Source organism: Amblyomma mixtum, chromosome 6 (assembly GCF_055824585.1).
Source record: "Amblyomma mixtum isolate Tamu chromosome 6, ASM5582458v1, whole genome shotgun sequence".
Taxonomy (NCBI): Eukaryota; Metazoa; Arthropoda; class Arachnida; order Ixodida; family Ixodidae; genus Amblyomma; species Amblyomma mixtum.
The window spans coordinates 151,012,142-151,583,262 of record NC_143017.1 but is presented as its reverse complement, the minus strand read 5'-3'; the positions used below and the strand labels follow the sequence as shown (position 1 = coordinate 151,583,262).

At 46.8% G+C, this 571,121-nt stretch overlaps 14 protein-coding genes, 2 long non-coding RNA genes and 1 other non-coding gene across 52 annotated transcripts; 10 read left to right on the top strand and 7 right to left on the bottom strand.

Moving 5' to 3' along the window:
* Positions 1 to 26,573: 26,573 nt before the first annotated feature.
* Positions 26,574 to 47,311, top strand: LOC149340783 (uncharacterized). 3 transcript variants are annotated; one of them, XM_089549666.1, is made up of 7 exons: positions 26,574 to 26,788; positions 29,877 to 29,965; positions 36,446 to 36,667; positions 39,359 to 40,149; positions 41,415 to 41,722; positions 42,712 to 42,861; positions 43,791 to 47,311. In XM_089549666.1, the coding sequence occupies exons 1-7, from the start codon at positions 26,744 to 26,746 to the stop codon at positions 44,013 to 44,015; spliced, it is 1,830 nt and encodes a 609-aa protein (XP_089405792.1). In that variant the 5' UTR covers positions 26,574 to 26,743; the 3' UTR covers positions 44,016 to 47,311. The 3 variants fall into 3 exon arrangements, with proteins under 3 accessions (XP_089405792.1, XP_089405790.1, XP_089405791.1); XM_089549664.1 differs by lacking the exon at positions 26,574 to 26,788 and adding an exon at positions 26,806 to 28,528; XM_089549665.1 differs by lacking the exons at positions 26,574 to 26,788; positions 36,446 to 36,667 and adding an exon at positions 26,808 to 28,528.
* A 12,044-nt stretch (positions 47,312 to 59,355) lies between these two features.
* On the bottom strand, positions 59,356 to 66,477 carry RpL23 (ribosomal protein L23). The gene is made up of 5 exons (XM_089549663.1): positions 66,424 to 66,477; positions 66,006 to 66,089; positions 65,546 to 65,674; positions 62,256 to 62,369; positions 59,356 to 59,482 (listed from the first exon to the last, which is right to left on the bottom strand). Exons 1-5 carry the CDS (start codon positions 66,434 to 66,436, stop codon positions 59,400 to 59,402), a joined length of 423 nt encoding a protein of 140 aa, XP_089405789.1. The 5' UTR covers positions 66,437 to 66,477; the 3' UTR covers positions 59,356 to 59,399.
* A 191-nt stretch (positions 66,478 to 66,668) lies between these two features.
* Lasp (LIM and SH3 domain protein Lasp) lies at positions 66,669 to 81,285 on the top strand. 3 transcript variants are annotated; one of them, XM_089549661.1, is made up of 9 exons: positions 66,669 to 66,912; positions 67,555 to 67,649; positions 70,764 to 70,848; positions 72,763 to 72,961; positions 74,129 to 74,167; positions 74,791 to 74,940; positions 77,322 to 77,438; positions 77,784 to 77,839; positions 78,929 to 81,285. In XM_089549661.1, exons 1-9 carry the CDS (start codon positions 66,841 to 66,843, stop codon positions 79,103 to 79,105), a joined length of 990 nt encoding a protein of 329 aa, XP_089405787.1. In that variant the 5' UTR covers positions 66,669 to 66,840; the 3' UTR covers positions 79,106 to 81,285. The 3 variants fall into 3 exon arrangements, with proteins under 3 accessions (XP_089405787.1, XP_089405786.1, XP_089405788.1); XM_089549660.1 differs by having other exon boundaries at positions 74,776 to 74,940; XM_089549662.1 differs by lacking the exon at positions 74,791 to 74,940.
* A 10,198-nt stretch (positions 81,286 to 91,483) lies between these two features.
* Invadolysin (leishmanolysin-like peptidase, invadolysin) lies at positions 91,484 to 120,535 on the top strand. The gene is made up of 18 exons (XM_089549639.1): positions 91,484 to 91,682; positions 91,985 to 92,085; positions 92,295 to 92,325; positions 92,445 to 92,527; positions 92,627 to 92,744; positions 92,962 to 93,137; positions 93,998 to 94,103; positions 94,179 to 94,273; positions 100,352 to 100,469; positions 101,457 to 101,564; positions 103,425 to 103,501; positions 103,806 to 103,916; positions 104,486 to 104,618; positions 104,932 to 105,021; positions 105,979 to 106,048; positions 106,776 to 106,909; positions 111,667 to 111,819; positions 113,357 to 120,535. The coding sequence occupies exons 1-18, from the start codon at positions 91,590 to 91,592 to the stop codon at positions 113,510 to 113,512; spliced, it is 1,953 nt and encodes a 650-aa protein (XP_089405765.1). The 5' UTR covers positions 91,484 to 91,589; the 3' UTR covers positions 113,513 to 120,535.
* Positions 120,536 to 122,489: 1,954 nt separating this feature from the next.
* LOC149340779 (bromodomain adjacent to zinc finger domain protein 2B-like) lies at positions 122,490 to 206,522 on the top strand. 10 transcript variants are annotated; one of them, XM_089549617.1, is made up of 40 exons: positions 122,490 to 122,721; positions 123,415 to 123,493; positions 125,473 to 125,533; positions 134,250 to 134,338; positions 138,598 to 138,747; positions 142,623 to 142,731; positions 143,612 to 143,849; positions 144,768 to 145,337; positions 145,992 to 146,078; positions 146,981 to 147,236; positions 147,745 to 147,906; positions 148,297 to 148,366; positions 152,432 to 152,543; positions 153,348 to 153,458; positions 154,597 to 154,885; positions 158,007 to 158,122; positions 158,733 to 158,798; positions 162,352 to 162,396; positions 162,670 to 162,711; positions 163,628 to 163,693; positions 164,790 to 164,867; positions 167,130 to 167,241; positions 167,787 to 167,929; positions 169,050 to 169,154; positions 170,172 to 170,281; positions 170,368 to 170,442; positions 170,813 to 171,206; positions 172,266 to 172,325; positions 173,439 to 174,546; positions 177,888 to 178,046; positions 182,573 to 182,751; positions 183,776 to 184,230; positions 185,075 to 185,336; positions 190,799 to 190,888; positions 191,494 to 191,550; positions 191,684 to 191,793; positions 192,931 to 192,970; positions 193,970 to 194,211; positions 200,059 to 200,202; positions 203,526 to 206,522. In XM_089549617.1, exons 4-40 carry the CDS (start codon positions 134,269 to 134,271, stop codon positions 203,671 to 203,673), a joined length of 6,630 nt encoding a protein of 2,209 aa, XP_089405743.1. In that variant the 5' UTR covers positions 122,490 to 122,721; positions 123,415 to 123,493; positions 125,473 to 125,533; positions 134,250 to 134,268; the 3' UTR covers positions 203,674 to 206,522. The 10 variants fall into 10 exon arrangements, with proteins under 10 accessions (XP_089405743.1, XP_089405753.1, XP_089405745.1 ...); XM_089549627.1 differs by lacking the exon at positions 122,490 to 122,721 and adding an exon at positions 135,213 to 135,425 and having other exon boundaries at positions 122,733 to 123,493; XM_089549618.1 differs by lacking the exons at positions 122,490 to 122,721; positions 123,415 to 123,493 and adding an exon at positions 123,595 to 123,637.
* Positions 206,523 to 209,047: 2,525 nt separating this feature from the next.
* On the top strand, positions 209,048 to 376,639 carry LOC149340777 (CLIP-associating protein 1-B-like). 7 transcript variants are annotated; one of them, XM_089549628.1, is made up of 42 exons: positions 209,048 to 209,241; positions 216,130 to 216,359; positions 218,330 to 218,408; positions 222,599 to 222,642; positions 223,292 to 223,348; positions 226,266 to 226,357; positions 232,426 to 232,501; positions 234,406 to 234,506; positions 240,806 to 240,882; positions 329,917 to 329,951; positions 330,453 to 330,479; positions 333,338 to 333,443; positions 336,175 to 336,231; positions 338,852 to 338,916; positions 339,404 to 339,496; positions 339,957 to 340,102; positions 342,678 to 342,813; positions 343,285 to 343,355; positions 344,031 to 344,168; positions 345,469 to 345,663; positions 346,389 to 346,462; positions 347,216 to 347,311; positions 349,361 to 349,459; positions 350,133 to 350,306; positions 350,444 to 350,524; positions 351,154 to 351,236; positions 351,790 to 351,906; positions 353,368 to 353,553; positions 356,910 to 357,073; positions 358,018 to 358,096; positions 359,087 to 359,233; positions 360,782 to 360,868; positions 361,288 to 361,403; positions 362,087 to 362,447; positions 363,356 to 363,419; positions 363,564 to 363,615; positions 363,812 to 363,938; positions 365,497 to 365,625; positions 367,183 to 367,323; positions 369,532 to 369,600; positions 371,069 to 371,188; positions 374,500 to 376,639. In XM_089549628.1, the coding sequence occupies exons 2-42, from the start codon at positions 216,174 to 216,176 to the stop codon at positions 374,599 to 374,601; spliced, it is 4,449 nt and encodes a 1,482-aa protein (XP_089405754.1). In that variant the 5' UTR covers positions 209,048 to 209,241; positions 216,130 to 216,173; the 3' UTR covers positions 374,602 to 376,639. The 7 variants fall into 7 exon arrangements, with proteins under 7 accessions (XP_089405754.1, XP_089405755.1, XP_089405756.1 ...); XM_089549629.1 differs by lacking the exon at positions 330,453 to 330,479; XM_089549630.1 differs by lacking the exon at positions 336,175 to 336,231.
* Positions 330,895 to 330,970, bottom strand: TRNAL-CAA (transfer RNA leucine (anticodon CAA)). The gene has a single exon. It is a non-coding gene; the product is annotated as a tRNA-Leu (tRNA).
* Positions 376,640 to 378,839: 2,200 nt separating the features above from the next.
* On the bottom strand, positions 378,840 to 386,817 carry LOC149340776 (uncharacterized). The gene is made up of 2 exons (XR_016283652.1): positions 380,608 to 386,817; positions 378,840 to 379,976 (listed from the first exon to the last, which is right to left on the bottom strand). It is a non-coding gene; the product is annotated as an uncharacterized LOC149340776 (long non-coding RNA).
* Positions 381,656 to 393,938, top strand: FeCH (ferrochelatase, mitochondrial). Of its 7 annotated transcripts, none has more exons than XM_089549646.1 (11): positions 381,659 to 382,198; positions 382,281 to 382,322; positions 383,535 to 383,601; positions 383,693 to 383,833; positions 384,302 to 384,374; positions 385,256 to 385,460; positions 388,181 to 388,279; positions 388,962 to 389,069; positions 391,000 to 391,164; positions 392,387 to 392,446; positions 393,686 to 393,938. In XM_089549646.1, the coding sequence occupies exons 3-11, from the start codon at positions 383,535 to 383,537 to the stop codon at positions 393,815 to 393,817; spliced, it is 1,050 nt and encodes a 349-aa protein (XP_089405772.1). In that variant the 5' UTR covers positions 381,659 to 382,198; positions 382,281 to 382,322; the 3' UTR covers positions 393,818 to 393,938. The 7 variants fall into 7 exon arrangements, with proteins under 7 accessions (XP_089405768.1, XP_089405772.1, XP_089405766.1 ...); XM_089549640.1 differs by having other exon boundaries at positions 383,479 to 383,601; positions 383,685 to 383,833; XM_089549641.1 differs by having other exon boundaries at positions 381,660 to 382,198; positions 383,479 to 383,601; positions 383,685 to 383,833; positions 385,292 to 385,460.
* Positions 390,316 to 397,511, bottom strand: LOC149340774 (uncharacterized). Its single transcript, XR_016283651.1, has 2 exons — positions 397,057 to 397,511; positions 390,316 to 393,712 (listed from the first exon to the last, which is right to left on the bottom strand). It is a non-coding gene; the product is annotated as an uncharacterized LOC149340774 (long non-coding RNA).
* drn (zinc finger AN1-type doctor no) lies at positions 396,432 to 422,434 on the top strand. 6 transcript variants are annotated; one of them, XM_089549655.1, is made up of 5 exons: positions 396,432 to 396,573; positions 399,721 to 399,939; positions 408,638 to 408,768; positions 419,969 to 420,137; positions 420,738 to 422,434. In XM_089549655.1, exons 2-5 carry the CDS (start codon positions 399,786 to 399,788, stop codon positions 420,884 to 420,886), a joined length of 603 nt encoding a protein of 200 aa, XP_089405781.1. In that variant the 5' UTR covers positions 396,432 to 396,573; positions 399,721 to 399,785; the 3' UTR covers positions 420,887 to 422,434. The 6 variants fall into 6 exon arrangements, 4 of the variants coding, with proteins under 4 accessions (XP_089405781.1, XP_089405783.1, XP_089405780.1 ...); XM_089549657.1 differs by lacking the exon at positions 396,432 to 396,573 and adding an exon at positions 396,684 to 396,891; XR_016283650.1 differs by lacking the exons at positions 396,432 to 396,573; positions 420,738 to 422,434 and adding exons at positions 397,560 to 397,958; positions 416,561 to 417,592 and having other exon boundaries at positions 419,987 to 420,125.
* Positions 410,342 to 410,917, bottom strand: LOC149340773 (uncharacterized). The gene has a single exon (XM_089549659.1). The coding sequence runs from the start codon at positions 410,879 to 410,881 to the stop codon at positions 410,342 to 410,344; it is 540 nt and encodes a 179-aa protein (XP_089405785.1). The 5' UTR covers positions 410,882 to 410,917.
* A 145-nt stretch (positions 422,435 to 422,579) lies between the features above and the next one.
* LOC149340771 (uncharacterized) lies at positions 422,580 to 450,099 on the top strand. Of its 3 annotated transcripts, none has more exons than XM_089549636.1 (7): positions 422,580 to 425,802; positions 436,612 to 436,782; positions 437,643 to 437,824; positions 438,008 to 438,070; positions 438,719 to 438,893; positions 445,593 to 445,771; positions 446,082 to 450,099. In XM_089549636.1, exons 2-7 carry the CDS (start codon positions 436,665 to 436,667, stop codon positions 447,840 to 447,842), a joined length of 2,478 nt encoding a protein of 825 aa, XP_089405762.1. In that variant the 5' UTR covers positions 422,580 to 425,802; positions 436,612 to 436,664; the 3' UTR covers positions 447,843 to 450,099. The 3 variants fall into 3 exon arrangements, with proteins under 3 accessions (XP_089405762.1, XP_089405761.1, XP_089405764.1); XM_089549635.1 differs by having other exon boundaries at positions 436,596 to 436,782; XM_089549638.1 differs by lacking the exon at positions 436,612 to 436,782.
* On the bottom strand, positions 449,424 to 452,239 carry LOC149340770 (thioredoxin domain-containing protein). Its single transcript, XM_089549649.1, has 8 exons — positions 451,941 to 452,239; positions 451,668 to 451,862; positions 451,420 to 451,558; positions 451,289 to 451,351; positions 451,130 to 451,225; positions 450,923 to 451,048; positions 450,821 to 450,857; positions 449,424 to 449,563 (listed from the first exon to the last, which is right to left on the bottom strand). The coding sequence occupies exons 1-8, from the start codon at positions 452,071 to 452,073 to the stop codon at positions 449,453 to 449,455; spliced, it is 900 nt and encodes a 299-aa protein (XP_089405775.1). The 5' UTR covers positions 452,074 to 452,239; the 3' UTR covers positions 449,424 to 449,452.
* A 117-nt stretch (positions 452,240 to 452,356) lies between these two features.
* On the top strand, positions 452,357 to 472,789 carry Hus1-like (Hus1-like checkpoint clamp component). 4 transcript variants are annotated; one of them, XM_089549651.1, is made up of 8 exons: positions 452,357 to 452,501; positions 452,642 to 452,769; positions 452,853 to 453,029; positions 453,175 to 453,282; positions 454,812 to 454,886; positions 455,393 to 455,492; positions 458,095 to 458,202; positions 472,665 to 472,789. In XM_089549651.1, the coding sequence occupies exons 1-8, from the start codon at positions 452,450 to 452,452 to the stop codon at positions 472,694 to 472,696; spliced, it is 780 nt and encodes a 259-aa protein (XP_089405777.1). In that variant the 5' UTR covers positions 452,357 to 452,449; the 3' UTR covers positions 472,697 to 472,789. The 4 variants fall into 4 exon arrangements, with proteins under 4 accessions (XP_089405777.1, XP_089405776.1, XP_089405778.1 ...); XM_089549650.1 differs by lacking the exon at positions 472,665 to 472,789 and adding an exon at positions 465,712 to 465,984; XM_089549652.1 differs by lacking the exons at positions 454,812 to 454,886; positions 472,665 to 472,789 and adding an exon at positions 465,712 to 465,984.
* Positions 466,429 to 477,223, bottom strand: Sgf11 (SAGA associated factor 11kDa). Its single transcript, XM_089549648.1, has 11 exons — positions 476,793 to 477,223; positions 476,379 to 476,494; positions 476,251 to 476,264; positions 475,993 to 476,161; positions 475,746 to 475,828; positions 475,320 to 475,379; positions 475,101 to 475,175; positions 474,965 to 474,990; positions 474,085 to 474,203; positions 470,065 to 470,228; positions 466,429 to 468,535 (listed from the first exon to the last, which is right to left on the bottom strand). The coding sequence occupies exons 1-11, from the start codon at positions 476,859 to 476,861 to the stop codon at positions 468,405 to 468,407; spliced, it is 1,026 nt and encodes a 341-aa protein (XP_089405774.1). The 5' UTR covers positions 476,862 to 477,223; the 3' UTR covers positions 466,429 to 468,404.
* Positions 477,224 to 494,750: 17,527 nt separating this feature from the next.
* LOC149340767 (DC-STAMP domain-containing protein 2-like) lies at positions 494,751 to 555,308 on the top strand. Its single transcript, XM_089551179.1, has 14 exons — positions 494,751 to 495,152; positions 496,092 to 496,327; positions 497,064 to 497,234; positions 498,414 to 498,515; positions 508,512 to 508,709; positions 515,758 to 515,835; positions 517,083 to 517,296; positions 538,738 to 538,837; positions 540,159 to 540,381; positions 543,113 to 543,289; positions 546,171 to 546,408; positions 547,717 to 547,844; positions 552,474 to 552,573; positions 555,146 to 555,308. The coding sequence occupies exons 1-14, from the start codon at positions 494,869 to 494,871 to the stop codon at positions 555,306 to 555,308; spliced, it is 2,412 nt and encodes an 803-aa protein (XP_089407305.1). The 5' UTR covers positions 494,751 to 494,868.
* The last annotated feature ends 15,813 nt before the right edge of the window (positions 555,309 to 571,121 follow it).

The following is a 571,121-nucleotide window of genomic DNA, read 5'->3' as shown; positions in this document are numbered from 1 at the left end:
GATGTAGGAGAAATGTGAGAAACTCCCGTGCGCTGCTGACCACAAACAGCCCACTTTGACCGAAAACGGGGCTTTCACGAACTAGGAAAGAACAAATACTAAAATACAGGTGTCGCCACCACCGGCCGATTTCTAAAGTAAAATAAGTGCGTCAACACCGATTTTCATGCGCGGGTTCCAGAAGCTACGCTACACTACCGTTCACTGCACTACCGTACCGTTCATACTAAATCTGTCGCCGCGGTGGCTCAGTGGTTACAGCGCTCGGCTGCTGACCAGAAAGACGCGGATTCGATCCCGGCCGCGGCGGTCGAATTTCGACGGAGGCGAAATTCTAGAGATCCGTGTACTGTGCGATGTCAGTGCACGTTAAAGAACCTCAGGTGGTCGAAATTTCCTGAGCCCTTCCCTACGGTGTCCCTCATATAGCCTGAGTAGCTTTGGGATGTTAAACCCCCACAGACAAACAAACCATACGATACCATACGATACCACACCATACCACACCACCCCGCACCACACCGTGCCATACCATACCATACCATACCATACCATACCATACCATACCATACCATACCATACTATACCATACCATACCATACCATACCATACCATACCATAACATTCCATGCTACACCATTATGGGACGCACAGTGTGCTACAACGAAAACGGAACTGCGCATGAGCGCTCGTCCCGTGGTATGTCGCATAACGAATAAGAACTATATAGCCCGTCTAACAACCGCACCGTCCAGTATCGTACCCAGCGCCAAGCTCTGGTCAGCCCTGAAACGCCCTTACGTGCGAGCGACAGCGCAAATTCGGTTCCCGAGTATGCCCGCGCTTCCAGTTTCCGCGACGCTGCACCCATCTTATTGCGATCGGCCCAGTGCATAGGTGGTGTTCGTGCGCTGCGCCGGCACCGCGCCGCCACGGTCGGTGCACCTCGATAGCGGATCTGTGCCGAAATCACGGTGCTCGGGGGCCGCCCGCCCAGGATAGAGCCGCCGACGGGGGGTGCAGGTTCAACGGCCCGCGCAATGCCACTCCGAGGGAGGGGGAGGGAGAGAGGGGGAGGGAGAGTTGCAACGCGCCGCCGCCGTTCTACAAAGCGCTCGTAATAGGCGCGAGAACTCGTTGCTGATCTAGTTGGCGCATGGTTACACGTAAAGACACCGGCGCAAACCAAACAAAACGCACCGTAGGGGGACATACCGCGAGACGTGGCGCTATTTATAGTTGGGTGTATTTACAGACCCTGCAGTGCCGCCGCGGCGGGGGCCAGTGCGCTATGAGGAGCGATCCTGCAGGTGGCTGAGTCGACACTGTACACACGTACTTTTCCCTCGAAGACTGGTTGGATGTTTTACGGGAAGTCAAGATGCGCAAGAAGTTAAGAAAAAGGAGGGCAAATAAAGGAACCACAATAAAAAGAGACGAGAACACGTTGACTGCCCAAGTTTCGTGCCCCTTCACCTCTGCTTCTTTATTATTACTTTTTTGTTCTTTCCCGAGTGCGCCGCACTTGTTTTCGGCTTCTCTGCTGACGAGTTTTGCATTCCTGCTGTCAAAAGGCCGGCCAGCTGACAGTCGGCGGGCTCTGAACATCGAGGGACGGAATGCGGCGTCGTAAACCAGCGGTTAGGTGTAACCACGTGTGAAGCGAAGTGCGCCGTTGTGAACTGTGACAGTTCGAACAAAAGCGACTTTTCTCAGAGAAAGCACCCTCAAACGTTTACGTCTCTCTCTGTGTGAAAGAATGTAGTTTGGTTTCCGCGCACGAAAGATGACATTTACATGAGCGAGATTGTTCAAAGGAAAGCTAAGCGTTCTTTCTATAACCGTTGCAAGCGTACACACTTACCCGATGAATTCCTGTCCTGACTTGTGTGTGCGTAATTAGCTCCAGAAAACTATGCAGTACCAACTCGCCCAAAATGCGACGCTTCTGAATTCTAACAGGCCGCAGGCCGTCATGGTCTGGCTAGTATAACGAAGCAGCAGGGTTTAAAGATGTTTTACTTTATTTATTACTTCACAGTTTCTTTAAGCTAAATTCTTCAGATTTTAAAACTTTCAATGCACTCGTCACACCCGATGTATGTAAACAGATTAGAAATATTTTCCTGTACTTATAACACTTTCTGGTCCTACTACTTTCCACAACCTATACGCGAATAGAAATAGATGCATGCGCTTATTACCGCACAGACAACGTTTGGTAAACTTGTCGAGCTTGCTGAGAAAGAAAATCTTTCTCTTAGTAATTGTTGATGACGTTTACAACAGCTGTATCTTACCGGTACTCACATATGGGGCAGAAACGTGGAGACTAACGAAGAATGTTCATCTTAAGGTAGCGACAACGCAGCGAGCTACGGAAAGAAAAATGATAGGCGCAACGTTAAGAGATCAGAAGCGGGCAGAATGGGAGAGGGAACAAACGCCGGTTAATGATATCCTAGTGGAAATCAATAGGAAGAAATGCATTTGGGCAGGGCATGTAATGCGAAGGCAGGATAACCGCTGGTCATTAATGGTAATGGAGTGGATTCCAAGAGAAGGCAAGAGTAGCAGCGGGGCGGCAGAAAGTTAGGAGGGCGGATGAGATTAAGAAGTTTGCGGGGATACGATGGCCGCAACTGTCCAAGGACAGCGTTAATTGGAGAGACATGGGAAAGGTCTTTGCCCAGCAGTGGTCGTAGTCATGCTGCTGCTGCTTATGATGATGATGACTATGTTTGATTCTCTGTATAAGTTCCATGCTAATCTGCATTCTTGTTTTGGTTCTTAATTAATAGTTTCCACGAATATAATTGTAAAGAAGTGTCCATTCCTATGCACCGACACACTATGCACCGACTCATTCCAATAAACCCTCTGGGGTTGACAGTGTGCTGATTTTTTTTTTTTTTAAGAGATAAAGACATATTTTCTTCCTTTTCGTATTGGCCCAATGCCCATAGTCTCTCGAGAAACAAAAAAAATGGCTGAGGCTTAACTTGGTTAAGCCTGGAGAATGCGAAGCACCATCGTGTCGCGTAATTTGGAGGCGCACAACCACAGCGACGGCGCGAGGTGGGCCCCCGTTTCTCTACTGTCGTGACGTCATCGTGTCACGTGGTGTGACGTCATGTATCACGTGATTTGGAGGCGCATAACCACGGTGAAGGGCTGAAGTGGTAGCTAAAGTAGTATGCTTCGCATAAAAAAAAAACACATCTACGTGTTATGCCCGGCGGTCTTTTGTGCCTGCCTCCGGTTGTTCGCTCACTCAAAGGCGCCTTACCAAGAAGGACTCCGGCCTTACGCTATACTGACATGCGGAAAAGCCATTCGGTCAATGGGGGTCTCTTTGTCGAGAGTGGCGCGCGTCGATGCGTAAAGACCCTGCGTGGTCCCAAGTGGGCCAGTAGAGTTAGTCCCCCCTTCTCTTTCTATGCAAGCTCGAGGTATTCCTGAATGTTGACAAGATTTTTTATCCAGACTGTGGCATTACGCGGTCTCGATGGTATACCGGCGGGTTGCTTTGTAGCACCGGAGAGAGAGCAGACAGGAAGCTCTCCACGATGTGAAGAACATTCGAAAGCGATCTGGAGTCAAAGGTCAGCAGGACGAAGCTCCGTAATCTATAATCGCGCTGGCGTGTGGGATCTACTGGAGAGTCGAGCGGTACACCACGCGTTTCAGGGAAGACTTGCAAAAATTTTCAAAAATTGCCTTTTTGGGGTAAAAATATGGCTTTTGAGGCAAAGTATTACCAGTTTCGGCGGACACCGGAAAACCGGTGAATTGTCTTAAGTATTATGCTGGTTAACTAATTTCTGATAACTAACTTTCTAACTATCACAGATAGGCAACTGGGTGCAATTAGAATTTGTAGCCGGTCGTTAGTAATACTCATATGAGGTTTTAGAATTTCGAAAACGCGATTACCCTCGCCGCTGTGGCTCGACAAAATTTTGCTGCGTCGTGCGAAAATACATGCTCTTTCGAAAGCATGCAGGCAAAGCAACCCCTCCAGTGCACGTAACGATAGTAAAAAAAGCCAAAATTTTCGTGCCCAAGCGCCAAGAGTAACCGCGTTTTCGAAATTCTAAAAACTGATATGGCTATTACTAACGACCGGCTACAAATCTCTGATTGCAACTAGGCGCCTAACTTTACTAGTTGAAAAGTTAATTAGTAAAAATTAGTTAATCAGCTTACTACTTAAGACGGTTCGCCTGTTTTCTGGTGTCTGCCAACACTGGTAATATTATGCCGCAAAAGGCATATTTTTACCCCAAAACGCCTATTTTTGAAAACTTTTGAAAGTTCGCTGAAACACTCGGTATTTGTGGACAAATATTACACTCGGAATCTCTCACGTAGAAGGAGGAACATGTGCCTCTTAAAATTCCATGAGGCCATGCACTTTTCACTCAGAGAGTGCACTTTTGCAGTGCAGCTCAGAACCCTGTTTCGTTTATTCCTGGCAAAACTTGCGCAGGTACAAGCGATAGGAGGGAGAACCCATTGCTACTAATATATTGTCAGAGATTGCTCGCCAAGAATAATTAGAGGCTTCTTTTTTTTTTTTTTCACGTATAAATTTCCTCTGGACACATGTTCTTGTACCCTTCCCTGTATAAGGGATGTGGACTACAAACTAGAGTGGAGAAAGTTTCGCAATAATCACAATCCATCCATCCACTCACCCACGTGTGTACTGATTGCAGCATTCTTTGGACCGTATGTATTTCATTACAGTGGTTTCAGTGTAAACCCATTCAAAGTTAGGCATTTGTATAGTTTCGACAACAATAGCACATTTTGATCAGCCGTTATGCCACAGGCAGTGTAGGTGAGAACATTTCTCAAAATGCAATCAGTATAGTTTTTCCCCCAGAAAACACTCCAAAATTAAAAACGTGCGCGTTTAGGAAACCCTCCGTAACAGATTAGGTATGCTTTTGAAATATTATCGCGATAGCAGGCAGTATCGAAATGGCGCGATATAGTGGTCGATGCTCCTTATAAGGTGCGCACCCCAGGACGACGCCATGCGCTGCTCCCGTATTCAGTCCGCCGTTCATTTGCGCGCGTGCGCCGATGCCCTGAACGTACAAGCGCATGTCCGCCGTGTCGGTGCGCAGCCACACGTCGGCTGGCGGGACGCTGAATCAGATGCGAGGAGAGGTAACGCCGTAAACGAGTGTTCGCCCAACGTTCACCCCGTGTGTTTCGCTTCTTTTTCCTCCTCGGCGCTTCCTGCCTCTCCAGGCCGGATGCGCCCGTGAGAGCCTGACCCGGCGTGTACACTGCCGATGACACGCAGTTTGGCTGCATTCAAATGCCTTCCGCTTCGCTTGCGACACTCTCTCCCTCTCTCTTTCTCCGGGGAGAACACGTCGCGGGTTCGGATCACAGCGCCGAGCGTGTGCCTCCTTCGGCACGAAGACCTCCACGCCCAAGCGAATCCGGGCACAGGTATGCGTGCGTGAGGAATCCTCCTCGACTGCCCGGAGCTGGGCACTCCGCGGTCAGAATGCGAGCAGCGTGAAGACGTTCGATCGTCGACTGCATGCGCAATCAGCCACTTAATCAATCTGTTAACAGAACAATAAAGGACTCTATTCTTTCTCTGCGCAAAATAAACTATGTCGATAGATATCTTGACAACTTATATTTGAATTCCTGGGAGGGAATTTTCATGTCGGCACAATGAGTTTCTTGAACTTTCTTCAGACAAAAAGGGGAGACCAGGGCGTTTTTGTGTGGGAAACTAACTTTTGTTGAGTGGGGTGGGAGGTGAGGGGGGGGGGGGGGGGGGGGGGGGGCTTATCCAGCGACATTGACCATAGTGAAGTGCTCCTGATCATAAATGCACTCAAAACAAAACCGAGAAAGAAAAGGGTTTGCAGGACGGATCCGGAGGACGACACATTACAAGACGTGCTGCATGACGGTGTAGGCGAACCAAATAGAGCGTTTCGTTACCCACCACATCAGGAGTGCAGCATGCAAGGACGTAAAATGGGCACAAAGACGACTGCACACCCGCGGCTCCTACAGGTGGTGGCACCCGAGGCAGCGCACCCGAGTGCGCTCATGTTCTTCGCCTCGCTAGCGACCACGCGCTGCTACGCAGGAGCCTTTTCCGCGCCACGATTATCTGCTTTCTTTAACACGCGCTTGTTGGTCATATGCCAAAGCAATTCAGGCTAGGGACGGTTTGGTTTGGTTTATGGGGTTTAACGTCCCAAAGCGACTAAGGCTATGAGAGACGCCGTAGTGGAAGGCTCCGGAAATTTCGGTTCTTTAACGTGCACTGACATCGCACAGTACACGGGCCTCTAGAATTTCTCCTCCAAAGAAATTCCAGCCGCCGCGGCCGGGATCGAACCCGCGTCTTTCGGGTCAGCAGCCGAGCACCATAACTACTGAGCCACCGCGGCGGCAGGCTAGGGACGTTTACATGGTGCCAGAGACTCAATGTCGCTCGGTTCAAAAGGCAGCATTTTCGCCTCACTGGATCACGACTCTGTCGTGTACCCCTTCCATGCATGTAAGTCTTATTTATGATCTTTATTTAAAAATGCAGAAATAGACAAACTTAAAGGCGCGGCAGCGGTGGTGTTCACCTTGGAAGCTTTTTTGTGCATGAGTGCATCTGAGCGCCCGGCTGCTTCGCAGTGCACGTTAAGTGAACGCGAGCAGCATCGACGCCAAGCGCATATGCTTGGGAAAACCTATTGCATGGTCGTTAAAGTCATTAAGCATATCGTGCAAGGTGTTTTAAGTTATTTAGTCGACGGGAGTATGAGACATCACTGATCTGCCGACTTGTCAGCTTGATCAAAGACTTGGCCACATTTCCTGGCCTTTTATCCTGGGAAAGCGAGTACTGGTAAAAACCCAAGTACAAAGTTTTGACAGTGTCATCGGTGGCGTGACAAACGTTACGAAGTGACAGGCAAGTGTCCCCATTGTGGTGCTGCGCCCGACCAGTGTGATGAAAAACACTTGCTGTGGACTTGCCCGGCTACAGCTTCTGTGAGGCGACGTTTACTAAGAAAGGTTGGCCTGCGATGGGACGTTGCAGACGACTATACCAAGTGGACTCTAGATAATCGCTATATCACGAACTTGTGCCGCTTTTTAAGCGAGGCTTGTTTGCACTCATTTTTATAACTTTCTTTCCTTTTTCATTATGCCTGATGGCAAACAGCTCGAATAAAAAAAAAAACTCTTAAAAACTTCCTTAGAATACTCTTAGATATCGTTCGCGTTGCAGTGAATGAATAAGAGCAGCAGTAATGTCATTGCGCATATCCCTCGTAACCAAAAATTAACGCCTTCAGGAAGGTGCCTTCTTTCTCATGAATGAATTGTCTGCGAGAAAAATCAAGACTGCTAAACTCGCCAATATTTTTGCATGCGCCCATCGCTTATAAGGGTTGACATGCTCTTCTTGCTGGCGCTCATTGAATGATACGAGACTTTTGACGGCACTACCATCCTGGCGCCTCAACTTCGTCATGTATGTGCTATGTACCGCGGCTCTCATCTTTCCCTTTGACGGTCTGCGTGCATCTGTTTTGAACGTATAGAGTTAAAGGTTCCGTTCAGCGGAAAATCCGGCGTCGCTGTTGTAGTAGTTGTGGGCATTGTGAGCGAGAAATCCAAATTGGTCGCAGAGGTGGCTACGTCACACGTGGAGCGGAGGATTTGAATAGTTAAAACGCTAGAGAACTGGTGATTAGAAGGACGTAACATAATTCTGACATTAAGACTTGTAAGTACATTGCCACGTTGCGGTGGTGACTGCAGTCCGGCGAACAGGAAAACAACGAGAATGGCTTCTAAACGAAACTCTTTATTTGGGCTGACTTGCGCCCGCAAAGAACTGAATCACTCGGCGGCGCCGGTGTAGCAACAAGCGTGCACGGCGGTCGTCGAACAGAAAGCAGGCCGCTCTCGGCCATGCTCTTTTTAAAGCTGATAGCGAACTTTCGAGATAAAGCTTGGAAAGTTAGAATCGGCTCCACCTGGATGCGATCAATCGAGATAAATCTAGTCGCGTCTTGCATCACAAACAAAGCGATAAAGTGGCGTGCCGGCGGCTTTGAAGAATAAACAAACAAACACTACAAACATTCGCGGCAATATAAAGTAAATGAATTGTGCTGGGGAGAAAATTGGGGTAATTAGTAGCGAAACGAACCCCTGACCTTTCGGAGACGCGCTGCCACCAGGCCACTCAGACAAGCTCGTACGCCTTGGTTAAAGTGGGGCTTCGTCGTGCGGTCTTTAACATAATGATTGTTATTGTGAAAGCGGAAACATTGTCCGTGTATGCGTGAGCAGGAGTGGCCACTGACGGCACCCATTAACGCTGTGGCGTCCTACATTAGTGTGCCCCCAATTTTCTAGCGGCGTTTGAAAAAAAACCAGCTCGCCCTGTTAGGATCCGTTGGGCAGCGGACGTGGTCCACACTATGGGAATAGTTATAAGCCTTGAAAGTGGGCCGGTAAATAAGTCGCTAGTACGCTCGAAAAGAATTTCACCATGGTTAACTGAAAAGAAGCTGATATAGACCTCGGACGCTACAGACATCGCACATTTGTCCACCTCCCCACAGTGCTTAATTCTAGCACGTCTCTTGAACCTGGCCACTCTCCGCGACATCTTCGAAAAGCCCCCTTTCGGGTCTTATCAACACCAGGACATTAAAAACACAAGAGACTCAAAACGATCATTCACATTAGCTGCTAATAATGTGAAATGTCGAGAGCCTGACACCGACGAATGTATGTTCCTCTGAGAAGCACACTAGTCAAGAAGTATCTAATTCTGGACGTGATACCCATTTTCTAGTTATGGTTTACGGTTTACCCGAAACAAAAACAGCACCAGTTCCTAGCTTTGGACTCTGCTACCGACATAGGTCATGGATGGAACAGAATCTCATCCACGTCGCCACTGAAGTTAAGCGACCCGTATACCTAGCAGGGCGGCACATTAAAACGTCAATTGATTCCCCTTCCGGCATTAAATAGCCTCGGAGAAGAAGATGAGCTGGCGGGTGCTCGTGACCTGCACGCTCGTGTCTCTCGTGCCAAGATGGCGATACAGCACTTCCAATGGTACAAAACTGCATAGGTTGCAATTTGGATAGCTTGCTCCGTATCCGGTGCCATAAACCACAAATTAACTCGCGTTTATAGAAGCGCCGTAAGCGTCCAAGAGACGTCACGCAGAGAAACAGCTGCAAACACCAAATGGTGAGCGCGCCCAAGGAGCGAGGGAGAATGTTTAGCGGGCAAAATTTTCTGCTTTCGTGACACGCGCGACACATCTGTCGGCGATAACAATTAATGCAAAGATGATCTGGGGATGCACTCGGTACGTGCACAGGAAGCCTTTAATGATACAGTGGTAATGGTAATGAAAATGGTAATGGTACAAAAGCGGTATAGTCACACAATACAAGATTACATCGAAGAGTAGAGGCTTGAATGACACAGTATACAAATCATACACATCGCAGCAGACGCAGCACAAAAGGAGTACAGTCGAGGACAAAAGTCTCCGGACCACGCGTTCCTCTGACCAAGCCGATAGCTCTGCTATTTGTCGGCGACTGGAGACCACACTTCTGGAGGTAAAAGTTAAATTTTCGTTCTTTCATCTCTATAAGTCCAGTCTCCAGCCGCTGTCTGAGAGTAGAGCTATAAGCTTCGTTTGAGGAACACGTGGTCCGGAGACTTTTGTCCCCGACTGTACATACAACGGAAACACGGGCTTAATTGGCACTAGTACGTCTGACGGGACGCAATAAAAAGATGCTGGAGTTCCTGGCTTAAAAAGAAAAATTGGCTGTGGCTTAGCTTGGTTAAGCCCGGTAATTGCGAAAGCAATATCCGTAGCTACGCCATGGTTCAGCTGGTATATTGTAGCTGGTGGTGGTGCTTGTGGTTAGACTTGTGGTGATGCATCGGTTATACAATCCAATCCAATCCAATCCAATATGCTAATATGGTAGCTACCGGCCTCGCTACGCGACGGGCTGAAAGTGCAACTAGTATTGCTTTCGCAATAAAAAACAGCTCCCGCTGTCAAAGCTAGTTGTCGTCATGACAACGACCTCTGAGGCAGGTTTCGATCTGCAAAACACCGGTATAAAATATAGGTGTGGACAGCGGCCATTTTTTTTTTTAATTAGCGTACATTTGCGAGTAAGAGCAGCATTTTTTTTTCGCAATTTTGGCGAGTTTCGGCCCTTACCCAAAAGCGTAATTTCGCAGTTCAGTTTTCAAGCTATAAGTATGTGGAAGCTGCGTTATGGTCCCATACAGTCCGACGCTATACCTGACGCCTACATTAGTGCTGCCCTTACCCGCGTATTTGCGGTAAATGGCGATTACATCCCTGGTTATCGGGATGATCAGCGCTAGATGAACAACCTTGTGTTTTTTGCGATTGTCGCATTTGCTTTGTATGCCGCTGCTACGCATCAGTGTGTGGTGATCGTGTTTCTGTTCTGGGAGGGTTACAACGAGTGCTTTACGGTGTGAGAAGTGTGCTCGCACGGACTTGCGCATCTTCTCGTGGAGCGCGTTTGCGGGCAACGTCCCTTTAGCGTTCGCCCTCTATTCGACCCATCGAACATTTGTGGCTCTGGATTTCCGCATGCGTGCAGCGTTCAGAGCACGAGGCTCCGCCTTGGCTGCATCCATGGCCATATACAAGCGTCTCCAATATGAAAGGGAACAACCAGGTTGCACAAAAAAAAAAAGAATTTTGTTGGTTACATCTTTACTTAAGTCTAGTATGACATCTCGGTATTGTACTCAGATAGGAACACTAATTAGAAAACACGAGAAAGCGTGCTTGCAGCACTTACTATTATGGGAGGGAGGGGGGGGGGGGGGTGATGTTACATTAGCGTAACATCATTTTTCCTTAATGCGAAAGAGATCAAATACATAACACGAAAGATTTGGTATATTTGAACTTTTTTTTTTTCGTGTTTTCTTTTTTGTTCACGTCAACGCCTGAAAACCTCGCCCGAGCGGTGTTTCATTTCCTCGGTCATCATATATTGTCACGTGGCAGTGACGCTAGCCAAGATCGTTCACGGCGACTCTTGAGCCTCTGAAAAAAAAAAGAAAAGAAATCCTGCATAAAATCAGTTGTTAGCTCTTAGTCTTGTCTCGTGCCGCTCGTGCGCTTTTACAGCCTTCTTGTGCTATCAATGCAGCGCGGTTTCCCAGTACAATATACTGAAACAACGAGCTCCGTGCGTGGAGGATTTGTTACTCCGTACAGCCCTGGAATTCTATCTAGCACGTGAGGGGGCGCGCCGCTCGCCCCAGAGACGCCCACTGCCTCCGCTATGTTATACACGCGGCGTATTTCATGGCCACGCGGCTAATTGCTCCGTCGGCGCGACAAATGAGCGCCGCGACAGCGCGATTAGAGGCAGCCCGGGGGCTCGCCTGAACATGCGCGGCAAGGCTGGGGACAGACCACCGGCTCATCTTTCTTCCACCACGCGCAGAGTGGCCTTCGGGATCCCCCGGATCGTCAGCTATGAAGGCAGCGAAGGCAGCTACGAAGGCGGTCAGCTGCGAGCGAAGCTGACCGCACTGTCAAACTACAAACTGAAGCGGAAGGAAAATGGGGTATTCTTTATGGTAGCGCAGCTCTACAAAAAATAAATTTTCTTCTATACGTCGAGATGAGCTAAGCTGAAGGCCCATCTTGATAAATGGAGACCTTCCATCGGCTACACCCCAAGCAAGGGTGGCTAAATACCATTATAGCCACCATCACCAGACAAGCTAGCTCTTCGGTCTGTCGCAAGCACCGCTTCCATCCTGTCTTCACCAGGTTCACAAAACAACCCCGCGAGCAATTTGGCGACGCCGAAGGAACAATATTTGGAAAGGTCTATAAACCGCCCTGAAGAAGGGAAAATTTCGGGACAGCTTTCGAAAAAGGCATTCGAAGGAGGGGTTCTATTTACACTGAACTATATTCGTCTGAAAATGGCAACCAAAGTTCTTTTCGTGGAAAATTTCTCGCTCAAGGTGCACCCCATCCCTTTTTGGGCCCGCACACGACCCTTAATCCATAAATTTTCGCGTAACTCAGCGTCAAAGACGGGATCCTTATCAGCTACGTGGGGCCGTCACTGCCGCAGTCGAGAGCATGGCCAGGATGTCCAGGAGCGTGAAGCCATGCACCCTCGGGACAGTGATCGCATGCGTTGTACCGTGCGAGACCTCACAGAGGTGGCAGACGGAGATACGTGCAGAAAAGAATCCCTGGTATAGGCGGTAACGCATGAACGCACAATCACTATCGTAATTGCCAGTGATTCTTAATGGTGTTGCACCGCCATTCCTTCTGTGTATGCCTCCACCCTGCAATGTAAAAGTGAAAAAGGTTGATCATTTAATTAACTGTTATTCTATGACTATTAGTGACGAGTACGCTTTTTCCTGTTTTCCAACTAGTTTTCCCCTTTGTGTGTGGTATCCAAAAGTCATGTTCAATGGATGGATGGATGGATGGATGGATGGATGGATGGATGGATGGATGGATGGATGGATGGATGGATGGATGGATGGATGGATGGATGGATGGATGGATGGATGGATGGACGGACGGACGGACGGACGGACGGACGGACGGACGGACGGACGGACGGACGGACGGACGGACGGACGGACGGACGGACGGACGGACGGATGGATTAACTTTACTGTCCAACAGATACAGCAAGGGGGAATAACTTTGATGTTACTATAAAGCCACCGCAAGTCCAGGAAATCTGGACAAACACTACAAATTTACACGGTGTGCCACCGCGAGCCGCGTGGCGTTGAACACTCTAAATTAGCGCGAGAATTTGAAATGTTGATACATCCCATTGATGTTCCATGGCCGTCGGAAATAGTGGCATGGGCAGAGAAAGCATTTTATAGGTCAGCTTTCGTAGCGAGAAGGAACAGTCAGCCATAATAATCACTATGTTCAAGCATAATCTCTCGAGACTCTCTAGATTTCTCAAAATTACAAGTTTAAAATATCCCCACTGAGTTACGCGGTGTTCGCTGCTGGCGGCCAACAGATGGCGCTAGCTGGTGGACGCCCAGGAAAACTGGACATGGCTTCTCTGGCAGCACCAGCTGTTACATGAACTGTTGTTATGGTATCTCAAGTTGACAGAGGCGCCACGTGGGAGTAGGCAATGAAAATGACAGGCTTTTTTATCGCGCAAATCTCGCAGTTGTTGTCAGACTGGGCCTCACTCGCGCTGCAGGTTATACGGCAGGATAGACAAACAAAAGAAGTTGGCCATTGTCTCCATTTCGCATTAACGCCGCCGGTGGCCACGTATATACGACGACACATTACGAGGCGGGCAGCGAAGCCACGCAGAAACAAGAAAAGCTTGGCGCCGACGAAACGAGCTGAAAGTGGATCAACGCGGTAGTCGTAGGTGGGTATGTGTGTGCACGCACGCACATACTCAGGCTCGCACGGGGGAGGTCCGCTGTACAGCTCCCGTCTCCGAGGAAGAGGTGGTGGGAAGGGTCGAGCGGAGGCGAGCCCGCCCCGCGCAGCGTCCGGTGTATTGTGGGCCGCGCTGTGAGGCCGCCGCCAATTGACGAGCCTGACCACGCGCCGCGCCGAGATGACCTCGAAGCGCGCCCGTCGCGGCGTCGCACGCGAGCTTACGTAACACTGTCCGTTATATTCGGCCTTGTATGGTTGTATAACAGGGTCTGTTATAGGTGGCGGACCAATTTCGCGGTACTCCGGCTAAGAGGGGACATCACGGCACTTAAAGAAAAGCGGTAGTTGTTTTTCCTACCATGAAATATATAGAAAGCTTCAACTAAGTTTAAATTTACCTCTAGCAGCCTCGCGCAGTTCTCACAGAGTTTCGGTCAGAATCGGCCAGTCGCCGATCTTCAGGCATTCTAGCAAGAAAAAAAAAGGGGGAGCACAGGCTGCAGGTTGAGCACCTGAGCCAGCGATTACAAGACCTGTGCTTTTGGCAATGAACCTTCAGTAGCACGCTCTCGTGTTACCTAATTCTGATAGGGATGTGCACGGCGCTTATCAAGGGTCTAAGGAAGTGTTCAGCAATGCTGTGAATCTTAACAGTTGATGCATACCACTTGTCACCATCATCATCAGCCTGACTACGCCCTCTGCAGGGCAGAGCCCCCTCCCATGTCTCTCCAATCAACCCTGTCATTTGCCAGCTGCAGCCACCGTATCCGCGCAAACTTCTTAATCTCATCTTCACGCCTAACTTTCTGCCGCCCACATATAGCCCACGAGAAAGCGACGTGCGGTTTCAGAGCCGTATATTATACGTTTCTGTGTCACTTTACAGCCAACACTTCGGTTATAGCCGCCATCGTAGTTACTTTGTATGAAATGATGTGAATATAATGACTCAGAGAAACTGCGTACTCTTTCGGCCAGAAATCGGCGCATGCCAAGGAGAAAAAATACACACACACCCACGCTCCAGGTAGTAAGAATGGCCCACGAATAACGCGTACCCAGACCCACTTTTTCTTTTCTTTTTTGCATTGTTGTTCTTTCAGCTTTTTATGTGCTTCCCTTTCGGAACGGATCCTCAGGCATTACTTTTTCATCAACGTCCTCGAAGATGAAAAAAGTGCTGTGGATGGCGTATGATGACTCAAAAGGTCGTGCAATGAAATAATGCCTGTTTTGATTTTTTTTTTCGGCTCGCTCTTATTCTTTCTTCCTTTTGGCGCTTGCACCCAAGTTGGCTGTTCATGACATTTCCATTTGTGCGTACCAAGTCAATGGCTCACTCGTGCTGGCCTATAGCATTCATTAATGCACATGACACAGATAAGCGCACTGCTATATTTTTGGCATGTGGGGAAAGCTGCACGTGAGCCGTGAGGAGCAGCCCAGTAGGGAACTCCGGATCAGTTTCGACTCCGTGGAGCCCATTCGACGCGCTGACTTCGTAGAGCACACAGCTATATTTAACGCACGGTTGACCAAACTGAAGAGTTAGGAAAGTGCGTGATGAAAAATAAAAGTTCGTTTTTAAGAGGTCTGATGTGAAGGGTAAAGGAATAAAAATAAACAAGTTTGTGGAACGTCCGCTACCGTTCGTCGCGCCTACCTGGCACGGTACAGTCCCGTCTGCGCTAAAAAAATAATAATATTAAAACCAACTCCGGGACGTTTCTCAAAATAAACACTTCGAACTGTGACAGGGGCGTCGCAGAAGACCGCGGCCGCCCGTCTTCGTCTCTCTTCGACAGAGACGTAAAACTGCCTGTGGAGTCCCACTGTAGCCATCAGCGGGCGGCAAGAGGCGTTACTCAAACCGAGCAAATATTTCCTTTTTCTTTGCGCATAGTATTTCGTATTTGCGGGCACACCGTTGCATAGACGCACATAGACGCAGTTTTGGTGACATCATCGTCATCACTATCCCAGATACGTCGAATGGTCGCCCATCGGTCAATTAGCCCTGTCCTGCGCCCGTTAACTTTTTTCCACTAGCTCTTCGTATTCAAATTTTCTGAGTGTACCTATTGTGCGCATGCGGTGAATGGTACTAGAGAGGTTGTGCCTCCCTGCCTGACACCCTTCCTCAAGCAAGGGTACTGCTGAAATGTCGCGTTGCTAGCGCATGCAGTGCCTTGCTGCAAAGCAATTTTAGTACAGCAAGCAATCGCTAATTAATTAATTCATTCATTCATTAATGAAACTTCAGTTTTGAAATGTAGGGCACGCCGGCGCATTGTTGATAGGAAAGAGAAAAATATGTAAAGTTACGCCCTGCTAACGACGCCAGCTTTACAGACTAAATCCAGGAGTAAGCAGAACTCCTGAGGGAAAAACCAGCTTTGCATTTCTTGAACTTTATAACTCTGGAAAAATGGACCCATGACTATGCGGTTTTCGTGTGGGCAGCTTTTCGCTCGAGGGCTCAAGTTCTACTCGCTTCTCTCTCTCTCTCTCTCTCCCCTCCCCCCTCGCCCTTATTCGCTCGCGTAACCGAAATCGTATTAAAGAATACGCATCGGTTCCTCACTCGAAGCATGCGGCGGAATAACCGTATACGGTTCTTTCGACTCTCCACAGATCAGCCTGAGCTCGTTCAGGGCCTGTTTCCAATACTCGGCGACGGCGTCGTGACTGAAAGCGAAGTCGATCGTCTATGCGGGCGCTTGTCGGGTATGTGCCCCCGTGCACTCGCCAGGCAACCCACTTTCAAACGGCCGCGACCCACGCACCTATATCGACGTCCGGCCTGCACCGCCTGCCGCCGGGGCGAGCCACGAACGAGCCATGTTGGGTGCAGTGCAGCGGACGTTGTAATCGCGCTGCGCCCATTCGGTGGAGTCTTAGCTATTCAAACGCTGCGTACCTCTCCGCCGTTTACCGCAGCCAGCATGCGCTTATGTCTCACTCGCCTCAATATTATTAACTGCGTTGGCGATGCTAAGCAGAAACTCTTATCACGAGCAATTTGCCAGTCGCGTTAAGGAAGAGAGCTACGCGTCTATTGCTCTGGCGTCTTAGGAAATGAGAATCCGGGGGCGTGTTATGTTGGCGTCCATGCAGCTGCCACTATAAACCTCTCAATCTAGAGTGTAACGCCTGATAAACAGCGCAAAGTCAGGGCACTTCGATGTAAATGCTGCGCTACATTTTCTTCCGGCGTCACTAGTATCAACAATAGGGACGCAAGTCGGATGTCTTATACGGACGATCGAATTCTTAACTGTATCGTTTCGCGTGGCTGCCGCATGACACTCCGTCGCATTCCGCCGTGCTGTACTGAACTGCAGTGGACGAAGCGTAACTCAGAGTGCAGTGGAGCGGCCGACAAAACGACGCCTGTAGAGCAGCGCCGCGGTTTCTCCGTTCGGTGGCTGCTCGGTGCTCGCCCATGCGATCCCAGCTGCTTTGCCTTATCGCGGACACCTATGTGGGTTCTCGCTCCGCAGCCGGCTGCGAGGTCTTCCGTTAGACGTGCCCGGTCTATACGTCTTAACTAGACGAAAAAGAAAAGAAAAGAAAACGAAGGAAGTGTCGTAGAAAGGCCCCGTCTAGGCTGACCTGTGCCCTTATTCTCATTCTACGCTGCGCACGTTGACGGGCCGCCAAAGGAAAGATGCTGATTTCACCAGGCGTCACGTCAGACATGTTTGTCGCGTCCTCTAAGAGAGCTACGATCCGTTCTTGATACCTCGGATGTTTCGACGTAGAGAAGCCTTCTTCCTCCAAGTGGTGCATTGTACGTGCATTTCGAAAGAAGGCGCACCAGCTGATTTTCTCTTCTCCTGTATGGTATACGTCCTCCTGCGTACGGGTGCCTGCATGTTCCAGTTGCTGCCTCCGAATCGGCGCGTGCAGGCGCGTTCAGAGGTGTACGGACTACGTGCGTCGAAAATAGTGCAGGCTAGCTTTTAGCCTCGGCCTCGTGCGCATGAATCCTACTTTCCCGCAAGGCTCTGGCGCGCAAACAAAAATTGAGACCGCTGTTCAAATACAGAATGCTTCACAAGACTGTTAGCAATTTTCAAAGACAGGCTTTTTGAGTTAGGTGAGTGCTTTCACCGGCATAGCACTGTCAGTGGCCGTATACACCAGAATATATACTAAAAGACAATTAACAAGCAGGCTTGTCAACTAACATTGCACGGTTAACTTTTTAGCTAATACCGCTAAGCTTCCAATAAACTGAAAGGTATGTAGCCCGCCGTACTTAATATCTCCATCAGTTTTTAGATTTTCGAAAATGCCATTCTCGTCGTTGTAGAGCGCGAAATTTTAGGGCTGCAGACTGGCAAAACCGAGCCCGCGCGGCCAGAAAGAGCGCTAGCCGTGCCTACGAGAGCGCGTCACATAGCGGAACGCTTTTCGCGTGTGTCTGCCCGCTCGCCGCTCCCAACCGGGCGTTGCAAAAACAAGCACGTGACACCAGCGCTGATATGTGACGTGCGCCCGTACTTCTGGCCAGCGCTCTGTTCGGACACTCGGGTTCGGTTTCGCCTTGTGCCGCACCCGGTCGACGAGAAAGGAATTTTTGAAAGTTTAAAAGCTTGCGAGCATATTAGTTACAGTGGGCTACACACCTCCCCATAAATTAGGAGCTTAACGGCAATAGTGAAAAAGTTCAATATTCAATATTTGTTGATCACGTGCTAGTTAACTCGTGTTAGCTGTATCTTGATGCACACCGCCGCTCACTATGATATGCCGAAAAGAGCTCCCTTCGATCTAAAAAAAAAAAGCTTGTTTTTAAAGATTCCTGTCTGAAAGTGGCCTTGAAACACCTTCCGAGGAGAGTACATAAACTCGCTCAATCACTGCATTGTGTTGTCATTAACACCTGAGCCAAATAGTACACTTCTACGTGGAGCAGAGCACCTTCTATCGCTCCAAGACTTGGCGAGACTCTTTCATCGACTTTTTCATATTCGCGCCCTCCTCCGTACCACGCCCCTGCGTATGTCGGTTAAGAGATGGAGACGTCACACAGCTACCACATGGCGGCGTAGTTCCGGAGGGCCCCCCTATTTTGGGGAATTCCCGCGCGCGTCAGCAGCCGGTGGAGGGGCCGGCGGAGAAGCGCCGACCTTTCAGCGTGCAAAACGGTGATGTGAGGAGAGGGAAAGGCGCGAAAACGCTGAAATTCAAATGTTGGAAACAGGTAACTTTCGATTTCTGACGGCAGCGGTAGCCTAGTCGTCTGAGCATCCACCTCGAGTTTGGGAGGTGCGGAGTTCGATTCCCACTGCCGCCTGGTGCCCACAGGTGATACAACGGGCACAAGCTTCCCCTGGCCTGGTGCTTGGCTTAACTGAAGCGAACTGCTCGGAATGTGGGTCTTTGAACTTGGAAATGCTTGGAATTGGGTTTATGGGTACTCTACTGCGCTGAAAAAATATGGAATTATCTTGAGTGTCCGTCTTTTTTATCAAAGTCAGAAAAGACTCTGCAGCGTTTTGATACAACGTCTTTTACCTGACGTTTCTTGAGGCGCTGCGGTCAAGGAAATTTAACACGGCCTCTTTGTAAATTTATGCACCGAAAATTCTTACCAAAGACACAATACGTGGAGTCAAAGTAATTTGTTGAATATTCAGAACATCAAAGAAATAGTTGTAAAAGTCATCCTGTCCTAACGACAGATTTTTATGTGGTACTGCGAAGTCAACACTGGACGGTTATCACGATGGAACTGGTTCTGTCGATACAGGGGACTGTGCAATGCTACAGAAAATTCTGTTCGTACTACAAGAATTTCTGTCTTTAATACAAGGTTACGAACCTATGTCCAAAATTACTACAACCAATCAGTCGTTAGGAGAGAAATTTTTCTTTTTTGTGTTTCGATAGCGTACGTATACGTACATCCTTTTCGCAGAGTAGAATTAGCAAGAATATGAAATAAAAATAAAATTTCCTAGCCCATGCATAAAGTAGTAGGGGCAGGTAAAAAGAAATAAAAATAATAGGCAGAACTGATGATCACGAAGTGAGTTGAATATTACCTGAAAGCAACCGCTACCCGGCGCTATGGCCTACTGGTTAATAATGCATCCACCATGCATTCGGAAGGTGCTGGGTTCGATACTCAGTGCCTCCGGGTACCCACCGGTTTGCTAATTGATACAAGATTTACCCTGCCTGATGCTCGACTTATCTGGGCTGAATTGCTTGGGAGGACATTTGGCCAACTTCATCCCCCTAGACAGATAACCGAACTCGAGGGACCGAAATCCGCCAAGCACGGTAAAGCCTATAGTGGCCCTTTTACGCAAGATGCAGTGAAAGAGTCATTTTTCTCGGCATTTCACCACAGGAAAGCCGAGCATTAAGTGAGGGGAAAGCTTGTGCCGATTAAAAACCGGTTGATACCAGGCGGCACTGGGGATCGAACCCCACTCCTCCCGCGTACCAGACAGATGCTCAAAGACGTTTTCCCTAATGTGTCAGTGATAAAATAAACGAAGGCGCACTTTTGCTGAAATTCAGTTACCGCCAGTGTGAACTGAGAAATCATGTGATTAATTGGTAAATTACATTGCCATTTGTCAAATGGCCAAAATTTCTTGAGCCACAGTGGCGAGAGTAATCACGTTTTTCAAATTCTAAAAGCTAGGCTATTACTAATTGCCAGCTACAAATTTCTAATTGCAGCTGAGCGTTTATCTGTAATAGCTAAAAGTTAACGATCAGAATATAGTTAATGACTTTACTACCCAGTCGAAAAGGTGACAGAGCGGGTTTCAAAATACAACAGAAATTTTTGTTGTCCTGTCAATTATTTCGTAGTAATGCGAAGTTGTCTGTTGCTGCTAAAGAACTGGATCTGTGGTTACGACGAGAGACTGCTAAATACTACAGAAAGTCTTGTTGTTACTACAATATTTCCTGTTGTGAGGTCCAAAAATACAACAGGAAAATCTGTTGTGACAACAGAACTTTTTCTGTTGGGTTTTTCAATAGTGTAGTTAACACGATTCGCCTCGTTTCTGGTGTCCGCCAACACTGATATTACTTTGCCTCTAAAAGCGTTTCTTTTTTTGTTGTTTATTTCTCCTTCGGGCAACATGCAGGTATTGCCCACGAGGCAAGACAAAAGCAGGTGCTAAACTTCCTGACTGGGTCTTGTCCTCGCCTGGGTACAGCAGCAGGAGCGGTATTGCATTATACAACAAAAAAAGGCTATCTTTGCCATCACTTACACAACAGACGCATCATAAACAGTTCTTGTAAATATATACAGATAATAAAATAATAATACGCACTAAATCATATACAAAAATGGTACAGAAATGCAATACATTAGGGTTGTTCGAACTGAACATTACATCAAACGGAACCAGGAGTAAGCATTTTGTCGTCTAGGACACAACGTTATACAAAACCTACGGTTAATTGATTGTAAAACATTTTATTCGCCGGAAAGAGCTTGGAAAGAGGTCGCGTTAAGTGGTCGAGAGTACGCAGCCCTCGACGACTTTGTCAGCCCACTCCACCGCCAAAACTTGCGTTCTGGGGTCAGAGCTAGCCAGCACGGTCTCCCACCGCTCGAGGGAAGGAGCGGCAACTAGATCACCTGGAGGTGGCTCTATTTTGCAGTCCCACAGGATGTGATCATAGGTGGCTCGTTGGCCACAGTGTTTACAATTGGGGTTGGAAAGATCTGGATAAATGTGCGCGAGGAGTGATGGGGTGCGCATTAATAAGAAAAACCTATTCTTTAAAATTCCCGCCGCGGTGGCTCAGTGGTTACGGCGCTCGGCTGCTGGCCCGAAAGACGCGGGTACGATGCCGGCTGCGGCGGCTGAATTTCGATGGAGGCGAAATTCTTGAGGTCCGTGTACTGTGCGATGTCAGTGCACGTTAAAGAACCCCAGGTGGTCGAAATTTCCAGAGCCCTTCACTACGGCGTCCCTCATAGCCTGAGTCGCTTCGGGACGTTAAACCCCAATAAACCAAACTATTTTTTTTTTAAATTAGTGGCGGGTTTCCCTGAAACACCTGATAAATGACAAAGGGCTAATATCTGCGCTGACATCTAATGCTACGATAAGAGTTTTCAGATTTATTTGCCATTTACTTGCGTTGCTCACAAAAAAAATGTGTTAATCATTTGGAGTCAAGATCTCTACTTGGCTCGCATCGCATCAATGGCTGACTTGTCCGTCAGCTTCAAAACGCCCCCCCCCCCCCCCCCCCCCCCCCACACACACACACACACCCCACCCCCCATCCCACCCGGAGCGTTACCTTAGCCTCCACTACATTGAAAAGACAATGCCTCTGATTAGTACGCCAGTGGCTCCTCGCTCCCTGATGTCGTTGCTCGGTGCCCTTCTGTCCGAGATAGGACACAATACGTCGAGGCAGATAGGTTTCCAAGGTACTCCGAACGTCGTTTCGCTTGCAGTTGCTGCTTGAGAAGCTGTGACGTGCACTGCTGGAGTCTGCTGGACGTTGACTCCCTTTTTCTTTATTTCCTGGTGAAGTCAGCCCCTCCTCAGGAATAAGGCCCCAGTGCAACGCCCTCTTCTGCTGCACGTGTAATTCACAGGCAACATATGATGCTTCGCTACGCAGAGGTTCCAAGGTGCAGATTGAAGCAGGTACGTAGACCAGACAAACGCTTACCTATTCGCAGTGAACCTGATCTTCAGCTTTTCAGGAAAATACCCCTATATTCATTCAGGAGCGAAACGGCAATGAACTACGTGGACGATAATAACAGCTATTGTCTATGAATTAAAAATTGGGCCATAGTGGAGCGAATGCGTTAATTCTGTTATCGTGGATCAAGCGGCACGAGATATAAAGAGATGTCATAGCGACACGAAAAAACAATGGCGTACAGCGTTGTGTGCTATAGGCTGTTGTCTCGTCTTGTTAGATTAAGAATCATGTGTGTTAACTGCCCCAGCTTTGCCCTTGGTGTGACTGAACTAAACTCACACTAACATAATATGGTAAGGAAAATAAGTCAGATAATGACTAAATGCCGTAAATAAAACAGGAAGTAAAAAAAAATGGACGAATTATTATTAATAAGTGATTAATAAGTACTAAGTAGAAATCGAGTGGAGTGAGTATCGCAGTGAATTCGCCGGAAAGGTGATCCGGTGGCTGGCACGGAGGGATGCGTACCTATAGGTCAGGGAGAGTGGTCATGGTCCTACGATGGATACTCAGCTCGGATAATAATCCTGAGAAATTAAGTGAAATGGAAGATCCAAACTGGTGGATTACAACGACTGTAAAAATACTACTAATTTTGCATCAGGGCTGTCAACAAAACTAAAACTAAACGAGGCAATAACAAATTTAAAGGTGCACTGAAGAGGAATCTGAACTTGTCTTTTTGCCGCGGGAACTCGATCTACACTCGATCTAGAAGCGTTGCACGACCAAACATAGAACTATGTACACAAAGTGCCGGACCGAAGTGATCTACAAGATTCCGCTGACCTGTGGAAAATTTTATATAGGTCAGACAGGGGACTGTGTGAACGAGAGTTTGCGCAAGCACTGAACAAAAGTCGGCGCTGGTGAAGATGGTAATCTTGCTCTGCATTGCAGTAGATGTCCCGGAAAATGTTCCCCACGTTTCGCAGATGTCACCATCCTGGGCTGCGGAAAAACACGGAAGGCTCGTGAAATCTTTGAGGCCTTCCAGATTGCCAAACATGGTGATGCTTGCGTCAGCTCACCATCGATAGCATTAACGGCAAAAGAATTTGATTATTTGAGTGATCATGTTTGAGTGTTGCCTTGGCGCATGCGTGGTGATTACTTGGCGGTCTGCACTCAATGAAAAATTCAGTTGTTAGTCCAGCCGTTGTCCTGTGTCGTTCTCTTCTTGTGTTTCCGTCTTTTTTGGCTGGTTTTCTCCCTTGACATGCCTTACCAACAGGCCCACCATTCTTTCCTGCTCGATCTACACGTTCCGAGCTTTCTTAGAAGCTTCGATTTATTGCCCTGTGTGACAGATTTCCGTAATTAAATTGAATTAACGTCCGGCTACCGCCTTTTTCTTTTAATTCTCCCGCGTACGGTGGGCTGAGTCCCACCAATGCGTGGAGCGCCTTTCACCCAGTCCCGTGGCGGCTTGCCGCTCTGCCATCGGCGGAGTAATACGTAGTAGTCCGTAGTAGCAAATAGTCCGCGCGTATTTTTATTTCTGCGCATGGGCGTCCGGAGGGGGGGGCAAGGGGGGGCGGCTGCACCCCCCTGGAAAATCACTCCCTCGAACCGTGAGTGATGGCCGCACGCCAGGGGCCGTGGTGGGCTCAGCCAAAAGGGTAAAAGCAGCCCCGCTTCCACACTTTGGGTCACATCTGCGAAATGCCGCGTCCGGGCACGCGTCTTTATGCCGTTTTCAAACCACGCCATCGTTAGCTCTGTTGAAGGCCGACCTGTTGCAGACATACAGCGGCACCGGCGAGCATGTGTTTCAAGCCGTCTTGAAATGGGTGCCTGTTTCTTTGATCTCTAGACAGATAGCGACACGGAGGCAGACAGTGCACAGTGCATCTTGTTTTCGCCTTCGTTATGCCGGCCACCGATGAATTCTTCAGGAGGGAAAGACAAATCAGCCGTGTCCACCCCCGCTTTGTCGGGCTGCTCATGGGCAAGCGGGCGATCAGTTGGCGCCGCCGCCGCTCGCTGTGCCTCCGATCCACGGGAGAGCGCAGTGCGGTAGAAGCGCCGCTGTCAGAATCTTCGGCAAAGGAGATTAGCATCTTTTGTTCACGGCGACGCAGTCTCCAGAGGCGCCCCCACACCAGCGTCCCTTGCGTCTTCTCCGAAAACCAGCGCCTTTGGTCAACGCAGCCCGATGGCGCCTGCCTGGCTCGCCTGTCACCTCTGGCTGGGCCTCAAATGACAACAGCGCCCGTGTACTGTGCGAGGTCAGTGCCCGGTAAAGAGACCCAGGTGGTCGACATTATCCGGAGCTCTGTACTACTCCGTTCCTCATAACCTGAGTCGTTTTGGGGCTCTGAACCCCATAAAAACACACAAAACAAATTTTCCTACCGGAGTGACGAGTGTCCATTCCCCTTGGAAGTCGCACGGAAGTAAGCCCTTGCACGTGTGCGCGCCTCTGTATTTGTGCTTCGGTGTTTTTAGTGGCCGTTTGTCAACGAAGCTGAGAACAACCAAGACAGTGGACGAGAAAACTAGGAGCGGCGAGCAGTGTGCGTGCGGTTGCTCGACTGTGCGGATGCGCGAGCAAGATGGAGCGAGGTGTATGAAGCTGCGAGCGTGCATTTATCTTGTAAATAAGTTTTCGTTGTATGTATAGACATCTTTTGTTTTCAACGTGCGCGTTCAACCGTTTTTCCAATCAATGTGTGTGACGAGTGTGCACCGAGAGCGTGTAATGAAGCACAGAAATGAATTTATCACCCGTGTAATCACGCAATTCGCCCAGAAAAATCCGTGGAGTCTACAGTTGCTGTTCAAGGAAGACTGACTGAGTGACTGTAGCTGCGTGTTTGTGACCATATTGTGCTGTGTGCTGGTCATCAATCCGGGTGAGTCGAGAACCCGTATGCAGCAATACTGAGCACTCTTCTCCACGAAGTGACAGTATATTTTTGGATTTTTTATTAATTTTAATTGTTTCTTCGTTGATAAACTGCAATGTATCTCTCCTAGCCACACTTTAATTTGCTGTTTGTAATTTTTATTCCATGTGTGTATTTCACTTATTTTTTATTTATATATAAATAAATAAATTCATACCGCAAATAGTGCCTTTTTGCTACGAACATGCCCCCCCCCCCCTCTCCGGCGCCAACAACCAATGGGGCCCCCCCCTGCAAAAAATTCTGCGGACGCCCTTGTTTCTGCGGGCTTATTTTGCGGCTATATTATTTGCGAATGAAACTATTTACTCATGAAAACCGAAAAAACAAAATAAAGCGAAAGCAAAGCCTCCACTGAGCTGGCTGAAAGGCACTTCACGCGTTGGTCGACTCCGCCCACCGTACGGGGAGAATTCAAAAAATAAAGGCGGGAGCCGGACGTTAATTCGATTTAATTAGGGAAATCGGCCGCACGGGGCAATAAGTCGAAGTTTCTAAGAATTTTCCGAACGTGTAGATCGAGTTCCCGCGGCAAAAAGACAAGTTCAGAATCCTCTTCAGTGCACCTGTAAGGCTGTTAGAAGTATTCTACAAAAAAATCGGTGTCAGACTTTTTCTCCATTCATAAGCGTGATCAGCACTTCTAATACCTTCTTTATTTCTTTTCTCGCATTCTCTGCCTGAGCACAGTAATTCTCTGCTACAGATTGCTCACGTTTCTTTCAATCTGAGCTAGGTAGAGGATTTCCAGGACCATCACCTTGCTTATCGCTGTAATAGCACATATGCAACACTAATACTGATGATTTGGAAGCATATCCAGCATAATAAAAACTAAGTGGTCTGACTTGAGCATATCCCTCAAAAGAGTTTAATTTTGCCAGCAATTGCTGTGTCATGTGTGGCATATCGAAACTAACATCTCATCAACTTGTTTCTGGTTGTTCTTGATCGGTGCAGCTTCGGATACCCTCCAGGTCTTCCAAGTCTTTTTTTTCTTACAACAATGAACTGTTATATCCCTGCCTTTTCAGTATCATTCCTTTCTGGTTGCTTGGACGTGTCACTACTCTGGAGCGCGTTAGCTAACAACTGTGTAGGCAGTGTAGGCCTCAGCGCGTAGCTAATCTGTCAGTATCTGCCAGCGGGAAGGGGCTCTCAGCTTCGCGCACTTTTAAATTCGCAGCCTCTCTCGTTTATGTCCGTCCCAGCAACACCTCCTCAGATTGCAGCCTGTCCGATAAAACGTGCCGCCCCGTCAACAGCACGAAAAAGAAGCAAAGTGGTCCTTATGCTGTCTGCTTCACTGCGCTCCGACGCGAGCGCCTGGCGCGCCGGAGAGCGGTGGCGCCGCCTGCGGGCGGCCGTGGGAAATGTCTGCTTCATCACTTCCGGTCAGTCACCCTCGCCGTGCCCTCCCGCACTCCGCGTGCCTCGCACTCGCAACCGGGCTGGGCGGCTGGGCTTATGGCCAACGCACCGTGTGCCGCCGTCGTTGGTGTTCCATCTCGTTGTGCGGTAACTAGCAGCTGAGCACTACGCACCTGCTACCACTGTGAGCCCCAAAATCCATCGGCATCGGGCATGCATGTGGAGTTCAGCGGAGAAAAAACGTTTCGATGGGCCTGCATCTGTGAGTATCCGAAATTCGGGCCGTCCCGCTGTCCATGTTTGCTGATGCGGCGCCGCGCCTGCATTTTTAATTGCAAAAGGGCCTGGCGTGCGGGCGGTTAGGAACTGCGGACTTCACGCCGTTATGTCTGGCGCTTATGTTGACTCAGACCTAAATACCACACTGGGCGTGTGTCTGGCTTCTTGTTTCGGTGCTGGCGTCTCTGCGTTGCTCTTAGCAGTGAACGCGATTCTTTAAATGGGTAAAACGTCATTTTAAGTCACCTAGTACTTGGCCAACGATGTTACTTATGTATGTACAGGAAACATAAATCTTGCGTCCTGATCCGGTTTGCGCTTAAGTTCCTCCTGTACTCGGTTTTCCTTAGCTAACTGGGCTCTAACTGCTTCGCCCGTGTGCTGCAAACTTCTTCCCCACACTTAGCGCGACCAAACCAAATTGGTTGCACGTATTTCTGGTCGCTGTTTCTCTAGCCGGCTCAGTTGCTCTAAATGTTTCTTCTTGAACTATTCTTTCGCACGTCTTTGCGCTACCGGACTACGCAAGACCGGTCCGAGCCGCGCACAATACAATCCGTCGACTTCACGGCGGCGATTCCCAGTTTCTGCCTTGCCTCGCGTAAACATGACTGTCGTGAGACTGCCGTATGCGCGGTTCACTCGGCGACGAGGGCGTCATGACAGTAACAAGAGAAAAAAGCAAAAACGTGGTGCAACAGCTTCTTAAGGGTGTGACTATCTCCAGCGTTCTTCGTTTTTTTTTTGACAATCACTTCGGACTTTCGACGGGCGACATCGGCTATATGAACGGTGCTTTGTCGGGACGCTGTTTTCCAAGCGCCGGACGATGAGCTGTCCTCAGCTGGCGGAAAGTGAAAGAAGGCCTCAAATTGCCGCTCCCAGTGGTCCCAAGCCCTACAACATTTTTGAAGATCTCGAGGTGTTTGCTCACTTCGAACACTATCGTAGCGAGAGCTACGCTCAGGCCATCCACCACATGTCTTCGCAAACAAGCTTGCGTTCCGACTCGAGACAGTCGTACGCGTCGTGCGCGACTACGCTCAAAGAACTGTCGCTCAGTGCGCCCTCTTCACCCAAAGGAATCCACAGTGTTGAAAAATCTTCTACATTACCATCGACTTCGTCGAACATTGTATCATTTCCCAGCCCAAAGAAGTCGAACAGCCTCAGCCTGTCAAGTTTTTTTAGGAAACTGTCTCCCCGCTTTCACAAAAGCCCAAAGTCAAAGTCAAAACCGTGGATAGTGGTTGAGTTTTCACAGAAGGACATAGAAGGCCATGGTGTGGACCAAGAGTACATGGCTGACAGTGATCAGTCGCTTGAGCTTGCACTGCAAGGCAAGGAACAGTACATTGCTGCTCAGACAGGAAGCATGGCTGGACGCCACAGTTTGTCAGCAAGTGGAAGCCAGTCATCCCTGAACGCTTGGGTCAAGGCCGGGAAACCTAATGTGTTTGGACCTTTGCATCATGATGCCCAGAGACTTTTTCTGAAAAATCACGGTGCGAGTGCCAAGGCACGTGGCTGTCAAAGTCAGGAGCGGCTGCAAGGCCCGAAGGTGTCCTTGAAACTGGGCAAGGCTCCAACTCGAGTCGGCCAGCGCCCCGCTGCATCTTGTGCTACTGCTCGCCACAGCATTGGATCGTTAATGCCTACGGTAGTGGTGAACCCTCCAGGGACAGTTCCAACAGTGCTGTTGGAAGCAGGCACCTCTGAGCAGGTACTGGCATGCCTGCAGCTGAGGCAGTGAACAGCCTTCCCCCGGCCATGCTTCTCATGACAAGTTTGTTCATACCCTGCACGGTTGTATTTTTTTCATATGCTCCTGCACTCTGGATGTCTGGCTCTCTTTTTAGAGGGGCTAATTGTCCCCACTAGCATGCTGTATGCCTTGAGTTGAGCAAGCATCTTCACTGGGCATGCCAATTCCCCCCAAGAAACAGTGGTGAACATTGGTGGTTGTTCCTTTGCAGATATGTCGAGTTGGTAGCTTGTGCTTTGGCCTGATGACATCTTGCCTGTGTTAGTTTGCAAGTGACCTGTTCATTACTTCAGTTATCCAAGCATAGTAGTAGCATTAACTGGCAAGGAATTGAAGAACTTTGTATCATTGTTTAGTAAAAACCCCATTGCTGACAAGTTTATTGCTGCAGTTATGTCAGCAAGAATGTGAGCATCTTGGAGCCTTGTTTGGTGAAATATTTCTGGCTGCCAAGAGAGTTTGCGGCCTACCGAAGCAGCACTGTGGTTATCAGATTTAACCTTTTGTTTTCACCTTGTGGCCTGGATACTGTGGCTTGTGTTTTGAAATAAAGCTTGTTATCCGTGACTGTTGCATTAGTTGATATTCATGGTATTTGTGCATACATTCAGCATGAATAAGGATGTAAATGCATGTATCCAAAGTTAGCGTGCATGCCCTTTCAGATTGTTACCATTGTTACTTTGCTAGAGAACACTGAGCATATCCAAATTAGTTTGACTGTACTTGTGTTGAAAGAAAATTCTGGAACCACTTCCTTTGTGAGTCAAAGGAAAAAAATTTGTTCAAAGTGTTTTTTCAAATATGGACTGAAGAGCTCTTAAGGAGATTGAACTGAAGACACTTTCTGGAATGCTAACAAACAACATAGCTATCAACTGCACCTAGATTGCTTTATGATAGATGCCAGCGAGCATATTAAGTGTGGTTGATAGCCAAGATTGTTACTGTATATCTAGTGTTTAGGCTTACTTTTCTTTTTGCTTGCATTGAGATGTTGTCAGCATTGGTATTCGTACCTGGGCTCTTATGTATGTGTGGGATAGTGAGCAGCAAGCACCTTGTTCAGCATTGCTGGCACATGAGCGACATTGCTCGTGGCATTTTCCAGCTAATCTTGAAACTGGTGCACTTTTTGGAGGTTCACGTGCAGCAAGTATGTTGAGAGGTGAGAATTGCTTTTGTGCTGCGAACCTCGTACAGAAAGATTGTTTGCGAGATTTCAATCTTTACATGAATTAAGAATTGTACAGATGTGCTTTAGTTACTAGCTGTGACATGGCCTGTTTCATTTGTTGTTTTGCAGGAGAATGCGACTGAGCGGTCATTTGCCATTCCACACAGCTTGAGTGCCGGTTCTGGCACTCTCCTACTTACCGGCATTCCGGAAAAAAGGTGCGATACCCTTACGGGTGCGTCTTATCTTGGCGCATGGCTGCCTTAACTGTTTCTCTACTGTACTGGCAATTATGCGTGAACGTAAAGGCCAGAAAACGTTAATGTATTGTATAGAATAGAGGTGATGAAGAGACCTGCTATCAACAGTTTGCGTCTGTTAAAAATAAAAAGGCCACTGTGAGGATATTTGGTGCACTTTGTAGTTTTCTCTTACCTTGTCCAGATGCACAAAGTAATTTATTTGGCACATAATGCATGCATTATATTAACCTTTGTTTATATGTTGTATGAGTTGAAGGAATGTTTTCTGAAGCTAAGTAAGTGTAGGAAACAGCTGCCTGTGGACAGCGTCCGTACACAAATATTTTTTCAAGCACATGCACCAGATCCCTTTTGACAAAAAGAGTGTCTTTTTAGTCACCGAAAGAAATTATATGACTAGCCACGTTTCATTGGTATCATCATTACTGTGTTCATAGCTCTTTGTTAGAACTAATAAAGGAGCTATACATTTACGTCCTAAAGTATTTCACAAGATGAACTGAAATGAAAGGGCTTTGGGTAATTTTAACCTCCTTGTGTTCTGTGTCCTCTGAAATTTGCATTGAAAAGTTTCCATTTTCACATTTGGGTGGGGAGTACTAAGATAACTGAAAAAAAAAAAGAAAAGAAAAGGAAATGCCCACAACAGTGGTAAACGTACTGACAGTGACTATAATGATGCATATATCGAATTAGCAGCTCTCACGTCCTTATGCAGAAAATATGCCAATCCATGCTTATCAGTTCAGTGGATCGTTCGAACTCATCAGCAACTGTGTTAACTGGTCACTTTTTCTTCTGTTATAGTTTTAGGGATGAGCTCATTCATGGGTTATTTTCTTGGCCAGATGTGCTACAAGATTTCTTTTTTTCTGCTGTATGGCTTCCAAAGCTGTTACTTGCAAAATAAATTTTTGCCAAGAGATTCTTTTTGGTGTCTTTTTACCGTCTGTCCGCTTCCAAGTGAAAGAAACATGCTTCCTCTATCAAGCAGTCTCTAACCCTGCATTGTTTGAAAAGCCTTTGTGTTGCTGTCCTGGCCTGCTAAAGTGAGCTTCTAGAGCAGAACTGTTTAATATGCAGTCTTGCCGGAAATCCATGGTTGTTAACTTTTCTTGCAACATCAAAAGAAAGGGAGGGAGGGAGAATTTTCATTTGCATTACATGCTTGTACTGGCGCTAGTCTGGAGCAAGTTTCTTGACCATAGTTTGATACTGCTGCATTTTGTGCTACCTCCCCCTCAATCTGTTTATTTTTTTCATTGTTGCACAGTAATTTTTGCCAGCCACTATCTGTAAACTGCTTCAGCTCTCATGACGTAAAACACTCTATGGCTTGATATTCACTGAACCTGCATCCTGCTCTCCTTTTTGTTTTTCGTGAGCCAGGTCAAAAATGTGACCGGAACATGTAGCTGTAAGGGTGGTTGGCTCATCTCTGATAACTTATCAGTCCATATTGTGCATGCCCTATTTTATTGGCTGATTGGGATTGTTCCTGTGCAACATTCACACCCTTACAGGAGTATGGATAGTATGGATACCAAATTTTGGTTGCGTGTTTTGTTTTTGTAACGATGCATAAGACATTACTATACATGGATCATCACGCATGGTATTCTCCAGTGACCACTAAATAATTTATATTTGTATTTCTTCTCACCTGTTTCCGTTTCGACAGCCGAGCAGTGGCTATGATGTCAAAGGTCAGTATAGGTGATGCGAAGCGTGAAAAAAACTGCAATGTAATTGCTGCTCCTTCACTAATAGTGATTCAGGGTCTTGAAGCAGACTAGCTTTAGCATTGTAGTGAATTAAAACAAAAGGTGAGAGAAGAAATTGAATCATAAATTATTAGCGGTCATAGGCGAATACCACGGGATGATCCATGTGTACATCATTACATAGAAGGAAATGCACAGCCAAAAGTTCGGTGTTGAACAGTCGTTTGGCGCTCTTTTGTTAACCTGTGTTGTAGTTGGGTTTTTTTTTGCACAGTTTGGTTGATTTGAGGCTATTGGTTTTGAGTTGGAGTTTTCAGCATCCGGAGCTTGCTCTTTTAGCCCTGCTGTTAAGCTGCTGACATGGCATACTTACGACAGGGACTGTGATAAAATGATACAGGAGACTGTTCTTGACTTTGGCTGGTTAGAATTTTGTACCTTGCTGTGGCATAAAATAGCCATTTTGTGACTGTTAAAAGATTAATGCTGTCTAATGTGGCTGAGAGTGACGTGCAACTATAACTCAATCAGAGCAAAGCTTTTGCTGCAGTTGTTAGTGTGAATTGCTTGGTACACGCCTTGCTCTTTGAGACAATGAGCTTTAGATGCCACATGCGAAATGTTTGTGCAGTGTGTGTTTAGGTGGCTGCGAAGGCTTTTGGAACATTGCCAGCATGTATACATAAAATCAAAATATAGGCCACGCTTCAGCGTTTAAACTTTCTTGCGTATTTCGTGGAGAAAATATCAAGTTTCTTGTGGTTATTAGTGAGCGGTGATAGGACGCGAGAGGAGTTGTGCCTTTACATCTGAAAATGGACAGGTGCTCGCAATGACTACCCCAGCATACATCGCACTGAGGCTGCAAGGAAATTTCCTTTCTTCAGGGCATCCAGTTCGAAAAGCTTTTGCGGCCACCTATACTTCAGCTTCTGGCTTCATGTACTCCTGTTTCCTTCCTAATCTGCTTGCATTACCTGTTTGCTGGTATACATTTTCTTCACTAACCTTTCATTGTTCTCTGTACCTGTCACACTTGCTGCATGCTGGACTATTTTCCAGAAATGTGAACTGATTTTATTCCGAAGGGCTCATTGGCGGTGAATCTGTTGCAAACTTCTGCTGTTATAGTGTTCCTAATGTCCAATGCATTTGTACAGACCAGTTTAAGCAATTTGGTATTATAGTCCATGCTGTGTCATTGTTCTGAATTTAGTTAGTTTCTTTTATATATTGCAGCTTTTGCTGACCTTGGAATAGATTTGCATGACTTTAATCTGCCTTATATAGCGTACAAGTATAGTTTCACTTTCACTTTTGCTTGCAAGTTATCTTCACAGCCTTGTAGCTTATTGTAATAGTGTTTGTTTTTTTAATGTCTTTCAAGCTTAGCTTAGTTATGAAATTGCACAATATTTCGTCATTGAACTCCAGCCTCACTGCCTTTAGTGTGGTGGACTTTTAAGCTGAGGCTTTTGCTTCACTGGGCTCTGCTTTTCAGAATAGGAGCACTTAGTCAAATAGCTTAGTCACATTTGCTGAGATAAATTCATAATTACCACACACGGTAGTAGTAGTAGTTTGGGTTTAGAGTTACAGCAGCAACTGGGGCTATGAAATCGGTTTTATGCAATAGCATCGAAGCCTCGTTGGAGCAAAAACCTGCTGGCGTAGTCACACCCTGTCGGGGTGTGAAATAAAGGAATAGAATTGGCCGTGAGTGGATTCGAGCCCATGGTGGCACGAACTGATCAGCTTTGCTGGCGTCTGCATTAGACTACTATACCATCGCTGTAACCTAACATCCAGCATCAGCTATCAATCTTTGGCACTGTGCTTTGGATGTTGTCATCTTCATCAACTTTCATCCACTTCTGAACAGTGTAAAAAGAGGTGCAACAAAGCGCAATTTGATGTGTATGGAGTAGAACGGCAGGAGATTTGAACTACCCTGGCACGATCGCATCAAACAATAAGGAGCACTCAGGCCACAAAGAGCATGCTGTCACATTCTGTCACATCAATTACAGGCGAGCCCACTTATAACAAACATAAGGTCACACAGATGGCGTCCGTGGTAAATGGACTTCCCATTTTACAGCCCAAAATACTATGCCTGTCAGCAGCGTTGTTTTTATTTCTTTTAAAAAGTGTTCTTTACAGCCCAAAATACAATGGCTGTCAGCAGTGTCGTTTATTTCTTTTAAAAAGCGTGCTATGTGCGTGTTCTCCAAATCAAACCCTGTCTCAGCACTTTCCAAGCTCTCTGGCACGATCTTGTTTTCCTCGTCGATACCCTTGCTGCCAGCAGTCTGCTTTAGGGGCGCGATATATCTAATCACGGTTGAAGCATTAGCAGTAACTTGTGGCAGGTTGGCCCCCTAATTCAGATTCCTGGTGGTCGGGGAGTGTACATTCTTGGCATAGAATGGCTTTAGGGCGGATCTCTGTGATGTCAGCATGCATACCAACGAAGTCATCCCAGGCAGCATCAGCTCCTGACAGGTGTGGATCAACTACACTTTGCCACAAATCCACATGCGCCTCATCATGTGCGTTTCCACAAGTGTCATCTGCCATTCCTTGGCCCATGCAGCAATGAAGGTCACGCAGCGCACCTGCACACAGAACGTATCAGCTGCACTGTCTTCCGTCAGCACACTACCCACACATTGTGGCAGCACAAAAAATGGAAAGCCAGCTGGGCAGGCAATGCGTACCACACGAACAGCGAGGGTCAGCAAGGCATTCAGACTTCCCAGGTCACTGCCATTGGTTGATCCCAGACCATGAACAGTATCTCCGCTTTCGACATTACCCCTCTCGGTCATACCGTGCTTCTACTTAAGATGTTTTCCCTGCCAGCACAAATGCATGCATTGATTGAACTCTTAGGTCATCAGCACGCTCTTGGCCAGGGGTCACCCACAGTTTCAATGCCACCTTTTTTATTGCTTTTTCTTGGGGGGGGGGGTCACCATGTTTGTTCTGGGATGGTCTCATAGGGGCTGAGACACGCTCTTTGGTCTCCACGCTTGCTGGAAGCGCTAGTTTCTCGAATGCGGGGGTGAGTTTACGGTGCGTCTTCATTCGCCATAACCATGTGGTGCAAGCAGAGCTGTTTGATTTACCTGACCCTGCCACAATACATATTTGGAAGGTAGCACAGCCTTTGTGTGGGCAATAAGTTAGTGTTCATTATATCTGCGGCTGTTATAAGTGGGCTCAGCTGTACATTGATTGTCCCCGTAATTTTCTCCCCTGACATTGTGTATATCTTTTTAAGAAGGCATTTTCACTTCACAAGAACAAGAGCAGTTGGTTTTGAGACCTGAAACAGCTTGAGTGGATGCCAGTTAGTAGTTATTCTGTTATTACAATGTATTTTTGGAGTGTTTGAAGGTGCATATTTTTAAGGTGAGAAACAGTAACCCATTGAGGGAATATCCTCATGCAGTTCTAGGCTTTATAAAACATAGGTAGATCATGCTGCCGATTACTCGTGCCAGCTTAAAGCTGATGGGTATGGCCATGTCCTTGTAACATCTGGCTTGTTCATATTCAGTTAGTTGTATAATAGTCTAGCCTTGTAAGTGGACTAAACAGACGCACATGGGTAGCACATGACAGTTGAAAAGAAACTTTTACTTTGGTCCAGATCCAGCTTTTCCATTGACACTGGAGGGAATGCAGAAATATTGTTAGGTAGCTGTCATATTGATCCAGGCACTTTTTGCATTCAAAAGAAAGTAGTGTCATGGGGGACCACTAAGTTTCATTAAGTTGTAGTGACCATTAAGTTATAGTGACCAGTCAAAGCACAGTTCCGGCTTCAGCCCCAGATTTCATTTACGAAGTTGTCAGAGTGGAGAACATGGAAGTTTTTAAACTTAATCTCTTTATGATAAAAAAAGATGTGCGAATTTCATAAATAGGGCTGTTAAGGATTTTTAAAGTGGACAAAATTAACCTCTCACATTGCACCACACGTGAAATGTTGCACCACTAGGAAGTTTTGCTAGTGCCCTGTCATAGAGAATAAAAGCACAGTTGAGGATCACATTTAAGGTGCTCGTCTCGTCCTCTTTTATATCCTAAAAAGATGCAGTTATTCATATTGAAAAGTAGCAACGTGATCAATATTGAGCTTGTGTGGTGCATGTTTCTATCATGTGTCAGATTGTTACCTCCTGGGTGCCATTTATGGCATCCATAGGAGTGTCTTTGCATTACAGAAGCAGTGTTACTGATAATTTATGAGCATTAGTAGAGTTGTTGTGGGCATGCTGGCACAGTTGTGTTAACTGTGAAGTGGGCAGTTCTGTGTGCCTTCACTTGCAAGCTTTTGCTTTGAGGGCCGCTTTCGTTTGGCGTGAGTATATACAAGGCTTGCTTGCGTGTTCCACAGTAGTCTTATTGAAGTGGTCTCTGCCTGCTCAGCTGAATCCATGAGAGTGGTAGTAAGTGCAAGAGTTAGGTACTGGGTTGCTCATAAGTGTTCCTGCAACCAGCGCTCATCTGGTAGCGTGATATCCAGGAGCAGTGTAATGTGTTTGTTGCTGTTTTCTTGGTCCATGTCTGTCTGAAGTGTTTGTGCCAAAAGGCATTGTTGCTGTGCTGCAGCTTGTGGCAGTCTCCGCAGTGCTGTGAGTAGTTATCGTGCTTATGCTGTGACCACAAGCTGTGTCATGAGCCCTGTCCTGGACGCCAGGCGGGCGCAGCCTCCGCAGTCGCTGCACCTGCAGGGGCTCGAGGGGGGAATGGAACGGCTGAGCGTGCGGGTGCCTTCGGCCGAATCCATTGGTGCCTGCTCGCTGGACGTGGATGCGAGCGAGTCGTCAGCCTCGGCCCGACCCATGGCCAAGGAGGCATCCGAGATCACTCTGCGCAGCATGGTCGTGTCCACCCGTGAGAGCTCCGTGCCAGTGCGAGGGTCAGTGGGCACCCTCCTTTGGGCCACAGCACGTATGACGGGGTTCGTTGGCTCGGGCCTGTGTGCTATGAGCAGCCTGCTCCTCACCTGCTCCCCACCTTTACTCACTCCACCGCACGATTGCACCTTGCACCACTTTCCTGCTGCCTCCTCCTCCTCCTGCCAGATGTCGGATGCAAACGATTGCACTGCACTCTCCTTGGGTTAGCATTGGGCCAGAACGAAGGGTGAACAGCTTGTGGGGATGAGAACGTACTCACTCTTGTCTGTGCGTTTTTAAACATGAGAAGCCGCCTTTAAATGTTTCGTGAGGTCTGTAACGCTTTAAATAGCTAGTTATACACTACTGCCACATCGTTCTTTGTTGCTGCAGTAACACATGCTCTATGTTCACATTTTAATTTCGCCCAAATTTCATTCCTGATCTGTGGCAAATTTTGAAAATAAGTAATCCGCAGAGGTATTTACAGGTATATCCTCTTTGTCTGTTTTTGGAAGGAGTGCTGGGTAACTTAGAAAACTGTCAGCTGTGGTTAGGATGCACACACCACTTACTGTTCGAAAGGACGCAGTGGGTTGATTCTTGTGAAGTAAATTTAGTTGGCTTCGTACAGTCAATCGCAGGCAAAAGTAGAGCGCATGTGTGTTGTATGTTGATATCGCATAGCTTGAGGTACTGGAGCGGCTCCTTTGTCGCGTGAGAAAATGGGAGTGAATGTGAAACAACTGTATGCGAGTGTTTTTCTCTGCATTATGAAGATGTTGACCTCTGCTACTGGGAACCGCTCTCTGATGCTTTTACAAGCATGTGCTGGCTTTGAGTGTTGAGCTAGTTTAATTTGTACAGTTATTATTAGTTGTCAGTGGGCTCTGACAATAAGCTGTTTTTTTTTTTTGTTGTTACCTGCACAACACAAGAACTAAAAAAAGAAAGTCTGGTGTAAAGATCCTCGCACGTACATAGTTGACATGATCCTATGCAAGAGGTATGCCTAGACTTCAGCTTGTTTGGAGAACGGTCTATGGAATCTGATTGGCAGAAAGTTAGCTTGCCATTTAATTTTGCACTTGAACATAGCGCCAACACCCAGTGGTTAGGGTGCTTGCTTGCTGAGCCCGAGGATGTGGGTTCAATCTCATCTGCGGCAGCTGCCTATGGATGGAGGCGAAATATAAGGCACACTTGTAACGTTAGGTGTCAGTGCACATTAAAGAACCCCAGGTGGTCACAATTAACTCTCAACCCTCTGCTGTGGCGTCCCTCATAGCCCATGTCATTTTGGGACTCTGTACCCTATATACCGTACAGATCTGTGTACATTATTAAAGAATTGAAAATTTTTTCTAAGTTTGATCCAGCTGGGATGCTGCAGTTGCACAACGCCGTGTTAGTTTACATTTGCACAGTGTCACTTATGCTTTCTTCCTCACTCTAAACTTTGGCATCTTGTCTGCACTGTTATGTCATTTTCTGTGAAAGTGGAACTTGCTTAGTCTCTGCATGCTTGTGCCTGCTCCTTCCTGGGGTCTGCTCTATGGTACAAGTGTGTTATACTGAGTAAGCTGTAGTGTATATGCTATGCCTTTGTCCTTGTGGTGTGCTGTGTATTGAATCCTGCATGTAGATTTGTCAGGTTGTGAGATTTTTAATGTGTTGGCTGAGGTATTGTGCTGGTGTTAGCTCTCGGGCCCTGAAATACACTTGTGTTCCAGTAATGTGACAGCCTATGAATGTCACATTTAGGGCATTGCCCCGTACCTGTCAGTCACCGTGCTTAAATCTTGTGGAGTTAATTTGCCTCTGTATTTTCAAGTTTTCGTGGTGTCATTCTTCCCTGTACAGCATTCTGGTGAAAGTTGTTTTTCGTCTCTATAACAGATGAAAGGCACTGAGATTATGAAGCGGTTGGTACAAAGCACATTCCTTTCTGAAATATGTAATTTTTCGATGCTGATAGGCAGTGCTATGGCTGGTGTTAGCAGTGGAAATATCTGATGCCTTCTGATAATATTGTATTGTTAGCATGGGCTCCCAAAATATTCAACGAACACCAGTTTTCCCGAGATCCTCTGCACCGCATGCTCACAATAGACCCTGTTTCCACCTCTTTCACAATTGTATGCTGTGTCACATGTAATGTAAACTTTTCACCTGCACTTCTTTTTTTTTTTTTTGTCCATTGCCTTGAACTTGGCTTTTGTGGCTTGCATGTCACCTTGCACTTTCTTGCAACATTTCAGTGCTTTGTGTATCTTTAGCTATTATTGACGTGTGTAGGCTGGTTTGCTGTGGTGCATAAAAACCATAAACTCCTCTAAGATGTTTTAGCAGAAACGTGGAGGGGTGTAACAGGTTTTATTTTCTTTGTGAATAGCCATTTTATTTTGTTGTTAAGCTTATCTATCAGCAAATGTAACGTATAAAGGCACAAATGATATTCAGCGGGATCACACATAAGGTAATAGCTCGACATTGACAACCTTGCTTATACATTATGGGCAAAACTGATGTGCCATATAGTGAAAGAATACAAATTGTTTCTCCTGTGGGTATTTGTTTTTTCCCTGTGTGCCTTTGAAAGCTTGCAAAAAGAAGTAAAATGGACAGTATGCCGAGGCGAGCTCATGTACAACGTGTGCTCCAAGGTCATAAATGTTTCCTAATGTAACTGTTCAAACTTGCGCCCACAGAACCCTCGACGGTAACATTGCCCAGTTGTCCAACGGTTGCTGGAACATCGGTGGAAATACACTAGAACCATTGTCCACAAAGGTGGCTGAGCATCGGCCATCCTACCTGGGGATCAGTTGCGCCGTCAACGGCTATACAAGCTACAGCCAGTTCTGTCGCAGCCGGGATAGCAGTCCTGCCCGCCTCAGCCCCCGTTCTTCAGCCCCACTTGCTGCAAGTCCTAGCAACCGACTCAAGGTGGAGCCCATCTTGGAGGCGAGGGCCGGCGGCCGTGAGCTGCCGAACGGCCGCCACCATGGTCCAATGGAGACGGCTGCGGGGCCCTGCACGTCACTGGTGCAGCAGCGTATTGCTGCACTGTACGGGTCGGAAGCAGCTGAGAGGGTGGCGCGGTCGCGCACTCGCACAGCCAAAAGTCCCCTCAAGCTGGAGAGTGCCATCTCAAAACGCAGTCCATCATGCCCCGCACAAGTTGTTCGTGGCCGCTCCAAGAGTCCACCTGTGTTTCGACACTTGACACGAGACTTCAAAGAACACCTTCGCTTGTCAGAAGTGTCAGCATCACCAGCCGAGAACTTGCCAGGCTTTGTTATAGGGGGGCGCTTGCTGGGCTCACCTGAGAAGCGGCCTGCTTTCTCAGGACCTTTACACATCCGTGAGGTGGATAGGGGTGACAGCAGTGCTCTCAAAGAAGAAATTTTGGAAGAATCTCGGAACTGCCCAGTGGTGAACGGTGGTGGTGCACTGAAGCTCAATGGGAACCATGGGCCGCCTGCTGCTGTCGATGAAGGTAGTTAACTCACAAGATGTCACATAGATTTCTGTTTTTCATTCCATATGTTGTGCCAGGTCTCTAGATTAGTAATATGAAGTAAGTCTGGATTGATATATGCTTAGCTTTGAAGGATATATGCATATGCATTTCTCCGCAAACCGAGCTTTTTAAACTGCAAATAGTGTGGATGTCAAGCTCCTGTGGCAACACACCACACGCTTTTCTGAACTGCGTGTACAAGTGATAACAACTGTATCACAGGAAGTCTCATTGGCTGCACCTCAAAGCTCATCTCCACGGCAGATGCGTTTCAATGAAAGCAAAACCCCAGGTGGCTTAAATTAATCCAGAGCCCTCCACAAAGGCATCCTCTATAGCCGACCCTCTGTAACCGGTGCTTGAAAACACTTCGACTTGTTTGATGTGCTTGGGAAGTGTGATGAACAAAAGCTAAAGAGAACTCATTTTGTTGAGCTGCATATTGTTCCTGGAATCCATGGTATTTTAATTATAAAGTTCCACCTGTGTGCGGTGTGTTAGTAAACATGATGAGCAGAGTGAAGTCACATGTGGAAAGAGTTCACTGTTCCACTTAAGGGGAGAAATGCTAGCATGTCTAGGTTGAGTTAGGATCAGTTTGCAGCGTGGCCAGATGTAGACATAAAAATTTCTGTTGCTAACGTTGGGAGGTGTTGTGACATTGAGTACTGTGCTTAGGCATTGCTGCAAACGGGAGTAGAAGGCAGCATTTCTAACTGGACAAAGGGCTGCATATGATTAATCACTGTTATAAACCTAGCTTAATCCTTTTAACTTTACCTAAATGCTGTGCACTTACGTGTGCAGATTAAAGGGGCTCGCTAAGCCTTAACCTGCTCAAAAAATGTACCTGGAGCTCGTACGCTGCCAGTGTCCATTTTGATCTCTTGCAGTCCATTGAGACTTTTGTTGAACCAAGGTGACCTCTTTTGCGTCACGCACATTAAACTGGAAGCATTGGAGTGTTGCCTTGTGCAGGATTAAAGAGCGCACATTGTCTGAAAACATGGAGCATTGCATTGCTTCAATCTTAGCAAACATGCCCTAACAGTTCCTAGAAGGAGATCCTCAAAGACGTAGAATGGAGGCCCCTGTCAGTACTCTTTTTAAATCCGGCATGTGCCACTCTGTGGCTCCCAAACTCTATTTCACAAAATAAAAGTTTTCACCGCCACCACCTAAGAAGGGCTTTGATATTACACACTGTGTGTTGCCCCCTTTTGTTGCTCTCTTTCCGTCAGTGGACAAAGCTGTGGATCTGCCGGATCGGACGGCCACTCTGGTGCAGCCGCAGTCACTTCTGTCCCCTGTCTCGGTCAAGGCTCTGTCGTCATCTGACCTGCCAGCGCGTGAGGGTCACGCATTCCTAGAAACCACACTGAGCACCCAGCAGGCCCTCGAGTCCCGCATCAGGGAAGCAGAACAGGATCTGACCGATGCAGCTGTCTCTGAGGACATGAAGGGTCGGATACGAGCAGCCATTGGCAAGGCCAACCTGCTTATCAACAAGAAATTCAAGCAGTTCAAGGAGCTGTGCCTTAAGAACATTGTGAGAATCCCTATGTGCATTCTCTGCCGTGTGACTTTTCAGTCTGTAGTTCAAGGAAATGCATGTATGTGCAAATGAGTAGCACATCAAGAAGCAGAGGCAGATAACCTACAGAGCACTAACTTTGATCTGCCCATTTCCAACTTGATGTTGCCGTATTCTTACCTGAAGAAGGAAAATGTGCTGTGAGTGATGGAGGAACAAATGTAGACCTTCAGCAAAAGGAATTTCACTAGTGGTCTGTGTTAAAAATATTAATATTTACTCGCATAATGTGCGTACCCCCACTAGAAAAAAAATGTTATGCAAGTAAATATGGTATATCCTAGCTGTCTGTCTCTGTTGTCTTGCTTTTGTTTTGTTGCTATGCTCAGGTCTTCGTTGTCGTATAGGCAAGTTGGAAATTGATGGCTTGTTTGTTGTCCCTTTGTACTTGTCTTTTAAGTAGGGGTGTTTGTGAATATTCAAAAAATTCGAATAACAAATTGAATATGCTTCTATTCGATTCACTAAGCAAATCAAGTAGTGCATGTTCAGATTTATTCGAAACAAATCAAATTCTTTTCCAAGTTTACGAATAGTTTTCGAATAATTGGCACTAATTTTAAATACAGCATGCAGTCGTTTCTTTGTTGGGCCTGCTGTTTGAGAAACAGGGCCCACTCCGGCACTGCACAACATGCTACCGTGGTCTGTGTGTGTGCTGTGATGAGAGCGCAGCACCACAACGCAGTTCATTCGTGAAGCATCATTCATAATGCTCATACATATGTTCTTTACAATTGGGTGACGCAACAGGGCACAGCCTGGTTTACGAACCCTGTCTTTCCCTGTCTTCCTGCTCAATATCAAAGGCTATAGAGTTGTAGAGTTAGTGTACAGACTTTCTGTTTTCCTGCTAACAGCCTGATATTTGATGTTTGCAGCAAACTCTCTGGTACGTTTGGCGTCATATGGCTGCCCTTTTTTTTTTTTTGTCCTTTCTTCAGGAACAAAATCTTGGTGATCCTTTTCCAACCACTGGATCGGATTTGGCTGGCTTCTGGGACATGGTAATGTTGCAAGTTGAGAATGTGAACGCCTTGTTTGAAGAGCTTAGCATGCTGAAGGCAAACAACTGGGTGGAACCGGAAAAGACGGTGAGTGTCAGAAAATGCATGTTGCTTGGTTTTGATCGCTGACCAAGTGAGGCAGCATGCATGTTAGTACAGGGGACTTTAAATAAAACTCGTTCATTTTAATTACAGTCTTGACTCCTTGATCCTATCATCCTGAAGTGTATTAAAAGGCTTTCATTAGTTGTAACCCCACAGAGTACAGATTTTCGGTCCCAGTCTAGTGCGACTTTTGATTGTAGATTAAGTGACTATAATTTGTAATTTAATCAGCTTTGCATTTTTTTTTTGTAAAGACATACACAAAGAAGTAACTTCAGGCTCAGGGGGCTAGTCTGTTTCTTGACTGCTTAGTAAGATTTAGTTTGGCTGGCTAACTTTGCTGAACCTTGCTGAATGGTGGAAAGACCTAGAAATGAAGTGTATATGCGGGTCAGCAAGAGTGCATGCATCTGTCTGCGAGATGAATTGTGATTTCACAGCCCATTAAGGCTGCTCTCTGGCATTGGCACGGTAATCTGTTGGCCTGATCAGTCACATGTGCCACGTATCTAATGGAAAAGAGAAAAGTGCCAGTACAGTTCTATTCTACTTGCCACCAATTTTATTAAATAAGTTCACATTAGCTTATGTTCAATACTGCAGACAGATAACAGAAAAAAACTGCTACTAATGCTGGAGAGAGTGCTGCGGTAGTGTGAAAATTCTAACATTGCGAAAACTGCCACCATGGGCAATATGCTCATTTATAGTTTAGTACTCCGCACTTAATATCAAAGCCCCATGCTGTATATTAGTTGTTGTGGGAGTACGCCTCCAAGCATTCCTCGTTATTTTATGTGGAGCAGTGGGACATATTCCGCCCGGCCGTATGCATTGCCCGAGTGTTGCTCTTGCCCTAACGTTCTTAAGTGCAGACTTCCTACTACAGCTGTTGCCTTGCTTAATTTCAGGAGAGCACAAAAGTGGCAATGCCGAGACCAGCCAAGAAAGCCACCTCTCGATCTGTGCCAGCAAGCCCCAAAAGATCTGAGAAGGCTGAAGAAGCGGCGAAGTCACGACTGGAGGCGCGCAAGCGTCTCATGGAAGCCAAGCGACAGGCACGGCAGCAGCAGTCGCAGGCGGTCGCTCGTGATGAAGACGTTGCCATTTTTGTCCCACAGGAAAAGAGCAACTGAAGACACAGTTGTGGCCGTCAGCCAACATAAGTGACCCCTGTCGCCAATGCTCTCTGAAACGCTGGAACAACTACGCACCATCTCACATTTGTTGTGGAACATAAGTGACTGAAAGGCAAAGTGTAAAGGCTTTCTTCCTTGCAGAAGTCTGTTTGCTTTTATTTTCTTTTTCTTTGTCTTGTGGGAAGTGATATACAGCTCCATTATGTGTTGATGCATCTATAGTACTCCACCATGTTGCATTTTCCATGTTTTTTTTTTATTATTTTCCATGACACATATGCACAGGGTTACTTAGAAGTATAGTGCTGTTTGTCTGAAGAGAGTTCTGCACGTAGGAGCGAAGATACTGTGCTCACCTTCTCGTTCTTTGAGGAATCAAATCTCTGCAATAGTGCAAGTACGTACTGTAACCGTATGTAAACTGTTTGGTTAGGAAATGTATTTAAAGATTTTTTGCTTGGGTTGCTAGTGTGGTTTCTCAGAGCAAACTAATTGTGCAGTAAAGCTTCTGAAAATGCACTCCTGCACATCTCGTAGTCTGGAACTTTTTCTGTTGGAAAACAAATGTGCTGTGTGCAGGTTTATATTATATTTCAGGCATAGAATAGGGATTCTCACACATAAAAATCCAGAAACTTAACACATCAATGTATTTCAAGAAGCAAACCTATGATGCTGCTACAGTCAGCATTTTATTGCCAGGGAACAAGGTCTTTACTGTGTTTTAATTGCAAAACATAGGAATTATATGTGAGAGACGGCCATTCATGTGAGTGTTATGTCAAATGCTGTAAAATTTTGTGCAATGCTACAGTACTATATTACGGTGCCTTTCATCCTAGCTTCACCATTTTACCATGCATTTTTAGTAGCACCCAGGGTGGTAGCAACCATGGATGTGAAAACTTTTCCTAAAGTCTTTGGATAATTCTTCCAGAAATTCTATATTACAAGTTGGCACATATGCACTCTGGACTTGTGGCTTTGAGTGTCCAGGCAAGCATTGAAATTCGTGTGCTTTTTCCTTCACCGAAAATTCTGGACCTGGGAGAGTTTCAAGCGTCTCTTGATGTACAGGCAATACTTATGTGCGAGCAAGCTAACTTCCTATACATATGAGCTTTAATAAGGTACCTTCTATGCCGAGACGTCTTGATTTTTATCACGTTCACTGTCGTACTCGGTGTGTTTTGTGTGAAGCCCGTGAGATAGATGAAGAGTTCGGATACTTGTGGAAGACTCAGTGATTGCATGGCTGCAAAGCAATACTTAGGTGAAATTTTATACTCTGTAACAACTTCCCTTAGCAGTGCTACCAAAGCTACAGAGGCGAAACATGCCCTTTCGTTTTGCACAGTCAAATAGAGTCCTTTACTGACTGCTGTTAAGTTGCCTGTTAAAACATAGTGCACTGGTAACAGTTGTTATCATAAGGCATATTTCTAATGTAACTGCACATTTCAACATTAGACAGTCGCAGAAAGAACACCTTTTTTGATTACAAGTTTGGGTATGTCTGGTTCTATGAAGCTTCCATAGAAAGGACCGGCTATACCATTGACTGAGCGAAGTAGCCACAGCGTACCAGGCAACCATCGTGCAACTGAACTATTGGTAGAGTGACACAGATGCTCAGCCCCTTTATCTTTTGCGTCATTGCCAGAAAATGTTGTCACTGAGTACAATTGCAGACAGGATAGTTGTGGCATGCATGGACCTGAGGACTATGTAACTTGCAATTGATTGTGAATGAAGTGTGTGGGAGGCGATGGAGTATCAACTGCAAGCAGCAGGATTCGTTTTCAACTTCTCAAATTTTGCACATCTGTAGTTGGTCATCAATTGCACTCTGTTGAAATTGGCAACAAATACTGGAAGGCCCTGCTTCTGCTTTTCTGCCCAAACCGCTGTGAACAAATTTAACAATGTGCCATCTGTTCTAGTTTTCTCAAATTATTCAAAGTAAACTGTAGGCTTGAGCCAGGTCTTCTGTGCACAGCTACAGGAGAGCCATGCAGCGTTGCAGTGCCGTACTTTTGTTTTGAGAATTTCTCATGGCGAAAACAAATGCCTATCTGCCTCCCTTAGTAGACAAGTCTGCATAAGGTACAGTTCATGATCAATGTGTGAGCAGCAAAAGCGAAGGAAGCCTGTTTTGTACTCCCCCTTGCACGCCATGCTTTGTATCGTACAGAACGAGCTAATGTAATGAAACTGCAATATGTCGACCACATCAATTTCTTTGGCTGTTAATTTTAAGAGCGAAACTGTATCCAGTCTGTTGCAGGCTGTCGTGTGTCTTGTCTGTTTAGCTCTTAGGCTGTGAGAAAAAGGCCAAGCTCAGCTTGTAAGTGCAAAAGAAAAAAAAACTGAAAAGGACAAGGTGCTCAAGAACACTTAAAATTTACCCTCCATGGATTGTTCCAAGTGCATTGTGAATTTCCTTTTAAGCTTGTAACCTGCGCCTCTTTACATTCCGCGGAGTTGGTGTTGCTATTGCACACTTTGACCTCAAATGCAGTCTTGTTACCCGAGATTTTTATATGCGTGACATTTTTTTTTTACATGTTTGTGGAAGTATTTATTCTGATACCCGTGGGACTGTTAGCGTTTTTTCCTTTTATTGTGGTGTGCTTCTGCGCTTGAAAGCTTTCAACTTTTAGCACTTTGTGTGCATGACCATAGGGGAGCGTTGTCATGGCGACATGAAATAGCTGGCTGCTTGCTTTCTTTCATGCAACTGTCAGGTTCCCTCCAAAAAAAAAAAAAGCTTTAGTACTGGTGGGTGTAGTTATGTAAAAAGTGCTTTTTTAATTTATTTTAGATAGTGGTGCTGTCTAATGCTTGTGTTGTTGTGAGTTTGCAAAACTGGGGAAGAGGGTTACACCGCTTTTGGTTGCAGCTCTCATTGCTGTCATACACCCCAAACCTTTCTTGCTTGGATTTTGCTATAGAATGAAGCCCTCTGGCTGCTTTGTTATTGCTGCAGAGCTGGCTACTGAATTCGTCGGGAGGATTAAAGTAGTTCTTGGCAGGTTTGTTGTTTCAACCCTGTTCACTTCCCTCCTGCCAAAATGGAATTAGTGCTCGTTTGAACATGGAGGTTGTCACAGTTTATTTTAATGTTAGGTGTGCTGCTGTAAATAATTGCCTAGACAGGATGATCTTCCAAGCATTGTCCTTCAGATTAAAAAGTGCAGCATGGCAAGGAAGCATTTTCTGTGCCATTGTAGCAACTTTTTCATAAAATGTGTTGGCAACTTGCTTTGCAAGGAATAAAGTGCATACATAGCCATGGTTGTCTTAATTCCAAAGCTTACTAGCTAGAATGAAAGTTCCAGCTTTTTTCATATAGTGTGTATATCTGTGGGTGATACGCAGATACGCCTGTTAACAGGCGTAACTGTGCACGTGTTACGCCTGTCTTAACACGTGCAAAATCTACTCAAAGTGCCGCGTTCAATTAGGCTTGTACACAATGCTCTCCTTATGAAATCAACTATAGACAAGCAGTTGAGTTGAAAAGTTTAGTTTTAAAAACTCTCAATTCCTTATCCCAGCTTTACTATGCACCTATGAACGCAACACGCTGTGTGCGATGCAGCATAAGCAGGTGTCTCTAGACTAGCAAGGGCAGGGTTATGGCAAATGGACAGATGATGAAACGTCACTACCAGAAGCACGAGTTGAGAAAGTCAAGAGGTAATTCTCATACTCTCTCTGCTTTGTTTAAAGAGAGGTGCTTTAGGGCACCCTTGTGTTACAAGGCCACTGAGAGAAACTTTTCTGCACCTAAGATTATATATCTTACCGAGCACATTTTTTCTAACTTAACACAATAGCATTAAGCGTAAATAGGGGTTGAATTTTTTTAGGAGTTATTGTCAAAAGTACAGTGAAAAGTGGCCACTGAAATGCTAAACTAAGAGACCCTTTTGCTTCTGTATAGCTGTGCATGTATATGTAATGGGATGAATACTAAAAATGTAATGTGATCGAACTGAACAATAGTAAAAAAATATACACTGACCTCACCTGTCTTGGCAGTGAGTTGCAATGTCAAACCTAGGAGACCATATACTGAGTCTTAATGGGGGGGGAGCGACTTTCAGCAAAATTTTTTGTTTTGTACTCTCAAAAAATTTCACTCCCTTCATAAATTTGTTTATATATTTCCTTCTGAATCTTGAGAAAAATCTGCAGCGTTATGAAAATGTGACAGAAGTTCAGTTAACATTCACTGCATTCCTGCTGACGTCCGACAGGTCAAAACATTTTTCACGCAAATTTTTCAAGAGAATTTTTTCCCAGTACTTCCCGGTCGATTTCAGCAATGAAACTTCAGGACAGCATAAAAAATGAAGTATACCAGCGGATACCACAATTTAAAAAAAAAAATCAATTTTAGAGCGAAAGCTCTACTCAAGTACAAAGCTGAAGGTCAAGTGGCTATGAAATTTGACCTTCAAACAAGAAGGAGCGGAGGTTTGGCTCTGATGTCATGCCACGTGAGTTGCCTCGCCACAGCTGCGCGCATTGAGCCGACGATGATCGCTTGCCTCGCAACTGCCGAATTACGTGACTCGCTGCGCCTCGCCACAGCTGCATATGCGGAGCAGACTGCACTCTCGCAACTGCCGGAAATCGCTCCTCGCGCCGTTCGCTATATGAAAGCGTGTGGCGTGCGCTTACCTTCACACAAAGCCATGGATGACCAACGTGCCAGAACTAAGGAACTAGTGCTCAGATGATGTATCATCGCCATCAAGTGGAATCTGATGATCTCTGCGATATGGAAAGGCGTCGGATTGGCTTTCGCTAGTCCTACTAGGTCTAGCCGGGTTGAACCACAGCTAATTTTGGGGGGCCATTTTTGGGAATATCAAAGGCCCGTCCCCCCTTGAAGGGACCTTGAAATGATTTTGATGGGCATATTCTAGTGTAACAGATTTGTAGAGGTGGTCTTTGTCGGTATTCGAGTTGAAATTGGAAGCTCTGCGTGAATGCTATAATTTAGAAATAATTTTTGGAAAATGCTCCGGCTCGCCACTGCCCCGACGTCATCGGAGTGGGGGATGCGGCGGTGGTGTCACCCCAATTTGTTGCGAGCTATTGCGAGCAGTGTTTTATTGCGAAAGCAATACTAGTTGCACTTTCAGCCCGTCGCATAGCGAGGCCGGTAGCTACCATATTAGCATATTGGATTGGATTGGATTGAATTGGATTGTATAACCGATGCATCACCACAAGTCTAACCACAAGCACCACCACCAGCTACACTACCAGCTGAACCATGGCGTAGCTACGGATATTGTTTTCGCAATTACCGGGCTTAACCAAGCTAAGCCACAGCCATTTTTTTTCAATTATTTCTAAATTATAGGGTCTACGCTGAGCTTTCAAATCTGACTCAAATACCCGCAACGACCATATCTATAGATCTGTTGCATTAGAATATGTCCATCAAAATTATTTCAGGGTCTTTTAAGCGGCATTCATACGGGCGATGGAATCTCCCTGTACTTCATCTCACAAGTTGTTTGCGGAGCTGTGAAAGGTAGAGCTCTCTCGTCCAATGAGGAATACAGCAAATAGTCCCTCATGTATTTAAGCAGTGCTGCGGCTACTTTTCAAGCAATTTTTACAGTAATTCAAAAGGTATTTCAAGATGGTGTTTTGATGTGCATCGATCGAGCGTTTCATTCACTGGTTAAATTAGCAGCGAAAGTCTGCACGAACAAAGCATTGGAGGCCTGCTGAGAAGTGGTGCACCGCCATTCGAATAGCTGACGCCCATTTGCCGCCTTCACTGCTGCCAAAGTGAGAGGCTTCCACAGTCGGCCATCACTCGATGTGTCTACGATCGTTAACATGCTGATCGTTAAGCTGATCAAGTCGCGCAGCAGCTGAAGCTTTTGCTCTTTTAGCTGCCCGCCTTTTCTTTCTCACTTGTTTTGTACATCAGTCTACAGACTGATGCAGAGCCATCTGTATGCATTGGTAGTTTTTGGCAATGAAAGCTGCCTCAGGATATTCAGGCCGCTGCTGTTCCGGTCAAAGTGAGCTACAGCATCATGCAAAGCAAACAGTATTACAGGCAAGCTTACCTATCATTGAGCCTGGTTATATTGAATTATTGCTTATATCGAACAGTCATAGCATCCCCTTGAAAATCCTGTGCACCGCGCCCCATGGTGTGTGTTAAGGTATGTTAGAAAAGTAATGAGACTGGCAACACTGTGCGGGAACCGACAGCGCTGCTGTCCAGCAGTTAGGCTGGATCGCGCCCTTGACTCAGCACCAGTTTGAACTTGCTGCAGTTGCTATACGATTGTTGAGAGCGTCTAAAGAGAAGCTGTGTCTGTCATGTGCGCTATGAATATGGACCGGCAAAAGTATGAGCAACGCTGCGGCATTAAATTTTGTGTGAAACTTGGCGAAACCGCTACTGTGACCCATGAAAAGTTGAAAAAGGCTTATGGAGAACATTCACTATCCAGGGCACAAGTGTTCAGATGGCACAAGTGCTTTTTAGCAGGCCGAGAAGAAGTGGATGACGAAGCTCGTGCGGGACGACCATCAACCTCAAGAACGGATGACAATGTGAAAAGAGTGAAGTCTCCTGTAAAGACAGATCGTCGGCTCACGGTGAGAATGATGAGTCAGGAGTTGAATTTGAACGTTTTTACCGTCTATCAAATCTTAACACAGGATTTGGGTATGCGGAAAGTGTGCAAGAAGATGGTTCCAAAGAACCTCACCACTGAGCAGAACAACAACAGAAAAGATGTGTGTCTTGATCTTCTGGAGTGCCTAGAGAGGGAGCCAGAATTCTTCAATCGCGTTATAACAGGTGACGAATCGTGGATTTTTGAATTTGATCCCAAGACAAAACACCAAAGTCAGGAGTGGCACACCACTGACTCTCCCCGTCCAAGGAAAGAGAGAATGAGCAAATCGAAAATTAAATCAATGCTCATTTGTTTTTTTTGACAGTCGGGGGATCGTCCACAAGAAATTTGTGCCTCCAGGACAAACTCTCAATCAAACTTTTTATCATGAAGTTCTTGAAAGACTCAAGAAACGGGTTGTACGTGTGCGACCAGGCGTTGCACGGACATGGATGCTTCACCACGACAATGCACCCTGTCACATGGCAATGTCCATTAATGATTTTTTGGCAAGAAACAGTATCCCTGTGGTTCCTGAGCCCCCCTATTCACCAGATCTCAGTCCCTGTGACTTTTTTATTTCCACGGCTCAAAACCCACTTGAAAGGGCGTCACTTTGGTAGTCTGGATAATATCCAGAAGAGCGTAACATACGAGCTGAAACGTATTCCAGCAGAAGCCTTCCAGAACTGCTACGAAGATTGGAAACGTCTCCATCGCAGTGTAAATGCAGAAGGGTGCTATTTTGAAGGGGATAACCTTGATGTGTAAAAAGAATAAAATTCATGGTTACAAAAAAATTAGTCTCATTACTTTTCTAACACACCTCAGTGCCGTTTCTTCCAACGGCGCTCTTCAAACCCTTTTCACTCGTGGAGACAGATTGACTGCGCAGCCTAGGGGAGCTGCTGGCAGTGCTGGCGCTGTGAAACGGTGCAACGAGATGAATGTATTTGAGGGTGACCTGCAGTCTCTTGTACTCATTTTCCACACCACATCTCTGTCATACGGCGAAGCCAACGTAACCAAGACCGTGCGGCAGCCCTTGCCTGGAACGCTTCGCTGATGAAATCCTTGTTGAAACCAACCGTACCTTACGTTTCATTTGGTTTTGTGGGGTTTTATTTTAAGTCACAAAGCAACAAAGGTTATGAGGGGCGCCGTTGTGAAGGGCTCCGGAAATTTCGACCGCATAGGGTTCTTTAATGTGCGCTGATCTTCGTGTGATCGGCCAAGTGCCATAACCACTGAGCCACCGCGGCGGCCAACACAACCAGTCATCATCATCAGCCTGACTACGCCCACTGCAGGGCAAAGGCGTCTCCCATGTCTCTCCAATTAACCCTGTCCTTTGTCAGTTGCCGCCACTGTATCCCCGCAAACTTAATCTCATCCGCCCACCTAACTTTCTGCCGTCCCCTGCAACGCTTGCCTTCTCTTGGAATCCACTCCGTTACCCTTAAGGACCAGCAGTTATCTTGCCTTCGCATTACATGTCCTGCCCAAGTCCACTTCTTCCTGTTGATTTCAACTAGGATATCATTAATGCGCGTCTGTTCTCTCACCCACTCCGCCCGCTTCCGATCTCTTAACGTTACACCTATCATTTTCCTTTCCATAGCTCGCTGCGTTGTCCTTAACTTAAGCTGAACCCTCTTTGTTAGCCTCCACGTTTCTGCCCCATAGGTGAGTACCGGTAAGATACACCTGTTGTATACTTTTCTCTTGAGGGATATTGGTAAACTGCCATTCATGATCTGAGATAACCTGCCATATGCGCTCCACCCCATTCTTATTTTTCTAGTTATTTCCCTCTCATGATCTGGATCAGCTGTCACTACCTGCCCTAAATAGACATATTCTCTTACTGCTTCCAGCACCTAGCTACCAATTGCGAACTGCAGTTCCCTTGCTAGGCTGTTGAATATTACTTTGGTTTTCTGCATTAATTTTTAGCCCCACCGTTCTGCTCTGCCTGTCTAATTTATTGATCATGCTTTGCAGTTCATGTCCTCAGTGACTTAGCAAGGCAATGTCATCAGCGAATCGCAAATTACTTAGATATTCTCCATTAACTCTTATCCCCAACTGTTCCCATTTCAGGCCCCAGAATACCTCCTGCAAACAAGCAGTGAATAGCATAGGCGAGATCGTGTCTCCTTGCCTGACACTTTTCCTTATTGGAATTTTATCACTGACTTTAGGGAGAACTATGGTAGCTGTGCAATCGTTATAAATATCTTCCAACATTTTCACATAGCACTCTTCTACACCTTGATTCCGCAATGCCTGCATGACTGCTGAGGTTTCTACTGAGTCGAATGCTTTCTCGTAATCAATGAACGCTATATATAGGGGCTGGTTATATTCTGCGCATTTCTCTATCACCTGATTGATTGCGTGAATATGGTCCATTGTTGAGTATCCTTTACGAAAGCCTGCCTGGTCCTTTGATTGATTGAAGTCTAAGGTTGTCCTGACCCTATTAGTGATTACTTTAGTAAATACCTTGTAGGCAACAGACAGTAAGCTGATCGGTCTGTAATTCTTCAAGTCCTGGGCGTCTCCTTTCTTATGAATTAAGATAATGTTAGCGTTTTTCCAAGCTCTAGGTACGCTCGAGGTCACAAAGCATTGTGTATACAGGGTGGCTAGTTTTTCTTGCACAATCTCTCCTCCGTCCTTCAACAAATCTGCTGTTACTTGATCCTCACCAGCTGCTTTCCCCCTCTGCATTGCTCCCAAGGCTTTCTTTACTTCCTCCTTCGTTACTGGCGGGATGTCCCATTGCTGTGTTTTGCTGCCTCTCTCAGTAACATTCTGATTGCAATCGCTACTGTATAGATTTGTGTAAAACTCTTCGGCTACTTTAACTATCTTATCAATATTGCTAATGACATTGCCCTCTTTGTCTCTTACTGCATGCATCTGGTTTTTACCTATGCCTAGTTTTTTCTTCGCTGCTTTTAGGCTACCTCCGCTCTTTAGAGCATGCTCGATTTTCTCCAAGTTAAACTTTCTGATGTCGGCTACCTTGCGCTCATTAACTTCGACAGCTCTACTAGCCCTACTCTATCGATGGAGTTAGACGTCCTCATGCTTTGCCGTTTCTTAATCAGATCCTTAGTCTCCTGAGATAGCTTCCCGGTATCCTGTCGAACCATCCTACGTCGCCTACTTCTACGGCACACTCTGTTATGATATCTGTGAGACAATTGTTCATTGTTTCAACATTACGGTCGTCATCTTCAATAGCAACCAGTACCTTCCTTTTAATAAGCACTGTACTCTTAGTTTACCAGAAACAGGATCAAACATCATATAATAGGCAGTAGCTAGTTCCAAACCATCTTCCGCTGCAGACTCGATGCGAGGAAGGTTAGACATAGAAATGCCTAGCGAATGATGTGCTGCCAGCACATGGGCATGCAGCATGTCACTGCAAGAACACGTCATACGTGGTTGTAGTGTATTCTTGCTTCTAGGCCTTATATTTTTTTCTTTTGATTGCCACTTTTATACATCAAAGTATCGATATATTAAACTATTTTGCGATCCCCTTCGAATTCGATATATTTGGTTTCGACTGTATACCTCCTTGGGGACCCTTCTGAACGAACCAGCGCAAAAAACACAACGGACAAGAAAAAGGCGGAACACGACGGACAGGAGCGCTGAACGTACAACTTTATTTGGGAAGTACAGATGCAACGTATATATACAGCCATGTCAGGGGGTCGTACCACACAAGGAAAGCAAGAACAAGTGGAATCTACAAGGTCATGATGAGACAAGCAGCACAAGCAAACCAAAGATCTGAACTAATATAACACGTGAAGGTGAGAAGTTTCAATGGAGGCAAGAAAAACAACAGGGAAAAAAACACCAGACCTCATGAAGATGAAAATTGATACTGATAACAAAAACCGATAAAACCAAAAAGGTAAAGAAACCAATAAAAGCGATAAAGTTAACAGGGCAATGGAAATGAAAAAGATAAGATGCCAACTAGTAACACGGCAAAAATACTAACAGCTAAAATTGAGAAAACATCGCGAAAAAACTAACAGCTAAAAAGTAAAACTCACAGAAACATAAGGTTAAGTTTTGTGTCTCGAATTTTGTGCCAGATAGGCGAGTTCTTTCTCAGATAGCGACACTGAAGGCTTGCTAATGCACTTTTCTTTTAACGCAGCTATTGTGATTGGCTCAACTATTTCACGGGGCCTCGTGCTTCTGATTGTGGCTATTACCTGAGTTTTTTCAAAGTGCGGCAAACAACCAGCTTCTACATCTTTGCAATCCCTACAATGGATACCGAAGTGACGGCACTTTTGGACATTTGCGTTGTAATTATGTTCTTTTAGTCTTTCATTTAAACAACGCCCTGTCTGTCCAATATACTGCTTCCCACAGGACAAAGGGATGGAATAGACAACTGAATCGGTACATTGCACAAAATCCTTCTGGTGTCTGATATTGCATATACTCTCTTTTTTACGAGTATCATTGACCTTTCTGCAAAGCTGGGAAAATCGCTTTGGGGCACTAAAGACGACTTCAACTCCAAAACGTTTCCCAGTTTTCTTCATGTTGTGCGAAATGCAATGCAAGTGGGGCATAACAGCGACTTTCTTTCTATTGGCGTTGTCAGTCGTGGCAGTCGAATCGGGTCGTTTTGATTTTTTAAGCATTGCTTCAGCGACTGAGGCTAAAAGCTTAGTGGGGTAGCCAGCATTTTCTAATCTAATTGTATGCGCTAAAAAACTGGTCTCAATTTGGTGCTCACACGATTTTACCAGTACATTTCTAAAGATTCCTAGAACTACATTCCTTTTAACCAACTTAGAGTGGGCTGAGTCAAAAGGAAGTACCGGCTTCTTGCCCCTTGGCTCATAAGACCAGCATATGTCTATAGGCAATAAAACCAGCATATGTATACAGGCAAGAACGTGAACAGTCGGTTGGAAAGTACAAAAGCGACAAAGATTTTTCGTTTTGTAGACGACTTTCTCGTTTTTCTCGATTGTAATCGGGAAACCTTCCAAGTTGAGGCCTCGAAAACATTGGCCATTCTCTTAGAATGCTTATCTCCTTTAACCCTTACACATGAACTTCCGAATAATGGGTCCTTGAGATTTTTAGAATTGGGCCTTCATTTCAAGTGTGATCACATATGCTGGTCTTATGAGCCAAGGGGCAAGAAGCCGGTACTTCCTTTTTGGCTCAGCCCACTCTAAGTTGGTTAAAAGGAATGTAGTTCAAGGAATCTTTAGAAATTCACTGGTAAAATCGTGTGAACACCAAACTGAGACCAGTTTTTTAGCGCAAACAATTAGATTAGAAAATGCTGGCTACCCCACTAAGCTTTTAGCCTCAGTCGCTGAAGCAATGCTTAAAAAATCAAAACGACCCGATTCGACTGCCACGACTGACAACGCCAATAGAAAGAAAGTCGCTGTTATGCCCCACTTGCATTGCATTTCGCACAACATGAAGAAAACTGGGAAACGTGTTGGAGTTGAAGTCGTCTTTAGTGCCCCAAAGCGACTTTCCCAGCTTTGCAGAAAGGTCAATGATACTCGTAAAAAAGAGAGTATATGCAATATCAGACACTAGAAGAATTTTGTGCAATGTACCGATTCAGTTGTCTATTCCATCCCTTTGTCCTGTGGGAAGCAGTATATTGGACAGACAGGGCGTTGTTTAAATGAAAGACTAAAAGAACATGATTACAACGCAAATGTCCAAAAGTGCCGTCACTTCGGTATCCATTGTAGGGATTGCAAAGATGTAGAAGCTGGTTGTTTGCCGCACTTTGAAAAAACTCAGGTAATAGCCACAATCAGAAGCACGAGGCCCCGTGAAATAGTTGAGCCAATCACAATAGCTGCGTTAAAAGAAAAGTGCATTAGCAAGCCTTCAGTGTCGCCATCTGAGAAAGAACTCGCCTATCTGGCACAAAATTCGAGACACAAAACTTAACCTTATGTTTCTGTGAGTTTTACTTTTTAGCTGTTAGTTTTTCGCGATGTTTTCTCAATTTTAGCTGTTAGTATTTTTGCCGTGTTACTAGTTGGCATCTTATCTTTTTCATTTCCATTGCCCTGTTAACTTTATTGCTTTTATCGCTTTTATTGGTTTCTTTACCTTTTTGGTTTTATCGGTTTTTGTTATCAGTATCAATTTTCATCTTCATGAGGTCTGGTGTTTTTTTCCCTGTTGTTTTTCTTGCCTCCATTGAAACTTCTCACCTTCACGTGTTATATTAGTTAAGATCTTTGGTTTGCTTGTGCTGCTTGTCTCATCATGACCTTGTAGATTCCACTTGTTCTTGCTTTCCTTGTGTGGTACGACCCCCTGACATGGCTGTATATATACGTTGCATCTGTACTTCCCAAATAAAGTTGTACGTTCAGCGCTCCTGTCCGTCGTGTTCCGCCTTTTTCTTGTCCGTTGTTTTTTGCGCTGGTTCATTCAGAAGCATGTCCTACCAACTAGCCCGACAACAAGTGTTGCTTGGGGACCCGCTGCCATATGGGCACATTCAAGGATCCATTTGCATTTTGCATTGTCATGTAGACACTTTGACAGCAGATTAATTGTATTTCATCTCACAAGCTGTTTGCAGCACTCTTTCGTCCAATCAGGGCCAAGGAAGGCAACAACTAGACCCTCAAATATCTGAGCAGTGTTGAGACTATTTATCGAACAATTATTGCAGTAATTGAAAAAGAAGTTTTGAAAGTATAGTGAGCGAGTCCCGGCATGAACACAAAGCTTGTTGCGGAGGTCTGCTACTAAGTGGAGCATCGCCATTCGTAAGCATGGCATCCGCCCAGTCTCCCGCGCGCAGCAGCTGGACACTGGTGCTCTTTCCTTCCCAGGGATGGAGCCACCAGTGACGGGGTGCGGAGGAGCACGTTTTGCAGTGCACACTGTTCTGATTGGCTCAGATTGCAGCAGCCTTCACAGCGTTGCAAATGACGTGGGGTGCGACTATTACCATTTGAATCACACTATGGCCATTCCGTAACTGAGAGGCTCTATCGTGCAGAATGAAGAAAGTTTGGCTAGAGCACGAATACTTTTGCGTGAAGAATGCAACAAAAGATGCACAACAGACAGGAGCAGAATCCAATTCACAACCGATTCATGAAGAAACGCTGAAGCCACACGACCCAATTTACAAACATAGTGGCCATCACCCAAGTACAGAGATTTCTTTCAGCTTGCAATATCGCTTGTAGAAATGGCCTGCGCCGCTTGCCTTAACTATCCATAATAAAACCATTTTACCAGCTGCTTCTACCATTTCTTGCTACAGAAGCGCACAAAACGAACCTGCACAAATGTCACCTGCTACGCACAATTATGTAAACATCAAGAACAGTTCTTGGTGCATATTTGTATAATAAAACATCTTATTGTTTAGGCATACCGTGGACTTGAAGCCATGCATTTTATTATCCTAGGGAGTTTCAATAATTCTGCTCCTTCAATATCACAGCACTTCTTACAGACCGATCCCAGTTTTGCCATCCCACTGCAGAGAATGCCAGAACTAGTACTCCTTAGCGGAAATGAATTAGCAACCAAGAACAGAAATGGACTTCAAACTGTGAACAATCACCAGTAGATTTGCAATCCAAAACTACTATTACTACTTGGTAAATTTTTCGTGTTAGGAAATTGGCAGGCATTGTGCACTTATTTCTTCCGTGTAAATGTGCTTGAACTACTAATGTCCAAACTACGAAGGAACTGAAGAAAAAGATCGCTACCTCCACACTGTTCGCTTTTTACCCACATTCAAGTTTTGTTAGTGCCATTGAAGTTGAGAAATACTAACCTATTAGTAACACTCAGCATTTTGTACAGCTAGACTTAGTTGTGTAGAAGACCAAATTGAAGGCCTAGAGCCTAATAATTTATCCAACTAATTCCTCCCTATTGCTCCTTAAGCAGCTGTCAGAAAAGGAGACATAAGCAACTATTGGGTGCTGGCTGGAAATCGCACATTCACTCCTTTTCTTCACATATTGCTCAGAGCGACTATAAACACTCCGACCAGAAACTGCTGCCAACTCGAAACATGTTGACATCAAACTTCGTATGCATGCAACCCCATGTGGTAATAAGTACACAGCATAAAAATAGTATACTGTCATGAATTCGAGACACTGAGCATTAGATCAATCACTTGACTCATACAGCAATGTTTTTAAACTCAACTAAATGTGTGCCTAGACAAACGTTACAAGACTACTTATAGAACACTATAGTGCAGCTTGTCTTCGCATCTGTCTCAATGTTGCCCCGTGCCTCAATGCATAGCAACAAGTGTACAAGAACTACAGCAGTCACGGCCGCCACATAAACAGCACACAAGCGCAGGAAACTTGGGGGTTTGGTCTTGCACTAATGGGCAATCTATCAACATGCGCATACAGCATTTTAAGGTATGAAAGCAAGCTCGCTGCTTCACTGTGTTCAATAGGTTTGACTACAATGCCTCTTGTAAAAAATTTTTACCTTGAAAACTGAATAGGCAGTACTGACCAGTGACTTATGTTTTGAAATGACACAATAGACAAACCTTCACAGTTTGTATACAAACTGCCAGCACAGTGAATCTGCAAAAAAGACTGAAGACAACAATGCAATTTGTGTGAGGGATTTTTTTTTTATTTTAGCTGACCATCGCATATTAGGCAATGCTGCTGGCATTGGAGGCAATCCTGGGCCACAAGTCTGCACATTCCTTTGCCACTGGTCCAGTAATAGCTGACCCTATGGAGAAAAAAAAAAGAATGAAGTCTTCCTTCCAACACCTATGCTACTAATTCGCCTTGAACACACAAATCTATCAGAAAAATAAAAACATATGGGAAACATAACTACACCTTGCACCTTCAAATGTTTTGCACATGCATTGCTGTTACAAAGCCAATGGCCTGCAAAGAAAGTCATACTACTAAACTGGCCATCTTCCCTATCATTCACAAATCCTACTTATGGAGAGTACTTATATACCCCGAGTTGTCAATCATCTTTTAGTTTATAGTTGGTTGGTTGGTTTATGGGGTTTAACGTCCCAAAGCGACCAAGGCTATGAGAGACGCCGTAGTGGAGGGCTCCGGAAATTTCGACCACCTGGGGTTCTTTAACGTGCACTGACATCGCACAGTACACGGACCTCGAATTTCTCCTCCAAAGAAATTCAGCCGCCGCGGCCGGGATCGAACCCGCGTCTTTCGGGCCAGCAGCCGAGCACCATAGCCACTGAGCCACCGCGGCGGCACTCTTTTAGTTTATAATCAATGACAAGACACTGAAACAAGCGTTCGGCATGGCAGCACACCACTTGTTGGTTTTCTCTGTTGCATTATACAGTTAAAGCTGGGTATAACGAAAATTGAAAAAGTGCGATTTTTCGTTACATGCAGTTTTCACGTGAGGACTTGAAAAGATGATGCATAATGGAAACCAGAATAAGAAATAAGTGTAAATCACCTTGAAATTGCTTACAGTAAACCTCCATTACTCGTAGTCATAAATGTGGAGAAATGTTTCGCGATCACGCTGACAAAAGCGACCGTGGCAGCAGACGCCGCCCCGTGCGCTGCAGCTCGCACGAGTGGTGTGGGGAGAGCAGCGGCAGAGGCAGGGAAGTCGGGGGCACCACGGCCAGGCTAAAGGAGAGCATGCAGTTGCGCCACCGATGCTAGACAGGCCGCAAAGGTACCACCTGCTTCCTCCCGCACGCTGCCACTCTTGGTCTGCTAGGTATACTCTAGGCCGTGTGTCATCGGCATTCACCACTGCTCCTGCCTCTGAACGAGAGCTAATGGCACCGGAATTCGCGCAAGCAACCGAGAGACGGCAATGAGAGCACACTGCTTCGTCCCATGTCTTTTTAGCTATTTCTCATATTGGTCACCCACTGTGACCGTAGATGTTCCTCTCAAGTCAGTTCATATTTTACCATTGTAAACCTTTCACATGGTTCAGCCAAATTTCAGGTAACTCACCACTAGCGCACCAGGTAGCTGGTGTAGAGTTCTTTATATTAAGGTCAACCGCTGCAACACCTTTGTTACAAGCACAGCAGTGAGGGGCGGCGTTGGGGAAATGAGATATTCGGCAAATAAAAAAAATTCACAACATGGAGGATGGTTACACAAAGGTTCACCTGTATTTGCGGTGGTACCAGAAAAGTGGACACTAAATTTAACTCAATTAAAGGGTCCCTGAAAAGGGTGAGGAATGCAAGCGTATTAACGCTTGCATTATGTAGAGCAACAACCACCGAGCGTTCATACCCCAAAAGTGAGCTGATCATTTAAAATATATTTGTAAAAAATTCGCACTTCTACGCCTTGGGGTGACCAGCGGTGCTAGTCTTTCGGCAGAATCCATGAGCAACATGTCATGCAGCGCTCATTACGTCAACAGCGGAGGGCTATCATTGGTTCAACGTGACAACTCTTTCTGATGTCACGCAGCTACCATTGCAATGGCCGGAAGCTCTTAAAATACCTGAACCTTGAAGCACAAGTAAATCATTCACCACCATTTAGACAAAGCAACAAAACTGTCACAAGTCAAGTTGCATGCGCATAAAACAGATTGTATTGGTACCTAGCACTGCCAGGAAGGATCAAAGCAACTAATGCTGTTTAGTGCAAGATGACAACAAATTCAATTAAGCAAACAAGCCACAAGCTAATTTGAAGCCAACCACTGAGATCAATGTACTTCCTATCACCCCTAAGATGGCTAAATTATCAAGGCACCAGTAGCCTCCAGTGTTCTTTGAATTCAACTCTATAAAAAAAAGCTCATCAATTCGACTCCAGCTAATTCAGAAATCTGGACAATTAGAAGGGATTGATGAAAATGTAAAAAATAGTCGTCACGCTGTTCACACCTCAAAAGCAGGTGACGACAGCCCAGACTTCCCCTAAATAAATTTTCTGCGAGGCAAGCGGTTCATGCCAGTTTTCTTGAGGTCCCTCTTCTTGCGGCCCCTTGAAATTCAAATTAATGAGCTTTTCCAGTAGGAATTCTACCTTGGTGACACTAACAGTTAAAACTAAAGCTCATAGTTTCCTGTACAACACACCCAGGTGTTTCTACTTGCACAGTCCACCCTTTCTTTATGCAAGTCAAGCTACAATACAGTAAGGGTTCATTTGTTCCCAGTGCAACACTGTTAATCTTTCGCAACCAGTTTACATGCATGCCACCATTTACATATTCCCTCAAAATGTTTGTGAATTTTTTTGTATGTGCTAGAGCAACGGTACATGTAACTGCAAAAGAAATGAACAGCAGAAAGTGTTATGTCAACGGGCTTGTAAACCCCTCTGTCAGCTGATGCATTCATCTCGACTGCATGCCTTCCTTGAAGTCAACTGCAGTTTATACTTTGCTAGCAGCCGGCACTGGCATGCAGACCTGATCAACTATGATTTATGCCAGCTGTCACTGCTGAAAACACGAAAGGGAGTAATTAGTCTGCACTAAATTTCCAGCGGGATGTTTCATACAGCACACTCACCCTTCATCTCTCCCTTGTTGTTAACAATGACGCCAGCATTGTCTTCAAAGTAGATGAACACACCATCCTTCCTCCGGTATGGCTTCCGTTGCCGAATGACAACAGCTGGCATGACTGAAATGTGAAAAAGGACAACAAGGCAGCAGTGTAAAACAACCGCAGCAGAGCACACTAAACCTTGCACTTTAAAAACCCCAGATGGACTAAATTCAGAGCCCTCCACTACAGCGTCTCTCATAGATTATTTGTCACTTCAAGACCTTAAACACCAAAACTTAACAAACCTTAACGAACTTAGCAAAACTATATGTGAGAGGATTACCAAAATATGGTGGTGGACACCTACATCAATGAGCAGATTAAAAAGGCAACAAGCATGCCTCAAGCAATTTCTACTGAGAGACCAAATGCAGGCACTGAGGTGCAGCAATAATGTATTTTTTTTTTGCTCCATCTGACAACAGGACTGTAAACAAGAGCTACCAACAGTGCACCTCTACGTAAGGTGGGAAAAAAAAATTGCGCCTCTCCCGTAACCGAGAGTAGAGTAAGCATGAAATGTTTACGGGCCTAACACTGGCTCCATTGCTCGGCTTAAGCAGCTGTGACGGTGGCGGCATTGAAATCCAGGACGATGCAGAAGTGTACGCGGACACGACGAGACGCAGGCCTGACAAGAATGTATATGCAGCGCGTTCGAATACTCCGCGAGCGTGTATAATCTGCCTGCCAGAAGGGGAAAGGGCTTGAAGGCCAAGCGGCCGGTCTTTTACGTGCGTGAGTGTGGGACCGCAGTGCCATCCTTGGGGAGGGAGTTTCCGCCGAAAGCCCTTCTCGCCCTCTTTCTCTAAGCGGCCTTCTCTCAAAGCCCCTAACAGATGACGTATGACAACGAAGTGTATTGTGGCATGTATGTGCTTTTTCCACGCGTTATTAGAAATCGGAAATTATAATTCTGTGCATTATCAAATGCACAGCTCGACTGATATCTTGATAAACATTGAGAAGACACTGGCAGCAGTTATTTTTTGTGACTTGTTTGAAGAGCAACCGGCGCTTGTATGACGGTCCCGTAGGAGGGCTTAGAGAGTCTAGTTGAATCTCGTTCCCGTAGGAGGGCTTAGAGAGTCTAGTTGAATCTCGTTAAGTCTCGTACGGTGCCCGGATGTTCTCGTTTCAGAGCCCGGATGAGTGGAATTCAGTGCCCGGATGAGTGAATTTCAGTGACCGGATGAGTGGATTTCAGTGCCCGGATGAGTGGATTTCAGTGCCCGGATGATGGCTCTCGGTCTTGGCGTGACGTCACCACAATGCCGACAACAGGAGCTAAAAGCATTTCATGCTTAAAAAAACTCGAACATTTAAAGTCACAGCACATCACTGCACTGCCTGCAATCAGTTACTGACTTTAGGCAGAGCAATAACATGTCACTATTGGAGTTGGAGTGTTCGCGATGGTTTTTGATGGGCTTTAAGCCATTTGACAACAAACCACAGCCACAGCACTTTTTCTCAAGCCTGATTAACAACTCTGTTTTTATAACTATGCTGTAATTTGGAATTCATTCCGTTATCACTGAAAATGCAGCAGTTGTAATGGTTACAAGCGCAGTGTGCCCACAAGCATGCACCGTCACTGACTGTTTTTTTAAGGTACCACAATTTCTGAAAATGCTTATCTTTTGGTCTTCCCCCGCGGCACTTTCCCCGCAGTACAAGCCTATGGTGGGCCCCTTGCACGTGCAGTGCTCAAATGCTCTACCAGCTGCTGGCATCACTATTCTATTTTTCACCATGTGAGCAGGAATGCACCATGTGTGTAGGAATGTGCTCCCGCCGACGCCTGTTACGTCCACTGTTCTGTTTGTGTGTCCTTTCTCGCTCTACACCCTCGTCCTCTCATTCCTAAAGTTTCTTGGCATCAGAGTGACAATAGGAAGTGTACAAGGTTTGTGCAGAAATCTACTTTCAGCCAAAGCTACATTGCAAGGCCCACTGCTTCCAAGTTCCGACTGAATTCTAACCAAATGGGGTTTTTCAGTGTGCACCAAAATCTCAAGGCACAGGCATTTTTGCATCTACTGCACTGTAAGTGCTTCAGCTGGAACACCCGAAGCCTCATGGTGGGCAGCAAACCACAGAGCCAATGCAGCAGATGGCCAACATGACACGCTGATTCAGCATACTCTGCACATACTAACAAGCATGCATTCTAGAACCCAAGGGCCAATAATAGAAGGCTTGTATGTGGTGTGACCAGTACCACTGTGGCGTACAGAGCGTAGCTTACACAGCAGGCCAAAGCAGGTGGCGATAAGACAATAAGACCTATGGGTGGCCTTTTGCTGTGCTCTACCAATATAATGGTCAATGCAGCTTGAGTGAAAGCCCGCTATTCGAGTCGTTGACATACAACTGAGCATGCTGCTTGAGCACTCGGGACAAATGTGTGGACACTGCACACACGTGTACATGCATGAGGAAGTTTTTCGACACACAGCAGCACCAGCTGCCCTTTCATGTAAAAAAATTTGTGTTCATGAGAAACCCCATGCTTTCCTTTCTTGGCTCGTTAAAGGAACTCAAATCAAAGTTAAGGCAGAGTTCCTGCTTGCAACTGAAAAGACCTGGGCCCTGTGGTGTCCAACCAGCAACTTATACCAGTGCCACATGGACAAACTGAATGTCATAAAGTGCTTACTGCCTGAAGGTTTAATGCCATTCGCAGCCTACTGAGTTCGCCACAACTCATTCGCCCAAGCAATGCATACTGTCATCCCCATTCCACACGCAAGAAAGCAGGCAACTTTAGTTAATAAGAACTTCCTATACAGTTGCAAATGGTTTATTCATAACTTTCGACCATAGGAGGCACCTCTACTGCATTTTCACTGACACTTCTGACATAAACTCAGTGCTTGAGTGCTCACACACAGGTTAATGACAACCTTTCAGACTTGTCAAGCAAGATCAGCGTCGTTTTCCACAAAATATACACTACTTTGAACATTCCCGAGATATAGTGCTCATTATGACTGTTTATTTTCAGGTCAGGTAACATTTTTCACTGCTTTGCAGTCGTTGTTGTGGCTATTGTATAATGAACGTGTAGCACTAACTCCGAAAATAATGGCATTAAAACAATTAAGCATTCACTGCCACTTCTCGTGCGTATGTGGCATGGGCTCTAGCCTGGTGGTTGCCTTCTTCAGATCATTCACAGTGCACAGCAAATAAAAAGAAAGTAATATGACGTAGTTGTGCTTTTTACTTTGGAAGGAAGCACCTACCTTTCTTCCTCAGCTCTGGCTTTCCCTTCTTGACAGTGGCCACGATCATGTCGCCAGCGCCAGCAGCTGGGAGTCTGTTCAGCCGACCCTTGATTCCATTGACGGCTATCACGTAAAGGTTCTTGGCTCCTGCATGGCCAAAAAAATTAGGATATGAATCAACCACGAATTCACAGGTAACGCGCTGTATTCAGTGTAACGGCGCAGTCTCCACGTAGTTAATCTTGAACGACGGACTGATGCTAGTAACGTCCAACTCTCAGCAAGATGAATAACATCACGCGCACAAAAGACGTTGCACATTTTACAAACACACCTGTCACAATCTCCACATATCACGAGGCGTTGCTACACTCGGCCGCAGTTGCAGAGTACGAGTTCAATGGTCTGTTTTTTTTTTAAAGTAACATGGATTACTGTGCATCGTACTCCATCACAGAAATGAGAAATCAACCAGTACCTGTGTTGTCGGCGCAGTTAATGACCGCCCCAACAGGAAGACCGAGCGAAATGCGGAATTTCGCTCCCGCGGCTCCACCACGTCCTGAAAACGATGCGAGACAGCGGAGTTAACACCCTACGATCACCAGTAGTCAGTCCAAAAAATAACTGTCTTACAGCTAGCAGTAAGACAGGATTTTATTAAAGCGAAAATTGCTGTTTCATTCAGATAAAGAAACCGCGCCAGCAGTGCAAAACCGGGCGATTCCACATGAGCGCCGATGAACAATCATATATGAAATTGGTGCTCAGTGCACAAATTAAGCTTGTAAGTGTCATTAAGAAGCACTAATAGATAACCTTGAAAGGTTTAATAACGACTAGTGCTATGAGAGCATCGATTAATTCAGATTATAAATCCCCAAGCATTCACATACCTCGCTTAGACATTTCGGCCTGCTGGAAAAGGCCGCACCGCGCATGCGCAAGTTTACAACAGCCAACTGAAAAGGCGATACAGCAGAGTCAGTTCAAATTGTTAACTTAAAATTTTGTTACATTTCAAATATTAAGCATAAAATTGCTGTTTGCTTAAAGCAAAATTTACTTTTAAATAGATTGTTTTGGTGCATTAAAACTATAACATCACTTTTTTTTTCCGTTTCTTGTGTTGACATTTTTTGAAGACCTGCATGTTTTAGAAGACATTTTTTCAGTCACTTTTTTTCGGTTGTGAGTGCTTGTGATTCCCCGACTCTCACTCTAGTGTTCTGGACGTTTTTGGAAAAGTTCCACGGAAAAAATCTGGATTACTTGGTTTTCCCGTGATTCAGTACGTGTCTCTGCGGCGGACGATGAGCTCCAAAAAGTGTGCGCGTTGTGAAAAGACGGTGTATCCGCTTGAAGAGCTGAAATGTTTGGACAAGGTAAGCCCCTTCTTTAGTGTTCTCGATATCATCTAGAAAACTGCTGATTTGGAACCGAGGCAAGGCTGTGCTTTTTTTTAATCCCCGCGTTCCGGTTGACACCGTGGCTGCATAAGCTGCCGCGCCTGATATCCTGTTGAGCTAATCCGGATCTTGCGGTCTGGTCTGACACTACTCCTCTTCCAAGACGGGCGAAGTTTTGTGCGAACGACCCGTAACCTCTCTAATCGTTCTCATCACTGACACAGGCTTCCTGTGGTGATATATCCACGACACAGTTTTTCACTGCCCGCTTGAAACACGTTTCTTTAACCGCTGAATGGTTCCGCGAAGTTGTCACTTCTAAATTAGGGCATTATGACTGCTTGCGGTTCACGTTACTAAAGCAAGGTCGGCGGGGCCGTCTCTGACGCGTTCGTGCGCTCTTCAGAGGCGCCCCCAATCTTCTTGGGTGAAAGGAGTTCGCTTCGCGAGGCGGGCTTCGGTCGCACGCCCTTCCTTAGCTGTGTGCGAATTCACTGCGCCAGCTGTGTTGCAGTCGCGCTTTCAAAATGCGGGTGTGGCCAGGCCGCGATGCGGGCGCAAAAGCAGCAGCATTTCTCAACATGCGACGTGTGTGTGTGTTTTGATGCTTTCTGACAGATATGGCACAAAGGTTGCTTCAAGTGTCAAGAATGCGGCATGACGCTAAACATGAAAACGTACAAGGGATTCAACAAGCTTCCTTATTGCAGCGCGTAAGTATGCGGCTTCCTTATGCACCGGCTTTGCGAGGCCGGTGCTTTCTCGTGAGTGCGTTGCCTTGTAACGCACGTGTATACCTGGTGGGGGGAAAGAAAACATCAGCTGCAGACTTCCGGAACGATGTGCGTGACGGCTGATAACGAAGACTCGTGTGTCTGACTCGTTCGCGACATCGATAAGCAGAAACTTTCAGCTGAAAGTAGACAGTGTCGCCGTGCGAGTTTTTTTCTTTCTCTCTGTTGCGCACTTTGCAAACTAGTGCGAATGTTACCGTTGTGTTTTCATGCACGACTTGTGCAAGCTGAAGGTTGTGTTAAAAGTATAAGTCTCCCTGATTCGATTCAGCAGTCTAATTGTCATCAAACGGAGTTGACTGGTTTGTTATTTGTAACTTCTTTTTTTTTTTCAGTTTTATTTTGCGTGTTGGAAGTTTTGTATGATTAAATATAGTGGTGTGCCGTTGTCGATCCAATATGGCTTGCTTCTAATGATGGCAATCGTAAATAAAGCTTTAGAATTCGGCTGTAATGCATGAGACTTAGTTGCCTGTGTTTAATACAAGCATGTCATAAAACAGTGGGTCTTTATATAGGGCACTGGGAAGTGCTGAGGTAGATGATTAAAATTACTGGTTTTAATATAACATTCATTGTATTTTTTAAATGGATGGATGCTAAGTTTGCTGTTTTTCGGTGGACTATAAAGTCACATTCCCTTAATTCTTTCCTCATCGTGCACATTTCTCTGAAATATTTCTTGATTTGTGAACTGAGAAATGGGGTGCGCATATTATCTTGTTTATGGGGTACTAACCAAGAATGCTAAGACAAGAAGAGCTTCATTTATATGCCACTGGTCCCTGTCTTGGTCATCTGTTGAATAAATTCTTTTCTTCATTCTCGGGCAATGACGTCAGGACGTTTAAAAGAAGACCCTTCTCTAAGATGGTCCTAATGTACAGTTCCGTTATAGCCTGCCATTGTCATTTTGGCACCAGTATTTGGTGGCCGCTCTAAGCCAGGGCAGGGGTACATTAAAATGTTAGCGTTCACATAATAAGCAGAAATGGAACTGCATCTGACTTTGATAGCTTGTGTTCTTGAAAGGCAGCTTCGGGATGACAAGCCTGCCCTGCAGAGCATCTTCACAACCAGTTATAAATTTGTTGAGCGGAAAGCCATGTTCGGGAGAGTTTGCACATGATAAATATAAGCTTGTCTTTTGGGGCTTTAAGATAGCACTTGGCGATAGCTGTTGTGGACCGACATCTTGAGCTGCGAACTCGAGCAAATGGCAGACCACTTCTGTTGTAACAGGGATATTATGGCTGAAAAGCTAACCCACACTTATTGGTTTTGCAGTGAACTATTCGTTCCATGCACTTTTGTGGTGGACATAGCCAGCGCAGTTTTTCACTTGCTGCTACGTTAACTGTTGTAGTTTTGGCATGTTGTCAGGTTTTTCGGGGTAGCCGTGGTTAGCCCGAGATTTGCTGTTCGTGCTTAGTGCGCTGCACAGTGGTGTCAGTAGTGTGAGCGGTACCTGGTGCAGTGGCCCAGCACTTCGCCCTTCCCTGCCCACACTGACACTTAGCCTCTTGGCCCGTTTTTACATGGACCATTCTCTGCATGATACAGGAGAGAATTGAGTAAAACATCGCACAAACCAAAACTGCTGAGTTAAAACATATATATATATTTATCCCCGCTAGAAGGCGGCGAAAAAGAATGCTTGGTATTTCTAGGAACAAAAGAGAAAGAAATGAGAGCTCTAATGGAGAATCTGAGAGAGAGCATATTGTCAAATGGATTAACATCGGACTGACTCTGTGATGAGCAACAGGCATGATTAGCAGGTAATAAATGAGAGCATTAAATTAGGGGTGTGCGAATATCAAATTTTTCGAATACGAATCGAATACGAATACTTGGTTCCGAATATCGAATCGAATATCGAATAATCAAGGACAGACGCATTTAACCACTACAAAACATTTATTTCAGCACCCAAGAACATCACAGTTCAACTATCAGTGATGAAATGAGCACAAAAGGTGTGTGTGGCTGCACAAAAAGTATCAAAGTCTCGAACATTGTTCTTAGAAGAGTGGAAATATCAGAGAAGATGGCTAGCACACAGCATTGATCAAGGCTAGCTTGCCATAAGCACAAAAGCGCGTTGCTGGGATGAACATAAAAGGTTGTCGTGAAGGAAAACCGGCTGCTGCACATGGTCAGCCAGAAGTAGTTCCCTTCTAGCTGAAATGACTTCTCCAGCCACAGAAAATGCCCTCTCAATTGGCACTGAACTGGCTCGTATTGCGAGGTATGTCGTGCACAGCTCTGACTATACCAGCTTCGCAGGTATAGCCACAAAGCTCACCAGTGCAGTCAGCCACTGCATGGCCCAACGTTACGAATTGCTCTGGGCGCCGTCATGTTGTTATGTCTCTGTCGATAGGACTTGCGGACCAAAATGAACGCCGGTGCTCGCAATAGATATTCGGCCAGATACGAATATTCGCGTCGTGTCGAATATTCGAAGCAACACGAATACTTGGATTTCGAATCGAATACGAATACAAAAAATATAATATTCGAATTATATTCGAAAATTTCGAATATTCGCACACCCCTACATTAAATGTAATGACTATTCTGTCAATATGCTTACCAATATTCTTCACAAGGAAATTTCATTTTTGTCTCCACCTGCAACAGTGCAACATATTAAAAATGAAGGCTCGATTGACAAGTGCACCGTCCCAACCCACTTATCAGCCCCCCCACCCCCCCCCCCCTCCACCCTTAATGAAACCACTTGCACTTCACACCACAGAAGTGCAAATGCATGACGTTTAGGGCAGTTGACTAGTGTACTTGGCTTTGCAATGCTACATGCCACCCAAATTGTGAAGTGGTAATGCACATCGCGAGGTTTGCATGACTGTTCATGTAACGTACCCCTGAGAGCTAGCCATGACATGGCAGCACTTGTCCATAACCCGAGACACATGGTGCTGCACATGGCACTGCATGGCAACTGGTGCACTAGGTCCCATTGGTTTTTCAGTTTTGTCTTGGTTTGTTATGTCTTGCGTCTTGCAGTCACTGTCCACAGGCCAAACACACCACAGTGGCAGACACGCCAGAGGCCAAGCGGCTTGCAGAAAACACCCGCATTCAGAGCCAGGTGAGTTCCCGAAGCCTGCCTGTGCATATTTTTAACTGAGAATTGTTCTCTGTCGGCAATGTGTTAACTTACTGTCTATCTGTTGCTTAGCTGCTCCGTGGTTTCTGAGTAAGTATTGTGCGGTGCATGCTGTTACTGTCCAAAAACGGGCATCTCATTTTTTGCACCTTTTGAGTTACTGTTACGTGGCGAGGTTAAGCATGGACTCGTCTTGCTCAGCTGTTTCGTTTGATTTATTTTTTCTTTCTGCCTCACTTTGTATTGTGCTTGAGAGCATATTGTATTTTGTGGCTTTGCTGTAATGGTTAAAAAATAAATATTCACTCAACCTACAGTTGAAATTTTCCACCGTGGCTGCTAATTTTACTAAGTATTTGAGCTGAACCCAGGGTGAAGTCATTTGAAGTCTGCAAGCTTCGTGAGAATCCTAGTGTTGTCTAAAGGGATTACAACCTCAACCTATTAGTGTTTCCTTTTTCAGTGCAGTTTAGTAATGGGGCCCCCATAATGTTTCCGCTTATCTTGGCACGGAAAGCAGATTTTTAGCTAAGAGGTCCACATTTGAATGCACAAATTCATATTTCATAGCAGAGCAATTGAACTTGTTGAGTTGGGCACGACTTTACGAAACCATGCTTCATTGTGTCGATAGCAGAGCAGTTGAACTTGTTGAGTTAGACATGACTTCACGAAATCATTTTCTTGGCCATTGTTGCAGGACAACACCTCTGTAGCCTTTCCTTTTGCCACTTTAGTGATTTTTTTGCTTTTAGCTGTAGTGCTCGTGCATCACTTTATATCACTTTATATAAAAAAAAAAGCTCGGACAGGACGCATCATGCTACAAAATTTATTTCTTAAAAGCAACTTCCGAGGCACGGGCAGTGAATTTGCCTGTTTCAAAATTAGCATCACTACAGGCAGTCGTAGTGGGAACTGTCACAGACTGTTGACATTTGCACTGTATTCGCTCTTAGAGAATGCCTTGTTAATACTGGTGATGACCAGCTGTGGGGAGTTCAGTTGCAATGTAGAAGTTGGTTGTCATCTAAAGCTGAGTTGAGAAAAGAGAAATACGTGGAAGCACAGTAGTTCTGTTCTGCCTAGTGTTGTGAAAAGGAGATGATTATGTCGAGAGTAAAGGTTCGGTAATGGTTGTTGGAGGCCCTCTGCCTCTCCTGGTGTTGTAATGCTGAGTGTTGCTTGTAGGAGGTAGGGTGTGAGGCGAAAAAATGTGCACGCAGTGTTCTCATCGAGCAGTGCAAAATGTGCCCTCACTGAGTGTTACGCTCACGAAGTGAGCACACTTTCATAAGCACTATGCCAGAGCACATTAGTCCTGGTATTGCTGGTACATTCATTCGCAAGGAACGCAAAGAATTATCAGGAGTTTTTTGAAATCTGCATATTTGACACTTTATCCATAAACTCACTTTATTTTGGGTTTTGGGAATTCTTTAAGAATGAACTGATAAGGTAGGTATTTATTCGTAAAGCTTTAGCTGGCAGGTTCTGCACCTGCAGTCATTGTTAGCAGCTTAGGCAACTTGAAAAAAGAAAGTTGTGAGCAGCCATCACACCCTTAAACCTGCCAGGATGAGTTGGTGCTAACATAAAATTCCAATAGCATGTCCGTTGCATGTCATGCGGCAGCTGTACACTGTAATTTCATCCCTGCCCATCTTCTGAACAGTATCTCCTGGTATCATTTTATTTCTTGGCGTGCTCTGTGCTGGCATGATGTTTTTGTGTAGTGCAGCCCACAGATAAAAGTCATACATGATTTTTTTTTTTCATCTTTTGCTGTTGCTTGCTTTTGCTAGTGCGGGCCTTTATTGTGCTATAAGCAGTAAAGGCCAACACCTTGGAGCGTTGTTGTAAAGCTGGCATATTTAATGGAATTATGATGCTCAGGTTAAGTACCATGAAGACTTTGAGAAGCTGAAGGGAAAGGTGACGCAAGTAGCGGACGACCCAGAGACGATGCGCATCCGCCAGACGTCCAAGATCATCAGCAACGTGGCCTATCATGGCGAGCTGGAGCGAAAGAACCTCATGGAGCAACGTCGGGGTCTGCTGCCACCCGAGCGCAACGGCCACAGTGACTATCAGGGTGTGCTGCCTCTTTGTGCATCCACAGCCGGCGTGTGCAGCGTGCATGTTCACTCTCTCGTTAATTACTTCAGCTCTCAAAAGGTCTCTTTGTGCAGCTGTGTGCTCTGTGAAGTTCATTAGAGGTGCCAGGACGAGTGGTTGAAGTAATAAATTTCCTGTAAGGCAGCGAAAAAGTAAATGAAGTAAGTGTTCCACCTAGTGAACTGGAAAACCGGATGTGTGCATCACCAGGATCATAGAAGTGGATGCTTACTCACACTGATGACAGTGATCGTGTACGCAGACAGTCTTGTGAGCATTATATGCTCGCAAATAAAATATTGAGCTGGGGGTGCCATATGGTTCGATAGTTTTTCTTGGCTGTTGGTGCCTTCTGAGACTCTAAAATGATCAAGTGTTTTGAGATAGTTTTTGGTTCAGGTGTGGTCAGCAGGAATCAACGAGTGAGTTGCCAAGAAAATCTGGAACCTTAGCACAGAAGAGCAGAAAGAGACAGTTAATTATGAAAACTTAGAAAAGCTGTTGAGGGGGTAATGTTTTAGCGTATCTTTGTTTATTAGCATTATTTAAAGCCTACAGCCGTGGCACTCGGGAAAATTGTCACTTTTAGCGAGTGATTTGTGAATTACATAAGAAAAAAACCTTTGTGGCTCTCGCTTCAGTGCAGTCTCAACTTGAAGTGACTTTTTGCAAACTTGCTTCTCTGGGCCCAAAATCTCTTTGTCCGCATGCATAGCGTTGTTATGTGTGTTCATCAGCTGTGAATGCAAATCAGAACTGTAACATGTTTTAACAACTTTTGGTGAAAGTGTTGCAGTAGTTGGGGATACATGCAACATATTTGACAACTGAATCAATTTTTCTGGCTTTAAATGTTCAGGGCCATTTTTAACATTTTCAATAAGTGAAAAAATATACCTGAACCTAAATATCTTCAGTATTTAAATTTGTCCTCACCCGAGGCTACCAAAGTCATCTTTTAAAACAGTTCTAAGTTGCAGCTGTAGAAGCTTTAAGCTGCTGTGGTGTTCCTCTAAACAGGAGCAGTCTGTGCAAAACTGCCCATGCCAAGCATTTATGCCTGTGCATGCTCACTGCAACTAGATGTCCTATGATTTCATGTAGTGCTCGGTAACATGTTATTTCCACTTTTATATTTTTGCAGCTCCAGAACCAGAGCCTGCTGCTGACAGTGCTCTGTTTCGTGAGTATTGCTGTTTACTGAAGTTTTCTTGATTGTTTTGCATGGCATTTCATGTCTCATAGTTGTGTGGTAGGGTACTGACCCCATTCTTTTGCTCCCTATGGGCTGCCATTGCACTTTTAGATTGACTTGGTCTGCATAAGGCAAGGCCTTTCTGTGCAAACATGGCTGCTTCAAAAGCTTAGTTTTGTTGGCTGTACAACTGCTGTCCAAGTTACGTGCGTGCATATGCGATGCTTAGGTGTGTCTGGTACATTTGCATGCTGCGATTTCCAACTTGATAACAACTTGCTAGGAGAATTGCAAGTGTAGGTGCTGTGGGCCGTCATCTCGAGTACGTCCTACTAACCCCTGGTGACAGCTTTGATTTGTTTCCCTCCCTTCGTTGTAGGTTTCTGTCTGTGTGTGTGTTTGTGCGTGTGCATATGTGCTTGCACACATCCGTGCATGGATGTGGCCTTGCTACATTGGGAGAACATCCCCTTGCCTCTCTCTGTGTTGTCCTTTCCGTTAAGCAGTCTGACGTCGCTCACTGGGTCCTTGTGTGTGTTTTCCCCTAGACCTCAATGTGCATGTGTGCGTGTGTGCACTCCTTCCCACCTTTCCAGCACTCTTCCTTCCAGTACGTCCTCCTCCTCCCTCTAACGAGGAGCGGCCCAGCAGAACACACTCGAGTCGGGCGGCCGCAGAGCACGATATCCCCGCCAATAACAACTCCCCCTACAGCTCCAAGCTGCAGTCCACTGTTATCTACACATCTGAGGAAGGACCAGGTACCCCCCCTTCCTCTTCCTACTGTACTCCCACTGCCCACCCCATGCCAACTGTCCTTTCCCTGTGTGCTCATCCAGAAGGACCTTTGCCAGGGTCAGGACATAGCTTGGTGCTAATTTTTGTACTGCTGACAGGACTGCGTACTTAAAGCTTGAGTCAGGCGTCTCAAACATGCAGGCCTCATGCGTCCCACTGTTCCGAAAGATTTAAGCATATTTGCTGGAAAGAATGTCATTCATTCCCATCTTTTTTGACTCTCTGAGGACCTGTAGCAGTAAATAACAATTCATTGATGTCCTGCCCAACCTTTTTGTGTCAGCAGTTAGCTTTTCGTGAGGGGGGCCTAGAAACATTGAGTACAATGGTGAAAAAAAAACGGGGTGGGGGGGGGGGGGGTGACGCAAAAAAAGAAAAATATTAAATTTAGTCTGTGAGTTCACTTCATTGTTACCCCGCCGCGGTGACTCAGTAGTTACGGCGCTCGGCTGCTGACCCGAAAGACGTGGGTTCGATCCTGCCGTGGAGGCCGAATTTTGATAAAGGCGAAATTCTAGAGGCCCATGTACTGTGCGATGTCAGTACACGTTAAAGAACCCCCAGGTGGTCGAAATTTCCGGAGCCCTTTCAATACGGCCTCCCTCATAGCCTGAGTTGCTTTGGGACGTTAAGAACCAATAAACCAAACCAAAACAACTTCATTGTTGGAGCTTTTTAGCTTATTTGCTTTGGTTTATTGCACTTCAGTTTGCCATTGCATATTTGCATTCACTTTTACTCTTTGGCCTTGCACCTTGCCTTCTTTCATCTCTCCCCATTTTGACGATTGGCCTGTGGGAGACATAAGTTTGTCAATGCGACCTGTTGGTGATCTGAGTTGAGACACCTGGCTCGAGTTGTAGAGGGAAGTAGTTGGCTAGTTTCTATGCAGTGAAATGCTTGAAGTATGTAGAGAGGGGTGCACCCAAATAGGCAGTACTCAAGACGGGTTCTTTATCTTTTTCTTGGGAAATGCATGGATACAAGCGATGGGCATCAGTGATATTAAAAATTGTTCACTTAGCGTGTTTGCATACTGAAACGAGAGCATGTGATCTGTTTTATGAAAAGGTGATGTCACGTTCCGCATTATGAAAATAATTTTGAAAGTGATAGTCGTAGCTTAGTCAGTCAGTCCTTGCCTTTTGGGGGGGGGAAGGGGGGAAGGGGGGGGGGGAGGGAAATGAAAAATTCTCCCATAATCATCCAGATTAGCCTGCCTGAATTCTTTACATTGAGTTACCGCAGTGTTTCTGCTTGCTACCTTGCACTGAACCAGGGAAACTGTGTGCTCATGCTGAATAGGCAGTCATGCTTAGATGCATATAAGTTCTGCTACTTGGGCAGAAATTTTCTGGCACTTAGTTGTGTGAGTTACACTAATTTACTTCGTTTGTTTACGTGCTGTTAGTATGCTTGTGATTTTTATCCAACTTACTGGTGGCTTACAGAGCATGCACAGGACAGCATTTTGCTTAATGTAACTCGTTCACCTCTGTCATCTGGTTTCAACATTGTGACAAATATGTGTGCCAAACAAAGGATTTGCTAAAAAAAAATGTGTGTTGCACATGTACGGGTACGGTACTTGCACTACACATGTACTCACCCTTCCAGTTTAAGGTGAAATGATGATTTGTGCTGTGTGCGCATGTGGCAGTAATAAAGGTTTTGACTAATTGATGTGAACTGTGAAGACTGCCACTAGCCCTCATGCAAGACTCATGGGATTGCAAATGCATGCGCTTCCAAGTTTGTCAAATGGATAAAGAAAAAGGCTAAATAACTGTCACTTAACTGGCATGTATTTGATGTTACATCTAAAGTGAAACTGTGATTTCAAGCAAGTATGCTTCCGCAAGTTACGGCTGTGCTATAAAAAGTTAAGCATAATCCTACCTCATAAGAATGCCCACCGAATTTATTGTTGCTGTTTTGTTGCACAGCTGTCACCAGGCAGGCGTCATAGTGGCAAATTTAAAATGAAAACTCCTAACTATAAAACTGAATTGCTGGCAAGCCATACACTTCACATACAGTAAGCAGATTTTGAAATCTGCTTTGGTGTCCATTTTGTTGCCAGAATTTGCAGCGAATTGCACATTGCCTCTTTTTACTCTTTGCTCATTATTTAATGAAAGTTCTTGCATAATTGTTCAATTAATGACGTTTTTTTCTGTTCACCTGTATGAGACATTTTGTAGGTTTTCAGCAGTTAAAAATATTGTGTGGCTTTTCATGCTTGTCAACAAATACTCATAAATATGGGAAATGGAATCTGTTCGGTGCAGCCAGTGTGAAGCAGTGTCAAGTTCACACGCATCTTTTTTCCCTTTCGTTTCAGTGCAAACTCAGCCAGTGCGGAAGGTAGGATCGATTGCAGATTACGATCCACTTAATGACAACTATGGATCTTCTGCCGTTGGCTATAACGCACCACAGACTCAGCACTATTACAGAGGTGAGTGTGGCATCCACACTCATCCACACTACAGCACCGTAATTGGCATTTTGTCAAACTAGTGTGGTGCGGCATTGTAGAGGATTTCCAAAGTGAGATTTTTATTGTTTGGTAAAGGAGGCTTGCTGCATTTTTGTTGTTCTATTGATTGATTTCAGTAATGGACTCGTAGATACAGTGAAGAGTTGTGCAGAAGGTTTGTACATGCAAATGAGGGCTGCACTTTAAATGGGTGATGAAACCGAGGAAAAATAGAATGGACGGACTTGATATGGGATGTGGTGGAGTGCTTCTTGTGATGTCCAGTTCTGCGCAGTTTACTATGCAAGGTTCCTTCAATTCCAGAACCCGCCCATGCCACGCAGCGTGTGATGCCCCCTCAGACTCAAGTGCCAAGCGGGGTAAGTCAAGCACTATTAGAAGCCAGCATGCAGCCCTGCATGTAGCTGAAATCGCAAAACTTTCAGGCTGCATGGCTACACTAGCTCAGTCGTGAGGTTCTTGTGTACCTTCTTTTTGTGCACAGCTGTTGGCTTGCTGATTAACGTCCTGAACTTAGTTGAGGTCTTTTTCCAATTTCCCACTGGCTTCAGGGGCTCCATTGTTGCCCCACTGACAAGCCGAGCCCTGTAGAGGCTTCAAGATCACACTATTGTCATCAGTCTTGTTTTTATTCTTCCTCTCTCCTGCAGCTTGGCTTTTTTCAGCTGCACAAGTGTACCATGCATGAACACACCTTCACTTCTGCCACAGGCAATACGCTAGTGGTGCTTAGGCCTGGCCATGTCAGAAACCTGTGCTGCATTACTTGCATCAGGCGGGCATGAAGGTGCATGGTGCACCTTCATGCCTGCATGTCTGGCAGATTTGGACACTTGTAGTCAAATATTGGATTGTGTTGAGACAGTTTGGTATATCCGTTCGCTAACACCGCAGTGCATGGGTGTCTAAGATGGCAGTAAACACAGGCACCATTACTGGTTGGTGCCATTGAAGTGAGCACAGTTACGTTTTTTCAAGTTGGAGGGGGGGGGGGGGGGGGGGAACCAGCAGAAAGAAAAAAAGAAACCTGAGATCAGAACTGCAGAGCAACGGTACCAAGCCAACACAATGGCCTGCACTTTTTGTTTTTGTTTTGCTTAACATATTCTGCTCTTGAAAGAAAGAATAGATAGGAAGACCTGGATTCCAAGTTTTCGAGGTTTGTTCAGGCCTTTTCATGTGTGTGTAAAGTCAACAGTAATAGAAGTAAATATTCAGGCTTGCTTGCTTGCTTGTGTATGTGTGTGCATGTGTAGTGAGAGTGAGAGGACAAAAAAAAGCTCTGTGTTTTGTTATGGTTGTTTTATTTGTTCAACTTTGTTGACAGCAAAGGATTACCCAGACTTTGTGTCCTCCTGTTTCAGTGACATTGGCTGACACTTTTTTCTCTCATCATTATTGGTTTTAATTTGTGTATTTTCGTTATTTTCCTTTACTTTTTTTTGCAGCGAACCTTTCGGGCAATGTACGACTATGTGGCCCAGGATGTGGATGAAGTGAGCTTTCTAGATGGTGATATGATTGTGAGCTGTGTGCCCATCGACGAAGGCTGGATGACCGGCACAGTACAGCGCACAGGGCTTACAGGGATGCTGCCCGCAAACTATGTTGAACCTGCCAACTGAGCCCACTGCCTCTTACACTTTTCCCTTTACGTCGTAAGCTTTGCAGGCTTTCTTGTGCCGTCCTAGATTCTATGCATTTTCTTCCCTTTCTTGCCCTTAGAAGCAGTGGAGTAGAGAGATGGCTTATGTATGGACCTCCAGGAGCAATGTTAAGGCAGTCATACTCTCACATTTTCTACTTTTCAGCTGTGCAGATATCTTAGCGCAGACAGTTTCGGTTGCCTGCATTGATGGGTGTAACATTTCATTCTAATTTGTTGTCAGCGTGCAAAATATTTATGACCTAATGTTTGCTGCACCTGATGTGCCCATTCAGACAGTTGGTCTCTGTTGAAGCTGTTGGCGGATGCAGTAAGCAGCAACTCCCATCTTCTGGTATTACTGTAGCCCTTGATTTCCCTATATTTTATTTATCTATAGTGCCCAATAACTTTTTACATGCTATACATATTGAGGAGAGCAGAACGTGTTTGGTACCATCTGAAAGGCTCAAAATGTACAGGCCATCAGTGGCACTTGTTTAAGGGCTCCTTTTTCTTCACTGATCCGTACACTTATGTTTTTGTGGACGCTGTTGTGAAAGGTGTGGTGCATTTCATGAGCCGCGGATATGCATTTAGCATATGAACCTGCAAAGAAGTTTTGAATTCCAATATATTCATCTGTCCACATTGGGTCTACATTTCATGCTTGTGGTCACTGTTTAGGTGTGTTTTTCTTATATGTGTAAAGTTAGCTTGTCACCTCTGAATTACTCAACATTCGGTGACGGCATAGTTCTCAATGAGCCTTAAAATTCTCACTTTATTTCCCCTTGCCTTTTTTTTTTTTCCTGGGCCTGGGTTTTAGCATGGACATCTGTCACCATGGCTTGCATAACTTGTGGAATAGCAACAGTGCCGAACTCTGTGTTTTTTGTCCAAATTGTTTTCACATGTGAACATTCTACTGACCTGGTGTTTTATTTGTCATGCTGAAATTCTTTGTATCGCACATACTTTTTTGTTAGTCACAGTATAAGCACCAGTCCTGTTTATGGCTCTGTATTGTGTGTTGTCCAAAATGTGCAATGTATTTGTGAGAAATGTATTCTTGGCTCACTCAAAGTATTAGCTTCCAAAAGCATCATAGCTGAGAAAGGCTGTGAAAGTTGCTTGACATTGTTACTGGAGCTAGTGCTAGTAGATACTCCAGCATTGAGCTACATTTGCACAGCTAACCTCTGCAGCTGCGTTTAGGCATCCTAATACTGTGCATTTGGGCTGCATGTTGGCTATTCTGCAGGGTTTATTTGAACACAACTTAGAGTACTAAGAAAAGGGATCGGAATAGTGTGGTATAACTGCATACAGCAAAGTGTGTGCTTTACATTTGAGTGTGACGGCATTGAAGCATATTTGTTGCTCAGGGTTGTTTAGAAGCTGTGTGCCTTCCATGCTTTTGTTCTGTTGTGGTGTTAGTGCCTTTCTCTTCAGACTCGGATCTTGTGCGACACGTTTGTCTGCCCCAGTGGCAATGTTAACTTGTGTGCCCAAAAAAAGTGTTCACGCTAACGTTGCAAGTGCGCGAGAGTGCACTGTAGGTTGCGCTATCTAAACACGCAGAGTTATGAACTAGGGTTCACACTAACACCTTTTCAGGCATATACTCGTAAGGGAGATTGCCTTGGCTTTCCCTGATGGCTATTTATTGCCCTATGCTGTTGCAGTTTCGTGTTTTATTAGCCTGGCTTACGTGTTCTAGACCTTGCGTGCATTTTACTGCACATAGTGCTCAAAGCATTGCTTTGTGCTGTTTGTATTGTACCTTTTGCGAAGCACAAATTATTTTATGTTCTGTCCTACTGGAGTGTGCTGTCCGCTAAATTTTAGAACAAAAGCTTTGAGCTTGTGGTTTCTTTTTCTGGTGTTGCCCATGATATTTACCTCCCATGCGTAGAGACTGAGGTATATGACTGTGTGTACAAAGTGTGATTCATATGCTATTAACAGATGCAACACTCAGCATTATGTGCCTTCCTGTGGTCTGACAGTGCCAGATGGGTATTCATGCTTCGATATATCCAGTTTTACATGCACTCTTTGTCTTCACACTAGAGCGTTTTGTATGTTACGTTTCTTTGGCTGGTGTAGAGCATAGCTTTTTTTTTTCTTGAAAATAAAGCTTTTTAATACAGATTACATTGTGTATCTTTGGCATCGCATGATTGCAATTTTTTTAGATAATTTTGTCTGCATCCTTCTCTCTCTCTCTCTTTTTTTTTCAGGCCTTGCACTGAAACTGTGTTGTTTTCTTTTGCAACTTTTGGCAGCATTGCTCAGTTAGTCTGCCTGGAAATCAAAATATACGGGTGCCCACAGAAGTTTTTGGAACACTGAAATCACAAAGTAGCTTCATTGCTTGGCAGTCCAAGGGTATGCTGTGCACGCCTCCATTCATAGTGTGCCCGTTGATGTTGAGTCATGCCTCCAAGCATTGAGCAAATTCAAATTTTGATGTGTGTTGTGAGTTTTGAAAACACCTGTTAGTGCTTTGGCCTTGTGGACAACTGCCATGGGTGGTCGTTGGTGTAGTTAGGTACAACTCAAGAACAAAGCAGCATATGCCCCTCAAAGTAGGCCCTCCAGCCAAATGTGTCTGTCGTTTTTCACGACACAACGGTTAATCTGATTAGGCCATGGTTGCTCCCCATTCACCTGCCACCCCCTGTGATTTCACGCGAGCAGGTCCAAGGGTATCTGTCAAGGGGGAGGATCGGTCGACATGATTGGCTGGAGGGCCTACTTTGAGGGGCATATGCTGCTTCGTTCTTTAGTTGTATCCGATTATAGTGGTGGTTGCCGAGTATGCACTGGAACGTAGAGTCTGGTTAAGGCATTTTCCTGTCCAGTGCAGAAGTGGGACAAGACAGAGGGTCTCGTTCTAATTGTATGCTTCTCACTTAAAGGGACTATGTAATAAATTGAGAATACGTAAAGCAGACGAGAGATGGGCATTTCATCACTCGTCACCCCAGCGCAAAAATTTTTGAGCTAGCATCAATAATAACAAAGATATAGACAATTAAAAATTACGCTTCTCCTCTCCCCCCTCAATTCGTGTACATGGGGCACTAGAAAGAAATGAAGGAAACAGCACTGGGGCTAGGTCCAGCCCATGAATACGTCATTCGCTGACATTCGGTTTACGACTTCCGGTTGTCACACCTAGCACCCCAGCAGCAGTGTTGGAAGTGTCTCTTCGGTCTCTCTTTGCCTTCCTGGATTATCACGAGTGGCTCCGGAACTTTCGGCAGAAAGAGGCGGCAGAGGTAAATTGAAACCATATGCGCGAAGGCAATGCCCTGTCTCGCGCTTGCCCGAGGGGGCTGCGCGGCGGCATGAGCAGACGATTTTCATGGCTACCGGAATTTGTGCCCGTGATGTCGTGGCTGCTGTGGCTTCAGCGACTGACAGCGTGTGGTGGCCTGCCGATGCCATGGGACTAGTGACGTCTATTTTCACGATTTTAGTTTCAAAGTCGGTCACTACGAGGACACCAATCTGCCCGTGAATTTTAAAAAACAATTTTAAAAATTCATAATAAATTGCTGGCTCAATTCCGAAGACTCATACCTGGTGTGAATGCTTCTTAGCATCATTTCTAAGCATTGAAAACGTTTAAAAGCAACTTTCAATTTGTTGCATAGCACCTTTGATGCCTCAAAATGTACAAGCTTGGGATGTATGGAATTGTGAGGTAAGTCGAGGGTAATTATTGTGACCACAAGCTTCTCTTAAGATTTTAAGGCTTCACCATTATCATTTAATTCACAACATGGGAGCGTTAATTGAATGTTACGGGGTTCTCATCACGTGACCTGGCTGGTTTAACCTTTTAGCTCCAAAGTCTACATTTAGTCAATGTTGCCGCAGAAGACAGCTGCCTTCCTGCTGTTCAGCCTACCGTCCATAGCCCTGTAGAAAGCTTTGCTCTGCATTTAATAACTGAACGTGAGATTTACACCACATTTATGAATCTAAAGAATAGCAAAGCCCTGGATATAGATAACTTAGAGATTATGCCCGTAAAACAAGTTTTGCAGCTTATTGTCCCTGTACTCGCATACAAATTCAACTTTTTCTTAGAAAAAGATTTCCTACTGCCATGAAGAGGCCTAGGGTATCCATCATATATAAAAGCGGGGATAAAAATGATGCGAGAAACTACAGACCAATATCTGTAATACCTGTTTTTTCAAAGGGTTTGGAAAAGATATCTTTGCGATTAACCAAGTTTTTGGACATTCGTAACTTGTTCTCAGATAACCAGTTTGGATTTCGAAAGGAACGATCAACCAAATCTGCACTTCCATCACTTAAAGAGTTTGTGTTGCAAAATATTGATCAAAAACTCCTTACACTTTGTCTCTTTGTTGACTACAGCAAGGCTTTCGATTCTCTTGATCATAACATTTTAATATTTAAGCTCTCACATTATGGCATTCGTGGTAAATCTCTTAAATTACTTCGGTCATACTTAAAAAATAGGACTCGGTGTGTTCACCTTGGCAAACATAAATCTTCACCTTTACCAATATTAACTGGTGTACCACAAGGTAGCATTTTGGGCCCATTACTTTTCATTATCTATATAAACGATATTGCCCATATTGATGGGTGGGGGGCTAAATTTATTGTGTACGAAGATGACAGTAGCATTTTGCTATCAGGCAGTGATGTTAATACTTTATATCAAAGGGTAATAGCATTCTTGATAAATTAATCTTTTGGTCTCGATCAAATAAGCTGAAAATCAACCCCTAAAAAACCAAAGCAGTTATTTTTCACACCAAAAATAAGTTAGTTACAATTGAACAAGATATCCGCTGCGAAGGCCAAATAATTGAGGTTGTTGAAAAAATCAAGATACTTGGCATAGCATTTAGTTCTCATCTTATGTGGGACTCTCGCATAGATAACCTCTGCAAAAAGCTTTCAACAGTTACAGGGGCATTATCACGTTGCCGTTCATTTCTACCAACAGAAATAAAACTTCAAGTCTACAATGCCTTGTTTGCCTCCTACACTAATTATTGCAATTTAGTTTGGTTGACTACATCAAGAAATGTCCAGAGGATATACGTATTGCAGAAAAAAAACATTCGTAACGTCGCCAATATAAATTTCCTGTCGTCAACAGCAGAATATTTTCAGTGCTGCAACGTAATTAGTATCAAACGTGCTTACGAGTTTCACGTCCCTACGATCATTTTATTTAGTAATGGATTCTTTCAGGCAGTTCCTTATGTCGTTAGCCTCTTTAGAACTCAATAAAAACACTCATACACGGAACACTGATATATGGTGCATACCTCGTTTCCGCTCAAATTATAAAGTGCAAACTCTTCAGCATAATCTTCCAGACATCCTAAATAAATACAAACACATAACCAATCCTACACTGAAACAGTTACTTGACCAATTCTTGTCCACATAGGTGCACCTTTCTTTACAAATGATATCAGAACGTGCACAAGTGTACTCATTTTAGCTATAATTATATAATGTAGGTTTCGAGATTGTGTGTATTTGTGTTGCCTTTTTTTTCCTCGAAATATTACCAGTTAACTGTTTGATGGAGAGTTTGTTCATGCTACTTGTTGCTTAGGCTTGAGGTCTTTTATTTTTGTATGGCACATAATTGTATTCTAAAACATTATGTGTAAATTTCCTTTGAAGTTATAATCGATACTTTGTCAATACTGTTTCTGGTGTGAACTTTTAAAATGTAATTCTTGTTGATGTATATTTTGTTACTTTGCTATTATCCATGTTTTTAGTCATTTATTGTGTGTAAAACATTTTATTTTTCTTTAATACATCATCAAGTCATCACCTACTGCCTCGTTGGTGGTTTTGTAGGCCTTTGTCCAGCTGTCAAGAACAGCTTTTTGCCTATAAACCCGCCAGAATCTTTCTGGAAAATGAATTGCAAAGACAGGCAAGTCACATACAAATACCATTTTATACACGATGTATTTTGCTAAGTCTACATTTACGAAAGCTAATTGGTATTAACTATTTATTTGGCATTATTGGCAAATAAATAGTGGCATTATTGGCAAATTAGCATTATTTATTTATTTATTCAAATTACTCACAGGCTCCTTTACATTGGAGCATTGTGTGAGTGGGGCAGTACATAGAAATTAGAGAACAGTGCAAAAAAAAAAAACGACTGAAGAGAAATGCTATACAATAGTTAGCAAGAGGCACAGAGTAGAATACAAATAAAGTAATACAATACACAATAATTAGATAAGTTTCAAAATGTGGCAACATGGAAATGGAACACGATTTGACAATGAGGCTAAAAAGTGCACAAGTTAGTTCACACTAAGCATCTATAAAAGAGATTTTTTGCAAGAACATAGAGAACTGAGACATTAGGCGAGGATTGCGGTTATTTTATCACAAAACATAGCAGGATTTCTGGTATTAGTAGCATTGTCAGGAAGGCTGTTCTAATGGTTTATGGCACGTGGGAGAGCAGACATGTTGAATGCTTTTGTATGACCAAAAATACGCGTAAAGCTGCTATGATTATGGAGGCGATGAGATGTGCAACATGGCCGTGACAAAGGTAATGTGTGACTGTTAAAACTGAAAACCATTTTATGGAATAAGCGAAGAAGTGCTACTGCACGACATGATTTTAAAGACTCAAGTGATAGCGATAACTTGATCTTAGTGACACTGGAATGCCGGTTATAATCGCGAGCGATGAAGCATGCAGCACGGTTCTGTATAGATTCGAAATTACGTGTTAGATACGCTTGCTGAGGTGACCAGATGGGTGATGCAAATTCTAGTTGTGGGCGGACAAACGTCTGGTAGGCTAGTTTTCGAGTGTCAGATGGTGCACCATGAAGATTACGCTTTAAGTATCCAAGGGTTCGTGAAGCCTTAGCTGTAATTTTATTAATGTGTGTCGACCAGGAAAGGTTTTGATTTAGGTGAATGCCGAGATATTTATATGAAGACGCTTTTGTCACATGATTACTGCTGAGCGAGTAGGTGAAAGAAGAGTTTGAAAGTTTAAGGCTGAAAGTCATTAATTTACACTTATCAGTGTTGACCACATTAGCCACATGGAACACCAGTTTGTTATATGGTCTAGATCTTTCTGTAAAGCGATATGATCGGTTGGATTAGAAATTTTGCGGTAAATAATACAGTCGTCAGCAAGCAAACGGATGTTAGAGATAATGTCGGTTGGCAGATAGTTAATATATATTAAAAATAGTAACGGGCCCAGGACACTGCCCTGGGGAACACCGGATGATACTTCAGAGAGAGAGGATCAGCAATTATTTATACTGGTAAATTGTTTGCAAAATGAGAGGAAATTTCTAATCCACAATAGCGTTAATGAGTCGATATTTAAAGCAGAGAATTTGGCAATTAAACGACAATGTGCTACCCGATCAAATGCCTTAGAAAAGTCGATGAAAATAGTTTGGTTTGGTTTATGGGGTTTAACGTCCCAAAGCGACTAAGGCTATGAGAGATGCCGTAGTGGAGGGCTCCGGAAATTTCGACCACCTGGGGTTCTTTAACGTGCACTGACATCGCACAGTACACGGTCCTCTAGAATTTCTCCTCCAAAGAAATTCTAGCCGCCGCGGCCGGGATCGAACCCGCGTCTTTCGGGCCAGCAGCCGAGCACCATGAACGCTGAGCCACCGCGGCGGCCCGATGAAAATACAATCAGTCTGTTGGTTATCATTCATGTTAGAACTTCGTGCGTAAATTCCATGAGTTGTGTATCGCATGACAGTCCTTTTCTAAAACAGTGCTGATGAGGGTAAAAAAAGCAGTTTTGTTCGAGATGCTGCGCAACATTTGAAGCAATGATATGTTCTAGAAGCTTACATGCAATACTGGTTGAAGATATATATGTGTCGGTAGTTACTGATGTTACTTCTGTCTCCAGATTTGATCACGGGGATGACTTTGCCTATTTTCCAATCAAACGGAAGTTCACCTGTAGATAAAGACTGCTGAAAAATGTGATACAAGATTAAGCTGCTCGAGTTTATAGTGAGTTTAAGAATTTTGGCGTTGATTCTGTCAACACCAGAGCTAGTGGACATTTTAAGGCTTTTGGTTAGTGACGTGATCCCTTCAACAGTTAATTCAATAGGGGTCATACATGTGTAGTCGACTTCGGCAATGGCAGGAATGTTAGAAAGATCTTCATGGGTGAACACTGAAGTAAAATAATTGTTAAAGATAGTCGCACTTTCTTCGTCAGTAATGAAATTTCCGGCATTGTCCTGTAGAGCGATTTGGGCATGAATTTTGGCTGGGGATATTGTACGGCAGAATTTTTTAGGGTTGTTGCGCATAAGGGATTGAAGATAATGATAATAAAATTTGTCTCGCTTTGCGAATGGCACGGCAGTATTGTTTTTTGCAGTCTTTCTGTTGCAGTTTCAGAGAGGGGGATCCAGATTTTTTCATTGCTTTAAATAAGCGCTTCTTTTTATTCTTAACTGTGCAAAGTGACCTATGATATCATGGCTTAGAAATGTTGACCCGAAATGAAATTTGTGGTACGTGAGCAACCATTAATGACAGCAACTTTTCTTTAAATAAGGTCCAGTTTTCATTGACGGTACGGGAAGAGAAAGTGGAAAGGTACGAGGAGCAAAATTCTTGCAGACCAATGTTAAGGGCATTGCAATCAGCTTTTTTTATGGTTGAAGATGAGCTTAGACGTGAGATGCCGCATATGTGATACTAACTGCAAAATTAAGAATCAGATGGTCACTGAATCCCTCACTAGTAGAGACGGTGCTTGAATTGTCGGGGCATGAAGTCAAAACAAGGTCAAGAATATTCGTTCCGCGTGTAGGTTGGTTTACTAACTGAGTTAGCGAAAAATCTAAAGTTAAGTCGATGAAGTCTTTAGAACAGCGAGAGTCAGAGGTGAGGTTAGACCAGTCAATGTCCGGGAAATTGAAGTCCCTCATCAGAAATATATTAGCTTTAGGAAACTTGGTCCTTATGGCACTGAGGTTATCGCGCAACTGGGATATGAAAGCAGCGGAGCTATCTGGTGGTCTGTAACATGCACCTATTATTGAATTAACGAAAGATGACGTAATGCAGATCCATATAATCTCAAGGGGACTGGGTAAATTAACAAGATGAGATGCTATACGCTTCCTGACGGCTATTAGGACACCTCCTCCCCTTTTCTTTTCTCTATCTTTGCGGAAGATTAGGTACTCGTTGGTATTGGGCAGTACCTCTGTGTCAGAAATATCAGGATTAAGCCACGCTTCAGTTAATGCTAAAACGTCACACTCACTGTTCTCCAGGTATGAACATAGTTCAACGCGTTTGGGTAGCAAACTACGCATATTAGTGCATGATAAATGTAATCGTGATGGCATGTGTTTATGACATGTAGAGTTTGAATGATCGCTTGTACCAGCTATCTTTTGCCGTGTGAGCTATCTTGTAGATCGAATGACACTCCCAGATGCAGCATCAAATATGAAGGTGGCGTCACCGATGTGCAGTTTGTCTACGCTAAGCTTATATGTGGCGTTCTGTGACTTCGCAAAGTCAAGTAGGTGTTTCCTTGATATTCGTGTTTTTAACGAAAAATCTTCTCGTACAGCATAATTTGTATTCTTGAATTTGGGCCTCTTTTCCAGAACGTGCTGTTTGTCTTTGAAAAGTGCAAATTTTACAATAACAGGTCTGCATTTGCCTTCCTGCACAGTAAAAAAAAACCATTGGAACCAATTGGATTTCCAATGGGTTCCAATTGGTTTCAATTGGACGAGTTCAGTTTCCAATTGGTTCTAATTGGTTTGGTTTATTGGTTTATTGGGGTTTAACGTCCCAAAGCAACTGAGGCTATGAGGGACGCCGTAGTGAAGGGCTCCGGAAATTTCGACCACCTGGGGTTCTTTAATGTGCACTGACATCGCACAGCACACGGGCCTCTAGAATTTCGCCTTCATCGAAATTCAGCCGCCGCGGCCGGGATCGAACCCGCGTCTTTCGGGCCAGCAGCCGAGTGCCGTAGCCACTGAGCCACCGCGGCGGGGCTAGGTTCTAATTAGAATGGTGTTCCAATTGGATGGTCCAAATGGACTATCCAATTGAACCATTTGGGTTTCCAATTGGTTCCAATTGGAATGGTGTTCCAATTGGATGGTCCAAATGGACTATCCAATTGGACCATTTGGGTTTCCAATTGGTGAGCCCAACTGCTCTTACCTATTGCATCCAATTGGTCCACCCAACTGCACCCAATTTATCCAATGAATGTTTGCATGTTTGACGAAAAAGGTAGAACTAATATGGTACTATACAATAAGAGCTATCAGCAGCTTAGCCTAATAAATTGTACTCATCACCTACACCACCACTGGAGCTGAAATTAAATTAAATATCTGCGCTCAGTGGGCAAGCGCCACCGGCCCCAGCATGAGAGCCTAATGAACTGGGAGCAGAAGTGTGCTCTCTGGATGTACATATTGAGCTAATGTATGCTACTAGTGCCTGAATGTGCAGTGTTGCTTGTGTGTGATGCATGTGTGTCTGTTGGCTTTGATTTCCATAAAAGCATGTTAATTTCAATTCCGTAGAAAAATGTTGATTGGCACTAGGCAGAGTGTCTCCCCACAGTCCTCATAAATCAGTTTTCCTTTTGCACATTACAATGTGTTAAGTTGTAGAAATATTCATCCATGATCTTAGAGCATATTATTCAAACCTTTCTCAATGAACGTAACATATTTTGTGAATATTTTGTGGGTCAATTAACTGCCTGGCCTAATGGGTCCAATTGGCTAGTCCAGTTGGATCCAATTGGTCGGGGGCTGAAAAAACAACTGGAACCAATTGGTTCCAATTGGGAAGTCCAATTGGAAGCAATGGGAGTGTCCATTTAGTTCCAACTGGAATGTCCAATTGGTTCCAATGGTTTTTTTTTGACTGGGTGGTACTTCCCGAGGCGATGTGCGTGTTCTATTTGAGACGGCTGGACTGTCAGGTAGGCCGAAGAAAAGGAGATTGGAACGGCGTAGACGTTTTTCGGCGTCATCGCAGCGCGATTCAATAGACTTTAACTTGTCCGAGATTTCGAGAGCAACCTTGGGCGCCTGAACTGGTGAAGCAGTACTGTTTTTTAGAGCAGCAGTGTCCACATCTAGCACCCGAATTCGAGCTGACAGCTGTCTCAGTTCGACATCAACGGATGCCTGCCAATTCTTTAAAGCGTGAAGGTCGTTGCGGATATCATCCTGGCCTATATAATTCAATTCTTTGCACAGTTTCCAAGACAGTTGCTAGAAATAAAAAGTAAATACATTGCATGAGTAACAGTGAAAATAGTGGGCCAGGGTGAATACTTTAGCTTGGTGTGTGTTGCTAGTAGATGTGCAGGTTCATTGCATAGCTGCAGTGTCCTCGCAGTGAAACTCAAACATGAAAGTAGGCCGATACTTCGGTGCGCATTGTGAGGAAAAGAAATAATTAGTAAGAAAAACTGGGCATTTGAACTAATTCAGTGATCTGGCACAACACCATTTCTAATAATTTGGTGTTGACATTGGAGTAAGCACATTATTTAGTTAATGTTCTTCATACGTAAAATACTTGTCATGCTTCAAGGGACCATGTCAGCGCATATATTGTTCGTGTCGTGCATGCAAGCCATGTAGCTCCGTACGTGTTCCCTCCAGGGCCTGTCACGCTCTGTACTTTCGGACCATTGATGAATGTTTGTGAAGGGAGGGCTTCTGTCCACCTGTGCGCCATGCATCTTTCATGCTTCCATTCAAGAGTCGCGGGCAGAAAGCGGCTTACATTCGTGATTGCAGTTTTATTTTTCCGCCGGTTGTATGCCCCCGCCCGGTGCGCCTCCGTTATGAGGCCAGTAAGGCAGCCTTGGGACGTATTCTGAAGCTTGATGCTTTTGAGAGTGTGCACGCGCCCTTGACTGCTGCCGGCAGCAGACCGCGAAGGCGCGGCGGAGTTAACACATTACGTGCACGCGGAAATACGTGCGAGACGCGCACCGAGATGAATGAGACCGCATCGAAATCTTGAAACAAGTTACATGCAAAGAGAGTACGGGGGGGGGGGGGGGGGGTGCAATGTTTTGGCATTACTGTTCTTTATATTGTGCCGACAGCATTCACTCTGATCGCAGCGTTACGCTAGGCTGCTTGCAAATCAACAGCCGAGCCCGATAGCACGGACGGCTCCATAGACCGCTTGCGTACAACGGTGGCGCGGACAACCATCCTGCGTCCGGCCAGTCTGGCTCCGTCGGTGGCGGCAGCACTGTCGTCATACAAGACGTGCATTGGAAGGTTGATGGTGCGAGCCGGTTGGGGTACCGTAGCTTAATTTGGGGGGGACGGACGGATCGCAGCGTATTCAATGGGGTAACATCGAAACAGTCGAGCTCGATGAAGTTCGTCGCGTACTGGGTACTCGTCACGTCGTACTTCACGTGCGTCCGGTGCTTCCGCTGCAGCTACGTCCCGCCAAAGATCGAAGACGTAAGTTGCCTTGTTGCTCACTTTATGCGATCGCACCCCTTCCGTAATTTTCCTCCACTCCTTAACGTGCTAATGCTCACCCGCCGCTGGAGGCTTGATTGGTTGAGTTCTGCTTTCTGATGAAACAACAAACGTCTGTGCCCCTAATCGCTACTTTTGAAAGCGCAGCACGTAGACGTCGTAGCGTCCCGTTAGATTCAGATTCCTGTGTTTGTCCCGTTACCGTGTTGATGTTTACCGTTCGATGGTCACAGCTCTTTACTGCTAACGAGGTCCAGTCAAGTCTTTGGTCCTGTTTGCAGGTACTTAACCCGGTGCATTTAGAGCCGTCATCACACGTAAGAAAGCGAAGCATTAGCCAGCCTCTAAGGATCAAGGTGTTCTACGATAAGAGCATTTCCAGGTGAGCGTGGTTTTTTCGCCGAGGCTTGCGTCATTGGTTTTAATTTCTTCCTTCAGACGCACGGACTCTTTTTCTTTTCTTTCTCTTTGCGTGAAAATAAACTTTCGCGCCTATCCCGGGCAAACTCTGGCACTGAGCTGCATTGCAGCTTATGAGTCTCCGCGCGGCTTTGCGATCTGATCACAGTATTCCGTCGACTTGATTTTCAGGTTGCCACCGGAGAAATTTGAGATAATAAATGTGAGTTCGTTCGCTCCCTTATCTCCTCTTGTACTTGCCTGGATCCGTATTGCCGCAACAGTTCGGATCCTCCGTGATCGAAATGCATAATCTTCTTCGGCGCGGCTTCTCTTTTGTAGGACACAATATTACCGGAGGCGCTCGACTACTGGCAGAGGACCCTTATGGTTAGGCCAACTCTAGTGCCTATAAGGTTGAACAGGTAACGTGCAGCTATTAAAAACATGTATAGACATAGTACGTCGTACACGCTGTTGCGTGACAGTCACGTTAATGCGTACGCAATCGTGGCTACTAACAGGAAATGTCCAAACAACCAAGCCTTCTCTCCTGATCAAGACCCATACCTGTACTGCAATGAATATTGCGAGAGTGAGACGACCTGCGGTGAAGTCGTCGTCCCCAAAGAGCATTTGGAGGTTTGTGCATGATGTTTTCATGGTGTTTGTTTGTTTTCTTGTTTAGTTTTGATGGCAGCAACTGAAAAATTATTTCGCCTGTCATACAACATGGTGTATGTGGAGCTCAATACAAGTCACGTCGTTGCTAGTGGCTGTCTGCTTTGCCTCTTCCATAAAATATAGAGATGTGCGAACTGATCATGGCTGTTTTGTCTCTCTTTTTTCAAACCACCAGCCTTGCAGAGTTTGTGATGACAATGGCCGCTACTGCCGAACCCAAGGGAGCGCTGGGCGTGGAATACCCGACGCCGACTTTGTGTTTTATGTGTCAGCCATGCAGACAGACCGCTGCTTCATAGGACAGACAGTGGCTTACGCTGCCCATTGTCAACAGGAAGCATCAACAGATAGGTGCGCATGTCTCTCATTACTAATGTTGTCAGGTGTCCACTTCCTCAAGTGCCTTTGTCTTCTGACATGAATATGGCTGGGCAGGATTGTCTTTTGTTTTGGCATCTACATCGTGCTTCAATATAATGGCGTGGTGCCTATGCCTAGCAAGGTGTACCGCTTAAAGAATGCGTCACTTGGCAAGCTACTCCTATGTTTTCTGACATGAATGTGGTGGAGATGCTGTCATGATTCCTCAAGTTAACTGGCCTGTGACGCTGCCTTTTATGCATCACTGTATGATGTCTTTTGGATATGTATGTTTATTAATGCTTTCCTTTTCACTCTGTTCCTTTTCATCTGTCTCTCTCTTTTACCTGCCTCCATGTGTTGTGTAGCAGACTGGATACTGCTTTCTGTGATATGTCACTGTCGTTTGCCTTTTCTTTGCCTACTCTTTAAAAGAAAGCAGGCCACATTTTGTAACAATGCTGTAATTGTAATGACTGAGAACCAAACCAAAAACTACTAGCTGTTTTGATCACTTTTGTTTCAAAACTGAATTCTTGCTTTCGTGCTCAATGCAATTTCTTGTGTATTATGATTTTCATTGGAGTGTGTAGGGAATCAATCAGTGTCCTGATCAAACAGCAGCTTCTAATTTTGACAGCAGCATTTCATCCGTATGCTCTGCTTTATTATATGGAAGTGTGGTAAAAGCAATTTTCTGCATATTAGAAAAAGTGGTACAAAGCATGGTTTGTCATTTACATCTTGTCTTTTTTCATTTCTTCGGAGGATTTATAGCGTCCAGTGTTGTTTATGGCAATGGTTTTCGGGATTTCTCTCCTTTTCATCTGTGGCTCGCACTTTTTTGCCAGACCTATCGCTGGCCATGCCAACCTCTGCCCCGACTCCATTTCGACAAAGCCACAAGACATGGACACGTTGCTGTCCACCGTGAAACACGAAATTCTTCATGCCTTGGTAAGGTTCTGCTTTGCGTGCGCATCATGTATGTGATTCCTTAACGACTTGAATGTTGCTTGCCTCATTTTGCAGGGCTTTTCAGTGAGCTTATATGCATACTTTCGTGACAAAAACGGATACCCGTTGACGCCTCGAGAAAGAAATGGCAAGCCAGCAGTGAACAAAGAGTGAGTTCAGATACAGCAGAGGACTATTATTATTATTATTATCATTGCTAACTGGCTGCCTTCTCCCTGCAACCATTCTATGCCCTTTCTTTTCCTAACTTGAATCATAGTAGCCCCAGCGCAGCAACAAAATGAAGGATTAAACTTTTCAATCATTCACTTTTGGCAATATCAGAGCCCTTCAATCTGGCAATGCTTTCACTTTCTCAGGATTGGTTTTCTGGTGCGGAGCTTTGCTGCATTGTATGTCAGCTTGTTCCTGCCAGTGCATTTGACCAAAAAGAGACAAAAACAAATCTGGTGCTCACCATTGCTCATGCTAAGCCTATGTTTTGCCTCTGAAAAGAAGTTCACACACTTTTTCGGGGTGCATTTTTAGTGTGTGGCAGGCTGCGGCTACCGTGAACATGTTGTTTTCACAGATGGGTTCAGCAGTTTGATGGTTTTAAGCAGCTGCTGTAACCATGAGTGCAATGTTCATCCAGTGGGTCCTGTTTAAAGAGCTGAGCTTTGAAAAACTTGTGGCTGGTGGCCTGTCTACTGTCTTGTGTTCGTAGATTTGATGGCAGTGTGACCATTACGATTTTGGCGGCAAGTATGCCTGCCCATGAGTTACTTTCGGTAAATTTAGTTAAGCTGCTCCAGCCATTAGGTGCAGGACAAAAGGAATGTACCTAAAAACAATAATGCACAGCACTGGCTCTGTTTTGCTGGGCTGATATGCTGCACTGACATATTTGCCGTGCAGTCTTTTCTGTTGCTACATTTCAAATCTTGCTCATGTAAGATCCTAAGTGAGCTTAAATGAAGCTAATTGTCAGTTACTTATTGTTGTCTGTGAAACATGCTTCTGCATCTTGAACCTTTAGTTTTTCATGCATATGTTTTCAGCACAAGCTTGTGAAAGTGTGACAAATGCACTGTATTTTGTGAAATGTCATGGAAAGTTTGTCCACTGAATAATCTGGTTCCCAGCTTTCACTTGTTATACAACTGAACACTGCTAAGCCCCAGACACCACCAAGCTGCCATGCAGCACCTTTGCATTTTCGGTGCTCTTCTCTGCTCAGATGGGAAAAATGAAAGGTCATGCTAGTGTAAGTGGTGACTTTTGTATGGTAAGGATTGCAGTTACTAATTTTTTTCTGGAAATGAAATAGGGATTTCAGTTCTTTCCGGAACTTAAGCACCTGTGGGAAAGATTTGATGGCGGGATTTGATGACAGTATTTGTGCAAGCTTTGGCAGTCATGTCATTGTAGCAAACAAAATTTATGCTGGAATTATTTAGATGCTGCAACTGTGTGGAAGAAAAAAAAAGGAAGTAAATCTTCTCTCAGCCTGGGTGTTGTTTTTGGCTATCATCTGTTTTTGTTGCCATGCTATTGTCTCTCTTCCTTGGCTTGGGTCCTCTGGCTTATAAGTATGCTTTTTGCTTATGTCCTATTTCTTTTTGTTTCAGACCTAGCTGTGAGGCTCTTTCTGTTGCTTTAGGTAATGCACCTTATTTTGAATTTCTTTCTCTCTTGTAGCCTGCTAGCAGTGCAGAAAAGAGGATTTATTTCGGCATGCTTGCTTTGGGGCATTTTTTTTTTTATTCTCTCTTATTTTGTGTGCCTTTCAGCCTTGTTACACTTGCTACCCTTCAGTTCTTTCCTTTTTCATTTGCTGCTGTTTGCGTTCTGTCTATTGCACTTCTGTGTTTGAGCAAAAGAAACTGCTGCTTGTCTCGGTCATTGGTGCATGATCTTCCAGACTGTATATTCCAGCTGTGGGCAGACTGTGACCTCTGAAAGAAAAGATAGCATGCCTCCTGCATAGGGGACATATTGGTTTTGTGCATAGCTATGATTTGGCAGGTTTTACAAGCTTGCATCACCAGTGAAGACATAAGTACATATCCCCTGCACACGCATACGCATTTGCTTGCACAATTTCCAGTGAGGTAGCATTTGTAGTGGGCTTTGCGTAATATTGCATTCTAGGTGGTGACTTTCTTTGTTTAAAAAACAAAAAATTATTCAAGTGTGCTCGCATCATAGACCAAAGATTTGGAGTTTCGCCTGGACAGTTGTGCGGAAGCTGCTAGTTTTTAACAGGCTAGTGGCAGTTGTTGCCTTGCCATTAGGAATAACTACTAACACTGCCTCTTTTCTAACTTTCCTTCTTGACTGACCTGCTTCTGTTTTCCTTGTGTAGAAATTTTTAACTTCCAATTACTTCTTTCATTCTGGTTATTAATTGTACAGTGACTGTTTTTAAATTATGAAAGCCTTCCTAGATTGAATTTTCTTATCTGTGTGTGGGGCTGTTTGGTCGTACACTGTACTAAAATATACTCCATTATTGCCCTAAGTTGCATGAATTAGTGGCAAGTATTGTCTACATCTTCCAACCTGCATCTTAAGGCAGTTAAGCTCTGTAGGTGACATACATGCCTCCTTCGCCTGTTTTGCTTGGCTTTTTTTCTTGCTTGATTGCTTGCTCACTTGCTCACCTGCATGCGTTGGCAGGTGTCTCACCTTCCCAGAGAGAAGCCATATGAATATTCTTCACCATGGGAAATTGCACTAAGCTAGTTCAACATACCCTAGTGCAACATCTTGTTTTGGTCTGTTTTGAATAACAAAAAGGCAGTTTTTGCCATAATTGGCATTAGTCAATGCCCACTACCAAGTGTTGCTTCTGTGTAATGCAAGATATTGCAAACTACCATTTATAACTGGCAGATTTTGTACCTTATTTCATCAGCGATGCAAGATTTTCAGTATCTGACTTAGAAGCTACATTTTTACGGTGCCGAAGTGTACACTACTAGTGGGGGCTGTACTAGTGTTAGGTTTGAATTTACATGGGGCTTCCTTTTAGTGCCCTCAAGTTGTGGGTAAGGTAGGAGTGGGCAACCTTGAAGAGAAAGTGGAATTCTCAAGCATACCTTTTTCCTCCTACGATGCTCACCTGAACTAACTGTTCTTAGCTGCAGGTTTCAAACATTTTCTTCGCAGCAGATATTTTATGCACGCACTTTCATTTATAAGCCGAATATGAATCTCTTGTAATTCAACTCTGTGCACGGCAGTTTACAGGCACAATTTGGGCCCTTTGTATTCTATTGGCTTTCTGCTTCATCCTCATAAAGGATGTGGTTTAATGCTTTCTTACACATCTGGCCCAAAATTTGGTGTATTCTCTTTCCAGGGTACTTTTTGAACATTTGTGCACTCTTTTGGTGTAGAAATATTGTATTTGCATGAGAATAGCTCTGCTGCGATTGTAATGTGATGGTTACTTTTGTGAGTGTGGGACAGGAAAAAAATGATTCAGTTGTTCACTAACATTGATTCAGTTATAATAAAGCGAGGGGTGAATTTCCACTTCAGTTATCAGTAACAAAACTTCTGTTACATTTAAATACAACATGTGAAACTCTTGTGCAGATTGTTAGTTATCCCATACTTCTAGTCTCCTTACTAAGTTTAGTCAGAAAAAAAGAAGGCTTGAAATGCACATTTGAAACTGATTGATTAGTTCTAGATATGTTTTTAAAAGTTTCAGTTGATTTATATTTAATTGGGAAAGTTGGCAGTTTACCTTAGTCCTAGTTTGCTATCTGTCAGATGCTAGTGTTGTAGGCTGCTCTTTATTCTTGTATTTCAATAAAGGCTCCTATAGAAGCAGTGAAGCCTTCATAAAATACCACAAGCGTAAGTGTTAGTTGTGTGCTTGCTGAATCACCTTTATGAGTTAGGTATAGCTGAACTTCCTTAAAATGGCTAATCAAATGAGACCTGCAGTTATAGTTCTGATTTCAGGCCATTCTGTTTTCCAATATGCCATAGTATAGCAAAATGTTATTTTTTCTTGCTTCTCTGTTTTTCTAAATAACTCTGCTAGAAAAAAAATGCAAACACCAATGGTAGTATGCAACAGTTTGTGCTACTAGATACCAGAAACTTGCTGTTTTTCATGGCACATTGCAAAAGGAGACACTGATATGAAAATTACTCCCGTGTGTGCTGAAAAAATGGTCAGATTGTTAGTACGAACATTGACCGTCACAACTACACACGCGTTGTACCCTCACAGTGGTCGTAGCTTGAGTGGCGGTGAAATGAAATGGAGGTGTTTAAACAGCTCAGTCGGAGTTGTCTGCTCTCTGATGTTAAGGTGTGCTTGTGAGCAGCTGATTCAAGCTGTGGAGTATGTCAAGCCTTTCAGAATAATTCCATGATTGAATGCACTGCCACGCATTGATTCCAAGAGCTCACAGTTTGGGAGATCTGCCTGTTTGTAATGCACCCAGAAGTCACCAGACACATGCTGGTGATGGGGGCCTGAAGGCGGCTATAGACGAGGACAGCAGTCAAATATGTGGTGAACTTGCCATACGTTTCCAGATATTCCATTGAAACCATTAGACTTTATGCATCAGACACCTGCATCAGAAACCATTTGACATCTGAAACCATCAGACATCTGAAACCATCAGACATCAGCCTGCACTGCATTGGCAAGGCATTTGAGTTTAGCAGATGGGTGCTCCACACTGTGTTGAATGCTAACAAGGTGCGACTAGTGACCCACAGACTATTTGTCATAGCTAGTCTGGTATTGCACTGCATTCATATTCAGTTAAGTGCTCATTAGTGATGAAAAGTATATCCTGTATGAAAGTCTAAAGCATTCCTGGCATTGGCTGTAACCATGGGACCCTGCTCCCCACACTGAGAGACCTCTTCTACACTTAAAAAGGCCCCCATTTTGCTTCGCCGCTGCTCAGGTTGTGACTGCTTTGAAGGTGCAACGCATGGGTATTAGTCGTGGTCAGTACTTCTATGCACACACCAACACTTTTCAGCTTTTTCAGTGCACGTAAAGCGGTTATTCTCGTATCAGTATTCATCGTTCGAACGAGACATCAAGAGGCTTCTTTTTTACTGCGTAAGCAGCACATGGTGTCACATTGTGAAAATGGTGGCATCTTTCTGTAACCTCGAGAGAGTGAAACCTCCACTTTCCAGATGCACCACCCGTCAGCCACCTCCTCAGTGCACCTCCCTAGCTAGAGTGCTACCTGTCCCATCCCTGCCCAACTCAACCTTCCAGAAACTCCGCCAACCACCAACCCATGTACCTTCACCCTCCAGAATTCCTCCACCCACTCCCCACCCTAACTCTCGCCTCCCCACCTGACCCCCTAGCTAGGGGGCTGCTGGGGGCTGCCACCTCCATCCACCTTTAATCTCCAGAAAAATTCTGTTGTGTGTGTGAAGCCTTTGCACAAATTTAAAGTATCAAACGAATCATCGAGGGTACATCCAACTTCTTTTGCAGAATTGTCGCATCAGATGTCTGATTGTCCCATAATTTTAATGCTTTAGCATTGAACACCCATTGTCGGAAAAAAGTGTCTGGCATTGACATTGGTACTTGAAGTGTCGGTTGGCAGAAGATGAAGGGAAAAGGCGGAAATCCTCCTTCCTGCTTTCGGGGTAGATGAGGGAGGGAGAGAGGAGAGGAATAGAGGCTGGACATGACGGGTGGGGAGAGGGACGCTGTGGTTGCCAGTCAGAGCTGAGGGGTGGGGAAAGTGCAGAGGGGGTATGGGGTGGCACACAGGAATTGATGGACTGAATCCCACTCACACGATCTGAACCCGTCAGCGGCAGTGGCTGTTCAAAAGAAGGGAACACTGATGCTAACACATACTCTGCCACATGAATCGTCTCGATTTTTTTGGCGGGTAACTTCAATATGCTAAATTTGTTGTGTTGCAAGTTACAACCTTCTGGAAAATTGGTTTTAATTAGGGATAGCTATAAGTTTGGTATTGTGTCTGCATTTATTCTGAGGGTTCTGAAAAATTGGTTGCGTGCTTGAGCTTTGAGGGTGCTTTCCAAATGCAAGTGACGACCAGGAAAAAAACCAACCCCTTCCTACCTTCCTCCGATTTTACTATTCCTTGATTTGGTTTGAACTATTAAAAGCCCAAGTTGTTCAAGGCATCATTCCTTCGTAGGGTTGTGTTAGGAATGTGGAAAAAGTGGGGCTTACAAGTTACTTTTCTGCAACCTCACAGGTTACAGACGCACAAATGGAGTGACCGGGTCATGAAGAAAGTTACCAGGCATGACTGGAAGATACACGGAGGCTCCATAAGCAAAGATTTTTGGATCATGGTTACGCCTCGTGTTGTGGCAAGTACTGTTTACTTCATCCTGTGTGTGCAAGAGGATATTCCTTTCCAGTCACTTCTACAGTCATTCTAAACCTTGTCATAAAGTTCAGTGTTGGAAGGTTACTACAACATGATAAAGTTTGCAGGGATATAGTGGCTGCAGCTGGCAAGGGCAGGGTTAATTTTAGAGACATGGGAGAGGCCTTTGCCCTGCATTGGGCATAGTGAGGCTGATGATGATGATGACAAAAATTTGACCGACTCTTAGATAGTACAAGCATGCCTCTTGGGCTGTGGCTTTTTACTTGATGATGGGGTTGAAAAGCTGTGCATTGACATGAAAGTTTGGAAAGTCCATCTTCCCCAGAATAGGTCTCTTTTTCTATTTAGTCCTCCTCGACTGCAGTAGATTCCCACCACTAGTTTTTGCATTCTGTCGTAGAAGAGTGATGGCAGTTGTTTTGCCTCACCCACCCTACCATCCGGGCCTTGTTTCAGTAGATTTCAATCTGTTTCCCAAGATGAATGAACATCTTAAGGGTATGCACTTTGCTTCCGACTAAGATGTCACCAATGCAATGCGTCGTTGGTGTCAACAGCTGCCACCATTCTTCAGTGGCACCATGTGGAGACAAGTGCACTGACGGTTGAAGTGGTTGCTGCTGGTGGGTACTACTGATTTTAAAAAGTGAATGCTGCTGGGAAAGAGTAGATTCCTAACTTTTATTGAATGCAGTGTATCAATCCCACTATTTAATAAATAGTCGCCGTGCAGGAAGAAATACTTATTGAAAGCTGCTCATAAACGAAATGCAGGGGCTAGACTGGCTCTGAGTAGCCTAGGGTCTTTACACTGCAGCTGTGCCTGACGGTATTGGGCCCAGAAGTTGGAACCTGCAAGCATTGTACAGTGAGCATGATCTGTTGTGCTGCAGTTCACTTGCTTTGGCTAGAGTTCACTGTGCGTGCTCTTTTTTTTTCTGTGGTCGGCTGCGTGTGTCTGCAGCAAGAAGTTAGGTGGCATTTCAACTGCTCTGATCTGGAAGGTGCAGAGATGGAGGACCAAGGGGAGGATGGAACGAGGCTGACTCACTGGGAAAAGCGACTCTTTGAGGTGAGTGCGCTTTTTGCCTGCTGTGCACTGTGCTTCATTTTAGCTGCTGGATGTTCGGAGTGTGGACATTGAATGCATTTTTAAGCTGGCTGTGGCCGTGGAATCATGCAGGAGGTCAACTCCATCAGTTTTCTTTTTGTCCATTGTTTGTACACACACACACACTGTCACTAGTACATTATTATTGAAGAAAGTCAGTTGTTTTTTTTTTTTTGTTATATGCCGCCGTGGTGGCTCAGTGGTTATGGAGCTTGCCTGATGACCCAGAAGATGCAGGTTCAGTTCCAGCCGTGGCGGTCACATTTTGATAGTGTTGAAATGCTTGAGACCCGCGTAATGTGCTATGTCGGTGCACGTTAAAGAGCCCCAGGGGGTCAAAATTATCCGGAGCCCTCTACTACAACAGCCCTCATAGCCCAAGACACTTTGGGGCATTAAAGCCCATGAAACCAAACCAAGCCATTCTTTTTATGGGTGAAGAATAAGGAATGTCTCCTGATCGCGCATTCAGGTGCTGAGCCTGAGGATGCAGGCTCTATCTGAGCAGTCACAACCGCGTTTTGAGTGGAGGCGAAATGCAAAAGACTAGTATGCTGTGCAATGCCAGCATGCAATAAACAATACCAGATGGTTGAAATTACTGCGGTGCCCTTCCATTGCGGTGCCTCTTCCTTTGTTTCTTCTCCCTTCATTCCTTCTCCCTTCATTCCTTCATGGCATAGTTCAGGTGTCCACCGAAGAGTGCCACAGGTGCTGCACTTTTCCTTTCACAGTAACCAAATTACAGTATATTGTCATATATAAGTCAACTCCAAATGTACATTGAACCCCCAACTGGCAGTCCTCACTGACTAAAAAAAAAAAAAAAGACTTTTAATATATGTCGATGCTTGTGCCCTCCCTCTCCCTCGCAGGATGGCATTGCAGTGTGCAAGCAATAAACGCATAGAGATTCATTTGCAAGGCCAGCAGTCTGAGACGAATGAAGGTCAAAGGCGATGAAACAGTGCCTCATCCTGCCTTCCATGCTCGTGTGCTTGCCACGTGCCTTGTTGTTTGAGCATTCACCTTGGATGCGGGAGGTGTGAGGTTCGATCCCCAGTGCCACCAGGTACCCGCCGGTGATGCAATTAGTACAAGCTTTCTCCTTTCTTGTGCTCAACTTCTTTAGGGTGAAATGCTTGGGAAGTGGGTCTTTGACCCCCCCCCTTAAACGGAAGGGAAGACTGTGTGCTATGGCACTCTTTGGCCACAGATGCTCTTGTGCCATAAAAATCCATCATTATCAGCGCAGTGGGCGGTTGTGATGACGTCACAAAGTTCGCACTGTGTCACACGCTACTGTTCGCGCATCACTGTGGTAGCCATTTCTGCCTGCACAGACCCTTCTAATGCTAACGCACGAATAATGTGGCACATGTTGGAAGAAACTAATGTTCAGGGCGGCGCAGCTCGAGCGCAAGTTGTTGCCCGAGGGATTTCGAGCTTTCTGCTTTGTTGCCACTGCTAGATCATATGAGCATCAATGGTAAAAAAAAACAGCAGGAGCAGCGTCCACTTATTATTTTCTTTTGGTGGGTAAGGGAGTGACATCTCACCGGTGGCTGTAAAAGAGGCATTGAAATTTAGGGCTTGAAGGACGTGGCAAGTAAGCCTAGCTTTGAGCCACTGTACGCCATGTTCTTGCCAGATTTTAGGGCTTAGGTGAATGTACCACTAATGTTAACAGCTGAGTTTTATGGGTTCACGGCCACACTGATATATGTCTGCAGATTAATGCGTACTAGTTGTTGCCTAGATGTTTTGCTTGTTAAATGCATGGGGACATTTTTCTGATATGGGCCATTTCTATCTCCTCAGAATGAAGCAATGGCTGGAACACATACACAGAACCCGGTGTATTCAAGGATCACTCTGGCACTCATGGAAGACACAGGGTAAGAGAAAGACATTTTTTGTTGCAACTGCTGGTGTGGTCGCCGTGGCATTTGTGTCTGTTTCCCTTATTTTCCACTTCATGTGCTCCCAGATGTGCATCTTTATGAGGGGGCCGTACGTGAGGTGGCGCCACATAGCAGGCTTCTTAAGCACTCCGGTGCTTTCCTTTACTCCTTATGTGCACTTGCCAAGATCTGCCTCTTGAGAGTGCAGCCTTGGTCAGCTTGTTTCACTGGAGGAATTCTTGTGTTTGAGTTTGGCAGTTCGCTCTGCTTAGTTATTCATCTCAACTTTGCCAAACAGGTGGTACCTTCCAAACTACGAGCAAGCGCAGCCGCTCAAGTGGGGCCGCAACCTCGGGTGTGACTTTGCTCTCAAAAGTTGCAAGGATTGGATTGACAGTCGTCGAGAAAGGCAAGTGGCAGCATTAAATATTGTACTGCTATAAGCTTTCTATAAACATTGCAGGGCTAAAATTTTGTTTTTTGTAAAAGCTGCAGCACTTTGCTCAAAGTGGTACCACCAGCCCAGTGAAAGGCATGTGAAGAATCGGCATGGATTTGTTGTCTATTATACGGGGAGGGATCACGTGTAAACAAAGCATGGCTTCATAAAATGGCGCTTCACCCAGTTTTCCCCAACGAAATGCCGTGCTTAGTGCTTGACCCCCTGCTCCTAAAAACTGCCCATGCATGAAAACCTTGCAGACATTCAAACAACGGAGTCGCTTGAGCTACTTAGTTCGTTGCTGGTTCAAATGTTCAGGAAATGTTCAGGAGAGAAACAAGGCGCTAACGCCAAGTATCTATCATTTTTTTAATGTTTGCTCTTGGTACTTGCACTGTGATGTTTTTTGCATTGTAACAAAGTTGAAGGGGCATGCACATAATGTGATGTGAGCACCAGCTGTATGTGGGAGTGAATTTTGTGGAGCTGTGCGTAGTGCAGGGCAAGTGATCATTTTCTTTTTCTGCTTCATTTAGGGGCCTGACCATCCACCCCTTCTGTGACAAAGTAAAGAAGGACCCCTTGGAGACAGAGTGCACAGAGAGCCGAGATTCTGTTGCCATATGTAATCTAGTCGATCACGGTGAATACCTGGACAGGATGTTTCAGGTTTGCACTTTTTAAATGCCACCTGTTACTCATTGCTTCAGCCACGAAGTAATTTCGTCTTTGTATGTTGAAATCGCCGCCATATCTGCTTTTAGGAAGATTTCTTTGGCTCTCGTGGCGTCTGACATACTGTCTTCCAGCAGATACTTTCATGAAGAATTTGATGTATTGATATAAGTTGATGCTCATTTTTTTATTCTGGTGGGGGTGTGGGACTGAGGGCAAGTTTGCTTGGTACATATTTTGTGGCCTTATTTATCATTTTATGCATATGAGTATATTCGCCAACTTCTTGCATTTATCATGGTTCCAGAATTTTGATTACATCCCTGGTGTGCGCCCTTCAGAACTTGGCAGATTTGGAGGCTCTGTAATACTGGCGGACTATTGTCCTTATATTCAGGTAGGTTGCATGGATTAAATGTTCACCTATATTTTGCTTGACGAGTGGAGGGGGACACAGCAGTGAAACCTCTTTTTTGGTGTTATTCATGCACGAATTGTCACCAAATCTGGCACAAATGCAAAACTTGTTGTACAGATTTCAGAACCGCTTTTAAATACAAGCTACCCGCTAGCTACAGTTGTGGTGCAATTACACCCTCAAAAAGTCATCCGTGAGGTGTTGAATGACGAAGGAGAAAGTTCGAAAGTTTGCTATGTCAATATGTTCATAAATTCCTGTTCTGTGCATTAGAGCCATTAGTTTTTTTTAGATGCCCAGTACTTATTAGAACAAAAATTAAAAACTCCAGCATGCATTTCCACTATAGTATATCTTACTAAAATAACTTTTAAAGAACTTACATTTAATGTGAAAAAAATAGTTTTATTGCACACCTCAACATCCCAACTCCTATGCAAAAAAAAACAGAATCATCCTTTTGTCATTAGTTAAAAAATGCTGAAGCGTTCACTGATGGGAATGGCAGAAAAAGTGAAAGCTGAAATCAGCCTTAAAGTCTGTTTCCTCGTTTACCTAATTTGTCACCTCATTTGCTCCTGATTTTGATCAGTGGAGTGCGCTATTGCAACAAGCAGAAGCATTGATATCTCCTTTTTTTTGCGATGCAAAGATGGCTGCGCTTTGTTGTTAGAAAGCTGTGGAATCCTCAGTGCGCTGAGGCGATCAGATGCACAATTCGCTCACAATTTTAGACAACAATGTATAAAAAAAGTGCCATTTTTTAGATATCTGTTGCATATAGTGCTAAAACTTTGCGGAAGACAGGCAAATTTTTGACCAAATTGGCCACTTTATTTGCCACATCCCTCCTTAATATTGTTATTGCCGCTGCTGTGGCTGTTACTACCGCGTGTTTTTTTGAGAGCAACACCCTGTTCTTCATTCCTTTTTTAGGAGTTCACCTGGAAATCAAAGAACACTGTGGTGCGTGGATCCCAGTGCCAGTTTGAAGAGAACAATCCCCGTAAGCTTTACCTTTTCTTCTCCCCCCCCCCCCCCTAGCTTCCCTGCATAATGGCAATATAGAGTACGAAATGATGGACTGTAGTATGCTGACTTGTAATTGTGAATTTAAATGTACGTTTTTACGGTGATGGATATGTTGTGGATGTTTTTCGGGGTTTACAGTGTGGTTGCTGTTGTAGTACACCGCAGGAGAAAACTTGCCGAAGAAGCACCAAGGAGATCTCCAAGTCTTGTTCGTAGGAAAAAATCTATTATTGTGGGTTTTTGTGGCCATGTTCTATGAGTTATTCATGAGGAAATTGGATTAAACAAAGGAAGGTATCTTCTCCTGCCACTTAAGTCATATTCTCGATGTAAATGACAAAACGACTCGTATGATTACTGTATGGAAGTCATAGGCAGTGGCTTGTTTCAACCGTTTGATTTGAAAAATAATTAACTTCTAAAACCTCCGGGAGAGCTCAAAAGGATACTGTAAGGAAGAATTCTGATTGTATTTTGTGTTGACTAGGTTTGTTTAACTTGCATTGAAGTCTCGATGCACGAGTGTTTTCAGAATTTTGCTCTCATTTCAATGTGGACACTGTGGTTAGGCGACAAACGGGCCTCACAACTGTAAGCAGTCCAGGCAACATCCCTACTCTTGTGTATGGCTGCCAGCAGGAGCTAATCTACAGAGATGCACTACTACATTTGTCTTCGCTTCATTGCACCCTGTCTTTCAGAGGAAGAGAATAACTTTGCCCTCGAGTACTATGGGCCTGGCTCCAAGTGCTTCAACCATAACAAGGAGATGTGGCAGGAGCGGACATGCAGCCAGGTACGCCAGTGGCCGCACTGGGGCAGCGGCTGCTACAAGGTGAGTGGAGTGGCTGGCTCCTGCAGCGCTTTGGACTTGGCCTCTCCACACCTCGGCATTACCATATTATTTGCTCCACCTTTAGGGCTTGTGATCAGGAAATTAGTCCAGAGCACATGTTGGTAGGGGTGGATCTGGCCTGTGAGGCAATATCATGAAGTCAGTAGTGCTGTCTTTATAAGGTTGCTCCGTCTGTGTTTCCCGCTGGTTTGTGCTGCAGTTGTGACTCCAAATTGGTGCATGAAAGAACAGTGCTTCCACTTTGCCATAGCATGGAACAGTGACTCACACGGATTACATGGTGGCCAGCATCGAAACACGCATATTGATAGAGACAGCATTATAGAACAGCCATGTGCTGTGTCATCTCGGTGCATGGTAAAGAACCTCCGGCAGTCGAAATGAATATGGAGCCCACCACTAGGCATTCGTTGTAGCCCAAGTGCAGCTCTTGGATTTTAAACCCTGCATACCATATATCACCACAGAGTGTAGTGCAATGCTCAGTGACCTTGGATAAGCTGGCTGTCATGTAGCTTACATTATTTTGAAAACCTTGACAAGGACATTTTTTTCACTTATAAACAATGCTTGGACCTGAAACATTCCCTTTATTGTATTGTATGTACAGTGGAATATCGTTGATACAATTCTCACGGACACCGAAAATAGAAAGTATTATCCGAAAATCGTATTATCCAAAACGGACTCCAAAAGATCGCGAATAATACATACTTGGCACAGAGCTTGCTTTTATTAAAGCACTTTAAAATAATCCGTCACTTTGCGCTGCACTTTTTGTTTTTTGAGGTCCTGCGCCAAGCTTTTTTGGAACTCGTAGATACGAGTAGCAATTTCCTCACTGAGCTCTGCAGACACGACAAAAGCCACAAAGCCCGTCCAAAGCTTCGAGTGCACTGTCATATTTAATGGCCGACGATCGCCGCTGCAATCTCCGGCGTCTTGGTTATCATCGTCGTCGCTCTCTTCTTCAGCGGTAACATCTGCAATGATGTCTTGGACGGTGCATAATTCGCATGTCGCCAGTTGGTCGTCCGTCAATACAAACTCTTCCGGAGAGACGTCGACATTGACGTCACCCCAGTCCGGGATGTTAATCTCTGCTCCGTCATCTTCATTTTCCTCTGTATCGCCAGATGCACAAAAAAAGCCACACTTCTTGAAGCAGTTGGCGATGGTGGCGGGTTTGACGCGATCCCATGACATCGCCAGAAAATGGATGGCATCAAGAAGATCCACCTTCAAGCTGGCATCTTTCCGGTCAATCTTGGCCAAAAAGTGTCTGACCAACAAGCTCCTAAAGTGAAATTTCACGTTTATAATGATTCCTGCATCTAGGGGCTGCAAGTGGCTGGTGCAGTTGGGCGGCAGGAAAATTACTTTGACGTTTTGCAGCCACGAAGTACCGACAGGGTGCGCGGCACAATTGTCGAGAAATAGAAGAATTCTACGGTTCTCAGCACGCATCCGGTCATCCAGAAGGGTGAGGAACTCTGTGAAAAGGCCTCCGATCATCCATGCCTTCCTATTCGCTTTGTAAACGACAGGAAGGCGCGGGTTACGCGAGAAGCAGCGTGGCTTCCAGAACTTGCCAATGACAGTAGGCTTGATTTTCTCGGTTCCATCAGCGTTGCAGCACAACAATACGATGACTCTTTCTTTGCTTTTTTTTTTGCCTTGACACGTCTCACCTTTCATGCTGAGACTTTTGGCTGAAGGTTGATGAACAACCCAGCTTCATCCGCGTTGAACACGTCCCTTGGCTGGTACTGAGCAATCACCACCGGCAGAGTCGAAAGCCAGTTGGAGACCTGATCTTGGTCGGCAGACTTCCCTTCACCGGAAACGGTTTTATACGACAGCCCTAGCCGTGTTTTAAAACAATGGAGCCACCCGCCCGAAGCTTTAAAATCTTCGATGCCCAACGAGAGTGCTATTTCATCAGCTTTCTCGCGAACAACTGTCCCGTCCACGTTAACGCCCGCCGCCCCTACTTCCCTGAACCATGCCAGTAGAACGTCTTCCATCTTGCCATGTTGGGCGCCCCTTGTTTCTTTCACGGCGGCGCCGAAGACTTGAATGTTCTTCCAAATTTCATCTCGCTTGCCGACGATCGTGTTCAGCATGGAGACAGGCAAACAAAGTTCGCGTGCCAGGTCGACACGTTTCTTCTGCGGCTTTTTGTCGACTTTTGCGAGGATGTTGAGTTTTTCTTTCAGCGATAACGCTTTACGCTTCCTAGGCATGGTGAAGCGCACGGGTGAAACGCGGCACCAAAACAGAAGAAACGATAAGTGTGAAACGCAAGCTGAACCCTCAGAACGCCAAAATGGCAACGAGAAATGGCAAGCACAAAGTCAACAAAGCCTACAGCACATCGTCAATGCATGCGCTAATCACTGCTTCTTGGTCACGTGATTTTACCGTCAGTACTATATCTTAGGATAGATGGCGCTAAAAACCTCTGGTGCGCTTCGATGCGTTTGGTGTGCGAGCTTGCGAAAATTGCTCCCAGAGACCGCCACATTGCTGCAGGCGCTGTGCCGAGGGACGGCCGGACTCGAGCCGAGCCGAGCCTCGAGCATACAAAGCGCGTGTTGCCGCGTTATCAGTCCGCCGTCCTGTCGTTTCGCTCGATGCGATAATTTCAGTACCTCTGCCCACCCGCTGCAAAGGACTCGCTCTGATGTCATCATCATAATTGAAGAGATGTGGTTCTTACACGTATCTAGCAAAGGTCATGTCCAACATCGAAAATCGGCCACGAGCGCTAGGAGAGTTACGACTACTGCAGCTACTGTCGGCTCCCGCTAGGACACTTTTGCTGCCTCCTGGCGCCAAAATCGAAACTGTGCGAGATTTATAGAAGACGTTTCCGCGATCGTATTATCCAAACCTACGTGGAAATACGATCGTATTAGCCGTACAAAAATGCATTACCTCTATAGGGCATTGGCCGGGAACAAAAAAAAAAACGTATTATGCCGAAAAACGTATTTAGCCGAATCTTATCAACGAGGTTTCACTGTACATATATTTGTGTGCCAACTTCAACCTGTGCAACTGGCTTGTCATTTTGCAACTGTGCTTCTAGCCAACTGTCTGGCCTTGTGCTGCTGAAGGTTACTGACCTGTGACTTTTAGTAGCACAAACTTAGATAAGAATAAAAATGAGGACTAGAATTATCCCAGTAAAGTATGGTGGTGTTACTGTGGTGCCATGATTCGTATTTCAGTTGAAAACTACAACAACAACAAAAAAAGCCAGCTGCTTCAACTAAATTAGAAACCGTTATGAAATCTGCAAATTTCAATTTGCAGTTCCCCCAACCCCACATGATACCTCCAACAGGGGGTCTCTATTAGAATGATGTGACGAATCTCATTACGTGAGCACTGTTGCGTTTTACTTCCGTTTGAAATGTGGCCATGGTAGCCGGGATCAAGGTCTTAGGAAGCAGGGTAGAAGTTTTATGGCAACAAACAATGCATTTTATTGTTATTATTATGAATTGGACTTGTTTCGCATGTATGCAGAACAGAACATCGTGAGAAATAACATATAAGTGCATTTCATCGTTTCATCCATGTGTTTTGCTGCTACAGCATGGCCAGTCTCTTAAAGGGACATTGAGGACAAATGGAAATTGGTCTATATTGATTCATTGCAACCATCTAATGACAAAATGGCTAATTTCGCTGAAAACAGAGCTTTTGTAAGCTACAAAAGATCCCAAAATGAAATACAGTTATTGCCATCGCACAGTGTTTTTATAAACTGACCATGATGATGTCAACGCCCTTTTTTCTTTCTTGCTTGCTTTCTTAGGTTTCTTTTTTTTATGTGAACCTTTGAGTCTATCCCACACAGCCATCCACTTCCTATCAGTGATCACAGAGTCCCTTTTTATCGTCATGAGTTCAAGCTGACTGGGAGGAGGGGATTCATCTCTAGTGCAAATTTTCTCAATAGTAAATGCATCTTTTGCTGCCAGATGAACATCAACAGGAGGCGGAAGAAGGAATAAATAAGTTTGTTGTCTATATATATGTCCCTCCGAAGTGGTAATGAGAAATAATAGACAAACAGTTGATCTTTACCGAAAGGGAAAATTGGAGGAAGCTGTCGTCAGTATTCCTTTAAAGATTATCGCTTGAACTTGAAATTTGCAGAACCCTCAGTAGGCCTGATACAGTGCATACACTATACATTAGTAAATACATTTGGCTTCATTGGTTCTCGCTGCCTAGCCATGGAAAGCAGGAAGCTTTGCTAAAGATCAAGGGCATGAAGAAATATGGCAATGTCTTCAATAGCATCAGAGGGTCATTGAACCCTCTGCAACTGGTTTAGAGTGTGAATTGTTCTAAATAATTGTCTACTGTTACTGTTTGTGCCCTCCGTCTTGCACAAGCAGTGAGTTAACCACATGACTGCAGTACAGGCCAAAGGTCGGTGTTCGTATCTAGTGTGTATTGCTGCATTTGTACTGTAATGTCCCACCATACATGCCATACAACTCTCTTTTTTTCGTGTAGTGCTGCACCGGTCTTTGATAGGTATGGGCAAAATTCTATGCTATATGTGAGTTCGTTACTGTGTAATTTTTCACCAGTTGCTGATGTTTGACTGCAGAAATTGTATAATGTTGGTTATCTTGTTTAATTTTTTAAACTGTGTGCATGCGAGGCTTCAGTACCAGTGTTTTGATGTGGTGCTGTGTTGGGCTTTGCAGTACACGTGCTCCGGTGGGCGACTGCATATTGAAGTGGCCAACCACACGTACACGTGTTACTACTCCAAGCAGGAGATTCGGATCCAGTTGTACGCCAATGGCTGGCTCCACATTGGCACCATCGTGTGCCCATCGTGCCGGGATGTCTGCACCGTGAGTGTGAATTGTGCCGCACATGTTGCTTACTTTTTGTTGAGTGACGCCAAGGTTTGCTATGGGCTCAACGGATAAATTCGCTTCTGAAGGGCACCTAAGGAAGGACGAAGAAAAGAAAGTTCCAATGCTTGGTGCCGAGTGGCAGCCATTCTGAAGTGGTAAAAAAAAAGATCCACAACTTCAGCTCAGGTCCATGTCATGTAGAAAGGCCGACGTTGTGCAGGAAACAGTTTGGGCTGCATGAGTTCTGACAAGTGGGAAAAACACCATGCTGCATAGGCTACTGTGCAGCAGTCCTACTGCACTGTAGGCACTGAACATACCTGCTTCACTTGTGGGGGTGATGAGTCACCTGCTTATTGTGGTAATGCATGTCCAAGCGGTATCTACATCATCACAGTGGCATTTTTACTTATTTAATGTATTGAAAATGTTGGCTGGCGGTCTGGGTAGAGATGGGTGAAAATATGTGAAACTTTCTGCAACAATTAGTTGGCTGTCAATTGGCTCTTTGTGATTGCCTTTGATTCGTGCTTTTTCATAACCAGCTAGCCGTGCAGTGTGTTCTGCGCAGTCATGAGTCTATCGCGAAAAAAAAAAAAAGGGAGGGGGTGAAAAAGGCATAGCACAGTGTTGTGTGATTAGTCAAGTATTGCGTGCACTGCATATGCTTTGCTGAGTCCGCTTTTGTGCCTTCCAGCACAGTAGCAGTGCTGATAGCTCTACTTGCTGAAGACTGCCTCTGTAACTTATGGCGCTTCTAGCCATACCCTTTTACTTCCCTGTACTTAAGCAATCCTGTGAGAAAATTAAGAAAAAAAACAGCAGTGTCAAAGGGTGTTCCAGTGCTCCTTTAATAAATTGAAAAGGAATTGAATTCTAAATTCTCTTCTTAGTATTTGGAGTAAATGAATACCATTAGATTTCAAGTCGTGATTGGGAGAGTCGGCAGGTACCGAAAGCTCGTACTGACATGCTCAAGTGCTCATCCTAGGATGAATTTCTGTTGATGCTTGTTATGGCATGTGGTTCACTATTAAATGTTTACTTCTAGCCTTTCTAAACTAACTTTTTTATTCTGATGAGTTCCAGTTTAGTGGTACTGCCCTATATATTTCGACCAAGGATGCAGTATACGAGTTAATGGCAGCTCAGCTTTCGCAGAAGGAGACCATGCAGTGGAGCTATAAAAATTGTGTGAGCATTTTTGTGCTAGTTATGAAGTACTAACTGAGCGATGATATCATGGTTTAGGCATTCTCTCGCAAATAGTTAAACTAGAGTTTGGCCTAAATGACTTCTGCTTGCGACAAGACGGAATACAGTTTGCATTAATATCAGACCCTGTCACGCTTGTGCTATGATATATGCTAAGCCTGTGTCAGTGTGATTCCTATAGGCTTATGATGTCTTGGAAATTAGTGTCCACAGCTGCCCTCAGCGACGTCATAGACGTGCGTGTTATATTTCACTGACGGTAGGCTTGTCTTATCATTTAAAGAAGTCCTCGTCTTGTGACTTCATTGTGTTGCAGAAAGACGACATGGAGTGTGACGCAGACTTGGTGAAGGCGAGTTACGTCCAGGCCGAGAAACAGTTTCACAGAGATATGCTCTCCTGCCATAGCGTGGAGCTCCGTGCCAGTATTGTGCTATGCTTAGCACTAGGCCTGCTATCTGTCATGAGGTGACAAATGCTGTCATTGGGGAGGTGAGGTAAGACCCACGTGCTTGACGTGTTTAGTGACAAAGGAGCATATCCCCCCCCCCCCCCCCCCCCCCCCGAATTTGTTTAATGCAATGTGTTTAATGTTAGTTTTCAGTCCCCTGTACAGCCTGAGGCAATATGCCAGAGGCAACTGAAGCATTTTTCTGTTGCTGCTGCCTTTCAGCTTTTTCTTTTTTCTTTTTAACGTTCATCCCGTATTTAAGCTAGTAGTTGCTGCTGAATGCAAAAGCTTTGATTATTTTCTAAATTTTCAGCACCCTCATTGTAGCTGTGTTAGGTTTGTTGGGGAACCTGAATGGCGTGTTGGCGATTCGCAGTGCTTAACACGCTCACTGCGTCATGGGTCAGCAGTGGGTCTTGTCATTTATTCATGCTGTGCGGCCACGAATACTGGGTCACACGTTGAAGCCGTAACGCAGATTTTTTTTTTTTTGTGAGGAGCTCTTTCGTAGGCCTCACAATCAGATCCGGCCCATAGCTTCATCATGTGACCCATTGTTCGTAGCGGCAGGGCATAAATAAATGACGTGACCCACCAGTGACCCGCGAAGCAATTAATGTTTTAAGCTGTTTTTCTCCTGCAGCGAGGAGAGCACTGGCTGTTTCACATGCGCTTGTAGTTTGTGTTGCAGAAAGCACTTAACATATGTGTGCAACGTAACGTTTACCATCTGAACCCCACGTTTGTCATCGCTATTCACAGTAAGCAGGATTCGACTTGGCTGTGCTACCTGTGTTGCTGTTCGTCCAGTTTTTGTTAAACCATTTAAACTTTCACATTGCTTGAAAGTATTTGCTTCTTTGTCTCCAAACAGCCGTCTATGTGATTGTAAACTGTGGGCTGGATGCAAGTCCTCGCATTAGTGACTCTCACATTAGAACCTGTGGAGAGTGAATGGTGGGGCAGTGCCTGAATGTCCAAGTATTGAATAATGGTGCACCTCACGCTGCTTGCTCTTTCATGTTGCTCTTTCAGTTATCACATGCCTGGTACGTACTGTTGCACTGCGATGCGGTTGTCAGAGAGTAGTTTGCCTGTCACTACTTGTGGAAGCCTTCCTACTGTCATGACACCGAAGAAAGGGAAATTTCACGGCAGACTGTATGGTTCATCTGGTACAGCACAGATTTTTAAAGCTTCTCATCACACCACTGTCATGTTTCTTTAGTGTTGCCTCTCACTGGAATGTGCATGCTTTTGTGGGCAAAAAGAAAATGGCATTATTTTTGCATACAGACTGGCTGCATGGAAGATGCAAAAGCAGACCATCACAGCTGTCGGCTCTGTTTTCTTATCTTTAGAATATCACACATTTGGTGACGATAAGCGGTTCAAGACATCCCAGTATGTCAGTTTTTATTTTCTCGCCTACCCTAAGCTTTAACCCTAGCTGACACATGCGAATAGCTGCGAACTACTGAGCTGAGGTGCTAAGGTTTGGATCAAATTAGGATGCTTTATCAATGCAGTACTACTTATAGGAGCACCATTTTCTTGATTATTATTTTTTTTTGTCCTTTTTAATGCCTCTTCGGGGTGGTTACTTGTTTACTGGAGGAAAAAAAATAATGTGTGCGCACTAATCTTTCCCAAGTTGCAGTGTGCTTATAGCAATGGTGCCATTCAAGGTGGTATTGGTAGGACTTTGGTCCAGGAACTCCTTAAAAACAACAATTCAGGGCTCGGAACATGGTGCAGAAAGGTTGCCGAGCACTGAAAGATGGTGCTTCAATTTGTGCATTTTGCTTTTTTTTTTTTATCCCATAATTTGACAGGACAGGCAGTGTTGAGCAGCATGTTTCTTCTCTGTTGTCCAATTTTGCACACATCATTGGTTGCATTCCTGTGACAGACTACACCTGTGTCATTCTTTCGCCAGCAAATGAACTTTATGGGGTCGAGTACGTTTTATGCTACCACTCTTGCTGTTCTGTGCAGGCCCCATAGGAGTCTCGTGAGACTGCACCTCACTCTGCCACTTTGACTAACATGTGCCCCTTCTCTGTGCACTCCAGAAACTTGTGCGGAATAAGTTGGGCCTGAGAGCTACGCGGCGATATTTTAAGAAACTCGTCTCATAAAGAGACACTCTAGTTTTGTGTGTCATCCTACTGGCTCCTTTGTTGCGTGCATGATGCTATCTTTTATTTGCACCTAGTGATGTACAGCTTGTCTTTCAGTTTGCTGCATTTTTTTTTTTTTTTGCTCACTTTCCTCCTGGAACAGTCGGTGCGTCTCAAGTCTAGCACTTCTTTTTTTTATGGAATGTGGTTTGTACATTGCTCATATATGCAGTCTTGTTTCTCATGGTCATGGTCATTTTAGTAGTAGTTTTATTTGTGACACTTTTTGATTAAGTGTGTGTATCTATTCCCCGAGGACTTAAGTTCACTAGTGGGATTTTAAAATTTGGCAAAGCAGCAGATTTTAAGCTGGTTTTATGTTCTTGCTGTATTTCCACTTTGAAGATTTTGGCATATGTTTTGTACAATGGCTAGCAGTTGCGTTCCAGTCAGCAGTGGAATTTGGCTCTTTTTTGCTGCGTGCTGTGTGTCTCCTGGCCACGCGTGTTTGTTGTGGTTTGATGAGTGCAAAAGGCAAAAACACTAAGGTGTTGACATAATGGACCACTGAAGAAATCTCCAAGTGAATCTTGGGCCCTCCCACTGTGGCATCTCTCATGGCCTGTACAGCTGTTCTTGCACACGAGAACCAACAGATTGTTTTCTTCGCTGTGCCTTGCTCAGCGTACTGCATTGCTTTCATACATCGGAACATTTCCAGGCAGTGCCATTTTATTATTGCTCATTACTGCCTTTTCAACGAAAATCGCCTTGTGCTTTCACTAGAAGACAATTTTTTTGTGCTTTTTACATAGCATCTGGGAATCCCTACATGACTGTGTCATTTCCACACAAGCTTGTTTCCTTGAAGCTTCGCTTGTGCAAGCAACATCCGTTCGCTCTTTGCTTGATCTACTTTATTCTCATTTTATTTTTGTCATTGTTTTTAATTGCATGCAGGTTATTTAGAAAGGGACAAGACCCTGCTTTGTTCATGTTATTTATTGTTGTTTTATTGACTGGAATACTGAAAACCTCATATAGAGAAGCTTAATACTTTTTTGCATCTATTGCTGGCTTTTTAGCATTGGTATCTTGTATAGAGATCACATATTGCTGTGTTAATTTTCTAGGATAATCCATTCGTCATCCCGGCAGCGGCGGTCGAATTTCGATGGAGGCGAAATTCTAGCAGCCCGTGTACTGTGCGATGTCAGTGCACGTTAAAGAACCCCTGGTGGTTGAAATTTCCATAGCCCTTCACTGCGGCGTCCCTCATAGTCCGAGTCGCTTTGGGACGTTAAACCCCATAAACCAAACCAAACCATTTGTCGTCATGGCGCTTGACTGCTGGCCTGAAAGACGCGAGTTCGATCCCCACCGCGGCAGTCCCATTTTGATGGAGGCAAAATGCTAGAGGCCCGTGTACTGTGCAATGTCACTGCACTTTAAAACATCCCAGGCGGTCAACATTTCCGGAGCCCTTCACTACGGTGTTCCTCGTAGCCTGGGTCGCTTTGGGATGTTAAACCCCCGTAAACCTTAAACCATTTGTCACCAATGCTGTGCTGTTTTAGTTTTGTAGAAATTTAAACCTCTGTTGCAGAAAAACATGGCTATTGGAAGAGGGAGTTCAACTAGCAGGATGGATTATTGGTTTATTTGAATTAATACTTAATGATTTGGCCCAAGCGATAGACATTTGCAATGGGGAGAAGGAGGTAAACAGAATAGGGAAGGCAACAAGAGTACATCGATTTCAAATGCTCAACAGTAGAAATACTCTTTTGGTTCTGCAGCAAAATTCATCTGCAAAACAATAAAGCACAAAAGTGTAAACAAAAACAGGAGAAATAACAATCAAGTTCTGCTACAAAATTTCTCAGCAAGAACATTTAAGTTGATAAATGATCCCAGTCCTTCATAGTTTGTGGGAATATACTGCACTTTGAGCTATTCATTTTCCTGAAAATTTGGGCAAGAGAATTGTCATGGGTGTGAAAAGTTTGTCTCATTGCAGAGGACTTTACACATTCTGGAGCAAAATTGAATGCTTAAACTTTCTAGTATTGCCTCCTGCCTGGAAAGGACTGAGGATGTAACTCTTTTGGTGTATAATGTGGTGCTTTTGATCATTTCTCAGTAGACAGTCTTACCATTCCACATAGAGGGCTGAACTCTCGGAGGTTAAGGTTTGTAGATGTCAACAATTTTCTTTTGTTTTTTTTCTACTGAGTGGAGGAGGCACGTATGAATGCCAAATGCATTATTGCCTGCAACAGATTTCGCAGACACTGTGGCAAACTATCAAATTTTTGTTTTTAGTAAGAATCTAATTTATGGCTCTACCTGGCTGTTTAGGTGTTCAGAGAAAAGGCATTTGTTGCTGAGAAAATTGTATTTAAAAATAGCACATTTTTTTTCCCTTCCAAGCATGATGTAAAGACCAGCAGGGATTCCGTGATCTCTGGAAGTCTATGGTGGTGCAGCCAGAACTGCAGCTTGGGCTTGTTGGTGATCCATCTCGAAGTAACAGCGCAAAAAACATAGACAGGACACATAGAATAAGAGGACACCACGAGCGCTGAAGAAACGTAATTAGCCAGAACAGCAGCTTGGGCTTGTTGGTGATCCATCTCGAAGTAACAGCGCAAGTAACATGCAGCGCTCATGGTGTCTTCCTATTCCATGTGTCCTGTCTATGTTTATTGCGCTGTTACTTCGAGGTGGTGCAGCGTAGCCTCAGGGACCTGAATGTGAAATAACTGCGTTGATGTCACTGCAGTTTGCTCTCATAAACAGTTGGGGATGGTGATACGTGTATTTAGTTTTTGACTTTGTCTGGTTTATAACAGGTCTGGTTTCATTGAAAGTAGCCTCCTTGTCATTAGAGCGCAGTTATGTGTGGATACATGCCAACTTTAATTTGCCCTCAGTGTTTCTTTTAAAGGATTGTACCACTCTGTGCATCATTCAAGTGCATAATAAGTCAGCAGTAAATGTGAAAGAGCTCTTTTTATTTTGTTGCCCTAAGTGCACAGGTCATGGTGTTTGCTTCTTATTGTGTATGTATGTATGTGCCATTGCAAATGGCAAAAGTTTCAGGCCACAAACCTTTTTATTTTGTGTGTTTGCAAGTGATATGAGACTGTACAACATGTTCTGCACTGTCATATTGTTGTCATGTGTATGCAGACTTCTTTTGTGAGAAGTGCCAGTTTCCTAGCTTGGAGAATGCGTGTGATATTGTGCACACATCCTAGCAATCTCGTACCACTGCTGTAACAGTGCTGGCTTAACTGTTGTTTTTGAAGCCTCCTTATTGGGATCCATGGATGCAGCTGTTTTTCTGTCGTGTAAAGCACTGCATTCCTCTTTGGTGTCTCGATTGCAGTATTTATTTAGCTACAAATTTTTACTTTCATATTTTTCATTTTACATGCCACCTCATTTTGCAATCGCTCCATTAAAGTTATATTTTTATAACATAAATGTTGTCCTAGTTTTGCCTTCTTTATTTTGGCATTAAGTGAAATGAAGCTTTCATCATGATACATGTCACTGTTTTGAGCTGTATGCAGGTGGTACATTTTTTGTTTCAATGTAATGTCCGTACAAGCAAGCTGCTGTGAAGCTCTCTTGTCAACATTTGTGCTATTAGTTATCACCAATGCATGTATAATGAACCATCATGAGCTTCTTTATGTTGCAGTACTGAATTTATCATGGCTATTACTGAGGATTAAAGGGTCCACAAAATGTTATAAAAACTGGCTGTAAAATGCATGCATTAAACAGAGTGAAGGTCATTGAGCATTCATGCCGCGCACAAGCCTTCAAAAGCTAGCCGAAAATTTAGAAATTATTTTTGAAACTTGTGATTCCCGCGCCTCGTGCCGACATCTGGTGCGGTCTTTAACATGAATCCTGCCACATGTTGTGTGGCCTGCATGACATCATTCATGAGGGTGCTACCAACGGGTCACCAAAAACCACAACGAAGTTCGTAGCCGGAGCATGCAGAGGAGGTGAGGGGCACGGTCGTCTGGAGACAGATGCACATCATCGGAAGTTAGTGACCAAAATAAGTAAACAGCTGAGCCGGATTACTTATTCATGGGCGTAGGATAGGTCCAGCATGTAATCTTAATTTTTTTCTGGCTCGCTCTGAATGTGTGAGTTGGGAAAAAAAACGAAGAGTGTAGTTTTTAATTGCCAATATCTCTGGTGCTACATAAACTAGGTAGGAAATTTTTGCGGGAAGATGGTGTGTGATTCAACATCTATTAGTTTTTCACTTTTCTTACCCTCACCACAAGATGTTTCATGGGATCTTTAAAGTCTCAGTCAAGGAGGAAGCCTTACTGGCAAAAAAGCAGCACTGCTACAAGCAGAGTGCTCTGAGTGCACCTGTCCTCATCGTGTCCCTCATATCTTTTTAATGCTTTAGCTATAAAATTTGTTAGGACAAAATGCTTCCATCTCATCCCAGGAAAGGATGAAATGGAGGGGGAGATATACCCCCTGTTTATTTGTGTGATGGCAGAAAAATGTTGCATGGCTCACTGGCTGAAAAAGGTCATCTCACTTGTTCTTTCATTTTAGTTGTGGCATTCTAAGTTTGAGGTGCATATATTTGTCCCGCTTGCTTATTTCTGCGCCTTCAACAGTGCGTGGCTTCTCTTATGTGTATAAAAAAATATAGAAAAGAAGTTTGTCTGCTGCATATTTTTTTGTGTATGTTGCTGTCCTTATGCCTTGAAACATAAATGAAAGATCTAGAAGCTTCTCTTGCTAGAAAACTATATCAAGCATCAGAACAATTTGAAATGCTGTGATGTTAATACCAGTTATGTTTGCACTTGCTTTGTATTTGTAATTTCAGCGAAGAATGAACACAAATAAATGCACCTTGAGTGAATGAGTGTACTTTTATTAACATGCTGTTGCTAGGTGTTGATGCTACTGCAAATGAAAAACTGCATTGAGTTCGAACTGGCTCGTCTATGCAGCAACTTAGATGAGAACAGGCTCCATTTGCTGCGACACCTGTGACAAACAATACCAGTTCATCCTTCAGCAATGCAAAATGTATAGCTGCTTCCCACCTGTACACTCATCAGGTAAGGCCTGTGTACTGTGCGATGTCAGTGCACGTTAAAGAACCCCAGGTGGTTGAGATTTCCGGAGCCCTCCACTGCGGTGTCTCTCATAGCCTTAGTCGCTTTGGGACGTTAAACCCCATAAACCATAAACCACTCATCAGGTAAGGAAAGTAATTTTTTGTAAGCCTGTGCGGAATTTCACTTCCATGATATTGAGCTCTGTACAGAAAGAAAAATTTGCAGTTAGGTAATTCATTTTAAGCCTGTGTTGGCAGCGGTCATGAGAGAAATTCTCTGTTGTGTAGTGAATGCGATTTTTCATTGAGGTTTACAAAACTGAATGCACAGCTGAAAAATGCCTTCTGTTTAGCCAGATCAGAAGACCAGCATGGTTAATGCTTGTAAATACTGACCTTGCAGTAGAGGAGCACAGCAACTGTTAACCTGGCATTTATCATGAGAGCCGTACCAATATAATGTCCCAACTAACCACAGGTTGAATCCAAATGATAATCTTCATTTGTTTCCAGTTGAGTTTTTGTAAGTTTTATTGGGGCAGTTTTTATATGTGCTTCGGTAGCAGGCATGCGCATTATACTAGAGCATATATGCCGCCGCGGTGGCTCAGCGGCTATGGTGCTCGGCTGCTGACCCAAAAGACGCGGGTTCGATCCCGGCCGCGGCGGCTAGAATTTCTTTGGAGGAGAAATTCTAGAGGCCCGTGTACTGTGCGATGTCAGTGCACGTTAAAGAACCCCAGGTGGTCGAAATTTCCGGAGCCCTCCAAACCAGTTGTGATTATATTTAGGTGAGCTCCCTAGAACACCTTGGGCGCCCGCGCAGGATGTCCTGGCCGAGCAGGAGGAAGAGAGGGCGCGCGATTGGGACAGCGGACGTCAGAGGCGTAAACGAGAGAACAATGTCTGAACAGAAGGAGCTGCGGGGTGACGAAGAGCGACGCATAGCCTCTAGGATGCTGTAAGGTCACGCACATAGTGGTATAGCGAAGTTCTTGAAGCCCCGATGTCGCGAAAGCAGCTCACGAGTGACAATTTAGTTAACTGCCGTGCGGTGGTTTGGCTGCTGAGCGCGAAGTTGCAGGATCGAATCCCGGCCACACATCGATAGAAATTTCAGTTTGGGCTAGCTGATTCATTATAAGATGCAGATGAAAACAGCGCAACTGTAATCGACACCATCAAGGACGGGACTAGCTCCCGTCCTGTCTTTCTTGTATGTCCATCATCGTGTGCTGCGCGGTGGCTGTTTATGAGAAGCCTATCATCATCCGACCCACGATATGGGGCCCCTCTCTGCCTCTTTCATAATTACCCCCTTCCCACGGGTGCCCAGCAAGAGCGCGGCAATTGTTGTGCGTCTTTCCTTTTTACACTCATCCGTAGCAATTTTTTTAGTGAATTGTAAAAAAAAAACATACGCTTTACTGGAACCACCACTGACTGCCGTAATCGTGAAAGAGGGCCATAATTCTAGTGCAAGTCGCTGTGATCTTTAACAGGACACAAGCTATTTTTACTGTGCTCGCCTACTGTCGCGCGGCAGGGGCTCCGCGCGCTTCGCTACGAGCGTAGCAGCGTAGCCAGCGTAGTGTCTACTCTATGCGTAGTCGTAGTATGACGCGCATGACGCGGCGCAACCATCCACGATGTCCCTACATAGGGGCCTTTAGTACCCATTCATAGGGATTCTCTAGTCCTGTGCGCGCCGCGCACGCCACCACGCGCGCCACTGTCTCCGCGCGGCTGGATGGGCTTTAGGAGGTCACCTGCCTTTTCTCCCGGGAAAGCGGGGCCGCGGGGCGCGCCGGAGCCGCGCCAAGGAAAAAGCAATAAGAGCTCCGAGAATTATGAAATGCGTCTAGTCCAGTCTTCGCTGCCTCAATGGCCGCGGAAAATCTATACGCCCCGACCAACTCAAGAAGCTCATCGGGGGCACCTTCTTCCGCTCGTGTGCCGCTGCGCTTGCCGTGCTAGCGTTCGATGTGCGTGTATAAATTAGTCTAGAAACATCGCGATTGCCTTGATGCAGCACTTCGTTCGAAAGCTGCTTGACCTCGAGCGCTAGACTGTTACTGCTTTGCCGAGGCAGAAAACGAGCGTAATAGCTGTTTTTATGAGTGCGCCCATAGTTTGTTTGAACTGATTTACACTCCTGGCCACCGGCGTGTTCTCAACTTTTAATGAGTATACCAACAAGTCCGATAGTTACAACAGAATCCTTGTAGAAACGAGCAGAAAAAGATATCCACTACTCAGTCTTTCAGGCAGCGTTCTTATATCAACATGTCATTTTATTACATCCAGATGTGTCATATCAGTGAATGAAAGAGGTAAACCAGCGCTCTGCCGCTAGTTTAGCGCTTCCCAAGCGCGTACCTGTTTTGATTCTGTTTTGTTTGTATTTTGTGCATTAGTTAGAACGCGCAAGAAACCACCCAAAACGAAGCCGAGAACGCTGCAACTAATGCTTCTTCGTTACCTAAGGGTTCTAGCAATCAAACAATGTGTGCTGGCTCAACTTTAATGCGCATCTCGCACGCCGCGATTAAAGCGTCTTCGAAATAACATTGTTTGAAACGGCTGGTGACGTCACGCGTCACAAACCTCATGCGTTCGTGATTCCTTCCTCTGCTCTTCTCCATTTTTGCCACTGAAACGCCGGTCCTTACACAAAGGAGCCTCATTTTATCGGCACGTATGCTGTGTTTTCTGCGGGATTTTCACAGAAGTTTGCCGCCTGGAAGCCGGGAATCGGTAAGTGTCACCGAAGCGTCCTTTATTGTCAGTTTGAATCAAAAAAATGTCCGAATGCATCGAGTTTGTAACACGTCGCCGTTTTAGGCTTGGCACTCCTAGGACCGAAGCTCTTCGACGCTGCCGGAGCGCTTGATTGTACCGGTAAATCTCTAGTTTCACCCTCTTCGTTCCAGAATACCGTTTTGGTAGTCAAAGAACGGATACTAGTCGCTTCGGACCGTCTGTACGGCTGAACGTTTAGCCGCGGGAGCGTCGGTCAGCTTCGGACCGAAGCAGTGCTACTCCTCGAGATCAAGAACTCATTGACTATTACTTTGCGCTGGACAGCCAGGTTTATGGCGACGAATATCTACAGTATGGTTCATTTCTAGCGTCATGATTGAGTCAGCGGGTTTAGTCTTTGGTCAATGATTCCGGGAACAGCTGATGCGTTTGTGAACGGTTTTCGGGTCCGGCTGGGTTGCGTTTTGTTTTTGATGGGCCTTTCGCTATGAGCTACTGTACGAGGCCGCGGGGAGGGTGGCAATTATGGAGGATAAACGCTCTCGTTTTCGTAGCCGCTGCGGTCCGAAGAGCTTCTGTAAAGTGTGCAGGCGTCGTTAATACCAAACGCGCTCATTTTCGAAAGGTTCCTGCGTGGTATACCTGACAGCGTTTCGCCGTGCTCTGCTCTAGTGTCGGGCTCTCCTGTAGGCTGTCGTTGTAACATGATTAAACGGTGAAATCGTCACCGTTTTTCCGTGATTGAAGATTCAGTGACCGTTAGTGAGGAGCAGAAGAGGCAGTGAGTAGCATCTGCTACCGGCTTTGCTTTAAACCGGACGTTAACGCGCCTGTCGTAGCTTGTGGCTTTTCAGCACCGAGAAAGTAGTCGCTCTGACCAACAGTTATTCCGCAGAGTTCTGTGTGGGATGTCCTGTGTTGTAGCTTATTTCGAAAATCCTGGTCCGTGTACAGCTGTCTGCCGCCACACAACGCGCGCGCCTGTGCAAACGTTCCGTCCGCGCTTTCAGGAACGGACACGCTAGCTGCATTTTAAATGTCGAAGATCCGTGTGCGTTGTCTTCGAAATGTTCCGTGCCTCGCGAAACGAACAGCAATCCTGACGTTCTTCCATTGTGCTGCGGTCGCAGTGACGCACCGAGCGACGTTCTGCCGTTACACAGCTCTGATAGCGCGAGACACTTTCTCCGAAATGTCTCCCGGCGCTAGATTAGACAGGTTTTCGCGTCGCCCGAATTGTTCCTGTTTGTTGGCGGCAAATAGCCGAGCGCGTCTTCCGCAGGTAGAATATCAGCGACCTCTGCCTCGTAGTACAGCACTCGCCGCAGCGAATTGTGCGAGCGTATTCCATCATTGTGACAGCTTTGCCCGGTGGTGCCGAGTGCAGACGTTTGCCGATAAAGCTTTTGGAGGTTAGCATTTCAGCCAACGCCTCCTGCGCGCGCGTTTTGTGCTCTACCGCGTATTATGTTCACATGCCGGGCGTGCACTCGTGATGGTGCTCTCAGGTTGTGCTGCTTTCCTTAGCTGACACTGCTGTGTGTGTGAGCTGCAGTCATGCTTTCAGGAAAGCGTGCTGAAGAGTAGCCACTCGGAATGACTGCACCATTCTCAACCAGCAGCGTATTATGAGGCATAATTTACCAACCTGAAGACACTCCATGTGTGTTAGCATAACGCGTCATTCTAGAGAAAAAGGAATACAGCTTTGTTGTGCCATCTTGTAGACATCATTGCAGGTGTGGCAAAAATAATGTGGCTTGCTCAGTATTGTCACCACCATCACATGGGGACATGTGCGCATGCCTTTCACTTATTGCACGCTTCATTGAGGTGAGTTTTACTAGGGACAGTGGCAATTGGAGGGCTAGTGATTGTAGAATTGTTATTTGCAGTTTATATGAATAGGTGTAAAGTGTCGACAACTTTATTGTTCAACATTATTCTTACTAAAGCATTATTTAACCTTCTAGGCCGCAATGGTGCTGGAGTGATCGACATGGGTTCAGGGATGAAAGTCAACGGCTCCTGACCGTATGTGCTCGCAATGTTTTTTTTTCTTTGAACTGATGTGGGGATGAGTTATCGGAAAATATTTTTTAGGTCCGCCTTTTGCTAGCCTTGCAAAAGGACTTGCTCTAGGTTTGTGCCAAAACTATTTGCTGTTACGTGCATATCTATTTTGAAAAGTACTCTCAGAAATTGTGTTCTTTGGAAGGGAAATTTAGGTCGGGTGGGAGTACTAAAAAGAAAGAGTATACAATTAAGGAAAAGGGGAAACAAAAATGTCATGTATCATGGAAAAGGTAATTAGTTTCCATTGCAAAATTAATAATATTGCACACGAAACCATACGTTTATATGCTAGTATGGTGACCAATTGCACTTATTTGCACCAGGTGCAAACTTGCACCTGGTTAGAATGTCATAGTGCCATATTTTCACCAGTAATTGCAACTTTGCCATTGTAAAGGCTGCCTTAGTGGCAAAACAGAGTTGTAATTTGGCATTTTAGATCTATCAGCATTGCAAGAAAGGCTAGTGCTTGATTAAGTATGGACCATTGGCAAAATAGAAAGTGCCCTTTAGTGCGAAAACGCTGCCGTAGAAAAAATGTGCCTGGTATCTTATACACGAAATATTGTGTGCTTCAGAGTTTAAACTGCGAAAGAAAAATATACTTGGTAAAGTTGGCAATGTGCTTCGAGTACCCTGCTATGGCAAAGTGATTCCGTTTTGGATGCCTTGCTTTTAGAACAGGCTTCTTCTTATTGCACTCTGTTGCACTTTCCAGAAGTGATATCTGGTGCACTTATGGTGGAAAACATGAAAGCATGAAAGCATGAAAACAAGCTTATCATGCTTTGTATTACAGCTGTACAGGTTTTTAGCTGGTTCTTATTTAGTGCTTGTGTAAGGCTGTATTTTCGTCTTTTGATGACTGATGGCATTGCCATTTTTTATGTTTTTGACATATCTAGCATCGCTCGTGAGCCATCAACTTGCTCGATCTTGTCAGCCCTGCCCAAAAGATCAACATGCTGTTTTACTTTCTTTTTGTTTTATGCAATTATGTTTGACATGCTAATGTGGTTCAGCTTCCATAATGTCGCATTGGAGCTGTGTCATATATAGGAGTCAATTTCTGGATCTTTTACTCTGGGTTAAGAAATCTAAGAGCTATAATTTATGGACTAAACATTTTTTTTTTTTCAAAAGCAGTAGCTCAAATAAACACGATAAGTATGGATGAATTTCTGCGTTGAAAATGTAAAAATTAAATAGCCAAATTGTCAAGAAATGCAAGCACACACTGGTTGTGTAAAAATGCATAGGTATCCACAGAAATGTTCTCCTTGCACATTCAGCTAAAATGAGAAACATTAGCGTTTTTTTTTTTCCTGGGAAGGTGGGATGGGGGCGCTGTTTTTCTTTTGATCAAAGCTAGTGGGACTGTGCACATGCACTTCTGTTTGAGAAATTATAAGTTAGAGGAATTTAAGGACCTTGATTTGCTTGGAAAATGGTTAGACTAAACTTTGGAGTAGTAGTGTTACTGTCACTTTAAGCTAGTTCTGATATTCTCTACTACTAAGGACCTTGTCTGGCTATGCTTGCATGTAAAGCTCGTCCAGTTCTCACATAAGGCTTCTTTTTCTAAAGCTAACAATGGGAGATTGAGATTTTGTAAAAGCTCTGCTTTGTTTAGTCAGTACCCTCTGTTATCTTTCTTGGAACAAGGCAACTTAAAATGTAATATGAAAGACCACAATGAATATAGTTGGTGCTTTGTGCTGCACTATTGCGTACTGCTTTGATAGTGGTAGGAAAAACAATTTTTTGGTTACAGAAAGGGCTGTTTATATTTGTTAAATGTCGAATTCTGAAAATTGGAGCACTGATGTCATGTAGGCATGTTACATGGGCCTATGTAGAAAAAAACATTGTTCACACTTTTACTTTCTGATGTAGGAATCGTTTCCCTCCTGGCATTCTGCTGCAATCCAATGGGCATGCGAGCAGGAGATTGGCAAATAATGTGTCTAAAAAGTAGATATAAATTCAGTCCTCTATCTTTGCCCTAGTTGCTGTTTATATCTGCCTAAATGTTGTTCCTTCATAGTGAGGGCCAGAATGTATAAAATTGATTTTACAAATTCCTTTTCTTTTCGTGGCATATTGATAGGCAGCAACCAAGCCCATGTTATTCACTGCTTTTATATTCCTTTTAAGTATTATATTTTTAATGAGTTTCGTTTTTTGCTATTGTGTTTTATATAAATATGAGAATTGGGCATAACGATACCTTCACTGTCTGAAACGAATACAGATGTATTGGCATATTGTTGTAGGCCTTCCCCTATGATGACAATAGCTAATATGAGAAATAGACGCAACCAAACCTTCACTGTCTGAAATGAGTATAGATGTATTGGTGTATTGTTGTAGGTCTTCCCCTATGGTGACAGTAGCTAAGGAGAACTTTCGATTTGGGCTGGAATTTATATTTTAAATTAAAGTCTCGTCACAAATACTGCAAACTTTAAGTTTAAAATATACTTTGAATTCGTTTGCCATGTTTCTCGACACCACAGCTGGATATATGTTTTGTAAAGAGGAAGATGAGCAGCGGCGGCCGCCGCTCCGCTAGCGCGCGGCGCGAGATCGCTGGCTGGATGACCGAAGCTCGGACCGGCATTTTGGCTATCTGTCGCTAAGTTCCTTTCCCCGGAAATCCTGCTACAATTTGGTGCTACCTCGCCTGATACGTCATCTTCGTGGGGCAAACTGTCTGTGGCTGACGACATCGAGATTCCTCCGTGCTCATCTGTTCCTGTCCCTGTCTCCTGCCTCACCGCATCTGACGGCGCTGTCGTCTTTACACCATCCGACGTCTTCATCTCTCGACACGGTCTGCCTCTGCCATTCGCTCTGCTCACTGTTCAAGACGGCTGCAGCCTCATCCCGATCTCGAACCCTTTTTTGAGCCCCTGCATATTTCTCCGTGGCGAATGCCTTGGCCACATTCAGCCCGTCGACTCTTTGCTCGATCCCGAACGATGCGCCGAATCATGTTCTCTTGCTACTAATTCTCTTACTTTGCCCGCATCTCCCGCTGTGGCCACAGACGATGCCTTTGCCGATTCCGTCGACGCCAGTCTTGCCACACCGCAACGCGCCCAACTACTTCACCTACTGAACCAGTTTCGCTCTTCTTTCGACGTGGCTCAAAACCGACTCGGCCGCACGTCTACCGTCACCCATGAGATCGACACCGGAGCCCACTTGCCGCTTCGTCAACGCCCGTACCGAGTTTCGGCAGCCGAACGCCAGATTATCAACACTCAGGTGGACGACATGCTTCAGCGAGGCGTCATTCAACCATCCAGTAGTCCATGGGCCTCTCCTGTGGTTCTAGTGAAGAAAAAAGATGGCACAATACGATTTTGCGTCGATTATCGGCGGCTTAACAAGATCACCCGCAAAGACGTTTACCCGCTGCCGCGAATCGATGACGCCCTTGACTGCCTCCAAGGCGCGGAGTTCTTTTCTTCTTTAGACCTGCGTTCGGGGTATTGGCAGGTCCCTGTGGCCGAGGCTGACCGTGCCAAGACGGCTTTTGTTACACCAGATGGCCTGTACGAATTTACCGTCATGCCTTTCGGCCTTTGTAATGCCCCAGCGACTTTCGAGCGAATGATGGACTCCATTTTACGCGGCCTGAAGTGGACCACGTGCCTGTGCTACTTAGATGACATTGTCGTCTTCGCGCCCGATTTTGAGACGCACCTTCACCGCTTGGAGCACGTGTTGACATGTTTAACTGCCGCGGGGCTCCAACTTAATCTCAAAAAGTGTCGCTTTGGCGCCCGCCAACTGACAATTTTAGGTCACGTCGTCTCTAAGGACGGCGTGCTTCCTGACCCAGCCAAACTTCGTGCCGTCGCTGAGTTCCCCAAGCCGTCGACTCAGAAGGAACTTCGCAGCTTTCTCGGCCTGTGTTCTTATTTCCGACGTTTCGTCCGAAATTTTGCCTCTATCATCGCACCACTTACGAAACTTCTTCGGGGCGCCAACAACCTGTCAGATTGGTCACCTGACTGCGACGACGCCTTCATCACCTTACGCCGGCTGCTGACAGCGCCTCCCATTTTACGCCACTTCGACCCCACTGCTCCCACTGAAATTCACACCGATGCCAGTGGCGTTGGCCTCGGCGCTGTCCTTACGCAACGTAAACCCGGATTTCCCGAGTATGTCGTTGCCTACGCGAGCCGTGCACTGACAAAAGCGGAATCCAACTACTCAGTAACCGAGAAGGAATGCTTGGCGATTGTTTGGGCGATCGGAAAGTTTCGCCCTTACGTTTATGGCCGCCCTTTCGATATCGTCACGGACCATCATTCCCTGTGCTGGCTGGCCTCCTTGAAAGACCCTACAGGCCGCCTCGCTCGCTGGGCCCTACGCCTACAGGAGTATGATATCCGTGTCATCTATCGCTCCGGCCGAAAACATAACGACGCCGACGCATTGTCCCGCTCTCCACTGCCGCCAGACGTTGTCTGCCACTCGCCAACCGGTTGCGCTTCGCTGTCGTTTTCAACAGATACCATGGGCAGCGAGCAAAATAAGGACCCCTGGATATCTTCGCTTGTAAGTTTTCTCTCAAATTCCTCGGCGGCACCCGTGCCTCGTGCCCTCCGCCGCCAGGCTGCTCACTTCGCCATTCGTGATGGTCTATTGTACCGCCGCAACTACGTCCCTACCGGCAGGAAGTGGTTGCTTGTCGTCCCTGCCCATCTGCGGTCGACATTCTGCGCCCTGTTTCACAACGACCCGCAGTCTGCTCATGCCGGCGCCTTTAAAACGTACACGCGACTCCGTCTCCGCTATTATTGGCGCGGTATGTCCACCTACGTCCGCAAATACGTCCGCTCGTGCCCTGACTGTCAACGTCGCAAGCCGGCTCCTCACCACTCAGTCGGCCAGATGCAGCCTCTCCCTTGCCCTTTGCGTCCTTTTGACAGAGTTGGAATTGACCTCTACGGCCCCCTTCCTTACACTGCTGCTGGCAACCGCTGGGTTATTGTAGCCGTCGACCACCTCACGCGTTACGCTGAAACCGCGGCTCTTCCTGCTGCTACGGCACCACACGTTGCCTCTTTCATCTTGCATCACTTCATTCTTCGCCATGGAGCGCCCCGAGAACTGCTGAGCGACCGTGGGCGCGTTTTTCTGTCCGAGGTCGTGGAATCTCTTCTCAAACAGTGTAAGATCACTCACCATACCGCCACGGCCTACCATCCTCAGACTAACGGTTTGACGGAACGGTTTAACCGCACCTTGGGCGATATGCTGTCGATGTACGTGTCTTCCGACCACTCCGACTGGGACAGGATCCTGCCGTTCATCACCTACGCCTACAACACCGCCACGCAGACCACCACCGGCTTCTCGCCGTTTTTTCTCCTCTACGGGCGCGAACCTTCCTCACCACTCGACACAGTACTTCCTTACCGGCCCGACGTGTCCGAGTGCACCACTCTTTCGGAGGCGTCCAAGCATGCCGAGGAGTGCCGTCAGCTCGCTCGGTCGTTAACATCCGGCGAGCAGGGGCGTCAAAAATTCCGTTTCGACACAAGCCACACTGATGACAGTTTTCTACCCGGCTCTCTCGTCTGGCTTCACGTGCCGTCTACCTCACCTGGCCTTTCGTCCAAACTTCTCCCCAAGTACCACGGACCTTACCGCATCGTAGAGCGCACTTCCCCGGTTAACTACATTGTCGACCCGGTGACACCCTCCACAGATCAACGCCGACGCAGCCGCGAGACTGTTCATGTGTCACGCCTGAAGCCGTACTATGACCCGTGTGTGTTGTCGTCTCCCTGACTCGCCAGGATGGCTTCGCCTTCAGCCCGGGGGTGATTGTAAAGAGGAAGATGAGCAGCGGCGGCCGCCGCTCCGCTAGCGCGCGGCGCGAGATCGCTGGCTGGATGACCGAAGCTCGGACCGGCATTTTGGCTATCTGTCGCTAAGTTCCTTTCCCCGGAAATCCTGCTACAGTTTATTTGGGCAAGGAGCATTCGATTAACACACAAAAAAAAATTAATAAAATGCGGTAGGCTCTCTCTTTAATTCAGTGTGGCATTGTGCATGTTCAGACTTAACGGATTTCAATGCATTCGGGCTATGTTGCCTGAAGTGGATATATTATATTATGTGAACAGGGTTGAGCTCAATGCAGAGGGTTGTTTTTAGTGGAAGGAACTTCAGGTGTCTTAATTTTCTTCACTTGCAACTAGTCAGCCTTTCTTGTTCATTCCAGTTAAAGTGTTTTGAAGAAAAAAAGAACACTGCTAATATGCTGATAGGGATGCTGCCATTAGCAAAAATCAGCTGGTGCCATCTGTGTTAAATATCACAGGTATTTTATTTTACCGTAGTATTTCTAAAATCACCTTAGTGATTCCAGACTATGGTTTAAATAAAACATATGCACCTCCGTTAATGTCACGTTCATTATTGCCATTGTTCATTGCAGCTGTTATGTCAGGGTTTGCAACGCAAACTACATTGAGAAGGTGACATGCCCCATGTAAAAAAAAGAATATATATTTTAAATTGTTTTGCCATATTTCTAGGCCCCACAGCTTGGTTACAAATTTATTTGGGCAAGGTGCTTTTGATTCTTAAAAAAAAAAAGCTAAATAAAAGGCGGTAGACTGTCCCTTTAGGTGGGGACGCAGCCTTCAAATCACGAAAAATGCCCAGAATGTTTTTTTTAAAAATAATTCTATCCTCTCGTTTACCTTGTTTTCAACTCTGTTCCCGATTTCTTACTAGTTTTTGTTGCACTTCACAGAACGGTGCTGTGTGCGATGACATTCTTGATTTTTCATTTTGTTGCATTTCAGATTCTGACACCTTGTTTTACAGTTTAGGCACGTCTATGGCTGTTCGCCTTGTAAGAAATGACACCAAAAAAATTTGTGTTGTGAAAAAAAAATATGCTGTGTCATCGCACGTAGCATGCATTTGGAAATGCAGTGAATAGTGAACCAGTCTTCTACCATGTTTTGTCTATAGTAGGATACAACTTAAAGAAACAGCAGTTGCTAACACTGGGCCGCGGTCTGCGGTGTTCTGTATTACTCCGCTGGACAATCGCAACAGTAAAGGAAATCGGCTTTTTAATTTAATTTCATTTCATTTCATTTATTGAACCCTCAAGGCCAAAGGCATTAAAGAGGGGAGTGGTTACAAAACATGAAGATACATAAACAGATTCAATGCATGATACAAAACAAAGTATTATATTCCTGTTATACAATGTTAGCTAGTGCAGAACAAAAATGCTGGTTATCACTTATGTTGACGATATCTGCGGGAAGGCGGTTCCATTCGCGTGATGTATGAGGCAAGAAAGACTGAAATGCAGTTACAGTGTTACACGTTTCAATGCCAACTTTGTGACGATGATCAATGCGGTTTGACACGTATCTGGGGGGGACGAAATGAGGGCATCATGTAGCATGGGATGATGGTATAGTTTATGAAAGAGGCTCAAACGAATTGTCAGCCGGCGGGATGCTAAAAGAGGCAAAGAAAGATTAGCTTTCATGCTTGTTACACTTGCGGTATGGTTAAAGTTGGACAGGATAAAACGAGCAGCGTTATTTTGAACTAGCTCAAGCAAAGTTATCAGTTTTTCATGATGGGGATCCCATATGGCGGCGGCGTATTCCAGATTAGGACGTATTAGTGTTTTATAAAGTAATAATTTCAAGGAAGACTAGTGCGGCTAGTGCCAAACATTTCAACTGACCAGTGTGTCGCAATAGTTACGGGCAGAGACTAATAGAGTTCAGTGGAGTTTTGATTTGGAATGGTATATCTGACATATTAAACTGAAAAGAAACTTTGTGCAATCTTTGAAAACGTTCCTGATGAATATGTAAAGTTATGGTGTATTTTTTTCTTTTTGTGAGGATGTGTGTATTGTGTATGCTTGTTCTTGTTTATCTCTAAATTGTTGAGAATGTGACTTTTACTTTATGAACGCATGTGTCGTCTTCGCGTGCCGCATTTAAATTGTACATTATTGTGATGGACCCGAAACTAGCCTCTGGCTATGGGTCCTAGAGCATTGTGCGTACTGTACCGTTGTAAATGGATTTTCGTTTGCAAAAAAAAAAAAAAATATAACTACTGATATGCCATTTGTTATCATTCCAGCTTTTGAAGGCTGCTTATAATGTTGTAGGGAATTAAAACTACGTATTACAGGTTTTTTTCATGCGCACATGACCTGAAGGCTAGCTTCACATCATAGTCATTGTTCGGCTGATGAAATCAAAACCAAAACAGCATGAGACAAGAAATTCGATTATAAATTATTTAGGAGCCGTAGGCGAATACCGTGCTGTGATCCATGTATTCTAATATCTGGCACATCATTTCAAGACACACGCAACTAAAATTAGGTGTTTGCACTCCTTTATGTTTGAAAGCTTATTAACATGTAGAAAAAGTTTCAGAAAAATTCATGAAAATATAAGAAAGTTAGTGTTGAAAGCGGCATCTCGTCATAAATCACTAGATTTAGCTTCAAGAACAGGTACACGCCGTTTAGTTACTGTGCGGATACTTCAGCCTTTCATTTATGTAGACACATGATGTGTTCAGTGCACAGGTCAGTAATGCACTTTTATATTCGGAATATCACTCATGTGCAGTTGCTTTCCAGGCTTCAAGAGGGCACCAGCATGGACAATTCAAGCCGAAATGCAGCGTCAAGTCCTGCTCGAAATCATTTCGACACAGCAGCTCTTCTAGGTAGGCGATTCATGGCCATTGGAAGTGCTTTGTGCCTCTTGCTGTACCTACTGCGTCTTGGTAGAAAACCTTGAACATTGCTGAATAACAACACATTGCCGAACTTTGCTTTTCGAAGGAATATATTTTACTACTCTTGTTGAGTGAGTACGGCGTTATGAAGTGAGAGTTTTGGTTTTAGCTACAAACTTTGAAGTATGAAATGTTATGTGGAGCATATGTTTAATGGTTTTGTGGTTATTATAAGCTTAAACTGAAGTATAATTCCTTCTTGCTACTGCATGTACAGTCCTCCATACACTTTTCTAGAGTATTCGAATGGCGTGGCCTGTTAAGCATTTATGGCAGTCATTGCTGCTTGGCAGTGCGGATTCAGCTTTTAAATGCACAAGGAGTTAAACACGATCTATCGGAGTGTGTGTGCGCAATAAGATCAAATTTCGAGCCCTAGGCCACTCGTAAATTGCACAAATGTGCTCTCCGGTGTGCTGTTTGAGCACTCTAGGTGTGCGGATGACTGTACCAGCTAGACCTGCACAGTTACTTGGACATTTTTTCCTTTGATAGTGAGTGAAGATGCATTACTGTGCTGTATGCATTTACGCCCTAAATGCAAAACGAGATATGTGACACCTTTGAACAGTCGGTACATGTTTATTGGTATTGACACCTGGTATTTGAGTAGCATCACTGCTTGCACATTGCTTGGTCTTGTATGTGTAGCTGTATTTGAAAGGCTGGTCAGGGTGGGGAGAAGCGGTGGTGGCCTCTTTTCTGGGTACCTGCCTCTTCATCTTTCTCTTCTTGTCTCTCTCTCTCTCTCTCTGGCACCCTTCTTGCTTGCTGCCGCTCTGTCCTGTGCATCCCTCCACAGCCATGAGCCCTCCCTCGTTCCCCCCGTCCACCTCCCTGGGGGTGAGCCCCTTTCCCCCCTTCTCCCCCCTGCTGGCCAGGGGCACGGCCTTCCAGAGCCCCCCTCCCTCTTCCTCCCCCAACCATCTCCTGGAAGGGGTGGCCGCCTCTTCTGCTTGCTCTTCGCGTTCCACTCAGCCACCGCCTGCATCCTCCTCACCTTCGCTTCCCTCAGGTTGGTCTCTCTCTCTCTCTCTGTTGCTCTCTCTCTTCTCTCTCTTCTCTTTGCGAGCTTGTTTGCTGCGGGGCTCGCTTCTTTCTGTCTTTATGAGTTTCACTCTCTCCTCTAGCTGCTTGATTTGCCATTTTCCTTCTTGGCACTTTTCCCCTTGCTGCAAGCAGTGAGGTGGCACCGTGAATGAACGGTAACTCTTGGCCGGTGGATAACAGTGCATCAACTTGCTGGCTTGCAAGTGTAACACTTCATTTCGGTAGGCTGAAAGCTACAGGATTGTGGCACCATTTTGTGTGCCTTCGTTTCACTGAATAAAGCTGATTTCTTAGTGGTGGTGCACTAATACAAGTTCCTTGCTTGCTGGCCACAAGGCAGCACATTACTGGCTTGGTTGTGAAACTTTAATTGCTTTGGAGTGCACAGGCTTAAACTTAATAGGTAAATTCTGTTGGTACTTGTAATGTCACATGAAACATTCCTGTTAGATGTTATTCACGCAGCATTATTGTCCGCATGTCGGTGCCAATGCAAAATGCAGGATTCTGACTTTTTCAGCTGGGTAGCTTTTTGGGCTTGTGAAGGCTTGTTTTTCTTATTGAATAATTTAAGCAGCTGTGAATTGATGTTACATTGACAAAGCACCTGACAAGTCCTGACAAGTGCAGTGTTTAGAGAAAAATGTTTTTAATAGTTGCACTCAACACATGATGGGCTTATTGTTAATGCTGCTTTTGGGACTGTTCTTGCAGTAAGGTCAGGATCATTAAAAAGCTCATGTGTCATGCTTCCAGCCATTTCAGACAAAATTTTAAAACTGCACTTGGCCTACTGTGCCCTCGGTGTGCCTCTGATTCTTTACTTTAAATGTAATTTTTTATTTGTTTCAAACTTTCACTTTTCTACCTTGGCGCTTCTTCTTGGCAAAGGTTTCACTTATTTCAAGTTTCACTTTTTGCCTGGAGAAAGTAGCTTTGATTGTTCCAGTTCAAATGTAAATGTTCTAAAAGCGACTGAATAACAGAATATTGCCGAGTAACTCAGCTTGTTCGTTTCATGCACATGTTCCTGCTTTTGTGTTGGATGCATGGTTGATGTTAAACTGTTAACGAGCTTCAGTGCTTGGATTATTTTTGGAAACTGTCATGACAGTCTGCGGTGAAGCAGAATCTGCAATGATACACGTAATGAAAGGCTGCTTGCAATCTGCAACTATCTTATTCTTGCTAGCTACCCATCTCACTTTTGGTTTTACTGCAGTGGTGGTTCATTGTTTTGTGGGCGCAAGTTTGCCCAGTACATTTTATTTTCAAGCTGGTCTTGTGATTGCTTTCCATTTGTTGCTGTGTGTTTCAGCGCTTGATCATTCAGGTGCTCAAGAACAGAAAGCATTGACACAAAAATTCGTTCGGGTCGCAGGAAGCTGTTGCCAGCTTTTATTAGCTAGGAAGCGTCATAGAACGAAGTACGTGTGTGTTCTCCTCCAACCATTTCCACAAGCAAACTGATATGTCTTAAGATGGACAGTTTTTTTTCTTTTGTGCGGATCACTGAGGCTAGGCTAGACGGCCAGGCCATTCACTCACAAACCGGGATCGTGGCTACCTTTCTTGGTTTTAACATCAGTGTCACATGTTCAAACCATGCAGTGGGAAAGTTTTTAAATCCAATTTTCTGCTACGTGTTTTGGTGCCAAGCAAACATCAACATAGCCAGAAAGAGCCATATAGTTTACTAAGAACAAAAATTAAATGGAGCTGTCCTCAGTGTTCCTTCGAAGAACTTGTGCAAGAAAAATTATGCTAGTATGCCATGTTTTCGTGTGTTAAGGAATCGGGTGGGTCACAGTGCGCAACGCGTTGTGTTTTATGCCTCGAAAAGTTATAGCGGATTATTGAGTAGGTTTGCAAGCAAATTTGGAGTTTCATTTCAACTCTGCAGTGGAATGTTGAGGATATTTTCAAGCACGCTTGAAGGAGGAGTCTGCCCGCTTGTGATGGTTCAGTGGCTTCGGTGTCTGGCTGCTGGCCCAAAGCCGGGGATCGAACCTCTGTGAACTAAGTGTCTTGCATGGAGGCAAAATGCAAAAATGCCCATGTTGTGTGTCATGTGAGTGGAAGTTAAAAAGCCCCGAGTGGTTGAAATCCATCCGGAGCCCTCTACTACTGTGTCCCTACATGCAGCTTTGGGATGCTAAACCCCACTTACCACTGCAGGCGAACTAGGCTGGGGATTCAGACTAGTTTGATAATGTGGAAGCTCGAAACATTTCATGATTTGAAGGAAGGTATGTACCAAGTGGGAACCGATGGTCCGCAAAGCAGGAGCTTGCTTAACTAAGCTACTGCAACTGCTGCATTCCTTGTCAGGATAGTAATAATGTGACTGGATCATGACATTGGTAGTATGCACCACCTTATACTGTCAAATGATCTCTGTGCACAACACTGCAACATTCGTATTATTTGCGATTGATGTCTGGTGTATCGTGAGGCTTTTGCTCTCATATTCTGTCTGAGGGGCCAAGAGCAATATTGCGGTTGCAGAAGCAATGGTTGGATCTGAGAATGGTAGCTCGCAGGCTTTCTTCTTTGGGCTGGCTTCAACTGCTCCCATTTGTTTGGCCTGTAATAGGCATATCGCTGCCGAAAAGTGAACCTTTGAGGCTTTGCCTACCTTTTGTCCACAATGGAGGGTGAATTGTTTCTTTCATTATGTATACTCGGTAGCACATAAATTCAAACAGTGGTTTTTTTCCCGTTGAAAAAAAAAAAAAATAAGAAAAAGGCTGTGTTGTCGTGGGGGTGTAGAAATTTTGTCGTGACACTGTTGGCAGTGCTGTTAGCAGCAGCAGCAGGGATTTTCAAGTGTGACAGTAGCTTCTTCATGAAAGTATGCACCTGGGCTGGTTGATGGGGCATAAACCGACAAAATAATGGGACTGCTGTCTAGGAACTAATGTTTTGTTATTGAGAGGGAAGTAGCAAAAGTAGGACGGAATAGAGTACTGTCTTCTTTCATATTCTGGATGTGTTGGGACCCAAGGGGATGCGTGATGGTCTCTCATGGTGGCGGCACCAGTGGATCCAACTTTGCGTTGGTGGTGGAAAGCCCGGTGGTGGTGGTGGTGGAGGTTACTGAGCTTGGTGTGGGTGGTGGTGTGGGCTGTGTTCAGGGGCCTGGTGGTCCTCCGCTGACCAGGGGGGCATGACCCTGGCCAGCCTGCTGAGGCAGGGCACCACCTCTGGCCTGGCCAGCGGCTCTAAGCTGGACCATGCTCTCAGGCAGCAGCAGCCATCGCCCTCCCCATCGCAGTCGCGCAGACGTGAGTTTTGCCAGAGCAGTCCACCGCTCTCCTCCCCTCCCCCACTTCCCTCCCTCTTTGTTGTTGGCAAGGGACACTGCATGCACTCTCTGTTCCTGTGCTCAGGCATGCTTGCACCGAGTGTTTGGCAAACGTTAAAGAGCCCAGGGTGCTTGCTTCTAAGCTGTGCAGTGGGGCTCCCGTGTAGCATTCGTGGAAGTCCTACCCCATTGGAGGGGGCAGGACCAAAGATCTACTTAACCTTTGGGAGATTTGGAATGCTGGGGAGGCACAGTGAGCCACACGGTGTGGCTCAGAAGCAAACCCCCTTGGCTCTAAACTTGGCCAAAGGCTGTACATGCTCCACATCCATTGGAATACACCAGTGCGACAGACATCAGTCTGCTGGCAGGGCTGGAGAGAAGGCAGTCTTCTACTTCTGTAGCCCCATTTGTGTATTCTTTGTCTTCTTGTTGTGTTATATCTTTTTGTTGGTATTAGCACATTGCACGGGTGGCAGTTGCTGAAATCCTAAGACTGCAACAAGTGTTTTGTAATGAGACTGCTGAGGTAGGTGGCATGGTTTTATTTATACCCAAGCAAGTACAGAAAGTTTTAGAGGCAAAATTCTTGTTCGATATGCTGCCCGGTAGTTTATCTCGTGGCCTGATAATAAAAATGAGGGGAAACTAAAAAGAGGGTGTCTTGTGCTTGGGATGTTTGTTTGATTTTTTTAAATGCTTGAGGAGTTTTTTTTTTTCTTTTTGTGCAGTTTTAGGTGCTTGATTATGTTAGTTGTGACATTGAAGTGCCCAGCATGCAGTTTACAATTTTTAAAACCTGACCAATTTTTGGAACCTTTCTTGTAAGATTTGCAGTGTGAAATCTAGAACAGACCACTGTTCACTGGACATGGCTGCCTCCATTGTTACTTGATGCTTGGATCAGGCACCTTGACTTTATTTGGCCATACTACAACTTCACTTTACGTGCTGATGGTGTTTTGTGCTATGGGCAGATGAAGATGTTCTGGGGAACTCATTGTGTTCTGGATAACTGCAACAAGACCTTAATGGTAGCTTACAGTGGAAGGCACTAGAAATGTATTTGTTTCTTAACACTGTAGCAAACTAGCATTTTGCTCAGGGTTGCTTGTTTTAGCATTGTTTGGGAAGTAGAGGGGTGTGAATATGAAATTTTTGAATACGAATCTAAAAGATGAATAAGCAGTTGTTCTTTTCCGTATTTTTTTATTTTTAAAAGTAATGTATGGTCGCTGCGACCGAAATAAACAAAACTAGACTGACTCAGCACCATACAAAAAAAATAAAACCCGACATGCATAGATATGCTTTATTAGACATTGACAAAATGGAATCCGTCTATTAACACAGGGCTATCCACTAAAAGTAGTATGATAGGTAGTAAAACCTCACTAATACGGACTTCAAGGGACAGGATGAAATGTCCAAATTATCTGAACGTCGAGTTATAGAATGCCCCCACCCCCACCTTACCACCAAAAAAATATATGCCAAAATTGCTGAATATCGTTTTCTCTAATCAAATATGAACTTAATAATAAGCATTCGATTTGTATTCGAAGTTTTAAATATTTGCACACCCCTACTGTGAAGTCTTCATTACCACCATGGACAAAAATGTTTTCAGTACAAAATAACTTTTTTTATGAAACTAATTGCAGTACACCGTGATTGATTGATTGAAAGTCCTTATTTTGAAGGGGAAGGCTGAATACTGGCGGCATTTGAGCATTTTGATATTCATGAGCTGTACTTTTTAAAGCAGACAGTTGTAAAGTTGGTTTAGTAGGTACTTCTTGAAGACAAGAAGGCACTGGAATGTTGTCCCTTTGTGCCTTGCCAGGGACATTATTAAACTTCACAAGTGAAGCAGCTCATACAGCCTTTCGTGCTTGTATGGCACAGATTGGATTTTTTTTTCAATGGTGTAGTATCTGTGACACGCACACATGGCATAAAACAAAAACATCGCATAATTTTCTGCATAAATGTATGCCTTATTTTGCTTTTGCTTATGGCGTGCTGTAATTTGCTACATTATTTTTGTGGAGGTTGTTTTCATGATCTTGTATCTTTCCTAAAGTAGTGAAGTTATCGCTCAGTATAGAAGTGCTGGATCAAAGGGAACATGCATGAGTTGGTTTGATCATGATGGGCCAGTTTGTTATAAGACAGGTTATGTTTGTATGATGAGAGCGACAGTTTATGCCTGTTTAGCGTGTATAAGGGCCATATTTGTAGCTTATCTAACAGTCCTCTCAGAAGTTTTTTGTGCAACTTAAAAAAAAACACTAAAGATGTTGGTCAGCTTAAAATGGGATATTCTTCACTGGTGATAACTGCCCCACCGTAGATAGTTGGATTTGTGCTCTCTGTTGTAGCATAGTGAAAAGTATGCTACATGTTGAATGCGAAAGATCAATGTGACTTTCGCTAATCAAAAAGTGTTGTTTTGAGAATAACATCGAAATGTGACATTACCAAATTTACAGCCATCCAAACAATTCACACAGAATTAGAGAAGTTCAGGTCATTATTCTTTGAATACTACAGCATTTTCTGTCCTATTCAAATAGCGGAGTGGCCGTGCATGGCTGTCTTATGCATTGTTTTGGCAATTGGACATGAAAGCATTGTTAGCACTGTGTTCCAGGAAGCATTGAAGACAGTGCACTTTGAAACATACCATCCAACCTTCCAGTCCCTGTCTGTGTGATATTCTCTTTCCTTGGAATCGCATGCTCTCACTAACGCATTGTCTCTGGCACTCTTCTCTCGCTCCCTTTGAGCAGTCGAGGAAGTGCTTGCTGGGCACGCCTATTCCAAACCTGGCGATGTGCACTTCGAGTGCAATGTGTCAGGTAGGACCAGTTGCTGGTCTGCGTTGTCTGTTTTTGTTGTTATTTTTTTTTTTTTTGACGACTGGATGTATGTTTGGTGCGCAGGGGTGAGCCATTGAGCACACAGTTGCAGAGGCAGTTTCCTTTGGTTTCTTGTGTTGCTGCTTTGTTTTTTGTTTTTGCCAGAGAAGCAATTTTATTTTGCACTACTTCCTACTGTGTCGTGTCAACTGAAAAAGTGTTCACAGCTTGTGTGCGACTACTTTGTGGCACCAATTTCATTCAGCATTTACATCTTTTTTTGTGTGTGTGTCTTGAAGTGATGTACGTAGTGTTCTTAAGTCCTTATATATATGATCGGAAGATGAAGAATCTTCTGTTCTCATTTTCGGTAACATGAGTTTTTTTTGTGCAGAAAAGTAGTGAAAAATATTACCCGTGTGTGTGTGTTGTGTGTGCGTGTGTGCGTGCGTGCGTGCATGCGTGCGCGCCTTACAGCATACAGCTTTGGATTCTTGATTTCTCTGTTGTTATTGTTGAGTAATCGAAGCGAAAGAAATAAACTTTACTTTTAATTAGTGGTGAGCCATGTGGCGAAGGGTGTGAGGGAAGCAAAGTGGTTAACTTTTTTGTATTTGCTGCACTACCACCATAACATAACTTCAAGCTACAGCCAGGTGTAGACCCTCTGCATTATGCTAAGTGCTTACCGCAGATGATGCCTGTAGTTTCCTTCGTATCCTGATGCTGATTTTTGTTGCTAGACAAAAGCAGAGCTAATGCTTTCCTTACACGGCATGGCTTCCACAGAAAGGGCAGGTGAAGGTTCTTTAAGGCAGAAAGATGGTGGCAGAAATGAACTGTGAAGCAGTATATCTTGCCGCCACTGACAGGTGGGCTGTTGATGCTTTTAATTGTTGCTGGCAGCAGTGAGACCTTGGGCTCGGACTGGGGCAGCAACTGGATCTTGGCCGGCCATTTTGCCATGCATGATGTGTTCTCTCTCTTTCAGGCATGAATGGGTCTCAAGCTCTTGGCAAGATGCTACCTCCATCAGCCCACAGCAGATCGTCAAAGCACTTGGACCTTCTTCAGGATAGCATCATTCTAAATTCAGTCAAGTAAGCTTTGGCATTGTATTTTTCTTTCCTGTCTGTTTTAGCTCTGTTAACTTTTGGTAACTGGAACATTGAGAAGGGGAACAAAAATTTTTTTTCGAACTGTGCAGATCAGGAGCATTGTTGATACAGTTGACAAGACCAAGGCATGACATCAAATAAACCAGCAGTTTGTAATAAGCGAGTTCAAACTGACGAGAATTCACTGTCATGGAAGAGGTCATTAAAGGGACCCTGAAATAATTTCGATAGGCATATTCTAGTGCAACAAATCAATAGATGGTTTATGGTTGGTTTATGGGGTTTAACGTCCCAAAGCGACTAAGGCTATGAGAGACGCCGTAGTGGAGGGCTCCGGAAATTTCGACCACCTGGGGTTCTTTAACGTGCACTGATATCGCACAGTACACGGGGCCTCGAATTTCTCCTCCAAAGAAATTCAACCGCCGCGGCCGGGATCGAACCCGCGTCTTTCGGGTCAGCAGCCGAGCACCATAACCACTGAGCCAACAAACACAAATCAATAGAGATGGCCTTTGTGGGTACTTGAGTCAAATTTGAAAGCTGTGTGTGGGCCCTGTAATTTAAAAATAATTAAAAAAAAATTACTGCTCACAGTAGTTCGCAACAGATTAGGGAGACACCTTACTGTGTATCGTCCCTTATCCCGGTGACGTCATTGGGCAGACTGGGCGAGCCTTCGCTCGTCTGGTGAAAAGCTCTGGTGACACACGTTAAAGTGATATGTATTTAATTTTTGGTTCGTCATGTGTTCATTGGTACTACAAAAGAAAGTGCACTAACATTATGTGCTTGTTGTGAGTGTGAAAGCCTAATTAACTAAGCACGCTGGTGAATGCATTGCTGGAATGCGTGGCTGCAGGGAGAAGCTGCTGCTGGGTTCGGCCAAAGGTCCGCCTGGCTTGTCGCCACCATTCCTGGGGCCCAGCGGGGCGGACCTGCTGGCTGCATCGGGCAAGGCAGGTGGGGGCGGCGAGGGTTCGCGGCCAGGCATCACGCTGCCCCTGGGGAGCCTGGTGCGTGAGCGTGGCGGCCAGCAGGGGCGCCGCAGCCGCAGGGGCCGCCGTGAGTCCGGCCTGGCGTCGGCTGCCGCTGCCAAGGTGCGTGTGGGCCTTTTGGAACCCGTGCCCATCTTTCTGGGCTGCCTGTCACGTTCGTTCGGTATTGTTTTGTCTGCAGAGTTGGTCTGCGGAGTTAATTGTGTTGGCTTTTACTAGCTGTTTGATTGTGCCAGCTAGTCTGCTCACTTAATCTTCGAGCTGCGACAAAATTTCATCAAGACTGGCGTTGTGTCACTTTACTGATATGGCTGTGGAGCTTGGAATTCAGGAATCTTGTGCTATTCTTTGCTGGCTACGACAGCTACATATCATATTTGTTTATTTATTTCTTTTTAGTTTTAGTTCGGTGTGGTCTCAAACTCCCCTCTCATGTTATATTCGTGGCCACGTTACATACATGTGAATATGGTAGTGTAATAAATTTCGGTACTGTTAAAAAAAAAATGGGCAAGCCAAATCAGATTTCAAGTAAATCGTTTTTAAGGTTTTACTCTCCTTGTCTTCGCCAACCTGTGAAAACCACTGGAGAGGACAGTGCTCCTACCTTTCGTTACTTTCATCTTGAGGTTTTACTTACATGTACTATCACCAAAGAATGAAACTGGAACAAGAGAGCTGAAGTGCTAACACAAAGGCACCAGCATATTATGCTCCTGGAGAGAAAAATACAAGTGAGATTGATCATTGATCAACACATTTAAAGGACAGTGTTGACGCCTTCTAAGTGAAATTATCTGACGCTAGTATTGAGGTTCCCCCAGCTAAGGGCTTCCCATTTTGCTGTCCGCTGTCTTGTTCGTTTCACTTGTTGCTGATGGTGCCTCAGTAGTTCGCATAGTTGCGGCCCCTGTCTGTCCGTACTGAGTGTTGGACTGAAGAAACCTATTTTCTGACAAACTGGGTGTTTGCAAGTGCGTGGAGGGCAGGCGGTTGCATCCCACAGTATCTTTGTTGCAGCTGGCCGACTGCCTCATGCTGCAGCAGCCGTCGTCGTTGCCATCTCGGCCTCCCTCTGGTGGGGGGTCTGCGCACCTGGCCCCTCCGAGCTTGTTCCCAAGCCCTGCCCATTCCTCTCAGATTGGGTCCTCGTCCTCTGGCGGGGGCACCGCTCGCCACTCCCCTGCTCCCCCTGCGCACCTGGGCGCGGCGGGCGAGCCGTCTTCCAGCCGAGATGGTGGGGGTGGTGGCGGGGGTGGGGCCATGCCCCTGGACCTGTGTGTCAAGCGGAGCCCCATTGCCACGGCGTTTCTGTCTCCCGAGGTGACCCTGACCCCCGTGGGACCACCCGCGGTGCCTGGCCCACCACCTCCTCCTGCTGCCCACCAGCGCCACATTCTGGAGACCCTTCCAGCCAGCCTGAGTGGTGGCAAGGGCGGCCCTCCCCTTGGTGCGCCCCTGGGGCCATCATCATCCTCGTCACGGCGACGGGGGCGTCGGCCTCGGAGCTCCCCGCTACTTTCAGAGCCTCTGGGACCGCCTAGGGATTGCAGTCCCATGGGGCTTCTCCTCGGTGCCCTGGCTGCACAGGTGGGCATTGCATTTCTGACCCTTTTGCGTGAAATGTGCACTTATGACATTGTTATATTTTGCTTTGAAGGTTATTATGATCTTTTGTGTCACAAAAGAACACTTATGACATTGTTATATTTTGCTTTGAAGGTTATTATGATCTTTTGTGTCACAAAAGAACAGCACAACTAGTCATTCTTGTACGACTGCTGTAAGGAGCATTGGGGGTGTGACCAAACTAGCAGCAGACCAGCACTCTCCATTTATTATGTTATAAAGGGTGCAGATGCTTTGGTTTGCTTGGTAGAAATTTCAATCTTGATTTATTATCGTTTGTTCCCATGGTGTCCAACTTGGCACCATAGAACCCTGCATAAATACGTCTTGCACTGGATATGTAAAAGATGCTAATTCATTGTTATCATAATGTCAGGGAAAATGTCATTGGCAAAGTCTTTGAGTCAGACTTTCAGCACCAGATCGTTATTTTTCTTCTTTTTTTTTTCTGGACACTGTTTGTGTGCAAACGACGTGCATGTTCAGCCATTGCAAGAAGTGTGACTGCATTGTGCAAGTATTCATTTACAGCTTTCAGTTTCAAATACAATAAAAACAAAAAATGCACTGTGCCCAAAACTTGCGCCACATTCTTGGCCATGTCTTTTGGTGCAGAATGCCAAGCTGTCTCCAAGGCAACAGGAGTCTTTACAAAGGTTCCAGCTACTAGCATCCCAGGGTTACAAGTCTAGGAACAACACAGTAAGTTTTGCTTTGCCTTTTACTGTCTTAATTGCGCCCCTGGGCTTCTCTGTTACATTCACTTGTGGATGAGGAAAGAGTAGAGAGGGAAAACCACGGCCAAAACCACCAGGCTCGCTGTTTGTCTTTTTCGCAGGGTGAGCATATGCGTTGAGCATGCCAGTAATCCCAGCTCTCACATTTGTGTCATCCGTAGTGATGGGTATAATTTCTGAGTCATCTGAAATTTTTCACACTGTTCACAGTGCAATTTGGTCACGGAATTGAAGGGATTTGTATTGCACCAAATTGCATGTTAGCCAGTCCAGTTTTTTTCTAGAAAAGTTGACATCAAGGGGGACATCAATTAGGGGGGGGGGAGTTGGTCACCCGGGAAGAAAAAAAAGTTTCAACCGATTTTCTGTAGGAGTCAAAATTTCATGCTTGTCCACCCCATCAACAAAAGCACGTAGTTGACAAGTTGTGTCCCCGCAATACCTGCGTTCATGTCACCTGTGGATAGCATCGTTCGCTTCGAAAGATGTTGAGAGTGGGTTCGTTGCTCAAGTAAATGCGGTAGTGTGGGCATGCATGCTTTGTTGTGGATTTTTTTTTTGTGTGTGAAGTGATTGCCTTGGGAATGTGTCAGTTGAAGCAAGGCTGGTACTAATAGGCTGCTTTTAGGCGCAACTTCTGTGCTGATATTGATTAAAGTGATGCCTTCTTTCATCAATAAGTGCTACATTGCTGCACAGGCTTGGCGTATGCAAAGCGACACCACTAGTGTGCACACAGTTAGTAGAGCCAGCCGAGAAGAGCAGACTTGAAACCTATTATCGATTGGGTGACAGTCTGGGCATCTTGCACAATTTGCTGAACTCGCAAAGGAACGCACAAGCCACCATCTTGTCTTGTCTCCGCAGTTACCTCGGTCGGGGCCTGAGGTCCCTGGGCGTGAGTCGTCACCGTCAGCCAGTTCGGGAGGGAGTCGGCCAGGGTCATCACTGTCCGTGCCACTGCCCCCACTCGGTGCACCTTCGCCCATGGCTCGCCCCCCAAGCCGGGAAGCCCCGCCCCGCCAGGGGACCAAACGCAGCTCCCCAGATGGCGAGGTTTCCCGAGACCAGCACCGGCCACGGTCCAAGCGACAGGAGGTCGAGCACAATGCCTCTGTCAGTGGTGAGTGCTGCCTGTCTACCGCACTGTGAGCGGCTTGCTAAGTGTTGGTGCTGCACCTGTACTGGTCGTTGCTTCAGCTTGGAGTACCAGTTACGGGTGACCCCTCTACTAGGGACACTAGGGACAATTTGAAGCTGGCCTATAAGTGTAGATTACTGTGCAGTTTTTACACAGATCTCAGAGGCTTAGTTGCACTGCCGTACACTTCGAAATGGTGATCAGAGTCTTTTTCAGTATAGACGTCACGAGTTTGAATCAAGGAATGGGAAATGTTTTTAGTCGTTTCTTCGGCGTTAAGAACATCTGCTGCCGGACAAATGCCAACGCACCCAGAAAGAGCCATAAAATCTCTCTTTACCAATAGCAGAAATCGATTGGGTTTGTTCTCAGGTGTCTGTGTAATGTGTGCAAGGTTGAATACGCATCAGAAGTAGTGCTTTTCTTTTGCACAACCATTTGCTTGTACTCACTCTGTGTTGTCCTGCTGTTGGGGAATATGCCGACCCAGCTGATTCTTCAAGTGACTCGGAGTCGGCTGTGGGTGACTCTCGGTCCATGAGTGGCACTTCCGACACAGAGGACACCGAGAAATCGGCTGCAGCCAGCACGTCTAGCAGCATTCCAACTTCGCTGACCGAGAGGGTATCCAAACGTCACACAGACGAACACGGTAAGGCTGCCTGCCTGACAGCTACTAAGAGATCCAGGTCATTGAATAGCCTTCTTTTCTACCTCAGCGCAATATGCGCACACACGCACACATGCCAGAGATTTCAAGCCAGGCCTCTCGTTGTCATAGTGTGTCGTTATGAAAAGCTCTGTACTCAGTGTGAAGAAAGGCACTGGGTTGCATGGCATAGCTAGGCATATTGAACAACTATTTTTCAAAAGGGTCTTTATAGCACACCCATAAGCGGCTCTTTTACTTGTATAGGTCTGTTGCAGTGCACATGTACATTCCGCTTGTACCGGTAGATGGCGGCAGCAATTTTTGTCGCTGTATAGGCTGTCATCCCTGTTTGGCCTTGAATGGGACTTTGCTTTCTATTATGCATTTCAGAAGGCTCGCCAAAGCGGAGGCGGTGCTACGTGACTGATGAACGTGAAGTCAGAATCCCCTTGGAACGTGGGTAAGGCATAGATTTTGTCATGTCGCATCTTGTTGCTAAGTGTGGAGACACCTGATTACCTGCAACTGGGGCGATTGATGGAAATTAAAAGGGGATGACCATTGCCTTGGTTTTCAAATAAATTTTACTTTTGGGCTAGTGGTTTGTGGCAGTTTTTGGGACCATTCGATGCACAATTTGATCTTAAGATAATTGTGGCTTTTTTTTTTTCCAATCTCTTGAAGTTAGACTTAAGAGGTTTTACTGTGTTTCAGCTGTCACAGTGTTAGTAAACATAAGTGCGCTTGAAAGTGACAACAGTTCCAGTAGACATGCGATAATTCAGTCTGGTAATTCCTACTTTCGGTTAATTCAAATAAATTTCAAAATTTTGGTTGGCTGGCTATAGCTTCATTGCATTTTAAAGAAGCTTAATTCGTACCGTGATTTCTCTGAAATTCGGTTAATTGAAACTTTCTCTCTTGCTTCTGCTCTCCTGGCTCATGAAAGAGCGGCAACCGAGGTCCAGTACGTCAGATTTCTGGCACTGCGTGAGCTGAAGATTTGGCCCCCTCCAACCGCGTGTCCCATACTGGCGCATGTAGGGGGGGCTGTGCCAATCGGAGTTGCCCTGTCGGTGCATAGTTTTGTTTTTTTGAGCTTAGCTACAAGCATGCAACGATTGCAGCTGTCGGTCGCGCTTCAGTGAGCCAAGCCCAGCTGCGTGCCAGTTTGGACGCTGACTAGCATGTCGCAGTTTTTTTTTGTTTGTTTCTTTTTAGAAGGCGTAGCGCTGTTTGGGCACAGATGTTCATTCCCCTTGCTTCCATCTGCGTGGTGCGTTCATAATGCGCGCTCATCGCGAGCTGCTCGCTTTGTGGTGAAGCCTCCTTCCATGTGCACCGCCGCTTTGAAGAGGCTCCACTGCCATTGCATCATCGTCGTGAAAGAGGCCGTGGAAGGCCTTACTACTTTCTGCTTTGGTGCTCCCACAGTGGGCATGCGATGCACCATGACAATATTGCGAACAATCGTCATTGCCTTGCAGTTTTCTGTCAATGCTATGACAGTTTATGACATAAATGAGAAGACAAGCATTGCCTGTTTTTTTATCAGTTAAATATCCTGCAATGCGAAACTGTTTCTGAAAGTTTTTTTTTTTTTTGTAGCCATTCAACTATTTGACCTTCGGACAAATGCGGAGCATTTTTCCTGTCACTTGAGTTCTTAATGTGGTTTTACTCTATTAAGAAACCAGCGCATTATTGATAACTTTTTTTCAACGCACTTGAGTAACCATATCACTGCATTCCGCCCATATTTCATGAGGTAATAAAGAATTTACCTACATTAGCGTAGAGAAATAGTCCAAAAATACTATTTGTCTATATAGATATTCGCAAAGCAAATTGCATTCAGTTTTTGATCATATTAAGGTACACTTCTGATAATAAACTTGTAATATTTCAAACAAAAATCTCTTGTCCACTTAAAAGATGAATTAATGAGAATCTATTGTAAACTCTACACAAAGGAAATAGTGGGAAGCTTGTTTTGCTTGCATTAAGTACTTTTGCGACTTACGGTTGAGTAAACTAGAAATGTATGTGTACTAATGCAGACCATGTTGTTGATGTATTGCTGTAATGTGTGGGGCATGTGCTCTGGACAGCGGAGAAGGAAAGGTGTATAGAGTGAAACCTGTGCAAATAAACATTAGTTGGTTATTCTAGCCTCATGTTAATTGGAATGGTTTATCCCAGGTGCATTATGCTTGGTGGGAAATGATTGGGCATGTTTTGGAGCATATGCTGCTTTTTTTTTCTTTCTGTTCATCCCAGGTTCACTTTTCAGTATTACCGTATTTACTCGCATAATGATCGCACTCGCGTAATGATCGCACCCACAAATTTTGTTGGCAAAATTCAGTTTTTTTTATTCCCCGCGTAATGATCGCACCCCGAACTTGCCGCGGCAATTTGTCGACGATGTCGAGTCTAGCCGACGATGATCGTACTTGCTTGTCTGTCTGACAGATGGCACGTGCAGATTACCATCTTGCTTTGTCAGCATTGCAGCGGCAGCCGCCTGTTGGTTGACCTGCGGTCACACGGGCAGTCTAAATGCGGTTATGCTTAACCGCGGATACCAAACTTAAAGAGACTATGAAACAAATTAATTGAGATTACGTAAAGATAGGCAATCCATCACTCGTCACCCCAGCGAAAGAATTTTCGAGCTAGCGTGAATAACAACGAAGTTATAGACGATTAAAAATCACGCTCCTCCTCTCCCCCCTCAACTCATACGCGCGGAGCACCAAGAAAAAATAAAGAAAACAGCTCCGGGACTGGGCTCCGCCCATGAATACGTCATTCGCTGACGTTCGGTTTACGGCTTCCGGTTGTCGCACTCCCGAGGAGCAGCGTGCGTCGGCAGCGTCTCTCCGGTCTCGGCGCTTTCTTTGCTCCCGAACTCCCGGCAGAAAGAGGCGGCAGAGGTAAATTGGAAACATATGCGTGAAGGCAATGCCCTGGCCCGCGCTTGCCCGAGGGGGTCGCGCGGCGCCTCGAGCAGACGATTTTCACCGCTACCGGAAGTGTGCCCGTGACGTCGTAGCTGCCGCGGCTCGAGCGAATGACAGCGTGTGGTGGCCTACCGACGTCATGGGACTAGTGACGTCTGTTTTCCCGGTTTTGGTTTCAAAATCGCTCCCTACGAAGACACCAATCGGCCCGCGAACTTTAAAAAACGCGATTTTTAAAAAGCCATAATAAATTGCCGGCTCAGTTCCGAAGACTCATACTTGGTGTCAGTGCTTCTGAGCATAACTTCTAACATTTACAAGCGTCTTTTAATTCTTTTCATGGTCCCTTTAACTACGGTTATCTCGAATCACGGTTCACCGTTGTCGCAAGTCTCTCCACCGTTCTGGGTTGCGGTGCAACGAACGAAGTGACGCGGTGATCCGGCTAAACTTTATTGTTCTCGTAAATAATAAGCCCTGGGATACGGGAACATCAAAAATGAATCCTCCTTGAGGATTGCGGGCCTGTACAGAGTTGCTGGTAGGAGTGATAACTGCGATACAAGCTAGTTTTAAGTTCGCAGCCGCGTACCAGCTGCCGCCGTTGCAGCGCGAGTGACCCCATCTGCTTGGCCAGCTCCACTGCGAAGGCGTCGCTGAAATCGATCGTATATATTTCTTTTAATATGAAACAATGAGGTTGTGAGTAAGGCGGCACCGTAAGTAGAACATTCATTATAGCGTTGGTCAATTCAAAACCGCTGTCCACTGTGGCTTCGATATGAAACAAGTTAGGCCTAGCGACGAGTAGGGAGTACAGAGCGCCGTCGTCCGCCGCGCTCGCGGGCGGCACCATTGCGGTAAGCGCGCGGAATCCAGTGCTCCGAGCGTTGCGAACGTGTCACCTAAGTACATCAACGATGCGGCAGGGACCGGACATTTTTCGGCGTAACGGCGGTAAAATGCATAGCTTGAGCGCCGCGGGACGTTGCTGTTGTACGCTGTTGCCACGCTATCGGACGAGATCGAAGGCCGCATAAAAGCGCCGTCGCGCAGCACTGTTCACACTGCCTATTTTGATGTGTTGCTCTTGGAACGTGATTTAGTGCGAAGAAAGTACTACGTTCTCGAAGTGGGCCAGCTATTGCGCTTTTTGCACTCTACCTTCTCGGTTAACGATGTAAGCCAAGATCGGTTCGCGATAACAGGGTTTAGCGGCGTAACCGCAGGTAGCGCGCCCGTGTGATAAGGGTTGTCTGCCTGTGACTTGTTTGCGTTTTCGGTGCTCAAAAATTTTTTGTAAAAAACTTACCCCGCGTAATGATCGCACCCCTAAATTTGCGTCAATTTTTTGAAAAAAAAAAGTGCGATCATTATGCGAGTAAATACGGTAGATGTTCAACATGATTTCAAAATACCAGTTTTCTTGCCTTTCTGGGCACTGTTTGTTCAGAATTAGAATGGAGTTAGAATGGAGTTGAATTTAACTGCACTGTTCGCTAGGCCATTAAAAAAATATTAGTACAAACTTGTTCTGCGGTTTTCTTTCTTTGTGGCAGGTGGCAGAGGCAGACCCGAGTAAGGTGTTTCAGCAAGTCTGGTGTCAAGGGGGAAGTTGTCTACATTGCTCCTTGTGGCAAAAAACTTAAGAACTACCCCGAAGTGCTCAGGGTAAGTGACCCAGCATGCCTTTTGTAGTCAGAATTGTTTGTTGGCATTGGCAGTTTATTGTTGTCCTCTTTGTTGTCTGCCTCAAAGAAAGGCTAAAAGGGGCAGAGGGCAGGCAAAAATGCATTTCAAGTTCTTTTGCTTGCATATGTTGGTGAATGTAGAGGGATACAAATATTTAACTAGATTGTGAACCATATTTGCTGTTCAGTGTATTCTGAGGAATATTTGGAAATCACTGGTTTTCCTGCTAACCTGAATGCGTAGTAAAATGTTGTGCCATATCTGAACAGCATTCATTGGCTTGGCGTACACATCCTTGTGCTTGTCGTATAAATGAACTTGCAGTTTAACTGTGGAGTTTATGGCTAGCATGTGGCAAAAGTGCACTGCGTGCTACTGAGAGGCCTTGCATGAAAGAAATGTGTCAGTGAGAATTGAGGGCTGCTGCTGCCCCGTGCTTGTGAATGGGAAAATTTAGTGCAGCACTGCATAGCACATTCTCTTGTTGTGCCAGGTACTGTCGATAACAGTTTGTGAGCCCACTGGCAGGGAAAGCAAATTGGTACCAGTGTTTTCATGGCTTCGTTTTGTGAAAAAGCATATTTCATTTTCTTTTAAACTATCCGTATTCTTTTGAGCTATTCAGAAATATGAAATTTTTGCAACCATGCTCATATTAATTAGCTTTGCAGCCAAAATTTTTATCTAAGTTCACCTGTAGTGAGTAGCTTTCAATTTTTGTAATTGTTGGTGGTGCATTGTTTTTTTTTTTTTAACCTCCCCTTCCTTTGCCTTCTTGTGCAGTACTTACAGAAGAATAGCATCACTGACATTGGAAGGGAGAACTTCAGCTTCAGCTCCAGGATGATTGTGGGAACCTTCATTGAGTCCGTGAATGGTGGAGAAGGCACCGATGTAAGTCTGGGTGCTTGCTGTGCAGTTGAGATTGACACATTATTTGACTTTTACCAAAACTTGTTAGTTGCAAATAGTGCCGGATTCTGCGAGCGGTGATGATTGAGGAATCACCCGTGCTGGGCCCTTGGGGCCAGGAGTGCACTGAAGATTCAACGGGAGGCTCTGATTGTTCTAAATACAATAGCAAGGACCTGTCACTGCAGTTGGAGTGGCTGGGGTGTTCCACCACAAAGCACTAGGTCATGGGTCTGGTCTGTGGCAGTTAGGTTTTCATGGAGGAACAAAATGCAAAAAGGGCTGGTGGACGAGATTTTTGTGCACGTTAAGGAACCTGACAGGTCTCTCTTCGGTACGTGGAAACACTGCAACAAGGCACGTGGAACCAAGGTGGTGAGGCATGCTTAGGATAGCTGGCTGACTTTCAGCAGCACCTCTGACTCGTCAACATGGTCATCACTTGGAGAAGAAATGCAATGTGAAATAATTAGATGTTAGGCGGCTGATTAATCCATCCGACAGACATGCAGGGATGTGCGAATCTCATCTTCGTTTTACAAAGTTTTTGTGAGCATTCGCTGCCAAGGCATCTGTGCTGTTTTGTGTGCGCTGCAAGGTCAGGCCTGGAACAGACCTCATCTTTTAATTCTGTCACGGTGCTGTTGAGATTACGCAGGTTCACAAGTAGACACTGGGTGGTGTGTCAGTGCTTCCTGTCGTTCTGTTCGCAGAGGCCTTTAATTGCGCCATTGTGAAAGGCCTTGTACAGTTCTGATCGAGCCTCGATAACCCAAACTCTAAAAGGAATCAAAGTGTGTCTGCATTATGTGAAGTTTGAACCAGCTGAGCTCCTCTTAATGCACCTGATGTTGATTCTGTGACCATAGCCTTAACCCAAATAAACCAAAAGTTTAAATTAAGCAAGTTCAAATACCAATTCTTTCAAAATGTTAGGTACAGTCATCAGCCTAAACCTGTTACTTACGCAAATTCCGGTCTGGATATTGTTGTTTCACTTGCGGCAAGAGTGAGCTGAGGTGCACTACACTAGCCTGATATGAGAGCTGCCGGTGATACTACTTGGATCTGAGCCAGCAGGTGTGTTGGTCTGCAGGGTTTGACTTGCCACTGTGTGCAGGACTGCCGTGTGCTGAGCGAAGAGGAGATGGCCCTGCGTCTGCGCCTACTGTGTGGGGTGCCTGCAGTGCCATCCCTGATGCCACTGCCTGCCTCCTCAGCAGCGACCAGCGGTGCTTCGCCACTGCTGGGCCTGCCCGGCCTGGCGGGTGCGCATCCACTGTCGACCCTGGCTGCCGGGGGTTCTCGGAGGGGACGGCCCCGCAGCCGCCCTTCCCCGGACCCACAGGAGCGCGCCCTGCAGGAGGCTGCGGCCCTGCTCCATCACAGGCACTTCGAGCAGCAGCATGGTGGGTGGAGAGTGTTGCCTTTTGACATCTACGGTGATGAGTGAAAGCAGGCGGAAGGGTGTAGGGTGGTTTGGGCTGGGGCTCTCCTCTGGGGGTTGGTGCCGAAGTATGAAGCCCGAAATAACTTGGGGCTCTTTCTAGCGTAATTATCAGGCCTTGAGAAACCTGCCATTTCCTAGTGAAGAAAATCTTGTCAAATTTATGTGGTTACATAAATCTGTTCTTGCAGTCACAATGTGTGTACAAAGGCCAGTATTGCAATGGAATAATTTACTGCATTAGCAGCATACTGTATATACTTGCATAAGGGCTGCCCTCGTGTAAGAACCACACCTCCCTACTTGGCACAGCCGGTAATTTAGAAAAAAAAAGAAAAGAATGTCAGCCAAGAGAATTGTCATGTGCACATAATTTTTGCCTGCTTGGTGCATCCCCCTGGAAGCTAATAGACTCTGATAATTGTCTGCGACACTCGGCGCGACCATAGACACGTCGTTCCACGCTCACCGGACTCCGCCTGGAACTGCGAAAACATGGTGCCTCAGTGTTGTCGACTCGACCTGTGCACTCTGCATTCACACCTGAAAGGACAAAATGTTAGGTTGTGCAAAAGCCAGAATGGTGTGCACCTACACTAGAAGTGTGTTTCCGTGCGGCAACACGCCACCTGCCTGACTCGGTGAATGGCGAAATACGCACCATTGTAGCGTTCTGTGTGCGCGGTGTCACTAGGCGTGGCATGCTTTGCATCAGAGTTGCTGTGAAGGTTATTTGAATCCAGCCACATTTTATCATAAAAGGTGTAACCTTGTTGCCAGCGTACCGTCGCACAATAACCTCACATTAAAAATTAAATATAATTTATTGTTGCTTTGAAGCCCTTGGCAGCAGAGCATGCTGAAAAGCAAGCCAGGCAATGGTACCACCGCACACTAACGACCGTGGGTCACACATGTGGAGTGCCACTCTGAACCATCAGCCAAGCTGTCATTACCGGCAGCTGAGCGCTGTATCTTCGGAGGATCTTGATAGCTTAGAATCACATGGCGTTTGCAAGTGAGTGATCTAGCAACCTGTTCTGCTGCATGCAGTTAACTTGCACTGGTTGTTGGGGCACGCATTGCATCATCCATACTTTCATTGCATTATGCATTTGAAGGATTTGCCAGGGCTGCGCTGATTTTTCATAAAAATGTGTGTCACCACATAAAAGGGGCATATAAAATCAGGGCGCTGCTGTAATTGGAAAGAATGGAAAAAATTTACAACAAGATGCCAGTTCCATGAAAACCTGCACCCCGTCGAGCCACAAAAAAAAAAAAAGTGTGACCCTTGCATGAGTGTATACAATAGTCCTCTTGAGATTAAAAAATTGTGGCCTGTGTAAAGCCCCCCCCCCCCCCCTTCCCGCCAGTGTCTCTAGAGAGCAGATTGGTGCACCTTTCAGGCATTTCCAGGCCTGGAAGGTGCCTCCTCCGGAAGCATGCATCTCCCATTTTCAAACAGTTTCTTCTGTTTGTTTTTGGACTGCCATAGGTTTCGCAGTACGCAGTGGCATTAATTGTTGTCCCTAGAGTCATGAAGTAAACGAGCAAAATGGTGCATCTGTCCTAGTTAAGGGGGGACAAGGGTCTTAAAACAGACCTTTTTATTTGTGGCTAGAATGTCATGAAATTTTGCACACAGATGCGTTTTTCTCTTCTGATTTCAAAAATGTAGTCATAATTGAGCTTGTGGTCTTAGATAAAAAGTTATCTTAAATTCTAGAGTGTAATTAGATAATTTCTTACGCAGCTTTAATGAACTTTCCCAATGCATTTTGTTGCTTTTAATTACATGATTTGATAGCCAGCAAATTCCCATACCCGATGACATTCTTACATTTTTTGTTTAGGCCACGTATATATAAATAGCAATTTACAATTAGCTTAACGAGTTGCCGTGTAATATAGTGCGACCTCTTACTCTCGACATAGTATGTCAGGATGACATGCCTTTAGAGAAAAACGAAGAATGTCATCGGGTATGGAAACTCTCTGGCTATCAATTCATGTAAATAAAAGCAACAAATTGCAGTGAGAAAGTTCATTAAAGCTGCGTAGGAAATTACCTAATTACATTCCGGACTTCGTAAGATCTAAGACCACCAGCTCAATTATGATTGCATATTTGGAATCAGAAGAGAAAAATGCATCTGTGTGCAAAATTTTATGAGATTCTAGCCATAAATAAAAAAGTTAGTTTTAAGACCCTCGTCCCCCCTTAACTGTCGCCATCAGTTTGCTGTTTTAGATGGAAGTGTAGAATCTGTGTAGTTTCAAGGATTGTGTATGGAGCTGTTGGAGTGATTGCTGTTAGCATTCAGGTGTGTGGTGAAAAGCCAGGTTTGTCCCTGGTCACTATAGTCCAGAAAATGGTCTCCTTCCTGTGCATATAGTGCGCAAGGAAGTTCAGCGTGTAACCCGTCCCTTTTTGTTTTCAGCTTGTCATTTGGCATCTTGAGCACCCTTTAGCTGAAACTTCATGAATCATAGTCCTTGACACTTCGGGAACAAGCTCGTGCAATCCCCTTGTCGTCGCACGCCTGTACGAAAGGTTTTCATCATTAGTGCCTTTGAAAAAATGGCCTCCCGCTCCTTTTTTCATCATGAACATTCCTGCTAAGAACTCACGGTACCACTTTGCCATGCTCCATCGATTTATAACACCAGCATAAACAGTATAATTCTGTTTATGAATATCCACTGGTGGTGTGCCTCTTGTGTGCAGAAAGTGTATGTCGGATTGCCTCTCACATTTGGTGGGAGTCTGGATCGGCGCTGACATTTCTAAAGCATGCTACGTGGCAAGCCAGTGGCAGAGCACCGAAAACTGCAGGGCAAAGGGACGCTCTAGGTTCAGCGTCTTTGGCAGTGCTGGCACCTCTTGTCTAGCTTTGTGACTAAACGGCTGACACGCAGTGTATTCTTACTTTCTGGACACGCCTTGTGAGAGCCCATGCTTTTGCACTTGTTGCAGTGTTGAGGAAATTAAAGAATGAAAAAAAAAAGCCGCAACTTCTCATTGTTGCACTACTGCTTATTCCCCCCTTCTTTGTATTCCCCCCTTCTTTGTTTCTTAGTTGAAGAAGCAAGGCGGCAGCAGGAGCACGAGAAGTTGCTGAAGCAGCAAGAGCGCCTGGAACGCCTGGAACAGCAGCGCATCGAAAAGGAATTGCGCACTCAGCAAATGATTGAGGTTCCTTTCTTTGTTTTTTTTTTTTCTCTTCCATGAGCTATTTTATTACGTTCTAGTCATTATGCCCCCTCTTTTCCGCTCCAGAGCTTGCTACAGAGAAATGCAGTCTCACCTTCCCTCGCTTGTCTTTGTGAAATGATCAACTTTGGAGCATGACTTGCAGTGCAGGATGTAACTCTGATATTGATGTATCATTTTAGGTGTATGTGCAAATTCGTCAGCTATCCCCCCCACTGGCAGATGGATGCATGCCGTCTGTTCAAAATGTTGACGTCGTGACAGGCACTGTTGTTTGATAGCTTGTGAAAAGTGTCTCTCTCTCTCTCAAGCCTATTGCTCGCTTCATCTTAAGCTGCCTGGGGACATTCTCGTTGCTAACTTTCTATTCTGTGACCTTCTATTGCCTTTTTACTTTGTCCGGTCGTTTACGGCAGTTGCTTGGGGTGAGCATTGTTTTCTACCCTCCCTCTGCCTTGCTCAGTGGGCATGTCTCTGTTGAGAGGGGCGAGGGGTTGGCGTTGACTTTGTTGGTGCATTGTAAACCGTATTGCTGGGAGAGGAGGGAAATGGTGGACTGTTCATGTTGCATGCTTACGTCTCCCTGCATCAGATCCGCCGCAAAAGGAAGGAAGATTTAGAGAAGCAGCGCCAAGACGACGCTGTTCGCAAAGCCCAGGTACTGTCCGGGGGACGACGCACTTTTGCATGTCCTGATCTTGGCTCGGTGCCCCTGTAACATACTGCCCCAAGTATCAGCTTGAAACCATTGAAGAGATAGATACTTGCCATGCCAGGTCCTGTTGAGCATGTTGACACACACCACACCACAAAGGACATATGGAGGTCAGCACTACCTGAAAATTAAGTTTTTAATGCAGTCAATTAGCCTTACAACAGTACGCTTAGCTGTAACTGACAAGTGAAGAAGGCATAGAATATTTGTTGGCTGGTGTGAAAAATTTCACTGAAAGGTATTCTCCGATACTTGCCTCGTGAAATGTGTCGGGCATCGTCGGAATGAGTCCTTTTCAGAGAATATGAATGAAAGCTAGAATATTAGTTGTGTGCTGGCCTAGATACCTCGGAATGGGGTTTTAAACACCTTGGAAGTCTGGGGCAGCATTAATGCAACCACCCAAGAAATTCTCCTTTCTCAGAAAGCAGTGAATCCAGTTACAGGATGCTGTGGCTGCTCAGCTAGGACATTTACAGATATAATGTCGCTATATCAACCATTCCTTTTGGTAACACTTCAGAGTGATAGCAGGCTCCTACCGTGTTTTGTTGTCACGCCAGGCTTTCTGAAAGTTTAGTATGGCAGTGCAGCATATAAAAATTGATAATGTCGAAACTGCTTAAGAAATTATATCAGTTAAATTTTTTATTTAAGCCTTCAGTGAACTTCCCAACAAAATTGCCAAATTTTATTGCTCTACACCAACAACTAAGGAATTCATCTCAGATCCACACGTCCCCCCTTAATGCGTCAAAGACTCTGCTTTGCTCGATTGTGGCTAGCACCTCTGAAGTGCTGCCTCTCAAAATAACATCGACAAATCCTTTGCTTCCGTATTTTAGCATGCCAGTTGCGTCTTTTTTTTTTTTTTTTCTGATGGGGTTGGGGCTTTGGTATGCTTAGTCTGAACAAGATGAGAATTTATAATTGTAATATTTCTTTTGAAAGTCTCCCGAGGGCTCATACTCCTGCCGCGTGCAGTATTGATGCGAATGAGGTTAATTAGTTTTCTTCTCATCCTACTGATGCGCATAACAGCTATAGCATCCAGGAAAGAGAATGTTGGGGTTAATAATTCTGCAAAAATTGCTCAAACCCACGATTTTTCGCAGAAGCGTGGCAAACTAAGGGGCCTTAGGCACTGTTGCCGATTAATTTATGATAACTGTTACTGTGCAGCAGCATCCGCAGGTGTGAACCCCAAATCTAGATGGCTAGCTTGTGAGCGCGAGGACAGCACACTTACAGAGACTACCGCCTTGTTCTCGTTTCTTTTTTGCTGCGTAGCCACAGGAATAGCTGTCAGAGCATAGTGTCTGCTACTTGAGGCATTTCCAAAGTGACAGCACTAAGCATGTGGCTCCACTGATACTTGGGACAGTATGGTGTCTGTGTGCCACACGCTTTTGGCCACTGAGAGCTTGTCGTTGCTGGTGTCGTGTCTGCATGCGTCTGGGTGTGCACGAAGAAGGAGGCTCTGTTGGAGGGCTTCATTGTGGCTTGCTTGTAGCTTGGTTTATTCGCATGCATTGAGAAGGCAACGAACCGAGCGGCACCATAAATAGTGTTTCCTTTGGGGCTGCTTGCTCCTTATTGTGCATAAATATGGCTCCAGTCTTTCACATCACTCATGTTGGCCTTGGACGCTGGCAATACGAAACTAGTTCATTCTTGTACTGCTGTTACTGCGTCTTGCTTTGTAGCTGTTGCATTCACTGGGCATTTGTTTATTTTTGCTCAGCAAGTGTGTGTTTTATCTTGAGCTGGGCTGTTTGCTGTAGGATAGATTTTTGTGCCTGCCTTCGCTGCTTTGTCCTCGCTTTTTTTTTTTCTCATTCACTCTTCCTTCACCTGCTAAGAGATGGTAGCTTTAACTAGCTTAACTACTATTTTGCTTTGCAATCTTTTCTGAAGTTGTGATTTTATGTGCGGGAGCTGCTTGGGGTCATGACAGTTCAGATACGATCAGAGTGAGAGTGAATGGGAGTCTGCGGTCACCTGTGAGTTTCCTGTGACTTGGCTCTTGTGACATAGGAGTTGAGAAGACACGTGCGTTGTTGAGAATGTGTTGGGTTTCTGATTTATCATGCATATTACAGACATTCTTACACTTTTTCTTTTTTGGTGTCTCGGCGTCTGGCTTCGGCAGCACTTCTATGAAAACTGCTCCTCAAAAATTGTCAGATATATTTGTTTCTCATTTGGCCTATGCCTGCTATACTTTTTAATGGGCATGGTGTGAACCTATGCGGACCATTGTCCTAACAAATGACATTCAACATAGACTAGAGCTTAGCTGTTGCAGTTACTGTGGGTGTGTTATCTTCGAAGCAGTAGAATTGCACTACAGGAAGTTCCTTTCTTTTAGTTAGTGGGGATGCATTTCTTCATAACATGCCTTGTAGTAAAGTCTGGCCTCTTTATAACCAAGATAACCTCTATGAACATGAACATGAGGCAGTTTAAACTGTTGTAGTGTTTATTCTCCATTCCTGGAGCAGTCATTCATTCTTTTGAACACGTTGGCAAGGTATCATGACACCATTGCAGTTGTACTCCTGTCCACAGCAGTAGGCACCAAAAAAAGTTTTCATTTCGCCAATGAAGGGAAATATATTTTTAAACGAGAAGGCTGTTTATGCAACTGCAGCGACTCCTAGGCTTTCTACAGCCAGAGGAAGTGGGGATATTGCGACTAATTTCTTTTCGGCTGAGCACAACAGCCACTTCCTCTGCGTCAGTCAATCTTTGAATGATTCTGGGAGCAGTCCTTGTGGCGATTAAAATTAAAATATTGGCCCAGGTGACAGTTGCAAGCAGAAACATAGTCGCATCACCTGCACTAAAAAGTTGCTCAGGTGTGGTTTCAAAGGCTGCCCACTACTATCTTGTTCAGGTTTTTATCCTGGTAAGGTGAAATGCACTGTCACATATGAAGACAGATGGGCAGTTAGTGCTGTTGTTTGGCTTTAATTAATTAGGTCAAGTGCTCAACAACTTGAGATCTTTAAAGGAAAAGAACTTCTTACTCACTCTAAGCTTTGTGGCGTAACTTGGATATGAATGTGAAGCTACTTTCTGCAATCTGTGTAACCTTAAGCATAGTTGCACACCTACTATTATCTTTATGCACTTTTCAGCATCTCTATAATTTGAGAGTAACAAACAAATCTGTACTCTTGTCTGTTTTGTTTGCTAAACAAAAACAGAGCATCTGGAACTGGTGCACTGAATTGCATTTTGAGGTGAAGAGAACAAAAAACACCATGAGTTGGTCTTTTTAACTTCCTGTGCCAGTGAACTCATTATTGTACTCTAGGAAAATATTTGTACGACTGTGGCATCATGACAGGGTAACGGGGGCTTAGTCGTGGGGCCTTCCTGCTTCCTTGGTACCACTACCCGTTAGCTCGATTGCAGTGCTGACCGCCTTCCTTGTACTGCTTTTCTGCTCTTCTCCTTTCCTCTCCTCTCTTCCTTCCTCTACCTTTAGGAGAGGGAAATGAAGAGGCAGCAAGCTGTAATATTGAGAGAGCAGGTGAGCGCCTCCACTGCATCTTCATCTCTGTGTGGCATTGCTGCTGTCTTTGAACTTTGCCTCTTCTTTTTCTTGTTCTTCATGCGGGGCTTCAGTGGTCATTTTGTGGGCCGTTATTGAGTCAGTCCACTTCTGTGTGTGATCAGGAGAAATCTACTGTTGACTTAAGTGCTCTTTATGTATCATAAATCTGTTCCTAAAAAAACAAAAAAAAAACATTGCTAACATAGAAACCTATGCCTGATCATGATTTTTTATTTCCCCTCTTTACAGGAAATGCAAAAGCGTCGCGAGATGCTCCTTATGGTGGATTTGGTGAGTAGCCATGCCTGGCGTTCTGTTTTCCTTTCATAGTTTTTTTTTATTTGTTGTTGTTGTGAATCATTTGAAAGCTTTGTTGATAGAAGCTGGCCTTGTTTCCAGAAGTAAGTACTAGGTTTGCAGTGCCAGGTGTTGAACAAAACAAGAGTTATCCTCGGTCCACACAGTCTCATCTAACCTGTGAACGTTCCTGTCTGATGTGGCACAGTGGTGTTTGCACATAATTTTAACCTGATTACCATGCTTATCGTGCCTGTACATGTATGCTTTCTGTGGAGGAAACGAAGCAGAGCATGCTATCATTCCAACTCGTGGTGAAATCCTCATGAAATCTGGTTTGTAAGGTGCCACTATGTGCAGTAGGATCCCTGCACTGTGACTCTTATTTTCTACAGGTGTGGGTACTGTCGAAACAGATAGGCGCTTCAGTTTTCCCGTATTCATGCCAATATGTGTTGTCTTGCTAAATGTTTGTTTTATGTGCTTAACTATTTCGGAAAGGAAGAGAACAATGAGACAGTGTCAGTGTGCCAAGTTTATGTAGTTTAAAGTCCTTTGTAGCTTCACACGAACGTAAGCATTTAGATAAATGTACCTGCTTCTGAAAACATTTGCTATGATTTAGTTTTTCATGGGAATCACATTATTGTATTTGGGGAGTCATATAGACAGTGTATTGAACTTAAAGCATGATTGAGGACAGTTTCTCTTGTATTCTGCATATTGAGCTTGTTTCAAACCTCGTTTCAAAAGGGAAATCTATTGAAAACAGTCTCGAAGCTATGTTATGTTACCAGGTGAGAAATAGGCTTTAAATAGGCTGGCGTGTCACGGGAAACGTTCAGTGTATAAATTTTAAATGGCTCTTTCTTCACTTATTTCTTATGGTTGTTGTGTTTTTCTTCTTCAGGAAAGGGAAAGGAGAAGACAGCACATGCTGCTCGTTCGTGCCCTGGAAAACCGCAAGAAGATGGAGGTACAGTAGAACCCCGTTCATACGTTTTTCACCGGACCGGGAAAAAAAAACGTAACAGCCAGGAAAACGCAACAGTGAGGAAAGCACCGAAAATTAATGAAAACAGTGCAGCTTTGACTAGAAACAATTTATTTCCGCAAATTGACCCTAGGACTTTAAAAAATCGAGAATGGTGGATTGCAGTTTCTTTCGCTCGCTGGAAAGAACAACGCGTTTCTCGATAGCAAAGGCCGCATTGCTGTCAGCGTCGCTTTGCGGTGCGGCCACACCGCACGCACGCAGCAGTGCTGTGCAGTTCACGCGCTCACTGCAGTCCACGCTGAAGCGACGTTGTGCACAGCGTCAAGCACTGAAAGCACTGAAATGTTCGTAGGCTGCCCGCCGCGCTGCTCCGCGTAAGCCGCCCTGGCTGCCTGTCGACTGCGTTTAGTACGTCCAGCTTTTCCTCAAGGGAAAGCCCTTTCGGCTTACTCAACGCTATCACGCCATCAAAGCACAATAAAGATGTTGTTGCGACTGAGAAGGATGAAAAGGAAATTGCACGGGCCCTGCCGACTGGCTCCAGCGGAGCCACCACCGCTGTCACTTGCAGATAAAGGAGAGTTAAAAGATAAAAAGAAAGAGTGAAAGAAAAGACGCCACCTCCCACGATAAAGATCACGGCGTTCGGCGCGCGAGGCAGATAGCCATCTAGTGGCGGCCTCTCCAACTCATGTGCGGCTTCTTGCAGCCAGTTCCGTAGCCAAGCCTGGCCAAGACTGGTCAAAAATCAAAATGCCGGTTGGCGCGCATTGCCCCGTTGGGTTCGGGGAGCCCGGTTGCGACGTATCATGCGGGATCGTTTCCTCGGCTACGACGTAACAGCGGGGTTCCCAATACATTGGATCCTATGGAAGCTATGCCGGGACCCGAAGAAAACGACGTAACAGCCGGGAAAACGCAGCAGTGAGGAACGTAACAGCGGGGTTCTACTGTAACTTGATTCCTGCTTGTTTTATGGTGAAACAAGGGAAATGGATTTTGGATGTATCATCGCCTGAAGGATTGCCCTGTTTAGCCTGCTTTCTCATATGAGACTTTCTTTTTCTTTTGGCAGGATCAAAAGAAAGTGGAGCTGCAGATCTTGAAGGAGGTCAGGAGACCCGTGGAAGACATGATTCTGAAGGACGCTCTTGTAAGCTTGCACATTTTATTTTTTTCCGGGATTCAGTGTTGCTGAAGGGCTCATTGTTTGCAGATTGTCAAAACAAACTTTTGGGCATTTTTTCATGCTGATTAGTATTTGACCTTTTTATTAAATTGATGGCATTTAGGTTACCTTGCAAAAACACTCGGTTTTTCTGTAGAGAAATTCCCTGATTGGTCGAAAGGGTCGAGACATCATCAGCATCACCAAATTTGAAAATCTTAAGACCAGAATGTTCCAGTACCTTCCATTGGATTATCATATGGGATTGTACTAACCTGACCCACTCTGTTACTTTAATACACCCACTAATCCCAACTAATCCACTAATCCAGACTAATCCACTAATCCAGACTAATCCACCTTAAAGGGGCTGCGAAACACTGCTTGGGGGGATACCGGCTATACTTCAGGTGGGTTCTTTATGTCACACAGATGCTGACTTAAAAAAGAATTACAGGAATCGATGCACAGGAACGGGAGTTATTCAGTGAAGAAATCTGAAAATACAAGCAAACAAAACGCTGCCCTCAACTCGATTTTGGCGGGGCTTCCCACTCCTATTTCGCTCTCCCAATGACGGCACCTGGCGCAACCAATCAAAACAGCCAGCCAGAGCACGTTGCGGAAGTTTGCACTCCATGGTTGCCTGCTCTCTGTAACTCGTTCTTGCTGAGACTGGCAGCGTCGTTTCCATGCCAGAGCGCCCCTGGTGGTGTATTTTTATTTTACTTGCTTTGCAGGGCTTTTATCTAAGACAAACAAGTTTTTTTTGTTGATCTAATATAAAACGCAGACAGGTGACAAAATGTGTCTCTATTTATTCGCACAATTTGCAGTATATTTACTGTTTGTCCGATCATCAAGCTCGCGCCAGGTGATGTCATATCCGCTGCTAAAAACCCGCCACTGGGTGGCGGCACCATCAGAGCCATGAAGTTGTTTTTGGGAGGACATTAAAATATTAAAAAACGGAATGTACGCGGTATTACCGACGCTAATAGCACCATTATAACTCACTGTATGCAATCAACAGGCAAAACAGTTAACTAAGATTGTGTTTCTGGGCCCCTTTAAGGGGAGACACTGGTCTTCAGTCAAATTTCTAAAATTTTTAGCTTATACCAATAAAATTTTCTTGTCTAGTGCATTTTGTCATCTTAAAAACAAATATGCAGTAGAACCGTCTCTATTCCTTGTGGATGTAAGGCTTTAATTATTTTATGACTAATTACTGTGTCCAAGTGTTTTGCAACTTCCACATCAGAGACTGGCAAAAATTTGATGTCAGTATGTTGTGCAGTAACCATAGATTGCAACCATAGAATCACCTTAATTGTAACAGCACATTTTATAATGTGAAAAATAGACCAAAATTTTTCTTCAGTCAAAGTGCTAAATTAATTAAACTAAAATTAAACCTTATGTTTTTTTTCATCTTGTTGCATAGGAGAATGTATCAGCTTTCATGAGCACAAAAATTGTTGAAATCTGGCCAATACATCACGAGGTACTGTCACATGTCATGGTAAGAAAAAAAAAAAACTTGAGAAAACAAGGAATGAAGTTTCAAAACATGGTCTCGATTTATTTCTGGAAAATAAGGAACAAAATCAAGTCAATTGGTACTGTAACCCTCCATGCACATAATCGCTATTGTTTTCCTCTGCGCTGACGGGAAGCACAGATTTTTTGACTGAGGAGTGAGTTTACGCCACCTCTTCGTTCATTATAACTGAGTTGTGCAACCATGATTGTTCGGCAGTGCCGTAGCCCTGGTACATAATTTGACGGCAGCTCTGCCTCCGTTCATAGCAAGCGAGTGTTCCGTTATAACTGCGGCCATTATAAGTGTACTTGACTGTATTGGGAAAATGTAATGCAGTTGTGCCTGGTCTGACACTGAGAAAGGCCACTTTCATGCTTTAGTGCTGGTTGCGAAAGCAGCAATGTAGGGTGCGTTCGAACAACACCTAATGCGAAGGCTTAAGTTGCTAACGCAGAACTCTCAAGTTGCTGTGTTGGCCCTCTTTGAATGTCTGGTTATTTTGTGGCAAGCTCCCATGCTAATAGCATTGGAATTTTTCAGGTTTGGAGAGAAATGTCAAAGCTGGTTTGAGATTTGAGATTACTTGATGCAGTGAATGATTATGTTCAGTTGATTAAAGCTTTTGTTGTTCCATACGTATGGCTGATGGACAGCAAGGGTTTAAAAGTGTGTGCCCCCCCCCCTTTTTGTTATTTCTGCAGCCTTTGCCAACACTGAACAGGATACCTGGGCTCAAGGTCCCAGGTACTGCGTTTGCCAATCTTTTGATGGTCCGGGAGTTTCTTCACAACTTCGGTGAAACTCTCCATTTTGGTGAGTTGCTTTTGTACCGCTTAAATTTTGTCACGAGGCTATCGCGCATGACTGTAAATAACTAGTTGCTGTGCACGTTTCTGCTGGTACACTTGTTGATTGTGCAGTGCGTCTTGATTGGAAGCTCCAAATTTTGCCCTGCACATGTATAACGGGCTGCAAAAGCAGTGAAACCACCATTGTTATTTTCATGGTACTCGTAGACGGCCACTTGCCTGTCCAGCAGGAACCTGGTGGCAAAGCCATTCTCCAGCTCCTGTCATTGCTATGACAAAATGATGCTGACAGGACCTGCTTATAAGTTTTCTTCACAGCTCTCGGTTCTGTTTTCTTGCCTAGCAATTTGGCCTGAACCCCAATAAACCAAACCAAACCCTAAATCCAAGAAATGTGCGCAGTGGAATGTGATATTGAGGCTGGTAACTTGCTGCTTTGTAACCTAGAACTGCACTGAACATTCTGTATGGGCAAAAGTTGTATTAGTTGCAGTGTAACCCTCCCCTGACCGCTTTCTTTCGTTTTTTTTTTTTTCGTTCTCTTCCCAGATGTGGACAAGATTCCAAGCCTGAACAGCCTTCAGCTTGGTCTGATCAACCATGACTCAAAGTCTGAGCAGCAGCTGCTCACTGTTGTGCAGCACCTGCTCACATGTGCCATCCATGACCCTGGAACGCCGTCCTGCAAGGAGGTGCTGCCTCCCTCCCTCCCATCACTGTTGTTTTCTCTTGTTTATTTATTTGTTTTCCAAATGGTGCATGGTATTTGCAACCAAAATTAAGCGTAACTAGACTGACTCGGCACCATACAGAAAAAAATGGGCTCATAAATGTGTACTGCTTGGTTCGACAGTATGACATTATGCAGCCTGTTCTGTGGCCATGTGAACTGAGTACATTAAGTGACGCATCACTTGGAACTATACAGGGTGTCCCAGCTAAATGTAACCAAGCTTTTAAAAAAGACGAGGTGCCCTAGCCCAGTGAGACCAACTGAGGGTTGTTGCCAGTCGCGTGTCCTAGTCTGCAGTATTTCTTTATTATGCAAATGTGATTAATTAGCAGAGACTAATTAGCTTGACCGGTTGTTTGGGAGCGCTGAAACAGCTCCCCTATCACGTGGTTCTTTTTGTATTTCGCGGGCTTTCTTTTCAGGCAAATAAAAGCAGCTGTATCAGTGGTACTTGGCTGCAAGCACGGCAGACGGTTATTTTTCTAAGGGATCTACAACTCCTGCATTGACACTTTCTTCCTGAAGGCAATAATAAAAAAGTTAGCTAATTAGTCTTTGCTAATTAATCACGTTTGCTTAATAAAGCAAATACTGTAGACTAGGACACGTGACTGTCAACAACCCTCAGTTGGTCTCACTGGGCTAGGGAACATCCTCTTTTTTAAATGCTTGGTTACCTTTAGCTGGGACACCCTGTATATAACGTGATGGGTAATAAAACCCCTCCTCATGGTTAAAAAAAGGTCTAGTTGCCTCCACCGCACAAACATCATGTGGCAAATGTACACTTTTGGCATGCTTAGCCTGCTGGAAAGATAACACAAAGGTAAATGAGGGGAATGTAAATTGGCGTAACGAATGATGACACACCAGTCGGCATCTGAAAGTGGCATACAGGTGGGCTCAAATGGCTGGAAAATGCACGACTGTTAGTGGGCTGGCACCGAAGCTCAGAAAACAGAACTACATGGCGAGGCTATTTTTTTTTATTATTATTAAAAAGTTCGATTAAAAAGCATTGATTAAAAATTGCTTAGTGGCAGCTTTGGCCTTTACGCTTTGTTTCTTGCTATTTACAGGCTGTGACGGTCCTTGGGCAGCACGTGAAGGATGCTTCCATCACAAACGACAGTGTGACAGAGGCTCTGCACCTGTATTTCATGGCTCTTGACAAAGAATGCGCTGTAAGTTGAGAGAGTCAGCCACGCAAATCTTGGCAGTAGCTAAAGGATATTACTGCTGCCTCTTAGTGTAGGCTTACGAGGTGCCTAAAACAAGCCTCGGTACCTAATGTCGCTGGACTATTCTGCAAAGAGGACAGAGGTTTATTTCCTGTCACAGCTTTCCTCTGAGATTGCAAGGGTGGACCACACAGAAATGCTGTAATGCATTTTTACAAGGACAAGTTGCCAGTGTTCTTGGGTTCTCAATGCAAGCTTAAAGCCGAAGGGTATTGCACAGGTGTTGGCACAGTGCTACCAGTTTATGAAAGTGTAAACTTGTGAATGCAGCTTGTGTGGTATAGTTCTTGGCAGTACTGCGGACGTCCAAAGTCATGAAGCCCAAGTTTTGTTGTGTTTAGATATCGTACAGGAGCTGATATCCTCTTTGAAAAGCATCTACGTGCTCCCTACGAATGCCACTAGCTTTAGAATGCTTGTAGTTGTAATAATATTAGTCTGTAAGTGTTACAGGTACTCTTATGCAGCACCGCATTTGAGGCTACCCTACTCTGTCTTTAGCTTTAGTAATGCTTTAGCTTTTAATATATGTGTATGATTCCAATTTTTTTTTTCTTTTGATGCTACCCTGTCCACCCTGCCTGAAGCATTGCAAAAATTGGGTTTAACTTTTCTGTGGGTCCTGTGCACCTCACCTGTTTTTGCTCCAGCTTTAGACAAATTCACCCACATGACATTGTCTTAGTGACCTTTTCAGAGCATTAGCCTTGTAGCGACACCATGCCCCAATGTTTTTGTAAGCTTGGTGCTCATACAGATGTTTACATTTGCAGTGCTGTGGAAACATCCAGCTGTTATCACAGTGTGTAAATTGGCAGGGTTGTTTTTAAGTTGTAGTGCATTGAAGATAAGGCTCTGAAAGTTTTGCATGGCAGACATTCCTGCAAAGTTGTTTTTGGCTTGGGCTAGTCGGAGAATTATCTCAAATAGTGAGACAAACTGCATGTTTGTTTCTTTCAGATGTACCAGTGGGTGACTGAGAAGCCTTTCTTAGCCCTGAACCCAACACAGAAGTCTGAAATCATGGCCTTTCTGTGCAACGAGCTTCTATGCAGTCGAGTGGTAGTCCGGTGAGCATGGTCGACAGTTCTTCTTCGTTTTTGTTTTTTTTTGTGCCTAAGTGTCTGACGGGATTTCATGTTCTTTTGACATGCAGGCAAGTGGACAGTAGCATAGAAACTGTGAACACATTAAGGAAGGACAAGTGGCTTGCCGAAGGTGAACTGCGCAAGTAAGTGCACAGCAGCAGACCTGCTGTAAAATGCTTGCGGGATGTTTCTGCCTACTTCCTTTTTCTCGTGTTTTGTAGATGCTCCTGGATATTTTCTAGAGAGAAAGCTTCATAAAGAAAAGGCCAGATGGCTAGTCTTTTGAGCTTATTTGTCCTTGATATTGCATACAACTTGCAGCTCCCTTTTACATGTCTGCATGTTTTGAAGACGTGTCGATAATTCGAAGGAGGGGGTGCACTTGTTACAGTGTCCTATTGGATTAGGTGCCTGTATGGCACTGCTACAGTGTTTGCAAGTATAGTTGATTTTCGGTTGCAAATCCTTGGTGTTTAGGGATGAATGCTTCCATGTTTCTTGTTCTTTCAACAGGCTGAGGAGCACACAGCAAAGCAGGCAGCGAAAGGCCATCTTGAAACAGGAGCTGGAAAACAATGCTGCTGCAGCAAACACTGCCCAGAGCAGCAGCAGCAGCAGCAACAACAACAGTAATAACAACAACAACAATGGCGGCAGCAGCAGCAACACCAATGGGACCACCGCTGGTGAGCTGTGCCCTAACCACGCTGCTGCGAATGGCTCCTCCACGCCCACCACCAACAAGGATTCGGAGGAGAGCAGTGCCAAGGGCGAGACGGCCAGCGAGGCGGGTGACAAGGCGAGCAAGAGTGGTCGGGACGAAGAGGAGGACAACGAAGATGCTGCCAATGACAGCGGCAATGAGAGCGACGATCCGCAGGAGGCCGACAATGCCGAAGAGGAAGAGGTGCGGAGCACTTTGAAACGGGAATTGTGTGAACAGGAAGGGGCAGAGCAGCATGCCTTCCTCCGTTTCAAGGGATGCAGATTGATGCAATTTTAAGGGACCGGCAGCTGACAAAGATGTTTAATGAAATTATGATGGGAGTGAAAAGATTCGGCCTCATAAGACTCGAGTGCAGCAGTATCAAAGAAATGAGGATTTATAATTTTAATTTGGCACTGAAAATTGTTTAAAACAAACAAAAAAATCTGGTGTTTAAACCTTTCCATTAAAGGTGTATTTCACTACTTGACCACATTTCGATAAAATGTTACTGTTTTGTTGTTAGATGCATTGTTTATTTTTCTTTCACGAGTGTTCATTATGTTTTATTATATCTTACGCTCTTTCCAGTGCGTCTTTCGATGAAAAGCTACACACACTCGCTTCGAGTCGTTGATGACATGCTTCCAGCTTTTGTGACTGTGTGATGCCACAGTACTTTGCATTTTTTATTGGCCTGGCCAGGACTGAACCATGGTCCTTCCATGCCAGACAGGAAGCCACATTCCCATATTAAAAAAAGGGATAAAGAAAAGGCGGAAGTCAGAAATGAATGAATAAAAACACATTCACCACTGCAAACTGCTCTAGGAAAATGTTGCGTTACACAGGCGTGGTAACCGTCAGCGAGCTCTTTGGTACTCGCAGTTTGAGGGATGGCCTATTAGGTGCTCACCGTTAGCTAAATCTAAGGGTAATGCCCATTTGTAAGAAAAGTTGCTAAAATGCTGTAGAAAAATGTTTCGTTTATAGCTCTCTAACCAAATACAAATGAATTTTGCACACTTTGGAATGCATGAAATGCGCGTTCAGCTTGCGCCACATAATGAGCTGTATACAAAGCACTGCTAGTAGCCAGAGTATTGTAATGTTCGTTGTACTGTTCATAGCTGTTAAAAGTGATTGCATAATTTTAGCTGCATGCTTGAAGAAGCATTAGTTATGTTGTTTCTTTTTTTTGAGACATGCATGACCTCCAAGGGGAGTTTGTGCTCATGGCTCTTGGGATTCTATTCACAGGATAGCGAGTTGAGTCTTACAAATGAAGAGTTGGAGAAGAGGATTGAAAAACTGTCAAAGGTATGATTTTTTTTATTGCACTTAAGCATAGTGTGTCATTAAAGCATCAGAATTTTTGCATGTTGAAGTCTCTATAATGGGGTAAAATTATTGGAAAGTTTAACAGAAGGCAATTTTTGGAAGTAGCAGGGCCCAAAAAGAGTTTGAAAAACGTGCTTCTAAGTTTCCTACATTTTCATATCTTTTATCTGTAGTAGTCTTGCCTTAAAATCAGCCGTTGACTTCTCGTGTTTAAAAGTTTGCCAAGAAGAAATGATATCAATGCTTGAATGTTGACAGGGCTGTTTCTCTCCAGGTATTATAATCAAAAGTAGTGCTTTATTTTTGCCCACTGCTGCCTTCTAATTGCAAATTCTAAGCCTTAATAGCAAAGTGCTCTTCGTACATGTACTCATTAATATCTCCCCTTTTGGCCATTTTTTTTTATTTCTGCCTGTCTTTGACTTTACCTTTCATTTGTGCTTAGCAAAGTTCTAGCTTTTTCTAAAGGTGTCTTGTTATATGGAAGCTATGATATATCAGTCTGAGCATTGAAAGAAAAAGTGCTAGCCAGCAAGCAAGCGAATCTCGGTCACCATAGCAAGGCGTGACAAGTCTTCCAGCTTAGGTATAGAGGAGACTTGGTAGATTCTAGAATAACAAAAAATCAGATAGGCTGCACGCGGGAGTTTCGTTTTATCGCTTTTTATTTCCATTTGCCTCTGACTGCGATCTTTGCGATTGTATTGATTTGTTTGGCCAATGAGGGGTGTGAGTTGGGGAGGGTCCACATATACAGCATATATTGTGCGTTATGACCTTTGTAGTTTTTAAGACGTGTTTGCGAAACCTCCACATAATTTCCGCGCTCCCTCTTTGAAGCCTTAATTTAAGATGACAAAAAGTGCGTGAAGTAAGCAAGTAAATACGGCAGCCGGTCTGCTGCCCATCTCCTGCTCCTCTAAAGAAGAGTGGTGTGTGGTTGGCCTCACATATAGAACTCAATTTTTTGTTACCTCATCTTCGTCAAGAACGACACTTACGTCATGTTATAGTAGGCTTTTTAAGACTTCTAAAAAAGAAGAAAGGAAAATTCTAGAAGGTAGTTTAACCTAGCTTTGATCTCCCATGCAGCAACAGGCACAGTTCCAGAGCAAGGTGGCCAAGGCGAGCAGCAGCATTCGTGCAGTGATGCTGGGCCAGGACCGCTTTCGGCGGCGCTACTGGCTGCTGCCCGTGGCTGGGGGTGTCTTTGTGGAGGCCATGGAGTCCTGTGAGCAGGATGGCATGGGGGACTTTGTGGCCACCGATTACATGGCCGACGAGGATGACAGCAGTAGCGAGGACTCCTCTTCGGTTGCCAAGGAGGCCGCCTCTGCCAAAGGGAACGCCACAGTGAAGGAGGAAGGAAAGCAGGAAGACGGGGAGGAGAACGCGGAAGACGTCAAAACCCCCCTTGCAACTGTGAAGCAGGAGCCGGAGGCAGAGAAACAGCCGGAGGACGACGTTTCCAAGGCGGCCGCTTCGACAACCAACGAGGTCAAGAAAGAGTGTGATGGCGAGGCTGAAAAGGCAGGCCCTGCTGAAGGAAACGAGGATGAATTGGAGAAGGAGAAGAAGGCTGAGGGGACTCCTTCCTCTGATGAGAAAGGTTCCTCCTCTGCGAAGGGAGCACCAGTGGCAGCTGTACCGACATCGGCCGCCAACCTCTCAGCAGTGGCCATGTCGACATCATCGGCACCTGTGACGCCAGTGTCCAATGCTGCCAAAAGCCCTGCGCCCGAGCCGACCCTGGAGCAGAGCTGGATGATACACTCGCCCTTCTTTGCATCCATCATCGCAGGCAACATGCTGTTTAACAGTGGGACGTTTTCAGCTCCTGCTTCGTCTGCTTCCTCCCCAAGCCCATCACCACAGATGGCAACGCCGGGTGTGGTGGTAACCATGGGGAAAGATGGCGCATCTTCCCTTTTGGGAGGCTTCACTGCACCACTTTCATCTGACCAGTCGCACAAGAATGTGGCCCAGAAAAAGTCAAAGCCGTGGTTTAGCCTGCTGCCTAGAGTGCCATGTGACGATGAGTCTCTGGCACGGCTTCCTGGCTCAAAGGATGCGGACGATGACGACATGGAGGAAGAGGTGTCATCCACAGTTGGCTCCACTGTGGGCACGCGGATTGTGAGCGTGATAGAGACCGAAGACACCACCAACCAGTATGACAAGCCTCAGCCTGTGCCTCCAGGTGAGTAGCTCAAACGTGTCTGGTTTCCATCTTGAAAGAGGCATGTTGCAGTAATATGGTTCATGCTGTTTTGCTGAACACATTATCTACCAAATATAGTAGCCGACCAATTCTTCAGACTTCAATAATTCGAACTTGCGCAATATTTCGGACTTCATTGAGGCATTGTCACATACCTCATAGGAACTTGTACTATCGGTGACAAAAGTGGTATACTCCACATGGCGGGAGCCGGAGCAACGGGAAACGGCGGCATTTTGGCTAGCTAAAGCACGAAACATTGGAAAGGGCCAAGTGACATGCCTGCTGATAATAAAGGTCACGCACTGGCTGTCTCGATCCCAGATGCCACCTGTAGATGGCGTTGCAACACAATTTTCCATTGCTCTGGCTCCCGCCGCGTGGAATATACTACTGTTACCCCCGATAGTACATATTCATGACCGATGTTTCAGAGTCTGTGCAAAAATTTGATTTTTCAGACTAAAATGGATGCCAGCAGTAATACTGTGGAGATCATTTTTGGACTGAAAGTTAGTAACTTTTTTTTTTTCTTGCCTAATATAGATGTGAGCAGGAATCGCTGTCACAACATCGATTCTTTGCTGCCATGAAAGGCGCGCGCCGTCTTGGATTTAAATGGAGTCAGTTGGATGGACTGGCTTTGATAGGCTTGGCTATCTGTTCATCATTTGCTACTGAGATAGTGGGACTAATGGCACGCTCTTTCTTTCCATCGCAATCGCATTGAAAACGGGACAGCAGCAGCGTCCGCCGTGGCTTAGGCGACGCCACGCGCAGAGCATGCCATATTGGTGGGGGGGGAAGAGAGGTGCCTTCGGAGGCGCTTAGGACGGGCTTATGACGAGCCTGGCTTGTCCAAGTCCACCAGGGGGTTATAATTGTCTGCTAAGGTGGTGACACCTTCAATGTAGAAACTGACTGTTCTGGTGTATTTGAGTTTAGTTTTGTCACATATGAAAGAAAGCCTCGCCGTGGTGGCTCAATTGTTAGGGTACTCGACTGCTGAGCCCGAGGATGCAAGTTTGATCCCAACCGCAGTAGCCGCGTTTCGATGGAGGCAATATGCAAGGCTACAGTGCCTTGTCCGAAAGATCCACAGGCGGTCCAACTTAAGGAGGGATGTGGGCATCAGATCGCAAAAATCGCGAAAAAAGTCGATTTTTGAAAAGTACACTTTTTGGCATTTCCAACACTGTTTGTATGCTGTACTGTAATATTTCACCAAAAAATAAACTGAGTGCTCCAAATAAATATATTTGTTGGCTTCTACACATAGACAGTGTGTGTTAGCTTAGAACTTTCAGGCTTGTTTTCTCGAAAGTTTGTTTTGAGCTTAATACCTTGTTCGTGGAAAGCGTAGCACAGCAATGGGTACGTGGATTTTTACCCCGTTTGTTTTGTTGTGATCACTGAAATAATGATCTGCTTCGAGACAGTCTCAAATTTACCATTTAGGCTCGCATGTTTTTATTACATGGTAATTAAAGCATGATACATTCTAAACATAAAAGAAGGTGCATATTGTGTCCTTTATAAAAAAAAGCAGAGAAGTTAAAAAAAAAAATTAACAGAGTCTTGATTTACGCCACACTTCTTAGTAAATATTAAAACCATTTACAGACCTGTAGCTTGTTTTTTTGTCGTGCTATGCTTTCGACAAGCAAGCAACATGGGGACAACATATAGACAATGATAAAAGGGAAACTACTAAAGCTGTCATTGTGAAACTTTATATCTGATTGTTTGATGCTGTTTTAAGCCAGCCTGCCAAATTTCATCACTCTAAGTCAAAAAATAGAAAAGTTGCCTTCGATCCCCTCATCCCCCCTTAACACTTTAACCGCCAAGCCCGAGCTGTACTCGTCATGGGAGAACGTACCAAACTCGCCAATGACGAGTCACACTCGTCCGACCTGATTATGCGATGCTGCCGCCTCAAAAGACGAGTTACAGTCGTCAGTCGCATTGGTTGCGATTTTAAATGCTAGAGGGCGGTAGTCGACCATAAAAAAACTCATTTTGCGCCTTTGGCGCGTAATTGAAGGCTCAAAAGAGCCATTTGACAATGGCGTCATCCCTGAGGAATACCCGGTAGTGTCAGTGTCCCGAGAAAAACAGCTGCTTCTTCATGCATTTGTGACAGCAGCATTTCTGAGTATATGGAATTTGTTTCTGAAAGTGACTCGGACTTTGTACGTGCTGTAGTCGGCTTCAGATGACGACGAAAGCGGCGACGACGACGAGGGCGAGTCACTGCACGTGTGTGGCAGTGTGTGAGCACAAAAAACCCACCGCTCGCACCTCCACGGTTTCATTTTTCTTCAATGCCTGGGATCTTGCGGCAGCCCACTGACGAGCACGATATTCTCGGCTGGTTTTAGGTATTTTCTGACTGGGACATCATTGACGTAATCGTCACAGAGAGGAACCGCTACGCGGTAGAGTACTTTGCTGGTCGGCGTTCTGCATGGAAACCAGCAGACCGCGATGAGATCATGGTCTTCCTTGCTCTGATAATAGTGCAGGGCATTGTTGGTAAACTTCAAGTAGAAATGTACTGATCTACAAAAGAATGCGCTGCCTCCATTTCACCGATATGAAAGCTGTGGCTGAACGACTCAACCGCACCCCAGGCTTTGGAAGTTGTGGCCCGTGATCACAAGGCTGAACGAGGCCTTCCTTTTAGGACGAAGCAGTGTCTATGCACTTCTTTTTTTGTCACAGCGTATAATATGAAATAAATACGCTGTATTTCAATGCGTTCTACCCATTACTACGGCATGCACTGTGGGAAAGCCACCCTCGTAAGGTGTTTTTTTTTTTAAACTCTTTACGTTAATTTCAACCAAAAATCATCGAACTAATATATTTTCAGAAACACAATTAGATGGAGAAAATTATGGTCACTTAAAAAAAATTAGCGATTTTGGTACGTTTTTCGGAAAATAAATTGGCGGTTAAAGGGTTAATCGGAGCCCTCCACTATGGCGTCCCTCACAGAATGCATAATATTCCCTCTCACATGCACAACTTGACTTGTGCGTAATCCAGTTACATGCAAAGGCACAGTCATTCCATACGTATTTTTCTGTCATTCCTGAAATTTCCGGTTAGTTTGTCACCGAGCACAGTAGTTTCGGATATGAATGATCAGATGACATATCATTTATGTTGTCAGTGCTTTGTTTAATTTTTTTGAGTGCTGTTTTTGGGTGCATTACAGGCTGCTGATTCTATTAAGTCCATATTTGGATAAGGCAGATTGTAACATAGTTCTAACAGGGAACTGAGGAATGATTGTGTGCTTTTTAACCCAGAGTACCTGCGAGGCTGGTGGCGCATCACCGATTCTGCTCAGCTGCGAACCCTGATGGGTGCCCTGCACAGCAATGGAATTCGGGAGAAAGCCCTGCTGAAGCAGCTGGAAAAGAACTTCAACTACGGGACCGTCGCCTGCATCCCAAACAGCCAGCAAGGTATGTCTGCCTGACCCAGTCGGTGCACGCTGGCTTTTGCAGCTAATAGATGGCTGCTGTTTGCCTATGTCACCCGAGTGCCGTGTCAAAGCATCAGTTTCAGGTATTGAATTGGAGGATAATCATGCCAAAATATGTTTAGAATAGGCAGTGAATCAGCTATTGGGTTCATGATTCACCAGGTGCTTGGACAGGTCTAAGTGTGTCTTTGATTTTACTGACACAACTTGCATCTTAAAGTTTTGTTTCCGCCTTTATGCGAGATCTTTCGTCGCTTTGCAAACACACTGCCGTTAATGGGTATGCATTTATTTGTTCATTTATTTACAATACTGCAGGTCTTATTACAAGAGCATAGCAGGGTCAATTAGTACATTGCAAACAGAGGAAAAAACAAACAAACATACATATTCTTCAAGGGCAGCACACGTGATCTAAATGTACAGTTAGGCAAAGAGAGACAAATTGGCTGGGGCAAAAATATGTATCTAAACATGTCCTCAACAGTGGCATTACCAAGTTCACAATGCACTCACCATCGCGTACATGACAAAGCTTTGAAAATCTTCTTATCAAAAGTTAGCGCTGCATCCATCAGACTGTGCATTCATCAAACAGTCCATCTGTGACGAAAAAGAAGATAGGGATTGAGTGCTAGTAGTGTTATGATCCAAACGATTCCATTCACTGATGGAGAGAGGAAAGGAATAATGCTTAAACGTGTCTGTATGACACGCATACGTGGTTAGAGTGCATGGGTGTTGGTGCCTTGATGGTTGTGATTGTAAGTAGCTTACATTTTTTTGTAATGGTTGTGTTACAATTGGAACAAAAACTTCAGGCATGCTTGTTTTCCTCTTGATAATGTGGCAAGGCCGGATGGAGCTGCAAGCAAAGTTGGGAGATTGATGCACTTCTTTTAAGGGGGGATGAGGGTCTTGAAAACTTTTTTTTTATTTGTTAACATATCTTTCTGAAACTTAGCATGTGGGTGTATCATTAAATGCTGATCTCGAATATGCATTTAGATTTCAAATATCTCAGCTGGAAGGAAATATATGGCAAAATAAAATATCCTAATTAGGTCATTTCTTACGGGCCTTTTTAGTAATTTATCAGTTAAATAAACATTTTTAAAGAATAAGCAGACATTTGCAAAGGCCCAAAGCACATCCTAAAGCTAACAGAATGTCTACAAACTAATTTTGTTGATCATAAATAAACAACAAAGTTGGAAAGAAAAAATGAAGTGGCGGTAATTAGTCCACACTTCGCCTAATTGCTCATATGTCATGTTTAAAGGAAAAAAGAAAGCTTTAGCATGTGCTTTGGGCCTTTGCAAATGTTTACTTATTCTTAAAAAATCATTCTTTAGCTGATAAATTACTATAAAGGCCCGTAAGAAATTGCCTAATTTGAATGTTATTTTGCAATAAATTTTCTTCCAGGTGAGATATTTGAAATCTAAATGCATATTTGAGATCAGCATTCTATGATACACCTGTGTGCTAAGTTTCAACAAGTTATGTCGAAAAATAAAAAACAAGTTTTCAAGACCCTCATCCCCCCTTAAGTTTTTTCTACTCGCAGAAATTTGGAAATCATCTTTCATCACTTCGCCCAACTGTTCATGTTCACACAGCACAAAAAGACAGGGACAAGAGGCAGAGATGAATACAACACAAGTTCTGGAATCTAGTCGTGTCCTCATCTGTGTTCTCTTAGCTTTCCCCTTTACAAGTGCCTTAATTTAAACTATTTGAAATCCGCTGGTGCCATGTCATGAGAACAGAGAGAACTTTCAGATGGGTCGGCCTCAGTTATTATGTTAATAATACCTTTATTTTCCATCATAGTGATGGGGGAGGTAGATAGAAAAAGCCGGGCAGTCGGCTTGATGAGGCTCCCACCTCACTTTCCCTCAACAAGACTTTCTCCATACCTGTAGGAAGGATATCACTCATATCATACCAAATATGCGGTCTTTCGTGAAATGTAACTAATGAATTTTAACAGACATCTACTGTAAAGATGGTCAGTCAGAATGTGCCAAAGAACTCCTATGTATGCAGATAGCTTGTGACGTTTGTGACATCACACCGTAAAACAGCGCGCTTACACGGGACGAAGAAAGAAGACACGCACACACACAGCGCTGAACTTACAACTGCATGGTTTATTGCATTGCTCGCAATAAATACCGGAAAGGAAAACAAAAAACAACCAAAGGAAGGCGAGGAGATATCCTCCTGTCGCATCATGTCGTCAAAGGTTATTCAAGGTATTTAATCTCTTTTCTTGTCAGTGCCATCGATGGAGTGCTAACGCATGACGCGCCTTTCCTGTCTATGATGAATGCTTCATATAGTTCACGTTTGTGCTGATGATTGTACCGCCTCAAAATCTGGCTTCGTCCAAGGTTAGGTGTGCAATGACAGGCAGATACGTGTTTTGCCAGCGTGCTGCCGTATCCCGTGCGGATGTTAATGGCGTGCTCTCGTAGACGGTCATTTATGCAGCGTCCACTGGCAAAACGCTGGCAAAACACGTATCTGCCTGTCATTGCACACCTAACCTTGGACGAAGCCAGATTTTGAGGCGGTACAATCATCAGCACAAACGTGAACTATATGAAGCATTCATCATAGACAGGAAAGGCGCGTCATGCGTTAGCACTCCATCGATGGCACTGACAAGAAAAGAGATTAAATACCTTGAATAACCTTTGACGACATGATGCGACAGGAGGATATCTCCTCGCCTTCCTTTGGTTGTTTTTTGTTTTCCTTTCCGGTATTTATTGCGAGCAATGCAATAAACCATGCAGTTGTAAGTTCAGCGCTGTGTGTGTGCGTGTCTTCTTTCTTCGTCCCGTGTAAGCGCGCTGTTTTACGGTGTGATCATGTACCAACTGGCCCGGCAACTATCCTTAATGCAGTTTGTGACATGTTTGTTGGGTGAACTGCCCAGTGCAGGAGTATTCAGGTGGGGAAACCTTGCTTCCCAGCGGCATAAAAGAGCATTGAAAACAAGAATTGCAAACTGGCTGCGTCTGGCAGTCGGAAAGACAACTTTCCCTATATGTCCATTGCGCCTGTGTCGTGGTGTTAATTTTCACCACAAGACATTTGGTGAACAGGTTTAAATTGTGCAGGCACACTATGAGCATGCCCTATGATCTGTCTTGCTATCAATTACATAGGAAAGTACTTTAAAGATAGCTGGTATTATAGGTCACCAATTGGAACCATTGTGTGTTTTTGCGTCTATTCCTCTTCATTGTAAATTTAGTTATCCGTTCAGTATGTGATGTCTGGAGCTTCCTGGCCAGCTGGAGCAATGTCGCTGACTGGCTGCAGCCGTAGTAGCTGCATGATGTCTAGAAGAATTGAATAGCCTTCTGTTTACTGGTACTATATGCAAGAGTGTGAAAAGGTGAAGGGTGCAAGCATAAAAAGTCTCCATTAGGGGCCCATCAACTTTCCCGTGTGGTTGTGGGTTCTCTGCTGCGTGTAGAAGTGTATTGTTTGGCTCAGCTGTTCATGACCACACAGTGCAGTGATCGAGCAGGCTATGTACTCTCCTCAGGTAAACATTTCAGAGCCCCTTTAAGAAAACTACGGTTGCATAGTTCTACACCTTCTTGTCAGTACTGCCCATGTTTGTAAAAATACAACTTTCACTCGTGGCCACCGCAATGCCCGCACAGCAGTTTCACAAATCTGCTGCACCACCCAGTGTGGAGGGGGCCCTGTTAATGAGCAGTGCTGACAGGACTGTCACAACCTGTCACACTCAGAACGAATAAAATAACTTTTGCTTCTATTACACACATGTAAAAGTACCTACTATACCTGTTTCACAAAGTGAAGGCTTAAAAAACTCTTTGTTTCACAGCAGTCTTCATGCGTTTCAAGGCACTGCTTGCATGCATTGCACTCCAAGTAGGTGGTTGTTACTCCTTAAACAAAGGCCTATTTTCTGTCTCTTTATTTGCGTAATCCCAACGCGGCATTCTCAGGGCTATTTACTGACTGAAAGAGAAAAATCATGACTTGAAAGCCGCTTCTGACACAAAGCTTCTGACACATTTTCTCCATTGTGTTGGCCATCATCTTCTAGGCTCGCCTCTGGCGGCACTATTGTCAATGCACGATGTATAAAGGAGAGCAGCAAAGGAGAAAGGAAGCAGTTGGCACTACTTTCTCTAGAGGAGCTTTAGCATCTGCTTCTCTCTCTCTCTTGCCTTTCCCTCTCGCACTTCTTAGCCCACGAAAGATTTTGAGGAAAGGAGGGCCATACTGCTGATGTGGTTAAAGTTACCTTTTTAGTTGTATATAATAGAGCCCAGTGGAGAAAGTGCTGATGTTCAGAGTGTACTGGAGTCACCAAGAAACATTTCGTTCCGCTTGTGTAAAGCCCTCTGTTTACTCAGTGTGCTTGGTCACACTTTATTGGGGCAGTCTGTGCACCTACTCTGTGGTGCGTCACGAAGGCTCAGTATTAGCCCTCACCTGCTGATGCAGACGTGGGCCTGGAGATCACGGACCTGGACCGTGAGGTGTCCGAAAAGCACGGTGGGGCCCCACCACCGGACTACGAGGACCAGTGGTCCCCCGAAGTGGCCCTGCGGGTGGACATGGCCATACTAGCACAAGTGGAGGCCCTGGAAGATAGGCTGTTCGAAGCATTCCTGGAGGTCAAGGTGAGCTGCCTTCTGTTCACGTTTTGGAGGGGAGGCCATTGCAATTACAGAGCACACACCGGGAATGTCTATGGTGCGTAAGTGGTGCACCACAGAGCAAGGAGAGTGATGTGCAACAGGACCTGTTAAGTTAAAGCATGTTCGCATCTTTGTGGTATCTCTGTTTTTATGCCAACATGTGCGTAGTTATCTCTGAAACCCAGTATCTGTAGTGACGTGACGTGCTTTTTATTTTGGTCTTGCTCTTCAGAGCACCCTTGGCAACTTCAGCAAATGCTGTAGCAGTTGTCACTGTTATTGGCTGCTGCAGATTTGCTGCATTTATTTGCATGCTTTCATGCTCTTATGTGCTGCCATGCACTGGCTAGGGCAGCTATTTTTGGGAAATTTGTTTACGTTTTGTTTCAGTGAAATTTATTTTCTTTATAATGGCAATGTGACTGACGGCGTGTCAGTTACTATTTGTGACACTAAAGTTGCCACATGGCATGAAACGTGTTGTCAGTAAGGAACGTTATGAAACGTTACAAGTGATAGTTCGTCACTCATGCTTTAATGCTGGCTGGTGTCGCAGGGTTGGCAAACTGAGGTGCACATTCGTGGTTGCGAAAGAAAATGGAGGGGACTAGCAGAAAATGTACCGTATTGACACGATTGTAGGTCGACCTGATTTCTTTTTATTTGAAAATCCGAAAGGGGTGGGGGGGGGGGGGGGGTCGACTTACAATCGAATAAATCATGCCACGAAATAAAAGCAAGACAGACGAGAAGATTATCAGGGATGCTAGGGCGTGGTAGCATTTTTGCTGTGGGGCTCAGTCGCATCCCTCTTGGTGCTGGCCTTGAGCGGCTGCTCTGTCTGCTTCAAGCATTTTATCTTGTGATTCCTTTGTCTTATGAATAATGAGTGTGTCGCTTCACTTTGTGGCAGTCTGAGTTAACTTAGAAACCTCTGTTTTAGTGCGAATTCTCGGTGCGAAATTTTGGTCCTGCTTGCATTTATTTTGTGCATGTTCTCTTGCAGACTTGGCGGCCCCCACCAAAGGCGTCAGATGACTCTTCAGTAGAGTACCGTCCATCCTGCGTGTTCCTCAACAAGAAGCTGCTCGCTTCGTCTGATGATGATGACGAGGAAGACTCTAGTGCCTCCCAGGCATCAGGCGTGCCATCACCATGCGAGGTGAAGAACAAGACTTGTGACAAAGCAAATGCTGACAACGCTGGGAAAGAGGACCAGGATCAGGCGGATGTCGACGTCACTACTGACGAGGCACAAGGCACATCGTCATCACCAGCACAGAAAGACGAAACAGCGGGAGATGATGACGTTGTGAAGTCAGGAGCTGAGGAAAACGCCAAGCAGGGCAGCCCAGCTTTAGAGGAGAACTATGTGAACCCCATCGAAGTGGCCAAGGAAAGGTTGCTGGGTCTGGAAGCGGGCATTGAGAGGCGATATCTTCGGCCTCCACTGGGCACAAGGTAAGGACCAGTAGAGTCACTAGTAAGGTTGTGTTCCGAGGCTGAGGACAGACTGAGAGTTTGACGGCCGTTTTAAGGCCCCCGGGGCTAAGGCACCCATCATGTGCGTGCAAAAGCCAAGTTGTACACGTTAGCTTTCTAGCAGCTGTGATTAGCTGCCAGTAGGGCTTTTGAGAACCACAGCTTGTGGAGGGCAGAGAATCAGTTGAGAAGCGAGGTTGAAACTGGTAGCTACAGTCAGATCCTGCTAGAGCAGACGACAATACAGTGAAATTTCAGTGACAGCGAAGTATTTCAGATTCTCCATACAAGGCAATGCAATTATTTTCCTCCTCAATTAACAGATTTCGGGGCGAGTTTCCGCTTAGTGAAGGTTTCCGAATAAGCAGCCGATCTTTTGGGGGGAGGGGGGGGGGGGGGGGGGGGGGGAGGGGGGGTTGCAGTATCTACATCTCGTTTTGTTTATCAGAAATGGCTGCCTGAGTCAGCATTTTCAGTAGTGCAGCTAACACTTCCGGCGGAATTGGAATTAATGTGCAGACGTGCACCTATTAGAGTACAGGCACTGCTGCAGAAATGCCGGACTGAGGGTGGTTCTGCGGAGCCACTGCGGTGGCTTGCCTAAATTGTAATGGCACAGTCGGCTCTCAATTTTGTCTGCTGTCAAAATTTGTTTGAACATTGTGGGTTAACAGAAGCCTTTTTAACATGTGTGATATTGATGGGGAAGAAGTGGCAGTCAGAGTGAACTTATGAGTTAAGTGGTTTCTAATTAGTGAGGTCTGATTGTTGTGTACAAGGTGGTCTTTGAGTGTTGTGGTGACACGCAATGGGCCTTGGCCAGTGGGCGCAGTCTCCCGCAGACGAGCAGTAGCAGTGGCAGCGGAAGTGGCAATGGAAATGGCAGCAGCAAGGCCGAGGATGACTCATCTGGCAAAGGTGCAACCGCGGGCCCTGGGGAGGAAGAGGAAGAAGAACCGGTGTTGCCCCCAGCTTTGGTGCGGTGGCGGGAGGCGGTGGCAGCTTGCCAGACAGCTTCCCAGCTGGCGATGTGCCTCGCCCACCTGGAGGCATGCATAGCTTGGGACCGTTCCGTCATGAAAGCTGTAAGTGCACCATTGGAAAGTCAGTGCTTGAGAGATTGTGAGATTAGAGAAAAAAACTGCGATACTCCGATCAGGTTCTCATGGGGAACAGACATTTGGGTGCCAACTCGGTACCTTCTTCAGGGTTGACTGCAATATGTGGCTGATAATGCCAAAGAGAAAATCTTGCAGTGTTCGCTGTCTGTCACTGCAAGCTAGAGCAAGTGACTGGATTAACACCTCTCCCTCTAGCGAGACCGGGGGAAGTAGGTGCAGGGATGCCACCTGGTGGTACAGAGTAGAAGCTTTTCACACTGTGCTTTGGGATGGGAGCAGTATGTATTAGCATGGTGGGCTTGAAGTGGTGGCTCTCGCTCGAAAGGTATTACAGTGAAAGCTCGTTAATTCAAAACTCAATAATTCGAATTTCCGGATAATTCGAACTACATTGCTTGGTCTGGCGAAGCTCCATAGAGACCTGTGTATAAAAAAGCCTGTTAATTTGAAAGCGAGTCGGTTCCGCTACGGATAATTCGAACTACGCGCCGCCGCGCCTGGGCGGCTTGGCACACAGCACGTGGCCAATAAAAAAAAAAAACATCTCCTCGTAGGCAGAGGCTGCGCAAGTCCTAAACGGGGTCTGAAGTTGGAACCAGATAAAACCGTGGATGAGTGGTTAAAGCCTAAATGGCGCCATCACCGGCGCGGCGGCCGACGGCACCGGAGGGTAGGGGTTGCCGGCGGCGATGGCGCCTGCCTATCCTCTTTTCCGCGCAACCTCCGGAACTCGCAACTAAATACTCGTTAATTCGAGCCCTGTTAATTCGGAAATACGGATAAGTACTGTCGGCGCAGTCCCAGCCAACGCCCGTGAAAGGCTATGACTTCGGACGGGCGCTACAAGTTATGTGCGAAAAACTTTTTTTTTTCTTTGCGAGTGTGGTCCATCCTTCCACCCATCAGTCGCCAACGGAAGCACGCGGTCAGCTGTGATCATGACGCATCGTTCCCTGCAAAAGGCGTTTGCTACTGCTATCGCGCATTCCTATGATTGAGTGGCAGTAGATGCCCCAATCGCCCATGGCCTGATAAGGCGAACGTACTGAAAACGAGGCTTGCACAACCGAACAAGCGCTGGCACTCTGCCGAAGTTCGCTTCTCCCCTTGCTAGATCTAACGTCAAAAGTAAACACACCGTGATGTTATTCCTGCGCAGCATCTTGGCGCGCCGCCAAGAAATGTGTTGTGGACTGTGACGGGGCACCAAACGGAGGGACGCATTTTTTTTTTTTTTTTTCACCCCGGTGCTAGCTAAGCACGTGTGTCCGAGTGTGCATGCGAGCGACATATGCAGACTGTGCGCGAAGGAGAGAGCCACCGCGGCTCACATCCTTTGGGACTGTAGCGTAAATCCGCGCGAAGCCAGCGAGAAGACGACGATTCCGCCGCAGCTAGAGGCTGCAACGAGGAGCTGTGATCAAAAGACACAACTCAAGGCCGTCCAGCAGGTCTCGGCAGCTCTCGAGAGGCAGCGACCGAGCGAAACCGAGGAGAGGGGGGCGGCGCCCCCAGGAAGGGGGCGGCAGCCCTCTCGAACCCGCGGAAGTAGCGAGGGACGTAACAAGACCTCAAGGAGCACAACGCACGAGATTGACGTAGTGGCCGCGTCGCGGTAAAAGCTTGTCCTCCCTGCTTGGAGGGAGCCTAACCGACTCTGCAGGCTTTCTAAATAAAAGTTGTTCTCTCTCTCTCTCTTCAAATTCTTTGGGAAAAATTGGGGGTGGGTGGGTTCATTATGCAAGTGGGTTCGTTGCGCGAGTAAATATGGTACATATACCATAACGCAAATGGTTCTTGCCGGTTTTTTCGCGGCCATTCGATAATTCGAACATCGGATAATTCGAACTTTTTTCCTGGTCGCGTGAAGTTCGAATTAACGAGCTTCTACTGTACCTGAGCTGATGCCTTGTATTACCTAAGCACCAGGAAAGAAGGGCGGCCGTGATTTGAGCTGCTAAAAGGCTTTGTAACATTGTTTTGCCATGCTAAGGAGCAGAGCTTTTCCTTCTGTTATATTGCTCTACGCTGCTACAAAGTAATACCCCTGCCACACGGCAAATTTAATGTCATTCCCATCGAATGACATTTGTTCAAAACGACATTAGTTTGCTGCCACACGAGAAAATCTAATGTCATTCGATGAAAACGACATTAGGTATCGAATGAGTTCCCTGAACACATTCGCCTGCGACGTCCGAGCTAATGTGTTCCCTCGACACCAGAGGCTTGGTGAGAATATACACCGAAAAACACGATTACAAAAACGTCACAAGCACTGTAATATTTCCGCATCCCTACGATTGTGCTGTCGTTCATTTATGTATATAAAAATGCCAAATAGAATTGGAAAAAAATAAAACTCACTCTCGCTACCAGCCTTGCGTGGTTAACATTCACAACATGGCGACGCCCAGCTCACCCGCTTCGGACTGAATACTGCGTTGCCGCTGCATTTTTCGACGCGATAGCTTGCTCTAAACGGTTGTATTCGCTTTTATTTTGTGCATTCTCATCCCTCCGTAACAATATAGGTTTGAAATATCAGCCGCTTTTGAGATAAATTTCAGAATTTCTTGATGCTAGGCTTAACTATGCACGGCGTACACTGTCGTCATAGCAACGACCCCGAGCGAAGTATTTCTCCAACTTTGCACTAGAATCTACATTTTCATTTCATCCAATTGATTTACATTAAAAAAAACAAAGCCTTCGAATGCATTCATTACTGCCGTTAATAAAAGAGAAAAACGTTTTATCGGCACTGAGTTCAGGAGGTTTGACTCGCTATCGTCTAGATGGCGCCACAGTATGTTATGCTTCTCGCGCGCTACGCTAGTCACACCCAACCACCGTGCTCCCTACTAAAACTGTTGTGAGGAGGGGCGGCAGTACGCGCAAGGTGCGCCTGTAGCATGCGCAAAGCTTTTGCGGACGCACAGCTAATACTGTCTAATTTCACCATAGAGAGCATTTCACAATATGACGTCCGCCATTTGCCTGCCGCCGCTGGCTGAGGTTTGGCTTGGCTTGGACTTGTGGTGGATAGCAGTGATCAACACGTTATTGAAATCAACGTTTTTAGATCCCTCGCACAGCGCGCCTATCTAAATACGTTGATTAAAATGAGGATGAAGATTTTAGAATCGCTTTCCATTAGCAAAGCAATACTTTTTGCAACGTATTGAAGCATACATCGAAATTTTTGTATGCTGTACTCGCTGTACTCTCTTTCCATCGCAATCGCCATCATTTGCAAATGACATTAGTTTTTGCCGTGTAGCAGCGCGCAGAAAAAATGGCATTAAGTCGAACAAATGTCATTCGATGAGAATGACATTAAATTTGCCGTGTGGCAGGGGTATAAGTCTGGTAGCATGCGGCGCAATAAAATTAATTGTAACAGGAGAGGATTTGCTTCAGGTATCATCATTTATATCCTTCTTTGAGGGCGCTGTGTAAGGGCAGTGTGTTCCAGAGCAAAGAAAAGTGACATCATTGCATGTTTTAGCAAAACGTTCAGTTGGGCGAGTTGGTAGATATTCATGATGTAAACAGCGCGAACTACAAGGGACAAGAAAAAGAAGGGACACAGGACAAGCGCTGACTCGCAACTAAAAGGTTTATTCACTGAAACCTTCTTATATGAAGAAAAAAACCAAAGGGAAGAAACAACACAAAAAATTAAAAACCATGAAACGCAACATTCGTCAGGTGCTCCCGAGAAAATTCATCTCCCTATCGCAAAGGAAAACCGATGGTTTGCTGACGCAATTCAGTTGATCCCCTGCGATGTGAAAAGCCTCGACAACCTCTCGTGTCGTCTGATCACTGTGGGTGTATAGTGCACGTGTTTGAAAAGAAAAAGAAAAGAAAAAAATGCACTGCATTATTCAATCAAACACGTGTACTATACACCCACAGTGATCAGACGACACGAGAAGTTGTCGAGGCTTTTCACATCGCAGGGGATCAACTGAATTGCGTCAGCAAACCATCGGTTTTCCTTTGCGATAGGGAGATGAATTTTCTCGGGAGCACCTGACGAATGTTGCGTTTCATGATTTTTAATTTTTTGTGTTGTTTCTTCCCTTTGGTTTTTTTCTTCATATAAGAAGGTTTCAGTGAATAAACCTTTTAGTTGCAAGTCAGCGCTTGTCCTGTGTCCCTTCTTTTCTTGTCCTTTGTAGTTCGCACTGTTTACATCATGAATATCATAGCATGTGCCTTGGTGTCAAGCTGCACTATGAACATTTCAAAATGAAGGACACCAGGCAGTAAATATTGCTGTCGGAATATGTGATAAGATAATGGTTGTGCCTCGTTTGTAGAAACACTTTGCTTCCTGGGCAAAAGTGTCCATAAAGCGAGTCTTCTCTGGTAACGAATCGTGATGAAGAAAAATTGTGTTAAAAAAAAGCCAAATCTGCTGCTTCTGTAAATGCATGATGAGAAGGGACGTTGAAATTAGACAAAACCTTGTGAGCTAGAAGTGCATTGTTGCAGCTGCCCTTGTCTCCTGCGACTGTTCACATCCCATGAACTGACAGTACATAGCTGCACTCAGTCGGGTAACGGTTGCCAAAAGCAGCTCTCAAAATAGTGGAGGCTACAGAATAGTTTTTCTCCCAGCCATTGGTGCAGTACACAAATCATACGGTGCACTGACTGGGTGCCTTGGCACTGTAAGTCGTGAAGAGAGGGGGAAAAAAGGGCTGGCATTCAGGCATTTGCACTTTAGCACTGCTGAGGTGGCTCAGCATTATGGCGCTCGGCTGCTGACCCAAAAGGTGGAAGTTCGATCCCAGCTGTGGCAGTCACATTTCGATGGAGGCGAAGTGCTAGAGTCCCGTGCACTGTGCTATGTCAGTGCGCGTAAAAAACCCCAGGTGGTTGAAATTATCCGGAGGCCTCCATCCACTGTGACATCCTGCATAGCCCGAGTCGCTTTGGGATGCTAAACCCCAAAAACCAACCAAACCAACTTTCGCACTGCCTTTTGCTGGTGTCCTGAATTCAAAATAAAGGAAAGGAAGGATCTGGTTGGGACAGTCGAGATTTACTTCTTATAGCTGTCCATATTAAAATGGCAATAATGCATGGGCTGCAGTGGCCTTCGTGCATTTCCGCCCTGTCCTTTGGCCGAAGAGCGAGTTTCCATATAAATGAGGGGCAGATGCGTTGAAAACGTTTGGTTGCCAGAAAAATTGCCCATAATTCAGGTCACTGATGTTAATTGGGATCATATTAGTTGCACATGACTATAAAGTAGTACTAACCACTCTACAAGGAGAACACTGCAGTGTTTTAGCCAACCACTTCAATAAAATATTTACACTTTTTCATCTAGGATTAGTTGATGCATATAAATACCCTGTAATTTTAGGTTTTTGTTAAATTATTATTATTTTTTTTCTGACTTACAGAGCTGCCAATTCTGCCACAGTGGAGACAATGAAGGCATGCTTCTGCTTTGTGATGGATGTGATAAGGGCTACCACACCTACTGTTTCAAGGTGAGTATAGCACACAGTGTCGATTACTAAAGTACACTGCCGCCGCGGTGGCTCAGTGGCTATGGTGCTCGGCTGCTGGCCCGAAAGACGTGGGTTAGATCCCGGCCGCGGCGGCTGAATTTCTTTGGAGGAGAAATTCGAGGCCCGTGTACTGTGCGATGTCAGTGCACGTTAAAGAACCCCAGGTGGTCGAAATTTCCGGAGCCCTCCACTACGGCGTCTCTCATAGCCTTAGTCGCTTTGGGACGTTAAACCCCATAAACCAACCAACTAAAGTACACTGTCATGGACAGGAGTATGCGGGAAGGAGGTTTGAGGGAAAATTATTTCCGCATTGCCTCGCTAGGCAATCAGCTGGAATTCGTACCAGTGGATTGAGCACGGATGTCTCTGTGTGCTCCATCCCTGCCATCTAGGCATTGCTCTTTGGCGACTTATTTCATGGCTTGCCCAAGAGCCAGTTGAGCTTGCACCACTGTAAGAGGGCTGTTGTTTTTCCCTGATGTTGCGTGAATTTTAAGGGTGGAATGGAAACCTATGAGGGCAAATGGTGCTGCTTATTTGTGAGATTACAAGTGCTGATACAGAATCACTTGTCAATGCAGCCCAAAATGGATCGCATTCCAGCTGGCGACTGGTACTGCTACGAGTGCCTGAACAAGGTGGGTAGCCTCTTCCCTCTCTTGTGGGACGCTCAGTGAAAAAGAGTGTGTTGCAAGGGACTTTTATTTTTTCTTTGTGCTGTAGACCTGAAAATGCTTTTTTTCTTTTTCTGTGACGTGTGGTGTGGTGCAGACCCAAGACGAAAAAGTGTGCATCCTGTGTGGAAAGAAAGGCAAGCTGGTGCGCTGCGACGCTTGTCCAAAGGTCTTCCACCTCACCTGCTTGGATCCACCGCTATCTAAGTAAGTACGCCCACTTGTCATGTGTACTCTGTGTAGCTGGGTACACCTTCAGAGACCCGTTTTCTTTGTCCCCCCCTCAGGTCGGTAATGGATATTTGCACAATCTGCTTTATGCGTTAGATTGATACAGCTACAATAAATTCTCTTTAATTCAAAGTCAATGGGGCCGCGAAAAATATTTGGATTAAATGGTTTTTTTTAGTTATATGAACACAGCAAAGAAATAAGACTGGTCGACATGGAACTTGGTTAACTTCTCACAGCAACGGAACAAGAATGGCCACATGGACAGTGCTAGGGGCGGGGGGTGCACTTCTATGCCAGTGCTTCTGCTAGACATTGACTTGAGGAAGCACTGTAAGCAATTGACATCAGAGACTTTTAGCATTGACCCGCCGCGGTGGCTCAGTGGTAAGGCGCTCATCTACCGAGCCGGAGTACCCGGGTTCGAACCCGACCGCGGCGGCCGCGTTGCGATGTGCTGTGCGATACTACGAGATATGGTGTCCTCTGAGATATGTGAGACAGATACTGTGCCATTTCCTTTCCTCAAAACCCAATTTACCATAGCGTAGTGTAGCCACCGCGGTTGCTCACTGGTTATGGCGCTCGGCTGCTGACCCAAAAGACACGGGTTCGATCCCGGCTGCGGCTGTTGAATTTCAGTGGAGGTGAAATTCTAGAGGCCCGTGTACTGTGCGATGTCAGTGCACGTTAAAGAGCCCCAGGTGGTCGAAATTTTCGGAGCCCTTCACTACGGCGTCTCTCATGGCCTGAGTCGCTTTGGGACGTTAAACCCTATGAACCTTAACCTTTTAGCGTAGTGCATACCGCGCACCACCACTGCACTGTAGATACACTAGCTGCAGGTGCACTGCAGTTAGTCGCTACATTGGCTGCTGCCCTGCATGAAGCTGCAGGAAAGAACATCAAACCAAGTAAGTTTGAGAAAACAGCTGTAGCAAGAAACTTCTGTTTTTGCACCTTGGATCACTTGTACGAAAGTATGGAGCCGGTTTTGTATTCTTGGATGGTGTTGGCTGTCATGTCTGCAGCCTGCAGACAGAAGACAAATTTCTTTCATGTTAAATGTTTCCTCTTCATGGGCTCCAACCTGTTTTTCTTTCTTTCTTTCAGACCTCCCAAAGGAAAATGGTGCTGCTCTGGCTGCGCAAAGGTAAGCAGTGTCTTCACACCAGTTTGCATAGCGTTCCACCCCATTACAGAAAGTTCAATTAGCTGTTTTTTGCATGACCACGATTTGAATGAGAGCTGGCACTGAGGGACACAGCTCAAGCGTCCATAGACTGCTATATTTGGTCCGTGGTCATGTGTGTCCTTTACGGGTGAGGGAGACGTATTTGAAGATCATCCCAATAGCACTTATACATGCGTTGCTGGCTCCATATTGAGGAGAGGTGGGCCACCACGACTGATTATTTTTAATTATTACTTGTTATTATTTTAAAATGGGGCTAAGAAAGGTTGAATTAAATCTGCACATCCCAATTATCTTTTGTGAAGGTAGTTTAATTACCTCCTCATTTTTTTTTTCTTGGCACTGCTTTATTGTTTCTTTGGATGCCACAAAGTTCCCTTAATTTTTGTGAATGGACTATCTTCACACATTTTGATGTAAGTTGACTTGAATGTGTCTGGTTGTTGAACTCATGCTGTCGACCATAAACAAGTCTGATGTTTATCGTGAGCAAGACACTGGTGTTATTATTTTAATGCCAGTTAGTGGCAGATTATGGACACATCTCAAGAAACTTCAGTTCTGATAAGTGAGCTGCAATGCTTCTCGGCATGAAGAGGTAAATGCATGCATCCAAAATGTGCAGAGCAACTGGGTATTCAGTAGTAAGGACATCAACATATCAACAGTTTGGTTTCTTTTTGATGACACCCATGCAGTCTCTTATTTGATTCATAAATTGATCCATACGCAAAAGTTTCTTATTGCTCGAATGCATGAACCAAGAGCAGTCAAGGAGCAGCATTATGGAAAGTATCAGGTGTGCAGTGTTGTATACAGTTCACCAGGTTTGCTTCAGGTTTTCCTTCTAGTTAACTGCAAGAAACTTAAGAAGAATGGAGCAAAAGCCAACATGGTGCCTATGTGTGCTGCTGCGTACTTAATCGCCTGCGTGCCCTCGGCGTGATCTGTGTGCAGGGCCGCAAAAAGGGGCGTCCGTCTAAAGGCCACCATGACAAGGAGCCAGCCAAGGAGTCTAGCAGCCCCAGCAAGAAGTCTTCGGCTGCTGCTGCTGCTGCCGCCACCGCTGAGACGTCCACCCCGGCAACAGGCACCTCGTCCTCCTCCACGTCTTCCGCCCAGGCCACCAAGGCATCCAAGGGTGGCGAGCGCCGGGAGAAGAACAAGGCACAGGTGCTCAAGGACATGGCTGCCTGCAGGTGCGTGCCAGGTTGCTCTGCGTGTAGAGGGAAGTGCGCAAGTCGGAAAGCTAACGCCCATAGGACTCTTTTTTTTTTTTTCTCACACAATGGAGGCTGCTTGCTGGTTGTACAGGATGCGAGAATGTAAACGAGCTGAGTATCTGAGGTGCATTTCTTGCACTAGTGAGGAAAGAAAACTGATAGTGTGAGCATGCAGCAGTGCCACTTGCAGGACCACCTCTTTGATATGGCATTCAATGTGCTGTAGTAAGTACTAGTATGTAGGTACAGTTGAAGAAACAGTTGAAGTATTTGACACTGCAACTCATTAAAATAATTGTTGTTAATTATTATCTATACATGATCTATACAGAAAAATTAAAGGGACACTGAGGAGAAATTGAAGTTGGCTTGTATCGACAGAATACCAGCTCCTGATTACAAAAACGCCACTCATACTGACAGCAAAGCTCTTGTAACGTAGAAAAGAGCCAGAACCAAAATACAGGTATCGCCGCCACAGGCCAAACTCGCAAGTACAAGCGTGATGACGTCATAGGACAAAACTGTGTTGCTAGAACCAATTGTTCTAGCAACCCTAGAACACGAGAAGCCACGAATCACTGAGGCACAGCCAATGCATGCCTTGACGTCGCCAGATGGCGCCACTACCCGGCAACTACGCGCGCTCCTGCAGCAGCGGGACCAATCAGCGCCTGATCACCGGCGGTAGGCGGGCTCCCGGTATTCCGCTAACGGTAACAAGGTACACGGTATGCTAAAGGCGTCTATTTGCTATAACTTAGTTGACGACTTCGAGAACGGGATCGATCGTAACGCTGGCAAAACGCCAGTGCAAACGTAAATGAAGCGACGGTAGCGACGGCCGCAATAGCCGATAGATGCCTTCAACCACGACCTACTGTATAATGGGCGACCTGCGCATCGCGCCACCCTCTACGGGAGCGCGCGGCCGAAGAAATACCACGTGACCTCTGAGTAGGGACCAAGCCAGCCGGTAGGTGCCGCTAAAATTCACCCCCTCAGCAGCGTTTCAAGCGCTTCGGCTGTGCCTGCAAGCGACCGGCGCCGGCGGCGCGGAGTTCCGCGGAATAGTTTGCGAAGCCATTATTTGGCATGAGAGATGGTTGCGGCAAGGTAAAGCCGCGGGCCAGTGAAATGAGAGTGGCAATGTTGCGGGAAAGAGCTCCGGGGCTGGGGGGCGGCGGCGGCGGCGGGAGGTCATGCCGCCGTCGTTCTTTCGACGGACGCGATTGCTACGACCAGTGGCGACGGCATTCGCCTTTTCTGCTCTTTAACCGCGTTTTCACTGTTTTTAGTTGGCGGGCGATAGCAGCACAGTTGGAGTAGATTGGCAGTCTCCCTTCTCGACTCCCGTGCACGTTCATTCCTCGGTGTTACGTATTTGACGGGCAGGCTGTCCAGTGTAATACGCGAGCTCGGCCTCTTCCCCCTTGTTTTTTGTCGTGCGCTTAAGCTTTTGAACACAAACTTTAGTGATGAGTCTTTTGAAAGGGCGAGATTGCCAACTTTAATGCATGCAATATTTGTGGAAATTTTCAGGGTGAGCTGAGCTGCGAGTGTTCTGTTCATGCAGATTTAACAAATGATTCCAAAAGCATGTGCTGAAAAATAAGTGCCAGTGGTGCGTTATTGTGCCATCACAGAAATAAGTGCTATACTTTCAGTACTTTTCGAGAGCAAGGTTTCTTGTTCAATAATTTTCTTTTTGCATTGCGCTCAGTCAGCTGGCCAGTGAAGTTAGTGAGAAAGGGCCTCATGAATTTGTGACACACGAGCTTCACAAGCCTCATTCTATGGGCCACACTGTCATCCATGGAGCACTGAAATAGTGGATTTTTTACAGCTGACGGTAGCACCACAGCTGCGGACCGTTTTAGTGGCTGCGGTCCTTTCACGAAAGGAGATCCCTGTTGACGTTCGCCCGCTCGACTTGCAGAGCGGCACGCAACAGTAGACCATACTGCGGGAAGATGCCGCAAACGCGGAGGCATTCGCCGCCACCCACAGGCACACGGCACGCCAAAGCTTCCTCCGGTTAAGTGACAACCTGCCTACTTAAAAAGAACTCTTCGGCACCCAGCTTAGCGGCCGCTCAGCACGTAAATCGAGGGCCCACGCGTGGTAGGTCGCAGTGCTCCGCAGCCGGTCGCCGTCTCTTCGGTTTCGTTAGTTTCGTCGTGGGGGTGAGTTACAGCGCCACTCTCAGCGGTGGCGGCTTAGAGAACTAAAAAATACAGCACAAGCAAAAGCAAAACTTCGGCGCTGGGGCGGCGGCGCACGCGCAGGTCGCCCATTATACAGTAGGTCGTGCCTTCAACGTGCGGCCGGCGGTAGCTTTCTTTTCGGCTGCTGCTAGGCCGCACTGTTGGCCGCCAGAAATCACAGAGTCTGCGCTACGTCATGTGCACGCCATGTTTCACGTCACTTAGTCCTGTGTCGTCATAGGAGAATTCCAAGTTTGAATCAGAGCGGCGCGAAAAACTTTTTCAACTTCGAATCCAAATTTCTTAGAAATAAATGCATCTTTCGCTGCCAGCCAAGTGGCAACAAAGCCATGAAATGCCGAACTATCGGATTTTGCTGTAAAAAAAATAATAATACAGCTCTCCTCATTGTCCCTTTAAGAATGTCATCGTGTGCCCCCAGTTCTTCCTAAAGAAAATTGTACAAAAGTTATTTTCATGAAACAAAAAATGTTATCAGAAAGTTGTGTTGGGTTGAGTAAACGGACCATAAATAAGAAACTGGGAAAACTGCGTTTGAAGTTCGACCATATGTTATAAGATCAACGGTGAGTAGCGTGCCTGTGATATTTCCAAGTAAAGATGACATGTTGTTCCCATTTTAAAAGCTATCTTTGCATTTTGAATATGTCATTTTATGGTCTTTTTATTTCCATTTGCTCAGACTGCTGGCTTTGCGATTCTATCGATTTTTTGGGCCAGTGAGGGATGCGAGTTGAGGGGTCGACGTAATGTATAGCATATATACTGCATGTCATGACCTTTGTTGTACTTTTTTTTTTCTCAAGTACAGGGAAACCTCGTTAAACCGTAGTTGTCTGGAACGCGAAAAAAGTATGTGCTAAACGGTAGTGCCACTGAACAGGAGTAGCATAAAATCACCCACTTACCTGCCAAAACACAAAAACAGAGATCAGTAGTAGTTGAAAGAAGAAAAAAAAAACATGCAGCCTTTATTTTGCACTGAAAAAGTCTGCAATCTTCGTTTGATGCCGCGGTGTTCTGGCAGTCGACAACAGCAGCCTCAAACTCATTTACGCCGCGAGCGAGCTTCTCGGCAGTCCCCTTTTTTCGGCAAACAGCCGCATGACATTTACAGTACGCGCAGCCTCTGCCATTGTTGGGCCAGAATCACCCACACTTTCTATGTTGTCCTCATCACTGGTTGTTGGTGACACTTCGGCCACAACTGAGTCAACAATGGCTCCGTCGGACAGTTCTGGCAAAGTTTCCACTTCGCTGTTGACGTCCATGAAATCTGAGAAGGTAATGGCTTCTGAAGCACCTTCCCTCTCAAGAACTTCAGCGAGCAGGCCATCACAAGCTTGGTCTGCAATGTCGCGGATGTCGCTTGCGTCGTCTGCGTCACTTGGTTCACTAAAACCTGCATGCTTGAAACAGTTTTGCACGGTTGCAGACTCTACTTGTCACCATTCGTATTCCAGCAGGTGAATCGCACCCAGCAGGTCAATGGTGTACACCTTGTCACATTCGAGTGCTAGCAGCATCCTGTGCAGCAGGTTTTTTCTGTACAGCTGCTTAACAGCTCGAATGGCCCCTTGGTCTAAGGGCTGGGCGATCGCTGTAGTGTTCGGCGGCGAAAACACTAACTTAACAACCTTCAGATCGTCCAGTGCGACGTGTGCCGGTGCGTTATCAAGAATCATAACAACACTTCTTCCTTTCACCTCAAAACGGCAGGCAGTGAGGCGCACATACTATTCAAAAAGTTTCCCGGCCATCCACGATTTAGTGTTGTTTCTGTAGAAGACTCCTGATGGCAGTCGGGCGCTCTTGAAATACCTCGGCTTCGCTGACTTGCCAATGACAAGAAGCGGCAGTTTCTCGCTACCTGACATATTAACTCCGAATGCAACTGAAATCCGGTCCTTCGCATGCTTGCCACCGGTGCACAATTCTCCCTTGAACGCAAGGGTTCTATTTGGCAGCAGCTTGAAAAACAGCCTGGACTTGTCCATGTTAAAAATATCATCAGGCGCGTAGTCCTTCAAGATTTGTCCCAGCTGGCCACTCCTCCAATATTCTGTGCCATCCACATCAGCTACGGCACCTTCTCCAGCTATGGTCTTTGTGCTGATGCCATGCCTCACATTAAACCTCGCCAGCCAGCCATTGCTGCACTCAAAGTCGTCGTGGTTCAGTTTTGAGGCGAAAACCCGGGCCTTCTCAGTGAGGAGAGGTCCGCTAACAAGCAGATTTTTTGTCTGAGCACCAGCACCTCCTCCACATCCGGAAATGTTGTGCCTTGTACTCGACATCTTTTCCCAGTGGCGGCAACATTGCCGAGCAGCTTTTCCCTGGCGTTCCAAATGCCACAAACAGTTGTCAGCGGTAGGTCTCCCTCGCGTGCCAACACAGATCTCTTTGCTCCACTCTCGATAGAATGGACTATCTCCAACTTGTCTTTGATGCTGAGCACCCGGTGCTTCTGTCCAAGCTTCGGCATGATGGGAACCGCGAAATCTCGACCTCTCGGTGGGCTCTGCTCAAGGAAACAATGCACGTGTGAAAGCTGACTGGGCTAACGCTCGCGCGGCCTTTGTTCAGGAATTTACAAACGCCAGGGCCACAAGTGCCAAATCCTCCTCCAGTTACGTTCGTAGCGGGCGGAGGCAAAATAAGGTCTGAACCATTGAGGTGCGGGGAGGGGGGGGGGGGGGGGGGGGGGGGGAAGGTGTTCGCGCGGACTGGCCCAAAACCGGGTCCGCTAGGGGAGGTGGGTGGATGTGTCACTGCCATACCACTGCGGTAGTTCGTGGCCTCCGCATCAGTGCGCCACCGGAGCTGATCGCGGAGGCCACGGGTAGTTATTGCGGCTGCTGCAAAAAAACTCCCAAAGATACCACTAGGTGTATCTTCATCATCGGTTACTACGGTTGAACTCTAACTTTGGCGCCAATTTGTCATTGGCTGTGTGGCTTGCCGCCCGTCGGCAGTATTTATGGAAGATTGTTGCGTCGCTAGCTGAACTATCCTTTGAGTCGGTGCTATTGTCATGAATTCATCGCGTGCGAATGCGACGAAAAGTGAAAATGGCTAGTGCTAACCGATACGACTGCGATAAGCTGGTTCGGTTCATGCGGATGCAAAATGCATTATGTTCAATGGGTGCTGAGTCGGGGACTTGACTTTACTACTTTTAAAACGGAAGTACTGTTTAAGCGGCTATGTTTTAACGAGGTTTTACTGTACATGTACATGAAATTCCACATAATTTGCACAGCCCGTTTTTGAAGCCTTAACAGTGGCTAGAAGATGCCCGAATTTTGGTTAGCTTATCTGTGGATGATTATAGTAATTGTGCGTTGGCTTTTCACCCAGTAGGTTAAGGATAATTGTCAATTTTAATTCCAGTTGCAGAACAGTTCTGCGTTCATGTGGGTGACATCTTTGCCCTTCCTGCTGTTCCAGCTCTTGCGCTCTTTCTCTAGATTACACTAAATGGATTGCTTTTCCCAGCATTTAGTGTGTTTGTGAACAGTTATTTTTGCAGCCTTTGGTGTCCTTAGGTTTCCAGAAATCAAGCAACATCTCTTGTGTTCTTATTTTTTTTCAGGCAAATTTTGGAGGAGCTTGAGCAGCACAAGGATGCCTGGCCATTCCTCCTCCCTGTCAACACAAAGCAGTTTCCCTCCTACCGGAAGTTCATCAAGAAGCCCATGGATGTCAGCACAATGCGCTCCAAGCTAGAGTCAAACCAGTGAGTTTTGTCATGGACTTAAAGGGGTGGTAGCAGTAATTGCTCCTAATGTCAAATACCAAATAACAACAGGCATTTGGAGACAGGAATGGAAGGTGCATTCTCCACAGCTAGTGTGCATGCTGTCACCTTGCCCAGTTTCCTCAAGCCATTCATGGTGGGCTGTGCTCTTGAAAACTTAATAGTATGACACTTGCCAGCACAGAGGTGCACCGTATTTACCCGAATGTAATGCAACCGCAATTGTAACGCGAGGGTCAACTTTGTGAATGTGTTAACGAAAAACAAAAAAAAACACCTATGTAACACTAGGAACGAGGCTGCAGTATGCGGAGAGAAGGGCAGAAATTTATTAATGTAAGTACCGCAAAAAAATGGCTTTCAGGCGCCCATTCTGTTTCAAGAAGGCCTCACAACAGATTATCTGATAAGACCAATATGAAGGTAAGCCCATAGTCTTGCTGTATCATCACCATGTCAACCATGCGCTTAGAGGCCTCCCTTAAAAATGAAACATATCCCTGTCGCTCAATTGCACGGCGAGTCGTACCTTCCAAGCGTTGATGGCAGTTCTCGGCAACATTTAAACGAGTCATCGTCTCACATGCAGAGCTGTTGGAAAATTGCATCGCAGCACGCGAGTTTGATGTCTCTGAAAAGTGCGTCAGATACCAACAACGAGGAAAGGAGTGAAGAAGCTTTTCTTGTGCAGTAGCAACGTCAAGGTTTCTGTGCATCTGAAGTAGATCGCTACCATCATTGATTGACTGTCACTACCAACATTTTTGGTGCTCCAGACTTTGAAGGAGTATGCCAACCTTTAATAGAACAACACAAAGAACTTTACATCTCGTGTATTCTACAGTGTTTCCTCGGGACAATGCATCAAATTCGTGCTTGGTATGCAAGTGCGAGGTCTCCTGTGGCAAATCCTTGGCTGCCCCTCCTTTGCTCAAATGTTTGGCGTGCCACGCCGATCACCTTAGTTGATATTTATTGTTTGGGGCTTTCATTGGTTGACCAGTGTGGCATTTTTTTTTTTCCTAATCTTAAGGGAAAAGCTGCACAACGCATGAATCAATATGCAAGTAAATGTGACACAATAGGCTGTTGTCTCCACATAATATTCTATTGGAACGCAAGGAGTAACTTTCCACATACATTTTCGGTCCTAAGGGTGTACTGTAAAAAAAAAAAATGGAATGCATCACGGTAAATTTATTTGCCGAGAGATTGAGCAATGGTTACTTAATTTTAAGATAAGAACAGCGTGGCATTAGGTTAGCTATGGTCGCTAAATGTATTGTGCAGTCAGTATTTAGCGAAGTTGTAAAGTTTTGTACTACTGGGAAATGGTGCTGTGCAGAAATGTATTTACCAGAGAAATAGTGCAACTCTGTGTGCCATTTTTACTGCTCATGATTTTGAGCATTGTGGGGTTACAATGGGGGAGATAAACACGTTCTCCCCGTTTAAGCGCGGCTGACTCAGTTCAAAACCGCGCGGACCCCACCCCGTGGTTGCGTACGCTACTGAGCGCACGCCGACCACGGCGGGCCGTGCTCTACGGGAACAAAGGAACGACACACTGGCTGACACAAACAAGGCATTTATTGCTATAGCAACAATAACGCCAGCTAGCAACAAAATACACTGAGGAATCTAGGATGTCCGACTCACCAGCACGGCTACGAGCGAACGTCCGCCCACGGTAGGGCAAAGGGATAAACTCCGAGGCCCGACGGAACGAGCTGAGGGGAAGACGTTTCCACACGAGGACGCCCGCGGCCAAGAGCGGAGCTTTGCGCGTGAACGTCCACACGCTATCCTGTCCCGGGGAGAAGAGAGCCAGCTATCCCTCGCGCGCGCGCAGCAAAACGCCATCCGTGGCGCTGGTGTCGCTGCGACGCGAGCGCCCTCCCTTGTTAGTTAGAAGTAACCGAACCGAGAGGAGTGCTTTTCGGGGGCAGCTGACAACAGTGGGGTGCAATGCGGGAAAGTGAACGCAGGGGACGAAGGCGTCCCCACAGCATATACCGTATTTACTCGCATAATAGGCGCACTTTTTTTTCCAGAAAATCCGGCTCAAAGTTCGGGGTGCGCCTATTACGCGGGATAAAATTTCCTGAAGTTTTTCGACTCGCAAAATTGAACATATTGCATAAACGCACTCATGTACGGGCCGCACCCTGTTTTCCCGAAGAAAATATTTTTTTTAAAAATCCGTGTAAGGGCCGCACCGAAACTTTCCATGACCCACGCGGTAATAGCCTTCGAAATGTACGCGCTGAGGCCTCCGCGATTGGCGCCGTCTGCGTGCAATGGGCGCTTGATCGTGGAGGCCACACATGCGCACAGGAGCTTCCAGACACTGCCCACTGAGGGCGCCCGAGGCCAAGCTCATCATCGTCATCAACGTTTTTCTCCGCCGCGAGCTTTCGCTATCCATATCGCCATCAGCATCACCAGCTCCAGTTTTTTTTGTTGCTGTCAAGTGCTGGGATCTACGGTAGCACGTTAGCTCATCGTGGTTTGTGGCTTTGCCGCCGAGCGTTGCTGTTTTAGCTCGACGGGCAAGCACCTTAATAGCTACACAGCTGGGAGTTTGCTCTCTAACATGGCAAGCGTGCGGCAGGTCGGAAATTCGACGTGGTCGAGAAGTGCGGCAGTTGCGACTGCGGCGTGCCTAAATTTTCGTACGCGACTCCAAGTGCCGAGGTTTTTGCGGGCCTAAGTCGGGAACGTTTCTGGCTGGAGATGAAGCTTTCCAAACAGGCGTTTAAAGTGAGCATCCCTGGAAGCTGCGTGCGGCTGTTCTACGCGATGTCGTTGTACGTGCTGTGGGTCTGCAGCAGCTGCGACGGCAGCAGCAGTAGTGAGGACGAGTAGTCAGTTCAGCAAAAACCTTGTTAAAATAAAGATTGGGGGGCGGCGGGCGGCGAGGCGTCGTCTTGCAATCGTGTAAATACAGTACTGATCACAGTTCGGGGTGCGCCTATTATGCGCGGAAATAAAAAATGATTTTTCGCGACCGAACTAGGGGTGTGCCTATTATGTGAGTAAATACGGTACACCAGGAACATATTATCGAGGTCCTGCTGTATTTGCAGTTGAGTTTTTGTTTGTATTTGTTCTTTCTGTGTGATGTTCTTCAGAACTGTGCTTTGTACTGCTGTCTGTGAGCTATTGGGGTGTAAATAAGTAAGTAAAGAAGTACAGTGCTCAGCAGATGCCAAGGAACTGCTGCCACATTGAGCTCTGGTGCCACTGACAGTTGTTGCGCAGCATTGTTTAAGACACGTTCTCCTCCTGCGCGTGCACAGGTACAAGGGCAAGGACGAGTTTGCTCTGGACGTGCGGCTCATTTTCGACAATTGCGAGACCTTCAATGAGGACGACTCCCCGGTGGGCCAGGCAGGTCACAACATGCGCAACTTCTTCGAGAGCCGCTGGGAGGAGCTCACCTCCTGAATCCCGACCCTCCCACGTCCTTCGCTCCACTGCCACAAGGCACAACCACCCATCACACTGGGGCTTCACCATCCACCCGCACACTGTCACCACAATTCATGATTTTCCACTTCTCTCTCTCTCTCGTTTTTTTTTTCTCCCTCTTTCTGGTTTCTTTATGGCCCCACAGTTGGCTCTTTTTTTGTTACATTTATACATACCATATATATATAAATATATATATATACATAGTGCTATATTTATACACACTTTTTTTACTCCGATATTGTACGCTAATTTCCTCAAAAAAAGCGCACATGTACCAGTGCAGCCTTTTTGCTTGTTTCTTTGGCCAGGGCTGACATCCAACAAGGTTGTGGTTGTTCCAGAGTGTGCTGCTTCCCCTGAGACACTTTGTACTGTGACAGGAGGGAGGGTGCTGTACAGCATTGTGTTTGCAGCAGCTCAGTGGATTTGACAAAGCAAAGAAAAGCCTAGGAAGCAGAAGCGTGGGTCACATGTTTGCAAGGGCGATGGGGAGGTGACTGTCTCTCTCTTTTTTTTCTCTCTCTGTCTTATGTTGTGTCACATTTCTGCACGTGGTTGTATTACTGGAATGACTGCCTTCCTCTGTCATTGACGTCTTTCGCTCATTGCTTTTTTTTTTTCGTTGGCAACTGCTCGGTTGTTGTTATAATGACTATGTTTTGGTCCTTAGTACTGCGTCCTTTCCATTCATCAGATGCGAGTGAGGAGGAATGTGGGATGCTTGAAAGAGTTGGGGAAAGTGCCTGCATAAACTGAAAGGTACACGTTGCTCACACCTCTCTCCTGTGTTCGTCACACAGGAGGGGTCTGAAGAACCAGTAAAGAGAACCCCCTCATGTGCCAGTGGCTGTCACTGCAGTGCATATTTTCTTTGCAGTGCTTCCGAAATGTCTCCCCTTTCCACCCCCTCCCCCATTTCTTGTTGTTTCATCGCAGATTGTCGTAACACTGTCCATCACTAGTACAATCATTGCTCCTCCCCAAAGCTGCATTGGCTGCATGCTGTCTGCAGAGCGTGGCCGGAGACTCTCTCTTCCTCCTGAAATGCTCTCCACTTTCGCCACGATTGCTGCCAACTTTATGCGACACCCGAGACGTTCCTGAGGCGCTGCACTCTTTGGTGGATGCCAGCTGTTGCTTTCTTTCTGTCTTGTGTGTTGCGTGCGTGTGTCTTGCTCGACAGCAAGCTCTTTCACTGGTGCGCAGTAATAAGCCAACTGCTGGGTTGTGCGAAGGCTGCCTTTCGGCCCATTTTGTAGAAGGCACAAAGAAAAAAGTAATCGCCTTCTGCGCCTTGTTGTTGATGTTAGCTGTTGGCTTGCGAGGCATTGACTCACGTCGGTGCTCGCTGCACTGGCACCTCTGTTGCTCTTCTTTCAAGGCGGAGGCAAAAGCGGAGTCCTTGTCATGTGGCGCCTCTCATACCTTGCACAAACGCACCTGAAGATTCAGGGGCTGCATATACTTCATTCTTTTTTTTTTACATTCTTGCGATGCCCCTTCTGCTCACTTTTTTTTTCTTTCTTTTTTTAACTTGTCCTGTCTTGAAATGACATGTCCCCTGTCTTACCTCAGAACCTTAGTTGCAACCAGGGTAAATTTTTGTTGTTTCCTCGGTTTATGTGCTGCTGAAAAAGAAAAAAGCTTCATTCACTGTGCCTCATATGTTTCATGCTGTTGTCACACGAAGGAAAATGACATCCATTTTTCATTCCGTTTTCCAAAGGCAGCGTTACGGACCTTTTTTTTCTTTTCTTTAAATTGTGTGCTCACAGTCTTCTGATTTTAGGACGTACACATTGCATAATGCTCAAGCAGACATGTGAATGGCCATCATGCGCAATGCTGTAAAGGTTTCATTTTTATTATTAGTTGCTTCCGAGAGAAGCTTCCTTGGCTGCGCAGGCTCGGGGAAGCTTTTCCAAGGCTCGGCAGGGCAGGGGTTGTCTTGTGTATAGGTTGACTCTCTCTTGCGCGTAATTTATTTATTTTTCACCACCACTGCACAACATTGCGAGGAGCGCTGTAGTAGGAGACATCTGTACGTGTGTCGCGGTGACCATAATCATTTAGACGGCAAGTGATGGCTGTGTCGTCTGAAACCCTGTCCACCACGTGTGTTGTGGCTACATATTTATATACTCATTGAGTTTTTATGTTGGAAGATTCCCTATGTAAATAAAGATTAAACATTAACAAGGCTTGTTAAGCCACTGAAAATGGTAACAGTAAACGTGACGATGTGGCTGGTACAAAATAACGGAAACCAAGCATTTAAATCTTGACGCCAAGGCTATTTTTGTTTCAGTGTTCTGTTTGTGCTTTGGTTTGATGTGGAGTCTCCACACATGCCACGAGCTGTTATAGTGCACTCTGCTAGTGCCATTACTTTTGTATAGGCTTGCCGCTGGCAATAAAGTAGTAGTATTAATGTTTATTGAGCAGGACCCGCTACAAGATGAAACCCATCTTGTTGACGGATTTTGTTGCAGAATGTTTGTTTCTTCACACAAGGTAGTGGATGTGGAGAGGAATGTCGCCAAAATGCTGTTTGCTTTTAACCTATGCCAGGGTAGGTGCTGTGGTGCAAACCATTTTTTTTTTCTTTTTGCATTGGCTTATGCTGGAGGGGCGTACATGCCTTTTTTGTCAGCTGTAAAACACAGCCTCGGAGCACTGTAGCACAGGTTGTGTACCTTGGTATATGGTGTGAATTCCACAGGACACTGTATGATTTGTTGCTCCATACATCTCTGTGAACAAATTGCAGTCTGGATCCGTAACTCCATTTCTGCATTAAAGGTGTTGCATTTGCCCACACATTCAGTGCTCGTTTTCGTTTTTCTCGCACCTTCATGGTGACCACTTGCTGCGTGATGAGTGGAACAAGCAGTGCACGCAGCGTTGTTGTTAAAGCTGCACAAGAGTGTAGCTACACCTCCTAAACATATGTTGGCTGTCGAGTAGTATGTTTTCTTTGCACTTGGCTCTATTTGCACTGTCCGGCTAAAATGAAGGGCAAAAAGTTTGTTCTAGGAGGTGAACAGACTGCTCCACATGCGTGCATTCGCATTTGTGGACAAATGCCGTGATTCATTCTTTGGTGTGAAAGCCCACGTCCAGGTAACCCTGACATGTCACTTCATGAACGCAAGTGATGGAACATGCAATTTTTTCTCATCTTATTTTGTCTCGTGTGTTTCGTTCCTGGCCAATAGTACGAGCATAAAAGCGGAACTAGGAGAACAAGGAAATTGTATATTGGTCTGGGTAATGGCAGTACGTTATTGATTATAATGATGGGCAAGACGCAGTAACTCTTTCAATGGAAAGGCACCTTCTTTGCTGGATAGCATGTCTTGTTCATAGCACAGATCAAATTGAAAAGAAATATTGGCTGTAGGATGAAATGAAGTGAGCTGTTCCATCTGTTCCTTTCTTGTTCCGTGTGTTGTGCTGCGAATTCTTTCATAAGTATGTACCAACTTGCCTAAGTATCTGTCTACCTTAACAAGGTGAAATAAGTAAATGACAGTGCTTAAGAAGGGGCACCGATCTTAGACGGCTGCTGACCCTTAACATGCGGGTTCGATCCCAGCCATGGCGGTTGAATTTCGATGGAGACGAAATTCTAGAGGCTCGTGTTCTGTGCGATGTCTGTGCACGTTAAAGAACCCCAGGTGGTCGAAATTTCTGGAGCCTTTCACTGAGGCGTCCCTCATAGCCTGAGTTGCTTTGGGACGTTAAACTCCCATAAACCAAATATATTTTTCTTATTCCCCACAGCCATGCAACAAAACGACAAGGCCATTCTCGCCCTCAATCTTGAGGGGGTGTTTGACAATGTTAGACATGGTACCATACTGTCTAATTTGAGCACCACTAACTGCGGGGCGAAGGTCTTCGCTTATGTCAGAGACTTCCTCTCTGCGCATCAGGCACTCCTCCGGATCGAGGACGAGGAATACGGCCTGTACTGTATGGGTACACGGGGTACACCACGGGGGGCTGTGTTATCACTGCTCCTTTAAAACATATGTTACTTATTCGTAGTCTAATCCTAGTGAAACTACGTCACCTTGCTTAGCTTTTTAGGCCGATTTGAAATCTGAATTTTGTTCTTGTTCTTAAATTAGTTTGTAAGTTTATTCATTTTAGCCTGATTAGTACCTCGGTGCACTTGGAATAGCAGCGTTTGAGGTGCAAATCTCGTGCATCGATAAACTTTGCAAAATAGTAAATTTTTTAAACATGATTGAACATTTGTGCTTTGATTATTACAAATGCTGTGCCTTCAGATTCTTTTAGCAAACGAATTGACATGTCTGACCTAGACGCCAAGAAATCGGTATACTGAGACAGCCAGCTATCCAAAATTTCATGCAATTAAATAATCTGCTCCTCTATAAATTCAGCCCACATGATGATCTAAATGTAATATGGTGCAAATTACTGATTTTCGGAAGGAAAAAAATTGCTGAGTTGAATGCCATAGCTGTAGATTCCAGAAGTGTTTCTTAGAAAAAGATTTTGGGGCCATTTGTTGGTCGCATGCAAAGACCATGTCGCCCTCTAAAATAAAAGGTTACAAAGAAAGGAGCGATGTGTGTTCTTTCTCTTGTCGCATATCGCGCGGAAAAGAAACGACCCGTCTGTTAGTCCAGCGTTCTGCACAAGGAAGCGTAAGTTGCATACGCTGCCATGTGGGAGGCACTAAACATGAACTTGAGATACATGGGACACGTGACATTAACAGGCAAGAAATGCAGTGCTGCTTTGTGTTATCTACGTAAGCCAAAAGGCTTCACTGGGTCCCCTGAACAGAGTAAACATCCGGCGTCGAGCAGCGTTTAGGCAACAGGTTACGTTTGCACGGAATGTGCGTTTAATGTATCGGGCGAAATGGAGGATTTTAGCTGCTACTTCGCAGCTAGCAGCTGCAGTGATTTTTTTTTTTTGTTTTGATTTCAGTGTAGTCTTCTGGAATACAACGCCCTGTCTCTTGCTGTTCCATGTTTCCCATTGTCAGCTGCACGGAGCACTCATGTTGACGCTCACTGCTGTTGCTGCTATCGCCATAATTTACAGGTGTTGAGAGCGTTTGCATGCTTAAAGCAACTGACGCTACTGATTTGAACAGTACGCTTGAACCTCGAGGAGTTCCAATAAAGAGGGCTTTGGTTCGCCTGCAGCGGACGGTTGCTACCAGGCTAGAAAATATGTCTAGCAAGAAAAATCAAAACATCGGCAGCGACGCCACGCCGCCACGCCTCCTTACGTATCTGGCGCCCTCTCTTGACATTCTGATGAAACTTTAGTGTGTACGTGAACTGACGTCATAAAAATTTGATGGCCGTATGTGGCTAGGTTTAGCGTTGAGCAGTGTTGTAGGTGTTGAGTGAACTGCTGCCAGAGTTTGTAGAAAATCGCGCGTGAATCTTCATGGTTTCCGCAAGAAAAACGCGAAAGAAAAGTGCAGCGCTCGTGAAAAGGTGTTGTCTGTGCTGTGCAGAAGCTTTGGAAACGTTGACGAAAGGCGCGGTGAGTGAACTTCTCTTGATGCCGCAAAATGCATGCGCTAACTCAACGTAAGCCTACAGTGTCGCTTTGAAGTTGTTATGAGAAATATTCGGTTCGAAATAGAAGTAATTTCTGCAGCATTTTGTGGAGTCGAAGCACTCGTCTATGTGTCACGACACGTCTATTTCTCTGGGTGCAGCCTAAAGACGATGGTGGGGTGTAGTACGTCACCCCGAAAAAGTTGCGCGTGTTCTTGAGGTAGGTGCCGATCCTAAACGTAGAACAGAAAAAGAAAAGAAAATCACTTTCTTCATATCGTTCCAGCTTTACTGTTGTGAGTAATGCAAGTATTGTGCTTTAAGCGGGTACGCTTCGTAGCACCTGAACTCTGCCATGTTAACGGTTGCCTTTGCTTGGAAGGAGGGGTGCCCTCTGCGCCAAAGGGATGCGGTGTCGGCGTCGTGCTCTCTTTGAATATATCTCGTACTCATATTTCGAGTTTTGATAAGGCGAGTCACTGCTCGGCTGAAAGCTAGCTGCTGCGCGAAAAAGCCTGCATTTTGCCATTGCCGTGCCTGTGCTCACCGGCATACCCCACTTGTCACTCCCATGCCGTCAGTGGTACAGGATGCCCAACAGTTCGCTGCGTTAGTGCGCAGCTGTTCCACACTTGCTAGCATTGCCAAAACAACGCATTCAAGGTCGTTACTTTAGGATTAGATCGGTGGTTTTTAAGCGCCTCTTGCCAAGTTTGTTTTGAGCGGCAGCGGCGTGTGCGTCCGCACTTCGAATGCAAGAAACGCACGACCGAGCCTCATTTGCTCATTGCGCTCTCGTACGGGCCGTATTATACAGCTAGGCAAGGAACTTGCGAGCCACGAAAAATAAATGCGCAGCGCGGAAAGCGTCTCCTTCCAACAGGCGTGTCTAATGTGCCGTGAATTCCTCCGGCGTGTCTCGCGTGCATTTGGCCAGTCGCGGCCACACCACCATTGTGTATGTGCGCGTTCGGCCCTCTCGAAAAGACGGATCCCAAGCGAAGGGTGTAGCCCCTGTAACGACGACAACAACAGGTTGTGGCGACATGCACGCTGTTCCAGGCGCGTTTAAGCGCTTCTGACTCGCGTACGACGCTTGCCGACGCGGCCGGTCACGGTAGGGCTTGGCCATGGGCGCAGTGTACGCGAAATTCCCAAGTAAGGCAGGGCCCCCTGACGTCACGTAAGCGCGCGGAATTGCGGAGGCGACGGCGACGACTGCCGAGTCTCGCTTGCTGTTTTGGCTGCGCCGGCTGACGCTCTCCTCCGGCCGGTTTGGCTAGCGCGAAGCACAAACGACGTGACGAGCCCCGAACAGGCAGCAAGCAGGGGCCCTGCGCGCCGCGCGGTAGACTTCCCAATTGTGCACGCACCGGACGACTTCCGCGTCTTGCTTCCCCACTAGTGTGACGTCTTGTGGTGGACGGGTGAGGGAGCTAGTTCTTAACGTTGACACGCTTCATATGAGCGCGCTTGCCGCGGATACCCTTCTGGTCGCGGCGTTTCGTGGGGGCACCGCGCACATACGATATGGGTCACGGACGCCGCTGTCACGCCCAGCACTTGTGTACTTTTGCCGAGGCGCTCTTTGGGAGCGCTTGTACGACCCCACCTGTAATGGTGCGATGGGCTGGGCGTGCTCAAACGGGCTCCCTTTGGTGTTGGCCAGCTTATGATCAATTGTCTCGAAATGGAACTCCCGCAGCAGCGTGGGGCAGTGCCATTGTTGTAGTACAATCCATTAGGTTGGTGCTGTGGATGCTTCATGACAGCGGATAGTCGAAGTGGTCGCGATTCCTGTGAAGGCACGATGACTGCATATTATTGCTCACATCACCTGTGCTGCCTGTTCCAAACAAGTGCAGACTTACTACCAACGCCACATGCGATAGGCAAGGCCATGAACACATGCCAACGTGTAGAGCAGCATGCAGCTTAATTTGTAAGCAGAAAACATTATGCAACATTTTACTCTTCCATGACCACTGTATTTTTGAACAATGTCAGTTTTATCTGTGAAAGTGATGAAGTAAGTTCAGTTGTGGCTGAAGAGAATTTAGCATCATTATTTAGCAAATGCTGTACATGTGGAAAACTGAGGATGTTACTGGTAGGTTTGTTTGGCAAGGCTGAAAATTCTTGCTGCCTCTGCTTCCTATGCCGTTGACAACCCCTGCGACAGACAGTCGTTGCACATTGAGATGTCAAAAGTGTCAAGGAAACATGCACAGTGGAATGAGGCTGTGAAGGCTGCAGATGGCTACGTACCACAACACAGGAATATCGAGCTTTGAGCAAAAGACCCAAATGTAGTTGTCACACCTATAACACATATATGGGCTCTGCTGGTGGCACCTGGCTGTATATTTCATAATTGAAAATTGGTGGTTTAGTTTTTCATTTGGTTTTCTGGAAGTGTTTACAGTTGCACTAGACAGACCATGGTGGCTGTGTTTCAATGGGGGCAAAACGCAGAAGGCACCCATGTGCTGTGCGATGTCATTGCATGTTAAAGATCCCCAGGTGGTCGAAATCATTCCGGAGACCTCCGCTATGGCACCTACTTCTTTCTACTTTTCATTCCCACCTTCCTCCCTTCCATCACGGCATGCTTGAGTTGTCCACTGATAAATGAGTCACTGTGCCATTTCCTTTCCTCGGAAACCACTAATAGAAGAAAGCCCATTTCTCAACCTTCAGACTTGCATTCTGCCATTTAATGCACGAGAACTCACTTATACTTCATGTAATATTTTCATTTAGTTGATGCTAGTTTTAACTAGAAGACACGCAGTTCTCTTGCAGTTAATAGTGCATTATATCTAGTGTAAGTTATTCTATTCTGCTGCTAGTGGAAGTCTTCTGGCAAGTGGAAGTCTTGGACAAGGGGAATCTATTAAATGTGGCTGCTAGCATTTAGAAGCATGCAGGAGGGAAACAGCTGTGCAGCTGGAACACTAGGCAGGGCCACTGCACCTCAGTTGTTTTGAGCAGGCTAGAGCTGCAGGAAAAACTGCTTTGTGCTTTTTTGAATGACTGCAACATGCGTTGTATGCATTTAAAATAAATCACTGGTCATTTCAGTGCAGGGAGGTGAACATTGGAGGTGAGAAAATATTGGTTACGGACAATAGTGTGTCCATCTTAAGTTAACAAGAAGAATGACCTTATTGAATCTTTGTGCGGTTTCGTAGGTTAGAAGTTAATAGTACAAAAATTATTGGGTTGTATGTAGTTTTTGGCTGTCATATTGTACACACAGGTTATTCAAATCTGATTCTTTTAAAGTTTCATGTATTTATTTCTATTTCCATATAAGTTAAAAATTATTGTATCCAGCTGTTCAAAATATGTGGTACTCCACTCTGATTTGGTGCAAAAATGGGTAGGATCAGACCGAGAGGTTTGGGTGTGTGTAGAAATAGGCTGGTGATGAAGTTCTTATTTAGGAAATTGGTGACCCAGCATTGATTTGTTAATTAGGTGTGCATTAATTATTCATTTCCTTCAATAGAAAAGTACTGCATTAAACTATAATGGAATAGTGCTGCAAGAGTGGCCAGAATATGCTGGCATTCAGTTGAATTTGTGGTTAGTTTCACTTTCCTGAATGGTTTGCTAATCATTGATGTCGGTAATAGTGTCCTCTTTCACAAGCTCTCTCACAGTTGCATAACTACTGTCATCATAGCTGTCCATACGTATGTCATCTGTAATAGCAGTAGTAAATCCTGATTTCTGCCATAAAGGTCCACGAGGCATCTGCCAGCAGGAGTATTTGTAGCTTCGTGTAGTTTTTAATTTCCACCTCCCACAGTACTTTGCATTTGCATTTTCTAAGCATTACGTTGTTTTTATGCAGCACTACATGAAGTTGTTTAAATTTGTACTCTGGACTCATTTTTCCTGTTGGCTGTCATGTGTTTCACAAGCAGCATCTGCATTGTCCTTTCTCTATGCCCCTGATAGGGTGACTGGTTTCAAGGGCAACTTGAGGTATTAAAGGCTGGAAGCCCCACCCTTCATCCAAGTTACATGCTCAGCATTGTACACATGCTGTTTTTTTAATTAACCTTGTCTTTTCTTCTAAGGCTTGGTAGTACCAAGACCTGTTGCTTTGTCTTTTCCCAAGGAAAAATAAGCTTTATGTAGTTTTGATTCTTGTCTAACAAAGTTTTCAAGGTGATGGGGCTATGTTAATGATTCTACCTACTTTTCTGCCTGCGAATGAAGACAGACTTAACACTGTATACCAGATATCGAGAGGCAGGATGCCTGATCTGCAAACCAAGATTGTTAATGAAAGAAAATTTCAAGAAAATATAAGCCTGTCTAACATAGACACCCCTAGCTAGCGTCTAATGTGCAGGGCTTGAATTACAGTGGTATACTTGATTGCTACCCATTCAAACAGTAAAACCTTCATGACTTTTGACCGCATGATTTGGTTTGCAAAGCAAAGCTGTGATTGCATAACATTGCCACAGTATGCCACATTGCCACAGTATGCCACACTGCCACAGTATGATATCCAGAAAGTAGAAAAATACACTTTTCATTAGCAGGATATTCTAAATAGCAGGGATCATTTAGCGGTACCATTGCTATATGCAAGCCTTATAATGTTCTGTGTGCACTTGCTGTAAAACTTAAGCTTCAGCGAAGCGGTTTCTCAGCCGTAGAAATGTAAAATGTGTTAAGAATCGTTTCTCCTAAATACAAAAAAATTTAAACATATTGCCATAGAGTGGCACTAGTCAGAATACAATTTCCAATGCCTGCTTTTACATTTATTGCAATGGCATTAATGCAGTGCACACTTGAAGTGTCAGTTGCGTATGTGTGTAGTGTGTGTGTGTGGGCGAGAGACACATAAGTGGCCAAATTAATCTGAAGCCCTCCCTACAGAACCCTCAGTGTTGCTTTTCCCCTGAAGACTTATCTTCCTAATGTTACTAGTCATCTCTCACTCTTTGTATGTCTACCGCTAAGCTCTTCTTTCATTAATATTACATTGTAAGAATACTACACAAGAATTATGGTGGGAGAACACTGTGCAAACTGGAGACATTTTTTGCTTATTCTGTCATACTTATCTGTAAAATCTGTACACTCAGGGGTATGTAAACTGGCCAGTTGAGGATACAGGAATGATGGGAAAGTTCAGGCGTCGGCATTTCAAGGACCAACAACTGAATTTTAAGCACCCATTTTTTTTCACTGCAGGCAAGAACTTAATGTCTAAGGGACTCAGTTCCGCAACGGTTTTGTTAGAAATGAGGCAGAAGATATTTACGGGGAATTTTTCGATCTGTGGGTGCACCCAATTTTATGCATCCTGATGCTGGAAACCAAGATCAGGAAGCGCGATGGATAGAGATGGTGCCTGCATGCCGGCAAAATTGGTGTGCCAGAAACGGATATATATCTCGTCCTCCAGACAATAATTAGAGTTTGAATATAAAGTAGCATTCACGTTAGTTTCCAACCCAAAGTTATTTCGGCTCAGTGACATACGCCTCATTGAACAAAGTTACAGTGGACTGTGGTTATCGATTCAACCAAGAAATGGTATATACTGTGGTGCCACCTAGTGACAGAATCTAATAGCACTTTATCGGTGATGTGAAGAGAGCGTTGCTTTTCATCAAAGAGTTTACTGGAGAGAGTACAAACTATAACAAAACGGGATGTACGTTCGTGAAGATGGCACTTCACTGTTTTGTTTTCAGTATTCAATGCAAAATTAGTTATAAATCCTGGTTTCTTTGATATTGCATTTCTGAATTGTTGCAATTTGGAACAAGGTATTCTAACTTAAACCATAATATCGCGACACATTTTGGCCAGTTGTCTGTCCCTTTAAAAGAATGAGACAGTTGAACTGCAGTAAAAGTATGAGCATAAAATATGGAAGCACGCTCAAACGCATGTACAGGAAAGACTAACGATTATTGTACATGTGTTCATCATGTATGTTTCTTTTCTTTGTCCTTGTACCTTGTGCACATTTCATTTCTTGGTCAAAATGCTACCGCTAGTCTCTGAACAATTGCTGTTTATAACAGTGTCCAAATGAGTTATCAACTAAGCTGGTCATGTTACATTACTACAGGAACAGGAGGTGGGAGTACGCTTGCATTGTTAAGGGCCCTGAGACCCAATTCTCATTTTCTTTGTTTTTGAAGTTAGCTCTTCATAAATGCCAAGCATTTGAATGCCTTTAGTACATGCCAGATGCACAGCCAGTTCTTTACATTTTACATATGGAGACATCTGTATGAATACCATGTATCTGCTTATAACACTGGCCAAACTTTCAAGATTAACATGTACACTGCATCATAGGTCATTGGTGGGTCGCGTCGCATATGCAAGCTGTGCAGCCATAAATACTGAGTCACGCAATGAAGCCTTGGGATGGCCGAGTAAGTTTCAAGAACCTGTGAAAAGCACTTATGCAAGATTGTTGTCGCCACCTGTCGGCAGCTCAAAAGAAGCTGGTTTTGCCATCGGCTCACTGGTGGGTCATGCTGGATACAAAGAAATTTATGGGCCTCAATGCATAGTGGGTAGGGCTCCGAAAAAATCATTGCCTCAGTGAATGTGTTACTCTCCTCCACCTTTATTTTCTTTATTTAATTGGAGTTAATATTTGTCTTATAATTATAGTTTTTGGTAGTTAAATAAAATTTATACTGATTTCCAAGATTTCTATGCATTTCAATATGTTTTGAGGATGAAATATAGTCTGAAGTGAACCTTCTCATGCAAATTGAATGGCACCTTTTTCATTGGCATTTCGCATGCCTGATGTTGTCCTGTCAGATGGAGTCAGTGCAGGGATACGGGTGGCTGTCTCTGTGTGCAGGGCTGGGGCACGCAGGGCTGGTGACAGCCCCCCTCGGCTGACAGATGGCACTGGTGGTGGGCCTCGAGCAGTTCCTGCCCCAGCTGGCGAGCCAGGACACCAAGAAGCGGCTCCAGCTGGGCGCCACCCTGCTGGCCTACCTGGAGGACCCACTCAGCCTGGTCGACAGCACCGAGATGGGCGCGGTAGTGGACGGGCTGGTCGCCTGGCTCAACAGCAGCAACTCCAAGGTATGGCAGAGCAGAGTGGGAGCGTACGGTGAGGGGAGCTTCTGCTTCCTGGTGCAGTGCGATGGTGCCGCGGATGGCCTGCAGCCACTTGTGTGGTGTAGCAGTTGGATAGACGTTTTTCTTGACTGATTCTAGGCTAGGTCGAGATCCATTTTTTGCTTCCCAATGAGTTGATGTGTCTAAGCTTCTGCTCTTTTTTTGTGCTTCAGATGAATGTAGCAGTGTGTTGGGGAAGTGTGAGAGTTATTTTGATGAACGTCTTGCTGCTATTTAGGAATTTGTTCAGCATTCTGAACTGGGAAGTGTATTTTGAATGAGCTGTTTCATCCAACTGCATAGATGCAAACTGTGTTCCTGCACAAGTGCTTATGATGGGTCCACATCAGTGACGCTTAGCTTTAAGGGACCTTGCGGACAAGTGGAAGTTAGCCTGCATACATAGATTACAGCATTATGACAATAAAGGCGTTACTGTCACCGATAACCCCAGCACGGTGGCTCAGTGGTTACGGTGCTCGGCTGCTGGCCCGAAAGACGCGGGTTCGATCCCGGCCGCGGCGGCCAAATTTCGATGAAGGTGAAATTCTAGAGGCCCATGTGCTGTGCGATGTCAGCGCACGTTAAAGAACCCCAGGTGGTTGAAATTTCCGGAGCCCTCCACTACGGCGTCCCTCATAGCCTGAGTTGCTTCGGGACGTTAAACCCGGATAAACCAAAACCAAACTTTCACTGGTAACAAAGCTTTTATCAGCTAGAAAAGCCCAAAAATGAAATGCAGGTGTCACCATCACTAGCTGATTTCACAAGTAAACTGCATATGTCAACTTATCTTTTTTTTGGAATGGACCATAGATTGTAAGCTATGCCTCTAATCACTTCCAAATAGTGATAAGAGAGCCCCTCTTGGTGTGAAGGTCACAAGTTTGAACCAAATGGCAAGATTTTTAAATGCAGTTTTCTCGGCCATAGTTGAGTCTTTTTTGGCCGGACAAACATCAGCGTATCCAGAAAGAAGCATAGGATCAATATTCATGAAAAAAAATAATTGGGTGACGTTGTTCTCAGTGTCCCTTTAGAACTTTCCAATGAGGGTTCCCTAGGCATAGCCATGTTGCCCGCCGGAGTGTTGTGTGCACCTAACGCTAGCACAGGGAGGGCGGTATTGGAACTGATTCACAGCAGCCCAGAGATGGTGCATTTCGACATCTTTCTCACATGATTGAAAGGTCCATAATAGTTGTGCTGCAGGATGACTTATGCAAGCACCGCAGCTGCGATAGCTGTTAGGTGTAGTTTGGAAGAATTTGGTTCTCACTTCGATGGAGGTTAAACACAAAAAGTCACTCGTGTGCAATGTGATGTCAGCGCATGTTAAAGGACCCCAGGTGGTGTAAATTAATCGGGAGCTCTCCACCGTGGCGTCCCTCATAGCCCTTAGTCCCACAGTTTACGGTATTATTTATTCATAACACATACTGATGATGTGACAAATTTTTAATTTGCTAATACCTGGAAGTATGTGCTACTTAATGATCAAGGAAAATCTTTTTTGTGGTACATCAGCCTGTCTATTCTGTGGTTCAAAGTCATTAGCAGAAATGTCAAACAAGTGTGTGTGTGTGTGTCTGCTGTGCTTAATCGACCAGCTTTATGCCTAGGAGTTAAGTTCTACTTTATGATTTTGTTAACTGACTTTGCTTGCATGAAGTACAAAGTTATCCTTTCAATGCATGACATGAGAAGCAAATCGAGAGAAGCCATGTGGGGGGACTGGTGCTGTACAAACATACAAGTGCATTTTCTCAGACCATGATTATAAATCCTTTTGTACTCCTTTCCATGATCTTTTTATTTAATGTCTTTCCCTTTCCCCTCATGAGCACAAAATGTTAGTGCTGTTTAAGACTGATTGGTGACCGTTTGTGCTTGTATCCGTCATCCTCATGTTGTTCATTTTGACTTCCTTGAAGGTGGCACAGAATGGCTTGGAAATACTCTCCATCCTGGTAGAAAGACTCAAGGAAGACTTCCGCCCCTATATATCGACAGGTGGGTAGCTATTTTACACTGTGCAAACGCCATTGTCAGTGTTGTATGATAGCTGTGCTTTGGCTGTCTCATCAGAAGCTTTGGGTTTCTACCACTTGCGGTTGTTAAAAAGCACTGGTGGGAATTGCTGCGCCAGTTGCATCAGTTGTGCCAAAACTGCACCATTCCACTGAGCTTGCCGCATGCCGCTACAAACGGGATACTTTTGGTGAAACTATGCCAGTGTTGTCTCAGTAAAAGCTGAACAATAAACAGAAGTTGACCAATGCCTGGTCCGAGGGGCACAATGCATGGGGTAATTTTCTCTGTGTGATGAAAGAGTTTCAAGGGTGAGCGACAGAATTCAGTTCTGCTTCACTCTCATGCGCCTTTCCACTTGCTGTTAGGGCATGTACTGAAAGGGTGTGCACATATTTCATGTATTAGCAGCTAATGTCTCGTTCCCCTTCATCGTAGTGTGTGTTCATTGATTGTATAGGCAGTGACTGTGATAGCAAAAAAAAATTAAAGGAATTATATACTCTGTTTCACACTTAGCGTCCAACGTTGCGCAAGCTACGCAAGTACTGGTGCGGCCCACAAAAACATATCACTCCATCACGCATCACATTACTTCTCAAAGCCTCGGTGAGGGTTTTGATGAAAATATAGAGTGGTATAAAATGCCATGTTTGGAATTTTAAGTCATAGAGAAGGCAGTCAGGCATTCAGTTATTGAACCCTTTGGTTATAATTTTTGCTGAATGTGAACTACCTTTTGGGTGCCGATCGAGTCTGAGTGAATAGACGTGCCAACTGTACGTCACTGCACCACATGTCACTTACTTCTCAAGGTCTCGGTGGGAGGCAGGACGAAAACAGCAAAGTGCAGGAGGTTGCCAGCTGCGGTACTCAAACTGCGCCACTACGAAAGATGCTCGTCTGTTCTTTAGACCTGCGATGAACTACTGTTTGGGTGCAGAGATAGCCAGTGTGAAGAGACATACCAGCTTTGGCAGCGTTGCATGCAATATATGAAATGTAGTGTACATGACTGTGCTCTAAATGGATGTGATGCAACTGTTTGTTATTCATAGCTTTCTCATCTTTGCTTCTGGTCTGGTATTGGGGCATGCTAGATTTTCACTCTTGCCTCCTGTCATAGCTGTTGTTCCTTGTGTTCTGGTTGTTTCTGTGGCACCCTGTTCCTCCCATGCATGCAATTTCAAGGCATCCTGAGCTTGATGATACTAAAACTGTGATTCATTCTTGGCCGTCCGTTCCCATCTTGTGGTCCACTGCTGCTGTTTTGGGCTTTTCGCGTATTGGTTCTACAGATTGTGCATGGTGTCTCCTTGTCAAGCATAATACTGATGCTGTTGCCTGTATACATGGTTTTGGCATGCCATGAAAGAAAGGTCCATGCCTCTCTCCATCACTAAAATTAGGCTCAGGCGATTTGGGTTGTTTGACCTTGATCTGACCACTGCACTTCCCCCTCACCACTTCTTTTCTTGCCTTGATTTACTGTTGCATTTTTTAAACGCATGTATGTCAGAAGTAGAGCACATGTGTAATCAATTCATTGGGGTGTACGAAACAGGAAAAAAGGAGTGTTTGAAAACAGGTAGATCGTATGATTGAAGCTGGAGAGACAAAATGGCTGCAAGGATCTCTCAGAGGCTTTATGTACAGAAGAGAAAATAACTAATGTAATGTTACTAGCACATACAGCCAAAGCTTTCTTATCGGAGGCTTGCCATATGCATTCGTCGACCAATTTTTTGGACCTGATGAAACCCGGAAAATAGTCCGAATAATTCAACAGATAGAAAAATCTGGCTAGTTAAAAAGAAGCACCTTTCTGCGAGAAACCATCTTTAAACCAGCAATAATATATTAGGCTGTATCTGTGCCAATCATGCTTTCATCATATCCACACCACCTGTCATTGTAGTATACCAAACAGTGCGACATGGGTGCATGTCATGCCACGAACACTGTGCCGCGCCAAGCAAGCAGTCTGTTTCCACACGGGAAACGACACTCGTGAAGACCAAGAGAAGTAACCGATGGGAAGAAGTGAGCGGTAATGAGTGCCTCTGAATGCACCCCTCCCTCCTCATCTGCACGGTACCACGGGTTGCGTCGTCTGTGCTGCGTGGTGGACACTGTGGCTGTCTCGCTTTCAGCATGATTCCACGTTCTTTGTAGGTATCTCAATGGCAATGAATAGCGTGCAGTTGTCTTGAGTGGCAATCTTGGAGGTCAAATAACCAAGCCTATCCAAGCCAATCAATCCAATTGCCTGCATTTAAATCACAGATGGGACGGCGGCAGAGGACGGATTAGTTGGGACAGCAATGCCAGCTCACGTGTACATTAGGCGGAAAAAGCTAACTTTCATTTGAAAAAAAAAAACAATCTGCTCGATATTGCTGTCATCTACTTTAGACCTAAGAGTCGAAGTTTTGAACTGCATAGGTCGAAATGTTGGTCGGGATTTTATGTACACGTTCTTATGAGGTACCTAACTAGTATTCCTTAACGAAGTCCTAAATAGGGCCACTCCCATGTAATAACCACACCCCCAACTTGGCAGCCAGTAATTCGCAGAGAAAATAAAATGTCAGTCTGAGGAATTGTTTCATGTGTGCATAATTTTGCCTGTGTATCAGGCTCCTCTGGTCGCTAATAGACAACGATAACTGCCTATGACTGTCGGTACAGCCATGAACGTGTCATCCAGCGCGTTGGACTCCGACTGGAACTGCGAATACAGGCTACTCCAAATCTACTCCACCTTGGGAGGTTCTATAAACATCTGACCAACAGTGTTCCCACTTCAAGTTATTGATCAATTTGCTCTTGCCCTACCATCTGCTAGATGTCTCGGTTCATTTCGTAGAGTGACTGCTCCGGTGAAGTGATGGTTTCGGGTTCAAACCCCAGACTGGGATGAATTTTTATTTAGCTAGCAAGTTTCTGTGGAAGCTGTATAGCTTTCCTTTGTAGCCGTATGGCTGCGCTTGGGTGGATGCCGGTGAGTGATTACTCCCTTATTACAGATCTACTCCACCTTGGGAGATTCCCCTAAACATTTGATCAACACTGTGCCTCTGTGCTGCTAACTCATCTAGTGTGCTCGGCATTTGCTCCAGAAAGGGCAAAATGATGTGCTGCACAAAAGCTAGAGTGGGGTGCACCCTCGCTAGTGGTGTGCTTTCTTGCGGCGTATGCGCCATAATAGCACACTGATCACACAGTGTTGCTAGGCCTAGTGTCCTTCGCATCGAAGCCACAGCAAAGGTACTTTGAGTCTAGTCGCAATTTATCCTGAAAGCTGTAACCTTGTTTACCATCACACAGTAACCTTAAATTAAAATGAACATGTAGATTTCCGCCAGGTCTTAAGCAGTGAAGTGTGTGGAAAAGCAAGCAAGGTTAAGAGCACCTCACATCGATGCATGTGGGTGACGGGTCGCGTGTGTGGAGTGTCGCTTTGAATCGTCGGCTAAGCCGTATTACTGTCAGTTGAGCTCCAGATTTTTGGAAGATTGATAACTGAGGGCAATGTGATGTTTGAGAGGAAAGTGATCTAGCAACCAGCTTTACTCCGGCTATTTATTTCGTGCTGATCATCAGGGTACGACGTATCATTTATACTTTCAATGCATTATGTATTTGAAGAATTTTCCGAGGCGCAAGAATTTTTGTTGTAAAAATGCGCGTTGATGCTTAAAAGGGAAACCTTGAATTGGGGCTCTGCTGTAAGAGCCACAGCCTGTCACAACTGTGAAAAAAAAAAAAAAGTGCGCCCTTTACACGAGTATATGTGCCATTTTCCAGATGGGTCTTATCTGAAGAGTATAAAGTCATGTGTTTTGTGTTTAAGCTTCAAGCTCATAAAACGCTCTAATCTAGCTGTTGTAGCTATTACAGATAATCAACCTGCATGTTCATCCCACTCAAATTATGTCAGTGTTTTCGGATGTCTGCAGACCTTTCTTTGGCCGTTCACTGCTCAGCACTTGTTTGTTTGGCTATAACAACTTGTTTCGTTGTGCAGTCTGCTCCATCTTTGTTCAAACTTTGGTGCGCATATTGGCTATGTGCAAGCATTTGCCAGTGTTTTGTATACCACTCGTAGTCATTTAAGCATACTCTACAATGTTCTAAGATTGTGTAATATTATTTCTTCTTTATTGCAGTAATTTCAGCGGCCGTTGACAGGATGGGTGACAGCAAAGATTCTGTAAGTCTTCCAGGCATGCTGCTTATGCGTCTTCTTTGCTTATGTGCGGAATGTCATCACTGTGGCTGCTTAGTATTGGTATCGTGCACACTATAATCTGCCCATTAAATGAATGTAAAGAAGGAACTGTTTTAAATAGTTTTATCAGAGTCGCATTTCTTACACTTGTTTCTTGCTAGGCAACAAGCCTTTTGTGCACCCTTGAAAGCATAATTTAATTTTCAAGTGAAATCGAATTCTTATGCGTGGCAGTTTGCGGTATTTGTCATTGCATCATGAATAATTGCTCATTGTTTGTGCAGCCTTTGTCATCCCATTAGGTTTTCCTAACCTTGCTGTGTGGCTGTCATTGTTCCATGTCTGTCAGATGAGATGAACCCTCGTACTCACCCCTCAAGTGTTTGTAATTTCCAGTGCAGCTAGAGAGTCGTGCTGCTTGGTATAGAAGCAAGCAAACCCTTTGGTCTGCATATTTTTGTCAAAGGCTTCACCTTGTCAGCCTGTGTAAATGACATTGAAGGAAAACAGTCCACTTATTTTGCAGTAGTAGTTTCTCCTTTTTTGTTTTCTTTTCTCTTTCTGTTAATTCATTTTGTGAGCATATTCCTTATTGAGGCCTAATAGAGGTTTGGCCCGTGACTCTTTCCAGGTGCGGGAACAGGCAAAGCTCTTCACTATGAAGCTTATGACAGTTTCATCTCCTCAGGTCAGTTGTCTTGGGTGTACTTGGGTTTTGCACGCCAGAACTCTGTTTGTGGGGTTGTGAGGAGTGTTTGAGGTGTCCACTGAGGATTGAGACAATTACTGTGCGTTTCGTTTCCCCGTAGCCAAATTTAGAGACACCATGGTTAAAGACTTCAGATTAATTTCGACCCCCTGAGGTTGTGCACTGCCATGCATTGCCATCGCACAGCACACGGGTGTCTTTTGCAGTCAGTAATGAGTTGAGGTGTGGTGCACTAACGAGTGTGATACTCCAGCATCTAGCAGTATTGCTGTGGCAAAGATAATTATGGCTCAAGCTGCTCACCAAACTGAAGCCATGTCACCACACCCAGCAGTACACACCTCCTGGTGGCTAGTGTGTCTCATGCCCCTTTTCAAAACAGCAGGTCAGTGGTTAGACATGGCTAGGCCTTTGCTGCCTCCCTTGTAAGTGGTAAGGCTGTGTAAGTTAGCATCATCTGTGCCATGCTGCTTATTGCCTTGACAGTAAGACAGTAAGCAATGTCCTGCTCTTCTAGCTCATGTGTCATGGGAAAAAGTGAGACTTCACACCACTGAGAAGTGTGTGTAGTTGTGTGTGGCTTTACATGCTCAAAAGGTCAGAAGCCTTCAAGGTGCAGCATTCAGTAAACTTTTGACTTTTTTTGAAATGCAAAAACTTATGTGGCAGTTGCTGGCTGCTGCCCAAAAATCTGCCTGTTTTCTGATCCACTGTTGATGCCCCTGTGGTAAAGATATGTTGTTGCCTTGAAAAGTTTTCTTTTAAATGCTAGTTAAGCTCTTAGCAGGAACACCTAGTATGTTGCCCAGGGAAAGCCTAAAGCTTTTGTTACAGAAATGACCTGCCAACTCTTTGTTTGCGGTAGGGGAAAAGAACCGTTATGGTGATTGCTATCATTTGATCGAAGCTAGTTTTCCTTGCCCTACTGGTGAAGTAGCATGCTTGTCTGAATAAATGTTCTCTGACTGAGCTGTCTAAAGCAGGAGTCTTCAAACTCGCTTTCATGGAACACTTGGGTTTCTTGGGGTGCTTTTGGAGTCCCCAGACCATCTGAATTCATGTATGCATTACCCCCTCCCCGCCTTTCCTTTTAGCGAAATTATTTTGAGCCTAATCATACCACAACTTCTTGTATCACACAGTTTCACTGTGCTGTCAGTCATTTTTTAAATTGAATTTGGACATTTTTTAAAGGTGCCGTGAAGAGGAATCTGAACTCGTCTTTTTGCCGCGGGAACTCAATCCACATGTTCCGAGCATTCTTAGAAACTTCGATTTATTTCCCTGTGTGGCTGATTTCCCTAATTAAATTGAATTAAAAGTCCGGCTCCCGCCTTTTTTTTTTAATTCTCCCCGTACGGTGGGCGGAGTCGACCAACGCGTGGAGTGCCTTTCACCCAGTCCCGTGGCGGCTTGCCGCTCTGCCATCGGTGGAGTAATCCGGAGTAATCCGTAGAAGCAAATAGGCCGCGCGTATTTTTATTTCTGTGGGCTTATTTTGCGGCTATATTATCTGCTAATGAAACTATTTATTCACGGAAACCTAAAAAACAAAATTAGGCGAGAGCAAAGCCTCCACGGAGCTGGCTGAAAGGCACTCCACGCGTTGGTCGACTTCGCCCACCGTACGGGGAGAATTCAAAAAATAAAGGCGGGAGCCGGACGTTAATTCGATTTAATTAGGGAAATCGGCCGCACAGGGCAATAAGTCGAAGTTTCTAAGAAAGTTCCGAACGTGTAGATCGAGTTCCCAAGACAAAAAGGCGAGTTCAGATTCCTCTTCACTGCAACTTTAAATGTATCTGCATACTGTTTTTCAAGTTCATATTAGGCAGGAAGGGATGAAAGCCAAAATTCGCGAGGTTCCGCAGCATCTTTTGAAAAACGTCGGAATTCCTTAAGCCTGAAAAGTTTGACATGATTTTGCAGTAGAGCTTGCCACTGCTGCTTGGAACCTTTTTAAGTAAAACTTTGATGGCCGAGGAGACTAGCCAGTTTTTAGTCCAACTGTGAAGTTCATGTCAGCTCTGTGAAATTCACTGTTCAGAGCTTCGAAATGCCAGTGCTAAGCCTTCTACGGAGTGCACAGTTAATATCCATGAGAGCTGGATCAACTTGCATTATTTGCATTGATATCATTATGTGAAGAATTCACACTGTAGAGAGAAACGAAAAACAGTTAAGAGCTGCGTATTTGTGGGAAGCTTTGTGACATTTGTGCTCAAAACCTGCTGCACACGGCACGGCTGCACGGCTGTGATGAGAGGCACTATCAGATTTATCTCGAATGATTGCAATCACATGCAGCTGTTTGCGTTGTACGGGATTAATTTAGATGCTTCTGCTTTTCTGCTCCTTGTCTTAAACTGCTTTGCTCTCTTTAAATTGAGCGTGGCCAACAGCGGCAGCATTTCTTTTTTTTTTGAATATTACTCAGCAAGTTATTGATATTGCCGCCGCGAAGTTTTTGAGTTCTTTGTGGGTGCAAAGCAGCACTTATAGAGTTTGTTTCAGTTTGTGCCCAGCATTGTCACCACCACGTGACGGTATAATTGTAAAAAAGTAAACTTAAATGACCATTTTAAATATTCTTACATTCATTATTCTGAAGATGAGAATGCCTCAGGGTGTTCCCCAAATTCTGACAAAGGCTTCCGGGCAGCTAGATTTGTTTGCTTCTAACTTGTTTTAAATGCTTCTGCTTTATGCAAGCTGTCACTTAGCTCACTTAATGTTCATACATTGGAATATTAAGCATGGTGCCTGTTGTTGCATCATCTTATCATTGTCTTTGCTCAGTTTGTGCGTTATTCGGATGTAAAACTGGGTAGTATTCTAGTTCTGAAACCTTTCTGTCGCAATGTTTTTGTTTATTGTTGTTCTTTTTTGGTTCCAGTACATACTAGAAAAGATGATGCCAGCATTCAGCCACAAAAACTTCAGGATACGAGAAGAAATCCTTCTGTGCCTCCAGGAGACCATAAACACGTGAGTGGACATGGTGGGAGCATTTGGTTTATCAGCACTCTGGAGATGTTTATCAAGGAGGTGAAAATCACCAAGTGCTTGAGTTTGGGCTTGTTGGAACTTAATTTTTACGAGAGCTGCACTGTTTTAATTGACACGGACATAGCATGTTAACCTTTACCCGTTTGTGTCTGTCCTCGCTAACTGCGTCCTTGTCAATCCAAGCTGCGCAAAATCACCAGCCTTCCGAACACAACGTTAACTGCTAGAGCACTGCCTTGAAAATAACAGAATTGGCCTTCAGCTTGACACTTTTCCGGGTACAGGTTTTATGATATCTGTAATGGATTCTAAGAATAAAAAAATGGTTAGCGGTTTGGCATTGCTGAGCACGAAATATTGTGCGAAAGCACGATGGGCCACCCAAATTTTGGGGGTGGGCCAAACCCATTCTGGGGGTGTCTCAGGTCGGTTCCAAACGTGGGTCAACTTAGTTCTCAAATTTTTTGGGAGTAGGCTACCCAGATTACGGCGGTGGGCCAACCACATTTTAGGAGGTGGGCCAACTCCATTTTAAGACTAGGTCAAGCCTGTTTTTCACCCAAGCACACCCAGATCCACCGGCAATCAAATTCGACCAAGGTCATTCCAAGGGCACATTTCAGTTTCAGTTTCAGTTTATTTCCCACAACAAGTACAGGGCATGTACGAGGTGTGGCGGGGGTGACGGGATAAAAGCTGCATCAAGGGCAGCTTGACTGGCCCCGTCTCCCCAAACAACATGGCAGCAAGCACGACAGTTCAGAAGGACATAAAATATATATGATGGGGAGAATAACAAGGAACAAATGGAAAAAAATATACGAACAAGATAAGTGCAAAAACAGTGAATGAGTGCATTAGTTAAAAAATACAATCAAATCTTACAGTATAGATTAGTTAATAATGTCGAATAATTTTTTCTTGGTTAGAACCCGCAGCTGCTCTTCCGTTAGCTTATATTTGCTAAGTGTACTAGGCAGCCTGTTTCGAAGCATCTGGAGACCGTAGTTAGTACGTGATCGCGGAACGTGCCAGTGTTCATGGTGGCGGGTGGAGCGAGATGATATGTTAATCTGCAAGTTTGCAACGGCTCGTAATGTTGTTATATTTTTATGGATTTCAGATTTCAAAGATGACAGCAACTGGCGATCATAAAGCGTGGAAATTTTAGTAATCTTGTATTTAAGGAATAGGTCGGAAGTGTGGGCATTATATGGAGAGTTTGAAATGGCTCTAACTGCATTTTTTTGTAATGTAACCAATCTATTTAGTGATTTCTTGGTGCCAGTACCCCAAACAAGATGACAATATAAGAGATGAGGTGCAAAAAGCGTGTTATAGAGCATTAGTTTTTGGGGGACAGGTAAAAAATGTACTTTTCTCAATATACCTAATGCTTTGCACAGTTTAGTTTGTATGTTTTCGGCGTGAAAATCCCGTAGCATGTTTTCATCAAAAACGACACCCAGGGATTTTGCTGATGAAGAAAATTCTATTTCAGTGTTATCGAACTTCAGTGGATTAATGCGAACATTTGTTTAGCTTGAAAGAGAACTGCTTTTGTTTTGGAACAGTTTATTTTTAGGCTATTAGCGCTTGACCATTTACATAGTTTGTCCAAGAATAGGTTGGCGGATTTGACAAGGTCATTTGGATTGCTTCCTGTAAAAAATGTACTGGTGTCGTCGGCGTATATAACATAATTTATGGTGCTATCTAGAGATACAAGGTCATTGATGTAAGCATTGAAAAACAGTGGGCCGAGAATACTCCCCTGAGGTACGCCATGCTTATTTTTTTGTAATGAGGACATTTCATTTCCTATACATATTGCTTGATGTCGATTTGTCAAGTAACTTTGAACCAAATTAAAAGAAATACCACGAACACCATAGCAAGACAGTTTGTCTAGTAGGATATTATGATTGATTCTGTCAAAAGCCTTGGAGAAATCCACAAATAGTCCTAGTGTTAGTAGCTTCCTTTCAATATTATCTAAAATTAATTCTTTTTGGTGAAGTATAGCTGTCTCAGTAGATCTACCTGTCCGGAAGCCATATTGCGATGATGTAATAACAGAGTTAGCATCAAAGAAACCAGTGAGTCTTATAAAGATGATTTTCTCGAGTGGTTTTGAAAATATTGGTAATATTGATATTGGCCTATAATTTCCTAAGTTATCTTTTTCTCCACTTTTGTACACTACTGTCACTTTAGCAGTCTTTAGTTGCTCTGGAAATACACCGGTATACAAAACTAGGTTGTAAATATGGGTTAGGTATGGGGCAATAAGTTCAATGACAAAGCTAACCGGCTGCATTTTTATTCCATCTATATCCTCGCATTTGCTTCTCTTCAAAGCATGGAATAAATTCAGGACTTCACTCTCGTCAGTAGGATTCAAAAAAACGGAATGTTCTAATGGGGCAGATAGATATCGCTGGGCGTCGGTGTTGTAAGGACTTTCAACTAATGAGAGAAAATAATCATTGAATTTTTCTGCTAGTGCTTTTCCCTCGTACTGTTGGCCATCGATTTTTAATTCCAAAGTTCTTGTCTGATGCCTGGAAGGCAGAATTGAACTGAGTTTCTTCCATGCTTGTCTAGAATCCGTAATTCCGTCAAAGAGATGTGCATAATAGTCGCGTTTTGCACGCTTCAAACACTTATTTAACAAGTTCCGGTATTTTCTAAAATCTTCTAGAACTTCAGGGTCACGACTCTCAAGAAAATTGTGATACATCCTTGTTTTAACCTTTATCATTTTTAGTAATTTATTAGTCATCCAGGGCTTTCGTGCACGTTTGGGTTTCTTTACTACTTTATATGGAAAATGCTTCTTGTATATTGAAGAAAACAGTGAAATAAAATGGTCATAAGCTTCATTGGGCGAAGAGTAACATAGCAAGTCATGCCAGTGTGTGATAGCTATTTCGCTTCGAAACAGCTGAAGTGTATGTTCTGTAACATCCTGAATGATAAAACTTTGCATGCAATTTTTTGCGGGTATAAGTTTCTGATCGGCAACCAGAAATATAGGTAAATGATCACTAATTGCTGCTGTTACAGTACCACTAAGTATATTATTATCAAGAATATTAGTAACAAATAAGTCAATTGCCGTTGCACTATTTGCAGTAACGCGTGTAGGGGTTTCTACAACGTTGTAAAATGAATGCAACTCAAGGATCATTAAAAACTCTTTTTGTTTCGCGGTGCAAGAGAGAATGTCGATGTTAAGGTCACCACCAAGAACCATTGTGTAGTTACACTGATTTACAGAGGAAAACACCAAATCTAAATAACTAAAGAACTTGTTTAGGTCACCTTCGGGTGGCCTATACATGACAGAGAACACAAAATTACCACTCTTTACACAAATAGCTTCATAGTGATCAGTAGACAGTGATAAGTCACTCATAATTTCATAGCCATTTCCACATTTAAGATATAGACAAACACCACCGCCGCGCTTACACTCACGGTTCAAAACTACTGGGTTGTAGCCATTGAGATGCATAACATCACTGGTGTCACTGTACCACGTTTCAGTCATCATGATGACTGTGAAATCGAAGTCAAATTGTTCTAGAAATGCACAAAATTCATCACTCTTATTTCGGGCTGATTGCATATTCAGGTGCAAGAAGGTAAGGGTTGATGCAGGTCTTCCTTTGATAAGCGAACACAAGTCATTTGGTTTAAAACATTGCTCAAACATGACGCATAAGGGTCCTCTAAATACTCTTTATAAATGGGAGGAAAAGAATTACTCAAGCTCTGAGAGATCGTCTACGCTTCGTATGACCTGTGCGGAAAGACCTTCTGCCTTGCGGAGCAAAATCTTGCCGTTGTGATGCCAGGCAAACTTATAGTTGTAGACTTTGGCCCATTGTTTCGTCTTGAACAAAAGTTCTCTGTTCCCCTTTGTCAGATTTTCTGTGATGAACACAGAATCTTTTGTGTTTTTCACTGCCTTACTCTGTGAAAGCCAATAGTCTCGGTCTTTCTGTCGGAGGAAACGAACAATTATTCCAGGTGCTTTACCTTGTTTGGCGGGCAGCCGGTGCAGTGCCCCGATTGATTCTGCGGTAAGCTCAGGTACCTTTATCTGCTGGGCAATTTCGTTGACAGTATTGAGCAGGTTTTCGTCATCTTTCTCGGGAACACCATGAATTTCGAGGTTGAGGCGCCTATTTCTCCACTCTAGCTCATTTAAATCCTCGCGGAGCTTTGCCACCTCTTCACTGTGGTCTTTTTCCTCGAGCATGTCAACCCGCTTGTTCAATTTCTTTATATCCTGATCTTGCCGTTTAAGTGCCTCAAGGACTTCATCATACTTTGAAGACATCATATTAATAGAGGATTCAATTCCATCAACCTTTTCAGACAGTGGGCCTAAGGCTTCGAGCTTTGCACTGATGCTGGCGAGAGCTACTAGAATGTCAGAGTCGGTACTCAATTTTCTGCCGCTAGCTCCTCTCAGCCTTGCGGTTGAGCATGTTGGACATTTCCACGTTGTCTGAAGCGATTCTTCCTTCGTTTTGAAGAAAGCTGCAGTTACTCCGGAGCATTTCCCTACATGATAGTCGTTCTTACATTCGGTACAACTCAAGAAACCAGTGCTAGGCAGAGCGCCATGGCAAGCCAAACATTCTTTTTCATTATTTGGGGGCATGTTTTCATGAAACGGATCAAGAACTTCACAAACACTACAGAGAGCAGTGGCAGCAGCGAGGCAGCGACAGCTGCGCGGTCAAGGCTAGTAAAAGCAAGAAAGTTTTGACCAACCTGCAAAGTTGCAGAAATTCAGCAGATTAGCACACGTCCTTCCGTCGCTGCCGCTGCTGCCAAAATGATGCGAGACACTCGGCACACCACCAGAGGGAAGTTCAGTCAGAAGGCGTCGGGCTTGGGGGCGGTGAATCCAAGTGCAGCTGTACCCAGCTATCAGAAGGCTTGCGTGTGCGCTTGTGGCCCGCCTCAGCTTGATTTGCAGCAGTTGTTTGCAGAAGACGAGCTTGCAAAAATACAGCGGCGTTCCTTGGACACTGCAAAGTTGCAGAAATTCAGCAGATTAGCACACGTCCTTCCGTCGCTGCCGCTGCTGCCAAAATGATGCGAGACACTCGGCACACCACCAGAGGGAAGTTCAATCAGAAGGCGTCGGGCTTGGGGGCGGTGAATCCAAGTGCAGCTGTACCCAGCTATCAGAAGGCTTGCGTGTGCGCTTGTGGCCCGCCTCAGCTTGATTTGCAGCAGTTGTTTGCAGAAGACGAGCTTGCAAAAATACAGCGGCGTTCCTTGGACACTGCAAAGTTGCAGAAATTCAGCAGATTAGCACACGTCCTTCCGTCGCTGCCGCTGCTGCCAAAATGATGACCTAACCAAAAAGTGCCAAAAAGTGACCTAACCACATTTGGGACATGCCTCATGTGCCATACCATGTGTTGCCTTCCTTACCCTGCAGGGCCATCCCCAAAATAGAGTTTTGCTTGGTCCATTTGCCATTTCTCTTACTGAGTCTTCATTTTCTTCGTGTGAGACATCGTCGAAATCGCTTTCAGTAGGCTAGAAGTGCTTTTGCACTAAAAAACAAAGGTAAACATGGGCTTGGTGGACAGTGTGATCAGTCTTTCAGGCAAGCTGCATTGAGGTTTGTTGGGCACCTGACCATCAGAAAGCCATGCTTGTGCTTCAAGTAAGGCACGCTAAGCTGCAGTAAAGTGGGTGCATGACACATTACAAACTGGATTTACTCTTTATGAGATGGTCCACACGGGTCACTCAAGAGTGCTAGAATAACAAAACTTTCAAAGGAAGAATACTGTTGAACGTTTGTTTCATTGTCTCATTACCCATTCATACATGTTGCTCTGCATTTCTATAGAGCGCTCTTCTTCACTTCATGGCAGTGGTACTGCAAAGCTTTAATTTTGTTGAGATAATCCCCATACAAATGCGTTTCTGTCACTGCATAAAATATAAAGCCTAGTTCAGCTTGTGTACTGACTATTTGTGCTCTTCTATGTTTTTATTTTACTCAGATATGGCTCTCAGAACCTCTCCCTGATGAAGTTTATGCCATTGATTGCAAAGCTGCTTGGGGATCCCAATTCCCAGGTACAGTAAAAGAATTTTGGTATATTTGCAGATTTTGCTGTGACTGCCTTTGTCTTCTCAGACATTCAAACGTTGGGAATAAGCCATTCAAAGCAAGATCAGTGTGCACGTGGTGTAGGATTGACCCAAGAGCCTAAGAAAATTATTACTTCTTTTTTGATCATAGTTCCTCCGTCACCTGCCTGTGAGATAGCCAGATGTAATAGCAGTGCAATCCCGCTACAATGAAATTCACGGGACCCATGACAAATTTTGCTGAATTGGGGACATCAGACTTGAACATTGACAGATAGTACTGGATGGCTCGTGGACGATTTAAAAAAAATCTGTCATCTTTGGTCTTTCGCGCTTTCAAAATTGGCGCTATGGTGGGATTTTTGTGGTACTGCCCCACAAATCTCGAGCAATGGACATATTCACGTAATAAATGCACCCGCTGCACTGGCTACCAAAATGCTTTTTTTTTTTTTTTTTTTTTTCGGCGTGCATTATATAAAGCATCCCTGTTTCACCCTGCGAGAATTTTTACTGAGACCACTCTGCCTAGGGGCCTTTCGGAGTCTACAAGGTAGGCTTGCGTTCACGTCATGTGCACGTCGAGTTAGATGCGCTGGACACTGAGCACCTAGGGACACTGAGCAAGCAGTACATGATCTGCAACAGTGCGCGGACTGCCAGCACGCTGGGTGACAGCGGATTGGCTACGCACCGCTGAAGCCATATCGCAACCGTTTTGAAACTAGCCATCGCTTATCATCAAAGGTCTAACATTGTTGCCAGTTAGTGCGAACACAATAACTTCACATCGAAATGAACACGCAGCTAATTTTCGTCATGCTTTCATCAGTGAAGCGAGTGAAAAAGCAAGCTAGCCGAAAGCTGCCTTGCACAAGCGACTGTGGGTCGCATGCACGGAGTCCAAGCCATCAGCAGAACCGTGACTGTTGTGCTCCGGATCGCATCATTACGTGGACATGTGTGCTTTGCTGGGAATGTCAACCGTGACTCTGAAAGTGCGCAAATAAAAAAAAAAGTTGACTGCTTATTTCAAAAACTTGGCTGAAGCAGAATCACATTCCGATAATTGTTCATTGGTGGGTGTTATAACTGCATTGCCTGATATGGTTTGCTGACAGGGAATTGAAAATACTTCATTGTGGTGGAAATTTCGTTGTAGCAGCATTCATTGTAGCAGGATTGGATTGTATCACTTTAGCTCTGCCCACTTATCCTCAGCAAGTGCCGTTTTTACCTTCATGGTATTCAGTGGCGAAGAGTGTGTTGTTTAGAGCTCATAGTGATGGTAGTTTGTTGAGCAAACAACCGTTCAGGATTTTTAATCGTCATTACAGAAATCCACGCAGTGCTATTTTTTACTTCACTAAAAATGCTTTCCAGGAGGCCGTTTTTTTCAACTAATGCATGAATTTATGCTAATTTCATTGATGTCTAATGACGTTGCTAACCAAGGAAGTTAAGAGCCGAATTCAATATTTAATCAGGCAGGGTGACAGTCATCATCATCATCAGTCTGACTACACCCATTGCAGAGCCTCTCCCATGTCTCTTCAGTTTACCCTCTCCTTTGCCAACTGCGGCCACCGTATCCCCACAGGCTTCTTAATCTCATCCGCCCACCTACCTTTCTGCGCCCCCCTGCTATGCTTGCCTTCTCTTGGAATCCACTCCACTACCCTTAAGGACCAGCGGTTTGTTCCCTCACCCACTTCGCCCACATCCGATCTCTTAGCATTACACCTATCATTTTTCTTTCCATAGCTCGCTGTGTACGTAGTTTGTATTCTGGTGACACTGGTCCAGGAGCTCTTGCTTCAGTTCTCATTTTCAGCTCTTCGCATTTGTGCTTGAAGAACGCTGCTGTTGACGCTTTCTCCGTCTTCCAGGTGCGTGACACAGCATTTCAGACCCTGGTGGTCATCTACATGCACGTTGGGGAGAAGGTGCGGTTAGACCTTGGGAAGAAGTACGGCATACCACCTGCCAAGTGAGTGCTGCTCCTGTCCTCTGCCTCACAGCAGGGCCAGCAGAATGGCTGCCCCCCCTCATCCGCTTTTCTCTTGCCCCTCCTACCCCTTCCTGTGCATTAAAAGAATTTCTGCCTACTTGCTCCACCATCCTGCATAAGCATCAAGGTAATCAATGTCATGCCACCTGCACCCATCCACTCACCAGTCACAGTGACTAAGGTGTTTTGCTGCCGAGCTTGGGTCTGTAGGATCTAGTGGCCACATTTTGATTGGGGTAAAATGAAAAAAAGAGAATACACACACATGTTCTTTGCAAATGTCTGCATGCTTTTGGGAATCCCAGGGGGTCAGAATTAATGAAGAGCCCTCTGTGTGATTTTTTTTTTCCTATGCGTGTTGATATTCTGGAAGAGTCAGCCTTATGGCTGCAGTAAGGGGGATGCTAGCGATTAATTACATTCTCTTCCCTTTATTGGAAATTACTCAACTTTTAGGGGATTCTTAAACACATTGGAGCTCTGTACAGCAGCCTGCATCGTATAATTGTGCAGTTTTGGGACATTAATTCCCACATAAGGCCGTCCTTCCATGGTCACTGATCTGCACCTTTTAGCAAGAAAAGAGCCCTCTCACTGTGAAGTACTCACATGACTCACTTCGCTTTTCACTCCAAAAATGGTTACAGGTTAGACCATTATTGACTGTCTGGGTCACGTAAACTAGACTCTTAGCGTCACGGGCAACATAAGGACTGAATAAAAATGGTTGGGGGGGGGAATTCTTTTGCTAAGTGGGAGTTTCAGTTGAGGACCCTCTAGTCTTATTCGAGTAGCAAAATGGTGTCGGCTATTGCTTTGGCCTCCACGCTATGGTGGCTACAATTTACCCTAGCTGCATCAGCTTTGCGAGCTGCACAGTGACCCATTTTTAATTCCTGTTTCTGGCTTGGGGGTATTTTTTTCGAGTTAGGAATCGAGGTTTTGCTTGTTTGGCACGGAAAACAAATGCTGTTTTAACTGTGGGCTCCCTGACTAAAAAGGCACGTTTCTTTGGCAGAAAAGTACAAATATTTGTGAGGTTGTGTGAAAGAAACTTGAGTTTATCGTTTATAGCCGAAGTCCATGTGGGGCAGGCATTACTGTCACACTGGGTCTTGCCAGTATTCCTTACTGCCTTGCCGTACTGGTTCCGTGCAGTTTGTGAGTGTATGCACAAACTGCGAGGTCATAATGGAGCAGCTGAAGGCATAGCCAGCCTTCACTCCAGTGTGTGCTGCCGCTCCAAAAGAAGGAATACACAGTTAATTGAGGGCACAAGTGTTTATTAGAGAGAGAGCTGCATTACCAACGCGAGTATGTGAGCTTTCATCAAGCATTTTGTTCAATTCATTTATATTTATGTCACGAAGACATCCTGACTCCCTCCCGCCACCCCTTTACTTCTTTGCGCCAGCTCATTACGAATATCCTGGCGGCGTACCTACATTCTGTGCGTTGGTAAGCAAAGTCGTGACTGCGTGACGCCAATGAAAGGAGCCTTTTTTTTTTTCTCCACTACAAAGAAAAAAGGCTCCTTTCGTTTACATCACACAGCCACATCAGTAAAATTTGTCGCACGTGTTTCTGGGCAGGCATTTCGTAGTGTTTACGTTTTTTTTTTTTCTCTCAATGACAGCTGTGGGGATGAGAGCTAGTCTGTCTTGTTGACTCGTCCGCTTCTTTCTGTGCGCTTTACGCCAAACATGGTTTTCCAATGAGCCCAGACCTATACCTTAATGAGAGATCTATTGTGTTGCCTGACGACTACTCACTGGGGCGACGAGCCAGCGTCTTTTGGAAACTGGGGCAGACGGTACCGCGTTGCTCCAACTCCCCTTTTTTAGTTTAGCGTGGCAGGGATAATGGGATTCAAACGAATTGGTAATAAGAGGCTGATTTTGTGAGGTTACTTTCTGAATCAGTCGCTTTTGATAATTTTTTTCTTGAAGTTTTGAAGAGAAAAAATAAATGTGTCAGTTCAATTTGTCCTCGAATAAGGCTGGTTAACAACTACGAATCAGTAATACGTCATCTCATCGCATCATTAATCTACATGTAGTCAACACCGTTCAGAGAAAAGCTCAACCGTCTGCATGATTCTCTTAAAGAACAAGCAGTTGCAAAAGTATGACCAATGGGTTTCAGACATGTCACAGCTGTACACCTGAGAACGGTGTGGTGACGGAGCATTTTGAAGAGAAATTTGTCATTACTGTGTGGAATTCTTCACATATGGCGCAGTAATAAGAAGAAGGGATCCCAAAGAATGTTGAAAAAAGGTGGTGTTAACTAGGCAAAAATAGTTATATTTGGCAGGTCATCCTCCGCGCTTCTGGCATGCCTGAGAACATTAGGGCCCTGTGAACCGTCCTTACGTACGAACAACAAATGCAGCATAATTCTACTGAATTCGGCGACCATGGCACTCTAAATTAGAAGTGCGAAGGAACACCAAATAACCGCTGCCCTTCTTCAGTGCAGCCAGTGACTGGTGAACATAGCAGTCTGTCATTGCATTTAGGTTGCCGTTTGGTTAGAGCGATTACACCATGCATAATAAACACCCAAAAGTGACAGAATATTATTGCTACTAGTGGAACAACCGTGTACTGCATATTTCCTGTTCTGTCGCATTATTCCAGTCGCCACGCAACCGCATACAAACCACGCTACACGCATAGCGCACTGTGCACGACCGGCGCGTGGGACCCAACATGCCGCTGCGAGGAGGAAACGGCAGCGCGGGGTGGTACAAAGGGTGTCCCCACCTTGAAAGCGGAGGCAAGCGGGCATCAAGGCACCCTAGTCACCCACTAGAGTTACTGTATATGCTACCAAAGGTACCAGAGTTGTGCGTCTGTTTTCAAAATGCCGCTCGCGACTCCATTGGTTGAGTGCCATCACGCGGTGTCCAAGCAACCGTGTACTGCGGAGAAGGCGACGCTAGGGACACTTTTTGTAATTCCCGACACCGCCGCTGCAGCGAACTGGATTGACAGCCGGCCAATTTCGAAGCATATCCACTATCCAACCGCTGTTTGCATTCGCTGCGGTTCATGTGTGTAGCTCTCGCAATGTTGTTTTTTGTTTGTTTGTTTTGTTTTTGTTTGTTTGTGCTATAAGTTGCATTGAGGTTTCTTTATCGAAAACAGGCTGAACTTGTGGCTCTGCGCTTTTTTGTGTACGCTGTTTAAGCGCTAAAATAGACCTCTGTGTTGCATATTTATCCCTGTTGGCATAAAACCTGAATGGCAAACAATTTAAGCAAGGGAAACATGTTTAGGCATCTGATTGTTTAGTTCAGATGCTAATGTTCTTCCAGTTTCGAGTAAACTGTATTCTGGATTTTATACTGTTCTTAGTTCCGGCTCATAACTTTTTGCAGGAGTTTCGGATTCAATAAAGGGGACTATAAACAGGTTTTTTAACGCAGATCCGGCGATTAAAGATGAATGAATGCTGTATTTGTACGGCGTATTTAGAATACTGAGTCTGCCCTTAAAGATGCACTGAAGAGGAATCTGAACTCGCCTTTTTGCCGCGGGAACTCGATCTACACGTTCCGGGCATTCTTAGAAACTTCGACTTATTGCCCTGTGTGGCCGATTTCCCCTAATTAAATCGAATTAACGTCCGGCTCCCGCCTTTATTTTTGAATTCTCCCCCGTATGGTGGGCGGAGGCGACCAACGCGTGGAGTGCTTTCAGCCAGCTCCGTGGAGGCTTTGCTTTCGCTTTATGTTGTTTTTTAGGTTTCCGTGAATGAATAGTTTCATTCGCAGATAATATATATAGTCGCAAAATAAGCCCGCAGAAATAAAAATACGCGCGGACTATTTGCTTCTACGGATTACTATGTATTACTCCGCTGATGGCAGAGCGGCAAGCCGCCACGGGACTGAGTGAAAGACTCCGCGCGTTGGTCGACTCCGCCCACCGTACGGGGGGGAGAATTAAAAAAAAAGGCAGGAGCCGGACGTTAATTCGATTTAATTAGGGAAATCAGCCACACAGGGCAATAAATCGACGTTTCTAAGAATGCTCAGAACGTGTAGATTGAGTTCCCGCGGCAAAAAGACGAGTTCAGATTCCTCTTCAGTGCACCTTTAAGTTATAAGGTAAATAGTTCTGGGAAAGTGACTATGGAAATTGGCTGCTGCGGCAGCTCACGGCATGCCAGAAAGAGCAGCTCTTTTTCTTGACTGTATTTTTTGTCTGGGTTATGCAGTAAGCTGTTTCGATGCTCTTTGTTTGCGATCAAGTGAAAAGTGGTTTACAAACCTTGGAAAAGCACCCACGGTTGGTCAGTGATGTGCTAGGCATGTTGCCTGCAGAAAGGGAGTGCGGCTTCGACGCATATCTTCGGTTGCTTGACAGGCAAGATGGCGGAACTACGCGCAACTCTGCTACGTTTGGTAACATATGCAGAAACTCTATCAACCACGGACGCCTGACGCCCCCTGTCGGAGCGGACGACAACTAATACAAAAAAAAAAAAACAGGTGCCGCATGTAGACGACCAGGACGACGAATGAATGCTGCTACTGAAATAAACACTTGTACGTGCTAATGACTGAGTGTTCATTGATCTTGAAGAGGGGGGGGGGGGGAGTGGAATCACGAGTATCATATTTACTCGCATAATGGTCGCACTTTTTTGTTTTTTTTTTTCACAAAATTGACACAAATTTAGGGATGCAATCATTACGCGGGGTAAATTTTCTACAAAAAATTTTTGAGCACCAAAAATGCAAACAAGTTGCAGGTCAGACTACCCTTGTCACACGGGCACACTGCCCGCAGTTACGCCGCTAAACGCGGTTATCACGAACCGAACTTGGTGACCTCGGTTTACGTCGTTAGCCGAGAAGGTAGAGTGCGAAAAGCACACGAGCTGGCCAGATTCAAGAACTTACTTTCTTCGCACTAAATCATGTTCTAAAAGCAACGCATTAAAATAGGCAGTGTATATAGTGCCACGCGACGGTGGTTTTATGCAGCCTTCAATGAAGGCGCAGCAACTGTGTAATACAACAGCAACGTCCCGCGGTGCTCAAGCTACGCATTTTGCCGCCGTTACGCTCAAAAATGGCCAGTCCCTGCCGCAGCGTTAAATTAGGCGACACGTTCGCAACACTCGCAACACCGGATTCCGCGCGTTTACCGCAATGGTGCTGTCCGCGAGCGCGGCGGACACCGCCGCTCTCGTGTGCGACTCCCTAGTCGTTGCTAGGCCTATCTTGTTTCGTATCGAAGCCACAGTGGATGCCACTTTCGAATTGACCATCACTATACTAAATGGTCAACTTCTGGCGCTGCCTTACGGACAACCTAATTGTTTCGTATTAAAAGCAATACATACGATCGGTTTCAGAAACGCCTTAGCAGCGGAGCTGGCGTGCAAGCAGTTCGGGTCAGTCGCACTGCAACGGTGGCAGCTGCTACGTGGCTGCGAACATAAAACCAGCTTGTATCGCAGTTATTACTCCTACCAGCAACTCGCTACAGGTCAGCGACCCTCAAGGAGGTTTCATTTCTCACATTTCCGTATCCCAGGGCTTATTATTTACGAGAACGAGAAAGTTTAGCACGGTTTCCTGATGCTGGTGCCGGGGATCCACCGTAGAGATGTTTCCTTGGCGCAGGCTGCTTGCGGGCGGCGCGGCGATTTATTGGGCTGTGGAGGCAGTGCTGCAACCGGACAGCGCTGTGGGACGGCACTCTCGGCACTGTGCCAACTGCGCTGCAAGATATTTGCAAATGTCCCATTGCTCCGGATCACCGCGTCACTTCGTTGCACCACAATCTAGAATGATGGCAAGCCTTGTGACAACAGCGAACCATGATTTGAGATAACCGCAGTTAGGTTTGGTATCCGCGATTAATCATAAGCGCATTTAGACTGCCCGTGTGACTGGAGGTCAGCCAACAGGCGGCTGCCGCTGCCGCTGACGTGCCATCTGTCAGACAGAAGTATAATCATCGTCGGCTAGACTTGGCACACAACAAATTTGCAGCGGCAAGTTTGGAGTGCAATCATTACGCAGGGAGTAACAAAATTGAATTTTGCCAACAAAATTCGGGGCTGCGATCATTACGCGAATGGGTCATTATGCGAGTAAATTCGGTATAATCACAGTTAACTTAGTCGAACCAAGCTCAAACAGTATCGCTGTGTCATACGTCTTACACGAGAGTGTAATCTGCCCTACAATTTTTGTTTGTGTATACGTATATTTTTTTTCTTTTTCTCTCCCTTGTTTCTTACCATGTATCCAGGCTGCAGGCACTGTTCAACAAGTTTGACGAGGTGAAGAGCTCTGGGCAGCTCCTGCCAACTGCCACACTTGACATTGGTAAGTGGCCGAGCAGCATGTTTTTTTCTTTATTGCCTCCACGTTTTCCCTTACTGAACAACCTGACAGCTACCAGAAGACACTGCATCTACGGGGACAGTTTATGCACAGCGAATGCGAGGGCTTTGCTTTCAGGACCAAGCTTCACACTAAGTTTGGCCATACTACTGCTGCGGGGATTGATGTTCATGACATGTTTACGCAAAAGGCGTACTGGCGCTAAAAAAACGAAGACAACACACACAACAGGACAGGACTGGCGCCAACTTCCAACTAGTTTATTCACAGAAAAAACCACTTAAGAACCACACTGCATGCAAAAAGATACAGACAAACCAGAAACAAGGGGTGATTTAACAAAGATGCACGTGCCAAACGGACCAATCTTTTTCCAGTCTGTATCTTTTTGCATGCAGTGTGGTTCTTAAGGGGTTTTTTCTGTGAATAAACTAGTTGGAAGTTGGCGCCAGTCCTGTCCTGTTGTGTGTGTTGTCTTCGTTTTTTTAGCGCCAGTACGCCTTTTGCGTAAACATGTCATGCTACAACCAACTAGCTCAAATCAAAGTATTATTGATGTTCAGCGTTGGAGGATCACAGCGCGAACAAGTGGCGTCACTGTGGTTCGAGCTTCGAGCGTTTTTGCTGTTAGTATGCACCGGCACTTACTGTACAGTACGGTCCGCTATTAAAGGGAACATGCGATCGCATGACCTCCGCGCTTCGCATAGCGCTGCCGCGAGAGCCGGCGGCACAAGGCGCATGCGCAGTAAGCACGGCCGGCTGCTCTTTCCGCGCGTGCGCCTGTTGACACGCATTCTCGCTGGCTCTCAGCGGCAGCGCTTCGCGAAGCACGGAGGCCACGTGATCGCATGTTCCCTTTAACTGTGGAACGTACTGTACGTGGGCCTCTAGTCGCGGAGGTCGCGCCGCGTGGCTAGTTTTGGTCGCTTCTCGGCGTTCTTGGCGACCGAAGGCTTCGGATGCCGAAACATTTGAAGGTCGGAATCATTCCAGGAAGCACTGCAAAGCCATTTTTGTTCGCCTTTGCCCAGTTGTCCACACGGCTTCGCTGTGGCCTGAAGACCGTAGCGAGGAATATTCCCCCGATGTGATGCGGGCGAAGCTAGCCGCGCCATTCGTCGCGTGTCGAGCAGCCATCGTGCTGAAGCGCGTCGCAGCTTATTGCCGCCATTGCATTACATGTACGCCCGTGCTCTGATAAAAAAAAAAAACAAAAAAAAACACTGTGGTGGAAAAAGTCACCTGTGCCCAAGTGACATTGGCGTCGTTGCCCCTCCCCTCACCTTTCACACGAACGCACTTATATCTCTTGATTTTGGAAAACGAACGCACAGCTGTTGGCGAACGGGGTTTCCACAACTCTTTCCTCCTCGCGTCTACTTTCGTTTCGAAACGCGTCATTGACAGGCAGGCTGGCATTGCGTATACATAGCGCCTCGCGCGGCACACGGCCTTGCGTGCGTGTGTGTGTGTGTGTGTTAACGAGCTTGGCGTCGATCGCATCGTTTGGGGCGTCCCCTCCTTGCTCCGTTGGCGTTTTGCGGGGCGACCTTGCGCCACACGTTGTGGTCCTGGCGCGCGCGACGAATGGGCGGACGATAGAGCGGGCCTTCGAAGGTCGGCCGTCTGGCGACTGTGCCGATCTTTTTTTTTACCCTCTCATCACCGCGTTATTTCTAAGTGACAGCGCTCATTTTTCGGTTTTGCTTCTTTTTTATTTTATCTCCTTCTGTGTGCTTAGTGGACTATAGCAGTCGCCTAGGGCACGAGGTGGTGTGTATCGCTTTGCTCAAGCACACACGCATGAGAGAGGGTTAGTGAGAGAGACAGTCGGATACTTATATGTCGAACTTCGAAGGGAACAGAAAATTAGTTTGAGTTAATGGGAGCCCAGTCCGACTCTCCTTAATCCACGAGACTGACGGGACCAACGCTTGGGTTCGAATAAACCGGAAGTTCGAGTTAAGCGAGATTTCTCTATGATCAGCTACGTCGGGACGTCGTTGCGACATGGCCCTCCCCCTCCCAAGCCGGGTATCGCTTCCGTTTTCGGTTTCGATTGCGGCAGAGCTTGGAAAGGGAGCGTGCGGAGCGGATAACATTTTGGCGGTAGGAAGGAGTGCGAATGACGCGTACGGTGCGTGTCCCCCCCCCCTCGTTTGCGGTCGCCTTATATCGAGCAATATATGCACATTCGTGTTGTACGCTTTTCGCTGACATGCCGCTTATTTGGTGTGTTCTGTTAGCGAGGGGGCGCGGTAAACCTTGCTGATGACAGGGCGGTTTGAAGGCCTCTGCAGAACGGCGCGGCGTTACGTTATAATTAGCAGCACAGCAATCCTACCTGCTTCGACACTTCCATCGCCCCGAATGGCTCCAGACTATGACCGAGCCATTCGAGGTATGTCTACAATCGCTGGAGCCGCTGCTATCTACGCTGGAATGTGCGTATACCTGCGCAGTGCGAGGAGCACGTGCAACTAGAGGCGCGCGCGTCACTCGAACCACTTCACAGTGGAGGAGTATAGGATAGGTGCACTCTAAGCACGGATACTCCTGAATGGGAGAAAAAAAAAGGAGTAAACTCGCTCTCTAGCTCACTATAGGATAGGTGCACTCTAAACACGAATGCTCCTGAATGGGAGTAAATGGGGTGTAAGCTGCTCCTTTTACTCCCATTCAGGAGTATTCGTGTTTAGAGTGCACCTATCCTATAGTGAGCTAGAGAGCGAGTTTACTCCTTTTTTTCTCCTTTCTGTTCAGAGTTTGCATGGCTGCATGGGGCTGCAGACGGAAACGGATACCGCGGGCCACTACGTTTTTCTTCTACTTGGTTTAGTAGGCTGCGTCGTCGGTACGATCTCACGAAACCAGTGATCTCAATGCTCCCGCAGGCGCAATTGTAATAACTTTTTTTTTATTTATTACCGCTAACCTCGCCGCGCCTGTGCTGAAATCTGCGCGCGTCACGCCGGCGTCGTGGTGTATATGCTGTACACACGCAGGGCGCTCGAGTGCGCGGCAATTAGCTTTCGCTTTCGTTGCAACGCACGGCTCCGGTTCATTAATAGGTCCGGAAAACGCGCTCATTAGGCGTTGGCCTGCGCCGGGGCGCGTTGCGCGGTATCCGCCTCGCCTCTCTTCTGATTTACGATCATTATAACTCCGTCCCCCTTCGCGCACAGCAGCCCGTCTTGTCCGCGCTGGGGCGTGTTCGGGATAATTGGCGACTACCGGCCGCGCACCGGCGGTTGGGTGTCCGTCCCGCAGGGGAGGCCTTTTAATCGCGCGCCTTGCGTCTCGCGATTAAGCGTTGCGAGTTCTGTCGAGGCGCCGCGAATTTTCACTTCCTCGTGTGCTTACGAGCGCCAGGACCGCGTGCTTGCGGCTGCGCAACCGTGGTAAACACCCAGCGCACCTTGTTTTGGCGGTCCGCGGCCCTCGCGCCGTTATCTCTGCCGTTATCTGGTTGCCCGCGAAAGCAACCTGAGAATGCGCCGCGACCTGGCGCTAACGGGATCCTCTTTTGCTCGCGTGGTGCCCACTGGAGGCATCTTGCTGTGGCCGCGGGTACACTCTGAACACGAACACGCCTATGTTGGAGTTAAAAAAGGAGTAACCTGTCCTCTATCGCACACCCTTTTATAAAAGGGACTGCGCTAGAGGACAGGTTACTCCTTTTTAAGGCGAACGTCTTTAATGCCTCATCGTTGTCGACAGGAGGTTGTCACCAGAGGTTTCACGCTTTTCGGTTGGTCGAAAGGGTTATGACGTCAGAGTGCGCGGATTCGGAGTAATGAGGTCACCCACGGATGCCTGACGCCCCCTTTTGGAGCAGACGACAATAAAATAGTTGTCGTCCGCTCCGACAGGGGGCGTAAGGCTTCCGTGGGTGACCACATTACGTACCTCATTACTGCGAACAGAGCCATGGATGCAACCGAACTCATCGAAGCAGAGAGAGAGTCGTACTAAAGAAGCAGTCAAAGTGTCCCCTGAATTTTTCAGAGGCGAAATTCTAGAGGCCCGTGTACTGTGCGATGTCAGTGCACGTTAAAGAACCCCAGGGGGTCGAAATTTCCGGAGCCCTTCACTACGGCGTCTCTCATAGCCTGAGTCGCTTTGGGACGTTAAACCCCATAAACGAAACCAACCAACCCTGAATTTTTTTACTCATATGTTTTAGGGTGTAGGAAGGTGGCTGAAAGAAACTGTATAGGGGCTTACCTTTGCAGGGTCGTCCTGCGTGGTTCCCGCTTAGGGTCCGCGTTTAGGCGGATTGAGCGCCCTCTTTGCCTCGCTTCTGGTGCATAGCGAGACGAACCATTGGGGTGGGCGGTCTCTGTGGCCGAAAAGTCACTGTTTGAACTGTGGTCAGAAGCTGTTGGTGCTCGGCGATGGTTTTTTGAGGCGGCCTTGGAAGATTACGCCGACTGTGTCACCAAATCTGTGTGTGCGCTCATTAGGATCACACCTCCGGCCGATTCGCTTTCGAGATACGGCCGGCCCTGTCTCCTTATATAGGAGTGGAAAGCAAATATTCTTTAGTGTAGGTAGGAGCGGACGCCGCGAGTGTGCTCTTTTTTTTTTTTTTGGGGGGGGGGGGGGGGCGCTTCCTGCGCGGGTATAGTTTCCTGGGACGATGCACGATCTTGTGTTTCTCTCTCTCACTGTTCGTAAGAGCGATATGAAGAGGGAAATGGGGTGGAGTAGCTAGGTGAGCATAGGAGCTCCGTGATGTGTGGTGATTCTCGGTAGTGGTTGTCGCGGCGCAAAGCATCCTCCAGGGCAGGTCCCGCGAAAAGGTGTACGGCCGCCGCGGGGTCTCAGTGGTTATGGTGCTCGGCTGCTGACCCGAAAGGCGTGGGTTCGATCCCGGCCGCGGCGGTTGAATTTCGATGGAGGTGAAATTCTAGAGGCCGGTGTACTGTGCGATGTCAGTGCACGTTAAAGAACCTCAGGTGGTCGAAATTTCCGGAGCCCTTCACTATGGCGTCCCTCATGTTAGCCTGAGTCGCTTTGGGACGTTAAACCCCATAAAACAAACCAAACCGAAAGGTGTACGGAGGTGCACGAAGATACGACTTGGTCCGCTTGGCGCAGCCAATACAGCGGTGATCGTCGCCGACCGTAAATCGTCCCTTCCGTTTGCGGTGTGTGTCCGCCGAGTGTTGTGCTCTCACGGTGTATTGAGCCCATGGCATGTTCATCGCGGCGATGAGCTAGGAGGGACAGTAAAAGGGGCCCGCCATGCACACGTCACATGGCGCGACACAGTGGCGACGTCTTTACGTGCTGTTGGAGTCGGCACGATCTTGCGGACCGCCTTTATGCGAGGTGGCCGCCGGTCAGCCAGCGACGGCTTAGTTTATCGCACCTTTCGTGCGTTCCCGCTCCTCGTCTCCCAATCTCGTCACGTCCTCCTCCGGCCTGGTCGACGCACTAGTGGTGTGCGCGCAGCTTTCAGTCGGCGAGCTTGCGTGCCGTGCATGCGGGAAGACTTCACCCCCCTCTTCTTCGTGTATGCCTTATGCGTGGCCATACACTCGCATTGGAGGAGAAACACCGCGGACGATGCCGCTGCTGTAGAGCTGCAAGAGTTGGCCGTGGCTCAATATCTCCGGCAAAGGTTAAAAGGATTCCGTGTAGTACACAGTCGGCGTGTGGTTTTTAGTCTTTGTTAATCGCCACGGACGATGTCGTCGCAAGGCGTGTTTTTCGCTCGGGTTTGAAAGGCCTCGTCGTACGATTCGTTTCGAAAGTCTCCAGCTCACAACGACCCCCTCCCCTCTCTCTCTCTCTCCTTTTCTTCGAGACCTCCGTTGGCGAGCCCGATTTTCATTTCAAGCCTGGTGATCTTGCCTGACTCGTTCGAAGACTCGTGTAGTACAACGAAATTGGGGCGGTACACGCGGTACCTTCGAGAGTCGACTTGGCCAGCCACTTTCTTCGCGGACGTGTATGCCGTCGGCCCTGCACTGGCTTGACGAGGGCAAAATAAAGCGGCCGGACGACCGCTCGGGGCGGGCGGTTCGCATGTCCTCGCGTCATCTGCGGCTTCCTCCCGGAATAGCTGGCGTTTCCGCGAAGCCCCGCCGCGGCTGTGGGAAGAAGGCGGCCGTCCACCCGGGAATGGCCCGCCGCGTGTTTGTCGAGGCAGCCAGCTAGGGCTGTTGGCGTCGGCGAAGAGAGAGAGAGGGGGGGGGGGGTAACACGTGATAGTGGTTTAGCGGCACAGTTTCTTGATCCTGACGCCCGGCGCAGTGTGAGCGGCGGCCAGCAATTCAGAGCGTCCCGCGGTCTTTCTGCCAATGTTTCGCGTTTTTCTGGCATCAAACGTTGTGTGCGCCAGGTCTCCTTATCGCGGAATAACCGCTCCCTCGGCACCCTTATACGTTATCCTGGAATAAAGATGTTTTCGGGCCCGCTTTTCTTGGAAAAGCCTGGCAAAGACGCGCGCGTTTTCGAAAGGGAGCGTCTTTTGGCGCGAGATGGCCAAAATTTCTTGAACCGCGTTTTCGAAATCGCAAAAACTCATGTGGCTATCAATATCAAATCTCTAATTGCAAACCGGTGGCTTGCTGTAATAGTTACGATGTTAACTATAAAATATTAGTTAACCAGCTTATGCAAGTTGGCATGGTACACATTAGATAACTGTAGTGTACCGTGTTACCGTTACTGGAGTACCGTGAGCCAGTGCGCATGCGCAGATCGCCTTGAGGGCACCAGATGGCGCCAGGTACCGGGCAGCTGCGCGTGCCCATATCACGACCAATCAGCGCGTGCGGACTGGCGCTGGGCGGGGTCCCGGTAGTCCGGTAACGGCAAAGCGGTACGCTAAAAGTGTCGTTTTTTTTTTTTTTCTGGTGCCTGTCAACACCGGTGCCGCGGAGGCCATCTTTATATCTTAAAAACCCTACATTTTTAAAAATTAGTGGTAATGTAGCACATTGTTTCAGACGGCACGCTATCAGCGTTCGAAACGCGCACTGTGCCTCGCAATTTTCGAGTGTAGCAGTGTCCGCGTAGTCTGTCACGCACGGCATTAGGTTGGTCCTTGTTCGGAGGTCCAGTTCAAAGCGTTGTATTTGTACGTTTTCGTATGAAAAAAAAAATGCAGGCGTTGTGGTGGTGGCTGGGGCCGCACTTGACAGCGCAGTGACCAGCTTTAATTCTCGACGAGTTTGTTTACATGCGTATACACATGGGGAAGACGGCACAATTCGTACGTGCGGATTTCCTTCCGCACTTTGTGCTCGTCACTATATTGACGTGGGCGATCTTTTGCTCGGATAGCATCTTGCGGTTTGTAGGCTTCGAGAGAAACAAGTTCTTTGCAGCGCGGGTCATCGGCATCGAAGGGAACTGCTTTGAACGTGCTGCCAGCGGCGCCCGCCTTGTTATGCGGCGGTGCCGGCCAGCGTCTGACGAGGCTGCGGAATTCCAGAGACGCCATAGGCTACACTGTGGTAGTTCGCGATGTCTGCCCCGTCGTCGATGGTGCATGCTTTCCGCTCCAGACGTGGAGGAAAATGCGACGGCCGCGGAGCATTCCACGCCGCGTCCGCCGCCGTTGGGTAACAATGGGAGGAATTTCCTCTTCTGACCGTTGCGGCATCGATTGTTGCGTCCCCCCCTCCCCTTATTCAGGGGGCCACCGATGTTAGCCGTGACCCTCTTCGATTCACAGCTGACCCGCTGCAGCACCATATGGCTACCGCTTCCCTCCGCAGCCGCGCGCGCAATATGACTTGCCGTATTGCGCTTCGTAGCAGTTGAACGCGGTCTGATGCACGGCGCCTGTCATGCGGGCACGCTGTTGGGAGCCGATTATCTCGATTGGGGATTGTACGGGCTTCGCAGCAACTCTAGGTTCAAAGGGCTTCGCCGCGTATTGCGCCTCGCGGGTATCGGCCGAGCGCGACTTATACGTACAACGAGAGAATTTTTTATATATGAATTCCTGGCCTTCTATACGCGTGCCCCCCCGTTGTTATAGAACTGGCTCACCAATGCCGGTGTGGATCAACCCGCCGCGGTACCTGGCTCAGCGGTTAGGGCGCTCGGCTTAAGTGAGCCGGAGTACCCGGGTTCGAACCCGGCCGCGGCGGCCGCGTTTCTATGGAGGCGAAACGCGAAAGGCGTCCGTGTGCCGTGCGATGTCAGTGCGCGTTAAAGACCCCCATGTGGTCGAAATTATTCCAGAGCCCTCCACTTACGGCGCCTCTTTTATTCGCACGCCTTCCTCTATTTTTTCCCCCGCGGCACGGTTGAGGTGTCCACAAAGAAGTGAAACAGTTACTGCGCCATTTCCTTTCCTCAGAGCCACCAATTGCAGTCTGGATCTCCGGCTCTCGTGAGGGTTTCCTTGCCAGTAAAGGTGTTCCTTTCTCTGCCTTTCATTTGCGGGATTGCCAGTGACATCAACACGCAGCCCGACCCAACAAGTCGACTAGACCGTACTCTGTCGGGTCCGTTCTGCACTCGACACTTCCTTGGTGCAGCTGGCATTGTCATCTGCCGATGTCCCTTACTCCCGGTGTAACTTATTCGCATGTTCCTGTCTTTTGCATTGTTCTGTTTTTGTACCATGCGAACGCGCACCCCGTACCGCGGCGTGCATGCACGCGTCCAGATCAGCACAGGTAGTCAGCCCAATATTGGTAACGTATTGGCAAATGCCGGCTCTACAAAGGACCAGAATGAAACAATCCATTTGGTCTATCCCAGGTGGTCGAAATTTTCGGAGCCCTTCACTACGGCGTCTCTCATAGCCTTAGTCGCTTTGGGACGTTACAATCCCCATAAACCATAAACCATCCATTCATTTGCAGTGTGGGCCGATTACCAGGGCTGCTTGGGGTAGCTTGCAGCGCGCACCACAAAGACCTCGGCCTTATACCAGAGTTGTTCGACGAAAGCATTTCCCTGCATTTGCCACCTTCTGTCCGGTTTACGTAAACTCCGAGGGCAGGCTCTCGTCTCTGGCCTCTGGTCTGAAACAGCAGGCGACTTAGCCGTTGGGCGGTTCAGCAGCACAGTGCGTGTGCAGTATAATATCTGGTGGGGAGATAAGCGTCGCGCCCTGTCGGCGCTAACTGTGCTCGCTTGGTGGCCGCGACGCCGCCTATGTAGCAAGCACTTTAGGGCACTCCGAGCCGTGCTGGGTTGTACAAAGATAGGACCGCGAATTTTATGGGTGCGAAGCAGAATGGACCGCTCGTCCTTGGGCGCCGCTCTCGTGTGAGCGACTGTATATACCGTTCGTGCTGGAATCATTTCTTCATCGCTGCAAGCGGCAACCCTGGCGCCAGCTCCTGGGTACCGCCCCATGCATGTCTTTGCCTCTGCGGTGCTCTATTTCGGCTGCTGTACCGAGAGAAAAAAAATCGTTTACCCAGATTTTCGTTCAGTCTTGAAAAAGCTCGGGCTCCACGCCCAGAGAAAGTTTTGTTCGAATGGGTCGGTTTCCATCCCCAATAGCAGCAGCCTTCCCAACTGTGTGGTTTCTCAGTGCGAATGGCTGGAGACGCGTGGGAACTGCAGCTGTCCCGTTTCAGAGAGGCCTTCTTTTATTAGATTGCCGGTGTCTGTAAACCTGTCCCTAAATGCTGTTTCACGTAGCACGACGCGCACGGCAAACTACAGTCGCATTGTCGTTGCGAAGCCATGCGCAGCCGCTGTTTCACATTATAGCGACATGAGTCGGTGCGGCGCGAAGCGGCCTTTGATTGATTGGCAAGAAATGCTTTGGCGAATGTAAACGTCAGACATGTTATTATTCGTTTATTTTATAATCGTAACTGATTCCATCGAGCTGTCATGGATAAGACATTCTATTTTTAACGGGGAGCGTTAATTCCCCCCATGTCAGAAAAAAATTGTCCTTCGTCGGCGACCGTTTCAAGCCTCGCAGCCGGAGCGGCCTGAGTAACCGGCCCGTTGCGCCTTTGACAGTTGTTAACCGTTAATTTTCGCAACTACGAGCAGCCAGCCTCCCTTGAAATCCCATTGGTCGACGGCTGGGGCTGTTCACAGCAATCGTGCCGACGGCGCAGCAGTGCGACCAATTCGTTGAGAGTCCGTCGAAAAGAGTTTACGACGATACCGATGGCGCCGTTCTGTCGCAGAATGTCGGAAATCGCGCTGCGATGCGGCTGCGGTCCCATCATGTGAAAGATGCTTAACGTGTACTAATCGCCCTGAGCATGGCTTCATTTCGGGATGAGTTCAAAGGCACGGCACATTCACAAGAGCGTCTTCGCAGAACACTTGCACGGGCCAAGCAAAGTGTAGCGGGTTCGAGTTCGTTAACGTTTCGCTGGCGCTGAGTGAAAAAAATAATAAAAACAATTGCTGCCTGCTATGGCGTTTTCCGAAAAAAAAGTGATACCTCTGCAGCAAGGCAGTGCTGATGGTTTGTTGTTTTCGAGTTTTTTTTTTAATTATTATTTCGGGGGGGGGGGGGGGGGGGTTGTTCGGAAAACGTAACAGAAAATGTGGAACGGATTCGAGAGGAGTCCGATTTCTACCCGGTTTTCTTTTCGAGAAATATCGCGTGCTGCGTCGGTGGAGAAAAAAAAAATTCTTCTCCCTACTACTTCCTAATGTATGTACTGGCGACAACGGTGCCAACGTGTTTTTGCATCGTGTTTGTCGATATCTGTTCCCTCTGTGTATCGTCTAAATTCGTCGGGGGAACGTTTTGCACTGCTATGGAGATAATTGCAGGAATGCTTACGCCTTTCCTCTCTCCCATGAAAGTCCGCCGAGAAGTGGAACAGTTACTTTCCTCAAGCCCAGTTTTTTTTTTTTTTTTTTTAGATTTTGCTTCGAACGACGGCGTCCGACTTTGCCGCTTTCAACCGAAGCCCCCATGACTGGCTGCTGCCTGTAGTAAAGGGAAGCGGGAACTTGTAAAGCGAACGGCTTTACGTGCACCGATATGCCGATGCTTAACAGCGCGCAGGATATGTCTCGGAGTTGTCGAGGACACCCTACGATTCGCGCTGGCAGGCTGTGTGTGTAGGCAGTGCTCGAGCACGGCGTTTTTCTGCGTCGTAGCGCCCTTTTCCGTAGCCGCGTGTTCTCTTTTTCACCGAACCTCCGTTCTCGGCTGTTGCCATTGTTCAGGGCTCGTTGACACAGCGCCCCGCGGAGACCCGTGCGCGGACGAAGCGCATCTGTCGTAGCGAGCGCGTGTTCCTTCAGTTGTTCGTTTCGTCGTCGTCGTCGTCGGGCGTCTCTCTCTCTCTCAACCTTCGCAAAGTGGAGCGTTTCGCGGAGAAGCGGTGTTTCTTCCCAGTCTGAGCGGAGCCCACAGCTGCTGCTGGGAACAGTTGCACGATCGTGGCACGAGTTGGGAGTGTGTGTGTGCGCGCTTTTGTTTACGTCGTCGGTGCGCCGTCTTGGAGGCGTGCATTCCGCCGGTGTTTAGGAAGCGGCAGGAGTGGCTGTGGACGAGGGCTCTCACTACCCCCCTCCCCGTATTCTTTCATGAGCGCACGCGTGCACGCAGTGCAGAAATGAAACGTAAAAGTACTTGTTTTTTATTGTTTTTATTACTTGGTGCATCTTCATAGCACCACAATAAAGGTTCTGAAGAGGGAGAAAAGATTTTGTTTCGAGGTCATACTACCGTACTAACACCTATAGGTAGTCATTAACGTTTGGTTTTCTGAAGCTTGAATGGGTTATTGGTTGGCCGAGCAGAAAGAGAAAAAAATATATTGCTTGCAGAAGGAATTTGATTAACCTAGTTATGAACTAAGTTGCACCGATAATTTCTTTTTTGTCCTTTACGTAGGATGTGCATACTGTAGTGGGACTGATAAAAAATAAAGACTGAAAAATAAGTGACCCGTCCCGTGTCACTAAGTATGACGGGCTTAATCCTTTTAAAGTAGAAAATTAAGATTTAAAAAATGCATAGCAGAGAACAGCCGCAGCCATTGGAAGCTTAGGCTGTTGAAAAGGAGTTACTGTATGACCAAAGAAAATAATGAGTAAATATTTTCTTGCTGTGCTGGCGTTTGGATGTTCACTCCTGGTAAGCGCATTAGGAAGAATTTTATAAGGATGGAGGCAAATGATGGTAGAGTTGGAGAGAAACAACTATTGAAACATCAGTCAGTGAACGCCGGGAGAGAAGTCCATCTCCCCGATCGAATCTTGATTGTTGATTCCATTTCTTGCGGTACTGGAAGGATAATTGAGAAGCTGATCAGAAAAAAAAAATTATAGGGTATTGAGTGCCCCACCCCCTCCTGGTGTATTGATGATGGTTTGGTTTATGTGGGTTTAAGGTCCCAAAGCAACTCAGGCTATGAGAGACGCCGTAGTGAAGGGCTCCGGAAACTTTGACCACCTGGGGTTTTTTAACGTGCACTGAAATCGCACAGCACACGGGCCTCTAGAATTTCGCCTTCGTCGAAATTCGACTGCCGCGGCCGGGATCGAACCCGCGCCTTTCGGGTGAGCAGCCGAACGCCGTAACCACTGAGCCACCGCGGCGGCCTTTTGTGTATTGATGAGTGTCATATATATGATATGTTTTGGCCTGGAAACCACGTGGCTGTGGACATCTATAATAGCGAGTGTTAATGACCGTATTGTCTAAATGGGTTCAGTTTAGTTTTTAGAATGGTTTGAAGCTGTGGTAGTGATATAGATGATTACCCTGAAATGGGAGTTTGGAGGTAATTTTCGTTGGTGAACGTGGTAATGGTATTGTGTTTTGTGTGCTTTTAGAAGGAGCGTATTTTGTTGACTGTTAATCTGTTGTGGGTTATAGTGTTAGATATTTTTGTTAATTGTTATTTTCTCGACAGGTATGAGGTGTATGGCGTCTACATTTGAGAATGAAAGTGGAATTTAAGTGAGCGTAAAGGTGCGGCTCAGGAACTCCGGATGGGTCTTGCTTGAAAGAGCTTGATCCGTTTAGAGGAGAAACTATAAAGTGGGGAACTCATTGGCAAGGAGCCCGCTTCTTCAAAAGCTTTCACCACCGCTCTTGAACAGATGTTTCTTCGAAAGGAGGAAAACTCAAGTCACAATGCCGAGTGTAATACTACGACGGCTCTCTACGCACACGCTCAGAAATGCGAGTCACGCGCTGATTCGACGGGTGTCGTGTCGCCCATGGGCGCGAGTTGTGTAGTTTATTCTGGAATTTAATTTTTTCGCCGCGATGTATCGCGCTCGCCCTGTTCCCTGCCTTTGTGCGCGCCTACATTTCGGGCCCGCGTTCTACGCTTCCATTACCGGTTTGTTATCGTCTCTACGTGCGCATTTTCTCGCCCTAGCTTGGGACATGCAAGGACTTGCAGTCTCGCGAAGAGTGCTTCGCCGCCGCTATAGCAGCCGCAACTGATACATTACTCGTACATTAGCGATGCATTACCGATACATCGCGATGCGTGCTTTCTTCGGATTGCGGTACTTAGTGCAATGCAATTTAGTTCCCTTTCTGCGTGTTTTACAGAGGGGTCGTTCTCTGCGTTTTCCTTTTGAGCACCGTCCACTCGGCCTTCTGGTAGCAGCATGTTGTAGAGAAGACATAGCTTAGACTTGGCGTATAGTCAGTGTTTTAGATACTGTTTGCTTTCCTGTTTACTGGACGTCGCCTGCGCGAACGTTTCTTTTTTTTTCTCTCTCTCTCTCTCTCTCTCATATAGCCTCTCCCCTTGCCTCTGACGCAAAAGCAGTGGCGGTCTCGGGAAAGTTTTAGCCTCCAGCGAGCTGTCGAAACGGATATCTTTTTGCACTCGGCGCTTTCTTGGACTCCTTTCTTGACGAAGTGCCCGTCGTCTTTCTTTCCCCGTTCCCTCCTCCGCTGTCGGGTCGTTGTGTCACGCACTATTTCTCGGCTCCGACGGAGCGAGAAAAATGTCAGCAAGACGAGAAGGAAGGAAGGAAAGAAAGGGGGGTGTCGTTTTTTTTTTTGGCTCGGGCTGTAACAGTGCCGCGGTCGTTCCTGGATGCACTCGACTCTCGTGATGCGTTGTCTTTCTCCTGAAACCTGTTCGCTTGCTTCTGCGTTGGCGGTTGTCCGTCTTTCTCAGTTCTTGCCAGAACTGTTTTGAGACGGGCCTGCAACGTTCTCCTGTGTGCCGTTTTAATGGAAGGTTCATTAGCGCCGGCCGTGTTAGGTTGGAGACGAAACAAAAAAAAGTGTCGGGGCATTAATCTGATTCAGCAGATAATAGTGCGAAAGCACGGGCAGTATTAGTGGACGACAAAGACGGTGTGCAATGCACAGCGCGAGAGTGGGTTGTAGTTTACTGAGGTAAACGACAACAACAACACGAGGCGTGTTCGGGTGCGGCGATAGCCTAGTGCTCTCGCGCAGTGGCCTGCGAAGCTGATCTGTTCGCGCTTCCGCGGGTTCGAATCCCAGCCGTGGATATTGACTTGATTCTTTAACTTGGCGTCGCTGTTGCTAGGCAACGACACAATATTCAAAGATGACTAGATCCTTGGTCAGTGTTGGTGAGCGTATGAGTGCGTTCGTACTGATATGATTGGTAGTCTCCTTTTTATCTTATAGCGATGACTGTTGAGCTAGGAATTAAGTACAGCTCTTTGGGTGTGTCGTTTGAAACCATTCTCTCCGTGGCTGAGCTACTCATGCTCTTATCCACCGTTCCTCTCTAATCAGTTTTACTTATTTCCGGCTTTACCACTGTGGCGTCACCCAGCGGGCAGTGTTTACGATCGATCTGCGGACGGCCAAATTGTCACATATTTGATGACGATGATGATTTGATTTTTACTGCACAAGGCCGGCCATCTTGGCCAAAGGGCGGCATGTTAATTTTTGGTCTGCTCGAGATGGGGTGAAATAACTATATTTCCCCAGCATTTGGACCGTTTAGAGCCCTATGAGAAGAAAAAAGGGCGAAAAAGTAAAAAAAAAGAAAGGACCTCTTCTCTGCAATACGTGTGTCGTAGTTCGGTTTCACTGCGCATTATTTTCGGGTGGCTAAAGTGTTCGCTGGTAAAGCTTTACTTTCACTCGTCGTGATCATCAAGAAAGTGGTTGGAAGTGTTAACTTGTGCAAGAGCCGGTCTGGTAGCAAAGGGTTGCAATTGTGTGCTGCGCATCTGAATGCAGGGTGCCGCTCAGACCGCCACACCACAGTCCTCGCATCACGTCCGGGTTCCTTTCGGGTGCTTTTAGTGCTAAAGTACTGAACACGGGTCCAACCAAAAATCTTGTGTGGAGCTTGACCTTAAGGTTGACCTTAACGCGGTTGCAACCAAGAATCATGTGAAGCTTGACCTTGATGGTGACCTTGGCCAACGTGGAGATATAGAATAAATATTGCCGCGGCTGGGTTTCGAGCCCGCGGCGGCGCGATCAGATCAACTACGCTGGCCACTGCGCGACAGCACTTTGCTCTAGCCGCACCCGGTCACGCCTCGCGTCAAACTAAACACCTGCTAAACACACAGCAAAACCATGAGCCAGCGAGGCTAAGCACGTGCTTTCGCACGTTTGCTTGGTTTAACCACATCAGAACCCTACCACTTTTTTGTTTTGCCTCCCTGTGACCGCTTGGAGCGAATATGATGCAGCACCACAGAAAGTGACGCCACATAAAAAACGGCGCCAGAATATCGGACGCCCTTCCTTCCTTGTTTCGGCTGCGGAGCCCAAAGGTTTTCAGCTGTCAGCAGCTCTACTAACGTGGGCCCAAAGTTGAGATGCGTCTCCTTCCCGCCTCAAAATGAAAACGCCGAGGCGAAAGCGGGTATTTGTCGACGTTGACTGGAGTCTAATGCCGACAGGGCGAAACTTCGTGTTCAGAATCCGTCGACTCCGAACTGAAACACAGTAGTTGGGTGGCATCACTCTCATTGTCAGAAGAGGCTGATTTCTTCTGAATGTGGGGAAACATCAGCACACCTTCGCTTTCGGCCTTTTTTTTTTTTTTGTGCAGATACGTTCACGCGGCAACCGTCGCCACTGCAGGCCACCATGTTAGTTGCCTGTTAAGCAGTTTTAAGTTTGTTTTTTTATGTAGCGCCATATGTTGATGACAGCGTGTACTATAAGCACAGGGACATCCATGCTCGTCCTCGATAAGGGGTGGTAATCTGTGCGAGCGACGCCGTGCCCAGCTCGTCTTTGGTAACGAAAGCGTTAAACAAAATGTGTACAGCGTAAGAGATTCACAGGGACACCTAATCATTTTGTGTGTTGGCAGTGCGATAGCATTAGAAGCTGTTGATGCCTTCGCCGGAAGGGACGTCACTTCCAGCCAGTGGGCATATTTATGACCGACGACACTTTTTTTTTTTCGACGAGGCTTTTAATGCTATCGCATTAAAAACGCCCGGTATATATGTATACTGCCGCATGTCGTGACCCGCAATTACGCTAATGGGCCGTCCCCATACGCTGGTGACGCAGAAGCCCGTTGTGGGCGGCGGGTAAAGGATACGAATGACGGATCAGAGTAAGGCAGGTGACGGCTGGTATGGTTTCCACTCGATCGTCCTTAGGGGCGTTTAACCTCGCCGTTGTCACGAATTCCGCGCGGCAGGTGCCTTGCTTGCCGCTGCGACGAGGTCGTCGCGGCTTTCTTTGTGCCTCCCTTGCCTGCCTGCCTGTCGCCGCCGCGACAAGGTCGGAAATCAGATCGATTCCCTTCCCTTGTAGCGTTTTCAGTCCTCGCGCAGCTGGATTCCAGATTTGTCATTTGTTTTGTTATATCTCTTCGCGCGCATAAGTAAGTGCCGCCGGGCGTTGGCACGGCTTCTCCTTTGTCCTCGCAGCCCGTGTCACAAGGCGCGGGCTGCCGCAACAAAGGGCGCCAGGGGTTTAGATACACCGCAGGGCAGAAAGCGCGGTTTTGTTGTTTCGCGTTTCACTACTCTTCGTCACCCAGCCAGCTCGAAGGCAGAGGGGGGGGGGGGGGGGGGGGGGGGGATTCTATACCTCGCGTTTGCGTCATCCCCGGAGGTATCTCGATGTCACTCTGCGCGGTTTTTCACCGGTCGCGAATGTTTACCCTTTTCCTTCCTCCGTGACGTAGCGAAGGGCTGGGCCCAGCACACATCTCTAGTGTCGCTTTCGCAGACCGAAACCGCAGCCGCTGCCTTTTGTGCCGTCGCCAAACAACGCTATTGGGTTGCTCGTCTCTGTAGCACGGTGCAGCTAACGCGCATAGAGTGTCCTGTTTATATAGTTACCGTTTTCACTTGCGGTCGGTTTGCGCTCACTGATCGATGCACTTGTTTCGCGACTGTAAGTAACGAAGCGTTTGTTTGTTCGCTGGAAATGAATTTCTGGTAGACGGACCCAGCTACGGACGGTGCTTTCGGCGTGCCTTAATTAGATGGATGATTGTGCACTTTTATTCTACCGCGGTTATGAAAGTTCATTGGCCGTTGCACTGCGTTGGTAGGACGCTCTTTATTCATATTTTTGTGATTCTGCGCGCGTGTGCGCTTAGTTCGAAGTTAGTTGAAGCGTAGTCCCTGTCTTTGCGCCGCATTATGGTGCGAAAAGTCCCAAGACACTTTCGGTCCTTTGAGGCCTGCTTGTGCTCTACATATCGTAATGAAGCTGGAAGAACGCTCCCATATTGTCGTTATGAAATAGAATCCGCTGTTACTCCGGCTGGTTAGCACCGATGTATCTGCAGTGCGGCTCCGATGCGTGCGGTTATAAGCATTGGCGCTGGTCACCGGACCAGCACCACCGGTGCGGGAAGATGCGGCTCCCCAGTAGCATCGTCCCCCGCGTCCGTCCATTCACTCCGCTGGGGCCGCTCATTGGGCGTCCGCGTCCATCCCCCTCCTCCGCTCCGGAGAGCGAGGGCGCTGCTCTCCTCCGCAGCGCCGCCGCCGCCGTTCGCGCAGCGTTTCGCCGACGAACGAGCGAGCGAGCGTACTCGTCGATTACGCGAGGTGAGGAGAGCGCAGTACGCAGCATCTGCAGCAGCAGCAGCCGCGCCGCTCGGGTGGCGGCCGTGCGCACAGTGCCCCGCTTTCCGGCTTCTTCGGTACGCGTGCCCGCCGTGCCCCGCTATGCCGCTCAGGGCAGCGGCGGCGCGTCAGTCTTCGCCTCCGGCGCCGGAGGCCACCTGCTTTTGCCCGGCCGCGGCGTCGTCGTCTCGGAGTAGTGCCGTCCCGCTGCACCGCTAACTGCGTCTTCGGAGGAAGAAGAGTGTCTCCCTTCCCCCCTTCCGTCACACCGTCCGCAAGCGAAACAGCCCAGGTTCCTGCGGCGTGCATGTTGTGCGCGTGTGCTGTGCCACTGTCGTCGGGCGACGATGCCGTCGACCGTGCCGTGCGACTCCGGCGAGCAGCCCGCGGGCGCCGCGCCGGCTACACCGGGCCTGGAGGAGGACCCGGCAGCCTGCGCTTCCAACGGGCACGCGGACTCGCCGCAGCCTCCTCCCGCTTCGCCCAGCGCGTCGAGCACGTCGTCCAGCGCTTCGACGCCGACGCCGAACGGTGCGGCCAACGGCGCGTCGGCGTGCGGCGGTGCCCCGACGCCGCCTTCGGTCAACGGCACCGGCGCCGTGGACGGCAGCAGTGCGCTGTGGGACGCGGATTCCATGTGGATTCTCATGTACGACAACATGCTGCGCGAGGGCACCACCCGGTCGCCCACCAAGCGCTCGTGCGGATGCAAAGGTAGGCGCCACTCGCCGGTACGCGTTGCATTGCTCTACCCTGCTGATGGTCAGTCTCGAGTTGATTGCTTGAGGACAACCGAGAATGTTGTCATATCGCAGCAGCCGGTGTCACTCGTACACGGTGGGTGTTCAGCGGGTTTCGGTTTAGGTTAGTTCTGTCTATGGCTGCGACGCCAAGTTAGCGCTCTTTGTATAGCCTGTGGCCACCGTTGAAGAAAAACCGAAAAATAAAACTAACGAGGAAAATTCTTCTGAGGCTAGCTGCGTATATCCTTGACGCAGCGACGCTCGAGATCAGAAGGGGTAATAAAAGTGGGGGGCTGGAGGGGGTAAGAGTGTCGTGCAGCGCTTGTGTGCGCTCGGCGCGAGAAGGCGCGGGCTTTCATGCGCCGCGCCGAAGAATTCAGCCGTGATCCAGCGGTTCGATATAAGGGCAGCTCAGTGCACGCGGCGATAGGGATGGCAGCGCTCTTTTTCATTCGCTGCAGCGGTGGTTGTCCGTGCGAAGAAGCCGGTCAGGCGCGCGTTGCCTGAATCGGTGATGATGCGCCTGCCGCCTTCCCATCCCGGCCGCTTCCTCCCCTCTCCCGCTCCACAAACGGGCTCCCATTATTCGCCGAATGATGGACACTTGGCTGCGCGGCTGCCTGATAGGTAGCTTCGTTCGGTCCCGTGCGCGAGGCGGCGATTGTATCGCCCGACGGAGGCCTTCTTTTTGTGTTTTACTTTTTGTATCCTACGTTCGAGTCCGACCCGTTTGATTTTTTTCGTTCCATTGGGTATTGTTTATTAAGCATGAAATGCTTTTTTGTTTTGATTTATGTGCGTGTGGCCCTTCGTATAGCGCCTGCCAGGCTCGGTGCCGCTTATATTTCTCTCGGTTTTCCTTAGAACAGACAAGGATCAAGAGATGAGGGACTCCATCGCGCGCGCGCACGCCCGAAATAATTTATTGTCGCTTGTCTGTGTGGTCTTTTTCTGCTCAAGTCCTGTCGTTCTTGCGCTGCGGTACAGTGAATCCGTACGTACCAACTCGCCTAGGTGTCGGCGTTAATCCATGTGCGAAAGATTCTGACAGTTTACTGAAATGGAAAGTTGGCTGTGGTGTTGATCATAAGGGGGGAGTAGTAGTAGTAGTAGTAGTAGAAAACTTTTATTGAGATCTTTTAAGAGATTCGCGGATTCGAAGCCTCCGTCGTCTTTCGTGGCGCCGGCGACTTGAGGCTTCTCTTCAGCAAGGTTGGGCCCCTAGTCCAGGGCTCCACTGAGTCGCGCTGCATCAGTAGCGTGCCGCACTAAGGGGGGAAATTCTTTTCTAATTTTACTCAAGACAATTTTGAGCTCATAAAGACAGACGAGAGACAACTGGTATAAAGCTTGATTCCCGAAGTATGGGGCATATAAGTGGATCGCCTGTAATCTAAAGAACAGCGTTAGCGGATTTGTTCCGTTTCATTTTTGCGCTCGAAATATTTCAGCTTTTGATCTTTGAGGCAACGTATAATGGCTGCCGCGTTAATTCGCTCGCTCTTTTTCCCCCAGCCCGCACTCGTTGCCATCGGTTTGACGCCCCCCTCTCCCAAGAGGAAAGTTCCATCGTTGTAAGAGATGGATGGGAGATAAGAAAGCGAAAGCTCCTTAATGACTGCCTTCTTCTCAGTTAATCGAGCTAATTGTGCTGATTTGCCCATTCCTGCCGAGTTACCTTGATGATGCTCGCTGATTTCGTAACGCGTCATCGCATGAACGTGATGATGGGAGGTTCTGGGAACTTGCGTAAACACTCCCCGCGAACGCTTGGAAAAAATAGAATGCGCTGTCAGCATTACGCTTATAGAGCGGAGCAAGCCTTTTTGTTGAGACTCGTATTCGCAGCGGGCGTCCCCTGACGACGCGTCGACTCGATACTAGCTCCTGTACACGAAAGTCGTAGCGGTAGATTGGCTGCTAATTTTCTTGGCGCGGCGTCGGTATATGCGTACATTTGCGCCCGAGCGTGCAGGAATGCGGCCGCTGTCTTTTTGCTGTTTGTTTTTTCGTTTCCTCGAGGCTCGGCGGGTATAAGTTACGCTCATACGGAGACGCGTTCTTCGATCGGATCCCCTCTACACACACATGCGCGAGGAGCCTCCTTTAGGAGCAAGAAGGAGCTAATCACGATCTCGTTTCGAGCCGGGAACTTCTCCGCTTTCACCGCGTGATTGGTCTCCAGCGTTGTCACACAGCGTGCGGGGAATTCTGTACGGCACCTTGTCCGCGGACTCGTCGACGAACCGATTCCTTTTTTCTTGTTCTTTTTGTCTTTTTTTTTTTTCAAATCTTTATTCCCTTACTTGCTCGACATGTCGTGTCTGAGAGCCCGTGTCGGCGCTATGTGTATATTTAGCTGCACATATAGGCCCTGCGTGCCTTGCTGTCTGAGTGGTAGCACTGCTCCGGCTTTCACGCCGGCTTTCACGCCGGCTATCTCGTCGCGTTACCGTGCCTGGACTGGTTGCAGCGCTAGCCAGGTCACTGCCGTCATTTTCTTTTTTGTCATTGGCGAGGAGAGTTGTTTTCACACGTTTCATTGCAGGCCGTTGGGTAAAGCATGGCTGCCTCGTCACGTGCAGGCGTGTAGAGCCTTTGGGCGCAGAACTGGTTTGCATACATTGTGCCCTGTTGCTGCGCGTTAACGCTGGTTTAGCAGGTTGGCGAAGGCCACTGACTAGTAGTGTGTCCGATGTCTCGTGCCTCTCGGTTTCGCTTTTTTTTTTTTTTTTTTTGCGCAGCGCTCTTGCGCGCCTTCTCGGTCATTGTGCTGTAGAATGTTAAAAGGAATCGTGCGTTGCGTCGAAAGTATCTCGTCGTCTCCTGCCGTTAATGCAGTACGGTTGCGAAACAGTGTTGGCGTAGAAATTGATTAGAGTACGTTAGAGCTTGCTGCGCATAAAAAATAAAGGGGAGGCGGTTGTCAGGTTTGCTAGAACTATAGGCTCCTATTCCTAGCAAACAAGGCTGCATAACTTAATGTTGTTAATCTGTTTGCTTTTTGTAAAGACGAGCGCTCTGTAGATTACTCAGGAACGGTCTGTTTTCAAGGCCGTGTGCGTTGTTCCGATATCTTTTGGTAGTTCATGGGAAGCTCTGTTGCGGCCAGCTGATAAGTAAATCAGGAGAGAGATAGGCTAGTTAATTCGCTTCTGAAGGGGGGAGGGGGGGGGGGGGGGTCGGATCACTTTTATCAGGAGCTTACCGCTGGTGTTCCTTTCTTGCATCGCACCACAACAGGCAACACACCGAGATAATGAAATCTTTTCCCAGTTATTCCCAAAGCTGGAAGCCTTCGCTAGTAATTCGCGGTCCTGTCCCGTTCTGTCGCTCCGATATTACGGGAGTGTAGGCGTGAAGCCCGATCTAAGGACCCATGAGAAGTTGAAAAGGCGGAAGGTGCTACACCGCCATCACAGGCGGTGTAGCACCGCTCTGGCATTGCGGGAGTGTTGGCGTCATCTATCGATGGAGCCCAGCGAGCATCGGAGGGCTCGAATGTACCGTATTTACTCGCACATTGTGTGCGCTTTTTTGTTTGTCGAAAAAGAAAAAAAAATGTAGCGCAAATTCGGGAACTAGCGTTTGTAACGCGGGAGTGAAACTTGAACTTCAAAATTTTCTCGCATTTAATGACTATTGTTATGGGATGCGTTTATCGAGTGCGTTCGTTTGCGAGTAAATGCGGTGTATTCACCGTCCGTCCTCGCCTCTGTAGTGTGCGGGCCATGGGCGCCGGCCCTGAACGCAGTGGGTGGCACAGGCCGGGAAGCGGGCGAGGCGTGCTCCCGCACGCGTCCCGCCTCAATCGCGGAAGAGGGAGCAGGGCCCGCGCTGCTGCCGCGTCCGGAGTCCGTTTCCATGGCAACGCTTCCAGCAGCCGCCGCTGCTCGTTGTGTGCCCGGCCCCCCTCTCTCCCTCCTCTCTGCACATCGTCTGCCGGCTCCGGATATGAGGCCGTCGCTTTCTGGCCCGGCGTGTCGCGGGATTTTACAGTGCCCGCTTGCGGCGCTCGTCGTCACACGCCCTGTATTCCCGCGCGCAGACTCAGATGTAATCTTGTCTGTGTACCCAAGAGCGTCTGTGTGGAAGTGACAGGGGCGGCCATGTGGTTCTTGGTGAACGCAGGAAGCGGAACAGTTTCTTAAAAAAAAGTAATGAATAAAACGCGGGATTATTTCGTTGCGGGTATACGCCTAACGCTGAGTTGCTTGTTTAGTGAGGCTCATCAGGGTTGTTTTTGACAATCAGTGGAGTAATTTTTGAATCGCATAGTACGTTTTTTTCCAGAGCGCCAAAACATCCAGAACGTAACAGCAGCTTCGCCACATTTCTCTCGCTTCAAAATGCTCCCCTCCCCTCCTTCAGTGGCGGATTTTTGGGTCACTGTTGGAGGGGGCGGTTGGGAAGGCTTGGAGGGGCAGTCCCATTTGAACGATTTATTTCACGGACTTCATTGGTCGAAAGAATGGGGTGCAGCACACGGTTTTCCTGTGTAAAATTCTTGGCTTGGTGAGTCGGCCTCGGTGGGTTTTCAAGGACGTTGTAAGTGGAGGACTCATGCACTACGGCTGCCACAGTCTCTGGAAGTTCCAGGTGTAGGCTGCCCTCAAGGCTTCCCACCAACGGCGGTGAAGTGCAGCTAGTGGTTCGTTCCGCCCCCTGTGGAGTGCTTAGTGCATGCCCATTGTGGTATTCCTTGCGTTGGCTGATATTTACGGCTTTTGCAGCCTGAAACAATCGTGGAAGGTACGAGTGGGTGTGGTCAGTAGCGGGATACGGTACGCGATGGCTTCTCATACGGAATTACACGCGCCTGCAGTTTCACAGCACAGTAGCGGGCGCAATGGTTCCGGGATGTAAGCGAGCACCTCACGCTGTGTAGTTCACCTGACTATAGCTACATTTCCGACCTCGTTGAGTCGAAAATAGAACCGATCTGCGTATACCCGGCGCGGTGACTTGCGTCAGAAGTCGGGCTGCAGGGTATAATTGAATGTGAACGCGGAGCGGAGACGCGCCAGTGTGTTGTACGCCCGAAGGAACCCAAAACAGCGCCAGATGCCTCATCTAATCCGGTTGCCTCTGCGAGCAGCCTGTCGCTCGCATTCGCTTTCTGTATCGGCTTTCCGGCCGTCCGTTCGGGTTGGTTCGCTAACAATCGCGTTACGAAAGCGAGCCGCTCGCCCCGGCGCCGTCGCCGAGTCGCGCAACCGCGTGTGGTGTGTGCACCGGGCACGAAACGGCCGGGGAGGGGGTGCCTTCTTTTCCTCGTTTTTCTGTCTCTGCAGCAGGTGCCGCTACGCACGACTTCGGAACCCCCTCCCCTTCTCTTCCGATGCCCACCTTACGTGGGGTGGCACGCTTGTCCTATAGTGCCCGCTCTCCCGTCTCCGCCTTCTGTGCTTTTTGTTTTTCATTATTTTTTTTTTCGCGTGCCAGTTTCGGGACAGGGTTTTACGACTTGCCATTTGCGCGCCCCAGCTCTCGTGGAAGGCACGGCCCATTGTTCGTGTATCGAACGCGGGGCGTGACTTTTTATAGACAGCCGCTGCTCTTCTCGCAGTGCGTGCGCGCGGCTGTCTGGGATGCTGCTCCCGTTGTCTCTGGGAGAACGGCAGTACAGTCGACGCCTTGATGGCGCATGCGCGCAGCAGGTACCGCTTGCCGGGGAGGTAATGAGAAATAAATAGGCGGCTAGGCTAAACGCGTTTATATACCCCCATCTCCCCCGAGTTTGTTTTGTACACACAAAGTGAACATGAGGGGAGACGCTTCAGTGTGCTTGCCAACGTTTCGAGCCTTCCTGCTCGGTGTGAAGGCCATACTTAAGCCCCGCCAATCATGAGCGCTTTGGCAAGATGAAGAAAAGTCCTGTTGTCGAAAGGTTTGTGTGTATCAAGAAACCACCTGCCAGTGCTTTAGGTGTCTGACTGAACGTGTGTACTGCGATGTAGTGTGTATTCTCGCCGCTCCCGCCGACCGCACGTTCAAGTGATGCGCAGTTAACTGTGGGCACGCGCATTGGTTGTCGCTTATACCGTCATAACAGTGCTCCAAAGAGCTATATTTCTTGCATACTGCGTCGCTGTTGAAGGTGAATCCTGCGCGAATATGGCCCGCGGCACTATCCTGCCCCCCCCCCCCCCCCCCCCCCCCCCCCCCTCCAGTCCGGCACATTTGCGGGTTTTTCTCGGTGCTGCGCTACGCCCACGTCGCGTATGTAGACGGCCATCAGAGTAGTGCAACACGGTCTGCACTGTGCGAGCTCGTATAGTATACAGGCGCAGCGTAATCAATCGCTCCGGTGACGGTGGCGGCCTTTCAGCTTCGCGCAGCTGCGCGCATTCACCCTTGATCCTTCGTCGAGCTGGGCGCGAGAAGTGACGTCGCTCAGAGCTTACAGCGCGTCTTGCAGCGATGCTCTGCAGCGCGTCAGGGTTGTGCTCACGCGATGAATGGGAATATCAGCCGGCTTTGTACTGCTCTCGCGGCCGGGTCCCGTGGGCGCGTTGCCGGCGTCACTGCCGCCTTGTTGCTCTTCGCCCTTGTTGGTCATGAAGAGCAACGGTCCTTGCCCGTATGCTTGCCGCGGAACTTGTAGGGAACCTGCACTGAAAGAGCGTGCTACAGGGAACCTCGCATTGCCGCTATTGTGACGCTTGTCTGACGCTTTTTTTTACTATTCTATTCTCTTCCCATTCTGCCCTGCACGCGTGTAGCCGCATTTATTTATTTATTTTTTCAAGGATTCCTGCAGCACCCCAACACATTATTGCAGGCGTGACGTACAACGAAATCGAGCATTGCTAGTGGCATAGTCAGATGATGGGACTATTCGAACAACGCGTGGAACAGCCAGACACACAACGAAAACGCGTACACACTCGCGTACGTTGAATTATGCAATTTTAGGATAAACGCGATTTATGACCAGATTCATGAAACGCTTCCGCAGATGTCAGTCGGCACATGCCCGTGCTCGTTCCTGTTTTCCTAAAGCGACTTTTGGCCCTCTCACGCTGGGAGGTGTCGCTGAACCGAATGATTTAGTGTTTATGCAAATAATTGACATTTATATGGATTTCATTGAATGTCATCACCCTCGTATGTCTTTCGCGGTCGAATGAGTTTGACGAACTCAGTCGCATTCGGTTTCAAATTGAATTATTAATCTCCACTCTAAGTCAGGCAGTGATAACGGGAGAGAGACTGCGCAGTGACGGCATGGGGTACGCCACTGGGGAAGTTATTGCTTTCTGCAGTTTGAGAACACCCTGGCTGCATCTTTAGCGAAGAGAAGCGGGTGGGTGCAGCCGTGCGAGTTCTCTCCCACAAGCTGCTCGATCACGAATGTCGCCTCCGCTCAATACTCGATGTGTTCGCCTCGGCTGTGCCTGTTGGGCAGCGACTTCGCATCGTGGATGTCGGTGCCAAACACAACTCGCATCGCTTCGCGCCGCCGTCCTGCTCTTTTAATTCTTACTTTACATCTCTTCACCTACGATGAATAAGTACTGCCGAAGTAGAAACGCGAAATTGAGTTAGTGGTTTCGCGAATTGTCATTCGTGTAAATCGCGAAATTCTGGCGAAAATCCAGTCGTTTACAGCGGATTAGAATATTCCGTTGTCCAACAGTCGGGGGAGGTAGGTTTTTGTGATTTGCAACTCGCGTGCCGTACGCGGCGTAGACTGCTGCGAGTGACGATAAATCTACTGGCGCAAGTAAATGGTTGCCAGCATAGAAGGCTGCAAGTGACCAAGACTGAAACTTCTCTCCGGGTGTTATGAAATTTGTTGTCGGACAGTATAACCACAAGTTTCGGGACTCCCGTCCTCGGTGCGGTGTGCGAGAATGGCGTTTTAGGTGTGGCACGCACTTTTTTTTTTTTTTTCGCGCTTGACAGCATCAAGAGGGCAGTGGGGCAGTATGAAGTGTAGACGAGAGCGTTCGCTCTTCCCCGTGATTATGCTAATCGGGAATTTCGGGGGATTTCCGGTGCGAGAGGCAGGCGAATGTCTGGCTGTGTAACCTATCGGTGTGGCTTGACGTAAATAAACTAGCCCTAAACACGAACAAAACAAAATATATTGTATTTCGACCAAAAAATAAATGTATGTCAGACATTCTTCTGCGCTTCGGCAATGAGCAAATTGAACGCGTTGCATCACATAAATTTCTAGGTGTAATCTTTCAGGAACACCTAAACTGGTCTACACATGTCTCAAAAGTTCGAACAGATATATCAAGAACGATTGGGCTCACCTATAAACTAAAGGATTTGCTACCGCCATGGTTAAAAAAGCAATTGTATTATGCTCTAATACACTCCCGTCTGCACTACTGTCTTCTTGTATGGGGTACGACCACAAAAACAAATTTAGAGAACCTACATGTACTACAAAAACATTTTCTGCGCCAAATAGAAAATGTCCCACGCCGAACTCATTCAGCACCGTTATTCCAAAAACACCGAATCCTGACTATCACAAACATCCTATGTAAAAAACTAGCACTAGCTATATACACTCAAATCAAACAGAATGCATCATCGTTCACTGAGAAATATCTTCATAAAGAACACATGTATAATCTCCGGCATACCATTTATAACAGACAGGATTCGTACAAACTACGGAACACAAAAGTTAACATATCAGATTCCTGACTTCTTGAATAAGCACGCCATGGTTATGAATATCATTACTGACAGTTCTTCAGCTCTAGCCTTTAAAAGAAACATTAACACATTTTTTTTTAGCACACAATTTTGACTATTTCCTTTTTTTTTCTGGGTTCCAAGTAGACACCAGATGGTTTTTGTTGTGAATGTTTTATTGTTCCCGCTTGTTTATTTTCTCTGCCTATTACTGCATGCGATTTATTTGTTTGCTGTTTGTTTCCTCGCAGTATGACTTAGCCCTGTATGCTATGCTGTATTAATGTGTTCCTTTTATGTTGATCGAAACTTTGTTTAACGATCTGACTGTACCTGCTGTTGAGTGATGTGTTTGGGAAGGGGGGAAGGGGGCCGACACTGAGTCAGGCATTAATTTGCCTTTATGTCTGCCTCCTAGGCACCTGTTACTGCTGCCTGAATAAAATGACTTTGACTTTGACATGCTCAGGCTTGGACTCGTTAAGTCACGTGACCGGTTGGGAGTGCATGCTTAAGAGGCCTCGATTCACTTACTCCTTGAGGCGGCGATTAAAGCGAGATCGGTGTTCGTCCCGAAAGAAGTTTTGGTATCCGCAAGAGAAGGGTAAAGCGGGCCTCCGTGCTGCACATTTTGTTATGTTTATCTTGTTCGCCCGAAATAATAAAGTAAAATCGCAAGGTGCAACGACTTTTCCCTCCCGCCGACGGGTTACGCGAGCTGGGCGGCAATCGGACACACGCAGTGCGTGTGTGCTTGAGGAATGGAGACCGAGCGGCGTCTCGACAGTCATCTCTTGTGCGTGTGTGTGTGATGAAGACGAAGGAAGGATATGACGCGCGAGCGAATGCCTCATTCGTGACTCGAGAGTGCTTTATTTTTTCCTCCTCCGCTTCCTTCCTCGCTTATTCTCCTGGCGCGCCCGGGGAGGCGCGTCACAGTGTGCTCTTTCTTTGCGTCCCGGTTTTCCTGCTTTCCAGAAAGCGAGCCTCTTGGTAGTTTTTTTTTTTTCGTTTTCTTAGCCGCATTGTTGCCCCTTTGTGCCACCGCCATTGTTGCCGCCCACGAAAGAAGCGTCTCATCTACTCGCGCGTGTGTTTTTGGTAATCGCCGGTTCGCATGTTTTTCCTCGCCACGAGGCTGTCGTTGTTTTCTTCCTCGCTTGGCGTCCGTTGGCGGCGACAGCCATTGTTCTCGCTACTAGTTTGAACGCGGCGTTTACATACCCCGTATACCGCCACCGTCACGTGCCAGCCACCGTCACGTGCCATCCACGCTCTGGTACTTCGCTGGTGGTAAAGAGTTTTAACTTGACTCAGGGAAACTGCTCTGACGATTCAGATTGGGACCCGAGGAGGATAGTCGCCTGCTCGGCCTGCGCTTGCCGGTTATGAATTGGCGCTACCGCAGTACCAGTACCGCTGCCGAGCCTAGGAAGCATCCAAGGCACCCGTCCTCGCGATTACTGTGCGATCTTCACCTGTTAGAATTAGGTGTAGCTTGGCCTGACCTGGTGCGGATGAGCTTCTCGCGACTTGCACTAGGCTCGAGGTCGCGCTTGCGGAGGTAGGTAATCTTGCTGGAATGGTGCGACGCGCGTTTTTTTTTTCCCCTAATGCTGTATAAGATGGAGTGGTTGAGCCGGCGTCAAGTTTCAATCTGGCTATCCTTTGCCCGGGGTGCTGATCGCTTCGAGCGCGGACCGAGGCAGCTGCAGCTTCTTTCCGCGAAGTGCCGCTGACCGAAGCAGGAAATTCGCTGAACAGAGCTTCCTTCAGGCTCTTTACTCAAGAATAGTGCGGCACCGTCGGAGGCTGGCACCAGTGTCGCGTTCCTTTTCGCTTAGCGTGCTTGTTCATGTCTCAACGGGTTTCGACGTGCATTTCTCTTAGTGCGCACGTGCCTGCCTTCGGATCATTCGTATTTGCTGCAAATAATGTTGATGTCGTAACTCCTTTCCCCTGGCTGTGTAAAGACGCGAGGCTTCTCGTCACGTGTCATCAACTAAGTAAAGAGACTTCGAGCATGTAGCGTGCACCTGCCGCTTGGACAAACTAGCGCTTGTTGGGCTCGGAGCTAAAACGGAGTGAGCGTTAAAAAAAAAAATAAAAATAAAAGTGGATGAAAGGTTTCTGGTTCGCAAGATGTTTGTGCTGCTTCCTGCGGAGTGCGCTTCAACTGATTCAGCTGCTGCGCCGCGGCGATCGAGTCGGTGGGCAACCCGTGTGTACGTAACGTACGCCGCGCGCTTGTGTCCCCGTTTGCATTGTAGCGGCTCGCCCACCGTCGTGCTGCTGCTGCGGTGGTCTTGCGACGCCGACTTAGTGCGGACCTCCGCTGTGTGTGCGGCCGCTCTCTCTCGTGCCAAGGACGCCGTTGGCTCGTGTTAGTGGGAACAGCGCATGCACACAATGGCCAGTGGTTACGTGGCGTGTGGTTTGAGCCAAGGACTCCACGACGGTTTCCTGTGGTAACCACCACCACCAACCGACCGTTGTGCCGTGTGTTTATCGTGCCTCGCATATGCGAGTGTGTGTGTGCCGCTCCTATGGAAAAAAAAAAAAAGGAAATGCGGAAGCCAGGGAAGGACCATTACCGGGTGCACGTTGAGTGCGAAGACCTTGGATTGAGGCAGTCAGCTGGCTCGGGGAAGAAAAGTGAAGTCCTCTTGTGTATGGAACGTCTTTTTTTTTTCCTTTTCGGGAAGCGTCGTCGCCGTTTGATTCGCTGCATCCGTGCGTCTGAATTTTTCCGTCGTGCGTATGGCGTTATCGCAGCCGCCGGAGCCTGACGGTCGCACGGGAGGCATTGTTATGGGAAAGCGGCGGTTGCGTATCGTTGCGTCGTCGGAGGCGCGCTGCAGCCGCCCCGCTAGGACGGAGTGGCCGAGCACCGATTGTTTCCCCCCGGGCCTAATTCCTTTGGCGAGGGCGGCCAGCGGGCGCTGTCGGGGCGTGCATTGTTCTCGGTGCGTGCTTCTGGTACTGCACGATCTTCGCAGCGCCGTCACAGCTCTGCGCAGTTTCTTCCCCTTCCTGTGCGGACGGCGTTGCGTAGGTAGCAGTTTTGCCTCTGCTTGGTAACGCTGCGCTGTTGACGTGTGACTGCGGTGCTTTCCAGCATTGCCGCCCGACAGATCGTTTGGGCTGGCGTTACTGCCGTGTTTTACAGCGACAGCTGTCAAGCGTCCGTCCCTGTGTTTCGCGTCGTAATTGTATGTCGTAGTAGTCGGCGTAACCTGGTGGGTGCGCGCGTTGCCTTGAGAACCACTCGCAGGGCGGTTACCGTGCGAGGAGTAAGGTGTCACGTGAGCTGAGAAATGCGTAACCGGTGGGTGGTTACCTCAGGAACCGTGCGGAAGCTGGTTACAGTGGAAGGAGCTAAGTATGGTGAGAGTGTAGGAAGGCTTACTATGGTAACCATCGTGAACGTGGTTACTTAGGAAGAGGAAGACGGGTTTGGCAAGGGCGGAGGAATGTAGCGAGAGGTCCATCTGCAGCAACTGCTGCGAAACGCGCCGCCCGAGGACAGGATCATCACCGGCGCTGCACTTTAGAACGCCGGACTAGAGAGGGTACGTGGACGAAATATGTCCATGAGTGGAAAACTATAAAAAGAACGCCCTATAACTCGACAGATTTGAGGTCGCCCTTGTATTCTCGACATATCGTAGAAAGAAAGATGAATGGAAAGGCAGGGAGTTTAACTAGGCGATGCCCATCAGTCTGCCACCGTACTCGTGGTAACAGTGGTGGCAGTAAATACCGAAGCGTGAGATGCTTCGCCTCAGGTAGTCAGGAACGGGCGGCGGCCGAAGCGTTGTGGAAGGCGGGTATGAGAGAGTTGAGTACGCGGCTGTAATCTTGACGGCATCTCTATGCTGCGTCACGGAATCGCAGGGCCCTGTACGTCTTCTGCGACGGAGCTGTCACATTCGCGCAAGTGTGGCGGTCGCGCTTGCGCTCTCGAGCGGCCGGCCGTCTCGCATTCCCCGCCCGCCCCGGCGTCTTCGTCCGGAAGCGTCCGTCGCTTCCAGGTTTGTGGGTCTCATTTGCAAACCCGCGCCGTCTCCCGCCGAAGGGAAGAGCACCGGTGGGGGGAGGGCATTGGCGTCGCCTGGGAACCGGAAGGAACGTTATTACTAAATGATGCACGCCCGTCGATGCATGTGCGCGGTGGTGGGGGCATGTTGACGACCGTGCATGTGCCTCGGGAAAAAGAGTGAAGAAAAAACTCTCGGCCGATGAACGGATGGTCCGGCGTCACTAATTACGCGTCTCTCTCTCTCTCTCTCTCCTAGCGTCCCGCGCACGCAGCCGCGCCGCAACGTCCTCGCGGGTTCATAAGTTCTTGGAGCCTGATGTCGCGAAGTGGTAGAAACACGATTCCCTCCCGGCGTTCCTGTCATGGGCGACTGATGCTTCTTCGCAGCCATGTTTTTTGTCAGCTGTTTGTATAACTATCGAAACTTCGCCCCGGTTCGGCCTTTCGCTTGAATCGCAACTTAGCTCGAGGCATGAGTGACCTCGCTTCTCCGAAGCCAGAGTGCGCGCGTCTATGTTCTGTTTAGAAGTAGTTATTTGGCAAGTAAACGTGCGGCAGCGTACTGTAAAGGAAAGGGTGAACGAAACTGTTTTTTTTTTATTTGCAACGTTTACACCAGCTATCGCCGAATTTCGTGATTTATGCCGCCAGCGTACGCGTGTTGTGACTTTTTTTTTTTTTGTGGATCGTGTGTCTTGCTGCGTCGTCCTCGGCCGTACGTCGCGCTGTGGAAGGCGGCGACGTCTTTTCCAACTGCCGCTCCTTCACGTTGGCTGCCTACTCGGGGTGTCGCGTTATCGGTCGGCTATCACCGTCGCGCTCCCCTGTTCTTGTTCTCGCTGTCCTCGAAGGTCGACGGGTCTGGGCTGGCCGCGTGTCCTCTCCCCGCTCCCCGAGGGCTCTTATTTGTCGTCACTCCGCTGCTGCGACAGCGTTGCGACGAGCGCCGCTGTCTCTCGGGCGTAGAGAGTGCCGCTTGTGTGGCCGCCCGGCGGAGGAAGCGAAAACAGGCAGTCTGTCTGCTTGCCAGGGTGGCGCGCGCGCCACTTTCCGGGGCCATCTCGTTTGCATTATGTTTTCTCTCCTGCGGATCTCTGGTACTGGACGGAATCCACGGGCGCGCTGCTCAGCGTTCCGTTGTCGGTACTTTTTCAGACCTGTCACACGCTCTCCCTGGCACACGGCCAGGAAGAGGCAGAGAGGGAATGGTTTTTATTCAGCGTCAGATTATACGTCGAGCAGGTCCGACTGAAGGACGAAGCGCCGAAGGGCCCCTCGAAAGAGGCTCTTGAACCACTGGCGTCGACCGATTGTCACGACGTCGCGGCCGATCGCCTGCGCCTGCGAGTTGCCTGCGAAGCCGCGTCAGGGGGGTCGACGCCATTTGTTGAAGAGCCCCCTTTGAGGGGCCTTTGCCGCTTCGTTCTTGACTTGGATCCGACTGTATAGTTTCTCGGCCATTTCAGCCGACCCGAGCGAGACACGCAAAGTAAGGGTTGGTCGGGGAGTGAACTAGGTGGTCTGCAAGGTGACGTTTCATGGGAAGAGGCAGTAATCTCGGTAGCCAACAGCGCGGTAGCGTGTTCGGTATGACGTCTCTTAAATGTAACCCATTGAAAAGCCACAAGCGCACACTGAAACCCCCCCCCCCCCCCCCCTTTTTTTTTTTGTAAGTTCTGCCGATGCGGGGACTCGGCGGTTGCGGTTTTCGTCTGACGAGCAGCAGGTCGCTGTTGTGACGCCAGACCGCGGTGGCCTTTATTTTATTCGGAGCGAAATTCTTAAACGTCGATGCGCACAGGGTTTTTCCGATTCCCCTTGAAGAACCGTATGTGTGTCCGGAAATAATCGGCAGTTCGCCATCGCGGTGTCCTTTTTAGTTCAGGTGCCGCTTTGAAGATGTGTCAGTTGCGTCAGTGTACGTCCTCATGGTTATGTTTCACGGGGTCGGTGCTGAACTGCTTCCAGCGCGAAGGCATCCAGTTGGCGTGCTGCCTGCAACGGAAACGGCTGCCGACCGCCGTGTGGCGTTTTAAGGGGAAAGCCTTACTGGCCCCATTGGACTTCCGTCGGCGAGCGTCGTCGTTGAGGCCGAGAGATGGTCCCGAAAAGATGGCGTCGTGACAGCCGCCGTCTAACCACCGAAGCGGCGGGCGCGATGACGTCACGCACAACAGATGCCAAGAACAGCAAGAGTTGTCGGGTTCGTGGTGCAGTGACGTTGCTCCAGTGCCGCTATGCCCGTAACAATTCGACGGATAGTGAGGAGTATGCGACTGGCAGCGATGGTCGATCGTCGAACTTCAGAGCGTGCCGCGGTAGCCGTGTCCGAATGCATTTCCGCCGTTCGCGCACTGCCTCTGGATCCATCGGAGTGCGCTTCAAACGGCAACTTGCGCGCGTAACTTCGTCTGTTAAATGCCAGTGGGTCCCCACGAAGGATAGGTCACCCGTCACTCAGTGGATTAGACATTTGTATGGACTTTTGTGCGTACTTGGGGCGCTGAGAGTTTCAAGCCTCATGGAGTGGCAGCGGGTACGTGACACACATAGGCACAGGTAAAGAGCCTAGCGAAGCGGTAGTTAACTGCGCTAACGCGTCTGCGTTTCGCCTATTCGGGTTCCCTTCAGCTGTCGTGTTGAATTCCTGGTTCTATTTTAGCACCACCTCGCATCTCGGTCATGTGGAAAGCGCAAAAAATAAACAGCGCCGCGCACGTTTCTTCGTTCGCCGTGTCTGCAGACATGCCCGTGGAATGTGGCGATCCCCCCCCCCCCCCCCCCCCCCCCCCCCCACCACCACCACCACTTTTTTCTCGCCTTTTCTTCCGAACATGTACGGCGCCGATAATGGGGTGTAGTGTGTAGTGTTCGCGCGCACACGCTCCACTCGAACGGCAGTTCTGCAGCAAGTGGAGCATGAAACAGCGCCCCATCGGAGCTCGCTAGTCCGCGTGTGTAGTGAAACAGCGCGGCGGCGTCCTGCGACTCTTCGTGAATCTCGTGCTGCTGCGCGCTGAGTGAGACTTTGTCGGCGCCAACTGGTGCTGCTCGTTTCTTGGGCCGTGCAACTACAACACCCCGCTTGGCGTCGAAAATTTTGCCGCGTGTATAAGAGGACGCGAGAACGAGGTTGTTCAGGCTCCCAGCGGGACGTGATCTTTTTTTTTTTTTTACTGCAGAGCGCCTTTGGAGTATAATCGCCCGCCGGTGTACTCGAATTGGGGCATCGTAAGCCTCGCCCTTCTGGTACGCGAAGGATGATTGTGGGCGACTCCCTTTTTTCCTTAGTGATTGTGGTCGAACGTTCGATGCCGCTGTTGGAGGTGACGGACAGCGCGAGGAAAAAACGTATTCTGGCGTAGCCGTGTGTAGCGACTGGTGGGCTGTCGGGCTAGGGGCGGATTTATGGGTAACTCTAGGAGGGGTCGATGAGTGGTCCTCTTTGCACCGTGCGTTTCGTGCACATTTTTCGACGAAAAAGGTTTGGATCAGCATAGTTTTCGTGTGTAAAGTTTCTCGCCCGGAGGAACTCCCCCCCCCTTTCACGTCCGGGTCTCCAAAGCTAACGCCAAGCATTTTGCTTCAGCAGTTTGAATCTGCCCGCAGTAGATATCGGAACGTTCGGCGTGCGCGGAGTTGAACTTCCCCGAGGCTTAAGCCCCTGTAGCGAGTATTCGAGGGCTGCACTCTTCACTTGCGGGCTGCGGGCAAGTCCAGCTATTTTATTTTTCTTTTTGGGCAGAAATAACACGGGCTATCGATCGAAACATGCAATCAGACCAGTGTGGAATGGAATTGAATATCGACGTGTGTATACCTGTGTGCCTTTCGTGTTTAGGAAAACTTCCGTGCGCGTTTGCTGCGGCTGTCGCTGCTCAGGAGGCGCGCAGCGCCATATTGCGCGCATCCGCAACTAGCCAGCGTTTTTTTTTTGTTTGTTTCTTTTTCGTGTGTACTTGTCAGAGAGTGCGCTCTCCCCGCGCGCGGGGTCCTCCGTAACCCGAATGACCGGCTCGAAAGTTTTCTTCCGCGGGGCACCGTTATCCCGGCCCGCGGAACCGCCGCTGCCGCGGCTTGTCCGCCAGGGCGCCGCTCTCTTTGTGCGTGCTCGCGTTCTCCGCCTCGGGGGCGTCCTTGCCCGAAGCCCCGCAGGAGTGAGCGAGCGCGCGCGCGGCCGAAGGGTCATCGCGTCGCCGCCGCTGCCGCTGGAGAACGCACTCTCCGCGCGCTGTGCCTGTCATTCCCGGCAGCCGCCGGTGACCCGCCGGCAATTGTTTCCGTCTCCAGGGCCAGAGAAAGAAGGGGTGAGAGGAAATGAAGGAGGATAAAAAGGAAAATAACTGCTCTGCCGCGTGTTTTGCGACGGCCGGAGCCCGCTTGTGTGTTTGTTTCTTCCTTGCGCCTCGGCGTCGCAGAGACGAGGAAGATAGCAGAGGGGGGAAGAAGCCATCAGCGCTGTTCCTGCTGCCGCTGTGGGCAGAGGAAGCGGGGGTGAAGGAGTGCGGCCGTAAAGCGGAATGGCGGAAATGACTCGCTGATGACGTCGCCAGGGGACGACTGTCTGCCTCCCCTTCCTTGTCCGGAAAAGTTTGTGACCCGAGCCTACGGTGGCTATGGGTGGCGAGCTTTGCCATGTGCGGGCCACGGGCTTTGACAGACGCGGGGTGTGCTGCCCGGACCATTGGTCCTGTCCATTTTGGCCCATAGTGGTTCGTGGGGATATCATCGCCCCTCCGCCGGGCTGCACGCGGTCGCCGGGCGCCCCAATTTCGTGGAAATCGCAGTGCGTGTTCGCATCCCATGCATGCGATGTTGACATACGAGGACCCGGCAGAAATTGCACAGTTAATCTTCAAGGAGGGTTTTTTTTTTCTAGTGATATCTAGGCATGTTTCCTACAACAATTTGAATTTTGATTGTTGTCTGCTGTCCACGCTCTCATCAGGACACTTATTTACTTTCGATTAACGCCAGGGCATTACAGAAGAGTGGGCTAAAAAAGAATAACAGAAAGCAAGGGCAATGTTGCCAGGCATTACACACTAGCATAATGCAAGACATCATCTATCAGTTACGCCACATGTAATAAGTGACACCGACAGCGTTTTTAGCTGTGGCGCGAACGCACTTTGCAGTGGACGGGTTCGTGTTCCTTCTGCTAGCGGAAGTGCAAGTTAGGCACGATGAATCGGATTGTAAAATCTCTATTAATCGAGCTTGTTGACCCGACTCTTCCGTCCGCGGCCTCGCTGGGCATCCAAACCTTACGCTTCGCGCGCTTTCGCGCCCGGTTGGCTTTGCACGCCGAACGGGGCGCTAGCAGTAGTCAGCTGTACTTCTGTATTGTGAAGCAGTTTTTTACGAAGTATGTGGTATAGCGACTGAAACGGAATTTCCTTTGACACGGACAGCGGGTGCCCTGCAGACACATCGACCGACGGTTGGGATGCCGCGGGACTCTTGAAGTGTGTGCGTTACGTCATTTTAACGTGGTCTAACTGTGAAGAAGACGCAGTTGTGCACATCGCAAAACGAAGCACGCTGCCTGTCTGCAGGGCAGCGCATTTATCAACGCGCCCACGTGAGGCGACGGAGCTCGGTAGCCGTGCCGAAATCGATGCAATGCTGACCCACTTTAGCACTAACGGTGCCGTGTAAACCCACAATTGGATTTGACCTTTCTTCCCGACCCTTCCCACCCATCGCAATGAAACCGCGCAACTTTGGCCTCAGCAATTACTTTTGGATGGGACAACTAAACCGGCCAGCGAGATGCGTGGACCAGCGGACTTGAATGAAGGCCTTCCCATCGTGGGTATCGTTCGCTCCCCAAGACCCCCGCAACACACACCGCGGGCCGATCGAGCTGCTTTTCGTGCTGTGCGTATAAGACGGCAACGGTTGCGGCGTTAAGTGTGATTGAAATACGAACGGGACGATTAAAACGTTAACGCACGTGCGAAGAAGTTAACTGAAAATGAGAATGAACGCATAAGCGCCACAATACCCGTTCACTTCGGCGGGCGACAGCGCTCCGTTGAGTTCGAGACTGCATAGGCTTTAGTGGTTCCCGCATCTTTTTTTTTTATACTTTTTTCTTCCTGAGTAGGGACATTCTCGAAATAGTGCGGCGTGGCTCTCGACCGACACTCCTTTCGACCCGCGCGCGCATAAATAACCTGGCACGTTTCGACGGCTCCAGATCGCTCCTTCAGCTAGGGGCCGGGGTCAGAGCTGTACGTGGCGATGTACTGGCGCCGTTTGTGTGTCTGTGTGCGCGCATACTGCTACACTTGTTCTCCCCCTCTCTAGTCGTGTAGCTAGCTGGCGTGGCGTCGCCGCCGCCGTCGTCGTCATGGTGCCGGCACCGCCGCTGCATTGCAGCAGAGGAGGGAAGGTCCTTGCTCCGCTTTTATCGCGGTCGTCGCGCGCTTTGTGGGGTCAGCGACGCTGGGCCCCGCGGGCTTGTGTGACCCCCCGAGGATCGATACTGCACCTTTCTTTCTTTGTTCCCTTCTCCCCGTCTTTTTTGGCGCATCGCTTTGCGTCGCTGCTTCTCCGAGCCGCGTGCGTGCGAGGCCTTAATTCCGGCCGTGTATTAACGTCCCGCTGTGGGAGTGTCGGGAGGCCCGCCCGAAAGCTTCTTCCCGCCCCATCACCGGTAGAAGGACCTCACTTGGGTGCATTTTTTATTTTTTTTTATTTTTTTGCCTGTGGAGGCAGTTTTCCCGGCGTCTTCGTCGTTCCGACAACGCCAGCAATTCCGACCGTCCTCGCTGAGGCGGTGCTTTGTCCCAGCGCCGAGAGGGGCGCTGTTTATCTGTCGGGCTTGCTGTTTCTTACCAACGCTTGTCTTTTCCATTTCGTGATCGCGCATTCGCGCCAGGTAATGTCTGCGGTGGTGGGCGAGGTGCAGAGAGTCGGTGAGCGGCGTAGCCTATACCTCTTTGTCGAAGCCTCCCAGCTCTCCTCCCGGGCCTGCCCTGTAATGTCTTAATACTCGTGCGTTGACAGTTGGGGAGTCTTTCGTCGTCGCTGTCTCTTCAGAAAATTTCTACTCTCGAAACGTACACGTAATCAATTTGAAAGTGTGGTCCGTACGCAGGATTTATCATCACAGAGGGGGTTTATATCTCTGCGGCCGCCTTAATCACTTTGTTCCCTGGCGTATCTCGACGCGAGTGTAAGTGGCCGAAACACTTCTCGCAACAAAAGAGTCCGGATCGGCGTCCACTTCTGTGGAGGTGGGAATCCTGATCTTATCGAAAGCTGGCGGCTGATCAATTCACCCGCCTGCCCGTGGACGCGTCCCAAAGAACTGCGCGGTGGCTCTCCAGGCGCGGCGCCTGCGAGACAAAGGTACTCGCAGGCCTGTACGGAGAAAACCGCTTATAACTGAATCGAGAGGCCCGGCGATGTTTCATGCCGTAATCGAAAATTCCCTCAATTATACCCCAGAAATGCCTATTTCAGGCCCTTGTTGGGACGCGGGTCCGCGGTCGCCGACCGGAAGGAGCAATGACGAGGAGACGGGGAGTTTAAAGGAAAAACAGCAAGAAAAATATATTCACATATTTACATCGTGCAGCAGCGAAATACACGCTACATGCAGAGACATCAAAATGGAGAATGCCGCGAACAAAGGAGACGGGAGCTCTTGAATACAGTCGTGAGCACAGATTCCCGCCCGTTTCGTCCATTCAGGAAGGACTACCTGCCTTTTTGGGCGCTATCTTTGGGAGCGCCCCGGTAGCTGATTGGCCCATACTTGTAGCCTGAGAGAACTCTGCTCTTTCTCTCAATTTCTTGCTCTTGGGCCTCCAGCGTCTGCGATGACGCGCAGGCAGAGACAGACGCAGGCCACAGGTTGGGAGGAAAGGGTGGGTTGGGGGGGGGGGGGGGGGGTACTTCCAGACCGGTGTACCTGCTCTTTGTCAGGCTACGGCGGTTAATTAGCGCCTATGCGCCGAGGCACGCGTTGCAAGTAAGTTCAAAAACACCCTTCTTTCCTGCCGTAGCTTGAACACTCCGTCAGTGTGGGAAAAGTGAGCCAGTTCCTGGTCTGCAAAAAGGGAGAATTCCACGAGTGAACCATCACCGCTGAGGCCAATGCAGGCGAGCTCTGTACGGCAGCAGGTTATTATACGGCCGGTACGTCTCTTGAGAAGCAGCCGGCCTCCTGGAATTTCGTTACTCGCGACGGGAAGCTGGCACGACGCCAGCGCGTGTTTGCCTTTCGAAAGTAATGAGCCTCTCTGTCGTCGGCGGCGGCGGCAGCCTTTGTAATGCAAAACGCCCTCGTCGATTGGTGTAGTAGTAAGCGCGGCGCTTCACGGATGTGCCGTGTCGACGCTGCTCGCGCCTCTGACATTCGCGGTGTGTGATACTCCGCCGGCGAAGATGGCGTCGTTCCAGGACACGCCCATTTATCCTTCTCTCGGGGAGGGGAGTGTTATATGCGACGACCATTGCAGCGCTTTTCGTCGCCTGTTTGTTAACCGGCAATCACGCTCCAAGTCCGCCCCGCCAATTTCACTCTTCGGCCGACGAGCCTGCTATAACAGTCGAGCTTCCCCGTTCCCTCCAGAGGTTCGGCGTTTTTGCCGAGGGGTGCGCGCATTTGGTCGTGTGTGGCTAAATCGCCTCGGCTTTCTTTAATTTGTCGTTCGCGGGCCCCTTTCGACGTATACGCACAAGCGGGCTGCTGCGAGTGCTGCAAATTACGCGCCGTGGTGGTGGGGCTTTTTCTTGCCGTTTCTTCTGGCGCAGAGCCTCATCCCCGTCCTCGCATTTTTTTATTTTTTTTTTAAAGATTATTGCCTTTACTGTTACGTCTCACGATACGAAGCGAGCGCGCACGGGAGCGCGTGCGACTGCCTCCTCCGTTCGGCACCACGCCCTGCCTCGTTCGTTGCCATGGCAAGCGGCCATCCGGGGGAAAGGGGAAGGGGAGGAGGAGAGAAAGAGATTGCATGCTCTTGTTCCCCCCTCAACGAAGCCCGCACCATGGCTCGCATCCCACGGTCCCGCTACACCTCATCCCTCGCTGCCTCTTCTTCCTCGTGTTTTTTCTTTTCTCCTCAGCACTCGGTGGCGTGAATGGGGGAGGTGGGAGTCGGGGTGGAAATAACGGACGGGGGATCCACAGTGGCACGATGGACCCCGGCTCGCGCTGCCTCCTGCAATTGATTTTTTTTTTGTTCCTGCTGTAGTCTGTTTTACTGCGTTGTCTAGCCATTTTTTTTTTTTGTAGTCTTTAATGCTTGGTGCGGGGGAACGTTCGGGGAGGTGGAACGGGCGCTGCTCGTGCCTCTCCGGGATGCGCGCTGTTTCATCTCTCCGGAATGGGCCTCCGAACCCGCGTTCTTCGTGCCTTATAAATGAGCGCCGGCCTGTTATTTGTCGGCGTGTGCTTCGGCGGCCTCGCGAACGGTGTTTTGTTTCTGTTACCTACCTTTTTTTCTTTTTGCACGTAACTTACTTGGTGCAGGCATATGGTGCAGGTTATCGAAGACTGCAGTTAATTTGGAATCGGCGTTTCTCCGTTTTGGCAGTCAGTCGGCTTATCGGAGCGGAAACATCGTTGTGGAAAAACTTTCGCGTGGAATTCTTGTGACTTTGTGCGTTTAACTTGGCAGCGTAAGGTGTAGATGAAGGTAGGGTCGGGGCTCAAATTGGCCGTCCCAGTAGCCCCGTCGCATGTGAACGCATCTGTTTCGTTGGATCCGTTCTCTCCCCTCTAAACGTTGCGTACAGCTCTACTCTGTAACTAACGTCGATGAAAAATTTTGTATGGGCTAGTCGGTGGTTCATCTTAAGGAAGCTAAAAGCAGCGCAAATAAACGGGGACACGAGAGAGACACAACCAACAGGACTGGCGCGGCCAACGCCGAGTTGTCCGCGCGGCAAGTTCGAACGCTTTCCAACCGGGGCTTCTGCGCGTCGCCAGAAGCCCCTCCCGTTGTGCGGCAGCGCTTCGTGCGCCAATACGGCCAATACCCAGCGCACATGGTATACCAGGCGAGAACATTACTTGCAACGCCTTCGTTTCCCCGTCTGCGGATACACGGCCAGTGTACTTGCGTTCCTCTTGGCGCTCGTATACGTGCGCGCGTATGTGTGTGCCGATTCCTTTCGTGAGCGGTTTGCCGGCCCGCCCGAAAACATGCCGGCCGTGGGGGCGGACGGTAGAATAGCGCGCGCCCAAATCGTCGTGGGAAGCAGCGCGCGGCCGGCAGAGGAGCGAGCGCACGCGGGTGCAATTGCTGGGCCGACTCCGTGTCGTCGCATTTCCCGCTGAATCTCCCGACTCGATGGGCGGCGCGCTGGGGCTTGGCGTTGATTCCACTGCCGCCCACCGTGTTCCTCCGCCGAATGTTCGTGTGTGCTTGCGTGTGATGATTAGATATACACAAGAACAAGCATGCTCTTGGAGCAGGCAGCGCGGTGTAATGGTACGCTATGGCCATAGAGTGCACGATGAGGAGTTGGAGGGTCCCCCCCCCCCCCCTCTTCTGCGCTGGCGCAGAAGAGGGGGGGGGGGGGGGACCCGTCTTCTGCGCTGGCGCGGCGCTCGCCGTGGGAAATCACCGGAGCGTGGAAAATTCGCCTCCTCCTCCTCCGCCCACTGGGTTCTTTTTCATTGTTTTGCTTTACCTCGCTTTCTCGCATCTGCAGCAGCAGCCGCTTCCACCTCCCCTTGGGTTCGCCTTGGCCGGCACCGGCCGCTTGCGAGCGCAATTCAATTTGCCGCCCGTCTGTCTCGTGTGCCGAGTAAATATTGAGAGCGTTGTCTGCGCGCCGTCCCCTCCTCTGAGAACTATAGCGCGCTGTATTGGCGGCGACAGCGTCCGCACGTGGTCACTGCGCCGCCGCCGCTGTCTTGATCCATAACGCGACGGCCGGTGGAGCTCTTCGGGATACGTGTGCTTTGCCCCGGGGGGAATTAGAGAGGTGCTTGCACTTTTTTTGATCGCTAAGTCCCCGCCCCCTCCTGTCTTTTGTTTTTGATTATTATTAGTCGCGCTGTCTGCTTGCGTGGAACGGAGTGAGCGAACGCCGCCTCTTTCCGAAAAGTGGCCTTTCTCAATGTTTGCCGTTTCTTCTTGTCGCTTCGGCGTGTTTCCCGTGGCTGGAGCTTAATAATGCCCAGTATTTCCGAGGCGCGCGTCGTGCATTATAAAAAAAGGGCCGCGTCTCTGCGAGTCCGTATTTAAATATTTATCGGCGCAAAAGAAAAAAGAAGACGAAACACATAGGTACAGTCTTTGGCAAAAGTGACAAGGCTGCACAGTTTGCTTCTCAGTCGTATATTAAAGTTGTTATGCCAGCCCTCAAGCTCTCAATCTGTATGGTAAGCAGAACCCCTGTTCTCACCTTCAGATAACTTTTTGATCTTTAGGGAAGCCGTGAGGGCTCTGTTATACGAATAAGAAGCAAGCCATGCAGCCTGGTTACTTTCGGCAAAGACTGTACACTCTAAGAAAAAAAGGTGTGATCTTAGTCTTTTTGGGGGGTAAAACACTTGTCGCTGAGCTGACACCTTTTTGGGGGTAAGGTTACGCTGTTTCTTGGAGACTAAGTATTTATGCTCTCGCACATAGAGTAATGTTACGCTCTAATAGCCTAAACTTGCACTGACATAAGAAGAGTAACTTTAAACCAGTTAGGTATAACATTACGCCTTTCTAAAAGGGGTAAATGTTAGCCTGAGGAAAGCATAAACATATCCTAGCATGCAAGGTGCAAGTTTGCACCTTTAGCAGGTAAATTTATGCTACGTATAGAAGTGCAAAGTTACTTTGTCAAAGACTAAACTTATACCATCATAGACAGAGCAAAGTTTGCACCCCTGTGGTGCAAGCTTATCCCCTTACATGATGGATAAAGTTACCCTTCTAGTGGTACAAAGTAATGCCCTACTGCAAGGGGTATCTATGCACTACTCGGTGGTGTATTTATACTGTCCACACGAGAGCATTATTACCCTTCTGTAGCGTAAACCTGCCCACTGAATGCAGAACTAAAGTTGACCCATATGGTAGAAGCCCGAGTCTTTCTGGAAGTGCAGGCAGTGTCAAAATGTTGCGACGAATCTTTCATGTGAGATGGTCTGTGTCATTGTGTGTTCAGGTGCAGGTACTACTGCAGAATGTACACAAAGAATTCATAAACGAATCGGAGAAAGAAACATACCGTCATATTTATTTTGTCACATGCTACACCATATTACAGCAATGACCCTGGCAGTCTTCTTCATACAGGTGGAGGCAGTATGTACCATGTATTTGACCTGCACAGAGAAGAAAACATATAATGAATTTTGCAACCACAAAGCTCAGACGACGTGACCATGGGCTTAGTTAATTCAGGTCTAAAAGTGTAAACCACACAAAAGGCAGGGATAAATGGAAATGCATGAAAACAATGCCACAAGTGCAGGCTTCTGTTTATTATTGAGAACCAAAATCAGAAAAGATATGCAGGAAAAACAAAACATGTCCTAAATGGCAGCTACTTAATCACTCACATATGCTGACATTATCACAAGCACACTGGCTTCTCAGGAAAAATCCAGAATATTGTGCCCAGCTGCACGGTCAGGCTGTAGGCATCTCGGATGCCAGACTAAGAAGAGGGTCATATCGAGAAACAGAAAAACATGTGCATGAAATGGAAGCTACTAAAAGGTGATAAAATGAAATGCCGTTTAACAAACCCTTCCCTCCATTCTCGTGTTTTTATTTCTCCGTATCTAGAGTGGTTAAGGTTTCATGCAGCCCTTGCTAACAATAAGTCTCTGGTCTCTGATGCCATTATATGTTTTGTTGCACATACAGTGCATTTTCTTCCTAAAAGGGAAGTGTAGGTGATTATCTGAGCATCAATGAGTGATACTTCCAACTGTAATTTTCCCTGCATATATTACCTGTGAATTCATTTCCAATTAGCAAACAGCAGGAAGCTTGTCCCTGTGATGGCATTTTTGGGTGCATTTCATTGTCACAGCCTTTCGATACAGTTTAAATACCTGGTGAAAGGCCTATGCACAAAGGCTATGCACTATAAATCTTAGTGTACCACTCCTGGAAAACAAAGAAAAGCTTTCGGCTAAATGTGAAATAATAGCAAGGGCAACTTACACATCTAAAGAATTGTCTCCATGCATGAGGTAACGTCATACCCAAAAAATTATTTGGACCACATTATAATACAGATACTTTTTATTCACGTTCATAGCCTGTTTCATACTACACCTCTACATTATGCCTGTGCAAAAAGCTTTGGTTATGGACTGGCCTTCACTGACAGACTACATTAACTACACAAGCAGCATAGAACAGTCTCCTTCTAAAGCACTATTTTTGCTTGAGGAAATTACAAATCTCGTCTTTTTATTTAGACAGTGCTGCTTCATCCAATGCTTGCAGCATATGCAGCAGCAGTAATTCTCATGAATTACATTTTGCTGGCACAATAGAATGTTACCTTTACACATCTTTTCAGATGCTTAGCATAATGAAATTGTAAACACTGACTGGCAGCATTCAAGAATGGCTATTAAAACAGTTGCCTTCCATATCTGCTGTCACATGCAGGGCACGTGAGCTTAATTAAATTTTAAGTTCACTCCGATGTGAAATAAAACTAATATGGATTCATGTGAGTTGTTGGAAATTATTCACATCAGTGAACAGCACCTTCCTGCTCAAAAAGAAAGTGTGAACAGTGCAAAGAAGATTAACAGCCTCACGTAGCTGCATATCACATTAAGCTTCACATGCATAAACGGTGCTAGTCATATTAGCTTGGTAGCATGCCACCCTGCCAAGCATTACCATAACTGTGTCATTTTTTTCTGACGTCAGCAACATGGATTGTAGGCAGCGCCTCTCAAACTAATTCAATATGAAATCTTTGCTGAAGTCCAGCCTACTTTTGCAGAAAAAAAACTGCCTTGATACTTCATGCCATAAAAAGTGGTCACAATTAATCAAACCATTATTCAGAAATTTTTTCAGAACTAAGTCCTCGAAAACATTGAAAAGCTCTAAAATCACTGTAATAGAATGGCTGCAGCTGTGCAACATAGCATACTATGTTCACGGATGGACATCAAGTGATGATGAACTTGCAACAATGTCCCAATTACATAAAAACATACATACCACACACGTCTAGTCCCGGCCACTTGTACGGTTTTGAAGAATCCAGGCTGAACTTCGGTGCTAGGAGTGACAATGGTTGTGCACCTTTGCATCCCTCCTTCTCCCAGGTGCACTGCAATAGAGGCGTCATTTATAGCGTTAGTGTAATGGTTAGTGATAACTTATATGTTCATTAAACCACGTAATGGCAGCACACATGCTCAAAAAACTACAGGAATATTTTGAAAATAACAAACAACTTTTTATTCCAAATTTTATCCATTACAGCACTTGCCACATATTTATAAGAGGCATAATTGACGCAATGCACTGGCACAGTAAGCCTACACAAACTTCCACAGCACAATGGCCTATTACCAGTGAATTGCCACTAAGTGCCTAACATAATTAACATATTTTCTAACAGCCACTGCAGAAAAAAGAAAGAACTATACTGTTACTGCTTACGAGATTGACAGTATTCATTACAGAATTATTTTTTCGTTGACAGATTACCGCAGTGCAACCAAAATCCTTATTGTTCTAAACAGAAAAGCTTAGATACTAGCGTATTCTTCTATTCAACCTCTTAGAGCGACATCAAACCTAAAGTCTCCCTCTTTCACAAGAGAATACAAGAGCACAAAAAGAGGTGACTAGACTGTACGCTTTTGTGAGCTAATGTTTGGCCACCAACTAGCCCCGACCTTTTCACTAGTAAAAAGAACTAAACAAGCTCACTTTTCTCTATTAGTTCTCAGCCTGAGTGAAGAGCCAGTTACATATCAACTTAACACCACTAGCAAGCGCATCTTGCCATTCGAATGCAGTAAAACTGCTGGCATGATAAGTCACATTCTGGGTTAGCAAAAATATTGCAAGGTGTAAGCGAAAACGGCCGCATGCCAGGAAGTGCAGAGCACAAATGAGCTGCTAATTTCGTGCCTATGCATAAATAAATTTCACGTTTACTGTTTTATCGTTTGCTTGCTACTCCGTGGTAAAGAAAAAAAAAATTGACGCCGTCCATTCGCAAAAAAAAAAAAAAGCGGCCTGGCAGAAGGAGTTGCCTTGCAGCGCTAAAATTATAAAGGGATTATGGTCCAATAAGAATCACATACAGTGCTGCAGTCGATGTGAGCACTGCGCGCAGTACGTGCCACAGAAGCGCGCACACTAATTTACTCGCCCCTTTCTGAACGGAGACTGCAGTTTGGACTTACCTTACTGAATGGTCGTGAGCAGGGACAAATACTTGAGGTTGAAGAGACGACCGGCAATGTTCTTTCGCACGGCAGACGAAGGATCAGGGCCTGCAGCGAAAGAAAGCATGAGAAAGACGCCGGCAGATTGCGCCGCTGCGCTCGTGTGTTGTACACGATAGGCTCCCTCCGGCCGCACGCGACCGGCTCAAAACAAGAAAATAGCAACAAGCATCGGCTCGCGCACACAATCCATGATAAAAAAATCTGTACTGAACACACCATAACTTGATGGCAGGAAACGTATGACCAAACGAAAATGTCACTTACTTGTACGGTTGAAATTGGGCGCAAAGAATCCGTACGATGAGGGCGCCGCGACGATCTGGCGTGCGCTGTTTCTTTCAGACGTTGACTCTTTCGCGAAGATGTCGCCCACTGCAGCGTCACACATCGATGAAGCTTGCACGATGAAGTAATCGCTGAACAGAACCTAAACGCACACAGGCCCGTACTACAAGATGAAAAGAGGAATGCGCGTCGCGACTTGCACGACGGCACCCAGGCGCGGTGAACAGCGGCTTCGTCTTCGACTCTACGCGAGCGGCCAATCCAAATAGACAGGCACGTGACCTGAAGAGAGAGAAGGGAAACCACGAGAAACTACAACCCATCGCCAGCCATCGCTTCCAAAGCTTGCTTCGCACCATAGAGGAATTACAGAGGAGGTTTTCCTTCCTCCATGCTTCGTGCCTTTCTTTCGTTCCGCCGGACCCCGCGCTTCCCCTCTTTTCCTTTTCTCCGCTGACTGAAAGAACGTCTGCGTTCCCAGTAGTGTCCCAAGGTCAAGCCGCCCGCGTGCGGGGCAACAACCTTTGGTCGTTGCAATGTGCTGGTAGCTTATTATTTTTGCATGCGCCTCTCTGCCCTTGTGGCACGTATTTTTCCGCGCTTTCGGCGTGCGCACAACTCTTCCCTTATCGGAGACAACGAGCGCGGCGAGACTCGTCTTGTCAGTCCTTGCAGTATCCCTTTGAAGCTTTTAATGCAGCCAGCTATTACGCAGTATGAATTACGCAGATGCTGCCGTAAATGTGTGGCGTATGCAACAGAATAGTTTTCAGAGCAGCTGCAGCTTAAAGTTACGAGCATCATTCGGAAGTTCTCGTCAGCTCTCATTTACTACCGCGTACAGAAGGCACTGCGAAATATATATCAATAAACTGCCCTTCCTGTACTTCTAAATCAGTCATAGAACCGGCTAAAAAAGCGATGTAAATGCTGCAGCATTATTGATTCAATGTCAGGCACAGTAACAGTTTTAAATACTGATATTGCCGCGTGATATTGCTGCGAGAAATTTCAACTTTCTTTTGTGCTTATGGGGCCGCACGTGTAAGGAGAATCCGAAGAAAGAAAAACCGCTCTGTTCAAAAATAGTTTAACTCAATCGAAATAGATACAGCTGTAGAAATATTGATTTAATAAAGCCGCATCGAGTGATCAGAAGCGTCAGGCAAACAAAGGGGATTCACAACATTTGAACATTTGAGGAAGATGGTGCAGAAGAGGGCTTCAAACGACAGTCGACAACTGCCGATGCAGCAGTTCTCACCTCTCATCGTTCCAGTGTTCGCGAAGTTCTCAAAATATTTTCAAAATGGGTGAACAGAGCAGAAATGGAGCACTGCCAGCGCTATGCCAGCAAGCATCCGTTAAGACGCTTCAACCGACTGGTTATTCGGGCGATTCCGTCTATTATACGCGCTTTCATTTTATTCAATATAGGCAGTTGCCACCGCTGAATTTATGCTTTTGTTAAAGATTGGTTCGTCAGTGCGATACAATGTGTCCTTTAGCTCAGTTTTATTCGTGCATACAAGACAAAAGTCTCAGTCATCCGAAGCAACTTACGATGATGAAGGAAAACCTGCCGGTTTATACGCCGTAGTTTCATTTATTTTCGAGCTTGGGTCTTCGGGCTGCGTCTATCTAGTGCAATGTACTGTTTAGTGCTTATCATTAGCCTCTAAAAGAAAGAGTTATTTCCTGACGCATGAACCATTCCATAAGAATTCACAATGCACTGCCTCAATATAAGCGCCTTGATTACTGTTTCCTCTGGCACCCGGTTTGTTGCGGAATTCGATGCTTCCATAGCGCTACAGTTCGAAAAAAAAAAAAAAATTGGAGGCAGTCAACTTCATTTCTGAATATCAGTACTATACTTGACTGCATTAAAGCTGCGCGGAACAACCTAAAAGCTAAAAGTTACGTACACGTACACTGAGTTTAAGCTAATTTCTGCTCTTGTAGGCGTGCAGCACAATTTCATACGCAAGAGAAGTTCGAATAGACTTAAATCGCGTTGGCCACCTCGCTCCCTGTTTATCAATTTAGAATAAGCTGAAATTGAATTGCTTCTATGTGAAACACTTGTACGCGCCAAAACATGATCAGGAAATGCAGCTATCTCGAAAACTGATTACTATGGGCTTCGCTATCTTGTGCCGAGAGAAAGGACCCGTACACTTGTTGGAAAGGAAACGTAGAAATGTCTTTTACGCTGCGTTGAGGAGTTTCCGAGCAGATATACTAATGCTGGTGATCTCATAGTAGACTAGCAAAAGTGCGACTCTGAGGCCTGGCTCGTGTCTTAGTAAAAGTGCTCTAAACAAAAATGTACCTATATATATGGAATGGTCAGGCCACGTTCACAACTCAGTTCAGATGCAGAATTATTCCTTCCCTAGTTTCTTGCATTTTTGTTTTTCAGCGTTGTCAGTATTAGTGGTGAATATCACGCGTTTATCAGCGAGTAGGGCTCTTTTTTGTTGTTGAAATGGAGCAGAAATATGAGAGTGCAATTTATTCGGGATTTGCGTTACATTGCATCTTCAGCTAACATAAAATTACAGCGTCAACAATCTCGCTCGTTCGTTTGATTTTGATTTATTAACTTGTATGCATGTTAACCTGAACCCTTTCTGTTATTCGTCTGTTATTTGCTCAGGAACATGTGCCACAACGAGGGGTTATTCGAAAAGCAGTGCACGTTATTCGAAATTGTACGGAGGGAATTAACCGCCCTGGTACTTATCGTACGCTATTAGAAAATGAAGAACAGCGCGGACTAATAGAGCTTACGCTGGCTGTGAAGCAAAACTGTTCCTTTTAAAGCTTTTATTACCTCTTTAATAAAAGCTTAACCACAAGCCGAAATTATAAGCGCAATAATTTTCATGCCTCTGGTGTGTTTAAGCGCTAAACTGTTGATTTCGTTCAGAGCTGCGATTGGTCAGAGGAGTAACACAGCACCGATCATGCCGTCTGTCTTTGCTGACTTACTTCTTTTTTAAAATGATATCCAATCATGAGTATGAAAGCACATGCACCGAATATTAGTGATTATTTTGGTCGTTAGCAACCAAAAGCATGTTTGCATGCGTGATGGTTGTCGTGGCCGATCGCGGCCAATGCACCTTTTTTCAGTAACGTTCTGTGCATCCGCCAAGCCGCTTCGTCCGCCATTATTGCCGACCATGTCAGGCGGAGATGGGCAGAAGATCGCTGCACGTGTTCTTCGAAGAAATAGCTTCTGGTCCCTTGAAGAAGCGAGGAGGCGCGGTCAGTGTCGCCAGCGCGGGTGAAAGGATCAATGCAGTGGGGGAGCGTGAGCCAGCGTAGCTTTTAACTATTGTCCTCAAAATAACCCCGCCACCCCGCTTTCGGGAGAGGGCCATCTTCGAGAGGGAGGGGAGGCGGTGAGGGCTGCATACTTTGCTGTACAGCGTCTTCGCGCAGAGGGAACACAGCTGGTTTGAAGAGTAAAAAAAGGGGGTAAGTTTTCTGAAAGAGACTAACGGCCTCCACCACCGCCACACGGGTGTAACGATGCACTCTGCAAAGTGCATCTTTAGTCCATGCGCCTTCAGATAGCATAAGTCGTGAAGATGCACCCTTCTTACACCCTTTTTTCTTAGAGTGTACACGACATGACGAAGCGCCAACTTCCAACTGTGCGCCAAAGTGTGCATCGGGCGGGATGGAAAGTGCGCGGAGGGTCGTTGTCGTCGCCGGCTTTAACTCGATCGTGGATGTGGCGTGAATTTAGTTTATCGAAGTAGCACGGCTTTAAGCGAAGGAATAAACTGTACAACGCCAAAGCGCTGGAGGACAAAGCGCGTGTCGCGTAAAGATTAACGATGGCGTACGACGAACAGTGCGGCGGATCTCGAGCGGAGTTCTTTCGGCGACGCCTTCGTTTCCAAGGCGGCTCTCCGCCGCGACCTGCTGTGCCGCCGCGCTGCCGAGATCACGTACGCGCCTGCGAACCCGATAGAGGGGAGAATGATCCCTGCCGAGTCGGCTCGCGCGATCCGACGCCTCCTCATCCGTCGACGTCGCGCCACCTCCTTTATGTCAGGTCGGTTCCTTAGCGGAGCCGCATCGGCGCGTTGTGTGTACGGCGCGCGTCAACGAGCGCTACAGTGACGCGCTCCGGTGTGTGTTCGCGACATGTTCTTATGCTAACCTCCGGACTATGTCTCTAGAGTTCTGATGTCAGTGTGTGCCCAGTCTACCCTGTTACTTACGCACTACTGACACGCGAAAAAGTCATCTACCTTCCTCTCTCTCCTTTCTGTCTCTCCCTTCATACTCTTTCCCACGCGTAAGGTAGCATACTGGGCGTCGCCTAGTTATATAGTCTCCCTACTTTTCCGTTTATCATTCTATTTTTTTTTTTTGGAGCTGCGAGAATAGAAGTGACCTACGAGCTGTAAGGACGTTTACATGCACGAAAGGATATCCTTTCTTTCCGAGTGATGTGACACTCGCGCAAGAAGCTGACGCAATCCCCGAAAGTGCACCGCTCGCGCTCTCTGGACGCGTGTGTGCGTATACGTATCGTGGCGGTGGGCTGCTCTCGGTCGCGGTGCACACTTCCCTGAAGCTCGCGTGCTGTCGCAGTGTTTTTCCCTTCGTTCGCTCAGTACCTTCTCCGCCTGTAAGGAAAAAGGAAAAAAAAAAAAAAAGGCCGCTTTGATGGCGCTCCGAACCGCCGAACTGGACCGCGCCGAATGGTGGCCTCGCTTCGTCCGAGCCTCCCTGCCTGATTCGCGACGCCGGACCCCGTTGTGTCCGCGAGAGCCCTGCGCATTTTGCATTTTTTTTTATACTCCTCTCCGAACACGTGCGTTGTTTGCTTACCGATTGTGCACGGAGCGTTCTGCGTTTGCTCGGGAGTCACTTTTCAGACTGCGTGGCGCTAAGCTGGTTCTCTCTCTCTCTCTCGAAACCCGTGTGGCCTGCGTGTAAATGAATGCTGTCGATCCAGACGTTCCTCCGTGTGTTTGTGTAAATAGAAATGTGGGCCAGGCGTGGAGTTACTCTCGTGACCGATGCGACCTCCTTCGAGGTAGGCAGCGTGCGCGGTCTTCCTGGCTGCTTTCGCGGCTTTGAGCAGCCTCCGTCATCGGCCGCTTTTCTTAGCTGGGGGGCTGCTTTCTCGACTTCCTTCGCCGCTTTTGGCGTTTTACGTGCGTCCGCGCCTTCTGCTGTTGGTGACGGGCAGCGCGCTTAGCGTTCTTCGTTGCTTTCGCTGTTTGGCGCGTTTTTTGGCCGCCTTCTCGCCTTCGTGTGCTACAGCGTGAATCCGCTTTTAACGACACCGTAGAGACTATATCCCATGACTGAACCGGTTCAGTTTTGGAAGAGCAGAACGAACTCTCGAAGGCGATGTGAGAGCACGCAGCGCGAAAGGCTGAGGGAGGTGACCGAGTGGTCTCGGAGGCGTGTGGAATCCCACTCGGGGCTAGGGGGGTGGTCAGTTCTTCTTTCTCTTGGCTACTAGTCTGACGGAAAATTTCGGCAGGGTTCGTGTTAAGTTCGCCTTCGTATTCAGGTTCGCTGCGGTTCCGGACGATGTTCGCCTGAATTCGCTGTGAATGAGAGCAAAGCCTATCATGCCTGGAAAGAAAGGGGAAAAAAAACGTATTTGTGCGTCAACGCTCAATGGCACAATCCCCTATGTCGTCTTTTTTGCGCCTATGTAGCACTGCTGAAATCGAGTCTTTTTCACCCCATTAACAGCGAATAAAAGCGAACGCCGCCACTTTCATGCGCCGCAAGCACTTAGAGAGTAAACTGGCCTCTCTCTCCGTCTCCTGCGGCCCAGAGGTTGAGTTTGCCGAAGGGGCGCTCGATACGCTGTTCCACTTCCTCGTCGACTGTCTCCCGAAAGCGTTCGATGTCCCTTTGCCTATCCGGTTTCGCCGAGATCGCTTGCCGCCGCCGCCTCCGTCTCGCCGGAGCGCCCCCCCCCCCCCCCTTTTTCTTTTTCAGCAGCCAACCCGTATCGGTGCCGCTGAGCGAAACCGAAACGTCTCGTGTATCGAGGCCGCGCCGCATTACAAACCGCGCGTGAGTTTTATTTTTGCCTTCTCGATCTCTTAACGTCTTTCCGCCCGCGGTGGGCGCCGGCAAATTGCTGTCGCCCGACTCTCTATGTACGTGGCCTCTGCCTTGCGGTCTTCTCTCTGCGTACACTGAGGGGCCGGCGGAAGGCACAGAAAAAAGTGCCTGCGCGCGCTTTTATGTACGGAGTAGCCGCCGGCCTTATCACTCCTAGGGCGGGAAAAAAAAATCGCGCGCTTCCTCGTTGTCTGTCGGCTGTTGAGCGTCTGGGCGGTGTACTTTGACTTCCGCGGGACAATGTGCGTTCTCGCTGTGAGGCGGCCGTGGGGACCATTAGGTGCCGTATAAGCGTGCGCCGTTGCGAGCACTGCTGGCGCACCTATATATCCCGCTATAATACCTCCTTTCGAAAGACCGCCCTCATTCGCGCACCCCACGGAGGCTGGTTGTGCGGCCAAGAGTGGGGGGGAGAGCCCTGGTTTCGGCGTGCGTGTGTGGTACGGATGATTTGTTGGCGCACGCGTTCGATTGCGATTTGTCACGCTCTTTCCTCTCGATGCGTCGAGCACATTGCGCGATGAACGACGCAAATGGCCAAGCCGTGGCTATACTACACAGCCCAAGACATATGCCGCGTGGTCGGTGCGGCTACTCCTCCTGCTCGGGTGTCGTACAGCGAAAGCACCTGGGCACGCGTCGTCCCTTCCGGTTTAGTCCGCTTAGAACAACATGGCGCTGCCGTATTCTCTGTCCCGGAGATTGCACTGCGTTTGTTCAACGCCCGAAGACTCTGTTGAACAGTTACGCAGCCAGTTTCTTTTTTTTTTTTTTTGCGCGCGCGCGGTGGTTTAAAAATGGTGCTTGGTCAGCAGCACACTAGCGAACGCTTTCTCTCTCTCTCTCTCTCTCTGTCCATCACATGTTTGGGACAGGGCGCATATCTGTTTAAAGGACTTTAATGTAGACCGTCGTTCAGTCAAGCTCCACGACACTTAGAAAGGTCGAATCTTCAGCAGAGTTCGGTGCAGCCTCGCTATTTGAAGCAGCGATCGGCTGTCCCCTGTCCCGGTGGTCCGCTCCTCTGGGATGATCTACACTTGGAGAGCTGGGTGTGCAGACCTCACCAGACCTAATGAAAGTCGCGAGCCATAGTCGCGACCCCCTTGCGCCATGGTCGTCGTCATCAGCATTAAGTTTCCGAAGTAACCCTCATACTCGTAGCTGCTGTGATTGGCGAGCATGTCGTTTCTGCTTTCGGCCGTTTGGGTTCACGCGTGCCCCGTCCTCGAGAGTGGTAGTTTGCCCGGGGGCATAAAATATACAGCCGCGCGTATACGAGCGTTTCATTCGCTGAGGTAACGGCATGGGCGGGGTAGAAGCGCGCGTTATAAGGGGGCAACTTCGTTCCGCGTTGCGTCGTTATCGAGTCGCCGGGCGAAGTGACGCGCGAGGCGGCCCAGCGTCCGTTATTTCTCGGCGATCGGCTTCTCTCGGCACAATGCGCCATAAATCTGGCATTTGCATTGCTTGATTTCGTGCCGCCGCTCTTGCTGTGCGCGATTGCAGCGAGCCGAGTGGCCTCGGTGGCACGGCGTGTGCGTTGCATGCATGGCGAATACAAAGGAGGACGTTTCTCTTTTTTTTTTTATTTTTCCCCCCACTTTCGACTGCATTCGCACGCAAGGGGGACATATTACACGCTGTGGGGTTACCCGTAGTGCGGCACACTTTCGCGGTGCCATTGTGTTTTCGCCGCGTGTCGCGCCGTTTTATTTAATCGTCACGCTGGTTAGAGGGGATGCGCTGCTTGCGACGCGTGTGTTATACACTCGCACGCGAGCGAGGCACTATTCGGTCCGCTCGGCCTCCTCCGCGGGTCATACGGAGTTGTTACACGCGACCCGTATAGTGAAGGGAGTATTGCCGGCGCGAGGAAGAAGCGACGTACGATTGCTGCCGCTGATCACTTCCGCGGCCGGCTAAGTGGCGCCTTTCCGCCTCATCGGCGACTTAATGAAGCTTTGTACTTCCGCCGTCTCGGACGTATCGCGTTTAACGTTTTCTTTTTTGTTATTGCACCGTCTATAGCGATGCTGCATGCATGGTGCAGCGCTGCGAGGGGTGTGTTGCTGCTCCGAAATGTCTGGCGACCGTGTACCGCGTATTGTGCTGCAGTTTCTTCCTGTGGTCGCGAGCGTTTACTCAAAACAGCCACGCCACGAGATTGGCCGGCAGACCCTTGAGCTAGTCGCCGCAGCACTCGCGCCGATCGCTACCTGGTTGCAACCGTAGACCGTAGCGAATCATCCTCATTTGCTTACGAAAAAAAAAGGGCACTTCGTTTAATTAGGCGCATCCTATTTAAATAGCGGAATACGTCGAGGAGGCATATGCATCGTTGACCATCAGTTTCGACCTCACCTCCTCCTATCCCCCCGGTCCCGGAGTCTCTACGTTGGTTGACGTTGTAGCGCTGTGTTTGCCGTCCCTGCGTCGTCACCGCGGTGCTACCAGAGCAACCGTAGACGGGTGTCGCGATGAACGACCATCCTCCGCCCTTGTGTGGATTGGGCGCAAGGGAAGCTGAGAAATGCGCGACGCGCAGCCTACCTTTCGGTATCGTCCAAGCCATTAGTGCCCACCCCTTCCGTGGGTATTCGTGGCACGCCTTTCCCCCATGCCCGCTCCACCGGCCTTTCTCTGCGATCGCGTCGTTGCGGGCTCAGTGGCCGAGCATGCAGCGGAGGATGATGCCCCGCGCGTGTTCGGAGTGGCCAAGTGGCACGGCGGCTCGCTGCATCTGCGTGCCGTGCACGTGCTCTGTTCGGTGGCCGATAGGTTCTCGTTCGGCGTCGTTGCCTGCCACGGAGGCCCTGTGCACAGCGCTCGGGGAAGACAGATTACCCGTTCGAGGGGCCCGCCGTCGTGGGACATGTGGCGCGCGAGGATCGTTACTGATAGGGTGTTTCGTTGAGCCAGCATCTAGCTACTGGGCCGTGGCTTGCACTAAGGCTGCGTCGGTTCGCGTCACGCGTATACCGCGCTCTTTTGTAGCGAGGGGTTTAAAGCGTCGCTTGCGTTGTCGCCTTTGTTGCAAGATACGTATACGCATCTTGCGTGCAGTCTTACTGCTCTAGCAGTGAACATTCGGCCAGTGGGAAGAAGGCGCGATTTGGGAGTGAAAACACCTGCGCGTGTTCGCGGCGAGCGTCCGCTACTCAAGATTACTGCTCCACTTCGCTTGTCTGTACACACTGCTGCGGTATTCGATGGAGTTTCTTACTTTTGAGCTCGTTGATGCGCCACTGCGATACGGTGCAATTTCTTACTGTTGGGTGGGATCATTGAACTGACTGTGTGAGGGGCGGGTGAAACAAACGCTGCTCGAACGCTGCAACTTCTCCCCCCGTGGGTTTGTGTCGTTTTTTCGAGCTGCGTTTCCTGCATGTTGTTTCCTCCAGCAAATACCTGCAACACTAATGCCTATAGGTATTTGGCTGCAGCAGTTATTAGCAGACGTGCGCGCTGTAGACTCTTGCGTGGCTCATTGGCCTGCCTCAGTTACTAAATTAGTGCTTGCCTTCGCACTCTCTGTGGCATTGCTGTCAATGCAAGCCTCACAGTGCAATGGAATACAGGAAGCATTTTTCTTCGCACATCTGGACCGCGGCCGTAAGCTTGTTTCGAGCCCCTGGTACCAGTCAGTGTGTGTGTCGCTCATTCCCTTCCGGCAACTCTTTAGACGCGGTCTCTTTCTAACCCTTGGAGTATTCAAGGCGAAACTTTCGCTGTAGATGCACTTCCCAACTGTTCTTCCGCGTTTTCTTTTGTTGTTGTTGTTGTTGTTGTTGGCGGCAATAATTGCGTTTCCACTTCCGTGAGCGTCGGTTGGTTTGGGAGTCCGCGTTGAGCATGCCCCCGTGGTGGACACGCGGTGGCGTGGGCGTAGCCTTGGCCGTCCAGCCCCGGCGCACAGGTACACTCGACAGTTGTCTGTGCGTGCTTCGCGGCCGGCCATCTGCTGCCGCTGCCCGGTTTCCGAGGCGAGCACGGCGGCAGCGTGAGGCGCCCGCGGTCAAGGCCGGGTTCCGTGGTCGGCCCTCCATCTCGCTTATTGCCGCATACGCGCCGAAGCGGCGCGGAAGGACGGGCGCTTTTCGTTTTGTTTCTTTCTCTCCTTTCCCTCGTGTATGTGTGCGTGTAAAGGCGTCATGTCCGTCTCGGCGCCGTACTGCCCCGCCGCGTGCCTGCCTGACATGATGGGCCGGCTGGCCGCGGAAACACGACAGGCGCGTGTGCTTCGGTGTCTGCCATGGGTCTGGCGAGCGTGGGCGGCAGCGGGCAGCAATCGGCTTCGCGTGCGTCCGAAACGATGGTTGGCTGAGAGTTCCGTTGCTGCTTGGACGAGCTGCCTCGTTCTTTGCACAGGTATACGAGGCACGATAGTTGTTTTCAGATCGGCGTTGCGCGCACATTTGTCAGTGTGTGTGTGGGCGGCGCTGTTGTTCTCTTCACACCATCGGAGCGGTGTTCGGTTTGAAACGAGGCGGCAGTCGAAGTTGCGGGGAGCTCGTGGGAAAAGACGGGGAGATGATTTGGGGAGCTATGGTCTCCCGTGGTCTCCTGTGCCAGGATCCTGCTCTACGCGCCGTGGCGCTGCTCCAATCGCGTTCGTGGGAAGTAGCCCGTGTGCTTTTGGGAAGAACTGTCTGCTTGAACTGCAACCTTATTATACACGCTTCGAGGCATAAAATCTTGCCGAGTGCGCTTAGTCGCGGCCCGCAGCGCAGTCTGACGTGGGGGAGTTCCTTACTTCCCGACTGTCGTTGCCTTCCTCTCCTCTTCTGTCAGAATTTTTGTGCTCATAAAATTTGGCTGGTGGGCGTTGATCCACAAGTGGCAAGAGCGCGCGCACGCACACCTGTTCGTCGTGAATTCTTACACGTGTCTCGATCTGAGTACCTTTCTTGTATACATCGCCAGCGTGGGTCTCCGCCCGTTCTTTTTCTCTTATGTGTAGCTCTGCCACTGAACCCTCTTTATCCCCCTTTCGTCCTCTTCGCTACTGCCCTGGTCCTCATCGTTCGTTAACCCCTTGCTCCGTCTGGCCTGTTCGCGGTACTTGAGCACGGCTTATGCTCTGTCCAGTGCGTGTACACGCGGGCTTTGTGCGTCGTCGACTCGTCGGCGGCGAAGGGAGCAGCGCAAACGGGCGATATACGAGCCGGGTGCAATTCACCGCAGCCTGTGCGTGTGTTCTTCACTATACACGTTTGTGTCCGGGTTGCTTTTTGACCCGACAATGCGGGCGCCGACGCGTGCGTTGTGCAGCAGTGCAGCCGCAGCAACCGATCCTCTGACCGTCCCTGCAACCCCCCTCTCCCCCCTCCCCCCATAATCTCCGCAGCGGTGAAGCGACACGAAGAACGAATCTAAGCACGCTGCACTATGGCTGCCGCGGCGCTGTGGAAAGAGAATACGGGCCAAGCCTGTGATCTCGGTCTGCATCTTGCGCGAGTGGCAAGGAAGGGGTCCTGTCTGTTTTGCAGAGCGCGCCTAAAAGGGACGAGCTGTGTGAGGGAATACACGAAGTGAAAGGGAGCGCAGCCAGGCCGTCTACGTGTACATTGTGCTCGTTTTTTGGTTCGATCGTCGAATCGGTGTCGACATCATCTGACTGCATTCTTGTGGAGGTTGGTTCCCCGGTCTCCTCGGGACCACTCCTAAATTCCGCTTCTGTGCTGAGCGACTCGCATCACACTCAACAGCGCACAGGCACCGGCTACCGGAAGTGTATCCAGCTTTCTCTTTCGTGTCCGGTCGTGCGACCAACCTGTGATGTCACGGATATACTGTCCCAAAACTTATCGTCTGCGCGTTGAAGGGCTCAACTGGCGGCTGTAATCGACAAACTGGGTCATTATTTGCCTGAAGTGACCGAAAAAGCAAGCCCGAAATGTTGTCCTTCAGCAAACGCAGAGCGAATGTCGAGGAGCGTGCCAACCTGTGACGTCGCTCACGCATGGCTGCCCGTAGAAATCTCCTGGTTTCAGGGCACGAAGTGGAGAATTTGAAAATTTATTTGCGCTGTGATAGCACGTCGCCCGGCTACGAAATTGGGCAAAAATGACCATAAAAACTACTGAGAAGTTACCCTGAAAATTCTAGTAAAATCGGCGATTTTTGTACCTCCGCGGGAGTTTCCCTTAGGCGCCCATGTTTTGCTCGCGCTGATCTCGCATTGTCTCCGTTGCAGCGTGTGCGTAACAAGGGGAATAATTATCGCCCGTTGCGCGCCAGCATGCTTCCGTTTGCATTGCGCCTTTATTCACCGCGGCTCACTTCCCAGGCGCTATCTTTCCCCACCTGGCGTCCCCTGGGGAGAGCGTATACTTGCTTTCGCTGACCCGGTTTTAAGGCTGACCCTTATCTGTTATCCTCTTCGCCGTTATCGCGGGTTGCGGGTCGAGCCCCCATGCAAACGGCCAGCGGGCAGGGTTATTGAGATACGCTGTCCTGCCCGAATGTACCGCTATGCTTATCAGCGTGTGCGCCGGGACTCGCCTGCGTTGCCAGCGACGACCTTTCTATAGTTTCCTGACTCCACCTTTCTCGCTACAACAATTTTGCTGCTTCCTCTCCTTGGGATTACCACACTAGCAGCTAGGTCCTGGGTCGGTCTAATTTTCACCTGATTTAATTCCACCGTTTGTTATCCGCTTCGCCAGCTGGCTGATCGTTGCCCCAACGGGAACGTGGCGTGCCTGAGCCACCGACGAGGGACGGAAACGAATTGATTTGGAATCTAATCGTTTATGTTATCGGGGCCCTGAACACCGTTCGGAATCACTGCCGGCTTCGGTGGTTCAGCCAAGGCAGCGTTTTCTGCTTTTAGGGGCTTTTCTCATCCAGGAAGTTATGGGGGGGGGGGGGGGGGGGGGGGGGGGGGGGGGGAGTTTTTGTTGTTGTTAATTGGAGAAATGCATGATGCGAGCCCGGCCATATATTTGTCTCGCCCGACGCGCGGCGAACCTCACTCATTGTCAAATAGCGGTGGGTGGCAGGTCGAGGCGTTGGCACTTATTTTAAGTGATCGTGTTCTTGCCAATTCAGTACTTCAGACTCATAAATGACACAGTTCTTACTTTCGTGCATCCATTTCGTGATTCGTCTCGCTATTATACTGTATTGCGCCATCGCATAATCTTGCATGTCATAGCTTGGTCGTTTCGAAACCGTCTCTTGCGTGTGCACAATGTAGCACGGAGCGATGCATAATGGCCCTTCACCAGCCAGTACCCTCGCAGGTGTCCACCTGCAGCAACCTCGACGAGACAGCCTTGAAGTGATGAAATCACCCCCCCCCCCCCCCCCCCCCCCCCCCCCCGCCCAGGAGAAAAAAAAAACACTCGCTCTTCGTACTGATTTTCAGCTGTGGATCCTACCGCGTCACGCTCTCGAAAAACTGCTCGGCGGGTTGCGATATGTTTTTTTTTCTCCTTTTTATTTTCGCACTGAAACCCTACAGGCCGCAACGATCACGTGTGCTGGCTTCGAGGACGCGGGTGTTTGTGTGCGCGCAGACATCGCAACATACGCCGTTTACACCGCTCGCGGGGCGTGTTCAAGCGGGTAGTCGTGCCCGGGGTACCTCGCCCGTCAGTGACGGAAAGCGCGGATGAACTACTGCATATACGCGACACGTACGCGGGGTCGCGCGTATGAAAACGAAGTCTGGCTCACGGAGCGCGGCTACAGTAAAAGCGAAAAAAAAGAAAAATGGATGGGGGGAAGCCAGGGCGTGGCTGTTCCCAGAGCACTATATTCGCCTCCCCTCCCCTCCTTTTGCAGCCTCCGTTAGCTGTCGAAGGAGGCCACATTTCTGTCTTTTCGGACTGCGGCGGAGGAAAACAGATACCGCTTTTCTAGGCCCGCGTCTTTCTTTTTTTTTCTTTTCCTACCCCTTATTTTTCTCGTGCGGCTGGTTCGTGGGCTCGTTTCCCCCCGTTGGGGCGTTTTCCTTGACTTTGCTCGGCCCTCCGTGGCTGCATCGTCAGCGGTGGGCGGCGTGTGGCAACTAATTCAGACCTTGCTACGGTCACGTTTCTTTTTCTTTTTTTGTCTCTCTCTTCATTGCCCTCGGAGACCTTGCCTCGACTTCTTGGCATCACCCTGGCGCGCATAAAATCACCGTTTCCAGCTCCTCACCCGCATTCGTTACGCCAGAAGAGCCATTTTTTTTTCTACCTTCTTGCGGGGCCGTCCTTTTATGCCGTTCATATTTGGCAAGAAGCTGATTCTCCTCCTTTTTTTTCCTTCCTCGTGCGCATATGTCACGCGCGGCCGCTCGTTTACGTAAGCGCTGGCGCGCCCCCCGCGCCACGCTTCGGAACAGTGTTTTGTTTCGAGATCGTCGTCATCATCTCTCCTTTGAGTGTCCGCGGTCTCCTCCGCTTATTTGCTGGGACGGCGCGTGCGTCTCGGATTTGCTTGCGAAACGCCTCTCCGCCGCTTTCCGCGGCGCTCAGTGTATGAATTAAGCGTGCAAGCGCGGGTGATTAGTGCGCCGTTTGGCGGACTGGACGCGCGGGTGAGAATTGGCTCGCTTTTCGCGGCTTGTAAAGTCGCGCGCGTAACCTCTGCTCGTAATTAAAGGGCCCTGATTGGATTGCGGTGGTGTTCAGCGGTTTCCCAATTTTAGGGCCTCCGTTAAGGGCACGATCGTCTTCAGCCCTACCCCCTGGGTAGGAGAGGGGAAGAGGGAGGGGAAAGGGGGTTGTCTGTGCCTCGGCACTGCTGCTCGAAGTTTGCTTGCAAGACCGTTTTTTTTCTTTGGGTACGGCCATCGCTTCTTTTTTCTTGTTGCTAATAGTCTCATCTCCTTAATGCGATTAATAAAACTTTCCATGTGGAAAAACTAATTGAAATGAATATGCTGTAGAATAGAGGACAGGTGCGAGTGGTTGCAACGGCTAGTAGCTCGGCCCGGTGTGGCCCGGTGACTACGTCGTAAGCATGCTTTGAGCCAGGCACGTATTAAACACCCTCCTCCTCCTCCTCCTCCTCTGGTTACAATTTACTTAATTGCTTTCACCCCCCCTCCCTCCCCCAATAAAAAAAAAACATTCATGGCTACGTGCGTGCTTTGTGCCCAAGGCGGCCGCAATGAATCCCAGCCGCGCAAGCGGTTTTCGGTAGAAGGGAGAAATCCAAAAAGACGCCCGTGCGCTATACGATGTCAGTGCTCGTTGAGGCGTCCCAGATAGTGGGACACAATCCCGAGCCCCGAGTAACCCGGGCGCAGCTTGAGGTCTTTAAACCCCACATACCACCATGCCGGGGACCATTGCAGAAAGACAACTGGAAAAGATACTCGCGACGATCTTGCGGTGTCCGTGCCTTAGCTATATTCCATTTTGTGGTGCAGAGAAAATGCCCATTGGTGGTACTCGCTGGTGTAACGGCAAGCCAGGGGAGGGGGGGGGGGGACGTATTCCTTCAGGCGTCGTGCCCTCGTTTCTGTCGAGCAGGTTTCGTTGGTTTCGTGTACATGCTGCTGCACAGCGCACGTTCGATCTTCCGTTTGTGAGCAGTCGGAACGTGTAGCATCCATTCGGTGTACAATTCACTGCCGTCGTAGTCCAGTTGGACGGGTGAGATATCGCGCCGAAGCGCCAAAATGAAGGAAGAGTAAGTCATCGATAATCTGACTCGCCGTAACTTTTAATCGCGTTCCGCATTCTTGTCACCTGTGTGTGTTGCCAGTGGCACTTACTCGACGGTCGTCGATTGCGCCGATTTGGCGGCGCCGTTTGGCAATGTTGAGGAAGGCAGTTGCCATTCGTAAACGGACAATCGCCAGGACCAAGGATGCGGTGCCGTTGGCTAGACGCTGGAGACCGTACACGGAGTGTCTTGCGATCTTGATGCACGGTGCACCTGCTGCGGCGTGGCACCTCATCTGCAACGTGGATGTAGTGTTCCTGCTGCTGCTGCTGCTAGTGGTGGTGGGGAGTCTGCGGGTCGTCCCAACAGCTGTGGCCGCAAGGGGGCTGAGCGGCGGGCTTGCCGTCCTTGACCAAAATTCCCGAGGCCTGTGTCACGCCGCGCGATGGCGGCCGGCCCCGTCAGCGTTGACGCCAAGGCAAACAAAGGGCTCGCCCGGGGAGCGCGGGGTGCGACCGCTTTCGTTCTGATCGGGCCGCCCTCTCCGCTGCCGGATGCTGCGTATGGCTTTGACGAGCACGGATTCTCTCGAAAGCGTGTGTGCGCGTTCGCTGGGGGCGCTTTTTAATGTAGAAACGCATTCTCCGGCTTGGACGCGAGGCAACACTTTTGAATGTCACAGCTGAGTGCGTATAGATAACGGTAAACAGTTTCTATGCCTTTTTAAAGGGTCAGTCTACTGAATTTTATCGACCATATTTTCTTTGCGGCAACCGATAGCTCTTTACTCAAATTACCGTTTAGCCAGCTGTGGTGCCAAGGAGTGCGGTAGAACATTTTAAAATAGAATTTATTAATGTGGGAACACATCTGTATGAGATGGTAGTCTCATCTGGCAACCATCTGGATTTCCGCCGCGCGGCGACAAACATGGCGGCACCCGTCGAAGCCGGACCTCTCGCTTCGGACTGAATTCTCGTTGTTGCTGCCTTTTTCAGTGCGTTCACTGGCCATAAATGGGGCGCCTGTCTTTCGCTTCGTCTCATCTCGCCTATAAGAAAACATATAAGAGATAAATTTGCTTTATTTTAATAATTAGAGTGACGATTCTGCCGCTTCTAGGCTTAAGTGGAGAGTCGGTTTGTTTACAGCAATGGTTCCCGTCCTGACGACCAGATGGCGCCACTATAGGCTGAGTTTATTTTTGCGTCTCTGCTAGCATACGCTGAACTAAAAGTGGGAATGTGCCTGCGTTTTGCGTACGTGTAACTATATTCATGTGATTTACAGAAAAAGCGAGCGGTACGCCTTCTACAGTTTACTAGAACAAAACGTGCGTTTCTCTGACATTGGGGCATACAAATGGTACGTAGTATATTCACTTATGCTTCTACAAAAAAAGACTACCACTTTCTTGAACAAAATGAACGTTTGGGGTCGCCACCATGCTTTTTTTACGCGACTTTTAACGCCGAAATAAAATATAAATTCCTGCCTAAACCGGGCGCAGACCCCTCGTTATTGATTTTATAGGGTGCCAACTACCAGAATATGCCATTATTTATACACTCATCTCGGTGAGTAGACTGACCCTTTAAGCGTGCAACTACTCCATACATCGAGGAGGTGGGAAAATCCTTATTCGGGGCCAGTGCTGAAGCCGAGTGAAACGGGACGCTTGCTCTGCTGAAGACCGAGGGAAGGGAAGGGGCGAAGGTAAGGGCACCTTTACCTCCCCTGATGTCCGAACAGACAGTGAGGAAGCAAGACGGTACCTGGAGATCATTGAACAGGAGTTCCGCGGGTGTCAGCAATTTTAGCCCGTAATTGGGGAGTTGTATCGTGGAACTTTGAGCGGATCTTTTAATGTCCGCGTTTATCACGCGATGATTGAGAGAGGCTCAGCGGCAGCGTCCGCAAGCTGCGTGGTCGGATCGTGCGCGCTGGCGCGAGCCAGCTCTTCGCTAAGCTCGTGTAAGGCCGATAATGGCCGCCACCGCCGCCGCGCTCGTTACGTGCTTCTTCATTCAGTCTACGGTTTGTGCGGCTTGTGTAGCGAGACCATTTTTATAGCCTGCGCTAGGGCCGTAAAGGGTCCCGCCCGCGCCGTTTCCTCGTCGCCAGCGGCGCTCCTTGAAGAGTGGGGGGTTCCTCTCTTGGGACAGGAAGGGGCGCCGACAGACATGAAAAATCAGTCCTCGGCTGTGCCACGCGCCTGTCCACCCCTCCCTGCATCCCTACGCTCGTCTCTCTCCTTCCCCTTCCCGCCTTTCGTTTGTGCACGTGTTTTTGCCGTTGTTCACTTGCAGCGCGCCCACCCAACGCCGGAACCGGCATCGCGGTGAGCAGGGAAAAGCTTCTTCCGTAATCTGCCCCAGGCCAGACGCGCTGCCTGGGTGATGTGCGATGTCGTGCACGCTCGCATCAGGTTGCCTGCATCTCTCCACTGGGACTGGGTGGGAGTGGGAGATGGGGAACTTGAGGGGGGGGGGTCTGAGCAGGCTGCGGTCAGCCTCTTTTACGATCTCTCCCTATCTGTACTCCCCGTCTTGTTGTCGTTCCACTTCTCGGTCTCCAGGCCTACCGACCCATCTCTTTTCTCTTTGTTCAGTTCTTCCACTTTTTTGCAGCTGCAGTGTCGGCCCTTCTCTGGTGCTGGGTCGCGGGCGGGATCAGCTCCCTGATGTGCCCGCGGCCACACTGACGCGTGTCCCGCCGACCGTTCGCTCGAGGGGTGGGTCTGGGGACGTTTGTCTTCGCTCTTTCACTTTCCGCATTGTGCAATCAGAGGCTCGTGTGCGGGGCGCTAGTGTTTGTTCGGTGCTGGCGCTTTCGCCCTGCTTTTTCCCTCTGAGCCGCGGCCCCGCGCCCCCCTCCCGCTCTTCTCATCAGCGTCCCCTGTTAAGTGTGATCCACGACCCTCCGGACCCCTCATTTCAGCGGGGCGGAGGGAACGGGCGAGCGATGGTGCGCGCTCAAAGAACCCCGCGGGTGGAAAAGCCCCGCGCCGAGGGTCGGGGGCTGGGCGACACGCTTGGACGCTGCGGGAATCCGCGGTCCGAACCCCGGAGTTGTCGCCCTGCGGAGGAAATGGCCTTCCCTTATTTAGCAGGAAGCTGCGTAGCCGCGTCTGCTTCTTCTATGCCGTTGTCTGTCGGACCCTGCGCAGGGCTTGGATTGAAACTGTGCTGCTTGCCGCGGCTCGGAGAACGTCGTCTTCTGTGTGCTTCTCTCTCTGGCGCGCATCTGCTCCGTGGTCAAAGCCGTCGTTTATTTGTGCGTACACTCTAAACAGAATGGAGTAAAAAAGGGAGTAAGCTGTCCTCCCTTTCAAGGGAGTGCGTTAGAGGACGTCTTACTCCCTTTTTCTTCCATGTAGGCGTATTCCTGTTTATAGTTTAGTTTGTTTTTTACTTCTAGTAGCTTCGCGCGTACAGTAACTTTAGGTCTAACGGCGTCGAACTAAAGAAGGATGGCATCACGTTTCGGCTCCCACACGGGTTCTTTGCTTACAATGAAGGCTGCTGTGTGGGGGCTGAAACATCATGTCAGCTTTCTTTTGGTCGGTGCCGCTTTTTTTTTTTTTTTTGTCATGTCCCATCCCGGCCAGACATGCTTCCGTCAAACTCTGGACTTCAGACTTCAATGCCCCGCGCTAATAGAATTCGACCGAGCAGTTATTCAAAGCTGTTGTTTTCGAACTCGTTGCCGTTACACAGTGCGTTTTGAATCCAGCCGGCACGAATATAATATATGGCGGTGCACGAAGGGCTCTTCTGGGAGCGGCATTCGCCGGCGACGCGCCTTTTCTGCTACCCCGATCGATCAGAGAAGCGTCGCTGTCTCTTCTTATGGGCACGGTGTCGTCGTCGCTTCAGAGCAATTCGAGTACGGTACTCGTGCGACGCGACGTCGTGCTGTACGTGTCCTTCGAAAGTCTGGCACCAGCCGTCAAGACGCCGCGGGCGACAAGCGCGCGCGCTGCCGTGGTGGTGATTCTCGAATAGCGGCGTCCTTTACGCATCGTTTGATTGGTGACGTCGTCGGAGAGCAGCGCTCGAGCCGAGATAGATCATTTAGCAAGGTTTGTGGTGGATGACACCCCGATTTCGATCGGGGGTTTTCCCTTCGCGTGGGCGTCTCTTACGTGTAGCTGACTCGTACTTGTCTGGGGCCGTGTTCTTTTTTTTTTTTTTTTTTTTGCAGGCGTTGTGGCTGTGGAAGTGAGAGTATCCACGGTTCTATGTTCTCTGCGGTCCGTGCCTCAGTCCTTGACTCGGTACGCGGCGCCGGTGTAACTCCATGCATTCATTTACTTCATTTCTGTCTCTTGGGCAGCTATTGCATACTTAGATCTTAGCCGATAGGCCGAGAAGCGAAATTCTACTATAAGCCCGTGTACTGTGCGATGTCAGTGCACGTTAAAGAACCCCAGGTGGACGAAATTTCCGGAGCCCTTCACTACGGCGTCCCTCATAGCCTGAGTCGCTTTGGGACGTTAAACCCCAATAAAGCAAAGTAAAGCAAGCAAAGATTACAGCCTGTTGCATTGTTCCCGCCCGCTGTGTATGCAAACATGTTAGAGTGTGTGTGTGTGTGTGTGTGTGTGTGTGTGTGTGTGTGTGTGTGTGTGTGTGTGTGTGTGTGTGTGTGTGTGTGTGTGTGTGTGTGCGCACACGCACATACACACACACACACACACACTCTAACATGTTTGCATACACAGCGGGCGGGAACAATGCAACAGGCTGTAATCTTTGCTTGCTTTACTTTACTTTGCTTGCTTTACGGCAGGGTACAACGCGCGCGCGCGCGCGCGTTGTACCCTGCCGTTTTTACATGTTTTAACCCCACTCTTGCAATAGCTCCAATAGGGGCGGCAGTATGTAAAAATAAACAAAATAAAAGGTCGTCGCTCATTGACCCGAAGCACTGCGTCACTGTGCGAGAGAGCTCGAAGCAAGCGGCGGTTTTCCCACCGCGTCTGATTGCGCTCTTTCAGTGGCCGTCGTTGTTCCCTAATTAAGTCACGCAGTATAGTCGTATAGATGGTCGTAGTTTTCGTTTTTTTTTTCCTTTCATGTTCTCCCCGTCCCTCTCTCCGTGTGTGTGTGTCGATCGAGATTGTCAGGCTGTCAAATAGGTCTGACTCTGTTCCCGTACTTCGCTGAGGCTTGCAGGCCTTTCAGCCGGTTCGTTAAATACGTTTGTGGCAATTTTCACACGGGCTTGCATGCTAAAAAACGTGTAAACGATTTTTTTTTTTTTTCGGGAGTAAAGACGTACGCTGACTTTGTGACGTATCGAAGTTTGGGAACAATGCATATCGCGGGCTCACACCGTTGTAGAAGAGGGTCCTTAACTCTTCCGGTAACCAACTCTCATATCTATCTGTATTTTCTTATTTTTTCGTACGTGCTAATGGTACGCCCTCCATACTTCTTCCATATGCGTCTTTCAGCGAATCCCTTAGATATCCATTCCTTCTACCGCTCCCGCCATAGTGTACCACCTATGCACTACGATTTGTGCTGTGTACCGGTACCGCGCTTCTTGCTGACTGTTGCGTTTTTGGTCCTCTTGGTTTCTTCGTGTCTCAGCAGACAGGCAGGTGCTGTGTCCCTCCCTTCGTTTTGCCATTTTATCTTTTATGCGAAGCATACTACTTTAGCTACCACTTCAGCCCTTCACCGTGGTTATGCGCCTCCAAATCACGTGATACATGACGTCACACCACGTGACACGATGACGTCACGACAGTAGAGAAACGGGGGCCCACCTCGCGCCGTCGCTGTGGTTGTGCGCCTCCAAATCACGTGGTACATGACGTCACACCACGTGACACGATGACGTCACGACAGTGGAGAAACGGGGGCCCACCTCGCGCCGTCGCTGTGGTTGTGCGCCTCCAAATTACGCGACACGATGATGCTTCGCATTCTCCAGGCTTAACCAAGTTAAGCCTCAGCCATTTTTTTGTATTCACGTTACCACACGAAATAATATTTAAATATAGTATCCATATTTCATCTGTGTAAGAGCGCGCATTGTTCGCGCACTTTTTTTTTTTTTCTTGGGAAGCATGGATTCCCCCCCACCCCCGCCCCTCCCCTAAAAATTTGGCGGTATCCTGGTAAACGCGATCCGAGCGGCTAAGCGCTTCTCTGCTTCCCCGTCTGTGGCGGCGCCCCGGTTCTGGGGGCGGCTCTGCATCGCTGCACTGCAGCGCTGCTGTGCGGGCAAGCACGCTTCCCGGGGACGGCGGGAACGAGAAAGGAAGTTTGGGCAGAGGTAGGCACTAGTGGGGGAGAGCAAAAGGCGTTAATACACCGGCTCCAAGAGCGCAGATCGATGCTACCTTACGCATGCTACACCCTGTCCTCCTCCGCCCTCCTTTATTATGCTTCCCTTGTGCCTGTGTGGCTCTTTGTCCGTTTGCGGTGTCTTGTTTCGGAAACTAGAGCACTGCCTTCTTTCATTGCCGCTTTCCCACTTCCGGCTCGTCGGCCGTCTGGGGCGTGCGTCACGGAAGGCTCATTTCCGAATTGCTACTGCGGCGCGTCTCCGCCCATCTTTTGTTTCTCTCGTTTCGTTTTTTTTGTTTTTGCGTCTCTCTGGGTTTCTCCTCCGTTTTCTAGCGGGCCGTTCGTGCGAAGGGTCGTTATCGCTGGCGATTCTGAACTATCAATTTCCTTCTGGACGTGCGGCCCATGGTTTCTCTTATTTCTCGCGATTTTTGCTCTCAAAGCTGTTCGCCCTCAGTTGCTGTACGAGAGCACTCTTGTGTTCGTCGTCTCAGTTCTGTTTTTGCCTTTCCCCCTTTCACTAACGGTGCTCCCCTGGAAGCAGGGCGCTGTAATTAGAGGCTCGCTGTGCCCATCACTCTCGTTTTTTTTTATTATTATTATTGGCGCCCAGTTTGACCTCCTCCGCAATCGATTCCCTCCGCCACTTTTTTGTTTGTTTGAATCGCTACTTTGACGTAATCTAACGAGGTTAATGAGGCTGCTAAAATTGGTATCTAATTAGGCTCTTTCAAAGGAGCCGTTGCTCGTACAGTCTTTGCCAAATGTAACCAGGTTGCACGGTTTTATTCCTCAAGCTCTAAATCTCTGTATGGTAAGAAGAACCCCTGTCCTCACCTTCAAAGAACTCTTTGATCTTTAGGAAAGCCGTGAGGGCTCTACTATACGAATGCGAAGCAAACCACGCTGCCTGGGTAAACAGCTCGCTGGCTGTTTATTCACTTGCCATATTCAGCTGCAGCAATGTTGTATCGGCTGTCGACAACGCCTTGATTATGCGAGGATATGCCGGCCTTAAAATGCTGTTTGCTGCCTGATGTTTTAATGGAGCTGTGCATGCTGCAGAGGCTTGCCCGCGAGATTTTCGCGGCGCCAATTTTGCGGCGACACTCCAGCGTTGACCACCTGAATTGTGGCAGTGAAGAGCAGCCAAGTGTAATTTTGAGCGCACAGTGCTAACATGGCCACGCACGGGCTGGACTTGCTTACATGACCACATGGGTCGTGGTTATCCAGGTTATGCAGACCATCTTGGAAGATAAACGACCTATAGGAGAGAGCTCTCATGTAATACGCGGGCTTCTGTGGAAGTTGCCATAAGAGTAGCAAAGAAAAGGCACCGCAATCTCTCGCCCATTGGATTCGTAGTAGGTGGTAATGCATTTCACCGCCAGCACCACCACCCCAGTGTTTGGCAGGTATTTACTTTTTTCTTTTTTTTGCTCGTACAACCTTCAACAAATACGCTGTCCACTTCGCGATTTCATTGGAAGATGTCTCCTTTCGTTTGATCAAAAAAGGATATAAAGGCTGTGCGTTTGTTTCATCTGGACTTCAATTTTTGCGTGTGTATGAATGGCCAGCAGAATTAATTTACGCAGCCAACGGAACTGCGCCGGCGCCTCTTCCTGCGGCGCTAGAAGGTCTCTCTGCCTTGTGTTCCCGCGGGGCGTATATAAATCCCGGCGCCCCGATTGTTGCTCGCGGCCCGTTATTCCTCCTTGGCGCATTGTGGCGCGCAATCACGCCGGCTGCGTGCGCTGCTGCCGGCAGCACGTGGGCCCCGTCCGGCGCCACCGTGGATGGAGTTCGCGGCGGCATTTGGCGCACGGCTGCCTGACTCAGCCGGCTGGCGCCGCTGAGGGCGCGCACTTCCTCCGGCTGGAAGAAGAAGAAACGGGGTCTCCCGCCGCCCACCCCGGCCCGTTAAACGGAAGGGGGCTCCTATTAGAGAAGAACGCGTTGGTCATGCGCCGCCGTGAGGTGTGCGCGAGAGGCTTTTCTGTGGCGCTGCCGTGGCACCTCGAGGAGGAAGGAGGCAGCTGTCAGTCGAGAACGCGTTGACTCATCCCGGCGTTATTGTTCGGCCACTGAGTCTATCTCCACTTCAGTCACGTGGTGCTTGTAAACGGCGTTGAACGTACTCTGCTGCGTTTTTTTGGGGGGGTTTTGCTACGCGTGCGTGCGTGCTTCCTCGCGTTCAGCTCGAAAGTGCTCCGAGGGTGCGGGTCCGACCCTCTGCAGGTCTGTGCGTATTTGGGTCACGGAGGACGACGGGGAAAGCCCTGTCGATAAACTTCGGCTCTGAAAATGGAACGTTTCAATTATTCTGATGTTCTGTTTCCCTGATTGGGGGTGAAAATGCCCAGGCGTCTCTCTCTGGAGCAGTGGTGCAGGGCTGAATTCTCTGGCTCGGCCTCGAGTGCCACTCGTTCCGAGTGTTTTCTTCCTCCCGAGGAAGACAGGCGGGTTGACGCTTTTGCCCATTGTACAAAAAAAAAAAATGGTTGCGTTCGGACGGATTCAAATGCAGCACCTTTGGTTCGCGTTGTGCACTCAGTGACAAATCAGCGTGGTATCGGGTCGAGTTTCATGGCTTCCGCAACTTTGTGCAGGTCTTCCAGTGTGTTTTCTTTTTTCTATCTCGCATTTTCATAGCGAACAACTTTGTTTCTTCTTGGACAGATGTATTTCCTTCTCTTCTTCCGCAGCGAAAACGTGGCGTAATAAACTTAGTTCCTTGCAGCCATTGCTCAGCTTCGCAGTGTGACGGTGTCGAGCAACGCTATCGCACGTGCACATGTCTCGGTCACTTCGACTGCTGTCGGCGGTCGCACGGCGAGTTCTGTCCGCCTCTTCCGGCCGCGTCTAATGCCCGGGCACGCCGACCTCGCATCCTCTTCCGCGGTGTACCGCTACACGCCGTGTGACCGCGGCTGTGTGAAGCCAACGCGCTCACGACGCGTCCCGAAAGAGCAGCCCTGCCTCGCATTTGGCTCGCGGTGACCGTGATTACACGGGCGCCCCCCCGTTCCGGAAAGGACTTGAGAGACAGGGCGCGCGCGCTCTTCCTTCGCGGCGTGTGCGCATACGCCGTGCGCGTTTAGCGCGCGGATCGACCGATACCATCTCCGTTGTTATTTGTGGGGGGTGCTCGGGAACGTTGGCGCGGGCAGACCGGAGGGTTGTGTTTGGTCGTCCTTCTCCTGCATGAGGCCGCGGAACGGGTTGCCTTTCTGGCCCCGAGTTTCATTCGCTGGGTTGGTTGTTTCTTTTCTTCTTTTTTAGTTGCGCAGGTCGCGGCTCGGAAGCGGGGAGGGTGCCGCTTAAATGCGCGCGTCGGCTCTTCTCGGGCGATCGTGCGGCACGGTGTGTGTAGTTGTTGCCCGTGATACCCGCGACCTCCTTCGCCGATCGACGTAGATTATTACGAGGAAGGGGAGGTTGCGGCAGGGGAGACGCTGATGCTTCCGACCGCGGTCAAGTCTGGGCCGCCTGGCGTCCGCCGACCTGCCTTGCCCACTGGCCAGTGCTTCCAGCGGGCTTGTCTGTGCTGCAGGGTCACCCGCTTCGGCGCTCGTTTGTTTGGTGCTTGTGTGTAGCCGTCGAAAGCGGAGCTCCTTCTGGGGAGAGAGGAGGTCAAGATCATCGGCTCGTGATGCGCTCTGTCCTTCCTTTTCCAGGGTGCGAGGCTTGTGTCGCTGGCGCTGCTTATGTATCGCCCGCGTTCTGTGTGCGGGAGGAGGGTGTTTAGCTCTTCGAGAAGCACGTTTGGGTGCCCTGCTGTTCTTGGCTCGTGATTCATGGGGCTCTCGGGATTGCTGCTTGTTCCCACGCCGCAGAGCGGGAACCGCGGCGACCCGCTGATGAAGGGTCGCGAGTGCGAACGGAAGCGCTGATGGGGAAAACGAGGTTACGGTCTTGCCTGGAGAGCGTATGTCGGTGCGCATGTTAGCGCGGATTGCCTTACTTTTTTTTTTCTCGGTTTGTTATGTATCGCCCAATTTCGACCGGAATTCTGCAAATTCTGCAACCGAAACGGGCGTCTGTTACACAACTCAATGGGCTCCCATTAACGGCTCTCACCGTTAAAAAAAAAAGAAATAAAGTCGCTCGTGTACGCGTGCGCTTCCGCACCGGGCTCCTCCATGGTAGCGATTGACAATCAAGTAGTTAATAGCAGTCGTCGTCTGTGCACGTGTATCGCGTGTTCCGCAAACTCGATGGTAGTTTAATCGTCGGTAACCAGTGCCCAATTGTGCGGCTTCCTGTGTATTGGTCCTGGGTCCATCGAAGCTTTTGCGTGACCCTCGATCTTGTCAAAGACGTGGGCCATTGGACTAAGACCCCCCCCCCTTCATTCAGAATGGCTGTGCAGCCTGTGCTTTACCACCAGGTTATGCCCTACGCAGGCGTTCTTTGTCACACCTTTGTGGAGGAATCTCCCGATTTGCGATGGGCGTCTTATTACAGTCGCGCAGATTAGACTACTCCACTTGGTCCTCTCACCCTTGTCCAAAATGTGGCCACCGCGTCTTGACAGTTGAGCCCTCGCACGTTTGCAGCTCTTGCAGCCTTCGAGGCCTGCAGCTGCTTTAGTGCGTGTTTACGGAACAAACTACGAGAAAAAGAAAAAAAATGGAGGCGTGTGGGTCGTGGCTATAGGAGTTGTGACCTAATAGCAGTGCCCGTTGCTCCCCTCCCTTCCGCTTTTTTCCCCCCATTTGACCCGTATATGAAGGAGGACAGTCCAGCGTGCTTGCCTGTCGCGCTCGCGTCGTACACTTAGCGAAATGGGCAACTGCCGGCTGTCCATCTCCTTTGTGCGAATACTCCCTAGCGCGCGGCTTCGTGGACGACGGCGGCCCGTTCCCTGAATGCGCGCCACGGTACCCCGCTTTGTGCGCGGTCAAAGCGGACGCAACGCCGTCTCTCCTCGGGAGGACCGGAAGGGGTTGAAGGAGGCCGCGGCTTCTTCCCCGGGTGCGGGGCTTTTCTCTTTCCGGGGCGCATTGTGCGCGCATCGCGAGGACGGGTCGTCGTCGTCGTCAAGCTTAGCTGCCTGGGGATGTGACGGTGACGCGCGGCTGGCACGGGGCCAGGCACGCGAATGGGGGGGGGGGGGGGGGGGGGGGGGGGCATGCGGTGCGTATGCGTGCGCTTTTAACGGCTCTCGCATTTCGCCGTTGAACAATGGCGCGGCGAAAGGACGGCCGAATGGAGGACGCTCTCGCAAATGAGGTCGTTCAATTTGTGGCCGCGCCGAGGGCGGTGTTCCTCGAGGGCGCAGAGTGCAAGGACGCGCTTCTCTTGTGTCGCTATTCATGGGAGCCTTGTGTGTATATGCAAAGTTCGTCTCTCCTCTCTCTCGCGGCGTGGTCAATGATAAATGGAGCATTGTGGTCGCACATCCTGTCGCCGATGTAGCGATGCGCAGTTTTTGTGGTGTTGCATCGCCTTGTTTGAAGGGTGGAGAGAGGGGGGGGGGGGGGGGGGGGGGCTGAAAACAAGCTTAGCTAGGAGCCCAGCATGTCGCTGTTTTTATTCTTCTCCTCGATAATGGGCTCGAACACTGTAGTGGCTCTGAGCGGCTGGCGGTTGCTGCTGGCTGGGTCTGTGGTGTGCGGGATTATAGAGATCGTCGGCGCACTGCATTGTTGGTGAACGGCGTGACATTTGCTGCTTAAGAATGGCTTACGAATTTGTGCTGTCTTCCGTTAGCAACGTGTTTGACATTTTGGAGTAGCCTAAGATTCAGCTCTGTCGAACGCCTGAAGTCGAAAACGGGTGTCCCAATATGTTTCGGCGGCGAAAACATTACAATGTGCGCTATTTCGCAGCACACAGGGTGCCTCGATATGGCTGTATTCAGGCGCCCTAGCAGCACCGTTTTGCCAGCGCTTTATGATAGCATATTCTGGCACGATCTCTGTTGGACCTGGGGTCTCTGTCTGGAGCGAACGCTGTCATCCTGCTCGCTGGTAATCCTTATGTGGCTGAGCGGCGGTTTTTCATTGAGATGCCCGCGTGCCTCGTCATGCGTGGAAGCAACTCCTCCCGTTTGAACTGTGCCGCCGCGGTGGCTCGGCGGTCATGGCTGCTGACCCGTAAGACGCGGTTTCGATCCCGGCCACGGCGGTCGAATTTCAATGGAGGCGAAATTCTTGAGGCCCGTATACTGTGTGATGTCAGTGCACGTTAAAAAAACACCAGGTGGTCGTAATTTCCGTAGCCCTTCTCTACGGCGTCGCTCATAGCCTGAGTCGCCCTGGGACGTTAAAAACCCCCATAAAACAAACCGTTCAACTGTATTTCCGCCCTACTTTTGCCGTGTGTTTATATGAACACGCAGTCGTTGCAGCGGTTGCCTGTGACGCCGTCAGTACAGTCTTTTGTTTTTGTTGTTGTTTACAAAAATGCCATAATAGCCGCAAAGCACCGTTACTAAATAACCCAAGCAAGCTTGGGTTAATTGACTTTGCTCAAGCATTTTTTTTTGTAACGATCAGACTTTAATCAATGTGTTATTAACTTTTCGAATCCTACTTCCGCACTCTAAGCGAACAAAGAAGCGCATGGGACTAATTTGGCGCATTCATCCCTTAAAAGACCAACGATTACTTCCTTCGAGACTATTTACAAAGGCCGCCGCGGTGGCTCAGCGGCTATGGTGCTCGGCTGCTGACCCAAAAGACGCGGGTTCGATCCCGGCCGCGGCGGCTAGAATTTCTTTGGAGGAGAAATTCTAGAGGCCCGTGTACTGTGCGATGTCAGTGCACGTTAAAGAACCCCAGGTGGTCGAAATTTCCGGAGCCCTCCACTACGGCGTCTCTCATAGCCTTAGTCGCTTTGGGACGTTAAACCCCATAAACCAAACCTAAACCAAACCACTATTTACAAAGGGATCACCAGCCATATTTTGTCCTGGCAACTAGTGTTAGCTTTAGAGCCAAATCCGGGTCGAATCGGGTTTGTCAAAGCTATAGCGCTCTGGTTGGCGCCGCCTACATGCGCCATCAAAACGTAGCGCATTCCTTGTCGTGAACGAAGAGTATATCTGCATGTATGTCTATTACATGATACATTTTTCAAGAGCTTGATTAAATGCGCACTAATTGCTGACGGCACGCTATCGCTTTCTCGTGCCTTTAACGGCCACAAAACAAGCGCGGAGTAACAGCCTCCCTTTGTTTTCATGTGGACTACTTTTGTACCCTTCACAGCGTTGCACTTGATGTATGAAACGGAGTATATAGTCGCTACACGACTGACCGTTCGTCGCGAGGACTAAATGTTTCTCTTGTGGTTCTCGATTGTCGGAGGGAATGGTCGTTGTTGGTCTGATAGTTACAAAAAAAAAAAAAGAAATGCTTGAGCAAAGTTAAACAGCCTCATTTCGTGAACGGTGTTTTGGTGCTATTATGACGTTTTCTTAAAGAACTGTGCGTGTGCGCGGGCCTTCCACAAGCCCCGTCGGGAGGCGGGTATATGGGTCCGGAGGCGTGGGTCGTGCGGGTCGGGTCCTCCTCGGCGTGTTTGGCTTTGGGTGCGCAGCGGCGGGCTGCTCCTCGCGGCCCACGCGTCGGAGGTCGGCTTCTTCCGCACTCGGCCGCTAATGTGGCCGAGGGGCACCCTCTTCCGGAGCTCGCTGGTGTGTGTGTGTGTACTCGCACGGCCTCCGCACAGGTCGTGGCCGGGTCCCCGTAGCGGAGCGGGGCGCTACACAGCGGAGAAGAGCGCGCGTCGTTAGCGGGGTGACGGCTCTCTTCCGGCGATTATAGTGTGTGGACTGCGTGTCAACGTCAGGCAGTGGGTCATCGCGCCTCGCCTACAGCGTTGTCGCGTACTCCGTCTAATAATAAATGTGGCAGCTGCCCTCCTGTCGCGCTCATGGGTTTTTCACACTGATTGATAGAACGAATGGTCTATTGAGGCGCCAGTGCCGGGTTCCTAGGCCGCAGACAGGGCGAAATTTGCTTCCACGAAAATCCGAAGAAGCTCGATAGGTACGTTGAGTTGTGAAATAAGTTTTCGTTCCTGAAGAGTGCTTTCTTGGGGCTGTATTCCACGAGCCAGTTTGGATATTTTACCGCTCATAGGAAGCATGTTAGAAGGCCGCCGCGGTGGCTCAGTGGCTATGGTGCTCGGCTGCTGGCCCGAAAGACGCGGGTTCGATCCCGGCCGCGGCGGTTGAATTTCTTGGGAGGAGAAATTCGAGGCCCGTGTACTGTGCGATGTCAGTGCACGTTAAAGAACCCCAGGTGGTCGAAATTTCCGGAGCCCTTCACTACGGCGTCTCTCATAGCCTCAGTCGCTTTGGGACGTTAAACTGTAATAAACCAACCAACTAAACCAGCATGTTCGAAGGAACTGTATTTTGTGTTTGTCCATTGTGGGGTAGACGGCGCAAAGAGGACAGTGTCGCTCGAATGGAATGACGTAGCATGACGTCACTGATCGACTGCTACACGATTCCTTCTTCCCTTCTTTTTTTTTTTTGTCGTCGGATTCGAACTACGTTCTGACTCAAAAACTTCAGGAGACACGTACGCATTCGATTCGTAACCGGGTGCTGTCTTCAGCGCACTCAAGCAGCGCAGTAGACACCGCGCAGTGGCAATCTGCACGCCCGTGTCTACACGTTGGATTAACCGGTTACGGTCGTCGTCCTTTCAGCGCTAACATTGCATATGCAGTAGTACAGCATTACTTGCACGGCCGCGACACCGGTTAACCGTGTTCAAGCGGCGTGCGCCTTTCACACATCGCTCCAACGGCGAAGCGCGTGCCTGTTGCATGCCCATCTGTGCTCCGAGAGTGCACGTTGAAGGTGCGGCTGGCGTGCCATATATAGTCTGATGGCGCTCGTTTCTGTGCAAGCGCGGCAGTTTACGCTCGCGTCTCTCTCAGCCGGGCGCTTTCATGCATCGGCGCATGCGAGCAACGAGACGAGGCCTTGGCCCGCGTACAACACTCATGTACTGCCGTCACCTCTACTTTGTATACGGTGGTCCGCGGCGGAGGTTTCACCACTGTAGCGAAGAAGTCTCGTGTACGAGGAAAGCCGGGAGCGGAACGCACGCACCACCTTGCGACATTCTGCCTGCCGCGCGCTTCGCGCGTGCACCTGGCAGGAACTGCGGAGGCGGGTAAAAATAACGCGGGTGTTGTGTACGTGTTTGTTGCTCGCAGGCGCGGTGACAGAAAAATGAGTTCGGCATTGTGGTCGAGCGCGGCGGATGCAGCGCAAAAGCGCAGCACCGTAGAATCTTTTAGCATATAGCCTCCACACATGCCAGCCATCGCTGGCGGAAATGGTATGCTGACATCATCCAGGTGATCGTTTTTCAAAAACAATTCTGCGCTGGGAGTTGGGATTGTTTCGGAACGTTGCTGCCCGGTTTTGAGGACGCGGTCTTCGTTTCTTTGAACTGAGCTGTGCGCTGGTTGCGCTGTTAGAACGCAGTCGCGATGCTTGGGCCGGAAGGTCGTTGGCCAGACCTTGCGCTTGCAACTCAGTTCGGTGTTAGTATAGTGTATGAAATACTTCAGTTCAGTGTATTAAATACTTGGGGTTGTCAGCCTCAGCATGCATCGCGGGTCCATTGAGTCGCGCTCTTATGGGGTGCCTGCCAGTAAGCGTCACGATGCTTGCGCGTGCGGCACTTCCCGGCTGCAGCACGAATTCATTCGTTCAGTTGACAGTGCTTCTAAGAAGCCCTTGTTGGCAAGGACGGCGGTTCGTACAGTCGTCCCCAGACCTGTCTGGAGCGCTCTGAAGCACCCGGCATTACACTGGCGTCAGTTACGAGTATCCTATAGGGCTTCAAGCAAGACCTTATCGCGCATGCGCATTGCCATGGATTGTGCTTAACTAGGCAGCGGCGACTGTCGTAAATGCACACAACAGAGCGCGCCGCTCGGGCGGTCTGGACAGGTGTGTGGACGACTGTACACGACTTTAGGCGCAGTTTTACATTAGAACGTAAGTGCTGTGGGATTAAAAAGTAGACTATTATTCACACTAATTGCACTTTATGGAGCAACAATTCGATGCATTATACTAGGTTCTAGACTTGCGGACGCCTATATGGACCCCCTGATATTTTTTTTCACTTCACTTCACTTCACTTTATTTCCTTAAAGACCCCACTTTGGGGGTATTACATAAGGGGTGGGAGTACAAATATAGGTTGAATATGATTGCTTACATGATATTTATGAAATGCATATTTAAATTGTTCACAAAACTTGATTGGCAGGTGATGGCATCAACGTCGTGGGGAAGGCCATTCCAGTCTTTAGCAGTGCGAAGAAAAAAGGATGCGGAAAAAGTGACGGTGCGGGCGCGTTGGCATGACACTTGCAGTGGATGGCCGGTGCGATGAGATATGCGAGCGGGCGGTGTGATATAGGGTTGCTGTCCGAGGGAACTGTAAAAAAACTTATGAAACAGACTAAGAGAAGCAATGCGACGACGATGGGCAAGAGTTGATAAACCTGATTGTCGTTTAAGTGACGATACACTGATGTCGTATGAATAGGCAGAATGAATGAACCTCGTGGCGCGATTTTGGACAGATTCTAGTGAACTGATGAGATATGCTTGTTGCGGGCTCCAGATAGCAGATGCGTATTCTAGTTTTGGTCGAATGAGTGATTGGTAGGCGAGAAGTTTAATACTTTGAGGGGCGTGCCGTAGATGACGTTTCAAAAAACCCAATGACCGGTTAGCTGATGCGATGATGTTCGTTACATGAGAACGCCAGGAGAGATCCTGGCACAAGGTGACACCTAGGTACTTGTATGAGTATACAGATTCTAGTGGAACGTTAGCAACTGAGTAAGGGAAAATATAGGGGTTACGCCGGCGGTGAAAAGATACGAGTTTACATTTGTTAGGATTAAGCGACATTAGCCAGTCATCACACCAGGCATGCACTGTGTCAATGTCGTTTTGGAGCTGTGATTGGTCAAAGGTGTTAGAAATCGTGTGGTAAATAACGCAGTCGTCTGCAAACAGACGAACATTGCAAACCAGGTTTGAGGGTAAGTCGTTAATATAGATTAAGAATAGGAGGGGAGCAAGTACAGAACCTTGGGGTACGCCTGATGTTACTGGAAGAGGGTTGGAACTCTGGCTGTTAACGAGAACAAACTGGGAGCGGTTAGAAAGGAATTCTTCGATCCACAATAAGACGTTAGGATGCAGTTTTAGCATGGTTAGTTTTAGCAGTAAACGCCTATGGGGAACTTTATCAAATGCTTTAGCAAAGTCTAGAAAAATAGCGTCAGTTTGTAAATTTAGGTCGAGGTTAGAGTGAACGTCATGAAGAAAGACGGCCAGTTGAGTTTCACATGACAAACCCTTGCGAAACCCGTGTTGTGAGGGATGAAAGAAGTTGTTAGCGTCAAGAAAGTCCATGATTTGAGAATAGATGACGTGTTCCATGATTTTGCAAGGTATGCTGGTTAATGATATCGGACGGTAATTTAAAGGAGAATCTTTGTTACCGGACTTAAAGACGGGAATGACCTTTCCCACTTTCCAGTCATCCGGAATGGAACCTGTAGAAAGCGACTGTGAAAATAATAACAATAAGTACATTGCAGAAATATTCTTAGTGTTGCTCAGTATTTTGGAGTTAATTTCGTCGACGCCGGCCGATGATGAAGTTTTAAGGTGTTCAATGAGCGAGGAAATGCCGGCTTCAGAAAACGCGATAGCAGGCATGCTGGACTCTATATTGACGGCGAAAGTTGCAGTTGGTGGGTGAATTTCATTAGTGAACACAGATGAAAAGGCGTTATTAAAAATGTCAGCACACTCAATGTCATCAGCTTCTTCTCCAGACTCTTTAGTTAGAGTGATGGTATGTGCCGGGTGTTCACTTATGACCTGCCAAAACTTTCTGGGATTGGAAGTCAACAATTTGGGGAGGTCGTTGTGAAGGAAAGAGTATTTTGCGTTGCGAATTGCTGATAGGTAGGTGTGTTCGGCTGTATAGTATTTTTCCCATGCGCACTCGTCGTATTGCTTTAATTTTGCCGCACGGAAAAGGCGCTTCTTTTTATTGTCGAGTCTTTTTATCGTTTTGGTATACCATGGCTTCTGGCGGTCCGAGTGGAAACTTATTTTGGGGATGTATCTATCGGTTAGTTCGCTAACCTTTTTCTTAAAACGGGACCAATTATCATTTACTGAATGATCGTGAAAAGATGCTTCAAATGTTGTGAGATATTGGTTTAATTCAAGACTAAAGGCTTCATAGTTTCCTTTGTCGTATAGGCGAATAGTTTTGTTTTGATTATGGCGTCGTGATGGGTGGAACTCAAATGTGGCGTGGATTACTTTATGGTCGCTGATTTCGCGTAGATAAGTGATAGATGAGAGGGCTTCCGGGTGGGTAGTCAGGATTAGATCTAGGATGTTTGCAACGCGGGTCGGTTCAGATACCACTTGAGTTAAGTTGAAGTTTAGGCAGACCTCGATAAAATCATTCGCTTCCCTGTTGCCGACTGCTGTCTGTGTCTGCCAGTTGATTTCTGGAAAATTGAAGTCTCCAAAAAGAATGATATGCGCTTTTGGGTATTTCCTCGTTAATTGGCTGATCACGTCGTTAAGAATTCGAGAGAAATCGGAGTTGGTATTTGGCGCTCTATAACAAACGCCCAACAGTACGGTTTGGGGCGCAGCGCGACAAAGTAGCCATAGTATCTCAAGGTCTGATGGAATATTAATAACTGTACACGAGAACTGATTGTTAACTGCGATGAAAACGCCTCCACCTCGAGCGGATGTGCGATCTTTGCGAAAAAGGTTAAAATTCGGTAAGTCAGCAAGAACTTCAGTATCGGTGATGCCATTAGTGAGCCATGTTTCGGTAAGTATCAGCAAGTTACTAGCAGATGAACACACAAGATTGGAGATGATTTCGCGTTTCGGAAGAAAACTACGTATGTTTGTGAAAATCGCCGAAAAGGAAAGATTAGGCTGGGGGGTGGCAGGTATATGAGCGGCTGGGGGCTGGCGGCGCAGCAACCGCTATGGTATCTCTTTTACAGATTGCGATGGTTCGTCGAAGATATATCGTCGGGAACCGATGAACAGGGTTTTGTATCGCAAAGAAAAACGGTTAGTCTTGCTTTTGGCAAATGTAACTAGGTGTTTGCGCACATTGCGAACGCGGCGTGAAAAATCTTCACCGACGGAGTAGTCAGTGTCCTTGAATTTGCGGCCATTAGCTAGAATTTCGTCCTTCGTTTTGAAAAGTGCGAATTTGGCAATTAACGGACGACAGCGATCAGGTTCGTGGCGCCCAAGACGGTGAGTGCGGTCTATTGTTTTGGGGTCGAGGGTGATGTCCAAAAATTCAGAGCAATGGCGAATTAGTAGCTTTTCAGAGTCGGCCCACGTTTCAGATGGGTCAGGGTCCGGAATGTTGTAGAATATGAGGTTGTTTCTTCGTGATTGGTTTTCTGCTTCGTCTATGCGATCCTCGAGATCACAGAGCTGGCGAGTTGCCTGGGCGGTGTGAGTAGTTAGGCCTTCAATCTCTGTGCGTAGTGACGCATGGTTTCTTCGTTCTGTCGTTTCATTCGGTGTTCTATCCTGGCTGCTCCTGAATTTTAGTTTGTATTCACGTAATATAGCCAGACAGCGTGGCCAGCGGTGAAGTGACGCGACGCGTTGTACCAAAGCTGCGTCTCCACGCCCTAATTCAGTGGCGCTGTGCCAGAAAGGTGGCTTTGGCCAGAAGCGGAGCCCCTTAGCAAGCGAGCAGGTACAAACGTCTCTCGCTCGGCGTTTGTGATCGCCGAGTGAGAGGCCGTTAAGTCGATTTCGTGCGCTACCGCGCGCGCGCGCGGTTACCGGTGCGTGAAGCGGAACGTCTTGCCGCGGACCGAGGCGCTGTCTTGGCCTCGAGGCTTCGACGGATCGCCCGCCGAACGGCGCCGAGGAGGGGCGGTGCGTTTCGGGGCAGGACGTATACGGCCGGTAGTTCCCTCTTGGGCAGTTTTCCTTGGGCGGCCCAGTGCGCTCCATGTTGGTGGAATGGAGTCACCCCTGAAGTCCAGAGCCATGCCGTATATATAACGTGATCGCTTCTCTCGACGTTCTCGGCTGCGTCGCCCTCTTGCTATGTATACGCTCCCCCGTGGGGCTGCAATCGAGTTTAGTAAAGCAGACCCTCCTTTATTTGTATTTTTCGCCGACTTGATCTGCTTCTTTGCGTGCCGTCGTGTGTCCAAAGCGTGCAACAAAGCAGTCTCCGCGCGCGGTCTCCGTGTCGTTGAGCCCGTCGTCCGCTGTTGCTGGAGCGTAGTCTCTGTTTAGAAGGTAGGAGTTTAGAGGACGGCTTACGTCGGAGACTACGCCTGGATGTCGAAAACAAAACAAAAAAACGGTTCCTAAAGTTTCTGGACTTGTGCAGGGCCAATTGAGGCCGTCCGCGCGTCGTTGCTCGCGTTCATCCGCGAAACAAGCGGCCGCCCGTCACACTCTGTACATAGTGTAGCTCCCCGTTCGCGCCGCTGGCCCGCTGGTTTTTCTCGGTGTTCGGCTGCTGAGCACACCATGAACAGACAGGAGTGAAAAGGGAGAAAGCTGCCCTCTAGCGCTCTAGGGCATTTTACTCCCTTTTTACTCCCATGTGGGCGTGTCCGTGTTTAGAATGCACGAAGAGGCGCAATCGAATCCCGGCTGCATTTCGGCAGAAGCGCACGTCCCTCTTCCTCCCTTCCCACGACCACAAGCAGCGTGAGACCTACCTTTACTATGCATCCTCCCTTTCCTCGGGCGTGATCACAGTGTCGCGTGGGTGGAACTGAGACAGCGAGACGCGTCCTTCGTTTCGCACCTGTCGCACGCAGATACGGCTCGCGCGCCGCTATTATTCGGCCGCCCGGCCGGCTCTTTTGTCCTTGCCATGGCTCAGACACTGGCAGCCGCGCACGTCCGCGAATATGCATGACCCGTGAGTGCGCGCACGTCCTTCCTTCGTCGTCCTGCCGTGGCCTATCGCTCCGTGCGCGGTCGTGGACGATCGGTCCTCCTCCGTCAGAGCGTCCTTCCTCGTCCACCGTCGTCGGTCCGGGCAGTCGCCGATTGGCGTTTCCGCTGCGCGCGCAAATCGGGGCCGCGTGACGTGCAGCGCCTGTCGAGCGGGACTTCCCCTTTGCTTTGTTTTGGTCTTTAAATGTTGGCTTGTAATAGAGGCTGGCTCATTTTGGTGCCGTGTGCGTGGGACTCTTCGGACGTTTTGCCCACACTTTCGGAGAAGGTTCGCTTGGTTCGGAAGGTCGGGCTTTCCTGCAGGGGCTCCTCGGGTGACCTGTATGTGATCGGCGACCAGAAATCCTATTTTACCCCCGGCGCAAGATACTTTTCTAATCATTTTTTCCTTTAAACTCCCTTTCTAGTGCTTTGCTCCTTTTGTTTTATACTAACATAGGCTACCTGTCTCTAATTTTATCTTTTTCGAGAGGAGTAATTCAAGGGTTTTCGGGGGTTGGGTGGCTTGTTTGGACGGCCTGGTGGGTTGTGAACTCGCTGCGTTGCCGATGCTCGAGGGCTTCCACAACTTCATGGTTGTATGCACTGGCAAGCTCTACACGGCGGCTAGCCGGCACCGTCTAGAGGCGTGCGAGTGAATTCCGACTAGAGGCGCAGTGTTCCGGCGAAAGTCATTTCTCCTCTAGCCCTGGCGGCCGTGATCGTTCAGATCTCTTTGCGGGAGGCTCGGTCGACTACGGTGTTTCCTACTGCTTCGTGTGACAGCGTGCTGCGTGTCGTATCACAATGAGCCAGTCTCGGAGCAGATGTGTGCCGGCGCCTCCAGGGGCCGTGTGTTGTCCCTCCGTGGTAGCCTGCGGCTGTAGGATGCCGCGTCGGCTTCCCCGCTTGTCCGCGGCAGAGCGCGATGGCTGGGCGCCCTGGCCCGCGGAAGATGCGCTTTGTTTTCCCACCGGGGATGCTGCGCGGGTGGCGCAAGGCCGTGCATATGCTTCGTCGGGAAAACAATGGCTTGCTTTGACGGCGCACTGCGGAACGATTTCCCCGTCTTCCGTATTGGCGGCCGGCTGGTCATCATTATGTTCGCGCAGGGTCGTTTGTTCTTCTCACGTATGCTTTCGCGATTAACCGCGGCTGTGCTGGTCGTGTGCGTCTGAATACAAGGTCGAAATGAAATTACACAAGTAAGCTAAACTTGGCTAGTCGGAGCAATTGCATCTTCGAAATACGTTGCGCGAAAAACTAGACACAGACAAGGTGAAGACAGGACACGAGCGCTTCTCACGACTGAATTTTTATTGGGAAGGATATCAGAATATATACCATAGATATGGAAGCGGGGAAGGAAGAAGGAAATACAAAATAACAACTCAAAAAAGAACAAGACGAGGAGATAAAAGGTCGGCGATGAAAGCAAGTACATAGCAACATAAAACACGTGCAGTGTTACTTAACAACCGATTCAAGGTACACAATCTCACTTTTTGTCAAGGCGATGGATGCGTCACTAACACACTCCCCCCCCCCCCCCCCCCCTTTCGCGATATGGAACGCTTCAATAATCTCTCTCGTTCCCCCCATATCGCGAAAGGGGGGGGGAGTGTGTTAGTGACGCATCCATCGCCTTGACAAAAAGTGAGATTGTGTGCCTTGAATCGGTTGTTAAGTAACACTGCACGTGTTTTATGTTGCTATGTACTTGCTTTCATCGCCGACCTTTTATCTCCTCATCTTGTTCTTTTTTCACTTGTTATTTTGTATTTCCTTCTTCCTTCCCCGCTTCCATATCTATGGTATATATTCTGATATCCTTCCCAATAAAAATTCGTGTCCTGTCTTCACCTTGTCTGTGTCTTGTTTTTCGCGCTACGTATTTCGAAGATGAAATGAAATTAAGTGGGCTATCGACAGAAAAAGTTGCTGATGCGAGTGTGCGGGAAAAATGTTAAGTCGACGACGCAGTCATGCGAGCCAATCACATGAAAACCAGACGACTGGTTGGTAGGCAGTGCTACGACACGCATATACACCCTTTGTCCAAAGTTTAAAGCCGAAGTGGAAGCGGAACTGTGATCCTCCCCCGTTGTCTGTACCGTCGGCGCAGGTTAGGATAGGACTTCCACCAATGCTTCATAAGCCCCGCTTCGCAGCTTAGGAGCACCCCCCCCCCCCCCCCCTTCCCTTCAGCCACTTTGTCTTAAGAAACGTGCAGTGCTCAGAAAATGCGGAGGGTAGGTAAGCGGTTCAGCCTCGTTTCGTGAGACAAGAACGTCGTAAGGCAACAACACGTAGGTGGTGTTGCATAAGGCGGCCCTCGACCGTGTGTTAATATTTGAGCTATCGCGACCTCTGCATATCACACCGTGTATTTTCCTTTTGCTTTACTTGCGTATCGTTTCGCGGCGAAAAGGGTGCGGAGAATTCCCTCCCTTATTTTGTCCCGTGCCGTGGGCGGCCGCGTCGTCTGTCGATGTGAAGGGTACGCCGCGACCGAGACGGAATGTCCGGTTAGCCTACATCGGTTATCTCGCGGCTTGGAAGCGCGCGGCGCCGCCACGCGTGTTTGCAAACGAACCGCCGGGGCGCGACCATGAATCACGCTGCGACGTTGACGCCGAGGGCGGGGGCCGACCACGAGGTGAATCAGGGCGGCCAGAGAGTTCCCCCTCGCCCAGCTAGCAGCAGGGGCCCCCTTCAGCGGGGTTCTCCCGCATTGACTCTGCTTTCGGCCCGCACACTGTTTTTCGGCAGAAGATCCCGCTTGACACTTAGAAGGGAGCATGGGGATGCTGAGGCATGGGGCATGGATTTGGGAAGGTGGTCGATCACATTGAGGAAGGGTGCTTTGTTAGCCACTCCTTACCATCCCCTGCCACCCTCTTTCATAGTGATGGCGTCAAGAGGAGGCGAGGAGTGGCAAAAATCTGCCGGGTGCTTTCCTGCAGTCCCTGGCATTCTGATTTTATTTACCAATAATTGTTCATGCATTCAGTTGTGACTGGCCAATCTTTGTGAGAAGCATATACAGGGTGCTTCACGTAACTTGAACCAAAGATTTAAAAAAAGCGATAAACCGCAGCCCGCTGAAACCAACGCCACATTATTTGCCATCATCTGGCGCTCCTCAGAATATTTTTTTAATTGGGCTTAATTAGTTAATTAACTAAGATGAATTATGGCCGCCGCGGTGGCTCAGCGGTTATGGTGCTCGGCTGCTGACCCAAAAGACGCGGGTTCGATCCCGGCCGCGGCGGCTAGAATTTTTTTGGAGGAGAAATTCTAGAGGCCCGTGTACTGTGCGATGTCAGTGCACGTTAAAGAACCCCAGGTGGTCGAAATTTCCGAAGCCCTCCACTACGGCGTCTCTCATAGCCTTAGTCGCTTTGGGACGTTAAACCCCATAAACCAAACCATAAACCAAACCTAAGATGAATTATGCAAATTTTCAAATATTCATTTTAGTGCCAAGACTGTTACGTTAGGTTGTAGAGCAGGTTTATAAACAACCGATCCAGTTTATTGCAGCATCGTATCTCCTACGGGGTCCTTTTTTCCGGGATTTAAAGAAAGCCCGCGAAATATGAAAAAAATGCCACGTGACTACGCTCATGCGCTACCAAATTGCAGCGCTCTCAGCGGCGTTTCGAGCAAACCGAGCGTGCCCGCTGACCGTGGCGAAGTGAACAGGCGCTGCTCTTAGCAGTGGCTTGATAGTGAGTCAGCACTTTCCACAGCGGCGCGGCGGCCGTTCACTTCGCCACGGTCAGCGGGCACGCTCGGTTTGCTCGAAACGCCGCTGAGAGCGCTGCAATTTGGTAGCGCATGAGCGTAGTCACGTGGCATTTTTTTCATATTTCGCGGGCTTTCTTTAAATCCCGGAAAAAAGGACCCCGTAGGAGATACGATGCTGCAATAAACTGGATCGGTTGTGTATAAACCTGCTCTACAACCTAACATAACGGTCTTGGCACTAAAATGAATATTTGAAAATTTGCATAATTCATCTTAGTTAATTAACTAATTAAGCCCAATTTAAAAAAAATATTCTGAGGAGCGCCACATGATGCGCGGGCTGCGGTTTACCGCTTTTTTTAAATCCTTGGTTCAAGTTACGTGAAACGCCCTGTATAAACAAGTTACAAAGGCATCATGCCACCAATAAGGTTACTGTACCTCTCTTTTGAGAGTGTCCTAGTGCCTTTCCCATTCTTGGATACCTCCTCCCCACAGCACATGTACGAACACATGCATGCACACTCTGTCTCTCTCTAGAATGCATGCTTCCATTTTGTGCCACGTGGTTTAATGCTGTTAACTTGTTGCCTTCTTGCCTTCTTTTGTGGTGTGAGCATGTGGATGCTGCGATTATCACTTAGTAACATGTGTAGCTTGACGAATTTGTTAATGAAGTGTCTTCAGAATCATGATTAGGTCATTGCCAGATTTGCACCTTTAGTAAGGTATGAATGAAAGCCGGTGGGAAAATCTCTTGCTAGTACATTAAGAAACGGCCATCACTTTTCTCCAAAAGTTGCCCTGCATTCTCATTTAAGTACTGTGGTGTTCACATTTTAAAAGAGAGGGGAAAAGTGTTATTAGCTGCCAAAAATTCTTAATACCTGAAAATAGCGTTTGTAGCATAGCCACAGTTTGCTAGAGCAGAGATAGTTTCAGCTTACACTAATCACGTTTCAAATCTCTGGAAGAGTGCGTCTCAGTGATTTGTCATTACAGTATTTCAGGAGCGAGTATGAACACATGACATTGTGTTCTGCGTTTAGTGATGTTTGTCTGTTTAATTGTTAATGCTTAACATGGTTTTGCATCAGCCACTGATCGCACTGGGTGTTTGTTTCTTCTCATTGCAGCTCACAGAGGTGACGACGAAGTTGACAGGGCATTGGTGAGTATTTTCATCGTTGTGCTTGCGTCTTGACACTGCTCATTTGCCTTGTAACTGAAAAGTGAAGTCTTACTAAGAGGATATTTTTACTCATTTTACCTGTGAAGTCTTTTGTCTGCATGTCTGCATGGGGTGATTCAGTTCAAAAGTTTTGATGTTTGCAAAGACTTCCTTATAGTGTGTTAAACTCTCGGCACATAAGCAGAGACATTTTAGTGTTAGCTTATTGCTTGGGTGTGGTGTTTTCAGCCCCTGTATTTGTGGTCACTTTGTGTCGTAGCTCAACTATCTACAAAGGGAAGCTTTGGTAACTACTGTATTGTTCCTCCTGAATGTCTTTTTGCTTAAAATATGGCCCCAAGTGTTCTTGAGTCTCGTGAATTTCTCAGTTAATCATCTGTGTTCCTTTTTGTATTTTCATCTTTGTTGATTTGTTCAAAAGGTGGCTTGTGCAGTAAGGGGGTTCTGATTTTTTTTTTCTTCAATGATGTTTCTCTGAAGCATCCTGACATCAATGATGCGGAAGCGGTAAGTAGTGTAGACAGTGGTGGTGCTTACCTGGGGCCAGTGCATGGATTGCGCATGACTACTCTTGCTTTCTTTTTAACGCGACACTAAAGGTAAACAAAGTCAGGTTACACAATTAGATTGTCTTCAGGGAACTCCGGCAATGCTTTCCTGTGTGAGGAGATTAATTCTAAGTGGAGAAAATTGCAAACAGGCCCCACCTTCAGTCCCCTTTTTTTAGTCTGGCACACAACCCAAAACTATCTACGTTACTCCAATGACAAGGGAATGGCTTTCAAAGAGGTGCGCTCGTTGACATAACTGACGGAAGCCAAGTCTCCAAAGCCAAAGAGCATAGGGGATGTCTCTTTGTTTTTTAATTTCTTTTCAGTTTTTATCAATGGGAGATTAATAAAAGCAGTAGAAAAAAACCACATGCTGCCGATGGGATCCGAACCCATGGCCTCCAAATTTTGCGTCCGGTGCTCTACCAACTGAGCTACGGCGACAGCTTTCCAATCTTTCACTTTCAGGGGTATTTATATGTAGTGTAAGCGAACCTTGAGAGTGTTCACCAGCACCACCCTTGTCTGCAGCAGCTGACGTATTACATTCTGTATTACTGCGAGTACCACATAGGAACGTGGTTGAACAGAGAGTGTGGAAGCTGTGTGAGAACCCTCTTATGCTACCTAAGGCTATTCAATAGACTATGAGCTGTTCAGACAAGGGAATGGGAAGAGATGCTCGTTATGACATAAGTGACTGAAACTAAAAAAATATTTTAAAAAAGACATCACTTATGCTTCTTGGTTTCGGAGACTGTTGGCTTTCGTAGTTTACGTTATTTCAAGGCATGCATACTCCCTTGCCCTTGGTGAATCACAAGCACCACAGTCGAAAGTAGTGGGTCGTGGAAGCCGAGCCACCGGAGCAGTGAAAAACAAACCAAGGAAACCCCAGAATGGGCTGTGCTTATGCTGAGCACATTTTTGTTGTAACTGTTAACGCATTTCTACATAGCAGACTTTGCTGCTGGCCCCAGAAATAAAGTTTCAGATTAGGCCCCTGGGTAACACTTCAGTGACAGGGGCTCAACATCACAAATGCTGCTGAGAGTTTGCACCTCTGCGATTACTGTGTAGGCTTAGTCCTGTAGGCCAAGTCAGAACACTGTGGCTTTCAGTGGACCTGCAGGATTAATTGTTTTCAGTTTGTGCAAGTCTGCAGTGGCAGCTGCAAAGTTTCAGCCATCACAGTTGTACTGTTGCAACGACTGAAGCATTACTGAAGCGAAATTGGCCGAACAGAGGCACAGAAAGTAATCAAATCGATCAGTCAATAGTGAATGAGGAATGTTTGTTAGTGGGGTCAGGTACTAGAACTCTGTAGTGGCAACTGTAACCAGCCTGTCTCTTTTACATCATTTTCTAGGTATAAGACTTAGAAATTTATTCATTTCGGAAACTTGTCAGTCTAGTTTGACTTCATGTTTTTCTTTGGTGTCCGTTTTAATTGCCGAAACCGCATGCATCAAGCCATTCTATGCAATTATATGGTTCATTATGACAGAGAAATATTAGCAACAGAGTTGCTATGGCCGCTTTTTACTCTTTGCTTACCGCACTTACTCAAATCGTTCAATTTGAACAATGGCTCAAAATGCCTCCTCCTGAGGTAACCAGGCCGCTTTTGGACAAGTAGCACCATTCAATATGTTGCAAAAGGACCCTATTTCAGTTCGGAATCGGATTTTTTGCCAGTCGCATGAGGAAACGTTTGCATACTAATGCAGAAAACGTATGAGAGTCTCAAATTTTTCTCCAGTTAATTTTTTTTCTTATATACGGTGTCTTTTCCTGATATCATTGAAAAGAGAATTCTGTTATTTACAATATGATATGCTATAATAAAGGAGGAGGAGGAAAAACTTTTGTGCACACCAGCCTAAATTGTCCGTTTTCACGTGGTAAAGAAATAGTTAATCTTCTGATGCTGCAATCCACCACTGATGCCTCTCATAAAGCCTTAGTACTCTGTTGCAGTATGTTTTTCTGTCTGTGTGAAGGTACAAAGAACTACTAAGCTTTGCTGGTCTCTGTTGCTCTTTCAATGCTTCTTTGACCGATCGCTTACTTGGCATTTTTGGTTAGCATTCAGGCACTTGCAGTCTTTTTTCTCTCTCTCTGCGAGTTGGCCATGGAGGGAAGGGGAGAGGCATGGCTACATGCAGTTTTACTTTGGGGCTGGGAACTGCACTTTATTTAGGTTGAAAATGCTTCGCAAACTTGCCGAGAACTGGTGGGAAGGGCACCTAATCAAAGCATGGCTGTGTGGAAAACAGGCTTGCACCTTACATATTTTGTCTTGCTGCAGTTGCCTGGCATCCTTGCAGCTCTGGTTATTCACTTAGACATTATGTTTTGTTGTGTGGTTTGTTCGAAGCAAAAATTTATGAAAGTGAAATTAGAGTTAATTTGGGATTTTGAGCAAGGCTAGTGTTCATGCATGAGTAAGGTCTAAAACATTGTTACTTACACCTCTTGAGATTGGAGTTTGTGTGGAGCATTTTCAGTACTACACATGACTATGGTCACCATTGCTGGGTGTGTACTCTCTGCCTTGCTTACACTGGCTTTTCCAGACATTAAGTAGCTACTGATGTGTTTGTATTTACTTCTAGCCATGTGTATTGAAATATAAAACTAATGCAATAAAGCTATGCAGTGTATTGAGAGTGCTCATAGAGAAACGTCAGGACTGAAAAATACCAGATTAGTGTGCCTGACCTTCAGCTCTAATGATAGTCAGTATCAAGTAGTGTTGATGAACCATTTCATCCTCTCTTCAGTGAAAGCAAAGAATATTTACTTTTTCAGAGCTTGGGGAAGTCTGCAAAAAGGGCCAGTAGCGCCCCTCCTAATAGGCGGGCAATGCTGGCTACGCCCAAACATTCACAACAACCAACAAGTTGTACACCCTCAAGTAAGTCTTGCATGCACACATCCTTCAAGATTGTTGTCTTGTGATGTATGCTTAGTGTGTAACCTTTTGCTTTGAAATAGCCTGTCCCATTCTAGTCCTAGCTATTCTTATAGGTTATGAAAAACAGAATTTCGCCCTGGTTTAGATATCAGCATTTTAGCTCATTACATATTGTTTTCCTCCATGAATTTCAATTTTATTTTCAACAGGAGGCAATAGTTTGTAGAGTTGCAAAAAAAATGCTGTACAATGTGCTTTATAAAGTTTCAAACTGATGTGTGGGTGTCATCCTTCAGTAAGGGGTTTCATGTGGTACGGTGAACTCCTATATTTTGTCAGCACGAACCTTCTGTTTGTGCACTGGTTAGTGCAAACTGCAGCAGTACCACTCCAACATGCATCCCACAGCCACAAGGTATTGTGTTGCGGTGTGGGAGGAAAGAAGCATTTAAAAAGTGCATACTTCAACAGTTTTGCTTTCTAGTCTGGCAAGAGCTATGGTAAATTGCAGTTTGCCTTGTTTGCATTAGGCAGGCTCACTCTGCTCATTCAGCAGTGGAACAGTCTTGTTAAGAGAACGTTTTGTGATGACTGGTTGACTAAAGATGTCTGAGATTGCCTCATAACACCTTCTGTTGCGAAACCGAAACCGAAACAAGACCGCCCCAAGTCGGAAGGCAAGACAAGCCAAGCAAGCTGGGAAAGAGAAACCAAGGAGCCGCCCCTTGGGGCAGCAGTCGTGTCATGCATAACCTGTCAACGCTACAGTGCACGTCCAGCACCACAGCTTATCTTATGTCGCGTTCGTTAAAATTAGACAACTTCGTTTAGCGAGTACAACGACATCCGTTTATTTCAGGTTACATTACACGACTGCCGCCCCAAGGGGCGGCTCCTTGGTTTCTCTTTCTCAGCTTGCTTGGCTTGTCTTGCCTCAGGCATTGAACGAACGGTTTGCGACAGATGATTGCCAAGCAAGACACTTAGGATACCTCCCAGGGGTCCTTAAGGTGTTGGGACTGACGTGGAATCCCAGCACAGATAACCTCACCTTCGCCCCACAGTCTATCGAGCTACCTGAGCTAGGAACAAGTACTAAAAGGTCTGTTCTGAAGACTACAGCAAGACTGTATGACCCACTTGGATGGCTAGCTTCATTCACAGTCCGGGCAAAGGCTTTATTCCAAGAGCTGTGGCAAAGAAACGTGGAATTGGATGATATCCTACCCGAGGATCTGGACGCAAAATGGACGCGGTGGTTCGAAGAACTAACCGAATTGAAAAGAGTTCAAGTGCAACGCTGCTACAAAGCGGGCACAGTCGAACCTGCCATATTTGCTGACGCCAGCCCAGTGGTATACGGGGCAGTGGCCTACATCTGCGTAACAGATGCAGATGACATTAGCAAGTCAAAGGTCGCCCCGATCAAGCAACTGACTCTTCCGAGACTCGAATTGATGGCGCGTCTCTTAGCGGCCAGACTGAGTCGATACATCCAGAAAAGCCTGAAGGAACCACCACAAGTGACACATTTCTGGACCGACTCGGCAATCGCATTGCATTGGATCACGGGAGAGCCCTCGCAATGGAAACAGTTTGTGAGGAATCGCGTAACAGAAATGTAGCGTCTTACTGACGCCTCAGCATGGAGACATTGTCCCGGGTTTCGGCACCAGCTTATCTTATGTCGCGTTAGTTAAAATTAGACAACTTCGTTTACCAAGTACAACGACCTCCGTTTATTTCAGGTTACATGACACGACTGCCGCCCCAAGGGGCGGCTCCTTGGTTTCTCTTTCCCAGCTTGCTTGGCTTGTCTTGCCTTCCGGCTTGGGGCGGTCTTGTTTCAGTTTCGGTTTTGCAACACCTTCAATAACCATGCACCGGAATTGCCCTGGAACCAGAGTGGCGCATGGTAGTGGTAAGGTGCCCACCTTAGTAGTGAAGGTAGTAGAGTTTTATGCGCACCAATGCAGCTTATCGAAGTTAAAGTTGTGCACCAATGTCATTTATTGAATATGCTATACTGGTTTGCAGAAAATTCCTCCTCATTTATGCTTGACTCATTAGTGTTCCTTTCTTGGGGCCTTTATGCACTCAAAAAACCCAACATTTTAGCCACTTCAGGCTCTGTCATGTTTGTCTTAAAGGAAGGTCACTGTATTTGTCATTGTTTTGCTAGTTTCATAACCTGATTTACACAAGATGATGGTACAGGGTTGTCTTGTTTGATACAGTCCCATACAACTCAAGAACTAAGCAGAAAATGCCTCTCAAAGGAGGCCCCCTAACCATTGGCATCAACCTATCTCCACGATGTCATGATCAAGTCTTGCAGGATGGCTGTCGTAATTTAATGACAGTAGTCAACATCATTGCATGGTGCGCAATTTTATTGTTGAGTTCAATCCAGGAGCAGTCTGCAGTGAGTCACCGTATTTCAATGGCAAGGAGATCGCCTAAGAGACATGAAACGGTGTTATGATTGGATCAGGTCTTTTATTTTGTCACAGTTAGACCTGAGCTTGTGTATTTCCCATTTGATTTGCCTCATGCCTGCAGCAGTGATGCAAAGCATAATGTTTCCTGTCTTGCATAACATTTCACTACGAATGCTCGTGTGGACAGCCTAATTACAGCTGGCATTTTGTTTTGCTAAAGCAGTGCATAAATTTACCTGTGTTCTGCGTTTGTGACGAGTCCTTACAGCTGTTTTCTTTTCCTTGCCAAGCACTGACACGAAAGCATAGTCTGAAAGGTACTCCTGCTGTTAAGGCTGCTGTATCAGGTACTTAACACCTTTCTAACAGTTGTGCCTAGGCATTTTGTGCATGTGCGTGTATAAAGATTTACTCCTGCTTTAATATCCAGTGTCAGAATTGTGCGCCAGGCATAAATAAATGTGCCTGCAGGGGTTTCTAACATTGTCAGCAGCTTGCAGCTAACCATGATTTATGTTGTGTTGTCTACAATGGCAGGAAAGTGAGGGAAACGAAGTCAAAGCATGGTTTTTTGTTATGCCAGTGCTGTCCAGTGGCAAGAAATAGCAATATAAGACGTCAACTCGCATTTAAAATGCAAATGGTAAATAGTGAGAGCCCTGCAGCCTCTTGTGCTCTGTAAGCTTTTGTATTGGCGACAAAGAGAAATATAAAACTGCAGGATTTGTTTTGAATGCCTCAAAAATTTGTGCATCATATTTTGCCATTTCTATACATACCTGTTAAGTAGGTTGTTTGCTTGCTCGTTCAGCAGTAAGTGCTGTAACTCTTGCTGTGAAACTTGACTGCTTGGTTTCATTTCATGCTTTCACCTTTTTTGCGTGTGTGACTGACATAACAAACTCGACGCCTCAATGCGTCCAGTACCATAGCCTCAACATGTCCACATGGGTGTAGGCACACTGTTCACAGCTTGGCGTGAATTTTATTTTCAACTGTCTTGTGTCTTGTGTAGCCAGCCAATCCTTAAATTGTTGACCAGCACGCGGCTCAGTCAGTGCCCCACAGCAGAGCTCAACAGTGAAATGGGCAAGGGCACATGCACAAAGCTTATAGGTGCTTCGAGAACCTGCTGCCGGTGGTAAGCTCCAAAAGAACCCCAGGTGGTGGAAATTTCCGGAGCCCTTCACTACGGCGTCCCTCATAGCCGGAGTTGCTTTGGGACGTTAAAACCCCCATAAACCAATAAACCAAACCAAAAGGCACCACAAAGCAGCTGCTATCCAGGTTGGAAAATCTCAATTGTGGTGGTGTAGCACTTGTGTAATTGACGGTCAAACAGCTCTTGCCATTAAAATTTTTATCGCTGGTCTTATTAGAAGCTAAAAAATTGACTCTTAGAACCCTTGAGGGTTTCCTTCTCGCCATTCTTATTGCACTGCAAGCCATATGTCGACCCTGAGGCATGTGAGGTGCCAGTGAACATTGTGGCTGCATCCACTTAGTTGTGGTGGCGGTGGTGATTTACTTGAAGGATGGGGAGGGTGCCAGTAGCAGAATGTGTCGCATTCAAGTCAAGTGCCTAAACAGGGGCTGGCCTTAATAAAAGAGATGGAGTAGTGATAGACAGGAAGTAGGAGGAGCAAGCAAAGATAACTAGTTATGTGCACACAAGCAATGGAAGCTTAGTACTGCTCATAGATGCTATGCGCAAATGTGTATAACGACATGCTGCACTCACAGCGCGACTTATTCAGCTTCCTTTTGTTCACGTGCATGCATGTGTGCGTATACCACTGCCCCACAAACTTAACACCAATGCTGGAGCGTGTGGCTTCTACTAACATTAGTGCCACACAGTGTTGGCTACTGGGTCTGACCATGCTGGGGTAGCTGCAGGGCACCTGCTGTCATCGGCCACCACAAACACACCGTGCAGCATGATATTGGACCCAGCAAATGTCAGTCCAAGCCACGCGCTCAAGCACTCGTATCAAGTTTGCGGGAAGCACTACACACACACTGACAGCTGGCAGTATGAATTCAGCTTATTTTCTATGTTCTTTCAGTGGTTCAGTGTTCAAAATTTAGGCCTCCTCTCCCTTGGTGTGTGGAAAGATTGCGCAGCATTCTGGCATTGGGAAGAAAATCGCACGTGCTGTGTTAGTGTGTGTTGTCAGCCTGAGTGTGGGACTTGCATTGCCCCTTAACTGGGGAGTTTTTTTTTTTCTTTCCCCAAGCATGAACGCAGCTGTAAGTCGTAATATGACATTTTGAAAGTAAAATTCTTATGCTCGATACGTGGTGTTCTATGTGCGAGACATCTTGAAGCAGGGCAGATTGCACTGCTTTCGAGCATCCATGTTGCATATGTTATGATTCCTATAACAAGTCAATATTTCCGCCATCTATTGCAAATAATCATACCTAGACTTAGACATAGTTCACAGTAGTTTCAATAGGTGTAGTCAGTCAACATGGTGTGCTCTGCATGTTCAAAACAAATGAACTGTGTCCTTATATATGCTGAGAAGTTTCTGGGGATAAGGAGAACATGGCTTTCACAGGGCAGGGTTAATTGGAGAGGTATAGGAGGGGCTTTTCTCTTGCTGTGGGCATAGTCAGGCTGATGATGATGACGTTTATATGCTTCCCAAGGCAAATTGCCAGAGATGCAAATCCAAATATGTGCTCCCCAGCTAATGGGTTACAGGCACTTTTCTGAAGTGGTAACTGTTTATAATGGATGTGAAAAAAACCTTCCTTGGAAATATATTTAACCAGTCAGCATTGTGATGGGAAGTCCTTCCTTGTGTAGTCTTGTTTGGCGCTCATTTGTAGTTATTTCAGCCTAAGAAATACAGGGGCTACTTGTAGGACTGCATCGCTTGTTTTTGTAATGACTGGTTTGAGAAGTAAGAGGTAAGGGAATATGAGCCTCACTGTTGATTGCTTCTTCCCTTGCAGCTAATGCTGGGGCAGTGGACGAAGAAATGTTCATCAGATCTTTTGAAGAGGTTCCAAAAATACAGGTAGCTGTTTACCAAGTGATTCTTCAAGCATACTTGTACTTTCTCGAAAAACTTTCGTTTTTTTTTTTTTTTTTTGTGCTAGCAACTCCCTGCTCGCAAACGGGGCTGACCTGGCACTAAAGGTTTTATATTATGGGTTAGGTACAGCTGAAGCGTCTGAAGACATGGTTTTTTTCATTGAACATCCTGGGAGACTATAGTTAAATGGCCAACTGTGTGGCTGGCACTATTTGGTTTCGGTTGCTTGTGCACATCAAAAGTTAAACATGGTCATCATCTTCCTTATATGCGATGCTGTAGAGTTTGACACCTTTCTCTGGTGAAGGTGAACTTGTTAGTAGGCAAAATATTTTCATGCACTGCTGTATCATGCTTGTGCTCTTCGTGCACGACAGAGCAAATTGACAGCTGCCTAATGCCCTGCATACTGTCACAGCTTATGTGTGCATATATGTTGCCCAGTTCATAACTTTTCTTTTTCTTTCAGTTTTACTCGGCAAAGGACCTCGAGCAAGAGCTTGCGAAGGTCAAGCAGGTCCTGTCTGACACAGGTACTGACTGGGAGCGGAGAGTGGACATGGTGTGTTAACTTCCTATATTATTGGCAGCTCTATGTTGTTGTTGTTGTCAAGCAATTGGTGGAGCTTTGTTTAATGATCCTCTGTTCAGAGAAATCTCTGGAGCCTCTGAAAGAGCTTGCAAGTTTCTGCTCTTTAGTTTGGTTTAATGCGTCACATCAATAGGCTGCAAAAACACTTTTTGCTGGCATTTTCCTCAGTGGTGCTAAATGCAGTCTCATCCTGCTTCTAGTTGCATTTTTACTGCAATAGGTGATGCTAACGTTTGTGGTCTAGGTATAATTCACTTTATAAACCCTAAGCAGCAAACAAGTGTCTTCAGTTTGTGCTGAGGTAAAGTTGAGAAATGGGATGGGGCTTTCTCACTTTGAATCATTGGGGTCTACCGAGAGGAAGCTGCTCTTCTGCCAAGTTTTTTTTTTACCTGTGTTTTATGATTCTTTTTCTTTTTTTTCTCTCCAGCTGCGGCACCTGCGTAGCCTGCTCGTAGCTGGAGCTGCTAACTATGAAGAGCTTTTTATTAGTTTGAGGCTTCTGGAGCCTTCATTCCAGGTTTTGGTTAGGGACTTACGGTCACAAGTAGTCAGGGAGGCCTGCATCACTATTGCGTGAGTATTTGTCCTACTTCGCATCTCATCATCTCTTGCATCTTGGGGGGTTGCTGTCTGCTGTCTGAGTACTTCAAATTCAGTGTTCCTCTAGAATAAAACTGACACAGCCGTGCACCACAATGATTCTTTCAGCGTAACGTTGAAAAGGTTCGATCATCAGATCATCTTCAGAAACTTCTTTGTTCATTTTTCTTATGTACTGACACTGTATGAACCAATAATTTCGGAAGAAATTCGGGGAAGAGAGAGGTGTTGTTTTTGTGCCAGCATATCACCTTGCATTAGCTGAGTCTGCATATTGTGCATCAGTACACATTTGTAACCCTGCTGCTTGCATTATGTATTAATTGCTCCTTGGCATCATTAATGGCTTTTGTTCTCTGTATTTGTAAATTACCAAGCTGCAGTTATTTTTGGAGGAAACCGCCAAGTACAGCTGCAGCATTGTACAAAATTCTATGAGGTCACTGATGATCGCTTTAGTAGCAGTTGTTACCATTGTAAGCTTTCAGGGCTGCTACCGTTGTTTTTTGAAGATTTCTCTGATATTTGGTGGATGCATGCAACTCCTGGTCTAGCAATTGCACGCACAGTGAAATGTCAAAAACCGCCCCAAAATTTATGGCATCTTTCGTCTGACACTGATGTACTTTCTCCAACAAACATGCTTTCGACATTTTCAAGTGTAGGTGGAACTGTGTGCTTCTATGCAGAGTTAACGATCATACTTTATCTTGCATAATTATAGCCATAAAGAATTAACATTTTTAAGCATAATGTGGCCACAAACAGCATCAGCTTTGTTTCAAGCAATGCTATTGTGAAATTTCATCCAAAACCTTCTCAAAAAGCCTTTCTCCCAGCATACCGGGTGTTGGAAATAAAATTATTCTCTCCCAATGTAAACTAAATAAAAAAAATAATTTGCTCAATTAGGCAAAGTGGAAGCCTGGAGGCACACAAATACTTTAAGGGGTTAGTAGTAAAGGAGGAGCATGCACTACAGGTTTCAGAATAGAGATTAGGGAAGCGATGCGAGTGGCTAGTTTAACGGAACACCGAGGACAAGACTATCCAATTTTTGTTGTTGGCCAATATAGTAAGTTCTGTGGCTCTTTCTCATGACACCGAGGTTGGAAAGGGCTCTGTGATCACCACCTTGTTGCAGATGGCAGTGAAGCCTGGCCTTGGAGATCTGCACCACTGTTTTGGCATCGCAGCAGTTTGCTTGCAAGAATGGCCAATGACAGCGATACCTGCAATTAATTTTCTGACCTTTTCTAGCTTATGAAAGCTTTGTTTTCAGTGAAAGTAACGCCTTTGTCATTAGAACATGGTAATCTGTCTATACGGGCCAGCTTCAATTTGTCCTCAGTGTCCCTTTAAGGGGGGACACTGGTCTTGAAAAAAAAATTTTTATTAATGAAGTCACAGTTACAAAATCTTCAGGGAATATGTATTTTTGTGTGCTGATTCTAAATATGTCATTTAATTCCATGTAAAACAATTCCTTGAGCACTTATGCACATTTTATGCTAGTATTTTGCGGAGAGTTTTGAAGAAAGTTTGCTGCGGGAAACTCGCTGAAATGTATGCCATTGGGTTCTCTTGACACCAAGGAATACAATAAGGGTGAAGTTGTCTTCCTGCCTATCATAGAACTTAAGTTATAGAGTTTTGAAGTTGTCGCTTCAGAAATGAGAAGGAAAATGTGTATTCCTGTGTGTGAAGTGGCAGCTTCAGTACCCTATTACTCAAGTTCTATGATAGGCAGGAAGACAACTTCACCCTTATTGTATTCCTTGGTGTCAAGAGAACCCAATGGCATACATTTCAGCGAGTTTCCCGCAGCAAACTTTCTTCAAAACTCTCCGCAAAATACTAGCATAAAAAGTGCATATGTGCTCAAGGAATTGTTTTACATGAAATTAAATGACATATCTAAAATCAGTGCACAAAAATACATGTGCCCTGAAAATTTCATAACTATGACTAAATTAATAAAATTTTCTTTTCAAGACCAGTGTCCCCCCTTAAAGTCTCTTTTTAAATGACATGTGCACCAGAGGAACTGGTAGCAGTGGTGACAAGTGGCACAGACTGATGTCGCCATTGAGTTAACGGCACTAAAGGTTGCAGCACAAGTATTTTAATGGACTGTTACAAATGTGATTACACCAGTGGTGCAGATAGATAATGACAGTCGGTGCCAAAACCTTAGCAGTGTCATGTACACCGATCAATTTTGTACTGTCCTGTCTGTGATATTGCCCGTGCCCCCTCTCCCCCAACATGGCAGGCCTGGGTAGCCTTGGATTAGCTAACGGACCAGCTTGCATTGGTGACTGTTGCACAGGATGTTCTCAGTGGTTAGCGCTGCATTGCTATCGGAAATCTAGATCTTGTTAGTTCACCTCCATGCTCTCAAGCACTCCTTTTCCATGCCACCGCATGTTTGTCTTTGCCTAGCACGATGATGTCCTTTGTTTCTGTTGTAGCTTGACTGTAAAGCATTTTACTGGTCCAGGTTTTCATTCTGATAAATTTTGCTCATATCCTTTGTTTTTTGCAGTTACTTATCACAGCAGTTGGGCCAAAAGCTCGACCACTTCTCAGAGGCAGTACTTCCAGCGCTAATAAACTTAATCCCCAATAGTGCCAAGATCATGTCCACATCCGGCATTGTCACAGTACGGTTTATTATACAGGTAATTAAAGAGTTTGCCTGTATTCTCATTCTTACTCTTGTTGTGCTGCAAGGTTTTATTCATGGGAAAGAAGTTGTGAACACTAAGCAGTCCTATTAGGGAATAATTACATATGTCTGCTTTAGTAATTGCTTAATATTGTAATAGAATAGCAGTGCTACTGCTTTTGGCAACACTTATAATATGTCAACTTGCCACACAGTTGCCGGTAGTTGGGTGGCACCCAGGAGCGAAGACTCGTATATATTCATGTGGTTTGGTTTGGTTTACGGGGTTTAACGTCCCAAAGCGACTAAGGCTATGAGAGACGCCGTAGTGGAGGGCTCCGGAAATTTCGACCACCTGGGGTTCTTTAACGTGCACTGACATTGCACAATACACGGGCCTTAACGTGGTACATAGAGCTCCACATATAGCAAATGCTAGACTGCAAAATATTGAACACTTGCACATTTTTGCTTGCCATTTTAGCACACTCACGTGAGTCGGCTGATACCAGTGATCACAATGAACCTGAGTTCAAAGTCTAAAGACATCAGAAAGTGAGTACCATCTTTCCTTTTTCTGTAGTACAAATTGTACCTGTGGTGATTCAATTTATGTAATAATGTGTTCTTGAAAGAAATTTTATTATATTCAACCAAAATATAGATTCAGAATAAATTGCTTTGCATTTGAAGTGCATTATTATGAAGCTTCAATTTTAGCTTGGGTAGCCTTTTTTGGGTTCTGCTGTGCGTGTACTGTACCATGTACAGTTTGTGGCATATATTTTATCCTTGGCTTTAAAAGAACTAACAAAACGTGTCGTAAGCGTTATCTTACCTGGGGAGTAAAGGTAAAACCCTATGTGTGGCTTTGTTTGTTTGTTTTTTTTTTTTTTCACTTCTTTTCTGTGAACCTGAGACTAGAGTTATGTAACAGGTTGACATAAATCTGAGCACATAATTTTAGCATCTTAAATAAAGTGCGATACCTAAAACACAAGTCAAGCGCCTTCCTTGCGATGAAATAGTTTTCAGCCTCCTTTGCATTCGTGTGGAGCATGTCTGGATGAGTACCAGTGGTTTTCGTCTGGAAACTTGCTGCGTTTTGATGTCATTTTTTCAAACAACCAATACAAAGCGTTTGGTATGACAAACGTAGCCACTGTGTCAAAGGTTTTAGCATTCTCACGGCATTTCTAATGCTGTCATGTCTTCTTCGTCCTTGTGCAGGTCGTGCTTTGAGTTTCTCGACCAGCTGTTGCACACGTGGCCCACGCACACTTTGGAAAGGCACATTGCCATCCTCCAGGAAGCCATCAAGAAGGGAATCAGCGATGCTGACCCCGAAGCTCGTGCCTTTTCACGCAAGTGAGTGACTTGCACCGTCTTGTTATTAATTTTGGAACCTGGGCCATAACCACGATCACGACCGCTGCCATAATTGTGGTCATCTGTTTAAAGCAGTGTTACAAATACAGTGGCATTTTTTTGTTGTTGTTGTTGCTGCCTAGTTCTGTGTTGCAAGTACTTCAGGCATTGCTGTGGTTTTGTGGTCTTGTTAAATTTTTGGTTAGTGTTAACATTGTGGAACAGCTTTCACTGCGAAGGTTTGTGGCAGTTCTTTCTGCTAGAGCAGCCCCTGGGTGGCATTACAGGAGTGTAGGAAAAGGAATGCGGATACGGTTGAGCTGTACTTTCCTTTGTTCATGTCACCCTCCCACCCCCATTTTTTTTTTCTTTTTTCAGACCCTAAATGTCAACTGTGCCCAAACTAGCCCATTGAGCAACCCTACTTATAAGAGCCCGATATACAACAAATTTTGCATAAATTTTACATAAATGTGGAAGTTCACGCATCATTTGCGTTTGCTTACTAAAGCGGCAAGTCACGTTACCACTGTGCTTAGGTCTCGATTCCAACTAAGGATATTGTCAGGCTGTGTAATGCATAACACTTTTTGGGAATGTGTTGTTCATTGGCAGAGAAAAATAGTTTGAAATATAAGAGCCGACAAACCTTAGGCTCATAGCGGCTGTTGCATACTGCTCACGCCTTGCCTATGGTTTTGGTTACCAGTTTATCTATGTATCTTGAAAGCATGCCGACGAATTAGGGCTAGAAACGGAGGCAGCATTAGTTTATGAAAGAACGAGACAGGTATAAACTATGGGACATCACCTGCTTTAATGATGCAGGCATTGTGTATGCATTGTTGAATAGGAAAATAAGAAAAATGTGAAAGTTTACAACTCGACCAATTTCCTACTCGGTTTTATTTATTAATGTTTCTGGGATTTTTCGCTCACTGCAGACGACGACACAGGCTTTTCTGCGACACGGGGCCCTTAACACTATTGTGTAAACTGACTAGCCTTTCTAGTCAGCCTAATCTTTCCTAGCAACGGAGCCTTTCCATCCACGTGCTTGGATTTGATGCTCCCTGTAATGAACTTTCCACTGTGGACCACTCGTAATGATTAACTTGTCATACCTTCTGGATATTTCTGGCTCAACGAAGTCTGCTGCTCGGTGCGATCTTTGATTATTCCTCTACTTGTTTCATCTCGATTTCCAGCTGTTTATTTCAAACTTTCCGGTCTTAGCACAGTGGCTTGTGAACTTGTCCTTGCGTCGTCCAGTGCTTTATTCTGCTTTCACGCATTGCAGGGCCTTCTGGGGCTTTGCGGATCACTTTAAGGAGCAGGCGGACGTGCTGCTCAACTCGCTGGATACGAGCAAACAGCGCATGTTGCAGGGCGAGCTGTGCATGAGCAATTCCTCAAGCAGCAACTCGCTCAACAGCGCCCAGGGCCGACCCCTGAAACACTCGGTCTCCAGCCACGGATCCATGGAGAACCTCAGGTACGGTCTGCTGCCACGGCCCTTGGCTTTGTTCTGCCTCCTGCTGTGGCTGGCCAAGGCGCAAGCTGTTGTTCACTTCTGCAGAAGCTCCTTGCTTGCGGCCCACTGCTGTGGGCACAGTAGTTATAAGATTCTACTGTTGATTGAATGAGAGGCCCTGCTCATAGTTGTGGACATGTTTGTCTAGTGCGCCGCCTTGGCGTCGTATGGTTGGTTGGCATGTTTACCTGCATTCGCTATTCTGCTCCTTTAGAGGGCAGGTTACTTAACCCATAATGTGCCCTCAATAGGATGTGCCATTGTTGTCAAAAGTGTCCGGCCTACTGGGTTCACTGGTGAGTCTGTTCTGCACCTCCAAATCGCTAGGTGTGGATCTTTCATTGTCGTCCCTGCAGAGCTGTTCAAGTTCAGGGATTCTTTGAGCGTTCCATAACACTGCTTACCAGCAAGTCATGTGGACCAGACACTTTAGACAGACTAGTCACAGAATTTTAAGAGTTGACTTATTTAACTCTCATGAATTGAGTTAACTTGTTAGTCAAAAAGATCATTTTCTATAGAGGTGTTTACTAATTAATCATAATTTTAATCAGTACCTCATCCAGCCCTTTCTTGAACCCTTCCTTTTATTATTTTTTTTAATGCTCTCATACACTACTCAGATTTGTTCCGAGTTGTGCAGTGCTGTCATTTCTTGTGTGCGTCTTCTGTCTTATGGCAAACAGGCCCGGAAGTGGTACTTCAACTCTGGGGCGGAGGTCTGGCGTGCCGGTCTACAACAATACCAGGAGTGCCTCTGGTGCGTTGAAACATTGAACACTAGTCCCTAAGTAGCTTGACTCTGCGTGTTGGGCCAGTGGTACTTTGAAGACTGGCTGACCTCAGCTTGTGCTGGTAAAAAAAAAAAAAATAACTGCCGTGGCTACAGTGAACTAGAAGTTGAGGTAGTGAAAAAAGCAGGAGCCGCGGTGCATAGGCGGCGTGAAGCCGGAAATGTTGACTGCCGGGGGGGGGGCATTGGCACATCATTAATGACGTTGGCGTGCTACTGCCAAGCCAGATAAGCTGGCAATGCTGAGCTAGCTGCACCATTGTCACTGCTACCATTGCGCCCGCTTCGGAGGTCGTGAATCTTCGAGGTTGATTGTTCTTTGCAGCTTGGAAACAGCCAGATAAGTCGCAGTCTGGGGCAATAGCTTCTCAATGCCCATTGGTCAACTGCAATGTTTGGTTTGTTATAAAGGCACTATATTGTCTTCAGTGGACTTTCTCAGAAACTTCCGTATTTACACCGCAGCTCCCACTTTTCACACTACCCCCACATCCTAATTCACTGTGGCCGTGGTGTTCTTTAGCCAAACTGCCCTTGCACATTTAAAGATAAACGTTGTCATAATTCAGCCCACATATCAAGTATCCTCTGGCAGTGGTGGTAGCTTATTTTGATCTTTTTTTTAATTTTATTTCTTATTTACTTCTCATTTCTTTTAATTTTTTTGCCTTGGTTGCCTTATTGTTTTGTTTGTTTTGTTTTCGTTTGCCACCTCCTCAGTTCGGTCCAATAGTGCCATTGACTTGGGGGCCGCAAGAAGGGCACGAGCGCGTGCCTTTTCCACTGCACAAAACAGAGGCACTGGAGCATCACTGCGTAAGTGGCACTGAGCAGGAGCACGATGTTCATGTTTCCCTCGGAAAACAGGAGAGTGCCTGTTGTATCTTTGGCTAAAATGCCACTCCATCAATAATTTACTTTTCTTGTGCCTTTTTTGTCGTAAACTCTGGTCTGACCAGTAGTGGGTACTACAGTCCTACTGCTTATTACCATCGTGTAAGCATTGAAGTCACTGGTTTCAGGTATATGTAAATTGTTGTCAAGTTGCAGAACTCGCGACCTAGGTTTATACTCTGTGAAACTGTGCTAGCTTGTTTTTCTTAAAAGCTGGTCATTCTGGACAAAGAACTTGTGTGAAGAAAATTGTGTAATCTTGACATCGCAGACAGTGGACGCCAAAATGCGAAGCATTTGCTACTTTTCGTCTTTATTTTTTGGTTTGCAAAGAATCCCACATCTTTCTGGTTGTAATATGGTGCAGGCCTTATCGTGACAGTGTGCGCTCAGATTTTCACAAATTGTGTTTCCATCCAAATCATTATTTGGAGCTATTTTCATTTGTGGCAGAATAAAATGTGGTGTTGTGCTGTTCAAAGCATTAGGGTACTTTTCTAGCTGCGTCCATGCAAGAAAGACCCCGGACAACTTTGCAGTAATGTTGCTTCATTAGCATTCATTTTTATCATTGTGCAATTAACATGTACAGTCAGCTTGTGGCATTGGGAGTTTGGTAACTAGCACTCTCAGGTAACTAGCGCCGACTTCCGGATTTCAATCAGCCTTCTTTGCTTTTCAGTTAGTTTTGAAATTGCATAATTCAGACTGTGCTTTTGGCTAATCCAAACCAGTTGTTTTGTTGTGGAGAACTGCAACTAGAGAACAGAAGAATGACTGTAGACTTGGGAAGCTGGACATTGAAAGATGAAGGGCACTGTGACTACTTGGAGCCATGGCAAATTGAGCCTTTGCATGCCACTTCCACTTATCACCTTGCAGTGTCTTTTCAGTACTCACTGCAGTATAGAATCCAATTTCCCATTCAGCTCATCTCCCTGACACCGTGAGCAGAATGCCATGGTAATTAAAATTCATAAGTGCTTGCCATAGAGGAAGTTGAGGCATGTGTGAGGAGGAATAGAAATGCAGTAAGAGGCAGGGTGTTGACATTTTTTAATGGGCTAAAGCAATCTTTGTTTCAACTATTCCTTCCTTTAATATTTTTCCTTGGGTTTTTTTTTTTTTTCGTTATTGGAAAGTGCAGCTTCTGAACATTGAAATAAAAATTTGTGACCCAAAGGACTTGATATATGGTGACCGCAGCAGCGGCCTAGTGAGCATCCGCCTCACATGCGGGAAGTACGAGGTTCTGCCCTCATTGCCGGAGTATACCTGCCGGTGGTGCTGTAAACAAGCTTTCTGTTGGCCGAATGCTCATTTTATCTCGGGTGATGAAATGCTTGGGAAATGGGTCTTTGACCCCACCTTGAGTAGAAGAAAACACCTTGCGCCATGGTACTCTTTGGCCAAAGGTGCCCTTGCTCCGTAAAAATTCATCATCATCATCAAGGACCTGATTGTGATGGTTGACCCATTTCAGTGCTACGTGTTGCATTTGTGCACGCACATTATGGTGCCCCCTGTTCTGAAATTGTAATGGCCTTCAGAAGTTCCTTGTTGCTGCTGCTGGGTATATGCAATGTGAGTGACCATAGTGGAACATATCATAGCCCCGCTGTGTCTGCAGAATATATGGAAAAATCATTGTGCAATATTTTATGCACTGAACACCAATTTGGAAGTGAAGCATCATTTTTGAAGCTGAACATCATTTGGTCTGAAGTCAGTAAGGCCTGCGAGCACTTTTTTTTACAATTCCGTGGGAAGCATATTGAAGGCTTAGCTATGTATTAACGGAGGCGCATTTTGTGCTTTGAACATGCATACAGTATTTAGGCACCTGTTATGCTGCTTCAAGACTTGCGCATTCGTTAAAGTTTGTGAAATCTTCAGTGCACCTGACGGTTTTTCTACCACTCCATGTGGTTAGCTCATTCTGTTTTCTTCTTCTTTCACATTGGCTTACAGCTCGTCCAGGAACAAAACGAGCTGACACCATTTCAAGCACAATGGCATCACCTGAGCGAATAAGCCGAAGTCGAACGAAAGGTGTTTCCCAGTCACAGCGTAAGTGATATTTAATGCCTGGTTTAGTCGCTGCTTTATATTGGTTATGTCTAAACGATTTCATAATTGCAGGAAAAACACACAGCCTCAACATTGTCACTTGTCTCTAGTGAGCACAATGCAATTGGCGTTCTGTAACTAATCTAAAGTCATTGAGCCATATCTGTAGACATGCATATAAATGCATGGCTTCCTCTAAATAACATGTGAAGGCCTATGGCAGAATAATAAGGTACCCGCCACGGTGGCTCAATGGTTATGGCGCTCGGCTGCTGCCCCGAAAGACGAGGTTCGATCCCGGCCGCAGCGGCCGAATTTCGATGGAGGTGAAATGCTAGAGCCCCGTGTACTGTGCGATGTCAGTGCACATTAAAGAACCGCAGGTGGTCAAAATTTCCGGAGCCCTTCACTACGGTGTCCCTCATAGCCTGAGTCACTTTGGGACATTAAACCTCAATAAACCAAACCAAGCTAGAATAATAAGGTGGCTATCTCAGTACTCCTGCATTACAGCACAAGGCAAAAAATGGGCAGTCTAAAAAAAAAACCTCAGTTAGTGAAGGTCTACCAGAAGCAATGCATGTCAACGAAGGGAAGCTTTAATGTTGCACGTGAAGTGTTAAGCTCCAGAAAGGACAGCGTGTGTGATTCATATTGCTGTTGGGTTATGTAGCAAGCAGCAGGTCTGGCTCCCCAACATCTCGGCTGAGCTATGCTACCTACTCGGCTACGCATGCGGATGGCACGGGACGGGTGCGCCGGAAGTCCGGCATTCCCACGCCGGTGGGAACCAGCCGCGAGGCAAGCCCCACGCGGCCCACAGGCCCCTCCCCTGGAATGGCAGGGGGTGAGTAGCTATACTCCGCATGCATGTTTTCACCGAGGGGGGAGGGGGAAAGGAAAAGCTTTCTTTTTTTTCTGTGGCACAAATGTGCAGCTTGTGTTTTTCATCACCTATCGTTATTCTTCCTTCCATCGATGCAGTGTACGAGCGTCGTCTGAGTGGAGGCTCCAGGCGCCCTTTTATGGGTGCCTCAGAGCGGTATCACCCAACTACCATCACAAGTGAGTGCACGTTCGAGAGTTTGGTTTCTTTGAAGGACTGTGGCACTGCGGGATAAATAGGATATTTGGTGCAAGTGTTGTTCAAATTCTGTGGCAAAAGAAATGTGTGATGTGCCACTTTTAAACATTGAAAACGTGGTTGTGCTACTTGCTGTTTCCCAGACATGGAGTGGGCCAGCTCTGCAAAACTAATTTCAAAGCTAGCTTCCCTTGAAGGGCTCCCTGCTCCTGCTTTCTGTGTTTTGATGATTGTAAAATTTCCTGCATGTTATGCAACAAAGAACTTGCTAAATGTATGTGTGTGGTCAAACCACACACCTGTAAGCCTTGCCAGCAGTTTTTTTTGCTCCCCCACATTTCCATTGAGTAGCTGCAGTGGATGTGGCATTATGTGGATTATGTGGATGTGGATGTAGCATTTTCACATCTGTATTCAGTTATTGGCATTTTCACAAGTTGTATTTTGTTAAGAGACGGCATAACTCGTTTTATTTGCTGTCTTATCGCAACACATGATAGTGCCACAGACATTCTGACAGGTGCATTTATAGTTTAACTCCCTCCCTTTCTGGGTATCTTGTTCATGCTGGTTGTCTGGTGCCTTGTTCTTTCTTTTCCCTTGGAAACAGCCGGAGCTCCGTTGATGGCTCAGCAGATTCTGCAGCAGAGCAAAGAAGCTGAAGCTGCAGTGGCAGATGCTTTAGAGTGCTGGGTAAGTGAGCTCAGTCATTCTCATGTCCTTTAGGAAAATGTAAAAATGTCATTACCTGAATCTGTAGCTTTGAATATGAGGGACAATTATTTTCCTGTACCTTATGCTTTGCATGACGATAGGTGCTTTCTGACACTTTCCATTAGTGTTATGCTGTAGTGCTGAAATGTGTAGATTGCAGTTTCCTCATTTCACAATTACAATGACATCATAAGCAAGGAATTCAAAAATTCAAACTGGGCTGTATGCTCCTAGATGTCATCGACAATGACAGGAAAGCTTCTCCAGTTCAGCCCAAATGCAATCGTTACCTGTTTTGAGGAACTTGTGTGCCGGTCTTTCATGTTGTGTTAATTATTAGCGACACTGCTGCACAGGTACTACAGTATTAGCATTGTTGCATAGTAGCATAAATAGCACTTTTTTTTTTTTTTAGGTTTGTAGATGGCTTAAACCTAATTCTTCTGACCGATATATGACAAAGGTCTGCATTACTCTTGCATTCTTGCCATCTTTCATGACCTCCAGCTGTGCTTTCTGCTATCTGTTTCAGCATACACCCCCAAGGAAAAACCGCTACAACGCCTTCGATGACCAGTCGGACGAGAGTGAAACTTCCAGCGTCTGCTCAGATCGCTCGTTCAGTTCCTACAACAGAGGGGGCTATGAGGTGCGCTTTTTGTTGCTGTCCTATTTCTGGTTTGGTTATTCTAATAAATTAGTACTATTTCTAGTTCAGAGTTGTGCCTAGTCACCCATATCGAATATACGTCCTTTACAGGCTTGTAGTAGCGTTGCAGCCAGTAAACAGCTTGTCTTTTGGAATAGCTTTACATGTTACACTGCACCATCACTATAAAACTCCAGCCCTGTGCATGTGTGTCAAGTCTTGGAAATTTCATGTAGCTGGTTGCAGTGCGATGCCGTCGCTTTTCATCTTCAACCTGCCCCATCGTTTCATTTTCACATTTCACTTTTCCTATTCCCATCGTAGAATAAGCAGACCAGGGACATGTTCTGCTAGCCGACCATTTTATTCTTCCCCTACGCCAAAGCTCTCTCTCCCTCTGTTCTGACAAAGTGAAAGGGAATTTAATGCTTCTTCAGGCTAGGTGTGAGGGATGCCATACACTATTTTTAGTCGTTAATTGCCACCCTTCATATATAACTGCTGAACTGCTAACTCGGGTAATTTTTATCCTCCTTCCCCTGCACTAGAAAAGAAATTTGATGTCTAAGTTACACACCTGTACGGGACGCACCTGTGTATGTTACGAGCGCCTCTAAACATCCGCTTTGCTAGTCATCCATCAGCTTCATAGTAATGTCTGGCATTTGCCTTGTTCTCTGGCGCCCTTGACTTTGATGCATGCCCTATTTTTGCAGCAAGTAGTGCGAAAAATGGGCTTGGGCAGGGCATGTAATGAGAAGGCAAGATAACCGCCGGTCCTTGAGGGATTCCAAGAGAAGGCAAGCGTAGCAGGGGGTGGCAGAAAGTTAGCTGGATTAAGAAATTTGCGGGGATGTAGTGGCCGCAGCTGGCAAGGGCAGGGTTAACCGGAGAGGCATAGGAGGGGCCCTTGCCCTGCACTGGGTGTAATTAGGCCGATGATGATTGTGCCTTGGGTTCTCTCATAGAAATAACACCATTGAAGAGAAACCACGTCATTTTCTGAGCACAGAGCAAGCTAGTAAACTTGCGCTCAAAAGTATAGCTATCGATCTTTTTGGTCTTTATCTTCTGGTGTACTTGGGAATCCACGCCATCAGCCTTTTTATTATAAAACTTGTATCGCATGCAAAAGAAGTTGGGCACTTCAGTTGTCTATTATGCTGCGAAAGCGCAAGTTGCCGTGGTGGCAAAGTACCTGTAGTGATCAGCTTACGCAGAAGCAACCAGCCTGCAGAAAATGCATAAGAATGCATTGCCTCTGTTTATATGGCATCCTCCTCTGTCATAAAAATTTCCATGACTTGTAGGTCACGCATGTGATGCCAGTTCTCATAAAGGAATGTCCAGTGGTCAGAAGGATAAGTGGTCAGATCGTTGCATGGGGTGCAGTGGTGGAAATTCAGGGTTGGGGAAGAACATAACAGTGCACATGTAGGAAAACTTATTTCCTATCTGCAGGGCCACGTAGCACTGCAGGATGTGCCGAGCATTGTGAAGCACCTGTCGAGCACCCACTGGTCGGACCGCAAGGAGGGCTTGCTGGGCCTGCTGTCAGTGCTGCGGTCGGGACGCACCCTCTCTCTGCCGGACCTCAAGAAGGTCACAGACATGTTCACCAAGATGTTCATGGACCCCCACACCAAGGTAGACAAGGACAAAGGAAGACTAACATATAGTTCTTCATTACCGAGTCAGTCAAGTCACCTCCATAATTTTGTTTGGAGCTTTGTGCTGTTTTCAGATTTTTCACTGGGGAAATGAGCTGCAGGTGCCTGACAGCCATGTGTTGGCCCCCAGCCATACCAAGCATTGCATGGTTTATGCTACTTTGTGGTTCTTCTGCATTGTAATTTACAATGTAGCCAAATTTGAGTTGCGCAACTGTTCAAGTGGTGGTCAGTGCATCATGTCTCATGTGCACGCTGAAAAGTTGCTTTCTAGGGTTGCATATGATGTCCAAGGCTGTCATATTGGGTGGTCAGCAGAGCAGACATTGCACGCTAGGCACTGTGGTCACTCTTTAGGGTGGCAGTTTACAGCTGCTGAAGCTATAAATTACAGGCTTGCTATAGCTGTGAAGTGCTGAAGTTGGATATGCGATCCCCTGATGCCCAGATCTTATCGACTAGTGAACGCGCAGGTATTCTCGACTTGTCTTGCAGTAATGTACATTGTGATGAATTGGACATTGGAAAGGAAGGCCCACCATGCGCAGGCCCATTTTCTTAGAATGCGCTGCCTCAAGCGACTGTGGGTCCACTTGATCGGCGGCTGGCTTTGGGGACGCTTGTGGAAGTTGGCAATCTTTTGATTGCTTTCTGTGAGATCCATATTGTAGAAGACAAGTTTTCTCAGCTTACCAATAGGAGTATGGTGAGGGCAGGGGCATGCAGCTTTTGACATTTGATGCTAACAAATTGCATCATCATCCTCATCATCAGGCTGACTAGGCCCACTGTAGGCCAAAGGCCTCTTTCATGTCTCTCTAACCCTGTCCTTTCCTTGGGTACAAAAACAAACAAACAAAAAATAACAGTTATTAAAGAAATTGCAAGAGCTTGAAAAAGAAATTGGAGGGAACACTTAAGGTTCACTGTAAGGTTATGATGCGATAGTCCTCATACGCCTCCTGGCACAGTGCTGCAGCATTTAAGCGATGTGCCACTGCCCTGCGATGGCAGGTGCTGCCACCGGTGAGGCTTGTGCAACCCAGGTTACTCTTCCTGAGTGACTGTCAGTAGTTTAACTGCCACCTGCCACTGCGGTCAGTTTGCTCACAATCCGGTGGGCGGCAGGTTGTCATGGCGCCACAGGGTCACGTGAACTATAGGTGGGCCACTTAGGTTGCTCCTCCGGGGTCGTCAGGAGCTTTGAAGGATTTGCCGGAGCTGCACGAATTTGTCGCAACATTGCGTGTCTCGGCATAAAAGGGAGAAGTGTAATGGAGGCTGTGCTGTTGTCGGAGAAATTTATGAAAAAATTCCAGTCCTGTGTATAAGGGTCTCACCCCATCAAAACTGGGAAGAAAATTAGTTTGACTCTTCCACATATATACCGTATTTACTCGCGTAATAGGCGCACTCACATATTAGGCGCACCCCCAGTTCAGTCGCGAAAAATCAGATTTTTTTATTTCCGCGCTTAATAGGCGCACCCCGAACTTGGCACTGTGATCAGTACTGTATTTACACGATTGCAAACCGATGCCTCCCCACCCCCACAATCTTTATTTTAACAAAATTTTTGCTGAACTTACTACTAGTCCTCACTAGTGCTGCTGCCGTCGTAGATGCTGCTGACCCACAGCACGTATAACGACATCGCGTGGAACAGCCGCACACAGTTTTCAGGGATGCTCACTCTAAACGTCTGTTTGGAACTCTTCATCAGCCGGAAACCTTCCCGACTTAGGACTTCGAAAAGCGAGGCGATAGGAGTCGCATACGAAAATTTAGGCATACTGCAGTCGCAACTGCCGCACTTCTCATCCACGTCGAATTTCCAGCCTGCCGCCCGCTTGCCGTGTTCGAGATCTAACTCCCAGCTGTGTAGCTATTAAGGCGCTTGTCCGTCGTGCTAAAATAGCAACGCTCGGCGGCAGCGCAAGAAAGCTACAACTGCGATGAACTCACACGATACGACAGAAACCGGCCCTTTGACAGCCATAAAAAAACTGGAGCTGGTGATGCTGATGTCGATATGGATAGCGAAAGCTCGCGGCTGCTCGCGGGGGACGAAAAAGTTGATGATAATAACCTTGACCTTGGGCGCCATCCGTGGGCGGCGCCTGGAAGCTCCTGTGCGAGTGTGTGGCCTCCGCGACCAAGCGCCCGTTGCCCGCAGCCGGAGCTGATCGCGGAGGCCACGTCGAATGCATTTCGAAGGCTATTCCCGCGTGGATCGTGGAAAGTTTGGGTGCGGCCCTTACATGGATATTTTTTTTTAAATTATTTAAAAAACAGGATGGGGCCCGTACATGGGTGGGTTTATGCGGTATGTTCAATTTTTCGAGTCGAAAAATTTCCGAAAATTTTACCCCGCATAATAGGCGCACCCTGAACTTTGAGCTGGATTTTCTGGAAAAAAAGTGCGCCTATTATGCGAGTAAATACGGTATACAGTATTTTTCGCAGTCCCAACATTTTCTCATTGTAGGATTTTATTTTTTTGTACAGGTCTTTGCTCCTCTTCGTGCGCACGCTTGGAGAATTTTGACACTAAAATCTATGCTTGATCTGATGGCAAAGAACAAAGGGAACAGATAATAGAAGAGTAGAATTTTAATGTAAATGGAGGCTCGTGTCATTGGGCTTTCACTTTTCATATGTCATTCACTTCAATTAAATTCTGCAACTGAATTTTGTTTTTTTGTTTGCACACAGCGTCATCACTTCATTGCATGAACTGAATGCACTGTCTTTTAAGCAGGTTATTGCCTTTTACTAGAACTCTTGTAAATTGCGGTGAGCCTCCTATGGCAAGCAAAGCGTCCTTTGACATTTCAGCACCAAATTTTTAATGTGAGAGCAATCCAGTGACATGTTGCACTCCAGTCTTGTACTCAGTGGTACCAGGCATTGAAGCAGTGAGGTATTTGTTTCATTTCTATACTCCTGTGGATGTAGATTGCATAGAGTACAATGGGATATTCTGACTGCACTGAGGCGCTACTGAGCACTTTATGCCATCAAGTTTCTTTTAGGTCAGTCGTGAATGCAATAGTGCAGTTGGCTTTCCGTAATGTAAGCTCTTTAAGGCGACCAGAAAATTGTTAAAGTAGTAAGGAATGCATATTGAGCGAAGCCTTTTTAATACACAGCGTTGACAGAACCAAAGTCTTGTCTGAATAAGCTGCAAGTTCAAATTAAGCTGATTTGAATCAAGCTAGCTTGAAATAGTGAGATTCCATTGCATTGTGGAAATTTCCGCCACCTGAGGTTTTTGTACATGCACAATGGTGAGCTGAAGTGCTTGTTCCCCCCCCCCCTCCCCCAAACCAGGTGTTTACACTCTTCCTGGAGGCCTTGGGTGAGCTGATTCACGTCCACAGTGCGGACCTGCATGGCTGGCTTTATGTTCTACTGACTCGTCTTTTCATCAAGACCGGAACCGATCTTTTGAGCTCGTTGCAGACGAAGATTCAAAAGATCCTCTCCATCATTAGGTAATGATTGTCAACCCCTCTAAAATTGCATGCTTATGATTCTTGAGAGTTCATTTGTTTTAAAATCATGGTTGGAGAGGTCAGCACATCTGCAGTTTCATGTCTGGCCATTCGGGAACAGGGCAGTCAAGAAAAGCAGTGCTTATGAGCTATTTCTGGCTTTCTCATCTTCGATTCAGTATAGACACAAGTCAAACTGTGCAGATAAATGCGCAATGCTTGCTGCTTCTCTCCAAAGTGCAGTCAGTTCCATTGTTGTGTGCCAGAAATACTGAATAGAATTTTTAAAGCTAAAATGGGCAGTGGTAATTAACTTTGGAGTGACTATATTGGATTGCGTACTGCCAGAAATAGCCTGTGAAGCAACATCTTCAGAGCTAGTTAGTAGTGTTGTATTTGTTCTCTGTTTGGAAACTACATTTCTTTACATTTACTGTTATTAGTGTTCTTCTGTAGTTTCTTTTTCTAGCTCTACTTACATTTTTCTGTGTAGTAACAGGAGTGATACAAGAACTAAATTTCGTTATGCTCGCCTGTAACTACCAATACCAGTTGTTATTATTACTATTATTATTATTATTGTTGCTGTTGTTCTGGATTGCCCGTAACTGCATTGCTGACCCAGACAGTATTTTGAGCATCTGCTACCACACAGTTAAATTGTATTGTGCAGTGCATTGGGGTCATGATGTGAGAGGCAGTATTAGGAGTTCTGCAACTTGTTTAGGGCATCATGTCATCCATGGAGTCAATGTGATCGCCTTCCTCAAAGATGCAAGTCTGCAGAGCGACAACGACAGGGCAAGACTTAGCAGACTTACAGCAGCCTAACTGATGTGTGAAAGGATGAATTGCTCACGAGTGTGTTGTTGTGCTGTGCTATATTATGCAATCTTATTTGAGCATTTTTGTGGTCTGTATACTTTTATCTTCACTTTCTGCAGGGACTGTTTTCCTCATGCTGACCAATTTCAAGCGGTAGCGAGGTACATTACTGACCCAACACAAACTCCAAACATCAAGGTCAGCTCCCTTTGTTCTTCATTGTTCGTTGTGTCTCCTTGCTGAATTCAAAAGAATATGTTCATTTCTAACAATGCTTCCTATTGAGCGTTTTCCTTTACTTGTTCGTTACATTAGCAGGGTGCTGCAGAAACTAGGACATGTTTGCATGAATGTAAACAAACATCAGTCACTTGTAGCTATCTTGGCCCTCATTGATATCTTCCCGGTTCATATGCTCAAAATCGTGGGCAATAAAAATGCCCCATGTAGTTGCACGATTTTTCTTCCGGTTCGTGCATTCCCGGATAATGCGATTTTTAAGCTACTGCAGTAAAAGAAATTTCCACAAGTCCAGGTCGTATAATAGGTCTATAACCAACTGAACATGTGCAAACAAGAGTGAGCTGAACCTGGGCCACACAATTGAGCTGGAATGCAGCAACAGGAACCCCGCCATAGTGGTTTCTCTGCAGAGCCTTTATGTAAAGTGGTGAAACATGAAAAAAAAAATGAGTAGTTATGTACCAGTGAGATTTTGTTGTATTTGAAACAATGCTACAAATGTAACGCAACGCCTTTTAATTCCTTGTTCAGTGCATAGTGAGCTTAACCCCCATGCGCCTGAGCTTTGCGAAAATCCAGTGTCTCAGATTCTTTTTATGGGGAATACAGGTGCACATGTATCTAGAGTTGATGGTGTTATCAGACCACACGTCTCAAACAAGGTAACTTAGCATTGCCCTTCAACACCTTTGTCTGTCAGTCGAAAGGACGAACTTGTAAAGCATCTCATAGTTTACGGCATGTGCAAATTTTTGTCAAATCTGAGCATGGAAGTTGTCTATCATGTGAAAGGGTGACTGTCATACATAGTTATTCATGATGGGTGATCAACTGGGGTTGTGACTGTAGTACATGTATTTTCAAACATTTGGTATATTCCTTTTTAACATGCATCTCTGAGTATGTACTTCAGCATGCCTGAGTCTGCTTCTGACCTTTCTGCAGGTCAAGATTACCATTCTGCGATATCTCATGTCTCTGCTTCAAGCGATGGACCCTGGGGATATGCTGGTCAACACTCCAGAAACACAGGCCATGGTTGCAAAAATCTCTTCGTGGATTCGTGATCAAAAGAGCCCTGAACTCAAAAGGGTCAGTTTGGCTGCCGCTAAATGCCGCTTTCAATCACTGAGTGCCTTACCATAAAAAGGAGTATGTTTCGACACCGTATCCATACTGTGATGCTTCATGTTTTTCCAGCTGGTCAGAATATGATGTTGAGGCCAAATTTGGTGGTGTACAGTGGAACCTCGATTATACGTCCCCCGGTCATACGACGACCCGCATTTTACGACGAATTTGTGCGGTCCCGGCAAAACCCCCATAGAGACAATGCATTAAAAACCTCGGTTATACGACGCAAATTTTAGAAGTACCCTGCTTCGTACGACGGCTGGCTCGTACCGTCCGTCAAAAAAGGTCGTGAGCAAACGCAGGCCGGGATGTACCGTATTTTCGCGATTCTAAGCGCCCCCCCTATTTTCGGAAAAAAATTTCTGAAAAAAAAAAAAAACTGCATGTGAATCTAAGCACCCCCGTTTTTGCGGGGAAGAGAGCGTTGCCGAGGCCGCCAAGTGCACTTGCTCTCTTTTTCGTCGAGCCTGTGCAGTCGGAGTCCCAAGGAGGCGCGGCCTGCGTGTTGTTGTTGCGACTGAGAGAAGGATGAAAAGGAAAGCGCACGGGCCCGCCTACTGGCGTGAGCCAAGCCACCACCACCGCTGCCGAGGAGAGTTAAAAGATCAGAGGAAAGATAAAGAGAAAAGATAAGACGCCGCGTCCCAGCAACAGATGCGTCTGCGGGAGCCGACGCTGATGAAAAAATAGATAAGCGGGCGAGGCCGCGCTCGCCCAAGCGAGGACAGCGGCGTCCACGGCGCTTTTTGTAATGGAAGTAATGGATGCTTGTGGCCCAGGATAAAACTTCCCACGAAGAGGAAGTGGACAATGATGCAGAGGTTTGCGCTCCCATTCCTAGTTACGAAGAGGAAGTGGACAATGATGCAGAGGTTTGCGCTCCCATTCCTAGTTACGCGGACGTGTTGCAGAGCGTCGACAACATCCGGCGCTTTGCTTGCGCGCGCGACGATGTTGGCGACCTACTGCCGGACGTGGCAGCTCTTGAAAGAAAGTTGATGCGCCGAGGTTGGGCAAAGGTGCAAAAAAAAAATTACCGATTTTTTTAAACGGTAATAAAGATTTTTTTGCAAATCTGTTTCAAACAAATGCTGGGTTTTGTCTTTTTTTAATCTGATTGGCGTACTTGCCGCGGGCTTGAAGCCGGTCAACAGTTTTCGGCTCAAGGCCGAGTGCCACTGGCCGCATTCTTTGATTTTCGATTATACGACACCCGGATTATACGACGGTTTCGCGCGGTCCCCTGAACGTCGTATAATCGAGGTTCCACTGTAGTTTAACTTTTTTGTTGCTTGCAGTGAATGGAAACCTGTGGCACATGTTCCCATATTACTGTATTATGTGCATGTCATAAATGCAGCAGCTAGCAAAAGTAATGCTATTAACAGGTTAACGGTATTTGAGTGTTAAACAGTGTCAGTGTGAACCTTGCTTTGTTTTAAGATTATTGCTGTGCCTTTGCTAAATGATTGTAAAAGTTGTATTCTTGATGTTTGTGTTGCACAGCACTCCCAAGAAGTGATCGTGTCCATTTTCAAACTGAGGCCAGCAGAAATGCACGGGTTACTCAGCACGCTTGACCCAGAGACCCAGGTGAATTGCTTTTCACTTCACTGCAAATGCTCTTTTTCAGTTTGAGCAGTAGCTCTGAACATTGCCTCATTCTTAGTCATTGCTTGAACATTTCTACTGATGTGTGCGTGGGGGTGAGGGTATGCACAAGCATACTCGTGTGCATTCTATTGGGGTACTCTGTTTTTTTAACTGCTCCCATCACACTGTCGTAGGCTTATGATTGTTGTGCCTTTACAACAAATAACTCCCGATGCAGGGGTGGAATGTCTGTGTCACTTGCACCTTTGTGCCTCTAGCTGTACGGAGAGTAATTACTGTCACTAACCTGCATCAGTAGGCATGTACTCCTGTAAGGTTACTTTGTCTGGGATAAAACTCGGGCCAGGCTTACTGCGTGTTTCTTTTGCATTATCTTTCGTTCACTGCCTTGTCCGCAGGCACTCACTATGGGCCTTATTCAGACGTCCATGCGTGGACGCAGCGAAGACGGTGAGCTGCGAACAACCAGCCCCATCACATCGTCTCTCCACTCGTCTCTCAGCTGTGCACCAAAGTAAGCAGAGCCTAGGAAATTGCTTGCATGAGGCCATCTAGGTAGATGCACTTGCTTGTTTTGCTAGCGTTTGCAGTGCATTTATTTTTAGCTCCTTGGCAGCAAACACTGTTCAGAATACTGTGGTGTTGAGCCGTGACAAAAAAAGTTGCACTTCAAACAGCAGCAGGGTGGCCTAGCGGTTTGAGCATTCACCTCACATACGGAAGGCATGGGGTTTGATCCCTAGTGCTGCCAGGTACTCGCCAATGATGGCATTTACTAGCTTTCCCATAGTCTGATGCTCGGCTTACCTGGGGTGAAATGCTTGGAAATTGGATCTCTGACCTCACCATGTATAGTCATAAACACCTTGTACTAAGGCGCTCTTTGGCCAGAGCTGCCCTTGTGGCATTAAAATCCATCATCACGTTGTGTGCTTTAAGAGGAATCTGTACTTGAATTTATTAACTCTTAAGGTTCGGCAGTTTCGGTAGAGGAGAAATTCTGGACATAGTTTAAGAATTGATGTTAGAGGTTGTGTCAAAATAGGCAAATGCACAGGCAAATGTGAAAACTGCGCTGCCACCCCAGCAGTAGTTTTTGGCCTTGGGGATGCGAGGCCAAGGTCTCTCCGGGGATCACTGGTCTCCGTGTTTGTTATGCAAGGGACCTGAAGAGTGTGCCTTCTTGTGGTTCCTTAGCCGAGGAAGCAGAGGCAGCGGGAGCCGGTCGAGCACGCCACTGCAGCGGTCGCTGGAGGAGGAAGAGGACAACACGGAGAACATGAACCCGGACGAGGTGTACAGCTCACTGCTGCGCCGGACCACAGCCCAGATCCATCGGCTGGCGCTGGACCCTGTTCGGGGAGGGGTTGGCATGGACCTGGACTCCAGCCCCTCCGGCAGGGGTGCAGAGCTGCTGCTCCCACCACTGGGCAGTGGAGGCCTGAGGCAGCGGCTGGCACCTCAGAACTGGGAGGAACCCTGCAGCTATGGGCAGCAGCAGCGCCTGACCGGCAGCCGCGAGGCTTCGCCTGTCAAGCGCATGGCCAGCTGGGAATACGTGAGTGCACCTGCAGTGCCCAGTTGTTGGTGGCGCATGGCACATATCTCATGGACATGCACTGCGTCGTAGGAAATGCAGCAGTGTTTTTGGTTTCTCATGTCAGCTTCTCATGGCAACTTCTTTGCTAATCAATCCAAAGCACCCTTTCGTTTTCTCTGAGTGAGAATTAGGGGTGCGCAAATATTCGAAGCTTCAAATACAAATCTAATATGTTTATTATTCAGTCCATATTCATATTATTTTCTTCAAACTTAATCTTCGCATAATACTGGCCTTTCTGTTGTCCTTTGATGTCTCCTAATTTGACCTGAATGTTATGTTTATTTGCCAGTAATGTATCAGTTCATGGATTTCATTTCATTGCTCATTTTGCATGGCCAGATTACCGGTTGCATACTGTGTTGGTGTCTGATCAAGCAGTATACGCTTTTGTGCATGTCATATTTCTTCATTTATGGTGCAGAGTCAGCCTAGTTTCGTTTATTTTGGTTGTAAAGACCAGACATTGTTTTGAGAAAAAAAAACCATTTGCCTGTTTATTTTTCTGTGGAATTTGTTTTCATACTGAGCAGATATTCGATGTTCAAAAGCATTTTTTCCTCATAGTCGTAATTGAATCATATTTGAAAATTAATATTTGCATATCTCTAGTGAGAACACTAGTTTGCTTAAAAGACAGACTTCACTCGTGGATTTGCAGTCATAATCATCAGCCAGCTTGAGCCCACAAAAGGGCACTGCAGGATTCGATGCTTTCTTTTTTTACATTAAGCTTCTTTTTATTGTGAGAGATTGCATTTCTGGCTTTTTCAAGCTTGAAGTGCTGTTGCGTCATTTTTTTTTTTTTTTCTATCTATATTCATAACACATTTCTTGCTTGTGTGCATTGGTCTTTATTTTTTCAGGATGGAGAGACTGGTCTTCATCGGATCAGGAGAACGTCTCTGGATGGTGGTGTCGGCAAAAATGGTAATAGACTTGTGTATTCGTGTGCTTTTTTTTTTTGTCTTGAGATTCATGCTGAGTGTTGCATTTTCTTTTGTTACTTTTGGCCTGCCCATTTCTTTCCATGTGATGCTTGATGTGAAAAAACTTTCATTACTTTATTTTCAGAACAAGACACCCTGAACAACATCTTTGCCATCCTTCAAAACCCTAACAGCAGGTATGCCTCCTCATTAAGTGAAGAAAAGCAAAAAGTTGGTTCATTAAAATACCTCGAGGTTCTCACTGTTGGCATCTATTATTTGCCTCAGTTTTACAGCTTTACTATCGGTGCATGGTGTACTTCTACATCTTACAGCATTGCGAGGGTGTCAAGGAGTGGCAGGAAAATTTTGACATGTCTGTTGCCATTCTAGGACGGAGCATCGCAAACAAGCATTGTCAGAGCTCATGCCCCTCACCAAGGATGGCTCACCAGAGCTCTGGGATGAGAACTTCAGAAATGTGCTGCGTTGCCTCGTGGAGAACCTTGAGGAGCAAGTGGTAAGAACCTAGCTGTGCCCAGTGGCTGTGGCTGCTTGCATAGAATTTGTGTGCAGGTTTTAATTTGTTATTTGAATTTGCTCGGCTGTACACTGGAAAAGGGACACAATTTTTTGCGTTGCCATGAGCACTGTTTTTTAGGCTTTGGGAGTTCTCATGATTTGATTCATGGTCCAATGAAACAGGAAATGAGATGGCTGGGAATTAGCAGTTGAAATGGCAGTAGTCAATCTTGCACATTGCACGTGCAGCTCTGATTCTGAAGCGTGTCTTCAGTGTGAAGGGCACAAAGGAAAAAAATACAAGACAGGGCACGCTAGCACGCACTACCAGCTGTTTATTAAAACGAGCGAGTCTCATATTTGTGCACTTCGCAAATAGGGTTATGTGACTCCTTGCTGCAAGCCAGGAACCCAACCACGCATTATGGTAAATGGTAACTTCCGCGGTAGAGTAAAAGAAAAAAAATGGTACGGGACGTGCACGAATGTCAATTTTTCAAACGAAGCATGGAAGGTCAGCATCACCTAAGCTAACAAAAAAAAAACAAGTGGGGGAGAGGATGAAGGCATCATGGCAGAACCAATGTCATGCATTCATATCAAAGGCAGTGTCAAATTGTAGCTAACTTCTATAGCTCAGTTTATAGCGCACGTTGCGTGAGATGCGGAGATCATGGGTGGGAATCTTTCCAGTGGTATGTGGTTGTCTTTTTATGCCACTTTGTGTTCAGTTATCTCTCACTTTGACAAATAATTAACTACTAATATCCCGGTTATCAACCATGCAAAAAAAAAAATTTATGCTTTCCTTGGCTTCATATATCTATATCTATGCCAAACATTTACTTTTCTGTGCCAGAATGTGCTTTTGGCTGCTCCGAAAGCTGCTGCAGTGTGAAGCCATTCCTTTGGGTAAAATTTGACTGATCACAGGCTTTTAACACATTTTGTTGTCTCGCCAGGCTTTCTTCAAGTTTGGTATGCTAGTTAAGCATATAAAAATTTGTAATGTCAAAATTATTGAAGATACTTCCTTGAAATTTTGTATTTATGCATTTTGTCGACTTTCCCATAAGCATGGCAAATTTCACTGCTCTTCATGAAAATAAATTAAAATTACCTCTCGGCTGCATTCGCTCCAATGTCTGAAATGTTATGTTCATGTAATCCTACTTCACTACTTCACCCCCCTCCCCCCCCCCCCCCCACCCCTCATTTTTTTTTAGCTACAGCATGCATTTCTGGAGGATGCACAGCCTCCATGCTTTGAAAAGCTAGCTTTTGCACATCTTTTACCGTTTGTTTTCTTTTTGTTTGAAGAATTATGGGGTGATGTTATTTCTGAAGCCTGTAAATGCGACTTGCTCATTCAAATTAACAGCTAGCAATGTGAATAGGGTGTCTTATGTCTTGTGTTGTTTCCATCATGCCCTTCACATTGAGAACATGCACCAACTTGCCCAGCAGTCTGTCATTCAAAGTGCGCGACTGCGTCACTCACCTCTGGACATGCTGCTGTATGCTGCATCCAGGCTTTCTTTTCGGGCTCTCTGCAGGTCCCTGTAAAAGTGGCTGCCCTGCGAGCTCTGGCAGAGTTGCTGAAGAGGCAGCCTCAGCACTTCCACAACTATGCTGAGCTCACCTTGATCAAGATCTTTGGAACACTGAAGCAACCCGAGAGAGAGGTTTGTTTGGAGAACCACTGTAGTTCTTGAACACAGCGGTGCATGGTGCCATCACTTCATTACGTGCGCAGCTTCATTGCTTCAGTGCAGTTCAGAGCATAACCTGCCAGCTTTTTCAAACCACTGGCCAAATTTCAAACATTCGAGTTTTGTAACGAAGATTCCTAATGAGTTCATTACGTAGCAAGGAAACTGTTGACGTAACTGGTATTTCAGGGTACACAAGTTCTAGTTAACAAGGCTTTACTATATATCATGCTAAGGTTATAACATCCAATGTAAAGTTGAAGTAGCTGTGTTCATCTTAGCTGATAGATAGAATAAAGCTTGCCACTTTAATTGTGGCAAGCCTTCAGCACTACCGGCTGGCCACTCTCTCCATGCGGTGCTCAAGGCCAGGCCTTTGTGCTGTGAAAAAATATGCTCAAATTACACGTGCTCAAGGCAGGACTCGACAGGAGACAGTCTTCATGCACCATTAGTGCTAAATGAAATGCAAACAAGATGACTGTTACGCTAACGCATGAAACAATAAATTTCACCTTCTGGGGAAGAAAATAACAGGCACACTCCATTAACCCTTTGAGGGTCGAATTATTTTGAAGAAAACTTTCCCAGGTGGTCAAATTACTTTATTGCAGATCTTGAATCTACAAAACGTATATAATCGAGAATAAATAGTAAAAAAAAATTAGGAACAGTACTTTGGTGACAGCATCACTCACAACTGGAAAATGTTCAATAGAATAGAATAGCAACGGTGATAAGCAAGCTAAGAGCAGCACCAATAAAGATAGAAATCAACTTTCGCTGCCTCTGCAAAACAGTTCCCACAAAGAGAAAACACGTTTCGCGTGACTCCGTTGCGATCCCGCTGCGGAATCGAAACCGCGTAGGCGCGTTGCCACAGAGGATGAGAACACCTCGCGAGCAGCGGTGATAAGCAAGCTAAGAGCAGCGCCAATAAAGATAGAAATCAACTTCGGCAGCCCCTGCAAGGTAGTGCTGCCAAAAAGAAAACTCAAATTTCGCGCGACTCTGTTGCGATCACGCGGCGAAACCAAAACTACAAAAGGGGGTGTTGCCGCAGTCTGTGCCGCCGCGCTAAAGCTAGACATAAGTTCTGCTTATCTCCCCGTAAGAAGGCAGCACAAAATTCAAACACTTCTTGTAAGTCCTAATAGGTGGCAGCACCCCCCCAGTGAGCACGCATTGTTCTTTTGGCGCAAAATTTCAAACGGAAGATCGTACCCGTACGGCAAAGACCTTGCGGGACAGAAAACCGCCGCTGTACATATACGGCAAAAACCTTCAAAGGGTTAACAGTTGCGCAGTGGTCTGCGTGCCATCGAAGTGAAAATTTAGTACGCTAATGTTCAGGTTTGCTCATTTAAAATCCTGTTCTGCTGTTGCCATTTCAGTTGTCTTGTTTGCATTTCATTTGATGCCAACAGTACACACAGTTCACTTTTCGGTAGGTCAAAGAATGCACCAACTGGCCCGACAACACATTGTAGTCGGTGTGTCACAGTTTTGTTGGGTGCTCACTGTGCGCAGGTGTGCCGTGCTGCTGAGATGTGCTCCATGGAGGCTGCTGCCGCGCTGCCTCCCGAGCAGACAATGCGCTTGCTGCACTCGCTCATTGGGGAGTCAGACGATCAAGATGTGGTCATCGCTGCCATCAAGGTCATGTCCAGGGTGAGTCCCGTACTCCCAGTGCAAGCACTGAGCTATGCGCACCCATGGGTGACCACGCAGTCGCTGCCATTATATGGCCCCCCGTTACAAAGTAAATTTAGTGTCTTGTTCAACTAATGCCATTTTCTGCTCCACAGTCTAAAATTGAGTCATGATGGGATGCTGTTTGAGGAACTCATTTGCTGTCGTTCCTGCAGGGAATGTGTTTTCTGGCTTAGCAGCCAAGCTCAGCAGTACACAAGCATGTGGCATTAGGTCAGAATCAGATGTAACGTCAGCTTTTAGTTATCTTTTCAATGAAAAATAGTCCATGCTGAAAATCAATAGCTTGCAACGTTATCAGCACCTAAACTTGTCCTCATGGTTGCCCCTTACTCTGCATTCCATGCCGCAGTTTACCGATGTAGTTTGGTACAAGTCCACACGCCTATGCTTTCTTCAGCATGAAGAGCCCAGTTTCTGTTTAGCATTAGGTGCCACTTTTAGTGCTGAAGCCCCCCTTCGTCCCTGATTGCCACACCAAGCCTGCTCTTATCATGCACACAGCACTGTTCCGGTCACTGTCATCATTGCAACCTTTTTCTATTTTTATCATGTTACTACACGCAGAAAAATGGCATTAACTTTTGCAGTACGAAACTTTTACCCGCTTCACAGCCATTCCGGTCTGAAACTACCGTATAAATGCATGTAATGGCCGCACTTTTTTTTTTTCCAGATTCGAGGAACAATTTTCTGTGTGTGGCCCATACACTTGATGTGCGTTTTTTTTTTTTCTTAAGTAACAACGCGCCAATCAGGGTGGTACTGGTGATACTGATACATATATCCATGTAATAAATTGTGGGTGCTCAAGTTCTGCTAGGGCACAAATTACTCATGTAGATACGGTAGTTCTTCACTGAGCCAAGCCAATAGTAACCAGACTCTAATCATGTACAGTAAAAGCTCGTTAATTCGACACTGACGGGACCAGCCGCTGAAAATTGTCGAATTATCCGAATTTCAAAATATCGAATGAACAAAAAACAATGTTTGCCGCAACAGGACGTACCTTTATTTGGCAGAGAAATCTGTTGTCGTCTGCTTTTTCAAGCACATTTGAGCGACTACAATAGCTCTTAACAGCTGCCAGGTGCTCCGCGGCACATGCACAGTCAGGGATTTGTTCACAGAAGTCCTCCCAAATGGACAAGTCTTCTGCGGCTTCTTTCACCGTGCACTTGGCATTTAGGAAAACTGCTCACAATTGTCATCTTCCGACGAATCGTTGTTGTCAGCGCCTGTCACTTCTTCGTTTATTTCATCCTCAGTCAGCTGATAGGACACAAAGGCGAGGCGCGCAGGCACTGCACACTACCCACTCGAAAGCAGCGCAGTAAACACGCTCACAAAGTGCGCAATTACCAAAAAAGGCGCTGCCTTACGGTTCAATAACTGCGATTCGTGGAAACGACGACACACGCCAAAACGAGACTTGCTGTCGATAGGGTTAAGCGGACGACACCAACACGACTGCTGCAACACAACAAAGCACAATGAAAGACACCAGCTGCTTCGGCCGCCGCTAACCTCGCTTCCCTCGCCCTCTCTCACACTGCTGATGACGATGACCATACGGATGGCCTATCAGCCGTACAGTAGCGCCGCTCGTAGAGTTTTTTTTGTTTTTTTGTTTTTTTCGTTTTGCTCTCGGCGCACCGGCTTGGCAGGCTGCAGAGTGAAGCCGAATTAACTGATGCACGGCAAAATTTGTACGAATTAACGAGAGTTTCGCCCCATAGACACCTATGTGTAATTGTAGGGACCTCGCGTGCGCGTCGAATTATCCGATTTTCCTAATTAACGGGGGTCGAATTAACAAGCTTTCACTGTACCATGCTGGATGCTAGGTGAAAGGCCAGGAAAATGGGGGAAATTTTTGTTCGTATTTGTGCAGCCTTTTAGTGGCATGTTGCTCCTTGAGCAAGGGCAGTTTACCTGTGTGCTAAGTATTTGTGTGCAAAGCTTTCGCCACAGCTGTGGTAGTTGCCTTCTGTGCGCGAGTCTTTACAGTGCTGATGTCTGTCTACTGTGCCTGCCAACACCTTTTTGGCAGTTGGGCTGAGAACGCCATGTGTTTGGTCAGTTGTATCACTTGTGCTAAGAGCAGACAACTGCTAGTCAATTTTTCTCACCATTTTGTGTGTTCCGCTTTACTCATTCCAGCTTGTGGAGGTGCATCCGAAAAGGATAATTGTAGAGCTTCTGCCTCAGATGATGCCAGTTTTGCTGAAGGTAATTGTTGAAAACATTGATCTGTTTTTGTAGCTATGTTGTCAGATTGTTGTGACCTTATACCCTTTTGTGTTGGACACGGTTAGCTAGACCAGGTGTTCTCAAACTGGGTTCTTTGGAACCAAGGGGCTCCTTGGAGTGCTTTTTGGGATTCGCCAAGCACCTAAGTCTTTGCTTGCTTCAACCCCACCTTTCCTTTCTTTACCCATATTATTTTTGGATTAATCACGCTGAAATTGTTGACAGCATAGTCATTATTAAAGTGGGACAGGGTTCTAGGAACTTCTTTATTTTTGTATTAAATGCAATGAAAATGCTCAGCCTTAATCAGTTTTTTTTATGCTGATTTCAAACATGTAATTACTTTTCTGGTAAGTCAGTTAGTTTTCAAGATATTAGACATTTTCACTCCTTTGCTTGCAAAACCCATATAAAAAAAAACACTGATGAGGAAACTATTACTAACATGGGGATGGATTGTATGCAGTACAAGGAAACAATGTAGGAAGTACTTCTTTGAAAAGTTAAGGCAATATTAAGTTACTTTACAGCTTGTTGAAGTTCAGTGTTTGAACATTGCACTTAGAACACTGCACGCTTTCTACTGGAGGCCCATGTGGTCTCACATCTTCTGTTGTGCTCGCTAGGTTTGCGCCCATTGCATTGGGGAATAAACTCTCCTCATGTTCCGCCTAGAATTCACCAAGGTATTCACCATAAATCTGCCTAGCAACTAAATTGGAAGCAGAGGCGGCATTCGTCGGCAGTCAGTACAGCACCAAAATCATATTACGTAGCACAGCAGCAAGGATTGTGGTGCACTAGGATAGGCTTGCTTTTAGTTGCAGCGCAACATGCAGGTCATGCAAACTGCTGGCTGACTGCACTTTTTCAAAGTTTTGATTGAGCTTCTTGGTTTACACAGCACAACATGCAAGATTCATGCGTTGCATGCCCCACCATACTTTGTGCAGGCAAATGCCCGCACGCTCACGCCCATGCCGTGGCCAGTAAGTTGGGGGCCTTTTATGCAGTACTTAAATTTAATGAGACCTTCACTGCTCTTTTGCAGGTAGCCGACCCACTCTGTATTAGTTGAAGTTGTAATGCCCCGATTACGCCTTTGTCTCCTTCGACCATGCACACAGTTTGCGAGCGATGGTGTTGTACCTGCGGATTTGTTAACTCCCACTATTTATGTTAATATGCTCATTACAGGCGAGAGTGGTGGTCAAAATTCAAAGTTAATGTCATTTATTACTGAATGTTCCATGTCTGGTATCTGTTACAAAAGTGGTCTGCTTAATGGGAGAGACTGCGGCTAACCTAGTATGTGAAAAATGTCTTATTCCAGATTGTCCATTACATCCGTGCTTGTTGTAACTGGGTTCAGCTGTATTGTTCACTTTGTTCTGTCACATTTTTATACTTTTTGTTCATTTTCGTTCCTCTCTCCTCTCAATTACAGGCGTACGATCACAATGAAAGTTCTGTTCGGAAGGCGGCAGTATTCTGCATGGTGACGCTGCATGGCGTGGTTGGCTCTGAATTGATGAGGCCACACTTGGCTTCCCTTACGGGATGCAAGGTAGGCTTAGAGCTCCTCTCTTCCTGGATTTTGTTATTAAATATCAACTAAATTAATTAACCCTTTGCACAGTATGGCACAGCTTTAGGCTCTCTTGATGCAGGGGTGTTTTTTTCTGTGCTAAGAACGGACTGTCTCTCTGCATTTGGAGCATCTACTGTGTTACCCGAATGTAGCTGACAACGAATGTAACATGACTGATAAAACCGCACTGTACTGAAAGTTTTATGAACGTTCGTGAACAGAAGAACTAGCTCGAAAATTTGAATTCCTATGTCCGATCCTCATAGAATGGTGGCCAAGACATTCCTCAGCCACCTTCGAGCTTTATCTACAGTTGGTACCACCATTACTGTGCGAAGGTTTCACGCGTCCCTTTGTCAAGAGAGCGGCTGAAAAGTATCTCGGAGAAGGCCAGTGCAAAGATAAGTGCAGAGTCTCGCCACCTTATCACTATGTCAACCATGTGCTTCAGAGGACTTGTTGTAAAGTCTCCCAGTTGCCCAACCGAGCAATGAGTCATTCCTGCCGAATGTTCAAGTGATTATCCTTGGAAGCATTTTTGCAAGCTGTCAAAAAATTGCGCGGCTTCTTGCAGAGTTCGATGCAGCTGAAAAATGTGTCAAATACTGAGGAAAGCAGCATTTCATATGCAGTAGCAACAGCAAGCTTTCCATGGAGCTGCAGATTATTACTGCTGTTAACATACAATACCGGCAACACTGCAGGCACTGAGTGTCTACAAAACTTGAATACAACATAGTGAAGGCTTTTGGGGTCTCACGTGTTCTAATGAGCATTCCTCGGGACATAGCATTGAATTTGCACTTGGTGTTCCAGTGTGCTGTCTCTAGTGATGACTCTGTCGCCACGCTGCTGCTGCTTCGATGTATGTGATGTGCTGTGCCAATCACCTTACTAGAGTGTTAATGGCTTACAGCTCCCATTGTGTGACCTATAAACTTTTTTTTTCTTTTGCTTGCCAAAATAGGAGGTCGAGCTATATGATGGTAAAGCCTTCACAGCTGCCTCTACACAAGATTCAGGTCTGCCTAGGGAGTTACTTACAAAAAATAAAAAGAAGTATTACTATTATAACAATCACAGGCTGTTCAAGCCAACTACAGTCGAACCTCGTTATAACAAACACGGATACAACGAATTATCGGATATAACGAAGTGAAAGAAAAGTTTGGTTGGACATGCTTTATTTCTAAGGGAGTTCTATCTGTGTAACGAAACGAAAAATTCAAAATTTGACACTGTATCGGTTGTAGCGAAGCAGTTTTTGTATTCACGGGGCTCAAAATGCGCAAACAAGTAGGAGAAATCTCAAAACACGCTAAATTTTGATCTTTTGAAGCGCGCGCACCTAAAATGTGTTTGAATCGCACGCGACGCCATCTAGGGAGAGCGAATGAATCTAGCATCAACGGCTGCCTAGCACGTGACTGGCACGTGATCGAACCGACGCCCACTCCCCGGCCACCCCCGCCGTCGCAATTTCCGACCCGCGCGCGCTATCTCTGCAGTTCAATCTGTAGGCGCCGTCGCGGAACGCGTCTTAACAAACAGCAGTTTCGCTTGAAACGAAGATAAAGATATTCAGGGCAGTTGACAGCGGGCGCAAGGAAAATTCATTGCCACGGACTTCGGTGTTGCGCCTAGCACTCTTATCTATCTAGATGAGATGGTTATCTTGAGCGCTAGGCAAAGATTGCAAACGCCCACTCTGCAGGCGCTGTGAAGAATGACAGCAAGACAGGATGTTGAAGATGCCTTCTTTGCATGGTTCAAGGACGTTATAGCACGTAACCTGCCTGTGTCTGGTGCCGTCCTTCAAATGAAGGCGAGAAGTCTCACTTCCGTCAGAGGCCACAATGACTTTCATGCAAGCAATGGCTGGCTGCAGCGATTTAATGACCGCCATCGGATTGTTTGCCACGTCTTGTCTGGCGAAGAAGCAGCCGTTGGCGCCGAGAACTGCGAGAAGTAGGCAGAAAGCTTCCGCATGCAACTGGGAGGCAAGCGGACAATTTCGGCGAGACGACATGGCGTCAGCTGGCGGTTCCGAACGCTACGTTCGAGGAATTCATCTGTGCAGATGACAACTTGGCTGTGGCGCCCAAACTGACCGACCAAGAAATTGCTGATCAGGTGGTTTCTGCAGATGATGCTAGAAACAGCGATGCATGTGAAGATGGCGAAGTGCGAGCTCTCAGCAGCGCCGAGGCCGCTGACATGGCCAGGAAGTTGAGGGGGTACCTCGAGAACCTACCTGTGGCCAAATCAGCTGACATCGGGAAAGCGCTGCTCTGTGTTGATTTCGTCGAGAAATGTAACCTATCAAATAGTGTGAAGTGCCACCAAACGGAGATTACGTCGTTTTTTCAATAAATCAGTTTTTGCACCTGGCCATGCATCCCGATTTGTGAGTTCGCTCTTTCTTGCTTTCCAGTACGAAATGTAAGGCGAGGTTTCATATGCTTATACCACGCGTTAAATTCAAGAATAGTGCATTTTTTCAACCCTGTGCTGTCCATCTTAAAGTACTCTTTACTTGGGCTTATTAGCGACCTTTTCTGCGAGAATTTGAGTGCATACTTTTATAACGAATATTGGATATAACGAACAAATTTCCGCGCAAAATGCGACTTCGTTATAACGAGGTTGGACTGTACAGCCGAGATGCTGAGGGCTCGAAAAAAATATGCGATGGCTCTCAGAAATACTGAAGCAACTGATATGTCTAGATTATCTGAGAGGCAACACTTCAGAATTGTGCATGACGTAACTCACGCAGCCTTTGATGCAGCAGCGACCACAATCATCACCGCGCCACTGCTGCTATGCCTGTCCCATGTCTTATGCCTGTTCGCCCTTCTTTCTGTCTCCTGTTCCACTCCACTCTTTCAGTGACTGCTCTTTCTCAGTGGCCCGCGCCGCTTCTTTCAACATTCATTGCCTGCCTCCAATTTCCCTGTGTGTGCTGCGCGGCCCAAGGGTCACCAAAAGGTTGCTTCTTCTAGAAGCTCCCGAGTCGTGTGGTAGCTGAGTGTGTGTTATATTACCACCTTGGTTCCAATTTAACGCGAGGTGCGTTCTGAAAGCAGTGAAGTCGGGAAAAAAAAACTTGGTGTTATGTGCGTTCAAACACAGGGTAAGCTTTTCCAAACTAATGGAGTGACGGCTAACTATTGGGCAGCATTTGAATGGTTGGAGCCCAGACCCTGATACATTTGACCTGTCCAGTTAACCTGTTGGTTATCAGTACTAAAGGCCTGTTTTCTTTTCCTTCTCTCTTGATGCAGTTGAAGCTTCTCAACTTGTATATCCAGAGAGCACAGGGCAACAGCAGCGGAAGCACCCCAGGCTCCCCTTCGAACACGGCGTCTTCCTCAAGCAATCCCTGATGACATGAGAACCATCGCCTAACAAGCCCACGCTCCCTGCTTTGCTGGTTAACCACCATGGCTGTGACCCTGTGCCGAGCATCTCTTGCTCTGTCGGTGGAAATGAACTTTCTGTCCATGGCCTCAGGCGCCTACTTTTTTTCCTTCTTTAGCAGACTCCGGCATTTGTTTTGTCTTTGCTGCAGTGTGCGTCTTCTTCATGACACACCTGTGAGAGAGAGCAGTGCTCCACCTCCAGGTGAACACGGCTGCTTTCAGGGATTTCATTGTTGTCCTTTGTGTGTGCGTGCATGCGTGCACCTTCGTCACGCTCCCAGCACCTGTGAAAGCTCGCTGGCTGGTAACAGGAGTATTGACTTGCACGAGTAAGTGGGACAAGGATCCAGACTGTGAAGACCGCTCGCAACAAAAGTACATGCTCGTATGCGGGATGTGCTCCAGCTGATTTTGCTTGCACTCATGCCTTCCCTTATTGACTGAGGTGTTAAAGAGAGCAAGATATTGTAATTTCTTCAAAAGAGAGGTTGGTATATCTGCTGCTTTGCCGGTTAACAAGTTTTGCGATCTTGGACAGTGAGTCATGTGGGTCTGCTGCATAGCAAAGACAGTTCTGATAACATTGTGTTCATGCTATGTGACAAGTAGCCCTCTATGCTGGGCTCACTTCTCTTTTTAGCACTTCTCACGTAACAAGCAACATTGTTAGCTGAGCTGCTGCAGTGCTGATTTTTTTTTATTGTTGCCTTTTCAAGGTAGCTGTACAGGGAGACCTGTGGCTGCTACCGCTTAGTGTCCTAGTGCTAGTTTTGTGCCAGTAACCTAGGTGCCTAGTGCCTGTGGCTGAGTGCTGATGCTGGTACCATACATTCAGTCTGCAGGGTGACCTGTGTAACACTGAACATGCTTTAGAACTACGGCTGTTCATTGTACTTAAAGGGAAGGCATAAGATTTCCTGCTGATGACACGCCACACTTTGTTTTGACATCTGTTCATCCCTTCTTAGCATGTTGCAAGTTTCGAAGTAAATCATGTTAGCTCTGTAATCGGTTCTATCCTCATTATTTAATCACTTGAAGAGCACTCTCAGGCCTGACATGGCGTCGTTAATAAGAAATCTTACCTTCCTCCACGTAAAATGAGGTTGTTTTTTGAAGCTTGCTTTGTGTTCCATGGGACATCCTGTATATATATACATATGTACACAGTTGGAGTAAGTGTGATGTGATTGATTAGAAATGCTAAGCCATCTAACATGCTGCTATTCATGTTGAAATAGAAACATTGCCAAACCTTTTGTGGCTTTGTAAGCCGTTGCTTCGGTCATTGTATGTTGTTTTTCTTTTCCTTGTTGCTGCCTGCTCCCAATGGAATGTGAAGCAGGTGAAAGAGTGATGCCATTTTTGTGGCCTGCGTGTGTGATTGTGCAGAGTGTTTTCTACAAGGTGACTTAGTTTGTGGCATCTTGCCAGGCTGCCATGAGATGTAGTGCTGTAATAGTCCTTTCACCTTATTTTTTTTTTTTTAATGTGTTGAGTTCTTGACAACACTAGCAAAGAAAAGTGGAGAAAAAAAATTATGGCTGTCACTGCAGAGCAAGGGTGTTGCTTTCGCCTACATTTAGTAAGGTTACATCTGCACAAAAGGAATTAACATTTGTAATTGAGAGTAATTGCTGCTGGCAGTTGAAGGCATTCATCTTATGTAACATGCACACTACTGCTTAACGGACTCGAGATGCTTGAGTGAGCTATTTATATTGTAGTGCCAGAACTTTCTTCACTTGCATGCTTTGTCATTTTTTTTGTTTAAAAAGGATCAAAAACGAAACAAAGCCTTTCATTTGCAAAGGTATTACTTGTATAGTGTACATTCCCATGCAAGTCCATGCTTTTTTTTTTTCTATACAGTGATACTCGTCACTGTTTCTGGTGACACTTTGAAAGCTGCGTCCTAACATCTGTTTTATCATTAGGCCTTTGCGCTTTAAGATTTTATTCTGAGAAGACAAGTCAGGAATAAACATTTTTACTCTCTTGATTTCATGAGGTGGCTGTTTGATTTCTTGCTTGCTTGTGTCAGCGCCCAGTGATGTTTAATTAGCACTTACAGTTCTGTTACTGCATACACTCTGTGAAGACCAGATCTCCAACTTCTTTCATGTGTGCATAATTTTGCCTACGTGGTACATTACGTGGGAGCTGATAGACGTTAACTGTCTGCGACAAGACCTCGCATGCGTTGCCCCGCACGCTGCACTCCTCCTAGAATCGCGAACATGCAGTTCCTCAGCACCGCTAACTCTCCTTGTGTGCTTGGCGTTTTCACCAGAAAGGAATTGCTACCTCTGTGCGAAATTTGAGCCTGTAGAAGCGAATGGTTAAGCAGTGGGAATTTTTTTTCCCCCCGATTTTCTTGCAGCGACGCAATGGTCAGTATAGGAAAACCTTACGCATCATCAAAAAGAAGAAAACATCCAGTCGAAATTTAGTGTGTATGCTCCTTTAACGTACACTGCCATCACACAGCATACGAGCGTCTTTCGCATTTCACCTCCACCGAAACGCGTCTGGAACAGGGTATGAAACTTCACTCAGTGTTGGTTTCAACTACGCAGCGCACCTGATTACTTGAGGAAAAGAACTGATGCTTATAAATTAATCATTCCAGCACATGTGTGTGGCACGGGGTAACGAAACTGCTGTTTTTGCCAGTGGTGATTGGAATTTCACTCGATGATGAAGTTGATCCCACGTCTCAGTCGGACGTTGTAACATGCATGCACTAAGCCTCCATCCCCTAAAAATGTGCCTCAGAAAGAAATAGATGCTTCTGATCGTCCCGCTATGATGCCTCTATCTGACTACTCTGACCATCTGTCCTGCCAACACATCTGCTGGGACAAATATATGCCTGTCATTTTCCGGGGCTGCTTCTACTGTCTAATGTCCAATGAAAAGAAAAACTTTTAAATTTATGGCCTACTATACTTTTTTTTTTTTTGGAAGTAGCGGTGGGGGGGTGTATTTTTAAGCACGTGAGAGGCACCTAGATGTCTCTTTTGAGTGCACCGCTGCTAGGATTTAGAGATAACCAAGGGTAATGGTTTCTTCGGGTGACAGCACTAGAGTTTTCTGTGCAGCTGTACAGCGCTGTGCAGGTGCGGACATTAGTAAACGGAACACTGAATTGCAACTGGAAACATGAAACATTATTAATGCAAAAGTATTATATGGCTCACGAGACGGAAAGTACACAAAATCTCTCACCGGAAGTCGAGTGCCGTCATAGTCATGACATAAGTGTGATAAAGGTTATAAAATTGGTGCCTATGTAGTGTATCATAATGATAGTTAAAAAGACCTGGTATTATGAATGTCACAACTAGAAACCAGGTAAAACAGTGTCATGTGACATAGGATGACTACTGAAAAAGTTATCCTCATGAGGACGTTTGGTCATGATGCACTTACAGTACTCGGAATGTCATGTTTGGGATGATGTTTGGACCATTTGAGGACGTCCTCAGGATGCTTGGCGTTGTCTGGGCGGGTGCTCCTGCTCGGTAACCAGGCGCAGTAACCACTGAGCCACCGCAGTGTGTTTGCAACTACCACTACCACATTTTAAAAAAGTCGCACATATCTACCATCCACCTGCTAACCGCTGTTCTGCCCATAAGGTTTCTTAAAGTAGAAGGAAAGCTGGTGGTGCTATACTTCATCTACCATGGATAGACACAGGAATGCCGAGAAAACGATTTCTTACTGGACTTGGCTATTGTTGGGTATAAACGTGAATTCAGCTGTAAAACATTCTTCTTGAGGCAACCCTCGAAGAAATGCTATGAAAGTTTCCATTCCAGCCTACTAACAATGAACTTTCACTTGTGTTCAATCTTTTGAGGAAGTGAAAAATGCAGTATCGAAATAACTTAACCCTTTGTGGACAGCATATATTTTTTTCAAAATTGATCAAAAATTTTTCATTGCACGAGCAGATGTGCACAGAAAGTGTTCTCTACAAATTTCAAAAGTTTAGCACGTGCAGATAGAGGAGAGTTAATATTAATAGATCAGAGGAAAGAGAAAAAATGGCCTGGCTTAGCTTATGGTTAAGCCTAGGATGCGAAGCATACCGCCGGCGGAGGCTGCGCGTCCGCAAGCGAGCGCACGAGTTGAGCCCATGGAGTTTTTTTTCCTCCATGGTTGAGCCCATAGAGTTTCTTACTAGTAAGAAACTCTATGGTTGAGCCCCAGCTTTCACAGCTGTTGTGACGTCAGCGCCCCTAGCGGAAGGAGCGGGAGTTAGGCCGCCGGTGGAGGCTGCGCGTCCGTAAGCGAGCGCACTAGTTGAGCCCCAGCTTTCACAGCTGTTGTGACGTCATATCACGTGGTGCGCCGATGTAGGTCAAGTGGTAGCTACGCGGCCGCGCGCGGCGCAGCAAGGAAGAGCTCGGTTGTGCGGCTAGTATGCTTCGCATAAAAAGGAGAGAAAAGACGCGCGTCGCAGCAACAAAAAACAGATAAGCGGCCGAAGCAGCGCTCGCCGAAGCGAGGAAATTTCGACCATCTGCGGTTATCGCATACACGGGCGCTCCTAAGTTAAGTAATCCGACTGTCCCGCAGCCCGTTGTGCTTTAAGCGGTGCGGGTAGGGCACTATTATTTTTATTTCTGTAATTAATTGTCCACACTAAAGTTTGTCCCGCAGCCATAGAGCTAATATACCAACTATGCCCGCAGCTCACCGGCACGTGCTTTGAGCGTCCACGGTGGCTGAAGTGCAGCGCCGCCAGCTTTCTGCTTCCATAGAGTTTCTTACTACTAACTAGAGGGAAAGCTACTAAGTTGTTTTATTCCAAAAACGCTGTTCTCCGTGTGTGCGCACATACGTGCTGCATCAGGGAAGAACCGTCAAACATAGTCAAACGACGCGCCCGCGCGCTGGGCGGACGACTAGCCCATAGTAGCGAAAACGCAACAGCGTACGACGCCAATAACAGGTTTCTTTTCCGAAATGCCATTAAAAAATTTCTTACAGTATTTACGCAACAACATTTCTTTAAAGACATATTTCTTTTTGTAAGCGCTTGTTAATCACGAAATATTAGTTTCCGCAGCGTTCAAGTCACCTTTTATTTTGGGCAAACTTTGCATTTACATGCTTTTCTGCTCGTTTGTTGCAATGTATAGACTGGATATTGGATGTTATGGCATTCTTCATTATCAAAGAACGTCTATTTTTGCATTATTTTTCGGCCAAAAGTTGTGGTCCTGCAGTCGGTAGCTCGCCGGCTCACCACTTAGCCCGTTGTGGCTAAGTGGTCTTGAAGAAACTCCATGCAAACTCTCACAGACGGGACGCCAGCTTTCCCTCTATAAAAAAAAAAAAAAAGCATTATCGTGGAAAAGGACGAGAACAGCGAAAAGACAAGGTGAAAACGAAACTGAAAAACCGCGACTTTCGGTGGCTTCTTCGTTGGTTATATTAACTCTATGCCCGATGCATATTCCAGCCCTCTAGTGGCAGCTCTGCCGTGTGCATGGAGGAAGGAAAACTAAGGAGAGGCCCTTCGTAATCCCAATGCATTGACAAGAATGTGGTGAAAGTGACGTCAAAATTTAGGCTTAAAAAGTCGGGCCACTAGCAACGTTGTCGTTGTTGCTAAGAAAACTCGGGCCACTAGCAACGGCTTACGGCGTTGTTAGTGTCGTTGTTGCTATGGGCCCGAGTGTTTCTCGGTGGCGGTGGACGGGCTTTCGGCACGGTGTGTTCGGCCTTGCGTGTTAAAGTCTACATGCCTGGCGTCGTGACGTTACGCACGCATCTAAGATTGCTTTTAAATGCAGCAAATAACCGCTCATTTGATATTTTGTTCGTCAAACTTGGTGTCTTTACGCGGAGCGATCGATGCATTGAAATGAATCTCGCGAAAAGGTGGCACTCCGGAACCGCGCTTCGACACGCGAAGAAGCGTTGATTGTTTTGATAAGCGAACTTTCGCACCTCACCAAACAGTACAGAAACATGAAGCCGCTCTCGGCGATGCTGAGCTGCGTTTCGAAGGCCACACGGCGGGTGTACGGTAGCCCGAGAAGGATGGAAAAGGTTCACCGCACCTGTGCGCCGGTTTATGTTTAGGTGCGTGTTTACGGGGAGGGAGGTGTAGGAGTGTAGCGGCGAGCGGCGCGGTTTTTTTTATACCTTTTTTTTACGAAGCGCTTGCGAGCCGCGCGCGAGCCCCACCCCGTAGCTCGGTTGCTCGGTGGAGAAAAAAGATAGTGAGGAGAGCCGATCTAACTTCCGGTTGCGGGGTGGCTTCACAAAAAGTGACGTCAGGGCCTCTCCTTAGTTCTTTCCTTCCTCCATGGCCGTGTTAGGGTGGCTAGACTGGGGCCCTAGCCGTGTGCAATGGTCTTGAGAGCATCATAGAGTTTCTTACTATTACCTAGAGGGAAAGCTGGCGGCGCTGCACTTCAGCCACCATGGACGCCCAAAGCATCATGGGGCGGTGAGCTACTTGTTGCGAGACAGTCGTAGTTTATCGGGAACACAGAGTGGTACTACTCAGACGTTTCATTTCAAAAACGTTGTTCGTGTGTGCGCAGACGACTTTCGCGCGACCGCAGTGTGCAAAACCCATAGTAGTGAAAACGCGACGACACATGATCAACATCTAGAAACGTTGCACATGATGTCAATAAAAGGTTTCACTTTTCCGAAATGCCATTAAAAAACCTCTTATAGTATTTAAGCAACAACATTTTTTTTGAAAACATATTTACTTTTAAAAGTGCGCTTGTTAATTACGAAATATTAGTTTTTATAGTGTTCATTACTTGGCCAATAGGAGAGCGAGTCGTCTCTTATTTTGGGCAAATTTTGCACTTAAATGCTTTTCTGCTCGTTTGTTGCAATCATTAGACAAGATTTTCAATGTTAGGACGTTTGTAGTTATCAAACAGTTTTATTTCTTGATTATTTTTTGGCCAAAAGTTGCAGTTCCGCAACAAGTAGCTCACCGCCCAGAAACTCTATGCCGCCCATGGAGGAAGGAAAGAACCATGGAGGAAAAAAAACTCCATGGAAAGAACTTCCTCCATGTCACCGCCCCATGATGCTTTGAGCGCCCATGGTGGCTGAAGTGGTCTCGAGGGGTCGCCATGCAAACTCCCATAGACGGGCTGCCAGCTTTCCCTCTAGGTAGTAGTAAAAAACTCTATGGAGAGCATAGAGCTAATCTAGAGAGGTTTTCCGGTAGCAGACGAGCTTGCCCTTTGGTTTCGCAGCTACCGAGCCCATAATGCCCTCATCAAACTTCAACGCAACTCCTTGCAGGTCTTGTTTAGAATGAAACTGACTTAATGATGTAGTTCGATACTATTTACGTTACGCTTTAGTCGTGCGAGCTTGAATGCCGATGGTGTCGTTGATAAGAGTTCTATATATAACGGGGCACTGTGATGGGTGGACACATACGCGACAAGTGGCGATAACATTTGAAGTATTAGCAGTTTCCTAGACTTAAACCAAAAAGCGACAAAATGCTGCTGCTGTCCTATCCCCCGATGAACAGGCTGATGCGCCGACGTTTCTGGTGAGGAACAATTCTATATACGCTCACAAAACTGTTTTGCCGCCGAACGTGGAATATAAATGCAAGGCGTTCAAAAATGCAGGGGAGCTTGCAGGACCCAGTTATCCCGGTTACACTCCCAAAAGTAAGTATGCAGTGTCGAGTAAAAGAAACAAAACTATAAGGTTGGCGTGCTCGAGGGGGCAAAGAGGGGGGGGGGGGGGGGGGGGCGCAAATATTGCCCCTATTGTTCTCTGCTACTCAGAAGACATGAGGCGCGACTATTTACGCTATCCCCCCGCCCCTTATGGAGAAGCCTAGCTGTGCACGCCTATGGACCGTATAGGATGTAGCATTAGATAACTATATATATATCGCAGGTACTGCGCTGCCGCACACAAGGACCATGTGCACCCTTTGCCAAAAGTAACCAGGCTGCATGATTCGCTTCTCAGTCGTATATTAAGGCGAAAGCCTTTAATGCCTCATACTGTCGTTAGCAGACGCGTCGGCAGATTCGTCCGCCTTACCGCGTCACTGCTTAAAAGGCTCATGGTTCCAGCATGAATTAAGGTGCATCTAGTGAATGCATGGGCTTCATAAATAAAATAAAAGGAGTAAAGTCAGGAAAAGGAAAATAAAATTAAAAACAAAATAAAAATGAGATGTGAAAATAAAAAACAATAAAATTAAGAAAAGGAGCAAAAAAATAAACAAGATATGAAAAAATAAAAAAGTAAATAAAAACAAAAAACAAACAGTGGCCAGGAAACGCTTTCGCCTTGCAGCACTTTAGAGAGCCAAAGTGCCGCCCGAATTTTATTAGAGCTATTATGCCAGCACTCAAGCTCTAAATCTTTGTATGGTAAGAAGTACCCCTGTCCTCACTTTCAAAGAACTTCTTTAGAGAAGCCGTGAGGGCTCTACTATATGAATGAGAAGCAAACCATGCAGCCTGGTTACTTTTGGCAAAGACTGTACATATAGCAGATGGATCGCATGCTCGGTGCGCCTGCATCTGCAAGTGCAAGCCCCTTCGACTCGTACAAAAAGTGGGCCACCTATCCAAGGGCCCATTGACAACATGTATACGCTTGAGAATGACTGAGCGATACTGTCAACATTGCAGCTGCATCTTAGAACAATCTTCTCAAAACCGCAACCTTAAACCACACTTTGCACCTACTTGCCTACAGATTTACAAGAATTTAATGAGGCTCATAAATGCAAACACATTTGTTAATAAACAATTTTAAGGAAATTTAGTCAAAGAAATTTCCTCTTTCTTTCTGCCACCAAAGACCGCAAGTTAGAACTGCGGTTTTGATGCACAACATGGGTGACTCCCACCACACAGATGATGTCGAATCTTACCTGCAGAGGCTCTTCACTGATGGAGACATCATATCGCTTCCCTTTCAGAGGCAAGTATCATATATTGCACATTGTCAACACTGTCATCGACCGAGATCCATATGACATACAAACTGTAACATATATATCAAAGTGTTCTAGGTCCACTGATTGCAAAAAGGAGGGCACCCAAGCTCATACAGAAGTACAAGAAAATGACTCCAGGGAAAGGCCTCTTGGAATGGACTGAAGCGCAAGCGACGCAAATGACTGAGATACTGAACAAGATATCACCTGAAACTGGTGTGCTGTTTTCCTGGCTTCAGTCACACCCTGACCTTATCACACTTGTTTAAACCATGTGCCAGCATCAAGGCAAAGAAAAATATTTACCCTATTTACAGCAGTCACGTGCAGAAACCTGTAGAGTATCCACATGCATTAAGCCATCGTCCTATATTTTTGTTTTACCAATTCCCCTCATAATTAATTCACTCTGAATGCATTCCCTTTTGGTCACTAAAGTACAAAGCTTCATGTTTTCCATCTGCCCGTAGAAACCCAGCATACTTCCATGAAATAGTTACCACTTTCACAGCCATGGCCATGGTCATGCACGCGTGTGTTCAAGCGGTCTGTGATGAACCTCGAAGAGTATGTCAGCAAGCTTGCTGTGGTGTCGTAAAAATTCTCAAGTTAACCATATTTTAGCAAAGCAGCTAATACGACCTATTGCTAAAGCCTGTCTCATTTTTATGCACATGTCTGCAGGACCTCACAAGTATTTCATTGGTTTCCGTTATTCCAAGCCACTGATTGAGGACGCTCTGCTGGATATTGAGAGGTGAGATCATAAGACCACGCCTTTTACTAGTAGGAAATGCCAGGCTGTATTGCACATTACGTGAGTGAACAGCACATTGCTGATCTCATGAAAATGGCAGGAAAAACATTTTTTTTTTCATTAGAATAGTGTACATATGCATCAAATTCAGTGTGCGCACATAGCACATGCTGAATTTTTCAAGCTGCGCTGAAGTTTACAGCATGAAATCAAGGTATTAGTACACCTCACAAGTACTGCTTAAAGCATCATTCCAGTCATCTTTATCTCCTGTGGTGACAAAAAAAAAAGATTGCTTTTTAACGTGATAGCATTAAGCCTCTTGTTCAGCAGAAAATCCGTTGTTGTCGATGTCATCACTAGCAGTGTTGTGATTGAAAAAGCAGGTTGTCCACCTGTCACCTAGGTCACGTGGCCTTGTGATGTCATCACAACCTGCCCATCAGATTGTGAGCAATCTGGGCCTCGCAATGTAGACAATTATGACCGTGTCTGCGAAGTGATAAGCAAACAGGACTCCAGGCTCCCATTAATGCTATTGCATCAGATCATTAAGGCGGAGCTTAAGTGTACCTTCAAATTTTTATTTTCCCATTACCATTCTACAATATTTTTATCGTTTCTGCAGAAACACAATGCCGAGCTGCATGATTTGCACAGGTTATGAATTGCCGAAGGAAGCATCTCTCCCTTTCACTTTAGTCTGACAATACACTCCTGATGTCTGGACAGGCTCATAACAATCTGAGCCTGAACAACCAGCCCTATCACCTCGCAAGCCTTAGTCTCATAAAAGTAGCAAGCAGTAGTTATGATAGTTTGCCCTCAGTGTGTAAAAAACTACCTCTGACATCAGCGTGACCTTTGTTAATTTCTTTTAGAGGGCCTGTGCAGATGTGCTTAACACTGTGTTCCAGAGAAGGTGTTGAGCAAGTGGTGGCCTTTTCCCAGTACCCACAGTACAGCTGCTGCACTACTGGAAGCAACCTGAATGCCATGTACAGGTTCTACAATAGTCGACAGCACTCGAGCTCAGCAAAGTGGAAGTTTATTGACCGCTGGCCTGTTCACAATGCCATTACGCAGGTAATCCAAAAGTAACTGAACGACACCATGTTTGCCTTCCACAGAGTGCATGCTTTCAAGCACGGAATTTCTACAGCTTTCCACACTGGCATTCTTCCTTGAACTTTGCATTAACACTTGTCGAAACACTCTTCGAAACCCATCTTTCTAAACTTGGCTGCACACTTCAGTTTAGTATCAGTGTAGGCCAAGGCAGATTCATGGGGGGGGGGGACAGCAGAATGTAGCCCCACTGAAGTGAGAAATTTTACCCACGAAAATCGTGCTGAACCCCATTCTTTTCACAAAAAAAGTTGAAGAAATAGAGCTCAGCCCATTTATAATGGCCACAGATATAATGAACGCTCGCTTGTATGAATGAAGTTATGAAGTCAAATTATGCGTTAGGGCAATGGCAATTAGTCTCAGATACAACAAACAACTGTGGCCACACAACTTGTTTATAGTGAATGAAGAGGCTTCTAAACTCTGCCCTGAAGTTGAAAAATTTACACAGCAAGTGCGGAGACGTAGGAGTGTCTCTTGGCCCCCACGACAGCGCCCCAGAAAGAAAATGAGGCAGCACTGAAATTGTAGGTAACCACCAGCCAAGCAACCGCCGATCGCTTACAAGGTCAATCATTGCCAGAGTATGCACTGGCTGAACAAAGCAACCAAAGTGGAAGTAGAATTAAGCTACCGCGTGTGGCCGTGGGTCAAGTAACAGCAGTGATTTTGAATGCCTTGCTGGCCATGCTGTGGTTGTGCCGCCTGCCAAGCCAGCTCCACCTTTTGTGCTCCTTCCACTCCTACTATGTATAGGCTACTGTATCAGAGCAGACAGTGCAGCTAATACATTCTGTGCGCACGTGCACTGCGCTGCTTTTGTTGCTGCATGAGCTCAGGAACAACAGATGATGCTGTCCAAAACAGAAGTGATCAGACACATGTAGATTTATGGTAATGCATCATTGATGAATAGATGGCGACATGTTGGCTCGGACGACTACGTTTGTGTGAAGACATCATTGCAGGGCCATTGTATACAAAGTGTGAGCACTCCCCAACCACTAGAATTCTGATTAAAGTGGCCGACCTGCTGCCAGCTGCTGTCAATGTTTGAACCATGATTAGTTATATTTTTGATAGCCAGAGTCTCGGCGAGAACATGACCACTGTGGAGAACCTGGAGAAAGTGCCGCAGTAGGTTCTGCTTTCAAGAAGTAGATGCTCGTGAAACAGTTTTTGCGAAATTAGCAGCACTTTTCGCGGACTTAATAATGTTGGTTGTAATAGGGACAGTGCACTTCCAACGAATGTACAAATACAATCCGCATGATTGCCGGGCTTACTCTAAATGCGTTCAACTGTACATGGATCAAATGGACCCCCCCCCCCCCCCCCCCCCCTGCCCCCTCCACCACCCCATCCAAGAGTGACCCACAAATCCGTCCCCGAATGTAGGTGCTCTATGTAATGTACCTCAATAGATGGTAATTTATGCCAAAAGACTTCATGCAACTAACCAAGCTTGGCTAAATTTTGCCAATTTCTCTTAAATTTGCAACATTTATTTTGCAAATGATCCGATACGCAACAAATACCTATTTTTTATGCAACAACAGGGCTGCATTAGTTGAAACCCAAAAACCATGGCAGCAGCAAGAACAAGTTGCCACAAGTCTCTCATAGCCATGCTGACCCGATAGACACGGGTTCGATACCGGCCGCGGCGGTCGAATTTCGATGGAGGCGAAATTCTAGAGGCTTGTGTACTGTGCGATTTCAGTGCACGTTAGAGAACCCCAGGTGGTCTAAATTTCTGGAACCCTTCACTACGGTGTGCCTCATAGCCTGAGTCGCTTGGGACGTTAGGCACCCATAAACCATCTCTCTTAGCCAGGCTGGTAGTCGCTTTAGCCAACAGTGATTATGTGGCAACACAGCAACAGCAATCATTGTGAGATCTGACACTCTCTGCAGTTTCTGCAGAGAGCGTAAGCGCCACAGGAAAATCATTTTTGCAGCTACAGCTGTTAGGGCTGTTTACCACTTGCACGGCGTCGTCATAACACGGAATTTGAGGAAGCACGAGGAGAGGAAGACAACAGGTGCGGCACACCACACCGACTGGTTCTCCTGCTCGCCCGTTTCCTCAGTGCGCCGGTCACACCATATGCCCGCCTTAAATAGATGGAGCAGCGACCAAGTGCAACACTGCACCGCACACAGCCATGCGGGAAGCACAAGCATCAAGTGTCTTTGCCCCACACTCTTATCCTACACCCTTAGCCAGAGTTAATAAGCACTGCAACTTACATCACCATTTCACATCACCCCACAAATGTTGAAATTCGCATTACAACAAGGGTAAATGTCCAGAGAATTTTTTCGTGAATACTGTATGCTATCACAGGATACGTCATGAAAAACAGACCTCTAAATACTTAGATCATATCCAAGCCCGCGCTTTAAAAAAATATTGCAAATAATGTCTCATATTATTATCATGCTTCTTCCCGTTCAACAACTATCAAGCACATCATTAATTTTGCTTAATCTACAAAGGTTTCAAAATATAGCATGCATATGCACTAGACATACAAATTATTCTCCAAGCTGTGAATGTTGCTCCTTCCTATTACTTCTCTTGAAGGTGTGCTGTGCCGAGGTTATCAGTACTGTACGAGAGTGGTCTGCCACTGCAGCACTGCCATTGCCACCTCTTTTTTTTCTTCCAGGCATATGCAGACATCATAAAGCAAGAGCTCAATAAGTTCCCAGAGGATGTGCGACAGCATGTAGTTTTCTTATTTTCTGCTCACTCTCTTCCAATGAAGGTAAGGGCTACGGTTATTTTAAACATGTGAGCATTAACACCACACTACAAATAATAGCAATATAAAGCACCACCGATGAGAAAAAAACAGTTAGCTGGTAACTGAATTCCTGGGCACAGACCAATGCTTTTCATGAAATGAACACCGTGAGCTTACAAGGCAAGATGTGCTGAAGACATTTCCTAACATCAGAATGTTGACATTTATGACTGTCGGGTACATAATTTTCTGGGGAATAGAAATAATAAATTTACTTTTCAGGTACTGCGTTCATCTTTTGAAACATACCAAATCTCTGTTGATCTGGGGTGAATGGCGGCAAACTTGGGCATAAGAAGGATACAGTCAAGACTGCATTTATGACACGAAGCGAGCTCGCAAGCTCATGGATGTCAGCAGCCTGTGCAGGAACCTTTTGCTTGTTGCAATGAAAGCTAAAGCTGCGCAAGTCTGTGCAGCTGGTATAGGCCTTGCCTGATGATCACTGAGGCAAAATGTTAGCCGCATGCCGTTTTCAGTCGTCATGAGATTTTTTTTTTTATGCACACAGTTTTTTCCACTTCAAGTGGAACGAACCGAGATTGTGAATAGATGAGAACTTACTCCTGATATGTGCAAGTCCAACAGTGTTTTACCCAGTGTACTCTCAGAATATACTCTACCCAACTTACTGTCCCAACAGGTTGTCGACAGAGGAGACACATACCCCGCTGAGGTGGCTGCCACTGTGGTCAGCATCATGGCCAAGCTCAACAATAGCCACCCTTATCGCTTGGTGTGGCAGTCCAAGGTAGAGAGTTGTGTTTGCGAATGCTGCTCATGAATGGCAGCATGGTAATGCTGCTGCAGTTTAAATACGAGTACAACAGATATCATTACAGCATCATATCTGCTTGTGTAATATCATGTCCTCTTTGTTGACGACAGTATAGAAGTTTATAAGCAGTCAAAATTTTGAGAAAGCACCAAATTTGCTGGGAGTGCTTAAAATTTCTTGGCTTCTTCAGGGTAAAATGGTTCAAAAAATGGTTGTCTGACCCAACTTCTGCAGACCAAAACATGCTAGCCATGGTGCTCTTTAGTCAAGGTGCCCCCGTGTCAACACTGTCATCATCAAGTAGCCATATTGTTAAAAAAGAATGCCTGCCTCAGGACTTGTATAATCACACCTGCCAGGCATTATCTCTGTGGTCACAAGTTATTATTGAACCACTGACCTTACAAGAATGAAGGCAAAAAATATCTACCAATTAACTTGTGAAACATCAGATAAGAAGCTCTGTAATGCAACATTTGAAAATCTTATTCACGTGCTTAAAAGGACAGAAGTGTGTCTGTTTGGATCAATGCATACATAAACTTTATGTTGATATTAAGTATGTAACAGCGTAAAGTGAATCTAAGTTTATACATAACTTTTCAGTAATGTCAAATACACAGATTTCACGCACAAAAATGAGTTTTGTTGAAAAAACCAGCACTAACTTCAAGTACCTGCAGCAACTCACTGCAGTGTGCGCTATAGATGATGACACTGAGTGGCGTTAAGATTGGACAAAGAGTGAATGAATTTTGTGAGAGGCAAGTTGACTGACTGCATTCCACAAGTTACTTGTGAGAAACACTCATAGGAAGATAAAAGAATAAACTTTACTGCATAGCACATTAAAAATAGAACTGATGGGTGATTAATGAATGCAAAGCACACAAAAAAGCATGAAAAATAGAAAAAAAAAAGCCCCTGTGATGTCGCCATACACGGACTGTGTCAATCGTGGCACCTGAGTTTGTGATATCAAGCATCAAGTGAGTGAAATGCAAATTAGTTCATTCACCTGTGTGTCCATTGGTTAAAAAAATAGAGCTTACCATGCAAAATGAATGGCAGCTGTAAAAGCCTTGCCCATTTCAGAGCACACAAAACGAAATGTGTTAATGAAATGCTCACAAGAAATGGTCCAAAGGATGCTCTGAAGGATAAGAAATGCTCATAAGAAACTATCGAAAAAATGCTAAAGCAATGAGATTCCACTGAATAAATGCTGAGGAGATGAGTTTATGGTTCCTTTAGGACATCTGACAATGGTTGTCACTAAGAGGTTTTAGTGCCAGCAGTTGTTATAAACATGGGGCAGCAGCAGAGACTTTCTGTGCCTCTGTCACGTAAGCTCCATCTGGAGAATGGAAAAAAGAAAAAGAGGTTGCAAGGACTAAAAAATAATTTCATACGCAGAGCATGGCACACCGAGCCAGCAAGAATCGCAAGCTTCTTTAAACTTAAAATGAAACTGCACCTGAAGCTTGGTCTACTCTCATATAACACCAAAACAAGCCGAATCCAGGCGAAACTGCCCATAACCGTTTCTCATTCTTCACTGCTTACTTATATATATAATATATGATATAAATATCTATAATATAAATGTCCATGTTTGGGACATTAAATGTGTTATCATGTTATGAGAGCAACAGTGTGTTGTTTGCGCTCCCATTCAACCAATCTTGGTGTTTGCTTAGCAGGAGCTAGAAAAGCACTACATCCTGGAACCTTACAGCTGAGTACTCAATTCTAGATGAATAAAAGTCAGGCTGCCTTAGCAAAGCACACGCTTACTGTGGTGAATATAATTGCCACACCAAGACAACGTGCACTTCTGGAGTGGAAGCAATAAAAAACAAAGCCTTGGTGCGAATGTTCCGAGAACACATGTCTGTTCCAGGTTGGCCCCATGCCCTGGCTGAGACCCAAGACGGAGGAAGCAATGCGGGCCCTGGTAAGAGAAGGCCACAGACACGTGATGGTGGTGCCAGTCAGCTTTGTGAATGAGCACGTGGAGACACTTTACGACATGGACATCGAGCTGGGACAGGAACTGGCACCCAAGGCGAGTGCACGCAGTTTCTTTCGCGATGGGCGAACACACCACAGCTGACTGCTCACACTGATAATAAGATACAGTTAAACGGGTACAGACAAACAGGTGCAAACAGGTACAGAAGTTTTCTTTTGCCCTGAAAGAGGCCTAATAATCATGAAAATGAGCTCAGAACACCGGCGCAGAGTGCATATAATTAATTACAAATGATCTTGTACCAGCAGTTTCGGCCTCGGTCGGGAATAGCACTGAAGTGCCCGTTGACGTCATGGTCGACTGGCCACCCTGAACTTCCACAATACTGATGATGTTGGCGTCACCGGCAAACACCACTTGTTCCCGAGAACCACCACTGGGTTTGGCGATGACAAAAAAACTGGGGCATTACGATAAGCTGCCTGTACCAAGCAGTACATGCACCATGCAATGCCTACTCTAGTCCTGTTTTACATGATGGTGCTTTTACACAGTTATGCTGCACAGCATACCTAGCTTTGCTGTGCGTAGATCAGCTGCAGTATGTATATGTACATCTACTTGATCTCCACAAGCCGCTGACCAAAGCCGCAGCACTTCCAGAAACCTGCTGCAATATTTTATTGCCAGTTAGTGTAGTCGCAGTCACAATATTTTTTGCAGAGGGGAAGCATGGTAGGAGGCTGACATCAACATAGCAAACACAAAATAATAAAAGCAGTTCCTTGTTACAGTCTGTGTTTTCAAAATTTAATTTCTAGGAGATTTATTTAAAAATTGGAAGAGAAAAATAATGATTTTTTTGGTGCTTCAGCAGTTCCACTCAAAATTTTGAAAGTAGTTAAATGTAGAAGGTTCATAAACACAGCTGTAAAAATAGCATGCCGTGCTTCCTTACAAACATTTAAATAATATGTTAAATAATTGAAGCTAGAATAAACTTCACAAATGAAATGACTTCACCACATGAAAACCAGTCAAGTTTGGCCGTTATGAATGTTCAGATATATGCCACTGCTGACCATGTATCTGCACTGCAGGCTAAAAAATTACGAGTGTTTTGTTTCTTTGAGCCAAGCCACAGAAAAGTGAAGAACTGAGCTCAAGATTTTGAAACTGCCTCTATGCAATGAGAAAAATAGCTTTTTTTTTTTCCAATAGTTAAATTTTACACCCAAATATTAGTTCCAGGAAAAAAAAAGGAAAATAAAGCCACATAGTCTAAAATGAGCTGTGTGACGGTGTTTTCTTACAGATTGGAATCCTCAATTTTGCTCGTGCTCCTGCCTTGAACAACCACCCTGTCTTTGCGCAGGCAAGTCTTCTTTCGCAGTTGCATGAACATGTTTGCAATAAGCACTTTTTTTACTGCAGGCTAGTAGATCCACATAACTGCATACTGTGTAAAGCAGAAGGCATAAAATTTTGAAGCACAGACCTACTTTATTTAACAGTGCAGGGAGCAATGCAGCCCGAGACTTATAATCAAGACTCTGCATTTGTTAAAGGAGGACCTAAGGTCAGCCAAGAAAACTTAAAGCAAAAAGTCAGATTACAAAATAAGACACGAGCTAAGACCCACTAAAAAAAAAAAAGGTGTCCATTCGCAATAAAAAAGCAGTAAAAAAAACTCGGCTTGTACACAATGCAGAAACTTCCTTCAAAATTCCAAGACAGAAAATCACCAAACCCCACAAATAGTGAGGACAACAATTAAGCACGATTTTAGTGACGTTCACAAACCAAATAGTAGGGCACAGTTTTGTCAAAATGTCATGATCAAAAGTTAAAAGTAAGCGCCTGTGTTGTCTTCTCTACCTTGTCGTTCGTTGTGAGTGTGCGCTAAAACTTTTTCGTGACCTGCAGTAGCATGCATCTAAGAGGGCAGAAGTTAAGCCATCTCATGAACATAAATGGACGCGGGAAGGAATATTAAACTGCAACGATATTAACACTTGTTAATTCGAACAGACGCCTTGGACCCATCAATATCAAGACTATTAAAAAGGCTTCTGCTAAATGAAAATATGCAGAATTAAAATTTTTTGTTCCCTTCAAGTTTAAGATACAACGAGTTTGCTGTAACCTTTTTTTTTTTTCCTGTACCAACTAGCCCAATTTCCTGTAAACCCACAGTGTACATTTAAACCATGCATATTTTGACAAACCATGTTTTGGGAGCGACTACCGCCAAATGTACTTTTATGGTTGTGCGTAATTCATGAATTCCCAAATTGGGTCCCTTAGGGAGCTTTTGGCTTCCCTGAGCACCCCCATCTTAATTTTTTACTCACTCTATTTTGGGACTAATCACAGTGTAATTACTGGCAGCAGGATGCATCACTACACAGCCAGTCATTATTAATTAAATTTAGGAATATTTTTAGCAGCCATGCATCTGCACGCTCTGTTTTCACATGCATATCATGGGGGAAGCAATGGAAGCCAGAACAAGTGGGGCTACAGATTGAGTTACAGATTGAGAACCCATGCTGTAGTGAAAGACACACCCTTTGCAATCCTCTGAAGAAAAGTGAAAATTTTTGTCTTTCAGGGCTTAGCCGATCTGGTCATGCAGCATCTGAAACAGCAACAGAAATGTTCTCCACAGCTCCTCATGACATGCCCCATGTGTACAAATGACACATGCAAGAAAATGAGGGAGTGGGTCAAGAACCTCCCGTGACCGGCTCCTGTACCAATGACTCCACAGCAGAAATGAAGAGGGTCACTGATAACCGCGAAACATAAAGTAATATTTTTATAACATGCTATCAATTTGTTCATAAAGAAAACTATTTTATGGAGTGGTTCGTGCGTTTACTGCTGTGAGTTTGGCGCTGAATGTGGCACCGTAACATATATAGTGTCTGAGCAAAGGTCGTGATGCCTGCACTACATACATTTTGATCGCACTGGAGTCCAAGCTATGAACCATACTAAGGCATTCAAGACTACGTGTGAAAAAGCAGCACGGAATAATTACTGTACTTGTTATTCATGCTTTTCATTGCTTGGCAATTTATACAAATGCTCTGGTCTGGTTAACTCTCACACACGTATCCAAGGGGAGCCCAAGGGGGCCTGGCCCCCTCCCTAAATTCTCTGGCTACAGGCCTGTTACTTCATGCAGGTTTTTATGCCTGCCAATGTTTTGTCATGAACAGTCCACGGGAATGATTGGTTATTGACCCCCTTGGCTTCTGCCCAGGGTTCTCACAGAAAATTTAGCCTAACTTCCAAGAATTTCAGGATTTCAAAAATATGAAGGGGCAATAATCATTGAGGGCAAGAAACCATTTTTGGATCACACATATTAGGAATCCTTTGAGTCTTGCTTAACTCTAATTACCCTCTCCACAGCCAATATCTGTGCTTCTTTTTCCCTGGCCTCTCAGCGGAAACTGTTAGCCTTGACTAAAACAGTTATGTCACTTTTAATCTCAGCATCCTTGAAATGACTATCTGCTGGCTCACACGGAAGTTTGAACATTTTTTTACAGTTTTGCGGATTTCTGGAGAAGTTCTCGAGCTCCAGCTCCACTGCATTCACTTTCTTACATGCCTGCTGACTTTCTGCTGCATCCTTGCTATCATGTGCAGGCATTCCAGGCGCTACTTGAAATTTACAATAGCATAGCTGCTTCTACGTGCTGCTTACATGCATATACGCTTTGAGCTTGTCAGGTAACTTTTCAGTGCCGACTCAACCATTGTTGCTCTATCACTCATCTTCTGGCACAATGTGCACTTTGCTCTGTGGAGATCACTGAAGTCCACTCTCACCCACCCGCCATAATCCACATGTTCAAGCCAGTCACGCCGAAACTTTTTCCAAACTTTTGCCGAAAGCATTTTCCACCTGGCTTGAAAACGCAGAGTGCCATGACATCGATTGTGCTCGATGACTTCCAAGGCCAGAGTCATCGGTGTTGAAAATAGGAGAGCACCCTCCAGAGAGAGCAGTGATTGACAGAACCCTCACCACCAGAAATACTCGTTCGCAATAGCTTGTTTTAAAAAGGGAAAGGCAGTCTAGGGAAACAAGAAAACATATACAGGAAATGAGAAAAGTGGGAAAGGGGAGCAGGAAGTACGTCTTGAAGGATCTATGGCCTGTTAGAGACAGAAAGAGAAAGTGGTCTTCACCCGTGACCTTGGTGTGATCAGGTGCCTCACTGTGCTAAGGGGTTTTGCCCATCTTTTCCCTGTATTCCATTGTACCTTCGAGGGGTGCTCTTAGTCATCATTTAGCTTTGCTTTTTAGAGATAAGCCAGATCAATCGAAACGTCTCAAGGGATTTAAGGAGTGCCTCAAAATTTTTCGAGTTTCAAGGGCCCGTGAACAGTTTCTTGAAAATCAAGAGCATTCAAGGATTTCAAAGGCCTGCGCAGACTCTGCTTCTGCCACAGTGCCAACAAAATGTGAGACAGGCCATGTAGTGTGCAAATCATGTGGTTAAAGAAGGGAATGGTATCTTCTGGGAATGGTAGGGAATGGTAGGGAATGGTAGTTTCTGCACAGAGCAGCGAGTCTTTTAGTAACATCAGTGTGATAAAAACTCCCAAGCCAACAATCTTCAAGGCAGCGTTGGGAGGATGACTACCCGCAAGAATTTTCACAGAAATATATACTAGCATGATTTTATTTACACACGCACAATATTGATGTCAGCTGATTCAAAAGTTGACAAATCAAAACTGTATTACAGATGAAAATTACCAGACTTTCTCCTGTTTCCTGGTAAGAAGTTACAGCACAAGCTACTCCAATTCCTTAGAAGTGCACCCAGTCCCAGATTGACCTGGACTGCATCCGCAAACATTCTTTAAAGCTGCAGCAAAGATCTCATATTGAGCACAACTGAATGATGCTTGTGCTCACACTACTGGTATAGTTGCAGTTGATGATTCCAGCTTCTTTCGCCATGCCGTACCCTGAGAAAGCTTTGTCTAAATAAACCTCTCACTATTTTTTTATTAACAGGTTTTACAAGGAGCACTACAGACAGTATTTTGCAAAACCAAACAAACATGGTAGTGACACCTGACTTCATTTATTAAAATGCATGGCCTCTGATGGGACACGGAATGGGACAGGAATGGGACACGGCGGAATACTTTAGCCGTTGGCAAACTGCATCATTTTTCGGGTGGTGGCACAGGCGGCTCGAACGTTCTCCTCAATGAGAATTTTCTCATCCACAAAATCCACCAAAAAACTCGGTTACTATTTCGACAGTATTTTAGATGCATGTCAATTTTGTCACTTGCGCCGCTAGTTATGACGAAATCATTGTTCGTGCGCTTTCGCCACCGACGCCGAGCAAGAAAAAGAAAACGCGCAGTTGCCCCAACCACGCGTTACTGCGGAAATCACGTGCCTAGCTACACCACTCCAAATTATGGCCGAAGACAAAAGGCATGCGTCAAAATTCAACGGTAAGAACGCACACGAGTGACAGCCGTGGCACTTTCGCCTGTTAAAAAGTGGCCGCCTCACGAGGCGACGTCATGGGCGACAAATGCGCATATTGTTCGAACGTAGTGCTCTCTCTGCACGATAAGCAACTTGCCGATCAACTAAAACTAGCCACCAGATTAGCTCATGCGTCGTGTTACCTTTCATGCGCTAAAACTGTTATGAAGTTTGACGCCAAAGGCAAGAAAAAAAAAGTGGGCACGGTTGGGGTTTTCAGGAACAGGTTGTGACGTGAATCATTTCGGCGAATAACCACAGCTGGGGCCGCAACCCGTGAGGTGCGTATTGTTCTTTCTCCTGGCGCACATGCCGAGCACAGCCAACACGCTGCCACACCGACTAGCCACAGAGGCAGTTTCTACAGGCTGGCACTGAACGTTAAATGGGCAACGCGTTGGTTGCTAAGCTGGCAAGTGCTACGCAAGTGCTGTTTTGCAATTCACCTTGAGAGCGCACCTCGGCTCGCTCGGAGGCGTAGTTCCCTGGTAGGGGGCAAAAATTAGAAACTCCTCGAGATTGCAGAAGTCAACGGTCTTGCGCTCTCTGTTATTGCTTCCTGGAGTTCTCCTCTATAGGTTTTTCTTTTCTTTTTTGCCGTTTTTGAAACTCGTCACTCAAGCAAACAGCCATGACATTTTCAGAGGTGGCTGCCCTAAACGGGTTCAACACCACCTAAACACGTGCGATACCCAGTATTCGGGATAGGTATGAGTGTAACGAACTTGAGTCAAGTCGACTACGCGTAGTCCGGCTAATTTCAGAGCATTTCAGCTGCTACGTCACCTGCGGCGAAGATGAAAGCACAGTTTTTTTTTCTTTCGTCAAGGGCTTGCGTCACTGCTACCGGAAAGTCTGTTAACGTCACCGCAGGAAGTGAAATAGCTCTTGAGCAAGGAACGCTAGCAGCGCCTCTGTTCCTCCTCCAATCACCGCCGAGGTTTGTGGTCACGTGACAAAATTCTGATCTTTGATTGTGGCAATCTGCTGCTCATCACGAAAGCGACGAAAGGCTGAGCATTGTCCCTTCTGTCCGTGGGCTGCAGTTGACTCGGCAGGATGCATTTTATTTCGTGAAGCGCTGGAGACAAAGAACTTGGACGGCGTTGACTGCGAACGATGCTTTTGTAAACTGGACCCTGTTCGGCTGTGAAATCTCGTTGGATACCTGTCGCTTATACGTGGTGGACGCCATTTTTACCTCGTCTTTCTGGTGGTGGATGTGCACTTCGCTCACAAGGAAACGTTTATTGCGCCTGCCTTGTGACTTATTGCGGACTGTTCGTGGTTGCTACGGGCCCTTCGTCGGCACACTGTACCCAGGATATTGCCCCTGAGCCAACTTTAGGTGAGAAACCCCTATCAGCTGGGGAACAAGTGAGGCCTAAAACATTGCTACGCCCAGGCATTTAATAGCGAGGCCCTCGGTGTAATGACGCAGCTGTATATTTGGGCCGGGATTTGGCAGTCGAAATTATGTACCAGAAACCTCTTGAGCTTTCTTTTGATCTCTACCGTGATCGAAGACGTGGTTAGTAGCGTTGCGATTCTGTAATTGTAGGCCTATTGCGCAGGTTTGCTGTGTGCGGTGGGATCACGACTTCTGTGAAGTGACTGCATTTGTTTCGTGACACACTGCCCACCACATTAAGGCTTTACTTCCCGGTTCCCCGGGTGCCCCCAAAGTGGTAAATTTTACTGCTGCTATTTGCGCAGTGCACTTGGCTGTTGAGCTTGTGGGCATGGACTTCAGACGCGGTACGCGTTTGTGGCCTTGCTGCCTACGTGCCGCGGACCCCGCTGTTCCGTGCAATGAGTTGCCGTTCTGCGTGACGCATACCTCGCTTACAGCGCGGAACGCGTAGCGAACGTCATAAAGAAAGACAAAGCCCTGAAGTGCGTACTCTGGCCTCGTTGATGTGCTAGCGTTCGCTTGTTTCCTTGTTCACGTGCGCTGATGTCGATGGCCGTAAACTTTTCGGAGATGTTCATATCGCGTCTCAAGGGCAATGACTCGTAGCGGGTTTTGCCTGTGCGGATGAAGGCAGCGTTTGGCGCATGGACTCTGTAACTTGCCGATGTCTGGCCTGGCGTTGGGCCTGGAGTACTCTAGCAAGCCATTGTTCACGGGTTCAAATCAGGTGATGCCCTTCACCTTGTCCTTTTTTTTTTATTAGGGACGCGCTTTGTCAACCTGTTGCTACGCGCTACCAAGGGAACGCGAAAGCGCTGCGTGTATTGAAATCGCAGAACATTTGGCGCTTTGGCTTTTTATTTCGTCGGAGTGCTGGCTTTGATGCGCCTTGTCCAATAACTACCGTGTGTGGACACGATTGCGACACACCGTGACATGGAATGGAAATGCGAGCCGGCTCTTGTCGAGCGTCGCACAGATGATAAAACGAGCGAATATGTATGCGCTGTCCTGTTTGTACACGAATGTGCGCTAATCTCGATACAGCCATTCTCTCAGTTGAAAGGTCCCAGTAAATGCAAGGGCTAATTTGGCGTTTGCTTACTTTCATGATACGGCCAGTTGTTTTTGGTAGCTGTACTGTCACGTTCATGCCTTTTGACAGGCGCTTAAAGGTTTGAAACTACTGCATAGCCTTAATGATGTTGCTGGTGCTGAGCATGGGCACTGAGCATGGGCAATATCTTCTTTGCATGTGTTATTGTATATAGTAATATCCCCCCTACAATAATGCCTCATGGGCGCTGTAGGTACTTTAAATAAAATAAATTAGAAATGTAGTTTAGTGACCTAAGTGCATAGCAGCCTCAGTACACTGCCTGTCTGCCTGTTCAAAGACGGTTATTTGTGAATGGGTGCCACAGATGCAGCATGGACCCTTTCAGCTCAGATTTTGGTGCTGCTGAAATGAAGGTAGTTGTCTGACATCCCCCAATGTGCTTACATTACGTGAAGAATGTTGTCTAATTGAATGTTGGAGGTTAAGGCTGAAGGCACGGCTTGACACGGGATGGAAATGTAGTGCAAGCTTGATGTCACGGTAGTCTTAATGGTGACGTTTTTATGGCCAGCACATGTGTCCAGTGGAAACTCGGGTCTTTTATAACTCTCACGTTCTTCTGGCTTCGTTTGTCAGGTGTGTGGCAAATTTCCTGGTCCCTGTGCGGACGTGACTGAGCGACGCTGGGCGGAAGAGGTATCATGGAGCGAGACACGAATCAGATGTCTCAGAGCGGGGCCCTGTGCCGGTCTGGTTGTGGCTTTTATGGCAGCCCAGCCACAGATGGGCTTTGCTCACAGTGCTACAAGGATGCCCTGAAGCGCAAGCAGGCAGCTGGCCGGGGCAGCCCAACAGGTACGTTGGTGTGTGTGTGCGGCAGCAAGGTGTGACCCATTGGAAAACTCCCGCTTTATGACTGCTCAGGGTTGAAGGTAATGCCTCGAAATCAGTTGTGTACACTCATGGCGTGTACACTTTGCGTTACCTGAAGTGCAGCTACCATGGCAGGCACCAGCCCTGTGCCTTCGTGCCCACTAGCAAAGTGCTGTGGCCTTCATCGCAGGTGTGAAATGCTGCATTACAGATGGCTCGAAAAAGTGTCTGCAAAGTTCGTCTATTGTGTAGCTGCGATACAACGGTGTCAAACTATGAGTGATCTGTTAATTGTTTTTCTGGGTGCCTGAAAGTGGTGGCATGCTCATCTGAGCCTGCAGTATTCATCAAGCATATTCAGTTATTTGAACGCCCCGGAAAAGGTTTTAGAGAGCCTTTCAGGTAAAGTTCAGTGCTGTGCTCCTTACGCAGAACTTAGCAGGAATTTAGGCCACTTTCTCAAGACCCTGGGTTTGCTGAATAGCCCGTGTAGGATTGTACGGATCTCATTCAGAGGCAGTTTGTCGTGCTTCCTGTGAGGCCCAGGTCTGGCAGAAGTGCAAACGGGTAATTGCTGAATGTGTGTACATATAGACACATGCTAGATAAGCAACGAAGTGGCAGACATACCAGCATGCTTTCTGAATGTATGTGTGGTCAATTCTTTTCTTGTGAGTTGCTGCAGCAGCAGGCACTGACAGAAAATAGAAAAAAACATGTATGTTCCTGCGAAAGTTGCAAGAAAAAGAAAGCCATATGAACTAGTGCATTCCAGACCTGCAAAGCTGTTCCACACATTTCGTTTTCACACAGTTGCCAGCAAATTGTGGGAATATGTATCATAAGGACCAGGAGAAGCACACTTTGTCCCTTTGCATGGTGCATGCATAATCTGTGGTGCTTAGTGATACAGGCAAAGGGAAATAACCTGGACCAGTCAAGCTTTCAGACAGCAATGCTTATTGTAGACTGACATGCTGGAGCTGGCACATTAAAGGCCATTTCATCGGAACAGTTTGACAGAAAACTAACGGACGGAGTACGGCAGAGCTCTGCTTGAAACTTGAGGACCGGACTGATCACCTAATGTTGTTCTGCTCCTCCTCCACAGCTGTCCTGTTAACTTCATATTCAGGGCTGCCAAAATATATTAATATAATATCATTATTAAAATTAAGTGCAATAGGGTGCAAGTACTGCCCATGGAGCTTAATGTGTGCAAGCATATTAAAACATACCTTGGGCTTTTGACTTGCACAGGTGGGTAAAACGCATGACAGGATAAAAGATGTCACTTTATGTTCCGTCCGAAAATAACTTCAGTTAACTACATCAGGTAAGCAGAGGCAGAAATTTAAGCAACAAAAGTATAAACTTCAGTGCAGAGCCAGTGAGCTAGTTATAAAATGCAAGGGATGCAGGGGGGAAAACCATTTTTGTTGACAAGACCACAGATTGTTGCATGGGATAAGTTGAAAAAGTAGGCATGCAAATTAAAGTGTATTGTGAAATAGTGGAGTGATTAATTGCATGCGCCCAAGCTGAGCCATATGACTACAAAGAAAAGTGTTTTCCTGTGTGGCCATGTAGCTGTGCTTGGGTAGGTGCTGAGTTATTACTCTTATTTCAGACTTACTCCACCTTGGAGGATTTGCCTAAACACACTGGGCCAAAGTTTGGGGCTTAGTTCCTCAGTGTGTGTGGTATGGAGCAGAAAGAAAGACCACTAGCAATATCTTATTTTTTTTATCGACATCATCAGCCCTCATCTTTGTTGCTAGAATGTTTCCTTAACAGAACCAGTGTCATCCGCTGTCTGAGCTCCCAAGCTACTGTAGTTGAAGCTAGTGAATTTTTTTGGCCTTGCTTGAGTAAGACTAGATTGCGGAAAAAAACTAGCCAATCATCTCTGAGGTTATTGAGAAGCAGCAGTGGTCTGGGGAAGCAACTTGTATGTGTTGGCTTAGTGATTTGTGGGGTACAGTCTAGCCCGTTTATAACGAAGCCACTTATAGCGAAATAGCGGTTATAACGAAGGGATCTCAATTTCCTATTCCCATTTTTGCATTTTCAATACATTTTGGGTCCGGTTTTAACGAAGTAAATAAGTGCGTGTCAGCGGATATTCCGAAGAGATTTAATACCAACCGAAAAACAATCTGCCAATCAACACATTTTTGCGTCCTTGAGGCGATTTTTTTCGCGAAAATAAGAGCAAAATCGGCTGACGGCGTCCTTTCGTGGCGTCGTCTGCTCTCCTGCGGAGCGAAAGGTTGCTTCACTGCATCACATGGCACGCCGGCCTCGTGTTGCGCCGTCCTTGAACGGCGTCACGGCGTACAGCGGTAGAGCACGCCGCGCAGGGGAAAAAATGTAAAAAAGAAGAGACGATTTTTTTTTTTCGATGACGTCGCAGAGAGCGGCCGTCTTGGCCAGTCGCGGTTCTCTATTTCTCCCAGGCAGTTGGCGCCACAGCTGAACTGCAGTCTGCAGGAGGTGTGGCAGAGCGCGCTTTGTTTTATGTTGGTACCGCGGTGCGCAAGGCAGGGAGAAAGCGCGGCAGCATTGTGCATGTTGGAAGCGTGGCTCATTTTTAAGGCGGAAGCCTTTAATGCCTCATCGTTGTAAGCAGCAGTTGTCGGCAGAAAATGTCACGCTTTTCAGTTGGTCGAAACGGTCGTGACGTCACAGTGCGCGAATTTCAAACGGGGCCAATTGTACTTTGGCTACTAACCATGCAACCAATTAAAGGGATCGTATAGTGATGCTCCAAGTAAGTTTGACTGAGTTTAGTTAATTGCTTACTTAACCAATTAGACCAATTAACCTTTCTAGTCAGACCAGATAAATAAATAAAACCGAGTAAGAAATTGGCCGAGCTTGGGAATCGAACCCCGGTCTCCGGAGTGCGAGTCGAGCACGCTACCACTAAGCCATGCCAGCTCGATGGTTTGGAATGAACAAAGGTGCGTCTAGTGAATACGGTGTCTTCTTTCACTCCCATCTTCCTCCCTTCCCGTTGCGGCGAGGTTTAGGTGTCCACCGAGATATGAGAGACAGATACATTTCCTTTCCTCAAAAACCAATTTACTGACAAGCAAGGCGTATTTGTCCGCGTTTCAGATTGGTCCAAATTGTCGTGACGTCACCACACGCGAATTTTGACGGGTGTCCACCGAAATATGAGACAGTTACTGCGCAACTTCCTTTCCTCAAATACAATTTTCGACTAGTGTCTACTGAGACATGCGAGACAGTTAATGCGTAATTTCCTTTCCTCAAATACAATTTTCATTTTCTTCATTACGGCCCCTCTTTCTTCTTTCACTCAAACTTCCTCCCTTCCTGTACCGTGCGGCTGAGGTGTCCACCGAGACGACAGAGAATTACAGCCCCATTTGCTTTCCTCAAAAAGCGTTGCGTTCAAAGGGCAACGCATCGCGCCGAATGAATGGTGGCATTCCGTGGACTCCCTGGAAGCGCTACAACACGCTGTCGCGTTCCACTCCTAAAGGCGAAGCTTAAGCGTCATTAATTGCCAGTTAATAATGCACCAACAAAATGTGAAGTGAACAATCGCGTAGCAGAATGCAGCACTCAGGCTTTCGCCTTTCACCACTTTAGCCGCTAAAGTTGCTCGTAATATTATCGTTATCGCGGATCGTTGTATGCTGTTGTATGGATGTTGTATGCGTTGTAGGGGACGCTGGACGACTTCTTTCAGCGGCAATAAATCGGTATGCCGATGTTAGCATTTTTTTTCCGTAGTCCGTATATAACGAAATAGCGGATATAGCGAAGTGATTTCAGATTCCCGCCGACTTCGTTATAACCGGGCTAGACTGTATATGTATGTCGGCCAACCGTCGTGTAGGCACCCAGAGTTGCACCGTTCCCCTGGGCAGCACAAGGTTGCATTTTGCGTGCTGATTTTAGTTTACCGTCTGGGACAAAAGCTTCCACGATGAGTGAGTGGTAAGTGAAAGCAAACATTTATTAGCTGGGGGCTCGAAGCCATATTTGTGGTTATGAAATTATCATGGGCTGACATGGGACTTTTCCCTTGGGTCACTTTTAGTGTGCCCTGCAGACTTTTTTTTTTTTTGTCCCTGATAGTGCTTTACAATGGGCAGTTACGTGCGTGGTCCAGAAAACTGCTCCTGTTGTCAAAATGTTGTAACTAGGACTTGATCTGTTGGGGAGTTCAGGGCAGTGGATCGTTGCAGTTGTGTATTTTACAACTGTTTCTTTGAAACATGTACTATTTAGACCGGTTGCATCATATTTCTTGTGTAGTTTTAGGTTTCCTGTGTAATGATGCTTGTGCAGGTCACCATCTAGTTATATTATAGGCGAAGTGGCTGTTAGTTTTGTTTGCTCCTTTTGCTGCGAAGGATTTCTAAAAGCACATGTTAGCTTGTTTAAGGACCCTGAGGGCAAATAGTAGTCTGCCTGTATTGGTAAGGTACTGTTTTCTGATCACAAAAAGACCACTGTAGTTGAAAACAGAGCTTTTAGAATTCAGAAAGACCAAGTGACAAAATTCGTGTTGCCTTCAGTGGCCGATTTCGTAAGTAAAGTACTACACCTATTTTTGGGCACAGATCTATAGAGACTGTGCGACGTTGCCATCCACTTCAAACTATGGCAAACTGAACTTTCCAGTAAAGGCATCACGAGTTAGACAGATGGGAAGATTTTTAAATCAAATTTTCTCGGCAGTGAATGAGTCTTCTGCTGCCAGAACTACTTCAGAATAGCTAGATCAATTTTTTACCGGGAACAGTAATTAAATGGCATTTTATGCTGTGACATCCTTAAGGCGAGAATATCCTAGTCGTTATTTATGGCAGTGAGAACAGGTACGATGCAGTGTTTCCAGCTCGTGTTGCTGTGGAGTCCATATTTTCCTGTATAGCCATTGCATTCTTGCAATTTCCTTCTTGGCAAAAAGCCCCATTGCAGTGGCTTAATGGTTAGGGTGCTTGGCTGTCGAGCCTGAGGACACGCATTCAATCTCGTACACGGTGGGCACATTTCGATGAAGGCAAAACTCAAGACACTCTTGCGTGTTACAAGATGTCAGTGCACCTTGAAAAGGACACCATGTTTATGCCAGAAAGCTAGAAAGGGCTAAGAACGAAATTCAGGTGCTGCTGCATCCAGCAGATTTCGCTAGTAAAGTGTAGTGTGTTTACGCAATTCTTCTTTGTGCGGACCAAAGAGGGCCCCCACCAAGTCAAAACTGTGGTCAATGTTCTTTTTGGTATAGCTGTCGAGAGTTTGAATCGAGTGGCGGGAAATTTTGAGAGTAATTTTCTCTGCTGTAAATGCACCTTTTGCGACTGGACAAACATGAACGTGCGCCCAAAAGGAGCCATAGACTCAGTTTTTACTTTGAACAGCAATTTGATGGAGGTGTTGTCGGTTTTCCCTGCCGTGGTAAAAATGGGCGTATTTTGTGGGTTTTCGTGAAAATTTTTGGTCCAGGAACTATGAGGTAAAATGTAATGCTATACATTGAAACAAGCCCAGTTAAATGCACTTTGTACCAGCAGCTTCGTTAAATAGTTTTGTTTCATCAAATTACTTGCAAAATCAATTTTTAGGAAAAATTTAATACAAAAAATGCAGATATGCAAAGAAAATAAATTGTCTACCTGAATGTCTACCTGTCAGATAGCAAATACTCCTGTAAAACTCAGTTCTAGCTTAGTTGGAAAAGTCACTTTAGGTCCTATAAATGTTTGGTCATGCGATTGGGCGAACAGTCGGGTGAACCCGTTCCTGCGCATGCAGTATCAAATCCTGCCCAAATGGAACTGAAATCTGACAGATGAAACAAATAACATTGGTAGCGTCATTATCCTTTTCAAAATGGCCACTTGAGTTGAACCAAACGGGCCCAAATAAGAGATATACTTCTTCCGACTATTTCAATATATTCACAAAAACAGACTATACGCTTCTATTCCTGACAACTCTTCCACAACGTACCACTTCCGAAAGCAAAGAAAACTGGTACCTAAAATCCGGTCCAATTACGGTAAACAGACACTACGCTACCAAGTTCCTACAGCCATAAATAATTTACCGCCACCTCTTGACTTCAATTCTTCCGCATCTTGGTCCAATAAGAACCTTAAACATTACTTAATAAGCAGTAACATTAAATTTCCATAATACTTCACTCGAGATTTCTTTACAGCTACTGTGTGTATTCTATGAATCATGCTACTTTGTTTGATGATTATGTATTCTGATCAGTAAATCTTGGTTGTGTTGCCTGCTCTTGCTCTGTGAACTTTATGTACAGAAGTGTTTGTTGCAAATTGTTTTTTTGTGCATTATTGTATTACAACCTCCTGTGCGTCCTCTTTTTTTTCGTAACTTGTATTACTAGTAAGATTTTTTAAAATGTTTTACTTTGCCACTGCATTGCCAACTGTGTATGGGGGCTGAGGCCTTCGTCAGGCAAGTCAGCCTTTTGCCTCAGCTCCTCTTTCCATGGAAAGAAATAAACTGAATTGAATTGAATTAAATTGATCTGCCACTGATAATCTGGGCTGGTTCCTAGAGAGAGTGTTCTTCGCCCTCTGGAGTAAATTCGAATGATGAGGCAGCATTCTCTGTCACTGCTAACTAGATCGTCGACAAAATCATTGGTGGATGCTGTGGACTCGCAAGGTGTTGCATTTCAGGCGTGTACCGTGCTGACAGAGGTGGCCATTCTCAACTTCTGTGCTTCACTGTTGTCACAAGCAATTCAAAAATTGCTGGCATGCTGAAAAGACAAACTGAAGAGAAAATTGAACTAGTTTTCTAGCTTCAAGGCAGGTTTCACAGTCTGTTCCAAGGATGGCGTGGAAGCATTTGAAATTGGCTGTCACTTCCAACACTGAGCATGAGCAAGTCTTTTGCATGCTTGCTAATGTGGCAGGAAAAGTGGTTCACTGGGAGCACTACCTGGAAGAACTTCAGGAACGTTGCCACGAACGTGAGGCATACTCTAAAGAATGCTGCAAATGTCACTTACAGAGCAGGCTGACTGTCATCGGGCTTAGTACAGAAAGAATCTCAGGTGGTCGGATTGATATGAACCCGTAGCCTTCCACTACGTCAATGTGTGCCACTTTTAGACGTTAAGCCCCAGGTACCATGCCATGCTTTGTGGCATAAAGACATTTCTCTTACTACTTATAGGTTGTCTTGAGATGAATATTTGTGCTGACTTCAAAGTTATTTATTATTTATTTATTTTATTCAATACTGCCAGCCTCCATTTGGTGGCCAAGGCAGGAGTGGTACAAGGGTACATCGTACATCGCGACAAAACAAAGCAAGTAAAAATGCGAATAAAGAAGCAAAAGCTAACACACAGGGTTTTATAGAAAGACAAAGAGCAAGGTTAAATGCACTCGGTTACCCAAACATACAAAAGAAAGCCAACAAAAGAGCATGAATGAATACACTGCGCTTAAAATGACGATATGACAGCAGATAAAAAAGACTTCTGATCTGTCAAACGGACCACGTCACACGGAAGCCCGTTCCATTCCAATATCGTTCTTGGAAAAAAAGAAAACTGATACGCTTTCGTTCGGCACCGTGGCACCATGATTGTCAAATTGTGTTTATTGCGCGTTGGTCGTGAAGTGTTGTATGCCATGTAGGTCTCAAAATGAATGTTTGTTAAGTTGTTAACAATCCCATGCAACATTTTTAGACGGTGCAACTTGCGACGAGATTGAAGTGTCTGCAGTTCAGATTGCCTCAATAGATTAGTAACCGAAACGTGCCTTCCATATGCGTTGTAGACAAATCTAAGCGCCTTCCTTTGAACGCCTTCAATGCGCTGTACATCTACTTGGGTGTGCGGATCCCAAACCACATCTGCGTATTCCAGTAATGGCCGTACGAGTGTAGTGTAAGCTGCTAATTTAGTTTTAGATGTGCAGTGCCTTAGACGGTTTCTTAACAGCCAAAGCCTGTTGGACGCCTTTGAGACTATATGCCCGATGTGCGAACTCCAAGTCAAGTTACTATTGAATACAACCCCCAAGTATTTGTATTCGTTTACGGGGGAGACAGCTGCACCGTTAATTGTGTATGTGTAATTAAGAGCGCACTTTTTACGCGTAAATGTCATTTTTGAGCACTTAGACGTGTTTAGTGACATTTGCCAGACTAGGCACCACCTTGAGACCTCTGAAAGGTAGTCATTCAGCACGTGGTGATCCTCCGCATTTTGAATAGGCAGATATACAACGCAGTCGTCAGCGAAAAAACGGCACCGTACAGGGGAGTCGAAGTTTAAGTCGTTTAAGTAAATAAGGAACAATAGTGGACCGAGAACGGAGCCCTGGGGTACTCCTGAGAGAACTGGAGCTGGCATAGAATTGGAACCTGAGATCTGGACGTACTGGTGCCGTTCAGAGAGGTAGGAATCGAGCCATTGAACAAGACGCTGATTTTGTAATAGATGTCTGAGTTTTATTATTAGATTACGGTGCGAAACGTTAACTGTGAAAACAGATTGCTAGGAAGTGTGTGGAGCCATTTGGCATGGACTGTGCATTTAGCCTGCTCATTGCTGCCCTTGTTGCTGTTGGTTTAAGTTGCTTTGGTGCAGGTGCCATTCTGCAGTGTTGGTTAAGATGTCTGTTGCTTGAACTTTTAGCTTCATCGTCATCCAGTGAGAGTGCCTCTTCCGCCAGCATCGCGGCCGTGTCGGACCCTGCCTTGAACACTGCTAGCCCCACAGTTCCTCCCGTTGTGGCCTCCACCTCCCAGGACGCAGCTGTCAGCGAGGTGAGCCCTGCTAATTGTGCACCTCTTTTTATCCGTGTACCCTAGAATGTGCCAGGGAGCTGTGGATAACCTCCGCTTGGTTGAGAGCTAGGTGTGCAGGGAACAATCCTTATCAGTACGGATATCATGGGAATTATCTGGACCAGTTAGTGCATGGTTCTTGGCGAAACAGTGCGCAAAGGTGACAGTACACAGACAAGACACACGACACAGCGCTGGCTAACAACCGAGGAATTTATTGCTTTGCTTGGAATAAATAGAGGAAGCATCATCTAAAATACAAAGAAAGAATGCCATGGATATATCAGTTTGGTCACTTCTGCCAGAGAGTCCTTCTTCTTTCGTTGACATTGTTTCGCAAGTTTTATTTATTATGGATTTCAGCTATACTGAACTATCTTTAATCTTTTTAATCTGTTCGTTATTACGAGGTTCAACGGTATAAGGTTGGAATGGCTCAGTAGCTCTATCTAGACAATTTTTTGGCGTGCAGCTTTTGCCTTGGAGTTTTTTGTGCATTCATTCGGATTTCAAGGTACTCGAAGAAATGTCCAAATTATCTGAAGGTGGAATTATTGGATGGCCCCCCAAATAAGCTGCCAGAAACCATTCGTGTAAGAGGAAATTAGTTTAGTGAAAGTCTGGACAATGGGCATCAGCTTTTGAGACCAAATCTGCCAGCAGTGAAGATATTTTGCAGGTCTGTCTAGTGCCTTCTAATAGAGCCCCCCCCCCCAAATTTTTAAAATTGTAGGTAGGTAGGTAGTTTTGATTTCAATGCCATTTCACTGCACTGACTTGAGCTTGTGGCACCCAGAATGATCACACCTCGCATGGTGTCAGGACCACGAAAGCAGCACTCAGCTGCCTTTGAAAGGAAAGTGATCATAGTTGCTGAAAGCATCGGCACCGCGTCAAGCACCGCTTTATGGTCTGGACTAGGTGGGAGAGCTTGGAGTTACTGCTGCTGGGCACGAACCTTTCCAGCCGTGCTGTAGAGTTGGATTGATTGCGGACACTTGGGCCAGCATTCTTGAGGAGCTCGTTTGTTATTTCAAGAAATGCCTGTTATCGAACACTCTTGGTGGTACTGAAGGCATTTCTATGGAAAGATACCTCTGACAAGGGCCTCCACGACAAAGGTGATCGCTAGAGCTGACTGCAGACACTTAGGAAGCATACGCACCAGCGTGTACGCCGGAACAGGTCAGCGCATGCTCGCGGCGCAACACACGAGTGGACATGAGCGCGATGCCTCTGTACCTGCTGCTCGCGCTACACGTGCTGGTGTACAGAGGGTGTTCGGCTTCCACGACTTCCAGAACGTTTTGGAGCTCACTAGCTTTCCTTACTCGGATTGTACACGGATGAAACTTTTCAGTTTTTGCTACCCCCAAAGTACACACATTGCATTATGTGTGGGTTCGTATTATGGGCGGGTTTTTATGGTACAGTAAAAGCTCGTTAATTCGAATTCCACAGGGCCGCCAGGCCAGTTCGAATTAACCAAATTCGAACTAATGAAAGTGAGCTAAAATGGATGCGTTTGAAGCCCGGAGGGCTTGGAAAACATTTATTTACCAAAAAAATCTGTCTTCTTCTGCTTCTTTTCTCTGAGAGCCACAGTAGTCGCTCGGTTTTCCAGAGCGCAAATGCTACGCAGGGAGTCTTCTTCCCCTTCTTGAAAGCTGAAGAAGAGGCGCGCGACATTCAGCGCTCCCATAACTTCCGCCGCGGACGGACGCACGGGCTCTTGCTCCTCGTCGTCGACCTCGTCTTCTGCCTCTTCTGGGACAGACTGCTCCCCAACAACTTCAGCGACAATGTTATCATCACTTCGGACACCGCACACTGCTGCACCGCTGTCTACCTCGACGTAATCGGCAAAACTGACGTCCTGAAGTACAGCACGCACAGCCGCAGGCAGAGGCTCCTGACTTCCATCATCGGCACTGTCTTGTATATCTTCGGCAGCAAAGCCACAGTGGTGGAAGCAGTTCGCAATTGTGGACGGCATGACCTGCTCCCATGCACGCACCAACATGTGCATTGCTGTGAGCAATGTGACTGTGCTGCTTTTATCGCTCTTGTGGGATATACAAATATCCTTCATCGCCCCCGCGCCGCCGGTTGTGGGGAGAGGGGGCACCCGGCCACTCTCCTCACTCCTAGCTCGGACGTGACGTCACGCCTACGCTCTGGCGTTTTAGGGAAGGGGTGAACGACTCCTCTTGATTGCAACCAGTTGCTCAAGGGGGAGGCAATGTCGTAGGGGTTTAAGGAGAGCTCGCGCGGGAACGAAGGCTGTCTAAGCTCTGGAGTCTCTCTCGCCGCGGTGCTACTGCCGCTCTGCCCCGCCGACCCCGCTTCCTGCCCGTGCCTCCGGATTATCCAACGCCGGTCGACGACGACCTGGTAAGCTGCTGAACCATCTATTATCGGATAGAACATTCTTCCGCAGTGTGCTTTGCCTTGCGCTAGGTAAATAAAGGTTTCCTAGCGTACTCTGTTCGTTGCCTACTTCGTCCGAACCCGCCGTGGCTGTGACTCTGCGCCACGGGTTGGGGACACGAGAACGCCCGCACATAGCTGGCACGGAAGCTCACCTTCCCGGCCGGCTGCACGCGAGTGACCCCATATCTTGGCACCCGAACGTGGGGCGAACTAGGCATTGAGCAGTGTACTTTGTTGGAGCGAACGACTGTCGACGCGCTAACAAAGGATGGCAGCTGATAGGCCTGACTTCCAGTCTTTGTTAATGCTGTCAGAGCTAGCGGCACAGAGCCAGGGCTCCCTACTTGACTTGCCTTTGGAAGGTGTAAATCTTGAGTGTTCCACGCGGAATAGCCGAGTTGCATTCCCGGGCGCGTCGGCAGGACTTAGGCCTGGTACGGAGGGCACCACATCGGGCACCTCGCCGCTTCGTGGTGCGAACAATGGGGCACCTACGCCTCATTGTTCGACACCATCAGCGGCTGCACCCAACTCCGGGGGCGTTAGTCCGCAGTCATCCGAGGTGCTCTTGCAGAACGTGATGCAAGTTGTGCAGAGCTTAGCGGGTATGTTGCAAAACAATTTGCAAGCCCCGGCCCAGGCACCCCGTCTTAGGATAGACGTACCTACCTACACGGGGTACCATGACAGAACAGGGGCTAATGAGTACCTCGACTGTCTGCTGCATTATCAGCAAGCGACAGGAATCGCAGACGCCGAACTTCTCGCGCGTGTTGTGCCTGTCTCTTTGACGGGGCAAGCGGCCCGCTGGTACCGACTAACCGGCAACCGAGCGAGGACAATGGAGGAGTTTAGCGCAAGCTTCCGCGGCGAATTCCTTCCCGCTAACTACGAGTGGCGTTTGAGGAGAGAGCTGGAACTCCGCACCCAGCACCCTGACGAGTCTTTGTTAGAGTACGTCCGAGCGATGGACGAACTGTATCGCCTCGCTGACCCTTGCGCCACAAACACGGAGAAAGTTGAGCGTGTCACACGACAAGCGCACCCGACTTTTGCGGCCTACCTGAGAGGAGGCAGGTTTAGAGACCTGGACGAGCTAGCAGCTGAGGCGAAGCGCATTCAGGGAGACATCCTCTCTGCGCGAGCGTATCGGCCGCCGCCACCTGCATCGCAGTCACTTGAGCCGCGCTGCGCGTGGAATGGCAGCTCAGCGCGTAGTCCGTCTAGAGCTGAAGCGACAGCACAGTTTGCTGACGAGCGTGTCCCGAGGGGTTGGGAATTGTCCGACCGCGCTTTGGACCCATTCAGCTATGCGCTGCGAACAGCACACGCTGCCGCAGAGCGGAACGCCTGTAGCAGAGATCGCGAGGCCGACGCGTGGCCGCACGAGCGGCCCCCACCGTTCGCACCGCGAGATCGAGATCGAAACGACCGACCGGAACGTGGCGACCAGCGCCTAGCCCGTCGGAGCCCGAGCAACCGCTGCTACAGGTGTGACCAACCGGGGCACTTCGCCCGCGACTGTGCCCGCCTCCCCGCCCGTGAGCAAACACGGTCGGGAAACGGCCACAGCCGCCAGTGATCGACCTTCGATCCTGCGCGGCAAACACAGAGAAACCCGGTTTATTAGCGCCTTTGGCATGTCGCGTAGGAAGTTCTGTTGACTTGCCAGCGCCGTTCATTGAGCTAACGATAGCTCGAAAGAAATTCACCGCGTTACTCGATACAGGGGCAAGCGCTTCTTTGTTCGGTGACGAGGTGCTACACCATTTCCGCCAGAACAAAATCCGGTTGAGAGAGTGCGATACCACATTTCGCCTCGCGAGCGGCACAGCGCAATCCAGCGGTGCAGCTAGGATAGTGGTTCGCTGGGAAAGACGCGTGCGGCGACGCCTCGTTCATCTTCCCTGTTTATCCGTTCCTGTAATTCTTGGGCGAGACTTCCTAGCCAAGACAGGCATTGTGATAGACATAACCAGCGGAGGCTATCGAGAGCGCACCACCGGCGCCTTGAAGCTTTTCGTGAAAGCGCCCGCGGCCTCGCAGTCAATTACGGCTCCGAACGCGACGCGAGCGGGGAGAGACCGTGGAAAATCACCCCCGCCGGCCCGGAAACAAGCATGCGGGCGGACAGTCGCCGCTGAGAGAGGGCCCACAGAGAATGTTGTCGTGGTAGAAAGCTGTTCTACCGTGCCAGGGAGGGCAATGCACCCTTTGTTGTCGGAGGTGAACAGCGTATCGGAGAGGGAGAAGGCACGCTTGTCATCTCTCCTCTACGAATTCAACGCGACATTCACGGACCGGCCTGGCCTCACTACACTAGTAAGACACAGAATAGACACGGGTGATGCACTGCCTTGGAAGTGCAATCCTAGACCAATTAGCTTGGCTAAGAGAAAAGCACTAGACGGCGCCTTAGACGAACTTATCGACACTGGCGTTGTCGAGAGGTCTAACAGCCCTTGGGGCTTCCCGGTAGTTTTAGTTCCAAAGAAAGACGATACATATCGGCTTTGCGTGGACTACCGCAGACTGAATGAGGTTACGAGAAAGGATGCGTACCCTCTACCAACCATTTCTTCCCTAGTGTCCAACCTAGGTGGGGCGAAGTACTTTACTACGCTCGATGCTAGCCGCGGATACTTTCAGGTTGAAATGGATGAGCGTGATAAGGAGAAGACTGCTTTCACTTGTCACAGAGGTCTTTTCTAATTCAAGAGAATGTCTTTTGGCTTGGTAGGAGCACCCGCTACTTATCAGCGCCTAATGGACCGTGTTCTGGGAGATGCGAAGTGGCAACACGCGCTCGCATACCTAGACGACATCGTCGTGTACTCGAAAACGTTCGAGGAACACCTGCGCCACTTGAGGGACATCCTAGAGAGGCTGAGGTCCGCGGGAATCACTTTGAACCCGAAGAAGGCGCAGATCGCCGCGACCCGAATAACACTATTGGGGTTCACGATCGACAAAGGCCGCATTCTGCCGTGCGAGGATAAACTCGAGGCTTTGCTTAAGTTTCCGTCGCCGTGATATCTAGCTGGTCTCAGACGCTTCCTGGGAATGGCGAGCTTTTATCGCCAGTTCATCCCGGATTGCGCAGCGCTGCAGGCACCTTCGACAAAGCTTTTGAAGAAGGGCGAGCGCTGGAGTTGGGGTCACGAGCAAGAGGCTGCACTGCGCAACCTCACCAAGGTGCTCGCGGACACGGCTGAGTTGCAGCTACCCGACCTAAACAGGGAGTTTGTGATTCAAACCGACGCAAGCGACCTGGGCTTAGGAGCAGTGTTGCTTCAGGAGCATGAAGGCGTCCTCCGACCGGTAGCATTCGCGAGCCGTTCACTGACGCCGGCAGTGAGAAACTACTCGGTGACAGAGAAGGAATGTCTCGCGATAGTTTTTGCTCTGCGGAAGTTCGACTACTACGTCGACGGGGTGGCATTTGTGATCGAGACGGATCACATGGCGCTCACCTGGCTGAGACGACTCAGCGAGCCGAGCGGCCGCCTGGCGCGTTGGGCCCTGTTGCTGCAGCGTTACGACTTTACTGTGCGCTACCGCAGAGGGAAGAACAACGCCGTGGCTGACGCACTCTCGCGAGCGCCTGTCCAGCGCGAGGAAGGTCACGCGACCGACCACCCGACAGAGAGAGTGAGTGAGGGATTGTCCCCAGCCGTAGCCGATGTAAGGGACGCGGACCGACCGTTGACCCCGGGCGAGAGCGTGAACCACGTGGACTACGCCAGTTCCGTGGGGATCGTGTTCAGCAGAATGGAGTTGCTCGAAGCTCAGCAGATCGATTCGTTTTGTCGAAAAGTGTTCGACGGGCTCCGGGAGCCGGGCGGCCGGGCCGCCGCGCACATGGGGACAGCTGGTTTTGCTGTCGGTGCGGAGCGCTTGGAAACAGCTGGTAGTGCTGTGAGCGCGCTGGATTTTTATCTGCTGGATTCCGACGGCGTCATGCTGAGGTATATCCCCTCCGAGAACGACACAAGTGAGGCGTTCAAGGTGGTGATACGAGTGTTGAGAGCGGCACTGTTACGTTACTTTCATGACTCGTGCATCGCTGGGCATGCAAGCTGCAAGCGGCCCCAAGACTTACATTAAGTTGTGTCGCTTTGCTACCTGGCTTGGCATGAAAAGGGACGTAACACGCTACGCCCGCTCATGTCATGTGTGCCAAAGCGTGAAGCCCCGGGGTGGACGACCGCCCGGCCTCATGCAGCCGATTAACAGCCAGACTCCCTGGCAAATAGCGGCGTGTGACATCATGGGACCGTATCCCACGACACCGAGTAGGAACAAGTTCCTGCTGGTGGTCACGGATCACTTCAGCAAGTGGGTTGAACTTTTCCCCCTTAGAAAGCTGACGGCACGAGTGATCATGGAGAAGCTGATGGACCTATTCACCAGGTTCGGTTTCCCAGAGCAGCTGATAACTGACAACGCGTCCTACTTCACTGCGAAGGTGTTCGTAGATTCGTGCGCTGCACTCGGCATTAAGCACAAGAAAACGACCACCTATCATGCTCAGTCGAACCCCACGGAACGAGTCAACCGCAACATCAAGCACATGCTTGTCGCGTACTCTGAGAGGCACAAAGATTGGGACTCCTATCTGCCGGAGATCGCGTTCGCTTTGCGTTCGACCGTTAACCGCTCGACTGGGTATGCACCGTCGTCTCTCAATCTGGGTAGAGAGCTGAATACGCGATGCAGCTGCGCGCTAAGATGACTGAGGCCTTACACAAGGCCCGCCGAAACCTGAGCATTGCTAGGGCGCACCAGAAAGCACAGTACGACCGCTCGCACCGGGATGTTCACTACGAAGTGGGCGATCTGGTGCTTCGGCGCCAACACGTTCTGAGGGATGCTAGCAGACAGTTCGCGGCCTCGTTGGTGCCGAAATGTATCGGGCCGTTCCGCGTGCGAGAGAAGCTTTCCTCGCTCGTTTACAGGCTCGAGGACTTGCGGTCGAAACCGACAGGCGGACCGGTGCACGTACGAGACTTGAAACGTTACGTGCAGCGAGATGAGTGGGTCCAGGACACAGCCCATCCCGCGCCGCAGTCAGAAAACGAGCGCTGCAATCAGCCGGCGAACTCTGCGTCCCGCTATAACTTGCGCCATAGGCAGAAATAAAATCTGCCTGCGCGGACTAGAGCGAGGGCGCAGGCCGACACGCAGTCTCGTTAGATGCATGAACGTACGGGCCGCTCATGCCGATCAATGTTGCGTAAGACTCTACTTGCGTTAACCCTCATGACTCTCGTGAGGGCCGAACAGCTATGTAGCACGCGCTGCGGGAGTTGGTTACATCTGTGTTGACCTTTTTCAGCGCAGATGGAAAAGAAGCAGGGCGCATCAGAACGACATCGTTCACCACTACCACCAACTAGAACCATCTAGAGCCACCATCCAGCTTCGGCAACGCACCGCGCCCATGGCCCGCCGCTACGCCCAGCCCGCGACCTGCAGCCGCCACCCTGTGCAACCAGGCGCCCCTGCTACCTGCCACGCCGCATCGGAGCCAACCGCCTGCCTAACCGACTGTACGCCGCCGCACCCGCCTACCCAAGAGCAAGCTGGCCAAATGAAGATAGAGCAGCCGCGGCCCCGTTTACCACCGCAACCCTGGGCCATCGCCATCTAACCAGGCATGCCAGGGTGGCCCAACCGCGGCCTCTACCATGAAAGCGCCGCGGCCCACGCCTCTGAAGCCACCTGACCCAGTCTCTCAGAGCGGCGCAGCCACGGACCTGGCCTCCAAGCAATCGAAGCCGGGGCCAAGGAGGCGGTCGACCATATTCACCGGAGCGGCGCAGCCGCGCGTACTCGGAAGACGGCGACAGGTAGCAAGCTACCTTTCGACATCGGCATCTCGCGGGTGGCCAAGCCTTCGGACCAGCTGATCGGTGCGGGCGTGGCGCGGACATCAATAAGTGTACCGGCGGGAGCCGAAGAACTTCGATCCCTGGATGGCGGAGAAGATTAAGTAACGTTGCGCCCGCTTCTCTGTTCGGGAGGCTTCTTAAGGAGGGGAGGATGTGGGATATAAAAATATCCTTCATCGCCCCCGCGCCGCCGGTTGTGGGGAGAGGGGGCACCCGGCCACTCTCCTCACTCCTAGCTCGGACGTGACGTCACGCCTACGCTCTGGCGTCTTGGAGAAGGGGTGAACGACTCCTCTTGATTGCAACCAGTTGCTCAAGGGGGAGGCAATGTCGTAGGGGTTTAAGGAGAGCTCGCGCGGGAACGAAGGCTGTCTAAGCTCTGGAGTCTCTCTCGCCGCGGTGCTACTGCTGCTCTGCCCCGCCGACCCCGCTTCCTGCCCGTGCCTCTGGATTATCCAACGCCGGTCGACGACCTGGTAAGCTGCTGAACCATCTATTATCGGATAGAACATTCTTCCGCAGTGTGCTTTGCCTTGCGCTAGGTAAATACACGGTTTCCTAGCGTACTCTGTTCGTTGCCTACTTTGTCCGAACCCGCCGTGGCTGTGACTCTGCGCCACGGGTTGGGGACACGAGAACGCCGCGCATAGCTGGCACGGAAGCTCACCTTCCCGGCCGGCTGCACGCGAGTGACCCCATACTCTCCGTGCACAAAATCATGCGCTCGAGCATGTGGCGCCTATAGAAACATGTAATGTTTCTAATGACGCCCTGGTCCATTGGCTGTAAGGCCGCAGTCGTGTTGGCGGGCAGAAAGACTAGCCTTGTGTCCTTCAGCTCGGCGTCGACTTTGTGTGCCGAGCAGTTGTCCACGATGAGAACTTGTCGTTTGGCTAGCTTCATCCTCCGATCGAACCTGTGCAGCCATTTCTTGAACAAATCGCCCGTCATCCACGCCTTGCTGTTGGCGGCATATTCAGTCGGCAGTGTTTGGATGTTCTTGAAACACCCGAGGCTTATGTGCCTTCCAGACTATAAAAAGTGGGACCTTCTTCGTCCCGGTCATATTAGCAGCGACCAAAACAGTAATACGCTCTTTGCTGCGCTTGCCGCCAGCCAACTGTCCCCTTTAAATGTTATAGTTCTGTCAGGCTGAAGCTTATGAAATAAAGCCGTCTCATCAGCATTAAATATATCGTGCCGAGTAGCTCTCTAGGTACTGGTGCAGGGCACCGCTTCGCCACATAGCACGTTTCCGCGTCCACTTCTTTTGCTTCTCCGGACAACACCCGGAAGACAAGATTATGTCTGTCCCTAAAGCGGTGAAACCATCCTTCGGAGGCGACAAAATCTTGCACATTCATGTGTAGGGCGAAATCGGCCGCCTTCGCCAAAATAATTGGGCCGCTCAGTGGTATATCCGTGCTTCTCATTTCCTTCACCCACTTGATGACAGCAGTCTTAATTTCGGGATACTTGGCTAATCGGAGCCTTTTCCTGCCACTGGCGAAATCTTCTGCTTCGTAGGCATCTTCGATAGCCTTTCGATTCCGGACGTACGTCGACAATGTGCTTGGCAGAATCCCGTGCTTCTTCGCGATTTCCACTTTGCTGGCCTTCCGTTCGTCCACTTCGCGTAAAATCGCAACTTTCTCCTTCACCGTCTTGGCGCAGTACTTCGCATGTGAACACATCTCGCAGACACAAACTCGCTGCAAACGTGAAAAACGAGGGCTGACTAGTTGCAACTACGCCGTTTCTCGAAGGAGCTGCTGCACAAAAGACTGGCTGGTGCTTGTTCCAGCACAGTAGTGGCGCCCCGATGGTTGCGCCATCTATCGTTCTGCCGTGAAAGCTTCCAACGATGGTTTCCAACAGCGACGCTTGGCGTCGCGCAGTTCGAATTATTGGTGGCGGCGCCAATTTTTGAGTGAATTAACAAGCTGTTAAGCGCATAGACTTCTATGCACTGCGGACCGGACCACGACGACTATTTCAAATTATCCAGAATTTCGAATTAACGAGTTGTGAATTAACGAGCTTTCACTGTAGTTGATGCGCTGGCCAGTCATGGCGAGATAAAGCGATCATACTGAACACTGGCCCTGAAGGTCAGGTGCACGCTTTTTACAAGAGGGTAAAAAAAGTTGAAATTAAAAAGTTAAAAAGGGTAAAAATTCTCAACGTAATTGGGGCTGGGTTCATTATGCGAGTAGATGCGTTCCTTGAATGGACACACGAATACATGTTCCCTGCAGATGAGACAAGCTTCTCCTTTAAACCCCACAGTCTGCTGATTTTTGCATGCCTGCAAAATAATGGGTGGCAGTCGTGGTGCTAGGACAGCTTAATGTGAGGGAATGGAATCTGTCAATGGCGACAGAGTTCGAACGCCTTCTGGAGGTGGGGCGCAAGTCCTTCGAGTTTGACTACAGTTGAGGCTCTCTGATCTCCTCAACTCAGTGGCCACTTCAAAGCGCCTGTGTGATAGGCGTTGGCTGTGATTCTAGCGGCAGTCAAAGTTATCTCAATTAAACGGGGTTTCACTGTGTATAAGTTTGAATGAAACCTGTCTTGCTTGATTTGCTTTTTGGTGCACTTTGAGCTGCTGTACTTAACCTCCGGGCTTTATTCCTGCGGCTCACATTGCACCATGCTTCTCAACAGACATTGGCATCTGGGTGCTGTAGGCCATGTGTTCTGTGCTGCAGGTGTCACTTTGGCGTCTTGTATGTGGTCGCTTCATGGCTTGTTCTCAGTGCACATTGTGTGTTTTGCAGTGTATGTATGTGTGTGTGCGTGTGTGTGTTGTGAGAGTAGCTGATACCCTGTCTCTGTATGGGTCCTATAAGGCCTGTTCCTTGTTGCAGAAGACAGACCTGAACCTGGATGCATGTGGTGCACCGTCAAAATCAACAGAGAGCGTGACCTCTGAAACAGGCAGCCAGCAGGATGACCAGAAGGACCAAAAGAAAAAGAAGAACCGGTGTCGGATATGCCGCAAGAAAGTTGGCCTCACCGGTGAGCAATTGCGTTTTGCACGCTTTGTGACATTAACTCAATGTCTGTCAGTTAGGTTGTGTTGCAGGCATTCTTTAGGTTGCTGCTGAGTGAAAGGCTAGCTAAGTACCCAATTACGACTATTGCATTTTAACAAATGTTGTAGAGACTGAGATTTGTGCTGAGATTTGTGTGATGGCATTGCTCAGCCCAGGCATACGTTGGGAGCATAAGGACCCGTTTGAAGCTCTGGGTGCTGATGGGGTTCTGTGAGAGAGAGAACTTCAAAATCGAGGAGGTTTTAATCTTCAGGGCTAGCAGTGGGCCTGGATCCCATGGGACCTGGCGACTGCCTGGGCTCGATTGATGACTACTTTTATCTGGGTCTGAGCTGAGCATCAGAGCCTCCTCCCATTTTTCGTCATTTCTAATAGTTCAGAGGTTCTGCGAGTATTTTTTGGAGGCTGGGGGTAGCCTCAACGTTTAGCCGGCAAGTTGTTGCGCCTGATACCAGAACGGAGCCACTGCTTTGGCCCATGTTTTTACGTCATCCCAAGCTACTGCACAGATCTCGGTGGTGTGTTATTGATCTTGCGCTCTTTGCCACTCTTTGCTGTGCAGGCTTCCAGTGTCGCTGTGGGGGCCTGTTCTGCAGTCTGCATAGATATTCCAACGAGCACGATTGTACTTTTGACTATAAGGAAATGGGTGCCCAGGAGATCCGAAAGAACAATCCTGTGGTTGTCGGGGACAAGATCCAGAAGATTTGAGGGCCCCCCAGTGTAGGAGGGTGCTGCATCCTTTTTGGTCCGTGGGGGAGGAGGGGTTGTGTGCTCACGAGGAGGGCAGAAGAAAAGCATCACGCAAGCAAGATTGCAGCCAAGTTTTTCTTTTTCTTTAAAGCCTTAACAGTCTCTCTTCGCTTGCCTTTGTGCTTTTTTTTTTCTTTCACTCTCTCTCCTTGTTATTTCCTGCCATTGCCAGTCGCTGCTGCTGGTGCCACTGTTATTGTGGCAATTGCGTGCCCTCTTTTCTTAAATTTTTTTCCTTCCTTTAACTTCGTGAATGTGTACTGCTCTTCTTTGTACCTTTCAGTTTGCTACAGTGCTACTATGCTGCTCTTTCTCTACTCTCATCCACTCAACATGATTTTAGCAGGAACAAAAAGCAGACCAAGAAGTGTTAGGTACATTAAGAAATTCATAGCGTGCCCACTCTTCGGTGCACTCTTGTAAAGATTTTCCTTCTTTTTCCTCTGCACATCTTGCTTCACTCTTTCTTGTTTGTGTGAGACTTCTGTTCTTTTCTTTTAATTGGAGTGAATGTGCACGCGAGTGGTGTGTGTGTGTGTGCGTGCGTGCGAGTGTGTGAGCGAGTGTGTGTGAATCTGACAAGACTGACTTGCCCTTGTGCCCCGTGCCCTGCCATTGTGCTTATACTGAAATGAACGCGTATAGCTGGATGCAGGCATTTTTCTCGATGGGCACCGGTGGTGTGCAGGTGTCATTGCCTCACAGAAAGAGATGTTGGCAGTACGCTTGCTTTAGATTTTTTTTTTTTTACCTGACCAGGGCTATGCCAGTGCGCTGCCTTGCAGTAAATGGTGTTGCACGATTGTTGTGCTCTCGGTGACTCCTTCATACTTTGTTTCTTGTTGTTTTTGTTCAGCGAATGGTGAAAGCTATGCATTGTGACCAGGACTGCTGGAGGCCAGTGCCGATTGGCTTGCACTGCTAGTCCTGATGCAGAAAGCATGTGCAGTACTAGACACCACAGCAGCAGTTCTTGGCTTCTTTGATGTTCAAGATTTCTTTTATAATTTACATTTAGACTGGCAGATACAGTTCCCAGACTCTTGTCAGTGGCTAGCAAAGTGAGGCGGTTGCACTCGTCCAGCGGGCTTGTAATAGCAGGCAACTTGAAAGATGTGCACTGCGAATGATTCAAAATCGGGCTGCTAAGATCACGCAGCTTGAGAGCTAAAGCTTAGCAGGTTTTTCGGGTGCACTGCAATTTTGTTTTTGTATGCTGTGAACTGCATGGTTTATAGTCCGAAGCTTTTTTGACTGCTGTTTGACCTTGGCGGTACAAAGCTAGCACAGTAAAAATTGCCTCTACTTTTTGTGCGTGCATGTGTGTGGTGTGAGCGCTGTTGAGCGCTGTGGCCGGTCATTCACTTGGGTATTGGTAAAATTATACTGTGCAGTGGTAACTGTCGAAGTTAAGATTGTTTCTTTTTCTAGTAATAGGCAGTGGTTGCTGAATGCGGAGACCACTTTGTATTATATCTTCTTGTACAAATAAACATTTCGAAATCAGCTGATTTGGTTGGACTTTGAAACCACCGTATTAACACGTTTGACCTGTGAGATGCCGTTTATTCTGGTGTCGCAGGGAATTGATGTTTCGTAATTAACAAAGATCTCTTGCTTGAAACTTCTTCGATAAGTGCTGAACATTTTGGAGTGTAGCTCGTAGGCGCCTGTACCCTGTACCTGCCTTGTGTGCCTGCCTTGTGTGCCTGTGGCATAACCGGCAGAGCTCTAACAAAGCGAAGAGTACGCAAAGGATGAAAGTGGGCATTGATGGAGGGTGAAAATGAAAATGTGGAGGAGGGTATAATGGGGGCAGGCAAGAGAGGTCTTTCTGCACCAGCTGTTGCTTAATGACTGCCTAAATGCATTTACAGATGGCTGTCATGCTTAGAGCGCGAACTCTAACTACCTTGTGCAGCAGGCAGATACTGAAAATGATGCACTACCTTGCCCAAGTGAGGTGATTCCTTCCACAAAGATTGTGGACCCATTGATTGTCGCACAGGTCTGTGGCTGATTATTTTCAAATCTGCTTAAGCTCTAGCACAAAACTGCTAGTCTCAATTGGAGTCTGTCATTAATTGGCGGTCACTGTCAATCAGCATATATGTACATGGGCATCAGTGGGGGCTGTCCATGCAGTTTACCATGGGAACAGGCATAGGCTACACTGAATGTGTGGGCCACACGCCTGCTTCATGACCTGCTCCAAATGAAGGCTCGTCCTTTGTGGCTTCAGCGTTCTTCCTTGAAGCATAGAGACGAGCACATTGCAACGCATTCTCGCAGGGAGCAGCAAACGCGGGAAAAGGCTCCACAACAAGGCAAGGGTTGGACTGTGACGCTCTGTGCAATAGTTCAGTGCAAACCTTGTGCCACGAAGCGGCAATGCTTTGCATTGTACTCTTAAGGTACTTTGAGCATTGTCCAAATTTTCTGCCTGATGTCTCAAAATCAAGCTGTGCTCAAGTTTTGTGTTGGAGAGTACGGTATTCTTTTTTTCTTTCAAACTTTTGAATTGTAGAAGGTATGAACTAATAGATGTGGATATTGGACATAACCAATGAAAAAGAATCTACAAGTATCGCTCATAGGATGCCAGCAGTAATTTGGGAAAGCCAGAGAAGTTCAGTAGACTGGGGGTAGGCCATTGCTTCCATGAGGTGAGGCAGTGCATGAATTATTGCACCATTTCCAGTAAAATGAGCATAGCATGTCTGCGAAGTAAGTTGTTGCTTATTAGGATCAGTGTATTAACATTGCGTCTAATCTCAGTTTGAAAGGATCATTTCTTGCCATTTGGTGGAGACCGGACTTGCTGACGGATTGTAGCAAACGGTGCACGACAAATATTTTCACAATCCTTGAAATTTTTTATTTTTTTTCAAAAGTTTATAGTGCAAGGAGCCCTGCATATTCAAATGCTAAGTGGCTGTTGTGAACAAAGCCAGTGATATATGTTGTGGAGGTGGCCAGCCACAGCTCTGCTGGGGTCTGGGGTTGTGCATCAGACAGCACGTGCCGACCCCGGTGCAGTCAGTGGCCCAGAAGTGCAGTCCCTCAAGTGAACGTTAGCTAGGTAGCTGGCAGGGAGACTAGTTCAGGAGCCACCACCATGGCCAACACTTTGCCTCACTGTCCCCATTGCTTCTCAAAGTATTCATCTTTTTAGCGCAAACATGACGAAGAAAGACTAATACAGCCGCTGTTTCCTTTGTAGTGTTTGCACTAAAAAGATGAATACTTTTTCAGAAAACCGAGTGGCCCAGCATCTAGCTCTTTTCAAGGTCATTGCTTCTCCTTGGCAAATAAAGCTACATTCAGTAATTCCCGTTGCCCACCAGCCACTCGAAATACTTGTGTTCCTCCGTTCCGCTTTGCTCATGGAGAACATTTTTCCGTTGATCGTGGTTGTGACCACAGAAATTTGAACAGCTCAGCTGCGCCTTGACTGCCTTTACTCCCATCAGATTGCTCCAGATTGACCCCTTCTCTGTGAACATAAGCGGACTTCATTACGTAGTCAAAATTGTGGTCTGAATGCTCGACTAAAAAATTTTTCATCTGACCAGTATTGTTCAATGGAATCTTACTTAAAAATTCAGCATTGTCCTTTGGTCGCGCAAACCCTGGTGTATGTGATGGGGCTTGTAAAGAATGACTCAATCTTTTCTGGATAATTTGGCAGCGGTATCAACGAAGTCAACTCGTACCGAGATCGCGAATGTTTATGAATTTGTGTCGTCCAGCAATTTTCATGAATAAAGTAAATCTAGCGGTATTCATTTCAAGCACACCATTTTTGATTCTCGCGTACTTAATCTGTTAGGTCAATAAATGCTGCAAGGTGCCGCAAGTAATGAAAAATTGGCAGTGGCTTAGCTCAGCTACCTTGGCGAATTCTGACGTCATGCGTCGCGCAGCTGCTGCTCCTCTCTGGTTTCGCGCATGCACACTATCGGCCTCCCAGGCTCACGGCAAAATGCTCGACTGAGTGACACAGTGTAGCTCTCGCTACAAAATGGCGTCAGTAGTTGCAGCACCATTGTAGATTAACCGCGCTCGGGCAGCCCGCTGGCGGCCCGCAAGTTCGAATCGGATACCATACCGAGTCGACAGTTGCATATACTCGTGCTCGAATTACCTGGCGCTTTCTGCCAGTCCGCTCGATTTCCACAACTCGGTTTCAGTCCCGGCCACGGCGGACGAGTTTAGGTAGGGGCGAAACGCCAAAGTCGCCGGTGCGCTGTGCGATGTCGGCGCACAACCACAGGTGGTCTAGATTAATCCGGAGCTGTCCGTTACGGCGCCCTTCATAGCCCACGTGTTGCTTCAGAACGTTAAACCCCACAGTTTACAATTTTCCGAATCATCAGTTCGAATAAACTAGAAGTTCGGATTAAGCGAGTTGCGAAGTATGGAACACTGGTGCCAATAATGAAAAATAAATCGAGAAAAACAATTTCATACGAAACAGGGACACGCGAATCAAATTGCATTAAGTTTTTTTTCTTTTAACATACTACTAATTTTTGTACGAGTATGAAAGCGTTGGCATCGTCACTGTCGGTCATTATATGAAACCAGAAGTGTCTGGTATGCAGCGCCGCCCTGGAGAGTGTTGGCATGATCTTGTGACTCACGGTTAATCCTATTACCAACTTGTGGCCCTGACTGTTTCTACTTTCGCAGGCATCGCCGATAGGCTAAATTTGGCACCTTACTTTATAACGAGCCTTATATAACAGCTCTAGTTATGTTTGATTATGACTGCGATGTGAACTCGTGGCTCGCACTAGTGCTGCATAGCTGGAGCGACCTGGGTGTGTAACTGCGGCAAGCAGCGAGGGAGGGCTATTCTGCGGATGCTAGTAAGTCTTTTCCACTTCGCGTTTCGCATCAAAATTACTGTAGCTTTGTTTTAAAAATACCTGCACGAATATGTTTAATAAGCATTCATCAAAATCGCAGCTTTTGCTTATCTTTTTCATAGGTGAAATGAAGCATGAAGTGAGCGCAGGATGACGCTCCGTCTAAGTGTTCTTCTTGACCACGCACGACATCCGTCTTGTTTAGTTTCAGGTCAGGATGGTGGTTTACTGTGAGGCATAGTTTACTGCGCAGCATATCTTTGAAGTTCAATCATTTTGTAACAAAGGAGCTTATTGAACTTGTATGTAATCATAGCGTGAACAGTAGAGGTAACGGTTTAGTAAAATGTAGGGGCTTGTTTCGGTACGCCTTTACTTCTGTTGTTGATGGTGTTTGATAGTCGTGATTATAATAATGGACCGCTATCTGTAGCGTTTACTGCAGAGCAATTTTCCTCAGGTTTGAATTCTGTTAATGCGCAGTGAGGACAGTTTTATTCGGTGACGTTGCGTCAGGTCGAACGCGATGGGTTTATTCTGTTGGAGCGCATACAAAATAGGCTGAGGATTAATCTTGTCGGGGTGTGTCATTCTTACTTGTTTCTTGCCTTTTGTGCGTTTTGTACTTTAACTTTATTTTCTAGCGCCCGTTGTGCGAAATTTTTGACTTGGACACACTCATGTCGTAGCCGCGCCGTTCGTCGTACATCTAACGCTAATCAAATTGTCTCGGATGCCGTTAATCCGACCTTTTAACTTCTCAGGGATCTTTCTCTTATTGAGTACGGAAAAGGCTTTTTCTGCCTCGTACCTATACTAGTTCGACACATGTGCTAAAAGACGTGTGTATATATGAAAAAAAAAAAAAAAAACCTGGGACAGTGGTTTGTTTCAGGTGTTAAGTGGGATGAGTGATGACACCTGCAAACGAAAACAATGTACCGCCATGAACCGCATTACTCCTGCCTGTAATCTTAATTGAAATTTGCAGAATGTTCGGTCTAGCTGTTAGTCATACCAGTTGTATGTCTACAGTACTGTTCTAGGGGGTCATATCTGCTTGAGTATGGATTCGCTTCCTCCCGGTTGCATAAGTATTGCTTTAAATACATAAAAGAGTGACCTGTAATCATGACAAAGAAAAGGTCACCTGCATTTCTGGCTGGTGAACTGCTGCGGTTGTGAACAAAGGTTATAGCTGTGTGAGCTGGTAACTAAATATCACATGATTACTAAGGCAGTAGTATGGTGAAGGATTTTTTTTTATTCAAGTACCTGCAGTACCTCGAGGGCAATATTGTAGGGGGGACATTTTCCAAAAACATATGCCTAAAAATGAGGTGGTAACGGCAAAGCATGCAGCAAGGCGCGAAAAAAAGGACAAAAAACAACGCAACACCAAGAAGTCAGCACATAAGTGAACTGCTGCAGTTGTAAACAAAGGTTATAGCTGTGTGAGCTGGGAACTAAATATCTCGTGATTACCAGGGCAGTAGTTTGGTGAAGGATTTTTTTTTTTATTCAAGTAACTGGAGTACCTCGAGGGCAATATTGTAGGGGGGACATTTTCCAAAAACATATGCCTAAAAATTAGGTGGTAACAGCAAAGCATGCAGCAAAGCATGAAAAAAAAGGACAAAAAACAACAACGCAACACGAAGAAGTCAGCACATAAGTGAACTGCTGCAATTGTAAACAAAGGTTATAGCTGTGTGAGCTAATAACTAAATATCCCATGATTACCAGGATAGTAGTGTGGTGAAGGATTTTTTTTTTATTCAATTACCTGCAGTACCCCGAGGGCAATATTGCAAGGGGGACATTGTCCAGAAACATATGCCTGAAAAGCTGGTAACTACAAAGTATGCAGCAAAGTGCGAAAAAAAGGACAAAAATTTTTATTCAAGTACCTGCAGTACCTCGAGAGCAATATTGCAAGGGGGACATTGTCCAGAAACATATGCCTGAAAATGAGCTGGTAACTACAAAGCATGCAGCAAAGTGCGAAAAAAAGGACAAAAAACAACGCAACACCAAGAAGTCAGCACATAACAGCACGCTTGCAGGCGCCATAGTAAAAAAACTTCGCAGTACAGTAGGAGTTTGTTACTGTATTGCATGAATGTGTGATAAGGCGTGAAAAAGCACATGTATTACATTGAGCTTATTCCACTGAGCGGATGTATGTGGAAAAAATGAATTGCGGAAAACATCAGTACGACAGCACATTTCAAGAACTTTCAGCTCGTGATCGCATAGGTTAGAGATGAAGTGGGGTGGTGAAATGTACTAGGGCTTGTTTATTCCTGTGAGACCAGAGTAAATTCGGAAAAAAATGTTCTAATCTTGTGGCTAACCGGTGGCGAGCTAGCGTTTTCCAGCCGAGGTGTGATACTGTTTCAGAAGTTATAGTTTACAGAAACAAATCTGGGTGTGTGGTTTTGGATGTGTTCAAGTTTTTCTTTAAGATAAGAGATCTGAGGGTCCCATGCTACACAAGCGTACTATGTAAAGCTGTTTTTTTTTTACTCTTTTTGGGGCATTATAAATATTACGTCTAATGAAGTTAAGCAGTCTAGGTGATTTGAGGTCAAATATTCAGTGTGTCTGTTTCATGTTAAGTTTTCTGAGAAATACAGGGTCTGTTCTGAAAGTAGTAGGACTGGTTTTTTCCTGGGCGAACGGGCGGACAAGAGGTGGTCTGCTCATGCAGGATCGTTGAAGGGGGATATTGGGAATGCAGGGGAAAATCGGCAGTCGGCTCTCGGCCGTTGAAGACAGGAGGTCGCTTGTATTGTGAACCCCTGTCGAAACGTCTCGTCACGCAGAATCGTCGAGCGTTTACTGGATCAGCGATACGCGATCAAATTTTGAGTAAATCTTGGTAAAACGGGCAAACAGACTCACAACATGATTAAGGAGGCCTACGGTGACGCTTCCATGGGTAGATCAGGTGTTTTTGATTGGCACAAGCTTTTCCGAGAAGGTAAGGAAAGGGTGGAGGAAGACGTCCGCTTCAGACGCCCTTCGACCAGCAAGACCAACGAAAATGTGTAGCGAGGGAAACATTTACTTAACAGTGATCGTAGAATGAGTATCAGAATGATTGCTGATGACTTCAGCATTCCTCAAACCCAAGTTTTTGGTGCCGGTGTTGGTGCCGGTAGTGTTGTCAGAGGAGGAAAAGGCCAACCGGTAGGATCTTCTTCATCATGTGAATGAGGACCCCGATTTTTTGTCCCGCACAAGGTGGCAACGCTGTCTCAGCCCCCCTACAGCCTCGACTTGGCCCTGCCAGACTTTTTTCTATTCCCGAGAATAAAATCGACGCTCGAGGGGAAACATCACGGATCGGTAGAGGTGGTTCAACAGGCCGTGACGAGGGAGTTAAACAGCATTCCGGTCCAGGCGTTCCTGGAGACGTACGAAAACTGTAAAACTCATTGGCAGCAGCGTGTAAGTACGGAAGGGTGCTACCTTGAAAAATTGTAATTGTTTGTACTATTCTCTTAAATAAATTTTGTTTAGAAAAATGAGTCCTACTACTTTCAGAACAGACCATGTAGACCCCACGATATTGTAATGTTCAACCTTTTCAAGAGGTAGTCCATTCCTATTTTAGTCTGACCTCACCGAAATACATTTTCAGGTAAATGATACAAATTGGCATGTAGCATTGTCCAGTGAGATGCCTGATTTTGTGCACCAAACCTGAATGGTATTTAAACCATTCTATAGGCTGGTGACATCACAGTCATTTTGAATATTCTTATAAATGGCATACTCATCTGCATGTAATCGCACTTTGCTCCCAAGACCTTTTACAATATCAGTGATAAAGATGAAGGCCCTTGAGGCATTCCATAAGTAACGGTGACATGCGTTAATTTAGATCCATTGATCTAAAACATGCTGTGTTCGCCCGTACAAATAATTTCTAATCCAAACGACTATGGCAGGGTGTACGCAGAGACAAGATAGTTTATGTAAAAGCAAGGCATGAACGGTATCACAGGCTTTTAAAAAATCTAAAAATGTGCAGTCTACTTGAAATCCAGTGTCAAAAGAATGAAACAGATTGTGGCAGAATTCCACGAGTTGAGTCGTGCATGACAAGCCAGGTCTAAATGCATGTTGTGCATTTGAAAAAAAAAAAAAAAAATTATTGTTTTGGAGGCGTTTCATCACAGCACTGTAGATAATGTGTTCAATTGTTTTACTGCTTACGCAGGTAAGAGAGATATGTGGTGCATTTTTCGGACCGCTTTTATGAATAGGAACACTGTGTTTCCACTGTGTGGGTCATAACGATTTGTTAAAACGACTAAGAAAAGCGCTATTTCTTGAAAGCAAGTTTTTATTACCGTACTTTCCGGTGTATAAGACACGGCTTTTTTTCAAAAACCTTGGTGGTGCATCCTATACAAGGGTGCGTCTTATACGCGAATTTTTCGTTTCTCAGGTTCATTTTCAAGCTTTGTTCACCGAAAAAGTATCGCTACCAATAATGCGGTTTTATTACGGTTAATACTTCAATACGGGGACTGCCGTGCGCATCTTGTTTAGGTGAACTTTATTATGAAATGACGGGGATAACGACTTCCGGGATCATAAACGCGCGGCAGTTTCGGATGCCCCAAGCAAAAGTAATGTGAAATGCCAAAAGATGACAAAAATCACGCTTCTCACCATTGTCTAGACAAGCCAAGACAAGCCGGCGTTTTTTTTAGTCACCCTTTGCAACTTTGTTTGCTCCGTGTACGTAGTACGTCCGTAGGGCGAAGATAATGTTTCAGCCGCGTTGCCTCCACAAATGGCCGAATTTTTTGATAGTGCATCCAAAGATGAAGACTTCGAAGGTTTTAAGTTAAAATAAAAAGTTCTTACGAACATAAGGAGAGTACTTTTCGTTTTTTTTCTTGTTTGCTAAAACGTGGGTGGGTATGACATGAGTGCTGCCTTTTTCGATCACTTAGCGTTGCTTAATAAGAACTTCTCACAAGTACGATGCACGATGGTCACACAAGCATGTTTAATTAAGCCTTACTAGCCTAACTGGGTAAATTGGGGTGCGTCTTATATAATATACCAACTTTTTCAATGACAGCCTGCATATATGGCAGGTGCGTCTTATACAAGGGTGCGTCTTATACACCGGAAAATACGGTACCTATTATTGGATACCATCAGAACCCCCAGCAGATTTATTTTTTGCATTAGAAAGCAGTTTCAGAACACTGTTATATGTGACAGTTACCATGGGCATGTTCTCGTAGGCTGTTTCTTGTATTTCAGACAGTTCAGCAGTGTATGCAGCAGAAAAGATGGATTTAAAATAGTAATTCAGACAGCAAGCCTTCTCATAATCAGCATACAGTGTTTTCCCATCAGCTATTAAACTAGGGACTATTGTCACCTCTTTATTATTTGTTTTAACATATTTCCAAAAATGTTTAGGATTTTAATTTAACCTTGTGGTAAACGATGAGATCTAGAGTTGTTTATTTATCTTGATTTCTTGCTTAATTTTGTAGCTTACATGGCATATTTCCTGAAAAACGCATTGTTCATGATTTCTTAAATATTAAGCATACAGGTGATGTTTCTTGTTAATTTGTGCTCGAATTTTTTTATTCACCCATGGTTTTTACTGTTCAGGCGTCTGCTTGTTTATAGTTTTGATGGGATGTTGTCCTCAGTTAAAGCCAATAGTTTATCTCTAAAAAGAATCCAAGCTTCATCTATGTCTGTGATTGGCTGACTTCATAAAAAGTTGGGAAGCAGTGAGAAAGTTCTCATCGCGATTGTAATGAAACACCTTTCTACAATGCTTGTGGGGGCCGGTCTGACTGAAGTGTTGGTGCGGGTGACCACAACACAATCATAATCACTGATATCGAGGATGACCACTACATTCTGTATAAATGACTCAGAGTTAGCGAAAAACAAATCCAAAGTGCTAGCAGAAGAACGTGCTCGTGTAGTGTTCTCGGACACAAATTGGGTGAGGTCGTTTGCTGTCATTCTTAACCCTTTGAGGGTCGAATTATTTTGAAGAAAACTTTCCCAGGTGGTCAAATTACTTCATTGCGGATCTTGAATCTACAAAATGTATATAATCGAGAATAAATAGTAAAAAAAATTAGGAACAGTACTTTGGTGACAGCATCACTCACAACTGGAAAATGTTCAATAGAATAGAATAGCAACGGTGATAAGCAAGCTAAGAGCAGCACCAATAAAGATAGAAATCAACTTTCGCCGCCTCTGCAAAACAGTGCCCACAAAGAGAAAACACGTTTTGCGCGACTCCGTTGCGATCCCGCGGCGGAATCGAAACCGCGTAGGTACGTTGCCACAGAGGGCAAGAATACCTCGCGAGCAACGGTGATAAGCAAGCTAAGAGCAGCGCCAATAAAGATAGAAATCAACTTCGGCAGCCCCTGCAAGATAGTGCTGTCAAAAAGAAAACTCAAATTTCGCGCGACTCCGTTGCGATCACGCGGCGAAACCAAAACTACAAAAGAGGTGTTGCCGCAGTCTGTGCCGCCGCGCTAAAGCCGAGGCTAAAGCTAGACATAAGTTCTGCTTATCTTTGTAAGAAGGCAGCACAAAATTCAAACACTTCTTGTAAGTCCTAAGAGGTGGCAGCACCCCCCAGTGAGCACGCATTGTTCTTTTGGCGCAAAATTTCAAACGGAAGATCGAAACCGTACCCGTACGGCAAAGACCTTGCGGGACAGAAAACCGCCGCCGTACATATACGGCAAAAACCTTCAAAGGGTTAAAATGCTAGGTAGAGGGCAGCCGAGTCTGCGAACACTGGTGTCCCCTTTTTACAGTGAATGGCTGGCATATTAGAGTCTCCGCCAAGTATATAGTCACAGTTTATGGCAGTTGAAAAGCTTGATAATTCATTAAATTATTCCGGGTTAGTAGAACTGCGGGGACGGTAAAAGGACCCAATAGCCAAGTAACTGCTATGTTCAGTCTAACCCTGCACCATACAGATTCGGAAAGGTGTAAAGAAGTAGGCAGTTCACTCCTCTGAAGGCATTGATTGATGAGGATCAAAACACTGCCACCATGTGTGTTTCTATCGCACTGGTAAACGTCATAACCAAACGGAAAAACTTCAATGTTTGCAATAGAATCATGCAACCAAGGTTCATTTCTTAGCTAGGCAAGGTTGCCAAAGTACACAGAGGAGGCTAAAGTAAAAAAAAAAAAATCAGATTTTTCAGATTCTGCCAATCTCGAATACCTAAACATTCCTGAACTTTGTTCAGTGACCTACACACTATTACGCCCGTCAGTACGGCATCGAACAGCTTGTTTTTCAAAACCAAATGGCGAATGGGCCTGCTCAGTTTCATCGGAGCTGGTACTCGCTCGCATTTCTGCTGTGAAAAATGTCAAATGCAAAACAGGGAATTTTATTAAGCGCACTTGATCAACAGCAATCGGGCAGAGCAAGAAAGGTGTATGTTTTAATGAACGCATTCACATATTACTCCGTGTACTTCTTATTGTGTTAGGCTTGCAATTTCTTCACTTCTGTGTGATTATTTTGAACTTCTTTTTTGCTTTTGGTTGGTGACTTAGAAAGCAAGCCTATGGCTGCTTGGGCCATGAATTTTCATGTGTTCACTACTGGCAGAGGAGGAGCCAGGTGACAAACAAGCATCTTGTGTTCAAATCCACGCTTAAGGCAGTACTGCACACTGTAAAGTCTACTTGTCAGCAGCCAGATTTTCTCAAGAAGTGTCTCTATGGGCAAACCCAAAGTGTCAAAATTTCATTTATTAATCTCATCTGGCAATGCAGGTCAGTGAATGCAGTCATTCGAATGCATATCTCAGTTACCATCTTCGACGCAGTGTTCACTTTCAGCGAAGGCAGCATGGCCAGAGTTAACACCCTGTGACATTCCCGCTAATGTTGCAGGGCATTTGGGATTTCTTCGAGCTGCTATATCATGATGTGGTTGCGTGAGGTGTACCGTTGTGGAAAGTCCTTTACTAGGAGAGATGCAGAACAGGTCACAAAAAAAAAGCATAGGAACAGAGTGAGGAGCAATTAAGTGCAAAGTTTAGATTGGTACTGACCACATGAGTAGTGGCCACTCGTAACGTGTTTCAGTGCTTGTTGTTTGTGCCAAAAAACTGAAGTAAATGTCTGTTTTTTGTCTTTAATCTCAAATGTCTCTGTGTTACTTTTTTTACATTTGACCCATTATTAGAAAAAATTAGATAAGGTAGAAGGCTGATGTTTCTTCCAGCTTGGTCTTCACACAAATGCAAGCTACTGAACTACTGTGTTACAGATCTGTGGAGAAGATTTTTTCCCTTGAAGAATTTATTCTCTGAAAACAGCAAAGGAAGATGGTTTCATATAAAAAAAAAATCACCAGACTGAATATTTCATAGAAAAATATTATTTTTTTGTTCTGCAAAAAGAAGAAATGGGGACTAAAATAAAACAAATCCTGGTGAGCTACGTGCGGTAGTTGAAAAAAACAGACTTAAATATGCCTAAAAATGCATGAGACATATAAGGCATACCCATGCCCTTAAGCTATTCGACGTAAATTGGAAAAACTTAACATTACGGTATGTCCACTTCAGTTGCCAATTTCTCTCTTTGCTAGTACAAGTTGTTCACATAGCTTGAAATGCACAGATACTCTTATGTAAATTCTTTCTGCATAGTGATGCATTATGGTAGATTAAGCTAATTTTCCAATTTTACTTTTTATTGCATTAATAGTAAACAATAGTAAACAGTAAAAAAGTGCACATCTCGGATTCTATCGTGGCAGCTGGCTGCACTGGGCAACAGTCGGATTTGAAATTATTTCAGACGGGTATTAAGCATTCTGTGCCTTATGATACACTTTTTAGATGTTATACTTTTAGATGGACATCACTACTTCGCATACACACTTTCTTTTTTTTTTTTTCAGTTTCAGGTTAGTTTATTTGTTCTTGTACAGTATGGTATATGGTATTTTATGTGGGGTTTAGCAGACCAAAGCAGAGCATGGGCTATTAGTGGTGGACTCCAGATTAATTTTGACCACCTGGGTTTATTTTGTGCAGTGACATTGCATGGCACACAGGTGTTATTGCATTGTGCCTGCCTTCACTGAAATACTGCTGAGGTGGCTTGGATTGTTCCGCGTCCTTTGGTTCTGCAATCGAGCGCCAGTGCTGCTAAGCTGTCGTGGTGAATCAGTTTTTCCATGTGCTAACCTTTGTGCTGTTTCTCCGACGGCCAGACCTCTTCTTATGAAGGGTGACTCATGAGAGCTAACTCAGCATATCTTTAATTTAAGGTGCAAAAATAGTGCTTACATGATCAGGCATTGCCCTTTATGTCCTATTGCTACCTAGTCCTTCAATTAGACAACTGAGGCATCTTATAACGAAACCTTCTTCATAATCATCATTATTCCTGCATTGTGTCATTTTCTGTGAATCTAAGGTTATTTCTTTAAGCCTTAAACATTTAGTGTCAATGACAGTGCATAGCAAGTGCTATAAATGTATGTGTGCTTTGTTTGCCTCTTTAAAGGGACAGTGAGGAGAGCTCTATTAATATGTTTTTTATAGCAAAATTTGATAGTTCGGCATTTCATGGCTTTGTTGCCACTTGGCCGGCAGCGAAAGATGCATTTATTTCTAAGAAATTTGGATTCGAAGTTGAAAAAGTTTTTCCCGCCACTCAGATTCAAACTTGGAATTCTCCTATGACAACACAGGACTAAGTGACGTGAAACATGACGTGCACATGACTTAACGCAGACTCCGTGATATCTAGCGGCCAGAAGTGCCGAAATGAAAGCTACCGCCGGCCGCACGTTGAAGGCATCTATCGGCTATTGCGGCCGTCGCTTCGCTTACATTTGCACCGCCGTTTTGCCAGCGTTACGATGGATCCTGTTCTCGAAGTCGTCAACGAAGTTCTCGCAAATAGACACCTTTAGCATACCGTATACCTTGTTACCGTTAGTGGAATACCGGGAGCCCGCTTACAGCCGGTGAGCAGGCACTGATTGGTCCTGATGCTGCAGGCGCACGCGTAGCTGCTGGGTACGTGGCGCCATCTGGCGACGTCAAGGAGATTTGCGCATGCATTGGCTGCGCCTCAGTGATTCGTGGCTCCTCGTGTCCCAGTGTTACTAGAACCATTGGTTCTAGCAACATTGTTTTGTCCTATGACGTCATCACGCTTGTACTTGCGAGCTTGGCCTGTGGCGGGGACACCTGTATTTTGGTTCTTGCTCTTTTCTACGTTACAAGAGCTTTGTTGTCAGTATGAGTGGCGTTTTTGTAATCAGGAGCTGGTATTCTGTCGATACAAGCCAACTTCAATTTCTCCTCAGTTTCCCTTTATTCTGTTTGATGATGGCCATGCATTGTACATTACATTTAGGAGAACATGATGCTTGGCTAGGTGATGCAATTTTATGATTTTCAAAGTGTTCCACATACGAAGGACACACAACTTGTGCTAACACAAAGTTTGCCTGTATGTGTCTTTGGCTTTTTTATGTGAGGCACTTCACCTATAGCAGTAAACGTTTGCTTACTTTGTTTACGTGACTCTCTGCTTGGATTTGGATTTGTGCTCCACTGTTCCCATGTGAGCAACTTCATCTCAGAAGTCTTTGGAGGCCTCCATTATTATTCTTATTTGAAAGAGTTGCTCGATTCCTGCAAGATTTTTCTCCTTTCTTGCCTTCTTGCCTTGGGCGAGGCTGTCGAAGTGAGGAGTTTTCATGGAAGCAGTTTGTGCTCTCGGCAGGCGGCAGAGAGAGCTGGTCCAGTGCGGACACAGGTTCCTGCCCTGTGTTGAGCATGGAGACGTCGCCACCTCCGCAGGAAAGGGCCTTGCCCCTGGCACAGCCCTTCCTCTCCCAAGTCTGCCGCCATGGCCATGAGCCGTCCACTCTCAATATTTCTGCCCACAGGCATGGCAAGTGTCAATCCATCATTTCTCCCTTGCTTTCAGTGCCCCAGGAGGTTGCATGTCTGCAGGATTTAAAAATAAGGGGTTATTGTGAGCATGGTTGCAGCTTGTGTGCTGTCATGGAACTGAGCACTGATGCTAGATAATCTGAAAGTTTTGACCTTGAAAGCTTAATTTTGTTGACTTCAACAGAAGTTGCAAAACTGTATATCGACGACCATAATGAGTTGCTTGCTTTATTTTTCCAGATGACTTATTTCAAAGGCTATGCACGTAGTTTGTGCTATCTGCATGCGTCATACGAGCTATGCTGCCGAAGTGGGACATCAGATTTTAGCACTGATGCTAAAATCATAATAGCAGTTTTGTAGTTTATCTGGGCACTTTTGTGAACCATGGGAGAGGCAGTGTGATTGATGGGCTGCCTGTTTGATGCTCTCATGTGTCAGAAAAGCCCTTGCAGTTTTCGTTTGTGTTGTTTTGTTAGTTCCTTTACTTTGCTTTAAAACCAAGTTGAGCTAGGGTCGGGTGATAACACCTAAAACTTGCACTCACTCTCCAGCACTTTCAGCTCTATTTTTGTCACTTTACTGAGCTCCTGGTTTGCAAAAGTTTGCTTTGCATTCATGCAATATTGAGAAAACCGCAGTGCTTTTCTAGAACTACTCTTTCTTTTTTTTTTGTAGTAAATTCACAAAAATAGCATTTATATATTACCATCACATTTCTGGGTGGTGAACTACGTGGACCTGAAAGCCTTGGTGCCTTCAGGTGTTTCTCCCTGGCATGATAGCAACTCTCAGCATTCTTGGAGCAGGATGTGTTGCTGTGGAAGCTGAAAGTGCAAAGCTGTGGCTTCTTTGCAGCTGAGGCGAGGTCGTCCCTGTGGCTGATATGGCTGCGCAAGTATGTCATCCTCTGCCTGGTGTGTGGTGGCTCGGCTGTCTTTGTTGGCGTGCTCTTCATCGCCATCTACTTCACCCTGAAGTCGTACACGTCGTCCCTGCAGTTTTTCGAGACTATTCCCACCTATGTACCTGCTGCAGTGGTGAGTGAAAGCATTTTACTGCATCTCATGAGCGTTCTGAACAGTGAAGAGAACAGTATTTATTAGGACCGTCATTTTATTTAGCATTTATTTAAGGCATTTATTTTATGAATGGCTGTACATGTACCACATATGTAGTTTTCCTTATGTGTAATGTTTGTGTTTATTATTGTATACTTCCAGCTTATCCTGACGGGACTGATGGTCATGTGCTTTGCCAAGCGTCGTAACCGGTACACTTACCTGGTCAGTATTGAAAATTAAACCTTGCTCAGTGTGATTCTGGTGTATTGAGCAGTTTATTTATATGTACCAGCTCACAGCTCGATAACAGCCCTGTTGATGATTGGTGCAGTATTTATAGGACAGCAGAAAAAAAAAAAACAAACAAATGCAGCTGATAGGCCAACCCCTCCACCCACCCCCATCTTCGAGACACTCCCACCCGCCAGAAGCCCTCACAGCAGCAGAGTGGAAAAGTGCTGTTGAAATCAAATTTGAAAACACAGTAGTAGGAATGCGGAAGCAAAATACTGTATACAACCCAATACTGCAAGTTTGTTGCATCATATGGCATGAATGCCAGTGCATTTTTGTTCCTCTTATTTTAGCAATCAGATAATCCATTCTGGTCTGGCATGTTTCTTTTGACAGGGCATGAGGACAGAGTGTGGATTAAGATGTGATAGCTGCTTGATTCTTGTCCCACTTGCTCAAAAAATGCCACCATTTCTTATGTGTTGCTTACTTTTGTAGAGGTCATTCTACCTAACCTCTAAGGTATGACAGTGTGTTTGAGCCATGTAAGGACACGTGCAGTTGGTTGTAGCCTGCGTCTGGTATATGGCCATTCTAGTGAATGAATGAACTTCTCATGTGCATCTTCTCACCCAGGTGAAGTTTGCGGGTGGCTGCTGCCTCACATGCGTGCTTCTCTGTGTGGTTATCACGGTCACCACCACAGTCGTGCACATGAACAGGCTGCAGACGCTGCACAAGTGCGACTACTCCTCCAAGGACAGGGCCTGCATGTGCTTGTCAGCTATCGCAGAGTCTCCTGCCCAGGACGGTGAGAATGCAGTCTTGCCAACTCCACTAACGAATAAATTGGGCTGGGTTACTGGGTTAGTTGGGAGCACAGTGGGGAAGACAGCTAGGAACTATGGTGTAGAGTAGGGAAGGCATACAAGTAATATTATTGAGAAATGAAGTGATGGAATTGCACGCTGAAAACAGACGCATAGCACAGGGACAGGCGGATGTAGGGGCGGGAGGAAGCGGTCGCCCCCTCCCACTGCCCCGAAACGAGAAATTCTGCATATGGAAACCATGCTGGACCTCATTTTTCTGACAAAAAAAAGTCCAAGAAATGCAAAATGGGACCCACCCCCCCCTCCAAACCACCCCCTCCAATAGTGACCCATAAATACACCCCTGCCTAGGGACATAGTTACTCTTCTAGATAGTGAAAATCAGTTTTATATTTGAAAGTAGCATGGAAGGATGGCGGATATGCTGGGTGCTGTTCTTTGCAATGTTTCATGCTTCATCTTGTAATAGTTAGCACACTTGTTTAGCCTTGCTGTGCATTTTGCACTTCTTTCTTTACAGTTTGAATCTTGTGAAAGTGAAGTCGAAGGGGTCCCGCAGTTTTTTCTGTTACAGCTGTATGCGACATTTATTGAAAGTGTCGCATGCCAGTGGGCTGTGTATAACAAGGAATGCAAACCCAGCTCTTAGTATGCCACTGATGTGTGTTGTGTGTATAAGATCCTTTTTTCCCTGCTTTCTTTGCCTGCTGGATGTAGGCATTGTAAACGGCTATATCAGGGATGTCAAAAAATGTTTTCCTGTATCCCTTAGCATACTGCCACATGGTGGGAAATGATACCAGCTGCTGTTCTTGACAGACAACACCCCCCATGCTTTTGTTATGCTCTTGCATGACTTGATGTTTGAGCACTGGCTCACTACCCTTGTGTGGCGTTTTGCCGGTGTCGATAATTTCTGCTGCACTGTGGCAAGTTCAGATCACTGTGACAGGCTTTTGGTCCTGCCACTGAATCGCCATCATTCCGTATGAAAACAATCTCAAACTTACCCTTCTTTAATCACAGTCCTTTGAATTCTTTAGTTATGTTTTAGCTATTTACTCTCACTGTTCCCGCAGCATTAGCACCGCCATTCTTGATTGCCTGAAACAGTTGGGGGGAAGAATGCTAGTTGTCCAGTAAATGGTGTGCCCATTACGAAGTCTCTCCCCGATGAGGTCAGTGACAATGGCTTCACTACACAGCATTGAAGCAGTTGCATGTAACGTCACGTTTTGGCCCATGTACATTTCGAAATTCAGGCAGTAGCCATTGGAGGGTTTACAGAGCATGTAGAACTTGAGGCCGAAATGTGTGTGCTTGGATGGATTGGACTGCATGTGAGGCAGACGTCCATGGAACTTCATCAGGCTCATGTCCACAGGAAGGCGCTTTCAGGAGAATAGGCACTTTAAATACTTTCAGCTTGTAATCAGCGAATGGTTGGAGCTTATGGAGCCTTTATGTAGCCTGTCATCCGAGCTTGTCGTTTCCGTGTCATAAAAATGGAGGTACTGCGACAGCTCCCGAAAGCGCTTTCTTGTATTACTTTGCCAAACATACGTCTTGTAATTGTATTTCGTTTGGACCAGTAGGCGTATATAGAGGTTTTTTTTCTCTTGGCTTGTCAAAGTGCACAAAGCTATGTACACCTTGATTTCTGCTGGTGTGGTCAGAAACAGTGCAGGGCCTGGTGAAGAATGCTGCTTCTCCAGTGCTTAGTCAATCTCATCTGTCATTAGGGCATATAGAGCTTGCAGCGAAAAGCTGTTGATAATGGGGACTATATCCATGTGACGCTTCAGTCCAGGTGACCCTGCAAATGGAGATTTCCTTACTTTTTTTTGCATTGCCGTTCTTATACCCAACGCACCAGAAAACACTGTCATCTTCGGTCACTTAGGCGCCGGGAGACGAGCAGTACAAGCGGTGTCTTAATTCATGCGGTTCGCACTCGCACCAGCTGTCCGAGTCACTGTTATCTTCAGCTGATGGCTCTGAAACGTCGCTCAACTCCTCACACGTGTTATCGCTATCACTGTCGAACAAAATGTTCAGAATTTCTGCGTTGGAAACGCCCTGCCGACCTCTGCGGGCTGCCATATTCTTTCATGCACAGCAGCAATGAAAAAAACACAAAAATAATAATAAAAAAACATTTCAGCAACACTGTGAAGTGCTGCCATCTGTTGACAGCACATACAAGTGGCAGTTTTGTGGCAGTTTTTACAGTAAATTCTGCCTTGACCACGGCAACTTTGGCGAAGTGCCCCTGCCGACTTGCAAGCAAAAGAGGAAATTTCTACATTGTACTGGGGAGATTTTACCAAATCACTGCTGTGCAAGGGAACATTGCTGCAGAGCTTCAAGCTTTTAACCCCCCACTAGGGTGTCTAGAAGGGGAGGTGTGAAAACTGGTGAGGAAAAGCTGGCTCCTTCCGCGTGACTGCCGCGCGGCGGCGCTGTTGTCAATGGCGCCGTCAGCACGTCTGCCTGTGTGAGCAGGGAGAAGGTATAGCGCCAGGCGACGCTATAAAGCGCAGGCGCTGAGATCGGCGTTACCAGCCCGCGATAGAGGAAAGTAAAGATGGACAGCGCGTGCTTGGAGCGCACGCCCGGCACGGGCTGTTCGGAACTAGAAGCCTGCCATGCTGGTCATCTTGCTCTGGTGCTCTTCTGCGACCCCGCAAATCTTCAACAGTGGTGACCCGGCGAGCCGTGCCTTCTATCCCAGCGGCGTCCTAGCATGGCAGGCTGGCAAGGCCTGGATTTCAACCCCCCCGCTCCCAGCGTTCCTGCCTGCAGGCGTCGGCGGGTGGTTCGCCCAACTGGTGGCTGCGATGTACTTGAACGGAAGAATGGCCTGAGGGGCGAGTTGGTGCATGATGAAATGAACGGCGGCGCAACAAGGACACTAACAAGAGAGGGGACACCACATGCGCATGTGGTGTCCCCTCTCTTGTTAGTGTCCTTGTTGCGCCGCCGTTCATTTCATCATACTTGAACGGCATTACCATCGAGCCGTTTAAACGCGCAGTCCTTTGCGACATTCTCCCGCCCGACCTCCTCTGCCGACTCGCCTGCCCTGCCTCAGGATGTCGGTCCTACGACAAGTTGCGCGCTGCTGTCCTCGCCTGCTACGGCGCATCCTACTACACGCTGTCGCTCTATGACGAGGCGGACCCGCTTTCACCAGCGCCCGCACCAGCATCGCACTTGTCTTCAGCTGCATCCTATGGAAACAGCACGCCGCAACTGTCACTGGCAAGTACTCCGCCGCTCCAGTCCAGCGTCTCCGGCCTGGCTTCTTTAGCACTGACCGCACCAGACGCTACCGCATCGCTTCCGGCAGCACATCCTGCTACCCCAGTTACGCTAGCAGCACTGTGCGGCCCGAGTCCGCAGTCCACGGTCCGGAGTCCACGGCCCGAAGTCCGCAGTCATTCCCTCAGCAGCTCGTCGAGGTGCCTGGCCCACCGCGGTTTGCCACGTCAGCGAACTCAGCGACAGATGCGCCTCGCGCCAGCCTGTTCAGCGCCTCTGGCCATACCGGCTCCCAGAATGACGTTACAGCGCCTTCGGCCCAGTCCGTCGAGCAACTTCTCTCATCTGCAATTGTGCCGCCGTCAGCCGAGCGCTTCCTCAGCTACCAATGCCGTCAGTGACTGACCTGAGCGAGCGTGCTAAGGGCGAAGTGAGATTGCCGGCACCACAGAATCTGTCAGCTATCCGCTCCACTACCCAGGAGGCCACACCGCCTCCACATCACATCACAAAGACCACATCAGTCCACGGAGCCGTTTCGGCCGCTCCCTTGCTTGTGACGGTCTACTCTGCATGTCAGCTTCCCGCCGACATCAGATGCAACGTTCCAACACCAATGACACTTGTGCCGGCGGGCAGCAGTACAGTCGGTGACGGCCCGACCATGGCCTGCATTGCCCTCATATCCTTTGTCAGCTCGGCACCCTGCATCATTTGCCCGTTGCGCAGCAGCCAGGTTTGTCCACCTGAGCTTGCGCACTCCACGCGATGGCTCTTCCCGGCCCCTGACATGAACTTACTGGACATGTCCCCAGGAGTTCCCCTCAGATGTTGCCGACCCACCTGCAGACCTGCTTGCCGCCGTGGCTACTCCATCTCTGCCCTGTCGGCGCGTACATTTCGCCGTTCCGTCTAGGCGGGGGGCCCTATAGTGCCCGGCGACGCTATAAAGCGCAGGCGCTGAGATCGGCGTTACCAGCCCGCGATAAAGGAAAATGAAGATGGACAGCGCGTGCTCGGAGCGCACGCCCGGCACGGGCTGTTCGGAACTAGAAGCCTGCCACGCTGTTCATCTTGCTCTGGTGCTCCGCTGCGACCCCGCAAATCTTCAACAAAGGCTGTAGTGGAAACGCGCTTTATAGAATTTTGGACGTTCTGGCAAGTGCCGAAGTTCTTCAGACATTATAAAGCTGAAGAGACGCTGCTGTTGACATACAAACGCGGAGAAGCACAACAGTATCTTTGGGCATCTGTGCGAGCTTTGCACGAGTTTTCCGCTGGCCGAAGGCACATATTTTATGAATCTCTGCTAAAGGCAGTGAATTTTTATGCTGCTTATCTAGGGTGAAATATGTTCTGTACAAGCAATTTTTTTCTTCTCCTAAGTGAACGCGTTAACGCCAGGATCACTGGATATGTTACGTTTTACGGCGGTGTTATCACGTTCGAAAGCGGTTGATTCGGTTTATACCTGCCAATGCAGCACTAAACCATCACAAACATGGTGTTGAGAGGTTTCAGAGCCATTTCAACCACTTTTTCCTCGAAAATTCGCTGCCTCTGTTGTGGGGGGCGTCATGCCCTACGCAAACGAAATTAAGCGCGTTACCCATACAGCTACAAGATCGGGTGCTGCAACCGCGATTCATGCGTTTTGAATATGATACAAGAACCCAGTAAACACATGCAATATGTTCCTTGGCAAGCAAGCTGTATCGGCAGCCAGCAGATCAGTTTTGGTGCTTGGGTCACATCACACAAGGCTTTGTTCTTTCTCCTTTTTTTTTTTTCATTCATTCCTTGGTTGAGGCTCTTCAAAAGAAAGTGAATCCTGGTGGGGCAGAAAAACCTGACTACGTAAGTTGTGAGCTCAGAACAATGCTCCACACAACCAATTTGTGGCAAGTTAGTGCTCACCTTGTAAAATATGCTGAAAGCAAAATTTAGAGTGCAGATGGGTTCTGCAGAATTGGTGGGTTAGCCTGCTTTCAAGAGTATGAATCAAGTCGTACAGTGAGGTCGATGGGTATAAAAGCCCACCCAAGTCCCACTCTTTGCAGACATGAGCTGAATTCTCTTGCAGCGGCTTGTCGGGCAAGGTGGCGCATGGAAAAGAGTGACTTTTTCCGAACACAATTTGCAACCCGAATCGCACCCATGAACAAAACACCACCTCTGAGTTTTTTTCTTTGATGTTGGTGGCATTTCTGTCAGCTTGCAGCAAGGGTATTCATCTAACAGCACACGCTGGAGATCGCACCGAAACACACAATGACGACGGATCAAACCACACGCTGTGACTACCTTCACCCTGTGGTCTCTTCCGCAATTGTGACGGCACCCCAGACCGCAGCACTTGGTTTGGCCCTGGTGGCAGTAATGCGCAGGGGGCCACCCCTCTCTATGGGCAGCGCGCTCAATCTTCACACCTCCCCTTCTAAACACCCTAGCCCCATTGGATGCATTTTTTTAAAGCGAAAAGCTTCACTAGGCTAGTCAACACCGGGTCTGGCGTGCGTCGTGATCAATTTTAGCCACAGTGGCACATGCTTAAGTTTGCTGCGCGACATCACTGTAGAGGCGCACGTGGTCGGCGTAGCCGCAGCCGAGCGCGCCTCGCCGGTCGACCTTCGCTGTCATTCGCGCGCTCTGCGCGTCTACCGAGTGTGCATCTGCGCGCGCTCGGCTTCCTCGTATGACGCTACTTGCAGCCGCGTGTTTACCACAGTTACTACGCTTGCGGAAGGAGGGCTATATAACGCGCTTGCCTACACCGTTATCGTGGTGCTCCCAGTGCATTATGCACGAACTGCGACAGCCATGACGTCAAACAAAGCATAACTGCAGCTTTTCGCTTGTATATCCAGGCTTAACAAGAGCTAAGCCACTGCCAATTTTTTTTTTTTCGGAACTGGTACCAAAGTAGTCATTTAGTACCTGCGCTGCCATCTGCCGGCAAAATAAAAAAAATGCTTTAAAACCGGGCACAGAGTGCCAGATAACACGACAAGCTGGACTCGTCATGAACCGGAAATGATAGTCCGCTTATGACGAACCTGACTTATCCAAGTTGGTTTGGGGCTTAACAGCAGTCAGGCTGCTGTACTGCTGTAGCATGTTAAAAACCGAAACTTAAATGTGTAGCTGTGACGTGTTGCTGCTCAGGGAATGGGGTGTACTAGAATTGTACACCTTTCCTTACTGCACTAAGATAAGTGTGAAATTAAGAGTAGCATTGGCGACATTGAAGCCATCCAGACGCGATCTTTGTGCAGTCACTTAGTGGTAAGCAATGTGGCCCCCTTGCTGCAGGTGATGTTTGGTGTGTGTCTTTGTGTGGAGGGCATATTGTGAATAACCTATTGCTGTGTGTTACAATAGAGAAATGAAAATTCCCTTTGATTTGTGTGCAGGGGAGCACCAGTTCGTGTTCAACGACACACCCAGCTGTGAGGTGGTGCATGGTAGCCTGTACGGTTGCCTGCGTGCGCTCTTTGGCCTGTCAGTGGTCGGGATCCTTGTCTGCATCTTCTCCTCCATGCTTGTCTATCAACTGCTCAGCCATGAACGGAAGAAGGTCTACCTAGAACAGGTTCTTATGCCTCTTGCTTCAGCATCATTCGTAGACACTTTTGTTTGTGAATAACTTCTTGGATGCTGCAGCACATGGAAGCCGACCTTGTCACCCTTGGAGAATTTTCAAAATCCGTGGCATTCTGGGAATGTAGGAGGGTTGCACAAGTGCTGCAGAGCAGTTTGCCTTTTTTGTTCATTCGCTGCATTCCCCACAGCTGAATTATTATTGCTTAGCTTTCTAAAGCTATTGGGCCTCTCTCTTGATAGCCTGTGTCCCCATGCATTATGCTTTGTCTTTACTACAAGTGTAACCCTTTTGCATGCAGTTGGAGCTCCGTCGCAGGCTGCTGTACCGGCGCCACCCCAACCATGGCCTCTGTGCCTGCTATGGTGACATGTGCCACCCGTGGCCCCTCTGGGATGTGCTCGACTACCGGCTGCTGGCACATCAGCAGGGTTCGCATGAGCGGCCCGAGGAGTTTGGCCAATCGAGCCATGCACGGGGCCGCACAGCACTGCGGCGGCGCAGACCACCACTCTGGTGGTTGCCATGGGCGCGGCGCACTCGCTCGTCATCCTCACGTCCCGGCTGCAATGCTGTTGAACGGCTCTTGGTTCGTGATGGCTGGCGGTGCAGCTCCCCGGCTGAGCTGGTGGGCCCCCCTGGTTCACCTAGCCCCTGGCGCAACGGCTGCAGCCATGCTGGCGCACGTGCTGAGGCTCGGGTGTCATCACGCACCGCAGCAGCAGCTCGTGCTGCGCATCGGCGTACGCGATCTAATGACGGGGTGTTTCACCACCTTCAGATGAACCCCAGATACGGTCCGCAGTCATTTCCAGAACCACCGTGTGGTTATGCCGAGGTACCGGCCTACCTTTGGGGTCCACCACCACCTTACTCGCAACCACCATCTTTGGAAGATGTGGCTTGTCTTGGCGGGGAAAGTTCGCCACCGGAGGCCAGCCGCTGCAGTGTAGCAGAAGGCACACTTCAAGGAGAAGGGTGCTCCTCCAAGAGAAGCACTCCGTCAGCAGAAAGGCACGTTGTGGTTACTATCGGTGGTGACTTCCCAGAGGTGCACTGCAGGGCAACGACGGCACGTGATGGTAAGCACAGCGCAGCTGAAAGCAGTTCTTTCATTGTGGAGGTGCCCTGCTTTTTGCACAAAGGGGGCCTGGTGTTCCACACGCTGCCTGCCCGTAGCCGTCGCAGGCGACAGCCCAGCCCATTCAAGTCCTTGTCGAACATACCCCTGTGCATATCAAGGAGGCTGAGCCTTCTGCGCCACGAGAACCTTCGCAATGGTGGAAGCCTTGCATTCCTCCGTAGCAGGAAGGCCTCTGCGCTCGAGTGGCAAGATGAAAATGCGATAATATCTGAGCTGGGTCACACAGTGCGTGTCATCTGTGAGAAGCCTCCCAAGCAGACGTCCATTGAAGAGAGCAGCAACAATGCCACGGAAACTGCCACTCCAACTGTTGTGACGCTGCCACTGGAGACTAGCCAGCTTGCACCGACCACGGAGCCTTCATGGGTGCCCGCTGCCAGTGTGAAGGTGTTGGCACCAGTGCATGCCCATTCGATGCCAAACCTGAGCATAACGGCATCATCGGGCTCCTTGCGTGCTTCACACCACGATGAGGAGGAGGAGGAGGAAGAAACGTGGACATCGCGGGACTTTGCAGACACCGGCAGTGACGGCAGCCAAAACTCAGATGCCACATCAGCCCCCTCCATCCCCGATGAAGAGGAGTACATTTACGAGGGGGAGTCTAGTCAGGCTAGCGCAGTGCCTCCGCCGTTGCCCCCAAAGTGTCTCACTTGGGGGGAGAGGCGGCAGAGGTATGTGGTGTTGTCAAAGCGGCAGGGCTTGCCACCTCTGCCTGTGACTAGGGACCCAGTGACATTCCTTCTCGAGACTGGCAGCTGCTGTGCGTGCCCCTCGCAACCGCAGGTGCGTGCGGTGGCTGCGCCACCAGAGACAACGTCCAGCTCAGCATGGGGCCCAGAGAGTCAGTGGCCGCCAAACAGACGGCTGTGCGGTGACCACGTGGAGCATGAACTGCTGAACAGCTCACGATGCTGACGCCCGGCCACCGCACGCGCGTACAGTGCCCTGGCTGGCTCACACCTGCTTAGCTTGAGGGTACAGAGGTGCTCAACACACGACTAGAAGTATGTTGGAACATTGCGTGTGCAGTGGCGCAGGCAGCTTTCGAGTGGTTGCATGGCAGTGACTGCATTTGTCCCCACTTTTTACAGCGTAGAAGCTGAATGCAAGCATGTCGAGTACCGTATTTTCTGGTGTATAAGTCGCGGCTTTTTTTTTTTTCAAAAATCTTGCTGATGCGTCCTATTCAAGGGTGCGTCTTATATGCTAATTTTTCCTTTTTTTTGCGAGTTGAGAAATTACTCGGGCTCTTGTTCAAGTTTTTTTCACCGAAAAAATATCACTACCAATGACGCGGTTGTAACACGGTTAATACTTCAATTCATGGACCGCCATGCGCCACTTTTCTTTAAGTGAACTTTATCATGAAATGACGGGGATGACGACTTCCTGGATCACAAACACTCACTGTTTCGGAGGCCCCAAGCAAAAGTAATGTGAAATGCCAAAAGATGGCGACAATCGCGCTTCTCGCCATTGTCAAGACAAGCCAAAACAAGCCGGCATTCTTTTTTAGCCACCATTTGCAACTTTCTTTGCTCCGTGTATGTAGTGAGAAGAGAATGTGTCAGCCGCGTTGCCTCCAGAAATGGGCGAACTTTTTGATAGCACATTCGAAGATGAAGACTTTGAAGGTATTAAGTAGAAATAAAATGTTGTTATGGACATATGGGAGAGCTCTTTCGTTCTTTCTTTTTTCTAAAACGTGGGCGGTATGGCGTGGGTGTTGCCTTTTTCGATCACTTAGCGTTGCTTAATAATTTCTCACCGGTACGGTGAATTTCGTGATGGTCATGCAAGCGTGTTTAATTAAGCCTGACTAGCCTAAATGGCTAAATTGGGGTGCGTCTTATATACCAACTTTTTCAATGGCATGTGCGTCTTGTACAGGGGTGCTTATACACCGGAAAATACGGTATGTCAGCGTGGTGTTCTGCCTTCCTTTCCCTCAAGTCTCGCATGTTGATCTTCCATATCACAGTATGCTTTAAAGGAATTGTAGTGTTTCCAACATGCATGTCACGGACTCGTGCAATGGCAGTGTGTGGCCACTTGCTTCAAGTACTGGAATCTCCAGTTTTGACTGGCCACCTAAAGTTCGTTCTCCTTAGTACTATGAACCAACGTGCATTTTGTTTATCCTCTTCCTAGAGCTCTTGTACAGTGACATCCTGCTCCATGCTGGTGTGTGATAACCAGCTGTTTTTTTTTTTTGTGGTCTGAACCACCTTGTTCATTTGTTACATTTCTACTCAAGTATATATGGTACTATTGCATTTATTTGCCTTGCGATATGTCAGCATACTATGCTTCGTACTTTTAACTGTGCTAATGAAGTGGTGCTTTTAGTACTTAAGTTATGCTGCTCACAATTATTATTTTGCATTTAAATACTTTATGAATTAATTGTCTGGTCACCAGACATGTTTTACGAGATTTTCCTTTGGCAGGACTTGCGGCAACTTGCAATAGAGGCTGTGCTGTAACCAAAGAAAACAAAATTTAGAAGAATTTTATTCTAAAACTCATTCTTTCTTCAATGGTTTCTCTGCCTTTCGAAGTGAAAGAGCCTTGTATATGGTGTAAGTGACTGAGAAAAATGCCACAAATCCCAACATCACAGTTCTTCTGTGTTCCTATAAAAGAATAAAACATTGTGTCAACAAAGTCTGCTTTTGTTTTAATACAGAACAGACCTTCAATGCACACTGCAGTTATACCTGCATGTCTGCATTGTCTCAGTTATACCTGCAATTGCACGAATGCTATCCATGCAAAACATATATCTTTGTATTAAACTAACCAGCAGCTTCTCCTGGCATCTGGCTTTTGCAATTCACAGCAATGGAGGAAGTAACACTGACAGCATCCACAGCTCTTAAAGCAAGGAAGAAACTCTATTATAAGGTCTTAACTGTGGCCGCTTGTATCCGGTCTCATGCTTCCAAGTGCAAGCCAGTTTGGAGACTGAAGAGAGCAACTGCATTATTTGGACAATTTGAAAGCGTTACTTTGTTTTCTCCCCTCACCCCCCACTTCTGCTTGTCAGCACCAGATTGTCCGTTCAACTATAAGCACTGGAAGCTGAATGCTAATTATGAAATGCATGCATTTCACTGTTTAGTATTTAGCAGTTTGCTTACAATAAAGGAGCTCTGTGGCGAGTTGGGAACACTTTAGTCTTGCTTTTTTTTTCTACCACTATGGTCAGGTACACTTAGTTAGACTTTGTATTTGAAGGTGCGAAGTTGCCATTCTTCGCATATCGCTGAATGGGACTACGAAACCTATGGTGCTTTTCCCCATAACACCATTTTCCTTGTGTTGAGGGGGAGGATTTCTGCAGGGTGGAGCAGATTTCAACCAAGGGAGCAAACACTCATCATAAGCACCGTTTCAGCACAGTCATATGGCTACAAAGGAAAGCTATACAGCTTTCTCAGAATTTTGAAGAAAAAATCATCCTGGTCTTAGGCTCATGGTGGTGCCATTGTTGCATTTGCGTTGCTACCTTTGTGGCTATCTTAGCGTGCATGTTTTTTGTTTTTTTTAATGCAGTGTGGTTGACAGCAGAGCGTAAAAGGTACTGACAATATGTGAAACACTGCCAATAAGATACTTGCAGTTGAGGTGTTTCTTTCCTGCACAGGCTTAGGATCTTTATCCCAGGTAAATGCATAGTGAACTAGCTGTCTGTAACGAACTCTGTGTGTATTGTAGCTACAGTTCATTAGAGCTACATAAACATTAAATTTTGATTATCACACTGGGCATCTTTATGCGAGATCTTGTACGGCCTGGGATGCATGCCCTTAATGCTTGGCAAGGTAGCAGCGCTTGAGAGGCTTTTATGATGCTGTTGCAAGTTTCCATCTGAATTCGCCACGACTCACCTTCAAGAACAGTGCAATCTTCTCGATCATCTTGTCACTGCAAAAGAAAGTAAATACAGGCATTAACATCTGGTCAGTGCATGAAAACAACAAGGATCTTACAATGGTGTCTGAGGCACTGGCACTGGATGAGCTTTCATGTTTTTGAACAGGCCGTCGGCAAAATTCTTTAACGACTTGATCTCCAGCTTTTTGAGGTTGTACTTGTACATTTTACCAAGTCGGAAGCTGAAAAAGGAAATGGAGATTTAAATTGTACCCTGGCAGATGTACGTGTACAAGAACGTAAAGTACAGTCACCGCACTTACAAGTATATGGTGGGGCATTCTTTGATTGCAAACCTTTCTGCCAAGCCTGGAGAGCGGTCAATGTCAACTATGGCAACATTTGTAGTCCCTTTGATTCTGAACAGAGAGAAAAGTGTTAAAGTGCCATAGGTATACAAGTGTGAGATGTTCTGTACTTACTTTGATGACAGCCCCTCCAGCACGCATGTCGCCAACTCTTGTTTGACACACTTATCTGTATGGCTGCGACATTAAGCAAAGGTGTCAACACACTGCCTGTGGGCATCTGAGCAGAGTCAAAGGCAACTCACAATACGACAAGCCAGTTTCCTGTAGTGGCCCCTGTCGCAGCTTGTGTAAGGTGCTCAAAAGAGTTGTCATCGAGAACCTTAACTGAAGGCTCTAAGCTCCGGCCTACCCATTCCAGTATGCTGTCCGGGTCGTGGCGACCTGAGAAAGCAAGAAAACCAAACCAAAATATAAGCGTTCACGAGGGCATCCACCTCTTAGCTCAGTACCAAGGCAGCGCAAGAAAATAATGCGCCAACACAAACCAAACCTTCGAAGAGGGCAGGAACTGATCTTCGGAAAAATACTAGTGCAGGACGGGAGGTCACACCATAGCGTTCTTCAATCTGCGGTTTGTTGACAACTTTCACAACACCCACTCCGTAGTCGTCGCTCAACTCCGGCTGCTTTGCATGCAGAATCTGTTCGACTTCGACGCATTCCGTGCAGGTGCAGCATTCTTGCGCTGCAGTGAAATCGCTGTGTTATTAATCTGCACACCGCAAGATACTTACGCTGTCAATTAAACGAGGATGGTACGCACTGAATATCACGAGCACTCTGTCATGCTTCGCTATCGTCGTACGGAATTCTTCCAGATCTGAGTCCCCAGAATGAGCCAGCAAAAACTGTGATGCTAAAAATACTGTTAGCGTTAAAGTCACGCGGTGAAGCATGGTAAACACAACACGTCAGAAAACAACCACACTTCTTTCCAGCCTCTCCACCAAGCAACGTGCCATGCGCTTCCAACGCGACACAGGTGATGACAGGTGGTTAGGCTGCTCCTTTCTTTGTTTTTTTCCTTTTTAGAACCAAACACGCGACAACTGCACGGCTGTGCAGCAGGTGAATACCCAATAGCAGCGTAAGCGTGTAAAGACGTGTGTCTCGGCATTTTTTTTTTCTTCTGTCAACTTAAAAAAAAGTACAAGCCCACTCTAGCCAGCGCTAGCCCTGTTAAGCCAATCCGTGAAGCCTTTGACGTCACATGACCAGGTGACTCTTCTCGGTCAATGGTCCGCGTTGTTTGAAGCATTTCAAGCTTCAAGTATGAAGTTTCGCGGGCGGATAGTGGACATTGTGTGTATTCAGCAGTTATCAAGTAAGTGCTTGATACATTCATTATGGTCGACTAATTATGTTTCATATGGGCGGTGCGAGACGAGACCATTTGAGCTCGCTTGAACCGCGCCGGACTTCGAAAGTTTCGCGCATTGCATGGTGGAATAATTTACGTTGCAGAAATCGTGCACACAGTTTCTAAACTGGCTAAGGATGTTACCGTACGTATTACCACGGATAGCGTCTACTTCATTCTGAATGAGGATGCCGTGAACGGCGGCGGGTGGCTTTGGGCCGATATACCGCAGGTAGGTGTGCATTGTTTCGCTTTGCTTTTGGGCACACACATGCGTTCACTCATGCGCTGTTACTGGCGCCGCTTTCTTTTCAGGACACTTTATTTCAGGAGTATAACATGCAAGGTGTTTCAGAAGAATTCAATGAGATATACCTCGATGTTGTAGCTGACCATATCGTGAAAGCACTCAAGTCAGCAGCAGCTGCCAAGTCACTGAAAGTCAAGCTGACAAAAAAACAAACTCCTTGCTTAAGTTTCGAAATTGAATCGGTGAGCCGACTTTTTGCACTTGTTTCCGTCATTATTTCGTTGCTTACACTGTGGCGTCTCAGTGCTCCGTATTTCTGCAATTATGCTGGTAAAAAGAAACTAGACTAAGGCTTCTGTCGTATTTCATTTATTCCAACGCTCGCAGCCGTCCTTAGTTTCAACGTCTAGAACTGTCGTTCACGACGTGCCAGTGTCTGTGATACCTCGTCGGTTGTGGAACAACTTTGCGCAACCCGAAGTGGAGGAAGGCGATGTAAGTACTATTCTCCAGAGGGCAACAACAACTTCACTAAAGCGTCTGGTGTTACGCGCATTCTCGCATGCACATTTAGTGAAGTCCAACGTCTGCACCTGAGTCTTGCACCTATGCAAGCACCTAGCTTACACTTGATGCCAGGTGCTTCCTTGTACAATAAGGAAAACCTGTGCTGGCCTTTTATAGATACTGTTCTGTGCATAGTAGTTATTCTTTTTTGCATGCACATGTGCACCCAATCTAGTAATGGCACAGATAAAACTACTCACCTGACAAAGAGAAGCATTTTGGGGTAAACAGATGAGGGCGAGAGCAAAATTCATAACTGTAGGAGGTTTTTGTTACTGATTGAAATATTGGATATTTGACAACTCTTTCTTAAAGGGACAGTGAGGAGAGCTCTATTAATATTTTTTTACAGCAAAATCCGGTAGTTCGGCATTTCATGGCTTTGTTGCCACTTGGCCGGCAGCGAAAAATGCATTTATTTCTAAGAAATTTGGATTCGAAGTTGAAAAAGTTTTTCCCGCCGCTCTGATTCAAACTTGGGATTCTCTTATGACGACACAGTACTAAGTGACGTGAAACATGACGTGCACGTGACGTAACGCAGACTCCGTGATTTCTGGTGGCCAGAAGTGCGGCCTAGCAGCAGCCAAAAAGAAAGCTACCGCCGGCCGCACGTTGAAGGCATCTATCGGCTATTGCGGCCATCGCTACCGTCGCTTCGTTTACGTTTGCACCGGCGTTTTGCCAGCGTTACGATGGATCCCGTTCTCGAAATCGTCAACGAAGTTCTCGCAAATAGACACCTTTAGTATACCGTGTACCTTGTTACCGTTAGCGGAATACCGGGAGCCCAACTACCGCCGGTGAGCAGGCGTTGATTGGTCCCGATGCTGCAGGCGCACGCGTAGCTGCCGGGTACGTGGCGCCATCTGGCGACGTCAAGGAGATTTGCGCATGCATTGGCTGCGCCTCATTGATTCGTGGCTCCTCTTGTTCTAGTGTTGCTAGAACCATTGGTTCTAGCAACACTGTTTTGTCCTATGACATCATCACGCTTGTACTTGCGAGCTTGGCCTGTGGCGGCGATACCTGTATTTTGGTTCTTGCTCTTTTCTACGTTACAAGAGCTTTGTTGTCAGTATGAGTGGCGTTTTTGTAATCAGGAGCTAATATTCTGTCGATACAAGCCAACTTCAATTTCTCCTCAGTGTCCCTTTAAGAAGGAGTTGTCTTGCTATCTTAATAGGTTACTGTTTTTTGTGTGTCAGCCAAGGAAATGGCTATGTTAGACATTGTTGTGTAGTGCTCCGGAATAATTTTAACCACCTAGGATCTTTTAAACATGAACTGAAAACTTGGTATGGATGCATTTTTTGCATTCATAAAAAAACCAGTCATTGTGGCTACAATCAAATAGGTCATCTTGTGCTCAATAGCAGAATGCCTTAACCACTGAGCCACTGAAGTGAGCCTGCTGTTTTGGAGTGGTACATGTAAAACATTGCTTATGTGTGCAGATTGTTGCGTACATGCCATCGTTAAAGGTGATGAAAAATGTTGTGGACAAGATGAAGAACCTCAGCTCATATGCGGTGAGAGTTCAGAAAGACTTCTATCAACTTTTGGTCATCTGCTTAATATTGAAGCTATAAGTCCATTTTACCCTAGTATGAACCTAAGCTTGACAGCTACGTCATTGTTCTACAGGGCAATGTTTTGTGCTGTTATCATGCAGGATACTTCCTTATGTCTTTGCTGTTGTGTAATTACTTTAAGCTTGGGACTGGGACTGCATATGGTGCCCGGTAGACGCTATCATATGTTGTGCATGCAGGTTTGGTTGAAATCCTTTACATAAATTCTTCAAAACTCTGGCATGGTAAAACTGAAACATTGAAGCAGATGTTTTCGAGCTGCAGCTGTGTCTATTGGACCCAGGAGAATGGTGTGTCAAAGTAACCGTGAGGGCTGGTAGTAAGCCATAAGCAGGAATTACTAAATAGGAAGTTCAGCAATTAATTGAAGTCTTTCTTTCCCATTCATCATTGCATGAAATAGGTGTGCTAGTCAATCATATCAATGCTCGGATGGATTTCAGACCTTAACGATTTCCAGCAACCATGAAATGACTGCATCTGTTCAGACAGACATGGTCACTGTGACTACACACTTCAAGGGTTTGCAGTTTCCGGTTTCTGGTAGGTCACATTTATGCCATACACATTGTCAAAGCTATGGTTGTGCTATCACTTGTCTTTTTCTTTACTTTTCAAAATGGCCAGTATTTACATGTGCCAAACACTTCATTGTTGCTGTTTTAAAACCAAGCATAATTGCAGTGCAACATCAGAGTGCTACTGAGTGAAACTAGGGCCACCCGATCCCTTGTACTGTAATGTACAGGTTAGCATAAATGAGAGCATTTTTATATTGCTTGGCTATGAAGTGAAAGAGCTTTTAATAAGATTCTGCTGAAAAATATCAAAAGATTCACTTTGTACGGCACGAGCTATCGGCTATTGTAAAATATCACACCAGCTGCATATCAGGAGACTTGTCTTTTTTTCGGTGGGGGGACTGATGGAAATTAAGCTGTTTTGGACTAGTCGGCTCGTAGATTTGCCCCACGGCAACCATTCACTGGCCTTACATGTAGGGCTCGTTATTTGGGAGCGGGATTTGTTAATTAATGGAAGTCTGTGATAGTGTGCAAGAATATGCAAGTGGGACATTGAAGGTTGCAAAAATTCGCTGGTAGTATAACAGCAATTTCCAGTAGGTAGTTAGTGCGTTGTGAATAATTGAAAAATTCAGTGCTAAGCCACAACATGCAGTGCCTCTTGGTGTTGTGTGTCTCTTTCTTCATTCCCACTGTTTGCCACGACCTTCGGTTCCATGCAAGTAATCCTTACTGGGAAACCAAAACTGGCCAGTGCTACTGGAGGTGAAGTGGAGTAAGTGGTGACAAAAGGTGGACTTGCACTGGCTGTTTCCAGGGCACACAATTAGAACTGTGCATGCATGTAAAACAAAGTGACCTTAATACAGTGATCGCAGATCATTACTGAAGAAATTGTTATGCTATGTTCTTTCCAAGTTAATCCCAGCAACAGATTGCGTTAGTACTTGCCATAGGAGATCAACTTTCACTTTTTATTGACGAAGGACAAAAGGACCAAGTGTTTTCTGTGGAACGGTTATTTGTAGTGTGATAGCAGTGACACACAAATAGACACATCTGTGGTACTGTATGATAATTTTTTGAGCCTCTCTGCATTTTCAGGATTTGTGCTGCTACTTTAGAGCTTTGTGGAATTATCAGGCACAGTGAAACACATACTTCTATTACATGCCAGGATCTGATAAAGTCATCAATTTTTAGTCTTAAATTCTCAATATTTGTCTTTCCTAAAATAAGCAGCCGCATTTCATGCATGCCTGAGACTTTCGACATTCCAAGCTTGACTTGCATGTTGTTTTGTTGCATTGTTTTTCTGCCTGCATGCATAGCTACGAACAAGCACAAATATTGGCTATCTCCTGAAGTTGTGTTAGAAGCATACAGAAATTGAAAGCGCTTTAGAAGGTCAACAATAATGCTAGTGTAGTTGTGAGAGTGCAGCATACTGATTGCTTTATTAGCAACATGGGTTGTTGGAAATGTAATCTGTGAACAACAGCAATAAGGCGGTGGTTTAGTGGTATTTATGCATGTTTTTGGTTAAGTGACACGGGCACTCTACTTCTGTTTAGCTGGTTTAAGAGAAAAATCACTAAAAGTTTGGTGTGTTTTGCTCTGCGCACAAATGTTTTGTCGCCTCTTTAGGTAACCGAAGTGTGTTCTGAAGAATCCACTCCATTCAGGTGTCATAGTTTTACTGAACACACCCGAACAGAACTCCATAAAACTATTTTGTATGAGAAATACATGAAGAGCATGCAGCAAGCCTAGATTTTTATAGACAAAATTATTGTCTTTATTGTTTCACAATGTGATACATTTTATGCAGTGTGCATTTTTCCTGTGCATGTGCTTAGTGCTTGTTCAAAGTGATGTGGCACTTGGCACTTGTGATGTTTTAAATACTTGCAGACTAAATTGAGATTTTAAAAAATTTCAGAAAGAATATTTAGCTTCTTAATGTGATGCTTTCAAACCATTTCGGCAGAGGTCTGTCCGGTTGGGAATAGGAATTCAATTTAAGTTGGAAAAGAATGTCGCACAAAAACTGAAAAAAACGCACGACATTTCAGAACCTTCGCGGTTCCGTCATCATGTGTTACTGCGGGCGAGTTGCAGCTTGCCTTCTTAAGCTCTCATTTAGTCAGCTGTCAGGTCACTGGCCATAGACCGTGAATGTAAGTGGGGGGAAGGGTTGTGTGCTTTTTCAGTCTTTGGTTGGAATTTTTTTTGGGCTTAAAGCAGAATATAGGTACAATGACTGCATGAAACCTGCCATTTACCAACTCTGTATGAAAATAACAAGCTAGCAATGCATATTTATGTCTAGCACCAAAGAAATGCTAATCGCTCATTATATTACTGGTGAATGCCATAGGAAACCTTAATTATGGGACTGTTTATTAAGACAGCTCATTTTTTTTTTCCTCATCTTGAACTCAAAAAATAGTCTCTCCAAATTAAAGGAAAAAAAAAAAATAAAATCCCTCTGTACATTTTCCTGCCAAAGCAAAACTATGGTTTATGTGTGGAATGATGGGCAAACGTCTCTGTTGGCGGAATTTGATCGCAGGTGCTGTGGCAATGGGTGGTCGAATTGAGTAGCCTTGATGTTTCAGGTGACAGCAATGTTCCTCCTGCTGGCACGTATGAAGCCCGCATTGATCTGCGCAAACTGGTGCCAGTGCTTTTGGCGCAGCAACTAAATCCAAGACAGGTTGTATGCAGTAAGTTCAACGATCGCTCTTTGGCCCAGCATCAATATTTGGAACAAGACGTGTGAGAAATTGCAGTGACTTGGCAGCTGCTCTGGAATTGTCCAAAAGGAGATGTCTGTTTTGACTGAGGTCTCCCAAGGGCTATTTATAATACTTTCTTAGAGCCCGTCTCATAAAGCATAATTGAATAGCCCTTTTTTTTTGCTTGTTAACTTTAAGACACAAATTCAAATCGGATGCGGTACTAAATTCAATATTATTTTTGTTTTCTTTCTTTTTTCATGGTCCAGTGACCTTTGTTGTATTCAAGTTCATGGGAGCAATTAGCTGTGTCATTCTTAAAAAAAAACGAGTTGTGCATGGCTGAAATTGTCTTGCAGCATCTCATTGCTGATAAAGAGAGAAGTGTAAGTTTGAAGTGTAGGTGCTTTTTTGAACAATGAAAGTACATTACATTGAAACAGACTCCCATTGTTTTCACTAAGGGTGCTTTTGTAATATGATTAAACTGACTATGGCACACTTGGTGCGAGGGAATCTTGATAAAGTAAGTTGAAGAGCACTTTTAAACTGCGGCTTGATGGCAAATGCGTGTTGCTTAGTTAGAGCACTTCAAAGCCGCATTTAGTAATTAGTAACATCATTTCATTCCCTTGCCATGTTTTGGACATAACAGGTTGAGCAATGACATTGTGAGTTAGAGCACTTCAGAGCCGCATTTAGTGACGTCATTTTATTCCCTTGCAATGACATTGTGAGATGTGTACTAGTGCAGTTTATGGTTATGCATGTAAGGCTTTCTCCATAAATTCAAGGCTGTTGTCATATTTTTCATCCTTGTATTCGCTATAGCATTCCTGTGTTCTGGCAGAAGCATTAGTTTAGCTATGGAGCACTGGCAAAAAAACTGAGGGGCGATCGTTTGGATTGATTTGGAGGAAATGCGATAGAGTTATTCTTTCACTTGCCAGTCTATTCCAATTCTGCTTCTATGCCACTTGTGTCATCTCTCCATCTCCCATTGTGTCATCCTAACTTCAACTGTGGTAGCTACTCAAAACGTGTCACATCGATATATTGCGGCAAGCCCGCGTATCACTACTCGTGCAATGGTGCAGCAGTCAAGTGATGCGCCACTGCACCGGCTGGTGGCCGTTTCAAACATAGCCACCAGTGGGGCTTGTGAGACTCTGGTTTCTCTTCCTGAGCAATGTGGAGAAAGAGTAGCTTCTGCAAGCCTCTTTTGCACAGAGAGTTCTTCGGAACATGAACACCTGCATGAACAGTCAACAGAGAGGCCATGCAGGTTATCGCTGGCTTGCCTCGCTTTACCCGTATTCACACACAAGCGGAAGCTCAGCTGAATACTATCGGTGAGCTCATGGAGCAGCTTCGTAGTGCACATATCCTGAAACTTCAAGCAGCCCCTGCAGCATCTGCCTTGACACATTATACTTTGACCAGACTTATCTGCTTCGTCTTGTAACACCATCGGAAACCCCTCCTTGGCAGCGTCCCCACGGGTCACTGACAACCGACCCCTAAGTGTCGTGTGCAGTGTTCACCATTCAGTGACAGAAGCTGAGCCCCTCTCTCAGCTGACTCCATAGGCGCGCTTCAAGCTTACGTGGACGCAGTCATGAAAGGCCATATTTTGCAGCAGCTCTCCATGATGTACCCCAGACATGTTCTTCTCCTATGCACAGACTCCACACTAGCATTTCGGGCTCTACGTCACGTAGCCAGTCCCTTTGGTCATCGTTGTTGATGTATGCCACAATGGGCAATCATATTCATGCCATGTTCGAGTTGTGTGGGCTCAGTGCACTACGCACCATCATAGGGAAGTGAACAATGTGTCCCAACCACTGCAGGCGGCAAACCTGCTGCCTATACCCAAGTTATCCACAGGAGACACCATACTGCATAAAAAGGAATTTCTCCGCTACTCCACGCGTCGTTTAATTTTACCGTCCCGGTGATTTAACTCGCCATGAGGAGGTGGTGTCGCGGCGAATCTGGGTGGATGCTGCTCTGACGCCTGCGGTCAGGGCCTCCTGGACATCACAGAACCCGCTTCTGAACTCCCCTTTCTGCCCTGCTACCGCTATAGAGGCGATGTTAGTTCACTTCTTACTAACGTGCCCCTGACTTCGGGCGGCACGCAAGCTACACCTCGGCAGCCAGGGTTACCACCCCAGCCGACCATCAGACGCAAGAATCTGGACACGTGGGCCCCAACACCGGGCTTTGTTGGAATTTATAGCTGATACAGGCCTGCATATGTACCGTCTTTGTCAAAAGTAACCGAGCAGCCGTGACGGCCGGCGGAGCGGGCTCGCTACCAAGTGGCGGCGCTGCAGCCACTGGCGCTGACCCTTACGCTCCGGTTGCGAGCGTAAACTGGCTGATGTATGCCTGCGCCCTCGTCCTCTTTCTTTGGATGACTAAAAGTAATTGGGTAGCATGCGCGGCGTGCGAGTTCGCGCCTTTCAAGCGGTGTCGTACTGAAGGAGTGCGCTGCACAAGCTACCCACTTACTTTTCATCATCCAAAGAAGGAGGGCGAGGGTGCAGGCTTACGTCAGCCGGTTTACACTCGCAACCGGAGCGCAAGGGCCAGCGCCGCCACTTGGCAGCGAGCCAGCGCCACTGGCCGTCACGGCTGCTCGGGACAGTTTTCGATGTCATGGCCCTCCTTAAGCTTCCACATTAAAACGAAGAAAGCCTTTGCATTTATTTTGTTTTGTGGTGTGCAACTGTTTTCTGCCTCTGCATACAGGAGTGCTGCTTTTTGCACATTCTAGAACCTGTGATGGCCAAAATGCAATCGCTCCACAGAGTAGGCATTTTTGCAAATAGCTTAGTGGCTGATGCCATCGGGAGTAGTAAAAGTGTTTATTAACTAGCTTGGCTGGCGCTTTAGCATAATCAAGCCAACATTTCACCCTTGCCTAAAATTGTTTATATATCTGTATTGATTATCTATTCCTGTACTACAAAATCACTAGCTAGAGCAAGTGAACAATGGGCAGAACATGATTTGAACCAGCATGAAAGATGTCTTTAACTGTTTAAGTGTCTTTAACTTTAACGGTATAGAAGTAATGCAGTTGGCAGAGGTGAACACTGGAAAGGCATCGACTCTTCTTGTGTGTCCTGTTTACTGGCTATCATGTAACTAGAACCATGGTCTTAAAATACGTTGATGCACTCCAGAAAGATTTTGCAGCACACGGATGACAGTTCTGTATAGTGTATTTTTTTTCGTATTTTGCCTCAATAAGCTGCTAGTTAAATTTAAATAACAAGCCTCTGAGATGTTGAGCTGAGAAGAGTAGTGTGTCCCATAGGACATCTGATTAAGCAGTTTTCGTCTTGCTGTTCAGCATTTTTTCCACTTTCACATGTGGCTGGCTGTTTGGTGTGGAACCCCCTTAAGTCACGAGACTTACTATCGGGTATAGGGTGCACAGGCCAGGGCTGGAACACCTGCATACAGGAATGAAGTGTCACTGTAGACAGTCTCATGCTAGTATTTACATCTCCAGTGCTTCCAAAAAATATGAAAGAAAAGAACCCATAGGACCAGTGCTTGTTTACCCTGATATCAAAGATCATATTGCGAAGCTCACAAACGAAATTTGTGCCTGGCATGGCCTACTGTCGCTGAAAGATGAGATTCATGCCAGCCACCAGTTCTGCAAGTGTTGAGTGAAGCGGTAGTGATTGCAGCTTGTGATGGCAGTGAACCTTCTGGAGAGACAAAAAAGGCTGTGACAGAAGCGGAACCAGTGCCTACTGCCCTGCCACTTTTGTAGCAGCATTCCAGTGGGCTAGGAGTGGAACATGTTCCAGAGTTGTACGTTTCAGAGCACTGATATCATTTTATGTGAGTGGATGGTCACGCAGCTTTTGGCAGATAGTTGCCTGCTGGACTTCCACTAGGTTAAGTGGCATCATAGCTTGTCAAAGCTGAAGACGCCTGCGTTATCCCATTAATTTCAGAAGTCGGTGTTCCACTGGCCAATGGCAACTGATCAAAAGCTCCTGAAGCCAGCAAGAAAAATGTTTGCTTTAAATATGTAAAAAAAAAATGGCACTGCTGAAAAAGCTCTCTTTTTTTTGTAGCGTATATGCCAGATGATCATACTTTTCCACTAATGTCATAAATAGTTTGATGGGGAAAAATTCATTTCAATGCTAACTTGACAACTCGGGGATGCAGTATCTCGGTGCTCCCAACAGCACATATTACTGCAAACTTGAAAGACGCCGGAAATTAAAGAAAAAGCACCCTACCAATTGTGAAACCTAAGGTCGTGTTTGAATATGATAGAAGTATGCGGTGCATGAATCGTGAAGGTCACCAGCTGGCATCATTCCCCATTTTGTATAGAGGCCGCCGCGGTGGCTCAGCGGTTATGGTGCTCGACTGCTGACCCGAAAGACGCGGGTTCGATCCCGGCCGCGGCGGCTGGAATTTCTTTGGAGGAGAAATTCTAGAGGCCCGTGTACTGTACGATGTCAGTGCACGTTAAAGAACCCCAGGTGGTCGAAATTTCCGGAGCCCTCCACTGCGGCGTCTCTCATAGCCTTAGTCGCTTTGGGACGTTAAACCCCATAAACCAAACCAAACCAAACCAACCATTTTGTATAGATACGCCAAAGGTTGCTATAAAATGTTCTTTTATGTAATGGATTTGGCTGCTTAAAACATCTGCTTACTGTACCAGAAAGGTACTGGAAAAAGAAAAAAAAAACGCGCTACACTGACTGAAAGTTTTATTTTCTCGAATGGATCACTGTGGAGGCTGTGTTGCCTAGATAAAAGCGAAGGGAAAAACCGACTGTAGCGCCATCCCCAATGTGTGCTATAAACTTGTGAATGAAGTCATTACTCGTCAAATACCTCCCAAATGCTGCTAAACTAAACCCATCACGTAGGTGTTTAGGTTAGTTTATAAAGCACGGGGCAAAAAAAGAACGAAAGTTGTTTGGAGTATGAAAAACACAACATGGCACTTCACATGCCTGAGGGTTTTAAAAGCCTTTTTCACGCAAAGAAAAGTTTTAGATGCTCAAGATTTGCACCTGTCTTGAGAGGAGAATTAAATAAAAATGGTTGGTCAACTGTTTTAGGGGAATCCCCCAAGGTGGAGTAAATTTGTAATAAGGAAAGCTTGCCGTCCCGGTTAGCTCAGTTGGTAGAGCGACTGCTCCGGTGAAGCGGTGGTCCCGGGTTCGAACCCCGGACCAGGACGAATTTTTCTTTAACTATGAAGTTTCTGAGAAAGCTGTATAGCTTTCCTTTGTAGCCGTATGGCTGCGCTTAGGTGGATGTCAATGAGTAATTACTCCCTTATTACAAATTTACTCCACCTTGGGGGATTCCCCTAAAACATTTGACCAACACTGTTCCCACTTCGAGTTATTGATCAATTCGCTCTCGCCCTACCTTAAGCTTGCCGTCCCGGTTAGCTCAGTTGGTAGAGCGACTGCTCCGGTGAAGCGGTGGTCCCGGGTTCGAACCCCGGACCAGGACGAATTTTTCTTTAACTACGAAGTTTCTGAGAAAGCTGTATAGCTTTCCTTTGTAGCCGTATGGCTGCGCTTGGGTGGATGCCAATGAGTAATTACTCCCTTATTAATAAAAATGGTTCTATTGCGACATTTACAGCGCACGCTATTGGTGGTTCTTTTGGTGACTGAGGTCGTCCCCCCCCCCCCCCAAAATAATTTGTGGAACGCTGCAGGACAAATGACAGAAGCCAATGGGTTAACCTGCTACCTATACAGAATACTGCCCAGGTGGGCATAACATGTTGAGATAGAGAAAAAATAGAGGTTAATGGAGGAAGGAAAGAATTTACGAGAGGCTGTTACGTCACCTCTTGCGATGCTGGATGTGAGTGCTCCCCCTTGCCAGTTGGCCGCCGCCTCGGCGCATTTGCACATGCGTAACAGACAATGAAGCGGACGCTGCTGTGCCCAATGTCACTATTGGTTGCACCATCTGCCAAAGGCTACCAGTAGCCATTGCGAAAACACGCAACTTCCAGCACACATTTTGTCATACAGCTCGGATAGCGAGGGACTCTCCTAAGCTTTTTGTTCTCCGTGAACGAGAGGTTGGTTTGTTGGGGAGTGGTGATGACGGCAATGCTGATGTAGTGGCAGCCAGACCTTTATAGTAAATAGACACAATGTCCTAGTCTACCAGAGCAAGTTGGAAAAGTGAGAGGAGAAATTTTGAAGTACAGTAAAAGGGGGAAAAAGAAAAAAAAAATATTCTCAAGGATGCACCACTTGTGGTCGACGAATTACATACACTCATTGGTGCATGCTGTGCGGTGTGGTACAACTATGGCTGTTGCTTCTTTGCTTCAGTAGAGGGCAAGAAAGAGGTATGCGATTATCGCCAGGCAAAAATGCTAAATAAGTTACGACTTTCCAATTAACGGTTCTGCCTTGTGTTCAAAACATAATTAGGTAGAATACCTAAAAACTCGCCCAGTTCTGTGCAGTTTCTGACAACTTTCTTTTCACCCAAGTTGCATGCTGCATTAAGTAAATTCTGTGTTAATTTTCATAATTTTTTTTTTTGCATTACAGAGGAGAGCCTAACTTGTCATCAGCCCGTTGCTCTTTTAGCTTGTATTGGCACTATGCTGAACTGCTTTTGAGCTCATCATTGTGGCATCAACAACTTGCTGAACACATGCACTCGGAACATGACAACATGTACTTAATTGCATGCCATGTGTTCTGTGAAAGATTGTTTGCCTGAAGGACAATAATTGCTGATGAAGTTAATACTGCTTGGATATTTTGTTGTATGTTGATGGTTATGGCGTGCTGAGTGGAAAATTGCCAATGCTGTGTTACAAGTTTTAAAAGTGTGTATCGGGCGGAAATAATTGCATCGTTTTCTTGTCTTTTGTGCTGATTTGGATGTTGGGCGGTGGGTGGGTATGGTTTAACGCTGTTAAGGATTTGATGATCTGTGAGCACAAAGAGAAACCACTGGCATTTGCGCGGCATGTATACCTTGCTTAATATGTGGACCAATAGAGGGTTAGCTGCTCTCAATGCGGTTTATGCTGTGTGGGGTCCTTGGAATTGCCATGCTGTTACAGCACAGAATATTCTATGCAGACCTCATAGTGTTGCATTTCACCAGAGAGAGAAAAAAGTCTGGAGGTAGATGCTGCATTTAGGCTGTGCTATGGTCCAAAGTAAGCCCAAAGTACAAGGATAATTGTAACTGAATTCCTTAACCTTAGGCAAGAAAAACTGATAGTTGCAGCAGTTATAACATTGTCATGTTGGGTAGTTAAAGGTAGCCATGTTCTAATGGACCCATTGCTGAATTTCAGACCACTGTGTGTGCAATGGACAGAGTAATGTTGCTTTTTAAATCTTAGAAACCTGTTCTGAAAGTCGTGCACAGATTTCATCATATTTTTTACAGCTGCAGCATTTAAAAGTTGCCCTTATATTGTTCTTTTGCTTCCAGAAATTGTTCACAAGAAGTTGTGCCATGTCACCTTCAACCATGACTATGGCTCCTTGCAGTACTTGTTGCCATGTGTGTACAACTAAGGTGTCCTGCCTATGTGAAGTTTATGAAGGAATGTGGTCACACAAAACTGGTCCTCTTGCTTCACAGATTTGTGACATATATTGTAATTACAGTGGCCAAACAAGTTGCCACACGCCATAATGCTCGGGCATGCTGTCAGGTTAAGTCATGTTTATCCCATAATGAAATAAACACTGCTAACAGCACCTTTAAAGAATCAAGTGGTGATAAATTGGTAAATTGGTCTTTGAGGAAAGGAAATGGTGCAGTATCTGTCTCACATGTCTTGGCCGACACCTGAACCATGCCAGAACTGCGCCGTAAGGGAAGGGAGGAAGGTGGGAGTGAAAGAAGAAAGAGAAAGAGGTGCCGTAGTGGAGGTCTCCGGAATAATTTCGACAACCTGGGGATCTTTAATGTGCACTGACATCGTACAGCACACGGGCGCCTTTTGCGTTTCGCCTCCATCGGGTTCGAACCAGGGTACTCCAGCTCGGTAGACGAGCGCCTTACCACTAAGTGCGGCCAAACTGTTTTTAGAAGTGTTACAGCATGTTAAGTTGTAGCAGCATGCCTACCATTGTCAGCATTTCTTTAGCTCATGGCAACTAGGAAGGGGAAACTACTGCACAAATAACTACAGTTGAAACATTGTGGCAGTACAAAATGAGGCAATTTATTCACACTTTTGCCCTTCCAAGCACACATGATCCCATGTCAACACACTCCTGTGCTTATCACAGCTGGAAAGAAATTAATCACTTTTTTTTTGTCCCTACCTAAAGCCAATTGGTCTCTCTTTGCACATTTCAGTTATGCAAAAACAATGCGAGTCAGTCTTGCATTCGATTAAGTATTTTGTTTCTGCAGTTTTATGCACAAAAAAAGTGGGGGGGGAGTACCCGACATGTTTTTGTTTCGTATGGCTGGAACACCATTCCAGGACACATGCATTTGGGAGGCTGCCACCTTATCGCTCCCAAATGGAACATGTCATCCCATTTTCAACGCAACTGTGTTTTACAGTATGCTATTTTCTGCACGACTCCACTGGAGAGCAAATGTCCTATTCTGCCGTCAGTGGAGAAGTGGCAAAGCCTGCATATTGCCCTCTGGTGCTAAAGCTCCACAACATGCACAGGTTTTCTTCCTTGCATGGTAGCTGTACATTTTCATCACAAACGCACATTATATTCATTCTAAAAGATGTCCTCTTTCCACCATCCTTTTAATAGCAACACCAAGGAGCATCATGCAAATGAAAGGAGTCTTGGTACCTGGGTAAAAAAAATGAAAACAAAACTTAACAGACAACAAACAAAACAATGGAACGGTGGATACAGAAATGATGATAGCGCCACTGAAAACGAGAGATTCTGACAGCACGTACGCCTTCCACCACACTTTTCTTTAGTGACCTTGTCGTTATGGGAAAACACAGAAAAACAAAACTGGCTTCTGCAGCTGCGAATATCACAGACGAAAGAAAAATGAGAAGACAAAACTAGTGTCCATGTCCCATCTTCCCGAGGGAGAGAAAAGAAAAGAAAAAAAAAGTGATACACCTGAGTAGTAAGTTGTACCCCACACACTTGGAGAAGCTGCTTCGGACTTTCCTCTCTCCCTTCCTTTTTTTTTACCCGCCTTTGTACAAAAGCAAGGGGAACAGAGAGAAATGTCCACGGACAGCCGGAGCCCACACTAATGAAGGGGGCAAAGGAGAGACAGCTAACAAAAGAAATAATCCTTGCAGCACAAACACAGACTTGGTGTCTCATGCAAAGCATGTAGAATGACCCAGCTTCACAGCTCGAGGATGCATCCATAGATGACAACAAAGCCCAGCTGTGCACCTTTCTTGTTGAGCACCTTTTCCCGCCAGACAGAGACATTGCAGTGTGCTCGAGATAGTGTTTTGCTTCTGCTTATGTGCAAGTATTTAACTTTTTCTCTTCTTTTGATGCATGAAAAGCTAAAGCAGCACCAGTACTTTTGCTGTTTGTTCTACTTTGCACAATCATATCTGTGACAGAATGGTGATTAGGGTGCAGCAAGTCCAATCACATGTTGCCGCGCCATAACGCTCGGGGGGGTGAGCTGCACTGATTAAAGCAAAGCATGCAGTAATTGACTACCTGACGAGCATACTTTGCATGGAACACTGAATCTTGCACGTGCACACATAAAATCTGCCCTTAACGCCCAGAATTTTGCCCCTGAAAGGGAGAATCGCTAGAGGTTCACACTTTGTAACACAGTTCACACTTAACACATGGAGAGAGTTTGCACAGGGCGATATGGAACCAGCACAGCCATAAATAGAGTTGTTGGTGCAGTAAGGACACTAATGAACCCTTGCTTTCCAACAAGACCCTCGCCCGCAGAAGTTCACAAAACAGCATTGCCAGGAGAGTGCCACTTCGCATTCTTCCCGCTGCTGCTACAACCGGTTGTATGGTTGACTGAACCGGGACGTAGCTGACGAAAGTCGCACATTCCTCGAGGGGCTAAAAGAACAGAAAACAACGCATGGAGCGACAAGGCAGGCGGGAAACGTCCTCCGCAGCATGCCAGGAGGGGAGGAACTGCACGGGCGGGCTGTTTGGCACAGGGGCACGCGTGCCCCATCATAGCAGGTCAGAGGTGACTGGGTCGGCCACGCTGGAAGGACCGCTGCCACCAGGCCGAGACTTGTTGGATTTCTTCACTGAGCTACCAAAGGCCTGCAGGCGCTTGTCCTTCTTTTTGCCCACTGCCCCTGCATTGTTTCGGGAAGGTCAAGCATCAGTGCATTGCAGGGAGCCAAAATGCAAGGTATAGATGTAGTTGACCAGCGAAACCTAATACGGGCATGGTTTTGCAGAATACGGTAAATGCGAACAGAGACGATGTGGGGTGTCCCAGGCTTTTGCCAAAATGGCTGTCATGCAGAACCATGAATTTAAAATAATGACATAGTATTTTTGGAACAGTGACTTGCCTTTGTGCGTTAACATAAACTTCTTGCCATAAACTTCTTAACATAGACTTTTTTTGTTGATAAATGGTACCACAGTGTGTTGAATTTCCGGTCGAAGTGCTAACCACGGTCCACTAAAACTGTTGTCAACAAGACGTACGTTGCCGTGCCATATGCGTGGGAACTCAAATGGATGCCATGTTGTATTAAAACTGTCTCATTACTATTGGGCAGCAGGGGCTATAGACCATTTCAAAAGAGGTCCATGGGTGCTGCCATATTGGCCACCAGGCTGTGCTCGTAGTACAGGAAAGAGCTGAGGACAAGCTCTCCCGCCTTCTCCCCACAGCCCAGAAAACCGGTTTACCCGAGGGCCGTGAAAATGTCTATATTTTCTAGTTCATCACTTCTGCCGGCGCGCTATCGTGCTCTGATCATGGTTTCTAGCATTGAGACACATAACGGGTGCATGCACCAATTGAAAAATTAGCCTAAAAAATCTTGTACAGTGTTCATGACAAAACCGCTCTGGAATTGTGGACCTTGTACATTAAGTTTTGCATTGTGCCAGAAAAATAAAGAAAAATGTTTAAAATTCAGCTGTCGATTCCTTTAAGCTACACTGTTGTACACCTCCAGCCCAATAAGAATCGGAGAGAACTTCCCATTCCCAACTGAATGCCAAGTGACTGTCTAATGGTTTGGCTTGGTTTTATGGGGTTTAACGTCCCAAAGCGACTAAGGCTATGAGAGACGCCGTAGTGGAGGGCTCCGGAAATTTCAACCACCTGGGGTTCTTTACAAAAGCTGCATATGTAAGACAAACTGAACTATCTTTCTTGTGCTACATGTGATGTGTGATTGTTAGTACGGCATGCCATTTGCTACTTACTGCGCTTTCTTCCGCCGCCTCGTCCTAAAACCATTAAAAGCATATTTGTTGGCTACACCTCAAAGGCAAAAAAGTTTCCGAATGATTCGTTATTATCTACAAATGCTCTGGCAATACTTAAAAAGCCTTGCTTATCCCTTTTTGAAGTTAGTTTTACCAGTGGTCTGCTCTGTGAACTGGGCCTCTCAATCTAAATTGTCGTCGTCATTGGTACGGTGCTTCTAGGATAAGGCAATCGATGTGGGGGTAATCACAATTAGAAACAATAAAAGGAAAAGCATTCCTCATATTCCAGCCCATTAATAGCCGACATAGCTGACAGCTGGTTCCCGTCAATAAGCTGACTTTTGACAGGCAATTCGCAAACCTGACACAAGCTAGCACTTTTATCCCGACACCAACAGTGGGGCTTTTTTCCTTTCAAAACTTTGCTCACCGTTGTTGCCTTGAAAGCTTCCATCTGCGGGGGATGAATTGGTGGAACTGACACTCTCCCACATCTGCCCAACAGTGTCATGCAGTGAGTGGTTGTCGGACTCGTCAAAGGTGTCGACATCAATGTGCACTTCATCACAGGGGTCTGTAGACAGTGTGCTGCTCCTGTCAAACACAACAAAACACAAGCTTGAGTTTAGAAACTGGCGCCTATTCTTTTGAGGTGTTAAAACCCAAATGTAAGTTTTGAAAATTAACTTACACCATTGGTTACATGGCCTAAAACAATAAAGAATAAATGCAATTGGGGGGGGGGGGGGGGGGGGGGGCAAAAAGATGTTCAAGCTAGCTTACATCATAAGTTAAGCAAATTTTAACGATGGTCCTTTAAAGTAAACAAAACTTTCTGCACTACACATGAGTAAAACAGGCTTCCAGCGAGCTGTGGTGTCATTCAGTTTGAAAAAATAAAAAAGAGTGTCCAACCAAATCCTAGTTGCAACTGCCATTTCACAATATGCATGAAACTGGAACCTGAAAGTCCATCAACATTCATGCAACTGTAGTGGACATTCTGCTCCTCATCCTGGTGACTTATGGCAGATATAAAAGCTGTTCAATTAATCCAAGATCCAGAAAAATTTGCTTCAAGCATTCAATATTCTGTACTAATGGCCATCCGCAAAGAAAAAGTAACATCGACAGAGTGCTGGAGGGCTTGGAAGGACCCAAGTGAGGCATTGCTGAATTGGGAGTATTTCTGTAGGCGTTAAACATTAACCACAATCAAAACAAATCTCGGTAATACTAAAGGACAGTGATCAGTGATATTAACTTGCAGACAGTGCAGTGTGTTGCCTCTGGTCATCAATCTCCAGCACCAGCCACACACACACTGCACTAGCTCAAGTCTGCATCCGCGAATGGCACTCTCGGGGTGCCTTTTTTTCTATTAATTGGAGCCACTGCCTCACGCTTCGTCATACCCTGTCTTCCCTTCTCACCTCCTTTGCTTTCCTCATCCTATCTGAGGCTTCAATGAGGGTACTCACTCAACCCATAGAACAGGCCAAAACAGCCGCCTAAAATGCACTGGTGGCTATGAAATTCAAATGCTTCGCGAGTGGTCAGGTTTATGCAATTCATGCAGCCGGGCCTCTTCATATTCGTATTGATGTGCTTTGCAGTGCTGTAATTTTTTTTAGGCACTGCTCGTTTTATAGATACAAAGACCTGCCACTGATGACAATAACTGGCTTGCTGTAAAGTTCGCAGTAACTTTAGTTGCTGTGCTTCCTATTGTCGATGCGCTCACACCGTAGGTGCGCCGCCACATGATACCACTCAACCCAGAAATGGGTGCTTGGTTTGGTTTATGGGGGTTTAACGTCCCAAATCTACTTGGGCTATGAAAGATGCCGTATTGAAGGGCACTGGAAATTCTGACCACCTGGGTTCTTTAATGTGCACTGACATCGCACAGTACACGGGTCTCTAGAATTTCGCCTCCATTGAAATTCGACCGCCGCGGACAGGATCGAACCCTAGTCTTTCAGGTCAGCAGCCGAGCGCCATAATCACTGAGCATCGCAGCGGGCAGAAATGGGTGCCTAACAGCTGGTAGGTGCCCAAGGTGCTCAACAACTGCGCTGTAAAATGTGCAGCACAGTGGAAGGTACGTCTGGCAGCAGCTAATCAACAAGCAAATTCAGACAGCTGTAGTACACATAGTTAATTTCGCAAATGGCCAGCACATGTATGGTTGCACGCCATTTGTGACATTAGTGCTGTGAATTCACTTCCCGCTTAAATGATGCGTGGATTAGGCAGCATCACAGACAGTGATGATGTTTAGAAACCATCAGCAGAGATGGCTGAAGGGGATGTGGAACCTTTCAAATTATTGTGATGCTTTCCAAAGCATATCAGTGAATAAAGAAATGTTTGAATGGAATCTACATCTCTGTGTCAATTAGACTGAAGGTGCTACAAATTCTGAATTCTTTCCTCTCGTCTTTATGTAATTCTAACTAATATTTTACATTTCACTTATTTAGTTTGCAGAAGTGCACATTATTTATACAAGTAGACTTTTTTCCCACACAGAAAAATGAAGTGGAATTCCCTTTCTCATGATGTAATTTTTAATGCAAGATTTCGTGAGAAGCTGGAATATTTTTTCCCTTGCTGCTAGTTTTGCTGAAGTGTGTGTGATGTCCTGTGCTAGAGCACCTGCTGCTTCGCCCAAAGCTCTAGCTCACAGCAAGTGCAAACAAACAAACAAATGTTGGTCCTACAACACACACTGCAGCAGCTGCCATGAAAACATGCTTGTGTTTTGCAGCTAAAAATATCTTGCACTCGAAGGACTGAAAGCTAGGCATATTTGAATATTCAAGATATTACATATGAAGAGAACATACTTTGTTACCTGATCTGCACTATGTTCAAGATTTTGATAATTGGCATCTTCAGACATTCTGTTATTGTCACTACGATACTTAACCGCATTATGGGTGTAGCACCCGTAGTTGTTCTCTACGACTGCAGCTCGCCATGTTTATGGCACCAAAATTACCCATTTCCCTTTTTGTGTCTTAGCACTGATCAAGCAACTCTACGTTAGCCCATAGCCAACAGGCCACCCTCTATGCATCCAGCTATGTGCAGCCTTGTGGTTCCATGTTTGTCATGATGACAGAAGCAATAAAGACCTTTTATGTGCTGCCCAGACAACGTTCTTTAACATCCATTTATGAAGAGCACTACATCCTTTCTTGTATTTTTAGAAATGAGAACTATTGCAGATTTGATATGTTACATGAAGCCAGTTTTTCTCGGATGATCGTATTAAATTCAAACAATACAACCGTCACCATTTGCACACCTGTAACTAAAAGCTACACAACACTGACACAGTTGATCACTTTCTTGGCCTCATAAAAAAATCTCTTAGTCCCCCTCCCAGCTCTTGAAGTCAAACAGCATACTCCCCATGAGTGTCCACTCTCAAGTCCAACAAGACCACATGATCACTGATGGCACATTCTCAACAGTGCCCTCACAGAACTTCTAGCACACACCAGCACTCCACTTTGCATAGCGCATTTGGCACATCCTGGAAAGAACTGACCCTGAAACCCAATGTGGGCCCTGTAACCAAGGTGCAGGTATAACACTGTTCAGAGTGTCCAATTGCAATAAAACACCTACACAGAATTTGCTGCAATAACGTGAACGCAGCCCCCGGTTTTCCGTGATACCATACAAATAGTGGCTATGAGCATTTTTCATGGAAATCTGTGTTAGCAGCCACATGCTTTTTTTTTGTTACTGTTGTGAAGATCAATAGGAATGCCAGAGTAAGAATGTGATTTAATTCATCTCTTGAAAGCTAGCGTCTGGCAGCAAACAAAGTTCTGCCAATGGGCTGCACCTTTCAAAAGCAATAGAGGTAGTGGCAAAAGATGTTTTTCCTTTGAGTGCCGCACAACATCCATCCTGGGGTCTTCCTCCTCTTGATGATGCATTGGGCCACCCAGGAAGGATAGTGGGTGGCAGCTGAGTGCCAAACTTTAGCAGGGCTGCGTCCCGCTTGTGGACACCAGCACCACAGCAGGTGTGGAACTAAGCACTGAGGCATCATAAGAGAGATCTTTCTGTGGCTGTGGGGGTATTGTGTCAAACAAGCACCTTTATTTAAGCAAAGAGAATCCCAATCACTAGTGACAACGAATTGTAGCAGCTACATTCAATTTCAATGAAGGTACATTTTGGGGAATGCAATGCTTCTTGCGAAAATAACAATATTTTTCGCACATCATGTTTTTCATGAAATCAAAATTTCTGTTCTCAACTTGTCATTAAAAATTTTTGACCACAGGAAATTAGGCATTTTAGCCATGGGGGAAAGCATTTACAGCACGCAAACAATTTTGTTGGGTCCTGGAAATTCTCTATTCATGTTATGCAAATGCTTGTGACTATCAAGAAGAAATAAAGAAAGAAAGCTGGCCCATACCCAGTGCCTTGGTTCAGAAGGAACTGCCTGACTGCTTTACGTTGCTCATCCGTGTGCTGAGGGCAACGCTGAGAGCGGGTGCACATTTTTTTGGTATGTTCCGAGATCACTCCACACATCTGGAGATGGAAAAGAACAGCAGGTTTGATTTTATGCCAGTATAAGCAGAAAAATGGGTGAGTCAGCTCCAAAAGCTCGGCCAACAGTCAATCTTAGCGCTCAGCACAGCTCTAATCACGTAAAGTGATTACTGCAAGCACTAAAATTCGTGCACTTGTTCTCTAGAGCATTAAACCAGGACTTCACGAACCTGCTGAACGCAATAATTGGGAACATCTGCCAGTAATACTTGCATCGCTAGTAATCCTTTTTAAAGCTGGCACCATGCATGCCTATTTAATGCTATTAAATATGCCAGACTGATGGTCTGGCCCACTAATCTGCATGGAAGAATTATGCAGGATACCTTAGATTTTTACTAGCAGTAATCACCTTTTTACAGGATTGCCAACATCATTGACATACCGCAGAAAAGAGTTCAAAAGTAACATTTACAGCACCAATACCTGTGAAGAGTTCACGTACACTAGCTAGCATGAGTTCTATGTCTCTTTTTACATTAGCTGACAATATTTATGACACCATTTACTGCACCATTTTTTCCAGCTAAAAATGGATGACAAAAGTAGTCAATCCAACAAAGTACCACATTCTGCATTTGTCAAGAATTTCAGTCTATACAGGCTGCGAGTTATATGCAAATGGGTTATGAGTAAACTTTTGAAGAAAAAATAAAACTAAGGCAACTGCAATTAAATTTCTTAGTTCTGCACTAAAGCTTTTAGCACTAAGGAACTACTCTGAGGCAATGGCAACTCACCTGTGTCAACAAAGCTTTTCTTTCCTCTGAAATAGATGGGACAGACATAATTACAATCATATCAGAACTGTAAGCAATTGCTCATTCGCAACACACTAAAACCTTCTTATGTGCAGGGCAATGTGAGGCCACCTACCTACTGAAAGGCTTTCATACGTTGAGATGCTGTTAGACGGCTCTCCGGACGTGTTGCTACTGCTTGCCTGCTCTCCTGGAATAGCATTCCAGATGTGGCCGCATTGGACAGTGACAAAGCATAGGGAGATATGCATATCACCAAACTTGCACATGCACAAGCTTAGGTGCCATGAATGTGATGAAAAAAAAAAAGAAAGAGGCTTTATAACATGCTCACCATTCTTAGGTTTTCCTTTAATTCTACGTGGAGAATTCTTGTCTTTCCTCTTCTTGGAGGCTGTTGAGAACGAAAAAAGAAAATACACAAGAGGTGAGTTGCTACGCCTTTTCCGTTTGCTTTTAGACACAGCAGACTTGATTATCAGTTTACAAAGCTCTTCTCTCGAAACAAGATGTCACCACGAGATAGAGAGTCTCCTGGACAAACTTACATTCTACTTAGTTTCCTTTTCTCATACAAACACAGAGTCTTGTTCAGAACACTTTGGAAAGCTACCACCACTACAAGACGCAGAATTACAAGATAGGAATTATCTGAAGCATCACGGCAGCAACCTTTCCAAGAGGCCAGTGAGGCATGTACAACACAAACACACAACCGTTGCAAGAGAATAAAACTGCAATAACAGGGTTAATAACTTACGCTTCCTATCTGACAAGTAGTTCCAATCACTATCATTGTCGTAGTCATCTACGTCGCTTTCTGCTCTTCCAGTGTTTGCAATCCTGCAGGAGAAAGTGTAAAGTTATTTACATATCCATTCAAAGCCAGCTGTAACATGGACAACACTTGAAATCACTAGTTGCATATTGGCTGATATTGTGTGTTCAATGCTGCTTACGAAGGCAATGATTATATTGCAGTAATACCACACTACTGCACCACTTGCCTTTTGCTTGCAATCCTTGAGCTGTTTCTCCCCATACCCATGCATTTCTCTAGATGAGGGGCAAAACGGGACGCGGCTAAATTTCTCTGACAGTTGGGACAAACACACTCAAACTGCTTCTTTAGAGGAACTTGACCGAAGACATCCAGGCCTACTTCGTCCACTATTTCTGCAAGAACACGAAACGTTCGTTAGCCGGGAATTTTTTTTCAGCCATGCAGGGTAGCAGGCCTCGAAAACTGACCGTACAGTACGTACCATATTTCTTTTCACTGAAAAGGAACGGGAGAAAACAGCACCACATTAGTATCCGCCGTTGCGAAGGAATAAACAGAGAGCGGATATTCACGTTTACGTAACGACAATGAAAAGAAGCGTCGGCTCACTCGTCCGTGGCTTCATCCAGAAAGAAGATGCCCAATTTGACAGACCGGTGAACCTCGAAGCAGGCTCCCAGTATGACATCGTCGACAAGTTCTTCGAATATGCTCATACTCTGCTCCTGAAATATACAAAGCGACGCAGGCATACACCGCGTGATCGCAGCGACCGCAGTAACAGTACGCACACCGTGTGACAAGTCGACCACAGCGGACGCAACACGTCGGTGCCTCTACGATCGGTGGCATTAACGCGTACAGCGCAGCATTAACTGTCAAAGGCGTGCACGGCCGTTGCTTGCACAGGCAAGCTCGGGCGGATGCACAAACCACTGCTGTAAGAGGACCCTGCTGCACACAAGGCACGGCCGAACAAGAGAAACGCGACAACTAAACAAAAGAGTGCGGAGAGCTACTCACGTCCAACACCTTGCTCGAGAGAGGGGCATTCGCCGTCGTGCTCGCATTTTCAAGGTGAGGCTGCTGCATCCTTCACATCGACAAAGCCGGGATAGTTCGGGTAGTGCAAGCTACCGTAGCGGCTACTCGTGGAGTCTCCTAACGTATCATATCTGGAATGCATACACTTCCCTTGCCGCACCACTTTCACAATACGGTTCCATTTAGAACGTCCCTCGAGCAGCGAGGCGAGCTCGCCAACTCCGCTGGCATGCCTTGGCGGCGACAGATGGACGATCGAATTCACTTGTTTAAACGCGACCGGTGTAAATGTAGTTGTAGTTCACTAGGGTTCACGCGAAAAGGGATACCATTTCGTTACTCTAAAAAACACAACCCGGCGTCTCCGATGGAGCACATTACAAAGAAGTTTGCGAACGCTGAACCGACGAGAGCGACATCTCGCAAATCATTTGGAATGAGACCGAAACCGAAACTGAAACTATTTTGTGTTTCAAATTATTAAGCGCACTGTTCCACTCAACCTTCCACACTGCATAAAAGGGCGCTACACAGCTGCTGTTTGTCCCATGCTAGTATCGAGAGCAATGCTTTGCGTACTGCTTATTAGTGCAAAACCTACCAATGAGGCAAACACTTGACTGTCTGTCGGTGACGCATAAATTCCTCAACAGGAGATAAATGTGCGCAGTTTTATTCTTCGTGCCCATTTATTCGTGCCCATTTTTGGCTCATCCAGACCAAATCGTTGCAAAATAACGCTTATTGCAATGCGGCAGGTTCTGTTACCGTCGGCTTTCTCATCGCATAATTGTAAGCTACGCAGCCAGTCATTCTGAAGTCGAGTCAACACTCCCCATCAGCAGGACGCCAAAAGGACGTATTTTTGAGAATCGAGTTGATGTTCTCTATACTGATTCTCAAGAAGTCCTCACCTGGGCTTGTTCGGTCTCAGCACATCCTAAAAATAGCCGCGGACCTTCTTGGACTGTTTTCAGGAAGTAAGTTGACGATTCGATGTATAGAATGCGCGCTAGTTATTTAATTATTGAGGGCAGATTTTCTCAAGAACTGTGAGACAGCTTCCTTTTTGCTTCTTTTGCGCTGCATTCTGCCAAAAACAAATTTCGCGGAATGTTGGCCATGCTCAGCAGGATTTTGACTCGTACCTTTCAGCGCCCCCGGTTGTTCTTCGTGCAGTCATTTCATACAGCTGCAACCATAGCTCTCTCTCAAATTTAATTCTGCAGACTGAACAGCGGATCGAGTCACTCAGACAATTATCAATTCATCTACTGTGGTCCCAAAATATAATAGACCAACCGAATCAGAAACAAGCAGGCCATAAAACCTGGTTAAACAGAAAATATATCTTAAGATATAACCTCGAGACATAACATTTCTTAATTCGGTCAGAATGAGTATTATATCATTAGTGTAAAGAAATTTATTTTCACTTAGCCTAAATTGTTTTTATGTAATGAGAGCCACGTACGTGCGCAAGATAAAGCTGGCTCTATTTCAGTTCAATGCCACAATGTTGTCCTGCAACATGACTTTTCTAGAACATTTCAGAAATTTTCAGCCTTGCGCCGTCCGGCAACGTGCAAACTGAGGACATCATCAAAACGTACTGAAGCAAATTAAGCCACCTAGAACTTGACTTTCACCAAAGATGCCATATTCAGGACGACGACATTTGGACCATTTGAGGGCGTCCTCGGGACGTTTGGTGCTGCCTGGGGCGCACTGTACGACAAGGGTGAAGACCAATACCCGTCCTTTAACCGCGGCTGGTTTCCACATTTATCGTCCGACTCCACACCTCCATTCACATTTACCGTGCCTTTTGCGACACACTTTGTTTCTGGGTTCCACCTGTGGCGTCCCTCGATGCTCACGTGCATACACAGCAGCATAACCCGACAGCGGCGGCCGTGTTTCGATAGAGGCGAAACGCAGAAGGCGCCCGTGTGCTGTGCGATGTCAGTGCACGTTAAAGGGGCCCAGGTGGTCGAAATTATTCCGGAGACCTCCATTACGGCACCTCTTTCTCTCTTTCTTCTTTCTCCACCTTCCTCCATTCCCTTACGGCGCGGTTGGGGTGTCCACCGGGATATGTGAGACAGTTACTGCGTCATTTCCTTTCATTTTTTGGTATCGATCCCAGGAAGTCATAGTACGAGGTCACAAGCTTTTAGCGCATCCGGCCCATTCTCTAACCCCACTGTGGGTGGCGCAGGTGATCGATGCCGCGGCCGCTGATGCCAGTCTATAAGTTGTTGGACTAAGTTGTTGGACTCTGTTGTTGGACTCTGGTCCCGCAGCCTCTAGCCTAGAAAATTGTTTCATTATAAGGCTTGGTTCCGATTGTTCTTCACCGTAGAAAAAAAATTACCGACGATTACGTTACTTCCTAATGCGAAATTTGAGCGCAGCAAATAAGCTGTTTCACCTTTTCGATAGATTGAGGCAAAGAAATCGAGCAGCACATGTATGCGCTATCACAGAATTTTTTTTTTATTTTTGACACGTATTCCTTTAACAAAGACTCCACTAACAGTTCTTGACAGTCATGAAGGAAGCTTTGTGGTCGGAGAAATAGACTGATATATGTTCGACTTGGTACACCAATGCTTGATTCTCAAAGACGAGATCTATACAAGTGCCTCGCGAGGTTGTCACAGCCGTGGGACGCGTTACGAGCGAGAGGAACGGGATGTTCTCCCGCATAAGTGTTAGGAAATTGCTGTTTGTCTTTATGTCAACATTAAAGTCCCCCACTACTAACATCGGTGTGGATCGATGGACGGTTAATGCGAGTTGCAGGAAGTGCACGACGTCTTTCGTGAGTGCGGTAGGGGCGAAGTAGGCAGCTACTACCAGCAAGCCGTTGGGCAACTTTGAGGCGCACAGTTCGCCAACTTCATGTGACGTGCCAAACATTTCGACTGGTATTGCAGAGAGACCTGAGCGCAAGTAGATAGCGACTCCCGCCGCTCTGTTGTGGTCTCTGCGAGCACCACAGCAGTATAGGAAATCTATGATTTCGAGAGGCTCTTCGGGATCCATCCAGGTTTCAGCAAAGCAAAGTACAGAGGAATGGCGCAGAATGTGATCGTGGTGTACGTCCTTGGCATGTGCGGCAAGGGAGCGTACGTTAAGAATGTGGTTGTGAATGATGAATCAAGTGCTGCCAGCGAATTACGCGTCCATTGGCTGTCTGCGTGTGTTACTGATGTGTGGTTGACATGTTAAGCTTCGCCTGTAAGAGTGGAACGCGACAGCGTCTTGCAACGCTGCCAGGGAGTCCACAGAACGCCATCGCCAATTCGGCTGTACGCCTTGCTGGACGGTAAATTTATTTTTTGAGGAAAGGAAATGTATCTCTCTCGCATATCTGGGTGGACACCTGCACCTCGCCGTAAGGGAAAGGGGGAAGATGGGAGTGAACGAAGACGCCGTATTAGCTAGAAGCGCCTTTGTTCATTCCAAACCATTCAGCTGGCATTACGGAGTGGCTAGCGTGCTCGTATCGCACTCCGGAGACCCTGGTTCGATTACCCAACTCGACCAATTTCGTTCTCGGTTTTATTGATTTATATTTCATATTTATATTATTGTATTTCTATCCATCGTGTTCTGTCATTAACCTGTCAATTGTTGGAACTGTCTAGGATGTTCGACACAACGTATATGAAACGAGCAACGTCTTACTGAGTGGGGAAGTGCGTGGTGGTGGAGGGAACGCGGCTTCGTACTTATCTGTTTTTTTCAGCAGCGTCTCCTTCCGCGGACGCTGTTGTCGCTGCGGCGCGCGTCTTTCTTTTCTTTTCTTCTGACCTCTTCATTCTCCTCTATATTAATTAGGCTAATTGATTAATTAAGCAATTAACTAAACTCAGTCCAACTTAGTTGCAGCATCACTATACGACCCATTTGATTGGTTGCATGGTTACTAGCCAAAGTACAATTGGCCCCATTTGAAATTCGCGCACTGTGACGTCACGAGCATTTCGACCAATTGAAAAGCGTGACATTGGGGGCGGAGCTGGTTACGAGGCCGACGCCGACGCGAAACCCAGGAACGGACGCCAAAGAGCTGCGCTCTAAAAAATCTTATCCTGATAGGCGCGGCAGCAAGTTCGACGCTCTCTCATGGATTGGCGAAGCTGGAGCACAACGGCGAATGCGTTTAGAAAGGAATGGGTGAGCGGTGAAACAATCATACGAAGCTTCACCATTTGAAGCGCATCCACCTGCGTCACAGCGCACGCCATAGTTTCGTCGCCAAGAGAATGTGAACCTATACATGGGCTTTCAGTTTCCGCAAACGTTGTGCACTGTGCTTTTGTTAGCTGGACTACAGGCATCCTCAGACCAAGGAGGAGAAAACAGAGAACGAGCCCCACCTCCGGTTGAAAATTCCCCTAGTCCCGCTAGAGTGAGTGCCAGGATGTGCTGTGGTTCTGTACTATGGTAAGCAGAACACCGAGGCTCCGTATTCCGGACGTCGCTGGCGCGCGTATGGGTGGTCTGATATCTCCCCTGATACGAATTGAAACTGAATTGAAATTTGTTTTTGAGGAAAGGAAATGGCGCAGTATCTGTCTTTCATCTCGATGGACACCTGAACAGCGCCGTAAGGGAAGGGAGAAAGAAAGGAGTGAAAGAAGAAAGGAAGAGGGGCGTAGTGGAGGCCTCCGAAATAATTTCGACCACCTGAGGATCTTTAACGTGCACTGACGTCGCACAGCACACGGGCGCCTTTTAAGGCGCAAGCCTTTAATGCCTCATCGTTGTAAGCAGTTGTCGACAGAAATGTCACGCTTTTCAATTGGTCGAAATGGTCGTGACGTCACAGTGCGCGAATTTCAAACGGGGCCAATTGTACTTTGGCTAGTAACCATGCGGTCAATTAAAGGGATGGTATAGTGATGCCCCACGTAAGTGGGACTGAGTTTAGTTAATTAGTTAATTAACCAGTTAGCTTAATTAACCTTTCTGGTCCGACCAGAAAATCAAAACCGTGCAGGGAATTGGTAGAGTTCGGGAATCGAACCAAGGTCTCCGGAGTGCGAGTCGAGCATGCTAACCACTCCGCCATACCAGCTCAATGGTTTGGAATGAACGAAGGCGCGTCTAGTGAATACGGTGTCTTCGTTCACTCCCATCTTCCTCCCTTCCTGTTACGACGAGGTTCAGGTGTCCACCGAGATGACGGATACATTTCCTTTCCTCAAAAACCAATTTACCGACGAGCAAGGCGTAGAGCCGAACGGGCGATGGCTTTCTGTGGACTCCCTGGCAGCGTTGCAAAACGCTGTCGCGTTCTACTCTTAGAAACGAAGCTTAACACCACACATCAATGACACAAGCAGCAACACCGCGCTTGACGACTGGAAGAGCGCTCCTGCAGAGGCTCGGATACCGCGAGCAGATGCGAGAAATGTCGAGGACGGCAACGATCCCCGACGAGCTTCGCAAGACCCTCAAGGTAGCGCCAATACCAAAAAACATGGATCCCAACCTCCATGGAGGCAGAAGAGAAGCGAGGGCCGAATTCATCGAGAAAACATACGCTCCTCAAGCCACGACCGTGTATGCAGACGCGTCTTGGAGAGGAGGAGATACCAAAATCGCTGTAGCGGCGGTGGTCGATTCGTCTTTACGCGAAATGACCAGCGCTTCTTTCCGAGGCTGCACAGCTGCAGAGTCCGAGGAAGAAGCCTTTGCTCTAGCGGTGGCGGAGGGCTATAGAACCGGGCGGTCACTAACAATACTCACGGACTCTCAAACAGCCTGCCGAAATTACATGAATGGCAGGATAGGTCGTCACGCGCTCCGTATACTCCTCGCAGCGAGCGACAGAATTAAAAACCAGGAAGAACAAAACGACAAGATCCCACACAAAATTGTGTGGGTACCGGGGCACACGGGGGTGGCAGGGAACCAAGAGGCCGACAGGATAGCTCGAGGATACAGTATTTTCCGAGCATCCGACGAGACCGTGGAACTCGCGCCAGCACCCAGGGAATACTCGGCCATACTACAAAACTATAGAAGCAGAAGAATGCGATATCCCCCACCGCACAAAGCTCTCAGCAGAGAGGAAGCTGTCACTTGGAGACAATTACAAACAGGCTCTTTCCCAAACCACATATACTAAACAAAATGCACCCTACGATATACGCGGACAAATGTCCCTGGTGCGACGCAAAACCTGCTCTATACCACATCACATGGGCCTGCCAAAACATAGACGTGGTCCCCAAAATACAAAACCCGAGTGCGGAGCAGTGGGAGAGACTGCTGTCCAGCGACCTCTGTGAATACCAACAAGGTCTGGTACAGCGAGCTCAACGGGCGGCAGTGGCCAGCGGAGCCCTGGACTGAGGGCAACCGACCACTGATTAGAGGCGGACGACTTCGACAGAGAAGGCTCCTGGGGGTGGAACCAAGACGTCTCTGAAGATGCCCCCAAACCGCAGGAAAAACCATTAGTGAAAATAAAGTTTTCCCTTCCTTCCTTCGCCTCACCGCACTTTAGGTCAACGAAGTGCCCCCTGAATTTTTGAGTTTCGCCTCCATCGAAACGCGGCCGCCGCGGTCGGGTTCGAACACGGGTACTCCGGCTCAGTAGACGAGCGCCTTAATCAGGCGGGTGATACGCATAAAAAAAAATTACGAGAAACTTTAGCGGCTAAAGTGGTGAAAGGCGAAAGTCTGAGTGCTGCATTCTGCTACGCGATTGTTCACTTCACATTCTGTTGGGGCATTAACTGCTAATCAATGACGCTTAATCTTTGCCCTTAGGAGTGGAACGCTACAGCGTGTTGTAGCGCTGCCAGGGAGTCTGCGGAACGCCACCACCCGTTCGGCGCGATGCCTTGCCCTTTCGGAACTCAACGCTTTTTAGGAAAGGAAATGGCGCAGTAATTCTCTGTCATCTCGGTGGACACCTGCACTGCACCGAACAGGAAGGGAGGAAGTGGGAGTGAAAGAAGAAACAGACAGAGGGGCCGTAATGAAGAAACTGAAAATTGTATTTGAGGAAAGGAAATCGCGCAGTAACTGTCTCACATATTTCGGTGGACACCCGTCAAAATCCGCGCGCAGTGACGTCACGACCATTTCGACCAATCTGAAACGCGGATAAATTTGCTAACACGTCTTGGTCACGGCAGTATGAGCCATTAAAGGATTTCGCCTTAAAATGCGAGTATCGTATTAAGGCGAAAGCCTTTAATGCCTCATCGTTGTCGACAGAAGGTTGTCAGCAGAAGCTTGTCAGCAGAGGTGTCACGCTTCTGACGGGTGTCCACCGAGATATCTGAGACAGATGCGTAATTTCCTTTCCTCAAATACAATTTTCGTTTTCTTCATTACGGTAAATAAATCGGTAAATTGGTTTTTGAGGAAAGGAAATGGCGCAGTATCTGTCTCACATATCTCGGTGGACACCTGAACCGCGCCGTGAGGGAAGGGAGGAAGGCGGGAGTGAAAGAAGAAAGAGGTGCCGTAGTGGAGGTCTCCGGAATAATTTCGATCACCTGGGGATCTTTAACGTGCACTGACATCGCACAGCACACGGGCGCCTCTTGCGTTTCGCCTCCATCGAAACGCGGCCGCCGCGGTCGGGTTCGAACCCGGGTACTCCGGCTCGGTAGACGAGCGCCTTACCACTGAGCCACCGCGGCGGGTAAATTACGGCCCCTCTTTCCCTTTCTTTTCCTCCCTTCCTTTACAAACGGATGACGGGTGTCATATGTGAGACAGTTACTGCGAACTTCCTTTCCTCAAATACAATTTTCAGTTTCTTCATTACGGCCCATCTTTCTCTTTCTTCTTTCCCTCCCACTTTCTCCATTCCGCTACAACGGATGACGGGTGTCCACCGAGATATGTGAAACAGTTACTGCGTAATTTCCTTTCGTCAAATACAATTTTCATTTTCTTCATTACTTCTCCCTTTCTTCTTTCACTCCCACTTCCTCTCTTCCTGTACGGTGCGGTTCAGGTGTCCACCGAGATGACAGAGAGAGAGAGAGAGAGAGACTTTATTACAACAGGAATTCGGGGCACGCCCCAGGGTCCCCGCACGACCCCACTGTACTCAAGTGTTTGTGTTCCTAAGGTCCATAACACTGGCAGCCCGGTTGGTGGCGATGGTCTGCACGGCCGGGTCCTCCGAGCGCAGCAGGGTCTCCCAGTCCTCCCAGGTCTTGAGGTTCTCTAGGTCCCGCGGGGGAGGGTCCGCCGGGCAGAGGGAAATGATGTGGAGGGAAGAAGCGAAGGGTTCTGGGCATAGGGCGCATGCTGGAGTGGGGAAGGAGTGGGGAAGGAGGGATGATAATGGGCTAAGGTAAGGGGTGAGGGGAGTGTGTGTGTCTGTAGTCTGCGCCAGAGTGTTGCGTGTTTGTTATCTAGGGAGGGGTGGGGCGGGGGGTAGAGCTGGTGTGAGGCTCTGTATGCCTGCGTCAGCTCGCTGAATGAGTGCATGCGCTCCTTCGTGAATCCCCGATCCGAGGCCACCTGAGCCTGGTTTAAAGAACCTCGGGCTAAAAGGTTGGCAGCCTCGTTTCCGGGATTCCCGGAGTGCGCAGGCACCCATATCAACTCCACTTGGCGGGGAGGGGGCGCATCGGGCGAGTCCAGCATGTCAAAAGCAGGGACATGAACTCGGACTCGAGCACAATTTAGAATCGCAATTTTCGAGTCACTAAAAATATACCGGGCTTCCGTGCGAGTGATAGCGAGTGCGATGGCGGCTTCCTCTGCAGCCTCTGGGGATGTGTCTGGAGGGAGAGGTAGTGTGAGGAGGGTGGATGAAGAGGAGTCCACCACAGCTGCTGTGGCTTCATCACCCGTGCAGGCAGCGTCCACCCATACGGCGTCCGGCTCGGCGCCGTACGCTCGATGGAGTGCCTTCGCACGGGCTCTGCGGCGCTGCTCATGGTGGGACGGGTGCATATTCCTCGGGAGAGGCCTGATGAAGAGCTCCCGGTGAAGGGGCCATGGGATAGTAAGGAGGGTTGGGTCGTTGGCCGGTATTCTGATTCCGAGGGAGTCCAGGATATACGGCCTGTGGAGGTTTGTGTGAGCCTGATGTATTGGGCCTGTCGATGGGCTTCCATCAGTTCCCCGATCGTGTTGTGGAGGCCCAGGCCTAGTAATCTGTCTGTGGGTGTGCTGAGGGGAAGATGAAGGGCGACCTTGAATGCCTTGCGAATCAAGGCATCCAAAGCGTTTATGTCATGTTTGGATAGTTGAAGGTATGGGGTAGTGTACAACATACGGCTGAGGACAAAGGCATGAATGAGGCGACATAGGTCGCGCTCTTTCAAGCCTGTATGATGTCCCGAAACCCTGCGGATGAGGTGCGATATCGCGCCTGCAACCTGTTTAAGTTTCTTGAGGGTGGTGGTGTTTTTGCCATCGTTCTGGATGTGCAGGCCCAATACACGGAGGGTGTCAACCTCAGGTACAGGGTCACTATACAGTTCAATGGCAATGGGGGAGCGGGGAGAGCGACGGTTCTTAGGCCGGATGAGGAGCAGTTCGGACTTCTCTGGGGAGCAAGACAGTCCGATGGTTCGTGCATAATTTTGGGTGAGGGTGGCTGCTTCCTGTAAGGTGTTCTCTATGCCGCCGTCACTGAATTACTCCGCCATTTCCTTTCCTCAAACAGCGTTGCGTCAAAGGGCAAGGCATCGCGCCGAACGGGTGGTGGCGTTTCGTGGACTCCCTGGCAGCGCTACAACACGCTGTCGCATTCCACTCCTAAAGGCAAAGCTTGAGCCTCATTAATTAGCAGTTAGTTATTAATCAGTAATTAGCTATTGCTTATTAATTTGTTGTTAGTAATTAGTCATTAATTCTATATGACGTCATCCAATGGTGACGTCACCAGTGCCACAGAGGCAGTCAAAGTGGTGCGGAAAACGCTTTCGCCTCTACGCACTTTAGACAGTCAAAGCACGGCCGCTCGATCCCCCAAGAGAGGGAGATCGAGCGGCCGTGGTCAAAGTGCCCCCTGAATTTTTTTCTAGTCTTAATCCATACGACTTTCCAGCGGTTGTGGCAGCAACGGCCAACCGGCCATGACCACGGCCGCTCGATCAAGGGAGGATCGAGCGGCCGTGCCATGACAATGGCGCCAATAGTGTCCGCCTATGGACAATATGCTCTCAATCGATGCTATTGACGTCGCGTGAATACCCCTGGCCTCGTGACGTGTCTTGACCTGTGCCTATGGTTGCCGATCGCTGAGAAGCACTATAAATGTGTAAGCCGTCGCCTATACCTTGCGTTCGCATCCTTAACTCCACTCCGAACAAACGAGAGGGGGCATATGCTTTTTCTTTTATGAACCAGCGCAAAAACACAAAGGTCAAGTAGAAGACGATTGACGTGGACGGAGGCGTTAACTAACACTTTTATTTCAGAACAAATGGGGACAACATATTTATACAGTTTCTAGTCCAGAGCCGTGACGTAGAAGGATAGGTAAGAACCATATTGATCTTGAAAACGTGTCACGAGATGTCAACAACCAGAAAAGGATGTGACAGGCAGGATTTTTTTTTTCAGAACAAGAGGGAACGGCACTATCCAACAGAATATGCAAAGCTACTCGATACATCAAGGCGAAAACCAAACGTTGCTAAGATGACCGGCCAACAAGAAACACGGCAAAAAACCCACGGCGATAGCGATGAAAGACACGATCTTAAAAGCTAAAAACGACAAAATATAGGTGAAAGGCCAATAAGCAACAAGAAAAAGCTAAAAAAGATAAAATCAAAAGCCAAGTGAAGAACTTATTGAGGGTACAAAACATGAAGAAAACAATCAAATGTTATAGGACACATGATAAAGCTAGGTTGCACGACTAAAATATGGAATCGCTTGACAGGTAGGCAAGTTCTTTTTCTGAAAGTAAAACTGAAGCTTCGGTTATGCGCTGTTCTTTCAACGCTAGTATCTTGGCTGCCTCAATGATTTCATGAGGCCGTTTCTTCTGAAATAAAAGTTGTTCAGCGCTTCCGTCCACGTCGTATTCCTCCTACTTGTCCGCTGTCTTTTTGCGCTGGTTCATCAAAGAACACGGAAGGTCAACCAGCCCAACAGTGTGTGTTACTCAGGGGCATCTGCGCCTACAGCTGACTCCGTCCAAGCGTTTCTTTGTCTGCATGGGAAGCTAAGAACTCGAGGCAACTTCCGCACCTGCGTGGTTGTCTTGTGAAGGCGTGGGAACACCACACGTGCGCACGCCGTCGCTGCGCTCATGGCTTCTACTGCGCAGCCACAGAAAGTGGACCTCAAATGCAGTACACAAAATAGAAATGACAATTTCAGCTAAACGCAGTGTTATTTCAGCTGGATAGGCTTCGTTTAGCGTCTCAACGCTGCGATAGTTGAATGAGCAAGTTAGGCTTTGCAACTAATTCGTCTTGAGCAAGACATCTTGCCCTTGACCTTGCGGGCTTTCCCCTAACAACGAATCCACTGCCTATAGTAATGTGCCACTACTGTTGTACACTCAACACGCACAGGTGGTGTATTCTTAAACAGAAATGAGAAACTGCCTCTGACCGCGGAATTGTGACCTGCTTCCATTCTCTCTTACCGCATGCAGGTAAAAGCGTAGAGAGAGAAATCTTGTACCTCTAGATCCGAGTCCTGCAGCTGCAGCCCTAAAGGACCTGGCTCGTTGTTGTTGTTGTTGTGTCCTGATGGACCTAGATCGTTGTGTCCTGATGGACCTGGATCGTTGTGTCCTGATGAACCTGGATCGTTGTTGTTGTTGTTGTTGTGTCCTGATGGCCCTGGATCGCTGTTGTTATTGTGTCCTGATGGACCTGGATCGCTCTCCATCGCACCTTAGTCGGCACCTCGAAGCCTACTTTGTCCTTGTTCCGAAGCCTACGTCTGTGGCTAACTGTTGTCGAGCATCAACTGACGTGTTCTTGTTCTCGTCCTTTTCCACAGCACGTGCCCATCAGCGCGAGGCGAGGGTGCAGTAACTGCGTGAGACGCCCGCGCCTGCGCCGTTTAATTTAGGAGTGTGTTTTGGCTCGTGCGTCTGTATCTAAGAGCATGGGCATAATAATAGCGATTAGTTCTTTAGAGCTGTGCCTATTTTAGTAAGTATTGTGCCAATGAAAACACTTCCTAGCCACTATTACAGAAACGATTTTTTTTTGTTTTTGAACTGCTCCGTAAGGCCAGGGTAAATGTGGGTGTGAAAGAACAAAGGAAAAAAGAGGTGCTCTAGTGAAGGTATCCAGTGGTTAAGGCGCTCGTCTACTGAGCCGGAGTACCCTGGTTCGAACCCGACCGCGGCGGCCGCGTTTCGATGGAGGCGGAACGCAAAAGGCGCCCATGTGCTGTGCGTCGTCAGTGCTCGTTAAAGATCCTCAGGTGGTCGAAATTATTCCAAGTACAAAAATAAAAAAAATGAAATTGAAAATTGGTTTTTGAGAAAAGGAAATGGCGCAATGGCGAAATCTTTATGATGGTGAACAAAAGATGACATAAAAAAACAAAAAAACCCACAAGCAGCATCTGAGCTGGTAGCACTCAATGGGGCAGCGGATAGAAAAGAACAGGGTAACCATGCGGGCTAGTTGGTGCAGATCAAACGTAGTGTAACCAGTAATGAAAACGGGAACGCAAGATCAAGTACACAGGTCTGCGCTCGACTAAAAGCTGATGTTTTATTGAAAGATAGCCTACCAAGGTAACCCAACAACGCCTATACCCAGACAACTAAAATTTATTGGGCTACAGCGCCGAGGTTAAACGCGTTTCTGAAATTCTAAATGGATATTACTTACTTACGGTGGCCCAAACGCCTCTCAGTAATTAAGGAGCCTAACAGTAATGGTAAAAAAGTTCACTATTCAGTATTTAATAACCAGCCTGTTAGTTAGCATGTCTTAGCTGTGTTCTGATGTAGTACTACACCGCTGATGATGCTATGCGGAAAAAAGCGCTCTGCTAACTCAAAAGCCTGCTTTTAAAAACTGTGTAAAATCTAGGTGAAACACACTGTATAACGCTTTGGCATTAAAAAAATGTTACTTTCGTTCCTGCACGCGCACATCCTTTTCCAGTAGCCTAAATTCCTTATCCTTAAGCGACAGTAACAGTTCACTGACTCACGTGTCACTTCCTTCTGTGAACGTTAGAAGTTCTGAATGTTAAGTATATGATCTATGAATGTTAAGTAGAGAATGACCAATACCGCATAAATGGGCATGAACCCACTAAAGCTATCGCTTCATACCCCTAAGGCGGAGCGTAAGTGTCCCCTGCAATTTTTGCGAATATCGTTAGGAAAGAATGAATCATGATGGTGAGAGACCTCCTGAAAGTCTTTATTTTGGTCGAAAATCCCGAATATACTTATTATCTCAAAGAGGGGTGTTGAAGACCTCGCGCACTTTCTGAGTGAGCACTTAGTAATTCATCGAATAACTAATTCAATGATATATCGAATAATTAATTCAATTATATATCGGGCAGCCCTTCACGTAATAGGCCAGGAGGGCATTTGATGTTTTAACAGATAAAAACAAATAACAATAATTGCCGAAAGTCGTAGAACTTCAGAATTCGAACTCCGTGGTACAGTTACTATGCTTCTGTAGGTTCTTTTAAACGAATAAGATGTCAACGTTTTGCAAACAACTATTTTGTGGCGTGCTTACAAGACAGGAAAAGTTAAATTTGTTTTGCATGCTTAATATTTTAAAAATAAAACCTTTGCTACCTCCTTAACTCAAATATTTTCAGTACAATTTTCTGTAATGATATTTATTTATTTATTAAAAATACTGCAGACTTGTTAATTAAGGGGCTGTAGCAAGGAGCGAGATTGCGAGTAAGTTCTACATTGCTCATCTTGAGAGGACAATGCGAACCAGAGAAAGAAGACGAAGACACATGCGCTTTTTCGCTACTAAATTATTTAATTGAAAGACATGCACTTTTCTATGTCGTCGTCTTCGGTCTTTTTATCGTCGTCCTGATTCGCGCTTCACTCTTCAAAATGAGCTAGAGCAAGAGTGGGTGACATGGAACGACAGAAATGAAAGTACAGTGCAATATAAAATTTCACTGTTTACACATGATCAACCATAAAATAGGTTTGGTTTGGTTTATTGGGGTCTAACGTCCCGAAACAACTCAGGCTGTGAGGGACGCCGTAGTGGAGGGTTGCGGATAATTTCGACCACCTGGGGTTCTTTAACGTGCACTGACATCGCACAGTACACGTGCCTGTAGAATTTCGCCTTCATCGAAATTCAGCCGCCGCGGCCGAGATCGAACAAGCGTCTTTCGGGTCAGCAGCCGAGCACCATAACCACTGAGCCACCGCGGCATAAGAGAACAGAATACGCAGTACCTTCTTAAGACCCATTTGCAGGAAACGAACCCAGAAGTAATAACGAACGAATTTTACCAGGTAATAAGTTCCAACACTCCACGGTACGAGGACAGAAGCTGCACTTGAAAGCGTTAGGACGTTCAGAAATAGGTTGAATGTTATGAGTGTTGCGTGTCCTATTTGATGATAGTGTAGATAAAGGGATATAATTACCTTCCGAAAAACAACATGAAGGAACGATAAAATGGGGAAGCTTCAAAGATTAAATATTCCGGTGCGGTGAGCAAATTTAAATTTAAGGACAAACCGATGAGGGTGAAAAATGACAGTGGTAGCGGCGGAAGATAAATCTAAAAGCTTTTCGTTTAATACACTCAGTTTCGCAGTGCTCATAGGGATTCTACACATTTCAAGGCTATTCAAGAGTAGGATACATTTGTGGTTTGTAGATTAGTAATTTGGTGTCTTAAGGAGCTCCACGTAATATGCGCCGCGAGCAATTTAATTTTTCAGTACTTCAGCTGTGATGTCATCGATGTGTTTTGACTACGACATGTTTTGAGTAAAAAAAAATGCCGACGATTACGTTGCTTCCTAATGCGAAATTTGAGCGCAGCTCATCAGCTGTTTCAGCTTTTCGATAGACTGAGGCAAAGAATTCGAGCAAGACATGTATGTACAATTACAGACAACTTGTTATTTTTCACACATATTCCATCTTCAAGAAACACTCCACTAACAGTTCTTGATTGTCGTGAAGGAAGCTTTGTGAACGGAGAAATAGATGGATATATGCTCGACTTGCTGCACCAGTGCCTGGTTCCCAAAGACGCCCATCTGCCAGATGCTACACCTGGCGCAGAGCTTATAGCGAGGCTTATTAGGAGGGGGGTGATTATCGGGAGTATTACTAAGTGGGTGGTACAAGACACAATTATCGCCGCAGAAACGAATTCTAGAGGTTATGAGGCGCAGTAAATCGTTAGTCTCACTCGGGAGGAGGAGGTATCTGTGCGCCGGATTCGGGCAGGAGCGGCTCTGACTCCTTCTGTGTGTCATCGGTGGCGTGACAAACGTTTCCAAGTGACTGACAAGTGTCCTCATTGTGGTGCTGCGCCAGACCAGTGTGACGAAAAACACTTGCTGTGGACTTGCCCGGCTACAGCTTCCGTGAGACGACGCTTTCTAAAGAAGGTAGGCCTGCGATGGGACGTTGCAGGCGGCTATCGCAAGTGGACTCATGATAATCGCTTTATCGTGAACTTTTGCCACTTTTTAAGCGAGGCTTGTTTACACTCTTTCTTATAACTTTCTTTCCCTTTTACATTATGCCTAATGGCAAAAATCTCGAATAAAAATAATAGTAAAGAACCATGGATAGAGCCTTAGGGAACTCCGGAAGTTATGTCATGTAGAGAAGAACCGGCAGAGGTAAAGCGAACAGATTGGAGGCGGTGTGAGAGGAAATGAGAAATCTAGTTATTTGATTGTAAAACATTTTATTCGCCGGAAAGAGCTTGGCAAGAGGCCGCGTTAAGTGGTCGAGAGTACATAGCCCTCGACGACTTTGTCAGCCCACTCCACCGCCAAAACTTGCGTTCTGGGGTCAGAGCTAGCCAGCACGGTCTCCCACCGCTCGAGAGAAGGAGCGGTAACCATGCAGAACACCCGGAGGTGGCTCTATTTTGCAGTCCCACAGGATGTGATCGTAGGAGCTGGCTAAAAGGAGAAATCTAGTTAACAAGCTGAGAATTGCTCAAAATAACGTTTAGTTAACGCGCCAAGGCTGATAAATAGTCAGAATTACGTTTACTTAGCGTGCTAGGTGATAATGTAGGACGTGTCAAAAGTTTTGAGGAATCAATAAATATAGGCTGACGACTTGCGTCATTCAATTCGTCGTTTTAATTCACTGCAGCGCTAAGCCAGCCTGCCTCAAGAGCCAGAACTGAACGAATGAAGAAGCAGCTATTTCACAACCGTTTTCTTCACGCCTCACGTGACCCATTCTGACCTTTCGCGTCATGGAAATCTCTCGACTGTTGAGACAAAAACAGACAGTTGAGAGGAGAAACTGAATTACAAATTATTTAGTGGCCGTAGGCAAATACCACGAATCCATACATATTAATGTCTCACGCGTCATTAGAAAGAACAACATGCAACCGAAATTTGATCTCTACACTAATTTAAATGCAACAAATTTCATCCAAACCGAAGCAGCTATTACCAAATGAGACATGTATGTCTGCCTTTCTCTTGTGCCGCACTTAAATTAAAAATAAAACACAAATTGAATGTCGTGCGCCCAACTTGTGCGAGCAAAAAGAAGAAAAAGAAGCCAAGGAACAAATCTAAGCCAGAGGACATCATCATCTAATGAGTTCTCTGAGGATCGCTCAGGTATGTGAAGCGCATCGACTCACGTTAAATAAGGAATGTTGTGCGAGGAAGTAGTTCATTAAGTGCACGACGGCTTGAAATCTGATCTTTAAAGAGATGAAAGGAATCGCACGCTTACGACAAGGGACGAAGGGCACAGTGGTGGCAGCAGACAAGAGTGGTAAATCTATGTTCCTTTCATATTTTTCTTTTTGCTATAAGCAACTTACCAGGAGTGACCACGCCACGGCGCCACAATAATAAGTGGAGAGAGATGGAGAGAGAGAGAGAGAGAACAAACTTCAGAGACGACAACAACTTTTCAGTGGGTATGAAAGAGCCTCACGCAAATGCCACGTGTTGCTAGGTTCTGTTCGACCATCGCGAAAATGCAGTAAAATTAATTTTCTCGACCATATTGCAAAGATGGGTCAACATTGTGAGCATTTTTGGTATTCTCGTGCTGTAGCTTGATCACATTTTTTTATCCGTGTTAGTTGCGTTTCTTTCTTGATCGGTCGTGAGCGTTCTACTTCGCGAATATTTTCCGGTCACCGCTCTCTTCTTTCACTCCCACTCTCCTTCCTTCCCTTACGGCGTGATTGGGGAGTTCACCGAGAAGTGAGACAATTATTGCGCCGTTTCCTTTCCTCCAAAACCACTAAAAAATTGAAATTGGTTTTTGAGGAAAGGAAACGGTGCAGTAACTATCTCAAATCTCGGTGTACACCCGAATCTCGCCGTAATGGAAGGAAGGAAGTGGGAGTGAAAGAAGAGAAAGAGAAGTACCGTAGTGGAAGGCTTCGGAATCAACTTCCTGGGGATCTTTAACGTACCACTAGTTTGGCCGTAAAAATTAGAGCATTCGTTTTGCATTGCTGATGATGTGGTAATCCTCTACGACGCGCCATGAGCAGCTAATATAGTGATATGACTAAGGTACTTCTATAACTCTTTAAAGCTGAGAGCATTGCCGCTGAGAAAAAGCGACTGTTTAACACCGTTAAACACCGTATGACGTGCGAAAGCACTTGGTTTTGAATTAGCTTCACTTTTGCCTAGACACAGCCTTGCACTGTCCTCCAAGACTATTTCTTTCAAACTTTCGTACCACGTGATCTTCCCCTCAGCCACACTGTATCCAAGCCATTTCATCTCAGGTGTCAAGGGTCAAAGGCCGAGGCTTCAGAGAGAGACATCGGCCTTTTCAGGACTGCTGGGGAAGCGGTGCTTTCGCACTAAAAGACTGCCTTTCTCCGCCAGCTGTAAGACACGGGTCGGCAAGAGCGTCCAGCAATGGCCACGACTCTGTGCTCGTTGCTGGTGCGCAAGCTGTTCACGGGCCGGCTGCACTTCTGGATGCAGCAGCAGCGCTACATGTACAGCGTGCGTCGCGCGTTGGAACGCTACAAACTGGAGCGGGTCAACTCGTGGCGGCGCCGCTGCGGCCAGGAACCCATGTACCCGCCGCTCTACCGACTGCAGCGCTTCGTCAGCCGAGTGCTGTGCGCCTCATTCTGCGCCTGCTGCCACCGGGGCCGCCTGGACAGGAGGGATTTCCAGGGCGGCGGACGCCTACTGTGAGCACACCGACTCATCAGCGGGAATATCGCGACTTACCAGTTCGATACCCCGTACAGGTCATGTCGGTTTCCTCTGTGCAGTTGGCTCCCGATGTTGCCCTCGTGATAAAATTCGCACCACAGATGGCCCAAAGATGTGCCGCTTATTAAATTCAGGTGTCCTGCGACTTTGACCATGTAGGTCAAAGATTGTGCGCTCCCGAAAAGGCGCATTTGTGGCATTTCCATCCAGAAAATATTTTAAGTGGGCGCCGTCGTGGGGTTTTGCGGTAGCAAGCATCGCTGTGAGATATTCGCCCCTGCGCGATGAGCCGGACTTAAGGGCGTCTTTGGCCGCAAGCATCTCCATGCTCGTCTTTATTTCGAAGAATTAAGAACGCGAGATGGTCTTGGACAATAATTTCATTGAACTCTGCAGCATGAACTTATGTTTGGTTTGGTTTCGTTTCGTTTATTGGGGTTTAACGTCTCAAAGCAACTCAAGCTATGAGGGACGCCGTAGTAAAGGGCTCCGGATATTTCGACCACCTGGGGTTCTTTAACGTGCACTGACATCGCACAGCACACGGGCCTCTAGAATTTCGCCTTCATCGAAATTCGGCCACCGCGGCCGGGATCGAACCCACGTCTTTCGGGCTAGCAGCCGAGCGTCATAACCACTGAGCCACGGCGGCGGGGTGCATGAAATTATGTGCCTTAACACCAGAAATAACTCTGTATATATATGTCCATATTACATAATGATACCTTCTTGGCAATTACCTTTTCACTGAATGCCTCTATGGCCAGATACTTCATATGGAAAATGACGACGCGCCTTCGCTTGACTGTTGTGCTTCGTCGCAGCGATTTTTTATTAGCCATTAGGCCGGTACATTGACCTTATGCCGCATTTATTAATGCCGAATAGAACACATTTGTTGTCCCAATTTGCAGAAAGTCCCTGCAGCCGAACACCTTCGAGAACAGAGTGCTCAAAAGCTTCCTGGGCTTCGGCATGGGGGCGCTGCTGACTGTGCTGCTAAACCTTGCGCTAGTCAGGATCTACCAGACCACCAACTTCATCATCTTCCTGGTCGTGTTCACGTGTGGCACCTTCCTTATGCTGGGAGCGGCCTTCTCCGACACCGTGCGCTGCCTCATCCTGCTCACCTTGCCGCAGCTGTTCTCCAGTGAGCATGCGTCCTCCACTGGCAGCGACATCAAAGGAGGGCATGTGCTGCGTGCCGGAAATAAGAGGTGTCACGGAAAGTTAGAACTTCGAATGTTCGTTGTGGAGAGAGTACATTTCTTGGACGATCCGGATAATATTATCGTCGTCTAGCACGTGACCGCGCGAAGTTCACGACATATACTACAATGTCGCGAGACACAGCGTGCAAGATCACACCGGTTGCCCCAGAGACGATACCTTCAGCAGACTCCGAGCATAGTCGGATACAACTTAAGAACGCTGTGGCACATACCCTTCAAAGGAGGCCTTCAAACCAATGGCGAAGGCCTATCGTCAAGATGTCGCTGTAAATCATCTTGCACTTGCCAGGAACTTGCGATGCTATGACAGCAGGCGCAACGCAGTTTATCGCGACATCATGAAAGTGTGCCGAAGACAGTTGAAAGGCTTCTTTTGAAATGCATTTTCCACAGCTTTCTTGAATTGTATCCGACTGTTACACTCGAATTTTCTACAGGGTGCACGGCGCACGGTTCAGCACCGTAGTCTGAGAGTTAGGGACACGGGACTAACTAATTGTGGTGCTAAACACTTTCACTGATGAGAGCTACTCTCGTGCTCATAAAATGTTCGTCTTCGATCCCCGCTTATGCGGACACTATACACGTAACGCAGTTGAAGTTGTAGAGGTAGCCACCCTACATGTAAGACACGCCAGACCACCAACACTGCAGGGGAAGGACGTCTGGCGCTGATGGCTTACATCTACTTCTTGGTACTCACGGGTCCTGCGGAGAACTTTGCGGCCAACGTGGAGGTTCTGTCGCGGGGCCTCAGCTGCGGCCAGGAGAAGGTGGCCAACGAGACGCGCCGCATGCTCGAGGTGGCCACGTCACCGCTCAAGGGTGAGGATGTGGAAGAGACCACACGTGATGCTTCTCCGTCCAAATACCAGAGTTTATACTAAACCGAATTTCGCACGTAACACTCGTCAACACACTTAACGGCTCTAATAAATGAGAAGCACGATTCTTTGTTTATGGAAATGAGTGAGCGCAATAATAACTACATGTGTAATGCGTGCGTGTGTATGTATGGTCTGACAGTTTCGTGTTACCGCACTGTCTTTACTGTCTTCAAGGAAAGAACTAGGTGTGTCAAGAAATTTTCGAATTTCTCTTTGCATTCAAGCAAAAAAGTATAAACACACCCAGAAGCTCTTGTCGCGTTGAATGCAAATGCAAATGCGGCTGTTATGTTTTCAGCGTTTCTGTTTAGCTTTTCCCCTCTCTAAGGCCGTATGTCTTGAGGGAAGGCCTTAAAATCTGCTCCCAGTTAAGTATGTGTGTTTCCTGACGTATACTATCGGCCTGCATATTTCCCGACAGGGGCAAAACATTAGTTCCATGAGATTGGGGGGGGGGGGGGGGGGGGGGGCACTAATGGGTATGATATTACCCTTATGTCAGGAAACACATGTGGGGATAGCACACCAGAGCACATCCAGGTTTAAAGGAATCAAATGTACTTTGTTATCAAAGTTAGCATCCGCAGATTTCAGTCCTGAAAATTCGTAGGAACAAATACTTGCCGCCTGTTTCTAAAACATTCACAAATGGCTCTCTTAAAACTGTGATCAGTATGAGGAATTCAGCGCGCAGCCAGTTCCGCTAAGCGTAGCGCGTCATTCGCTTTCTTACGTCACATATTATGTCAACGCGCTATTTTGAAATGTGCTGGCAGCCAATGGAACTAGAAGCGCTTGTCCCGAATTATTAGTACACTCTAAACAAAAATGAGTAAGAAAGGAGCCAGCTATCCTCTCGTGCACTCCCATTTATAACAGGGAGTGCGATAGAGGACAGCTTACTCCAGTGTTACTCCCATACAGGCCTGTTTGTGTCCAGAGTGTAATGACCTTTGTGAACTTGTAGCGGCATGCATCTTTATACTCCAGAAATCTCTTGACTTAAAGAACTGCCAGAAACTATTAAGGCTTTTAGCTCACAATTTATAAACTGTGAATAGCGGCGTGTAAAAGGATTATATAAGTTGAATTAATTCTGCATTTTTTCATCCCCCAGCTGTGTATGACCGGGTTAAAAAGGTCATAAAAGTGCTTCTGGATTTCGGGGCCCTCATGAAGAAAGCATTCTTGTCGATCAAGGATCTTTTCACGGAGATATGTGAGTGGTACTCGCTTTCATTGCTAGCACTGGCGCTCGTTCTTCCCTTCTATTTTCTCACGAAACGTTACGTCATGGGGGTGTGCCACGCCTACCTCGAGAAACGTGTACTAGTGAAGCTCCGTTCCCTACATGGTAAAAAGGTTTTTAAAAGTTTTTTTACGACCTGAGTATTGAGCTTTTAGGCTCAGGAAACTTGTTCGATTTTATGGTATCATGTGTCAACTCGGAGCGGAGGTACCTTGCGAGCAGCAATATCTGTGTTTTTTTGTTCTGAGAACACAAAGTAACAAAGCCACAGTTCGCAGTTCTGGACTCCTTCTCCACAGGCTTTGTTCGGCCAACTATCTCCTGAAACCTATCGCATAGAGTCTACGCAGCGTATATTTTGTATGTGTCTTTTTTTCTTTGTTGATATTACAGCCTTTCTTGCAAACTATCGCATTCGCCTCAGTCAACTGTTGACACATGGACGCTGTGGATGAGCAGAAGCACTGCTGTGGACGGTTTCTAGTAAATTCGACCTCATCAAGTTGTTTAACACCCGCCTTAATCTCAGTGCACGGAAGTTTTTACGTCGCGTCTCCATCAAAATGCTGTCGGAATCGAATTCACGACCGCGTACTCAGCAGCCGAACGCCATGCATAGCCGCTGAATAATTACAACGGTCCCTAATCAACAGCGTTACCAGCGTTTGCATGCTTGTTGAGCGCAATCGCTGAACCTAATTATCAAGCTTAGCAAGACAGTTTTTTTTATTTACTTCTTAGCGAAAGCGACAAGTGCTTCTTACGAACTGTGAGTCTACCTTTTGCTGCCGGCTGTCCCAAACTTAAAACTTTGCTGAGTGACCGCGAACTTGATCCTGCGGTTCTTTGCCTGCAGCGTAATGTTATTTTTCTTCGGAGTACCTTCTGACGTCACAGAGCTCAGGCCTGGAGCGAAATTAACATTTAAACGCTTCGTGCTTGACCCAAGCGCAAACAAAATACGGGCCCGCAAAGCGGAAAGGGAACGAAGCGAGATAATGCAGCTGGTTTGAAAATAGAAACAGGAGGAGAGAGAGAGAGAGAGAGAGCGGGGAGATTATGCCGCAAAGTCACGTGGTCGCTGTGGACGAGTAATTGGTCCGAACTTGGCCACAGACGACAGCAGTCAAGAAATTAAACCAAGACAGAAACATTCAGTGCTGCACTATGAATACTTCGTGTTATCGTCTCGTTTCGCACTGATTAAGAAATTTTATCCTTAATAAACAGTCTTCTATTAAAAATTGGACTGTGGGCTCGACATAGACAGCCGGAATATATATACCGGCTTCGTTACAGCCCAGTAGTATTTTCACGAGAAGCACCGCTTAATAATTTATTAATAAATGGAATTTGGGCTCGACATAGACAGTCAGAGTATTTACCCGTACTTCGTTAAGGCCCCGTAGCACTTTCTCGAGAAACACCGCTGCCGCGGTTACTGTTTCTGCAGCCGGTCGACAAAAATAAAATCCAACAGTGACGGTGTTTTTTGTCGACAAGGGCCGTTGTCGGCAGTCGCATTGTTAGCGCTGAACCCGTTATGGTGCCCTGCATACCACGCATGGTATAGGCTCCAATAGCATCTATAGTTCTCTTTTTAGCCCCCAAAATAATAATTCTCACAAGTATACTATTTTTTTTTCTAAGCAAAGTCGGAGTGTCACTTTCATGCGATGCAGAGAGCGTGCTGTATGATCACACATTGCAAAAGCCAATCAACCTTCCCGGTAAAGTAAACGAAAATTTAAACGCGTGTTAAGCTATATAAGGAGTTATGCAAACATATGCGCTATAAGCGACACAAAAAGACGCACACACACGAACGACACAAGTGCAAACTAACAGCTGTTTATTCCTTATAAAAGATGCGTTTATATACGCAACGTCAGTCTAGGAAAGCCAACCTTCCCGTTATTCGTACACGTGACCATCGCCCCGACCCGGCATCTGCACATATCATATCAATTTCGTTTTTTGTAAGTGCAATAGATGGAGAGCTTACACACGTTCCTTTTTCCGCCTTTTCGATTAAAAACGCTTCAACTATTTCTCTTTCAAACCTTTCTTTCCGTATACAACTGTGGTCCTGTGGAATAGTGGTTCGCAATTCTTTTTACACCTGCTGCAATGGTGCGCTAGATTCCCCGGGTGGTTAATTTTTCCGCAGTCATTATTGTGCTCTGGAAGCCTCGTGCTGACACATCTCCTCGATTTCGCAATGTATTGTTTTCCGCATGATATTGGCATCTTATAAATAGTGTCTCTCTGGCATGGTATGAACCTTTCCCTATGGGCAATGTCAAATTCCTTGCGCTTATCGCGCTTTCCTTTCGCATTCACTTTGTTGCAGATGCTTATCAGATAAGTTTTTTTGGTGCGCTAAATACAACTTTCACTTGGTGTTTGTTTGCCACTTTCTTCAATCCGTGCGATACCTTATGTATATACAGTGTGACAACCAATCGTTCCCTATTCCCCGGCTCTTTCGACTTCTAAAATCCTCGTCAAGGATTTTAGCAGTTTTTCAGCCACTGACGTGGCCCTGTTGCCTGGGAACGCACTATCGATCAGCCGACTGATTTGCATGCTGATGCTCTCTTTCACTTTGTGATCGCAGGACTTCGTAAGGCTCTGTATCATGCACGAGTGGGCAAAACTCCTTCTAACAAGCTTAGACTGGCTGGAATCATACCTCATGATGCTTTTTTCACTTTTTGTATGATACCACCAGCAAGTATGGACAGGGGTTTCGTGTATTTGTAGATCGAGGAATATTATCATCGCTTTTTCAGGAAGTTCATAAGTGAAGTCAAGGCCATCGAATATGCGTTCAAAAAGCGCGACCATCGCATCCGCATCAATCGCGCCAGCTTTTTCCGCACTGAAACAGAGCAAGAAATCGTCTACATATCGAAAGCAACACATTCCTGCCTTCAAGCTCTGGTTTAAGGCTCGATCACCCTTTGCCATGTACAAGTACGAAAGTGCACGAGCCAGACACGAAAAAATGCATATTCCGCCTCGCTGTGCGTACACTTTTCCTTCATACTGCACGTACAGGCGCGGCCATAAGTAAACGGAGCACGCTATTGCGTTCGAAGTGCAATCACGCTTTCTCCATTGGAAATGAAGAAGCGTTGTTTGTCGACAAGAAAGCCCACCAATCTCCGCTACCAGCATGCGCGTACCACTGCTGGAAATTTCAATTAGGTGACGCGTGAAAAATATTCGAAGACAGACGCGTGCTCCGTTTACTTTTGTCCGCGCCTGTACATTGATCTTCAAGGAACCCACTGACGCAGTTCAAGGAACCCACTGACGCTAGCCCCACATTCATTCTGCAGCTTTGTAGCTCCGTAGCTGTCAATACTTTCCTCTACTGCAGAAATCTCACCGTCTTAAGGAATTGAATAAAACATGTCTTTAACGTCCAGAGACAAGCACGTAACCGGTTTCCCGTTCTTCAAGAAGCTGATGCCCTGCTCTGATCCTTGCACCACGTATGGGTCATCACAACTCAGCTTAGACAGTTGTGCTTGCAGGTATTTAACAACATGACTTAGCCACATGTTCTTGTCCTCAATGATCATCCTGAAGGGGTTGTCTTCTTTGTGCGTCTTGACCGAAAATAATGGCCGCAGTGTGAGCCCCTTGCTTCCTTTAACCGTGTCCGAGAGCTTTTCCAAACCTAGCCGGCACAGGATTTGGCCGGTTCCAGTCTCATTTTCTTCAGGTCTTTCTCATCCACACACAATTGATCGAAATTCTTTCGAATGGCGTCAATAGCTTTTCTCTCGTGTTCTTCCCTTTTCATAACCACGAATCGACCGGTTTTGTCCGAAATTTGAAGCGTAAGTTCGTGGTCGTTCAAAACATCAACAGTCTTCTTGATTGCAGAGCGCTTCTTTCTTGAATGTGGTAGTTTTGTGACGCAATTTACACCTTCAGCGACGCAGGCAGTTTTATCCAGCCCAGGGGCCCTACTGGCAATGGTGTGTAACATTCCTAACAGCTGCACTGTAGTGGCTTTAACCGGAACGGCAAACTTGGGACCCCTGTCTAAAGACATTAGACAGAGACATTTTTTTTTAAATATACCTTTTGTGGCTCGGCGCTGACGAGCTTATCGCCAATGCGCATGCATGACTAGTCTATAAAAGCAGTGCGCTGTGATGACTAAAGCAGTTCATCCCTCCAAGCACTTGGCGCGCGTGTCGTTCTTATCAACTGGCGAGGAAGATGGGACGCGGCTGATAGTGTGACCGGCACGGAAGGACGACACACTCGGTGAAACGGCGGAACCATGTCGAAGTTCTGGGATTTCGGCACTTACACGGAAGGTGGGTAAGAGGACTTCGACTCGTACGTCGAACATTTTAACCACTATTGGAAGGCGGCACAAGTTGAAGACGACAGTCTGAAGAAGTCCGCTTTCGTATCGGCCCTCGGGGGAAACGCGTACGAAACCCTCAAAGACCTGTTTTTACCTGCAAGCCCGGATGACAAGTCGTTCTAGGACCTGGTGAAGGTACAGTCATAAAATTTATAAGCTTGAACATGGGAGCGCGTGGAAGATAGCCTCGAGCCTTACTCGTGGCGATACGCGGCGGCTGCTTTTAGCAACGTGGTGAAAAGGGCTAAGCCGCCTTGCCTGCTTCTAGCAAGCCGAAGGACGCACCACCCTTTCCACTTTGTCTATGAAGGCGGCCGCCGCGTATCGCCACGAGTAGGGTTCGAGGCTATCAGGCACACGCTCTCGTGTTCACGCTCATAAATTTCATGACTGTACTTAAAGAACCCTATGCGCCGGGGAGTCAATTGCAGAGAGGTTCATGTTCAACCGCCGGTTCCAGCTGGAAACGGAGTCAGTTTCAACGTTCGCCGTGCAACTAAGACGCACTGCTGCCAAGTGCGCATATGAAATTTTCTGGACGACGCACTGCGTGACAGTTTCGTCGCGGGGCTCCGGAATCCTGCAATTCAAGCAGCGCTATCGAAGAAGAAAGAGCTGAATTTCGAGACAGCTTGCGAACTCGAAAGAAGCACGGAGCTTGCGGAGAAAGAATCACAAAGCTTCAGACCGTTGGAGAGCAGCGAGTCGACAGAAAGGGGCGTAAACGCCGTCAGCAAGAAAAGCCGAGGGCAACACAAACCCAAGGTGAGCGTACCGTCAAATTTTTTCATAAACGACACTTGCTATCGATGCGAGGACAAACACGACGCTAGCGAATGCAGGTATCGTAGTGCAAGATGCCATTGGTGTAAGAAAGTTGGACACTTAGCAAAAGCATGCATGACAAAAAAAGGCAAAGTAGTCAACGTGCTAGAAGCGGAGCAGGGGTATGACCAATTAAGTCTTTTTCACGTGCAAAGAAGCAAGCACTCACTGCCACCTTATAAGGTAGACGTGAAAATCTGCGGACAGCCATTGACTATGCATATAAATAACGGGGCGGCAGCGCTCCGCGCTTCGCGGAGCGCTGCCGCCGAGAATTTGTGGGAGTTGTCGGCACAAGACGCATGAGCAGTAAGCATGATGGCTGGTCTTTCCGCGCTGCGCTTCATGCCGCCTGTTCCCGCCGCATCTATAGGCAGCAGGGCTTCGTGAAGCGGGGACACCATGCGGTCGCATGTTCTCTTTAACAATGGACTGTACTACACTAAGCTGCCGCGACAAGTTCAAGCGGAGCTTCAGAGCTGCACGCTAGAACTAAAGACTTACGGCGGCACGCCGCTCCGAACGAAAGGCCGAGCGAACGCCATGGTGGAATACGAGGGGCAAACGAAGACGTTGCCTGTGGTCGTGGTACCGGAATCGCCACCATGCCTCTCGGGCAGAGATTGGCTTGGGCAGCTGAAGCTAAACTGGAATAGCGTCTTCAGCATACAATTAGACCATACAGTTACGGACTTGCTTCAAAATTACCACGAGGTGTTCTCGTCAGAGATAATGTTGATAAAATCCTATCAATTAGTGGCAGACTGATCCGCATACGGTCTAGGCGCGGTGCTATTTCGTGTGATTGACGGCCACGAAAAGCCAATTGCGTATGCGCCGTGAACCCTCAGCAAAGCCGAAGCAGGGTATTCACACTTAGAAGCATTGACTGTCGTATTTTGAATAAAATGATTCCACAAATATATTTTCAGCCGTGAATTCACAATCCACTCGATCGTTTACCGCTGAAGGGTCTGCTAGGGCATGACAAGCCCATTCCTGCGTCTGCAGCCGCTCGCATGCAACGATGGGTGCTCTTTCTTGCTGCATATCGCTACACCTCGCAATATCGCAAAGGGCAATCTGTGGCAAATGCGGACGCGCTCTCCCGCATTCCGTTGCAGAACGAACACGATGGCAGTGACTACACCCAGTTCTTGTCAGCGAGTCGAGTTTTACACGCCAGCCCTCAAAAGTACTAGAGAAGGAACTAGCACCGTATTTTTCAAGACGTCATGAGCTGTCGATTGATCATAACTGCATCACGTGGTGCAATCGTGTTGTTGTTCCGCGTTCCTTGCAGCGCTCACTCTTGAAGCTTATGCATGAGGGCCACCCGGGATCAACACGAATGAAGATGCTGGCAAGAAGCTACGTGTGGCGGCCTAAGCAGACTGAGGATATCGAAGAAACAGTGCGAGAGTATGCGACGTGCCAGCTGAGTCAAAATTCCGCTCCACGTCTTCCCGTAATGGCATTGAAATGGGCGACTCGCCGTTGGCAAATAATCCACCTCGACTTCGCGTACAGCAAGCCAAACTGGTTACTTGTTCTTGTGGACGCGTTCTTTCGACGGGCTGAGGTCATCTGCATGACTACTACAACGGCCGAAAAAACTGTGGAAAAGCTGCGTACCATTTTTGCAACTTTCAGCCTACCATTAGTAGTGGTAACGGATAGTGGCCCCCAATTCGCATCGACAGAATTTGCGACGTTTCTGTCGGCAATGGTACACGCCACAAAACGCCACCCTATCACTCAGCGTCAAATGGCACTGCACAACGCCTGGTTCAGACCGTTAAGAAAGACCTGCTGAAACAATTGCAGAATGAGGAAAAAGAGGGTGTCCGAAGGTCTGTTCAGCACCGCTTCGATCAATTCCTTTTCCGCTACAGGAACACGCCATGTGCAGCAACGGGAAAAGTACCAGCGGAGCTGTTTCTTTCGTGGACCCCAAGAACACGCTTGGCTCTGCTACATCCTCGGCTTAGTGACCGCCTAGAGACGCCGCGGACACGCCACACTCAATTCATGGTGGCGCGAGTTCAAAGGAGGAGAGAGATTACTAGTTAAGGGAGCCAGACCAGGTGATCCTGCATGGCTAGTACACCAGCGGGCGAGTTATTGCCGCAACGTTCGTCGTAAGCATTAACTATGAAGAACGTTCTGTGCCCGGCGATCACATGGTCAAAGCTGCGTTTGCTGTTCCTGATCGTGAAGTGGTTCGTCATTCTGTTCCATTTCCCGTGCACCAGCCTTCTTAATTCGCAGAGTGAACCCTTGGAGCAGCTCCAGATGCCGACACGAGTTTGAGAGCCACCGCGCCACCAGACGGAGACCGGAACGACACAACGACACCACAGGCGGAATCACCGGACTAAAGCCTGCGCGGAACCGCAATCTTCTTCTCCCGTTCCTCTACGACGCGGCACGAGAGCCAGACGGCAACCAGGCTACAAATAAAACAAAAGAGGGTAAAGGAATGTTGTGGCTTGGCGCTTACAAGCTTGCCGCCAGTTCGCATGCGTGACTTGCCTATAAAAGCAGTGCGTTCCGATGAATAAAGCAGTACATCCCTCCCAGCACTTCGCGTGCGTGTCGTTCCATATCAATACCAATATCATGTGGGAAACAATGCATTGGGCAATCGGGGAGATGTGTCAACACGAGGCTTCTAGTGCACAGTAATGACTGCGGAAAAATTAACCACCCGGGGTATCTAGCGCACCACTGCAGCAGGTGTAATAAGAATTGCGAACCACTCTTCCACAGGACCACAATTCTAGGTAAGCAGAAAGAAAGGATTGAAAGAGAAATAGTTGAAGCGTTTTCAATCGAAAAGGAGGAAAATGAAATGCGTGTACTCACTCCATCTATTGCACTTGCAAAAAACGAAATTGATATGATATCTGCAGATGCCGGGTCGTGGTGATGATCACGTGCATGAATGTCGGAAAGGTTCCCTTTCCTAGACTGACGTTGCGTATATAAACACATCTTCCATTTCAGACGTTCAGAAATATTAGACCCTATGCTAACAATATTGACGGAGTTTTAATATTACTCTCAATAAATCTACCGGTCTAAAATCTTCATGCGATAAAGAACCAGTTCTGAAGAAATGCCGGAAGTTGAAGGCTTTTTATTCCACATTCGTTCATTGTTTGGCAACTACGTGGCTAAAGCAACCGAGAGAATCACCATAGGGGTCCTTCTGGACTGTAAGTGATCGGTGGATAGGTTAGGCTAGGTTATATTAAGATAAAACAGACCTAGCTGGACGCCAGGAGTTCTGCGTAATCGTATTACCACTGCTTCTGCTGTTTCCTCAGGCTTGCGCGCGAACTGCATCGTGGCGGTTGAGTTGCGACTGTTAGCCTGTAGTTTCAAAACTCTTCGAACGTTGGTGCTTGTTGGGAATGTCCGCACACTTTTGACCCGTCGCTGAATCGAGCTGGGACTTCCGCACTTTACCCTCTTTTAAGCTCAGGCTTATGCGCAGTTTGCAGACCTCGTGCGTTTTACCGAACAACTTTCGGGCGCTGTACACTCGTTTATCCAGTTTACTTTCTGTCTCAGTGGCGTTCGTTGGAGTTTACTTGTATTCAGTAAATTTTAAATGCTTGTCTGTGTAATCCCTTCGACAGTGGCGTTCTCAGATGGAGCCAGTGCGCGAACTGATCTTTTTTTGTTACTGTTCTCCCCCTTATCGGTCAAGTATGCGTGAAAGATTGAATGGGGGCCTCCTGCGGGCTTTAATCTTTAATGAGGGCTTCTGGTAGCAGTGCGGTGCCGGTATTTTATTTTGTGGAGAGTGGTTGTGGCAAAGTCCTGGTAAGCGCCTGAACAAAGTATTCCATGCTGAGTGTGAGATACGAGTCGCGATGATTCCGATTTAATGCTGTACAGTAGCGAGCCTCATTGTGTCAATTATTATTTCTAGTTAGGTGCGATATAATTAGGGCTCTTGTGTTAATCAGAGCACAGCTTCTACAGGTTAAAAAAAAGCGCTTTGTTAGTAACGCCGGCGTCGCTGTTGGGTGAAGCTAAGCGTATCAGGCTTTACGCTCGACCACCTCCCAGTTCCATCCGATAATTTTTTCTTTACTGCTAAGAAGCGAAAATGGTTTGCAAATATATTTCTGAGGAACTATTTTCTTCACTTTCGAGCAGGTCCGGTACTTATTTGGAACCTTCATGTGTTCACGACAGACACATGTGCAATGCACTGAGGTTGTGCACCATCTCCGTAGTTTCGTTTTTACTCGTGCCTTTTATACACGTCCAACCTTTGTCTTTATTCTCACCGCTACGGAAGCTTAGGGGTGTCCTAGCTCCACTACCGGACTTGATAGCAGATGTCTTAGGTTGTATATTTTCGACGAAGCTTTATAATGAAGATTATCTAAATGAGGCGCAGAGTTGTAGTATGGCCAGAAAAACAATGCCACAGTTTTCGCCCTTCTCTGGGCTCAAGATGGGACAAATATAGTGGTCCAATGCTGCAAAATATTTCAGTATTGAGTTGCTGTCCGTAGCACACGATATATTTTTTCACGCGGCGACTGCATGCTCCAAGAGCCTGATAAAGTCGTGAAATATTTCCGCGCATATTCCACGCAGGGACAACGCAACACGTACTACATTAGCCCGTACTAAACGCTGAAGTGTCAGCTTATACAAAATCCTGTGAACTTCTCTTACCGCTTTGCTCATCAATGGGGCGCGGGTCACCGCGGTTGCAGTCGCGGCCATCCGTCGCGCCATCCGTTGGCTGCACAACCTGGTGAACGTGTGCAACCGCCGCATGGGCGAGCCGTACGAGAAGTGCCGCAAGCCGCTGATGGACGCCTACAGCGACTGCCTGGAGATGATGCCCGACATCCTAGACTGGCTCTGCTCCCCGGTCAAGGTGGTGGAGCAGGTCTGCTACGTCGCCAAGGGTACACCCATCTTTCTGTTTGCAAGACCTAATATAGCCTGTCGATCATAGAGGGGAAAATTGAGGAGGGAGCATGACGTCCAAGCGGCCAGCTTTCGCAAGCTAAGTGCTCGTGAAGCCGCTCCCTCCCTCGTCTTTCGCTCTAACGGTCAGTCCCTTATGTTTTGGTGTGGGAATTTTTTAGTGCGGGCGTCTACAGCAAGGAGGTTGATCTACAGTCATTATTCCGCGCTGGCGCTCGCAGAGGGGGCTAGATATTACCGCACGCTATCGCAGGGAGGGATCACGGGCGGACCGACTCTCTCTTTTTTACTTTTTACGACTGTGCGTCAAGGCTATCGCCAGACGCTCCCTCTTGAGATTTTTCCCTCCATGCCATCGACCTTGCTTCGTGCTGCCCACTCACTCACTCACTCACTCACTCACTCACTCACTCACTCACTCACTCACTCACTCACTCACTCACTCACTCACTCACTCACTCACTCACTCACTCACTCACTCACTCACTCACTCACTCACTCACTCACTCACTCACTCACTCACTCACTCACTCACTCACTCACTCACTCACTCACTCACTCACTCACTCACTCACTCACTCACTCACTCACTCACTCACTCACTCACTCACTCACTCACTCACACTCACTCACTCACTCACTCACTCACTCACTCACTCACTCACTCACTCACTCACTCACTCACTCACTCACTCACTCACTCTCACACTCACTCACTCACTCACACTCACTCACTCACTCACTCACACTCACTCACTCTCACACTCACTCACTCTCACACTCACACTCACACTCACTCACTCACACTCACTCACTATCACACTCACTCACTATCACACTCACTCACTCTCACACTCACTCACTCACACTCACTCACACTCACTCACTCACTCACACTCACTCACTCACACTCACTCTCTCTCTTTCACTCTCACACTCTCTCTCTCACACTCTCTCTCACTCTGTCTCTCACACTCCCACACTCTCACTCACACTCTCTCTCACTCTGTCTCTCACACTCTCACTCTCTCTCTCACACACTCTCACACTCTCACTCTCACTCTCACTCACAGAAACATGTGTGTACTGAGCCCAGCGTTTTCGCCATATCCTCTCCACTATGCAGGTTATTATCAGTCCTGCCATCTGATTAAATAGAAGCTGGGATTACAGAAGTTGGATAAAAGATATGAGTCTCTTTCCGTTAGCAAAAATGAAATTAAGGGTACCGCTCAAGACTGCGCGCTGCCAATTGGGAGTTGAGTACTGCCGCGTTTATTATGTGACCAGCATATTTAAATATTGTGCCATTCCATGATTCCGACTGCATTTTTACAATGCCTCTTATTTCTCCAGTGATCGTAGATAACATTAATTTAACGACAGGAAATGTTATCAATAAGCTCCGCGTCCACAACCAAATGAGATACGCATAATTTCCTTAACACTATGCAAACGCCGGACGATAAAAATGATGGAAACTCATATTTACTCATCGCTAGATTACAAAAACACGAGAACCACAATATAAGATGAATGGGGTGTTTTTAAGAACACTCTTGGTCCGGTGAATTCACTTGTTTGCGGAAGCTGACATAACGCCGTGCCTTCTTGCTTGGGCATTTTAGCGCACCGTAGTTCGATTGTCAGACGAGCCTGAAAGTCTCTTTAATTAGCCTCGAGGGCTGTTTAAAAGCCCAGGCACGAGGCAAACGTTCGAAGAATAAAGCGGTTGTAGCGTTTCGCAATAAAACCTCGAAAGTGGAGCTGGCCTTAATTTCGAGTATTTGTGTTTGCCGGAAGTATATAGCCGCCGCCCACTCCTGCCTTTTGAGTTTCGCGGGCCTTGCGTGAGCAGATACGCGCACTGCTCGTGTGGGCAGTGTGGCCACACGGAGGAAGGAAGCGAGAACAAAGAATTGACTCGGAAAACTTATTATGCGCCTGAGCAGTTTTGAAAATTGACCAATTGTGAGCTTCATGTCTCTGTGCGCCTCTCAAAAACTGCTCGCGGACCCTGCTGTGTTAAAATTGGAGCTGTGGACAATGTTGGGACCTGAGCTGCAGTTATCGGTTCTATTTTGATTAACAGCTTTATTTTCTATTCTCCCCATGGCCTCTTGGGAGCTGTTGGCGAGTCGTTGGTGTGTTGTCTTCAACCGTGACGGAGAGGCGCGCGTGGTGATAGCCAGAGAGTTTCCTTTTATTCGCCTTCGACGCCTTTGTTTTTGAAATTGGCACCTGCTGCAAGAGTTCAGGAAGGACGAATTAAGCGAAATGCTGGTGACGTGTATTGAGAGCGCCAATTTGTTCTGTGTTTTTCTGCGGTTTCATTTGTTAGCATCTCATCGCGTGCAGAAGAATGATTCCAAAAATTTCAGTCGCTTTAGGAGTAAGAAAGACAGAGAGATAAAGTACCTTATTCAGCAACGCTGGGTGTGCTGCTTGTTAGCGCGGGAATGCTGCTTGTTCGCGGCTTATGAATTCGAAGACTTAGCGCATTTTTTTAATAGACGAGGTTCGTGCCTGAAAACAGACAGACACAGCATTTGCGACTAAGTTGAACCTCGTTATAACGAAGTTGAATGTGCCCGGCGATTACTTCGTTATAGCCGTAACCTCGTTAAACCCGTGTTTACCGAGCTTCCACGGGGAATCGTCATTACTTCGTTGTAACCATTATTTTGTTATAAATCGTTTCGTTATAACGAGGTTTAAATCACTGTTGGTTTGTTATCTAGGGTTTAACGTCCCGAAGCTGCACATGAGGCTGCGAGAGATGCCGTAGAGTGGGGTGTTTCGGATCAACTTCGAATACCTGAGTGTTATGCAACGTGCGGGCGTCTTTTGGGCTTCGCCTCTGTCAGAATGAGACAACCGAAGCTGGGATTCGACCTCGAGTCCTCGGACTTAGCAGCAGAACGCGATGACCACAAAACCACCGTGGCGGGTCAGTACATCACCGTGATTTGCTTCAATAACACTTTTCCTAATGCGGCATGAGTTTGCCAGTGGCTTTCCGAAAGTTTTGCCTATTGTGTTGTCATCCTTATTTAAGAGCCTGAGTATAAATGACGCTTTCAAATCAATGTTTTCAATGTCGCTTTTAGCAGGAGCTCGACTTGGTCCCCGCCATATATAGCACTGAGGGCGACAGCTGATGACAACAAACGCGCACTACATACATGACCTCTTCATCTCATGCGAAACGCAGGAGTTTCTCATCTTGGGAAACTAGAAGAAGCTATGTAGCACATAACATAATAAAAATGATACTAATGGGTTGCGTAAGTTGAAGAAATACTCCATACTTCATTAGGACGTTGTGCTACTGCTAAAAGGTAACAAATAACGTTATATGTTGTAATTACTGGTTTAAAATTGAAGCTTAACATTGCGCTAACAATGTGCTTTAAATGCTCTTATAATGTTCAGATCATAGCTATACGACAACATTATAAATACATTTTATGCATTTTGTCTGAGCACTTTTCTTGCTGTTTGTCGAGTAATTATGTTCTTAAACTAGCAGAACTTTTTCATATACCTCTCAGGTGATGCTTACCACAAATTGCGCGCACGGCCCGAAAAATAATCGAAAAACTTATGACCCATTCGCCACTATTACTTATAGAACACTATAAAAGGCTGACTATGTAAGTTTGAGGCCGTGGTATTCGAGAAGGCGAAGGCGTGAGTTGTCTTGTTAGCTGTATAGGCAACCTGCGCTGAAGTTTGCCGTGTCGATTGCCGCACCGTAGCACACAGCCTAGCAAGACGAGGAGGCATTTCATTGCGGTAGCATTTAGGCTTTCCTCTTGTAAAAACCACCTGATTGCTTCGTAACGAAATTCTATGACTGGCTGACGTCATCAGCACCGCCAAATTTGAAAATATTAGGACTGGAATGTTTCGGTACCTTCCATTGGATTATCATATGGAATTATACTAACCCTACCCACTCTTGCACCTTAATCCACCCACTAATTTCCATGATTCCGCCGTAATACCCATTAACCCACGTCAATCCGCCCATTAATCTAATTATTCTCCCTAATTCAACTTAATCCACCCACTAATCCTCACAAAAAACTTTAATCCATTATCTGGGGTGTGCCTGCATCCAAATTTGGGGGTCTTTTGGAGTATTTTGTGGTGGGCTAACTTACAGAACCTGTCGCATTTTCTTCTGTAAGAATGTGGTTAGGAAGACCACAAATTTAGTTTTGGCGCACCCGCGTAGGGCTCCACGACACCTGCCAGCGCTTTAAATATAAGTTTCCGCGCTCAGTCGAAGCCACGCGTGGCGTGCGTAAGCTAATCCGGCTGTCTAGGCACAAAGGTCGGGGTCAGTGGGGCCCTCTACAAAACGTGTGATACCTCTATGGAGGGTCATATGCCAGTCGGCGTTCCAGCACAAAATTTTTCACCACCAGCAGCACCTAAGCACAGTATCTATGACACAGGCAAAAAGGTCATCAGCCATACACGCGCTTCTAATCATTAAGACTGAGGTCCCGCGCTTGTCACGACCCAAGCGGCTGACGGCAGCAGTTTTTGGCGCGTAGTGGAACAAATGCCGCGCCCCCTGGACAGGCTGCCTACAGAGGTGATCAAGTGTCGCCCACATTTCTCTCTGCTCTTTGCAGTGTTGATTAAAGGAGTATTCTCTCACAGTTAGCGGGTCTGGCCTTGCAAGGCTATGTAACAATTTTAGCGAAAGTTGTATGTTACGTTGCTTTAATGTTTAACTAAAGTTAAGAAAATGTGACTCCGATGTTTATATGTAAATTATAACAATCAGGAGCTGGGCTTGTTGATGATAGTAAACATAGCAGGAAACAGCGCGTAGAGATGGGACAAGAAAGTGTGTGTCGTCTCTTTCTTGTTCTGCCTCTGTGTACTGCTCTTTTCCCGTGTGTATTTGGGAAGTTCCACGAGCTCTAGAAGAAACCGAGTAATAACTTTTGGCCAAAACAAAAAACAACATTTGTAGATCGTTTCGATGCTAACTGGGATGTCCGATGACGTGAGGTGGGAACCTTCCGCGGGCAGAAATTCTATCTCCGCAAGCTCCTGTAATATCTTGCATTTTTTTCAAGTTACTGTCTAGGCGTTAGTTGCGCCACCTGCCTAGGAAACATCGCCTGAGGCAGGAAAATCCAGTTATTGATCTGAAGGGGATATCTCTCAATTTCATCAATTAATTTAAAGAATCTAGCTACCTACACATTTTCTAAAAATAATCTGCGCTAATTTCTTGCTTCGGTTCGTTAACTAGGGATTCCTGTTTTGCTTTGTTTGCCTGCGCTAGTTTAAAATGATTTTTTTTTTTTGTGCGCTGGTATTGCTTTTTTCGCACCTGTGCGTTTCTGTTAGTATACTTACAAGAGGTGCCCCATCGGTCCTTGACTCAGGGGACTATTTATGAATTTTTAGTGTAGCCGTACGTACAACTTCAAGTGAACGTTCCTTTGACTTCTTTTGAATAAACTTATCTACACCTTATGAGGCAAATTAATTGATTAGTCCTTGTATTGTCTTTGGATCGGTCGTATTCGCGCCTTGTTTTTAAATAAAATAGCATCACATCATTTTTATTTAAATGATGTATGCTGAGTTGGAAGATGTTGCTCCATGCAAACGGCGCCCATGCACATGACGCCCGCGCTTTTCGCTCATACTTTCGACTGGATGACTGCACGAGGGTAACTAAATTCAGGATAAAAAAAAAAAAACGCATTGTGTAACTCCTCCGCACGAGTTTCTTTTAAACGAACTTCGCGGGGTCGAACTTTGCAGGGTACAACGCTTGAACGGTAACTGTAGGGACACGGGGTTGCATTGAAAGAATGTCGTACGCCAAAAAAGGACGAAACAGGAAGGAAAAAACACAGAACAGGAAAGAGGCGCCTCTTTCCTGTTCTGTGTTTTTTCCTTCCTGTTTCGTCCTTTTTTGGCGTACGACATTCTTTCAAGACAATGTACCAACTAACCCGTCAAAAAGTTCTACTACGGGGTTGCAGTTCGTCGTTCCGCATAGACAGTGACCTCAGTGTACTTCGCATTCGAATGCCTCGGGTGCAGATCTCATTCACTTTCAGCGAGTCAGAGTGTCCTGTCGAAGTAATGAAGTTTTTCAAGCACGGCCCAGCGTACAACGCCGCGCCTTTACTCCGATGATTCGATCGCTCCCACAGCCTTTCTTGTGTGGCGACGTAGATATATAGATAGCGCCTTTTGCGAATACGCGCGGCGTCCTAATTTGGTTTACTCCGCGTATAACGGCACGTATCGCAAGCTGTCAAATGCAATCTATTGAACGACGAGTGCGTTTCACTTCTTGCTTTCCGAACTTTTGGGTGCAGAGGCACTAAGGGTTATCCGTGAAATCAGTCGGAATAAATGACATTTAGAATAAATTGCTCACCGTTCTGGTAAGTAAACAAGGTTAGCGCCCGTGTTGCATGCATTCAGTGCTGGCAGGGAACAGTTGAGAAGACGCGGCGGTCGGCGTTTCGTCAGGAAAAATTAGTGCTTCGTCCCGAACTCTGTTTTTTTTTTTTTTTTTTTCTGTCGAGTTACACAGAGCGTTCGTAAATGCTTTCGTCATGCAACCGCGCTCGGGTCAGAAAACTGCCAGTAGTGCTGCTGCAGTGCCTTTCTCGCATATAGGTATAGCGTTCCTGAATCCTTGGGTAGTGTGAGGTGGGGCGCCATGTACAGATGAACAGCTAGCAAGAACTTAAGCCGTTGCAGGGGAACCTCCGTTTTTACACGTCACACACGACAATCGACTGCAGGAGAAGCCAGAATGCTTCAGAAAAGCGTTTGCATTGTCGATGCTATTTCTTCCCTCCGTAACTCTAGCGGATGAATGTCATGATCATCGTACTTTGCGCGGATAAGCAGCCTGTAAGCGAGCACTATGAACTTAATCGTCGGTGCAATTTCTAGCTGTTTCGTACTTCGTTATAGTTACGGCAGCATGATAGCCTGCGATTTTTTTCACTTTCATTTTCTCAGTGATCACTGTCCTTTGCGCGATTCCGGCCATGATCATCGACTTCGTCAAGGTGCAAGTGATCGACAGAATCGAGCGAGGTGAGTGAAATCATTGGTTATTAATATTATATCAGCAGCCGCACACATGCCCAGCTTCCGCTCGGTGCGCCTTTGATGACACTCTGGTTCTGTCCCGCTGTGATTAGTTCTCGTGACGTTTGGCGAAAGTGAATTCGTTCGGCTCGCGCGGCGAGACTATATTCTGGTAGTTTGTGAAGTCGGTCCTACGAGTCGAAGAAACAGAAATGAATTTCTCTGACAGTGCTCCAAGAGAAGCAATCAAGAGCAGGCAAGTGAAAATATTCAATGCGTTTATGCATACTTTCAAAAAACAAAAATAAGCGCAGGACGCTGTTCTTGGAGAGCTAAATGGCTTGGAGAGCAGCGGGCACATCAGGACGTTCACTTTTTTTTTTAGGGTTTTGTGCAGGGCCTTGATTCGGAGGAGCCTTGTCTAGTGGGATGCTTGGTTTAATCACTCACCTCTGTCTTGAGCGTTTTTGTCACGTATGCATGCGGCCTTGTCAGGACTTTGGGGACCCGATCCGGTTGTCGCTCCGTTCAGGCGCACCCGGTCAAGTCGACGATGAGTGCAGCATTGACGTATCCTGGACGCGTCTGCTCGGTGCTCGCACCAAAGCAGACTCTCTGTCGCGGCTTTTGGCATTTTTTAAAGCCGGCGCTTCTTTTTATTCCAAGCCTTGATAGAAATCCGCCTGGGATTTACAGTTTTTTCTCCATCAACTTTGGTAATTAATCAACAGCAACGACTACAAAGATTTTTTGCGCGAAGACGATAGCCCCTTTGACAGGCTCTGTAGCACTCAAGCGCAATTAGCGAACTGTCCTAAAATCACACTTTCGTTCCAATGATACTTTTCACTGCCTGAGAGTTTTGACGTCTGCTAAATCAAACAACGTCAGACCAAACCGACGTCATTTCACGCTTAGGTTCAGTTTTCTAGTTTTACTGGGACGCTTTAGACATTTTCGTAGGTAGGTTATATTAGGTTGTTTAAAATCGCTAGCGTGTCATCTCGTCTGAAGATCTTACGGTGAAGTAAATCCATCCGTTTGTGAAGCACAAAAGCGCTGGAAACTTTATGCAAAGTTGCAGCTTTCCCCGAAAACTGCTTCACTAACTGTTTCTAGCTGATTCTTGAGCTTTCACACGTGTGGTATCATCGCACTGCCGCGCCGTTCGCGCCATAGACCACGGAAACCTTCACACCGAATTCTTGGGCTACAATGGCCCAGCTCGAAAAACGTGGCCTTCTGTGTCGCAGCGATGCGCAGCTTCCTGGAGCGGGTGTACACGGCCTTCTATGTGAACATCACGGTGACGCACCAGTACAACTACAGCCTCGAGTTCAGCCGCACGCCCGGCGAGGTGCGGCGCCACGTGCTGAAAGAGTTGCACGCTCGAGTCGCCGTCTTCACCGCGCTCTTCAAGCTGCTCAGCAACGGCGTCCTGGTGGCTTTCCTGTACGTCGCCTACACGTGAGTGGATCACTATGCATTCCAGGGCTTATACAGTTGCGGTCCGAAGGGTCTGGGGAACGGAGGTCGGTGGTATATATCCGTTAAGCCGCAGGTCTAGTGATTATTTCGATGCTCACCGTTTGCGTGCCGATAGCGCGCACCGCTCACTAGGCGTGATTTTAAGGCGAAAGCCTTTAATGCCTCATCGTTGTCGACAGAAGCTCGTCAGCACAAGGTTGTCAGCAGAGGTGTCACGCTTTTTCTGGTCAGACCAGAAAAAAAAAACTCTTTTTGCACGATGGGATTCCAACCACCCTCCTTCCGTACCGCAGCCTAGCATGCTAATGGCTACACTACTTCCTGCCAACGCATATGTAGTTTTCCTTGTCTAGGACGCTGGAGAGTGTTTGCAGAAAGGCGTCGAATCAGACGGATGCCTCCCAAACGCCCTCCAGTGTCTCCAGCATTTAAGATTCACAAGCAATTGTGTACTTAAATAGCATCTTAACCGCACATCAGTGACACAAGCAGCAACACCGCGCTAAAGGCTTTCGCCTCACCGCGCTTTGGGTCAACAAAGTGCCCCCCTGAATTTTTTAACCTGCTGTTTCTCATTCTTAAGCCGAGGTTCTATTGAGCAGGGATTCTCACAAAAAGAGAAAAAAAGCTATTAGTTCACTTTTCTGCCACCAGGTCTAGCGAGGAACTAAGAGCGTCATATCTCCGGCATAATATGGCATCAAAAAGAAATGCTTCCTTTTGCGTGAAGCTGACAGTATACGACTAGGCAGTAAGTCTGGCTTTCTCCTTTACATCCTCCGTATAAAAATGAAAGCGACACTGGTAGCTGCGCTTCAACCGACTCGGAGAGGCGACAGATCGGCGCTTCCCTCACATGCGTGTGTGTCATAATTTCATTCGCCTTACATCACTCTGTCTCCATCGCTGTTTCCCCTGTTTGAGCTAGTATAAAGCGGGCGCTTTTGCTGCTTGATACGAACGCCACTTGTTGCTACATTATCTCTGTCTCCCTGGCGTGACCGTACGTTGCTGTTCTGTGCTATGAAGTGCCAACTGTAATCAGGCTATGGAGGGCAACGATGGCACTTAGTGTTAAGCACATCTCGACTGGAGGCCTTGCGCTGACTCGTAGATTTCGCGCTTTCGCCTTCCCCCCGCCATATGCTGGGCGTAGCATTTATAATATCGGCATTTGTAATATTTTTTCTCCGTTACCACAGCAGCTGGAACAGTGTGAAAAATGAGCTCTTATGACAGTTTCTTGCGACAGTGTTATTATTGGACAAAGGGAGTCATTACTTCTCTGCGTTGTTGGCGAATGAGTAGAAAATCAAATTTTCTCTAACTTCGGGAACGCAAGCATGGCGTCGGAAGGATTGTTAGCCTAAGCAGGGAAGGCAGGGTTTGCGTTACGACACCGCTGTAGTCTAGAAGCGCGTGGCAGGTATTGGTGTTCTGGTGGGATTGGATGGCTCGATTAGTCAGTTAGGCGGAGTCGCGGCAGAGGCAGCTGGGGTCGATACCGTTCAGCCATTGGCACGCCAAGTCATTCGTTGCGTCCGACGACAGCCCTCGACGCTACGAATACGGCCTTGTTGCAACCCCATTTAATTTCCTCCGCAGCCCTGTCTCGCCGCCAGGGGTCGAGCGCAGCGTTCTTTCGTGTGAGAGCTTGTTGTCAGCACATTCTGCACACCATACTACTTGTAGACTTGTCTCATCAATGTTTTGTATTTTGTCGTTCGCCTTTGTGGAGACGACCTTCAGAAGGCTCCAAATACACGGCGTTTTCAGACTTTTCCTTGTCTTTTTTTTCCCTTCTCGCCATGAAAAGATCCTTACGTAAAGCGAAGCCAAGAAAAAAAAAATAGAATAGTTGGAAAGATGGAAATTCTTTCCTGCCATTATAGGCTCTCCGTTGTAGGATGCTCGGCTTATTTTATTATCGGTTTTTAGATTGTTTCGTTCTTGCGAGCGTAGGTGGTCGTGACTTTAGCTCGACTTTTCGTTATTTTTGGCGCACCACAGGAACATCAACGCTGCGTGCGTAAAAATCAATTTTGCGTGCCGGTTCCTTTCTGCCAGTATTAAACTAAGCTATTAGTACTGGCAGCAAATATACCTGGGCGACTGTGCCGACAAAGTGGAAAGGCTTTTCGCACGCGACGGGCTCGAGAGTTTATACACAACAGCATTTAATAGGCTCACCGATTCAATGCTACATGTTCTTGCTTCGTATTTTTTGTCCTTTTGATAATCTTTTTGCTGCTGAACTGTAGAGCGTGTTCACGTTTTACTGAAGCGCCTTGGAAAAGTCCTGCGAATTGCAGGGGGCGAAACGCGTCCTATTACGTAGTGATGCACACAGCGAAGGAAGGCGCATCTCCTCTTAAAAGCCGTCATAGCTGATTAAACATGTGACGGCCTGCTCTAATGAAGCAACATATTTCTGCCAGTGGAAATGGCGAACGTCCATTCGTCCCAAACTAAAGCATCAATGGTCACGTCACGTTGCATGTTGGCCTTAAAGCGGCGTGATAGTGTCGCACGCTATTCTGATGCGGCACTTGAAACAACTCTCTCGTCCTTCGCAATGTTTGATTAAGTGCCGTTACATGGCAACAGAATAAACCCTTAGATTTTCTTTTCTTTGGAACACATTATAGTCGCGGGTAGCTTTATTGCGAATAATTTCATGGCGATTGTGATCCTTTGGGCTTCGGATGCGTTGCTGCGCCGGCTATAGTCGATCCGTTGATAAGCACAGCCTGTGTAGTGTGTGAAACTTTGCAGTCAGTAGCCTGCAGATATAACGGGCATTGGTTACAAAGAAGCGGAATCAGAGCCCAGTAAGCTTCTTTACGTACAGAGAGAGCCCTACTAGCTCAACTTTATTCCGTGTGTATTAGAACGAGAAGAATAAGAATGGCGGGAGTGCATATGGCAGGTTCTCTCAGATCATGAAGTGCAGTTTACCGATATCCCTAAAGAGAAAAGTATACAACAGCTGTATCTTGCCGGTGCTCACCCATGGGTCAGAAATGTGGAGGCTAAAAAAAAGGGTTCAGCTTAAGTTGAGAACAACGCAGCAAGCTATGGAAAGAAATATGATAGGTGTAACATTATATTCAAGAAAACTTTGCGCAGAATAACGCAAGACGGAAGGGAGAAACACGTACACACAGACGAGCGCAAACTTGCAACTGTATTTTGCTGAAACGATACTACATCGCCTTAATAAGCAGAAAGGGCGCAAGCGTATGATAGCCAGTGCAACACGTGTGGGAGCACATTGGTACAGAAAAAATAACATCAGTGGTAGGCACAAGACAATTCAAACTCAGCGGAAATGCCCAGAAAGCAGGAACATGAAAGCGGGTTATCGGTCGCGAAGAAAATCAAGTTCTTTTTTGGTTTGGTTCGGTTCATGGGGTTTAACGTCCCAAAGCGACTAAGGCTATGAGAGACGCCGTAGTGGAGGGCTCCGGAAATTTCGACCACCTGGGGTTCTTTAACGTGCACTGACATCGCACAGCACACGAGCCTCTAGAAATTCTCCTCCAAAGAAATTCTAGCCGCCGCGGCCGGGATCGAACCCGCGTCTTTCGGGACAGCAGCCGAGCACCATAACCGCTGAGCCACCTGAGAAGGGCTATCGATGCTTTACTCACGCAGCCTGCCGTACTAGATATCTCGCGGGCCTCCACAATTTCCTGGGCCACCCTATCAGAAGCTCTCCCGATAACCCCAGTAGAACGGAGGAGAGGGCGGCAGTGCTGTTTCTTCTTCTTATTCCTGTCTATGTAATGTTTGCATTTAAGGCAATGCAATGACAGGTTCGAGCCTCCATTTGAACCCAAAGAATTGGCATGCTCTCTAAGCCTGTCATTCAGACAGCGCCCTGTCTGGCCTATGTACACAAACCCACAGACAGGGCGCTGTCTCAATGTCCGGCTCAGATCAGCATGCCAATTCCTTGGGCTCAAATGGAGGCTCGAACCTGTCATTGCATTGCCTTAAATGCAAACATTACATAGACATGAATAAGAAGAAGAAACAGCACTGCCGCCCTCTCCTCCGTTCTACTGGGGTTATCGGGAGAGCTTCCGATAGGGTGGCCCGGGAAATTGTGGAGGCCCGCGAGATATCTAGTACGGCAGGCTGCGTGAGTAAAGCATCGATAGCCCTTCTCAAAAAAGAACTTGATTTTCTTCGCGACCGATAACCCGCTTTCATGTTCCTGCTTTCTGGGCATTTCCGCTGAGTTTGAATTGTCTTGTGCCTATCACTGATGTTATTTTTTCTGTACCAATGTGCTCCCACACGTGTTGCACTGGCTATCATACGCTTGCGCCCTTTCTGCTCATTAAGGCGATGTATCGTTTCAGAAAAATACAGTTGCAAATTTGCGCTCGCGTGTGTGTGCGTGTTTCTCCCTTCCGTCTTGTGTTATTCTGCGCAAAGTTTTCTTGAATATGTCACTACACCAACTGGCCCAACGTTCTGCTCTACTAAGTGTAACGTTAAGAGATCGTAAGCGGGCGGAGTGGGTGATGGAACAAACGCGGTTTAATGACATCCTAGTCGAAATCAAGAAGAAGAAATGGGATTGGGCAGGGCACGTAATGCGAAGGCAAGATAACCGCTGGTCCTTAAGGGTAAGAGATTGCATTTCAAGAGAAGGCAAGCGTAGCAGGGAGCGGCTGAAAGTTAGGTGGGTAGATGAAATTAAGAAGTTTGCGGGGATAGGGTGGCTGCAGCTGGCAAAGAACATGGTTAATTAGGGAGACATGGGACAGGCTTTCGCACTACTGTGGGCGTAGTTAGGCTGATGATGATTTGAACGACATCTGCATGGGCGACATTTGGCGGAATCATGGCGTCGTTGTCGGTGTCATCTGCGCACACCTAAGCGGCTGGGGTCTTGATGATACAAGTGGTGATGAGCGCCTCTAACCAGGGTCTTGAAAATACTTGCAGCAAAAGGAGCTGTACAGCTCTCTTTAGAGTAAGTTGTGTGGCTTTTGCTTGCCAGATCAATGCTTCAAGCTGTGAGCGACGCTGTAGTCCATGGAGCGCCCCGAACTAATTTCGACCATCTCTGTTTATTTTAATCTCCGATAAATCTCATGCGCCGATGTTTTTTCACTTCCCTTTGGGTGGATTTTGGAGTCAGTCGAGGAAATAGGGTGCTACAACAGCGCTGGCCTCTGAAGCGACTACGTTGGCGACGGGATACGTGCTGCGTACTTGGAACTGTGCGCCAAGTTCGCAGGCACAGCGCACCTTCTTCGAGGGCGCTGCAGACTGTGGGGCACCCTCGCGCCATTTGGTACAGCGAGCGTGTGTGTGTGTGTCACACTGTTAGCAAGAAAACACCCAAAAGGAAGTAAATGGCTTGTCCTCTAACGCACATCCTAAAGGAGTTTTTTTTTTACTCCATACGTATGGTGTTTTTTTTTATTTACTCCCTTATATAAGGGAGTTATTTTGGACTATAAAGAGAGCTATTTTGGAGTATAAAGGGAGTAATTTTGGAGTATAGAGGAGTAAATTTTTTACTACCCACAGAAATGGAGCCCAAAAATGGCGTCATGTTTATCCTCATTACGGTGGCTAGAGCCCCCTCTAGCCACCGTATCCTCATTCATGCTCATTCTTGCAGCAGTGACAGCGACGGAAGCGGGCAGTAGCTGAGCGGGCCGCCGGCAACCCAACTTGGGAAACTGCGCTGCTCTAACGTAACTCCGCGTCACGCATTCTATTCGCCGTCTGCAAGCCCAGCGGCGGCGTAGGCGGCGAGAGTCGTCCGCTTGTCGTCTCCTTTTGCTGTACGAGCTCGTTTGGTTGGTCATGTTTGTAGATAAAGGGATGTAACATTATAATCAACAGTTGAAACCTGAAAAGGAGTCGGTGGGTAGTTTTTACGGTCATGCACCGCTCTATATTTGACTAAAAACCAGAGCAGGAAAGTTGAAAATACCCCTGATGGTAGTTTGGAATGGCAGTTATTGCTTTCATATTCACTTCATTAAGGCTTGGCTCTTCATAATGACTGAGGTAAAATGTAGCATCATGAGCTCAATCTAGAGGTCAGCGTTGACGATATGTTCTTTCAAAGTTTCATGTTCATGCAATACATAATCTGCTGCAACACACTGCGAGAACCACACCGAAGAAGGCCTGTGAGAATTAGGCCTAAGCGTGGGTTGTAACGGGGTGGCGACACAAACAAAGGAAAGTCGGGTATGGTTAGAGCACTGGAGGCTTCACAGGAGCAATTCAATTATGTAACGTACTGTAGCGGAAAACAGCGACAAGCCAATGTCTTGTACCGCGGCAGGCGCCCGTGAAGGAGCAGAAGAGAGCAGAGATCCAGCGACGATGGTAACCAAGCGGTCTTCACTCACTGCCATTATCAGAAGCAGACGAGACGCTAGGTGGCGGGGCGGATTGCACAAAATAGTGTTTTTTTTTTACTCTATTTCGGCACTGGTGGAGTATTTGGCACAATTAACTCCCTTTCTAGACTGGAGTAAAAGCAGGTAAATCCTCATTTTTACTCCATTATTCCCTCACGGGAGTAAAATGGAGGACAGTCCACCTTTTTACTCCCTACTCATGGAGTAAATGTTTTCACAAATTGAGTAAAAAGGGTGGCCGCCACCATTTATACTCCCTTTTGGGTATATTTTTGTTTACAGTGCAGTGACTATGGTGTTCAGCTGCTGAGCGCGAGGTCTCGGGTTTGATTCCCTTTCACAGCAGATGCATTGCAGTGAAGGTGGGCTACAAAAATGCTCGCGTACTGAGATTCAGGTGAACGGTAAAAATAGCCGTTAGGTTGTCGAATTAAACTCAGAGTGAACTTTTATACGGCCTGATATTGTTGCTTTGGAATGGGAAAATTCATTAGCTTATTAGTAAGCTTGCGTTATGAAGCGCTGAATGCATTCTGTCGCGAAAGTTTTCGTTGAACGACTCGGTATTCTAATACTTGACACCATTTCGGAACTTAGAACTTCACATACTAACTTCGAGTAGTATGGGTGCAGCATCTTGTATTTTACTCACAGCAAACGGGAGTAATGTCAGCTTTCACTATCTGGCGAGAGTAGTAATCAGTGGAGACATTGCGTCTTAACTATCCCCAATTTTTTCTTGATGACCTACCAGGCCTCTCTGTACGGTTATTGCAGCAGTTACCGACGTACTGTACGGGAGAGGACTTCAAGTGCTTGATTTGCATGTGCGGTTGTTTTGCGTCGCCACAGAAGTGTTTCATGATTGCGCTAGAGATGCTAACGTACTCATGCCTTAACGTGCAACAGGTTTTTGGTCCTTAGTGAAGCGTCTCCTTCAGGCCGTGCGCTGTGAAAATTCCCATTACAGCTTGTGTGTGTCATTTTTCATTCATTCTTTATCCTTTTACTCTTTAACCTAGCCGTATAGCGATGTCGAGCCAGGGTTTATGTTAACGTACAGATGGTAGGAGTTAGCTAAGATGATATGAATCTCGAAATGCGCCAACGGTAGTTCGAGACGATGAAAGATATTAGGCCTATTTTTTTTTTTGCTCGCTGCGCTACCATTTCTTTAAGGTCCTTTCGCAGAAGTATTTGTGCTTCTCCCATGCATCAATCAGCCTTAGGCTTATGGCTCTGGAGATCAGATACCGTAATCAGTGGTGTTCCATACCATACCAAAAGTTCCCCAAACTGACCTAAAATTCCCTATTTCAGACCATTTTCCATGCGGCAGCTTCAAAGCTCCGTCAGTTTAGTAAAAGTGAGATAATTTTTGTTCACTAAATTTTACTCCTCAGAATTCCTGAAAATGAGAAAATTCCTCGAGTGAGACATCATGGGCTGTAGCCGTGCTTAGGAAATCGGAGCACGACGCTATATATATATATTTTTTTTTTCGCACCGAACGAAGAGCCTAAAACAGAATTGGCTCTAGCTGTCTTGCGCGAACGAGCAGCTCTTCATGAAACCAGAGCATAATGCAGACTGTTCAGCATTTCCACACGAGAAGTACAGCAGCTAATGGGTAAAGAAATTTGATGACACGACACGATATTACTTTAGACAGCGGTCCGAGCGTTACCTGAGCCAAAGGCTTTCCACTCTTGGCTACGATGCATAAAGCTTTCCACTAAGCATTCTTCTTCGAACTACTTGCATACCCCTAAGATGTTCTTTGGGGCTAGACTGGATTGCGGTAGTAGTGTGCCGTCATACGCTGTCATAAAAAAGAAATAAAAATAAGAACCGAATAAGAGCGCCAAAGCCTTCCATCAGTAACTGTAGTGGTGTGCTCTTTCCTAGGGCGGAATTTTAGGCATAAAAGGGGCAGCTGAAAGGCTTGAGTTTCTCTATTCTCGCGAGACATTACCTAAAATTCCCGAGGCACATTTTTACCTTACTTTAGGTGTTAGGCACGTGGGACAATCTGTCGGTATTTGTGGCTGTCAGATCACCAGAGCAACAAAAGAAAGACAAAGGAATAAACAATCCTGAGGGGCACCCTTTCGCTTCTTGTCTGGTCCGATGACATGGAAGGCTGTTTCATTTATGCAATCCCTAGTATAAAGTGGGGGTGTGCAATGGCTAAGAGTGGAAACGCAACTCTGTACTAAAAGGAAGGAAGGAAGCAGGATGGAGCAACAAGAACTGAAAATAAATCATGATAAATACTGAAATACTTTAGAAGGCGTAGTCGGACAACGAGTGGGCTGCTTTATTGCATGTGAGGCAGCATGGCAAGTCAGCTGTCGCTTTCGATAGGCATTTTCCTTTAGTAAGCCTAAGCCATGACAAACAGCAAAACTGAAGAAATACTTCAAACGCTTATCTTGGCAGAAGTTATTTTTTATTGCATTTATTTTGTTACCTGAATTTTATTTTTAAACACATACCCTCGAAATGCTGCATCTAACAGTAACATTTCAGGAGTAAGGAAAAAAGTAGCAGAATGGACACAGGAAAGTCAGGATGGAAATAATTATCGATTTATTTATTTGAGGTGCTCAGTAACAACCAAAGGCCTAGGACACTAGTGCAAGCGGTGATGTGTACAGAAGAGAACATATAAGCAGAAAGAGATGAGAGGATAAGAATAAAAGACTCAGAGAGAGATAAAGAGGTAGAGGGAAGGCAGAGATGTTAACCAAACGACTCAGAAACAGTCGACACATATTAAGGCTTAATGAACTCTGAAAGCCTCGCTTGAAAGCCGCGAAGCCAGTATGAAATATATCAAAATCAGATGCCATCACAGAGTTGTAAATACGCATCATTCGCACAATCGGGCTCAGGCTACGCCGGAAGGCATCGAACACACGGGTTGGTTGCAGACTCCTTCCAGTCTCGTGGAGCTTAACCATCGATGTTATTTGCGTACAATCAAAGTATCAATGAAGACATTGAGTTTGTACAGGAAAACAAGGTCCCGTGACTGCTGTCCAGTCTTCAAATTGTTCAGTCCCAGCGCGCGTAGGGAAGAATCGTAATTGTATCCGCGGCGGCTCAGTGGTTATGGCGCTCGGCTGCTGGCCCGAAAGAAGCGGGTTCGATCCCGGCCGCGGCGGCTGAACTTCGATGAAGGCGAAATTCTAGAGGCCCGTGTACTGTGCGATGTCAGCGCACGTTAAAGAACCCCAGGTGGTCGAAATTTCCGGAGCCCTTCACTACGGTGTCCCTCATAGCCCGAGTTGCTTTGGGACATTAAACCCCAATAAACCAAACCAAACCAAACCAAACCAAACCAAACCAAACCGTAATTGTATCGCGGAGCTGGTAACGATTTCCGTCGAGCCAGGCTACCCCGAAGAACCGCTTTCGCACCATTTCTGAGGAGTAGACAAGGGGTGCGGCGTTTTGTATTGCAGACAACGCAGCCATACACATGTCCAGGGAGAAAGAGTCTTGCGTACATGTATATACCTGGCGTTTCGCCTAAGGTGATGTACAATTTTTAAAAATAGGCTTATCGAGTTAGAAGAGCGCTCTTTTGGCACATCACTTTCAGCTGTGTCGAGCCTCAGCATACAGCTAAGACATGCTAACTAGTAGGCTGGTTAAGTAACGTTAAATAGTTAACTTTCTACCTGTTCGTGTTGGTCTCCTTATTTATATAGAGGCGTGTAGTCCACCGTAAGTAATATCCATATCAGTTTTCAGAATTTTGAAAACTCAGTTACCGGCAGCGTTGACCCAACAATTTTTGGCTACATCGCGCAAAAATACATGCGCTTTCGAGAAACTTGCGGTTAAAGCAACTTCTCCAGTGCATAGAATGGTGAAACCCTGCTGCCTAAAGCCGTGCTAGAAATTGCACAAGATATTAGGTTCGAGAAACTTCATTATTCGTTAACAAATTATACGCTATAGTATTTTGAAGGAATTCGGTGTTAACGAAATAGGGCTGTAGGTGCATAAAGGTTGCTTGTCACCAAACTTGAACAACATAAGCGCCTTTGCTAGCGTACATGAAGATGGCGATGAGCGACTTTTGGAAGATGATGGTGAGATGGCGACATAATGATGTGAAGACCATTTGAGGGGGGGGGGGGGGGGGGGGGGGGGGCTCATTGATTACGGCGCTCGGCTGCTATCCCGAAAGACGCGAGTTCGATCCCGGCCACGGCGGCTGAATTTCGATGAAGGCGAAATTCTAGAGGCCCGTGTACTGTGCGATGTCAGTGCACGTTAAAGAACCCCAGGTGATCGAAATTTCCGGAGCCCTTCACTACGGCGTCTCTCATAGCCTGAGTTTCTTTGGGACGTTAAACCCCAATAAACCGAGCCAACCAAACCATTGTTCGTGTCTTGGCATCGTCTCGAACGCTCCTCTAAAAGCTTGCATATTACAAATCACAGCGCTTACTATTTATTCTGATTTTAAAAGCGCTCCATTAATGACCTCGTTGCTATACTGAACACGCTTTCTCTTTACCCTCATTCGTACTTATGCACAATGGTTTTTGTTAACGAGTTAGTTTTGGGCTAGGTTTATTGTTTTTTCACGGAAAGTGGGAGAAAGGATATACATACACACACGCAAGCACGCATACGCATTTTGAAAGAGGGAATAGATAGCGCGCACGAGAGAGAGAGAAAGAGAGAGAGAGAGCGCTTCATGTTATAGAAAAACTGCGATGGGGTGGGAAATCGCAGTTTGTTGCTGCTGAACGCACATATATTTTTTCTTTGTTTTGGCTTGAAGAAGGAAAATAATCCAGCAGATATACTCTTTCGACGGAGTGTAACTATTGTAACGTAGCAGCCACGCTCTGTCAATGTTAATCCAGCAGATATACTCTTTCGACAGAGTGTAACTATTGTAACGTAGCAGCCACGCTCTGTCAATGTCGCTAAACACGACGACCCTGAAGCTGGAGCTAGATTGCAGACTGAACGCTTGGCCTGGAAGATTTTGGACGTCTTAAATTGCGCAGATCCAACTCATCCAAACCCCCTCCTAACACTACGAGCTCTCTTGTGCAATTTCAGCGCCGCTTCGCGCCAACAGAACAGGCTGACATGTTTTTAGTCCATGAGCTCCCGCTTTCTTGTCGGCGAGAAGAAAACAAACACCTCCGAGACTTTCTTGTTTTTGTTTACGCTTGACGCCTGTGAGAAAAAACAAATACCTCTCGGCGTGCGACGAGTATCTGCCCTCGCGCAACACCTGCCCTTTTTTTCTTTTCTTTTTTCCTATCGGCCAATCTAGCGGTTGATTTCCGGCGTTGCGGAGTTTGTAGTCGGGCTTCGAGAGTGACCTCGGCGCTTGACGGGCCATCGCCTCCTAGCGCAACCGTATTCCTCTGTGTATACACTTTCGCTTCCGCGGAGTAATGGCCCCTCGCACTCTCGGGAAACCCCTCTGGAAAGAGCAGGGGGACCCGTGCCTAAGGTTGAGCGTGCTCTATAGCATACAATGACCCCAGGCCCGCTTGTCACGCCCGGCCCCTTGTGACCGCGCACTGAGACGGCGCCGACGGCGCTACCAGGCTCTCACGTACGACACCAAGTCCTCCGCTCCGGTGCTTGAAATACGACCGTTGCACAAGGACGTCGCCTCGGGGCAGAAGATGCAAGAAAAGTCGATTGTTTACATTCTTGCGCGTGTGCGCATCCCTAGCACCCTTCAATTGAAGCACCTTATTAAATCTAGAGAAAGTATAGCACCGACTTGATGGCACCGCCTTTACAGTGGAATGTTCTCGAACGACATTTTGTTTTTTGAGAAGTGTGCCGTATGGCATAGTGAAAAACGGGGGGAGGGTAATGTAGGAAAAAGTTAGAATGGGGAGTGAAGAACCAGTTTCACGTACGCAGTCGCGAAGGTTGCCGGTGTAGCATCTATAACGACTTGCAGGCAAATGTATCGACTGAAGCGCTCCCGTCAGCCATGACATGAAGATAGTGCGCGGTTTGGAATAAGGCTAGCTTGTTTCCTTTGAATAATAAAGCGCCGAGGGAAAGTATTGTAACTAAGTAGTGTTCCATTCGGTCAATATTCCCTTCTTTAGAGAATTTAAAGATTTTTGCGGGGTTTCGGGAGAATTTTGAGAACCGAAATTTTCTCATTTCTTTTTCTTTCAAGATTGCTGGCTATTCCAGACTGCTGCAGGGAAAGGGTCAAAAAAGGGAAACCTTGGATGTAATTAGGAGAGTTTTCGATTATGACGTCCCTGTTGTAACTGTCGTGAAAGAAGTTTCGACAAGTCCTGCCACACACAGATTTTATCTCCCCTTCAAAGATAATGTTGCAAGCGAGGGAATTCTAAGCAATATTGTCGTAATTGTTACGCTTGTTTGGCTCTTGAGAAAAGAGGCAGAGGCCCTAATAATATTGTTTTCAGTGCATGCAGTAACATTTTACCAGTATGATGCCTCATCAAGTGAGCAGTCCCTTTAAAGCACTCGTCAAAGCTGCTTTTGAATGATAGTCTTTTCTTTCAAGGGCACAGCAAAAGATCAAGCCGAACTTGCGAGCAATGAAGCTTTTGATCGGGTCTTTAAAAAACCCCACCTCATATTGGGATTAATAAACTTCCGATGTCGGTGATGAATTAACCTGCTTTTGGGGAAACTTTTTTTTTACTTAATTGATGCAAACACGTGGATCGCACACACTGCTCAAAACTCTTCGACGGTGACTCTTGAATAACAAACAGAAAAATTGGTTTTGTATCCGAGAATTTATGAGCGTGTGCTGTGCTCTTACTCTCATTTTCGTGAGCGCTTTCTCCCTTTCCACCCTGATGCACTTTACAGGTTAGCAAAACAAATGTCATCAAAGACCGACACCGATTGACGCTCAGTTATAGTTGCTATGTTTAATATCTTCATAGTGACTGTTATGCTTATAGGTCTTTTGATGTTGTAAGGCCTCGAATAGTGTAACAGCGTAAGCCCTGCGCAAGGGCATTTGAAGTATTAAAAAAAATATATATATTCTAGAAGGTGCTGATCATTGGGTTAGCGGGAGGTAATAATTATTTACGCTGAAAAGCCGTATGAAGAGTCCTTTAGTCTATGGTCTAAGTTACATGGTTCACTTTATTCGGAAAACGCAAAATACGGAAAACTACGGTTTGTAGGAAAGTGTGATGAATTGGAATTGTTCTTAGTTTGTTGCTGTTTTTTGAAAAGACAAAAGCACCAGCACCTTGAAAAAGTTCGGCGCTTGATTGGTTCCTTTTGATCGTGGCGGCTACTTAGGCTTATTGCTGGCTGTTTCGGATGATGAGAAAAGTTGCGTCTGTTGCGGATGATGAGAAAAGTTGCGAGTGGTGTTGTATTTTCGTTATAACACCTGTTAATCCCGGTGGTGAGTAACTTACGCTGAAAAAATCAATCACTCTGGGCAGAGAGCTTGCTTCATATTGGATGTGCTGTAAACAAACCCGATATGAACAAACAAAGGTAGAAAAAACAAAAAAATGTCAGCTTCGTGTCAGACCGATTCAGAAAAAAAAGAAAACATACACACACACCATGCTTTTATCTTTCTGCTTTAGTAACAAGCTTAAAAAGGCCTGCTAAGACATTTGAGGTACTGACATGTGGCGTAGTCACGGCATTACGAAGACAAGGTCTACAATGATGGGAAAGGAGAGGGGTGTTGCGAACTTACTTGCAACACGTGCCTCGGCTCATAAGCGCTAATCCGCCGTAGCCTGACAAAGAGCGGGTACCCCGCTCTGGAAGTAACCCCTCCTTTTCTCCCCTTCTGTGGCCTGCGTCTCCCGAGCCTGCGCGTCATCTTCGTGGAACCTGTTACAAGTTTGGGCCAATCAGCTACCAGGACGCTCCCAAAGGTAGCGTCCAAAAAGACAGGCCTCCCTGATTGGACAAAAAGGGCGGGAATCTGTGTTCACGACTGTATTCAAGAGCTCCAGCCTCCTTTGTTCGCGGCATTCTCCATTTTGATGTCTCTGCATGTAGCGTGTATTTCGCTGCTGCACGATGTAAATATGTGAATATATTTTTCTTGCTGTTTTTCTTTTAAACTCTCCTTCTCCTCGTCTTTTGCTCCTGCCGGTCGGCGACTGCAAACCCGCGTCCCAACACGAGGGGGGGGAGGTTCGAGAACGCTGCGAAGATTGCCAAACTGTACGAAGGATTTTGTCTGTTTTGTTTTCTTTGCTTTGTAAATACATTGTGTGTTTTTGCATGCGTATTATCCACTAGAAAGAAGGAAGTTAGATAGAAAAAAATATATTTTGTGCTTTCTCTGTCCCAAAGTTCATTATTTTAGCCTTGCTACTACTGTGTTTTTATGCATTTATTTACATTTCATTATCAGATGTGCAAATGTTTTGTTTTATTCACAAGTGCAGTGCCGCTTGCCGAAATGTATTAATTAATATTTTTTTTTGTGCTGAATTTGTATTGGGGGGCCGAGGCCCCGTCAGGCGTTGTTACGCCTTTAGCTTCGGCCCCCCCTTATACACGTTCTAAGAAACAAATAAAGGAAAAAAAAAGAAAAAAAATTGTAGAATCAGAACGTTTTGCACTTGCAGGTGTTGACGAATACAGATGTGAAAGCGACGTTCATACAGTATGCACTGTTTGCTTTCCTTTGCCAAAGGGTAAATGTTAGGAACGGTGCGCATTAGTTAAATAATAATAACTAATTGGTTACTAGGAGCGGAAATGCGCAGTAGCTGTCTGCCTCATGGTAAGCGTCCGAACTGAGTCGTGAGGGCATGGATGAGGAAGGGGGTGGAAGGAAGGAGAGAGAAAGAGCCGCCGAAATGGAGCTGGCGCCGGATTAATTTCCACCTCCTGGACTTCTTTAACACGTCCTGACGTCCGACAACACACGGACGTCTTTTATACTCGGCCTCCATCGGAATGCGGCCGTGTGTGTTTTACGTCACCTTGATCTACTTGATTGTTTTGACCTCCGTGAACGATGCAATTTTTGAAGGGTGTGCACTTTCTGTTAATTTGTTGGAAAGGGGTAGACGAGCAGAAAGAACACAAAGGTTTCGAAATGTGCTGCATTGAGCAAAGCGATGTTCAACATTATTCTCTTATATTGAAATGAATTTAAGCGCACAAGAACACGCTTAAATTCATTTCAATATAAGCTATGAACCATCTAGCCCAAACAGAAGTTTTGTTAACATTATTCACTTCTGCTGAAGCCGATCAAGGTCTTAAAGTTATATTGAAGGGTCTGATAAACAGGTGTTAGCATCCAGTGCCCCGTAATAAGCCTTTTTGGTGGGTTGATTTGAAGAGGAAGAATTGGAATTAATGTGGAATTAAAATAAACTACATCGAGCACGCTTTACAGCCGTGCAGAGGGAACTACTGCGAGCCATACAACTGCAGCGTTCTATCTATCTTCTCAGTGAACCGCGAAGGCGGCTCTAGCGTTTGTTAGTTTCTTTACATCAGCACACAATATGCTAAAGGTTAGCCTAGCATCGATAGTCAGCTACAAGGTTGTGAAAATCTACTGCAGATAAATGAGTTTGCTGCATGTAATCGCAAACGAATTAAGTTGTGCCGATATGTTCTATGTCACTACTCACAGAGGTCACACGTGACATCGTTGTCAGGCCTCGTCAAAAAAAAATTTGGCAGAGGCTTAGCTTGGTTAAGCCCGATAAGTTGCGAAAGCAATAGCCCTGACTGCGCCAGGTTTGGCTGGTGGTGTGTCTTGGTAGTGCTCTTAATTAGTAAAGCTTATGTTTATCAAAGTTTTGCCCATTTGTTTTACATGGCATTATACTCGCCACACGAGGGACCCCACGTGCTGGGAGATTTATGGGTGCCTCGGTCGCCAAAACGAGCGGCTGACGCTAACGGATGATTGTCTAGAAGCTCCGAGCTACGCGGCCAAAGCCGGCGGCCGAGGTTGCGGATAACCGCTGGATGGAGGGATGGATGGATAGGAGCGCCCCCTTTGAAACGGGGTGGTGGCAATTGCCACCATGCTCACCTTTTCTTTCTTTATTTTTTTATTGTCTTATTCTTTTTTTATTTTTGTTTCTTTTCATTTTTTAAATTTTTTTGTTTTACTTTATTCTTATTTTCTTTTTGTAATTTTTTTTAGTGGATCCACGCGGCGCGGCGTGGAACCGCTGGGACAGCAGCGACGAGCTGAGTTGGGCCCCAGTTTTCTCTCCGTCTGGCGTGACGTCACAACAGAGGTCAAGCTAAAGGTCAAACGTGGTCCGCCGGGACGACGCTGAAGGCTCAAAACCTAGCGCAGTATTGCTTTCGCAATAAAAATATGGCCCCCGCAAGTGTATGCCGTTATCTGGTCATGTATTATTTTATTCAACAGGGGAACATGCGCCTAAATGTTCAGCTGTTCACCCTATTTAACGCCACACAGAACATGTGTGCCGCATCGCTGATTGAAAAGCTCTTGGCATACGCTTGTCGAGTCACCGGGCATCCTTATGGTCCGGTATTGTTCGATTCTGGGGCTTTTTAACAAAGTTAAAGGAGTATAGACACTTAACTTTTGTGTGCGTGTTTTCCTTTTTGGAATGATGCGTAAGGCATCATTATACATTGATTACCACGTGGTATCCTCCTACGACCACTAAATAATTTAGAATCGAATTTTTTTCTCGTGCTGTTTCGGTTTCAACAGCGGAACGACGACTGTGACGTCAAAGTGTGGTTATAGGTCACGTGAGACATGATAACTGCGATATAATCTCTGCTTCTAGATTAGTTGCCATTCCGGCTCTTAAGGAAGGCTGGCTTCAGCCCTGTAGTGAATTAAAACAATGAAGCAGTGGTTACATCACAGTTTTTCGATGCCTCACATGATAAATAATCACACTATGACGGCACAGTCATCGGTCGGCTGTTGAAACCGAAACCGAAACAGCATGACAGAAAAATTTGGTTGGTTTGGTTTATGGGGTTTAACGTCCCAAAGCGACTAAGGCTATGAGAGACGCCGTAGTGGAGGGCTCCGGAAATTTCGACCACCTGGGGTTCTTTAACGTGCACTGACATCGCACAGTGCACGGGCCTCTAGAATTTCTCCTCCAAAGAAATTCCAGCCGCCGCGGCCGGGATCGAACCCGCGTCTTTTGGGTCAGCAGCCGAGCACCATAACCGCTGAGCCACCGCGGCGGCAGAAAAATTTGGTTATAAATTATTTAGCGGTCGCAGGCGAATACCACATGGTGAGTCATACATAGTAGTGTCTTATCAAAGTTAGGCCTCCATACTCCTTTCACAAAGGCAGGAGGGCTAATTGGTGGATTGTACTGGAATGCATATTGTAACCGTGCAAAAAAACAGAGACGCATGAAAAAAGAGTTCGAGCCTTACGTCTCTTCGATATGCATGAGTTCAACAAGAAGCTTCCACTGCATTCTTCAGTGTCGAAGGAAAGGGGTGATATTTTGTCAGAACTTTCTTTACGATTCCATGTGTGTTCCTGTTGCGTTTAGAGACATGAGAAATTCATCCTGACGCAAGTAGTACAGGTGATAGCGGGTGACGTAGGATTGCCAAATTAGGTGGTCGACATATTTTACACCCGTCGTGGTGGCTCTGTGGTTGGGGCGCTCCGCCACTGGGCCGGAGTGTCAGGGTTCAAACCCGACCGCAGCGGCCGCGTTTCGATGGAGGCGAAACGCAAAAGGCACCCGTGTGCTGTGCGATGCAAGTGCACGTTAAAGATCCTCAGGTGGTCGAAATTATTCTGGAGCCCTCCGCTACGGTACCTCACTCCCACCTTCCTCCCTTCCCTCACTGCGTGGTTGAGGTGTCCACTAAGAAGTGAGACAGTTATCGCTCCTTTCATTTCCAGATAACCAATCTTACACATTTTACAGATGAAATGCTCGTAGCAGAACACAGTTCTGTGTTATCTCATCCCCTACGCTAACCTTGAAGTTGTTCCTGCCGGTCGCAAGTTTCCGATAGAGTATGTGAAATTCCCCTGACTTCCTTCATGATACTTCACGACGGGTATCAAGGGCTATAGGTGAATCACTTTATGAAGCCAAGATCCTAAATCTTTTCTTTTTCTTCCAGAATGAGTCTTGAAGCGCATTTGTCAGCGTAGCTTTAGATAAAAAAAAGCCCGAAGGTCATATTTCTTTTATACCTTGGTTGCAACTATACAGGAGACAGTTCCCGTTTTTGCAGAAATCCAGGAGGGCGTATATCATTTTTCCCAAATTGAATGTGGGACGTCAAGAAAGCATGAAAACTTCGTGCGCGTGCGCAGTAACTGATACTTTTGTATCGCGTACTTTGCAGCTTGACTACGACGTAGTCAAAGAGGCCCACGTGCGCTTCATATTTTCCTGCGTTGCAAGAAAGAAAGCAGAAGATGAAGAAAAAAGATTGTAAAGTTGAAAGTGAAAACGCGCTTAGCATGCTTCGTCAACATTGGCTGGCGTCATACTTCATCTTTTCCATAGTACTCACTCCCGCGTTCATGATTTGCTTTCAGCGTAGTTTGCGCACGTTTGTGCTATTACTGGGCTTACGTTAAGTTCAGTGGTTCTGATAACGGGACGGCCTTTAAAGATTCCAGCGTAGGCGAGGGGCCAGACAGTGGCTGTACTTTTTTTCTTCGCCATTCCGGTGCTCCCTTTTCGTAATGGCTCCATACGGCGGCCGCGTGCCTTGTTTAATGACCGCGGCGCGATTATCACACCCGATGAAGCGCGCGGTCCTCTCTTGCCTCTCGCTGCCCGGCGCCTGTCCTGATCCGCCGTCGGAGCCTCCCGAATCTGAAAGAACTCTCGCCGCTGCGCCGCTAACAGAAACTGACAGTCGAGGCCTGACTCGCTTCCACCCGCCTGTGCGTCCCACACTCGTGGGGGCGGCACTAGAATCTAATTTGACGGCGATGCTTCAAATTCAATCGCGGCACGCTAGCTTTGCCTGTATATTCGAGATCATAGGGTTGAACGTATTGCTCTCCATCCACTAACCTTTCTCCCCGCTTTATTCGCTTCATTCCTGGCTTTGTCGTCTGACACGCGCTTTGTTGCTTTGGTTTTTCCATCACATCGCGATTCTGGCCACTGTTCAACTCGTGCACAGCTCCCTATCCGTAGTTCTTGTTTTGAGCTATTGTGCTCGTCCGTAGGAATCGCAAAAAATCTTCTCGCCATTCATTCGGGTATAGAAGGTTCAATAAAACGTTTTGGAAGATCGGTATGCTTGGAATGGAGTATACATTCAGGGAAGTTGTAACTTTTTAACGCCCTTTGATGATTAGGGGCGTCTGTGACGCGAAAGCTTGGGTTTCTTTTCCGGCTGCATCGGCTTTTGCGTATTAGTTTTCAAGTGCGGAAAAAGTATATGAGTATAAGGTTAACTGTTGCACTCTGTAGCGAAGCTATTGTTTCCTGTGTGTGCACCTCTGGCTGCTAGGGCCGATATTGAGAGCGGCGCCTGTATTTCGGATCAAAGGCTCTGCCGCCCACCGCCGCTCCGTTCATAACGGCAGCTTCAGTCGGCCCGTTCAGTGTAGGGCGGCTTTATCTGAAGCTGCGCGCAAGGTTATATAGCTCGCGAGCTCAGCGGAAGTATTTCCGCGCTCTCAAAAACAGACGGTTCACAGAAGCGATTTCATCAAGTTCTAGCGCGGGAACTAGACGGTTCTTTTTTTTTTTTGGAAGTCTCTGCTTAGGTGGTCACAACCAATATCCACTTCTTTGTCTTACTGTCCATATTGCTTTAAACTGTTGAAAACACACACACACACACACACACACACACACACACACACACACACACACACACACACACACACACACACACACACACACACACACACACACACACGCACACGCACACGCGCACACGCGCGCACGCGCACGCGCGCACACACACACACACACACACACACACACACACACACACACACACACACACACACACACACACACACACACACACACACACACACACACACAAACACACACACACACACACACACACACGCGCACACACGCACACACACACACACACACGCACAAGCGCGCGCACGCGCACGCACAAGCGCGCGCACAACACGCACACGCACACGCACGCGCACGCGCACGCGCACGCGCACACGCACGCGCACGCACAACACGCACGCACGCACAACACACAACACGCACAAGCGCGCGCACAACACACAACACGCACAAGCGCGCGCACAACACACAACACGCACAAGCGCGCGCACAACACACAACACGCACAAGCGCGCGCCCAAGCGCGCACACACACACGCTCGCGCACAACACACAACACGCACAAGCGCGCGCACAACACACAACACGCACAAGCGCGCGCACAAGCGCGCACACACACACGCGCACACGCGCACACCGAGCAGATATGTCATTCACATAATGTTAGAAGACTTTCATTTACACTTTTCGTTGAGAAAGAGCATCCTATACATTGCTCATTATCAATTTTGTAGAGGTATTATCGCTGCTGACGTTTTGTACTGTTTAGGTTATTGAATGGTTAATTGCTACGTGATGTTGCTGCATGAAACCACTGTCTAATCTTTTTTTTATTAGTACTAATCTCGTTATTGATCTGGGTATCATTTCTTTCCTTATATTGCTTTTTTGTCATGTAAGGTAACTTACAGGTTTAGTATTCTGTAATTTGTTTCTCTTCGCTTGTTTGTGTTGTATTAGTGTATTTCCCAACGCTCTGTTATTCCGCTCCGCTACTGCCAAGCAATGAGTTGTAGGACTTGTCGAACTGCCGTCTGCTGCTTTTTTTTTCTGATACCTTCCCGTAATTCTTTGTATGTGGTTAATGGGAAATAAAAATGATATGATATGCAGTGTGCGATATTATGAACTCTGGGCATCATGACCGCCGCACAAGTTGTACGCATGCGACCCGACTGTATAGTAAAATGGCAGATTAGGTAACGTCATCCTTCTGACCTGCACCTGCCCAGGGCGACCCAGTACCATTACCGGTACTTGCGTGAGGACGACTTCGACAACTACTACGTCACCTGGCTAGTGGAGGAGATGGACAAGAGGCGGGCGCTCAAGGTGGGCTTTGCACTGTGCTGTGTTAAACGCAGTTCAGCGCGTGGCCACAACCGCCTAAGTTTTCGTAAAAATTGTGCGTCTATTGTTTTTTAATTACTGCGCATCTGTCCAGAATGAATTAACCTCGTAATGCCTGGCCTGTAATTCAAGATACAGCCTGCAGAAATGTGAACTTATGCTGGCTGAAGTATATTCATTCCTCAGAATACTGCGAAAACTTCCTTTTAGAACACAGTTATGCGATAGTATATAGGTTGTCGTCTGGCAATAAATGTTCACTTTCTCTGTACCGAAATTCCCTGATTGGTCGAGAGGGTCGTGACGTGATCAGCACTGCCAGATTTGAAAAGCTGAGGACTCCTAATATTTGGAAGTTGGACCGCGCCCCGAAATTCTAAAGAACCCTCAAATAGATTGGAAGAAAATATATTAAGGTGGATTAGAGGATAAATAGGTGGATTAAGGTGGATTAGTAGGTCAGATTTTATAATTAGGATAATTAATACAAAATTCTCAAACGTTCGAGAAGGTCATGACTTGTGCATGTCACATAAGGGCCATGGAACCGCTTCCAACCGGAGTTTTGGTGTTAATATAAGAAGAACATTAGGCATTCACTATAGACACCAAGGCAGCCAACTTGAATGCTATCGCATTTTCTTCGGGAATGTAGCTAAGAAGGCCCCGAAGTTTTTTGTTAAAGCAAGGACAAGGTGCCTATTGCCAGAGCTGCACTAGGCCTCCAGGAACATAGCTGCCCACTGAGCCTGTCTATGTATTCCTTGTTCCTTTTCTTTCTGTCGTCCATTGTCGCTGTTGCACTCAAAATGAAATACATAACACTAGCGTCTAAACCGACTGTGGTCGTATTGCTGCATTCACAGGCAAGAAGAACAGTTTCATGGTTTAATTTTATGCGGCTGAGTGCTTGCGCACAATTTTATCGCCATTCGACCTTCAGAAATGATAATAATTTGGTAGTTTCAGTGATGTCGTAGTTTGGTAACGCTACCCTTTCCCAGACTTCTGCAATGTAGGGACCATTAGGATTGAAGTACTTGAAGTCATTATTATTTTTATTCGACGTTTTGTGTCCTGGGCATTGTAGATTTTACTGAAGTTGTCCGCTTAAAGCAGTTACGATTATTTTAATATATGCGATTGTCAGGATTACTGTTTTCTTTAGTTATCGCCATGGAAGCAGGGTATGAGCCTTGAGTAAACTCCTTTTCCCCTACGGCTATTCCCCTCCCTCCAACCTCCTTCTACAGCCCCCACCCCCGCCACTTATTTTTTACGCAAATTTTCCCTCCACTCGTAGGGCCTGGAGACTCTACTTCCTCTGAAGACCTACGAGCGGCGCAGCTTCGTGGGGCCTTTCTCGGTGCGCATGACACGCCAGGAGATGCAGGACATGTGGGCGCACCTCTGGGCGCTCGCCATCAGCGCCGCCCACACGGCCGTCGCCATGGTCCTGGACTACACGCTTTTCCGGCTCATCGCGTTCGTCCGGGCGCTGGGAAACATCAACGTCAGCGCCGGACGTGGGCACCCCTTTGCGCTGCCTTAACCGGCCGCGTATACACCACGCCACCCCTACGCACACTGCACTCTAATCAGAAAGAGTAAAATGGGAGTGAGGTGTCCTCTGGCGCACCACCCTCTTTTGTAAAAGAAAGTGCATTGGAATAGCTTACACCCTTTTTACTCTCATATAGGCGTATTCGAGTGTAGGCTCAGGGTCTCATAACGAAAACACGGAATTCCCTGCAGAATCGTGAGTCCCCACGAGAGAGGCGGCTGTTGCGTGTACAGACAGACGACCACGCGATTGTCGAGAGATATCGAGAGGCGGGCTCTGTAAGCGCGTCGGTGATGCATGTCGTTGGCCTCTGTGTGCGAGACAGCTTGTCTCCCGGCGTATGCGGAGTTTACGGCCTTGCCGCGTCGCGTGTCAATGGGGGTCACTTGTTGCTGTGCGCTCGCTTCGATGCTGAAGGCGCTGTTTCAGCGAGAGACAGAAGCTGCGACGTGCCGCAGCAGCTGCTGTGAGCGTAGTGATGCAGCAGGTACTGCACAGGTTGACGATGTATGAAATACATGGTCTGTTCTGAAAGTAGTAGGACTCACTTTTTAAACAAAATTTATTCAAGAGAATAGTACAGACGATTACAATTTTTAAAGGTAGGACCCTTCCGCACCTACACGCTGCTGCCAATGAGTTTCACAGTTTTCGTACGCCTCCAGGAACGCCTGGACCGGAGTGCTGTTTAACTCCTTCGTCACGGCCTGTTGAACCACCTGTACCGATCCGTAATGTTTCCCCTTGAGCGTCGATTTTATTCTCGGGAATAGAAAAAAGTCTGCCGGGGTCAAGTCGAGACTGTAGGGGGGCTGAGGCAGCGTTGCCGCCTTGTGCTGGCCAAAAAATCGGGGTCCTCATTCACATGATGAAGAAATTCCACCGGTTGGCCTTTTCCTCCTCTGACAACACTCCCGGCACCAACTTCGCGCACGCTTTCCTCATGGATAAGTTTTCTGTCACGATCTCAAAAACTTGGGTTTGAGGAATGCTCAAGTCATCAGCATTCATTCTGATACTCATTATAAGATCACTGTTAAGTAAATGTTTCACTCGCTACAAATTCTCGTTGGTCTTGCTGGTCGAAGGGCGTCTGGAGCGGTCGTCTTCCTCCACTCTTTCCTTACCTTCTCGGAACAGCTTGTGCCACTCAAAAGACATCTGATCTACCCATGGAAGCGTCACCGTAGGCCTCCTTAATCATTTTGTCAGTCTATTTGCCCGTTTTACCAAGACTTACTGAAAATTTGATCGCGTATCGCTGATCCAGTAAACGCTCGATGATTCTGCGTGACGAGACGTTTCGACAGGGGTTCACCGTACAAGCGACCTCCTCTCTTCAACGGCCGAGAGCCGAGTGCCGATTTTTCCCAGCATTCCCAATATCCCCCTTCAACGATCCTGCACACGCAGACCACCTCTCGTCCGCCCGTTCGCCCAGGCAAAAAACAGTCCTACTACTTTCAGAACAGACCCTGTATATGATGGCGCTTCGCGATAAGCTGGTGCCTCTTTAAAATACGCACTGCTGAGGTTCTCTACCTAACCTTCGTTGCGTTTCTGACACTACTGTCGTACTAACCCTTTGTGCACCACCCGCACACATGTGTCCCACTTGCTTGAAGTTCCGGCAAACGAAAAAACGATGCTCCTACGTGCTATATTTTTGCGTGCGAAATGCTACCGAACTATCTAAGAATCCGTTCAGTGCGGTTTTAAAATTCACTAATAGACCTCCTTGGTGTTGTGTATGTTTGTATAAGCGCAACTGTATAGTTCAGCGAGAACCTTCTTGGCAGAAAAAGAAAATTTGTCGAGCTTTTGAGTCTTTTACATCGGTCAGCTGCCTCATAATACTTCTTGAAGCAATTTTCACTTCTAATACAACTTGTCTAATACATCCAAAAGTTGAAGGTAAGAGTACGTACCGCATTCAATGTTTATTTTTACGAAGTCATTGATACAACTACCCGCCACGGTGGCTGAGTGGTTACGGCGCTCGGCAGCTGACCCGAAAGACGCGGGATCGATCCCGGCTGCGGCGGTCGAATTTCGATGGAGGCGAAATTCTAGAGGCCCGTGTACATTGCGATGGCAGTGCACGTTAAAGAACCCCAGGCGGCCGAAATTTCCGGAGCCCTTCACTACAGCGTCCCTCATAGCCTGAGTCGCTTTGGGACGTTAAACCTTCATAAACCAAACCAAATCATCAAATCATTGGCACAACTGGGTACCCCGTATTTTTTACAAAATCGGTGGTCGAAACGGCTTGAAAGGAATGTCATTCAATTCCTGGAGTCATTCTAAGAACAATTATGCCATCTGGATGCATGTGAGACACGCACACACTTCACGCCTTATAAAGGGCTAGAGCGATCGGCGTCAAGAGTGGCCGAAGTCCACCACCACTGTTCACTTTCCGGCGGAAAAGTCGGTGGCGAATGAAAATGAAGGAACCGGAACCGATTTTCACCGGTGGAAAAACCACGTGTTCGCTGTTGGCCAACAGGAACATAAGGACGACTTACCGCTCGCTTCTTCTGTGTCAAAATATAGTTCAAGAACCGTAAAGTCGCATCAGATGCTATCGCCGCAGCACTTCGAGGGCGGTGAATTTCTCTCTTGTCGCGAAAAATGCAGGCATGAACGCATCATGAGAACTGGCGAGTGTAACGTGCGGCGCTTGGCCGCAGTTCCCACCCAGATGCGCCTGCACGTGCAAGGCCGGGGCCCCGTGGCCGACATGTACCGGCAGGTGGGCGAGTCCCTGAGTCCCTCACGCCTGCTCGAGTCCACGCTACCGGCCACCAATGTGCAGAACTGCCTGCTCAGGCCGTACCCGCCGGACGTTGAGATGTACCATTGGATCGGTACGCGTTTTATTGACTGACGTCGTCTTTGAATGGCACGTTCTTTTTGGTACGAAAGCTCTACTTAACACAGTTCCAAACAAAAATCTTGTGTCATCTTGAGGGTGACCTTACTTAACTGGGTTTAACCAAAAATATTGTGTGAAGCTTGACCTTGAGGGTGACCTTGGCGAACGTGGAAAAATAAAGTAAACACTGCAGTGACTGGGTTTCGAACCCGCGGTGGCGCGAACACATCATCTTCGCTGGCCACTGCGCGACAGTACTATGCTATCGCCACAGCCAATCACGCCTCGTGTTAAACTAAACACAAGCTGAACTCAAAGCAAAACCTTGAGCCAGTTAGGCTAAACCCGTGCTTTCGCTTGTCTACTCTATTTAACCAATTTAAAACCGTACCACTTTTTTGCCCATGTCGGCTTTAACCTACTCCCCATTAGTAAAACGTCGGAGAAGTGAAGTAATGAGGGCCTTTCCAGACGCGTGCAACGAACAGAAAAATGAATGCATGAATGAACGAATTAATAGCGGGAAGGACCGAAAATACAAACGGGGTGTTGTGCACACAAAATCAGTTGCATTTAGCGGCTTCTTTTACGATTTCATTTTTTTTTTCAGGTTATCCTTTTCGTTTCGGTGAGATATTGAAGCGCTTAACAAAAAGCTATGAAATCATCTTCGATGGATGAATTCTGCAGCAGGTGTGCCTCTAACAGCATGATGTGTACAGTTTCTTCAACGTAGACACCGTGCCGCGTGTGGAAGTTTTAGTTTACGCAGTTAGGTTGTTCTGACGACAGTCATTGCGCACTACAGCCGCATGAGTGTATACAACTTCTCCTTTAGTACACCCACTACGAGGCTCAGCTAAGCCGAGGACAGATCAACGCCCTACTGCGGACAATCCGCGGACAAAAATGCGTCGGCGCAACCATTGAAGGGAGAGATAAAGAGAAGAGGCTCGAAAGCTTCTTCGGTTGGCGGGCCCCCACTTTCTTTCGCAGCACTTTGTTTCGGATTAGCTTGCTTATTGCCTAAACATTGCCTTAACGTGTCCTTCGAATTCGCTTGATTCTCGCCTAGACATTGTCTTACATTGTCCTCCAAGACATTTTTTTTTTGAACTTTCGTACCACGTAATCTTCCCCTAGCAACACCGTATCTAACTCATTTAATCTCTAATGCACGTTAAAGAACCCCAGGTGGTCGAAATTCCCGGAGCCCTTCACTACGGCTTCCCTCATAGCCTGAGTCGATTTGGGACGTTAAACCCCATAAACCAAACCAAACCAAACCAAACCAAACCAAACCAAACCAAACCAAACCAAACCAAACCAAACCAAACCACACCAAACCAAACCAAACCAAACCACAGGTCAAAAGTCAATGATCAGTGGTCAAATGTCGGCTTTGTCATCACGGCCAATAAAGTAGTGCTTCCCCATAAAAACTGAAAGAAGAATGACACGAAGACGTCCACTACCGCGCATGCGCGACACTCAGGGTTATACTGGCACCTGCGAGTCGCGGACGTTGCAAGACCGATTTTGGTCGATTCGTTAGGGTCCTGGAGGTTCAAAATAGCAGGGGAGAGACCATATGCGACTTGCAATATTGAATGGGCCTTTTTAAGCGGAACAGGGCCCTGAAAATCATTTTAGGGCTGCTTAAAATTAAGAACGGCCCTCAAACTTAAAAAGTTCTCGCATGTGAGCTGCGGGGATTGACACTGCTTGCGCAAAGTGATAAAATATACGCCTGATAGAACAGGCGCCCTTATAGGCTTTCAGTGCTTTTTTGGTGGGACGCCAGTGCGACTAACAGAATTCTTCCAGCAGTGGCAGCGGCTGGTACGACCCGTTAGAGTGCGGCATTTAACGCAGAAGTGCCGCCGCCTTCGGTCGTACACTGCTCCTCTCCTCTCTGCTATGACGTTATGATCACTGCGCCCTCATGGGCTGCTTGAAGCTGCTGGTAGTCGAAGCTATGTCTTTTAAATTGGAAGTTTCCGATCTTTCTTAAACTTTCGTGGCTTGATTTTTAATGTGATAGCATTTAGTTTGTCGTGTAACCAAAAATTTTCGGCTTCTCTGCCGCAAAATTTCCTGATTGGTCGTGGGAGTCGTGACGCTATGAACACCGCGTGATCACCAGTGGGCCAATCATAGGGCATCTCCAGATTTGAAGATCTGATGACTTTCAAAACTTAGAAGTTGGACAACCCCCCAAAATTCTAAAGGACCCTCAGAATTTTTCTCATGAACTTCAACAATGTGTATGTAGTCAGTGCTTCATCCCGCCAAATCTGATACCCGTAGTGGCAGCATGTGGCTGAGGAGTGGCTGGTGGTGGTAGCTGAGTTGCACTGAAAATACGCCAGAATCTGAACTTCAGCGCTCTTTCCTGTCACTTCCTCGTTTCGCCTTCGGGCTTCTTCTTTCGCGCTGTTTTCACCAATGTCAAATGACACAAAGTTTAAATAAAAGAAGAACATTAGACGCTCATTGTAGACGCAATAGCAGGCAACCTAAGTGATGTCGCATTTTCTCATTTAAGAAGGTGTTTAAGAAGCTCAAGTTTTTTTATGGGTTGCTCAACGCGTTACTCTTGTCGTTCAGACTTCTGCTGTTATCAGATGCTTGAAAGAACTGGGGTTCTTGTCTTGGTTATCGTCATCACCATGATCATCAGAACCAAGTTGTCGGCGTGAACGATGTACGAATAATGCACTGCAGAAGGCCGCTACCACAGGGCAACATAATTCCCTCGCGTGGCGTTTTGCGGGTTACGAATGAATAAGTGATCGGGGCGACGAATTCGTCGGCCGCCGGTTGTTCGCGCGCTTCTGTTTTGTGCCGGTCCTAAAAGGCGTCCTTCGCAGGCATGGTGTACCTTCTGGGCGTGGCCGTGATCGTGGGCCAGACGTACGGCCTGCGTCTGCGGCACGTGGTGGCGGCCGCCTTCTACCCGCACCGGGAGCGCGCCCGGGCAGCCTGGCTGCACGCGCACGTGCTCTCGCTGCGCACCGGATGGCTGACGGGGGCGCGCAGGGCGCTGCGTCTTCGCTGGGACGCCGCCGAGGGACGCGCGCCCGGCATCGTGGACATGCTGCTCGCGCGGTGCGTTGCTTGTCGCTCATTCGCGCCAGCTGCTCACTATGCGCTGGCACCACTTTTAATTCATCCTCTCCGGTGTTCATTAAAGAGCCTCCTCATCATTTTCAATCATAGAGCTGAACCAGCCAAGGTAGCTCAGCGTTCGGCTGCTGACCCCGAGGTCTCATGATTGAATCTCGACCATGATGTTCGCATTTCGATGGAGCCTAGATGCACTGGAGGGCGTAGGTGTCGAATCAATGAGGCGAACGCGCCGATGTCGAACGCAAGAAGAGGGCGCTTATTTCCGTTCGAAGTCCGTTACCGAGCATTACCCTGTATAGTAATGGTGCGCCACTGATTCTTACGCATGAAAGAGAATCGGTCGATCAATCGGTCAATCATTTTTTATTTTCTCTTATAAAGGGTACAGGACTAAATGCTTGAACAGTTTGGCGAGGTAACGACGGCTTAGAGATTGGCGAAATAGCATGACGGCCATTCACACATGAATACTGCAAAGAAAAGGACAAACATTTTGCACGGTATCAGTAAGGTACAAACAATTAAAAATATGCAAGAAAAAAGCAGCGGAAAGTCCTGGCCACCAAACTGATTCACGAATTCGCGCATGGCACCGTACAATTCCTCCGTGCCCTTCATGGATTCTGCTCAATTAAGACGTGGTTCTTAAATAGTGCACAGGACACGAAGAAAGACAGAAGCAGACACACACGGCGCAAACTTTCAACTGCGTTCATAGTGGAAATTTTATGCACGCACGCACACAATCACACACGCACTCACGCACATGAAAGAAGCCAACAGGCACAGAAACCAAGGAGCATAGGAGATTTTTCTTAAATTTTTAATTTGTGGTGTTGATCTATGGAGATTACGAGTGAATATTTTATCGCTTAAAGATAAACTGATTAGAAGGAGAAGGAAAATTTATATATAAAGGAAGCCTATAGTCATCGAAACCAAGGTGCATAGGGGAATGCTCTTTTTTAATTTGTGGTGTTGATCAGTGGGATAACACCATGATTAACCTTTCACTTAAACACATTTAATTATAAAGCATAAGAAAAACAACCATGCCGCTGGTGGGATCCTATCCCATGACCTCCGAATTTCTCGTCCGGAGTCCGGTCTCCGGCCTCGGGCCTAATATAGCGTCCCCAGTTTTCTTAATTATCTCAGAGTTTGCAGTATACGTCTAGAAGCACCCTTGAGAATTGAGTCGACGCAATGAAACTCCCCGGATAGAGACGGACCCCATTTCCATGGCGTAGCTGTAAACCTGGTCTTCTCCCATTATCTCCGGCGCAGAGCACCTCTTGTCCGAAGAGCACTGAGCCTCCTCGGGATTCGTCGAAAACACTGCCTTTCCTGCGGTGTCTCTGGGGCCATGGACGACGAGGAAGCGTTCCGTCGATGTGCAACCCCGACCTGCCGAGGTTAGTCGCTTCGCCCCGATTTTGAGCTCGCATATAACTCTCCTACACGGGATTCCTTCCGGTGCAGTTTCTGTTTCTTGCTGGCTTCATCAGGAACTACAATGCACTAAGTGCTCCCGGGTACGTTCGTTTCTTAGTGAGCTTGGACACCAGTGGCTTTACAAGTAAGCGGAGTATGACTATGACAGAGGAAGAGCGCTCACGCGTGGCACTGTGGAATTTGAGGCATGCTGTGCATTCAGTATGAGCATTTCAGTGCCTCATTTGTGCTCTAACATGCTACGGCGCCGAACTCTTTACACCCCAGAAGTCAGCGCACTTTTTCCTTTGCTTGTGACGCGACACTGTATTAAGAGCGCATAAAAAAAAGTGTTGAGGATATAGTAAGAAGAGTGGCAGTGCCTTCAATAAGCTGATATGCCAGCTCTACATGCCACTGACAAACTTCAGTCGCCACATTTCTGTTATTGCGCCCAAGGCAACTACTGCTCGGATAGGTGTTTGAACAGCCACTAGCTGAACTTATTCCTAATGGAGTCACACTGAAATAAGATGGTCCCTTCTTAATGTATCCTGATAGGAACGAGGCATAACTGGCTATTCATGGCCCTCTGCAAGCATATGAGGTCACCTGTGAAAGACGTGTACCGCAGACTTTGCCTTTCACGTTGCAGGCACAGAACCTCACTCCTCTGGCAGATCTGCCGGTTACATATCTCAGTGTTGCTACGCGCTTACGAATGTTTTAACGGCTGTATGGTCACGGACGAGGAGGTTAAAGAACTTTTTGAACTTTTTGTGTGATGCTGACAAGTTATTGAGCGAAAGAATAAACATTGAAATATAGAGAGAGAAGGAAAGGAAGGAAGGAACAAGGGATCATTTAGAAGCGATTAGACTAATCAGGGGTGGCAGTTGGGCTTGTTGGATTGCTCTGAATAGAACACTTTCAGTGTTCATGAAAAAAAAATGAAATTAATGAGGAAGTGCCGCACATGCATTGGTTAGGTCGACCGTATTGAGTGAAAACAGTTGCATTGGAGGGCTCAGTAAAACACACAAAAAAGAAAAAGAAGCACAGGACATTTTCTAGTCTAAGCCTTGTTTTTGTAAACGCTTTACTCAATGTAGCCGAACGAAGCAGCGTATATAGTATTGGGCTCCTTTCTTCCCCTTTGTGTTTTTATAAGCCCCGCAATGTGTTCTAACTTAGAAGTACGGACGAACATGCAGGCAGACGAAGAAAGCAAGCATAGAAGAAATAATTAAAAAGAAAGAGCGGGAAGATTGATGTCGCCTTGGAAGTTCTATCGGTAGTTTCTTGAGGTAAAAAAAAAAAAATCTGCGCTTTTAGATTTCCTAAAATGATTTCACCTTTTTTTTTTTACCTAGAGATGTCGCTGTTGTGTATGGTCTTGAGGTAGCAGAAGATGAAAGTTGAAAGAGATGTAAAAAGAAGAAAAAGCTGTATTTTGACAAAATAACGCATTCTGAGTTAAACTACAAAGACACCTGATCAACTCAAGAAACGCAACGCTTGGGCTTAAATTTAGTGTCCAGGTAGGGCAGTGCCTATTTATATAACAGTGTGTTGTAAATATAAGAAATACAACTTTCACACAGAAATTTTGCGCTTTTATTGTTCCACTGAAAAAAGAACTAGCGAATAAAAATATTTAAAGGAATACTTTTAGACTTTTGTTGCTTAAGTAAAATGAATGTACGCTTTCGTCAAGGGCGTCAGACCGGTTATCAATAGCGACTGGTATAAAAGAAAACTAATTCAGCCTATCTGGGTCATTGAACAGTAGGACAGCAATACGCACTTCAGAAAACTACGCTGGAACGCCAGGCTTTTTTTATTTGCTTTTCACAATCGCGGTTTATTCGCTTGTGAAATAGCGCGGCTCCTGTTTCGATAAAGGCTTCCCGGCGTGTTGACAGGACTCAGCGGCTGCCGCACAGAGAGAACTCCTAAATTGACTTTGGAAATAATAACTCTGTGTTGATTTCGTAAAGTTTCATTTGGTCCTCTCTGTCGTCGTAGTAACGAATGTGATTTCAAAACAAGTCCGAAATCAATTTTGCTCGGAGCACCATTTCGTCTGCAACTGATAGACACGGCCCAGCCAAATCTGCTGCTCTTGCTGAACGTGGTCTCCTACCCGAGAATCAATTACCTCCTCTTGCGAATGCTTTATGAAATCCAGTTTTGCGAGCTTTAGTATCGGCTACCGAGCAAGTACCGAAAACGTGACAATGCGTAGGTCGGACCAAAAAGGCTTGCAAATTCGCAGGTTTCGCATTTCCTCGTCCGCGTAGTCCGCTTCTCGGAACTCTTAACGCAGCTATTTCGAGGATCCCGACGTCACTGCGTGCACCATGAGCCAGGCATATGCGAAGTCCGGCCGGAAGCTATCCGACAATATTCAACATTTCCAAAGCCGGCGGCTTGCATCTAATTTGAAGTTTGCCAGAAGGGACCCGCTGCGCATGCGCGATTCACTGCTGCTGTTTTCGTCTGCTTGATCGGCTGGAAGGCGCCTTTGAATGGTATAGTGAGCAGCGTCGGCGTCGCAATCAGAACGGAGTGTGTGATTTGTTCAGTGCTTTACTTCCAGCTTGTACTTTCGTTTTAAGATATTGTTCAATGATTTTGAAACTTTAGTCAAAATTTCGGACACCGCTGGATTAGCTATGGCCAATGAGACGTCGAAGGGGATGTTTAGCGCTGCGGCTTGGAATTACGAAAGCTCAAAATAACGCCTATAACTAGTAGGCCGCCTGATTAACTGCCAGAGGGTTCTCTCCGACCTGAATAAACTTGCAAGTCCAGTATCCCAACGTACCAGCTAATGAATAGAGCTTGAGAAACTTCGGGTGATGTATATATTGAAGACGGCGTCCTCCGGGGGTAGGGCCGCCGCCACTGCATGTGGCTTATTGTTACTCTATGTCTCGCCTCGCGATCTAATGAAGAATTATGGGTCACCGAAACTTAAAGTTTTCGGCTGCTTTGAGAACAAGTTAACCACAAGACAATGGATGTACGAAGCCACTTATGAATACTGTGAAGAAACACTTTATGACATGTGCGTATGAAGTGAACATCTATGTCTCTCACCACGACGAAAACTGTGTAGCAAAGTACGTCTAAGAATACGACTAAATCTAGAAATTGAGTTTTTTGTGTTCACGCACTGTAGACGTTATTAGGCCTAATGAGCATAGGCGCATCGAAATCTAGAAAGAATTGGGCGCCATTTTTTTGGCTTAGTCCTCGTTTAAATCATTCAGCGCCTAAATATTCCTCCCCGGCTTTATTCAATTTAACTGCAACTGCGCGTACGTCAAAGCGCACAAATGCTTTCACCATACTATTATTTCTTAAATGACTCTTGCTATTCATATTGGCTATGTTACTGCTGCCCCAGTGTCTGATCCTATTGGTGCGCGTGGGGATACCATTCTCTTTATCCATGTCAAGTTCGAGGAACAATGTGTGTACTGTGTAATGAGTTGACGTGAGGTGAAACTGTGAAGATTTTGTGACCTGCTGATATAGCTTCTCTTTAAGTTTCCGAAATATATTAGAGTGGCGTATTTGCGACTTCAAAAGTGTTGTTTGATCTTTTTTCGTAGTCCGTCAGGACGAAAACCGGGAGTTTTCAGAGGCTTCATTTGCATTTTTCTCACCTCACTTTGGTTTGTAAAAAGAAATTAATTTTTCGATTCGCTGCCTTCTGAACGCACATTTTTTCAGCTTTCAGGAAGTGATTACTCATTGGTTTTGAGGGCTTAAAAGGTGCTTTTTTGGCTCTTTTTCCTAGTGAGAGTGGGAATTCGGGGCTTTGGAAAGTAGAAGTTTGCAGAGGCTTTATTTGCGCTTTTCTCAAAGCAGCATTTTTGAAGATTAATTTGTCTTTTTCTCAGGAACAATAAGGCGTAAGCAAACAAATTTTATACGGATTTTAATCAATTCATTTGACATGACTGGAACTAGAATCACTAGCCTAAGACAATTTGTGTTGTTATGAGTAAAAAAATACCATTGATGGATGGAAATTTTATTGCGCCAAGAAAAAAAAAACATATTTATCTACTTTCTGTTTACAGCGCGTATTTTTAGTCCCAGTGGTGTGCAACATTGGTTTCTACTCTCGTAAAAAATTTCTGGACTCTGCATCTGGCAGATTTTATGAAAACAAAACACTATTGAAAAACAACAACAGTTTCGGTCTCTCTAAAAATCTAGGCCAAAATCATCAATTCATCTGACGAAGCTATCAGCACGACAAATAAATAAATTCGCCCACCTGTTCCAACATGTCCAGTTTTAACTGCATCTGCAAGTTCTTACATTGTTTATGTTTGTTTATATTTAGCTGCGCTTAGCAAAAACTTCGGCAATGAAGATTTTAGCCCAGCGTGTTTGCTTGGCTGCCCGACCCGTCAAAATTTCAGCTTCTTTCCAGACATTGCAAGCGCAGCCGCCATAATGTGTGGCATGCAGCGAAGGTCATCTTTTCATCTGTCGAAGTTAGGGGGCACGAGAAGTGAATAAAATCGCCCATTAGATCAGATATTACCAGTTTTACTGCATAGAGAGGGCGCCGCCGTCTCTCGCAGCCGTCTACTGCTTGGAGTGCTTCGAGGAGCTCGAGAATCGGTGCACGGTCTGCCTGAACCCGGCGGACTACGGAGACCTGTCCGACGTCAGCGAGGAAAAGTGAGCGCTGTCCAGGTGGTGCTCACTCTAGAGACATTTAGCATAGCGCATACCGCTCCTGCTACCGCGCGCGGCCACTGCGCATGCGCAGATCTTCCTGAAGGCACTAGATGGCACCATGTGCCAGCCACCTGCGCTCACGCCTGCTGCGTCGTGACCAGTCAGCGTGTGCGCGCTGGTGGTGCGGTAGACGGTAGCGAGGGCGGTACAGGATATACTAAAAGCCCCAAAACTAGCGTGCCAATTCTGCTTGTAACCGCTTGCGTATACTCCAGCACGAAGCTGACAACAGTTCACAGAAGCATTTTGCTGAGAAGACAACAACGCATTGGATCTGTCTTAAGAGAAACATTGCACAAACGAAGGCGCTGATTGTAGGTTGAATTGCTGACAAACAGGCGTCACGTAAAAAAATTCTGAAAGAAAGAAAACGAAATAAACTAGCGAAACCACGCAATCACATGACGCGAAAACAAAGAAAATTGACCAAAATATAAGTGCGACACGACCTCTATCGCTATGTTTGAGTGGCTTCTAATGCCGAACCCGGGAAGGCCGTGGCATCCGGTGTAGAATGGGCCGTTATCGGCGTTAACTAGAGCGACCACGTTCGAAAACATGTTCTTCATTTACAAGACAACATGACGCTATATGCTGGTACTTAAAGAAGACTGCAGCATCATCTTTGCGGCTTAAAAGACTGCAGTTCATGTCCCAGAGAGCTTTCATGGTTTCTGCCCTCTTCGGAAGCAGCTGGGCTGTTCGCTAAACCCAAGTGGAGGAGGAAGAGGAGGAGGAGGAGGAAAGACGGGGAGGTTAACCAGTGCTACCCTGCACTGGGGGGAAAGGGATGAGGGGATAATAAGGTGAGGGAGAAATGGGAGAGATTAGGAAAAGCAGAAGGCGAAAAAGCTTCGGCAAAGTCACAGCAGGTCGTGAAGGCCTGACACTCTTAAGAACCGCAGGAGGGCTTGGCATGCCCTCACCGCCGATGATTGCCGCGGCCAGTGTCCAAGAACCTTGAACTCCGTTAGCCGGCGTGAATCGATGTTACACTTTTTTGAGAGAAATGGCTTTATCTGTCACTCTAGACTTCCGTTTTCCTTTCGTTTCAAAAGGCGGCATACTCTGGTTTCTGAAAGTTTAGCCTCAAACTGTCGGCACCATCAAACGGGGTCGAACATCTGATGATTCGTGCGCCTTTTGCTTCAGTAAAGCCAGCATTTCATCTCAAACGAGACTTTCTCGTCACTTTTGCTGCCAACCTTACGCTCTCTATTCATGGACTCAGATACATTCAACTCTCACCGAAAATGCAGCCCACTCTCGAGAAGCGCTGGTTGACAGCAGGAAGCGTTTGGAAAGCCTTCGGCGTTCAGGTCACTTCAGTATGTTCGATGAAACTAAAAATAAGGCAGTGTTGTTTTGCTTGAACTCGCGCACGTTACACGCAAGCAACATGACAGAGATGGAGCTTTACAGAAACTTGCGAGAGTTATAAAAACTTAAATATCTAAAGGAGTTCACAAAGTTGTGTTTTTACTAGCCAGTGCCTAGGAGCGATTCTAATAAACGTCTTGAAAAAAAGACAACTGCACAAATGCTTTTTTGGAGGAAACATGTGAAAGTGCAAATGCTCGTTCGGTCTTCCGCACAGGATTTTTTTTTATATCTCATTTTAGCAGCGAAAAGTTTGTGAAGTTCTGCAGTTACCTTTTGGCTGTTTTCGAATTATCGAATGAAAACACATGCGACGCTGCGGTGGATAACGAAGTTTGCACTTGCGCATGTATTTGGCTTTTGATTCGGAAGAAGCAAAGTGTTCCTCATAGTGGTAAGACATGTAACGAATTTGCTACGGGCGGCATTGCGTGTAGTCGTTTGGACAAGTCTCAGCTATTCTCGGAAAGAAGAAAATAAGAAATAAACAATCATTGGTCCGGCTGACGATACACGCTATGATGCATTTACTTCAAGTGCGAGTCAGCACGCATACTAAGACGCGCAGAGTAACGTTGACTTCCGTAGATGATCTTAAAAGCCTTGCGAGCGCCGAGAATGTCTGATTATAAGGCTCAGCGAGTGAGAAAATAAAAATCAAAGTGGTGGGCGGCGGAAGAATAGCTGTGGAAGTTGTAGCGTGAGAGGAAAGAGAGATGCGCTCTCAGTGCCCGTAGAGAGAACAACAGGCAGCGCGCCACGGCGCGAACGCCTTCCGCAGAAAGTTGTGAGAGAACTGGAGTGATGAAGTGACCTCATTCTAGACTAGGATTATGCTAATGTGACGGGCGAAATATTAAAGCCCCGTTCCCAAGAAGAGCGTGTTAGCTGGCTGGCGTGCCATCTTAAAAGCATTCTTATTTTAGTGCACCACCTTCGAGTCTAATAAATTACGGCTCCAGAGTCTACTCGACTCTCGAGCGCGCGGGAAAGTTTCTTCATACGCTTCATTTCGCTGATTCTTTGCATTATTCTACAACGTTCGCTCGCGTTGTTTCAGTCGGTGTAATCTTAGACTACCGCAGCGATGGTCACCGTGTCTCGTCACATTACGGCGTTTCCGACTTTCCAGGGATTCAAGCGACGTCGATTGCGATGGGGCTGAGTCGAGCGAGTCCGAGGAGTTTGAGACGATGCGCGATGTTCTCCGAAGGAAGTGTGTTGCCTCCGCACACGAGACGAGGAGCTCGCCGTTCTCGGAAACGCCGCACCCGTCGCAGTTCGTGGAAGTCTGAAGATTTATTGCACACTGAATATTCTGCTAACGCGGGAGAGCAGACTTGGAGATTTTGGCTTTGGTTTGCAGTATACAACTCTACTCTGCACATTTCCGCCTTTGCAGACTTAACGCAACAATCTAGGTGTGTTTTTAAAATAGCAAAAATGTTAGGGTAAATGCAAGACCATTTGTTTGGTTAAGTAGAGTCAACAATTTCAGACGCCTAAAAACCGGTCGAGGGTGTTAGCTAGGAGCTCGCCAGATAAAAAAAACAACAATAAATGGCTTTAAGAGGAAGGGGGGGGGGGGGGGGCGCTTGTTATGACATACATGTTAAAGAAGTGTACGTGACATCAGAAGTCATTGGTTCGAATTCCACTGGTGGAGGTTTGTGGTTGTTTTTCTTCTTTTTTGCTAATTAATTACTTTGGAGATATAAATTGACAACAAGAGCGGTTCTAGGGCTAGTTCGTGATCATCTACATAAGCCATGTTATATTTTGCTAAAACAACGACACATAAGAGAAGAACACAAGCACAGGACGAGCGCAATCTATCAACTGCGTTGATAGTTGATACATTGCGCTCGTCCTGTGCTTGTGTTCTTGTCTTATGTATCGTTGTTTTAGCAAAATACAACATGGATTATGTAAAAAAGACAACACTTCTTATTTCCCATTGGTAAAAACCGCAAATTGAAACAAAAACCAAAGAAAAACATTATTTATGCTTTCTTCGATTTCAGTGACTGTTGGCTTCCTTAACTACTGCAGTTTGGCAACTCATTAGGATTAGAGGTTTTTAGCTGGACTTTGGTAATAGACATATTAGCTTGAGATTTGAAGAATGCGATTCTTCCCAGCTTTGTGCTGCGAGGAGTTCGGGGGCTCTCCCGTGGTGCAGAATCGAAACAAGCAGCCGAATCCAAAGAGCGCACACAGTCGCACTCACGACACTCGTCACTCCCCATTTGCTGTTTTCTGTGGCACCCGAAAGGAGGCGGAAAACGGTAGCCCGGAATCTCCTGGAACCCCGCACCGCAACAAGATAGAATATAAGCAGTGCTAGATAGATGACGCCAGTTAAAGCTGTCCTTGTCATTTTCCTTATCACGTACGAGGCGGCAGCATACCACAGGACGCATCTAGCCACTCCTTTCATGGAGTCACAGAAAAGGACGCGTAGTACGCAAACCCCCGAATGACGTGTGCACGCTGAATGACAGCCGAGTGTGTCAGAAAATCAGGGTCAAAGTCTTGAACCCTGTCGGCCCTGGAATTTTTTTCCCTTGTGTTTTTTCAGTGCCTAAGATCGCATACCACGAAGTAATAATTTAAATACCGCTGTACAACTATAAATGAATTTTGAGGCGTGGCGTCAAAATAGGACTAAATGGGTTCTGTGGATGTAATATATGAATGAGACAGCTTTACACTAAGGTAAAGCTTAGTTTACCGCAGGTGAGGAAAAAGTAGTTAATGGATAAAATAAAGATGGTGCTTAAGTCACCTTGAGAGTGGAATGGCACAGCATAAGAAGCGACGTTGCTGCTACATGTTTCTATGTTTGTGTCAGTTTTTTCACCCACATACACAATGTTGTCACTGTCATCGCATCTTTATTTGCCCACCAATCATTCGCTGGGTGAATCCGCCGAGAACCTGCTAAAACCTGCTTGTCACCCTTTCCCGGTTGGCCGCTCTCTCCTGGTTTTGCACTTTTGAACCATTGCGCTGTTGTCACGTGACCGCGGGACGTCATCGCCGTCTGGACCAGTCAGCGTATTTTGAGACTAACGCAGGGCGCGAAATTGCACGAGGCGGAGTTTAATGCTGTCGCATTGAATGTGTCATATTTTGCAATGTGGAGGACTCCAAAGCAGTTACTTTATTTTTAAGGGTTATATGGAACATGCACTTGCCACGGAAGACGCCGCCTTCCCCTGTCCACGTTTACGTCATGTACCCTTTCTTTTCGCCCTGTTCTAGATATGTGATTGTCCTAGCTAATAATACGTCTCGTCAACGACACGTAAGCTCAAACTTTCGTAGCCTCCCTAGAAAGCTGCGGGGCCAAAAAAAAATGGATGCTTTCGACACATTTGTTTCACTCTCTTCTACCGATCTTTAAAGCGCTTCAGTGACATTTAGCGCTCAGCCCAGGACATTCGTAATACATAATACATCTACCCCGCCGCGGTGGCTCAGTGGTTACGGCGCTCGGCTGCTGACCCGAAAGACGCGGGTTCGATCCCGGGTGCGGCGGCTGAATTTCTTGAAGGCGAAATTCTAGAGGCCCGTGTGCTGTGCGATGTCAGAGCACGTTAAAGAATCCCAGGTGGTCGAAATTCCTGGAGCCCTTCACTACGGCGTCCCTCATGGCCTCAGTCGCTTTGGGACGTTAAACTCCAATAAAACAAAACAAACATAATACATCTTTTAATACATCTGTATTCACGTGCTGAACAGACATGAGGCACAGGGCACTTGACGCCCGTTTTCAGACCAGTTGTTCACAGTGGACGAGTTCATAGACTGATTGATAATCTGTAGTGTCTGCCCCTGGACCAAATGCTGTTCTGTGGAAGCGATAAGATATTCCATGTCATCCATAGCCCTATGCTGCGTGGATATTCTTTGCCCAAGAAGTAGAATGCGTTTACGAGCGCATGGCGTACGGATTCTACGGAGAGCGCATGACATTCGGAGAAGAATCAGACAAACATGCAGCGTTGCTGCCAGTGTCGAGGACGCGTCACACGTGCTGCATGAGAGGCTGTGCGCAAACACAGATTGCTTGCACCGGGTCGCTTCCTGCACCCCCGACAGGAGGGAGAGAGTGGTAAAAAAAAAGAAATGAAAGCGAAAGCTAAGTGGCTCATTTTTTGCTCATGTTCATTTCATCCAGTTGCTGTTCGCCATCAACCGCATTGTCATTGTGTGGCTTTATCACAACATCTAATTTTCCACTTCATCGAAAAGCTAATTTATGGTGCCGTCTAATATCCTTTGAGGAGTATCGATGTCAGCAGTCCAGCAAATTCATCATTAGAGGTACACCTGCAAGAAGATAAGCAGATGTTCGTCTAGAAAAATTACCTGCCACCAGTCGCTGGCAAACGCTTGTGTATCGTATACGTTCTCCCTCTGTCTTCGTCTTTAAGCGCGCAGTTGGTTTTCACAGCTAGCAACCGTTTGGTGGTGTCGAAATCACAGAGGGCACAGGGAAGCCTCTGCGTATGCAGTGATATTACGAGGAGGATAGGGGCTTATAAAAACATTTCACAAAGCAATTAAAGGCCTCAGCGGAAAAGAAGTGGCTAGTGAGAAATAAATTTTCAGATGTGCAGTTCCTCGGCTTCCTCAGCCATGCCTTCCATGCTTCTTCTGCTACTACCTTAGGCAGTACTGGTGAGTAGAAAGTCGAGAGCTGTGTTGTGTTGGGTTTTGTTACGCATAAGCATCTAAGGCTATCATGCGCCAAGGTCTAGGTAGAAATTCGAGGAGAGTCATGCCGATACTGGGAACAATCCCAGTAGTGATCGGTAGTTTTTTATTTTGTTACTAAAGCGCTGGCGGAAAATTTGTATTGTGAAGTTAATTGACGACACCAGGGCCGAAAGGATGAAGAGTTTTTTTTGTCAGTTAGTATGATCCGTGATTAAACCGTTTGCAGGCCCTCATGCACTGCATTGGGTTATTATGGCACTTTTATTCCTTTTTGCCCCTCAGCTGCTGTCCCGTCGCCACGACTCGTTTTTCGCTGGGATCAGCCAGTTGGCGTAGCGGATAACCATGCTATAGAATCGATCGAAAAGGATTGTTACATTATAGCTGCCCTGACACTTGTGAGTCAACCACAAAGGTCTGAAAGCGGCTGCGTTGCTCTCCCAGACCCCTCTACACTACGAACAAATGGGGCAAAGGTGCATAGGTATTTTGACGCCTTGCGCATACGTATGCACCATCGCATGTGCCGAGACTGCCTGGGCTCCGCATCGGGCACTTAGGCTTAGAAAACGAAAAGAAGAATTGCTAAGTGAGGAAGAAGTCTGAAAAGGATAATAAAAAGAAAGGATGGACTTTTGTCTTGAGTTTTTTTTGCGGCAACGAACGATGCTTTCTTTCTACGCGGGAGAAAAAAAAATGAAATGTGAATTTTCAAGACACCACCGCTTTAAATTAGTTGCTCAGAATTTTGCACTAATAATTTGTGCAGTACAAGTGCCTTGATTGGTCAGTACAGTAAATGCAAACTCGCGGTGGTCACGGGATGGCAGAGAACACTCCGCCTTGTTTGGTGTATCGACTTTTTATTTAGCGCATGGACTTAACCTTGAGTTGCATGACCAGTGGGGAATAGCCCTAATTCTTCGGCAGACAAGAAATGGAAGGAGAGGAAAAAGCGAGTGAACAAACGTAACAAAAAAGCCCCTCTGACATCTCTTATGAAGTGGTAGCGTAGCCATTCATCGCGTGACTGCTGTACGGAGGCGTGATCGTCGACATTTAATCATCACTGCGTTGCGGCGGGGAAGGGCTGCTTCCTCTTCCGCTAGTTCAGACGGACGGAAGAGGCGTACATGCCTGTCGTGTGGGTACATCCTGCATCGACCACGATGAGCCAAGTACAAATAATGGAAGCTCAAGGCGTGCAGTCGAACATCACCCACCATACAAGGTTGCTCACCTCTCGCTTCTCCCACGTGTCCTGGGTCAAGCTGGCTGGCAATCGTGGATAGTGCTTTAAGGACTTCTATTAATGGAAAAATGTGCTTTGTGTTTTGTTTCATTTCCTGTTTTCACTGCGGACAACGCTTCGGTGAACGGCAAAGCATTGAAGTGCTCATTTTTAGAGCTGTATTCCCGGACGTTGATGCTTCCACGTGAAAAAAATTGGTCATAGCTTCCACTCTCAGAGAAGTGGAATCTCTTCTGGGCCTACTGAGATGCGGAGTTAACAACGACGCATACAGATGCCCTGACGGAGTGAACATGTCGTTCTTTACTGACCCCGTTACTCGAGTGAAGCCTCAAATAGATTATATATATTTATATATAGATGGAAGAAAAAACAACCACATGCCGCCGGTGGGATCCCACCGGCGGTATGTGGTTGTTTTTTCTTCTGCTTTTTTTCCTTCTTTTTTTTCTTCTGCTTTTCTAATCAATTAGCTTTAAGCGACAATATATTCAGTAATATTCTTACTTGATCCACACCACAAAAAATAAAAATAAATAAATTTTAAAAAATCCCCTGTGCTCCTTGGTTTCTGTGGCTGTTGGCTTCTCTCATATTTATAACGAGCCCCTCATTCCATATCCCTTGTTTGATATATATATAACTTACCGATGGCCCGCTTTATCCGTTCATTAAGGTCTGCTGCGTGGTTTGCGTAAGGTCTCATCATTCCATGGCAGCCTCCTAAGCGATTCGTCCACTGGTGCTGCACCTAAAGTCAAGAGGCCTGATCAACCACTCATATACTTTATCCGCATCAATATGTATGGGCTTTATTTGTGATACTTTCTTTCGTTCCTGTCTTTTTACCCCTTCATCCTCCTTGATCTCAATGCAGCGAAGCCAACTAGAGACGTACTTGCTTAAACAACGTGCCTTTCCTTTTTTTTTCTCTCGTTCCCCATTTAATGTGAGGATCGAGCATTATTCAGCAGAATTCTGATGCATCCGCAGCCGTACGCTTGTATCCGTAGCCCACCCCGTGTAACGGTTTCAGTATCAGATGCTTTGATCTCGGCTAAGTGCCCAAACATTGACCACTCCGCTCGCAGCGAATGATGACGAAAGCGTTTTGAATATTAAAATTTTCTGCCATATATTTGCGAGAACCTAGATTCACAAGAGGTGGATGATGTAGAGATGGTACAAAACACGTCGCGAAATCGACTTTCCCGCGTCGTTTTGCAACTCGGAGAACGCTATTCGGAGGTGCTCGAAAGAAACCCGTACTTCACTGGCATTGAATGGCGCAAAACATCGTATTGCTTGAAATCGACAGTTGCCTGCCTGCTTTCGCTGTTCTCATTTCGCCGGTTCCATGTAAAACGTGTTCGAGATGCAAAATAAGAAAAAAGGTGTTGGTGAAAAAGCTTGCATGAAGTAACCATGAAGACAGTTCAGAACCCAGAACACGAGCGACCGTGGAAGATGAGGCGCGGGATCTAGTACATCAGAAGTGATATCTCCTTTCATTACACGCGTGCGCGGACAAAGGTTTGCGGGCTATGCTTTGACAAAAGTGGAACACCCATAGATCGCGCTCTGCTCTGAGGTGTCTAAAGCAGCGTTTGGTTTAGTGGTGAAATATGGCTGCTATATTTCGTTTTCAATTTACCGCATGGTGCTCCAGACGTAGAGCACACCGGCTTTATAGGTGTGAGTTGCATCAAGTTGCACTGTCCTTTCAGCCATTTCTCTTACTAATGCGACTGAACAAATGCTTTTATGCGAAGCATATTAACGTAGGTTTCGGGCCTTCGCGCGACGCCCGGCGGTTGCCACCATTGACCTTCAAGTGACCTTCAAGTAGGTCACGTGACATGACGTCACACCGGCTGCAGATGGGGCCTCATCTGCAGATGGGGCCGTCGGACGTCGCCCGGCGGAGGCCTCCACGCTTCGGTTCGCGCCGTCGCGCGCAACGCTGCGTCAGTCTCTGTGCCCGCAACCGCGCCAGCGTCTTTGCGCCGGGCGTGTATGCGGTCAAGATGCCTCCAAACGCTAAGGACATGCTTCGCATCCACTGGGCTTAACCTTGATAAGCCTCCAATTTTTTTTATAGTAGTGCTTATCTGGACGGTAGGCAATCTGGCTTGTACCTAACTTTGGCGCCGAGATGATTCCCTGTTCATACCTGTTCGTGCTCTGTAACACTATGATTCTCAGTCACTTTGACATAAAATTTATACACATGAATGCAAGAAATTGCTAAGGCCTGTATGATTACCGCTTCAAAAGCGGTGGTTTCTTGGAATAACTCCTCAGGCATCAACATCAATGACGCTTACCATCCAAGCAGTCATATGGCAGCCATGCTGTAAAATGGCTTTTGAGATAGGTGGTTTCATCTCATGAGCCATGGTTTCTCAGCCATTGCAAACAGAAATGCTGTGGAGTATAGGCTAGAAAAAAAAAGAATAAGGGTTGCCTTGATTTCAATACGCATTTTAAAAAGCGCTATAAAGCAGGTGCCAACTACCAACAACTTGCCATGACTGCAACCCTCATAGGTGAGGTGCCCGTCTCTCCACACGTGTCCTATTCCTCAGAGAACTTGGTTGCTCTTGCTGTTGCGTTATGCCCAAAACTATGTCTGCTTCTAGTGGCCGACGTCACACACGATAACTGCCACACCACTTGGGGCTGCACCCTCAACCCAGCTACTTTAGGCAGCGGCCTGGTCCTGTGTGGCGAAATAGTTTTTTCTCTCTTTCGTGGCCATAATAATGTGAATTTTTGCTCAAATAGTTTTTTTTTTTTCACCAACGCGACGCAGCATTGTGCGTTTGTAATAGTCCATAGCTGTAGTAAGTGCCTTGCGAATGTGCTTATGTTTTTCGAGTGTACGTACATGGGCTCACACCTTTGCTCGGGTGCATTGTGTTGATTAATTCCAGCCTGAGAAAAAAAAAAATGGAGGGGACATTAAAGCTCCGCCTTAGGGGTATGACGCTAGAGCGTACTGGGTTAATTACTATATATGTAGAACGTCATTCTCTACATTCGTTGATCTCTGGGTGTCCTCATATCCCTTCTGGCGCAGTCGCGCTGTGGTCAAGCGATGCGCCACTCACTATCCGGCCGGCAGGCCGCCGCTATCGCGTTAAGAAGCGACCAGCGTCCTCCTGGGCCATTTAAATAGTCTTAGCTAAACCCGAAATGGGCTCAGCCTCCTTCTACGGCCAGCTGATCGATGAATCCCGATTTACTAGAACGGAGGCAGCCCTGAAGCGGATGGACAAGTGACGCTTGCTAAGTAAGCAGAGGCCACCTGCCATGGGTTGAATGATTTTTATACTTGGGACGCAACTCGGAAAAAAAAAAACGTGCTCGTTGAAAATATCTATAGCCTGAAGAGAATTAACTTTTGTTCACTCTGCAAAAATTAAAAGAAAAAGCAGCTAGCATGCTGCTTATTCAGCGACTATCTAGACTTATACACCTGCCTTTGAATACGGCAAGAGATGTTTTAATAAAGAGGGACGATAAAGCATGAGTGGCATGAAACTTCAGGAAATGGTAAGGCTATATTCTGTGCTTCCAAGCCTCTTCTTGCATTCTTTGCCGTATGGGGTCTGTGTGCGGTGACTTATCAGCTATAATGTCGCTTATTCAGAATGCATTCCTGCCTGATTAGATTAGTCAACTCATGAGTAGGCTTTGAGGGCTACAGAGTTTCCTTTAACTCATTGCCACAGGTGAACATACTTTGTGCATAAACTTCCATTTATTTGTCTGAAATACATGAGAAAGAGGTTTTTTATTTGAATCATTTCGAAAAACCCTATAGGCACTGCGCATTGCAGTCCAGTACTCTGATTGCTTAAAAACTCAGAAGATTAGTGATGACGAATTGTCTTGGTTGGTTGGTTGGTTGGCCTCAAGTAGAATGGCACATACCCACTACGGGGGAGTGGCCAAGACACAGGCGGTGAACTGTTTGAATGATTAAGAGTTTTAGAGGTAAAGGAGTATTAATAGGGTATAGGCTGACAGATTGGACGACGCAACGAAAGGGGACGTGACGAGTGATCTTAAAAGAATTTACGCCGTGCTCCCGTCTCCCAAATACTGCAAGCAACCAAATCGAAAAAAAAAAAACGAATATTATAAGACCAAAATAAAATGTTCTTTGTATGAAAAAAAAAGATAAAATACGTGATTTTGTCAAATCTGCTTCCATCAAGATTATAGGCATGGATTTGAGTAGGCCTTCATTGAAGTGGCTTGACTTCATCGCAGAAGAGGGCGAGATATACCAGCCGATTCTAAGCCACGAATACGGAAAGCTACAGTTTTAGGACGTGAGCTGGCTTGCCATGTCACTGCCTGAGCCACGGCGTATTGAGCTTTCTAGAAAAATTTTCTCATATGCTATAGGCGGAGCCTACGCAAGATCTATGGCGCATTCCTGCCGGAACAAAACAAAGCAGCTCGCGGAATGGACGAAGAACAGCAGTTCCGACTATGACTATTTCTATTCGCATTCCTTAGCAATCCTTAGTTCCCGAGTCTTGTTTTCGTATAAACTGTATTTCAGGTAGTAATCACTTTGTTGCCATAGCATATTGTCACGACCACAGTAGCCGTGAAGGTAGACGTCGGGAAGAACCCAAGACTGGGAGCCTTCTTTTAATTATCGAGCCAGGTTCCACGACACAGAACAGAACAGCGCGCCTCGAGAGCCCACCGCCGCTTCGTCGTCTTCTTCGACTCAGCGCGGAGGCCGCGCGGCATTACTCCCTCCCGCGAAAGCAAACATCGTCTCGATGTGGAATGGGGTATATACAGTGAGGGGAGGAGGAGCAAAAAAAAAAAGAAAAATAGGAGTGAGGGGAACTATACAATGCGCGCTAGATGACATGCGGGAAGAGTCAAGTTCACACGTGGGGCAAGGGGAAAAAGGTAGGAAACACAGCGTGAACACAGCGCTCAGTCACGCGAAAAGTACGGCTTTAAGCGCACTACATGCACGATTTCAGGCCGTTGACGCTGAGGGCCGACGACCACAGTTCCATAGGGGACAACTTCGTAGTTGACGCTGTTCAGGCGGCTCAGGACTCTGTACGAGCCAAAATACCTATTTATGAGCTTTTCGCACAATCCCTTGCGGCGCACTGGTGTCCACACCCACACGTGGTCGCCCGGCTCGTAGTGCACGTCCCTGTGCCGAAGGTTATAGTGTCGGGCATCGGCGGATTGCTGGTCCTTGATGTGCAAGCGGGCCAGCTGGCGGGCCTGCTCTGCTTGTTCCACGAAGTGTCCTGCTTCAGGGGGGAGGTCTGCGTCGCCGTACGGCAGCATGGCGTCTAGCATCATGCGGACATCTCTACCATACACAAGACGGAACGGGTTGAACTGGGTGGTTTCCTGCGTCGCGGTATTATATGCGAAGGTGACGTACGGCAAGACCTCATCCCAGGTTTTGTGTTCAACGTCGACGTACATCGAGATCATGTCCGCCAATGTTTTGTTGAGCCGTTCCGTGAGACCATTGGTTTGGGGATGATACGCTGTTGTTGGTCGATGAGCAGTATGGCTAAGCGTTAAGATGTCTCGGAGGAGTCGGGCTGTAAACGCCTTGCCTCGGTCAGTAATGATGGCCGATGGGGCGCCGTGTCTAAGCACGATGTCGTGCATAAAGAAGTGGGCAACTTCGGCGGCAGTACCTCGCGCAAGGGCCTTCGTTTCAGCGTAGCGGGTCAAGTAGTCTGTGGCGACTACGATCCACTTGTGGCCGGACGACGAGAGGGGAAATGGCCCCAGAAGGTCCATGCCGACTTTGTCGAATGGTATTTGTGGCGGCTCGATGCACTGAAGCAGTCCAGGAGGCTTGAGCGCGGGTTTTTTACGCCGCTGGCATTGCCGGCATGTCCGGACATAATGCTTGACACTTGAAATTAGGTTGGGCCAGTAATAGTTCTGCCGGATTCGGGATAAGGTGCGTGTAACTCCAAGGTGACCGGAAGTCGGTTCGTCATGGCAGGCAAGGAGGACTTCATCCCGCAGATCAGACGGTACGACGAGCAGGTAAGTTGTCGGACTTGAAGTAGAGTTCTTTTTATAAAGCACGCCTCTCCGCAGGCAGAACGATGATAGTCCACGAGCTAGGTATCGTGGTATTTCAGGGCACCCACCTTCGAGATGTTCGATGAGCAGACTCAGCTCGGCGTCGGCACGCTGTCTGGAAACGAGCTCAGACGTGCTGACCGCTCCAAGGAAGCTATCATCGTCGGTGGTGTCTTGCGGAGGAGGTTCGACGGGAGCGCGTGACAAACTATCAGCGTCGGTGTGTTTCCGGCCTGACTTGTAGGTGACGGTGAAATCGAATTCCTGCAGGCGTAATGCCCAACGTGCTAGGCGGCCGCAAGGGTCCTTTAAATTTTTCAGCCAGCACAGCGAGTGGTGGTCGGTGACGATACAAAACGGTCTGCCATACAGGTATGGGCGGAACTTGGCGGCGGCCCAGACTACCGCTAAGCACTCCTTTTCCGTTGTAGAGTAGTTCAACTCAGCACGCGACAGTGCGCGGCTGGCGTAGGCAATTACTTTGTCGACACCGTTTTGCCGCTGAACTAGAACGGCGCCAAGACCGACGATGCTCGCATCCGTGTGCACCTCCGTGTCGGCATCTTCGTTGAAATGTGCCAGGATGGGCGGTGATTGGAGTCGGCGTCGTAACTCGTCGAAGGCAGTCTGTTGTTCGTTGCCCCAGGAAAATGACGTGTCATCACGGGTTAGGAGCGTCAGAGGGCTGGCGAGCTGGGCGAAGTTTCTAATGAACCGGCGATAATAGGAACACAGGCCCAGAAAACGTCGGACTTCTTTTTTGTGGGCGGGGACCGGAAAGGCAGCAACGGCAGCAAGCTTCTCTGGGTCAGCTCGGATTCCGTCAGCACTAATGACGTGCCCGAGGAACTTCAATTCGGTGAACCCAAAGTGGCATTTTTCTGGTTTGAGGGAGAGGTTGGCGGATCGAACGGCTTCGAGGACACTCCTGAGGCGGTGCAGATGTTCTGTGAACGTTGCGGAAAAAATGATGACATCGTCAAGATAAACAAGACAGGTCTGCCACTTCAAACCTGTGAGAACGGTGTCCATCATTCTTTGGAACGTGGCGGGAGCACAGCAGAGCCCGAATGGGAGGACGCGAAATTCATACAGCCCGTCCGGTGTGATGAAGGCGGTTTTCTCACGGTCCCTCTCATCAACTTCTATCTGCCAGTAACCACTTCTGAGGTCGACTGAAGAGAAGTACTTGGCTTGACGAAGTCGGTCGAGGGAGTCGTCGATACGCGGGAGCGGATACACGTCTTTCTTAGTCACACTGTTGAGCTTCCTGTAGTCGACACAGAATCGTAGTGTCCCGTCTTTCTTCTTCACGAGGACGACAGGAGACGACCACGGACTGCTTGACGGTTGGATGACGCCGTCTGTGAGCATCTCTTCGACCTGTGTTTGGATAGCATCCCTCTCACGAGGAGACACACGATAGGGCTGCTGATGGATGGGTCGGGCTCCATCATGCGTGATAATGCGGTGTTTGACTATCGACGTTTCTCGCACTTTAGACGATGACGTGAAACACGCACCAAACTCGCGCAAGAGGTCCTGGAGTTGCCTCTTTTCAGCGGGTGGAAGGCCTGAATTGATGTCTACGTTGGTGACCGCTTCGGCGTCAGCTCTAGGTGTGCCCTCCTCGCAAGCAAAGCATTCGGCTACTTCCTGGACATGGTCGACATAAGCAATGGCTGTGCTACGAAACAGGTGTCGATGCTCATTGGAGAAGTTGGTGACAAGGACCTCTGTACAACCGTCATGAAGGGATCCAAGGCCCCGTGCCACCGCAACTCCCTTAGTTAGTACGAGGGAGACATTAGGCTCGACAACCCGCAGTCCCCTATGTGGCTCGTCACAGGTAACTTTAGCGAGAATGCTGGCACGTGGTGGCACCGTAACGTTATCGTCGGCGACTCGCAGGGCGGGCCGAGAACCCTGGTGCGCAGGTTCTTCTGTGGCCATGGCGGTAGAAAACGTCACCAAGCGATTCGGGAGGTCTATGATAGCACCGTGCTCGCGAAGAAAGTCGATGACATCGCGAGAACATTCGCGCAGAACGAGAAAAGTGGCAACGAATGTGCAGCCTCGAACCGTAACCCGGGCCGCACACATACCGAGTGGTGCGACAAGATGTCCGCCTGCCGTACGTATGTCGGGACCGTCCCAGGGTGTCGTCACTTTTTTCAGGGCCGTCGCAAGCCGTCCGCTAAGGATAGAGTAATCTGCGCCCGTATCGACCAACGCGCTGACCTCCTTTGTGTCGACGAGAACAGGGATATCCAAGGAGACCCTGCCTTCGGCGCGGCCCGTCGATGGCTGTTGTGGATGATTCAGTCGGTGCGGCGGCGGAGGCTGGTCGGCGACTGGGGTTGCGTTGTCGGAGCGATTCAAGCGGCGCGTTGGGGGAAACTCCTCGGGGATGCGGCGTCCGGCGTCGGGGCGATTGGGTCGGTGCGGCGGCGGAACCGGGTCGGCGATTGGGGTTGCGGCATCGCGGCGATACGAGAGACGCGTCGGGGAAAACTGTGCAGTGATGCGGCGTGCGACGTCGGGGCGATTCAGTTGCTGCTGCGGTGGAAGCTTTGCGTCGGAACGGCGTTCGGCGGCCTCGCCTCCAAAGGCCGCCGGAGCTAGTTTTCCCGACGAGGGCTCGAGGAACCACGTTGTCCTGAGGCGAAACGGGACCCAGAGGGCGAAGACCGGCGCGGAGAAGGCGATCGCGACTCGCGGCGCGGAGGAGACGGTGAACTACGCTGACGGGTCACATACTCGGCGATGTCTTGAGGGCGCTCTCCAGGGCGTGGACGGGGGCTGTCGATAGAAAAGCCGCGTAGTCACATTTCGCGATAGGGGCACCGCCGGTAGAGATGGCCGGCCTCACCACAGTGGTAGCAGAGCGGTCGTTGATCCGGAGTGCGCCAGAGGTCAGTCTTCCGCGGTGCCTGGCGCCGATCCGCCCAGTAAGGAGTCGGCTGGGCAGAGTGCACCGCGACCAATGGTGCGGTGTAAGGCGAAGGCCCAGGAGGTGGGGCCGCGCGCCGCACGACGTCCGCGCACGTGACAGGCTGGACAGGAGTCGGGTACGGCGAGGGAACGTATGGAGTCGGTTGCGACGCCGGCGAAACTGCAGCGTCTTGTGCCCTGAGTGCCTGCCGGACTTCTTCGCGGATGACGCTGGTGACGGAATCGACGCGAGGGGCAAAGGTTGCTTGAAGGTGCTGCAGCTCCTCGCGGACCACGGAACGGATAATTTCGCGAAGGGAGGCCGGATTCATCCTGGGATCATGGTCGAACCGCTCCAACGTTGATAGAGTCGACGTTGGACGCAGTTGCCGGTCGTACTGATGGTATCTCTGCTGCAGCAATTTCTCCATGTGCACGGCGTCGGCCAGAAACTCCGCGACGGTGTTGGGCGGGTTCCGCACGAGGCCGGAAAAGAGCTGGTCTTTTACGCCGCGCATCAGGTGCCGCAGCTTTTTTTCTTCAGGCATGGCCGGATCGGCGCGATGGCAAAGACGCGTCACATCCTCGACGTACATGGCAACGCCCTCGTTGGGGAGCTGAATTCTAGAGGAAAGGGTACGCTCTGCGCTCTCCCGGCGGTCGCTGTTGGCGTAGGTACTCAGGAGCTGACGTCGAAAGTCCGGCCACGTAGAGAAAGTAGTCTCATGGTTTTCGAACCACGTGCGTGCAGAGTCTTCAAGGCTGAAGTACACGTTACGCAGCTTTGTAGCGTCGTCCCAGCAGTTAAAGGTGGCCACCCGTTCGTAGTGAGCGAACCAGTCTTCGGCATCTTCAAACAGGTCACCGTGAAAGGGCTTAGGCGAGCGTGGGGTCTGCAGGGTGAGATAGGTGGGGCTCGCTGCAGGGACAGGCGTAGGCAGGGCGGGTAGTGGCGTCGCCATGAGTGGAGTGGTATTTGAAGGCGCGCTGACAATAGGGAGGGCCTCGGGGGACAGGCCTCGGATCCTCCGGCTGGCACGATGGACAGGGGTGGTCACAAGAGGCGGGCGCATCGAGTCGTCCTCAGGAGTAGGGAGCATCGGTCGCACCTCCACCAGTGTCACGACCACAGTAGCCGTGAAGGTAGACGTCGGGAAGAACCCAAGACTGGGAGCCTTCTTTTAATTATCGAGCCAGGTTCCACGACACAGAACAGAACAGCGCGCCTCGAGAGCCCACCGCCGCTTCGTCGTCTTCTTCGACTCAGCGCGGAGGCCGCGCGGCGCGTTAGGCGCGTGGCAATATTAATGAGAATCAACGCTGAGATTTTGTTGCTTCTGTTATACACTAACACGGTCGATCTTTGCTGGATCGAAATGAAGCGCGGTTATTTCGGACAAAAATGTCACGTTTCAATTACGGCTGCCGAAACAGTAAATTGGAGTGAAAAGAAAAGATCCCAATGCTTTTCAAACTGCAGCTATCTATCGAACTTTTCACGAGACTGAAAAGTGCGCCTGGCTCAAAACCTTCGCTATCGGTGGCTTCGTGAACTGAAGCCCCGCCCGTTGCTATGTCGGCGCTTCGGTAACCAGTCACTTGTGCTAATACTTCATTTGTTGCTGAATAAAAGGCGTTCGTTAGAGTAATGGGCTCAACCTTTCCTTTTGATGTTGGCTTTCTTAACGGCGACTTTAGTTTTCGAAACTGGCTCGAGGAGATTTTGTTATGCTTGCTACTGAAAAGCGTGCTTTGCCTTCTATAAGATCTTGTTGAGGAGAAGCCCGCCTTCATGCAGCTTGTGGTGGTGTATTGGAAGGGGCGTACGCTGTAATTTACGCCGAGTAGTGTGCGACTAGTACTAACGTGTGCGCAGTACGTAAAACCTGTGAGGCAAGAAATGGAGGGGACATTGCACTTCACCTTAAAGGTATGACACGATAGCATTACTGGCTTAATATGCGGAATTGAACATTCTCTATTTTACATTCATAGATCCCTGGAAGTCCTCATACCACTGCTGGCGCAATGGTGCAGCGGTTAAGCGACGCGCCACTGACATGCTATAGCAGATGCTGCCATCGGT

Bases quoted from the DNA above. Each gene is read 5' to 3' on its own strand.
- LOC149340783 (XM_089549664.1), top strand. From the start codon at position 27,635: ATGAGCTGTCCTCAGCTGGCGGAAAGTGAAAGAAGGCCTCAAATTGCC. The intron at 40,150-41,414 runs GTAGTTAACTCA...TCTTTCCGTCAG, and splicing joins GCCTGCTGCTGTCGATGAAG to TGGACAAAGCTGTGGATCTG. The intron at 41,723-42,711 runs GTGAGAATCCCT...TCCTTTCTTCAG, and splicing joins AGCTGTGCCTTAAGAACATT to GAACAAAATCTTGGTGATCC.
- RpL23 (XM_089549663.1), bottom strand. The intron at 62,370-65,545 runs GTAGGTGCTTCC...TTCACATTTCAG, and splicing joins GCCAGAGCTGAGGAAGAAAG to TCATGCCAGCTGTTGTCATT. The intron at 59,483-62,255 runs GTGAGTGTGCTG...TTTTCTCCATAG, and splicing joins CAACAAGGGAGAGATGAAGG to GGTCAGCTATTACTGGACCA.
- Lasp (XM_089549660.1), top strand. From the start codon at position 66,841: ATGAGCTCCAAAAAGTGTGCGCGTTGTGAAAAGACGGTGTATCCGCTT. The intron at 70,849-72,762 runs GTGAGTTCCCGA...TATGATGCTCAG, and splicing joins ACACCCGCATTCAGAGCCAG to GTTAAGTACCATGAAGACTT. The intron at 74,941-77,321 runs GTACCCCCCCTT...CTTTCGTTTCAG, and splicing joins CACATCTGAGGAAGGACCAG to TGCAAACTCAGCCAGTGCGG.
- Invadolysin (XM_089549639.1), top strand. From the start codon at position 91,590: ATGAAGTTCGTCGCGTACTGGGTACTCGTCACGTCGTACTTCACGTGC. The intron at 92,528-92,626 runs GTAACGTGCAGC...GGCTACTAACAG, and splicing joins GTGCCTATAAGGTTGAACAG to GAAATGTCCAAACAACCAAG. The intron at 100,470-101,456 runs GCAAGTACTGTT...GTGTGTCTGCAG, and splicing joins TGGTTACGCCTCGTGTTGTG to CAAGAAGTTAGGTGGCATTT.
- LOC149340779 (XM_089549627.1), top strand. From the start codon at position 134,269: ATGGACAATTCAAGCCGAAATGCAGCGTCAAGTCCTGCTCGAAATCAT. The intron at 167,930-169,049 runs GTGCTGCCTCCC...TGCTATTTACAG, and splicing joins GAACGCCGTCCTGCAAGGAG to GCTGTGACGGTCCTTGGGCA. The intron at 191,794-192,930 runs GTAAGTACGCCC...TCTTTCTTTCAG, and splicing joins TTGGATCCACCGCTATCTAA to ACCTCCCAAAGGAAAATGGT.
- LOC149340777 (XM_089549628.1), top strand. From the start codon at position 216,174: ATGGCACTGGTGGTGGGCCTCGAGCAGTTCCTGCCCCAGCTGGCGAGC. The intron at 340,103-342,677 runs GTGAGTATTTGT...TGTTTTTTGCAG, and splicing joins GAGGCCTGCATCACTATTGC to TTACTTATCACAGCAGTTGG. The intron at 362,448-363,355 runs GTGAGTGCACCT...TTATTTTTTCAG, and splicing joins GCATGGCCAGCTGGGAATAC to GATGGAGAGACTGGTCTTCA.
- FeCH (XM_089549640.1), top strand. From the start codon at position 382,146: ATGCTGCTGCTGTCCTATCCCCCGATGAACAGGCTGATGCGCCGACGT. The intron at 384,375-385,255 runs GTGAGATCATAA...AATTTCTTTTAG, and splicing joins GCTCTGCTGGATATTGAGAG to AGGGCCTGTGCAGATGTGCT. The intron at 388,280-388,961 runs GTAAGGGCTACG...CTGTCCCAACAG, and splicing joins CTCACTCTCTTCCAATGAAG to GTTGTCGACAGAGGAGACAC.
- drn (XM_089549655.1), top strand. From the start codon at position 399,786: ATGGAGCGAGACACGAATCAGATGTCTCAGAGCGGGGCCCTGTGCCGG. The intron at 408,769-419,968 runs GTGAGCCCTGCT...GGGTCCTATAAG, and splicing joins AGGACGCAGCTGTCAGCGAG to GCCTGTTCCTTGTTGCAGAA. The intron at 420,138-420,737 runs GTGAGCAATTGC...TTTGCTGTGCAG, and splicing joins CAAGAAAGTTGGCCTCACCG to GCTTCCAGTGTCGCTGTGGG.
- LOC149340773 (XM_089549659.1), bottom strand. From the start codon at position 410,881: ATGAAGGATATTTGTATATCCCACAAGAGCGATAAAAGCAGCACAGTC.
- LOC149340771 (XM_089549635.1), top strand. The intron at 437,825-438,007 runs GTGAGTGAAAGC...GTATACTTCCAG, and splicing joins CCTATGTACCTGCTGCAGTG to CTTATCCTGACGGGACTGAT. The intron at 438,071-438,718 runs GTCAGTATTGAA...CTTCTCACCCAG, and splicing joins GTAACCGGTACACTTACCTG to GTGAAGTTTGCGGGTGGCTG.
- LOC149340770 (XM_089549649.1), bottom strand. From the start codon at position 452,073: ATGCTTCACCGCGTGACTTTAACGCTAACAGTATTTTTAGCATCACAG. The intron at 451,049-451,129 runs GTAAGTGCGGTG...TTCCTTTTTCAG, and splicing joins GAATGCCCCACCATATACTT to CTTCCGACTTGGTAAAATGT. The intron at 450,858-450,922 runs GTAAGATCCTTG...TTTCTTTTGCAG, and splicing joins CCAGTGCCTCAGACACCATT to TGACAAGATGATCGAGAAGA.
- Hus1-like (XM_089549650.1), top strand. From the start codon at position 452,450: ATGAAGTTTCGCGGGCGGATAGTGGACATTGTGTGTATTCAGCAGTTA. The intron at 453,283-454,811 runs GTAAGTACTATT...TTATGTGTGCAG, and splicing joins CCGAAGTGGAGGAAGGCGAT to ATTGTTGCGTACATGCCATC. The intron at 454,887-455,392 runs GTGAGAGTTCAG...GATGGATTTCAG, and splicing joins AGAACCTCAGCTCATATGCG to ACCTTAACGATTTCCAGCAA.
- Sgf11 (XM_089549648.1), bottom strand. From the start codon at position 476,861: ATGCAGCAGCCTCACCTTGAAAATGCGAGCACGACGGCGAATGCCCCT. The intron at 474,991-475,100 runs GTAGGTGGCCTC...CATCTATTTCAG, and splicing joins GTATGAAAGCCTTTCAGTAG to AGGAAAGAAAAGCTTTGTTG. The intron at 470,229-474,084 runs GTATGGGCCAGC...TGTGTTTGACAG, and splicing joins CTTCTGAACCAAGGCACTGG to GAGCAGCACACTGTCTACAG.
- LOC149340767 (XM_089551179.1), top strand. From the start codon at position 494,869: ATGGCCACGACTCTGTGCTCGTTGCTGGTGCGCAAGCTGTTCACGGGC. The intron at 515,836-517,082 runs GTGAGTGAAATC...TCTGTGTCGCAG, and splicing joins GATCGACAGAATCGAGCGAG to CGATGCGCAGCTTCCTGGAG. The intron at 538,838-540,158 runs GTGGGCTTTGCA...CTCCACTCGTAG, and splicing joins ACAAGAGGCGGGCGCTCAAG to GGCCTGGAGACTCTACTTCC.